A 576,716-nucleotide genomic window follows, 5' to 3' on the forward strand; every position below is an offset into this window, starting at 1 on the left:
CGAATGTAACCTATTCGTGTGAGCTGTCGCTGACCTCTGGAGCATTTTTAATTGGTTATCTGACTAAAATTATGACTCACCTTGTGCTTCAGTCTCCGCGTGAAATTCTAGTGTTTTACGAGTCTGTTTTTCAGCCAAAAAAAAGCTGACTTGTGTCTTCACATTCTACCTTCACAGGGTAACGATGCAGCTTGCTAAATAGCCTTGAAATAAACTAAACATGGCGACTTCTGGTTCCAAAATCCCAACACTGAGGCTTCAAAATGCCCAGTTCAACACAGTGGCTACATCAGGCTGTGGTAATCATTCAGATGACTGTAAGGGATGCACAGAAGTGGAATTTTGTTACGTCATATTACGTTCTGCATGTATACAAAGCAAAATTATAAAGGAAGTGAACCACTACACGAGAAATAATATAAATTAAATATAAAAAGTCTGACGCTGAAGAAAATTCCCTTCAAGCCATGCATGGATTGAGTCTCTGGATCTGGATTAGTTTGATACTTCTTTAAGAAGATCGAGGCAATAACTCAAACTTATTTCGTACTCGATAAGAGTTTGTCAAGGTGTGATGCTTAATGTCCACAATTTAATCAAAGCCACGTTGAGCTGACATTTCCTTCTGATAAAATGCAAATCCGTTGATATCTAAAACACACCAAAGAAAAGCCTTTATGGCTGAAGGTAGAGGGAAGAGAAAAACATCAGAGGCAGAAGTTCCAACTATAGTTACTCGGACCTCATAAAGACAGCAAACATCTGATGCTTCCTTATTTTACAAACGACCGTTCTAAAAGCAGAAGAATACAGCGAGCTCCTGCTGTACTGCTGAATATTTGCATTTTTGTCTCAACTGTGCTTTAAAGCTCGTTTCTGACTTTGGCTGTCACTAACTCCCAGATGTGACATCTTGGACGGTGTTCATCTTTAATCAGAAAACTCCACAAACAAAAAAAACCCCCAAAACAAACAAAAACCATGTGGCCATTGGTGATAATAAACAGAAGAGGGCTGATTCGAACTGATAAAACCTTTATTTCACTTTAAATCGTCTTTTACATTTTGTCCTGTTTATAACATGTAAGGTGAAACTAGAGTTGGAATTTTTTTTTTTTAAAAGACATACACAAATCTATTATTACGTCAATAACCAGGGAGGGGTGTGGGGTGGGGGGGTATCGAAGGGTGTTTTTTTTTTCTTCTTTTTTTGTCATTTTCTCATTTTTATAGGTGTCCTGAAGCTAACTCTAAATTTTCACAACCACGTGCGCTGCTAAGCAATAAAACCGTCACAGAAGCAAACTTTTTTTTATTGTTGTTATTTTTTGGGTTATTTTTTTTTTTCCTTTTTTTTATTTTAAGCAGAATACTGGTCAGTAAAAACAAAATGATTTCAGATACCAGATATACAGACAGGCTCGGTGCCACATTCACTACTGCATGGGATCATTTTTTTCCTTAAAAAGCGTAGAATAACTGCCTTTTTGTTCAGCTAACGAGAAAAAGAGCGGCAGGAGGGAGGAACTGGGTTTTTTTTTTTTTTTCCTGCTTTTCCAACCTTTTTAAACATCAGTGCATGAAAACATGTGTCCCCAGCAAAGTAAAGTAAAACAAAAACATTGAGACGTATGACTTCTCTACACCTACAGAGTGGAATGTTGAGATGGTTGATGACAAGGTTATTGTGACACTGAGCGGGGGGGAGGGGGGGGCTACCAACAAAACAAAAACAGGATTTCTGGTTAGCTGACGTCCGCCGATATTTCATCACATCTCAGTCTAAAAACGGGGGTCAATTGTGGGGGTTTGCCTTGCTTCAGAGCACGAACAGTATATTGATATTGGACTGCAAAAACTGGGAGGAAACATTTGCCAGAAAAGAAAACCAGGAGCGAGATTGGAAAATGAGCTAGAAAATGTACCGCAAGTTGCTGATTGAGCGTTGCCTCCTTCTGATGCAGTGGACAGATCTTTAGATTGCCTCGGCATATGTACGCATGCTTAGCAAAACGGGTCCGAACTATGTGTTCTCCCTCCCACACGCGCACCTGTTGTGGACTCTAACTGCACCACAGGTGACATTTAAAAACAATGCTTCCTTTGTTTACATCTCTAATAACTCTCATTTTAGTTTCAAGCTTAAAAAGGCCAAATATTTTTGCATGTTGTTAGCAGAATTTCACAATTAAGTCAGATTTATATTTTTAGGTCCATCTTACTGATATTTTTTTCCTCTGCAGCTCACCTGGAACGATCAGGTAAGAAATGAGGAAGCAGCGAGTTTAAGTGTCGGTCCACAGAGTGCACAATTTCTGCGGCAGCAGATTTGTACTGCGATATTGAAAGCGTGTATTCTTGCTGGTTGATCACACTATTCAGCAGCAAGTGGAAACTTAGAACTTGTCTGAACTTGCCCGTGCAAGCAGTGAGGAGGGCGCAGAAGGAAGCGAGGGGTCTGGGACGGGGATGGTGTGAGGGGATAAGTACCAAAAAAACTAAACAAAAAAGTGACTGGGTGAAAGGAGAGAAACAAAGCCCAAGCGTGAAAGAGCAGCTGACTGCAACGGCTTCAAAAGTTCTCTGCAAGCATGTGTTCAACGAACAAGATCCACAAAACCGTTTTGTTTTCCAAAAGACAGATTTACAGTTAAGCTCTAAAAATGTTTTACAATTTTACAGTCTCCAAAAACCACAAAGATTAGTTTGATTTGTTATACAAACACACAAAAGTAATTAAAAAGACAAAGAAAAAAAAAAACAAGCATTTGCAAAGATAAATGAACACGTGTTTATAACCGAGGGGGGGGGACAGTAGTACTCGATGTTCAACAGCACCCGACAGGAGGTGGATTTCAGGAGCAGGTGGAGGGTGGGTTGGGGTCATCCCATTTTGCGGTGGAAAATATCCTAAATTGAGTCAAACGTGAAGGTGGAATGTATGTGCTTTTGCTTTTAATCATTATCCAAATCATTTTTCTTTGAAGCCCAGCGCAGGGATTGTTAAATAAAAACTGCAGGTTTAGAGAAACAAAAGCAGGTGAGGTGCTTTTGATTTGGAGGTTTTTTCCCCCTCTTTAGACTCGTCAGTGTCACAATACAGCCTTGTAAGGAGGACCCTTCTGTATAAACCTCAGCAGAATGGCACTGCTGCCCGAAACACACACACAACCCACTCCCTCCCCCCAACCCGCCACTCCCGCCCCCCCCAATCCCAGCTCAATATCGATTTTGCCATCAAACAAGGGCTCTTGGTGGCAAGGTGGAGGAAAAACTAAGCAATCACAGTGTTTGTTGAAAATAAATGGACAGTTTAATAACCTTTGTTTGTTTGTTTTTGTTTAAAGTGGAATAAAACCAGCCATTTTTTGCCAGTACACTAAGAAAAGCCAAAACAGAAGGAATGGACAACTATATAAATGCATTAACTCGCTAGAGAGAGGAGTGGGGGTCAGGAGGGAAGGGACTGAGATGTTAGGAAGGAGGAAGTGAGGGGAAGAGTGGAATGAAGAAAGAAAGATACGAGGCGAATGTGGGCTCTAGGAGACGTTAATTTATTTGGTGGTTCTGGATAAAAACCCTCCCCGCGTGCTATAAGACTAGACTGGCCAGTGGTTTTTAGTTGCTGGCCTGCATTGGAGTGCCGTGATCGAGGGAGGGTGACAGGGATGGATTAAATGGTGGGGTGAAAGAGTAGTTTTCGGGGGGGGGGGGGTCCTCCTCTCATATCTGTTTTTAATATTTGTCTGAAGGGCAGGTACTATTCATGCTGTTGGTTATACAGAAGGGAAGTCGGGAGGCTGGGACTGAAAAAGTGGGACGAGGGAATGAACGGGCCGTTTATGTGTACGAAGAGGAGGAAGTAGAGAAGAAAGAGGAAGAGAGATAAAAGGAGGAGGAGGAAGAGGAAGAAGAGTGTGGGGATGGGTTAACAGTGAAGTGCGCTCTAGTTCTCTCCATCGCCGGCCTCACCCTCATCTCCCTGGTTTTCCGATGTCCACAGCTGCAGAGAGAGAGAGAAAGAGAGAGAGACATCTTTCAGTGTTGTCTTCCAGACTGCGAGGCAAAAAGGAAGGTTTGAGCATCTTCAAACGCTCAGCGTGAGCATCTCTAACAAGTGTTTCGTGATGCTGTCGAGTTATTTTTGGTAGTCTATCTTCATCTGCTTTTATTTTCACCATTTCTCCTCCGTTCCAGTTCACTCCAACTCCACTTCCCAGAAAGCTTTTCAACAACCAGGAGTGAATATACTGCAGCAGAATAGCTGCCACATATAAATACACAGATCTGCAAGGGGGAAACGTACAAGTCCTGATTCGGTGCAGCTCAGGAGCAGAAATCAATTCAGTGCAATCTTTTTGTCATTATTACGGTTTTAGAAATCCCTGTGTCAAACTCCCCTCATGATAATAACAGTTCAAGGGCAAAAACAGAGTGATAAAGAACAGCATTCTTTACTGAAGGCAAAAACATTTACTTCTGAGTTTAGTGGCTGCCAAAAATTGTTCTATTATTACACTTAATTGTAGCTTCTGGAAAGAACCACAGTATTAGGGCTCATTCAAGTACACTTGAGGTGCTTAAAAATGCACTAACACCAGCTGCAACGAGTTGATGACCAATTGATAATGAAAGAGCTACTCCCAAACTTAAAGGGTGACCTTTGAGGTGGTTTTCCCTTTGTGATAAATATAAATGGTGAATCTTCTAATTAAACATGGCCAGCGTTTCAAATAACGAGGTTTGGTATGTAAGAGTAATCCCTATAAAGCAGAAGCTCAGGCTCCAGGCTGCTATAAACACTCAGAGTGGTTCTCTTGGAGATCTGTACTGATGTTGAAGAGAGTGGATACCTGTTATCGGATCATCTGAGGCAGTGTTTCCCAACCACTTAAAAATGATGAGGTGTGCTGTGGAAGATTATTTGGTTCCACCTGATTAGTACTCTAAGCGATCAGCGTGAGTAACGGGCAGAACAATTACATTCTTCCTCTAGAGGGCAGTACAACGATCTGCTCTAAGTGGCTTGCCAACCGCCAGCAAAACATAAGACGACGGAGAACAAATGGCATAATAGTCATGCTGTGAACGCGGCGCTTAACAGCAACAGATAAATATTTGAAAAGAGAAAGTACCCGGGTCCTGGAGGAAATTTAACCCAGATGAAGGCCCTAGCCTGAGTAGTAGTCCAAAAAAATATATATTATAAAAAATTATAAAAAAAATATTTCTGCAACTATTGAATCCTAAAAAATAATCCTTTGAAATAAAGATTTGGTTGTACACTAACCAGCCACAATATTAAAGCCACAAAGTCTCATTTCCCACTAATCCTTGTTTTGGGAAAACCTTGGGTCCTGGCATTCATCTCAGAATGACGCTGATAGGCACTTACCCACCCAAATATTACTGCAGACCAAGCACACCTCTCATGGAAAGGGTACTCTGACAAGAGGAGGAGAAGAAGCAGCAAAAACTGCCCGAGGAACACGACAAAGAGATAGAGTCCAGTTCCACTAAGCATCTTCAGGATGAACTAGATTAAAACGCGGATCTACGGAGACCCCAAGGCTCGACCCACAGGACCCAGAGGATAAGCTGCCAACCTCTCAGTTATCGCAGGACAACCTCATGTCCATGTTCCAATGGTTCACAGTTGTTTTAGTGGCACGAAGCAGCCCTAAACAATAGATAGCAGGTAGTTTTAATGTTGTGGCTGATTGGTATATCACTTAATACACAGAGTGGGCAGAAATGCCAGATTAGCGATCAGATCAGATACAAACACAAAAACTGGACCGGATATCTGTGATAAAGAGCCAATCCATCCAACCAGCTCTATGCTCCTCTATTTATCCTGTGGCTTGGTCTCATTTATTCATTTGCTCATTTAGAAAAAAAGAAAACAAAAAAACCCCCGAACAAACAAAACAAAAACAACAACTTAGTAAATTTACTTGTTCAAGGGGAGCCTGGATCCGTGTTAAAAATAAGAAGAGATACAATCAATACCAGTGTTAATTATCCGTTTTCCTAACTGTGAGGAAGAGGCTGTAGCAGGCGATACAGCCAGCATATCAGATCGGAACTACAAACACTTGATTGGTGCATCCCTGGTAAGCGTGACTCTTATAAATGGTAAATGGCCTGTATTTATATAGCGCTTTTACTAATCCCTAAGGACCCCAAAGCGCTTTACATATCCAGTCATCCACCCATTCACACACTGGTGATGGCAAGCTACATTGTAGCCACAGCCACCCTGGGGCGCACTGACAGAGGCAAGGCTGCCGGACACTGGCGCCACCGGGCCCTCTGACCACCACCAGTAGGCAACGGGTGAAGTGTCTTGCCCAACAACACAACGACCGAGACTGTCCAAGCCGGGGCTCGAACCGGCAACCTTCCGATTACAAGGCGAACTCCCAACTCTTGAGCCACAATAAGTTTAAAAGAGAACAAGCAATGCTGTAGTATGTGTATTGTGCACACAAATATACTTCAACATTTTTATTTGTGGATTCTAGACGACCGAGCTTAAAGACTTAAATTTGCTGGCTGATGTGCAACAGTCAGCAATGTGTAAACGTTGCTGCATATGAATGAAAAACAATTCCACTCAACATATTCTTCTAATCATCAGTATCCTGCTGGCAGGTAGCATTAAATTAATGCAGCCTGTGAGTCTGTGATCATGGTATTATGATGAATCAGTCATCGACACTGTTGTTCTTCGCCATCGGATCCTGGCAGAAGAAAAGAGAGTAAAGCAAAACCTTGGCAAGTGGCTGCAAGCTGCATATCGGTGCTGTGTGCTCGGTTGTTGGCTGACACATAAAATAAAATGTGAAACAGGATTTAATGGCAGCTGGAGTTGAAACACTGATGTGAACTCTGATTTGCATTCTTGAGCTTTAGCAGAGTTCTGTCCCAACCATACCCAACAGGAAACCCGATATAACCGTGGCCTTGTGTCTGTGAATCTCATCGCATTTATGTCTTACACTCAACAATTACAAGTTGTGCCACTTAGTTGTATGCATCTCCTCTAAAAGACCTTTAATTATTTCTAATTCTAATCCTAAAACTCATCGAGTTTCAGTAACGACAGCTGTTCACAGGTATACTCACAGTGAGGTTGTCCCTTAGTAGCTGCATGATCAGCGTGCTGTCTTTGTACGAGTCCTCGTTCAAGGTGTCGAGCTCGGCGATTGCCTCATCGAAAGCCTGCAGGGAGAAGTTCACTGGTTAATTTCCTTCTGAAAACTTGTTTTCACTGAGACAAGCTTAAAAAACATGTATGAGTTACAGCTATATGAAAGATATAGCATATCCAAATTGAGGACAGCTCTTTAATATTAGCTCCAATAAATCTCACTGGACCAAATGGAACTTGACTCAAAGGTGTTTCATGGACAGGTGTGAGCCATTTCTCTGATGCTTCTTAGATCCATTAAGTAAAACATCTGCAGTTGCAAAGTGTGATATTTGGAAGCTGTTGCTATGAACCAACAACGTGCTGAAAGCAACTGTCAAAATAAACAAATCCACTGAAAGATAGCTGGGACACAAACGTAAAGAAATTGATCACAACCATGGTGGATGATCACAGGATCGTTTCAATCATTTCAATAGCAAAAACACCTTTCACACCAAAAAGCCAACTATAGAAAACTCTCCAGAAGGTAGACATTTCATTATCCCAGTCAAAAAATAAGGAAAAGACTACAAAGGAGAAAATACAGAGGTTTGTAAACCATTGCCCTGTAGAGTACAGGAAGCACACACCCAGCCGCAGATATCGTGGACGAGTGGTTGTTTTTGTTATTTAAAGTTCACTTGAAGCCTGCTGTGGGCATCTGCACTGAGCCTCATGCTCAGCGTTTGATTAAATTGTGTCAGTCCAACCCAAGCGAACCTAAAAAAGCCAGGCAAGTTCTGGAAGAGTGCAGATGAGTGAAGCAGAGATAACCTGTACCACAGGCGGAAAGAGAAGACTCTGAGCAATCCACATTCTGAACGATCGCACACTTGGACGCTAGACCTTCTGCTCAGATTCAGCCCAATGCAGCAAAGTTTGACTGTTGTGTGCTTAGCAATACACAATGGGTGGACAATGACCCAAAGCATACTTCAAAAGCAACTCAGGAGAAAGAAGGGCAATACTACGTAAATGGCTGACTGAGAGTAACGGCCTGAAAAAGGATCATAAAAGAGGAAACCCAGTGCTGATGGAGTCATTGGTTCCATATTTTAGCCCCCAATTCTTCAACTGTGAATTAAATCAGCTGATAATCTGCATTTCAACTGCATCCTGATTATTAATTTTCAAAATAAGGGTGGTGTATAGAGCCAAATTTGGTTTTAGCAGTAAATGGCTGTTAATGTCTGGGAGGAAGAGCTCAGGAGCTGGTGAGACTCCATGTGTCTTATGACTGTTAAATGACAGACTGTTCAGTGGAGGAAGGACCACATGTCTAATCTGCATTTCAATAAAAAACGGCAAAAATGCAAAAGTCAGCCATCGTACATGAGTAAATAAAGTATTAAAGACCAACCTGCTTAGCCAAAGAGCAGGCCTGCTCGGGCGAGTTGAGGATTTCGTAGTAGAAGACGGAGAAGTTGAGGGCTAGGCCCAGCCGGATGGGGTGTGTTGGCTGCATTTCCTTCTTGCTGATGTCGAAGGCATCCTGGTAGGCCATCTGAGAGTTCTCCACCGTATCTTCACAACACAAATGACCAGTTATCACGTGCTGTGTGAAAAGGTAAACAATCTTTTCCTTTTAAATATATCAGAGGTTCGTTCAGACTACTTACTCTTCTTTGACTCCCCAGAGGCCACCTCTGACAGGTATCTAAAGTAGTCTCCTTTCATTTTGAGGTAGAACACCTTGCTCTCCGCTTGAGATGCGTTGGGAATGAGGAATTTGTCGAGCAGGCTCTGAAACAGACAGATGACAAGTTTTTTTCCATTTTGCACTTATACATTACAGGTTGAGTATTACATAAAGACACACGAGTGGAAAAGTAAACAAACACCTTGAACACAGAGGGTTTTACTAATATTTCTCTGTCTATTTGCATTACGGCCTTTGCTAAAGCCAAACATGTGATGAATACAAACACCATTACCAACAGCTAAAGAATAAACACCCGAACCTCAATTACGCTCATTTAATTGACTCTCCCATCCTACACATTTAAATAATGGATGGAGGCAGTGCTTGTCGAATAGCTGAATAGCTTTAGAAATTCACTACCCCCATCCACACCTTTCAAATGCGGGATTACTGGTAACTGTATCTGACCATTTCCTGATGGCTACCTGTGCTTCTGCTGATCCCACCATTCCAGGTGTGTGTGTGTGTGTGTGTGTGTAGATAGATAAATTACTGCTAATGTTTGAAAACTGTAAAGCCTTCAATAAGTTTGACTTGTCTGAATACATCAAAAGGTCTACTTCTCTCAACACCAGTACTTTTGCTCATTTTTATCCAGTAGATTTATTTTAAGAACACTGCTATTCCTTAATATGCATGGTATATTACTGAGCTATGATGTTTTTCCCCACTAGCTGCTACTGCTACAAATGCAAATGTTCAAAGTGCTCAAAGTTTCCATGATGAGGTCAGTGTTTGGACAAGTAATCATGTGAGCCAAATGCTCAACTTCACTTTGGTTTTTTCCTCTCGCCTCTGTGTGATCTCAATAAAAGCGGCAATCTCCCACCCTCATACGATCGCTACCACTCTGGTAGTGAGTACAGAAGCCCCGCCCACCTGATGTTCAAACCTATTTATGAGGAGAAGCCAATCAGAATCAGGAGGAGGAGAGCTAGACCAGCTGGAGTCAAAAAGAAGAGGATGAAGTGAGGGGCTCTGCCAGTGTAACACGGATGGGGATTATTTTGAGCTGGAAATCCTGCAAAGCCATTCTACTAAAGCATGAGAAAAAAAAAAGTGGAGCTAGATATGGGCATGGTGGGTGTAGTTAATTGTGTTTTCTGTATTATCACATATATAAGACTCCTCTGTGCGAAAGAAATAAAGCTGTTTCCCAGTGCCTTGGGCCACCTGCGTATTAATGTGTTCTTTGTCTGAAAAGAAGAGAAAGCCAGGTTTGCTGCTGGGGTGACACCAACTTCAAGCATGTGTGTCACGGTTCACACCACTGTTGCTGTCCTCATCTGATCGTTTAAAGAAGGGTTTTACTCTGACCATGTGATCAGCTCTCACTTTACCCCAGAGCCTCTTCCTCACTGAGGCCAGCTTTGTTTCAGTGATTACATTGAGTCTGTTTTAAGCTGCTGACTCCAGTAACCTGTCCTGGGAATGTCATGTAGACATGATATAGGGGTGGTAGCCATTTTAACTTTAGTCACTTGCACTTGGCACTTTGACTTCTGAGCGAATACAGCGAGGAAATGCCTACATGTGATCCTGAGCTGAACTTCCGAGATGACAGAGCAACTAAAGAATGATTTGCATCTTTTAAGTGGTTCCTGTAAAAGGAAAAATTAGTCACAAAACAGAATTTAAAAGAAAAAAAAAAAAAAAGAGAGAAAGAAGCTGATTTTCCAGTTTTTCTTCTGGCGCTCCAACCAAAACTGAGCAGTGACTGTGGATAAGTTCAACATCAAAAACAGAATGAAGAACATGTAATTTTTTGCAAGCCTTTGGCCATCGATGACTTTGCACAAGGTTAGCGAGTGCTCTGTCTATTCCGCATTTCAAGTTTGCAGCACGCCTGTCCACCCCCCACAGCAGTTGCTAAAGCAGGTTACCTACGTTTTATTTTATCAATAAATACACATAATTTTAAAATGCAGAATTCATATTTCAGCTTACAACAAAACACTACTCTTGGAGAGCCAATATGATGCGATATGATGATCCACTGTTCTAGGTCAGGGTTACTGACATATTTTTCCATCCCGTGAATGCATCAAAGCTCTCCCCTTCCAAGCTTCCTGCTGCTTTAAGGACAGCATGTCTCTACCCATCCTTTTCTCCCATCAATTCTACAGCACCACATCACTGCGGAGGCTTGAAGATGGTTTGACCTTGAAGATATTATTAGAAGTCTGCTCATGCGCTAAAAAATTTGAGCTGCTTTGACCTCGAGCAATTTATGTTCTAGCCCTGTCAGGACCTGACAGTGAGGCCTAAGTCATATTTATTGCTACAAGTGTTTAAAAACAAAAAAACAACTGTAATTTCTCACAACACTTTAATAGCTTCTTTAAAGTGACATTTGCACAGCTGAGTAAGGCCTTTATTTATACAGGAAGCTTCACCGAAAGTACTTTCCAGTTGAGGCAAAAGTATTAATGTTCCAAGTGTTTGAAAACGAAAACAAATGAGGATACTTGAAGCCTTTGAGGTCACTTCAGGTTCAGACACAATTACTGTATTTTCCTTCAGCCATCCTTTATCTGAAGTCTGCACTAACAATAAATTATGAGGTTGGAGTGTGATGGAAAACAACTCACTCTGGGCTGCTGAAACAACATCAGCAGTTGGCTTATACCCAATATATTGGGTTGATTCTTTTTGGTACAATTTCACAGGTCACTTTTGTTATTATAAATTATATTTAAGAAGTGGGACAAACCGTGATTTGAAAAAATAGATAAATTAATAAATGTTATTCCAATTCGTTTGCCTAAAAAGTAAAAGATGCTGGGAGGAAACAAATCCCTCTGGTGTTACATCAGGAAGGGCATCCAGTGTAAAAACTGCCAAATCAAACATGTGGAGCTACCTGCTGGGAGCAGCCAAAAGTATCTTCTGTGTTTGCTCTTTTACAGGCACCATGTGGACTGTCGTTCAACTGATTCACATCGTTCAGCTTGATGGTTTTGAACCAAAATGACCCAGAATTCGATAATTGTATTCATTGACATTATCACGAGGAAAATTTCCAGCATATATATTAGGGGTGCAACAATACTCATATCGATATTGAACCGTTCGATACAGTGCTTTCGGTTCGGTACTCCTATGTATCGAACAATACAAAATTTTTAAATTTATTTTATCAACTTTTCTTCTGACGATGCTGTCTGTGTTGAGAGCTCAGTGGATCTGCGCTCGACTTATCCGCCTAGGCTGCACTGTCGAGCGCAGATCCACTGAGCGCAGCGCAAGCTAGCAAGACAGAAGCTAAGCTCGTTGCAACATGGCAAATTGAACCTCCCCCACCCTCATTCAGATCTGGCGTTTGGAACTATTTTGGTCTTCATGTGAAGCATGACCCTGAAGGTAAGCGCGTCATGGACAAAAGTAAAACAGTATGTCAGATGTGCCACGCAATGCTCAATTACATTGGTGGGAACTAGTGCGTTAGCGCAGTTTGCTGGTTAACGTGTTGACGCCGTCCAGCATCACGCACGGGGCGATCCGTGGTAGCTCGTTAACGGAGATTTGCCGTGTTGTGGCGTTAACGTCATTTCAACGAGATTAACGCTGACAGCACTAGTGGGAACACAACGAATATGACTGCACATTTACTCCGACATCATCCTAGTGCAAAGACAAGTGGAAGCAGACAAAAACAACAAGCAGGCATGCTACAAACTTTACAGAGTCATTTAGACATCCGTTAGCACATGATTCTCCTTATGGGGACCCGATATGTTTTATGCTGCTGAGAATATAGCCCAGAAGAACCATATAGTATAGCTTTTATTTTGGAAAGAGCCATTTCTCTGTAATAAACTCTTTTCCAAAGATGAGTGATTTCTTGATCAGGTAGATTTATTTTTTGTTTCAGCAACATTACATTTAAAAACTGTACTTTTGAATTAAAATATATTTATAATTTATTAAAAAGGCACGAACATTTTTTGTATCGAAAAAAATATCGAACCGTGACACCAAAGTATCGAACCGAACCGTGAATTTTCTGTATCGTTGCACCCCTAGTATATACAGGTGACTGCTGTATAAAAGCACACTTGCTCATTGGAAGAGTGACTACTAAGACGGGCAGTATTCAGGTGCAATAGTAGTGACACAGCATTGCATCCAATGATACAGCATAAGTCAAATGTAAGCACAAGAGTAAGCAGTTAGTGTTTTCCCTGGAAATTTGAAGTATCACATAACCGCTTGAATATTTAGCTTGACGGAATTTTGCCTCAAGTGGCGAAACATTTCCTCCATACTTGGCAAAGTGTGGTGGTTTGCTGGAAGTGGTAAAAGGTACATGTAGTACCTTAAAAAAAAAGCATCATCAGAAAGTGATACACAACTCTTGCTTTTAGACATGCTTGGGCTTGTCTCGTCATTGAACTCGAGGGAGTGTAAACTCAAGGCATTGTTATAGCAATGATAGTGCTATATAGCCTATTTTACCACGATTACTTGCAAGTACTTTATCGGAGAAACACTTTGCATAGCTCCCTGGGATTGTGCAGGACCATGATGTCTTTGCGCAGTAGTCAAGAGTTTCAGAAGAAAGAAACACGCAGTAACTGATATGAAGCTGCCTGGCTAAACATTTATGCATAACCTTTTCACACAAGATCATAAAAATAATCTTGTGCAAGAACAAAGTCCATGTGAGATTCAAGAAGGGTGTCTAGTCAATGGGGTTACCGCTCAATATTAATTTTCTGGGAGTACGCACCGTTACTGTGACTTGGCACTGCAGTATTAACAGCGCTGCTAAATGGGCAAGCTGTGTCATTTTAAGAACAATGGGCGGGGGGGTAATACACAGTTTAATCTGCCCACACCATCCCCCCTTTGGAGCACACGTGCGCGTGCACAGCTTCTTCTATAGAAAAGTGAACACAAATAAAATTAATCAAACGTGCCAAGCGGGGCAGCAAAGCAAAAAAACGAGAAGAAAATTAAAGCTTTGTTTGGCAGCTCTCTCAACAGCTGCCAGCTACGTTATTACCATCTCCACAAGTAACACCATGTGACAGCCAGAAGGGATCAACTACAGTGTGCCTTCCTTCACCATCTTCTGCCTTCTCTTAAGTATTGCCGTTCCTTCTACCATCACAACCATCCATTTTCTCCTTTCTTTCACTGTTTCTTCACAACTCCTCGTCCCCCCCTCCTCCTCCTCTCTGCCCGATCTTTCCCACTCTTGTTCATACCAGCACGTCATTGCAGATTTCTTGAAGTTCACCCTCGATCTTCACGCGGTAATCACGGGCCATCTGCTGTTTCTTCTCGTTCCCCTCCGTCTTCTGCTCGATGCTGGAGATGACGCGCCAGGATGAACGGCGTGCCCCCACCTATTAGCAAAGACAATGCAAACCAGAAGGAGTCACATTAAAAGACAGCATCTTACTGCATCTGATCTACAACTAAATGAGAGTGAATTTAAGTATATCTAAGGTTTATTCGGGGCCACAATGGACCTTTGATTAAAGCATTACCGTACATAACAGATGCCTGTGCATTTTCTTGATATGTTGGGTTTGGAGCCAATAAATGCAGAATTTAAATTACTTGAGCTTAAAGTACTGCAGCACTGCCCCTTCAAGAAGTCAGATACAAGCAGAGCTCATTTATTACATACTGCAAGTTGATTCAAACTACACATTGTGGCGTGTATTTGCTCTTCTGAAGAACTGACTATCAGGCTACAGCACAGGCTGATATCTGCACAGAGTATGCTGAATCTGAAGCAGATGCTGATTGCCCATCAACTGATGCGGACATCTGAGTAACCATGATTAAAAATGCAAATATTCAGGGTTGATTTTGGATAGTTTTGGTACATAGTTGGACATCAACAGCTGCAACAAATCAGCAGGGCACAAGGTCATTAATGTCATTCTAAAACGTTAGAAATCACAAGTCTTTTTAATCACAGCATCAAAACTGATGAGCTGAAATGAGATTACTGAAAATAAATTTAGATGAATAATGCTAATAATACTGTTTTTTTCTTTTTATTTCCATTTATCCCACCTTCATTGTCTTGTATCGTTTTATTAATTAATATCTTTTTTCCAAGTTTGTCACTGACTAACGGTTCACAAAATTAACTGCAAAACCAGACAAAACCCGTCTGAACTGCAGTGTTTTATTTCCTACGTCTGAACTAAACACATATATACTATCCACTTTGCTGCAGTTGCTGTTGAAGCAGGCAAAATCAACTGAACTGTGTACTACTTGGTGCAGGCAAGCTTTAAGAAAAGCCCAAATGATAAACAGAGCGGCAGTGCAGGAAAGCCTCGGGCTGTTCTTACATAATTTGTGCTTCAAACTTCAAAATCTTTACAGAAAAAAAACAAACAAACCACTAAATGTAAAATGCACAGCTAAGAACAGTCTTAGAGCTGAACGAGTTGGCATTTTAGTTACTGATTCTTGCCAAGATGGACTACACTATGCTGAACTTCAAAAATATTCGGCCACCCAAAACTTTTACAGTAAAGGTTTCCAAAGAAATCTCTGAGAATGATTTAAAGAAAAAAGGACTGAAGGGAGGGACACGTTTATAGCTGACATAGGTGCTATAAATGTATTGTTATCACTGAGCTGTGAAAGCGCTCTTTCTGCTTTTAAGATCATATGGGGTCAAAGAACACTTTCCTTGTATAATGTGTTGTGGTGACAAACTAAACATGAGAACAAAGAGACTCCTCTATAATGTCATAACACAGAATTTTATGGTTCCTTTTGTAAAAGATGACAGATTTTTACTTCGAAAATTCATTAACACTACGAGTGTAATGTCTCCAGAAAATGATACAATCTGTCAAATTAATCCATTATTATCGGCATTTTAGTTTTGAATATCGCAGTTACAATCACAATTAATTTGGTCAGTACAGTATTTTGGTGATTACCCAACACCATATATCATATAACTTGGAAAGACCAAAGCTATTATTTGAACTGTGAGTCATAGGAGAATAAATAACAAAAAAAATAAATAAAAATTGAAATATGAAGTGAACAAGCCTCATGGTCAGGAGTAAATCTGTGCTTTTAGCTATAAACCTTTACTATCAAAAGAGCAAATTTGGAAGAATTTTGACAAAATATTCATTTTCATTTTCACTGCAGAGCAGGAGCAGATCAAATATACTTGTAATCCAACAGTGTTGCCAGAGAAAGCAAACAAATCTCAGCATATACACTGTTAAATTCTCAATTTCCTATGCTTATCCAGCAGAGATAAGTGATAAGGATAAAAAGGAAAACCATTAATCATTCCTATATTCATCTAGCTTTTCATTGAAATCACAGGTCACCACTGATGATGGGCAGTGGCAGGTTTGCAACCTCTGCAATAATAAGGGGGATACAAAAAATAAAGCTATTTTTAAAATGACATTTTCCTATCAATAAAAAAAAAAAAAGCAAAATTGTATCGACCTTTCAGTTAGCTGAATTTATAATAGTATACTCATTGTAAATGACCTCTCACGGCCCACCCGTAATACTTTCACAGCTCACCAGGGGGCCGTGGCCGACACTTTGGGAGTCAGGGATCTACAGGTTTGCGGGGAGGAGAAGAATATCAAAACAACCCACGCACAAATGATAAGACTGATAGCATACCACGTTCTTGTAGGCGACAGAGAGCAGGTTGCGCTCCTCGTTGCTGAGCTCTGCGCCCTGCTCTGTCACAGCCTTCATGGCAGCCGCCATGTCGTCATAGCGCTCGGCCTGCTCTGCCAGCTTGGCTTTCTGCACCAGGTCGCTCTTATCCATCTTTTAGACTGCAAGAAGAAGGAGACCAGAGTTAGGACTTCACCGCTGCAGCTCTTCATCTTTGACCAGAAACGATACAGAGATAGAGAGCTTGTGAGAAACAGGTGTGGAAATCAGCGCTTTTAATAAGAGCAGAACATATCGAAGAAGCTGAAAGAAATAGCAGATGTGATAGCTAGAATACTGCACTTGCAGGTGCCACTTTGCAAGAAAACAGGAACGTGTAAAAAGCTGGTCGACCCACTAGCAAAGAGAATCCACATCATCGCACTTGGCGCATCCTAACGTCACGTACGACAGTGTCGGATATACTGGCAAAGACTTAATAAAATGTCTCATAAAATGTCAAAACCTCAATTGCAGCGAAATGGCTGCTCCCCGTTATTTCATCCCCGAGGGCTGCTCTACTCTCCAGATGAATCTGTAGGTCTAAGTAGGCCACATCATCGCCTTTTATATCTACACCATCACACTTTGGATTTGCCACAATCAGCTTTAAGCACTTAACCATTACACATTTAAACTGCTAATGAAAACACGACTACACCATCACGGCAACAGTAAAATGTACAAACACATTTATACACAAAGCAGCCTTAGCTGCTAGAGTTTTAGCTCCGTCACCAGTTATCTACCAGAGGGAAATTCAAAACTAGCTCTCTGTTCAGTTTTAGCATCCTTGGAGCTTACCTGACCTCTCACCTCGCTGTGGAAGAGGGTTTCCCTATGGAGGGCAAAAAAAATATGAGCTATGATAAATGCCACAAGCAGAGGACTTTTATTTACTGTACTTTTCTCACATTTCCCACCATAAATAAAACCAAATCTGAGATTTACACGTTATTTTTTGACAGATCTGATGTCATTAACACATCATTAAAATGGTTTCAAATTCATTCTGAACCAAGTTCTAGTCTAATAAGAGTATTACTGTCATTAACTCAATATCAAAGATGAAAGCAGGCCACAAAAACAGACATCTGAATTTATTCGGTTATTCTGAGCTGCTTTCTGCTTAACACTGGCTTTTATGTCAGTTGCTCAGATTTTAAATTAAAGAGCAGGTTGTAAAGTATCTTTAGATCTGGCGCCTATAAAACATTTTTAGCACTCACTTGGACTTTTTCATGTGTTTTTCCAACAATGACTCACTGCAGATACAATTAGGCTTTGCTGTCAACAAATCCAATTTCTGCAATTCGGCCTGTCGAGTCGACTTCTAGTCGACACAGTTTTGGCACCGATTTCAGTCTGGAACTGTCGATCAACATTTCGAATCAGCACAGATCCGATTTCTCCCTTATTGTTCTTTCCAACATTCTCAAACTGTGGCATGTTTCTGTGGTTAGTAATTTTCTGGTAACTGCCACAGTTTATTCATCAGATAGAGATTACCATTCTAGGAGATTTGTTTTAAGCATGCGTGGACATATTTTTGAATTCTTTCTTCTGGTCAAAAGCAATTCTCCCAAGACTTACCATAGCAAGAAAAAACCTTGACTATTAAAACTTACAGTTTGTATACATTTCAGATTTTTTACACAAAGTAGAAAAAAAGGATCCAGATGGATTTCTCTATTGATTTGCTGCTTTCAATATGCAGCATTTTGGGATGAAATTGGAACAATTAACTTCTACCCTAAATAGAACAGTTCCATTTCATGAGTAACACCCGTTTTTGTGCAGTGAAAAAGACATTCCTGTGTAAAGTAGCGCCAAAGCTGGGTTGTTAGTGGGTTTCCATAGACTAACTACATGCTTCAAATACTTAACACAACTGCTCTACCTGACTTCTTTTTTTTTTTGGAGGGGGAGGGCATAGGATACCTTGTGCTTTGGGGGTGGTCCTGCTGGAAGACCCACTTCCTGTTTGTGGACAGATATCCTCAGATTCCTTTGTTCCAATTGAAAACTCATTGTTCCATTAGGATCTGGTAGAGCCAAACCATAACACTAACACGTCCAACGTGTTTTACAGTAGGGCTGCCACGATCAGTTGACTAGTCACGATTACGTCGACTATCAGAATCGTCGACGACTGATTTAATAGTCGACGCGTCGTTTGAAGCTTTGTAAGATCCCAAAAGACGCAGGAATAAGTAGTAGGATTTAAGAGTGTAATAACGGACTGAAACAGAAGATGGCAGCACTGCATGTCCAGGGATGCCAGCTGCCGTTAAACCCCGAAGAAGAAGAAGCTGTGCCCGGTTTCATAACTGTGTCCAAATTTAGCGGCCGCATCCTTTGGAGGCCGCATTTGTAGGCCAATTACATTACAGCGACGTGGCGAAGCCTGTCCAAATTCGAGGACTCCCCCAAATGCGTCCTTCATTTCCCCAGATTTGAAGGATGGGTCGCGTTTATCCTTCGTGGCCCAACCTATCCCAGAATTCATAGCGCAGGTCAGCCAATTCCAGTTTTCAACAATGGCGGCAGCTGCTTAGATTTAATATTACTCTTATTACTCTTTCTGGGTCACAAAATAAACTTAACATATTTTCAGGCGAGAATGTAGCTGTGCACGTTTTCGGAGACGTCTGTTACCCACCTGCTCAATAGCTAGAGGCTCACTAGAGCCGGCGAGAACAGCAAACTCCCGGCGCATCATTTTCAAACCCCCCCGAGGTCTTTCACTTCAGGTTAAACATGATATACAAGTCGCTCAGATAATTTAAAAATGTTATTGTTTGGCTTTTTTCAGAGTTTTATTTGTTCCTCAGTAAATCGGTTTGGCTGAGACTAAAGTTACAGTTACACAAGTTTTTACACAGCTGAATAAATGTCAAACAGAGAACTGATTAAACAGAAGTGTGAAATGGTAGAGAATTTAGTCCAGTGTCCTGTCATTTTACACAGAAAGAACAGACGGCCGAGTTTATTAAACTCCGAGACAATCTGCAAATTTGATTAAAAGCTTAATAAACTATCATCTTGTCTTTATTTTTAGTTAGCACATACCTTAAACACGTCAAGCTGTAAGCTAATGATAGTTATATAAGAGCAGATGCATGCTGGTGCAATAAGCTGTACGTTTTACGTCCAATAGACGCATGATCTGATTAGTCGACTAGTCGCAAAAATAATCGGTGACTAGTCGACTATCAAAATAATCATTTGTGGCAGCCCTACTTTACAGGTTACGTTTTTATGTTCTTTCTTCTCTCTGTCTCTCAATAGTCAAAAAAAAAAAAAACCTAAACAAAAAAATAAATAAATAAATAAAAAACAGCCTTTAGCAAACTCTTAGACAGCAACAGTGCAGTTTTTGGGGAGAAGTAGCTTCCTCAATGCATCCCAATGAGGGACAGTGCAAACCATTGTTGTTCAGCTTTCTTCTGGTGAGGTCTTCTGGAGAACAAAACAAGACGACGACTTTGGAAGACTAGAAGCTAATCTTTGTTCGCTTCTGACGTCTATTAAACTCAGTGTCTCATGCTCCTGACAATCAGAATACTTCTAACGATGCCCAATTTCTTTTTATAATAATCTTATGGAATATATAAATATAAATCCTGGGTTTGAAAAAAGCACCCAAAGGTAAAGTTCCTTTAACCTGAATTCCTTCTAATGACCAGGAGGCGGCGACTGGTCCAGCTGCAAAAAGAAGTCCAGTTGTGTACAAGCCCATGGGTAACTGACCTTTCAGCTCGCCAGATCAGTGACTTCAATAAAAACTTTCCCGATGAGTTTAGATTCTCAATCACTAGCTACAAGACCATTCTAAAACAGGATAATATCAATTTTGCAAATTACCATCCCCACTGGTGTCAAAAAGGAAGACAAGGCAGGGCACCTTAGAGCTCGCCTACCTTGTGATTCATGATAAGGTCACGCAATGTCACCAATTTCAATTTCACATCTACCCCTCGATCCCATGATTTGGTTTCGAAAACGCTTAGCTCAAGGCTTCACTAACTGCTGGGTGACATCGAGGCTACGTGCATCTTGCACGGGGAATTATATATCCTTCCAATAATGTGTTGTGAAGATCAGACTTTGAAATACGCTCATTACTGACGCAAAACTGGGCCCCCACACCTGGTTCAAACCTCATTGACTGAAAATATTTAACTCATTTTGAATCTTTCCTCCTTCGATAAATGCCTAGGTATAGTATTTCTCATTTATTTTAACTGGCTTTTTCTATTTAGTTTTAAAATGTGTAACCAAAAAATAATAATTCTTGAGAATTCTTTGGCCATATATATGCAAATGTGTCCAAAAAATGTCCATTAGCTTTAGAATTAAGCCATAAAATACAGACATTTTTGGTACAGTGATTTTAGCAGTCCTCCTTCCAGTGGTACAAGGTATTATGTCATTTTGTTTTTTCCCCAGCAGTGACTCTCACTTCTTCAGGCCAACCCTACTGCTGAACTGCGACTGGTAAAGCACATGACAATAGAGGACACGGTGTACACAGAAGCTATCTCAGCAATCTAAACAAGTAGCGCCTTCAAAGTTCCAGGTAACCTGCCTTACTAGTTAGTTCTCTTTTCACATGAGGAATGGCATTGTTTTGAGAACAGTGTGTTGTCACAGCAAAGGACACTTGAGGTTGTCTTCTACTGATAAGTATTTTCTTTAAAAAAAAAAAAAAAAAAAAAAAAAAAGCAAGCAGGAAAGAAAATAACCCAGTTGGGGCAACATTCTGTGTACTTTTTTCAAATCTTAATCTATGATATTAAAAACATGTAACAGTTTACCTCACTGCCACCAGAGGGTGCTGAGGCATTCGTGGAAACAACCCTTACTTATACTTGTCACATTTAAGTGGTTGTTTAGTTGCTTTAACGCTTTCCCTAATTTAATTCACTCAGATCAATATGCAGATTTCTTTGCACACTCAGTCATTTTAATTGTTTATGTTTAAGAATAAGCACAAACAATTATGCATAAGGAAGCATTTTTGGTTTTTGTTAGCATTTTTTTTTTGTTGAATGGAGCTCAGATTCCAGGAAAAATAATTTTTAAAAAAAAAGGTATTTTATGTTTATTAGTCAACCAAACAGTAAGTCAATTGGTTTCCTATTAAACTTACAAACTGTAATAAATAATAATATTTTTAAAAAATGACTAGCATGAGGCGCTAACACTTGTTTTTTAGTTGTAAGCAATCATAACTGCCAGTCTGAAAATTGGTATTTGTTAATAAATGAAAGGCATCTGCCAAAAACACACTTAAAGCCTAAATACAGTATCTAAGAATTTAATAATATAATCTATAGGGATGATTTAAAAGAAAATTCAATACCAGATTCTTATCTTTACAACAACTACTGTGAAAATATGAAAAAAATGAGTACCTCTAAACGTCACAGCAGGAGAGCGGACAAATCTAACAAACCTTCAGCTATTCATTCACAACTAAACGGCCACTCCTATTCTTCTGCTGAGTAATTAAAGGCCTCTTGACAGGGAGTGCACCAACAGCACGTATCGAGCGCCAATTCCAAGGCTAACAAGCAGAAATCAATTATCTGCTGATACTGAGCACAGTTCCATTAGTTTTCAAAAAAATAGTGAGACCATTATGATCATTATAAATTCAGAAGCCAATTCAGTCCATTATCAGGACACTTGTTGAAGGAAAAATGTAATCCCTCTAGATTCACCAGCGTTTTGTCGAGGCTGACACATGGGTAATATAATTGTATAATTGTTTTACATTGGCAAATCCCACTTTAACCAACATCAGAATATATGACGACTGGTGTTTTAAGTGTGAAATCCATACAAAAAACTTTGAATGTTTTTAATAAAAATATGTATTCAAATGGCATTCGAAGGTTAAGCCAAAGGAGCTGCAACATTTTGCAGAGTGGGTCCTGACAGGGTTGCCGTATTAAGGCAAAACATAATAATCATGAATATTTGAGTTAACTATACTCTTAATTGTCTAATAGTTATTTAAGATAACAGAAATCATTCATTTATAACAGGATTTGTGTAACTTTAAATATAATTATAATTTTTATAAAAAGGTTAACAATGTCAGGGACACAGGATCATCTCGTAGGAAGCTGAACACCAGTCACCTCCAGGCTGTAGTCTCTACACGCCTGAGATTGTACACAGGAAGAGGTAGCCAAGGCTGCAGTGGATTCTGAGGACTTTCATGGTTTGTGGAGCGACGGCGGGTTGAAGTCGATGACAAACCGGCAATTTGGTAGCGTGCTGGCAAAAGCTTACAAGTTTAGAGAGTCAAACCCTGCATACAACAAAAGGTTCACCTGCACAAACGTTTTAGAACTTTTATATCATCTCGATGGTCACCCAAAGTCGTCTTGGCTCAATTTGATCTAAACAGCGATTTTAGGGTGGGGCAAAAAGCAAACAAGGTCAAACTTGTTCTTGATTTATAATAAAAGACAAAACAAGAGCCTCATAGCAAGGGCAGAATTTTTTTTTTTTTATCCTATTTATCACAAAGCCAAAATCATAATTGATATATAAAACTGATGAATTAATGTTCATCACTGATGGTGGTCACAGAAACACATGATTAGGTGGTGACAGTGTTTGGCAGGGTGAAGTCCCCCACCACCACCTTCTATCATCACCAAATCTCCTATTCAGGTGCCAGATGCTGATGTACTTGTATTAACACGCACCACAGGAAAGCAACTTTATTTTTTTGATGGGACACCAGGACACAGACTGCAGTATTGGTTCCTGGCTATTATTTTGTTTAATGTGTTTCGAACATAATGCATATTAACAAAAGTAATGTTAACTTCATAATCCATCGAAATTTGATTCAAGACACCAGTTTTGCTCAGTGGGTTGAGCAGGCAACCATATCCCAGGACCCAGGTTCGTGTCCAATCCAAGACCCTTTGCTGAGGTCTTCTTCCACTCTCCTGTTTAATCTTCACTGTACTCTCCAATAACACTGATAAAACTAAAATACTAATAGTAGGATTTAAGATATAACATTGATGATTGATGATTTGATTTTGTTAAGAATGTAGGGTTCTGAAAACAACTTTTGTAGTGATTGTCATGGGAACTGGACACTGATATTATAGACATTTTATTAAAACCAATTAATTAAAAATTATATAAAAAATAGGACAATTTTTGTTCTTGTTTAGGAAGATGTGAGGATCATTTCTGTACGAAGTGTGTCAAACATGGTTCATTACTGTTTGATTGTGTGTAGAAACGATACTCCTACCTAACACGGCGTATCATTATTATTTTTTTATATATACAAAGGATAGAAATTATGTAATGGCTTGCATTACCTACAAACACTAAAACGGGGCTCCGCCTCAATTTAATTGCCAGGTCTGTCGTGCATCGTAATTCACACAGCTGTGTTATGACATATTAGCACGAGTTAGCACTTAGCATTAGGTAAAATGCCGCTGGTCGCGATTACAAGCGCATTAATGACGCATTGCTTTACCGCCATAGCGAGCTACACATCGGCTTGACATTGATCCAACTCAGTCCAAGCTACAATCGTCTGGCACACGACCAACATGCTTTGCATTTGCCGTGCTGTTATTGAACCACCTAGCTAAACAATTATCGTTAAAAAAATTTAAAAAAAATAAAAAAAATCGAGGGACACCATCTTCAGCTTTGGACCGACACACGCCCAACCGAGTAAAATCCATAATCTCGACAAAAAGGGTTTGACACGGACGTTTTTAAAAACGGCCTCGGGGCACGAATACTGAGGTAACAGCGCTGAGTCGGCCTGCTAGCAGTTACGCCCTCCTTGTCGCATTCCCCTGCGGAATTTTAAGATGGAGAGCTAGATTACCGCCAGCTAGCATGGAAGCTAAACGTCACAGCACGGCTGCTTACTGGCTTTAATGGTTAGCCTAGCCCGCTAAGGGGATCTGACCCAGTTCAATCTGAACGCCGACGAGGTTACACCAAAACTGGTAGCCAAATAATCTACGTAGTTTAATGTTTAATTAGTTCTATGTCTTCACTATCCTAATCGAGCTACATAAAATCGAAAGATCTTGAAATTTAAGTCGAATTTGAGGGGAGACTCCCAAGGAATATGGAGGGTGGGTTAGCTTCCATATCGTTTCACTACGCCATGACGGAGTTCGTTTAAAGACAATCCATAATCGCGATGTCTTTTCCAGTCCATGCTGCGAATAATGAGGCCAGATATTACGATCGTCATATGGCAGATAGCGTCTGCGGTTTAGTTTGTCGCTAGCCGCGGCGCCATGTAGCTAGCACTGACTGCTAAAATGTCTGAGCTCTCGCGACGGCTGGGGTTGCTAAGCTGTCAAAATGGCCAAACTTGGTGCCGCTTCCCCCCCCCCCTTCACGGGACCGCGGATCGCGCATGCATCGATCTCATTCTGGGCCTTCAAAATTAAAGATCAGTGGTATAATAACTGCATAAAGAGCAGAAGCAACCGCTCATATGTGTTTTATGGATTATTTCTCGTTATCCGGCCACATTCTCGGCCTAAACCCTCGCCCCCAGCCCCAGACCACAATAGGCACCTTCCGCCGCAGAGGCAGGCAATGGGGCTACCACTCGGACTGCTCCTCTCCACGAAAGACTGTGTTTACACTGTCTATAAGACGATAATCGAGTAATATGCTGGTGAACTCACATTTAAGATGTACTAGGAATCCCGATTTTATTCTCTCAACGATGTGAGTTTGTCAAGCCGTCCTCCGCTCGCTGCTCAGGGTATTCAGGGCAGTACCACTTCCGCCTGCTCTGACACTTCCGCTTCCTCTTAACCCCACCCCTCCCCCCGCCAGTATCCACGGCAACCGCGCCAGGGGGTTTCCTAAGCATCTTGCGAGGGGCTTTGACGTCAGGAGGGCCATGGCAACCGCTACAGGATGACGTGCGTCGGTCTCCGTGGCAACTGTCTCCCTGAGGCTGCTGCTGTCGTATCTGAGTTCGCCGTCGTGTCAGCTGACACAGCTCTGTGTGGGTTACACTGATTTATTTATTTATTTTTATTATTTTCAAGCATTTATACTTTGTAACAAGGAGTCCTGTTTCTTTCAGTACACCACCCACACAACAGTAGATCATCAGGTATACTGTTCTTTTACTATATATTTTATCCGCAATATAAAAAAAATGTCAAGATGAAGGCTATATGTCTTCAATATCTTCTTCATTCATTCATTGATGGTTTAACCTGTATCACCAGTCAACAAACTGTCTCAAAGGATCAACATATGGCCCATCAAACCCAAATAGGAAGGTGAAACTGAAAAATGAAACCAATGCATAAGTTCCACAAAATACAGTTCTGTTAATAGCCACACACATTCAAATCAGGTTATTTTTCTCATAGTTAGCAGATAATACAGCATTGTTTTTAATCATTTCTGATCAGATACCCAAATCTTTATAAGCCATATCAGTTTTTTTTCAGACACATTGGGTCGACATTTAAATTTGAAAAATAAGTGAGATTCCATGATTAAAAGCAAACCTTAATTCCACTATCGGTAAAAATAATATTGATGGAGAAAACAGTAACAGTTATTCTATTTTACAAAATAATCCCAAAAATTTGAATAGCTGATTTTAAAGGAATAATTCAGTTTTTGGAAGAATTCTGTTAACAACCATGGAAAGGATCTCAAGATTAACTGGACCAATATACACTTTAACTGTATCAAACAAAACTATTAAAAAAACAAAAAAACAAATTCACTATAATTTACTTGGAATAATAAACAACATTGCATTTGAAAAAGCAACAAAATTGGTAGAAATAAGAGGTGATTAATTTTGAAGTAATGGTAATAAAGTAAAATAACATCAGTGACGGTTTAGGATTCCAGTTTATCTTTTTCAAAAAGCTGATTTTAACCCCTTAAAGTTGCCATTCAAGTTATCTGATAAATGCTTTATAAGCACAGTTTGGCTCCACATAATACTTCAATCTGCAATAATTGCTATATATTCTATATAAACACTATATTATATAGAAAATATAGCAATTATTGCAGATTGAAATATTATGTGGAGCGTATTGTTTTTATATTCTGTTATTATTGTTTACTGCTTGTATTATTTGATGAACATGTTTGCTAACAATTCTAACAACAATTGTAACTGTGCTCTTCTCCGTGAACTGCTAACAGACCAACATCAGCACATGTAAGATTATCCCAGTGAGCATACATATTGAGCACTATGCCCCCATCTGACAACTGATGCTTTATGCAGGTTGACAGGCACTTTTTAGCTTCCCACGAATGACCAACAGACTACCAAGCTGAACTACAGTTTCTCTATTCACACCCACACAGTCCCATGTTAAGATGCCCAAAGCAGCCATTAAAGAAGACATAAAAATGTTTACCAGCTGGTACAAGCATCTGCTTACAGAAAAAACAAATAGAATATGAATCAAAAAATGATTCACATTACATACTACATTCATTTTACCTTAGTCCTTAATTTTGGATAGTAATCATTTCACTTTTGTAAAAAGTGTTTAAGAACTGCATTTCCAGTATAAATGGTGAAATGATCTTTGATCAGCTTAACAAAATACATGTTTGTTTGTTTTTTGTTTTATGAAAAAAATATTTATTGACAGCAGACTGGTTCCCTAGTGCTTGAGACCAATAAACTATTAGTCAGCAGTAAACTGATGTTTCATAGAGTGTGAATCATCAATATGTGACATCATCACTGACAACTACAGCTTGGATGTGCATAACTGTAATATCTGCATGCAACAGATCTGGTGCTTTGCAGTTATTTTCCTGATCAGGCTCATGGTATACAGTTCATGCTGGGGAGAGCAGAATTCAAATGCTAAAAAAAAAGATATTCGAAACTAATGTAGAACGACATTCATCAATGTCTGCATCACATTTCATGCAATTTTAGCTGACATTTTATTGATATTTACTCAGATCCCAAATTTGGGAGCTGTTATTGCTGAGACATTAAAAATATTAGAAAAGTAGCAAAATTACTGCGATACTAGGTGTCTGGGAACTACAGCCAATTTTGTGTCTGTCAAAAACATTTTAACCTGCCTGAGAAGCCAGATAAGAAGTCAGGTCATTACTTTAGTCAGGATGAATTTTTCTCTGGGAATCTTTAATATGCCTGCAAAGTTTTACTGCAGCTGTCATTTATGAGTTTGAGCCAAGGATGCTGTCATCTTCCTAACAGCTTTGCTAAAAGTTCTACTATACATATTGCTTAGACATTTTAATTTAGAATATGGTTATAGGCTAAATGATTTTATATTAATTTAATAATATTATAATGACAATACAATATAGTAACATAAAATGTAGTGAAAATATAGTAAATTAAAATGTTTTGTATTATCATACATAGTGTAATGCATTATGATATCTATGGTAAATGAAACTAGCAAGTTGCTGGAAACAGCACTCGGACTCCCAGTAACTTACTTCAAATATGCAGTGGATTTATTTATTTTTGTACAGTGTCCTTTGTCCAAATGAGGAGGCAAAAAATAAATAATCACCCAGAAAGTTGTAAAGAGAACCAGCAGCTCTTGTAATCTAGTTGATAAAGTGTTAAGAATTTCAGCTGACTTATATTATTTTGTAAAAAGATAGAAAGAGTTTTTAGACATCTTAATTTTCTTCTAATTACTAAGCTTCTGGAGTTTGGCATACAGAAAGTTAATGAGTTAATGAGTTTGCCAATCATTTAAGCCATCAAGTTACAAGTATGTCATGGTCCGGGATGAGGGTCTTGGTTGAAGGAACGTTTTCTCTGGGTCCAGGTTGAGTTGGGCTCCTCCCTTTGGGCGGAGTCAGGTTCTTGCCTCTTACCAAACTCAAATGTTTTTTTATCCTCCATCAATCAAGGAGCAGCATTGAAGGATCAGCTTGAGCCTGCAGAGGTAAATTGGATCCCCATGGTTGCACTGCAGCATCTAGTTGTCCCTTGCACTTGTTGTGCTGTCTCTCTGTTTCCAGTTCTTCTCGGCCTTGTCCACAATTTGCAACTCACCTGTTTACTCACTTGGCTTTCCAACACTGGTCTGCTCGGTCTTGCAATCCCAACTCAAACAAGACAAACCTCTGGAACCACACCTGCCTGCCCTCCTGCATCTCACGTTCCCTTGGCCTCAGGAAAGGATCAGAACGGACAAAGGAACTAGAGCCCTCTTTTCATCTTGAACCCTCAGCTCCCACTGTTCTATTAAAAGAGGTATTAAAAGACCCAGTAAAATGGTGTAAACACATAAGACATTTATTTTTGTACGTTTCTGTAGTTTGAGTTGATCAAACATCAACTGCAGGGACAGATGCTATGCTTAAAAAATGTATTGATATAACAAAACAGATTTAGGATATAAATATATAAATAAAGTTCACATATCAGCAGTGGAGCCCTTTCTAATATCCTTTTTGGCTGCATGACAATGATTTACTCCCTAATATTACCATATTGAGTGTCTGGCCAAAAGCACAGCTGCAGTGGAGCACCACACCCTTCAGTCGATCAATATTCAGATCAATAGCCCACCCAGCTAACGGTTGGTTAGTTAGTTGGTTGGCTATGTCAATTGAAACACGCTGCTTCATAGTTGCATTCGTGATTTCTGTGTGCAGTCACTCTGCCTCTATTTCTGTGTTTGTCTTGCTGCCAGCTATTTGTATTTGTTTTTTTTCGGAGTATTTGCAGTGTGGATGTGTTGATTTTGTGCCTTTCGGTATTGTCTGGATAAACTAACTAATTATTCAGGAGTAGGCAGGTGGAACTGAACACCATCATTCTGGAGGAGCAACTGGATATCTTGGAAATGTAGAGTAACATTTTTTAAATCAATTTTACAGAAATTGCCTTACCAACTTGGTAACATTATTCCTAAGCCTCTACTCAAGAATCGCCAGATGTGGGGTCCTTAATATGACCATGAAATGCTTTCAGGAGAAAGGTTTTACACTCTGAGGAAACAAAGGTTGAGCTATCTGCCCAAAATGAGAGCAGGTGTGTTTGTAAGGGTGAGGCTGTCAAACCTAAGAACACTGTACCAAGAGCGATGCTACCACTACCAACAGTAGCATTCTTTAGGGCTGTTTTGATACCAGCTGTACTGGTACAGAGTGGATGGAATAATTAAGAAGGCAGACTAACCCCAAATTCTTCTGGATTTCTGGACTTCTGGAGAAGTTTCATTGTCACACAAGGCAAAGATTGAGTTATTTGGCCATAATGACAAGAGAACTAGATAAAGGTGAGGGTTTCAACTGTCAAGCATGGCGGTGGTAGCGTCATGCTCTGGGACTGTGACTGTTTTGCTGCCAGCGGTAATGGTATGTTCCACAAAGTGTATGGAATAATGAAGAAGGCCTTTTATGTCCAAATTATTCAACGTCACCTTAAATCAACAGCTAGATGGTTGAAATTTGGATGCCATTGGGTGTTCCAATAGGACAATGAGGCCAAACACAGATTAAAACTGTTTTCCAAAATCGATAAAGTGGGCTAACATTAGAATGGCGCTACCAAAGCCTATTTAAAATTTGTACACATTCTCAGTGCCAAGAAGAGTGGTCAACTATCCAACCAGAATTATGCCACAAGAGTGTTTATGACTACAAAAACGTCTTAGCAAGGCACAACTTGCTAAGAAACATTTAACCAAATATTATTAGACGTGTATGCAAATATTTGAGCCTGTATGTGTCATTTTGATTGTGTGTAGATTAGAGAAAATCCTAAATAAATCCAAACTTGTGTGCTGATTTTATTAAAGTTATTAAAGATGTATGCTGTACGATCATCCCACCCTAGAAAGAGAACAGTTTAAAGAAATCATTCATGATGTTCATGTGCATGACGAGTGTATGTAAACTTTATATGCGGAAGAGTTCTTTTATTCCAATTCCTAATCAGTGTGTGTTGGGCTACCTTTCTTAGTTCCCCAACAGAAAAATCAATCTGATAAAACCACACCCATCTTTGAACACATTATATGTTCACACACTAGTTAAATATACTTGTTATTGGTAGTCACGGGGATAGGCTTTGTTTGAACTTTGGGAGGGATACAAAAAGTAAGAGGTCAGACCATTTCTGCATATCTGGCATTTCATTTTCTGCTTTTTAATGTTTTTTTAATGTCTCAGTTTCCCCCTTTCTCCACCTATTTATTGTGGGATACAATTTAAAGGAAAACACAAAACACTAAACTAGGGGAAAATTCTAAATCCACTTATTTTTTCTCAGCCATCTTTTTGAATATGCATATGCATATGCCACCTCTTCCTGTTAATAAAAAAAAAAGATGAATTATAAATATTATAAATCATCAGCTCTTGGATTTGCATACCTCAGATGTACTTACTGCACTTTCTAAGTATCTGTAATGATTTAAAGGAACGATGTACAATTATGTCACAGAGTATGATTGAAGGCAAAGTTGGGCAACACTTCCCTAAGACTTATTATAAAACAATGTATAACACAAGGAGAAAAAAAAGTTTCTCAAAGCTTAGTTAAAAAAAAGTCCTAATATCAGATATTCTTCTGTTCTGCTAATGGCTGATGTAACAGCGCTTTGCGTGCACCTTTATGTTATTTCAGTGTCTGCATCAGCACTTTTTAATGAAACTTATCAGGTGGAAACAATACCAGCCAAGCAGCAGCTTTTAATTAAATGGGATAAAATGAAACAACAAATCTCAAGAGGTTTGTTTGCTTACATTTCAAGACTGAGGGCGAATTAATTCTTACTGCCTTCATGTGTTGTAGCTCATGGTAGCAGCCACTAGATGGCAGTAAAGACTCTTGGTAGTTTTATTTTGGTTCAGCCTGATCAGTGGAGTTTCTTCTTCATGGTCTGTCCTCTTACAAAGAAAATGCTGGTTATCATACCATCATTTCTTCTTCAGACATTTCCAAAGTTGAAAATTAAAAAAGTGCCAGAGAGAAAAATAAGACCAGGCAATTAAAATTGAGTCAAATGCAGTAAAATCTACAGGTATGTAAAAAAAAATAGCAGCATTCATAAAAATTTATATAAGACATCAAATAATTTTCAAGGCGTTTTCTTACGTCATTTGAGAAAAAAAAGTCCAACTTTATGCTGTACTGTATTATGCTTTTTTCTTTGCTCGTATTCTACTGACGCAATCTATACCACATTAGGGTAACGGCTGCTATGTATTCACCCAAAATATCTGTGAATGCAAATACATTTAAAATTCATCGCTAAGGAGTTTGTTTCTATCCATCTATTATATATTTTCCACAGAAGTGGTTGTTCAGGAAATGAACTTTCAAATAAGCTTTTGTCAAACACCTACAGATACTAAATATGTGTTCTGGTTGTCATTTCCCTGACAGCTTAAGCAGTTTGCTGTGACCTAAAAGTGTATTAAATTTAGATCATCATCATCCTCCGCAGGAAGTCTTTTAACATGTTCTATATTCATTTTGGAAACGCAGGTCTGACTGAAATCCACTCATCCACCGTCTGTTTCGAAATGAGGCAGTTCCTTGTTTAAGATGCTGCGTTTTAGGAGAACTAATAAGGAGAAGTAATAAGTTCAACCAAGAGGGTAACTTTCATTTTTGAAAACTTAGACAAAAGACCTTAATTTACATTATAAATGTGTTCAAAATGTAAATGTGTACCATAAGAAATCCTTTGAAATTGGATGTAGCATACTTTGGTAAACTTGTCAGAATTAATCTTATGTATATTTAAGACCACTAGTGGATATATTTTACATTTGTTTGTTTTTTAACTTAAATAACCTCCTCTAGGTAGTTAGGTAGTTGGTCTAGTTTGCCTATCCAATGTTTTCTTTGCTGTTTCTTATTCGTATTGCTTAAAAGGATATATTTACAATGCTGTAAAAGTCTACATAAGTATAGCTCAGCCCAAATTAGAAGTCATTAACTTATTAAGTCAGTCTGGGAGACATTATTTTGATGTTCGCAAGAAAATTATTCAGGATCCTGAAGGATATCTGGATCCCGATTAGCTCCACATCATGCATGACTTGTTTCATGAATGCTGTGGAGGGAATTGTTGGATTTGGTGTAGGTATGCAGCCTCAGGCTGCTCTTGGTACTCATGTTATTCCAGCATTACTTGCCAATATAAAGCCTTGAGGTGTGTTTGGGCTCATTATCCGGCAGAGGATAATAAGCCATTCTCCAAAAATACTGCCATATCATTCTCCCTTCTGTTTGTCCCCTTAAAAGCAACCTTCTTTTACAAGCACAAATCACTGTGACTTATAATTATGTCTTATAAGGCATAGCACGTTCATCCGTGGAGACAAGGGCTTGTGTCATGTGTGGAAGTATTGCTTTCTCATCTTCTCTCATTTTATTTTAGAGTATGTTTATGTTTATGTAAGTTCAATTCGATCGATTTCAATTTTATTTATATATGCCGAATCACAATAGTTGCTTCAAGGTACTTTATATTGTAAGGTAAAGACAATAGAGAAAATAGAGGAAACCCCAACAATCAGATGCCCCCCTATAAGCAAGCATTTGATAACAGTGGGAAAGAAAAACTCCCTTTTAACAGGAAGTAACCTCCGGCAGAACCAGGGTCAGAGAGGGGCAACTATCTGCTGTGACCAGCTAGGGGTGAGAGGAGGAAGTTTAGGCTTCAAAAGTGCTTAGAGTTGAAGGAAAGATTGTGATTTGGGTTAAAGTTATGCCTGAGAAAGTGAAGGTTATGCCCCAGTGTGGACTCTGTGTTTCAGGATTGGTGCCATAACAGAAGAATTACAGACCATCACTGCTCACCGAACTCAGAAGCCATGTCCATTCAGTGCAGGCCAACGCAACACGTTCTTACTCCCAAAGTGCAACATTTTAGACTAGGTGACAAATTGTAGGTATATTACGCTTTCGGCCATCCAACACGTCCCTATGTTATGACTTTGGAAAAATGAGAGCCATTTGGAATTAATCTACACATGTAAATTTATTTTACTGAAATTGCTTTGGAAAACACTATTTAACACGATTAAGGTGGTGGTTAAGGTTAGGGATAAGGTTAGGGCTGGAATACACGGCTGAAACGTGTGTTACTGCGGGAGCGTCATTCTATTCGATTTCATCCACAATTTGGCACGTAGCATAGGAACGCAGAAGGTCACCTTCCGCGTTCTCATGGAACGCCTCGGAACGTGACAATTTGTCGGTATATTACGCATTGGGTATGACTGATTCAGGCCCTTTGATCTACCTCGCGAGCTAATGGTAGCCATAGTTACCATTGTTTGCATCCTCCCCAATACTAACGTTAGCTCAGCTCTGAACCACACCCAGCTTATTATCAGTAACCAGCAGAGAGAACCCTGGAGGGCGTCCATATTGTTGCTGGGGACTTTAATAAGACACGTTTGAAATCTGTACTCCCCAAGTTCCACCAACATGCTAAGTGTCCTTACAGGGGGGGCAGGACACTGGACCATGTATACAGCAACATCAAGCATGCCTATAGAGTGATACCCCTCAAACTGACCACCTCTCTCTGCTCCTCATCCTTGCCTACATCCCCCACAGGAAACAAACTCCTCCATGCACCCAAGTCATTAAAACATGGCCAGATGATGAGACAGGGTACAAGAGAGAGGTAGATAACTTGTCTCACTGGTCCTCAGAAAATAATATGAAACTCAATGTTCTTAAAACAAAAGAACTTATAATAGAATTCTGGAGGCACAGACAGATTCTATTCTATTCTATTCTATCTTTTCCATTTAGTGTTTTGGTGGTCTTATTAACAGCTGAAATCATATACTGAAACTAAAATCAAACGCTTACTTTTTAATTTATTCTAACAACATTCCCATTAAGATTTTGCATACAATATGTCTCTTTGAAGATTTGTTAGCTCATGGGGACAAAAGGTTAAAATAAAATTATCAGCTGTAATTTACTTAAATGGTAGATGTTCACTGTTTCACACCCTACTCTGTATTTTCTTTGCAGTGCAGTTTGTGTATTTGTGTTTGTGTGTTAGGGATCTTCAGTTAACCTTGGAGACACGAAAAAAGACTGCTTGGCTTTCTTTTCAGGTCACTTAATTATTTAAGTCATAACCAACAAAACCACTTAAACGGAGCATATAAAACCATTTCCAGCTATAATCTTTTTATACTAGCTTTACATGCTTTTCATACAGTACCTCAGGTCACACTGACGATATGATCAAATTGTGGAGTTGTCCATTAAATTAAACTTAATAACCCAATAATTACCAAGATTGTTAACTGATATCTAAAGTAAAATCTAAATCTAAAACAATGCTGTGTGCTTAATGGGTGTTTAATATGCATTTGTAATTGGATCTTAAAGTCTTATCAGGTTAAGAAGGTGAATAGCACAAAAAATATCTCGAGGTTTACTCCAGCTGGAGGCAGCCTCTGCTGTGGCTATAATCCAGAAAAGTGACTGAGAGCTGCCTTCCATTGATGGAGTCCAGTCTCGCTGGTCTTCAATCAATCTGACAGAGTTTTATAAATATGTTATGAAGTCCTATAAAGCTAGCTCAGGGCTCCAAGCTGTAGAAAGATCTACTGAAAATCAATGGAGTCACCACTTGGCTTCAAAGCCATTTGGTCTTAAGGTGACAGCTTTTTGAAAATAACAGGAAAGAGATGATTGAGGAGTGATACAGGAAGGTGAAAAGAACAGAGACAAGACAGGAAATATGAAGACAGGCAGATCAGACATATTTATTTATCTGACCTTTATGTATTCAGAGTGGACTGTATGGCTACTTAACCCTCGAGGTTCATTAGTAGAACTCTGACTATACTTTTAGGTATGGATGTAGGTTTCGTGTGGGCACTGGTGTAAACACTTTTAATTGGTGGTTTGGGGGTCATGCAGCCAAAAATTCTGGACATCAGAAATTTCATTTTGTTGCACACTTGGATTAAAATGAATTGAAACCAGTGTGGCTTTGTGAGTTCGCCTTTACTGCATCTGCAAACATATACATTAACATCGCACAACGTTACACACTTTTGCAATCTCACACAACCCTTATAGGCGCACTGCCTTATGGGTAGTGGCTGGGCTTATTTACTCCCGCTAGAGCTGCTCATTTTAGGGGGTACTCCCTCTTGTGGTGTAACGGAGGAATAACTACCCTTTCTGCACTATGTCATTTTTGGAGACTGGGGCACACCTTATTTTACCACAATCAAAGAAAATACATATTTGAACAATCAGACCATTTAACTAACTATAATATTGTAACTAAAGATTATGGGGGGTGTCCTGTTTTGTCCACAATGTCTTTCTTGTCCTTACACTCTCCCCTCAAAAAGTTAATGGCGTCCCGACATTCTACCAATATCAGTCCTTATGTGGCAACTATACATTGCTTGTAGGAGGCTACATCCTTTTAGGAGTCAGAGTTCAGCATCACTGCTAGCCACAGTGAATCACATGACATGTATCTCCCCTTCATGTCATATGCCGCAGCAGGTGTTATTGTGCACGATAACAGTCCACTGCTTTTTCATCCATATCACGGGTATCTGCATCTTTACTGAGTAAGGTGCCCTCACCTGGACATAACCTCGCTACATAACATAGGGTGCCATCCTCATAACGGGTCATTACACCAACTCTTCTTTATGGCTAACAAAACAGAATTAACATTTCTATTCTTCTAATAAAGCATTAATGAAAACCTGAAACTGTAACTGTTATAGCTGCTTTACTGCAATTTGTAACATATGACTGTGTCTGAGGTACTTATTCAAGTGCTAATGTCGGCTGTCCTAACTTGTGGTAAGTAAACATTAGCTTTTGTTTTCTCATTCTGAAAGGATACTTTTTCACACTAACAGTTGACTGGTCACTGTCCTCTTGGTCACTGCACTCCATCTCAAGCTGGTCTGCCTGCTCTGTGTCTTTATTGTTCTCTCGTGCCTCTGTATCCTCGTCCTGCTGGTCGTGTTGGTGTTCTATATTGTCCACGCCCAGATTCTCTTCTTCGCAGTCCTCCTGGTGTTCCATGTCATTGCCATCACAGAGGTCCTCCCTACTGACTGCTCCACTCCCTGCATTGAACTCTGATGCTTCTGTCCACCAGGGCTGTCTACCACGTTCCCCTTGTTCTGTTGACAGTCCTCTGATTGCTCTCCATTCATCTTCATCCTCCGAACTGTGCTCTTGCTCATGCCGCTCATGTCTGTCCTTATTGTTTTCCCTTTTTTGCTTTCCCAGTTCTGCATGTGAGTTGACTTTTTCGACTGGCAAGAAGTCACACGGCAGCAGGAGGTTCCTGTGGACGACTCTGACACGTCCCTTGCCATTTTCTGGCTTAATCTCATATACTGGGCTCTCCTTATGTTTCCTTTGTGTCACCTGAAACACCTGGTCCTCCCAGAAGGATCTCAGTTTCCCTGGTCCTCCCTTCTCACCAAAATTCCGGACCAGTACTCTGCACCCTGGGTACAGCTCTGCGCCGTGTGTTTTTCTGTCATAGAGCACTTTCCCCCGTCGACTCTCCTTACAGGCTGTCGCTGAGGCCAGTTTGTAAGCGTCCTTCATGCGATTCTTCCACTTCTCAGCATAGTCTTGATGAGAAGGGCTTTGGTCATTAGCTGTGAGACCAAAAATCATATCAATGGGGAGTCTGGGGTTTCTCCCAAACAAGAGGAAATAAGGTGCATATCCAGTAGCCTCGCTGCGCGTACAGTTGTACGCATGGACCACCTTTGTCAGGGATGCCTTCCAGTCGGCTTTTGCTCCCTCTGGAAGGTTCCGAAGCATGGCCAGCAGTGTCCTATTGAACCTTTCTACCTGGCCATTTCCCTGGGGGTGGTATGGTGTGGTTCTGGATCCCTTGACTCCACTGTATCCTTCCAGCTTGGCGAAGAGTTTGTTTTCAAACTCTCTTCCCTGGTCATGATGGAGCCGTGTGGGAAAACCAGACTTCAACACGAAGTCTCCAAATATTTTTTCTGCCGCTGTTTTGGCACTTTTATCTCTGCATGGATAAGCCTGAGCAAATCGTGTAAAGTGGTCCATGGCCACGAGGATATACTCATACCCTCCCTTACATTTCTCCAAATGTAGAAAATCAATGGAGACCAGCTCAAACGGGTACGTTGTAGTGATATTGATCAGGGGAGCTCTGGTTGGCTTGTGGGGACGCTTGTTTTTTAGACAGCTACACACCTGTGTTATGTAGTGCTCCACGTCCTTCTGCATGTGAGGCCAGTAAAAGCGATCCCGAATGAGGGCCAAAACTCTTTCCACCCCCAAGTGACCCATGTCTTCATGTAGTTCTTTATAAATGAGCGAATGGAACTTCTTAGGCAGGAGTAGCTGTGTTCGGCTGAGTGTTTTCCTGTACAGTAAACCATCCTTATCAAGGTGCAGTTTCTGTTTTTCCCTTGCCAGGGCAGCAATCTCCTTGTTGCATGCCTGTTTTCTGCCTTTTGGCCACCGATTAGAGATGACATGCTTCAGGACTTCCCCAATCACAGGATCCTCTTTTTGTGCATCTCTTAAGTTTGCCTTAGGGATTTCCAGACCTGACATCCCTATCTCCTCACTTTGCTCTGCTACCACAGTTGAGATGTTTAACGGGCAGAGCCAGGGTTCACTTCCCTGCAGCTGAACAGCCAGGGCCTGAGTCACGCTGCTTAGGACCTCAGGTGTCACTGCTTCTGTACAAGTTTGTATGTAGTGTTCCATATCCAAGGGCATTCGTGAGAGACCATCTGCATCCCTGTTAGCTCTACCAGGTCGATACTTGATGGAGAACTGGAAGTCAGCGAGTTCAGCCACCCATCTGTGTGTGGTTGCATTCAGTTTTGCCGTTGTCAGCACATATGTGAGGGGGTTATTGTCAGTGTAGACAATGAAGGGTGGTGAATAGTAGAGATAATCTCTAAACCTCTCACATATGGCCCACTTCAGGGCAAGAAATTCCAACTTCCCTGAATGGAGGTGGTAGTTCTTCTCTGGGGCAGTAAGGGTCCTAGACCCATATGCAATAACCACTAGCTTCCCATCTTGTCTTTGGTAAAGCACAGCTCCAAGTCCCTCCTGTGATGCATCACAGTGTAAGATGAAGGGTTGCTCGAAGTCGGGATAACCTAAAACTGGGGGCTGGATGAGGAAGTTGACGAGCTGACAGACCACCTGATGATGCTCAGCTGACCATGCCACTGGGTGAGAGGATGGTAGCTGACCCCCTTGATTCTTCGTCTTTTTGTTGTGTTTTGACTTCTTGTCTCTCCCTTCCCCTGGCTTTCCTGAGGAGAGCAGGTCATAGAGTGGCTTTGCAATGCGCGAAAAGTTAGGAATATAGTTGCGATAGTATGAGATGAATCCCAACAGCTTCCTCACTTCCCCAATGGTGGTGGGGTTCCTTTGTTTTAAGGCTTGGACAGGCGCAATGTCAGCGGGGTCCATGGTGTGACCATCTTGGGTTACCAACCTCCCCAGGAATCTCACCTGATTTTTGAACAGTTCACATTTCCTGGGTGTTAATTTCACTCCATGGCTCTGATAACGCTGCAGGACCTGCTTTAGATCATTTAAGTGGTCTTCAAATGTTTTTGAATGGACAAGGTTGTCATCCAAGTAAGGCAGACATATGTCGTCCCGCAGCCCTGCAAGGCATTCTTCCATCGACCTCTGAAACTCTGCCGGCGCAGATGACAGCCCAAAAGGGATTCTTACCCATTCATACAATCCCCATGGTGTGATGAATGCAGTGAGAGGGCGACTTGACTCTTCCAGGAAGCCCTGGTGATAAGCCTTCCCTTGGTCTAAGACAGAGAACCAGGAGCTTCCTTTCAATGTGTTGAGCATATCTTGTATGCGTGGTATGGGATGGCGGTCAGGGATTGACTTCATATTTAGCTCCCTATAGTCACAGCACAAGCGGAGGCTGCCATCTTTTTTTCGCACACATACGATGGGGCTGGAGTAGGAGGATTTTGATTTCTTTATCCACCCTCTATTCAGCAAGTCTTCCAGATATTCTTTTACTTCTTTATGAAGTGGCTTAGGCACTGATGTATATGTTCGGCGAACAGGTGTGGGGTCACTGAGACGGATCTTAAGCTGCAGTGAGGGGATATTGCCAACATCCTGTTCATCACGAGCAAAGGCATTACTCTCCTCCCTTAATAGCTGTCTGATCTTCAGCTGCTGTGCCGGAGACAGATGGTCAAGGGGAACTGGGGGGTCCCATACACCTTCAATGTTGCTTCTTGTTCTGTTTTCCTGTTCCCCAATTTGGCTCGCTGGAGGTGCAGCAGTTGCTTCTAAAGTAGGTCTTGTTGTTTCCAACTGCTCTATTTCCACTGCCACTGTCTTAGCTGGGTAAATAGTTCGGACCCTCTGAGTTTGTCCCAAAACAGTTCTTGGAGGCAGTATGATCTCATAAGCTTTGGTATTAGTGACTGGGAGGCTAATACGGGACCAGCTGCCTTGCTGTAAATGGACAACGCACTCTTGCACCTCCAATCCCTCTGGCATCTGGGGGTAGGGACTGGGCTCGAACAGGACATCCTGACCGGCTGGGAGTGGGCCTGCTCTCACACTACACTTGACCACTCTGGTCTGACCAGGTGGGATGCTCATTAATTCTCTCCCAGTTTTCACTCTGCACTCACCTAGCCCATCGTCTCCACTCTTCATCACCTTTATAAAGACCTCAGCTTTCTTACAGTCGATGGAGAATGCTGTACTAACAGCTTCCGTTACAGCACGAGGTGGCTCTATTCCCCTCTCTAGCATGTGTTCAATCACGTTGAAGCCAATTATTGGCTCCTCTGCCACCCCATCTTCCTGAGCTACTAATACTGGCACGAGAAGCTCTAACTGCGCAGCCTCTTCTGTGGGCAACCTGAATTTGATTTCAACCCACCCGGAAAATGGGATTGGTGTCTGGTTTACTGCCCTCCCATCTAATATACCAGGCCCAATGATTTCAGTTAAACTCCTAACTTTCAGGTGTGGGATGTTCTGTTGTCTCCATTTTTCATTTATGAGACAAACCTGTGATCCTGTGTCCCACAACGCTGTGGTTTTTACTCCCTCAAGCAGGCAGGTGATCATGTGCTTCCTCCCAATAAGATTGAGGAGCTGGGCTCTTCGCTTTGGGGAGAGGAGGCTGACGGAGACCGCTTCATTCCTCTTATCTTGTGTGGCGGCTGCTACTTTTGTCTCCAAATGTTTTATACTGTCTGTCAAGAGTTTGTGAACATCTTGTTGTTGCTCACCTTGGTTTAGTAGCTGAAAAGAGGGTGACGGGCGTGGGTTCACCGTGCTAGCTGACATACCAATCTGCTCTGCCCTGTCTGGAAGTTTTCTCCGGGTGCGGCATCCCCTTGACAAATGCCCACTTTGTCCACATTTGAAGCAGTGGTCGCAGTTTTCTCCTCTATTGCTGTCCTGACAATCCCTGCAGCCACGTTTGAAACTTGGGCGGTGTGAGGGAGAAGGTCGGTGCGACTCACGAATAACTCCTTTTATTTCAGCTATTTCCCCTTTTAGTTGATTGATGATATCAAACAGCTCAGTTTCCTTGCGTGTCACTGTTGCTGGTGCTTTAGCAGCTTTACCTTTTGTCGAGGTGGAGAATGGCTGGTCTTGCCCACCCACTGCACCAACTGCTGCCTCCTGCACTGACTGTGCCTCTGCTTTTATCTCTCTTACTTTCATTTCTCGGGTGGTCTTTCTGAATTTTTGTTGCCTCTCCCACTCAAGGCTGGCCGCTTCATTTGTCTTTGCAATCAGCACATCGTCAGTGACTGCTGGATCATCCAGGTAGGGTTTGATCTGGTATTTCACATTGTCGCTAATCAGACCTGTGCCAACGGCTCGCAGAAACTTTTTCTGAATCAGTTCGACACTGTATTGTTCATCTGTCCCTGGCTCCCTTGATGATGCTAGGAGTCTTTCTTTCAGCTCGATTGCCCTAAATAGAAAGTTCTGTGGGGACTCATTACTTCCTTGAGTGATATTTATCAGCCGATGATAGAGGTCAGTAGAGCTATCCTCCTTGTAGTGTCCCCTCAGTATGGTACGAAGCTGCATGAGGGTGAGGTCTGTTTTAATTTCCAACATATCACGGAGACTTAGGCCTGGGCTTATGGCCCTAACAACAGCTTCAATAATTTCAGCTTCGCTGTGATTCTTTTTAAGTCCCATTTCGATTTGATGAATCAGGTTGGAGTATGACAGTTTGTCTTTCTGACCCCGTTCCCCAATTTGGCCACTGATTCTAAATTCCCTGCGTATAGTCACTTCAGGGGGCTGTGTTGCTGGTGAAGCAGGTAACGGTGATGGACGAGTAGGTAACTGTGTAGCCAGACCCTGACTAGTTTCTTGGGAGGCCATTCTGTCTGTCAGTCTTGCCATTTCTTCCTCTAACCTTTTTGTCGAGGTTTGAAAACTTAGTTGCAATGCTGCATATTGTTCTTGTAGACTGGCCAATGCAACCGCATCCCTACTGATACTCTCTTCACGTTCCTGTGCAGGGTCATCTCTTTCCTTTAGTTCTTTAACAGTTTTAATTAATCTGTCCAGGAATGTGTGTGCTACTTCCTCTTCCTCCACTTCAATAATTGTTTCAACTGCTTCACTTATTGTTCTGATCAGCGTGTGCTTCTTTGTCTGTTTGCCGATTGAGATTTTAGCTTGTAAACACACTTCTTGTAGTTGGTCTGACCTTAACTGCAGCAAGCTCTCACTTAGCTGGTCTTGCAGTTGCTCCAACTCCATACTGTGTGTGACGATTCTGTAATCTCACACTGCTTCTCAATAGCACCGCTGATCCCACCGCTGCCACCAAATTTTGTTGCACACTTGGATTAAAATGAATTGAAACCAGTGTGGCTTTGTGAGTTCGCCTTTACTGCATCTGCAAACATATACATTAACATCGCACAACGTTACACACTTTTGCAATCTCACACAACCCTTATAGGCGCACTGCCTTATGGGTAGTGGCTGGGCTTATTTACTCCCGCTAGAGCTGCTCATTTTAGGGGGTACTCCCTCTTGTGGTGTAATGGAGGAATAACTACCCTTTCTGCACTATGTCATTTTTGGAGACTGGGGCACACCTTATTTTACCACAATCAAAGAAAATACATATTTGAACAATCAGACCATTTAACTAACTATAATATTGTAACTAAAGATTATGGGGGGTGTCCTGTTTTGTCCACAATGTCTTTCTTGTCCTTACAATTTGCTGCTTTCTATGCAACAATGTATACTTTTTCTACAGCATAGGAGAAATTGCCTTTATACCAACAGGCCGACATGTATTTATATAAAATTCAGTAAGGCGCTTATGTATTCGGAATTGATTTCCAAATAATGATGCTCAACTTTTTTTTTCATTTCATATCATCCCTGCTGAGTCAAAATACATACACACATGAGTTTCTGTCCTCTTTCTTGTTTTCCTGGTTCCCAAGATAAGAGCCAAAGTCCCAAGTGTTCAGGAAAAGTCAAGTAATACAATGTTGCTGGAGCTTCAACTTATTTAGACTATTGCTCTTCTCCATGCACCTTGGGAGTAAGTGAAGTTGTGCTAGAAATTTCCTTTTTGTTTCCAAGGCCAACAGTCCACTTTAAGAGGCAGCAGTGGGTTGGCATATATCATTTCACTGCTAACACTAGAAACCCAGATTTGAGTCATGCTTGTCACAGCTTTTCACATATCATTTGTATGACTTTTTATTCATTAGAAATATGCTATTAAAAACAACGTCAGATTTAGGCATTAGAGATGACTTTGTGAGGTTCAGGAAAAGATCATGGCTTGGTTTTAAACACAAGGTTGCTAGCAGTGTTGGGGTTGTATTACACATTAAACATTACTTTTCTTTGAAGTAATTACATACATAACATTGCTTAATTACTCCTCAAAGAAAGTATGACATTGCACTACTTGTTACATTACTGTTTCGTTACTTGCTACAGTTGCAAGACTGACTGCTCATCAGTTTGTTACCTGCTGAAATTCAGGCTCTGGCTGCTGGGCCGGTTTCGGCATTCACTCAGCTTTAACGTCGCTCTGGGTTTTTGGCTAGCTTTGTGTTAGCATGCTGTCTGTGCAGATGCTTCAGCTAGCAGTTCTGTTGGCAGCTGTTTCTGTGCAGTGTCCACTTAACCATCACACTTTTGACCTTTTGTGGAATGATAATAAAAGTAGCATCCACATCTCTGTTTCTGAAAAGTTGTAGACCAATCCACCTTTTATGTCCTCGGAGCACATGAACTAAAATCAGCTGATGATTGCATTTGTGTTCAGGAAGAAAAAAACATGTTTATTTGATTTCTTTCTTTCTTTCTGTCCACCTCTGGTGTAGATAAGTGAAAAAACTTTGTAACTAAAGTAGTGTAATAATAATAATGCTTTACACCCAACGCTGGTTGCCACTTCTTTCAAAGCTCTGTTTTCTTGGTCACATCTATTTCCACACAACATGCATACTGAAAACACAAAATATACATCCTAATGAAATAAAATACTTACAAATTTGTTCTGTCACGAAAAAGCATGACAATATGTGCTTTTTTTGCCTGTCTCCCAGTTTGCACCAAAATGTATCCAACATTTAGTTTGCTGGTATCTGCTTGGGCATGAAACATATTTCCAATTGAAATGCAGATTCTAGATTTGCCGTCTTTAACAAAAAAGACTGGACTGTTTTTGAAACAAAATTGGTTGTATTTTTATATTTCATGTTTTTTCATGAGCCCAGGTTCTTAGTATAGTTTCCCATACAGTCTGAAAGCAGAGACAATAAGTTTGGGTCTGTCTTAGGTTTAGAAATATTTACAAGCGCTACAATTTTCAAACCAGCAAGTTTAAAATGTGCTATATCTTGTTTCCTTTACTTATAAACAAATTGAATTTTCATTTTAAGCTGTAGTTTTAAGAGGTGTGTGCTGGAATTAGTCCTCAGCAACAAACAGCTGTGTTCCCAGCTTCCCAGAGTCTTGTTGTTAGAGTAAGGTTTGGCATCATCTTGTGGAAGGAAAGCTGTGATAAATCAAAAAACATAAACATGATTAGAGAAAGACTGCTAATGAAATAGATGTGCAGTTTTGGTAGCATGCAGATTTTCTATTTGTGTATTTAAAAAAGAAATTGTGTTCACGTTGGTATGTACTGTACATGTTTTGAATATGTTATTGGAAGCTCACTTTTTCTGTCTGCAGCTGCAGAACAGAACCTGAATCACATGCTGGGGTAAAGTCCTAGGAGAGAGCCTGTTAAACTGGACAATCCAGCCTTCAGTCTGAATATCACTCACTTTGACAGAGAACGATGGATGGCGGTTTCATCGGGAATGAGTCGTGCATATTGGTATGGATTTTGTTCATAGTTAAAAAAAACAACCAAACACTCTCTCTGCATTTGAGTTATTCGCAGTCTGTCGAAGTTTTTGTGATAGACGTTAGGCATTAAATGTTTGATAAATGTTCGCCAATTAAGCTTGATTTAAAGAATTTTTTAAACAATTCAGATCCAAACCAAGTTTATTTTACATTACCTGCATCTATTTGTGTTGGAACATATTTAGAGGTATCTGTCAGATACTGAGGTGTTTGCAGAGATTCACTGATGGTTTGGTGTTATTTTTGCAAGGTGGGAGGTACTATTTCTGCAAAACATTCCTCAACATAATTCAGACACAGTTTTTCTAACTGGTTTGCTTCTAATTATGATCTGTTTAAAACACACAAAAATAGTTTTTTCTGTTTTGGATGATCTGGCTTTCCGGTTTACTCGGTGATAGGTCAGTAATAGGTGACGGTTTGTGATTTTTCAGCAGAGGAAATTTATGCGCAAGAGTTAAACCTTTTCAATCTGGAGGTCGGAGGTTGTCAGAGAAGGTGGGACGTGTAATGAAGAGGTCACCTCGGAGTGGTATAATGCAGTATGTGTGTCCTGCATATCACAATGCAACATAATGTTCTGCTTTCTATTCCCACAGCTGACTTTTTACCCGTCTGTCCTCCTCTCAGCATGCTGCCACTCTCATTATTACATATGCTGATCAGTGCACCGATTAGTCACCAGTGACCCTGTGCACTTTCCAGCGTACACCCCATGATTCAGTAGCTCGTATTGTACAACCAGCTTTAGCAGAAATAACTTAAAATAGCCACTTTCTATAATACTTATCAGTCGCTCACACCCGGAGATGATTTTTGGTCCACTCTACTTTACAATGTTGCTTCAGTTCATTTAGATTTTCGGTTTCTGTTTATGCACACCTCTTTTATGGTGCTGTCACAGCATTTGAATGAGATTGAGGTGCGGACTTTGACCAGGTCATTGCAACATCCTGATTCTTTTTCTGTTATAGATTTGCCGCTGGGCTTTCAATCAATCCTGTTAAACGCCCCAAAGTTGGCCAACTCTAGCTGCCTGAAATATGGCCTCAGATTTGACTCTTCTGTATACTTTGGTATATAGAGGAATTTATGGTTGACTTGATGACAAGAGGCCCTGGTCATGTGGCTGCAAAACCAAGTCGAGATAATCACACCAATAATGATTGTGTATGACAGTTGGTATGAAGTGTTTTCTCCAAACATCATCTGTGCATTATGGCCAAACATCTCCACTTTGGTCTTGTGCGTTCAAAGGACACTGATCCAGAAATGTAAATGCAACATTGCAAAACAGAACCATGATACCATGTAGAGAGAGAGAGAAGAGGTAACCCAAAAAGGTTATAGTTATTCCATCTCATTCTACGTGTTCTGTTAAAAACTTTAACATGCTAACTAAGATCATTGCTGCTTTCTTTCTTGCCATTGTGTTAACATACACTAGAATTCTGCAGACCAGCAAACTGCCAAAACTTCAGCTTATAGGGAGGTGATTACATTGTTATTCATATGATGCAGTATGTACCTCATGTACCTAAGGAGAGGAAATTAGCCACATTTAAATTGGATATGGTTCTTTGATTTTTAATGAATAAAAATAATGAATGTGTTAATGAATACATATGTAGGTACTACTACTCTTAGGTATACTTTACCAGCTAAAGGAAAAATAAAAACTATGTACAGCTTTTAGCTGATAAGAACCATGTTTTGCATAAGTGCTGTATCAAGCTATCTTCACTGATGGGCAGCTTTTAATGGCAGTAATACTGAGAAATGAAAAAATAAGAACTTTGGGCTTAAGACTTGATCTTGACTCAATGATTCATCTTGCTTGAGGAAATAATACGTAACTTGAGTTAGGGAAACCGGTCTGGTCTGAAGCATGAATTGGGTATTCGAATGTTAGCATTTAAAACTGAGATAATGGCCTATTCCTCTTTGCTCAAAGCACACAATGTTCTCATGTGCAAACACATCCAAAAACCTGAACATGAGTAGCAATGATAGTGTGCTTATGTAAAAATTTAAAGAATGCAGGAATTGAGCAGTCATTCCAGTGAGGCGCCATCCTTTGAGGAGCCTGCCTCTTTTCATGGCTCCCGCTTGCTTCCTCAGATTAAAAAGAACAGAACAGTTATTTATAGAGCATGGAGAACAGGGGATTAGTGCAATTCCTGTTGTGTTTTGGATGCTTATTACTTCTTTGATGACTCAAGGTGCTGAAGTGTGTACTTGTGCATACACTGTATGTTTATGTGCATAATAAACTCTCTTTGCATCTAACACTAGCCCCACACGACCCTGCTGTCATTGAGAAAGCATTTCTTGTGCTCATCTTTCTGCAGTATTTTTATGTGGAAATAGTTTGTGCTTGCTTACATGAGCATTCATGTGATGCCATTGTACATTTCTTGGTGCATGTGTTTATATGGATGACATGCATTCATTCTACATGTATGTAAACAAACAAAAGACAAAAGAAAACACGCAACTTGTGTTTGAATTGCAGCTCAGCTTTCTGGCACCACAAAACTTGTTATTTCCCAGTAGATGAGTCAAACAAGCAGCAGGTCCCTGTTTATTTTGGGACTGGCTGTACACAAAAAACAGGACAGGATATTAAAGCACCCACAGGAGGGTGATTGTGGTGGTGATATTTATGTGTTTGTGGATAACATGGTTAAAATGACAGATATCAGTGGGCAAAATGAACAAGATCCATGTGCAGGAAAACTTCTCTGTTTCCGACAAGGGTATGAAAATACAAAGATAGATAGAATTAATTATTTCCAAAGGGGCACAGCAGTGTTCGAACAGTTGGTTCACATAAATCACAAAACCATGGGGTAGGTAAAAGTTTTTTATTAAAAGCTTAATTATATACACTAAGTAAATAGGCCAGAATCACCATCAATGCAGGAATAATTCTAATCATTTTATATAATATAAATATGTATATTATCATGACAGGAACATAACAGACAATTCTTATTACCAGGGAAAGAATAAATGTGATTTGAAATTAGTTAAAAAAATAAGCACTTTCCTTTGTTTTCTGGGGAGAATTGTTCTTTTTTTACTTCTTACAGAATTGCTGCTGTCAACATGTAGATAATCCCACATAGTAGGTGGACATAATAAGGCTGTTTTTCCCTAGCAACCAGTGATTGATAGGTGTCTAAGCCTGTGTGACTATAAGCTATAATATTTTTTTCTATTAACTTCCAACTTAACCAGTTAGTTAACCAGTTTCAGTCTTGAATGAATGTCGGTCACCCTTGAAACAGTCACATCCTACCTTGTTTTCCATTTTATTCTGCATCCATAGTTCACAGCACTCTTAGCTACTCTTCAAAATAAAAAAATAATCGCCACAAAGAAAAAAACGTGCAGTAAAGATGGCTGAATTCAATGACATTGTGTTACTTATACAATGTCTACATGAAGTTTCACTTTCTTCACAGCATTCACCTCAGCAACTCATTGTGCAAAATATATCCAACATATATTGTGTAAAAATATATTTTTAATATGCTTTTTTAAATATGCATTCATAACATGATTCTGTTATAGTTACCAGTGTAAAATGAACAAGAGGCTAGTATCGGGCCAAGGGTCCTCCACGAACAAGAACAGTAAAGTAATTAAGAGATGATACTGAGTCTTACTTTAGTTGTTTGGGCATATTTGCAGCTGGGTATGGTACTGAGAGGTCCTAGCAGGTTAGTTTTCCACTGGTGAAAAGCAGGCAGGAAGTAAACAGATCTAGTGGGTCATGTTTCCTTTTGGACATATGGAGCTGAGTTAAAGCAATTAATTATCAATTAATAATAACTGAATTTAGTACAGCGAGCGATTGTGGCTCAAGAGTTGGGAGTTCGCCTTGTAATCGGAAGGTTGCCGGTTCGAGCCCCGGCTTGGACAGTCTCGGTCGTTGTGTTGTTGGGCAAGACACTTCACCCGTCGCCTACTGGTGGTGGTCAGAGGGCCCGGTGGCGCCAGTGTTCGGCAGCCTCGCCTCTGTCAGTGCGCCCCAGGGTGGCTGTGGTTACAATGTAGCTTGCCATCACCAGTGTGTGAATGTGTGTGTGAATGGGTGGATGACTGGATGTGTAAAGCGCTTTGGGGTCCTTAAGGACTAGTAAAGCGCTGTACAAATACAGGCCATTTACCATTTTACCATTTACAGGAACGTGTTACATTACTGCATTGCTGAAAATATGCGATATGTTTACAGCAAAATGTTACGTTGGAATTACTTACTGAAAATACATGCAACACTGGCTTTGAGCAAGCTAAGCTGAAGCTGGTTCTATCATTTAAACACTGGCTGTAAACAGACTTGTCCCAGGGTCGGGGACATTTGATGTGCTATACTTATTTCAGGGGCAATCCATTTGTGTCACTATCAGTTTATAGTATAATATGAGGAATACTACACAAAAAAAGGCCAGTGGTGTCAAAGTCCTGGACCTAGTTTATGCTCTTTGTAGCCATATTATTTGTCTTATGTAAACTAAATAATTTATGAAATAGAAAGAAAACATTGGTGCTGAACACAATCCAAACTACGCCAAAAAGCATACTTGGCACAATAACTTTGTTTATATAAACTGAAGGTACTGTTGCAATCTAGTGGTCTACATCAGCTGCAGAAGAAAAAGCTTTGATGATTACTTCAGACAATAAAAAGTCTTCAGCACATCTGAGACTCTGGAACTCTTGTGTGACAAAAGAGAGATAAAAAAAAACTTCTCGCATCTCTTATACCTTGGGTAAAATTAAAACAGGTCCACAGCTTATGGTTTCTGCAAAATTCATATACTTTGTGAAAGCCACGTAGGCTATTTCAACTAATTCAGTAACAGCAGTGAAAAAGGTCTTACTTAGCTACTGCTTGGCACAGTTTTTAGACCTTATAAGGTAAAAATAAAAATCTCAGTCTTGTAGGCCTTAATTTGCATTCCTGTGTTTATAGAATTCACAGCGTCTCTAAGTGATGACTAAATAAAGCAATATTCAGGTTCTGCGACCGCTTCCCTACAAAAAATGTCATGGCGACATTCTTAATATCAAAACAGTGTCAGTGGCCTTCTGGGAAATCAGAATACAGAGCCGATATCCTGTTGATTCAGCAGAAAACACAATGGCCCCCTGAGATGAGGAGCATACGGTGCAGTGGGACAGTCATCTAAAGATTGTGTGGGAGTTATGATTTGACTACTTCCCAGGGAAAAAAACAGTTTACTCTGCTTTTCCAAGCAACCTACAGGTAGTTAAGGGTACATGCTCCCCCAAGCACCAGCTATGTGTCAGTGACACCTATAGTAGTGACAGGGTCGAGGTAGTAAAAGTAGCCTATACCTTGTGTTAGTGAAGTCATTCTTCTTTTTCTTCTTATTGTTCACAGTTATCGTTATTGTGATTATGATAACATATTAAACAGCTGGCCTTCATCCTATGTGCATATATATGATGGAGGATAGCACTGGCCTCAAAGCAAAGCAGGAGCCACTCTCAGTGTAGCTTTTATCTCCTGTCTGTTTGGAAGGAAACTGATGAAGCTTAAAGGCATGCTTTTTCTTAATTGGCAGTTGGTATGGATGTGAGAGTGTGTGGCCGTGTGTCTTGCTGTGTTGGATTGATTGCAGCTTGACTTTTATACTGTGACAGCTGGGTTAAACTCCAACTGTACCTGACAAAATATTGATGACTCATTGATTTGTGCATGAAGCCATGCATATGGGTCATTATTGAAGGCAACTACATTTATTTCACCTCCATTTATTTTGTTTACTTTGCCATAATTTTCAGAAGTCTACTATCACCATCAGCCTCAGCTGTACTTTTTGTTTTGTGTAAATCAGCAAGTTGAGCACTGCTAACAACAGCATATTTGCTTCATAAGTGTGAACATGTTAGCATTTAGCTCAAAGCATTTGTGTACTTGGATACAGTTTCACAGAGGTGTTGGCTGCCCACTCTTATGTTCATTTTAAACTTGACCCAGTTCTTCGTGTGTGAAAAAGCTTCAGCCAGTATCATATTTTAATAGCAGATAGAAACTATTTTTTCCTTCTCTTCCTTGCAGGGACGTTTGTTCCAAGGTCAGGGCTAAAAACTAAAGGTGACCCTCCTTTGGTTATGCCCCATGGCCTCTGAAAACCCCCCAGTAATACCAAATGAGGACAAGCAAATGAAGCCTCACTTTTTTAGTGGCTTTTAAAAAAATATCTTATAACAGTTTTTCTTTTTGAAGCATTTAGAGCATTACTATGTGAAAATTACAAAATCTATTCAATAAATGTTACAGTGTTAGAAATGATCTTGTATATAAATGGCAATTGGTAAAATTCATTATGTGGTAATAAAAAAAAGTAAATGGAAAGTTTATTTATTTTACATGCATTATATTTTATTCTATTGTAAAAAAAATGCAGATTATGTAAGTTGACAGACTTGTCAATACTGCGACTCTATCATTAACACAAAGGAGAATCCGATGGATTATGCATCCATGAAATACACATTTAAAGGACAGTTTTAGTTCTTATTTTTTCAGTTTCAGCCTTCTGGGCTCTAAAAGCAAAGAGGGTCAATGCAGGATAAAAACTACATGTACATCTCCATAAAAAGCTGGACTACATGTACAGAGTTCCTCAAATTCAAGAACAAAAGTTTGAAGAGTTTGTTGACTTTGCCCAAAAATAAGGATGAAAAGCAAGTTAGTTAGCTACAAGTTACAAATTGGATCTGATCAGCTGAGAGCCCTGAAAAAATGACATGGTATGGATAAACTGATCCAAGAAAAAGCTCAAAGCTTTACAACAACAAGGAGGGGGATATGTGCAGGCTCACACAGTTAAGATCTAGATAATCAGATTGATAACCTATTTGAGGGCAGGCCTCATTCAGGATTATTTGCGTGTCATGTCTCCTCCTTATATGTCTGCCTAAGAATATTAAACAAAGCTAAACTGACCAATCTAAAAGAATGTCCAAGCGCATGAAGAGTTAATGAGTCCTTTCAAGTGCTAACAATGGACACTCAATGCAAGAAAGTGAACTGATCTTCCCGTGAAACAGTCTTGGAGAAATGTTGATACTTGACCAAGGCACTCATTTATCCACCCATCCATCCATCCATCCATCCATCCATTCTCTCCCGCTTATCTTTTTCCGCTTAACCTTATAGCTCAAGTGACTACTAAAGCCTTTTTGTTTGTGGTGTTTGTTTTTGAGAGAAGATAAAAAAACTCAAATTATATGTTTTCAAAATGTATTAAACGGATGACGGTTCAAGTTAACACGGCGTCATGGATCTTCCTCTGTCCATCAAACCAGACAAAGGGTGCCACAAAGGGTGAGTTTTTATATGATGGTACGAACATGATATGATTGGTTAAAAAGTTAGGGAGGAGCTGCAGCTTAGGCTTGGTTCTCCCGTATCATCTTCCATCTTCACTCTAGTCTTCCTGTGAAGAGAAAAAGATAAAAAACTCCCTACTTACACACACCAGTACACCCTACGGTACACTGTACAGGCTCCACTACAGGCTTGTGTTGTATGGGTATATATACTGCCTATTTAACAAAATGTTTCTTATTTTTGCACAAAGAGAGCAAGCTGAACCAGAGTTAAATTCCTTGTTTGTCTGATTCAGATGTCCATAAATCGTGCTCATGTCTTCCAAATAATCTATCCTTATTGAACTGAATTTGGGGTGGGGGTGGGGGGTTACTACGTTTTTATGAGGTGACAAGTAGAAAACAGTTTTGGAAGTTACAGTGGGACAAGAATGTAGCCTTGAGGAACACTTTATAACATATATTTCTAAATTGTGCAGGGCAAAAAAAGAACAACTGCATTGAAGGCAGCACTTAAATCTGAAAGCACTCAGAATCTGCCTTTACAACTAAAAATAGGTCACCAGAAATCTTCAGGAGGGCTCTCTCTGTCCTATCGTGAGCTCTGAAACCTGACTGAAAACTTTAACCAATATTATTAGGATTCATAAACATATTGAGCTAAAATCACTTTCTCAAGCACATTAGACAAAATGATGGCCAAATATGTGGACAGAGGGAGGAGATTCTGAAGAACGGAAAAAGATGAAGGGACACAGTCAGATATAGAGAGGGGAAGAAGCAGCAGTAATTGTGAGTCTCAGTTCTAGTTTCTATATAAATGCTGTCTGAGGCCGCGCCCCACTTTTTCTCCAAACTAGGCTAAAACGTCCTAAAAGGAATTGACTGCTGCACTTCATGAGGTCATCCTGGCACACACATACTCATGTTTACGTCAAGACTTCTAAGAATCTTTACTGACAACCCAACTTAAAGTTCAGTGTAACCTGATTTAGATTTGTTTGAGGAATAGCTGCTTTTCTTTCCAAACTAATATATGATGAACGTAACCTGGCTACATAATTGAAATGCTCGATAGTGTAATTATATCTCAAATAGCTAATATTTGTATACACAGAAATACAACCATTTTTTTTTTAAGTTTTTATTATCATTACTAGTGTTTCTGCAGTGTGGTTCATTTTATGGATACACTCATCACTGACAAGCACATAGAAACAAACAAGCGACAAGTGAGAATATTAATATTTGTTCTCTATCATTCTTTATTCTTTATCCTTTCGTGTACATTATTTACAATGGTGAATGTTTATGTCAATTTCACACAGCCAAAATTGCAAAACATAGTGTTTAACCCTTGAGCAAGGCTTCAAGCAATGGTTTTTGCTCTTAGACCTGTACGTTGAGAGAGGAGAGGATATCTCTGTTATATTTGTGTTTATATGGTGCAGCCGGAGAGAGATTTTAAAGGAAGACGAGCTAAAACATTTTGTTTCAGACACAGGCTAAACTGACGGTCTGCATCAAGGCTCAGTACAAGATACAATAAAGGTGTTTTAAAAACTCTGAATCATGCAAACCTACTTTAGTAGAGTCCATGAAAAACATATGAATCTGGAAATTTACATAATATAATTTTGTCCCTATTTGAATCAAGAATCTAAGGACATAGGCTATTGTAAAGATTTAAAACCCTCTTGAGGTAAATATATGATATTGAGCCATATTAAAAAAAAAAGATTTTTCACAGTGATAAACCATTTACTGTGTCCTTAGGAGTCTTCAGCTGTCACACCTGCATCAGTGCTAGTTTTTCTAGTATGACTGTTAAAAGCATATTGAGTTTATTCCATAAGATATAACTTTGCATTAAAGTCCATTCTGACACCTTAAACAAAATAACAGCATATTCAGGAGCACAACTCGGTTAAAACTTTTGAATATCTGCGTGAAGGCATGTAAACTGCAGCGTACCTCACAGAGTAATCCATCTCAGAGAGAAGCCGCCTGTAGGCACAAAAGATTTTAATGGGTTAGAGCTGCTTGTCCAAAATTAGAAATACCTCATGATCAAAATCCTGAGGCAGCAGTTCCACAGACTGCAACCTTTTGTTTAGACTGAAAAATATCCAGTTTGCACAGTACTGAGGTACTTGTACTTTAGGTATTTTCTTAGCTGCAAATTTATACTTATGTATGATACTATTTTACTTGAAAATTATTTTAAGGTGTTAAAATAAACTAGACGACTGAGTTTCTTAAGCTGCAGATCCATATCCATAATTCCTTAATGCTGAATCATTTAAAGAATTCAGACAAAGTATAGGATTTGTTTAATACTGTACTTGTTGTGTCCTTGTCCAGGACATATATTGTGACAATGCTTCACTCCAGGACACATTAGGTAACAGGTCAAATGATGCATAGTCTGGCTGTCTTCTATCAACATTACATAACTTGTACATGTGGACTACAGCAAAGATCAAAGATTTAAACAAATAATGACAACAGCATTATGAAAACCATTTTCAATCGAAGCGAGGACAACCAGAGACATAATTCAAGTCTTATCGCCACTGCCACATCTCACAAATCACACTGGAATGAAAAGCATTACCACAAGAACACAGGGGAGCAGAGAGAAGAGCTATGAGAGGAATGCATCCTACAACATCTGCAACATCTAACCTTTACGATGAAAATGTCACGCCAACAAACGACAACGACCTGCGAGTTATTTGTGGTGTGGTGCCGAAGCCACCTGCACTGTTTCACCCACTGGGGGATGATTCTCCTCTGCAGAGATCATGTTTTATATTCACAAAGAAGCACTGACATAAAGGAGCGGTGGATACTATAGAGCGGCTTCAGAGAAGTGTTAAAACCTGAGCTCGATGCTTTGCAAAAATGTAAAAGATTTTACGATCGGAGGATAAGAAACTGGAAGTTGCCCGGTGGGAGACAAGGCCCTTGAGTAACTTGTACAAGCTCTTGCTATGAACTATGATTAAACTTAAAACTTAATGTTTGTGTTAATAAGTACATGTCAAATGTTCAGTGGTGTCATCACCTTTAGATCAGGTGGACCTCGTCCCCGCCGACCTGACAGCCTGGGAATTGAAGCTTTGTAAAATATTTTTTAAAGCTGTAAGATGATGTATGTTAACCCAAGCTGTATGTTAACCCCATGGCCTTTTGTCAACCCTTGCTAATTAGTGTCAGCGACTACACCAAACCACCAGTTAGTAATAGCAAAGCCCTCAACTACCTCCCATCTTTCCCCTTTTGCTCTTTTGAAGCTTTTGTTTCAGGAAAGGGTTTATTCTTCCTTGTTTGTCAATTAAAATATTTAAACAGACAGTAAGAATGAGTGAGTATTTTTGGTTTTTATTCAGCAAATGTAGTTTTACAAAACTCAGTGGCACAAAGGTGGTGAGAGAGATTTCTGTTTATGATTCTTTGCTGAATCTTTTGGCTCTCAGCCTGTCCGCGGTGAAAGCCAATTCTTTGACTAAGCCAGAGTAGCAGGAATATTGTATCCTGAAAGGATGATGGTGATGAATTATTTAGGTGTAAGCTTTCTATACTTAAGTGAAGTGGAGAGAAAAACTTCTAAAATTAATAAATCTATCTGAACTTATTCTTTAAGCTTCTGTGGGACGGAATCATCATTTTGATGATTCAAATGCTTTGGTTTAACACTAAAGTGAAAATCTGATAAGTGTTTAGTCATTTTGAAACACAATCACAAATGAGAACCTAACAAAAGTCAAAAAGGATGATAAAGCAGGCTATGCTTTAGGTGACCATGACTACCATGACTAAAATTAGACAGACAGTAAGCAGTCAAACATCGTTAAAGGCTGGAATGCCATGATGCTTCATCAGACACTCTGGCAGGGAACTAAGTGACTGACAGGAATGAGGGACAGGTGTGCTGTCTGGCTAAAATGCAGTGAATGGGGAATGGTGGAATAACTGGGCCTGAAATTACAGAAAATATTAGAAACAGGCATGCATGGGAGATGGACCAAAACATGTAGAAACGTTACAATGGAGCCGTCACCATGACAATGTCTCCTTGTGATGTTAAAGGCGTCTGCGCTCTTCTTGCTCCCTCACATTCGGTACCTGAATCACACAGCTACACAGCACAGTGTGGCTCTGAGCCTCTGTAAGCTCCCAGAGATCATCAGTCATCTGCTGTCCAACCTGCTCATTCTGTGCTTCACACAGATTCATCCCGCAGCCCTGTGTGCAAGCGCCTGTGTGTTTGGCGGGAAATACATTAAGCCGAAACCAACTTTACAGATTTATGTTGTGTTAGGGACACTACATCACAGTAATGCTTCTAACACACACACACAAATCACGCTGCTCTGGGTCTTTCTCTGCTTTGTCTTCTCCTTTTATTGTATCTTTTGTCTACTCCACATGTCCTAACTCCACCCTGTGCCACTTCAATTCACAAAGTGTCATTGGTGCAAATGAACTTTTACAAGACACAGGTAAGTCAATCATGAAAATCAATTGATGATGTAATGTTACTGATACGCTACTTATTGACAAAAATAAAGGATGGTCTTTGTCATACTCCTTTCTCATGTGCTTCCTTTAGGTTTGTGCAGATGTGAACTCTTCCACTGGAAACAAATGCTTTTTCCATAATATGTTGGGTCAGTTTGACGCCAAAGTTTTCTCTCAGCATAAATTTGAGGTCTGTAAGTATGTGCAAGTGGAATTGTATTGTATGTGCAAAGGAGTGATCCAAATGAAGAAGGAAGTTGTTTACAAGGTCTGATGCTAAGTGAGACTGTGACCAATTTATAATCTGGTATGGCCAAAACTAATTATAATAACTACTTCTGGTACTTCTGTACTTCACTTTTTTAAAGTTTGCTAATTGGTTAATAACTGATAACCATCCTTTAATTATTAACCATCTAATTCCTAATCATCTATGAACATTAGGTGGGCGATATTATTAATAAATAATATGCAGTGTACCTATAAACATTATTTGGATGGTTATTTTTGGTTAGGTTCAGGCAACGTTGCTGTTAATGGATGTTAACAACCAGGGTTTTAATAGTTTTGCAATTTTCATTAGTTTTTATTTTTATTTAGTTTTGACTTCAGATTTTCAATTTTATATCAGTTTTAATTAGTTTTTACCAATTGTTTGCTAGTTTAGTTTAGTTTTTATTTTTTTGAAAATTCTTAGTTTCAGTTTAGTTTTGATTAGTTTCAGTTATAGTTTTAGTTGTGTTTGCAATAATTAAGTGTAACAAAATCCCAGTTTCATCATATCAGTCATTCTCTTCTGCTTATCCTTGGGTATGTTGCTATTCCAGCTACCATACTGCACCCTGGACAGGTCGCCTGTCTGTCGCAGGGCTAACATGCAGAGACAGACAACTCACATTCCCACCTATGGGTTCTTTAAATAAATAAATAAAGGCAGATGAACAACCATTGATACCAGGCAACTATAAAATGTATATCTTGGCCCCAATGAGACTATTAACTCTCGCAGCACCGGGTGTTCATAATTTTGGTTCAAGTGAATTGATAAACTTTTTGAAGGTAATTGACTCACACAGTTGTGTAGATATCCCCGTCCTGTTGTCTCGGGATGCATCACGCTGCCTTGCCTGGGGTTAGCTTCTGTTTTCTGGGGATGAGGGTTGAGTGTGCTCCCTTACCTTCTCAAGGTAAGCTAGGTTAGCCTTCTTGTGTGAGCTTTTCAAGTGCACTTTAAGGTTTGTGGGATTTTTTTCCCTTTAGAAATGGCCCTCATAATTTGTCTCTTTCCACTACAAGACACTTGCTTTATCCAAAACACAGTCATATTCAAAGTAATCCCAAATTGGACTCTGGCTCCCGACTTTTCCTGACATGATTCTGCGCGTGGACGGAGCAGCAACACAGACCACTCGACTAACGTACTTGCCACCTGCTGGCATAATTAGACAGCAAGAAAAAAATCTGTAAACTAAACTTCATTTTCAGCCTTGACTATTGTATGACACACACACATCAATGAAAACTAAACACATTTTTGCTATAAATTCAGTTAATTTTAGTTAGTTTTGTGAACACTCATTATAGTTTTAGTTAGTTTTCCTTTTTTTGTTTTTATTTTTATTTCCGTTAACGAAAATGTTTTTTCACTTCTAGTTTTCGTTATTTCGTTAGTTTACGTTAACGATAATAACCTTGTTAACAACATTACTCCTGCACATTAACCATGTGAAAGCAAATGATCCTGTGACATTAGTCTTACTACTGTTACAACTGAAGAGTCACAACACCAACACCAAAGGACATTTGGTAAAAAGAATGGGCTTACTGATCAGTAACAAAACCTTTATTAGAAAACTACCTTTAGTAGTTTAACACTTTAGTAAAAAAAACCCTTTAGTAGCTATTAGGGCTCGAGGTGCAGTAGGCATCTGCAAGGCATGGTGGTCTTGGAAAATTAAAATCAGTATGGTTTTAATTCAGCATGACAGTCTTTTCCATAAGTACTCCTGACATTCTTTGGTATCATGCTCTCATCTGGTGGTGAGATAGGAGTGATCTCTTCAGGGCGCAGGCCTGGGTGGTGTAGTATAGAGGCTTTGTGCTGACCAGGCAACAGGAATCCCTCTTGGCTTGACAAGATCCTTAAAATAATACAAATATTACACTTGGGGTCGACTTAGCAGCAGAAATCACTGCCAAGTCGACCCCAAGTGTAAAGAAAGATCTTTACAAATTGCGTTCCCTGGATGACTAGCTCCATCTCCCCATTAGGGTTATTCATATTAAAGTATATGAATGGTTATGTGTGCCAGTGTCATTGTAAATGCAGTTGTTTCTTATCGAACATAATATAATATGTAAAACAATGCATATTTCATTTACTAATTTCAAGTGCACCTTGCGTATGTAGGGCTGCTGGACCTGGAGAGTTATCATCCAGCTTGTAATCAAGCCTTAAACTGGAGGAACCTGAGCATTTTCCACTACTGCTGATTCAGCACCACTGATGTATGTCTCGCTTTCCCGGGTGAGATGTTTCAGCCTCTTGATGTCTGGTTGTATAGATTGTAATCACATCTTCACTTGAGTAGTAAAAAATAAAATGCTTCCCTTATCAGTTAGTAAGACACTGTGATTTTCTGTATTTTTCATTTGATGAATATAATGGCCTTCCTTGAGTTACTAAAAAAAACCTGTCTGAGGTAAGTGGCACATTTCAGTCGCTTCATTTCAGTCACAGTTCTTGGCAATTCAAGACTGGCGTGTTAGTCATTAGTAGTAAAATTCCCAGTATTGGTCACATGCTGTTCTGAGTATGGATTTTGCATCAAAAGATCACTGGACAGGTCATCTGATCCATGACATGGTAAAAGTTGAAAAAAAAAGACAAGAAAAAAAGACTTAAAAAAAGGGGAAAAAAGGCTTTAACAGTTTGTTTGTGTGTGCGCGTGTGTGTGCGTGTGTGTGCGTGTGTGCGCGTGTGTGTGCGTGTGTGTGCGTGTGTGTGCGTGCTTGTGTTCCAACATAAGTGGAACAGCTGGGTAGCATCTGTGTCCTTGACAAGAAGGTATGTTCCTCTGCCCCTATAGGACCTGCTGTCCCTTTGTACCTGCAGTACAGTAGACAGACTCATTAACTGAACAAAAGGACACACACACACACATATATACACAGAGAAACACACACACATTGTACTCCACCTGGAACATCTGTTAATTAATGACAGTTGCACTGACATGTGAGTGGATCGGGTTGAAAACGTGCGTTGGTGCGTGCATGCCTAGACACTCTTACACACTGAGTTATCATGTGATGTGTATTCAGATAATTTTATACAAAATATCACTTCTCAGTGTTTGAACATTGTGCAAGTTGTCCATTTTTTGTAAGTTTCTCTCTTTTCATTTTTGCACAAAGGTGACTAAGTGACTTTGTGTGTGGATCCAGTCGGTATTTACTGGGTTCAGGAGAGAAAATCTGTTTGTATCCTTTGCCAGCTACAGAATTAGACCAACAGACAATGCACAAGTCTGCCAAGCACCAGAGAGGCTGACACACTTTTCTGCTTCTTATCTTCACAACCCAATACTCTTTATAAACAGCATTTCTATTTCATTAAGAAACAGTTTATAACAAAAACTTTATGCAAATAACTTGCCTACTTAATCTCTTGTATCCAAAGCAAAGTTAATTAATCAGTTTGACCAGCTCTCTTGTGCACATTAAAATGTTTCAACACGAACTGTTTTGGCTGCTATTAAAGTTGCCACCACATGAGTGGGCTAACACTAACTAACAGTCAAAATGTTCAGTTCCAGAATACTAAATGGGATTTCACTAACCAATGAGTGACATAAAAGACTGTAATTGTACCAGGAGCATGCTTGTTGTGTTTTGACATTCACAGAGTTACGCACCATGAATTTTGTGAATTTTCGTGGTTTATGAGGGAGAACATTTACTCGCACGCTGCTCATCAAAGTTCTTTGGCTACACAAAAAGCATCAAATCTGCCCCATCTGCCAGAATAGGCTCCCTGTGACTTGGCCCTCTTCTCCAAAGTAAAATTCAAGTGTCAGAGTATTGATAGAGAGAAGCAGCTGTCCCATGTCAAATCTACAAATGCAAGGAGTCATAATGAAACTTGGAGTGGTCCAAACTTAGCAGGAGGGCTAAGCAGTAAACAGTAAACTGTTTAGCAGTAAACACATAACACTTCACAAAATGTTACTGACATGGTAAACTGCTTAACATGTTCCCATTACAGGTAACCAAACCTGTGAAGGGAGCGCTGATGCCACTCGCTCCACAACCTTAAAAGGACTGTTTACCAAAAGAAGACTTATCTTTAGACTTCCTTGCTGTTGCACATTTTACTCACCAGGCTGAATTTTTAGCTCTGATAAAGTCTGTTGGTATTTAATGTTTGCCAAATATAAAATAGAAAAAAGCGCATCCTGTCACGTACCAACAAAGCAAACAAACGGTGCTCTCTTTCTCTACTCCATCTGTGCCTGCGTCTCCTCTGTCTCCTATTGACTGAAAAGAGGCAACACACAATCTTGCTATTTTTTTTAATGTCTCTCTCACACATTTTTACAACAGCCATGTTTGCGCATCATAGCCTTTGATGGCGTCTCAGTGATGTCATACATTCGATGTGTGGGCCGTTACAAGCTGCCACATTGGAGGTGTCATGTTTGGTTGCTGTTATGTTTTCACTCTCTTTTGAGGATCAGATGAGCTCAGAGTGAAAATAATAATGACCTAACAGGAAATTGGCAGATTTCTTTTTGGTTCTGATCATTTAATGTGATATGATTTATTAATTCTAATGTATTGTATCTGATCATAAATGTGAGTTAAAATATAAGAATAATTCTGCTTATTTTATGCCAAGACATTTTATTTTCATTTTTGAGTAATGATTAGCAAATAGTACAAAAGGGCCAAAACAGTTTGGTTACAATTAATATATTAATTGTATATATTAATATATTAACATGGTTTACATTTACTTGATTTCCCAGCAAGAAAAAGTTTGTGTTCAATTGTTTCATGTTACGCTTTATAAGTTTTGCATGGTGAGGCTGTACAGTACATGGTACAGGCTGAGACTGTCAGTGTTCTGCTATAATGACCTAAGTGTCTTTGGTGGAAGTGATAGAAGTTGTGGCCGGTGCCAGCATGCCAGCTCACTGCACTGAAAATCCAGATGTTTCTTGTCACATTAATACAATCTTTGCACTCGCTACATTAAACTCCCCGCATCTTTGTTCTTTTTCCAAAAATGAAAAACAAGTTGAGGTCGTCTTTTTGACACACTGGAGGACATCCAGCGTTCTCCTGCAGAGCTACAGTGCAAGGGCATATGACAGGCCTTTCAGTGAGCAATGTAAAAATAGTAACGGTGCTGAAAATTGTTCAGGAGTGTAGAGAAAATTACCTTGGTGCTGAGAATGGCCACATTTAAATCAGGTGTAGCTTTTCATTTTCATGGGACTAGTCACAGAACAAGAGACACAGGCAGAAGTTAACAACTATGCTAACAAGATGCTGGAAATACAAAGCCAGGTGTGTGGATCGCACATTGTTGATAAGAGATAGACATCGGTTTCAGATGGATGTGTAGTAGTGCAAAGTCCATTTGTGTAAATGTGTTACTGAGCATGTGTATTTATTGCATTACTTAGCGAGTATAGTCATAGTTCTGTGCCATAGTACTCGTGTCTGTGGCACAGTGTGATGTACATTTGTGCAACCAATAGAAATGCAGAATGTCAACTACGCGAAGATTGCGAGGAACTGCAAAAAATTACATATTATCGGCAATGTTCTAGGTTTTTTTTTACTTGTTGAAGAAGAAGGAGGCATGGCACAGAAAAAACTACTATTGTGTTTGGAAAGTGGCCATTGTCTGCAATGGCTAACATTAAATGCTTATGCTAATAAAATGTTACTGTAACAGTAGTAGGCTACTCGCTAACCTAACGTTTCAGTCTATGTCTCGTCAGCAAAATCTCTGATTTTTGTTGTTAATTAAAGTCAACACTTTAATGAAGTTTATACTTAAGTATGTGGGCTGATTACTTTGTTTTGGTTTCAAACTGGATAAACTAAACTAAATTTCATCTGCTGATGACAGGAATGAATTACATTGTCTGTTTGTGCTGTTGTCTTACATTAAGTTTTTAGGCAGTATTGCACCTTTTTCTACAGTCAGTGCAGCTTATGTGTTTGTGTAAGAGCCTAGATGAGCAGCACCCGTGGTGAGTGGTGATGGCATTAGTTATTTACAGAGGGAACCAGCTGCTCTCGCCAAATGTAGTTCTTTGACATTTTGTGAAATAATTACACACACACATATACACAGGCAGAGATTCAGCCTGTATGTACAAACCCTGAACATGATGTACTTTTTATTCAGCGTACAAATTCAACTGACCATTTCACACATTATTGATGAAAAACTTTGCGTGTGTCCGCAAATAGTTGACTAGATGATTAAATCAGTAGTCAGTGTTGGAAATTCATTCATTTGTTTAAATTGAACCATAACAACAGTCAGCAGTTGGATTTAAGATGTGACACAACCACGCATCACTAGAACATGGCGGCATGTCTCCCTGTGATTGTTAATTGTGAAAGGTGAAAAGTTAGACAGGTGACAGCTGTGCTAACCAGCGCTAACCAGCACAGTTCTGCAGTATTTTGATGTAGAAAATCGGTGCTTCTGTGTTGGTTGTGTCAGAGAAAACTGGCATGTAATCACTGTGCTGCACAAATATCCAAATGTTAACCTGCAGGTAAAAAAGGACTGCTGCTGTAGCACTACTAACCTAACTTGGTAAACTAATCTAAAACTGTATGTGTTTGCAATGCTGCACTCATACTCTGAAGATTTCAGTTTGAGTCACACAGCATCACTAAACTATTTTACAAGATTTTCAGTTTGGGTCGATCTATAGAAGAAACCATAAAGGCAATCTTTGGATGGCTTGAAAAACAACTCTTGATGGAAATGTGAGAACCCATTGCTCTTTAGAAGCAACTCTTCTTTTTGCTATCTCACGTTCCTACTCAAGTCTTTCTTTACCGTTCTGTTTTTCACTTGCACTGTTTTCTTCCATTTACTCTTTATCCTGCTATTCTTCTTTTTCCCTTGCCTTTGGATGCATACATACACTTGCAGAGACACAACATCGTTATTAACATGCCTCGGAAAACACACACAGAGGTACACACAGTGAGTGATGGAGTAGATGAAAGGCTGGAAGGAGGAATTGAACCTGCAGTCTCTTGAGAATGTCTGATTGGTATTCTGTGCGCAGAAAGAAAGACCAGAACTATTTACTAACATTTCCAAATACACATGTACACCCACTGACATAGGCAGTCAAATACCCACGTAAACCATCTCGTATATTCTCTATTAAGGCACAAACGTGGCTACACAACAAAGATGTGTTTGAGTTTAACAAATAAGCACATTAGAGGTGCTGAAGGGTCACTACTCTGGTTACTGGCGACAGCAAACAATGGTTAGGGTGCTGCTGGCTGACATGTCCAGGACCTTTGATAGGATGGACTGTGCCCAGCTGCTGCAACATCTGGCCAGCATGGAACTGTGCCATACACATTTGGCCTGCAAACATAGCTACATAACCAAAAAAACAGAGGATGATGGCAAATGGCACTTGACATCCTTGGTCAGAGATGACATCTAGAGTCCTCCAGGGGCCAGTGATCTCACTTTACTTTGTCACTGGGCATACAGATGATGAAGGGCTTTTTTTTGTTTAGATTATCCCTTTAATAAATATATGGTGTGAGACTTCCATAGTGAGGAAAGCTCAAAAGGGACAGGATTTCTGGTTATTCAGTCTCTCAAGAAAATGTGCTTTCCAAGTACATTCACCCAAATGAACTCCACACCAAACTCAAGAGAAACAGTTGATAAATAAGGTTTCACCAGGTAATTTTGGTCAGAGTGCTACATGGCTGAAACATTAACATTGCCAAATTATATTACATATTGGTGAGACTGAACTTTGTCAGCTGTTTTCCTGATGTTTTATGCTGGTGCTACCTTTTTACTTTTGGGGACTTGATAGAGGATTTTGGGTATCAGACAGTTTCTTTGGGTTTCTGATTGTAGTCTATTTATAGTTCAAGCAGGTTTTGTAAATTGTGATCATGGTGACTTTGGTTCCCTACAAACAGTCCATGTGGAGAGCAAAAGAGAAACACATTTGATTGAAATGCAATCTTGACACCGTTGGATATCTTTAACAAAGATTTCATATCTCATGAGCCACTTGGGGAAAAAGTTCATTAATCAGACACTGACCGATGGAAAGGAAACATGATTATGATTTTAAATAATCACTGATAGCCATATCGCCAGGTAAGCTCTGTGTATATTTTTACTGTGTAAACAGCACATTGCATTTTGGAATTGATAGCTAAAGTGCATACATTAAACAAAATGCATCAGATAGTACACAAGGACCAAGACTTGCATTTCTCTGAGGCAACAGTTTGCCATCATCTGACCCGATGAGGAGAGTGGAAAAAAAGTTTCAAAATTCAAGTCAAAAGAGTCAGAAGAATCATCCTGAGATGGATGTGATTGTGTTTAACAGGCAATCTAATAATCATTGTGCTATTTCACTAAAAGCAGGTGAGCTCATTGAAATATTAGCATTGTGTTTCATTCTGGGATGAAATACGACTAGCTCCATTTTTCTTAGATGCCACATGTCTCTTTCCTTTGCAGACAATTTGCTCTTGTGCATCGGTTTGTGTTGCGCAGGGAGAATTTGCCAGCAAGAGTTAACTTTCCCATTTTAAAGATGTCCACAGTCTGTGTAATACACCACAGTTTTGTCATCCTGAAGACTGTTGATGGCATCTGGGTGGGATTTCTTGTTCATTTTCTGATTTGTTGATTCTTGTACTCACTTTATACTTTAACTTTTACTTGGTGGTTATATTTAGGCACGAATAATAACAAAGACGTTGGTTTAGGGTAAAATATAGTGCTTCACAACAATTACCCTGCATGGTGAAAAATGACAAGTTGTGAGACAGACCTCACTATGGCATAACCCTTCAAGTCAAGCTCCACTGCCAAAGGACATGTTGTGCATAAATGATGCACAGAAGTGGCTTTCATGAAACAGTATTAATTGACACCCGGAGAATGACTACAGGCTAGTGCTAGAGGAAAACTCATCAACTTGGAACCTATAAATGTCTAAATTTTCCAAATGTTGCTAGCAGATGTTAATTTATTCAACAGAATGAATGAGCAATTCAGGTTGTCACTAGAGGAAAGTCAGGGGAAACCTGAGGGGAAAATTTAAGCAGCCATCAAATCTAACAGCTAGCCTGGACCAATGGATCAACTCAGCTCCTAAGAATTTTCATCTGCAACAATTCTTGCTGTATATCGCACACATAAAAGCATTTGACCCCTTCTTGGTTTCCCAGGGTTTTTTTTTTTTACAATTACATCTGAATGTTTCAGATCATCAAACAAATTTTAATAGTAGTAAGGTAACCCAAGTAAAAACAAATTTAGTTCTAAAACTGTGATTTCATTTATTAAGGGAACAAGCTATTCAAACCTACTTTATAGTGGCCCTGAGTGGTTACCATAATACCAGCAAATAGAAAAAACACTGAGAAAGTGCTGAAGTTGAATACAATGCAAAGAATGTTGAAAAAAAAAACACAAAAGAAGTTGGAAAAAAATCCTACAAAACACAACAGAAGTGTTTCTGGGGACACGATAACATTACGGACCAGATGTGGAAGTGACAGAAGCCAAAACATGTTAAAGGGATATGTTACAAATTATCTCCACTACATAAAAACATACTTGAGAATAACTACATTTTTTTGTTATTCATTAAATCTTTGTTGTTTAAAACTATTTTGGAGCCGTGGGAGCAGCCATGTTTTTTCGCACACAATGCATTCTGGGACGATGACCTGTATTGGTTGTCGGTAGTATAGGTGCTTTCGTTCAGCTAACCTGTTTTGCTTTTTAAAGTGTAGCAAGTGTATTAATTAACTTGCCTATTAGTGACCTGGTTATGACTTGGTAGACCAGCACTATCCGGTCTTTGAGTCTGACGTTATTAGCCATGTCTGGGCCCAAACTTCGCTGCAAAAGTCAAATGATCACTGCAGCATTACTGAGAGTTGAAAAACTGACTAAATTTGTTCATCTGTAATAAAATGATCAGTGTGGCTGCTCTGCCAGGTGTAACAATTAAGTTTAACATCCATGCATCCATGAAAACGGAATTTATGACATTTAACTGAGTTAGAAGTTAGCAGGGATTTACCTCGCTAGCTTCAATCTAAATATAATATACCATATTCTGACTGAGAGATTTATTATCATATTAAAACGTACAGCTCTGCTATCACTTCCAACATAAATGACGACAGGAATGTAAACAGCAGTGACGTTTGTAGGGTTACTGAAGTTGGGCTAGCTGGTATGAAATGATGTGCTACGTGATCGCTAGCGCGACAAGCTATGTTAGCATAACATAAACAGTAAAGCTGGAGGACGAATGCTAACGTAGGGAGGACTTTTTTCCACTCGATAAAAGTTAATATGAGAGTTCCCAATGGTTAGGGGCAAATGCAATTGCATGGCGGGATCCTGTAAACGGACCAAACGTCAGTCAGGAGAACCACCGAGATAATCCATCCACAATACAAGGTTAGTCATTAATATACTGCTGCTGCATGGGCTGGACTAGTTACATCGCAAGGATTTAAAAACTGAGCTTTAAAATGATTAGCGGTAATAAAAACCGTGAGAAGCTGACAGTGATCACTGACTGTTTTTAGGGGACTGTTGACATTAAATCGAACAAGATACAAAGCATTGAAACATGTTAAAAACACAACAGTCTTATTAAATGCAGATTACTTTGGTAGCCCTGCTACCTGAGAACATCTGGATTAAGACATACGGCTTCAGAAACTTTTGGTGCTTTACATATTGGTATCTATGCGGCTACTGCCTAAACTTTCAAGAAAGTTCAGGCCCTGTTAAAACTAACACAGCATTTCATAAAAAGAACATCATACCAGCAGTCAAACATGGTGGTGGTAGTGGGATGGTCTGGGGCTGCTTTGCGGTTTCAGCACACTGAATGACTTGCTGTAATTGGTGGAACCAGGAATTCTGACCTCTACCAGAAAATCCTGAAGGAGAATGTCCGGCCATCAGTTTGTGTCCTGAAGCTCAAGTGCACTTTGATTATACAGCAGGAAAATTACCCAAAACACATCAGCCAGTCCATCTCTGAATGGCTCAAAAAATCAAAACAAAATGAAGGATTTCCAGTGGTTAGGTCAAAGTTCAGACTCAAATTAGATTGTGATGGTTTAGAATTGCTTTAAAATAAAGTTCATCCATCCTTGAAAACCCTCAAATACGGCTGAATTAATAACAATCTGCAAAGAGTGGGCCAAAATTCCTCCACATCAATCTGAAATACCCATTGCCAGTTATCACAAACACCTTGATTGCAGTTCTTATTACTGAGGGTGCCACAAGCAGTTATTAGGTTTGTAGGGCAATTACTTTTTTACAGCCAAGTAGGGTTTAGATATATCCGGGGGGGTCATAATCAATAAAATCATCATTTAAAACAGGATTATTTATTTACTCTGATCTTCTTTGTCTGATATTAAAATTACGCTAACGGCCTTAAAAGTTGAAATCTGACAAATATGTAAAAACTAAGTAATCAGGAAGGTGGCAGATGATTTTTCAAGACACTGTGTGTGCTGAGCCAAAGTGGTAAATTTGCCTGGATAATGATGGGATGCTGCCCCAAGTGAACAGTCAATTACCAGTAGCTACAACATAATCTCCATCATCCATTAAAAACTCTAATTTCTCTTCCTTCCCTTGAACTAAATCAATACAGTAATCACACGCTTCTGAACAATCCCCACCCTTTGCCTTTCCCATTACCCACAACGGCCTCCCCGCCCGGACTGATTAACAATTGATTTGCCATCCTGCTGTTGCTAACTCCTGCGTCAATCTCCGGTTTCACAGGGAGGTACATCACACCCAGGAGGGGCCATTTTGTTTGGACTTATAGCCAAATTACCCATCTCATGTTTTTGTGAGATTGAACACATCACTTTTATTGTGATGAGGGATAAGATGGAAGGAGGAAGACAAGAGTGACAAAGATATTAGTGGAAGAAAAGGTAAGAATATATAGGTGGGAGAAAGGAAGAGGAAAGGAAAAAAGGAGAGGAAGAAGGAGAGATTAAAAACAGGAAATGTAAAGGTTAGAGACAGAGGGATGATAAATAAAGATACAGCCATGTGGGAAGGAATGCCTTATCCTCAAAGACAAATCAGTGTCACCTCTATTTTTGCACACCCACTGGGACACACACACACACACACACGACAAACAGCTGCACACATCACATGCTGGTACAAAGCTGCTCAGCTCCCATGGTTCAATGCTCCATCAAAGATGCAGTGATAACACAATTTACAGATTCTCCATAACTCAGTCATATTCTCTCATTTTCTCTCTGGTTTATCATTGTCTGTGTGTGTGTGTAGAATAGAGGGGGTCAGATTGATCCAAATATCAATAGTATCAATACCAGTGCCAGGATTGATATTAATAATAAATTCAGTATGTAGCCCACTGAATTGTGTTAATTTTATTTATTTATTGTTTTAGAAATGGAAAAAAAAACAAAACTCAAACATGCACTATGAAAACTGCCTTTGCTGACAGTCGCATCGATTTTATTTATAGCCTACAAAACATTTAAACAGCAGAAGCTGACCCAAAGTGATTTAGAGACAGGCACATTTACATTCTAGGTCCCCAAAACACACTGTTTCGAAATACAGTAAAAAAATAAAAAAATCACAGTTTAGTGGTCATTAAAATATGTTCAGAATTTACAAATTGATGATTGTTGATCTCATAAATCATGACACACTGCTTTCCACTACATAAGCTGCCTTTAAAGGATAAAAGTATCAGTATCGACAATACTGGCAATACTGTATTTAATTATCGACTTGATGAATTTGCAGTTGTGGACAAAAAAGTTATTTTAAATCTAGTGAGCAATGTTGTGGGAACAATTTGTTTATTAAATAAAAATTGTAGGAGCAGTTTATTATCTTGTACACGCAGGTTATTTTTTATTCATCATATAAAAGAATGAGATTCTTGCTGCTCTTACACAACAGTACTGGATTAACACCAGCAGGAATAAGTTCTACTCCAAACAATACAAGAGATGAATTTCATTATTAGAGTTGGCAAAGACAAATTTACCATATTTGGAGGATGGAGTGCTAAATGATCAGATAACACTAGCTTGGTTAGCGATCTGCACCCATAAACTGAATGAGTGCAATGCTTACAAAATAGCAGAGCTTTACTTCACAAAGAAAGACTCCAATAAGCAGAGGTGAAGGCTTGCAGATGCTGATTGGCTCCAGCAGCCTGTCTATCAAAGTGTCCATACCCTAAATTACACTCTTTTGACCTAATAAGGGGGAAACTCTATAAAGAGTTTTGTACCCGTTTGTAAAGATGCTATTTAAAATTATAATGTTAGTTATTTTAACAAATGAGTCGATGGGGATTGACTTTCTTTTGGAAACAGCTTCAAGGAAAAAGAAAAAAACGTGCATGGAATAGATGCAGAATACGGTGGACAGAGAGAGGACTGTTAGAGTTAAGTTCTCAATTCTCATCTCACAAAGAGTGTGTTTTTAAAGGAGTAATTTGGTTTAAAATTATTTATTTGCATTTATGCTCTTGCTTATTTATTAATAGTGGACATTTAGTAAAAGGTGAAGAGGATCATAATCAACATGCAGATTACTGATCAACATAATACTGATTATGTTGATGATTATCCAAAACCTTTCATGCTAACAAAATAAATGACAGTACACCAGAATCAGTGTTTCAGCCTATTGTTTTTAACGTCATGAGGAAATACTGAAAAATCCTGGGATTAAAATAAATGCCTGTTTAAGTAAAGTGAAGCCTGGGCTTTCTGATGTAATGGAGGACAGTAGTGTGGTTTTACTTTCTGAGCATGTAGACGTATTTGCCCCCCTTTGAGCTTACAATAACAAAGGTACGCACACATGAACAGAGTACAGGGCTACCTGGTGATCCATCATGACACGGTTATGTAACATCTTTATCTCTCTTCCCTTTGCCTGCGCATGAACACACACACACACACACACACAGGCAAGCATGGTGTGACAGGAAGAGAAGGATAAACACAGCCTTCTGCGGATCTTTGTCTCACACTCGTGAATTCTCATTATCACAGACACACACAAAGACACACACGCTCACGGCAGCAGCTCAGTGGAGGTCTTTACCGCTCACTGCGAGGCCTTCTGTCTCTTCGTGGATGAACCCCAGGGACACAGCAAGACCGACAGACTGACGTCAGTGCATGTATGTGTGTGTGTGTGTGTCACCCAGATTCTCATAGCTCACATGTTGTTCTTTTAATCCATAAACTTTAAAAGAAGGGGCACAGTCAAAGTCCATTCCTGTCCATACAGGTAAAGTCTCCACTAAGGTATGCCCTAGGTCTAACTACTGGACTTGAAGGTGACTGGGTGTCTTTTTGTAGGCCAACAAGATATGTATGTTGCAAAGCAGTAATTATTTACACTTTTTTCTATAATGTAAGATGTGTTAACAGGTCAAACATTATGTGTTTTCACAAAAACAAAAATAAAATAGTTAAAAAACAAATTATATTCATAATGCTTTTACACAAAATTCTGAATTTTTCAGATGCAAAATTGTTGGTTAATGTATAATCACACCAAATGTGTTTTTGCAAAAAAAAAAAAAAAAAGTCCTCAAAAAATGCACTGGGGAAAAATGTAGTGATGATTGCTGTTGATGATGTTTTTGAAAAAGACAAAGGAGTTGAAGTTCGTAGATATTTAGTGAGCCAGTATGAGTTTGGGCAGAGTTGGGAACACATTTGAGAAGACAGAGAAGGTCTCAGTCACACAGGCCTAGGAACCAGATTTTCCCTGGTGACTGGCTGGTTGCAGAAAAGACGTATATTTTCCAGCCAGTTGGCAAGTGGTTGCTACAGGTTGCTGGCTGTCATTAGGTGTAATCAGTGTTGGTCAAGTTACTTTAAAAAAGTAATCAGTAACTAATTACTGAGTACTTCCCCCAAAAAGTAATCCTGTTACTTTACTGATTACTTATTTTCAAAAGTAATTAATTACTTAGTTACTTAGTTACTTTTTAAAAACACGATTTACAACCTGAATAAAGCGATAGATCTTTCAGCCCAATTCTACTTTTTCTGCATAATCCATCATACAAAATGTAATCAAATGGAAAAGTCTCTTTTTAAAACTTGTTTTATTAGTTTTAATCTTTTAACTTTATGCATCAAGCAAAAATTTAATTATCTGCAACATTCTCTGACTGGAAGAAATTTGTTTAACATTTAAACCTATTTTCTGCACATTCCAGCACATAAATAAAATATTTTTTGTGTTTACACTCAGTCTTTCAAATAGATGCAAGTAAAACACAGCAGAAAATAAATAAAGTCAAAGACTAGCGGTCCTGTTGCTCTATTTTCACCTGTAAAGCAGGAGTGGGGTAGGCGGAGGTTTATCCTGGTGCAGGTGTGCCGCGGTCAGTGGAAGAATCCGCGAGTTTCTCTGTGAGTTTCCCATCACGTCGTAGCTACTCGGTGCTTGCTCGGACGCTTAGGGGTTTTTTCGCTGTAAAAAGAAGTTTTCTTCCCACGCACAACGGACACTAATGTTTTTGTCACTTTTTATGGAATCAAACTCAAAGTAAGGTCAGTACTTCCATGCTTTAAACGCTGCATGCTCATACTCTCTCTGCACTCGATATATGATCCATTGTTGATCTGCACACAGCTGTTGTCGCAAACGTCGCACTCGCTTACGTCACTGTCATGAGACATTCTCGCAAAAAATCACGGTTTTAGTAACGCAGTAACGCAGCGTTCCTACGGGAAAGTAACGGTAATCTAATTACTGTTTTTGCAATAGTAATCCCTTACTTTACTAGTTACTTGAAAAAAGTAATCAGGTTACAGTAACGCGTTACAAGTAATGCGTTACTGCCCATCTCTGGGTGTAATTGATGACAGAGAGGTTGATGCTCCAAAAACCTCCTTGTGATTGCTTTGGTTGCTAGCAAATTGCTGTTGCTGTCCAAAGTGTGCATGGAAGGTGCAACCCGTCTACAAATACTTGTCATTTACTCTCCAAGCTTTTTTTAAATTAAAAATCTCTCTCAAAGTGGAAATGGAGCCTGTTTCCCTTTAAATTCCAAGCATTCCCATACCAGTGCAATCAACACTTTTTCAAAAGGCTTGACTTTTACTATTGCTCTGTGAGTTGGTCATGAATCTTTGCAAGTCTTACATACAAACTACTGGTGACCAGTGTAATTGCAAAGAGGTTTTCAGTGCAGCACTCTGTACCTCTTTGTGACCAATTTCTTGCTAGTGACGAGCAACAACCACTCGCCAACTGAACATGGACTATAGTAGTTGGTTACCAGGGGGTTATTGGCTGGTCTCTAGGAATTAATGGGTCTTTAGCAATCGATTCAACAGCAACAGCCAAAACCCATTAGCAACCAGCCAGAGATTACATATTTTTCTTTTGCGTTTATTGGTTGCCAGATGACTGCTGACAGGCCTGCGTGACTGATGCCTTAAATCAGGGTGGACCGAGCAAAAACCCCAATCTGGCCCACTGGACAGCTTTAAAAAATGTGAAGGAGGACGTAGATTTTTGACTTTTAATTGTATTTTTATACGTTTTATAGTTTTTCCCACTGTTTATGACCTCCACCATTGCTTTTAATGCTATGACTGACAAGCTACTATCCTAGGGTGGACTAATCTCAATTTCCCAGTCAGTATTAGACTTCATAACTTAGGACTAGACAAACCAATCGTTGACTTCACTTGTATGCCAACCATGAACACGGGAAAATGCTGCGATTCTCTTAAGATGGGCATTTATGCCCTTTAAAAGTAGTTGTATTTGTGTCCTTGAACATGGATCAATAGATTCAATTTCAAGAATGTTTTCTGAACTGCCACGAGGCATTCTCGTTTCCACTGACCAGATGCCTTTTGAGAACCATTTCATAGGTTCTCAAAAGGCAGGTTTGAGAACCAAATTTACAAAGCTTTAAATTAAAGTAAAACTGGAGAATTTCCATGGGGACAAAAAAAGAAAAAAACATCAGTGTTCGCATCTATGACTCATCTGTGAATTTCTTGCAGCAGCTGCTCGTTTAACCACTGACATTATTGGGTTCAACTCTGCAGCAAGTCCAAGTTTTGGAAGTTCCTGTTTTCATATGTTTGTTGCATGTCTCATGGTACAATTCTCCAAAGTACCACCTGCAAACGTCCTGTCCTGTTTAACTGTTAATTCCCATAATGTAAAGAAGCATTTCTGATGATGATATTCCTAAGCTTAATCATTAAAAGTTAGTCAGTAAAATGAGGGAAACTTGGTATAATCTTGCATTTACATGTGGAGCAAGATACCTAAATGTGAATGTGTGACAGAGAAATGAACAAAATCATAAAAAGAATAGAAGGGTTTTAATCCTGGTTTGCATAACTTTTAAACATTTCAGTGTTAATATCCCCTGAGGAAGTATTATGATGGAGCACTTTTAAAATAACCAATTAGAACAATAACAAGACCCTTCCTGTGATTTTTCATCGCTCGTCTCCTGTCTCTCTCTCCCTCCAGTTCCATCTTTTTCCATCAGCTTTCCTCTCATCTTGCAGCATGACATTATGAATATACGCCGATAGGTATTGTCATCATCTGCTCAATTTTTTGTTTAAAGATTTTCCCCTTTTCATTCAGTCTCTCTTCCTCTCAGGGTGGTCTTGTCATCTCACATCACTGTCAGCTGATCCTGACGTGGTTGCTGCAACTCGCAGTTGCCTTGGCAACGTCCTGGTTGGGTCGGGCATGCAGCCAAGCAGTGGGGATGGATGTGACCTTCATGCCCTAATAAGATCACATTGTCCAGGTCAAGGTTCAGTCAGGGTGGATTATGAAGTCTTTTAATTGGCCCATGATATCTTTAGTACTTTTGTATGTTCTTTCTTAACCAGAGTAGAAATTGAGAAATCTGACCAGTACTGGTGCCTATGGAAAAGAAATGAAAAATTCTAATGTTTATGTTGTATATATGTATCAAAGGTGGACAAAGAATATTTCTGACAGAAGGGAAGTGGGGATAAATTTATTAACAATAAAAAACAGGTTTTGAATCTTTTGCTCAGGACATGGTCTTTGACTGTGCGCTTCTCTAGTTCCAAGATATTAACACATTTTTTTTAAAAAAATAAATTTTACAATTTTATTATTTAACAAGAAATGGTTACATCCACACATACAATGGTAATTTTTAAAACTGGGATTTTTCCAAGTTCGTTTTTGAAAAAGATCTCAATCTATATGAAAATGCAAACAATGATCTCGTTCACAAGAGCATGCCAAAATAACAGATAGAGAGGATGCCTTAAACCACCCTGAGTACTGAAGCAGGCTAGAAATGCTCTGTATATGAATCGGTTCATGTATCATAACTGCCCATACCTTTGATGTTGTGAGACTAAATGCAGTTAAATCTTCACCCTGGCAGAAGTTAAATTTTAAAACTCAGTTTTCAGTGATCCAAAATGCTGTTTGTGTGTGGACGGAAGGCTAAAACTCATAGAAAAGCCAAAAATCCCCCAGAATAAAATATGTCTGGATGTAGCCTAATTTTTGATTATTTCATTACAGCAAAGTCCAGCTGAAATCAAATTTAGTCATTCTTTTTATAAATGTTTCTTTAACTTGGTCTTCTCAGACAATTTGATAATCTGTTTTAGACAAGATAGTGATATTTAAAAAAAAAACAAACAAATTCAGATAAAGAAACAACAACAGATGTTTGGAGACAGACATATGTGATTATAAATACGTTTGTTAACGAAAAGAAAATTAGAGTTAGGCTATACTAAGAAGAGTAAAGCTACTTGCATGTATATACACCTTAACTCAAAGTGATACAAGTAAACACAGCTGATGATAGCTGCAAACAAATAGAAATGCAGAAAGGAAGGCAGAGGGTCTGACAGAGGAGCAGATGGAGGGAAAAGGCAGGGAGGCAGAGAGACAGGCACTGACATGAAAAAGGCGGGCACAGACGCTGAGGCAGGTACTCGTAGTAAAAGGTCAATGCTCCTGTGATAAGGCGTACTTGGACAGCATGCTCACAGCGAGCTGCCGAGTGCTTGTCAACATGATACCAGTGCACTTCACTGGACACAATACACTCAGCAGAGCACACAAGGACAGAGACATCTTACAGTAAAGAGGCCTTTATGAAGTGAGAAGTGACTGATGAGAATGAAAACATGAATGAAGACCTGAAAAAATGCAGTGAAAAAAAAAAAACTCATTCTTGTTCAGTAGTAAAAAAAAAAAAAAGGTTTAATACAGGGTTGTTGAGGTTGTTTATGATCACTTACCACAGTAATTTGACTCTCTATTTTTCTGGCATGTCTTGGTTAAATAAACAAAGGAGAAGTTGAATTTGGAGAGAGTTACAATGCAAAACTGCACATGCCAGCTTTTCCTAATGCGAAAATGAGTTCACACAAACTGACAAACAGTATTATGACATCAGCAGCTAAAAATTAAAGAGTGCCTCCCACTGGATCCCCTCAGAATCAGTAGATTGTGTCACACTGGGGCCCGGAGACCGGAGCGTGGATGCAGACTCACGAGCAGATTCAGTCACAGGTGGCTGGGTACAGTACTCAAAACAATGATACAAGGAAAGGTGCCTCGACATGGAGGGCTCAACTAAGGCTCAAGGGGAATCTACTTAAGAATGGAGGTCTCGAACGGGCGGCACTGTGAACAGAGGGAGAGGAGATATTATTAAAGGCATGGCAGAGAGAAGGCTAACAAGGTAGTGGCAATTCTCAAACTGATCTCTTACTTGGCAGGCGGAGTGGAGGGGAGCTTCGGGGGGAAAATACTGTTGGCCGGGTGAGTGTCCAGTGATCCAGAGCAGTGAAGGCAGGGGGCAGGCAGGTGACGTGAGATCCAGAGAACCGGAAGCAGAGGTGGCCAGCGTCCAGTTAGAGGTGCAAGCTGTTGGTGGTGGGCATGATGGAATCCAGGAACTACTGAGGGCACAAGGAAGAAGAGGTAAGTAATTGTAGGGATGAAAAGTAAGGCGCAAAGAGAGACCTGTTACTAACAGAGATTAGGTATTGGATGAGAACACTGGTTCTAAATACTGTCTGTTGAGAGCTCTTGATCACTGCCAGGTGAGCAAGCAGATGCAGTGACAATGCTCCGCCCAAAGGCGTGAACTACAGCCAACTCACCCAGACCATGACAGATTGTTCATGCTTTATGATATCCAATTAAGTAATACAACATACTATCTTCAGATAGCCACATGACAGTTTCAGGACTTCAGTCAAATCTATTCTTTCCCTACTCCAGGCCAGCCTCCACAGCCTGCACCAGTGCAAAACCCTTTGTTTGTTTGTTGACTTATAAAAACAATGGTCAGGATTTAATAAAGAGGCACACTTTCAGCTTTGTGAAAAGGCTAAAAAGTGTGGGCAGATGTTTTATATTTTTTGGAGCTGGCCTTGTTGCATATGTATTTGCAGGAATTTCCCTGAAAAAAAATGGGAGGATGGTATTTAAATGAATCACAGAAATGTAATTTACCAAGGTTTGCCACACAGAATGAATGAATTGAAAAGATATAAAGATGGATCATAAATACAAAATTGAAGCATGCCTATTTGCTATTGAAATCATAAATTGAGAAATCGATTTTTAAAGAAAACACTGGCAAAAGAATAAGGTCAATGAAGAATAAGAAGAGTATATCAAAGTATATATCAAAGAATATAATTTGATTAAAGTACAAAAAATGAGCGAAGAATCATCATCCTTATTTGGAAAGACCTACAAACATTTACTAAAAACATATAAGTTGACTCGGGACACTGTAACGTTTGTTTATCTACTCGGCCAAGATTTACCGACTGCATCAAATTCACTTTTAGCAAATAGCTTACTCTCCAGAAAGTAGGTGTTTTTCCTTTAATCAGTGTGTTTACAGGAGCTGTTCGGATCAAAGTTGCCACTTCTGACATTTTCATAAATGTGGTGTAATAAATTAGTGACCCTTGTTCTCTGACCAGTCATTTGTTTGACTGACATTGTGGAATGAACTCTGGTGTCTTTTGCATAAACAACTTGATCATTTCTGCCAGCCACTGGCTGCATGTGTGTATGTACTGTATCCGTGTTTGTGTGCACATCTGTGTATCATTTCAGTTTTTTATGTTTCTACACATGAAAAATATGACTCACCACATTTTGCCTTTGTGGAGTTGTGTACTTGTGTGACTCAGTCTCTGCAGTGTGTTGTTTGTTTTCATTATGGGTGTGTGTCCCCTATGGCTTTTAACTATAGGAGCACAGAGATGAATGGAGCTCTGTGAAGCAACATGGATTTCACATCCTATTGCCTCCTTCCTTTGTCTTTCTGCTGCACAGGAAGAGGGAAAAAGTGCACAGTATGGAGACAAAGACGGGCAGAGTGAAGGGAAAGATGAAAAAGAAGGAGGAATAAAACAAGGACAAAAGCAGGAAGAAAACACAGCGAGAGGAACAAAAAAAAAAAAAAAGATTTAAAAAAAGAAAGCCCATACAAGGGATTTGGATCTGGTTGATATCGACTGACCTGTCCATTTCAATTTTCGCCTGGCAGATGTGAATGCTCACCTTTATATTGGAGCTTCATGCTGTCTTTTTACTTCATGCTACATGAAAAACCTTCTTGTTGCTGTTTTTCCACGATAAACTCTTTATTTGTAGCATCATTAAGTGCAATGTATTTTCCCCTCCCATAGGTTGCACTTTAGTATCCAATATCTTTAGATTGGCTTTTGTCCCTGTCTCCTTTGAATGGATTAGTTTAAAAAGCTCCGAAAGGGCTCGTTTCATTAGTGTTTTAGACATGTCTGTCAATTGTAGCCTGTCCAATTTTAATTTACATGTGGAGAAAAAAAACAATATTTAAATTGTTCACATTAAAAATTTATTGTCAGTGCAATTGATTCTTCAGGTGACTTCAGCTGGACTGATTGCATGTCTTATTGACATATTGGCAAACTAATGTAATAAATAAAATGTGGCGGACAACAGCAATGAAATCTATGCTAACAGGATAGCCACAATAAGGAAGCATGTGAAAGCACTGTCTAGAGATTTCTACAGCATAAATGTAAAAAACAGCACTAAATTTTGATAATTATTTTCAGTCCCTGTAGATAACTCAGTTAACTGTTAACAGTTGTAATTTCAAAATAAAAAATAGCACATCACACATACACAGGTGTGCATGTGTTTTTTGGAACTGGGGTTTCCCAGTCGTATACACATGAAAATGCAAGAAGGGAAATAGAATTTAATTGTTACGGCTGAGGAGCAGTCGTGTGGTGTATTGAAGAAAAAGGATCCAAAATGCAGGTACTGGGTGCGAGTGAGTGTTTATTTACAGAGGTGATAAGGTGACAAAAACAGGAAGAGCAGAGCAGGGAGTAAACAAACCTAAACTGGGAAAACTAAAGAACTAAACTAAACCAAACAATCATGGGAGGAGGAGCAAAATGCACAAAGAAAGATGGCAGAGAGACGCAGAATGAATACTGGGTAACACAGAGTAATGCAGACTGACATAGAGTTAAACAGACGACACGACAGAGAGCACAGGAAAACACAGGGCTTAAATACACGGGGAGTAATCGGGGAATGGGCCACAGGACGGAGACACAGCTGGGAGAAATTAGGCTAACGAGACAGGGGAGAGGTAAACTGAGCACACTCACATAAGACACAGACCTTCACAATAAAACAGGAAACTCAGACACAGGGAACCAGACAAGACACTGAACTGAACAGACAGATTCACAAACAGACGGGGTGACACCATAGACAGACAGAGATACAGACTCAGACTCAGAGGCAGACCGGAGAGAACTCAAACAATAATAATCATCATAATATTAAACTAGAAAATGATAATAATAAACTTAAAGCGCAGGGTCACCGACCCAGGACCATGACATTAATTAAGCACTGTCAAGACCAACTTGCAGAGATATTACTCCAATCTTATATTAACATTAGCCTATTAGAAGCATAGAAACAATAACCCATTCTGAAATTTTAAAAAAGTATGTATATGCCCAGAAAGTACATAGTTGCATACTTTTGCCATTGCATGATACATTCTTGTAGTTTCTCCATACATTTAGTTTGTGCAAAGTTCCCTTTTAAATTTGTCCAAATGGTAAATGGCCTGCATTTGTATAGCGCTTTTCTAGTCCTTAAGGACCCCAAAGCGCTTTACACTACATTCAGTCATTCACCCATTCACACACACATTCACACACTGGTAATGGCAAGCTATAACGTAGCCACAGCTGCCCTGGGGTGCACTGACAGAGGCGAGGCTGCCGAACACAGGCGCCACCGGGCCCTCTGACCACCACCAGTAGGCAAACATGGGGTTAGTATCTTGCCCAAGGATATTTGGCATGCAGCCAGGAGGCAACCTGGGATCGAACCATTGACCTTCTGATTAGTGGCTGCCCTGCTCTGCCACCTGAGCTACAGCCACCCCACACATAGAACATGCCATGCTGTGTGTGGAACTTCATTTCAGAATAGGTATTTTAGAATAGGTTTTTTTGTTGTTGTTGTTATTATTTTCTTTTTTGTTTTTTAGCTATACGAAGTCCTTCTGGGAAAAACTACAAACCTGTCATACAAACAAATATTACAGAATGTGATTCTGATGTTTTTAAAGTTAGCTTAGCTTTTACAATCTGCAGCAGTCATGCTGATCCATATAACAGTAACAGGAAATATTTTTCTGCAAAATAATAACAGTCACCCAAAGGAGGCTATTAATACACAGTACTGAGGTGTTTAGTGTGGTTTTGCTTCTTTTACAGCTCTTAAACAGTTCTTTTCTTTTGAGTCCTTGTCATGAAACAGTAAATATATTGTTTTGATTATCACTATAGTCATTTTCAACAATTCTCGAGCCAGGAAGCATTGCAGAATGATGAAGATATCCAGGCAGAGTTCATCAACATGCAGGAGACTGTCAAAATACGTAACAGAATACCCATCTGTTCTATGATCTGTCTGGCTTACTTTATGAAAACGCCACTGCTACACATTTAGGTTTGGGCACCTGTATCAAAAAACCAAAAAACAAAAACCCAACCTGTTTGATTAGGTTTCGGTAATAAAACTATGTGGTTCAGTTGAGGTTATAAAAAATTATATGGTTAGGGTCAGGCATATATGGTACAGTCACACTCGGGCAAAACAGTGGTTAGAGACGGAGACTGCACTATGACCACATTTTTGTGACTATTGCAGTGCAGTTCATTGTCATTGTCTTTGAAATAATTGCTTTGACATAGTAAGTTGCTGTCTTCAAAACAACTTTGGTGTCTCGAGATGCAGTAAAACGGCTATAAGATGGGATCAGTTTCCTCTCAGTGTGGCCTGTTTGTGATCGAATGGAGTCAAGTTGCTCATCAATTCAATCCTGCAATCCATATGTGATAATAAGCTAATAACTGATAAATCAGTGAAGACTGCAAGCTGTTGCCTTCTGATGCAAATCTGGGAATCTGTCTGTGTTTATAAATGAGCAATTATTAGCATTAGCAATTATAGCCAAACCTTGGGTGAGAGTGATTGCTGTGAGTCCTGAATCGCGATTTTTTTGGAGACAGGTTGCCTCCCAATAATTGACCTATGCAATTGTCTTGTGATTGAAAGTGATCCCCAGAGGTTGAAAGTGTTGCATAGTCAGCTTCTTCATGACAAGTTAGTCACAGTAACTAATGAAAACTGGGATATCAAAAAAACTCTTACTGAAATACCATAAGTCCGGTCAGTTGTGCTGAGTGTAAATAAAAAACAGGGCAGTCATTTGCTATTTTATGTGCCACAGTTTACAACTTCTTTAACATCAAATTAATTTCCAAGAAATACCATAAACAGCAGTTTTCATAGTTGCATCTTTTTTTTTTAGACCACAGTGCGCATTAAACATTATATTTATATATTTTTTCTAAATTATGTTTTTGATCAATAGATTGAAAGCAACATCCATATTAAGCTTAATTAAATCTTATTAGTGTGTCCAGCTGGTTAGATAGCAATGCCTCAGGGTTTCTCCGGATATGAAAACACTAAGGGAAAGTAAAAGTACAACCACTGACCCATTTTGAAGCTGTGTTTTTGTGGATTACTTTAGGAGGGTTGAGATCCTAAATAATATCCTACCTCAGCTTCATCTTTCAGTATGGAAATTAAAGAAAGATGTATTTTTTTACCATTGTAAAAGTGACTGCTGGCTTCTTTTATTGGTGCATTTGTGATATTTCCCCCCCCAAAAAAAGGTTAATGATTACTGAAACATAAGGAGAACGAGTGAGAGACGATGTGCACTTGTACTGCCCTACATCTCCTCGACAATCCCCAAGCCACACCCATATTCCCTCATCCACATTTTGATTGGTTGGGCTGCAGGCAACAGTCTGCACTCTGTCCCCTCTCCCACCGCCTTTTTCCTGCCTTCTTGCTCTCTGTCTCTCCCCCCCGTTTCTGCTTTCCCCTCTCATCCATCCGCCCTCCCCCTCCAATTCCCCCCGCTCCATCTCCCTCTCCATGCAGCTTGCCAGTGAATGAGTCCAGTCAGACACAAGCTGTTTAACAGTGCAGTCTCTCTCTCTCTTTCGCTCACACATCTCTTTTACTCTCTCTCTCTGTGTCCTCTCCCGTCTCTGGAGCAGACAGTCAGTGGAGCATCGGCACGGCATCAGAGCGGCACAGGACTGACGGAGGAGGACGAAGTCGACAAATGCTGACAGAAAACAATTAAGAACATTTACGGCAGAACATCAATTGTAATACAATTGAAAGCAGAGCAGAAGCAACAGATTGCCCTCACTTGCAATTGCTGCTACAACTGATGTTCTGGGCTTGGAAATGAAGCAGACTGGGAACAGCTCCTGGCATCTCGTGGTCAGTTTCTCTGTCTGAAAGAAATGCTTTTGCTCTGTACAAAGAGGAAGGAATTAACAGTGCTGAGCGACAGGAACCAAAAGCTTTGATTCAGTCGTAAAGCAACACGTTGCTGGGCGTCAGCACCACCTCCACCATCAGTGTCTCCTCACATCCACATCTTCCTTTCTACACCGGGATCTAAGGAAGAAATTCGAGCTTTGAATGCACAAACAGGAGGACGTCAGACTGGCATGCAGAGTGCAGAGTTTAGGGAGTTTTGCTGTGAATCAAAGAGCAAGATCTCGTTTTAACGGTGCAGGTGAGATCGGGTGCCGTCAGTAGTTCCACCTGACTCTCATTTTGACTTCTGACGACATGAGAGACATGAAAAGGACAATGCACATGAGGATCAACAAACCAGAAGCCAATAACTAGAGGAGAGATGACAGGAAAAGAGAGACCTAATCCTGGAGCACACGGTCACAGATAGATCCATAATTATTCTTTGAAACTATTTACCTGATCAAAAGTGAGCAACCTTGACGTATATCTTTCCACATTTCAGATTTCTATGATGTTTTTGCACCAGGGGACTTTAATTTCACATACAGAGAAAGACGAACAGCAAAAACTTTCTTTCATGTCAACTTGTGCCACCAGTCAGTGCAAGTAACTTTCTGCACCGATTCAAGTCGGTGTGAGTGCCTTGGGGCTCTCATTTAACTGTTCTTTTTGGAGTGAAGTGGATCTGCCGTGGGGGGCAGCTGACAACCATCCAAGACGCCGCGAGCCGTACTCCGCGTGAAAAATGCCCAGCCGCGCTTGGCAAAGCCGGCCGACCCGGGCCCGACGACGGGCCTCTACATGGAGAGGTCGCAGAGCCGCATTAGCCTGTCAGCGTCCTTTGAGGCCCTCGCTATCTACTTCCCCTGCATGAACTCCTTTGATGAGGATGATGGAGGTAAGTGGTAATGAAACACACACATATGCGCAAACCTGCACAGGACATCAACATGACTGATGGATTAATTCATAAAACACAGGCCTCCAAGATACATTATTTGTGTCTGTTAGGCAGTGAGTTATGTAAAACCTGCCAGAACTTGAAGGACAATCTCCTTTCAGCATGGGTTCATTGATCTAAAACCTAATAGGTAGTTTCTTCCTTTTTTTTTTAGTTTTTAATTTTCAATATTTTATCAGTCATTTTTTATAGTGGATGGAGGTCATTTAAAAACACCACACATTTAAGAGAGCAGTGCCGAGCACTGCAACCACAAAGGCAATAATGTATTACTTTAATAGGAACTATTACCTATCAATATTTTACTGAAACAAAGTGAACAACAACTAAAAATAAAAGCAATCATGCTCTGAGACTGTCTGTCTATATCTGCCCCACTAGAGGCGCTAAAGTTATAAATATGGATATGTCATGTCTGCAGAGACTCTTGTGGCTTTGGTTGTCATTGTCAGTTTAAGTATTCTGTCAGGTATGAGAGTAAGCTGGTATTAGCGTGTTGGACTTTTGGCAGAACTGTGGGTGGATAATGTGCATTTTCTACTATTCTAACACTTTAGAGAGCAGATATGTTAAGTGCATAAAAAGAAGTGAAAATCTTTACCAGTGATATCGACATTACATCTCTTTATGTGTGTCTATGACTGAGGGTGGCTCTCTGGTATATCATGTGTTGCATTGTGTTGTATACCACATATACTGCACGTTCATGCCTCTGTGGTTTCATTGTCAGGTTCTCATTGTTCAGATTGTCATTGCAACTATGCAGAGGGAGAAAGACAGCAAAGCCTATGCACACTTATATCCACTTTCATTGATGAGATTGCTGGTAGGATAAAGTAATTCCTCAAACTGGATGCATTAGATGATGTAATGTATTTTGCTCCTGAACTGGTATTATTGCAAACTACGTAACCTCTGATTCACTGTCGTATTAATCCTGCCTAGAAAACTGCATTACTTGTATCTTTTCTAGAGCCCAATTCATACTGGATTATTTGGCAGAGTATGCATTTTTTTTCTGTTTCCTTTTGTTTGTTTGTTAAGTAACATTGGAGGACAATGAGCTTTGGTGGATAAACCGCTTTATGACTGTCTTTCCAAAGGAAACCATGCATCTTATCAAGGGTAACAACATATGTGGAAACGAGTTGACATAAAGGGAAAAAGTGCTTTTAATCCATATAAAGATATCAGTGTGTATATATATATATATATATATATATATATATATATATATATATATATATATATATACCAATCCTGGTAAATTGGCTTCACCAGGGTTTTTATTTTTGGTATAAAGAATGTAAATGGGGAACACAATGTTCATGTATAAAAAAAATAATAAATAATATATCATTGTAATTGAAAAAAAAAAATCCCACACAGTTAACATAAAACAACAGTGAGAAACACACAAACACCTTCCTTACAATCCACTTGTAGTGGCTGTTTGATTGACTTGATTACCTTTATGAAATTAACTTTGTTTGGTTATAATGCACGTTTTTACCACACTATTAAGAAAAGTCATGTTAAAATGTAGCCCATATGTTCATACAGTATATATTGCCAAATGATTTTGAAAATCTACACAGGTTTGGTGCAAATCATTCTTAAAACACAGAAGATCAAAATTAAAACAAGTCTTACATTATTTATGTGTTTTGAAGACTTGGTCTATTTGTTAAAATATAACTCTAAAAGCAATATAACTCCTTTTAGAGTTACATTTTATGACAAACTCTTATTAATGTTGTCCACACACATGCAGAAGTGCTTTTTATTGTTATTGCGGAAACCTACACATTGCAGAGATAGCCATAGATCTAAAAGCTGTGAGATCAAATAACAGGCTGGCCCATATACAGAGATGTGTATAAAATGTTCATCCTTAAGAACATTTTAACTGTGAATTTAAAAGTGTAAATGCTGCTCTTGTGTCACAGACATTTCTAAATCATACAGGAGAGATAAAAGGCCCAAACGGCAGCAGTCTGCATAGTATTGGAATAGTTGGAACATGAGCCATTACTGGCTGAGACCACCTGTTATAATTATTTACATAGTAAATCATAGCCATTTTCAAACCAACACATGCAGCAGCTGTGTCTAACCAAACCAGCGCTTAGAGGACTGTTTTTAGAAATATTGTGCACATCGCTTACACCTGTGCCTGCTCAAGAGCACACAGACACACACACATTAGTGTGATCATCTCTGTTGACTTCACCTGGACCCACAACACCAACACCCTGGTGAAGGACCAGCAGTGGCTGTACTTCCTCCGTGTGCTGAGGAAGAATAACCTGGACCGGAAGCTGCTGCTGGCCTTCTTCCCCTCCTCAGTGGAGATCGTGCTCTCCTGCTGACTGGGTGTTTGGTGCGCAGGGGCCACAACTGAGAACAGGAAGGCTACGCAGAGGGTAACTAACACCACCCAAAAAAAATAATTGGCTGCCCTCTGCCACCTCATGAGGCCATAGCCAAATCCTTGTGTGTCAGGAAAACCAGCGCCAAAATCACAGGTGAAACCTTACACCCCGCCCACCACCCGTTTGACCAGCTGCCCTCTGGTCAATCAGGTCCCACACCTCCAGGATCACAAACAGGTTCTTCCCCTGGGGCATTCAGACAAACATTATCCCCCCACATCCCACCCACCTCACCAATCTGAGCCATGGTATGAGTAACCCCATGACTCAGGCCTCTGACATAGAGACTCTATTCAGACCAAGTCTTTTCTTTGCACTACTTTTAAGAACTTTGCAACAATTTTTTGTTCTCTAATATCTGTCTTTCTCCTATTTTTGTATATATTCCTCTTGATTGTTTATATTTCTCCTGTTTGTTATTTATTCCTGCTGTCTACTTTTTATATTTTATTCAGGCACAGTTAGTGTGGAGCACCCACAATCTCATTGTACATGTAGAATGGTATTCACGATGAATCAAAACTAATACTCATGCAGTCATTTCAGATTGTAAGCGCTGCACGGGAAAGCTCAGTCTCTTAGCAGCACAAGCACGCTCTTCTATGAGCAGTCATGCATTGACAAATAGACGTATTCCTATGTCTAGACAAACAAATTTATATGTACAGGCATTTGTGATCGTAGGTATGCTGTATGAGCAAATACACAGGTAAGTCTCAAGACACAAGCGCGCACACACAGGAACATGAAAGCAGTGTGTGAGGCAATCAGAGCGAAGCGACAGGCCGTGGTTTGTGGCTCTCCATCTAATTAAATGCTAATATGGCTGCTGATTGTGGCTGACTGCAGCTAAATAGAGGCCTGATTGCAGGTTAATTCTCTCTCTCCCGTTTTCTGTCTCATTCTCTCTCACACACACTCTCTCAAGCCTTCACTCCCTCCCTGAGCCATTTTCACTCTGCAGTTTTGAAATCCTGTTTGCAGGTTAGCTCTGTCTTTCCACCTTAAATTGCCTTTTAATCGCTTGACTTCTTGTTTCCCTTCCCCTTCCTTTTTCCCCTTCCCTTGCTCTCTTTGTTTCATTTGTCCTCTCTCTCGCTTCATTTCAGCTCAATTCAAATATGCTTCTCTGACAGCACAGGAAGGAGGGTACTGTTCTAACAACAATAAGAAAAAACAGGTGAAAAAGTAGAAGTAAGGCAAGACAGTAGCCCTATCTGCAAGGGTACATCTCACTGCTGTGCTGGATTTAAATTTACTTTAAAAGAACTGCTAAAAGCAATTGTAGGATTTTAGAAGCCGTCACAACTACTTGTTTTGACGGTCAGATGAGGAGAAGAAATTGCTTGGCTTGAGTGCGTTTTATAGCTAAAACACTAGGTTGTGGCTGAAATTTAGACACTTACCTTTGGTTCCTCAGTGTATACCTTATAGGTATGCAAAACTGTGCAGGTTACTAGTATGTGTGGGTTTATATTGGAGATTTTATCTTTGATTTCTCATTTCACAACACATAGATCGTATTGTGCTTAAACCTTCAGGCATTGTATTCTCTGATATACAGCATTTTGTTCATGGAAGCATTTCTTAACACTTCTGCAAATTGACCTGTGTCCTGCTTGTTTGTTTGCTTAGCTTGGTCACTGACAGCACACCGCTGCCTTGTTTTGGAACAGTTTGCACTTTAACAGAGGACTAAAGCTGAACAGAAGTGAAACACAACATAAAACAGCAAAAGCAGTACATTTGCACTCTGTATTTGGTCAGTAATGTTTATCCTGTGTGTAATATTAAAAATGTAATTTATTATATTGGGATTAGATTGAGCTCTGAATAAGTATTACATACGACAGATATAATATTTACCTTTTACTGTCAAATAGAGGTGACACAATATGGAAACCTCAAAATTACATCACATGATTAAGGTGACAATCAGTGGGCAGCAGCATGGCTTCATGCCAGGAAAGAGCACTGATAAGGATGTTTGCTTTGAGAATGTTGATAGAGAAATATGCAGAAGGTCAGGTGGAGTTACACCGTGTCTTTGTGGATCTACAAAACGCATATGATAAGGTACTATGAGAGGAAGAGTGGCATTTTATGAGGAAGTCAGGAATTACAGATAAGTATATGAGGCTGTAGCAGGTCATGAGGACAGTGAGACAGTGGTGAGGTGTGTGTAGTAGGAGTGACAGATGGGTCAGAGGAGGGAGGGGTGGGATTACATTTGGGAGTGGCTCTGAGCATCTTCCTGTTTGCAGTGTTGATGGACAGGTTGATAAATGAGGTCAAGTAGGAGTTTCTGTGGACTAGGATCACAGTGTGATCTGCAGTGAGAGTAGGGAGAAGGTGAAAGAGAGCCTGGAAAAGTGGAGGTATGCACTCAAGAGAAGAGGAGTAAAGGTGAATAAGGCAAGACAGAATATGTGTATGAGTGAGAGGGAGACAGATGTAGCAGTGAAGCTGAAAGGAAAACAGGTAGTAAGGGTGACTGCCTTTAAATACCTGGAGGTCACCACTTAAAGCAGTAGACAGTGCACAAGAGAGGTGAAAAAGAGAGTGTAGACAGGGTGACAAGGGTAGAGATGAGTATCAGGAGTGATTTGTTCCAGAAGGATCGCAGCAGGAGTAACCGGGAAATTTACAAGATGGTAGTGAGACCTGCTATGACTTACAGTTTGGAGATGGTGGCATTAACAGAAAGACAGGAGGCACAGCTGGAGATTTTTCTTGTGACTGATAAGAATGGACAGGATTAGAAATGAGCATATTTTAGAGGGGCAAGTCTAGGGCACATTGACTTGGACCTGTGCAGAGGAGGAATGGTGGATATGTTGCACAAAGGATGTTGAATATGGAGCTGCTAGGCAGGAGAATAGGACAACCACTGAGAAGGACATTTGGAGGGTTGGTGTGACAGAGGAGGATTCTGAGAGAAATGGAAGGTGTGAAGAGGTGAGATGAAGACACGCTGTGCAAACCCCTAACAGGAGTAGCTGAACAAATAGAAGACGGACATATACAATATACTGATAAAATGGCGGTGTAAACATGGGGAAGGTTTAAGTACTGAGCTCAGGGTATGTACAAGTGATCCCTGGATTCACACTTTTCTAAATGTTCTGTTTGAGACATTTTTTTCTGCTTAGTCAGGAGAAAAAACAGCTTTAAAAGAAAGTGGTCTTAACAGGAAATGAGCTAAAGCACCTCCAGACTGGCAAACCAACTCAGGGGCCACACTACAACCCAGTATAAGATAAATAAGGATTATTTTCAACTCCATAATAATAGGTCCCCGTTAAAATGAAACAGCCACCACATAATTGGGAAAAGCAGAACAGTTGTAGGTTGGTAAAAAAAAAGACGACTGATCCTTATTTGTCAGCCTTTTAATTGACCAAATAAGTGGGAAATGAGCTTTGATTCATGTAAATAGAGTTTATGTACTCCCTGATAGTTAAAAAATAAACAACAATAAATGAACTCATGCTTACAGTACATGCCCCAGCTGATGACACACAGCCCTATGTAGGCCATGCATATGTTGTTAGCAATTCAGGTGTCAGGTTTCACCATTTAGGTGACAGACTGACAGCTGAGATGATTCTCCAGGATTACGTTAATGTAAAATATGAAAGCCAGTCATCAGTGCATGCATTTTTTCCCCCTATCATCTGTTTGAACCAACGTCCCAGGGGTCAGTGATGTCACAGTAGTCACAGTAATGGAGTTCATTCCAGAAGTAACTTTATGCCGTAAAGTGCAAATGCCACTTTCTTATTTTCTCCTTCTGGTTCTGACTTTACACATTTTGCTGCCGAATGTCTTCTTGTTGCACTCAGCTGTGCTTTTTAAATGAAAGTGAAGAGAGTGATAACATAGTGAGAAATGCTCCAATTCAGCAATGTAATTAATGAAAGCTTCTCAGTATGCGTTGCTGCATTTTATTCTGAGCTGATTCCCCCTTCAGTGGATGGAGAAACTAATTGTTGTGCCTCTTCTATGATATGTTTTTTGTCAAATCTTCCTACAAAACTGCACCTAAGTGTCTACCATAAGCGGGATAAGTATCATCACTGGAAAGTAAAAGTAAAGGCATTCATAGCAGCACTCGATATTATTCCATGAAAAAGGCTTCATGCAAAAAGCTGAACAATTAAGCCTAAAAAACTTGTGAGAAGGTTGAATTGAAATGGAAAGCCTCATATCCTTACTTTATTGGATGAGTCATGTGTCTGAGCTTATTTATTTATTTATTTTCCAACAAGCTTTCATTGGTGTCAGTTGCAAATATGATCTCATATAACACAACATCCTATCCATCAGCACGGGACAGGGTCCAAAACCCAGAGACGCACACTGGTAATGTGTGAAAGATACAGAGAAACACAATCAGTAAAAAAAATCAATGTAATGTCCTTAAATTGTAAGTAATATTAGTCTTATTGTCAGTAAATTATTTAAATTACATTTGTGGATTTTTAGAAATCATCTGTATAAAGTAAACATCATTTAAATATCCATAGCTGTGGCTGGTGTTTCTGAGTGATCTACTTTATATATTTGCTTTCTGTTGGCTTGTTTAATATACAACAATACACAAGATTTTCAGAGTTAGCCTCCATGTACAGTGAGTCTAAAATTCAAAAAGCTTTTTTTTTTTTTTTTTTTTTTTAAAGTTGCCTCTTTTGAGAGCCAGCCGATATCAGAGAACAAGACTTTTTATTCCTCTGCCAGTCTGAGTTTATGAAGATAAACATAAAATTAGACACACAGACAATAGTCAGTAGTTTTAAGATCCTGGCACATGCAATCCATCTTTTGTTTTCCATGTGGACTGTCTATCTGTAGGCCACCAAAGTCTGCTCAGTACTGCTCAGACTAAAAAAGGAAACCAGCTATATTCTGGTAACAACAGACTTGTCCCTTGCATATTCATCTACCTAAAACGCTACATCTAGCTTTTGCAAACCAAAAATGTGTTAAACTGTGAAGTCTCGCTGGCGATATGCTAAACACTTTATTAAACACACACACTGTCATACAATGTATCACTGAATCAAAAATTGGCACTGTATCACTTTATCAGCAATAAGAGACAACCTATGAGTTACTATAGATCACTAGTCTGGTGCTATTGCATGTTTTTCTTATTCTATAATACATTGTGTGCTACTGTATTGTATTTTGCCATTCCCCAAGTTGAGCCATTGTATCTTATTTTAAATTGCATGTTATTGTGTTCTCTACACTGTTGTGTTGTTCAGCCCCTGATTGATCCTGCAAATTTCATTGTACTAGCTCTGCTTGTCAAATTAACAGCTGCAAGTACTTTAAGTAGTAAATAAGACTAGGACTTTTTTTTGTCTGGTTTTAAAAAAAAAATGCCGTGCACAAAAAATACAACCAGCAGAGACAAGTTCTCTCTTTTTTTGAATGTAGAATACAAATGAAAACAATAATGTTTAAGTGTTTTAGGGAGAACACTTTTTTTCCCTCTCAGACTTGTTCTCGTTCATTCTAATCCTGCCATTAATCAGATAGAGAAAAAAAAACTCTAATAGAAACAGAAACAGAACAGGCGCTCCTGGTGCTGCTGTACTGGGAGATTAATTGACTTTATATTTCTTTGTGTGAGTGTGTGTGCTGCAGTAATTCTTTGCTTGTGGGAACAAAATGTTCTCATAAGGAGAAGGAAATTAGGAAAATCTTCCAAAGTGGTGATTTTATCCCTTAATTAGCTAATTTAGGATGAAATCTGAAGATTAACAGGATTATGTACAGGTTTACAGTTGGACTGCTCCTCTGCGAGGACACGTGTTAGTGTCTATTTATTTAAACTGCAGAATCCAGATTTCCTATAGAAACATTAAAAGAACTACCTTTTAGTTAGAAATGAAAGTGTTAAATGTGTGTGTGTGTGTGTGTGTGAAGTACGAATGTGCATCAGGTATTATGGCTTCATAAAGCAGCTAGACGAGATGTCACTTCTAAAAGGAGGATCTGGGACATTAGCCTTCTGCAAATCAGGAGAGAGAGAGTGAGCAGAATGACATGAAGGGAAATTGAGAGGAAGGGAGTTGGGACTTATGTATGATGAGCATAAGTGGAGCGAGTAAAGAAAAGAAGCAGGATGGAAAAATGACATGAAGAAAGAGGATATCAGTCAAACATCAGCTGGCGATAGATACGGAGGAATAGGACAAAAGTGGTAAAGGTGAAAAGAAGAGCATGAGGAGGGACGAAGAAGGTAAGACTGAAAAAAAGTACAATAGCACAATAGGTCTCCTTTCCCTTCTTGCTTTAAAAAGAAGTTAAATCTTTCATGCTCTCTTTCTTCTTGCATCTCTTGTTTTTTCTTTTCCTCCTTCCCCTGCTCCCCTTCATTGAATAACAACTCGTTTTCTTCTTCAATTCTGCTGTCAAGTCACCCAGAGGCCAAGTGTATGAAGAGAAGGCAGTGAAGAGATTAAGGAAAAGAGCAAAATATAAGTCAAAATAAGGCAAAGTCTGTGCAGTAGTGTTCTTTATGAAAATAACTGAAAGAAAGATGCCAAAGATATGAATTAGTAGCGGAAGAACTGAGGAGAAGGACGGAAAAAGCAGAGAGGTCTCTGGTGTGCTTCTAAGCTAGAGAGACGACCCAGAAAAGTCAAGAGTAAAAAAAATGGACTGCCAGGAAAGGAGGTCTATTCTATAGGGAGGGCGAGGAGGAGGAGGAGGGGCTGGAGGGAGGGAGGTAAAGGCTGCAGGTGTTCATTTGTTATACTGAGCAATATGGCAGCAGGGAGTGTGTTCTTAGGTGTGTTTTAGTCTGATGCGGGAACAGCGATCGAGTTGTTGCTTTAACACAGTGTTTCTCTCCACGGGGTACAAAAGCACGTCAGCAGCGCCACATGGCAGGGGAAGGTTTGATGAATTTCTTACCCGGAGATTATAATGCAATATGACATCCTCTTTAACAAACCAGCAGCTCGTCTCTTTTCACACCAATGGGAATGAAAGAGCTGCGAGGAGACGACGATCTAATGTTGGCAAATTCTCTGTGCCGAATGTCGCTCACTGCTTTGTAGAAGACAGTTTGAATTTCTTTGAAGCCTTATTCAGATTGAACACAAAGCAAAATGGCGTGTGTTTATTCACAGAAAATCAAGGAAATGGCAAGGTCCTTTTAGAGACGATTGTTACTGCTTGAAAGACATTAATGAAATGCCTAAGAGTAATTATTTGGGCAGTAAAGGGGACCTCGGATCACCAGCTCCGTCTGAGTGAAAAAAAAAAAATTGAATATTTAATAAAAAAGGCAAAAGAAATCTTAAAAAGGATGGTAAGTTTTTTCCTACAGCTCAAAATAAAAGAAAAAGCACACACCACCATCTTTACTATAATAACAAATAGCTATGCCACCCACCACAGAACAGAGCCCTCTACTGTGCGTATGTGTTGCATTATTGGCTAAGGTTTCCCATTTCAGCCATTTACCAGCTTACTTACTGCGCAGGTCTGGGAAAGAGTCATTTTTGTTGTAAAAGATTCCACCTTAAGGATCCTTTGTGTGTCCTTCTTGCTTCCTTATGTTGTGTTACTGGCAGTATTGTCTGGTTGTGTAGATCCAAACAGAAACCAACATCCATTCAAAAACAAAAACATTTTTTGTTTGTTATTTTGTGTTTTAATGGACTCCAAAAGCACTCATATTCAATCCAAATATACCCCCCCCCCCCCCCCCCCCAAAAAAAAAAAAAAAAAATCCTGATCCACAAGGGAGTGAAGCTGTGTGACATAAGCACAAGCTCAGATCAAGTCAAGCATTTATTACGTGTGCAGATGCATAGTGTTGATACTGAATTTGCTAGCAATGGGTTCACTGAAAATGTGTCCTGCTACTACTAAGTTTTCCACCTGCACAGTTCAACCTTTGTGAAAAATCCCACGAAAATAAAAAATCTTTTAATTTAATTCACCCAGCGATTAAAATGATCCCAAGTGTAAATGGAAACTTAGTTGTGTAGAAATGTAAAAGATTTTTGTTGAGTTTTATCATATCAGTGCATCTGGCCAAGAGCAGCTCTGTATTTGCATGCATTTTGCGAATTGTTGCATAAAATGTAGTTTAAACAGCTGCCCGATTCCTCATTCAGCAGTATGTTAGGCAAATGTGATGTGAATGCAGCTGACCTTTAAAGCAGGCAGCAACTCATGAGGTTCTAATAAAACATGAGCGACTAGCTATCAGATATTGCGGCTTATATTTATTGCAAAAAGCATTCTCTTGGTGTAGCAGGCCTGCAAATGAATGGATTACTTGCTGACAGCGAGCTAGAACCATCTGGCACTCTGAAGCTTTCTTGTTTTCAGTGATACTAGATAATTGAAGAAATAAATCGATTGCTATGCTGGACCCTATTGTAGAATTTGTGCTTTCCAGACACCATTTACACTGGCAACTAACTCACTGGGGGTGCTTAAAATAACTGATCTCCTTTTAAATACCCCTTCAGATTTCAGACTGACGTAGTTCCAAATAGGAGCAGGACTCAGACACTAGGACGAGATGCAGGGATCCAAGAAAGGAGTAAAAATAACAAGAAAGCCAAAGAATTAGGGAAAGGTAGAAAAAAAAAGTACGTAAGACGTGTACAGAAATGAAATGAAGGTCTGAATGATGCCTGACTGTCTTGACAGGCTGCATTGTGACAGCCTGAGAGCAGGAAGTCAAGTTGACGTGGGTTTCAAGTGAAGACAAAGCCAGACGAGACAGCCTCTGCGATTCCTCTCCAAACATACCGTTACATAATGAATGAGAGTGAGATTTCATTCTTAATGCCACAGCCTGTTAACAGCCGTGCTTTGTGTGGTAATGACATGAAGCCACCCAGAGGCAATTTGAATGTGTTGATCCGACGAGCTTTTACAGCCACCTCCCATTGTCTCTCATGACAGGTTAAAATCACCACTTCCTGCTCAGGCTTCTGGTAAACTGCTGTGATTACTAGAACCTTTAATGAGTTAAATAGAAATATTTCTGCAGTACTTCATAGTTTCCCCCTTTGTCCAATTTGTTTTTGGACTCTTCTTCCTTTCGTTCTTCTCTTTTATCGTCATTTTTCATTGTCTTCCCTCACCTCTTTTCAGCCATCATTGCCTCTAATTTTCTGCTGTCTCCTTCACCTCCTGCTCTCACCTGTCATAATTTTTCCCTGCTCCTTTTCCTCTTTTGTCAGTCTTTTCTTCCTGTGCAGTGACCTGACTCTTCACCTCTCTGTTTTCTGACATTATGCCCATCTTCCGTGCTGTCAAATCTAGCTATGAGTTATAGCAACTTGGATTTTATTTTTGTTGCTAGAACATCATTTTTGCAAGATGTTGCAGACACCACAGTCAGTGCTTAGACCAATTCTGGGTCTAAATAAAACCTCTCACTCAAATAATTCAATATATTGTAGAAAAAGAAAAGGAATTCATGACAGATTTATTATTTTAAAGCATCTTAGTAAGTGAGTGGAAATCTTGATTTCCCATACCCTTGTTTCCCTCCCTTACCCCTAACTGGTTACAGCAAATGAGCCTGGTTTTGTCAGAGGTTTCTTCCTGTTAAAAAGGGGTTTTTCCTTTCCACCTTTGCCAAGTGCTTGCTTACTTATTATTGTAGGGTGTCTACCTCACAATAAAGCACAATGACATGACTGTTGTTATGATTTGGCGATATATAAATTAAACTGAATTTGAATTAGAAACTAAATTAGTCCAACATCTGTATTTTTTTTCACTACAGCTGTATTTTGTTGTGTTTTCTGTGTTATTATTATATTTCCAAAGAGATTTTTGGAAGACACATACATTAAATGTGTCAGCAAAATATATTTTACACTATGTCCTTTTTCTGGCAAATAAAACAGCTCTTATGTATACACTTAAGCAGCGTTTTAAGGGAGGACAACAATTGATATCTGAAAATTCATAATTTTTGAGAAAATTTTGAGCACTTTTTCTGTCCTCATAGAAAAGGTTTCAGTCCTTGTCCTTTCTTAGCTCGGCTAAAGCGAACATAACACTGTAAAGCGAAGAACAATAAAACAGTAATGGCTACTAAAAAGAAGAGACAAAACTGCAAAAGTAAAAACAAGGGTCCTGAAATCATAATAAATTGGCAGTAATATGATTCAATGATTCAACAAAAGGAAAACAAAAACAAAAAGTACATTATTCTAGATATGATCTAAAATACAAGCACAACACTTCAGTTTCAAAACTTCAGTCTAAGCCAAGCTTGGCCCAGTTTCCAGGTAGAAACTCTTTAGAAAAACAACCAGTTAAACAGCTTTGAACTACATCTGCATAGAGTTAACTCACTTCAAATTACTACAAAACAGAATCTGCACAGTAAAGACGAATAAACAGTGAACTACAGGAGACTCAGAAGCAGGCTGCTCACATTATATCACAGCACTGCCCGAATGAGTGCTTCCCTTAAATTAGATGTCAGCAACAAGGTGAGTTTGCTGATTGGTGAGCTGGACGGGTTGCCTTTCCAATCAGGGTCGAATGAATCCTGGAAGCAGACTAATTGGCACTTGGGTCCAATCATGGTTCAAGGACTGCACAGCAGGATCTACATATCATGAAAACACAGAAGAGGTTAAGCAGATGGGTGGGTGGCAGTGGTCAGGACCATAACATTTGGCAAATGTTCTTATTTGAGTGCTAGATGAGATTTATTGCCACTCTCGTATCTGATAAATTTAAATTAAGGCTACAGCTAGCAGCACAACCACCCCACCTCCCCTCCTCATGACCTCCCCCTTCTGATGCTTTAATTTGTGAACACTTAAGAGAAAATATATCACAGCCACCGCTTTCATTTAGTTTTACTCAAATTTCTTAAATTTAAAATGCTCGCGAAAGAGCCCTTTTCATGAAACTGCATGAAGATAGACACATGCTCCACCTACTGATGTCTCAGAATTTTAGCAGTAACATTTACAATTGTTTGTTTGGTATCATAATGCTAATAAAATCAAGCTACATATTGAAAAGCTTAGAAAATTATCTGATGCTATTATTGGATCAACTAAGCTCAGATTATCCAACGCTTTTTGTCTCTGTTCTTGCAGAAGTGTTGCATCTACACTAAGTAACTGAGTGTAAAGATGTTCACTGGCTCTGAATTTTCTATGGAACATGTTTCTGTAATGAATATTAGGAGTTGCTGTAAAGATGTATGTAACACGCACTGAATCTAATATGATGTCCTCTCATTGGGAGAGATTTTGTGAGTAGAAAATAGTCCATCACTGTATAAAGATATACTCATGGATATTTTCTCAGTAGTGTTCCAAATTCTGTTTGCAGCTCTGGGGATTTGTGGTCTCTTTTCATATAATTGAAAGCATTAATTTCAAAATTAATTAATTATATTTTAACATCTATTAATCGCCATTTACAATCCCCCGAGAATCAGTTTACCACCAAGAATATACTCTCCAACAGCACCTTAAGGACACGAAGACTTCTGTAGTGATGTTACGCTAGTTTATTAGAACAAAAAGTATCCACAATTCTTTTTTATCCACATTTCTGTCAAAATGTTGAAAGATAATTCATTTTACTGTGATAGAGGACTAACTAAAGAAAAGAAAGTAACACAGATGTTAGGCTTTTTGTTTTATGATAACATGTGCAACCTGTCTTTTTCTATAGATCCTTAATTACTGGGTCCTTTTTTATTTTTAGACAAACCAGTGGTGCACACAGTAGATTATCAATAATCCATTAAAAACAAGACAATTTGTCATCTGGCGTTATGAAATTTTAAAACTGTAACAGCTGTTAGAATATCAGAGTGAGCTTGGATTAGCTGGTACAAGAAAATATACTTTGAAAATAAGTTTTGGGATCGTTACTACTTTTAAAAAGGAAATGTGCTTTTTCAGATCAACTCTAAGTTATGATGTGTAAAATACTTTATAATATTTTGGAGAAGGTTTCTTTAAAAATGACCTCTAGTGTCCGTATAAAATAATTCTATTGTAGATCTAACTCAACTTTGGACCATTTCTTTCTAATTTCATTGTTATACTTGATTCTTCAGAGTCCATTTTCAAAAGTCCTTGCTCAGGCATTTTTTTGCTTTTAAAAAAAGTGCTTGTTGGAGCCTCTGCTTCCATTCTGAACCAGTTATTCCTCTTCACTGCCCTGCGGTTCTAATATAGACCTTGGCAGGAACAAATCACCATAGTGCCAGCTGTAATAGAGGTTAGAGGACTCTCTTGTGTGGATGTGAGAGTGAGTGCTTACACAAGGGCTTTTTGTGTGCACATGTGAGTCCTTTATCAAAGAACTAGCCAAAATCATGTTAAATGTATTTCATTGAAAGGACCAACAAAATTGGTGCTCCTTAAAGTGATTTATTCTCCCTGCAGCAACACAAGAAAACTGTCCAGTCATCGCTTGTAAGTAGAAAAATGGTTCTTGCACTGCCATTGATTTGATCAAGATATTATATTATCACTGATAATGTGCTGGATAGAAATGTTATACTGGTTCAGACACTAGTCTGATAAGATAATCCTACACCATATCAGACTTTATTATGCTTCCTTTTCAGATTGTACAGGGACTTGTTTGATTACCTAAAACTAATCAGTTTTTTAAACTTAAAAAGTTGTCTTTTAAACTTTTTATCTTAATGAGGACAATATTTTTTGGTTTCTGCACATGTATTGTTCTGCATTGTACTGTACCTCAGGTCCAGTACAGTCTTTAGCACTGAACATCCACTTTTCTACCAATTAGCAAATGCTGGGATGCTAATACACTAAACTCCAATGGTACTTACTGCATGTTTTGCCTTATGGTAACTTTGCAAGTCAAAAATCTTTAAACTGCTAATCATTAGAATAACAGTCAGAAGATGTTGGGATGCTGATGTTAACATGCAGCCACTAGTACAGTGGCTACAAGACTGCAAAGTTTTGCATGTAGTAAACTGCAAGATTTTTTTCTTTTTAATCAGTTAAAAAAAAAAAAAAAAAAGTATCAGTTTAAAGTCAAAACAGATGTACTAGATGAAAAAACGCTGATAGGACAAAGCATTTTTTTAAAATAAAAAAACAATGAAAAACCCAAAACGTAAATAGTTATAAATTTATTTGCCTGCAATTGAGTGAAATAAGTATTTGAATTCTGGCTCCAGTGGGCAAGAAGCCAGTCTGTGCCCACATGGCACACAGATTGCAATTAATCAGTCAATAAATTACAGATCCTCCTGATCCTCCTGAAGTCTTGGGTGGTGGAGCAGGTCACCTACTAATCAGAAGGTTGGTGGTTCGATACCTGTCTGCTCCAGTCTGCATGCCAAATATCCTTGGCAAGACACTAACTCCAAGTTGCTCTCCAATGCATCCATTGGAGCATGAATGCGTGTGAACCAGTCCATTTACCATGTGTATGAAGCACACCTGTCCACAGAATCAGTTTCTTCCAGTCCAACCTCTCCACCACCATGGGCACAACCAAAGTCAAATGATGTCAGAAACAAAATTATAGACCTATACAAGGCTTAAATGGGCTACGAGGCCATCAGCAAGGAGCTTAGTGAGAACGTGACAACTGTTGGTGCGAATATTTCTTATCTTATCTTATCTTATTTGGAAATGGAAGAACTGTGGAAGAAATGACCATCAACTGCTCTAAGTCTGGAGCTCTATGCAAGATCTTGCCTCATGGGGTGAGGATGATTATGAGAAGGGGTTGTGGATCAGCCCAAAACTACACAGGAGGAGCCTTGTTCGTGTGTAGTGTGTCACCATTGGTAACACACTACACCGGTGATGGCGCCCAAGGTCCCCTATGCTTGCAAGCATAGGGAACATGTACAGACAAATAATACAGAGATGGTTTGGGATAAAGTTCTGTGGTCACATAAAATCAAAATCAAACTCTTTGGCATTAACTCAACCAGCAGTGTTTGGATTAAGTGAATACTATCTACCTCCACAGTCAAACGTGGGGGTGGAAATATTATACTTTGAAGCTGTTTTCCCAGTAAGGGTACAGGTTGACCTCACTGCATTAAGGGGCCAATGGATAGGACTTGTTTTCATTCATAGGACTTGTTTTGTAAAAACAACAGAACTGTAATTAAAAAAAAAACATATTTTATGATAAACTCTCACCTTATCATAGCTGGCATAGGCTCCACCCCCAATGACCCTGAACTGTAAGAGCAGACAAAAATGAATGGATGAATCTTTTTACCACCATAGGGATTTCATAAAATAACAAACTCTGCCGTTCTTTGCATTTTACACAAAATTATGTAAATATTGAAATAAATAAAGTTCTAATGGTGATCAAACATGCTTTGCATTACATAAAATTGTAAAAAATAATTAAAAACTGAGCATTTTACATTTCTTTTCTATCATGTGAGTGTCTTATAAACTTCCTTTTGCTGCTTTGGCTTGTATCAAAGAGTAAAAAAAAAAGAGTTAAGTGGGGTCTGTCAGACAACGAGGATAAATATAAGTTGTGTAATTCTCTGGAAAGCTGTTTATCACTTTGTTAAATTGCTTCAGTGGCAGAGTACTTACAGTATGGAGGAGCAGAAATAAATCATCTTTCTTTTTTTCTCCCTTTCATTATCACATTTCATCGATGCTGCCAACCCTTCATTTTATCTCTATCTTTTCTGTCGCTCTTGATCCTGCCACTCAAACTCTGTCTTGTTCTTTTTAATTTGGGCTTCTTCTCTTTTGTAACTCACCATCTTGACAGATATTTTTCTTCTTCCAAGAGGCCCTGCCTCTTTACATTATTTTTTCTTCCTGTCTCTCTTTGTCTTTCTATTGGAAAATAACTAGCCTTTTGCTGAATATAACATCGCTTGTTCTTCTAACACAATAAATGTCTTATAGATGAGAAACAGTCATCCAGTATGTTCAAATCAGAGCAATGAGAATCTTAGATTTGTGTGGAAGTGGTATTCATGTAAATAATGCATACGTATGCTGACGTCAGTGTCCTCATATCTTCCTTGATGTCACTAGACTGAGCACTTTTTCTCAGTAGCCACAGGGATGGAAAGAAATGATTCAATGAGGTTCTGTTAGTATTTTTATCCAGTGAGTGTTTAGCTGGTCTTACAAAGGGACTTGGGCTGGCTGTAGCTCAGGAGGTAGAGCAGGTTATACACTGGTAGATGGTTCGATCCCTGGCTGCTCCAGTCTGCATGCCAAAGTATCCTTGGGCAACCTACTGAACGCCAAGTTTCTTTCTGGAATGTGTGTGAATGTTAGACCTGAAGCACTTGGGTAGAAAAAGCATAGAAAAAAGTTCTGGTATGAATGATTCAATGAGGCATGTTATATAAAGCGTTTTGAGTGCACGATCGTGGCTCAAAGAGTTGGCAGTTCGAGTCTCGGTCGTTGTGTCCTTGGGCAAGACACTTCACCTACCGCCTACTGGTGATGGCCAGAGGGGCCGATGGCGCGATATGGCAGCCTCGCTTCTGTCAGTCTGCCCCAGGGCAGCTGTGGCTACAACTGTAGCTTGCAAAAAAAACTGTAGCTTGCCTCTACCAGTGTATGAATGTGAGAGTGAATGAATGGTGGAATTGTACAGTGCTTTGAGGGCCCTGAAAAGCGCTATATAAATGCAATCCACTATTATTATTATTAAGTGTTTGTAGTATATGACATTCGCCCACATTAGAAGATCTTAACAACAAATACAATCAAATTGCTCATGACAGGATGAATTGTATTACTTTGTTGATTACGTGACACTATAACTTCGTAATAATCCCCTTAATTAAAAGTCAGTGCTTTCCTTTATTAAATACAACATACACTGAGTTTGGTACTACTTTGTGCATGCCAATATAAAAATTTAGTGTAGACATTAAATGGTATTTGACACTGTCCCTACTGTTTTCTTATGCACAATAGTATAGAACTTCAAATTTTCAGCTTCCTTTGAAATGCATGCACAGTTCATGGAACAACAAGCTGCATAAATATACATGAGCAAGTGAATGAGTAGTGAATCATGACTGAGTTTAAAGCTTAAAAGAATTCTTCACTAGTGAAAATGCTAACTAGTACAATGCCCATGTGATTTCTGAAGCTGCCGATGTGAGAATATTTCCTGCTTCTGATTGCCTTACCCAGGCAGCTCCTTTGGTTTAACTCTGTTTACAGTAGCAAAACCACTTGAGAAGTGTGTACTGTACATGAGACAGAATAACTTACCAAGATGGCCTGACCTGTTTCACAATATTGTCACATTTAACGGCTAATGACAAATGCCAACTTATTTCTAAAAAGCACGGCTTGAGGTTTGCTCGTAGCCATAAGTGTTGGGCACTCATTAAAAGTGATTTAAGAACACAAGAAAAAAAGATACAGTAACTGGATGCTGGGAGATGTGCTAGACCAAGTCTGATACAGATGATTACACCCTGTAGCTTACATAACCTAGAGGCACAGGACATTATTGGAAAAAAATAGAAAAAAAATCTCCTGGTTAAGTAAAAATTAACACAAAACAATTTATTGCTGATTTTTTGGTGCCAAAGTGTACCACTGTAAATCTTGTAGAATCCATAGATTAGCAATTTTGGCAGCTCATAAATGACCAAACATGTATTTGGCAAGTCTTGCAAAAACGATATGGTTTTTCATCATGTTGGAGGAGGAGGAGGTCAACCAGAGTGCAGCGAGTTCACTAATGAACCAATGACTAATGAAGATTTTTGTAACTGAGATTTTCAATCAATATAAAGGGTTAATCAGAATATTGGCAGCTCATCAATAACTTTTTCACAGGTCACAGGGACATTTCATTTCACCTGAGAGGAGATAACAGATAAGGCATGTACATAGAAGAGAAAGCTTTGATTTCATTCTCCTTAACTGCACCTATATTTCTCCCCCTGAAAGGAGTTTGTTAGCAGTCTAGTGTGCACAGTTTTCAATATATAATTTTCAGGTTTTGTGTGATGGTACCAATATATGATATATATATATTTGAGCTGATTTAATCTTCTTGAAAATCGGGTAAAGGTCACATCAAATCTAAAAATCTGTAAAAATGTTATATTACCCACAGTTTTTCATGGAGCGTCTTCAAACTTCACAGCAATATACTAGGCCTCGGGGAACATGAGTACCTAGTTTGGCTAAGCATTTGACCTTGACTAACATTGTTAGCACTCAAGGTCAACGATGACATTGAATTTTTTTTTAAAGAAACCATATCAAGTAATATGTCATATTAGAGGGCTTGGTGAGAACTGCAAAATGCACTTTTTATGTTTCCAATATGATGCCCTACAAAGTCACAATGACATCATAAAGTTTCACAAAACCACTCTGCGTGAATAGATCTTAAAATCTCTTGGCCATATGGATTTCCATATTACCAATTAGTGCTCTCTGAGAGCTCTTGTTGTATACAGTATTGATTTAAATATACAGTATATATGCTAAAACAAAAGTAGACTTAATTAGTAGTGCCTGTTCATACTAATTAAATACCTCTCAGCTGTGACTACATGCATGGTCTATGGTCCATGGTCATGGATGTCTAGTTTGATGTCAGATAATCTTTGGCCTCAGTCACATCCTCGTTTAAAGTGAGATGAGTGGTGGCTACCACTTTATCACTCCATCTTGTTCCGTTTCATGTGTAAACTATTGTAACAAGACTGTTACTGCGAGTGTCCTCTAACGACAAACACAATCGTGTGTTAGTGAGGCAGCTTTACTTTTTTATGCACATACACTAACTGTACAAAGACCATCTTACCAAACAGTCATGTATCTCGGTGTTAGGTTAGATAGCCTGTAAACAGGGAGCACCAATCACTCTGGTAGAGGCATGTGTACAAGGGACCCAGGTGCTATCACACTACTGCTTAAATGAGAAGAAACTGATTAACTCACGGGCAGCAGCTGTGCCAATGAACCCCTGCAGCTGAGCAAAACTATCCTGATACTACAATCAGTCTGAAACATTGTTTGTCGGTTAATCTATCCTAATATCTTTGAGCAAGGCATTCAAACTGGGGTATCTCCTGGCCAAACACATAAGACTGTGACAGTACTCCCCAGTGTTCAAAAATAGTATAGCACACTCAGCAAAACCCTCAATTTCTAGGAAGGTTAAAAAATGCTTATCTACCAATAAAGTAATTAGCGCTGACTCCTTCTTCCGGCGTTCAGTGTTCTGCTTTGCCCATCATATGTGGTGCCAAAGCTTTGAAAAGGCAGCTTCTTTTTCATCTCCAGCCTTAGTCATCGCTCGTCATCGTCTGTAGTACCGCTACCAGGAAAGTCATTTTTTAAATAAATGCAACTCTCTCAGCCTCCCAGAATCCTCTCAATCTGACAGGCACCTTATGCCAAATCATCTCTTTCTGTAATGAATAGTCTACTGGTGACAAAGTAATTTCACTCACTGGATATTGCTGTACATCCATTTAGTTTCATTTAACCACTGATTCATCCACAGAGGTTCAGACATGCAGCGATGACTGTCCCTTTTCCAACAAAGTATGCATTAACACATTTTTGCATATGTCATGCTATGAAGAATGGAAACAATAACCTGATTGACAAATTACATATAGATAATTGCTAAAAAAAAATCATCTGCAGAACTAAAATAAGCAGGGAGTCTGCTTTTAAATTGGCTATAATATGTACGGTACAATTTAGGAGGAGGACTTCTATAAAGTATTCCCAATAGCAGTTTTAGATCTCTGCTTCTTCTTCCCTATGTGAGAAATTAGGTCAAGTTAAAATTCATCCCCCCCCAAACACACACACACAAAATGTGGCCTAGAGAGGCAAACTCACTGTGGAAGTACAGAAGGGTGGGTGAGCAAATGGATACATCACAATCTCTCAGCACGGCACAGGAGGCAAACACTGCCTCAGAAGTGTGTGAAGTTCAGTTTTTAAACTTTATAAAGGGAAAAAAAAGTCCTTCCTGAGAAAAGAGGGAAGTTATATGATGCTACAGTTCACTCTATGGCAGTAACACTGACAGGGCTTTGACATGACAACACCCCACTGTGCTAGAAGGGGATGTATTTGTGATGCTGTTTGGAAAGTTGGAGAGATGTTGTCTGTAGCTGTACATAGAAAATTTGACCACACTGCCAAGATTATATTTGGCAGTGTCTCCTAAGTTGTGAATCATGAAGTGATTTTTAAAAAAACAGTTTTCTTAAGTACTTTAGATACATTAATGATTCATAATGCTGGTGACTTTGCAAGTGCAAAACTTCTATAGAGCATGCTATTTAAGCTGCTTTAAGCTGCCCGAGACTGCTGCCTACAGTATCTGCAAGCCACATTGCAACCCACCTCTAACACAGCTGCTCCTTTCATGCCATATTTGTCTTAATTAAGGACATATTTGACATATATTCATGAATATTATTTGTGTATGGGATTCTTGCTACTGCTGTCAAAGTGCCTTAAACTGACTTACACTCTATCATAAACATTCACACATATTTGCATAACACAAGCAAATACTTATTTTGTCATTTTTAGACATTTTACCAGTAAAAGTCTGAAATCAATTTTGGGAGATTTATGTTAAGGCAGATCCTAATTCACTGCAGAAATATCTGCCTATTGAGTGATTTAGGGCACAAGGCATGACCTACCTTGTCTACAAGTCTCCCTGTCTGTATGTTGGTCAGATAAGTTGTCTGAATGGAGAGCGACTATTTTTGTATCTGCTCTGCTTTCATTAATATCCCTCTGCTGGGAGACAAACTAATGAGTCCTGGCTCACTGATTGCTACATCACAACTTTTGTGCGTCACCTCAGACACTTTTTGTGCTACATCACAGCAGGCACACTTCATCACACGCTGTGAACTACATTCACCAGAAATGCAGGAGGCTATTTTAGATTGGAGTGAGATTTTATTTTTATTCTTTTTCCCCCTCTTTCAGAGGTGGAGAACAGAGAGGAGAAAAGACTGGGAGAAATGCCCTTGCTGATATTTATATAGAGATGACATTTAGGATAGTGGGGAAATGGTATTCAGCTTTCAAGAGCATCAGGTAAACCTTATCATGTCTGAGGGGAATAATACCCAATTCTGATATTAATTCTTCATTTTTACAAAGATTTACTTTTTTCAGACATTTGATTACTTTAAAAACTTTTTAAGGTGAAAGGAAGGACAGGTCACTTGTACTTGGACCAGGGTTGGGGATGCAGTGAAAGAAAGGAGAGGATTCAAGTTGACAGAAGGAACCTTGCAGTGAGCTTCCAGATTTCAAATGGCTGCACCAGACTTAAGACCCGAGGCATCTGGAAACAAATAAACAACAGCAGCTGGTCTCAGAAGGAAAAGTGGCCGGGCTTAGCTTTCTAAGCAGATGTTGGCTGACCAACATCTGTCATGGTCATATCAGTAAACATTTGTATTTCAAGGTGATTATATCTGAATTGAATCAAAACAAACACATTTTAGACAATATACTATATATATATATATACATACATACATACATCGGCCATAGTGATCGATGTAGCGGTTCCGAATGACAGCAATATCAGGAAGAAGGAACACGAGAAGCTGGAGAAATACCAAGGGCTCAGAGAAGAGCTCGAGAGGATGTGGAGGGTGAAGGTAACGGTGGTCCCCGTGGTAATCGGAGCACTAGGTGCGGTGACTCCCGAGCTAAGCGAGTTGCTCCAGCAGATCCCGGGAATAACATCGGAGATCTCTGTCCAGAAGAGTGCAGTCCTGGGAACAGCTAAGATATTGCGCAGGACCCTCAAGCTCCCAGGCCTCTGGTAGAGGACCCGAGCTTGAAGGATAAACCACCCGCAGGGGCGAGCTGGGTGGTTTATATATATATATATATATATATATATATATATATATATATATATGGGGGGTTGACAATTCTTTTAAGCTTTAAGGGAAAAAAACATCAAGGCAGAAAGAAAACGAGTACAACCGTTCCACTGTGGCATGAAAGACATTTGAACACGTGTGTAACTGATTATCCACAACCTGTTTGATGTTTTGAAATCCTGCAGGTCAGCCATTTTTAATGAGAATGAATGACTGCACAGCTTTGATTCTTGGTTTTCACCAACTGTCTACTAGGCACATTTGGGCCTATACTTTTGATCCTAATGGGTCTGTACCAGAACACTTCAGATGTGGCCACATAGTTGTGGCACAGCTGGGCCATATAAGGCAGACCTGTGAGTGAGTTTTGGTCGCCAGACTGATTGTCAAAAAATAGGAAAAACTGCATACAGCTAAAAGTTTTCTGTCGTTCAGTTACAGGCCATGTTTAGTCTTGACTGATGGTGTTGCCTGTATATATGTAGCAAGGTTTTCTATCATTTTTATGACTTGTTAGCAGGCAGTAACTGATGTGACTTCACTTTATAAAGCACTGAAAGAGATGCAAAGATGCAGGCAGGCAGGAGAAAGGAGAAAACATTGCAGGCCTAATGTTTTGTGCAAAGTGTTGGGGACAAATCAGTGGAGAAATGCTGCAAATAAAAAAAACTGTCAGTCCTCTAAATTTTAATCTTTTATCTTGATTGCCTGGCAAGATTGCCTTTCACTCTACTGCAGATAAAGCATGTTCAATTCGATTGAAGTGAACAGAGATAATATCCCATCAGTGGCATGAAAAGGGTTGCAGCAAACCAGAGTGGTAGATGTGTCTCCGGCCATTACCCACCTGCTGTATTAGTTATGTAACTCTACTCCACCTCAATACACCACCCGTGACAAGAGGTGACAGGAGGCTACACACACACACACACACACACACACACACACACACACACACACACACACACGATCTAGGTTTCATTACTTCAGAGGACATAACATGAACTTAAATCCATTTTCGGTTAACTCACTTTAAGCATAACCATATTTAGCCCATAATGTTAACCTTAAACCAAAGCTAATATTTTCTTTAACCAAGTTTTTATCCTAAAAACAAAGAATTTCTACCAACAGAATTTTGTTCTCAAGTAGAAGTTGTTTCCACAAGTTTTGTGTCTACATAACGTAACAACATAATGGAAACACGCACACAAACTCTGAAGCAAGCTAATAATATGCCCCTGTGTTAAAATGCTCACAGAACATCCTCACCGCTGTCTCTGGTTTGACTGCAGTCTCCATAGTAATGGCATCTGTGTCCATGGCAACCATGTCCGTGTCACTGCTGGTGACACAAGCTGTGCCCAAATCACTTCCTCATTGACTCGTGCATCACTCTTCATGTAAATAATAAGCAGTAAAGCAGTAAATTAAGAAGAAAACTTGTTCATTGTAACTGTTTTTCTTGGCTTAATGATCTATAACATGAATTAACATGAGACTTGTCATGAATAAAGCAATATAAATATGCTCATGTAAAGCAGAATTCAAACTTGTACAGAAAAAGAGGCAAAAAACGTTCCTAAACATTTTCTACAACAAACTGAGAGAACTTTTGAGTTACTTTTTTCATTTTCATTTTACAAGATGGCTGCTAAGTGGCAGGAGTTGCTTCTTGCCCTATTTTTTTGTTAGAATCTTTTTAGAACACAAATTCAAACACAAGCAAAGTGAATGTCTTTGCTTAGCCGTCAATATCTTACAAAGAGTGCCACTGTCCAATAAGAGGATTTAGCCAGAAGTGAACTAATGGAAAGGACTTATTTTCCAGAAACGACAGGTAGATTTGGTTAAAAGCACTTGTTGTGAGTAAAGCTGCCTAGCTAAAACATAGCAATACAAGTAAAGTCAGCAAATGTAACACTGCTCAGCCAGCAAATATTAGCAGACTAACATTCAAATACTCTTATTGCTGTATCTACTATAAAACACAATGAGGACCTGTGTTGAACATTAGCAGTTAGCAAAGTTGTGCGAACAGCAAATAATACAAATTGTTTGTGTTACACAGCATTTGAAAGGCATTGCAAGCATAAACTATTCAGCAATATTTTGCTAGAAGTCTGAAACTTCATAAAGGCCTTTTAATGTTAACGAGATACTAGTAAAGACTGGCAAGACTTGTGACTCTTGTTACCACAATAGTTTGGCAGGACGATTGGGAGTAAAGCAGATTTGTTTGCTCGTAAATCCAGATGCCGGGTAAGATTAGGATTAGGAAACTTATTTTACAACTCTAAACGTTTTTATGTGGATATTCAGGTTGCTCACCATGTCACACGCATTACATCTGCATTCTGACCCAATTTTTTGTTGCTCATTATCTTTATAACCTTGGAGCTTTAAGCTTGTATTATAATATAAATCTCTCTGAATGGAAACATTACATAAATACTTGAGATATGAATTGCAGCAGATGCATATTACTGACTTGTGCCTGTATATGTTTATGATATTGAAGGATTATTGCTGCTACACATTTTTGCACTCAGTCCACAGGGCTATATGAGAACTGGCCTTGGTCCACACTGGGCTGTCCTGTTTGTTTGCTTTGGTTCGGGTATAGTTTGATCAATTTGGCTAAGAATCAGGTTCAGTTGCTGTAACTTTAGTTACTGAGAATTGTGTTCAGTTTGTGTAGCTTTTAGGCAATTGGTGGCACTAGAAATTTGGTTCATCGGTTAATAGAAGTTTGTGCTGTGTAAAGCATGGTATTGGTATCAAATTCCTGGCTTATGTCAGGTGTGAGGTTTTGGAGCAGCATTTTCAAAGTGTTACCCAGTTCTCTGTAGTTACACTTCTTCCTTGAGCCACCATACCACACTCACGACTTTTTCAACTTTTATACAAGGAACAAACCCAGGAATCAGCCATAGACTTAAGATTATTATTCTGAAAGAGATGTGTCACAATGACTGATTCAGTCAAACCTTTTAAAGGCTGTCTGTGACCTGTTTGTCGTCTGGAGTAGAGTTTAAGATCCCAAGTAACATCGTCTAGTTTCTGAAAATATGCTTGTTTATCAGAATCAGAATCAGAATACTTTATTGATCCCTGGGGGAAATTATTTTTTGTTACAGTGCTCCATTATAAACAAACATTAACAAGACAGACAATACGCTAACTAAGAATAGTACAATATATATATATATATATATATATATATATATATATATATATATATATATACACACACACACACATAAAGTCACTTATTAATAAATAGCTGAAAGAAAGAAACATATGTAGCTGTAGCAGTAAACAGTGTGTTAAGTGGATGCGTTGTACAGGGAGATGGCCACAGGCAGGAAAGATTTCCTGTGTCGTTCATGTCATTTAACATGTAGATACATCTTAATTAGATAGTAGGAAAAATCAATGTCCCATGTTTAGTTATGCAAAGAACTAAACAGTTGTTGGATGTCAGTATCAAATCCAAAATGATTATATGGAAACAGCAAAATTCTAGGAAGTGCTGTGTGAATGCAGGAAAAAAAGGGATCTTACACATCAAAAACTTAAAAGCAATATAAATTATGCTAAGTAAGTGGAACAGTATCAAAGCTTTCTTCTGTCTAACAGTACTATGTTTTATTTTTCTTAAAAATTTCTTTCACTGCCTTGAATTTTTACCTTCATTGGTTTTCTGGACTGCACGCTATACTGACTTTGGTATTAATGGATGACAGTGCATCTGTGGACCAACCCAGGAGATAACTGATCATACGAAACCAGTCAGCAAGCAGAAGCAAGTAACCCAAATCTGCCAGCGTCCCGTCCCACTTGAACACGATAGAAATAGCACCATTCTAGGTCGCTCTTTAATAATTGCAGTACTAACTTTCACAGTACTGTGCCCATGTAGTTGTGTGTGAGAGTGTGTGACTGTGGGTGCCTTTTTGTTGACATGTATTTCATTTGGGAGATTTTACCCTTTATTAAGTTATTTAATCACTTTTGGCATTTATTTGAAAAACACTCAGCTTCACAAAATTAATGTGCCATGGTCTAGAATGTGTTTTAGGCTGATGTATTTGAGCGACTGTGGTGAATGTGTGTTGTCTTAGTGTGTTTTCCTTGCGGGTGTCCTGACCATTAAAAAGAAAACATCTTTCCTGTCCTGTTCTAAAAACAAGGTCAAAAGACCTCCTGCTCAAACACTTCATTATGAACTAAACCAACATGAACACCATCAACACACAAACACACACACAGGACACCTTGAAGCCAGAGAGTGGTCCCATAAAGTGCTCTGCACATCGATTTTGTGGGCTACTTTGCAACAAGATGTATGTCCCTGCTTTAAGAAGTAATCGAGTGCTTTTGTCCTTGGCCTTGTTAAATTTCTCATCTCTCTGGTCGTCTTTCGTGTGACACCGATGAGGTCACAGCGGGACACAAACAAACCTGACATCCTCTTCTGTTTATATTTTCCAAACTACAAAGGAAATATCAAAAATGGAAACTAGAGGAAAATCCTGCCACAACAAATGCCAGTCGCATGCAGTCACTCGCTTACTTTAAAGCTGATTTGACTTATTTTAGTGACTTTTTGTCAATTTTTAATTAAATGCTGATTTACTGCAAGAAAATGGTAAATATCAATCTGTACTAAAACTGAAAATCCTTACGTAGTAACGGCATTAGCAACACTGTACACATTTCGAAACAAGGGATTGTATAAACTAAAACAACTGTAAGAATTTTAAAGCTAGTAGACATACACAACACTGTACTCTATTCACATGTAGCTGAATTCAGGTTTTATTTTTGTGTGTTTGCTTACCTGCAGTGGATACAGATGGCAGGAAGTTGAAGGGAGCTATCCAGAGGAGCACAGAGACGGGGCTGGCTGTGGAGATGCCCAGTCGAACTGTTCGCCAGGCTAGCCACGAGTCCATAGAAGACAGCATGAACAGCTATGGCTCCGAAGGGAAGTAAGTAACAAATACTGCTTTAATTAAATACCATTTTACCACAAATACAGCATTCTGAATCTGAAAAAACTAAACTAAACAAAAGCCAACACAAAAAAATCCACATTTTGGTAAAATTACAAAAAGCCTATACAAACTTATTACATTAGGTCCTCTGCAATATGTTTTTACAGCTCTTTTTCTTTTTGTTTTACCCTCCTTTGATGGTCGTTTTTGTTGCTGTTACTTGGCTTTCTTTATTTTAGTTGTTTAGGAACAATTTCCCGTAAACTTCAGGTTGTAGATTGGATTTTTGTTTCAGTAAAAAGGACTAGATGTTACAGTCCCTGATAATCAGTGTTGGGAAGGTTACTTTTAAAATGTATTCCATTACAGATTACAGAATACATGCCCCAAAATGTATTCTGTAACGTATTCCGTTACGTTACTCAATGAGAGTAACGTATTCTGAATACTTTGGATTACTTAATATATTATCATGCTGTTTACAACTACATGAATGTACTATTGCTGTGATTTATTACTGTTACTGAAGGTCCGCGGCTCCGAACCGTAGTAAAGGGACCTCTGGCTAATACGGCGGGTTCTGTGTCAGGCTCATAGCCGAAAACTAGCTTTACTTTGTTGTCTGGGTCAACTTTGTTAGCGAGAGACAGAGAGAGGCGTTGAAAGGCTGCTCCAACGGAACTTATTGTTTTTGGAGGAAAACACGAACACGGTGTACAGGTTTTGCAATCAGAAGATGCTGTCACGCCTTTGTATTTTCAGGTTATTTTCTTGCTCGTGTTGCTGTGTTTCTATTACCTGTCATACAGGAAAAACATCAGCAATGTCTTTGATGCACAGGAAGAGAGAGAGAGAGAGAGAGCATACAGAGCACCTATGACATCAGCAGTAATAGTGTAGTACTACTGAACACATTCATACACACACACACGGACACATGCAGATAACTGCCAACCTGGCTACCAGCTTGAATTCCTACTGTTACATAACAAGACAAGTCAGACAGACTGATGTAGGCTGGGAGGGTTTACAGAGGAACAGGGGAGGGACAAAAATAACGAGAGGATGATTGCATCATTGAGTGTGTTTGCGTGCATATTAATATTCCATTTATATTTGGAATATGCAAATACGTTGTTTATGAGCTTCTGCTTAAAAACATGGATTACTTTGCATAGTATGGAAAAAAATGAATACATTAGCTAGATTTTAATGATGCTAGCTTATTTATTCTTTAGTAGCAGAAGCAAATCCTTTTTTAATGATGAATAAATCAAACAGAAGATGTCAGTCAGAGCGAACATACACAACTATATGAAAAGAAGAAGAAGAAAAGGACAACCTAATTGATTGTTTCCTAGAAGTCCACAGTGAAGCCTTAATAACTGTGAGGTTAAAAAAAAATTAATGAAGGCATTACAGGCACAGATAAAAAAAAATTAAATGACAAAGAGAGTTTTGGAAGGAGAAAGAGTGCAAGAAAATTTGTGTTCATACGAGGCTCTTTGATTTAGCTTATTCAAACTCTGCAGTCTTTACTGCTCTTCCACATCCAAGTCACTTTAGCTGAAAACACAGCACACATCGCATCACGTCATATGTTGTCTAGCTTACCTAAATGGAGCTCTGCCTTTTACCACTTATAGCACACACTATTAATTTAAAAATAGTTTAAAAAACAATGCCAACTGGGTCACAAACATTGCTGATATGTATTTCTATTGAAGTGATTGTCCGACATAAAAATGACGACATGCGCCACCAAAATGTATTTGAATTGTTTTGCAAAAACAATTAAAAAAGTTCAAAAATGGTGGGTCACAGACCCAGTCCCCTGACAAATGTGACATGAAACATGGTTAATGTTAGATAAAATTTGTTATCCTATGAAAACACCCAGAATGCTCTTCATGGTCCCAAAGTGCTGTGCCCTGCAGACTCACCAGGCTCCATTACCATCTTTGTTCATACTATACATGGTTGATATGACAAATGTAAACAAAAGATAACTTACACAGTAGCTCAGAACAACTCAGGTTGTCCAGGACTTTTTTTTCATTTAGTGTAAGTGTCATCATATTGAGGTAAGTTCAAGTGGTTTTTTTTAATGTTCATCGTTGATTATTTTGTGCAAGATAAAAAGGTGTATGTTGTGACAGAAATCTAAAGAATTTTGCCTTCTCTGTATTTTGTTATTTGGTTTAATATAGATAAACAGACAAGCTCCATAGTAATATGTTTTCACTTTATATTATCTCCCATTTTAAGATATACTCATCTGTTCAAGTCTGATTGCCATGCTATGATTTGTTCCTATAAATTATTCTATACTTGTTCTTTTTCTTTGTCAAATACCGTACAGACTGCTCCTGTACTCTGTATCATTATTTTAGCACTTTGCAAATTAAAACCTTACGTGGACAACTTATTTATGTAGATTGATTTATTTCAGATTTCCAAAACAATGTCAATATGCTTGACAGCCCTAATTCTACACAAGAACAAGGAAGATATGTTTCTATCTTAAATCCTGTGACTGGTCATTGTCTTTTTCAAACTGAAATGAACATCATTTGTACATATTTGTGTTAATAAAAAAATGATTCTTGTATACATGGAAAATACATTGGGGGAAATCAATTCAATCAATGTTCAAAAGATACCAGATCACATAGATTGTGTAACTAACTGCTGTTCCAGTATGTTCAGCTCTATTCTCCATGATTGTCTCATTTAGCTTTTTCTTTCAGTTTTTTTTTTTTATATTAAAAGCACATTAAAAATCCCTTAAATAAATTATATAAAACCAGAAACAGAAGGGGCCTTTAAAATCTGTGCATGCACCATGCTGCAAGCAACAAAACATTAAGGGGAACAACAGTTGACTCATTAAGCTTTCAACAGTTGACTCACTGCATCATTTAAATCATCCGCAGCAAACCACTGCTCGTCTTCCTGTCTGTATTTCAGTCTTTACGTCAGCTGTTTGGCTCAGTCTGCTGATTGAAAAGCTCCATCATTCTCTATGCACAGTCATGAATAAGCACTTTGTTAGCTAACACCATCCAATCACACTTATGAGCTTATTGATTTATGGTGGGAGCCATTCAGGATGTGCGTGCACACATTCACTGTGGAAACTGAGGTAAATGGAAATGTGTGTCTTTGTGTAAGAGAGACACACAACTGTGACTCTTTCTAAAAGGAGTCATCATTTTAAAAAATATCCAGTAAAAAACATGTTGACATTTTACTGGGTTCATGTTGCAAAATTATAATGTACTCCTGACAACCAATCCTTTGTCAGCGGTGCAAAGCAGTGCTTCAGCTGCACTGTGACGCTTTAAATTTTAGTGCAGTATGTGTGGAGCTTATGACAATGATGACAGAAACCATAAATGTAGTTCTGTTCAAATGATATTTTAACAACAGAAAGACAGATTTTTTTTTTTTACCAATATATTTGTAAAATCTGCAAATATATTTCCATATTTATTTAACTTTAATGACAGGTTGTTGTTGTTCTAAATTCCAGTGCATTACAAAAAACTGAGTAGTATGAGATCTTATATTTATGCAAAGTTCCCACTTGCGGTTTACATTGAACGTCATATTTCTGCGAAACAGCAGTGTAATCCCCAGATGTGCCCCACACACTAACATAATCTAAAGCTCAGGAATTTATCACCCAGTAATACCCACTCAGCTAATGTTGTTTGACTAATATCTTTGCATGCGTACTCATGATACACATATACAAAGGTTTTTACCTCATTAGGAATGTAATTTCTTCAGTATACAAACATATTAATTGATGTATTATGTTAATTGCATATATGCAGCACTTTAATACTTTGCATATTACATTCATGCATTATGGTCACAGAAACAAAACAAAAGAAGAAAAAAAACATGCTGTGATATACATAGACCAGCATGCTACAACATAAAACCACTGACACTCGAAGTGAATAATGTTGATCATTACATGATAATGCAAGGTTCTGTTTGGAAACCTCCTGGTATTTGTGCATGTTACTTAAAACCCACTTAAATATTTTTTTTCAGATGCAATTTCTCCAAGAAGGACAATGCACCACATAAGCTGTCCAAGAATGACTTGAAGTTACACAACAAAAAGCTCAAGATCCTGATCTGGCGTCCAAACTTCCCAGATCCCAAGCGTCCATGGGATGTATACAAACAACACAGGGGAAAAGATAAAGTAATGAGATGCAAATGAGAGTTTGGGATTATCTTTCATCCCCTAAAATTGACATGTAATTACTTATTATATGCTGCCACCTGAATGTAAATTACTAATTTAAATAATTGCTTTCCTTTATTGCACTGAACGACTTCTAAATTATTTTGTAATGAAGCATTTGCATACTCGGTTTGCAGTTAGTATTAAAGGTTAGACTTTGTGTTTTTGTGTGACTTTGCTCGAACAATCTAATGACTGAAGACAAAGTCAGCATGGAGTGTCTAGTTTTAAAAAAAATGATTTGTTCCTTATATGTGCACCCAAGCACTCTTGTGAGAGTGGGGATAATTTAAAATTGAGCAACCATAAAGTATGATAAAATATCAAAGTGAAGGCAAGGTGGAACAACATGTAGGTTAAAGAGGGGAAGAAGAAGAAGAGAGGGGTATGGAAAAGAGATAAAAGTAGAGACAAGGAGAGAATGTTATCTCGTGGGGCTCGAAACAGCTGCAAACTGCATAATCTGAGAAAAAGGAGGAAAGAAAGAGACTAATGAGAGCTCTGGAGAGAAGGAGGAGAGGTGAAAGGAAAAGAAATGACAGTGAGAGAGGGATGTGTGTAGTTAATCTTTCCTGTCTTTCTTTGCTCAGTCTCTGGTTGGGAACATGGCTAATGACTTTATTTAGAACCAACATGTCCTCGTAACTAAACGACAGAATGGGTTGACTGCCACTGGCTCTAAGTGGCTGTTAGCGAATGGTGAATTATGTGACATATACTACTTTCCCCACTCTCTTAAATGTTTTTTGAGTAATGAATAAATTCTCCGCAGAACCAGTAGTCACATTGCACATTTGTCGTTAAATTAAATTATTGCCAGCGTCCAAGTTGCGAAAAGTTCATTGTTCAATTTTATGCATGTTTCAAGGTTGTATTACCCTCACAATTGTCACTCACATATATACAGTATGTCTGTGTGACCTTTTACATCATGTACAGTGCCATTCACACGCATACAAACACTGCCTGCCTCATAGGCCTCTTTTTAAACATACCAAGTTCCTACAGATTTAAATGAATTCTTCAAAAATGCATGCATGCATTTTACTACAAATATAGTGCCAGGCAAAAGTTTGCAGTGTGTCCCAACTTTTGGCTAGTGTTTTACAAGCAACAGAGTTGGATTGTCAAGTGTTGAGGGGCATAGTGCGTAAAAGTCACCAACACTCAACTGACTCAGTAACTGGAGAGCTCCAAACTTCCTCTGGAATTAAAATCAACACAGATATTTGCACCAGACTCTTCCAGTTCCTGAGGGTGTAATGCCATTTCTAGGTGGTCAAGTGTAGTCCAGTGTGGTCCAGTCACTGTGCTTTCATTGGAAATTTCTTCAGTCGCTTAGCTCTAAGTTGGAAAAGTTTAACTCAGGACCTGTCTACTCCAATGTCACCATTGTGTTTTTCTCCTTGTCATTTGTTAAAATTACTGTACCCTGTATAGACGCCACATTACTGCTATTCGCTTTCTGCATAAATGGCCCTTTAGAGGTACAGCAGTTTGTCACCATGTGACCAGCGATAGTATCGATACCATCGCTGGTATTGGTGTTGGATCGATACCAGCACAATAGGATCAGTACTTTACTTGGTTTATCTCCAAGTTCGGTGCTTTGTTCCAGTTCATCAGATAGTAGGCATGTCGTGTAAACACTGCTCCTGTCATGCAGGCACACTGTGCTCCACCCCCTCCTCCCTTCTCTGCTGTGTTTAGTTTTCCTGTGATCACGTGGCTCAGCACTGAGCAGCGACATGCTGCAGTGAGTGAGAAGTACATTACAGCTGTAAATGAAAACACTGCAAACAGTGATGCATGCTGAAAGGCTATTCTCTACTGTGGCAAAACCATCAACTTGTACAAAGACACGAACGTCCATGAAAAGAGAGCTTTGTCCTGGAACGAGCAGCAAAAGAAATGAAGAGAGGAGGAAGTAAATCCCTCAGGCAGACCCTGACCCCCAGCACAGAGACAGAGGTCACTGTCTCAGTCCTTTCATAGAGGCAAGGATAACCTCTATGAAAATAAGCTGGTAGCTCAGATAGGGTTGAAAGTAATAATTTACTCGTGACTCGTGTTGGTTCTTCAGCATTACATAATGGTTAGGTGTTATTGGTCACTGTTGTTTCTTTAGTAGACTGATTACTTATCAAATATATTCAGATATTCAAATAATATATCCACAATACTGAATTTAGTTAAAGAAGTTATTCTGTTAGTTAACTATATTAATGTTTTTTAAAAATACAAGATAGCTGAAAGGTGTCCCTTTTATTGTGTTAACTAATTACAAGGTGAAAGTCACAGTGATTAGGTCATTAAGATGTATAAATCATGACACACCACTGCTGCCTGGGATGTTTTTGGTACACAGTGGAGGTCCAGCTTTTAGCCTTGAGGGGCATATCTGTGCAGACTTAAACTGTAGGGACGAAAACTGACTTTTACTATGCTCCTACTTTTGAGAGTGTATTGTTATGTTTTTATTTACACATCATGTTAGACTCGTAGAGCAATGGAAGAAAAGTGCTGTCGTCTATTGCTCATAGAACAAATAAACCCACACACTCACACACATATTTACTACCTGGCTGTTTGCCACCAAAGCACTTTGAGCTGATTTGTATACACATAAAAACCACACAAAATAAGGACACATTGGGTCAAACTCTAGAGCCAACATCTGAGCCTAGTTTCAGGAAGCCAATTAAAATTTTGTGAGTTTAACTAACCTGAAAGGGGAATGATAAATGGTATTCGGTTATCAGTCATTTCTTTCTTTCTTTTTTTTTTCAGTCCCTATCTCGTTATTCCTCTGGATTGCTTTTGTCCCTATTCTGTTACTCCTCTCTTCCATTGTCTCATTATCTTTCAGTCACTCACTTTCTTCTGCTAATTGAACTGCATTAAGCACTGTCTGGTCATGTTTAACCATCCGTGTCTTTGTCTGCCTGCTTTTTTGTTCCCTCTGCAGTCTTAACTACAGTGGCATGTGTCTGGCATCCGATGCTCAGTTCAGTGACTTCCTGGATGGGATGGGACCAGCCCAGTTTGTTGGGCGACAGACACTGGCGACAACATCCATGGGTAAGAGAAGACTGGAGTTTTAATTATTTTGCTACAGCCAATTCAATTTCTTACATTTCTGTTTCTGTAGAATAAAAACATGTTTTCCATTTTTGATGTACAGACTGGGTCAGAAAATTAAAAAGGAAAAAAATGCTTTATACTCATAAAACTGAACCAAAGGGTTTCTTAAAATCATTTTACATTGGCAAAGAAAGTGCCTCACAAATCAGCAGTCTTACTGTTTTTCTCATCATCTCCAGCATTTATTCATTTCCAGGCTGTATATACTGGATATATTGCATGAAGTCTGTCCTCTACAGCAGTGATTTACTGTAAGTGGGTCAGTTTCCTCACTGGCAGCCAGACAGTGTCCTTGGCCAGACAACAGTGACACTGACTGGACCAGCTCCACTCCAAACCTGCTGCCTGGTCCAACATTATATAATGTCAGAGAACCCAGAATAACTTGGCTTTCATCTGAGCTGTGTCACTTTCAAAGGAATACATTTGTCATTTTGGGGACATTTAGTTAAAACTTTTATTCCGAAGTTACTTCTAATGAGAGAAATTATTGCAATGTGCACGCAATTTTAATATAAAAAATGCAGATCATTATTGGAAGAAAATGCAGACAGAGCTATGATTAGAGAGTACATATGAATGATATATTTACCTATTTACTTATTTAGCAGTAAAAGCTTGGACTCTTACATGTTTTACTGTGTTTATGGCTTTTTTCTGTGAGGAGCCAGCTGACTGGGATAAATTATAGTGTTAAGACTGAACCAACACCATGACTTATTAAAAAGAAAGCTTCAGAGATGCTTGTATTGAAGTTCACACCATTTTGCTTAACATAATTCAAGGAGCTTGATGTTGGGAGACCAACAAGATATTTCTGAATCTCTAAATAGTTTTTATATTAAGCCTTTATATTATTACTGTATTAATAAGTAACTTACCATGATTTTTATTGTTGGTTAGGTTTATTGCTACAGAAAACATAATATGCAGAACGTTTGGACAGAGAGAAGTGAGCTCTATGTGATGCAGTATTTTGCTCTTACAGTAAACTGAACTTGCTTTGGGACCGTCTTTCCCTTGGCTCCAAGATTTGGTTTGGAAGTTGGATCGTATATAAAAAATGGATTTGGGTTCTGGGTCTGAAAAGGAATGCTAATGTGTCAAGTCTTTTTATTCTTTCTAATGGTCAACCAGAGCCATTTCTCTGGTTCTCTGGTTGTGCAAAGAAATCAAACTGAACTGAGGTCTAGAGAGTGTTTGAGAAAATAATAAGTGAAACTACGGTCTCGTACTCTAGATATTAATTTAGAAGGATATGGTATTTTAATGCAAATTAAAATAGGACATAAGTCAAAGGATCCTTCTGTGATTGCTCATACAGTGTTACTAGCTTCTCATTCAGAATCACCTTCATAATATGACATGGCCATGGTCACAATGTGTAAAAGGCATTTAACAAACCAGTGCAGGATGTACATTTTTATACATGATGGATGGTTTGGACATGTCTAGCAACTGACTTGAAGTTACCAAGTGATCTTACATGATTATGTCTCACATCCATTTTAGTATCTTCTTCTAAAACTATTTACTAATTGTTGGGCTAATATTCACCTCCTTTAACCTCATTTTTTCACCCAATCAGGTGATGTAGAGATTGGACTGATGGAGCGGAATGGGGGACTGGAGGTGGAGGTCGTCCAGGCCAGAGGCCTCACCATGAAACCAGGTTCAAAGGGACCTCCAGGTTCGTCTGTGATCAGTCTTTGAGCTCTGTTTTTCAGAGAATACCATTTATACCATAACGTGAGGTGTTTTGAGTCCAAATTTAACATTTATAAAGCTGCTTTACTTCTGTTTGTACTCCACATGAATTCTTTACAAGCCAGCAAACAGTTTCACATACACAACAGCCTGTAGGGCATATTTAATACTAATGGGATATAGCTTCCAAAAACATACTTTTTGTGCTTGACAATTTAAAAAATAGACGAGTGAAGGGGGGGAATGGAGCAGAAGCAGGCGATGCACTAAATAAGTAAAAACTGCATTTGTCTTTGCTCATACAGTAGTGAAATGTGTATCTTGTTGCTCTGACTTCAGATTTTAATCCACAGATACAGTCCAGTATTAAATGCCTCCTCTGGTCAGAATGATCATACTGTTGACTTTGATTGTAGCGCCTCGTCGCTGCACAATACTAAAGCAGGCATCAATCCCAACTGCATAAGAGCTAAACACCTTCACCGAAATGGAACAAAAAATACCTGGAAAAAAAACTATGAAGGAGAGATAAAAGAGAATAGGGAAATAAACAGAGGAAAGCAAACAAATCAGCATAGACCAGTATATTGTAACTGAAAGAAAAACATGGTCATGACAAGGGAGGGATAGTGATAAAAGGAACTCCGTGTACAGTGTAAAGACAAGTGAGATTTTGCCTGCAGATTTTAGTGAGCCAGTGTCTGAATTATTTCTATCCTGTTATCAGCACACTAGACAGAAAGCTGTGACGTGTGTGTAAGTACTGTAAACTTACATTAGAATGCTGTTAGCAAAACCATATGTTATTATTAGCCAATATTTCTTCTTTAAACCTGTATAAACAGTGCTAGATGCTTTTATTCTGACAGCTGGTCAAGTGATCATAAATGATCATAAATCATAGTTTTCAGTTTTAATCATTTTTCTTTTCAAAATATACAGAGGATTAGAACTTTCTCCTTACTTTCTGGTCACTGTGAACAGCAGAATTTTGAACAACAAGCCTGTTCCCTAGCCTGTATTTTGCAAGGTTAGATGGGAGCATCACTACAGGTATCTTAGAACATTCGAGGGTTACACATTCATGTCTTATACTTTCATCATAGGCTTGTTGATGTGATTATACAACATTACAGCTTCATTCACAATTCAGTACTGACACGATCAACTGTATGGTTCATCTCAGTTCAGCCTCCAAATTCCATTTGTACATTATAAGGAGCATTTAATTCAATTCAATCTTTATTGGCAGACTTCATATCCATAGAAACAAAACAAAACTAAAATTATACTGTTACTCGAACCATCCAGTCGTTCTCTAAAATTGAACATTAACTTTCTTAAAAGTGCTTTAAAAGTCCAAACACCCACAGCTACAAACATCTGGCTGGCACTACCCCTTCTAGGCAAAGAATTCTCATCGCATCATTATATGCAACATGCAGCTTCTGCATGCTACATTGTTTGTAGGATGACCACAAGAGGGGCAGTATATAGCAGTGTGCAATATGCTTTAAACAAACCCACTTTAACTGGAAGTGAACAAAAGCTGAATTTGCGTGCAATAGTATTTGCCTGCACATAGAGCTTACACCGTTGTCTGTATATGTCATCATCATCATTCATTTGCTCAGTAATAAAGTGACCGAGGTATTTCACCTTTTTATGAACTAAAAGAGTTTTTTGGGCCAGTTTAAACAAAGGGAAATTTAGCTGTTTATCCTGCTTAGTTCTACATATCAAAACAGCACTTTTAACAGCATTGTACTTTATGTCATATTGCACACCATTATTTGTTTGTTATTATTTTATGGCATTCTGTTCAAAACACATTGTATGTGACAAATGCCCAGACAGTGTGTTGGAAGATCTTTCAGTCTCAACAAGATGAGCATATTTTTTTTTATCATATACTGAAAAACTAGAAATTAATCAGTCAAATCTATGTGTTTGCTGTCATTCTAGCGGCCTACATTAAAGTTTATCTTCTGGAGAATGGAATCTGTGTGGCCAAGAAGAAGACGAAGTCAGTGAGAAAATCTCTGGATCCTCTCTACAACCAGGTCCTGGTCTTCTCTGAGAGTCCACAGGGGAAAGTGGTCCAGGTAAGATACACCTATCTTGACGTGCCATGCAGTTTGTTACACAGAACAATCAATTTGGGCATCAGCAGAAAATACAGAGAATGCTGATTCTATTGCAGGCTAATCATATCATGGAACTATTCAATATTTTATGAAAGTGCTGAATAAGAAGTACAGTGGGCCAAAGTTGGAGGTGCTTTGAAAGTTAGCATCCATAGACATTTTGTGTCATCTTTGTGAAGAAAATATATCTATAAAAGAAACATGAATTCTGTAAGAGAGCATCATCTTGCAGTGTCCTTACACCTAAAACACCCTCATGGCTTCCAATGACTGTCAACTGTGGAACAATCATTGGTACAGATCACTTTGATTTGTCAACAAGTTAACAACAAAGCTTAATGCACAGCAAAAGGATTCCTGACAAATACAAAAAATAAGCTGTGAATTTACGTGTCTAATGTAAAATATTGTGAAAAACCTGTAACTGTGAATAAATCCAAAATTTGGATTTTTTTTTTTTTAAAGAAAATGCGTTTTGTTTTGTTTTTTTACATAAAATTGGGACTTTATTTTTTACACTATTTTTACAAGGGTTTTGTTATGTGTGATTCTAAGTTTCAGGTGCCCTAAGTTTAATTGATAGATATTTTTGTTTTTTGTTTTGTTTTGGTTGCATGGCTCCCTAAAAGCTATTTGGCACAGAGCACTTTCATTTGTCTAAAATGTGACACACAATTTCATGTTTTGTCATCAAAAATGTTGAAAGAAGAGCAATTGTTTTTTTGTAAAGGTCTATTTGTAAACAGAATTGAATATTGAACAGGAATTAAATATGTCATTGGTGTTTCAGAGTTTACAGTTTCATCATTCTGTAATATAATATCCATTAATATCCAGTACACTCTTCTTACATGATAGGATTGTTAATTAAATGGTAATTAACAGTATAATTTACATGTAATAACACTTTCTGAAATTTTTAAAAAAGCTAAGACACAAATCTTTTTGGGATTTCATCAGAAAATGCATCTAGCATAAAAAAATGTCAAAAATACCTTTTTAAAAAGTCAAATCTATTATAAGTTGTTGTGGGAGCACAGATTTACTAAATATTCAAGAGTTATATTATAGTTATAGTTATATTTTACATATGTATGTAAAATTACATGTAAAAACCAGGTAATTGATGTTATGATAAATCCACTTAATAGTTTTTATAAAAGTGTTTTCAATTTTATTTATGCATGGCATATCTTTTCCTAACATTTAATAGGGATTAAATGTACACGATTTTGAAAAAAATTCCAACTAATAACAATAATATTCTGTCATTTTTGGCCTGGTTATTTATATTATAGCAGTGTTTGGCTTTATTATTAGGTAACTGTTTTAACAAGTAAATACCGCTATTTAACATAAAACAGACAAAAAATATACAAGAGCTCATGTAACTTAAAGCTAAAAACGACATTTTAATTACAGAAAGTTGATGTAAGTTAATGCAATGATACATCTCTGTTATTTTAGAGCATTTTTTTCTGGTGTCCCAACTGCCAGAATATTACCCTTTTATGTATTTTTTTTCCATCAGTAATCAGCAGGTAAAAATAGTGTTCAGTGGAGAGACTTGCAGCTCTTGCTCTGGCTGCTCTGCTGCTCCCGTCACTGTGTAATTAGCCACTAAACGCCTCCCTCTTAATTATCTGCTGTCATGTCGCTGTCCTTCGAGTTTCATCAAACTCATTCACACTGGATAATGAAAATCGCTGAAATCAGCAGCACTTTTCAATTTGTCACTTACTGATCTAGCAAAGTGAAAAGCTGCTTAAGTCTACACTGAAAAGTCACTGAGAAACTTACTACTTGTGCCCAAAACCAACTCTCAGCTTTTTCAGCTATTTTTCCAGCCTTTCCAAAACATATCAAGTGTGAAATCTAACTAACAGCTGTTTATCAACTTTTATTTTGACATCATAATAAAACAAATTCATGGAGGTTTCTTTTGTCCCCATTCTGAACATTTTATAAATGAGGCATGGCTATAAGGGGTAAATTAAGATTTTATATGGCGCATGACGACAAAGTGTGTAATGATTCACCAAATTCATGGTTAGGGGGTGGGCATAAAAGTTGTTAAATAGAGTACCACCCTGCATGATCACTTTATAATGATTTGTTAATTAACTAAAATGAGACATCATTTGTCACACTGCCAAAAATAACTTGAAGTGAACACCAAGGGCCTGCGTGGGTGACAGAATGAAATTGTGCTTTATTTATTTACAGTGATACTAATATAAAACATTGCACAGTGAGGTAGATGAGTCCAACATGGTGAAAAAAACTGAAAGCAATGAGCTCAAGAAAAGAGGGAGTCAGGAGGAGAAAACAACCACGGAGACTCAGAAACATGAGGGTATTACAAGCAAGAAGCCTGAGGGGGAATAGACTCAAGACAGTAATGTAAAAGGGAAACAATGAGGTGATGCACAGCACAGAAAGCCACGATGAACTAATGTTCACGACAAGGCACAAAGTAAAATAACACAGAATACAACCGGAAGCAGAGGATGCAACACAACAAGCATTTTGGAATCTGAAATGAAGTCGTTAAAGGCAGATTATGTTTTACTCGGTGTCAATAAACAACAAAACAACAAAAATGAGTGGCAGCTGTTACTAAATTCCTAAATTTATACTACAGTTATTTTCTTCTTTCTTTGATTATTATTAAAAACAGATCCAGGGTTTACTTGGTGTATGTTTCCAGTATGTGTCTTTTATCTGGCTCTTTTCAATCATTTATTATTAAGCTGTCTCTTCAAACTAGGTGGAGGTTCTGCTGTCAAACTGTCAGCGGATTAGAAAATGACATGCTGGCTATGTGGAATAATCTCACTAGGTTATATGTGACTTTTATACGCTAGACCACAGACATGTAAATATTTATTATAACATACACTTACTTAACAAGGTGAGGTAATTCTGTCCAGTACCATTGCTTATAGATCAACATCTACCTGGCATCAGTGTTCAAATTCAGCCTGTCTTAATCTAATCTCTTCTGACACGACCCTCAAACAGTCATTAAACTTAGTGGTTATTCCAAAATAATGGGTATTAATCTTTCTGTTAAGAAAGCTTCCCACTGGAGGGATTTGCTCCCATTCGGGCCCAGAAACATTAGTGAGATCCAGTACGGATTCTGGCTAAAACAACATGCCTTATTCTCCGAGCATTTCTCTTATTCCTAGAGAGTGCAAACTTTGGATCTTGGACACTGCAGATGTCATCCTCCTAACAAACAACTGGTTTTTGCTGTTTTAACTCTCACTTCTCCCATTACCAGTGTCTCTCTCCTAATTTGTAGAGGTTAAGGTTAAGATCTTTTTTGAAGAAAAATCAGAAAAAGAAATAGATTTTCCTTCTTTGAAAAGCAGAAGACTAGGTTAAAATAGATTTGACCTTTGAGTCTCTGTGGAAATCACTTGCAGACACACTAACATATACCAAGGAAATCAGTGTGCTGGGATGTACAGACACACAAGACCAAAACATGAGTGGACACATTAGCTGAAGGATATTGATTATTTTGTCCACTCCTTGACAAGCTGCTGGGTGGTCTGAGATGAGTCCTGATGTTATCAGGATGTCAGGAGACAGAGGACAACAAAAGTACAAACACACACAGGATTCCAAACACTACCATCATCCTTCTCTCTCGTGCACAGCACCTCTTTATTTTGTTTTATTGACACCTAACTCTTCTCTCTGCTGCTGTACCAGAGAGAGTAACTATCAAGACCGATGGGTTTAGTACAGATGAGCAAGGCAGCTTATTAACCTTATTCCTTTATTTTGTTTTCAGTCTTGCAGTAGGCTCTGTAAACATTTATTCTATCCCTTCCTGAGTCTATATGTAATTACAAATGCAGGAAATAAACATTCTGGTTTTTATTATAGGAATATATTTTAGTATATTTTAGAGTCTTACCTTCTAACTTGTATCTTACGACTCTCTTCCACAGGTTATTGTTTGGGGCAACTATGGACGGATGGACCGCAAATGCTTCATGGGTGTAGCTCGAATCCTACTGGAGGAGCTGGACCTCAGCACAATGGTTATCGGCTGGTACAAGCTTTTCCCTACCTCCTCCATGGTGGATCCAACAATGGCACCACTCATCCGCCATTCATCCCAGATGTCATTGGAGAGCACCATTGGGCCCTGTTGTGAGAGATCATAAGACTCACGCAGAAATGTATAGTTTTGATGTTGCGGCTAAGTTTCCATTGCTTCAACCAAGTACAGAGTTTTTGTAAACCCTGCATTGCTGCACCTGGGTCAGCCAGGCAGTGCTGTCCCTGGAGCAGGTAGATGTAAAGTATCTCACTCAAGGCTACTTTGACAGGCCCAGCTACACTGGGGAATGAATCACTTCCCTAATTTGGAAATCAATTTGCAAACCAGTTGGTCATGCTGGTTCTCATTGGAAATGTGTTATAATTCTTTGATATTGTATCAGACTATTTCCCGAGACTCATGGGAAGTACATTTCTTTTGTTGTTGCAACCGACTGCCCCTCAGACTTGAAGGAAAAAATTTTTTCTCTTCAGAGCTCTATAAAGAAAAAACAAAAACCTTCTTAATGAGGATACTTCAAAGAAGGGTTTGGTTGCCGACATTGATTACATCCTATTGGGACCACGATAGACTCCAGGCTCAGCTTCGCTTCAGCTACAGCCCTTCTTTACAGCCTACATTCAATTCCCCATCCCAGGACTGCTTGTTGTCTTTCTGTGTCTTCGTTAAGGGGCTGGGCAGCTTCTGAGTGTTGTTGTCTACCCACGAGTCCTAGGAGAAAGTGAGACTGTCCTCAAATTGTTTGACAAACCACCATCTCATTTTGAGGGAGCATTGATGGCGAATGAATGTGTGCATAGCAACTTGAGAGGCTTTCAAAGAATATATAAAGTTAAGTGTTGTAACTGACCAAGACATTACCTGGATTTTAGCACTTGACCTGTATTACATTTCTTGTGTCACACGTTTGGCCCATCATTGTTCACTTTATTTGGTAAAATGTAGAGAATCTGAGAGGTAGAAATATGAATGAAACCCCCATCATCTACTGGAAGGATGAAGATTTGGACCTGTGGGTCAGGGCTAGTCCTGGCTTTCTCTCCTGTTAACTACATTTACCTGGAATACGAGGTATAAAGTGGTCAAAGAGTGAATTTATATGGCTTAGAAGAAGAACTACCACATTATGAGTTCTAAAAAAACGTGTCTCATTATAACCCCAAAGCATGTACTTTTTAAATTGCGATGAGTCTTGGTATTAGCTGATTTTGCAGATTGTTTTGTCACCATTTTTGGAAGGTGCTTTTCAATCACATCAGTTACTGTTGTGTTTGGAATCAAGCGCATAAAAACATGTATCCTTTGGGTTTAAAAAAAAAAATAGCTGGGTGTTTCTTGAATCAACAGCACACCGATTATGTTCAATTAGAGATTTCCAGAGTATGGCACCAGATGTAATCAAAGTCCACCAATCTGAATCACTTCAGGCGGTGTGATATGTGAAAACATTTGACTCCTTCCTCTTGAATATCGTTATGAAAATGCTAGTTTGATAGATTCACAACCACACTAAATTGGATTTTATGCATGCATTATATCGTATTAGATTAGAATTAGAATTCAAACCAAATAACCATAAATGCATGAGCTTAGCATGATTAAATTATGTTAACCTTTATGAGGACACCATCTACATACGCCTGGCAAGAAACAACCAGGGTTTAATGGGCTCATGTTGAAGGTGTTTTACTCTTATTTAGTTTAATATAGTTTTCACATTCCACATTCACATGGAATACAGGACGTAGTTTTGTATCTGAGCTGTAGCACTGACAAACAGCAAGCTAATGCAATAGCAATCTGACGTCACTGACTTAACACATTGCTGTACATCCCAGTTTAAGTGTAGTTTCTTTTTAGCTAATACTGTAGAAATAGATTCCTCCCCGCTATTTTTAAAGCGTTGGCTAACAGTTGTCTAATAACAGTTTATACTGTGCCAATTTTTACCAGCAAGTGTCTTCTTCTTCCTTTTCTTTAATTACCTTGCGGTATGTGCCATTATGAGGGAGGCACAAAAACAACCACTTATAACATCTGACTGCAACATTCAGGCTGTGCAGAGAATCACCCCCTTTATTCTAAATTACAGTCCTAATCCACAGAACGTCGAGGCACCTGGTGATTAGCCATGCTACCACTCAGTACAGAGGAAAAAAGGAAAGAGAGGAAGGAAGCATGAAATGTACTTTGCATCATCCAAACAAAGGATCTGTGTGGACTGACGTCAGGTTTTGTGGACTTCAGAAAAGGACACAAAAATAGGTGGAATTAAAGGGAACACAATGTGCACACTGTAGAGGAATTCATAGTTTATTGAAACGCAAAAGCATATGTATTTCATTTGGGCACTTTATGATTCTTAATGTCTTTTTATGTGTAAATATTGTTAGTGTCTTCTGGAGTGAGCCAAAGTTAACTTATAATGGCTGAGGTGGTTAATGTCAAAGCTCTGAAGGAGGGAAGTGATATCCTTGTTAGTTACTGTAAGATTGTAGCATTAGCTGGTAGCATTCGCATGACTAATTTAAACTTCTAATTAACAAACAACTTGATAAGACTAAGCATGAACTATATGCTACACAGCAGGAAGACTAGTGAAATACAGTACATTGGGTTAAGACCCAATGATAGTGGGGGTCAAAATATGTAGCAAATGTATTTAGATAATGATGAAGGTGACTAATTGTTTTTTTTTTCTAAATTAATAAAACATTCTAATACGAAGATTTTAAGCCAGTTTATTTCATTAATTAATTTATTGTTTTGGGGGTTTTTTTTACTTTAAATTAAAATTTCAGAACCAATTTTTTATTAAATCTGCTTTTAATTTAATCAAATCATCCAATTTGGAGCAATTTTACTCTAAAAAGGGGCCTCTAAAATTGCCTCTCTTTTGCCAGTAGCAGTGTTGCAGGGATATTAATGCTGCATTTAGTTCGAAACTGTTTAACAAAATTCTGTAAAGCAATAATCAGAAAGCATCCACTCACTGTATTTGTCTGTTACTTGACAGAAAAATGACATTAATAGGTAGTGATTTTCGCTGTGGTAAGATTCATCATTGAAAACAAAACAATTCAAAACATCATGAGGCATAAAGGGACTTTTTTTTAAATGTGCAATTCCAAACTTTTACTTTGAAAAAAAATGTCTTAACGTGTCCATCTGTTGCATGTGCTGACAAATGACACTGAATGCAGAAACTGAAAATCACTTCCAGAAAAATGTCATTTTATTTTTTTCAATGTTTTTTCAACAAAACTGTCATGTAGTGTCTTATATCTGTAAAAAAGTGTTAGAACTCTGTATGTACCATAAATACATATATACAAATATATAAAATTAATATATAATTAGATATAAAATAATGAACTCCCCTTACTTTCACTCAAGGAATGTGTTTGTATTAGTGCTTTTTGTGCCAAAACAGAGATTAGATTAGATTAGATATTTGATGGGTAATGGGTTGTTTTCCCAGTTTTGATTCAATGAAAGCGAGTTTCACAAAACTGGGATTCAGTCGTTCACCAAGCCATAAGCAGGATACATGCATCCAAATGATCTAGATTTATCTAATGGCAGCCAGGAGTGATGTAAAAAAACATCACTGAAGTTTCCCACCTCTCTATCTCTAACCTGCAGCCGCTCCCTGTGCAACATAAAGGAACAGATGTTTATAAAGCATTTATCAAAGAGACAATTGTTAACTGTACCATATTAAACTTTAAACAAGTTTCCCCTCTCAGACAGTAGTGTGTGATGCATGCAGGAAATAATGGGGTTTTTATGACGTCTACAGATGCAGTCATTTGTGTGAATTTGGGGTATTATTTATTATTCAAATAATAATAATATTAATAATAATATTGTTAATAATAATAATAATAATTCTGTAAGTGTCTGAGAAACAGTTTATATGCCACCCTTCTTACCAGGATTAAGAGTAAATGTTTGTTAATAATCATTGTGTAAATTTTCTCATGCAATGATTCGTCTTCATCACTTTGAGTTAGTCTGTGACACTGTGTAATTTTGAAGGCAAATGATTGACCTGATGAAGTCTGTTAATGTTATTGTTGACATGTTCAGGACCAAAAATGTATGTTTTTGCATTCCTCCATGTTTTGATTGTGTCTGCCACTTGGATGTTAATTGTGTACTTCTATCAATTGTAATGTAAGTAGAGGCCTTAAATACACAATACACATTTTTGCCAGGGCTAAGGGATGAGAATTGGCACGCTAAGTGATCAACGCAGGGCAAGAAAAGAGAGAAAAAAACATTTCAATCCATTATTTAAAACAACTTTAGTGTCATCTATGGAAATAGAAATCTTTGCATATGTTCTTAATGAATTTCTGGTATACTGAACAAATGAACAAATTGAGCAAAAAAACTAATAATAATAAAACAATAAAAACATATTTTACAGGATAGATTCAAACATTTTGACCCATTTCTTATCAAAACATATTTTCTAAACTTAAAATTATGCTGTTGTTTATCTGTTGATGTTTGGATGCACCTTGTTTTACTTTTATGTTTCAAATGAGGTGTTTAAACAAAACAAAAAGCCCCCACTAATCCCATCTTGCCGAGGTCCTTTTACACTGTTAAGATTGTAATTCTGCAAAACCAGACCTTACTTTTTATACGTTAGCGGTACTTAATTGTATACATGGTGCCATTTGGGACCAATGCCCAAGAAATGAAGAAAACTGTAGGGGAAAAATTTTGTTACACGTATTAAGCTTCTTGTGTGTTTTTGCTCATATTTTTTAGGGTGTAATTTTTACATACCTGCTCCTTTGGCTGCTGCTGGCTTTTACACATAAACTGCCATTCACCTGGTTATAGCAAACAGTAGTATATTAAGATGAGTCATGTGCTCCTTCGGTCTTTATTTATATTATTTATATTAACTTTAAAAATAAATCAATCAAGAGCAGATATGTTGAGACAGTTGAAAACAAATTCTTAAAAAAATCACATTCTTTAAAATAAAATAAAATTTTAAAAAGTTAAATATGAATATTATGCTTCCTCGCAGGCCAGACTTTCTGCTGCTAAGCAGCTGATAAGATTAGTGATGATATAATGTACAAGCACAGCTTGTGGCACTGAATATTAAGTAGATTCAATAATACAATTCATTTGGGGATATTTTGGATTGTCAGAAAAATGCATACTTTCTAAAGACTCAGCACAGAATGCTAGTCTGGTGTGGTTAAGTGTGGTTAAGTGTGCTGTGTCAGCGATAAATGACCACTATGCCAAAAGTCTTTTAGGCCAACACCAAGTTGTAGTGATAAAACATATATGCCTAGGGTTTATGACCTCAGGGGAATCCTCCAAAATTTTGAGGTAAACAAAACATCCTGAATAATGACTAATATCTCTTACTTAAATTGTAAATTAAAATAGGCCAAAAGATAATTAATGCTTTGCCCCATTTTGACAGAGATTGTGTAGTTTGTGTTTAAATGTCAGCAAATAGCTTCAATATGTGTAAACTGGAGAACTACTTTTTCATGTAGTAGTCAATAAAACACTGAGCTAACCTTGGTGTACAATGAGTTAAGTCTGTGTCTGTTTTTGCAGATCAACCTAAAAGTGAAACTGGAAAGATTTACCTTTGAAGAAGAAGAAGAAAAGAAAAAAATATTCTGTTATCTGCTAAAATCAGCCATATCTTTCCCCTCTGAAGTACATGAGATTTTACTCATTAGAAAGAAAGCAAGCACTCCTTGAATCGTTTTCTTTAGAGTGACAGTGTGTATGTTTCTCGACATATCAAATTATGTTCTCTCACAAGGAAGAGGTGGATGAGTGGGTGGATGAAAGGGAAGATGCTGCTCCTCTGTGGCTATTATGAAACAGTGGCTGGTGGATCCCAAAAGCAGCACATCTCCTCCAGTCCGCTGTGCTGCAGAGACAGCGATCCACAAGCTTTATTTATTTCCTTCTTAGAGCCCCCAACCGCCTCACAGCCCAAAACGAATCCTCATAAATGTTTTCCCTCACACACCATCTGGTAGATTATCGCGTTCAAAGCATTTCACATTACCATGACTTAATACATTACACAGTTCGGTGAACCAAGTGAGAATCAAAGTGCCATGAGAAATTATAACTTTGTTTTTTTCTTTTCTTTTGGTTTTGTTTTGCTTTTTTTTTTTGTTCTATTTTGTTGTTGCCGTTTTTATTTTATGACTGCTTGGTGTAGATTTAGTTCTCATCTTACTAGATTATATCTCAGTCATTCAGTTCTACACAAGTCTTAACACACTGTTTTTCAAACATGGTTGCTTTATTTCCTCAGTGATACAAAGCCATCATATTAAAAAAAATCACAGCCTTAAATTCTATTCTTTAAATCATGTGGTGATGTCTTCTAGAGGCATATGAGAATTGTCCAAACCATACATATTCCCAAGACCCCTAACATAATAAGGGAAGGCGATGTTTTGGTTTTAAGATGCGTCGTATAAGACAGTTTTACAGGCCTTCTTATGTTTTCAAGGACATGTAATATGGGCAATGTCTGGAAGCAATGTTACTGGAAAAGTTTTCCTAAGTGATGAGCATTTATCCAGGGAAAAATTGTTTTTGTCAGCTACACTTTCATTAGATAAATAAACCTATCCTTTTTCTTTCTTCATTGTCTTTATTGTTGCACTTGCAATTTTTGCTACTAGAACATTAACAGCTGTAACAGTAAGTTATTTTACCAGGTATCTGTTTAAACGCCATATTTTAAGAATTGCCAATCCTTTTAAATATTTGAAATACTGATTTGTAGGTATATTGCATTTTTTTTTTAGATTTACTTTATTCCAGTAGAATAGCATTAACAATCGTTAGCATTAAAGTACAAAAAAGCTGCAAAAGTCCATATGCATTGCTTTCCATTTGTTGCTCATGTTTTACTGACTTGAACTCCTGAATGTTATCAGAAGAGTGACAAAATGTTGTAACTTTAGTTTTAGTCACTGCGCTGTCATTTAAAACACATATATTTGCAGATTCTTTGGGAAACTGTTATATTGTTGAGTAAATGCACAATTTGGTGTATTGTTATTCTATTCCAGCTGTCAATAAAATAGTTTAACTCCATCATTAAATGCTTTATCTGTTTTTTTTTATCTATTTGTTTAATTTAAGGTGGTCATATAAAAAGCAGCAGAAAGATTTTATATGCTTACAAAACATTGCTTATTGATTATTTGTACAATGTCGATATTATATTGCTTTATTTTTAAACAGCCTTTTTAAGATCTGGCCAAGCGCTACAGAAGAAAACAAGCCTATGGCTAACTCTGGGACATTTACTGCAATGTTTATTAATGCACATCATCCCTGTTAGAAAGAAAAAACAAATACATCAAAATCCTGGAAAAGGAATGTCACATCCACTCAAAGGGAGACAATCAGACACATACTTGTCATACCAGATAAGAAGTACTTTTTAATTATAATTTCATTTTTATTTTTCAGAAGGGGGCACAGTTAGCCCATAAATAACATAACACTGACAAGCTACATAAGGGTGAGAGTCTGGTTTGGATGGACAGAGGACTACAGCCTTACAACAAAAGACACTTCGAGGTCACAGACTACGCACTTAATTGTAACCTATATGTCATTTCATAAGTAATCTGCATCATTCATCATCAGTAATCATTATTTCACCTGTTGTTGGTTTATGTCACTCTATTTGACATTCTGTGCCTTTGTGGAGCCCTTTTAGCCATTCATCATGACTGTATTGATAACTATTTTATGAAACATAAATCCACAGTGACCTTGAACTTGGTGGTGTTGGTTCTTGTCAATGTATATGATTTTATTATTAGTTATTAGTTATCTTTCTCTGTGCTGAGTGACATTAATGCTTAGATTTTTAGCAACTGCAAGTTCCTGTTTCCTTCTGACTGCCTCTATGCCTGTGTGGTTTTGCTCCTGTCCTCCTTTTGAAGGTTAGGGCCTCATGTAGGTTTAACCATAAACCATAACCATAAAATAATTGCCAGAAAATTCAGATTTCTTTAAAAAAAAAAAATAAGTGTTTAGTGACCCATCTGATGAAAAAAATAATTAATTTGCAAATTTGACTTTAAATTTGTATCATATGTGCTACATCAGGAATGCAATGTATTTATTTATTTATTTATTTTTTATGTATTTTTGGGGGGTGGTGGTGACGATGTAGATCTCTACCTGTAAATGCAACGTGTGTGTGTGTGTGTGTGTGTGTGTAGGAATTATTGGTGCTCTGTTATTATCACTGTAGACTGATCATCAACTAAAGCTCCTGGGAAGATTTCCTGTGAAGACTTGAGAAGGGAAAACAGAAATACAGAGAAAGACAAAAAATAAGTAAAATGTGGATGAAGAGAATGAGATGAGAATGAGTTGGAGATAAAACAGAAGGGAGGAAGGATTCATTTTGCTAGAGAGAGTCGCTAAGGATGACCAAGTCTGAAGCTTTAGTCTGTCTGTCTCTCCATATAAGGAATATTCTCTTTTTCTCTAGTTCTCATCTTTTACTTAAATCTACTCTATTTTCTAACTTGTTTCCTTTTTTACTCTTTCATTTTGTCTTTTGCTCTCGTTGTATTTCCTCTATCACTATTTTCCCTGTCGCTCCCTGTCCCTGGCAGATGTCCAGACTCCCTGGTGAACAAACTGATCAGCTTATATTAATGTCGCTCTTTCCTTTTCTCTCTCTCTTGCTGTCTCTCGCTCTCTGTAATGCACACACAAAGCAGTTGCGTGACAGGAAGGCAGGTCATTCTAGGCAGGCACCCGCTCACACACACGCAAAGGCATGTCTTGCATGCACATGCGCAGAGTGACAGAAAGAAAAAGAGACAGACACGTACGTGCATTGCAAGTGTACAGTAAGTGTGACTTGCATACGCAAAGACAGGAAATTAAACTCACACACTAAAATGGGATGAACCAGCAGGGGGGCCTCTGATGGTGCAAATGTAAATTGAGACATAAATAATTCTGTCCATGCAGGAAATTACAGATCCAAACAAAAACAGCATGTTTCACATGAGTAAAACATTGATTCTGTACAGGAAGGAACTGGCCGTTGAACAAGACGCTCCTTTGACTTACTCTGGCACCTCCTCTCACATCACTGTTGTGTAATGTGACAGTTTCAGGGACTGCTTCTCGATCAAAATTAAGAAAATAATTATTTCGACTTGTTTCCTTGTGTTACTTTTTGCTTCCATTAACTTTTTGGGGTTTGTAAGTAATTTTGGTTTAAATGCCCCAAATTCTCTTTTTTACTACCTCATTTCTGCTTTCTGTCTTCCATGGGATATCCTTTCCTACCTCATATTGACCAAGGTATGTTGGGAAAAGTCTGTGAAGTATAAATAAAGTAAGCAAATAGAGATTGTTTTGCAAATGGTAAACTAAGGCTCTCTCTTTCCGAGCAAGTAATATAGACTATATTTTTACAGTAAATATCTGTGTTGTTTTTTTTTTATCAACCTTTGTTATTAAATAGTTGTGATTTGGAAGTAACATAAAGTTCAGTCTATGTGCACAGACTTATAAAACCTATTTAATGGATATAAGTTAAATGAGTGTATTCACTAGTAAGATCGGTAACTTATAGTCTTCAGTGAGAGAGTTCACCTCATGGTGAACTGACCATTTTGTACTCTTACTAAAAGTGAATTTTGTTTCATTTTGTTTCAATTAATAAAAAAATAATATCAAAAAACACAAACTTGTTAGAAAGCCCAAGTAGGATGACCAAACACTCATGTAACATCACAGACTATCCGGTCTTTAACCTCTTAAGCCCCAAGGGGGTTTCTGAGCTTCCTGCTCGAAAATGTAATGCCCAAATTTAATTGATTATTTCTCTGCAATTGACCCTGTGCAGAAAATGCTAACTTCCTGGTTTGAGACCGGATGTGGGGTTGTACATTTCCGGTAGCTTTACTTTGCGGTCAATCGCTACTGCAAAGATATACTCCAAAATCATGTCCAAAACTCGAAAACGGAAAGATTGCGTTAAGTTACAAAGAGCAGAAGGTGGGAAGACTCACCACTGTTATGTCATAAAAAATCTAATGATCAATTTTGACATTTAAAGAGTTTAGATCGATCAGTTGTTTACATCACTCAACACAAGCAGAACTGCATTACTGCAGCAGAAGACACATTGTCCACATTCAGAAGCACATCTCTGTATAGTGACTGGTCTTATGATTTAAACAGGCAAATGTTCAGCATTCAAACTACAGGTGAAGAATAGTCAAACCAGATGTTTCCCCGTTATGTCGATATCAGCTAGTCAAGTACACACCTACACAGCATGTTAACAAACCGTGAAAAAAGCCACACAAAAAATGAATGATTGCTGGTAACGGTTTCTATACATTAGTATTTACGAAGAGTATGTTGTGACTTACCTTCAAAATTACAGTGGTCCCTCGTTATAACGAGGTTCACCTTTCACCTCGCTGTTTCGCAGAGTTTTTAGTGCAAGTTTGCATGCTTATTTTTTTTTACGTCACATTGTGTCCTGCGTCCTGATTGCTGCAGACGATCTCCTCCGTGACGTCTCTCCTGTACAGTACAGAATCGCTGCATCGATCGCTAGCAGTGTGACTCTGAAGTGCACTGCTGTATGTCCACGATGTCCACGAAACGTTTTGCACCTTCAAAAAATAAAATTGGCTACTTGATTTCACCTATCGCTGGTTATTTTTAGAACATAACACCCGCGATAAATGACGGACAGCTGAGAAATATAACATTTGAATCCATTTTCTCTTTTGCCCTGAGGCCAGGGAAAAAAGTCGATGAACATCATTTACAGATATATTGGGTAAATGCCCAAGACATCTACAGAAATGTAAATTGCCGCTTGATTCATTCATTTGCTTAACTTGTTTTGGACCGTAAACCAGGCGCGAATAGGACACCGGAAACAAAGCTCCCCACAGGAGTTTCCGCACCGGAAGTAGCATATGCTAACGTGCACATAGTCAATTACAAACTCTGTCCTTACAATCTTGGTATCAAAATAAAGCTAACACTTGGGAAATTTCATCAGAGGTGTAAATACTGAAGCAGATATTACTGTGTCAAAGTTACTGAGACTGGAACACAGAAAAAGTAAGTAGATTTTATCCTGGCCTAATTATTTTTTTTTATTTTTAGTATATAACCCTTTGAAAAATATGCCTCAGATCACATTTGGTTCCAGAAATTCAGTAATCAACATATATACATCATCTGTGCAAAGACTCATGTTTCTAAAGTAAAACAGTGAAAAATTACAGCCCTGTCAATACATGAATATCCAGACGTTGTACAAAAATGTCCAATTTTGGCACACAATTGGACACCATGCCAGTTGATTTTTTTAGGTATTAAAGAGCAGAAATTAATAAATTTTATTAACAGGCCTAAAGTGCTTTTTTTAAAATATATTTTTGAAGAATTAACCACACATTTACATGGTAATGGCCCTTTTCTGCAGCATGCATAGAGCTTTTGATTGGCCTCTGGCCCTTTAAACTCCGAGGGGCTGTAACTTTGGTTTCTTTTGGTCAATTTGCATGATTGACACCTCTTTTTAATCGTTTGAGCCAATAGATTCATAGTAACGATGCCACGTTCGTCACTTCAACCAATCAGACGTTGTGATGCCAAAACCCACGTGGGCCCAAATTTACTGCATGTGGCGTCTGTCCAGTCACGTGTCTGTAGGTGGGTCTAAAATCGAGGTTGTTGACAGAAAACTGCTCTGATGCGGCTAGGTAGGCATGGTAACTACTGTTAGTCACGTGGCTACCGGCTACCGGTGAAAATACTGGAGGAAATCGGGAGGGTACGCCAATTTCTGTCTTAACGCACGTGCGCCGCTGTGTGTTATTGTGGTCTTCTTTTGCGGCTCATTCAGCGAATTTTGGTCTGATCCTGGTGAAACTTGGTGTGTGGAGTCAGTGATAGCCCTGGAAGCTAACCAGCCCATCTTTAGCTGGTTACACAAAGTCTGAAGAATTTCTGGTTCGGTTTTGTTTGTTTAGCGGACTTCTGCGCATTTACGTAACTGCTTGTTTAATCACGGCTTGTTTTTGGTGTGTTTGGTGGTTGTAGAAATGGTTCACATGACATTTGAGCTGAGATTCAGAGGTTTCTGTGGATACCACACATGTCTGGACTTATATTTCTCAACCCGCGTTATAACCGATTAAACGTGATCTCCTCCTTTTTGCCCCCGGTACAGGGGGCGTGGGGCTTAAGTGGTTAAGTGATGACGTGATGAATCCTGCTTCCGGGCCCAAACTTTGTGTTTTTAACATGTTTTAATGCTTTGTATCTGGTTCTGTTTATTCTCAAAAAGGCCCTAAAAACAGTCAGTGATCACTGTCGCCCTCTCTCGGTTTTTAAAACCTTATGACGCAACTACAGCCCAGCTCATGCAGCAGTATATTAATGAATAACCTCGGATTGTGGATGAATTATCTCAGTTGTTCTCCTGACTTAAGTTCGGTCCGTTTACAGCATCCTGCCATACGATTGCATTTGTCCCTGACCATCGAGAATCCTCACGGCAACTTTTATTGTGTGGAAAGAAATTAGAGTTCATCCTCCACCTTCATTGTTTATATTATGCTAACATAGCTGTGTCACTAGCGATCACGTAGCACATCATTATATATCAGCTAGCCAAACTAAAGTAACCCTATGAACACCACTGCTGTTTACTTTCCTGTCTTCATTTATGTCGGAAGTGATAGCAGAGCTGTACGTCTTAATTTGTTTCAGAAACCTCTCTGTCAGGACAGGCTATATTATATTTAGATGGAAACTAGTGAGCTAACTCCTTGCTAACGTCTAACTGCGTTCAGTTTAATAAATTCCATTTTCATGGATGCCTGGATGTTTAACTTAATTGTTACACCTGGTAGAGCAGCCACACTGACCATTTTATTACAGATGAAAGAATTTAGACACTTAACTCTCAGTGATGCCACAGTGATCATTTGGCTTATGGACCTGCAGCGGAGTTTGGGCCCAGACACGGCTAATGATGTCAGACTTAAAGACCGGATAAGTATTTTTCAATCAAGACAAGGCTATGAAAAAATAATTATAAAGTGAGCACATCAAAACCAAAGTCCAGAGGGGCTTAAAATTGTCTCACTACAAAATCAGCAAGTGTGGGCTTTGCCATGAACTTCTACAAAAGGAACTTTTGTAACTTTTGTAGCAGTTATAAACTCACATATTTTATATATGTCAATACTGACCCAAGCCTGCCAAGTATTGTCATGTTTTATTAATTTATTTTTCTGTGTAACAGTGGTAGTCTATAGTATAACTATGTCTGTAGCATTTGATGCCATACAACTTTCTGTATATCAACAACATCCTAAAAAGAAAATATCATCTGGCCTCCAGCTTGTATTCAGTATTAAGGCTGCTGTGGTGACTAGCCTGTTTGGTTTGGTACCAAAAAGCGTGTGTCATTTTATTTCACTCTGAAAGTCTGATGCAAGAGAATGTGTCTGTTTTGTATTGCAAAACCCCCAAATGTTTCCCAAGAGAAAGTAAGGAACCTTTTTGATAAGGTATTATCAATTTTGACAGGTGATTGTGCATGCAATGTGTATGTCTGACTAAGTGATAATAAAAGTTCATTTAGATACCTTAGATAACTCTTCAACACGTAGACATTCAAGTTCTTACTTACAAGAACAAAATTTTGTATAAATAACTTCTAAATGTTAAATAATTATTCAGTTCCTTATGAAATTATAGAAGGTAAATCCACATATAAAAGCGCTGTTGTGTGCAACATAACCACTTTAAATGTAACATTTAATTTCTCTCCTTGGGTTAAGGTGATCATGTAGGATATTGCATTTGATGTTCAAGTGCAGTTAGCCAGTTTGCCTGGGTTTATTTCTTTTTTAAAATATTATTTTAGTTTGATGTAAAACATATATCTTTTATCTTAAAGCTTATGCTCTGCAGACTGTTGTTTTCACGCAAGCAAAAAGGTTTTTGTCAGAAACATACAACACACAACTCAACAATGACATACTAGCCTTGTCAGCTAGAGTGACCTAATGCAACACCACAGTCAGTAAACAAACTGAAATAAGCTTAGTATGCAACACAGTTTGTGTTTATAAATAGAAAAACAAAAGCAGCATTTAATTTTTATTCTTTGGTTGCTTCCACATAGCATGTGTCACCAGTCTGACCACAACAATACTAAAAATAAACTAATTAACTAAAAACTAACTAAAAAATTGTACACATTATACAAATGCTTACAGTTTTTGTAATACATATATAAAGAACACCCACACTTTCACTTTGAAAGAAGCAAACATTTGAAATTTAAAGCACCTCTTTCATTTAATTTTAATATGAGATGATCCCATTTTAACATTTAAATGTTTGCTCTAAAACGATTTACTTCAAAAGAATCTCGCCTTACACAAACTTAACATGCAAATGTTTTTCATGTCAACTCATTCATATTATTCACATTACTGCATGTAAGCTTCTTGTTATTGTCATTTTCCCTTGTCTAAATATAATCACATTATTTTGCAATTAATTTTTGTTGTGTATGTCAACCAAATAAGAAAGCCATCTTGACCAAACATTTTACTGGAGATTAAATCTTAGAAAGTGAGCATGGTCCAGAGTAAACGGATGGTTGTAGTCCTGTAAGAAAGACTGGTGTAGTGTGCTTTTAAGTACTTTAGTTGAAAACGGAGGTTTAATGTACATTTATATCCATTATTTCTGTTTCTAAAGATGTCACATATTCCTACATAAAAATAAATGTTAGCTTAGCTTAATTTAACTATTTAGTCTTAAACTGTCATTCCAAAGAAGACGAAAAACAAAACAAGTAAAAACAAACTAAGGAAACACAGACATTGGTCTCATTAAAGTACTTTTTAACTATTTAAGAAAACAAACAAGACTAGTAAGTCTTGTTTGACTAGTAAGTTGCTACCACTGCTTGCATGTTTTTAGCAAAATTAGCTAAACGAACATAGATTTCCCTTGTCAATTCTGTCATGAATTATGAGATGAAATTAACTCAAAGTCCTTGTTTGTTTAGTTGGAGACTCAGTAAAGCCTTCCACCATGACTGACATTGTGATGGATTCTTAAGCCTTCTAGCATGTAGCATAGTTAGCAAGTTGAGCATGGTTTGCAAGCTAAAGATAGCTTCCCTTCACCCCACAATCTGTCAGGTATATGAGAAGAACTAATGACTCTAGCGTGTGTGTCTCTCTGTGTGTGTGAAACATTAGATATGTATGCATGTTTAATTTCAAAACATTATAAAGATACTACATTTTCCTTACGTACATGACATTGCATGCTCAGCATGAGTAGTTGTTTCTACTGGAGCTCTGATGTATGAGATTTATACGTTTGCATAAGCATAATATTTTTTCAATCCTTTAGCGTAATAATGACATCATCATCCTGCCCCTTCCACACCATCTCCCCCTCAAAGTCCAGCATTTTGTGTTTGCGGCAGCGAAGCAGAATGCCCACCACTTTGTCCGAGATTTTCACGTAGCGGTCAAAGAGACGGCCAAAAGTTATGATTGTTCTACCCTCTTTATCCTTGAAGCCCATGTCTCTTATAATCCAGACCATCTCCTCCATCTCCCTGTAGATGTGTTTCTGGGCCCTGTCTCCCCTCTCTGCTGTCTTGGAGCCTTCTTTGGGTCGTCCATAGCCAGAGTCACCCTTGTGGAGGCGCTGGGCCATAGCATACTCATAGTCAAATTCCTCACTGAACGGATTGAGCTTCTGGCCTTCAATGTGCTGTTCGGACCACTGTTGCCAGCGACTTCTGATGTCACCCGTGGTGGCAATTTTAATCTGTAGAAAGGTTAACATCAAAATTGAAAAATCCATTGAAACCTTTTCAAGGAAACAAAAGCGCAAAGCAACACATGTCATTTGAAATTTATTAAAGAGGAGTACATAGGTCGTCAAAACATTTGTGTATTGTTCATTTAGCGCTGGGATTTCATCACTATAGGAATCTGTAGAGTTATTAACCCTTAGTCCTTTTAAAAACTATTTTTTAGTTGGTGAAATTGATCCCTAGTCTGTTGATAAATACAGTCAGACTGTACATGTACAAATAAAGAAGCATGGACGTAAATAAATGAGTACTTGGAAATGAGAACCTTATATAAACCAAAGGAGAGGGTGTCCTAATCTTTCTTTAGTATATTTTTTTCAGAAAAACTTTTTCCACCCCCACAGTTCCAGACTCCACCCCGATTCCCCTGGTATGTGTCTTAGCTTTCCAGACCTTCGGAAGAGTGTCATCAGATCTCTTTGGTATTTGATCTATGAAATCTTGAGATCTGTCACGGAGGGACCTTCCACAAAACTCTGTGAACTTTCAAGATGATAATGCTGCTATTCCTTATTTTTCTTTCTATTAATGTCTCACCTTAGACTTTAACATGTTCTGAATTGAACTGATCTGAATTTGTAACATTTGTTTTTACTCTATGCTAATCAAACAGTGTTGGCATGGATTTTCTGAATTTAGTTTCTTTGATAGGTTACTTCAGTTTCATTTAACGCCTGATATGCTGAAGTTAGTTAGCATTTATTACTAAAGTACTACTAGTATTGTTACTTTTTATGCTAATATATGTTTGCAGACAAATCATGGGTCATGTAAACTGGTTTAATTTGATAGGTGTCGTTTGCTGTCGGCACACACAGCCATTTTCAACAGTTCTACATTATTTTAGCATCTCTTTTGCCTTTTTACTAGCAGATAAAAGATTTATGAATAGCAGTGTTACCTTTTTGGTATGCCCATCACTTTTTTCTCTGTATTCCTTAAGTCTCGTTTGACTTGATAATGCACACCTTTGATGCTTTAACTGGATTTTGGATCAACACAATGCAAAAATACACAGCAATAAAGGAAAAATAATTTCAGATACCATTTTTCTTCATATTTTGATTATAATTGCACTGTCTCTCTCAGTGTCTCATATTACCTCGAATTCATGTCCTTCATTGACCTCTCTCCCTTCACCCTGTTTTCCTCTCGCTGACTGTTCCACCTGAAGGTCAGGGTGTAACTATATTTATTTACATATATTCCACTGCACTGCATTCCAGCATGTGTTTTATGAGCTGGACTTGCTCTCTGGCGACCCCTTCAACATGTCTAGAGGGCCACTGAAAAGCCATTGCCTTTTATGGGAGAGATTTCAGTATTGCAGTTATGTAACTGTTATGATGTTTGGTGTCCATGAGGGAGTTGGATTTTTTCAGGTGACATCAAAGGCACTTCTGCTTAATCTTGTTTATTCACACTGTGTGACTTGTTCTATTTTAGGGGAATTTATTCTCCTTTGTGTCTTTGACTGGGGGACATTTAATATAGTTGTAAAAAGCAGACTTGTCAAAAACTCTGCAAAATACTCCGCCTCCTTCGTAAGGCTGTCATTACCAAAACATTCAGTGGCAGTTACAAATAACCTCTAAAATAAAGAGTTGTGGAGCTTTTCTGCTATCAGTGTGCTTTCACGTGTCTTTCTACACTTTATAATAATAACTAAGAAAATAGTATCCCTGAATAGCTTTTCTTCTCTTTTATTTGACTTATTACTTGAAATTTTGTAAATAACAATATCAATGTTGGATACAGGGAAACATGATAGATTAGATATTGGTTAGATATTATGTAAATATCCAATTGTCTCTGACTTATGTTATCATTCATGTTAATGTGTTTCAGGTCATGCTAGTCCAACAATTACTTTTCTTTTAGTTTAGTATTTTGCAGTTGCACTTATTTCTCCTCCTGTAAACCATGCTATAAATATTTTTTTTTTAAATGATTGAAAGATGAAACAACACTTTTTAAAACCAAAATAGTGAGAAGAAGAATGCTTTAAGGGTGAAAGAAAACCTAAAATTTTAGATAAATCTCTATGGATTTGTCAATGTGATCAAAATGTTGATTGATCTACCTTTAAACCTGAATACATTTCTAACAGTTTTTTTTAACTATATTTAACTATATCTATATTTAACTAACTATATTGTTTAAACGTATCGTTAAAGATCTTTGTTATTAGCCACTCTACCTTTGGCCTGTTGGTCTGCTTTTTGGACTGGAGCTCGCCATTTTCGGTTTTAGATTCATTGTTGTCACTGAGCCCGTTTTCCTCTCCCGACCCGCTGTCATCTGTGTCCACGCTGCTGCATCTTGACCCCAACTTCTTCTCCTGGAGCTTTAGTTTCCTGTCCTGTATCCTCCCGCCTCCTTCTCCACTTTGTAGTGCCCTCATCTGCCGCCGCCGTGTTGGTGATTCGTTGCCCATGAATGGCTTGGTCTCCTCAGGACCTGACTCCATCTTGCCACGAATGGCATTAACTACATCGCTGCTGCTGCACTCGCTGCGTTTTGGCTGAATGGTCTTGTTTACAGAGCAGGTTCTGATCTTATTCTCACTATTGTCACTGGGATCTGCTAAGATTACACGTGGGGTAACTGTAAGTTTAACAACATGGTTGCGTTCTTTTTTATCTTCCTCCTCCACAGATGAAGGCATCCAGCCACTTGGCATGGTTTCTTGCTTGCCAGCATGTTCTTTAGCCCATCCCTGCCAACTTTTAGCCAAATTGGCCACCATAGCGGCACATTTTATCTTCTTTACAGTCCGTTTGAAAGCCTGTGGATCCTGGGATGAAACTGTAGCGATCCCACTGCTACTCATGGTGAATTTCCAACGTATTCACTTTTATTGCCCGTATAATAATCTACTCTTGCAGGTGATGTCGTTATTTCTAGCTTCAGTTTTGGTCAATTGGTTTAAGATGCCAAAAAGTCTTGAAAAAAAATTTCGTCACGTGAAAATTCTAGCGAGTTGACTTAACGCTTAAAAAAGGCTGAAGTGAATCGTAATGGATTCAGCTTCCTAAGGTTTCAGCTCAAATCTTAAAGACTTCACACTTGTAAAGTGAATCTTTCCAAATGATCATCAGTGTTCCTCAGCCTTTATAGCCACGATGGATCTTTACGGAAATATCCACATCCTTCCAGATAAGTTGGTCAGTGGGTGAGCTGCTGGTGTGAAGAGTGCAAAGACTTTGACTTTAATCCCCTGCTGACGCCCCTCTGGCTCCATACTGGCCTTTAAAAAGGGAAGGGTCATAAACGAAGTGATGGGCATGTAGTCCACGTGAGACAGGAAAGTACGGTGTCATCATACTTGTTTCTAACACACACACACACACACACACACACACACACACACACACACACACACACACACACACACACACACAAACAAACATGCGCTGTGACTGCAGAGTGGAATTTCTCCCAGTGCTATCCAGAGAACAGGTGTCCAGTTCTTTTTTAATGTCTCTGTGGTTTCTGTCATCACACACAAATACTTGCACAACACAAACAGGCCTTTGGTCTGAGTCAGCCAGTAATACATAGGTGACCCCACATATATGTGCCTGAGTTTATTGTTTATATATAGGCATGTTTTCATTCAAATGCTACCTAAATTTATTAGATGACAACATGTGCTGAGATCACTTGTGGTGGCTCACGTACATACGAAGCAATAGGCGTGATCGTCTGCGTGTCTGTGCATGTGTGTGTAACTATTTCAGTCTCTGAGTCTGTGAATATGTGAGTGCATGTGTTATGTTTCTAATAAGGCACAAGCACTTTGGACACTGAAGTGAGGATTCTGTGAAAAGTTTAAACCTATCTATTTGTAAATTAAAAAGAGAAGACACTTCAGTCCATTTTATCTTCTGTATACTTGCTTACATTTTAATTAAGGTCTGTGGCTTTTAAATCTGATTCAGTGTTTTCTGTCTGTTCATGTAATCCCAGAGTGGCACCGTGATGTTGAGACCAAGACTCTTCCAAAGCCACATCATCAACAGGACTCCTTGTTCTCACCTCTGTCCCCGTTAGGATAGTTTATTGGAGTCATCTTGCTGGGTGTCCTGAGTTTAGATTTAAATGTTACATGATAAAAATTTGAAGTGCCTTAAATGTGCATACTACTGTAAACAATTTCAGTAAGTGAGGAAATTGTCCAAAATCTGTGTCTGATTGTACCTGGCAAAGTTAGTGTCTCCCAAGAAAATGTAAATTCACCGAAAGTTGAGTTTTTACGTTTATTAGCAACCCAATACCTATATTGTATTTACACAGCATAAAATTAATGGAGACATACGGAAATATACTTATGTCAAGAGTGTCACAAGAAAAAAGAAAAATCTGAGCAAATAATTTCATTTTACAGGTGCAGGTATGTATTTCCACTTGTGGAATTAAATTCCTTGCGCATAAATTCAACAACCAGACGGTGTAAAACTCAGCAGCCACATGCAGAAAGAAGGCATCGTGCATGCAAGAGTCTGTGCTTTGCTGTTGCACTCATGCTTTTCACTGTTTGGGTTTGGAGTACAAAGGAAGAGGGGTTCTAATGTGATTTGTCACTTTAAATGGACAGTTACACCCAAGAAGCAGTGTAAATGCTGTTTTAAATCATATTTGTTTATCATTTTGAAAAAAAAAAAAGTCTATCCACCATCATTGTTTGCTATGTAGAAGTTGAAGAAATCTTTAAAATTAGAGCATTCAAAGACAAGTCCTGAAGCCTCTGCACTGCTGTCCCATTGATCTGTTGTACAATATCAGAGACCTTTTATGATTAAAAAAATCATAACGACTTTCACAGTCTTTCACTTTTTCAATTTATTTATCTAATGCCGTTTGTTGAGTATATGTTAAATTCCATATGATGCACCAGAATGACTTTAAGCGTCCAGAAACAATTTTTTAATTAATTAATTTATTATTTATGTATTTGTTTTTTTATATGTATACATGTAATAAGAATGATTTTGTCGGTCCTACTTAAGGAAACAGGTGTCACGCAGTCATAATAAGTAGAGAAATTGCAGAATCTAAAATAAATAAAACTAAGTATATCATTTTTAAATATTTGGTACATTCAAAACAGTAGTAATAGAAATGCAGATCCTTAACGTGCATATGCCGCAAATAAACAGTAACTATTGAAGTGCATTGTAAAGGAAAATGTAAAATTGAGAATTATGTGCAAAATAGAAATTAAAAGTTGTAGTAGAAAATATTTCTTTTCTATCTAACAGTAATTATTTCTGCCTTGATATATGTGCCTGTAATCTACTGAGGGCCCTAAAAGAAATATTTATGCATGAACTTCTGTTACCTTGCTTTAAAATTTACATGACTCCAAAATAAATTTTCTTTAAAACAAAAAAGTAAATCGACTCTTCAATTTAATTGATAAACCAAATAATTATTAAAAATTTTGCATATGATTTTCATAATGCGATTATGAAAATCAAAATTAATTCAGTCCTGCTAAAATATTTCTGTATCTGATACACAGCCAAACAAAGCTTCTGAGTGTCTGTCGACTAAAATAGCCAAATGAGGGGCCGAGCTGTCACCAGCTCCGGTTACTGGTGTGCATGTTTGTTTCTGTGTGTGTGTGTGTGTGTGTGTGTGTGTGTGTGTGTATGTGTGTGTGCAGGCATTTAAGGTTCTCATCCTCATTCTAACAGCTGCTTCATGTGCACACTCCCACCGTAAGTTGTACACGGCAGGCTTGCACAGAAATAGACGTGCCTGGCACTAGAAAGCAATGAAAAAGGTTTGAGAGCTGGGTGTAATGAGTCACATATTTATACATGACTTAATCAGAGGTGAAGATTTTTATGCTGTTTGTGAACCATGAGTCACAGAATTATAATATGATGTACTTTGTTGATCACTGTGGGAAAAACTTTTTGTGTTTCTGCATGTGACTCAGAGCAGGTTCAGTGGATGAGCGTATGCTTTTGGCTCACTAAACTCTGTACTTGTGAGATGTACTTTATATATATATGTGTGTATATATATTTAAACATATATATATATATATATAGAGAGAGAGAAAGAGATTTGTCTGGAACTTCTTTACTGAAGAGGTTCACATTTGATTTAAACATTTTGACTGAGCTGTTTTTGATTATAAAACATAGCAAAAGTCTTTGGTCCTAAAAGTTTTGTATTTTGACCCATATCTCCCCTTATCTCACATTGTCAGGCCTCTCTGTTCATACACATTGTGATAAGCTGTCATTTTACAGGAGTGAATAACACGCTGTGGAATGCATGGAAAAAAGCAACACAAACATTAAAGGTGTAACTCTTTGAGATTTGCATAAATTAAAGTCTTTAGATACTAAGTGAACTGAAGTAATTGGCAAAATGTTCTGAAAAGGTTAAAAGAGTTACAAAGAGAGAGGTTTTAAGAGGCACATTCAAAGTCTCCATGTTGAAAGCCACATATGTTTGTGATCTCTCAGCAATCTCTCAGTGCACAGCCTTTCCTTGTGTAATCATTTCATCATATTAATTCATATAAGCAGTTTATCAGTGATAACTGGGTGCTTTAAGTGTGATGTTGTGCTTTTTTTCTTCATCTAAGCAGCCAAATGGCTGGCCAAACCAAACCAAAGCATAAATAGTAATTCTGCTTTTTAAGTCATTAACAGTCTGAAAATAAAAAAAATAAAAAACCCTGGAGACCCTTAAGCTGGTTCACTGGTTACAGTCAGCAGCAGTAACATAAAAGCGCTCAACAACCTGCAGTCAGGATGTCATTTCATTGCTTTCTCTGTTGGAAATGAGATCCAAATTATTACTAATGCCAACTTAATGACTTTCAACTAGTTTTGTTGAAACTTACTCTCAGCACCGTGTCGTCTCAGATAATAAAGCACATAATAAGCAGCTGCTGTTTCAGAGTACTGTGTTTTGTTTTATTCAACATCTGCCAGATGTATTCTAGACTTCTTAACTCAATTGTGAAATTATTCAGCTTCAACTATAACTGCAGGACACATGTCAATTGTTTTATTACAAAAACAATGAGATAACCTCAATAAACTGAGGTCATCTTTTGTAGCCATTCCCCTCATTAGTTTATGAAGAAATACCATCTCTCAGTTTTGTTGTGTGAACTATTTTCTGATGTTTTACATTGTATTTAATTTAGAATAACATTTTTATAATATTTGATTTACATTTAATATGTTTAATGATGTGGCAGGCTAGTCCAATTTGGCAAAATGTTATTATAGCGACTCACAATGTTACTCAGTAGTTTGTTTGACACCCACATGCTTGTATGCATGTCTGACAACATTGGGGCATGCTCCTAATAAGACAATGGATGGTTTTCCAGGGGATTAATTCGCAGATCCAGACCAGGGCAACCCTGAACTCCTGCACAACAGCACTGGATGGATCGCAAAATAATTTTCTAGAGGTGTTCTGGTGGATACGTCAAGTGAGGGCCAGTCAATGGTATTTATTCCTTCATCCTCTAGGAACTGCCTGCATACTCTGGTCACATGAGACTGGGCATTGTGGTGGTCCAGGAGGAACCTAGGACCCACTGCACTACCCTGTAGAGCCTGACATTAGGTCCAAGGATTTTATACCAATCACTAATATGAGTCAGGGTGTCATTGCCTAGCTTGTAGAGATCTGTGGATCTCTCTATGAATATGCCTCCCCAGACCCACCATTTAAACTGGTCAAGCTGAACAGAAGAGCAGCAAAATCTCGAGATCTCTACAACTTCTCCAGACCCTTTCACATCTTTCACATGTGCTTAGAGCGAACCTGCTCTGATCTGTGTAAAGCAGAGGGCACCAGTGATGGACCTGCCAATTCTGGTATTCTATGGTAAATGCCAATCACTGCTGGTCACTTTCTGATTTTTTTGATCAGAGGCATTCACAGAAGTAGCTTGCTGGAGGTCATTTTGTGGTCCTCTGGGAGTGCTCATCCCACTCATCCTTGCACAAAGGAGCAGATAAGAGTCCTGTTAATGGGTTAAGGACCCTCTACCACCCTGTCCAGCTCTCCCAGAGTAACTGGAATGTCCTCCCTGCTCTTGAGACACAAGAAGCCATGTGGAAATGGTACATACTCATGTGCCATCCTGAGTGAGTTGACAGTGTAGCTTCCTGGTGTCCTCTCATGCCACCATTTTTTTAAGTAAATAAATGCATAAAAAATGTGGTGGGAAAAAGATGCCTCCTTCTGTAAAACCATCCCTGTTTTGAGGGTTTTCTCAGAGATGTTCCCTCTAGTGCACCTCTAGTTAATTTCAGTAATACCAAGCAGCTGAAACAGACTATTAACAATATGTTCCAGTGTTCCCGAAGTTTAACTCACTTGATGCTTTATCTTTAATATCAAGAAAGACCATTATTATACACACACAGACACACAATAATTTTTTTGGCCCACACAAACTTTGCTTTTGGTGCAATGATCATATTTTTTCTAACTGGGTGTCTTTTTTGTGTCTGCTGACAGCATTGCAGCAGAAAGGAATGCCAAAAGTGAGATCTCATTACTAGTTGGTTCCTCTGGCCAATTTGAGTGCCAATCCTGGCAAAGTGACACACACACACACACACACACACACACACACACACACACTGACTGCACAGACTGTGACACACTCACACTTCTATACTTGTAGGGTCCCTCTGTGATATAATACAGTCCCTAACACGTAATCCACCACAGTTACATTTTTAACTTTAACCATGATCCTAATAACAAAGCTCATTTGAAAACCTTGAGGACAAAATGACCAGACTTTCTAAAGCAATCCACATTGTCCAAGATTCAAAAGGAGTAGAGAAAGTAGAAAAAGGCTTAAATGCATACAGATTTTACAGGTCAACACACCGACACACACACACACACACACACACGGATATCCTGTCCAAGTCTCACAGCAGAAAGACAGATTGGAGTCAGTGTGAGAAGAGTGTAAAGAACGTTTTTCTGGCTGCCCATTGTGGGGATGACATCATTGCACAGACTTGGTGATGAACAATGTGTTCTGAGCCAACTCTGGTGAAAAGTGCAACTGTCCCTGGCTCTGTTTCCCTTTCAGACTGGTAACTGTCACACTCTAACAGTTTTTCTGTTAGAGTGCAAACAACTCACACACACCATTTGCCTTTTGTAACGAATGATTGGAAAATCACTGTACTGCTACATTCCAGCAAACCCTTGCTTTCAGAGTTAAATTCATGCTTGTCTTCTGTTTTTTTTTTATTATTATTTTTTATTAAATAATGATGGTGCCCAAGCATTTCAAAAAGGAGACATTATTTGGAAGAACTGAACACGCTTTATTGTGATACAGAAATTCATTGATCTATTTGGCAATTAGTCTCCAATGACTCATCATTGCAGAAAATAATCCCTGGTGCTGATGAAGATGGAGAATTGGATGGGCTCTGAGTGACCAGAGTGAGGTGGAAATGGGGGAGGAGGCAGGATGGAAGAATGAGAGACAGACTGACAAAAGAGCACTGAAATTAAAAGCACATTGGTTGGTGGCTGATTGGCTCATTTAAGGCAGGGAAGATGGTGATTAGAGGATGAAGATGTTAATTTTAGGTTGTGGAGGCTCATTTCCATACAGGGCAAGGATTTCTGTCGCTTGTTTCTCCAGTTTATCCTTTGGACTTTTTAATATTTTCAGAAGTAGATGGCAAAAAAATAAATAGAGGATTTGTGTCTTATTTGGTCTTTAGTTCGTTTTTGACTTTGCAACAAACATCGATCTGTACAAACAAAAAATATTACATTTTTATTTTGTTTTTTTAAGTCAAGTTCTACTTTAATTTTAACTATGTGTTTTAAACACACAGTTTTAGTTCTGTTTAGTTTTGATGTTATAATAACCTTGTTATAACCTGCCGTCCTGGAAATGCCTCCAGGATGTTAACTGTGAAGTTATTTTGAAGCCCCTTATTTAAATGAATGGGGTGGTGATCTATAACTTAACTCTTCAGCAATGGAGTCTTCAATGGTGAGTGTGCATACAGGTCTTTCTGTAGCTCTCCACAAGTGGGTCTTAGCTCTTGGACAACTCTTCTGATCATACTTTTCATTTTTCCATCGGAAATCTGTGAAGGAATCTGATGAAATGGAGTTCTTTCCACTTCCAGATTATGGCCCCAACAGTGCTCACTGGAAGCTCAACAAAAAACAAACGAACAAGAAAACAAACAAAAAAATCCCTGAAGCCACTCATTTTTAGTTTGCCTCGAACAACCGAGTACTTCTAACACTGAGCACTAATACTAGTACTCCACTTTCTAAAACTTACTATATGGTTTATCAATAAGGAATGCTTCAAGCCTCCAAAATCCAAGCTGGGAACTGCCTCCTATTCTACTTTTAAATGTAACCAGGTCTCTTTAACCCTTTAAAACCTGAAGCATGAAATAACTGCCAGAAATCTTTAATTTTTTGATAATGGAGTGTTTGTTGAACCTTTAGACAAAATATATTAAAATACATCACATTTTAATCTGCATATATATGAGTTTTAATTTGTATCACATTTGCTACATAAGCCATATTTTTGCAATTTAGTCATGTGTCATGCAATTTATATCATTTTTTGAGGGTAAAAAAAGTCACGCTGATGATGTAGAAGTCTCAAAAACTCACAAAACACCTGTATCAAATACAGTACGCTGGTCTTGAAAGGGTTAAGGCAAAATAAATCAACATGTTAATTCGTTTTTATATTATTTTCTAACAGTGCGTTAATAAACCTAATATTTTTGTGCGTAAATTTTAATTTACTTTTTCGAACCAGCTTTCTGACTTAACCCATTAAAAGTAATAAAAGTATTCTAAGCAGCACAGATAGTTGGTTTATTTGTTCAAAGTGCTTCTCCCATCTTGCAAGGAGTCCTAAAATAATCATTAGCCATAATGATATGCAGCGCCAGTTCTCAGTAGAAGCAGGACAAATAGTTGGTGTTCACTGTTGTTGCAGGTTTTGTGCAGAGTTCCTGTGAAGGACGATATGCATGCTGCAACACTTGAAGGTTGTTTATGTTTTTATTTTTGCCATTGTACTCAAGAGTAGACAAGGGGACCAGGAAGTGGGACAGCAGCAGATCAGAGCATGAAGCTCCGTTGGTAACACAGGCAAGAGCCAGCCGGAGACAGAAATAAACCTGACAGGCGTTCTTTAGTTCTGCACTCCTCGCTCTGTTCCCTCTCAACTGTGAATATGACACAGCTGAGTCACATAGCGAATGGTGTGTGTGTATGTGTGTCTGTGTGTGTGCAAGACAATTTGTTAATGTGCTGCTCAGTTGTATGTGCGCGTCTCTGTGTGCATGTGTATGCAGCTTTTTCCGATGTGTGTTGAAGCGTGTGTGCATCAACAGTAAAACCTAATAGGATCAGTCAACTTCAATCTTCTGCCTTGACAATACACCAACGCACCTATGCACAGCTCCTCTTTGAAGTGCGTGTGTGTGTGTGTGTCTGTGTGCGTGTAAATGTAAAACCCTGCAGCTTGTCCTCATTCCCTGCTAAAGGCTAAGTAAAACAGATTAAAGTGGTTTATCATCTCGCCATTGTCATCTCTAATATAATCACACCACTCATGATTGAAGAGACAATATAACCAGCGATTTGCGTGACCCACTCATACAACTGTCATTAAATTCTTCAGTCACATTTAAACTACTCGAATAGTGTATTAACAATTTTGTTTTAGGTTCCCAACCCTCTCTTTCTCTTCCTTCCATTTTTCCTCTCCCCATCATTTTCTTCTTTTAGACTTATTAAAGTCTTATTAAACATTTTTCTTATCAACATGCAACAATAAACTGCTGCATATCTCATTTTTTGTGCCACACTAAGCAATCAATATGACTGTGCTTTTTCTTCTCTTTATACACTGGCCATTATTTTTGCATAGCTTGCTCTCCAGTGGACTTCAGCGATGTAGCTGATTTGCGATGCAGCTATAAAACTTCCCTGCTGTAGCACAGCGCTACATTTCTAGGACTCATTCAACTTATTTCTGTCCTCTTTCCTCCTCTGTCCATCTCTCTTCTCATTCCTGTGCATGAAACACAGCAAAACATATCAGTAAGTGGCAATTTATCATTACCTGACATTTTAAACTGTCAATTGTAAATATCAGCGTCAGCCTCAAAGATCCGATATCAGTCGGGCAATAAATATTTTTTAAAAGTAGGATGCATATTTGTGGAGTGTTAAATGTCACAGATATATTTACAGAGAATTTTAAGAAAAAAAACATCTCAGAACAGAATCCGTGAGAGCCTGATTATAAGGTGTGTATTTATTGAGAGACAACATTTGTAAATAGTCCAATATGTACTTAATTATCTGCTACTTCACATTTATTTGAGTCAAGAGGGAAGCAAAGCAACTCTTTGAGGAGGCAAAAGGTTAAAAATTGAAGTCAAATGTGTCGGTTTTCACTGGGAACTTTTGAAAAAGAAACCAACACAATAAGAGTAATATCTTCAGTTCCTTTGTTGGCCACTCCTGATTTTAAAATGCCCTAACAGTACAGCCTGGAACAAATCTAATGTATATCCCATGCACCTCTTCATAACCACTGTATGAGGACAAATTGAGAACTCTTTAACCACTTTAAACAGGGTGGATGGATGGGCTGAGTATTTCAGAAATTGCTAATTTTCTAAGATTTCGCTGCACAACAATTTCTAGGGTTTGCATAGAGTTGGCTGAAAAAAAGAAAAAGTATATGTTGATGCCAGAGGTCAGAGAACAGCCAGACTGCTTTGAGCTAATTAGGAGCCAAACTCAAGTAACGCTATACAACAAAGTAGAGAAGAACATCTTTGACCTGTTAAACACACTAAACCTTGCACATGAGTACAGCAACAGAAGGCCACGCTGGCTGCTACTCCTGTCAGCTAAGAACAGGAAACTGAGTCTGTAATTCACAGAGGGTCACCAAAACTGGATAAGAGAAGACTGGAAAGGATGTTACATGGTCTGATGCGTCTACATTTCTGCTGCAACATTTGGACGGTAGAATCAGAATGAAAGCATGAAACCATCCTGTCTTGTATCAACAGTTCAAGCTGCTGGTGGTGAAATGGTGAAGGGAACATTTTCCTGGCACACTTTTGAGTCCCCTAGTGCCAGCTGAGCATCATTTAAAGACATCTGAGTATTGTTCCTGACCATGCCCATCCACTTTGGTCAGAGTGTGCCCATTTGCTGATTGCTTCTTCCAGCAGTATAATGCACCCTGTCACAAAGCTCAAAATCATCTCAGACTCGTTTCTTGAACATGACAATTAATTCACTGTACTTAAATGACCCTCACAGTCATCCGATCTCAATCCAATAGAACATCTTTGGGATGTGGTGGAATGGGAGGTTTGCATTATGGATGTGGAGTCAGCAAATCTGCAGCCACATGATGAAAAAAGAAATCTGAGTTTTTTAATCTACACCTTGATGAATGAGTTCTGGAGGCAAAAAAGGGATGTCTGGTTATTATTATAATTATTTATTCTGCAAAATTACAGAGAAGGTAGAAAAGCATTGTCTACAAATCCACATAAGGAACGATACTTTTGAAATCTCCAAAAGCCATTGAAGCCTTGGAAAAGAAACTTCAAAATGACTTCTGGGTCAGGAGGTTAAAGAGGAGGGAAGGTCAAAAAGTCACCATAGTCATTTGTGTTCATTTCTCTGGTGAAACTTCAGATATTTTAGATGAGAGGAAACCTTTTAGTGGTGTTGGACGTGAACTCATTACACATTCACACTGTGGAAACTGTGAATCTATGAACACACTTAATGAAAATTGTGCTGCTTTTGCAAGTTTACAACAATAGAGTCATCCATTTTCTCTTCTATTTCCTCTTTTGTCATCACTCAAATGCTCTTTCTGTCACCTCTGTGATAACAATTACAGTGAATATGCATTTGTATTATGAAGATTAAGGAAGAAAAAAATATTATTTGAGCTCCTCTTTCTTGTTTAATCCCTCCTTTGCAATAATCAATCAATTAAGGGAGTCTTTGAATGTGGAAAATATTCAATAACATGCATTGCTGCGTGGTGTAAATTCACTGCTCTATTCATTACAGTTTAGCAGACTTCCTCAAAGTGCAGCAGTGCATTTGTATCCAAACCCATTAGATGATTGAGCTAATATTGTGATGGAGCAGATAATGCCACCCTCAGCTCAATTTTCTTTACTCAAGGCAAAATAAAAGATTTTTTGGATAACAGCACTTAGTTGTAATTGTCCAAAAAGCTTGAATAATATTTCAGTGTTGCTACACCTATTTAATAGCCCCTATCATTGCACATTCTTAGCAAATTTTCAATAGACAGAAATGAGTAAAAAGCATAAAAGAGTGCCAGCTCTTCTTCTTTACACAGGTCTGTTCTGCTTAAAATGTAATGAGAATTTTTTTTGGCAGGACAGGCAAAGGGCAAATACATAAAGGAGGATGTCTACACTAACTTCCATTATACATGATATATGAAGATTACATGCATGCCAAATAACAAGCTGCATTATAAATGATCCTCTCACTGTCTCTCACCAGACTCCAGTGCACAAAAAACTATTGCTGCTGCTGTCAAACGTGTTTTTAATATATTCATCACGTGCATCTAGCACAGTCATGTGCAGCTTCTTTGGTGCTTAGCAGTCACCGTCTCAGTTGTAATTAGGGACCTGTGAAAGAAACTGATGAATGCGTACGCTGGATCAGTGTTTGTCTGCGTTGTTTGTTTGCAAAAAAGAAAGTGTGCACTAGCTAACAGGCTGTGAGATAAATGATGTGTCAGTTTATACACAGATGACTTCATAGATATTGCTGCTGTCATGAGTAATTTGATATATCGATGCTGTCAGATGGAAATCAAATACAAACAAACACTGTGCAATTCCATATTGCTTATATATCACCAGTTCACAACAACAGTCGTCTCAAGGTGCTGTATATTGTAAGGTAAAGACCTCACAAAGACAGCGAGAGTAGGAAAACTATCAGATGATTTTCAGTGAGCAAGCACTTCTGCAAAGTTTAGTGAAAGGAGGAAAGAGTGGAGGAAAATTACTCAGTGCATCATGGGAAGGTCCACAGCAGTTGGAGACTATAGCAACATGACTAAGGGATGGTTCAAGGTGAAATGATCCAGGCCTACTTTCTCACTTTGTGTTATGCACGTGAGCACAGTTGCACTGGAAACTGTTTTCATGCATTAATATTGTTATTTACCCTTAGTAACTAATTAAACAATGCAACTGCTGAAATCTAATGTCAGTTACATAACTTCAGAACTAACAGTTAAGTCCTTCCATCTCACTCGCTTTTTTCAAGCCCTCTCCTCTAAAGAGAAGGTTGAAAAAGTTTATCTTCTATTTCTGGAGGGATCATGGGAATCATGATCATCCGATGGGTTTTGAGAAGTTGACTCTATGTGTGTCTTGACTTTATGTGTAAATCATCCCACACAAAAACCCTTGGCCAAACACAATAACTTCACTATAGTAGAAGTAGAGATTGTCCCTACATCTCAGTGTACCAGTGATTTGTAATTTGTAGGTTTTTAGTTATTTTGTCTAAATACACCACTGCTGAGGTTAAAGCTGGAGCAGCATTGCTGAAAATTGCTTGAGTTTACTCAGATTAATGCACTGAAGATTAAAGTCTGAAGGGTGAAGGAGATGTTAATCAAGAACAGTCTGTACACACAAACATGAGGAGACCCATAATCAAGCCAATACAACTGATTATAACTGATTAAGGGTCAGAGCTCTACTTTATTTTTTGTATCAGTAAGGTCCCTGTTATTAAAAGAAATATGTGATTTCTACTATTAAATAATTGGTTATTAAATAATGGGCAGCTCGTCCAAATTATTGGATTCAATAAGCTACAGAGAAATTAACATATGCTGTTCAGGAAATATACAAAGATAAATATCTATGTATCTAAAGATGTAAGTGATTTATAAATAAGGTTTTTCTGTATTATTTCTCCATTGTTTGTCTGGTTGAAGCCCGGTGATGAATGAATGTGTTAGCAGAGTCAGTGCTCCAAGGAGACATAGCGCTTGTGCCCATTAGTTTTCATTGTGCCATCCTCCTGGCTAATAACACACAGCTCCTGCTCTCTGCTGTGAGGAGTTGCTCCACCAAGGCTGACACTCTGATTTATGAATTAATGAACCATTTGTTATTACGGACAATCTCCCCATTGTTTCTGACCCTCCTGGAGCTTTCTGTGTGTGTGTGTGTGTGTGTGTCTTTGCGTGTGTGTCCGGTGGAGGAGCTAGTGACTTACTAACAAACATAATTAACTTACTGCTAGAGTATAACGTGTGTAGACCCAAATTTATATATATATATATATATATATATATATATATATATATATATATATAATATAACATTTGTAGAAGTGAAAACTAATGATTTGTTTTCATTCCCAAAAGGAGTAAAGGATGGGCAAAGAAGGAAACCATTAAACCTTGCTGTAGATCCAGATCACTTTCTCTCTCACAGTTGACCACTGGATATATATGTGTGTGTGTGTGTGTGTGTGTGTGTGTGTGTGTGTGTGTGTCCAGTCTTCTACCACTTAAAAAAACGTACATGTTAATAATGAAAACCTCTAACCTTAAACAGAAAGGAAGGTTCCTTTATTTGTTTTTATGCTAATATTTTATCACATCAGTACATGCAGAAATACTTACAAAAGGTGATCTCAAGGTATCGTTCATAGAGCAATTTTTCATTTTTCTCTCAAATGTAAATAATATCCCTCTGGCGAAAGGCCTTTAATGTAAGCTGCCTGACATAGCCTTTCTCTGACACATGCACCATTTTCCTTTCCCATATTCTCAGCTTTACTTTGATTTCCTTTTATTCGTCCTTAGTAGCAAATAGGAGATGAGAGCAGCCTTCCCTCATGATAGATAGCTATCGCTTCTGCCTGTTCTAATTCACACTGCTCCAAATAGCCGGCAGTGGGTCGCAGCCCAGATTGCTGTAATTCCCTTCTCCATAATGAGTTAGTGTCATGGAAAGCAACTGGACACGTAGAGTTTCACCAAAGAAACTAGAATGTACTCTGGTGCAGGAAACTGTACAAGAAAACCTGAAACCAACAAGAAAAAAGGAAAGCATTCACTACAAACATGACTACATCTGGGCTATATTTACATATATATCTTACTTACTTACTATATTTTACTTAGACAGATGTTACTTTTATGCATCTTGCCTGGAGAGGTACCTGGAAAGTAGCTGGATTATAGTCAGGTTCAAGATCTGATCGCAGGATCCATCCCAGTATCTGTGGCAGAAGTAATAATTATATCTTTATACACGTTGTGAAGTTTAACATTTGCATACACAGAAAATACAATTGACTGTAAATCAGCAAATAATGTTGGTACAACAACAGGTAGCACAAACATTTAAAAAATGCACAGGTGGATTTCTTTTTTTCTTTTTCTTTTATATTTGGAGCATGTGAAACAGCCGTCCCGTGTGTGGAAGAAGCACACAATCTGTGTTAGTTAAATCGCTGTGTCATGTCAAGGACTTAAATAAGTAATAAAGATAAGAACTCTGTGTTAGCACTGTGCAATGTAAGAAGTACTCTGGAGAGGTCTCAGTGTCCTCTGCTAAAAAGTTGGTCTGAGAAGAAGATGCAAAGTCAATATAGAGGGTTTTTTTTAATCGTGCTTTCCCAGTTAATATGTGACTGGACTGCATTTTTATTTCCTATCCCACATATTAATACAGTGTCTCACATTTTCATTCAGTGTTTTTCTTGTTTCATTCTGCATGACAGACATTTTTCTGTAGCCTGGCCTAGAGCAGGGCGATATGACCAAAAATATTTATCACGATATACATTTGAAAATTTGCGATAATGATATAACTGACGATATAATTGACACTAGACAAAATACTTTACAACTCCACAACTTTATTAGTGCAAAAAGCCCCATCAATGTATTTTCACTTAAACAAGCAGCTGTTTTTTATGTGCATTAAAGTTTTATAAAAATGTAACAGTGCAAATTCCTTGCTGACAGTTTAACCAAAAGGCATTTCCAGTGGAAATTGGCCGACATATCCTCAGCATAACCATGTATAATATCCACAAAACTTAAAAAGAGGTTATACACACACAGTACAGTAATATTATGTTGAAGCGCAGTACGTATCACTCACCTGCCTACGATAGCCGTAATGCTCCGACAATCCATCAAGCGGTGCGTGTTCGTAGCTTAGCAAAGTTGTACTAAAACATTTGACAGATTTTCGAGCGCCGTGTACGACATAAAATCGTTTTGAGGTCAGTAAACACAACCAGAATTCATACATAAGGCACACAGGATTATAAGGGGCTCTGTCGATTTTCACAAAAATCAAAGGATTGATTTTAAGTGTGCCATATTTTCCAAAAAACACGGTAATAACGACGGCCCGCTAGCATGCGCTACCAAAAATAGAGGTTCATCCGTTTCATTTAACGATCCGCTTTTGCTCTTCTCATTCTGCGTCGCCGCCATGTGCGTATGTAAACATAGGCACTGCGCATGCGCGTTTTACCCATATTCTATCGCGATATTTCATTTTCCTATCGTTGCCCAAAATGACACCGGTATTACCGTGAACGGTATGATATAGCCTAGCCCTAGCCTGGCCTTTATCCACTGGCTATGCACAAGTAAGGAACAGCTTGTGCTGTGCTGGTTAACCTGTCAGCATCTCTGCTGCCAATGTTACTCCCCAAAATTATGTTGTAAATGTTGTTGAAATTTGATGAATGCCATCATAAGGACTACTTAAAACTGTGGGGTTGGGATAATTTTTAAAGATATGATTAATTTTTCTAAAGGATAAATATGAAACAAGCTGTGTCAGTTGCACATTTTAGGTTGGATCAAATTTTTAGATATAATAAAATATCAAATTTCTGGTTTTTCAGATTTCCTTTTAGCACTTGTAAAGGGTCTGATGTGCTGAAAGGGCACTGTCTTCAGTGTCTTCTGCTTTGCCACACATTTATTATTTATTTATTATCCCTTTTTTTTATCCAGGTGAAAAGTCTAATTGAGATTTAAATTTAACTTCTTGGCCGTTTAGAATAAACAAATGCCGGAAGTCCTGACACTTCTTTGAAAGCAACACAAGCTAGTTGGTTTGTTTTTCTGATCAAGTAATTAAGAGTGTTTCTGCAAAATTTCTAATGCTTTTGGATACATTTATAGCCTTTGGATATCTTGTCTATATGTAAATGCTAAATGAGAATGATTGCAGCATTCATACACAGAAGTCCATTTTATAATAAATCTAAAATTATCTACATTTAACATCAAAATTGGTGGACTTGCTTTTTTTTCTTTCTAAAACAATCAATCCAGAATCCAAGAAACTTAAACTGAACCACAGCTGTACCTTTATCCTGATTTTATTGTATTTTGGCCATTTTTATAAAGAACATATCAACAGTGTTCACAGGATTTACCGTAAGCCATGTTCTAATGTGGCTCATTTCACAAAAGCATGGAAGCAGTAACCTCCTTTATGTGTTAATATATGCAGTATATTTAGTTTAAATAAAAATTCATGGAAATGTACAGCATCCTGAATTACTTTTCACACTGTTTCTGCATGATTTGCTGCTGCTGATAGGATGCCCCTCATCAAGAGGCAGTGTTATTCATTGCTGTTTTTTTTCTATTATGGAATGAATAATGAAGACTAGATGTTAATGTCCTCAGCAGGCCATGCCGTCCTCAGCTCCTTCTCAGCCTGTGTTTAAAATAGATCCCTTAGAAATAGCTACAGAAAAGATAAACTGCTCTGACAAAGCTGAATGTGTGTGCATGTGTGTGTGCCTGTGTTTGCATTTCTTTTCACCAGTGCATACATGTGCACGAGTAAATTCATGTGTTTCAGTCTCCTCCACTGGCTTTGTCTTCATCCATAATTAAGTTTATATAAATCAGCCTGTCAGTCACAGCTGTAATGTGAAGCTCTGAATGACATTTTAATGACTGCAGGACTATTCTAGGGTCAGGCTGACCTAACAGGTAGGCACTTTCATCACTCATATTTAGTATTTCATTATTCTTCTACTATACCCTTCCTTCCATTTTTCGACTTTCATCTCTTGGTCTTTCCTTTTCTTGACACAGTGTATTTTTAGATACTTGCATGGAATATAAATGTCTTTTTTTTAAAGGACAGACATTATTTAATAAAGCACCGGAACATAGTGACCAGCCAATAGCTGGTGCACTCGTTCAGTTTTGCTCTACAAGTCCTCTGAAAGTAGAATGAAACGAAGATCAAATAAACATAAAATGGGCATATTTCTTCTGTAGTGGCTAAAAGAATAAAGATGCAAATAATTATACAGAGTTTTTAAATGACAAATCACTTTGACACGTACAGGCCAGAAGCTTCAAATAATGAAATGGCTGCTGAATAATACAATGGCTCTTGTTCAAAAGAGTAACTATTGCTATAGTAATCAGTAATAAATGACTAATTACTCTTTTAGGCCACTCAGCATTTGGCTCAAGGTTAGTACAGAAGAACTCATGAAGGGAGCAATCAATTAATAGATGAACTAAACATTATAGGGAATCCTCTCCCAGTTGGCAAAGTATTAATATTTTTGTCTAAAAGTCGGTGCCGTGCTGACTGAGCTGTTCCCCAAGATGGAAAACAAAAGTCCTTCTAATTAATTTTCCTCAAAGTCAGAAAAATATCGCAAAAGATGCCAACAGCAGTGAATAACATCACTCCTTTTATTCTAATTGTTGTAAATTCACTTACAAAAATTCACTTACAAAAATAACTTAGAAGTAACACACAAGAAACATGGAGGATATTAAATAGTATAATCAAAAAGGGCTCAAAAAATAAGAATTATCCAGATTATTTTAAAAAAGATAAAGATATTGTGCTTGATAAAACTAAAGACATTGCAAATGAATTTAATGATTTCTTTGTAAATGTTGGCTTTAATTTAGCAAAAGAAATTCCAGAGTCAAGAAATAATAACGACCTAAATAAACATATTACTCAGAAAGTGTCCTCCATGTTTATTGGTGCTGTAACTCATAGAGAAATAATTAACATTGTGAAGACATTTAAAAATAAAAAGTCCACTGACTGTTTTGGTATTGACATGATATTAGTTAAAAGTATTATAGAATATATAGTGCAACCTTTCGCATACATTTGTAATCTGTCCTTTCAAACTGGTGTATTTCCCTCACAAATGAAAATAGCAAAAGTTATTCCAATCCATAAAAACGGAGAGAGAAGTCAGTTTACCAATTATAGGCCAATATCACTGCTCGCACAGTTCTCAAAAATTTTAGAAAAGTTATTTGTTAATAGACTTGATAAATATATTGAGAAGCATAATCTCCTAAGTGATAACCAATATGGCTTTAGAGTGAAAAGGTCCACTTCGATGGCAGTGATGGAACTTGTAGAAGGGATATCTAATGCTATAGATAATAAGGAATATACTGTTGGTGTTTTTATAGACTTAAAAAAGGCGTTTGATACGATTGATCATTCTATATTAATGAATAAACTAGAGAGATATGGCATAAGAGGGTTAGCATACAAGTGGATGAAAAGTTACCTGGATGACAGATATCAATATGTCGAATTCAATAATGTAAAATCTAAGCAGTTGAAGGTAACTTGTGGTGTTCCTCAGGGCTCTGTGCTGGGCCCTAAATTATTTATATTATACATAAATGACATATGTAGCATTTCCAAACTGTTAAAATGTGTATTGTTTGCTGATGATACCACTCTGTATTGCTCAGGTAAAAACCTAGAACAGCTTCTGACTACAGCGGAAAAGGAGTTAAATATATTAAAAAACTGGTTTGATGTAAATAAGTTATCATTAAATATAAAGAAAACAAAATTGATTATTTTTGGCACTAGACAAATGAAAAATGTATCTAAAATCAGGGTTAATGGAATTGAAATTGAAAGAGTGTACGAAAATAAATTTCTTGGAGTGATAATTGATGATAAGCTGAGTTGGAAGTCTCATATAAACCATGTGAAAACAAAAATGTCAAAAACCATTGCTATTCTCTATAAAACAAAGCATGTCCTGAACAAAAAATCATTATACACACTCTATTGTACTCTGTTGCTTCCATATATGACTTACTGTCTGGAGATATGGGGTAATGCATATAAAACGAACACTCTTCCTATTTTCAAGTTGCAAAAAAGAGCTATAAGAATTATAAACCAATCAAACTATATAGAACCAACTAACATTTTGTTTATTAATCTGAATACCCTGAAATTTTATGATTTAGTTGAATATAAAATGGCACAGATAATGTATAAAGCACAAAATAACTTGCTTTGCCCCAGTACTCAGAAGCTGTTCAAAGTCAGAGAGAGTCAATATGACTTAAGGGGAACAGATTTCTTTAAAAAAAACAAGATAAGGACAAATATAAAGCAGAGATGTGTTTCTGTTAGAGGAGTTAACCTGTGGAATAGTTATGACAGTGATTTAAAAAGGTGTAGTTCATTTTCCTTGTTTAAAAATATGTTTAAAAATAGAGTATTAGAAAAATATATATATCAAGAATGAAAAGAGCAAAAAAAAAAACAAAAACAAAAAACAGAAAACCTCTTGATTCTTTTGCTTTGATGTAGTTACTTACTAAGGTGGTGGTGTTTTTTCTTGTTTGTTTGTTTGTTTGTTTTGTTTTTGCTTTGTTTGCCTTCTCTCACCCCAACCGGTCGCAGCAGATGGCCGCCCCTCCCTGAGCCGGGTTCTGCCGGAGGTTTCTTCCTGTTAAAAGGGAGTTTTTCCTTCCCACTGTCGCCAAAGTGCTTGCTCATAGGGGGTCATATGATTGTTGGGCTTTTCTCTCTGTATCTATGAAGCGCCTTGAGGCGACATTTGTTGTGATTTGGCGCTATATAAATGAAATTGAATTGAATTGAATTTTATTATTTGCTTCGAGCCCTGTGTACAGGAGCTGCATGCTAAAAGATCTTTTGTTTAAAGGGTTGGCGTTGGCGTAATAAGCAAATGCTTCAGCCAATACCTTTTGATTAGCCTTGTCTCATGCTTTCTTGCTTTGTGGTAAATCTTTGTTCTGTCTTCACTGAGATATTTGAATGCTAATCAATCAATAAACATATCAAACTTCTAAACTGCTTTGATCACTGAAAAAAACCTAAAGAGATTTTACCAAGCCATATGCCCAATATTCCAGGGAGATTCATTTGTTTAGGATTATACAATCACTTGAACCTATAACTGAAATCATTTATGTTTAGATGGTGAAACAGTGACTTCATGTTTGGCCAGGCCACAGCCACATTTGGAGGTTTCCAAAAGAAGATGACGCACGATGACAGACTGTGACAGAATGACCAAAACAATAACACCAGTCAAGGGACAAATGTTGGTGTCACATCGCCCTGGCTGGTGCTTATTTTTAGATTGAGAGCAGCCTGTTGATAGGATGCTGTAGTTTGAAACCACCATGTTTTAAGCACCATGTTTATTATGTCATTTGTCTGGACTCAGACCTTCCACCATAAGGCTTGGCTCTAAATTAGAGCAAAGATGAGCTGGTATGTAACGTCATCCAGGATATCAGGATGTGAAGTAAATTTGGCAGTAATCAACAAACACGGAGGTCGCAGGAAGTTCTAAAATAAAAATCAGCTGTTCATCACTGGGCAACTCCACTGGTGGAGTCCAGACTTACATAAACTTTAGTCTTTGGGCCTGAAATGTGATGCCAACATGGAAGTGCCTTCAAGCTGCAATCTTTCTAACAGCCAGTATGGCTTTTTGTTGCAAAAAGAAATACAGTTATAAAAAAGTCTATAGAAAAATGTGCCTGCAAGTCACTTGAATTTTGTGTTTGTGTGTTTAATGTCCCAGTTGTTGGTTTCAGGTGTTATTGAACACATAATGAAGTTATTTATGTAAATTATGTAAAGGCTGGGACTACTTTGTGATTGACATCATGCTACCAAAAAATCATGCAAGTGCCCTGAGATTCTCAGACACTTTGCCTTTACACCAACTGCCAAAATGTTGATGTCAAAGCTTTGAAGCAGGACTTCAAGGGCATTGGCTACCTTGTACTTTTCCCAAGCAAAACCATACACCTTCCCTACACCCCACTGGCTGCGCATGCCCTGCACCTTGAGAAAGCTAAGAGCTTCCGTTTGGCTCAGGATCTCAACTTCTCTCTCTTGTGCTTGCTATTACACTCTTTCAGCAGAGCACAATAGAGTTCATGATTTGATGATTTTTGGTGGCTTAAATAGGGAAACACTGACATGTTGTCCATTTATAAATGTTAATTGCACAACTGATGAGTCATTTGGTATCACTACAAGCACAGGGCCACCTCTTTAAGTAGTGTGGTTCTCTTAACTGGAACTGGGCAAAGAACACAGGGATCACACCAGACAACAAACTGGACTTGGAGCTCAAACAAGCTTAGAAACGTTATGGGTGATTGTGAGCATATCTTTAGTCTTAAATTGGAGTCCTTTCAGACACAAGCACACTTTTCTAACCGCTAAACACAGTTGTTGTGGCATTATCTGAGCTAAATTCAACTACACTCCAAATACACAAAAACAAAGTGTACTGTGATGCTTTAGATTTAGCGAGCCTGAGCAAAATGAAGTGGTGGTGATGGTCACACACACAGAACATACAGAATCACATGTACTCAGCTCTTTGCCAATGAAAAAGCAAACAATGGCATGTTTTCCTATTTCATCTTTCTTTTTTGGAAGGCTTGACATCAGTGCAATGTGTGCCTTTCATTGACATATTAACATTTTTCCACCTTAGAGTTGCAAGAATGAGAAGTTGTTTAGTGCAGCTGCAAAGTTACTGGATGTCCTTTAATAAAGGACACAGAATGTGTAATAATTTCCCATCAGTCATTTTTGTCAGATAAGGTCTAATGTAAAAAAAAAAAAATTCCTTTTACCTCCTGTCATATTCATATGTTTGATTCATTAACCCGCAATGTTAAAAAACATCAAATGTTAAATTTGATGCAAATTTGACTGCGTGATACAAATTCAGGCAGCACTTTAATCAGAATTACTTTTTATAGCCAAATAACTTGGAGAAAGGCCTTACTCCATCCTTTAGTAATCATAATAATGTTCATGGCTGACATTTGTGTTAATTGGGTCAGTGTCAGAATATCACAGTCTATATGAATATAGCCACACACAGAGATACGAGTCTCAGCAAGCAGTAGAGCCGGTGTCATATTTCTTTAGCTGTACATCCTCATCCAGATGGAGAAGGTGTTGTTCATGTAAATGCGTCAATGTGAGTAATCTTCATGAAACAATGAAGTGAGCAGTGGTGGTGACAAGGTGTGAATCTGCTGTGAGTGTTTAACGCTTTTTGTCTGTGTGTGTGTGTGTGTCTGTGTGTGTGCATGTGCGCATGACTGCAGGATGATGAAACTGGACAGCTGGATTCGGTTCATACCAGCTCCCTGCCTTTGTCTCCTTTTCTATTCAAACAATCAGTGCAAAACATGTTACACGATCAGAAAACAAACACTCTGCAGCAACAATGCTTCCATGTGCAAAATTAGACAGATATTTAGATGTGTGTTTTCATAGTTCTTGTGGAGTTTGTTATAAAGAAAAATAACAAAAATTATTTGGCGCCCTTTCAAAAACAAGAAGACATGAAAAATAGGTCAAATTTGTCACTACAGACAAGCTTTGGCTAATATGTCTATTGTAACGCTTGCATGGCCATTTGAGCATCATAAAATTACTGAAAACAAATACAAACATTACAAAAGCCAAACATTACAAAACAGACAGGAGAAAAAAAAAACACTACAAATAAGATGAAACTAACCTGAATTGAAATCAGAACTTACAAATGTAATAATAAAAAATACAAAGATATTATAGCCAACAATGCATAATAACTAACTGGCATGGACAACTGACTAGCCTGCCCAGAGCTTGGAGTTTTATCAAGAATAAACCAGGATAATTAAACTATAGTGCTGCTTTCCCCTGGCTCATGTACTCTAAGTGTTTAAACACTTAAATGAGCTGCATTTCACTCTTTATCATTACTTTTAAAATTTTCACTGGCCCATTACTACACATTTATAACATATAAGTGACTTAAGGCTGATTTTACTTCCTTAAGCCAATTTAAAAAACACAAAATCCCTTTGTTATGCACGTATGCAATATAAAAAAAATGGTCAATGTCATATATGACACTGTCTTTCCTGATTTTATTCTCCTCAACTTTATTTTCACACATATTATATTGGAAGCTCAGACTGAATAGAAAGAGGCACTCTGAAGTATTTTTGTGATCCAACACTGGCCTGCTGTGGCTACGAATGACACTGCATTCACTTTATCTTGAAAAGAAAATAGGCCTTATTCATACAGCCAACCATTTATCCATTCATCTATTTTCTTAACCGCTTATCCAATTCAGGTTTTTTTTTCTTTTGGGGGTGGAGGTGGGGTGGGCGCTGGAGTTACATTTGGTAACAGACAATAAAAGGAAATACAGAGGTCCACAGATGTAGTGACATAGAGAGGGTCGGTAAGAGGAGGATGCTAAGAACAGGGTAAGATGGAGATGGATGATCCAAATCAGATTTGAGAGGCATTTTATAAATGAAAGGATTCGTTTTTCACGGATTTCAGTTATAATCAAGCGACACCATAAAATAAATTACAGGTGTTTTATAAACAATTATTTAAACTATGAGCTTTTAGCCTTTTGTTGTATTTGTGTTTATGCTGTGTGATCTATGCAGACCTCTTTATGACAGCTGCAGGTTGTTGCTTTCAATTTTTGTATTATATCATCCTTTGTATCAATCTACAATACATATGATATCACTGACCTCATTTCAAGCCAGTAGTGAAGCTCTCACTTTCCACATGGGAACTGATTAGCAGCTATGTGTTTTTATTTATTTAATTAACAAATATATACAACTCCACCCCCACCCCCACAATGCCACTGTTACACAACAGGAAAAGCATGAATATGAAATAATCAGCCTACAATACAAATCTTCTGGCTTAAATGTAAAATATGATTTTTTTGATAGTTAATAGAAAGTCAGTAAGATCCAGTAACTGCAAGCGATGACAGACAGGACTCCCATGAAACTTCTTAACTTTGAGGTTTGTGGTTGAAGCAACTACCAATTACAGCACTTACTACTTTAGATTCAGCACCGTTTAATGGACTTAAGTGTAGACAGGGCTTAACTGATCCGTATAGAATGAGGCTCAATCATATGTTGCATGTTTAGTCATTTGATGAAGCGGTCACTGATGGGAACATGAAAAGCTGGTGGCTAGGTGACACTGGTTGTTTACATGGAAATACAGCTCAGTTCAACTGGCGTGAAGGTGACTAATTTTGTTTAGCCTTTGAGTAAGCTACACTTGTGCAATAACAAAATTAAGACGGGGTAAAAATAGCTTTGCGAAACTGGACCCTGGTTCTGTGTCTGCTGGAACACTCTTGAGACGCAGACTCTTTGGACTACATATAGTAAAGTAGGTCTACAGCAGATGACCTTATAACACTGTTAATCTTCACAGTACAAACACTTATGACAATATGTTAAAGTGGAAAAAATGATAACTTTAATTCAGTGTGTATCACATTCAGACAACAACTCCGTATTTTCCTTGCTTAAAGCCGAACACTAAACATTGTTCAAAGCGTATAAAACATTTGATCTGTGCTTCTTATTATTTGAAATGTAATACAAAAATAATTTTCTTTCGATTTAAAAACAAAAAATCTGTACAAAGTTGAAACATATGATAAATCATTACACAATTTAGGACACTTGCATAATCTTTTGACTTTTTATGCTAATTTCAGCTGTGTTCCAGTGAAATCAGTAAAAACTTCAATGCAGTAAAAGCAGGTGCAGCTTATTGTACTGTTTCACCTGAGAAAATGTTTTAAAATCACCCTTTTTGACTGTCGTGTTTATTATAGCTGTTAACAGGACTGATTTGCAGTGACAGTTTCCCACAACTTATCTGTTGACCTTCAACGACTGATGACGTCAGCTTCTGTCTTCCTATCGTTTAGCGCCATCTTTTGGCAGGTAGCACACACAGAGGACCTTGACAAGCAGAAAGTGAGCAAAACAAAACAATTGTGAGTTTAGGCACCAGTTTCAGTTTCTAGGCCACCAGTTGCCAACTATTTAATGGCAATTACACACCCTTATCTGGTTTTGACATGACAGATCAAAAAAACAAGCATGCAAAAAAAAAAAACCCCTCACCCACACAAGCGCAGACATATTGCCTGCTTTCTCACAAAACTTTAACAAATTTACAAATATGAAACTGTGTGCAGTCAGTGGTCCTAGCACTGGGCCACACAGGTTGTTTGGCTTATCTGTAGCAGGGACTTCTTCCACCACACAGCCGCGCTGAAGCTGAGGGTGGAATGGGTAACGGCACTGCTTTGATCTGCCTCCTCAGCCTGCACACAAACCCAGTATGGAACACTGGACTGAACTGGGAGAGGAGGTGCACACGCAGTCAATCACACACACACATTTACAGAAAGGAAAAAAAAGAGGAAAGCTAGAGAAGAAAAATAAGACAAAAGAAAGAGTGAATAAAGTTAACTATTTGTAAAACAAAAAGATTTTCTGTATAAGAAAAATGCTGTTAATTGTAGTCACATGTGGCAAGTGTGACCAAACTTAATGTGGAACAAAGACACTGGAATCTGTAAAGGATATGTTGCAAATATAAATACATTGGATTTTACTGTATTTTACTGGGGTTACAGTCAGAGATATACATAGAACACTTCTTTTTGAGCCACACAGAGGGAATATAACAATATCTATATACAGCTTTCCTTGTTGGGTATAGCATAGGCAGCATTGATCTCAGCCTTACTTTCTTCATTTGCATTAGAAAAGTGTGTGTTCTGCACTCCTGACCTTTGCAAACTAGAGCAAAATTTGGGAGATTATCTCAACATGTGGGACAGAGAACAACAATGACGACGATGACAACAACAGTAATAATAATGGTCTCACTGCGCAGTTGGATAAAAAGTGGGACAGCTGCCCATTCTACACGTGGCACCTGCTCAGTGTGACAATAGCGGAATAAAGTTATAAAAATGAATAAGGTCCGGAAATGAATGCCTTCTTGCTTGAATTAATGCAGTAAATGCAGTAATGCAGCTTTAGTTCTCTGAATTAAACTGCGATACTTGCGGTTTTAAAGTCAGTTAATAAATTGGATAAATTCAGAGTTATAGGGCATAGCTTCCTTAAAACAACAACAACAACAACGATATTGTGGGTTTAACCTGTACTGTTTGCCTTATAGCTGTAATATTAAAGTATTGGATGCTTGTTTTAATATGAACTCACAATAACCTGTTAATGCGAAGGTCTGACACTGTAAACTTTTGTTGCGTTGCATTTACTAAAACAGAAAAACAAGACAGAATACGCCGCATCAGTAAGGCTGAAATTTCGTGAAGAAATGAGCCATCAGAAACAGAAAAAATGATGTAAATATATATATAAATATAGTTTATGTTTAAAAACCTACCTCTGATCTGCCGTTGCACTGTACGGAGATGCGGGGGATGGAAAAGTCTGGAAAAGCAGACGGGCAATATAAAGGACAGAGGAACTGCTAGCGTCCTCATTCGGGTTGCCAGGTTTGCACTTCACTCTCCTGCACGTATGAGTGCTTATTCGTATTTATTTGGATAAATCAAATTTACAGTTATAATTACAAGGACAATGACAATAAAAAATATTTAATTTTTGAATGTGTACCATGGATTTTAAAATAAGTTGGACAATAAATATTGCTTCTTCTCCTTCTTTTATTTACGCACTTTAAAGGTTGCTACAGCAGATCATCTGCCTTCATCTCTCCCTATCTCTACCATCCTACCCTTTCACATCAACGCTCTGCATATCCTCCTCCACTGCATCCATGAAGCTTCTCTGTGTTCTCCCTCTTTATCTCCTTCCTGGCAGCTCCATACTGACTTCATTTCCACTATCCCTCTTCATCACATGTCCAGACCGTCTCAGTCTTACCTCTCCAACTTTCCAAACTGCATCACCTCAGCCTCTGACATACTCATTTCTAATCCTGTCCATCCTGGTCATTCCCATCTTCAGCTCTGTCACCAGCTCCAAACCATCGATCGCAACAAATCTCACGACCATCTTGTAGACTTCCCTTTCACTCTTGCTTGATATCTTTCTGTCACAAATGCTGCTCAACCTGGCTTGCACTTTATTCTTCGCCTTTTGATCCAATGTTTTCCTTGGTCAACCCCAGGTATGCAAACTCATCTACCTTTACTATCTCTGCTCCTTGCAGCTCCTTGCAGCTTCACTGTCTCCCTCTCATTTAGATATTTACATATTCTAACTTTCCTTCCACTTCTCTCAAGAGCATACTTCCACCTCTCCAGGCTCTCTTCCTGCTCCCTACTCTCACTACAGATCAAAGATGCAAAGATCGTAGTAAATAGGGTTTCCTGCCTAACCTCCACTGTAAACCTGTCCCTCACCACTGAAAACAAGCAGATCCCTGATGTAATCTCACCCCCACCTTGCCTATAGCTGTAACAACATAAATAATTAAAATGCAATTAAGTAATGTAACCCTATCCTTCTTCCATCGTTATGTTTACAGTCTCATCCAGGAGGCGTGCTTTGTGTTATGTAAAAACGCGTTTTTTTGCAGACCTGGCAACCTCCGCACCGGTTCGGTCATTCGACGCAGACTCAAACATCATGGCGGACGAAGTTGAGCAGGTTGGTGTAACTGCCTTCAATTCTGCTGTTGTTCTTTTAACAGCGTGTATGTAATTATCCCAGTGGTGAAGAGGAGACAGTTTTACCCGTGTACTTGACGTAACGAGCTTATTGTGTTACTTTGTTCGTAACTGATGTGGTAAAAGCGCGGAAGGGCCTGTCAAAAGCTAGCTGATTTAGCATGTCTAGCGTGTAAATGCTAGACATGCTAGACACAGTAGGATTTGCAACACTGTTCTTTAGGCAGAGCAGAGCGTGTTAGCGCAGGATTACCGCTAATGTATGTCCACGTTTAATTTTCTTTATCTGTTTTTAGTCTAAAGTTGGGTTAGTTAGGTCTGTAGCGTCTGGGTTGCAGTTCACAACTATTTGGGCTAAACATGAAACAACTCACTGAAAACTCAGTTAACTCATGGAACACGACGTTTCTTCACTTTGCCTCAAATATTTAGGCTGTTCACTCCAAAACTGCTCGAAACGTCTGCATTTAATTCTGGCCTATGTCATTTAGAAATGATAATCACTCGATTATTCTTGTCACAGAAAATGCTAACTTGAGAAGAGACCTATACATGGGGGTATTTGTTGTGTTTTTAATCTGTATTAAAGTAAATTCATATTATTTTTGGTTCGGGCATAAGGAGTTTGCAAAGAAAGCGAGTGGGCAGAACAAGCAATAGGTCATTGCATCTCAGCTGTGCCTGCTGCTCGACCATATTAGAAAATATTCCACGTTTCATTTTACATTATTATGAAATGCGACAGTTTCCGAATGTTATATAGTTGGGTTTTTTTTTGTTTTTTGTTTTTTTTATTAGTGTGTGCTCCAATATAGGATTTTTTCATATTTATTTAGCCAGTGCTCAGGCATTTTTTGATGTCTGATGACATGGGCCAATTTACAGATATGGTAGGGAAGACTAGTGAAAGTTTCCAGCTTTTATTTTTATACATTGTTTTATTTTTGGATATTCATGTACAAGTGTTGCCTCCGATTTTGAAGTACGGAAGACAAAAAATTGGATGGACAGAACATTTAAAAAAAAAAGTAACTTACATGTAGTTAAAGTTTTAAATACATGTAGCTAAAATTACACAGCAATCATTAAATGTCCAAACTTTAGACCGTAACATCTTTAAGTAAATCAGGGATGATCTCACAGAAAATGTTCTAAGGCAGTTGAATGTTAATATCCTGTTGATATGTCAAGCATACATGTTAGGGTTGGGCGATATGGCCTAAAACTCATATCTCGATATTCTTTAGCTGGATGGCGATATACGATATATACCTCGATATATTTTTTAATGTTGTTTTTGTGCATAACAAAACGCTCACAATTGTGCAGTCAAAATGTAAATTAAAAGACGCTGAGCATAATAACAAAGACCGACAGATTTTGCAGCTGCTCTGTTCCCAAGTTCTACTGCGTGACTGACAGCCTTGAGTTTGAAATCTGCTTCGTAACCGTGTCTCTTACAGCCATTTGTGGTCCTTGTACGCACACAATACGGTAATATTACGTTGAAGCACAGTATGCATCACTCCGCGAGGCTCCAGACTACGGTAGCCAAAATGTTCCAACAATCCATCAAGCGGTGTGGCTTCATAGTTTACCAAAGTCGTACTAAAGCATTTTTGACAGATTGCTGAGCGCCGTGTACCACATAAAAGCGGTTTGCAGTCAGTAAGCACAACCAGAATTCATACATAAGGCGCACTGTCGATTTTTTTTTATAGGTTATAGTCCGAAAAATACGGTATACGAGTTTTGTAAGGTAGTTTGTTTCGGGGCAGGAGGCTGGGAGACTTTGCGGTCTGGGATACAGCGCACAGTTTCACATACTCTTCATTTTGCACTTTATGGCGCTGTTGTAAATGGTGAAAATACTGGTAGTGCTAGCTGCACGGCCTCAACACGCCCCACTAACGGGGCGATCCACGGTAACTCGTTAACGGAGATTTGCCGCGTTAATACAGTTATGGCGTTAACGTCATTTTAACGAGAGTAACACTGCAGCACTAAAATAGTAATCTCCAAATGTTTTCTTTTTACCGACCAGCTCCTCTTTGATAGCTGCCGTGTCCATCTTGTCGTTACCTGCAGGTGAAGCGATGGGGGAGGGGGAGTTGTGTTCAGTGAAGCAGAGAGGCGAGGCAGAGTAACAGACAAAAGTGGAGAGAGAGGCAAACTTGTGGTTTATATATATAGTATAATTATAATGTAACATAGACTATGTCGATATAAACAATATTGTCACATCTCTTATCTTGTATTAAAAATATATCGATATATTTAAAAACTCGATATATCGCCCAGTCCTAATACATGTATCATTTTTTTCTGTGTGCTGCAGCAACCAACTACAAACACAGTTGAGGAGCCACTTGATCTGATCAGGCTCAGTCTAGATGAGCGAATCTACGTCAAGATGAGGAATGACCGCGAGCTCAGAGGCCGACTTCATGTGAGTCTTGTACTGGGTTTTATTGTTGTTGTTGCTGTTTTTTTGTTGTTTGAGTGCTGCAGGTGTGACCCTGGCTGCTCGGAAGACTTTTTAAAAACAAGCACTTCAATTTCTTTTGGAGTGTTTTTGTTCTCTTTTACTTTGCACTCTTATTTGTTCTTGTTTGTCCCAGGCTTACGATCAGCACTTGAACATGATCCTTGGTGATGTGGAGGAGACGGTGACGACAGTGGAGATCGATGAGGAGACTTATGAAGAACTCTACAAGGTGCCACATCATTTTCTTTCCAGTCCCAATCCCCTTTTGGTTTAAGGTGCTGGTGGTCTATTGTGGCATTGGTCTGAGTTTAACCTGTTTCACCTTTTAAAACCGTTAATGTGTCATTCAGATAACAGACAGTACTTAATGGATAATATTTCACTGACTATTTGTTATATCATGGGCTCAAAAATGCAGTCTGTACGCTGCTCTGTTTTAACAAGGGTTAACATTACTGAGAAAATCACAGGGATCATCTTAACAACAAAAATGTAATTAAAGCAAATGCATATTTTAATTTTTAAATAAAATATATTTAGTCTTTGTTGTTAAACACATTTATTGGAAGCTATGTGTATACAATATTTTAAGGGAGTGAAATATTTTAAGTGTGAATCTTTGTTTCATTTCAGTCTACCAAGAGAAACATCCCCATGCTGTTTGTGAGAGGTGACGGCGTTGTCCTTGTAGCTCCACCTCTCAGGGTGGGCTAACTTCGATTACATCCTGGTGTGCAGCAGGGTTTGCTCCAGTACAATTTCAGCCCACAGAAGAGATAAAATCTCTTTTTTTGTCAACATCAACCACTCACATGAGACAAATTATTAATTTTTGTTTTGTTGTCAGATGTAAAACATGTCGATGAAAAAAAAGAGAGAACTTTTGTAAGCCAGTGTTTAATAGGTGTTATTTTGGCAAGTTGCCATTTTTCAAGCCGCATTTTCATTTAACAGGATATTTAGGCTATTTCAGAACATTAGATCAGGTAAAAAGTCCATTTTAAGTTCCAAAGCTAAGAATACTCATTATGTTTAAACATAATCGCATAATTTTAGTTATCTGTGACTGTATGTGCTCTTTGTCTAAAAAGACTCACCAAACGTAACGCTGAGCGATATGTATGATTCTTAAGTTTATAATTTTGTCAACTGTACCGTTGGTTTGTTCCGAGCAAAAGTCTGTCAGTTTACTCCAAACAGAAGATCTGTGAATATGGTTTGTTTGTTTTTTTGGTTTCTGTCATAACATTTTAGTTGAATATTTTATATTTTTGTAGTACTGTGGAGGATGTGGGAGTAAATCACACACAGATGTGTCAATGTGTGCAAAGATTTTTCAGTTTGGTCTTGTAAAGTTAAATAAAAAAATAAAAGTAATTGGAAAATGTATTGATTGTCGTGTAAATAAGCTGAAATTTGTTGGCAGCTGTGACTCAGGAGGTAGTGGGTTGTTAACTGGTTGGTGGTTTGAATCAGCCAGCACATCAAACTATTCTTGGGCAAGATACCAAACCCCAAATTGCCCCAGGTTCATTGGTTAGAGTGGGTGGTAAAAAGTGACTGAAGGTATGTAACTAAGTGCTAAGGGAACGTGTGTGAATGAGTGAATATGGCTTGTAGTTTGAAATGCTTTTAAGTACACAGAGTAGAAAAGCTGTTTGCAAGTAAAACTCAATTTAGCAGACGGTATACAATTTTTATACTGCAATATGTTGTTGATACAATCCAGTTTGTTGCTGTAGGTGTTATTTCTGTCGTTATGCAGTTATATAACATTTTAAATTGCAAATGCACCACTGCATAAGCAGCATTCTAATGTAACATCGGAGCAGAACTATTACATACTGTCAGGATTGTTGTATTGTTGCATTGTAACCACTAGATGTCAGTGTACATCTAAAAAAAGAACCTTCAGTTTAACAGGCTAGCAAGGATGAAGGTGATCTCTGCATGAAAACTAAATGGGCTGTTGGTTTTTTACCACAGACTGACATTTTAGTTGTTTTAAAAAAGTGTAACTGAAGTCCTTAGATGTGATCACACTCACAACTAGATTACTGCAGTACTTAGGATTACATTAACAACAATGTTAGCAAGTTTAGAACGTTTCACTTGTGATACAATGGAAATAATTTGTCTAATCATTTTTTCTACAAATATCTGGATGCAGAATAAGTCTGGGCTGTGTTCTCAAAAGCAGGAGCTTATTAAGACTGAGGGAAAATCTGGATTTTATGTTCCATTAAAAGAGCTAACATAAAACAGTTACCAGGGTAACAGACTGAGAACCTAACATCCACAAAAACTGTTTCTCCCCTCCTGCTGCACCTGATCCAGCTGACTGACTGAACTTCCCCGTTCATGCAGTCGATGTCAAAGACCATACTATGTGTGCAAAGAACATAATGTCTTTGCACATATAAAATCCTTTTTAAATATAATAAGATATTTAGATTCAGTCAAGTCAAGTCTAGCGGCTTTATTGTCATTTCAACCATGTGCAGTGCTACAGTACACAGTGAAGTCTGTCATCTATCAGAGATGACAACCACTGGAATAATTTTCACTTCAGTTCAAAAAGTCTGAATGTACTCTTAACAACATTTTATGGTGTAACTCTGCTGATCCACATGTTGAAATCTAAAATTGGCAAGTTTGAATCTTCAAATCACCATAGTTACGCCCATCTGGATCAGCTGGTGAGCACAATGAGGGTCATGTTGTTTGACTTTTCATTCAGTACCATCAGGCCGACCCTCCTGGGTGATAAGCTGACAGCGATGCAGGTTGATGCCTCTCTCGTGTCTTGGATTGTTGATTACCTGACAGGAAGACCACAATACGTGCGTCTTTAACATTGTGTGTCTGACAAGGTGATCAGAAACACAGGGGCACCACAAGGGACTGTCCTCTCCCCTTTCCTCTTCACCCTCTATACCACAGACTTCAGCTACTTCACAGAGACCTGCCATCTTCAGAAGTTTTCTGATGACTCTGCGGTGGTTGGATGCATCAGTGAGGGTAATGAGACAGAGTACCAGGCTGTGGTTGACTCCTTAGTCACATGGTGTGAGCAGAATCATCTGCAGCTCAATGTGACAAAGACCAAGGAGATGACTTTCGGAGGACTAGGAAACTGCTGACCCTTGTATCAATCCAGGGGGTACACACTGACAATAAACTGGACTGGGTGAAAAACACCAGAGTCGGGAAGGGCCAGAGTTGTCTCTATTTTCTGAGGTGGCTGACATCTTTTAACATCTGTTGGTAAATGTTCAGGATTTTTTATGATTCTGTGGCCAGCGCCATCCTCTGTGCTGTTGCATGCTGGGGCAGCAGGCTGAGGGTCACAGATGCCAACAAACTCAATAAACTGATCTGCGAGGCCAGTAATGTCGTGAGGATGGAGCTGGACTCTCTTAAGGTGGAGTAGACCTCCCACATACTCCCATAATGTGCTGGCCAGTCACAGGAGCACGTTCAGTGAGAGACTGAGATTACCCAAATGATTTTCTGAGAGATGACACAGAAAATCATCTCTCTGTACAACTCCCCCATCTAATGCACAGTACACAGTGCAGCAGTTGCACACCGTTAATATTTGCACATTGTCTATAGAGAAATAAAGGTTTAAAAAAAGGGGGCACTTCAATTTCAACTTATATATTTAATTTGGGTTTTATACTGGGATATTTATAATTGAGCTATTTGTAAATATTAACTTTTTTATTATATTTTGCAACTTTGCAATATTTTCATATTTTATATTATTTAATTTAGTCAGTTACTGTGCTTACTGTCTTGGAGAAACTGTGACCACATAATTTCCTTAGCGATTAATAAAGTATTCTGACTCTTTATTTATTTGTTGCCATGATGAATCCTTGAGCTAAAAACCCATTCTTGTTCATCTCTGGGGGGGTCAATCAAATCAGAATCTGTTGAACCTGCTTTGTGAAAGAGGGCCCAGGTAGGCAGCAATCTGTATGGGAAGTATGCAAACAGATAAAACTGTTAGTATCATATAACTTGTTTAAAAAAAAAAGTCAATTCTTGTTTTTGAAAACAGCAGAAAAATAGGAAGGATGTTATTGGTGAGTCTCTCCATGAGGCCCTGTTGGTTAGTCAGCAGGGTCACCACCTTGGTTCAGGTTAATTGTTGCCTACTGAGAATTACAGAATTATTGTTGGATGCATTTCCGTTATTTTTATATAGGCACTGATGGCCCACAGAGGATAAATCCATCTTGTGATAATTTATTTATTGCCACCATCAGCTTAAAAAATCCCATTGTCCATCCCCCTTAGCTGGAGTCCTCTGCTTAGTGCACTTTATACGGCGTAAACAAGCTAGCGTAATAAAGTGGTAAACATTATAGTTGCTAAACATCAGCATGTGTGTTTGTGGGGGAAAGTTGGAATGCTGATTTTTCCATTTGACTTTAAAAGAGCAGCCTCAAGTGCTGCGTTTGTATTTAATTCCCTTTCCCAACCAATGTTCTCCAAAGCCAAGACTGAACTTTCATCATTACTCTTACAATAATCAGCTTTTATCATTCTGTACTGTTCAAGGAATGTGTGGTTTGTTCAGATGGCCTCAGTACAGGACATACTAATGAAAGTACACACGGAAGAACAGTGCAGAATTCTTTATGACTGAGTACACTTCCTGCCTCTTGCAACATAAAATGTTGCAAGAGGCAGGCATATCCAAAACAATCCAATCCAATATCCCTGCACACGTTTACTGGGTTGCAGCAGTACTAATACCATATATAGTGAGAACCAGTTGTTGGGAGGTTTTAACACTACCGACAAGTAAAAACAACTAAAGTTATATTTTAGCTCCCTTTCTCCCTAAACCTATAGATATAGTGAATACTTTACCACTTTATATTACTGAACTGTGGACTCAGACTTTCACGAACTTTAGAACGCAATAGAGGTGGTCAGGCAGATGGATGGATGGATGGAAAAATATTGTATAACAGCTTTAACTAATTGAAGCTGACATTGTTGAAATAAGTTACCCATATAATGTAAATCCTTTGCTGAAAATAACATACATTATGTAGTTACGGCCCAAAATGTGTTGTGTGGGTCACAGCAACCCTGACCACTAAAATCTAATCATGTTGAACCCAAATGAATGTTTTTGCCAGATCTGAAGGAAAAACAAGACAAACAAACCATAATGCCTCTGACCATGGCTATCACTGACATGGAAACATAAAAATATTTCCAACCATTACGGAATCCACAGGATGCTGAATTGAAATGAAATCTTCTCTTCATCCACGTATCAGTACCACAGCTGGGAAATATTCATGGTCACTTGAGCCAGACTGCCAAAAACATAAATAAAAAACTCCACAGTGGATTAAGTGGGAATAAGTAGCTGTCTTGCTGGCCTGGCTGCATCACAAACACTGCCCTTTATAAAAACTAGCTCCAAATAAATAATTCGACAATTTAATTTCCAGTGGATACAGGCAGTTTAATGGGGATTTCAGCATCTTGGAACTATGAAACAATAAGTGCAATACCAAAAATAGCCTTTTTTAAAATGCTTCCCTAAGAGCTTCCCATTCTCCCACATTTCTATAATGATAATAATTTATTAATTATAAATTAAATACAACAGTGAAAGTTTTTATACTAAAGGAAAGTCCAAAACTTTCATATTTCCTCAGAAGTTATGAGATAGAAAATGTTGAAAACAGTATTTGTCCATGCATTTTCTTGACTACTTTGAGGTCGGGATCAATTGCTGAACAGCACTTCAGGACCTGAGAGGCACTATGTCCAAGCAATGATAACAGATTTAGACAATTTTGAACAATTTAGAGATGTCTGACCTGCTGTTCAGGTCAAACTGTCGACCTGGAGCACCTTACGGTACACGTTAGTTAGTCCTCATCATCTGTTGAGAGGCACTGGCAGCCTGTCTGGGGCTTTCCTGGACTGTGTTTTGTGCCTCTCGTCCTTCACCTTGGTCATCACAGTTTAATGCCACTTTGTTTGTGAGTGATCTTTGTTATGTGATACTGGTCCATTCTGGCTTTTTGATGTTATTGTAGTAATGTTTTTCTAGAGTTCTTTATATGAGAATATTTTTTCTAGCAAAAAGATGTGGCATCATTTTTACTGATTATAAAAACTTTGATCTTGTTTATGTCTCCCTGCCAGCATTCCAATCCGTAAAGGAGAAAAGTTTTGACACTACTCTTATGGAGTCTGGCATTTGTTTTCAGACAGTATTGCTCGGACTTTCAGATGGACTGGCGTGTTGCAACTGTTCCCTGTCCCCTTTCCTTCCCAAGACTTGCAGTGATGTCTTTTTGACAAGGCTGTCAAGGGGATCACCGTACACTGTCATGGGTGCCTCTGGCTTGGCATTTATGCACAACACTTTGGCTTTAGAGATGCTTAAGTTTAGACCTGTATGCATATCACTAACAGGTCTAATGCTTGAACAGCCACTTTCTTCCATAATAAAATATTTCAGCAACTATCAGACAAATTAGCATTCATTTTTGCACAAATATTATTATGTTCTGAAAGACAAATATTACATTCATAGCATTTTTAAGATCATAGTGTGTTGCACTCCCCTCCCCTCCAAATAATCTACTGTTTCAGCTTCATGTGAGCTGAGGTGCACTTTGCCCAATAGGTAACTTACCAGTACTGCTTTAATCAGGTTTAAAGTGTCACTCCCTGTGCTCCACCATGCCTCACACATTTGGAATTGAAATAGAGCATGTTTAAAAGGTTCCAGCTCAAACCAGAAACAATAATGGTGACTATAAAACCATTTTCTATGCTCCACTGTAAACTGAAAGGTGGTTATTGCTTGCTCTGCACATTATTACAGTACATGCCTGTGAACTATCCATGCTTTTATCACCTTTTAGATGTCCTAACTGGGATCTAATGAGCAAAGCCAAGTCTATAAATACGTCTATAAACAAATACAGAAACTTGCTAAACTGTTCAGGACATATTAAATGTGTGATAATTTGTCTTGGCCTGCAATATGATGTAATTGTACAGTTATCACATGTAATAAAGGCACAACTAACGGACTATTTTGGCTTTGAATGTGCCAAAGATTGCAGGATTCAAAGTTCAGAGTGTTAATTATGGAGTCACACCCTGGTGCAATCTTCTGATCTAATTCCAGGGAAAAAATGTGTTCCTTTCATTACGATCAATATAAAGTATAAAACATATCTTGTATTACAAGATTCATTGTGAACAGCTGGGGTCAAGACTATGAGAAGACTAAAATAAAGGCTCAAAACAGTGTGTTGATAACACACTTAAGGAATGGCATGTTTTTCACTTATCTTCTCCCGGTTCCAGGTTGAAACCATCAGGATTGCCAATGCTTGACAAAAGAGCTTGCTTTCAGTTCTTATTTTTGATTAAGATGTGTTTCAGTTTCCACATGAAACATCTGTCTGAAGGAAATAAAGGTCCCACTGCGATTTAAACTCAGGTCAGTGTGCTAACCATTATACCATGGACCCACACACATAGGAATCTGTTTTGATCTAATTGCCCCCCAGAAAGCTAGTTTTCTTCCAAATTATAGCTGTAAACATAATTCAGGACCCGTGACAGGTATCAACCCAACTGTGACCCTAAATGGGATAAGCAGAACAAAATGGATGGATCATTCAGGTGCATTTATAATCTTAACATTTACCATTAAAAAAAATGTCTATCTTAATAGTCATACCCCACTGGGGTTTGACTACTGGAATCAAAGTCCAGAGTGCTAAACATTACACCATGGAACCACACCCTGCAGGTAAGAATCTCATGTTGTTCTAAGAAAAGTCGGCGTGTTCTTCTAAATAACAATAAAGTGATACAAAGTGTCAAATATCTCTAGATTTACAAGATCATATAATATCTACCTTCTAATCTACTTCTCAAAGACAAATTATTGAATTGCTAGAATCAAAGGTGATAGGAACAATGTGGCAGAGTCAAAACATATTGTAGCTATTGTATGAATAAAGGCATAAACATTAGATGGATGGGGGGAAGTTGGGCAGTTACAGCCTCATTTAGCACTCTGTTTGTATGTGACATAGTGAGAGCTATCTCATTATGTGTTAATAGACCTCTCTGCATTGAATCATATCTGTTATTAATCTCTGTCTCTCTTCCACAGCATGTCTTTTATCCTGTCTTCCTTCTCTCACCCCAACTGGTCGCAGCAGATGGCCGCCCCTCCCTGAGCCTGGTTCTGCCAGAGGTTTCGGCCTGTTAAAAGGGAGTTTTTCCTTCCCACTGTCGCCAAATTGCTTGCTCATAGGGGGTCATATGATTGTTGGGTTTTTCTCTGTATCTATGAAGTGCCTTGAGGTGACTTATGTTGTGATTTGGTGCTATATAAATAAAATTGAATTGAATTGAATTGAATTTGTATGTGCAGATACATTTCAAAACATGGAAGCAAAACTTATTTTATAGAGTTCCTAAAATAGGCAAATAGTGACTTAGCACTTTGAGTGTGCTTGCAGAGCCTTTTGAATATCTTTTTGGCTCATTGCCTTTGTGGCCTGTTAGTAGCAATAGTTAAATTAAAATTCTTCCTAATTTACACTAATAAAATACAACGCTGCTGCATTCATCATCTGCATATCCTTTGGAGCTCGGGGGATATATTGACTAGACTAAACCATAAATGTAATTTCATTTTTTAATGCAATTTTTCACAAGTTTGTGATATTCAGCACATCCCAGTGGCTGACTAACGGGACTGTCCTCAAAAGCTATGTTGTCGAAGTCTTTGATGTGGCTATCAAATAAATACTAAATGACTTCACACTTCAGAAGCCTTTGCACTTGTGTCAGGGATGCTTTCTGAGCTCTAATCACTGGAGCTCTCATGTGATGAAGCCACATAGCTCTGCATTCACACTCAGGCTGAGAATGCCTCTGATGTGGCTCAAGTTATTTAGGTCTGGCCCTGTCACTTTTCCACCAACACTCAGCAACAACAGTGCCTCACAGTCTCATCATTGATGGATTAAAGAGGCAAACTTGTGACTGACCAGTTGGTCTGGATTTCTTAGGTGCTCATAGATTTTTTAAAATAAAAAAACAACAAAGTTTCTGTTCAACAGAGAGGTACTTTTATAGAAGTTTTCTACTCTAACTGAGCACCGAGAGTGTTTCATACTACAAGCATCATTCACACACACATTCTTACTACACAGCACACACACTCACACTCTGATGGATACAATGAAGGCAACTCACAGTTCAGTATCTTGCCCAAGGATACTCATGGACTGGAATGGCCAGGGACTGAACCATCATCCTTCTGATTGGCTGGGTTGCACTTGTCTCTTGATGCAGTTACCTGTATATTTGGGAAGCATTACTCTTTGCAGTACATGGCAGTTTTAAATCATATGGTGCACAGTATGTACCACTTTAGCCTCACTTTACATATATTAACGCATTTACATCACTCAGCTACAATTTATACTCAGACTAGATCGTTTTGTGTTTGACATAATATATAAAATTGCTTGAAAGGAATCTTGTAAATAGGTCAGGGTTAGGATGGCCTTCTAGGCTCTCTCTATGACACAGTATATCTTTTCCAACGTATTTCTCAGAAAATACAATGTATTGCATACATCTCCAAGGTCACACTAAAATTTGAACTCAGCTCTCTGGGTTTCAAGGCCAAAGTGCTAATCATTACAGCAGAGAATCACAAAAATAGTTTGATCTAATACAGGGAAAGTCTGTACTGAAGCCTTTCCAGATCCACTCTGTTTAGCTCATGTTTGGTGTTCATCGACTCCTGCTCAGTTTTTATCTCCAGTTATACAGTGGGTACAGTGGATTTATTACAATATGCACTGTGCGCTAAAGCATACACAAAAAAGAAAAGAGTGTGACGAGCACTATAGAGGTGTAAAGCCGGGTGTTAATTCACTTGGCAGCTGATACTGACGCGCTGGTGTGATCTTGATGTATTACTTTTACCTAGTGTGTGTGCACTACATGTCAGTACAAAACCAAAGACGTGGTCATGTACTGACATGTAGCAGCTTTGTAGGAAAAATGGCCATTACGTGGCTAAGCATTGTAGCCAAGCATAACAGACAGAAGGACATGTAGCACACGTAAGCAAGGCTCCATACACGTGCTTATTTAGAAAGGCATGTGTCCCACACGCACAAAAATAGACCATTTCAAGGCTTATGAGGGCCTGGATCAATGTGTCCTTGAAAGCAAAAAAAACAAAAAAACCCAGCTCTTTTCTTCTCACTGAAGTGCTAGAAATATTACTGACCTCCTACTTTATGTCTCTTTTTTCTGTATTTAACACTAAGCATCTGTCCTCAAATGTAGGTTCATATCCACCTGCTTAGAAAAACAGTGAGTAAATGGGCAGATATCAGATGTTTATAGCATAATCTCCATACTGCTACCCCAGATTTCTTTATATTTTATATTAAATATTAAAAATATAAATGGGAAATAGCTCAAGACTGCTTTAAAAAGTACAAGAAAGCCTGTCTCCTTGGAAACAAAATAAAAACAGTTTTGCACAGTCATGTATACTATCTAATCCATCTACAGTTTCTTTCTCCATTCAGATCACTCATGTTGTAACCATGTTACCGTGTTGGTGCTATTATGTACAAAAAACCATCTGCTGACGTACATCTCCTGAGGTATGAGGAGGTTGGCGGTGTCACATGCTTGACAGACTGTAAAAGAAAAGCGAGTTTGTGATACTGGCTGGTGAGAAGATGACTGTATAGATGCATGTTGTCCTGTTCCAAGTTAGTAGAGATTTGGACTTGCAAAATGAGTATTGTTAACTGGAGCATATTTTCATCTGAACACACTGTTCCATGTGTCCTTCTGTTACTGTGGAGCAGAGAGGGAAAGAGTGTGGTCTTCACCAGACTGCATATCTGCCTCGGTCCCCTTGGTCATGTTGAACAGTTAGTTATGTTTTGTATTTGGTAGTTTTTGTCTGTGTGTGCGCACATGTGTGTGTTATAAGTTACATAACATCATGTCAGTGCTGCTTGGCAGAACACACGTGTGATCTCATTACTAAATCCCCGTGGTTCTCTTGTCTGATTGATGTACATGCACAACATTTGTGTTTGTATATGAATTGATAGCTGTTTAAAATATACTTCAGCTTTTAGAGTAATTTACTGTCATTTCATAGAGGTATCTGTAAATAAAAATAAATGATAATAAAATCTCCATTCACATAGAATAGCTGAAAAAAAGGGCTAAATTCCAGTTGGACTAAACTCTGCCAGATCTTTCAGGAAGACACACCATATTCAGACTACCTGCACCTTTCATCCACCATTGTAAATAACTCCAATAAGGTAGAAAACCACAAAGACTGTGAATAAGCACAGAAATCCTCTCATAACAGTAGCAAGTATAGCCCTTTGCTTTTACTGATGCTCACAAAAAAGAGCAAATAGTTTACTTTAAGATAACAAACCAAGTGTGTGAGCGGAATAAGGTTTTTGTTTACATAAGCTTATAGGCCATTTAAACATAAGTTCCTGAAACCGATCCACAACAATAAAAGATGATTTGTGGTTTGAGTGGCACAAAAACGCTAATAAATTAATGTAAATAACCTGGTTCCTGTTTCTACAAAACAGGACAGTATTGGATTAAGACACTTGGCCCACATTATGAATCCTCGTTTTTTGTTAGAATCTGCTATTTCCAAAATCAAAAAAACGTTTTGAATGCTATCAGTTATTTAAATGATCTAAACTATTAGTTTACATCTTGCTAGTTTCCTGATATTCCCCATTTCAAAGGTCACTGATCAAAAACGTTGTAAAAATAGACTCAATAATTTGTGACAGCCACAAGAATCATACATGATGCCCTCACTGTTAGAGAAGGTTAAGCAGCATCTTAGGTTCACTGACATGATTCACCTTCAGATTCATTAACTTTATTCATTAATATTTTGTTCATGTGTGAATGAAGACTCAACCTTACAAAACTAAGGGCTCACCAATGTCTGCTTTCAAGGTCCTATAAACAGTCCAGCTGTAAATCAGGCAGCAGCAGCACAGTGAACCGCAGGGACCAGAGAGCTGCTTACTGAATGTCGAATGTCACCAAGAGCTTTTCACTGACTTTATTGAAATGTCATCATTCATTTGAAACCCATGATATCTATCTAATGTTTAATACGCTCCAATAACAGCTATTAACCCTCTAAGAACTGCACAGATTATTAGAGTGGGATTTAGTCATTTGAAAAAAATAGTCTGCTAGTGGGTGTATGCAAAATAACTTTCCTGACTTACTAGTTAAAAGCAGTTTAACATAAAGATGTCACGGTCCTGGGTCGGTTCGACCCAGCATTTTGAGTTTCTTATGTTTTGGTTTATTTTTGCATTATGGATTGGTTTTTATTCTCTGGTGATACTGTTTTGATTATAATTATATTCTGATTCTTTAGTTATCCTATGATGATGATGATGATGTTGATGATGATGACGATTATTTCTGGTTTAGGTTTTGTTATCTTGCCCTCATGTTTGGTTTAGGTTGCCTGTGCTTATTCTTCTCTGCCCGTATGTCCCTCTGTCTGTCCGTGACGTCATTATGTCTGTTTACGAGTCTGTGTCTCTGTCTGTCGTGTGCTTCCTGTTTTATTTTGTAGATCTGTGTCCTATGTCAGTGCGTTCAGCTTTGTGCTCTCCCTGTCTCGTCAGTGTAATCAGCATCAGCCGTGTCTCCCAGCTGTTTTCCTCTCGCTCTTGTATTTATTGTCTGTGTCTTCCCCTACTCGGTGTTGCGTCGTTAACGTCTGTTCACCCTCAACTTGCTGTGTGTTTGTAATGTCCAGTCCTCCAGCACCTCGGTTTAGTGTTTTGTTTTGCTTTTGTAAGTTTTATTTTGTGAATCATTCCTCCAGCAATAAAGCTGTGTTTTCAGTTTATTCACGTCTCCCTGAGTCCTGCAATTTTGGGTCCACCACTTCTGCTTGCCTGCCACACAGCCAACCATGACAAAAGATGCTTGAAACTAAATGAGTTATCTACGTTTCAATATTTCAAAGCAGCTTTTTTGAAAACTCTTTTGATAGATTTGAATCCTGCTACAATTACAACACACACTGTATGGACAAAAGCATTTGTGTTGCATTTTGTGGTAATGTTTTTTTGTTGAATTCACGATTTACTAACATCAGCACAAAAAGTGTGTGCTAGGAGCTTCATCAGATGGGTTTTCCATAACAGCTCCTGTAGGCCAGTACTAAATCAGAATCTTTTAAATCAATCTTTTATTGCCATTATGCCAAAAGCACAACAAAATTACATTATTATATTATAATACTTAGACTCCAGCCCCCCCGTGACCCTGAAAAGGAAAAGCGGTAGAGAATGGATGGATATTATAATACTGGCCCAGCATTTTATTATCAGCATGTCTAAAATGTTCCTATAGTTCACATTATGTTGGCCTCTGTAACCTTTAACTTTAAATTGATGTGTTTGTGAAGAACCAGGGGAAAAACAAATGCTTTCTGTGGGTGTTTCCTTGAATACTTTAAATGCTGCTGCGCTACCAGTGTTTATGTGGTAATAGCCTGCTGGGAACCATAACTCTTCTCTTATTCACCATAGAGCTGATGATGACTGCTTATTTCTTACAGCATAAACAGATGTTAGATGTACAGAAAGGAACATCTACATTACCAGCTTATCTGTTTGCAATTTGACTGAGATGCTAACTAAAAATTACAATTATTAAGCAAAGACACACTAATATGCCGTGTTTCCATCTGCCACAAATGACCCATTGTATGAGCTGAAAAATAACAGCCCTGAGGGATCTGTTACACAAGAGATCAGGACAAAATGCCAGAAAATACCAAGATGCCATGACCGTTTTATGATGACAAGGCAGTTCTGCCTGCTGAGCCCGAGAGCAGAGACCCCGGCGCTACTGTGCATGTGTGCGTGTGTGCATGCATGTGTTTATGAATGTGAATTAGAGGTGCCACTTTGTCTTAAAATTGAGATCAAAATATCATAAAAGGAACTGATGTCTGTCCCTAGTAATTTGGTCATTATGCAACCCAAAATATCTATTACAATATTCCTTGCATGCACTTGTGTTTTTCACGTTTTTTCTTTCCCATTTCTGGTCACACGCTAGAAATACTGGAATCAACCACAGGCCAGACACCATGTTGCCATAATGAGTTGGTTATTGCAAAACCAGACTGTTAGCAAACCTTTTCATGTAACAAACATGTGAAAGTAGTGTGTGGTTTGTGGTTTTATCACAATCTTACCATGACAGAGGAATGAAGAACATTATAAACAACATTGTATAATCATATAAAAAATAAAATCTTTGTGTAAATTCTGCTCCCACAACACGTAACCTGAGTTCTTTCTCATTTCACAACAGTATATAAAAAATAATTCAGGAGGTTTTTGTGGTGACTGCAGACATTCATACCTGGGAGCTGCCAGCACGACCACAGTCTTCTGCAGCAGCTTTACTGAAGTATTTAGGAGGTACATCTCTTTACTTCTCTGGCTTCCAAACAAACAACCCACTGGTCAGACTCTTCTTAGACTTCTGCTGCTGTTTCTTCTCTCTGTTTTTGTGCTGTAATGAAGGCTTCAGAGGGTAATGAGGGTAAATTCCTCTGAAATTGACTACTGGCACATACAGCAGGAGGCACAGGACACAGCAGCCTCCTTTTTGTATTGTTTTTCCTCTGACTTTCACCAGTCAAACAGAGCTTCAAGCCATGTATTTTTGTTAAACTTTCCACTATTTCTTCTTGAATGTATTTAGCATTCTTAGAATTTCAGAATATAATGTATAAGTTGTGACTTTTACAGAAACATGAATAATCATATTTCTTAAGTTTCTCTCAGTTGCACTGGAAAGCTATATACACTGCTCCAAAATACACTGAAAACACATCAGATCTCAATGGAAAAAAAATATGCTGGACAGCTATGTTGGCATAGAGTGGGTCATGTGTTATCAACGAAAATTATTAACCTACAGTAGGCTGGATTCAAAGATACCCCAAACATAAAAGTAAAAGAAATGAGGCAAAATTTTCTTCCAGCAACCAAAAATGGTAATCAATTGTTGTTATGGTCCCCATGTGCCTGTACGCATGCCTCGGGGTCACATACTCCAGTCACAGGAGGCCAGGCATTGTTGTGCATTAGGAGACACAGCAAACCTTCTGGCAATGGCACATACTGATTTGCTTTCTTCGAGGAGTTGGAAGTTGGACAATCTGTGTAACCTGTCTAGGTATCACCTAATGCTATCAATAGCAACACTGACTCTAGCAAAATGCTGAAATAGTAAAAGAAAAGAAAAAACACTCAGAAACTATAAAGAGGAAAAAAATAGCAGTGGCCTCCACCTGTAAAACCATTCCTGTTTTGAGGGTTGTCCCATTGTTGCTTCTCTAGTACGTGTGTTGTTAATTACATTAACACCAAAGCAGCTGGAGCTGATTCACAATCTGCTTCACTACTTAACTGACCAGATTAATATCCCAGACGTTTAATTGATGTGATGCCATACTTAAATTAAAAATCTTTCTTTTAAATTTTTTTGAGCATATCTACAGAACTCTATACATTCCTTTATATCTCTCCAGTAACGGTGAATGCATAAGATGATACTTCATGTTTGCAGGATTTTATTGGGACCAAGGATATGAGTCAGTACCTCTTTTTTACATGTGCCTTTAATAACGTGACTTCATATAGCCATGTGAGTGCATTTATTTTGATGTGATCACATAGACATCCTTTTATTCAGCTGAAGGGCAGCACTGACTCATGGGAGGGAAAATGTTCTAAAAATGTTTCAGAAGTGGTCAGACCTGTTTGTGCGTTAATGCGCACCCAGTGGTGAAATGATCATACACTTGTATTCTTAGAGATTAAGAGATTACGATTTCAATTTAATGGCTTCTCTATAGAATTGTTTTACCTGTTTGGTTTTTATCAGTATTTTACTCTTATAATTTTGAATCTAATTATCCAGCAGCCTCAAGGGAAGAAAATAAACTTGATGCTGGCTGTAAAAATGGTACAGTCCCCAATGTTAGAATTTTATAGGAAAACAATGTTTATTCTTAAAGTCACTGTGGATACACCTTGCTAACCATTCTGGCATTCTTGTCCAAATATAGTAACTTCTGGTTCCAAAAGATGAAGACGGCTACAGGCAAAATCTTCAAGTCCATAAAATAAAATGTGACTTCATGGTGCCTGCTGTCACTGCAGTCTGTGGTTCTCATTACACTTTTAAATCATTAGTTACTAAAGCTACTTTGACCAGCATCAGTCGAGATCATTTAAAATGGAAAATGACCTACATGCTTGTACACAGACAATTTATCCATATAAGCTAAGGTCTAAATGATAAACGAATCTGCATAAACAAATTTTACATTTGCATCTTATTTTCCTAGCAAAATCGATTGTGTCTTCAGCACTTACTAATAAGTTCCCAGAATTGTTTACATCTATGTCTTACAGACAATTTTGATTGGTGCCTTACAAAACAGCATAGAACCAAAGTACATGTGAACACACTGGTGGTAAAAAAAAAAAAATCTTACTTTGGCCATAACCAGCCATCGACTGCTTGGATACCAGTTTAAATGCCACAAATCTGCAAATTAGTTTTTTTTTTAAAGTAAGCCATGATTTTTAAGTTAAAATGATAAATTGTAATAATAGTAAGATTTTCCAACACCGGCTCAGCTTCAAGAGAGCTCACTGTAGCAAAAGATTCTACCTGTGTCCAATCAGTAACCCATGGGGTTAGCAAGAATTGTGAATCTGAGCTTGATAAATAATCTGAGTTATGATAAATAATAAGCACATAACATTAATAAGGTTAACAAGGTTGCAACACTTGAAAGTAAACTTTTATACTTGATTTTGTGATAGCTGTAACTACACATTGTAGCGTGCAGTTTAATGGAAAACAAGCTGTTACATTTTAATTAGGATGTCTGTGAGCACCTTATCAACCTTGTTAACCTTATTAACAGCAGGGTAGAGTCAAATACTGGTTACCTGGCAGAAAAGCTGGAGATTTGCAGGATGTTGCCAGCAACTCTTTAACACCTCAGTGACGCTACTACTTATTCCACAACTTGTAGTACTTTAAACTGATCTGCTTATAATTTATTTCCTTGTACTACTTCAAAATAAGCACTGAAGTGATTTTAAAGTAACACAGCAGCAGATTGAACAGCTTGGATAAGAACTGATTTATCACAGCATGTTTTTTTAGGCATAATCGGCATGGCTGCTTTGATTGGCCTGAATGCTCACACATGAAGCTACAGCTGACTGCTGTTGGGTAAAGTCCTTATAAGGAAAATGTGTTCTTCAGATCGGGGGATGAAATTCTAGTATTTATCTTCAATCTGATACTTAGTACTAACTAGCTGGTGTGCATGTTTACTAACTGCAGTTATGAATGCAGCTTGGTAATTAAACTTGCTATGGTTTAGCTGATAGTATAGCACTCACCCAAGCACATCCAAATATTGTTATATCATTTGGCTCCCAAACAAATGTGTCTATGTTCATCTAATTGGCTACATTTTTTAATTTTTATACACTTTACACTGTCTATACAACGTATTCAAAAAAAACAAAAAAGAAAAAAAGACTGAAATTGATTTGTCTCTCCTGAAAAATTAGCTAAATATACCACAAAACACTTTAGTGTTACTGTGACAGCTGCCTTAGGGCATTGCAGATGGAGTTTATAGAGGTGCAGTGTGAACAGATGCATTCTGTCACTGGATTATAATCATGATAAAGCTGCTTTATGGCTCCTGTCTCTGGTCATATTGCACACCTGAGTCTAGTGTTGGTGTGTGATACTTTAGCTACTTGTATCCATGGACATGAAGTATGATAAGGTTGCAGAGCCAGGCGGAGACCTCAGAGAAATTAAAAAGGCAGAAGGTCACATGGCAGAAAGGGCGAGTCCACGTGGCAGCACATGAATGCAAAACTGGAGATACTGCTGGCCTGGAGGTGTTTGGTTACATCACTAATTTCTGAGCAACCTCTCTCATCATGTAGTATCATCAGAGAATTAGATGAGAGCAGCTGAAAACATCCTATAAACAGATACAAGCACTTACCAATTGAATTTTGCCTCTTAAGTAGGATGCTTTCTATAGATCTTTGTGTTGATTTTTATCTTCAAGACACTTTATTGTCATTATACAAGCATAACAAGCATTCATTGCATGCAATTCTTTATTTTATACACTTTATATGTATAGAATAATGAAACACTGATCAAGCGTAGGTAGTAAGCCTTTCTTTTGTGTGAGTGGAAGCATGCCTCTTATAGTGCTAACTCCAACCCCATTATTTATTAATTATTTCTAAACAAAACCAATTTTAATCAGGTACTGTTAACATTTTCAGCACTGAGTCAAGTTTTCATTTCATGTGTCTTTATTGTGGTGAACTTTTTTAAGAATTAAGTGCTTCTCATTTAGTGTTGCAGCTTCAACTTCAAATTATGTCATGTAAAGTAAATATTAACCAAGATTGCAAATATTATTTTTTTAATACTTATTCTATGGATCAAGTGGACATAAACTCTTGTCCACCAGTATGGTCATGGTAATGTTTTCAAAGTGCTATCTTACATAGTGGAAACATGATCTGTGGACTGCATTGTATTTAGTAAATCTCTTTATAGTTGTTAATTTCAGTGGATCCAACTTTGGACCCAGCATTTTTGTGGTGCTAACAGCCAAGTAGGTACACCAGCACCTATTTATTTTGGGTGGAAATGTGTGGAACTGGTTGTAGGTTCCAGTGGAAAGGAGGTATGTGCGAGATATGTGTATTATGTGACAGAGTGCTGTGTCAGGAGTAATGTCTGCAATTAAAACCTTTAATGGTATCCTCAATAAACTTTGAACTTTTAACCTTTAGAGGCAGTTCACTGAAATCTGTTTAGAACAAACAAAAACAGGATTCTGACCCAGAAACACTAATCCTGTGTGGGTGGAGGTTTTAAAAATGTTTGTGCATTTAGGAAAAAAAAAAAGCAATAGAAGAAGAGAAAAAGAAGAGAAAACATTTACTTTAACAGTCGGGCAATGAACTGATTAGCTACACAGCCCCATTTGCAGAAGCACACAGTGTACTAAGGATTCATTGGTTTTCCTGTCTGACCACATTTCCCCTATCTGTTTATTACTGTCTGGTAAAAAATGTATTATTTGCAAAATATATGAAATTATAGACTTATAACTGCACTTACAGTCATCAGCAGACTTCGAAAACATGTGCTGCTTTAAAGTTGTAGACAAGGTTTTTGCATAACAATGGCATGAGCCAGAGGCTGGAGCAGCATGTGGTTTAGTAAATATGTCAAAGCTTGTTAATATTTGCAGGTCTTGGCTTGTTATGACCACTGCAACAATACTGTACATGTCTGATGGTGTTAGTTTCAAATTGCTTGCTTCCTATTCAAGCCTTTGTCAAAGTCTGCAACAGCACAGTGCTCTGGGTTAATGGCATGTGTATGCTGCAATTATCAGAGACAAGTTGACAGGAGTTATTTCCGCGTGAAAAATATGAAAAAACAACATGTTTTTCATTGGCACTAATGCTTGTAATTGCTACTTGCTGACATCAACCTCATGAGGATAGACATCTTGATACTAGGATCGTCTAGAAATACTAGAATACCATTGGTTGCTTCTATACGTAACAGTTTGCATTTTCCATACAAGCCCACTGACAATTGTTCTATGTGTTGTTCTATAAATTCTATGTGCTGGAACTATTTCTGGTCATTAGGTTACCTCCTCAAGGTTTAAAATGGGCTGAATTATTTTGCCTTTGTAGAAATCAAGTAAATGATGTGACCACCATAGAGATGAAACACTACACATATAATGGCGGATTTACATCATTGAGCCTTGCTCTCAAAAACTGACATAAATGTAACATTGTCTGTGAAATTGGATTTAAGAAATAAATGCTGAAAGTTAAAATTTTCAAACATGTTTAGCGCCATCGTCTGTCGTTACGGAACATGACATCATGTGGTTGTTTGGTTGGTTGCTTCTAATAGACTTATATTCGTTTATGTTAGCTAACTAAGTGAATCAATAACTCAGAGAAAGAGAATGACACTAAAACTAAAAATCAGTCTAAGTGGATCACAGGGCTGCATCGACACCGATGCTCCGCTCTGGACACGAAAGGAGGAAAACAACAACAACTGACCAGCACCAGTCTGTCCATACCCTAACAGTTGTGACAACAGTGTATGTGAAAAATAAATAATAAATCCATTTAAAACTCATTTAAATCCATTTACATGCAGCTGGTTTCTGTTTTTCATCATCACAAAAGAAAAAGTCACTCAAGTAATTCTTTCTTGCTTTTCCTCTTGCTAGAATAAATACCAAACATAGAACTAGTTTCGTCTGGTAAGATGAAAGTGGTATATTGTACATTTTTCTAGAAAAACTGATGGACTAATTTAACTAGTAAAATACATGTGGTCTAGCCCTTAATAAAAAAGGGTGGAAGTAGAGCCTGAAAATATGGTATGGGTGAACACCGGCATTGGATAATCATGGCTTATCACCGTCTGTTTCTTCAGCACCTGTGGGAGTTTAAATGGACAGCAGTACTACAGCCTCAGGAGATATAACAGCAGTGTGATATTTTTATCTAGTCTCATACGCTTGCATTTAGAGGCAAATCAGTTTTAATTTCATTTTCTTAGAGCAACCCTGCTGAAAACATATACATGTTTAAGCAAAGCTATAGTAAATGGCAAATAGGCTGGAGTCTTGCCAGAGGATAGTTCAGCATGAAGATTAGAGGACCCAGGGACTGAAGCACTCACTTTATAAACCCGAAATGATAGTTAAAACTGAACAGTGCCTGTGGTTAGGCCTGAATGCTATTTTCAAAAAGAAAAGAAAAACACATCTGCAGAGTAAATAGGGCATGCACTACAGCTTAGGCAAGTAGTGGTAGAATATTTTGTTCATTTTAGAGGACTGGCTTGCCTCTAGTCTGCACCCATTTTTCCCAGTTCCCAGAAGAGAGACCACACATTGTAGGCACATTGTGTACCAAACCAGAAACCCACCAAAGTGAAATATGCAATGTTTGGCTTTTCATCCAAAAATAAAAATAAAAAAATTGAAAGAAATTTAGATTCAGATGCTACATAGTTGTCAGTTAAAAGCTGTTTACATAATTTGCTGGTTCTGATATCGTGTGGCTTCTTAATATTTGCAGCCTGGTAATACATGTATAATCCTGGCAATAAATTTGTGTAAATCTATAGTTTTTAGTTTGAATTTGTTTTTGTTTTTTACCAGTTGTGGTGCACGAGTGGTCACCATGACAACTAATTTTATGGATGATATTCTTTTTTACTAAATTGACCGTAATTAACTTGATTTTGGTCATTTAACACAAAACACAGCATTTACAGTAAAAGTTGGTAAGCCAAAAATGAGCAGTGAGCTTAAAAACAGTTGAAGAATGTTGATTAAAGTGGGAAGCTTTGGCAGATGAATTCATATATTCATTGAGGTTCATAATTTGTATGATTAAGGAGCTAGTAATATATTTTCTTTTCATCACTTTGAAAAAAAGGAGTGGTTTTATGGAACTGAATCTTAAACAAATATTTCTTGGGAACTCAACCACTTGTTTTTTATGGGCGAGTGTGTTTTTTCTGGTTAAATTGACGTGGTCGCACAATTTTCTGAATTTTTCAGCAGCTGCTTGATGGAGCTGTTTTGACTGTGCAGCTTTATGGCAACTGGCTGCCCAGAGTGTCATTGTGCCGCCACAAGGTCTATGTGAAACAGGGATTAAAGTATGCACTGCAGTTAGCCATGTGGTCTGCCACATGGAAGGAGTGAAGAAAATCCAAAAATGTAGCTGTAAGCTAAGCTTTAAATTGGCTCTCTTTTCTTCCTTACATTAATGATTCTTCCCCTTGACTTTAATCCTTACCTTGGGTGCCTTAATTGTTCTAACTGCTGATGCAATTGTTGATATCATGTTTCACAATATATATTTATTAGATTTAGGTTGGCACAAAAGTAGACATCCTTAATAAATCACTGAAGAAATTAAGGAAAAATGTGTGAAAAGAGATGAGGACTATAAGATGGAAAGGCAGACAAATGAAAGAAGGTACATGAGAAGAAATAGATAAGAAAAACAAATGTGGAAGAAAATTACAATGGGGTGACGAAAAAGAGGTAAAAATACAAGGTGTATTAACTCTCCTGGAAGAGGCAATAACTGGTTGTAACTTTGTGTTTTTGTGCTCTTTCTTTCCTGTCAACATGCCTTGTGACCAATGTTTGCTTTGCTACTGCAGTTTACAGTTGTGCTGTATATGTCTGTACACCCCCCCCCCCCCCCCCCCCCAACCTTGTTGTAAATCAATAAAATGTTGATCACGAAAAAAGAAGGTGTATTAACAGTTGGGATTGGAATTGATAAGAATTTAAGGATGCCTATTCTGTTATTTATGTCATGTATCGATTAAATTCTTCATTGGGTCCCCATTGCCTCGCTCAACAATAAAACAACATCACATTCATGCAGATTAGGTGCATGTTGTGGGTCAAATGTTTGTGCATGTTGGAGGTATTTCCCCTCTTGATTGTGATCAGTGTCGGGGTCGTTATTCAAAAAAGTAATTATTACACATATTGCACAGAACAATAAAAGTAATGAAGTACATTACCTAATTACTCCAAGGAGAGAGTAATTCATTATGCTACTTGTTACATTACATTCATGTTATTCTGTAAAATAGCTGAAACACACTAACTACCAATTAACAATATAAACAGGCCACACACCAACACAAATCCTGACAACGTGATCCTATGCATTCATTTCCCTTTAAGCAAAACAATCTGACCATCCTGGGCAAATAGTAAACAAAATTTTCAACCATCCTGACTGAGGTATCATGTGAGCGCTGTCTCCTGACATTAGCATAGCCATAGTCATTTGCATTACACTTTTAATATGAAACAAATAACAAAGAGCAGCTTTGCAAGAAATTTGTAAAATAAAAAAACTAAAGTTGCGCACATGGAAAAAAACAAAAGTTGCGCACATGGAACCAGGCAGTACACAAACCAATAAACAAGTCTGTGTTTCTACAACAACATCAAACTGTAAGCTGATTTAAACACAACTTATGTATTTAGTTTTTAAATTTAGTTCATACGTTGGTCAATCCAACTGCCACAAAGTCTGTTCCACAAAACACCTTAATTATAATTATGATGATTATAAATCTACCTTTGTATATTTGGGTACTGTGCAATAAGAGCATATATTTTCAAATGAGTAAGGACAGTATGTTTCTGTCATTGTGACTGATTCTGCTAGATATTGGTGGATATGCTGGCTGATCTGGTGGTGGCACACCGGGGGCATAGTTCCAGATTGGATGTGTTTCTAGAGCCAGAACTTTTTTGACATCTCAAATCTTTCAGGAAAGCACTTGTTGTTACTGTGCTCAGCACTGCAAATTCTAGTTTTTAAACTTCATCTTAACTCATACAACACATTCCAAGTGTCTGGATGTGTTGCAAGTGGATTTTGTTACCTTTGGAAGAAGACAGATTAGCCCACAGACTGCTAACTGTAGTCTCCAGAGGAATCAAATGATACATGATGTAGCTAATATGCTCTACTCCTTAGTAGTTTCCTAGAATTGGTCTTCCTGGTAAGCCCCCAGAAAAGTTACCAAGAAGGCTCCCATTCTGACTTTCTCAGTGTTGTAGGTAAAAGAGCACTGTTTACCTTTTAAATGAATACTAAATCATGTGTATAGTCAAAGTAGAGATGATTTATCTCTGCAGGGAAAGCTAATTTCTCTCAGGGAACAATAACAGAAATTATATGATTGTAAGGAGCATACTTGATATATCTAAAAGCAAAAAAAACAAACAAAAAAAACCCCCACATCACCTGGCAATAAAAACATTAAAAAAACATGATCAGTTTCATAAAATCATTGCTTGTTTTTTTTCTTATCACCTCTATCTTAATGATAATTGGAGGATTAAGAAATAAAAAGCACTAAGCAGTCACAGCTGTTATTTTGTTGACCCCTAATATTCTCCTAGTGCAGAGGCCACCAGCAGACAGGCTGAAAGTTATTGGTAGTGTAATAAGTTTATGCTGGGGAGAATGAAGGTATATGAATTTAATCTTGTTTCAGTGTTGTGTTCCACATATTAACTCAACACCCACTTGACAAATAACTTCTGCAGTTCACAAATAAAACTGATTAGACTCAGGTTTCGCCATCGACATTGTCTGTGACCAACAATGTAAAATATGCACTTGATATCACAAGCTCATGTACACAAGACTGAGACGCAAATAAGAAACACCAGAATCATTTACAGGAATGTCAGGAAGGTTAATGAAACAAGGAACTTTCTGTTATGTAACTGAGCTCTTATGTAGCCGCAGGCATTTGTTTACTTGAAATTCTGGCAGGAGCAATATGTTGATGCAGAACTTTATTTTGATACATACATACAACAAGCAGAGCCTGATGGTTGAGGTCATAAGCATAAACTCCATCCAATCAAACCTTTAACCATATGCACTTGAAGTATTTGAATATAAAAATGTAAATAAATTCACACATATAATATTTATGAATGTCGTCACATTATCATGTCTGGATAAAACATAAAACAACATTTTATTGAAAACAAAGCATAATCAAACAAAAAAACTATCTTTTGGTAGGTTAAGACTTCAGTACAGTATTTATATTTGGCTTGTGTACAGGTCGTAGAGTCAGATTTAGCATTAGCTGTTGAGGATTGTACCTTATTATACCTTTATGTGCAGAAACAATGTCACATTGGTGTCAATAATTACTGTTATGGTAAACTGAGTGGTACTTGTATAGCAAATTTCTACTCCAAGAATCCAGAACACAAGCCTCAATCATCTAATCACAGACAAGTGCTTTTTCTAAGTGCTTTTAATCTAACATTCAAACAAACAAACATTCTGATGGATGCTTTGGTTTCAGTATTGTACACAAGGATACTTTGACTTGGTGATTTTAGGTGCCAGTGGCGCAAACCACTGACCTTCCAATTGGTGGACACCTTGTGCTACCTTCTGCCACCTGTGACAGCTCTCCACCTAATTTGCAACCAGAAAATCAGAACACACGTGAGCCTGCTAAGTAATATGCTAATGCTAGGAACTTTGTCAGGAAACAACATCCTCAGTCTGTGGATGCATTGCACAGACAGGGTGACTGTGGCTAGTGTTATGTAATATACAAATGAGTTACAAGAACTTTACTTAACCAAAACTGGAGCGCAGACTTCCTGTTTGTATAATTAACCACATAATAATAGATATAATTTGTTAGATAAAAGTGCAACAAATGGTACAAATGCAAGAAAAATGGTCCAAATGTTAAGTGTTTTGATTAGAAGAGGTAAATGGCAGCATATAGCTGTCAGCTTTAGCTACCTGTCAGTCAAAGTTGATAAAAGGTGTTATATATAAAATGAAATATCCCCTGTACAGTTCTTTTTGTTGTTGTTTTGTTTGTTTGTTTTGCTGTAAACAGATTTTTTTGGCCTTAAATTGTTGTATTTTAACATGGGGAGTCTATATGGATTGACTGTTTTGGCATTTCCATGTTAACCTCATTTTCCAGGCTGCTGCTTGGTAGAAACATAAAGACAAATCTTGATACACTCAGTAAAGGTATGAAAACCTGTGCAAGTTATTGTAAGGAGTTTATGACTGAGGCAGTCTAACTATAGACAAAACAGCTTAAATGTGAAATAAAGAAAGAAAGAAAATTTTAACGTGTGTGTGGATTGTGGTTTGGGACAGTCATTTTTCCACCCTGCTGATATAAAACCAAATGAAAATTCAGTAAACAGGAGTGGAGGGGGGGGGAGGGGGGGGGGGAAGCAGTTCAGAAATGTTTTTATCTTCAGACAGCAATAAAGCTCCACTGTGGGAAAGAGACCTGAAATGTGAGTGGTTAGGTTTGGAAGCTACGGATGTTTTTGTAGAACTAATAAGACCACAAACACCAAGACAAACAAATCATTGACAACAGGATGGTTTGGAATGACTAATTGCAGTGTTACTCGAATATAACGTTAATGTTACTTTTCAGGTGAAGATTTTTTTTTTATTATATAAGGAAGTAAAAGTAAAAATAAGTCTTTCAAGTACTGCCAGCCTTAGTGTTGGTTGTCAGTATGGGAAACCGAGCGTATGACTAAAATTGTCAAACTGAACAGCAAGTGGTCTGGAATGTTAATTGGGTTAGTGTTTGGCCTCTACTTCTTCTTATGATGTGTATAATCAGCTATCTGTTGCAAATGGCAGCTTGATTTGATTTAAATTGATATGAGAGTGTAAAGTGTCTTGTTGGTCTGTTATAATGAAGCTGGTTAAGGATTGTTTTTGGTCTTTAATCTATCGTCACAGTCCTGACTGTATGCAAGTCGGAATGCTTGTGGTGGATTTGGCTTGCTTCTTGGACGATTCATTATTTTCTGTCTTCTGGTTACAGTGTAATGGCACTGACAAAGTGTTTAGGTCAAGAGCTGTAATTGGCTTTATGCACGAGACTATCCATTATACAACTCTCTAACCACAGTATTTACTGCTTTCTAGGCAGTAAAACTGAAATCCTCACTGAGACAGAGGAAAAAAAAGATGTATACACACAAACAGGTCAGCTCAGTTATGCTGGTGGATGGCTTTGTGGATAAGCCTCTCGAAATGAAAAAGCTAAACGTGCCCTCAAAACTTTTAAAAAATTAAATGACATCTGCAAATTAATAATTATGTTGTTGTTCAGAATACAGCATTTATTTAACTTGCTTCAAACTACTATATATTAGAGTAATTTATGTAATGAGCAATTTATGTCTAATCTCTTGGGTTAGGATTAGCAATTTTTAATGATAAATATTTTGAATACTGAACCAAGTGAAAAGTGTTTGACTCACAGCTAGCAACATGAAATTTCAATTTAACTTCAGGGAGATTTGAAGTTGATATGCCTAAATGACACTCATTTGTAGGTACCGTTCTGCACTGTGACAGAATTACATGTACCAACACACTTATAAGCTCTAGCTAGCAGCTATACCATGTTTCTATTCCCATTCTCCTATTTTCCTTTCTTTTGTAATCCACATCTCCCTGATATGTGATGATCCTTTCCCCCTCAACAGGTTAGTAGGTCAGAACACTCATCACATCAGAGTGCACCCATTCTGTGCAGTTGTGTATGCACACACAAACACACACACAGATGTCTGGTCTGATTACAGGTGACCTATATTGCTCTCTGTGATTCAGGATGATGCTGTGATTTTCAGCACTCTCACAGAAAACAACTTCCTCTTGTCTTTTTTCAAGCACAAAATGATGAATTGCCCAAACTCTTACATATATATATATTTGAACCGGAAAAGACTGAACATTTGTCTAAGTGTTTTGTCAAGCTTTGTTGAATCTAACAGGTTTTATAAAACTGAACCTAGATAACTACGCAAACATAATTGTGTCACATGATAATCTGATAATTAAGACCTATTTAAAACATTGTTTATTATTTTTAATGCACTGATATAAATCTCTTTCTAGCTTAGCAAAACAACACCTTTCTTACATTTTCTTTTCCAATTGCTCAGCCAAGTAAAATGTGGCTTTCCTGCAGAGCTCTTTGTGGACCTAACCTCCTCATCCTGACTTCAGTAATACTTAAACAAACAAGTTATTGCCATCTAATATCTTGTTCGCAGCAGGGAGTGGGCAGAGGAGAGGGAGATTTTGCATGAGGGATTATGTATCCGGGGAGAAGCAAAGCAATTCTTTCTTCCTGTTTAGGCTGTTGTCATATCATATCAGCTCTTTAAGAAATAAAAACATTGACTCACTCTCCTTTTAAAAATGGCATTTTTTTTGTAAAAAAAAAAGCTCTCTCAGTTATCTCTAGAAAATCCCTGCAGTAAAGTAAGCAAACAAAACCTCTTATTGACACATACAGCGATGCTTAATTTCAACACTAGACACCAGCAGGTCCAGAGCAACATATCGTTCCAGAGAGAGTAGTGGTTACACTGAGTTGAGCCTGTCTCTTTAAGAAAGAGGGGCTTTTAAGGTAGGGTAACCAGTACTTGGTTTTCAGGTACAGTAAAGGCTACTTGAGAAGCAGGCATGCTTCTCATTGAACACTTGCTTTGGTTTCTACTGTGGAAGAATCTTGCAAAAGTTATGTAATGAACCTGGAAGACAAACACTACTTGTTTGCACTGCAAACACTAAGCAATATACCCTTCAGGCTTCAGTCTGTCTTTAGTTGTTACTGGGTTAGTCACCCGAAATAATGAAGCACCATACAGTGAATATGAATATTTGAAAGATGCCAAAGTTCTTTGTAGGGCTGCAAAGTCTGGTGTATAATTAATTGTTTGTGCATTTGGTAAAAACTGTTGTTTTAATTGATGTTTAATAGTCTGAGCATGTGGTTATCGCCACAGTGGAATACAGACCACTGCTGTTAATCAGTTTCTAGTAGAGTGCAGAATAAAAAGCTCATTTGTTATGTTTACTGCCACTGTGCAGAAATTTGTTTACACATAAAAATGTCTTTGTTATTGAGTTGATGTAGGCATTATGCATTATGCAAAGCTGAATATATACATTGCATAGTAAGTTCTCAAAGTTATCCCTAGTGAGGTGTATGTCTTATACAGATTACAATAATGCTGCATTTGCATGGCTATGAAACACAATATGGTTTGTGTGTGTGTGTCTGTTTATTTCTTATATTTCGCTGATATTGGAAGTACATCTATTTTGACACTGCTCACTCAAACTGAACAGTTGATTGAATGTTTTACAGCCAGCACTCATATCATAGAGGCCCTGTTTACCCAGTGCATTCTTCCACCCACCTCAGCTGTCAGCAGACCAGCCGCACTGGTATAACTTTACACTCAGCTGACTGATGGCAAAATGAAACTGCCCATTTACTCTCTCCTCTCTTCTCTTATTCATGTAGTTACACTGTTGAGGTGGATCACTTTCCTCAGCACACTCCTCCTCTTGTCCTTCTTGGCCTGTCAACTTCTGTTAAGGATAGCAAGTAACTGAAACTCTGAAAACGTGACGGTGTGGTTACAGGCCTCCAGCTCCTGTTTCTAAAAAATGCTGAATAATGATTTTCAAATGAGAAATTTTTGTTTTGACTTTGTTTCAAACTGACTGGGGTTGGCATTCACTTAGCTTTAGCATCACTTTGGGTTCTTGGCTAGCTTAGCTTTAGCATGCTATTTGTGCAGATGCTTGCAAACAGCTAAAGTTGTGTTAACAGCATAATGCAGTTGTTTCTGTCCTGGATATTGTTTCTACTTTACCATCCCACTATTGCTCTTTTGCGCAGTAAAAATAAAAGTAATGTCTTTAGCAACACTACTGCACCACTATTTTGCCCCAACTTTCTAGTAGTTAAATTACTGCATTACTAAAAAATGTAAAGTGATAACAATAAGTGTTACTTATATAAGTAAGTAGTACTTATTAAGTAACCTCTACAAGCTCTCTTCCACCAGCTCTCTACTCTTACTGCAGATCACAATGTCATCCGCAAACATCAAAGTCCATAGAGACTACTGACGGACCTCATTTGTCAACCTCTCCATCACCACTGCAAACAAGAAGGGGCTCAGAGCAGATCCCTACTGTAATCACAGCCCTACCTTGAACCCTTATGTCATTCCTACCACAAACCTCATCACTGCCTTGCCTACATGTCCTGCTCCACCCTCACATGCTTCTCCCCCAGTCCTGGCTTCTTCATGCAGTACCACTTTCTCCAAGACATCTTCATTTCTAGGGGAGAAAGCCTGTATGTCATGCTGACTTAATGCCTTTTGCAGCTATTGTGTTATAGTTGAAGAGAGAGCTTTTTTATTTATTGTTTATATTAATTAGCTTTTTTGGATTGACACCGTTGTTTTTCTTTTGCAAAACTGTTTATACCTCATATGGATATGGATGTTTGGCTATTTACACAGCTTTGTATACTTGATTCTTCTAATATCAAGGCTGAGAAATATAAGCCTTGTAGCATTTTTCCACACGGTCCGTCTCACATGTATTATTACCCTGTTGCTGTTCATCATCTTTTTTCACTGCTTTAGGGGATCATAAAATGTTTAAACTGAAACCAGTTGTTGAATCAGTGTCTTTGAGGCACATTTGTACTGTTCCATCCATAAAATCATAAATATTGTAATAACAACTAGATCAAGTGTGAAATGCTGTAAAATGTAAAAAAGCAAAGCTAATAAGGGGTAAGCATTTTTTACATTCATTACACCTTCTATCCAGTTGCACTCACAGTTACACTATGTTGTATTTGCAACTAACAGTAAATCTACAGCCATACATTTTTGTTGACTGGAGAGCCTCTTTTCAGCCACAACATCAACAGCATATACCTAATATTGTCTTGGAAACACTTTGGTAAGAGGGTCCTTTGGGTTGTATGGTTGGGCCTCTTTGTTTCAGTCTTGTTATGGCACATCCTAAGGATGCTGATTAGTTTGGGATCTAGGGAGTTTTGAAGCCGGTCACTGCCTTGGGCTCATTGTTATATTGCAGTGCGGGGAAAATTTCCTTGTCTTTAGGAAGTGTAGTTACCTTGGGAGTAGACTGGAAAGAGGTACTTGTTCTGGAGTTTGGTGCGTGATACATCAGAAACATACACAGGTATGATGGGACCCAAGGCTTTATAACTGAAGACTTTATCATATTGAGACAATAAATGTTACTCAAGTCACTTGACTGTTGGTTTTTAATGTTGTGGCTTATTAGTGTAACTGCAACATCAAAGTGTTCAGGGCTCTATAATATCACTAATTCTACTTCTTTTTAGACAGCAGCTGCAACAGCTACTGCATATCCTGACCCATAAGATTAAACCCAGCCGAGATGAAAAGATATAAAGACACACTACAGTACTTTTTTGCCATCTGTTTTGCTAATACATTATACTTATGCATTTATTTATGGATTCCTGGTGTTAAGGCCAGTGTGCATGTTCATAAAGGTGTGTAGGCGTGATCAGTGGATTTTTGACATAAATTAGAGCACTTGTATGAGACATATTCCTGTGCTCTTTAGTTACAATGCAGGATTTTACTTTTTACTTATTGGTGCTGTCTTTGAGCTCGAGTCTTAAATTTATATCTTGGGTTAGTTGGCTGCATTCTGTGACTTTGCTGATTCGGGAAGACAGAACACAGTGACCTGGCACTTGGTTTGTGCACTTGTGTGTTTCTCTGTATTAGATACATTGTAGGATAGAAACCATGCGGTTGGTGTAACTCTTTGGCTCTTAATTTTGCTCCATGAAGGCTTATAGTTGTGACACTTTTGTTGTGTCCGCAAATAAGTGTTTTGTTTGCTAAAGTTGTAATCTATTCTGTTCATTATATCTGCAATTAAAAACATGAAACATAGATGTTTGCCAGAACAAATTAGACTAAATTAGACTGAATGTGTTTGGATGAACCAGAGTAAGTCAGTTCCTACTATCTTCAGTGCATCTATCAGACTGAAAAACACAAGGACGGGAGCTAGAAGAAAATAATGATGAGGAAAACAAATCCACAGAGGATTTACTAGAACAACTGGAAGTAAGCAACAGATGCTTTACTTATTTCAAGTTAAAGGGACAGGGATGAGATCATGTTATAAAAAATGAGTTTGTCAAAGTCTGAAGAGGATTCTGCATTTATTAAGAGGCTGCCTTGTATTACAAAAAAATTGTTTTTAAAATCTCAATCTAGCTTGGTAATGTCACAGTGCTGTGTGTGGAATGTAGATATGAGGGACTTAGATGCAGACCACTGCAGGCAAAACTGTAGACAAAAAGTGAGCCATGAGTAAAAAACACAAAAGCCATCTGGACTGGTATACTGGGACACATCGCTGGGCTGATGTGTCGATATAATTTTATTTTATTATCATAATTATTTTCTTTTTGACACTATAATTATTCTGGCCGTGGGCCATGTTGAAGGGCTGTTGTGCATGGCTCTGAAAAAGCTGGGGCAGAAAAGCTAAGAGAGAAAATGAAAAAGAAACTAGAAATTAATGCAGCAAAATGTGTCAAATTAACCAACATGTCGGAGCAGCTGCAGCTTCTGCTGATCCATGAACAATAGTACCTGCAAAACCTAGTAAAATTAGTGAAATTATTCCTATTATATAATGCGATTATGTGACTTATTATTGCTATTTCTGTGTTTTCCATATAGTACTGCACTTTGACCAGTCATTGTGGGCCATTTGGACCACAAATGCCAGGGCTGACTGTTTTGTCTTGGTCCGGACCTGATGCAATGCAACACCTTAACAAAGTACACAGGGCATACTGACTATATACGCAGCAGAAGGTTACAAGACATCGGTACAGAGAATCAGGAAAATACAATTTAAAGTAAGAGCTAAGAAAAAAATGGTAAAGAAAGGAAGCACCGAAACAAGAAGGATGTACAACCAGAAACAGCTTAGAAAAGCTGACTGGACTTCTTTCTTTCTTTCATGAAGACCATTCACCTCTCATCCAAAAGCCTATTTATTTAAAAATTTGCCATGGAAAAAAATAAAGAGTGCTAAAGAAAACAGGTGAGAGAGTTCAACATGATATTATGCTTTGTATGTTTAAATAAGAAATGCAAATTTGTCCTTAATGCCAGTGCACTTTTTTTTTCTCCACACATTCTTTCCCACTCTCTTCAGGATGCATTCTCACCCCCCAGCTGTGGTCAGTACCGATCAGTTACACTGATGTTTGTGTCTGTGCGCGTTCTGTGTTGTGAAGCTTGACTCACATATCTTTAATACATTTAAAGACATGACATTGTGACTGTCAGCTTGACCTAAAACTCGTATATGATTGTAATTCCCATGTCCCATGTCCCCAGGAGATGACTGAACAAAGAGATTTCTGTATGTTATCTCAGAACCTGAACTGTCTCTAAGACCAATAGACTACATTAAGACCCACAGCACCATTCTCTGGATTTAGACCACTGTGCTACTTCAAATGTTTTGAATAAAATAAAGGAGAATATAACTGAACTTCAACACTAGAGTAACAAATTTCACCTGAGGATTTACTTTAGGTGATGCACAGTATGGGTATTTCTGAGACAAAAACAAAGCAATTTTCACCTCAGCAGGGGTGACTCATGAGGACAGAAATTCATCTGCAGCTGTTCCAAGCTGAAGTGTAATGTGTTGTCCTCTACTCATGGCAGAACATGGCACCTCAAACAGTGCATCACACAGTCACATTATAACAAGTCAAAGAAGAAAGAGTCATATATATATGTGTGTGTGTGTGTGTGTGTGTGTGTGTGCGATCCTCAAACTCAGGTTCTCATGGCCGTTTGAGAGTTTTGTGCAGTCTTTTGGGTGATCCTAGGAGGGCACTGGTCTGAACAGAGACCTCTGATATGGTTCTCTTCTGCACTTTGTCATCCACTATATCTGGTTGGTTGGCCAACAGCTGCTTATCTGTCTGGAACTGGAAGTTCCACAGGTGCTTCCCTGTTGCTCTCAGCCACCTTTGGTGGTATCTTTTCTGTCACTTCTAAACTATATGCGGCACAGATGTTTCTGTACTCTAAGTGCATTATTCCCATATGCTTCAATAAGACAGTCATAGTCCATGTTCCACAGAAACACCAGCTCATCAGCTTTAATGACTATCAGCCCATAGCCCTTATTCATCAAAACTTTCATCACATCCTCCCTGCCTGTCACCATGGACCGTCTACTACTTGCATACCGCCCCAACAAATCCACAGATGACACCATTGTTCACTTGCTCCTCTCCATTTTTGCCCACTTGGACACAATGAAAGGGGCTTATTCTAGACTGCTATTTATAGATTACAGTTCAGTATTTAACATGATATTTCCCTTCAGGCTGGCAAATAACTGAGTGACCTTAGCTTGGAGATCCCATGTAGTTGGATCCTAAGTTTCCAGACTTGGTGATCATACTGGCTGACCACCAAGTGGCTTCTCACCTTCAGCACTGTACTCCCCAAAGATTTTGAGTTGAGCCTTCTTCTCTACTCCCTCTCCCTATGACTGTGTGGCTGTGTCATCACCATCTGAAAGGGAAGCTGCACCTGAAGGACCACTTGACCTTCAGCAGGATAGTCCATTCACCCGAGAGAAGTGCCAACCCCAGCCGTCACATTGAGCAGGTCATAATCATGCAGGCGGATGATTAAGGGAGGGATTCCAGTCACTCTAACAGAAGACTGTTCTCTATGCTCCCATCAGGGAGACACTACCATGTGCTCTGATTGATTGATTGATTAGCATTCAAATATCTCAGTGAATACAGAATAAAGGTTACCACAAAGCAAGAAAGCACGAGAAAAGGCTAATCAAAAGGTATTGGCTGAAGCATATGCTTATTACGCCAACCCTTTTAACAAAAGATTCTTTAGCATGCAGCTCATATACATAGGGCTCGAAGCAAAGAGTAAAAGAAAACAAAGCAAACAAACAAACAAAAAACTTTCCACCTCAGATGAGTAACTACATTAAATTAAATTTCAGTATTATTCAGTATTATTATTCAGTATTAAAGAGTTTCAGTATTATTATTTTTGCTCTTTTCATTCTTGATTTATATATTTTTCTAATACTCTATTTTTAAACACATTTTTAATCAAGGAAAATGAACTACACCTTTTTAAATCACTGTCATAACTATTCCACAGGTTAACTCCTCTAACAGAAACGCATCTCTGCTTTATGTTTGTACTTATCTTGTTTTTTCTAAAGAAATCTGTTCCCCTTTAGTCATATTGACTCTCTCTGACTTTAAACAGCTTCTGAGTACTGCGACAAAGCAAGTTATTTTGTGCTTTATACATTATCTGTGCCATTTTATATTCAACTAAATCATAAAATTTCAGGGTATTCAGAATAATAAACAAAATGTTAGTTGGTTCTATATACTTTGATTGATTTATAATTCTTATAGCTCTTTTTTGTAACTTGAAACTAGGAAGGGTGCTGGAACAGTGCTGGCTATGAAGACAGTAAGAAGGAAGTAATGAGGAGGGGCTTATACTCCTAGACCATCAGAGTAAGTCCACCTGACCCACTATCTACCACTAGTCAACTACTCTATTACTAAGTCCTTGACTATAGTTGTGATACTAGTTAGTTAAGTTAGTGAATATTTGAATAAATAACCAAATAAATGAAATTCATCTCCATTTGTCTTCTTCGGTGTCTTCTTTATTTGTGTACAGGTGGACTTTTACATATGCATTTAAATGCACTTTATATTTATACAATGATATATGTGGCAAATAAATCTGAATTTGAAAAATAAATGTTGAAAAAGAATAACATGGTCTCTATTTACATCCTTTATATAAAATCTATGGTTTCATCCCAAGAAAGCTGTGTTCAATGCATTTTAACAAACACTTCATGAGGTACCTCGAGAACAATGAAAGCTGTCATCTGAGTAGAATTTTCACTAGATCCCACAAAAGTAGTCGAGTCAGGAACACCTTTTTTTAGCTTGAGGTGGTCTCTGCACAGTTTTTACAACACACACTGTGTTCTTTCAAACATGATGTTGGACAACAGAATTAATGTATAAGTATTACCTTCCTTCATACTTCAAAAAAGAGCTCAGCCTTAGGGAATAACCCACACTTGGTATCATGGGAAAAAGCAAAATGTAAGGGCTCTGATACCCTCAGCTGAAACTTGAGGATGGTATTCCTTCACCTCCATTGCATGCATGTTAGTCTTTTATTGCAGTATAAAAGGCAACAGATAAGATACAAACTAATTTCCCATGCAATCCACTAGAGAAGCAATGAATGTTGCCATATTGCCTGAAAAAGTAAATGAAAGTATTTTTGGTTGTTTTGTTTTGTCTTCTCTTGCAAGTTTTAGTCTAACCTATAGGTGAAATAAACAAAAAAGCTTTGAATCCAGTAAGGCAACTGAGAGATAGCTCTAAATCAGCTCTAAATTCATCTTGCACTGTACCAAGAACCTAAGGGCATTGGGTTGAACACTCCGGGGTTCTGATGAAAGGTTGCTCTGCTGTGAGATTAATGGCTTTTATGGTCAGCCCATATTATTCTGCCTCAGCAAGAGTTAGGCTATTTAAAAAATGTTGTTGTTGTTTTTTTTTTACTGAAACCCCCATCCAAAAAAAACCAAACAAACTGGAAAGTGTTAGTTCAATTCTGAGAGGTGTAACGTCTTCAAGCAACTTAAAGAAGTCCAGACGCTTTTCTTTGCAAGCTCCTTTGACTACGATGACCTGGATGACTGAGAACCTTCACAGACATCTTTTAGCAATACTTTTTCACAATTATTTTCCCAAATAACTTGGTAGATAAGCTATTCTCTTGAGATTCAGTGTTACTCGAAAAAACAATCAAACAATGCAAAATGGAATGACTTTATGCCCTTTCTACATGTAGATGCACGACCTTGTATGAACTGAGGATGAGAGATGTGTGAAGGTTTTGGCCTTACTACTGTAGAATGTTGTTGACTCTTGTGAAAGCACAATGGGACACAGTACTGTGCCAGCTTGGCAACCTGCTAATTTGATCAGACTTCGGTAGGTGTTAAATTATATGACAGTCATGTGTGGGGGTGAGATTGTGTGAAATAAACTTTCAGAGTGAGCTAGAGGTGAAAAAAAAGAGAAAAAAACGGATGAAATACTGACAAGTGCTAGTTGTTTCTAAGTGATCCAAATGGCTGTGATGATGTTATCTCATATTCTGTTCAAGGACGGTCATAGAAACACACGGCAGTAATGAGTAATATGATCTTCCAGAATGCTAGTTAGATAGTTCACTCATTTGTTATTTAGTTCTGAGAAGCAACTACGTCATGTGTCTGTTGTATAGAAATAGCCTAATGAATGAAAGAAAAACTAGAATAAAAAGGATTTTACATGCTGCAACAAACATGAATCAATTTTATTGGAATTCCATGTGAAAGACCAATACAAAGTGGTGTACACGTGAGAAGTAGAACGAAAATCATACATGATTCCAAACATTTTTTACAAATAGATAACTGCAAAGTGGGATGACAGAAGTTGGAGTCACTTGATTTCAATTTTAACTGGCATAATTCGCTTCTGGCATAATTGTCAGTCAGCATGGAAGCTGAGGTTGCAGAGGTTTAAAATGTTATGTTTTAGTTAATCAATTATATCTAATAATCTTTTTTCCCCCTCAAGGAGATAGTGACTATTAACAAAAACAAAACATTTGAGCACTTTAAAGCTTCAGAAAACATACATATATATTAGGGGTGCAACAATACTCGTATCGATATTGAACCGTTCGATACAGTGCTTTCGGTTCGGTACGCATATGTATCGAACAATACAAAATTTTTAATTTATTTTATCAACTTTTCTTCTGACGATGGTGTCTGTGTTGAGCGCTCAGTGGATCTGCGCTCGATAGTGCAGCCTAGGCGGAGTAGTCGAACACAGATTCACTGAGCGCAGGGCAAGCTAGCGAGACAGAAGTTAAGCTCTCGTTGCAACATGGCAAATTGAACCTCCCCCACCCTCATTCAGATCTAGCGTTTGGAACTATTTTGGTTTTCATGTGACGTATGACCCTGAAGGTAAGCGCGTCATGGACAAAAGTAAAACAGTATGTTGGATGTGCCACGCAATGCTCAATTACATTGGTGGGAACTAGTGCATTAGCGCAGTTTGCTCATTAACGTGTTGACGCCGTCCAGCCCTACCCACGGGGCGATCCGCGGTAGCTCGTTAACGGAGATTTGCTGTGTTGTGGCGTTAACGTCATTTCAGATTAACGCTGACAGCACTAGTGGGAACACAACGAATATGACTGCACATTTACTCCGACATCATCCTAGTGCAAAGACAAGTGGAAGCAGACAAAAACAACAAGCACGCATGCTACAAACTTTACCCGAGTCATTTAGACAGCTGTTAGCACATGATTCTCCTTATGGGGACCTGATATGTTTAATATGCTGCTGAGAATATACCCCAGAAGAACCATATAGTATAGCTTTTATTTTGGAAAGAGCCATTTCTCTGTAATAAACTCTCTTTTCCAAATATGAGTGATTTCTCGATTAGATAGATTAATTTTTTTTATTACTTTGTTGTTTCAGCAACATTAAATTTAAAAACTGTACTTTTGAGTTAAAATATATATTTATAGTTTAATAAATGACAAATTAAAAAGGCATGAACATTTTTTTTTGTATCGAAAAAATATCAAACCGTGACACCAAAGTATCGAACCGAACCGTGAATTTTGTGTATTGTTGCACCCCTAATATATATATATATATATATATATATATATATATATATATATATATACATGTATGTATGTATGTATGTATGTAATGATAGTAAAGGGGAAAAAAGCAATTAAATTTACAAAACAGATTTAAATAAATAAAGGAATTAAATAATAATGACAACATGTTGAGTGACAGGGAGTGAAAAGAGGTGACTGGAGGAGAAGTGCTCATTGCGTCACAGTGTATCACATGATGTCCTGCAGTAGTCTGAGCTGGTAACACTAGATCTAAGAGATGGTTCAGGGTCACCTTATCCAGTCCTAACTATTAGCCTTATCGAAAAGGAAAGTTTTGAGTCTAATCTTAAAAGTAGAGCAGGTACCTGTTTCCTGAATCCAAACTGGGTGCTGGTTGCACAGGAGAGGGGCCTAAAAGCTGACGGTTCTGCCTCCCATTCTACTTTTAGAAACTCTAGAAACCACAGGTCTTCGAGTGAAGTGCTCTTTCAGGATAATATGGTACTATGAGGTCTTAAAAATATGATGGGGTCTGATTATTCAAGACTTTGTATGTGAGGAGAAAGATTATAGATTTGATTCTGGATTAAACAATCAACTGGAGGCTTTTCAATGAACTATTAAAGCAGCCTGATAATAATAAATTACAATAGTTCAACCTAAAAGTAATAAATACATTGCGCAGATAAAAGAAAGCACCTGTGTCAGTTTATGTATTCTATTTAGATGTCATTTGGTACAATAATAATCTGAATGAAATAGAATGAAATAGAAATGATGTTACAGCACTTTCAGAAAGACATCTAGTGTGCTGGAATTGTTTTTCCAGTGTTTCCAGTGTGTCATCCAATTCTGGAAAATGAAATGCTAAGAAATGGTCAGGAAAAAACAAATGTTCAGAAAAGTCTTCAGTCTTCAGTTTCTTTGCCACCTATCAGGACAAGATCCCCCAGTTAGGCTGTAACTCTTCTACTTCCTCCTGAAGTGTGCAAACAGTATAGTGAAGGATTCATCTGTTAAGAGGAAGAACTAAAATTAAAAAGTTTATAAAAAATCCAAGTCACATAACAGTTTGGTTCTAGAGAAAAGGTCAAAAGTGAAGAACTACACTCAGGTATGATAAAGTATCATAACAAGCCTATAAATTCATTGTAATGGTTGGGCTGGGTCCTATCTCAGCTTTCACAGGGCAAGAGGCAGGGTACACTCTGGTCACCATTCGAATATTAAACATTATATTATATTAAACATAAATTTTATATTCCAGACAACGCCCTATGATGTACCACAGTCAGGGCATTTCCACTGGCACCATCTTTACTGAAATGTGCTGCTTGTCTTCTCTTCATTCCTGTATTGACATCACCCTGGGAGCATATACAAACCTTAGCAGAAATGATGGAATCCCCACACTTGGAGGATGTTCATTTAGCTGTTTTACTTCGAAGCAAAAAAATAAGAAATCATAGACATTACACTAAACAGTTTTTACTTCTATGCTTTTCTTTTCTAAGCATCTGTTTTGTTTGAACTTGCTTCAAACAGCTGAAAAAAACAACACGTTTTGCCAAACTTCAATTTCCTTTGTGAAGGATCGAAGAGATTTCTATAATCCTTTCAATTGTATAATCCTTTGTTTTAACTGACAGCTGTCTTGTTCCTTCTAGTCAGCCAGGTGCAAGATCTCATTATGGCCTGGAAACAGTCTTTTAAAGACAGACTATTTTGTGGGTAAAGTTAATGTATTTTAAACTGCTAGAAAATATATATGTATATCATTTAAATGACAAGCTATGCATTTCCAAGATCAAAACTTGATTCCACTGTTTATAATCAATATTATTGCTGGGTGTTACTGAAGATCTGAAGCTTGTCTGGGGTGGGCACAAAGCCTGCTAATCCCCCTGCCTGCTGCAAATCATCTGTGGAATGCTACGGTGACAGACGGCACCATATGCTAGTCAGAAGGTTACCTAAACCACAGTCTATAGTAAGTAGCAAATTTCAGTACTAAGCACCATGTGGTATATTTGCACTTTAAAACTGGTAATTCTATTTATAGTTAAATATATACATTATATTATATTATTATAATATATGTTGTTTCTTTCATCAGTGGCTTCAGGCGACTGTTGTTGTGACGTGGCACTATATAAATAAAATTGAAGTAACTTGAATTAACATACAAACAAAAGGAAATATCTGACTTCGAAGTACTCAAAGGTTTTGAGATATACAATAACAATACAATTCATTCATTGTGCACTGATTCTGAGCTGCTGGTTATTAGTTTCAAAGCAAGAAAAGTGGGAAGATATAAAAACAACAGAAAATATGCATTACATGTTTTGAAATGTGGTACTTTCCTTCAGCAGCGCAGTGGAGAAAACCTCAGCAGCAAAACCTCAGTGGTCTCAGACGAGAGTTGATCCAATTCTCCTGGCTGAACAAAAGTTCTGTAAAGGAGGAACTAGCTACATATGTATTAACTACCTACATTACTGTTTACGCAAAAGACTTGGTCTGCACTGAAAGCCAGTCCTGAAATTTTTGGGGGTAGTAATCAGTGGTTCCCAACCACAGACTGGAAACAGTGAGACAGAGACCAGGAAACAATATCACCACAAGCTCAATTCTGAGGTTTTCTTTCTTTCCAGCTACTGTAATTTGTAACCTACAGATTATATCAATAGGGTCATGAAGGACAGTTTCATTACTTCACACACAAAAAACTCAGCTTTAAATATTAGCGATATGAACAAGGGTATATTGTATTGATTTTTTTTCTTTCATACTATTCTGTTATATCAAAACACGAAGCAATGGCTCCTTTTGGGGGTAGTTCTCTGCAGGGTAAACACACTATGAAAGCTCAACAATGCAAACCTTTCGAACATGTTCCTGTTTCAGATTTATTCTTATATAAAAGAGAATACCAAGAGCAATGGCACAAATCAACCCGGAATGCCGAGCTAAAATCATTTACAGTATTTTTATGACTTCTTTGTACTTTCTGGGAAATTCCACAGACATACAAACAGCTATAAAACATCAATAAAATTAAAAAAAAATTCTGTGTCAATTTTATTCTCTTTTCTATCTTAGATTTAAGTTTAACATCAGCGTTAGAGTATGTTGCTGTACATTAAGTTTTTCGAGGCCCTTGCACAGGTAACACTATTATCTATCTAAACTCACACAAATTTGTAACGGCTTTGAAACCTATTCTTACCCAATAGGTAATCTGTGGAGGCTAGCATTGGCCCCAGTGACCTGGGGCCCTTGCTAGCCTGCAGTCTGTGGACATAATGACTAGAATGTGTTACCCATGCAGTGATGACAGCTTAAATGCACTGACACGCACACACACACACACACACACATTCTAAGATGTCAGTAACACCAGATGGACATGAGATCCTTAAATGTTCTGGTAGTTTTCCACATCAGTCAAAAACACCATGACTACTATAATTTCATGAATGTTTGTGAATAATTGAGTTATTAAGCCTTAAACAGAAGTATTTGCTTGATTGACTGATTGATAGCTGTTCACCCTATTGCACTTGAAAACTAAGCTGCTTCTCTCTCTCACTCTCTCTCTTTCACACACACACACACACCACACACACACACACACACACACACACACACACATTTGACCCTTATTTTATTTGGCTCTAACATCTGATAAGTTAGCAGTTTCAAAATATTATATACGCACTTTTCGCATGGCATGGCATTACATTTCTGCTGGCTGCTTCTGCTGCTATGTTAATAATCCAAAAAAATGTGGTCTAAAGGGCAAAACAGGAAGTGTGCACTGTTTTACTGTGTGATTTTCTTGGAACAGCACATGTTTGAGGGAATTTAAGTGGAAGTGTGTAATAAATCTCCTGTGGATTGATATGATGAGGTCTATGACTTGCATTACAATAGCACAGATAAGATAGTGTCCTTGTTCTAGCATCATTTCCTGATGTTAACTACTGCAGAAATCAGACTTCAGGGTTAGTGTTGATATGATAAGGGAACTTATAAGTCTTTTTGTGTGTGTGTGTGTGTGTGTGTGCATGCGCGCGCTTGTGTGCGTACCATGTTTATATATCTTTGTGGGGACCAACAACGCTGTGGGGAACACTGCTATACTTGTGGGGACCAACTGTCATTTATGGGACAAATGGGACGATGCCTGTCCCCAGTTTGAAGGCATTTTTGAGACTCAAAATATGGTTTTAGTGTCAGGGTTACAATTAGGTTATGGTTAGGTTTGGGCTAAGGTTTAGGGTAAGCGGCTAGGGAAAGCATTATATTAATTAGATATCCTCACTAAGATATGAAAACCAGTGTGTGTGTAGGTGTGTGGGTGTGTATACTACTGCCTATAAACTTTTACAAAAAACCCATCTTGTGGGTTTTATCACATTATTTCTCCAAAGTAGAAAATGAAGCTAAAAGCTTGTCACTTGAAGCTGTCTCCAAAAGTACACCAGTCCCCATAACCTTCAACTTCACTCCCAGATCCTTCCTATCATTAAAACCATGTGCAGAATTATCTAATTATGTTGATGATAACCTACTTTATCAGCCTGGTATTCTCCTACCGGTAATTTTTATTTATATAGTTATATTCTATAGTTATATGGAAGATGGCGCCAGTGTGTTCGGCTGCTGCTTCTTACCTTTCTGCTAATATGCTATTCAGGTGGCTCTGCATTGCTAACCTATGACCGGCTTACTCTTCTAAGTCTCTGGCCACCCTATAGTTACAGGTCATAATTCCATGGATCGGACCCATGGTGGAATTTAGGAGATACCACTCTGCCACGGACGGATCACCTCTCAGGAACGTACCGCCGATCTCCGCTTCCTTCGCACAGGAGATGCTACAGGAAAAGGGGTAAACGGAGTGGTGTCCGTGTCCGCATTAAGGCTTACCTAAAGGCACGGTATGTGGCTGGTATCGACGTTGATGTGGATGCTCTCCGCTTTCCCCCGACTTTCTGGGAGCACTTTACCTTTAGATTGTTTAGCCATTGATGGATTCGCCATGCTGAGTTGCAGGCCCGCCCTGCCGCCCCAGTGGTTTACTCGCCGGCTCGATGTTGGATTAAGCCTCCTAAAGGCGGCGTCTGCTATGGCAACCTATGCCGCCCGAGACGTGCTTCCAACTGCGACTCAGCGTCTTCGACTCGGATGGCGCTATTAAATGTTAGGTCGCTGACGAATAAGACTTTTATTGTGAGCGATTTTTTTTTACTGCTACAGGACTGGATTTACTATTCATGACGGAAACTTGGATTCGTCCCGGTGAGTCTTTCCTTTTCTCAGAGCTCCTTCCTCCGAATTGTACCTTTTTTAGCTCACCGAGACCTTCGGGCAGGGGTGGAGGACTGGCAGTGGTCTTTAGGAATAAATTCCAAGTACGGCACCTGCCTTCCCTTATGTTCCCTAGCTTTGAAGCTCAGCTGCTGGAACTTGCTGGTCCCCCTTTGACTCTCTGTGTTGTGATTTACCGTCCCCCGAAATATAATAAGACTTTCATTAACGACTTTGGTGACTTTTTAGCATCTCTTTACCTAAATTATGATGGTGTTCTTATCACTGGCAATTTTAACATTCACATTTGTTGTAAAGATGATGTGTTTGCCAAGGATTTTCTAGCCTTAGTTGACTCTTTCAATCTTATCCAGTGGGTTAATGCACCGACCCACCTTAAAGGACATACCCTTGATTTGATTTTTTCTTATGGACTGGACATTAGTATCAGGGACATCAGCAACACTGGAATCTCTGATCATTTCCCAGTCATCTTTGATGTTGAGTTATGCAAATTGGACCAGAACTTTGAGGGTCCTCGACGTCTTGTGCGCATAATCAATCCTGGGACTGGGGCTGAATTTTCGGCTGCTTTCTCTAAATCTGTTCTCCCTGACTTTGATCGTTCTACACCCTCTTCAGTTGATGATTTAGCTAACTCCTTTCTCTCTACCTGCTCCTCTTTACTGGACGTTGTGGCCCCTATGAAAGTAAAACGGCCTAGAAGCTGCTCTCAGCTGTGGCTAAATGACACTTTATGTGCTTTACAACGCGTTTGCCGCCAAGCTGAGAGACGGTGGGAAAAAGTTGGCTAAAGCGGCTTTTCTGTCGGGTGTCATTGCAGATAATAGTCACAACCCACGTATTTTATTTAAGACTTCTAACTCATTGATCAATCCTTGTCCTGAAACGCCTAGATTGGCTTCTTTAGCCCTTTGTGAAAGATTTTAACTCATTTTACAGGCAGAATCTTATCTCTAAGAGTCTCACACCCCCCTGTGATGAGTCAGGCCCCAGCATTATGATGCTCTACTAACCTCAATCAGTTTGATCCAGTTTCGCTCCCTACTCTTAAGGGTATAATTGATCACTTAAAAAACTCAAACGCTGCTCACGCTGCTGACATCCTTCCATCTCGCATTATTAAAGATGGGTTTAACATTATCGGGCCCTGTATTTTATCATTAATTAACCTGTCACTGTTATCGGGTTGTGTTCCGGCTGCTTTTAAACATGCTGTAGTGCAACCTATACTCAAAAAGAGCTCCCTTGATCAGTATAACCTCGCTAACTTTAGACCCATTCCCAAACTCCCGTTTCTGTCTAAAATCCTAGAGAAGATAGTTCATTCCCAACTTCAAACGTATTTGGATGCAAATAATATCGGGGAAAATTTTCAGTCGGGGTTTAATCCACGCCATAACACGGAAACTGCATTACTCAGAGTCTTTAATGATCTTCTCTCAATTACTGACTCAGGGTGCCCTGTGGTGTTAATTTTGCTTGATTTGTCCTCTGCTTTTGATTTGGTGGACCATAATGTCCTTTTATTGAGGCTTGATCATCTGGTGGGCATCACGGGCAGTGCCCTTAGCTGGTTTAAATCCTATCTCTCAGAAAGGTCCTTTTCTGTCACCATGGGTACCTACACCTCCTCCATTGCCCCTGTTACCTCTGGTGTCCCCCAGGGGTCTGTGCTGGGTCCATGCTGTCCTCTTTATACTTGTTACCCTTGGGTCGAATCTTTGATAAATACAATATTTCTTTTCACTTTTATGCGGATGACATTCAAATCTATTTTGAACTAGCTGAGGATGTCGCGTCGTTGTTGCAACACTTCTCCGATTGTATGAATCAGACCTTCCCAAAGTGTGGGGCCCGCCCCCTAGGGGGGTCGCAGAGCCATTTGGGGGGGGGGGGTATGAAAACGGGGGGAACAACGCTTGGACACCGCTAGCACCGGGCGGCCACAGAAACGCAAAGCAGGAGATGAAGCATAGCTGAATATGTTTCCAAACCAACTTCATTCTAAGCCAAAGTCTAGAAAATATGGTGAAGCATGTCTGCCCTTGACCTACCTTGGCACTTGCCCTGGTTTCACCTGCACAAGTGCCAAGGTAGGTCTGCCCTGCAGAATTGGTTTTCCCTTCGTCGGGAGCACGCTCTGGGCTGCTCAAATCACAGACAAACAGTATCCCACATTCTTGATTTTTAGTTCACAAACACTTGTAATGACTAACTACTCCTGACATTTTGGATATGTTAGCTCTGTATACAATAAAGTTACAGTGGGATACAAATAATATCAGGCTGATCTTCCCACGATTTGTTCCGCCGGTTCAAACCACAGACAAACAGTATCCCACAGTTGTTTATATTTTTAAACCCATTTTGTACACAGGCATTTTTTGAAAAATGTATTGATAGCAATGTTGAATATTATTACACAGGAAAAAAACAAACAACTACACCTAAAATAATTACACCGTGACGCCTCTGCCTTTCTAAATGGAGGGACTGTAACTGCGTGTAAAACCTGAAGATAGTCAGATTAACAGTATTTTGTCTCTATCTGCCATTCTGCAATTCATCTCATGTAAACAATAACGTGTCGCACAGCGTGACGTGAAAAAAGGCACACACCTTTGATGTTGCGTGACGAACTCTGTATTCCTCGTCCACACGTAATTGCAAAAAAAGGAGTTTTTAAAAATCTCAGTTTTCGGTGATTCGAAACGGCGTTTACATGTGGACGAAACAGCTGCGTTTTCAAAAATACCCATGTAGGTGTGGACGTAGCATAAAAGAGTTAGTAGTTTATTTTCTTACTACCTGTAATTTATTGCAGATTACTTGTATTTGCTTAATTGTTTACTAAATGTTTGAGGTGTGAAATAAACCGCAGTGGAGCAAAATGGGTGTGTGTGTGGTTGGAGGCTGTGTTTGTCCGTGTTTGTCCGTGTTTGCGCGCGTGCACGCGCGGGGGGGAGGGGGGCAAACATTTTTCTTGTAAAACAAAGGGGGGCCTATGGGCCTAAAAGTTTGGGAACCACTGGTATGAATGAAGTTAAAATCTGACTACTGAGCAATTCCCTCATTCTAAATGATAAGAAGACTGAAATTGTAATCTTTGATACTCCCTTCTCTCGGGCTGAACTAATTGGTATTTTTGGGCCCTTTGCTGACTCCCTTTCTGAAACTGTGAGGAACCTGCGTGTTGTCTTGGACAGTTCCTTCAAGTTGGACAAACATGTGTCCTCTGTAGTTAAATCGAGCTTCAATCAATTACGTCTAATCTCTAAGGCCAAGCCCTACATACCACGCAAGGACCTGGAGAAACTTATCCATGCTTTTGTTACATTAAGATTAGATTACTGTAATTCCCTTTATACTGGTCTCCATTCTGCCCTTGTTCACAAACTGCAGGTCGTTCAAAATGCGGCTGCGCGTCTATTAACTGGAACTGGCAGGTTTGAGTCTATTACTCCAGTTCTTTCCGACCTGCACTGGCTCCCTATTAAATTTCGTATTGATTTTAAAATCTTATTGCTCACTTTTAAAATCATAAATAACACCGCGCCCAGCTATCTTACGGATCTCCTCAGCTTTTATAGCCCTGGGAGAGTGCTTAGAACAGCAGGCCAAATGCTCCTGGTGCAACCTAGATCTCGGCTCAAGACCAGAGGTGACCGCGCATTCGCCGCTGTCGCACCCTACCTCTGGAATAACCTCCCTCTAGCTATTCAGGCGTCTGATTCAATTCAATCTTTTAAATCTCGATTAAAAACTTATTTGTTTAGCCTTGCTTTCCCCGCCTCCTAGAGCCCGCATTTTTAGTGTACTGTAAGTTATCTTTTTCGCTTTATTAATGTTTATAGTGTTTTAACTTTTATCCTTTCGGGTTGTGCCTACTATGCCTGGTGTATTATTGGTTAGTTATGTCACCTGCCTGTTAGTGTATTTTATTTGTATTTTGTATTTTGTATTTGTATTTATTATTGCTCTTAACTCGTTCTGTGAAGCACTTTGGCATACCTGTGGTTTTTTAAATGTGCTATATAAATAAAATTGTATTGTATTCTGTCACAACAAAAACCTTGGCTTGGGCTTAATGTACCTTTTTTTCACAAGCACACACTTTACTTTATACACTAGAAGTGGGAGATTGAAGGATATCATTTCATTTTTTTACATCCACTCCCACTTATATTAGTTATTTACTTGGTGCACACACATATTGTCTACATAGGATTCCTGCAAAGGCGCATGTGCCTTTTAAGTTATCTCCAAACACTAATGGCATGGTGCTCTAAACCACTCAGCTTAATACTGTATCTTAGACATCTTAATATTCAGTAACAGACCAGAAGCTCTCATGTTGTTTGGTTTTGAATTATCAGAATTCATTATATTCTGAATTCTCAGGGATACCCACAGACAGATGAACAAATAGCTTTAGATGGCTTACATATCTGTAACTACATCTGAAGTAGAGCCCTAGAGAATCAACCACTTTTCTTAGAGAGACACAATAATTTATGTGAACACACATGACAAGTATCAACTAATCAGAGAGAGAGAGTAGATTCGAATAAACCAGCCAGATCATAGTTTGCAATTGTCAGTAGCTTACACCAGCATTAGTGACCCAGCAGTCAAAGTTACTATGGCGATAGTGTTTCAAGTAACAGACAGTGAAATCTGTATCACCACTCACCACCACCCACAAGAAAAAGTTAGAACTCCAAGACATGTCAACAATGTTTAAAGACTAACAGGATCACAAGTTCCTCTACAGATCTGTATTTGTTTTATGTTCCTAGTTTTAAAAATGTGTTCGGAGATAGAAAAAAATAGGCAATTTCTGCTTTTCTTTAAAAGTACTTGATTACTGGTAAATAACCACATGTCTGTACGGGGAGTGAGACTGCACTCCTCTCACTCAACTACAAATCAAAAACTTTAAGTTTGTTGGCGTTCACAGAGTGCCCATAGAGTATAAACTGTGAACTCATTAGCAGGTTATATAAGAATTTTTCTGCTTCTCCCACTCTGTTTATAGTTGGTTACGGCTGCCACGATTAGTCGACTAGTCACGATTACGTCGACTGTCAAAATCGTCGACGACTGATTTAATAGTCGACGCGTCGTTTGAAGCTTTGTAAGATCCCAAAAGACGCAGGAATAACTAGTAGGATTTAAGAGTGTAATAACGGACTGAAACAGAAGATGGCAGCACAGCATGTACAAGGATGCCAGCTGCCGTTAAACCCCGAAGAAGAAAAAGAAGCTCTGTCCCAGAATTCATAGCGCAGCCCAGCTCAGTTTCCAACAATGGCAGCAGCTAGTTAGTTTTAATATTACTCTTATTATTCTTTCCGGGTCACAAAATAAACGTTTAACATAGTTTCAGGCGAGAATGTAGCTGTGTAAACCTCAAATATCTGCTCAGTTTATCAAGACACCACATATTTTCAAAAGTGCTCCGACGTTTTCGGAGACGTCTGTTACCCACCAGCTCGATAGCTAGCCATGGGCAAGGCTCATTAGAGCCCGTGAGAACACCGGACTCCCGGCAAATGGTTTTTAAACCCACCGCCGTCTTTCGCTACTCAGGCAAAACATACACAAGTCACGTGTCTCATGTAAATGCGTCTGGTTTTTCTTCCTTTGTCTCGTTAGGCCTGATTTGCCCCAGCTGTGTTTCCCTCCTGTTGCCCATTCCCTGATTGCTCCCTCTATGTATTTAAGCCCTGTCTTTCAGTTTGTTGGTGTCGTGATCTACCCTCATCTTGCTGTGTGTTCTGGCCGGTTTCCAGTTCAGGTTGTTGTTTTCTTCAGTTTATTATTTGTATTGTATTTATTTGTTCCTGAGTAAATCGGTTTGGCTGAGATTAAAGTTATAGTTTTTACACAGCTGAATAAACGTCAAGCAGACAACTGATTATCAGAAGTGTGAGATGTTCGAGAGTATACTCCAATGTCCTGTTATATTTTAGATAGCAAGGAGCAGACGGCTGCGTTTATTAAACTCCACCGAAACAATCTGCAAATTTCATTAAAATTTAATAAACTATCATCTTGTCTTTATTTTTAGTTAGCACATACCTTAAACACTTAAAGCTGTAAGCGAATGATCGTTATATAAGAGCAGATGCATGCTGGTTCAATAAGCTGTACGTTTTACGTCCAATGGATGCATGGTCTGATTAGTCGACTAATCGCAAAAGTAATTGGTGACTAGTCGACTATCAAAATAATCGTTTGTGGCAGCTCTATAGTTGGTCCACTCTAGACCTCATATTCATTTAAATATAAAGAAATTTGTTTTCTGACAAATTATTAAATAATTCAAAAACCTGTCAGCTGATTTGTTACAAGAGCAATGTCTTTACAACAAGTGTTGTTGGAAGAGAGATCAACTGAGAAAAATAATAACAAAACACATTTAACCAAGTATAACACATACTGGGAATGTTTGCTCACTGCTATGTATAGTGTTTGATTGTAAAGGGACCAGGCTGTGTTTGAAGTGCAAAGCAATCTGTCAAAATACTTTTCTTCTTTGCCTTTCTTTCAGTGACAGGTTCCTTGCTGTAACAGTTATGCAAATTCATTTCTGTGCAAATGATGAGTATATTCATACACAGTGAACCTTCATCATTAATAAAATAAAAAAAAAAATACATTTACGAAGCACCGACTTAGCTCTGAAATAATGTACATAGTACAATCCACTCCAGACTGGGATCAACATGTTTTTGTTTTGTTTTTTTCAATAAGATTAGACATGTTGGAACATGATCTATGAAAGCTGCAGGTCTATTGTGTACATTTTCTGAACAGAAAGTAGCTACAGTTGCCTTTATAAGAAATTTGTGCTTTGACTTTTCACCCCCCCTAACTGCTAGAAAATGGCTATGAAATCATATAAATTCCAGGGTTTTCTTCCTAAATTTTCATCCTATGAGCTGATCTTTCTGCATGTATCATACAATATGACTACAAATCGAATAGTTTGAAGAAATTAAAATTTAACCGTGGGACATGAGCACTACCTGCTAGTTTGAAAAGTTAAACTTTGGTGAGGGACATAAAAGAAAGTCTGAATTCTTGGACAACATAGTCTGTTTTGGTGAAATAATTTTGCTTTGCTCAAAAGGGATCTCCACAGTAAATGCTAAAGATGTTGGGTTACAATTTTAGATATGAAAGCCTGTAGATACACCAAGACACTGGGTAACAAGAAGTAGGAATCTTCCCACATGATTTCATTTTTTACTCATAATTAACACAGCAGGTCCTCAGGAAGAAATAAGCATGCAGGGGCTTTACCTGACTTCAATCAAGTAGAACACCTCGGGGCATATTAAAATGAAACGTGTGGGAACACGGCCCACTCAACAAAGAGCAGTTGAAAATAACTGTTCCGGATAGCAGGTTGTTACATTTTAACTACTTGTACTAACATTCTATTCATAAACTTTTAACTTTTTGCTCTTTTATCTTTTTCAGCCATCATCACAGAGCTCTACTCTCTGTAATACTAAAACCTACTCCAAGTAAAAAATAATCCAAGTAACTAAAGAGAAAAATGGGATTTTTCACAACTTAAAGGCTTTTGCAAGTGATTCATTGTGGTTTAGCTTGTATGAACTGTTTTAAGTAAGACTCTTACTGTTCCGCAAATCTTATCATGACTTGAGCAATGCCGCAAAGTGGGAAACCATAACATCCATTTTTTTGTCTTTGCTGTTTTCTTTCTCTTCTCTTTTGCCATTTTTTTTTAAAAAACACTGAGCTGGTACCAAGACTGCTTTATTTCAATATATTCATGTACAAAAAAAAAAAAAATTCAACGAGGAACAAGGAAACAAAATCACATTCTAATAAGAGATCTAACTTTCTATCAACCATGAAAAAGAAATCATTGTAATTCTCATACACACAAAAAACATGTTGTTACAAAGTACTGATGATGCGTCAGAGCAGAGAAAAACTTGGTCTTAGTCATGAGGTTCCTTGTCTGCTGTGGCCTAAGGTTCAGTGAGTAGAAACGTTCCTTTAACACACTGTTTAGTAGGAAATTGTTAGGATGCCTGGATTGTTGACCCAGAGGTTTGAGTTTACTATATTATTTATCATTTCTAGTCTTTGGTTTCTTTGTCTGTGTTCTATCTTATGGTTTACGTCTCGGTTCCCTCTGTTGCAGTGCCTGTGTGTGAGTCTGTGTTGTTTCCTGTTTTACTTTGAAAGTCTGTGTCTCATGTAAATGCGTCTGGTTTTGCTTCCTATGTCTCGTTAGGCCTGATTTGCCCGAGCTGTGTTTCCCTCCTGTTGCCCATTCCCTGATTGCTCCCTCTATGTATTTAAGCCCTGTGTTTCAGTTTGTTGGTGTCGTGATCTACCCTCATCTTGCTGTGTGTTCTGGCCGGTTTCCAGTTCAGGTTGTTGTTGTTGTTGTTGTTGTTGTTGTTGTTGTTGTTGTTGTTGTTGTTGTCGTCGTCGTCGTCGTCGTCGTCGTCGTCGTCGTCGTCGTCGTCGTTGTTGTCGTTGTCGTCGTCGTCAGTTTATTATTTGTATTTCCAGTTTTGCTAGTTCTCTGTTTACCTCCTAGCAATAAATCTGAGTCTTTCGCTACTCAGGTTAAACATACACAAGTCACTTAGACAACTTAAAAATGTTATTGTTTGGCTTTTTTTTAGTATTTTATTTGTTCCTGAGTAAATTGGTTTGGCTGAGATTAAAGTTACAGTTTTTACACAGCTGAATAAACATCAAGCAGACAACTGGTTATCAGAAGTGTTTGAGTTTACTTTCTGCCTCCGAGTGTCTGCACATTGGGTCCTCCTTACCACCACTCCTGCCTGCACACAGCCTTCACATGACAGAAATAAGCTGCAGAGCTTACCCCTGCCCTCCATGTATGCCAATTCAAGTTCACCTGAAGCATGACAGGTTTATATATTATTTATTTTGCATGTGTTTGAACTTGTGCTTTTGTCTTGAGGTTTGTTAGAGCACATTTAGACAGTTCATGATGTACTACTCCTCTTTCCCTAGTTCACTATCACTGTTTATTTCATCCACATCCTTTAAATAACACTCCCACACATTTGATCAGCAGATCAGTTTTATTTCCTTATTTAACTTCTCGGTTTTTTGAGGGTTTTTTTTTTCCCTCCAACTCCTTGTTTTTGTTCCCCAACACTGTTTGCGTTTGCCAAGCTGTCCCCTGGGTAAAACTGTCAAAAAGAAGCTTAGAAAGTAGCTTTAACTGAGTTCCTGTATTGTTGTTGTTGTTGCCTACGCTGCTGTTGACGTTCTTCAACGGTTGAGGTCACATTGTTTTTGTCACTAGGTGCATTGTTTTGGTTTTGTTTTGAGCAACTGTGGGACACACAGAACTGCCATTGTGTTGTCGTTTACAGCTGAATATTTCATAAAATAACCACAAAAAAGAATATCAAGTAATGATAATCAATGAAGAAAGTCGCATACATAAACAAAAATAAGTCTCTTATACCAATAAGGTATGAGAGATTCATTTGGGGGTTTGTATTTTAAAATATCTTATACCAGTATGAATGTACCATATTCTTTTGCGTACCCAGACCCAGACCGTACCAAAAAACTGGTGCCAGGATCGGTTGTCACTGTAACTATGGACACAGTTATCTGTAAATACAGTGTAATGCATACACACATGCACAGAGAGAGAGGCTTCCATCCTATGGCAAACACTGATCAGTTCACTTCATGGTTTTAATTGTGCAAATTGTGTTTATTTTATGTTAATTGAAATATGTTACTATACATATATACTAGGGGTGCAACGATACACAAAATTCACGGTTCGGTTCGATACTTTGGTGTCACGGTTTGATATTTTTTTCGATACAAAAAAATGTTCATGCCTTTTTAATTTGTCATTTATTAAAATTATAAATATATATTTTAACTCAAAAGTACAGTTTTTAAATTTAATGTTGCTGAAACAAAATAATAATAAAAATCTATCTGATCGAGAAATCACTCATCCTTGGAAAAGAGAGTTTATTACAGAGAAATGGCTCTTTCCAAAATATATGCTTCTTCTGGGGTATATTCTCAGCAGCATATCAAACATATCAGGTCCCCATAAGGAGAATCATGTGCTAACGGATGTCTAAATGACTCGGGTAAAGTTTGTAGCATGCGTGCTTGTTGTTTTTGTCTGCTTCCACTTGTCTTTGCACTAGGATGATGTCGGCGTAAATGTGCAGTCATATTCGTTGTGTTCCCACTAGTGCTGTCAGCGTTTATTTATATGGATACACCATAATAAAATGGGAATGGTTGGAGATATTAAAGTCCTGTTTGTGGCACATTAGTATATGTGAGGGGGCAAACTCCTCAAGATGGGTGGTGACCATGGTGGCCATTTAGAAGTCGGCCATCTTGGATACAACTTTTGTTTTTTCAATAGGAAGAGGGCCATGTGACACATCAAACTTATTGGTAATGTTACAAGAAAAACAATGGTGTGCTTGGTTTCAACATAACTTTATTCTTTCATGAGTTATTTACAAGTTTCTCTTTGTTCACAGCCATTGACATGTCGAAGGGGTTAACACGTGAGGAGCGGATCGAAATTACGTTGATATCTGGTGAACGCAGTAACCGGGTCATTGCAGCAGATTTCAATGCAAGACACCTTACGAGACCACCCATCTCCCATGCTACAGTTAGCAAACTGTGAAACTGGTTCAGTGTTGGATTTGCCAAAATGTGGACGCAAGAAAACTGTCACTAATGAAGAAACATCAGTGGCTGTCCTAGCTTCATTCAGCAAGAGCCCACAGCGTAGCACTCGCCGCATGTCACAGTAGAGTGGCATTAGTGGAACATTTCTTCGGCGGATATTAGCTACTCACAAATGGTACCCTTACAAACTCCAGCTACTGCAACATCTCAACGAGGATGACCCAGATCGGTGCACAGAATTTGCAGAATGGGCGAAACAAAAATTGGAACAGGACCCTCAGTTCACGCAGAAGATTTTGCTCAGTAATGAGGCAAACTTTTATCTGAATGGTGAAGTTAACAAACAAAACCACCGCTATTGGTCTGACACTAACCCACATTAGATGGATTCCTCCAAGACTTGGAACAACAAAAGTGATGGTTTGGTGTGGTATACGGGGTACAACGATAGTGGGTCCATTCTTTATCAATGGAAACCTCAAGGCCACTGGATATTTGAAATTGCTACATGATGATGTGTTTCCCTCTTTATGCACTGAAGCTGGCACGTTCCCTGAGTTTTTCCAGCAAGATGGTGCACCACCACATAATGGGTGCCAGGTCCGAGCATTCCTAGATGAACAGTTTCCTGGAAAGTGGATTGGTCGTCGTGGGTCCGTTGAATGGCCCCCAAGGTCTCCCGATCTGAACCCCTTAGACTTTTATCTCTGTAGTCATCTGAAGGCAATTGTCTATGGTGTGAAGATACGAGATGTGCAGCACCTGAAACTACAAATACTGGATGCCTGTGCTGGCATTTCTCCTGCGGTGTTGCTATCAGTGTGTGAAGAGTGGGAGAAGAGGGTTGCATTGACAATCCAACACAATGAGCAGCACATTGAACGCATTTTCTAAGTGGTCAGAAACTTGTAAATAACTCATGAAAGAATAAAGTTATGTTGAAACCAAGCACACCATTGTTTTTCTTGTAACATTACCAATAAGTTTGATGTGTCACATGGCCCTCTTCCTATTGAAAAAACAAAAGTTGTATCCAAGATGGTCGACTTCTAAATGGCCACCATGGTCACCACCCATCTTGAGGAGTTTGCCCCCTCACATATACTAATGTGCCATAAACAGGACTTTAATATCTCCAACCATTCCCCAGGGAATGGTTGTCAGTCTGCCCCAGGGCAGCTGTGGCTACAACTGTAGCTTGCCTCCACCAGTGTGTGACTGGGTGTGTAAAGCGCTTTGGGGTCCCTAGGGGGGACTAGTAAAAGCGCTATACAAATACAGGCCATTTACCATTCCCATTTTATTACGGTGTATCCATATAAATGGCCCACCCTATATATAAGCAGCAGTGACGCTTCTTATCTGTGCTATAAAAACATAGACTTTTTTCTTTATTGAATGCTGCTTAACAGTATCAGCTGTGGCCAGTTTTGATTCCTTACAGGATAAATAGATTTCAATAGTGACCCAGTAACAGTTGACCTGTAACTGGGTCACTTGTAAAAATATTCATAAACACTCAGTGCCTACGTATTTATGTGTAAGTTATGGTTTGCTCGTTTGAGGCCCATAGTGCGCACCATAGTCAGGGATTCTTTGCTCAGACAGAGGAATAATAGAGTACAAAAATTGATGACTGACAAAATAAAAGCATGTATGATTATTTCCATGTAACACTGAGACACAATATATGTAAAACGGGCAATGTTCCGCACATAACAAAAACAAGCTTGTACAAAACAGCCAACATGCTTTTTTTCAACACTGAATGCATAATCAGAAAACAACTTTCTCATATTTGGGAGAAGTGAAGATGGGTCCAAGATTTTCAATTACAATTCCATTAATACATTGGGAACAAAATTGTTGGGGGCATAGATAAGAACGTCAACTTGTTTCTTTTTTTTTTCATAAATTTTTTGTATTTTGTATTCTGTAGTCAGATAATTGGCTTCCATCCACTTACTGCTTCTAGTAAGTGTGAGCTGTTTGTTAATTTGTTATAATGACATGTATATATTATCTTGCTTAGTGCACTTTATGTGTATGAGTGTATCTACTGTATATAGCAACCAAGAAAAAAGTGTATTTACCTTTTTTATATGTATTATTATATTTAACAGTTTAAAAGTAAAGACTTCTTGAAATTAATATTCAATTCAATATTCATCTATAATTCTGAAAATATTTTTTGAACCAATTGTTTTGTCCACTGCATTTTTTTTAGTAATTATGGAGGAAATGGTAAACATGGCAAAACGTAATACCCCATATAGATTGTTTCAGCAAAGAAACAGTTGTCATGTCTGTCTGCATCTGTTTCTACAGTTGAGTCCCTGTAGTATTTACTGTGAGGTGCTCTGTAGTCAGCTTTTTGGGGAAGGAATTTTTGTTGTGTGGGACTGTAGCTATAGTTTTTGTTTGTTTGTTTTACAGTAAAATAAACAAACAACCCTACCTAAATCTGCCATATCTATAATGATTAGGTTACCGTTTACTGACTGTAAAATTGCAACTCAGCAAGCCCTCAAACCTAACATGTTTGAGTGGTTGGGCAAAAGGGATAAAGACTAAAATGCACCGACCTCACAGCAGAAATACTACAAAGGGCTGAATCAGTAAGTGAAGGAGAGTTCTGATGAACTGCCTAAGGGGAAGGCTGCAGTACAATACAACAATAGAACTCGGGCAAATGGCCCAGGGGCTGGAGAATGGTGAAACAAGAGACCCTAGTTGAGTAGCCTAAGGACAGCAGAGGAAGAAAACAGGTGGATTGAGCTGTTTTGTGGGCGTCCAGAATGCAGGACAGATGGGTGGTGACACTGTTGGTCTGCAGTGGAAAAGGGAAAACCTAAGCCCCATGCACAGGGCTGAACAATGTGCCGATTTCAGCTTAGTGACTACACCATGCTGCATCATCTTTGAGGAGTAAACAGTAAGTCATCTGGCTTGGGTATCTTGAATCTCAGTTGAACAGGCTTTCTAAACCTTCACAGAATGATGCTAATGCATATGCTCTACAAAACTGTGAAAGTGTGCCAAACATTCAGATCTTTCGAGGGGGAAGCTTGGTAAGATTATTTTGTTTGCGTCACTCATAAATTTTATTTGAATGGCTGAGGCACCATGTTGTAATTGGGTCTGTAGCTTTAAATAGTATATGCATGTTGGGACCACTTTAGGAAGGCAAGCAGAAGGCTAACAGCAAGACCAAGATGCCTGAGAACAGACGACAGTGAGTGGCGGTATGAAGAATGGTAGGTCAAAGGCCAGCTGGTCAAAATAAATAGGGTTGAGACAGGCAATATGGGAGCCCTGTGAAGTAGCAAGGCACTTGTTCCACACGCTAAAAAAAAGCTGACAAGCATTTTTCACACACATTTCCAGTAGAAAAAAATCAATCATGTAACTATCAAAATAGAACTGGCTATATTTTTTTAACAAGACATCTGAAGACATCTTAACATCTCAAGGACTCAAGTTGCTCCATAAAGTCGTTTAATGTGTTACAGCCCATCTGCTGTGAAAGTTAATCTTTCCTGCATTCCAATTATTTCTGAATCTGTGCTGCAAACCCAAGCATTTAAGCCTCATTCAGAAAGGATTAATATTCCAGTGGGAGGTGGACAATTAGATTTATGAGGAAAATCATGTGACCATTTGTTGCACAGAGCTCAAACTACATGATTAGTTCAGGCATTTGTTCTCTTTTTTATTTGTATTTAATCGTTATTGAAACTCATAGATTATTATTTAACACTATGGTTTAGGAATAATGTGAACTTATTCCCATACTAAATATGTATCAGTAATTATGTGAACATGAACGTAACTTAAAACTTGCTGATGGAGGGTTTATAGTTGTCATTGATTTTGGTTGCTGTCAGTTTTAGGTAGTCAGACCTAACAAAAATAAGCAAACAAGTAAAAATTAGGGTTAAAACAATGGATGGTCTTATCACCAGCACATTGGGTGTCTGAGCTGTCAAACAAGTCAATGGATGACAGGGTAGTCACTTACTGTCGTACCAGCATGTAATTTGAACACACCAAATGCCACCATATAATATGATGCTTTGAGGTCAAGGTCAATTCATCTACTTCTGTGAGACCAGTCTGGTCAGAAACTAATGATTTACTCTAAACTTCTTTGAGTGGATTTCAGGAATAATTCTGCACATTCTTTCGACAATCCCAAAGCTTTTCTTTAGATATTGGCTGCCTTGTTCTGTTTTTTCATAGTTTCATCTAAAGTAATGGGAACAAACTATATGCTTTTTGCAAACAGGTTGCTAGTAACAAAGGGTCTAAAGATACAAGTTAAAACCGACTCTTTCTTAAGTAGTTTCATACAACACTAGTTTATCACTTAAGTTAGAAACCTTTTTAATGCTTGCATAATTCATAGACCAAGGTTAGGTAGCTTAACAAAAACAAAAACAAAAACATTCCTCTGTAATGACAATGCATGAAGCTAATGTCCAAAGAAAATCTTTTTATAAAACCCTTCAGATCTGGAGAAATATTGCTCAAAACCACTTTAAAAGATTACAGAAATGTTTAGCTCTTTGGAAGCAAAATATAAAAAAATGAGGGTTGACTCAAATCTTTTCCACGGTACTGTACTTTGGTTGATATATTTTTTAAAGATCAGTAGGCCTGGCATTAAATACACTGCACATGGGCATAGTTAAGCACATTATACTGTACACTGTTTGAGTGAAAATTGAACACTGTGTGTTGCCAGTTGTAATATTAATCTTTCTAGTGCAAGTGACTGTTAATGTCTTCAAACCTTTGATGGACAGAAACAGTGTTAGCAGCTCCATCGTTGCTCAGATAAAGGAGAGGATATATTACAGCAGTGAAATTGCACCCGAGGCACAATGGCATTCTCAACTTCATTTGTCTCTAGCATCACGCGGAGAGCATGACAGGCATCCAGCAGATGGTGGCACATTGTGGTGAAGCATGTAGAGCAACCCATGATTCTAGTAACTCTCTGCGCTTCCAAATAAGAGGGTCCTTATTTGATATATGATTCATACGAGAGGTTAAAGCTTACTTTATCATGTTTTCCACTGTGACATTAAATACAAGTTTTAAAAGATGAATCCAGCTTGTTTAATAACCCCTCCAAGATATCCATATTTTCTAATATTTTTAATGATAAACACCTACATACTTAAATATCCTTCAGTACAGTAGTTTATATTGCATGTTATGTCTTGTAACAATATTTCCTTTTCCTTTCAGCTCATTTGATTTTGTTATTCTTCAACGGCTTAACACCCAGTCTAGTAATAATAGTAGTTTTACAGCAAAAAGAAAAAAAAACACATGTAGAAAACCAATATTGTTTCCCTTCTCTTTAGCAGGTAGTTATTTTAACCCCAACTGTAATCTAAATATACCCAAACCATAATACGTACTTTAAGTACCCAATATCATGCCTGACCTTCAGATGACTGATTTTTAGTACCTGTGAACAATTTTGTTTTTTGTCTGTGATAGGTTTGTAGCTTGAACCTATTCGCTGGAACGTTCAAGATAATTTAATTACACAGCAAAGCAAGACACGAGTAGGCAAAGTTCTTTTCTGTTTCTCGTGCATGGGAGAGAACTGGACAAACGCTGTTCCTTCGCTCGACCCCAGTTGCTGTCGTCCGCTCCCCCGTAACACTGCTCTTTTATTGAGGTTACGTGAATATACATAGGTTCATTAACATATGACGTCTACATACAAACAAAGAGTACCTTGCCTGTGCGTTGTGTAAGTATGTGTGTGTGTGTGTGTGTGTGTGTGTGTGTGTGTGTGGGGGGGGGTTCAAGATGTGACCCTGTTAAGACTCCCCAAAGCTAGAGCCAGGAGTCTAGCGGTCCATCTAAACAAAAGGCTCTTAGCCTAAAACTGACATAGCTACGTTTATCCTACCATAAAACAATAAGACAAGGTATGACCTATCCCATGCTCCCAGAATGTAGGTGTGAATGCCAGAACACTCTGGAATGCACACAAAGCCTTTGCAGACTATTAAGGATCACACATCCTATCACTACACAATCGATTATACACCTCTAAGCATATATGGTTAAATATTTCTAAGCATAAATGACAATAAACAATACAAATCTAACAGTCTGTCTTTTTCTTAACTCCTGTTTTCCGTCTTTCTTGGATAACAGAACTGCACATCATGGTCCATCATGACTGCTTGTCACCAGCAATAGTATGGCTACACCCTTTCCTTGAACTTTTTGTCTCCATTGCGGCAGTTTCCTTAATATTCATGCCCTTCTTTCATCACTTTTATCCAACCACACCCGACTCAATCGAGATAATGACCTAAAGTATTTCCCTATTTTTTCTCTTTTTACCTTTCCTTCCTGAACCCCTGCCCCTATCCCCTCCCTGTGGCTCCATAATAAGTGTTTTTCGGTTACCATCTTTCCCCCCATGACTTCGGGTTTCAAATTGATCTCTTCTTTTTTTTCTGTCCTTTTCCCATCCTCATTTAACTCTGTTTTTGAATTCTTATGGAACATCGAGAAACAAAAGAATGTTGTAATGTGCTTTTGTTAAAATGAATAATAAAGGAGTGGCCATTCTACAATAATAAACACCACTCTATTTATACAGTTGAAGAAATTTCATAACCGGTTGTGGCAGACGGCCTACCCTCCCTAATCCTGCTGGAGTTTTCTTACTGTTAAAAGGGAGTTTTTTCTTCCCACTGTTGCCATATGATTGTTTTTCTCTGTATGTATTATTGTAGGGTCTATGTTACAATATAAAACGCCTGGAGGTGACTGTTGTTGTGATTTGGTGCAGTATAAATAAATAAATTGAAATAACTTGAAATTGAAATTGAATAATGGAAGACTTTGTGGGGGAAATTCCTGATAAAACACTTTTGGAAGTGACTAACTAACTAACAGTAAACGGCTAATATGTTCATAGATACATGTGCCCATAGTATAACATACATAATTCAATTAAAACACACACTACCTTGCATGTTTTTATCCCACAAAACACCAAAAAATCTGCAACTCACAATTTTTCATATGTTTTGATTTCTGTAGCTGTTCCACTGTCCATTTTAATGTCTCCCCCAAAATAGTTCAGTTGTGTTTTGTGGAAAAAACAATTTGTATTTTTTTCTATTTACATTATTACATGTCTATTATTCATCTTATGTTGCGTTTTGTGTGTTTTTGCAGTGTTATTTTGTTTTCTGGTGTTTTCTTAAATTGTAGGTTTGTCCTCTCAGGGCCACTGTAGCCCAGTCTATCCTGGCAGATCTTTGTCATCCCAGTAGTTGAGGTTGTCTTCTGGCCACAGATACAGATGCCAACTTGCAGGGGAAAGAGACTGAAAAACACATTTGACTTAAGTGCTACTGGTCTTTTAAATAACTCACTATGTCCTTAATGTTGTTTCCCTCCCTTTTTTGTATGTTTTTATTGTCTGTTTATTATGTTTGCTTTATGGTTGTGTAATTTCTGCTGACTGCACAATATTCAATATTCCTTGAATGCCCTTTGATGCACACTGTTTTGGAGTGTGAATGTTTGTTAGCAACCATGCAACTGTAGAAGAATAAGTGCTGGTTTAATGAGGAATGTTGTATAAAGTCCTTGAGTAGAAAAGTGCTGTATAAGAATCAGTGCATTAAACACGTTTTTTTATCTTTAAACAAATTATTCACAGACAACTATGGTAACACCTGGCATAGTAATCAAAACTATGTCATAGTTGTAGTATGTCTACCCCCCCCCCCCCCCCCCCCCAGGGGGGGGTAGACCAGATACACACATTTGCAGCTGTTAGTGGTTTTCACCATGAATGGTTTTAACCCTAACCATTCTAATAGATAATGAATAGCAAAACACACGTTGAGCATTTTTTGTATGATCTGTCTATAGCTGAAGGCAATATCTTGGGGTATAAATCACATTCTATTTAAGGAACTGGGAGTGAGAGTAAAGCATAGATGACGGTTAGACATACTGGGTTTACTGCTAACTCACATCAACCTTAGCAGGGGAAGTTCTATTCATTCAGGATGCCTTCTCATTGCAAACTCAAACTAAAGAGATTCTTGCAAGCATGTTGATAGTCCATGTTGACAGTCCAGGTTTCATTTTGATTTCATATTAAACAAACACTGTATTTAGTTCAACTGAATATATTCAGACTTTACTTAATAAATTTAATAGGCACTTTACCTTTACAAAACATACACTTTTTGCTTATTATTTTGCCATATACTGTATTACATGCACACTCCAAGCAAACTAGATTTGGGCAAGTATTGTATTTTTGAGATACTCATTCACAGTGTATTGCAGGATGCAGTATTTTTCTGGGACTTGAAATAAAAGGAAACGTTTTGTTAAGTTTGTTTTTAGTACACCAAAAATGTCTGCTGTTCTTCGGATATAAGAACAGTTTTAAATACTCTATACACAATGCTTTTCCTTTCTATTTCCATGTGCGATCAAGCTGTATTTCATTATGTTATTCACATGGTTAAGACACTTTAAGTCAGAGATGTCAAGCGAACTTTACATGGTGGGCTACATACAGTTCATTTTGATCTCAAGTGGATTGGACTAGTTAAACTCCTCATTAAACTCATAGTAAAAGTTGTAAACTTATAAAAAATACAGTGAAGGAGGACATAAAGTTAATGCTTTATGCCCCCCTTCACTTTTCCCAATTCCCAATTTTCCACATTCATTAAAGTGCACATTTCCTTGTGACTTTTTACCTAAACCCTACAGTAGATACATAAAAAATGACAAGCCCACCTTTATTGCTGAATTAATCTGTGTATGAAACCCTTGAGGCAAACAACACGTAGTTCAAGGTGGGTTTAGCACAATCCTGAATACACAAAATTAAGAAATAAACTAAAAGTAAAGATATTTAAAAAAAACAAAAAACAACTGCAATATAATGAACCTTGGGTCCTTGGGGGTGATGTACCATGTTCAAGAATCAAAATATTACTGTTCAGATTACAAGCTTGTTTGACTAATAGGATATATTATCCTTAAAACATCAATTCTATTTCAATAACAGATATCCTTTCTTGTTTTCAAATGGTTGATTACACATTATGGAAAAAATCACTTTTGCAACAATGGTTGCAGACAGAAAGTGAAGTGTTCTAATGACTGCAGGATAATCACCAAACATTATCATTGTACTTTGCATCTCCATCTGTGTGTCAGCATTCTCCAGGCTGTCAGCTGAGAAATCTTGTCTGCCAGGAGTAGGATGCAGAATCTCAGTGGGCTCTGAAGACACCTTGTTTCCATGCCAACCATCTGTTAACTCCTATCCTTCACCATGCCCACACACTTTGGAAAATCTCATCTGATTTGAATGAGATGTCCCTCTTGAATGACTCCCAATGGGACTGCCATGACACATATGTGCAACATTGTCATAGTAATGCAGATCACAGTGCTTTTTGTGGTTAGTGAAAATAACACTTGACATACTGAAGTAACACTGCAGGATAAATAAACATTACATGTTGTCTTATATTCGATTCGATTGCTCGATTGTGGTTTGGTTTATGTGGCCCAGGCCCATAGAAAACAGGTCTTCCCTGGATCCGGCATCAAGCTGGCACTTCTGACTGACTGGTGTCATGGCAGAGTGTATGTCAACCAGATGCGGGCAAGGTCTGGCAATGAGGCACTATTTATGTTCCTATTTTCCTATTTTAGTTAGAAGACCCAAATGCCATGTTGCAGTACTATACTGCTATGGTAGCCAATGTTTCAAATGCAGGTTTGACAGGTTTGTGAGTAGAGATGGACTGATCCGATATTACGTATTGGTATCAGTCCGATACTGACCTAAATTACTGGATCGGATATCGGAGAGAAATAAAAAATGTAATTGATCCATTAAATATCAAGAAAGCACCTCACAAAACTTGTGACATGGCATAACCCAGCTCATAACCATAGCACATTGGAGCAGTATGCATCACGTGATAGAGCGGCTGTGGCGTGCCAGACCTGTCGGCGGTCTGGTTGAGCATTTGGAGCCTCATTACGAAACCGGCATTTCATCTCCGAGAAAGTTATCCCAGAGAGAAGTAAAGCAGGTGTGTAAGTTCATCTCTGAATGTTTGTAAAGCATTCCCACGTTAAGCTTACCACCCAATATATGGAGCGACTGCCTCTTCTCTCTTCCTCCCTCTCCTGTTGCTACTTCAGTCATGAAACCGTTCAATAATCAGTTGATCTGCTTTTCTGTCGCCACTCTCGTCTCTCTTGTTTGTTTTTGGCCCACTTTGCAACAGAAAGAGGAAACCAGCGGCTGAACAAGAGCAGCACGTTTAAGCTTGATAAGTTTTTGCTAGAATTTATTTAATATTACTTTCTACACCAGGATCCTTCTGTACGAAGCTGACGGCTGGTAAGGCTGAAAGGGTCGAGCTGGTGCTCACCTAACCAGCAGGTGACCCCCCCAAACTACCCCCAAATCAGAGCCGCAGACTGCGACAGGGAGGGGAAGGTCGCAGAGGTATGCCAGCTGCAGCCCTCGGTGCCCCGAAGGCGTCCCCGTTGACCGACCGACCGTTGCTACTGGTGCGATGAGCCTGTCCTCGTCCAGAACTACGCAGCCTTAGGGAAACGAGGGGGGGGAGCGGTGTAGCACGGGGACCACTGCTCCAGCTTCCTGGCCCCCTCCAAGGACGATGCACATTGGTGGCCCAGTCGGGCACATCAAGGAACTCTACCTGAGCTGCTATGTCGAGGGCCAGCCCTGCCGGGCCCTGGTGGACACGGGGTCTACCATTTCCCTAATACGACCTGGGGTGCTCCCTGGAACGTCCGGGCCGCTTGTGATTGGTTGGTCACCCACCGACACCCAGCTGATGACGGTGACAGGGGAGAGGACTGACATGCGAGGGAAGAAACCGTTGCGAATCCGTGTGAAGGATCTGGAGCTGGTGCATGACTTCTGGCTTGCTGACATCCAAGACCAGTGCATCATCGGCCTTGATCTGCTGACCAGCTGGTTGGCCTGCGTTGACACCGCGAAGCTGGCTATCACTCTTGGTACAGAGACACTGGCCCTCCAGTGCGGTCAAAAGCAGGGAACGGAGGGGACCAGAGACAGACAAGCCAGGCTTCAGGCAGCTGCCACTCAACAGACTTCAGACGCAGGTGGCTCTGGACCATCTCTACTCGCCTCAGCCCCAGCCTCTAGGCCTGACAAACCTCCCTCTACCGACACAACCCAAGCTGTTGATGACCTGTGGCAGCGCAGCAGTGTAGGTCTCACTGTTGACCAGTGCCAGAGGTTGAGGTGCCTTCTGGACGAGAATGTGGACATCTTTGCCGCTAGTGACAAAGACTCCAGGCAGACACGGCTGGTTCAGCACACCATCAACACCGGCTCTGCTAAACCCATCCGTCTGTGCCCACACCGGCTGCCCCTCTCGAAAAGATAGGAGGAGCGGGCCCAGGCTACTGCTCAGGCAACAGCCAGCGGAAGAGGATAGCTCCTGTTGACCACGCAGCAGCTGAAGCGGGAGCAGGAGGCTGACACGACATTGGTTCAGGTGGGGGCCTGGTTGGAGGAGGCACAGCGCCCAGGCTGGACAGGGGTGTCAGGACAGGGGCTCAAAGTCAAGGCTTACCACTCCCAGTACAACAATCTGGAGACCCACGTCGGCCTCCTATACCAGAGATGGCGGGCCCCCGGTCAGGGCAAGGATCTCCTGCAGCTGTTGGTGCCTCGGTTGCTGCGGTCGCAGGTGTTCGAGCATGTCCACGGCTCGGTGGGGGCCGGACTATGTGAATGTCAAAACTCTCCGCCGTCTCAGGGGACAGTTCTATTGGCCTGGTTGTCGACGGGATGTGGAACTTCATGTGCAATGCTGTGACACCTGCACGGCACGGAAGGGCCCCACTCAACGCTCCACTGACCCCTGCAGCAGTACCTGGTGGGGGCCCCGATGTAGAGAGTGGGAGTGGACGTTCTAGGGCCTTTCCCTGTCACCGAGTCAGGGAACTGGCACGTGTTGATGGCCATGGACTGCTACAGGACTGCTACAGGAGGCTACAGTTTGTACCATTCCTGATTTTTGCTAAGCTCATCAAAATGTTGCATCTGAAATTAGCTGCCACTTACTGCTACTCCTTTTATACTTGCTCATCTTCAGTAGCGCTAGCTAGATGCCGAAATACCACAACCACAACTTACGGACACCTGCAGTCATCCCGGTGTTGTGGTACACCCCCCCCCCAACCAACCCTGAAAAAAAACCTGTCATCTCTGTTATGCAACATCTGGTGATTAGTATATCAATAGGATTGGCTTTCATGTGTTACTGTTTAGACTCAAATTGGTTGATGTTTGGAGGCTGCAGTGACAAAATAATAACTTGACCCACATGTGTTATAGCAAAAGTAACAAGCCTGTTTTAAAAATGTAAGGAGTAGAAAGTATAGATGCTTGTTTAAAAATGTAGGGAGTAAAATTAAAAAGTTGTCAGGAAAAACTACCCAAATGAAGTACAGATACTAGAATATTGTACTTAAGTACAGTAATGAAGTATTTGTACTTTGTTACTTCCCATCTCTCATTACAACTAAAGGCACCTATGCTTTCTGGATAGAGGTATCTGCTAAATAGCACTGAGAATGATATAAACTATCCGGTAAGACAGGGAGGACAGCTTCCAGGAACACTGACAGGGAAAACATTAGACATTACCAGTTAACTGTACATCAATACCAGGCTGGATGTGAAGCCTCTCTCTGGTTCAATACTGCACAAACAGGATGATGTGTGCTGTGCTCTCAGTTTTATTCTGCTCATAAAGTGCTCAAGTGTGTATGTGTGTGCACCCTCCCTGTTCTCATGATGTTAATGCTGTTTACTTTGTGTCTGTACATTAATATCATCATATATTCTCACTCTCTTCTCAGATTTATCTCTACCTCTCTGCTCTGTCTTAGTTTATTAAGTAAACAAACAAAATTATGTCCCACTGTTTTTTGTATTTGGCCTCTTTGGATGTGTATCATTCATTAATTTTACAGGCGTAACTTATATTAACATTTGGTAATCGGAAGGCATCACATGTAGAAGCAAGTTTTACAAGCTGTCTGCTTGCACACATTTTACATCTTCATTAGTCCTCATCAATATTCATGAACCCTGTTTCTAATAGCAGCAGACACCTATCTTCAACTGATAAAAGCTCTGATGAACAAGACTATATATCAGCAGAAAAAATGTAACTAGATTGGTTGCTAAAAGCTAAATGGACTTTATTTTTCTTCCCAAATTCTCTGTTATACTTGTGATCTGGGCTATGTGAAGAAGAGTAATTATCATTAGAGGCTCTGAAACTGAGCCTGACCCTTGGTCATGTATTTAGCACTTTGATTGTTTACTGTGCTGCAAAGGTATACTGGGAATGAATGTCACGTTGTTTTACATCAGTTTAGTGAAATTAAAAAGATACTGTGAGCATCTGTGTTTGACCAACACACTCTGAAAGCAAAATTTTCTTTTGCAAGTATGCTTTTTTAATATTGTTATTAGATTTTAGGGAGGTTTTCTATTCATCTTCCACATCTGGGTCAAACATAATCACATTTAGGAAGTCAGCTTGATCCACTCCTTCTTCCTGCAAACGCTCTCAGGATCCAATGCTCACACACTCAGTATTATTGTCTGAAGTTTTTTCATCTGGTAAGTCTTTTGTTTGTAAAGAGAGCTTCAATGTGTTTTTAACACTGAAAATCTCATGAGGCCAGCCAATGTCCCCAGTTACAAAGGCTCAAAAACTTTTGTAATAAAATAAAGCAACTTAAAAATTGTAATTTTTTGACCCAACCTTATGTACTTCTGGGACATTGCGGTGCTTATTTTACTACATGAGAATGATTCATGTAGTAAAATGCAGCTGATCCTCAAGCTGACATCTATAAGTGACCAAAGATGCCCTCCAAAGGAAAGTCATCATTATTCAAAAGTTATGTCTTGAACCTGATCATCAACAGAGCCAGAAAAAGATGCCCACCAATCTATCCAGAGAGGGCTCTATTTTTTATCATAATCCTAAAAAAAGAATAATAATAATAATAATAATAATAATAAACTCAACCAAATAAACTTTATCATGGAACAGGTTTTAAGATGCTGGTCCCGTGATCTCAAGTGGCCTCAGATGTCTTCATCTTTGTATTGGTGTTGCCATGAGGTTCTCCAGAAAATATGTTTTCAAGAACATATAAAAGATCTCGTGAAAATAAAGTTGGTTTAAGGGATAGAAAATCCAGAATCAGATAAGTTAATTACATTACTTTAATTAATTACAGACACTTTGAAGGATGTCAAGAAATCATCCAGGGTAAATGAAAAAGAGAAGTAGACAAAGTTGGAAAAATAAGATTAGTAAGATGGTAACAGGAACTATGGTAAATCGGTTAATATATGAGACTGAAACAGTAAACATGTTTAGAAAGGTTGAACTTTTTTAACTGACAGGTGTTAGTGCAGTAGTCTAATCAAAGTCTTATTCAGTGTTGGGAAGGTTACTTTTAAAATGTATTCCATTACAGATTACAGAATACATGCTCCAAAATGTATTCTGTAACGTATTCCGTTACGTTACTCAATGAGAGTAACGTATTCTGAATACTTTGGATTACTTAATATATTATCATGCTGTTTACAACTACATGAATGTACAATTGCTGTGATTTATTACTGTTAGTGAAGGTCCGCGGCTCCGAACCTAGTAAAGGGACCTCTGACTAATACGGTGGGTTCTGTGTGGGGCTGGTAGCCGAAAACTAGCTTTACTTTGTTGTCTGGGTCACTTTGCTGGCGAGAGACAGAGAGAGGCGTTGAAAGGCTGCTCCAAAGGAGCTTATTGTTTTTGGAGGAAAACACAAACACGGTGTACAGCCGAGTCTTAATAGCTTACTTACAACTGGGCTCGTCAGGCACTCTTCTTGGCTGCAGTGGTTATTATTATATTTACATGCTTCCAGCTCCCGTTTTTGCTCGATGACAGCTCGTACTTTTCCTTTTTCTCCCTCCCTCGCTCACAGACACATAACGTGTATGGCAGTCCATTCTCCCTGCAGCACGGACTACACTGCCTATGATGCTACATTCTTTAGAGCTATACCTGTAGCATTCTGCCTATTAGCTTAGCACAACAACAACAGGCGCTCTCTCACCCAGGAAACACGCAGAGAGAGAGCGTCACCATGTAACCATGGCAACCGTAACGCTACCACCTGGAACAACAGAACGTAGCTGTCAAACAAAACCCAAACAGGCCTGACCCGCCACAATATGAACCAGGGAAGTACCGCCGTGTAATCCATTTATTTCAACAAAGTAACTGTATTCTAAATACCACCTTTTTAAACGGTAACTGTAACGGAATACAGTTACTCATATTTTGTATTTTAAATACGTAACGGCGGTACATGTATTCCGTTACTCCCCAACACTGGTCTTATTTTAGGTGAGAGGGGGCAAGCCTGAGCAGCAACAGAATGACAGCAGTAAGGCAAAGTGACCCAAAACCAGCTGGAGCCAAGATCAGAGATAAACACATTCCTAAGGGCATGCATCCGTGGTCCCTAAGAGAGAAAGAGAGGTAAAGAAGGAAGAGCAACTGAGAGTATGTTGAGGTAAAAGTAAACAATGTAGAAGATGTTTATATCCATAAAAACGGTTAAGTGTTGTGGAGAGGAGAGGAAAATTTAGAGGGGAAAAAAGGAGATTATGAACAAAGACAAAAACGTACACATTAAATCCACAGGGAGACCAATTTCAAAGCTTGAGAGAGAGCTGAACTGAGAGAGGTAAAGGTTTGAATAAGAGGGAGTTTTTCAAGAGACTGCCCAGTGTAAACTGTTCTTGGATTAGAGAGAGAATGTGTTTATCCCTGAAATCAAGTGAAAAAGAGATTTGTCATTTATTTCAAAGGAGAAAAGAAAAGTGACTTAGAACATTTAATGTGTGGAGCCCAGCCAACTGGATAATGCTTCTTTAAGGAGATGCTGGTTGGCCTGTTGGCTAAACCCGCTACCAACCAAACAACAATAATGAAGTTATTTGTTAAACAATATGTAGAGATCTGTAGAAACATTTTCTTTTAGTTGTGGATATGTTGCATAAAAATGCATATTATTGTGAAAAACTCTTATTTTACAGTAATATAACCAGTGCCACACTCACGTCTGACTGCAATAAGTAGCCTATAAAGTTCATGTCAGAAGGAAATTTGCTTAGCATAGCAAGTACTGCCGGTCTTGAAAAAAACAGTTACAAAACACAACTCCATAAAACTTCATAAAAAATATATATATATATAAAACTATATATACAAAACTATAAAATAAAACTACACAAAAGTAATGAAAGCAAGGAAAACAGTTTCAAAAACTATAAAATTCTATAAAGCCAAATCCAAACCAACCAATCCAAATGATCAGTTCTGTGGCGTTCAAGGAGACGAGGCCTTTGAAGACATTTTTTGTTTTTGAAGCCCTTCAGTCTCAGATGTGGTTTGATGGTCATGGGGCTGCAGCAGGCACCAGTAAGGGCCAGTGTCTTAAATGGTTCTGATTTTTGCACTTGAACTAAAGTTATGTTTTTTATTGCCTGTTAGGCTCATTTATTTAACCAGTTTTAGTCTAGCCTCATGTGAGAATGTATTCGGAAGAATTGGTTAATGAAAAGTTAAGTTAAAGAAGTTAAAGAAAAGTTAAAAAGTGAGATAATTATAGAAATTTAGAAATTAGACAAGAGTAATTAGACAAGGGAGGCTCGGTGTACAGCAAAGAGAGAGGAGGCAAAGGCAAAAGCCAAGGCTTATAGTACGTTTTTCATGTATAACAGGATTTCTAAAGAATGGAGAAAGATAATGGGTTTTAAGAGTGAAGGTGATGTGCAGAGCTGTATTAACTACTGAGGAACAAAACTGATAATCAATACCATGAAAATATGGGAAAGCGTTTTTGTAGCTAAGTTTAGGAGAAAGGTGATATAGTTAATGCTGAAAAAGAGTACTGCATATGTTTGCTTTGAGAGTGTTGATGAAGAAGAATAGAAAACAAAGTTTATGATAAAATTCAAAGAGAGGGACAGCCTCCGATAAGCAAACCTGCAGCCTCAGTATACAGTTACTTTGTTGAAATAAATGGATTACACAGCGGTACTTCCCTGTTTCATATTGTGGCGGGTCAGGCCTGTTTGGGTTTTGTTTGACAGCTATGTTCTGTTGTTCCAGGCGGCAGCGTTACGGTTGCCATGGTGACGCGCGCTCTCTGCAACTGTGTGTTTCCTGGGTGAGAGAGCGCTTTTGTTGTTGTTGTTGTTGTTGCTGTGCTAAGCTAATAGGCCTAAAGATTGTAGCCTTATGGCAGTGTAGTCCGTGCTGCAGGGAGAATGGACTGCCATACCCGTTATGTGTCTGTGAGCGTGAGGAGGGAGAAAAATGTGAGTGGAAAAGTACGAGCTGTCACCGAGCAGAAACAATAATAACCACTGCAGCCAAGAAGAGTGCCAGTTGTAAGTAAGCTATTAAGATTTTTTCGGCTACCAGCCCGACACAGAACCCACCGTATTAGTCAGAGGTCCCTTTACTAGGTTCGGAGCCGCGGACCTTCACTAACAGTAATAAATCACAGCAATTGTACATTCATGTAGTTGTAAACAGCATGATAATATATTAAGTAATCCAAATTATTCAGAATACGTTACTCTCATTGAGTAACGTAACGGAATACGTTACAGAATACATTTTGGGGCATGTATTCTGTATTCTGTAATGGAATACATTTTAAAAGTAACCTTCCCAACACTGGAAATGAGTATCAATGGATAGCTCAAGTTCAGTGGTTTGAGAACAAAGTTAGAGAGGCAAGGTAGAGATGGTTTGGTCATGCACAGAGGGATAGTGGATATATCTAATATGGAATTCAATATGGATTTCCCAGGAAGATGGAAAATAAGAACAATTCATGCATGTAGTCAAGAAAAACATACATAGGGTTGGTAAGACAAAGGAGGATGCTAGGGATTGGGTGAGATGGTGACCCCTAAAGGGAGCAGTTTAAAGCAGTCTAGCCTATCACATGGGACCAATTTGCGTTCCCACAAATAGGAGCAAAAATGTCATCAAAGTATTGAATACTGTGTCTAAACCAGGGGTCTCAAACTTAAATGAGCTGTGGTTCACTGCTGGCACTGTCATCTCATTGGAGGCCCGCTTTAGTGTTCAAGTAGTACAAAAAAACCCAACCAAACAAACAAGAAAACACTGACAAATGTTTCCAAAAATGTACTGTACTTTTAAAAAAAAACCATTACACATATTGTATAACAAGACAAAACTGCAAATTTGAATGCAATTTTTTCTCTCACACTCTTAACGCTTCCATTGAACAACCAAATAAACTAATTGGCACTCTCTTTCTGGTTTTATGAGCATTAACAGGAAAAAATGAAATTGGTCCCAAATTTCAAAAATCATCCTTCCTTGTATCATTGTCAGAGTATTGACTGCACATACAAAAAAAAAGAATTTGCATTAGTTAAACATTTATCATTTCCCAAGTTTCTTCATCTAAATAACTTTTCTTCCCCAGAGATCTCATTTTTGTAGGCATGTTTCTTTCTCGAATGATCTGTGCCACTATGTGTTTATATAATTTAATCATACTGCATGAAAACAACATGACACACACCTGCCCTCAGTGCAAATCAAGAAAATGAGGAATGTTTTGCATGCATGGCTAATAGACTCTGGCTAACACAACTCTCTCCAAGAGTGCTCTGCAAAACACACCCTCTGCCATGGTAACAGATCGACTTTCGGTCTCATGCAGTGCAGCAGTTATTATTTCCATGGCAACATTATCAAAAGTTGCATGGCAACAATCATAAGCATGTCAGCTAGATCTGAACAGCAATGCCTTCTCTGTCCTTTTGTGATTTTCATTTTGTGCTGAGAAAATCATAATATAGCATCTCAGTTCCTGCGTCTTGCCTACTGAATTGACAAAAGTCTCTTTATTTGAGGGCAATGAAAGACTTTTATATGCCAAATTGAGTTGTTTGCATATATAATAACAAGTGAAAGAAGAATGACAATGATTCAAAGAAGCCATGCTTTGTCATTACATTGCAGATAAGATTTTAATTATATCTTATGCTCTTTCTATAGAACATAAATATTATTTGGCCACACAAGATGTCCAAGGGCACATCAGCAGCAAACTTAGCTCTTCTGTAGAAGTGAAGACATATCCTTTAGCACAGTGTAGCAGCGATATCACAGCAGCACATCCTGGTCCTGTGTTGTTTGATCAGTCTTAACACTATCTCTCTTTACCAGCTGCACTTCTTTCCACACATTCAGTTTAGTTTCCTACAGTGCCATCACTGAGTTGAAAAAGTTAGCTAAATGTAGCCTTAGCTTCTACATGATATTCTTTTTTCTAATTTTCAATTTGATGGTACCATATCTAAAACAAAAGTTGGGATGGGGGCAAAACAAGGCTGATGAAGTAAATGGCAATAACCAGAAAAAAACAATTATTAGCAGATCATCTGTAAAAGATCAGTAACATGATATAGAAAAGATCATCTTAGAGAGGCAGAGTTGAGACAGGTTGAGGTTAACCGATCAGTTAAAAAAAAAACATCTCTGCAAATTATGGAATATTTTCAAAATACGGTCCTCTGTAATTTTATTGAGATAAAGGCACTTAAAAAGAACTGAAGTTTTCTGTATTTCTGTTTTACTACATTGTGTGGTTTTTCCTCCATGTATCAAACTGCAAGGCATTTTTCATGAATCAGCAGATTCATGCATGAATGAAAACACTGGCATAAATCCATAATTAAAGTAATCATTGCATGCAGTTTTATATAAACAGTGTGGAATTTAACAAATATCAACCAGTTACACTATCAAAATGCTGCCTACACATTAAGTACGGTTTGATAAAATGCAAGGTATCTCATTTACTTGAAATGTTTTTCAGGTTCTGCTGACTTCACAAAATCTTTAAGTTGAAAAGAACTAAATGCATATATTTAGATCTGGATTTATACATTTTATTAAAGAAATGTAAGAATTCAAGGTCAAGAGCTGCTTGCAATGTTCAAGTTTACAATGAAAAATCAAATTTTCTTTAAAGAAATACCAAAATTATACAAAGCATAAAAAATATGTTAAGTTAAAATGTGAAATAAATCAATAACTAATAAAAATGCTGTGTTCCTTTAAAACAATCCTGACGCCAGCGGTGGTTGCCTAGCTGTTCATGGCTCACTGACTGAATGCATGACTGTGAACACAGAAGTAGGCTGAATATTTGACGAGGTCTGCTAAAATGTAGGGACAGGGAAAGGGGGACTTTTGTAATTGAGAAACATTTGTTCTTCACAGAAACTAACTGCCTGCCTTATACATAATGCTAGTGTTTACTGGGAAGTGGTGCATTTATTTTGGTTTAATCCCTCTCGCTGGCCAACGGGATAGTCAGATGACAGGCACTAATCTCTGGACTCCCAACCTGACTGACTGCCTACTTACTAATAAGGGATTAAAACCTAGCATGCCTCCATCACATAGCAGGCTTTCAACCCAACAAGTGGGGTGAATAGAGATACTAACGCTGATGAAGTGGAGGAGTCAGATGATGAACTGTGTCACCTGCCTTCCTTACTTTTATATTCTCAGACCTATGTCTTTGTACATTTCGTGTTCCCTTTGAAATACAGCACCTACTTAAACCATGAACTCACATAATGTTTTAAACCAGTGATTTCAGATCTGCTACTCTCTCTAGTAAACCTTAGTTTTCCAACATAGATGATTCTCCTTATTCTTGATACTCGTCATTGGGACCAATGAGACTGGTTGATGAACAATCCATCAGCTAATCATAATTTTTAAAACAGCAAAAGTTATGGCCATGTTATGTCAATAGACATCATAAAAGGTGAACGTATTTATAATGATATCATATTTTGGTGTCTTAAGTCCTGTGCTGAAGGCTCAACAATAGGGTTTTAAGCATCACCATCTTGGTTTCAAAAACCTGAATGTGCTGAAAATTCATTTTTTAATTTTTTATTCAATGAAACCTAAAATGAATGACTGAGCCCATAAAGTCATCGGGAAAGTAGAGGTATAGGTCAAGACAGAAAGACATTTTCTCGTAGACTTCTACAGGACTGAAACTACAGCTATTTCTATCTGGTAGCCTTCAGATAGAATGCAAACACTTCTGCACTGGTATAATTTTTCTCACTCACAAGCTATGGTAAATGGTAAATGGCCTGTATTTGTATAGCGCTTTACTTAGTCCCTAAGGACCCCAAAGCGCTTTACACTACATTCAGTCATTCACCCATTCACACACACATTCACACTATGGTTATGTTTTATAATAGAAATGGTTGAGCTACATGTAGGGTTCCCTGGATTCAGTACATTTTATTAAAATAAATAAACATAAAAGCCAGACCAAAATTGAAGGTAAAACCCGGTACCATGGTAAAAGAATATTTTTCACAATACAACCACCACTGTGGTTCAGATGCTAGCACAATCACTTTTTAGATAGAGCTGCTGCTACATTAGCATGCTAGCATAATTACTATAAGCATGAAATCTAAGTTTAAGCACAAATCTCAGATAGCGTGTAGCACTAAGTAGCATTACATTCTCTTAAGTATTGCAGTGATTAAATTACACTACTCACAAAATTAAGGGAATGTTTGTTAGCGACTAATGTTTTTAATAACATTAAATAAATTAAGTTTCTGGGATAATGATCCTGTCTGTTAAGTACTAAAGACTATTGTTAATCAGTTTCAGCTGATTTGGTGTTAATTTAACTAACAACAAGTGCACTAGAGGGGTTACAATTAGATGACCCCTAAAGGAGGAATGGTTTTACAGGTGGAGGCCAATGACATTTTTTTCTGACTATTTTTCTTTTTCTTTTATTTGTAATTTAAATTTAGTGTCATTGTCATTAATGATAGCATGAAGCAATGCCTGCACAGTTAATTCAACTTCTTGAGGATGGCATATCAATAAATGCCATTGCCAGAAGGTTTGCTTTGTCTCCTAGCAAAATCTCAATAACATGGGGGAGGTATTCTGGACTGATATGTGCTGCTTTGTGCAATGAAGAACAGGATGAGCATCCAGGAGCCATTTGGGCTCAAGATTTTATTTTAACAGGAAACACATGACAGTACAGTATTAAAATTGTTTTGAAATGCAGTTTCAGTGAAAGTTAAAGCACACAGTCTGTCTTTTTTTCCCCTCGCTTTCTTTGTGACTTGCTTATAAAATCTGCCTCTTCTGGTCCTCTGTGAACAAATAGCATGCATTTTATTCTTATTCTTTCTAACATTCTGCAGATCTCTTTGAGCTTAGTTTCTTATTAGATTATTGTCAAAACATTGATTGTATGATTTCATGTGGGAATTAAAAGTGACGAGATATTCAGTTTGAAAAGAATAAAGCGCCTGATACCATGACTCTATTTTATAAGCAAGAAACAGAAATATAAATAAATAGATATAAATGTATATAGAGAGAGATTAAATGATATCAAGAGTAATAAACGACTGAGGGAAAAAGTCTGATTACATTTACTACTGAACACAGCTTTGCCTTTATTTTCTCTTTGCCCTTTTCAGGAAGTCTACCATCTAGATCTTTGTCACTTTTCCTGTCACATGACCTCGAGCTGCACTAACAGTGGCTGTGCAAACACAGTAACACCCTTTATGGTGTTAGAGTCTGCAATGTGTGTGTGGGATTTTTTTTCTTTCTTAGCAGACTGTTCTGGCATCTGAAAGAAACCAAAGAGAATAAATTAAAATCATTGTTTCTAACTCCTTACACATATGTACGCACACATATATATGACACACAATGTCTTTGTTAACACAGAAACGTCATTTGTATTTAGGTTACAAAAAAAAAGAAGCCTATACTGCACATTGGACAGTCCCGCACAATGAAATATTATTATATTATTATCAATAATAATAATCTGCTAGACCCACTCCTTCAGTTTGGGTTTACAGCTCCTGAGCTTCCTATTGCTATTGAAACCACTCTGGATTTCAACTTCCACATCTTCCACAACTTCCAATTGTTTCTTCTCCTGGTACTACTTTGTTTTCTCATGCTCCTTCTGTCTGACACTCTTGTCTGCTGGGATTGTCGCACCAATCACAGTGGTCTTGGCAGTGTTCTGCCTGTTGTCAGCTAGCACTATGTCTAGTTGTTTAGCCAGTCTGGTCATACACTCCTGGTGTACTGTATCAACCAGTAGCTGGTGCTTTGATATCTGGCAGCTCAGAAGGCCATTGGAAGTCTTATGAGCCTACTCAGCTCCTGATGCCTGAGAGGAGCTTCAGTATTGCAGAGAGTGGAACTGGCCTGCAGTTCAAAAATACTATATCTTTGCTTCTTTCATGACCACGTTTGTTCTGACCTGTGTTATCCAGTCCTGGTGAGTACCTGCTGTTACCTGCAATCATTTATTTGTGGTGCCTGGCATTCATGAAGTCATAAGTGTATTCTTCCAGGAGGTGCCGATTGTGTTACTCTTTTTTTCTTCATTTGAAGTCATTTGACAGTGTAAGCTAATTGTTTGGTGCATCTGAACAATTTTCATAAGTCATAGCGAGTCATTTGTCTGATTCATTTGCCACTGTGTGTGTTTGTATAATCTTTCCATTGAAGAAGTTTTCCTCAATGTGTAAACGGCAGCATGGGTGTGTTTGTATTTGCATGCGTGTATGTCTCTCTGTGTTTTTAAGCTAACCCAAACAAATCTGTCCTTGGTGATTGCAGAAAAGACAGAGTAACACGAACAAAGCATTATAACTGATATAATTCATGTCTCCCTGGTATTCTCTGTGCTTTGGGTGCATGTTGGTGTCATTGTCTTTTGACTGATGGGAATGTCATACTGGTTCTTCAAAATGATATCTTATATCATAAAATATCATTTTCTTATGATATTCTTTTTTTTACAAAAATGTTTTCAACCTTAGTTTTAAATTCATTTCTCTATACACCCTTTTAGTCTCCTTGAAAACCCAAACATCCTGCAAGTAGTTTTCAGTTCCACTTGATTGGTTTTAGTCAAAGGCAGGACTGGTAATTTGTTTACCTGACACAATTGAACTCACTTGTACACCTCAGATGTCCAGTTTACTGCATTCTCAAGCCAAAGGTCTCAAAACACAGAAGAGCAGTGTATTCACAGAGTTGTCAAAGCGCCACTGTGACATGACCAATTAAAGCTGACTGAGGATGAGCTGCTGATATGCTGGATGTTGGCATGCATGGCCAAGATGCTGCAGCCTTCGTTGTCAACATCAGAGCACCATCTCTGATCTGACTGTTCTTGATAGAAATCAAGAATAGTCAGATGTGACAAATCTATTGTGACAAAGGTATCGTGATGAGGTGGATGAGGAGCATATCCACATGCAATCTTCCTTTTCCAACATTTAACTCTGATAGCCCCAGGATTTAGTGTTCTGTCAAAGATGCCTGGGGAAGGCTGGGTTGACATGTTCAGAGGCAGCCACAGCCAGTGACCACTGCTGCAGGCTACACTCATTCAGAATTTGCCTAAACAATAGATCTGGACACCCATGCTGTCACTGCACAGATATGTGACTTTTTGCATTGTGTCCAGAGGAGGCCATATCTTGTATTAAATGTCTTGTATATACATATCGTGTTTGTCCATATAATCTATTTGAAACCCAAACATTGAGTTTCTTTCTTTCTTTCTTTCTTTTTTTCAAACTAGTAAATGAATGTATTTAAGTGAAAGCCAATGAACGTGCTATTTTGCATGCTATTTCAATGAGGCACAAATGGAAAAAAACTCTATCCTACAACATAATGACTTTAAATGTCCCATGTTTGCCGGCAGTATAATTATATAGTGTACACACTTTCATAGGAAATGACTCCTCAAAAAGTGTACACTTGTTTTGAACAACTGCTCTGTCAGAGAGTCAAGAAAAGAGGAAGACCAAATTGACAGCACAGTCAAACAAACTGTAGAGGCCTTTGAATTCAATGCCTCTTTCTTCTGCTGCACCGTCTTCCGACTCTAGGGTACTTTGAATACAACTTGCGCCTGCATAAAATCTCGTTTTAGGTTCCATTTCATGTGTGTTTCAATAGAAGCTGACGTGTGAAGAATTGGCACACAAATCACTCAACGAGTGGATACCTAGTAGTATTGCAAAACTCATCTTTTTCATAACATGAAAAAATATGCAAACACCTGCTCTTACCATCTGGTGCATGTGCATGCGTGATTCAAAAATTCCTCATGAGTGAATCCAAAAATGTTATTCTGTGTGGCAATGGAAACCCAAGTACACAGGGGATCTTACAGGAAATACAGGAAAAGTAAAGGATTGGTTATAGGAAAGTAAAACAATCCTTAAACCATATGTGTTACAAATTTTTAAATATCCCCATGTATGGTTTTTTAATAATAATAATAATAATGGATTGCATTTATATAGCGCTTTCCGGGGCCCTCAAGGCGCTGTACAATTCCACTATTCATTCACTCTCACATTCACACACTGGTGGAGGCAAGCTACAGTTTTAGCCACAGCTGCCCTGGGGCAGACTGACAGAAGCGAGGCTGCCATATCGCCCCATCGGCCCCTCTGGCCGTCACCAGTAGGAGGCAGGTGAAGTGTCTTGCCCAAGGACACAACGACCGAGACTGTCCGAGCTGGGGCTCGAACCGGCAACCTTCCGGTTACAAGACGAACTGCCAACTCTTTCTTATCACTTTACATGTTGATAAGAAAGAGGGTTGGTTGCTTTGTTCTGATGAATAAGGAAAAAACAAACAGCAATGAAATACAGTCTGGAGGTGAAAATGGGTGTTTACATCATCTCTCAGTTTGTAAATATATTCACTGTGAAAAGAAATTCACAAAAGTAATTTCAAGCTGTGTTTGACTAAAGGCAAACACATTTTTTCTTCATAGTTCATAGACATGCCTTGATAAACCTGTGATGTGTTCAGCCTTCTGAAATGTATTAAAATGTGATAAACACCCTTTCATTATATGCTGAGCATGAAAACTATACTATTCACAGTTCACCATGTTAACTGTAGAAGAGCACGTTTTTCCAAGTATGTGACTGTAATTTGATTCCCAGTTACAGACTTTCTAGTCGGTGTCCTTGTATTCATTGAAATATGGTGTTGTCTTAAACAATGTTTCTCAAAGTAGAGACAAAGTAGTTTTAAACATTTTAAAGGAACAAGGCCACCTTGAAATGGAAGCATTTGAATTTGTCACTGTTTTGCCCATTTCCTGAAGTTGTGGCATGGTGCAGTTGATGACTGCCATGCAGATGTAGCTTCAACAATATTTCATGACATGACAGAATTCCATTGAACAACTCCTGCTGATCAAAGACAGTTCTGAACCTGTGCAGACCTCGCACCCTTATTCTTTAAACTATCTAGGATTGTTTTTAGTCATCTCCATTTAGGACTTTGCATAACTGCACGGTATGAACTGATTGGTCATCATAGCAAAATTATCAACAGACATACCAATATGAGTATGTAGTCATTCATTTCAAGTGAGAAAGCAATTGTCATTTCAACTCAAAGTACACACTGTACAAAGTAAATGTATCAGACTAAAAGTGATGTCTTTTTCTGGGAGTCAACAATGACCAGCAAAGAAGATTATTTCAACGGAAATGTAGTATGACATGTAGTATGACAGTATGGAAAATAACCACATTAGTTGCCTTATTAATTTAATTTGAAAATGCAAAAAAAAAAAAAAAAAAGAAGAAGAAGAAGAAGAAGAAAAAGACACCAACAGCATGAACATGTACATTTTAAATGAAAGTAGAAACTGTCCATGAGGCCAAAGCTATCCCTGTTAATATGAGAGTGTCTGTGGACTGAATAATTTTTGAAGCAAGCCTCAAGTGGCCACTGGAGGAATTGCAGTTTTTGTCACTACACTGTTGGTTTGCCCACAGTGTAGCATGCCCCTTGGACATACCTAATGTGATTATCATTTTCATTTCTGTGGATGTGAAATGCAAAAGTCTATGATAAGAAAACCAAGTGAAGTAGTGTAATTGAAACAGTTAAGCATGCAAATGAAGAGAGATAAGAGGAGTATTTAACAGGTAAGATAACAGTACAGGTCTAGCTTTTTTTTTTAAACAGCATTTTAGGATTACAAGCAAAGTAAAGTAAATATACAGTGCCTTTACTGAATATGCAATGCGAGGACATTATAACATTGGAAAGCTCTCACTGACTGTATGCCTAAAATATGTTTTCTATCTTTAAACAAGGGCGTTTCTTCTTATTTTTCATCAGGCAGATTTTTCAGGTAACAGTGATATGGCTGAAGCTAGTCCATTTATCAGTTTCCACCCAGATCACTTAAAAGTTATAAAGAACCGACCAAAAAGTACTTTGTCATAGCTGGTACTCTAAGAGAAAAATAATTATCCGAGGTAATTCTCAGAATGTGTAAGGTCAATGAGTTCATCACGGTGCTCTGGAAGTGAACCGTTGCTACTCACTTAGTAGCAAGTCATCGAGGTTGTCCAATCACAGAGCTTGGAGCAAGAAAGTAGGGAAAGTCTGTTATTTGCCATGCTGTAACCAAAAAACAACACCTTGTTACATGAAAAACTCTTTCCCATGCCAATAGTTAGTTTCAAAACTCTTATTTTTTCTTAATATTATGAGTTGTTCTGTTTCTCAAAGCAGTAAAATAGTAAACATCCTTATCCTCACCCAGCTGCTTTAGCCTGCCAGTGACCTTATGCCAGGTTCTTAGTTAACGTCTGTGCCACATGGACGCTGCCCATTTGCTCTGAATAGATAAAGCAGCAATTTATTGACAGTTTGCAGGAGCACAGTGTGTGTTATACATAACTCAGTGTTTACATTCAGTGTTACTCCCCAATATGCAGAGTCTATGTCCTTGAACTATATAAAATGTTGAATATATTTTTCGTCTTAATGAAACAACAATGCATTTTAAATGTATTACACGTGTCTTCTCCCGCTGTTGTACTGCTGGCACAGTGACACATATTTGCAAAATAAACAGAAAATGGGATCTACTGAAAAGGCTTTCCTCCCTTCACTTTGTGAAATTGTCATCCAGGTCAAGGCTGAATGGCTTGGCTCGGCTCTCTTTGAAGGCCTGAAAAGAGTTGCTTTCTAAGGTGGCACTTGGAAGTTTGCATTAGAGGTGTTGAATATGTATGTTTCTGTTGTTTGTGCTTTAAAACTAATAATAATAATAATAATAATAATAATAATAATAATAATAACAATAACAATAATAATAATAATAATAATAATAATGCTTTTGAAATTCAATGTTCAAATCCAAATTTAACAGATGTTTGAATGGAGTTTTGTCACATTGTGTCTGTAATTTTCCATTAAAGTTTCTGAGAAATTGCACTGCCCTGAAAATAATAATAATAAAAAAAAACATGTTATTTATCTATTTGTTAATGGCAGGTTAGCCTCAAAACATCAGTTACCAATAACAACCCTTCAATCACCCTAACCCATTTACCAATATGGATAAAGTATGTGGAGCCATAACCTTATAAATGGACTGGTTCTTATATAGAGCTTTTCTACTTGGAGCACTCAAAGTGGTTTTTAGAGTTTTTAGTTATTTATTTTTTATAGTGTACATCAAGAGTCTGACGGAAACAGACAGAATATAGAAAGACAATTATCAGTTCCTTATCAAAGCATAGGATCACAAAATAACAGAAACATCTTTTTATTCACAACAAAAACTCTGTCAGGCAAGTTAGTTTCGATTTAGAGTTGAGCTTGACTTGTTTGTGATAACGTTTTGTTAGTTTTTTTCTATTGTGAAAATAAAAAAAATAAAATGAAATAAACAAATAAATAAATAATATAAATGTGGCTACACATTAAAAAGAGCTGCTGAATCTGTGTTACCACAAAAGGTGTTATCTCGTAGAGATCGTTTATTTCCACACGTGCACTTCTTCGCCTGTCCTCGGCCGCGTGTAGGGAAGTGGAGCTAATTCAAGAACGCGCTCGAAAATCTGAGCGCGTGCTCGTGAGAGGCGGATAAGACAGACTAAATGGAGAGCTTGGCACTTTAATATCTATTAATGCTGCATGTGATGCTTGTAAACACCAACTTTTTTGTTTTTTTGGATGGCCCAACATAACCTTTAAAGGCATGCTGGTTGAAGTAACAATAACTCTAACAACAAACAAACAAAGGAAACAAAGTATAGCCTAATTTAGCAACAATTCCTAGATAGGACATGGAAAAATAGCTTAATTTAAACTACTATCATAAATATAATCATAACTACTAGCTAGTGAATGGTTATATTCATATCCTGATGCTTTGCAAACGCGCAGTTAGCCTTCAAAAAAAATCCGAGTGTGCTGCTGCACCCTGAAGGCACCATAGACCTCTCCTGTTGCTCAGAGAGGAGGCAAGCCGGTGATTTTCCACTGCTGCTGCTTCTCTGGTCCCCCAGTTTTAAGAGACAAAGGTCAGGAAGAGAAGCTTATAAATAGGCTTAAATATAGGCTCCCGACGCGTTCAGTCCTCAGTCGCTCTAACGGACTCAAGAGGTCACGGACAAGACGAAACGGACAAGGGACGGCGCTCAAAGGACATTAAAAGGACAAAATAATAGAGGAAAGCACATCAACATTGCAGGTAAAGACAAAATGCACCCTCGTTGCACACCTACAAAATATTTCACGGAGAGATGATGGTGTATCTTACATGCATTCTCTTATAGATTTTTTTTCTAAAATATCAAATTACGATTTTTGATGTTTTGACTTATTTTGATTTTGTGTCTGAATGGAAACATTTCTTTTTAAACCCTGAGGAACAGAAAAAAGTTCTTGTCCATTTCTAAGTTAAATCCATCGCATGTGTTTCATTATTATTGCTGGTTTTACTGATGGCAGTGTATACACGAGATGTCCGGGTGAAGATCTGTGAGGAAGCTGTGGGGTAGATTTGGGTGAAGGCTGTTCTCCCCTCGTCGGTGAGCGAGCGTTTAGGAAGGATCACTGGTGGACTTGTGTTACCCAGATGGCTACAGTGTCATTTTTTATTATTGAAATATGTACAATTATCTGTTTTCATCAGTAGCTTTGTCATCTATGAGATGTAGCGGATTCACACATGTCTACGTCAGATGCTTTTATTTTAGAGGATCTTATTAATTTCTACCATTTGCTTGCTGTATTTATTTATTTTAAATCGTCTTTGTTTAGGATGGCGAGCAGCGGATTTAGTTCTGTTATCTGATTATTTGCTTTTACAGCCTACGCGAGTCTTACAGTCTTTGTCTCTCTTTTTTATATACACATATGTCGCTTTATTCTTAGGTCCATGAATATCCACATTATTTAAACCAAATCAGAAGTTGTATTTTTGGTCATTTAGTTTTATTATATATAGACTTTGTTTCGAATAATTGCGTTGCTGAACTAAAAAAGAAAGGGGAAGTGAGACGAGAAGGCGGAGATGCTCGTTTGTCGCTCTGAAAGCATCACACGCTGCTTCCCCTTAAAACGTCTCTCTCTCTCTCTCTCGTCCTCTCTGGTTCTTTTTCTTTCTTTTCTCCTTCGCTTAATTTTGTCTCCGTAACTGCACCATTTGTGACAATGAACGGGAGACATTTTACCGTCTCCAGTAACAAGTGCATGTGCAGCGATCATTAGCTTCCTATTGGTATTTAATTGTTAGAGTATTGAGAAATTACGGTTTTCGTCTGTATACGTGAATCTTACGCGCTTCGTTCGGTCTCGCATTTATTCACAAGGGGTCGCTACAGTGGATTGCTCAATACCGGGGACCTTGTGTTAGGTGAATGGGTAAATCACTACACTACAGGGCTCTTAGGTGTCTTACAGAGGTTGGAAGAGAATAAAAAGATGATTACTGGTAGCCTCAGTGTGCCTTGGAGGGGGTTGGTTCTGATAACAAGTAGTTATTTCCTTTTTGGGTTGGTTTCAGAGTTGGAAATTTACCCAGGATTTTTAACTCAGGAAGATGATAAAACCTGGAATGGAATATCTTTCACAAAGAGACCTTTACAAAGCGTTTAGGAAACCATACCGAATGGAGAGAGAAAAAATCTTATCTATGAAGTTATTTATACTATTTGAGTTTGAAATTGGATATTCAGCCTTGACAGAATTGATTAACAGTTGATAAACAGTGTGACATCTCCCACACAGACCATAGATTTCAGTGCAAGGTTAGATTAATAGTGTTTTCTTTTTTTAATCATTTATAAGTGTCAGTTGCCAGTTCTTGTTAACTTTTAACTATATTTGGGGAGCAGTCTCCTGTGTTTAAGAGCTCGATGACACTGAGTGGAAATATACTGGTATATAGGGCTAGTGTTAGGATTTGACAGAGACATTTCTGTGTGTATTTTCTCTGCTAGTGGCCTTGAGTTTAATCTAATCTTGACTGATGTAGGCAAAAATCTCAATTAACTGACGTCTGCTGGCAAGTGACTAATTTCAAGGGGCTGTAAAAATTTATGAAAATCAAGAAGTGTTCAGTGGTTCAGTCTATCAGAATCATATACCCTCATTCTCATGTCTTTTTATGAAAGCTGGCAAACTTTTCAGTCAGTTACATGTTTGATGCTGTCATCCGTATCATGTGGGATGCGGGACAGTGGAGCTTTGAATAATGTCAGGAGTGATGTTAATACAGTAGGGTTGGAGTGATAAAGAACGAGAGTGCACATAATGAGCTTAAAATGCCTGCAAAAGACCCCTACGCATGTGACAGTTTATGGGTCTTAACAGACTTAAAAGGCACGTGAGTTTGAGTGCTGAGTTTGATGTGTGAAACTCTCGAATAGCACTGGAAGCTCAGGATAATGTCAGAGCTAGCTGGTTAGCAGGGACTGATCTTTTCAAATTAAGAGAGGTGATGTTTCTGTAGTGAAGGGATTTTGAATTGTGTTGTCCTCTTGGATGGAAAAAAATAAGTAAATGACTAAAAAAAAAACCTTTCTGTGTGTGGGGAAACACTGTAGCCTGTCTGTCCAGAGATGCACTTTTTAGATTTTACACCACGCTTGTCTTTGTCTTTTATATTTGTGTTTTAATATCTAATCTGCAAAGTATATTTCAATTTTAATATGTTTGTTGTATTGTAAATAATAGTCATTTATGTAAGTGAAAATGTAGTGGGAATTTGTTGTTCCCTTGTCTGACAAACTACTGCTGAAAGCTGACGTTTCAACTGTAGGCTGTTGCTGTTAAATGATTTATTAAGTCAGTAATCTCAGGGTAGTGGAACGTGCGTGTGTGTGTGTGTGCATGCATGTGCATATTAGTAAAATCTTAGTCATGGTGACAACAGCACTTTTTACAGATTAAATCTGAGAAAGGTGGTGCAAACGTATACTGACGTGGAGGATGAAAATATAAACTGTTGCATTGCATGTGCTAATATCAAACATTTATGATCAGGTGGCCTTGACATCAGACATGCCGCTCTAAATATTAACCAACTTGAACCGGTAAGCAACATAAATTCATACCATTATGTTAGTCCACTATGAGCTCATTGCTGTTGGAGCTGCCCCATTAATCTTGTATGACTGTATAAATGTGTTGAGGTCTCAGTTTGAACATTTATTTAAAAAGCATTGACAGCTTTGAAAGATCTTATTTATCTTGGCTATTGAAGGTGAAAACGACAACGATAGTGATTAACACCTTATATATTTGTATATCAGGCTGATGAAAATTGCATATGTGCATGCGTTATCATGGTGATTGACTTTAATACATTTCATGCAAGATAACTGACAGAAGATAAAAGATCAGCATCACCTTGTGGCCAACAAACCAGTTTACCAGGAAATGTAGAAATCTTGGATTCTTTTAAGATTTCCAAAGAAAGGATTAATCAAAACAAGAAATGAAAAGCAAACAAACAAGACACTGAGAAAAAAAAATTGCATAATATATTCCAGAGAACTTGAAATCAATACTTCTGTAGACTTGATGAATATGGTGGAAGTTGCAAAAAAACCCTCAAGACAAGGGAGATATGCTAGGGTTTATTCGCTTCTTGTGGTGGCAGGCACCACCACAAGATTAAAATCTGTAATTACACTCTTTTGAATACTATAATGAGTAAAATAGAGCTTCAAGTGCTATCCTTCAGCCTCGTAGTAGACAAACTTATGGTATCAATTTGAAACTCCTTCGTCGCCTTGTTTTCAAGTTATTGTATTTACAAACTTGGGTGTCCACAGCGCCAGTCTGTTGAGGTGACGGCGATACCCCATTGGCCTTTTACAGCTGACGGGTAAAAATGAAAACAATGAAGTTACAATGTATCTGCTGGACATGCAATTTTGAATCTGTGAATGAGTTTTCCGTGGCAACTTCCAAGAAATTTTAAACATCTCTGTTAGTTTCCCACATATTTGATATGAAATGGTTCATGACGAAAGTTTCGGTTAAAACCTTGCATTATTCTTTCATAATAAACCTCAGCTTATCAGGAATCTCTTAAAGGTTAAAGCACTTCTTAAAAACCAAAATATGACCAAAGTTTTGGGCAAAACTTGGAAATTACAGAGATACTAAAACAAGCCATAATCTTTAAAGTCCTTGGATGTGTAATTGTTAGATCCATATTTGCAGTATGTGAATAATTGAAGCTCAGCTCCACTGACCTGTTAGAGTTTGTAGAACTAGAGTGGAAAAAAATGTTAGCAGAACTGACAGTGAGTGTTAACTGTAGCTTGATAAGCCTTTTGGTAACTTTTGATAACTTTCTGTTGCCTCACATGCTCATACTTCTTGTGATTCTTGGTGTTCAAAGAAAAGCCTTTAGTCTCTTTTTTGGTCCATCAGCCCAACATCTATTTTTGTATTTGTCTGCATGTGACTCTCACATGCCGTTACCTTCTGTAGCATGTTTAATTTTTAGTAACAAATGTGTACACGGACCTCACTGTTTCTTTTTGTCTTCATGCCATTGTGTTTTCAGCGTTCCCCATCCAAGTTAATCTTTAACAGCTTTCAGTCACTCTTTTCTTTTTCCCTATGTTCCACCTATTTCTCACTCTTTTTTACTCATATTCACTCTCTGTGTTTCGGTTTCTTTTCCTGTCTTTCCTTTACAAGTTTTGTATGATCATTTCTATTTGTCTGAAATGAAAATGAAAAGAGCATCGAGAAGTGTCTGTACTTATGCAAAATGAGGTCGCATTAATGGGGGAAAATTGTAAATAAACAAGAGTGTCTAAAGGATTGCCTTATAGAAAAGAACCATAGTAAAATTAAGAGGGAAGGTAGCTATTGGAGGGAAACAACAGAAAATTTGCAAACAAGGACAAGCTGATTTAAAAAGTGACCCAGGAGGAAAAGGGTCAGTGATTACAAGAAAAGGGGGTGGGGGCAGCAGAAGCAAGCTGTGGAAATAAGGTGTGGGGGTAAAGGGTCGAGACTTCTGAAAGGCCCTGTGGGGGTTTGAAACATGAAGGATGTATAATGAAGAAAATGTAGAAAAACTAAAAGCAAAGGAGGTCAACCAAGATGATGAGAAAATGGGAATTGGAAATGGTGGAAAGGCAGAGAACAGCTGGTTTTGTGTAGCATCTCACTGTGTTTGGAAGACTGCTGTTGATTATTTTGTTAGTGAAACGTCCAATCTTATCTCTAGTCTTTGGTAAAATATTTGAATCTGTCATCCTTAAGCCCTAAATCCAATAATTCTATTCATTGCTCATAAGCTAATAGGCTGAATAGCCTAAATAGCTCATTTTAAATTATTGAAATATCTAATATTGACATGTTTGTTAAAAGCACAGTGTGATGAGCGTAAAAGAAGACTTTAACAGGAGACAAAATATGGGCGAGGAAAAAAGAAAACAAATATGCAGGGGATGAGTAAAAGAAATGTGAGGCAAAAAAAGAGGAGAGTGGATTTAACGGGCAGCTGCAGCCAGCCCAGTGGAAATGTACATGGTCTCAAAATAGGAGAGTGTGTTATGTAAGTACTTTGGGAGTGTAGTAAGTATGTGAAGTCACTGAATGCATATCCAGAGCCTGGGTCCAGTGAGGTCCACCCTCACAAACACCAGCACCACACAATGGTTCTCTGTTGTGCAGAAACTTTTGGCTTGAACTTTAAATCATCCCACAATTCATAGTGGTTTCCAAGGCCAGTCTAACTCCGTGGGAGTCATGTTATAGGAAATTGTGGAATAGCAACATTCCCGTGAACAGATTGGATTCAGTCTCTTTGAAATGATGCCTTTTTCTTGGGATGAACCACCTGAGCAGCTAAATCTACAACTACACATGGTCACCACTCAATTACTTCTATTTTCCACCACTTATCTGGGTCCAAGTCTGTAGTGAAAGCAGACTACACAAGATAGCTTTACCCCTCTGCCACATCATCTATCTCTTCCTGTGAAGTCCTGAAGCACTCCCAGTGCAGACTGAGTACACATCACTTCAGAGTGTTCTCGGTCAGCCCCAGGATTTAAACGCAGTTAATGTGCCTAGAAGATCTAATCTTAGAAGGGCCCAGGAAACATTCTCATCAGATGCTGTTTTTCAGTGATGTTCAAGGCGATTCATTGCAGTATGCTGAATCACTAGAATCAGTTAGTTCAAAAGAATTGTTCAACAAATCGTTCAGCTTTGACCGATTTGTACTCACTGGAATTCAGCGCAGTAACATTTCTAGTTAAAGGAGCTAGTGCTAGCGATCATAATGGACAAGCTAAATGCTATCATAATTTTTGAGATTTTAATGATTTCCTAGCTGAAAATTGGGGAGTAGTACTAATATAACTGTCAAGTCTTTATTTTTAAAAATTATTTTAAGCTACTCTGCAATTCCCTCCAAAACATGAGAGGTGATTCTGGCTGTTTCAGCAACTGATTGTCACTGCGTCCCTTTAAGTGATGGGCCACTTTACATTCACTGTAAAGTACTTAAAGTTACAAATCATTCAAACGTAGGCCATTCCCCTGCAGTAAAACGATGAATTACTTTTGATTCTCTACACGCTTTCCTAATACAAAGAAGTTCATTCACTGGCCCTGCTGGGAACTTGAAGGTATGTGTTTGTCTTCGTATGACTTTGTAAACTTACATCATGTTGTAAGTTTAACAACATGATGAATTGGATCAGAAAACAATGGCCTTCCTGTCAGTGTATTCCTGTGAACAAACGACTTAAAACACTTGGCGAGCAAATTATTCCTGCATGTTCACCAGCACCTGACTGGGGACAAAAAAGGTCATTTCAGGATATAATTCTGTTCACTTCACAAGTTGAACTCCTTGCACAAAGCTCAATAGATTGTTGTACATAGCATATATGTAGTACAATGTCTTAGGCCGTCCATTATACTTTACACTTCCACAAGACTGTTAGCGCCCCCAAAAGCTTAATCATCAAATGGTCAAAGTACCTATGTACCTGCCAATTTTTGGGAACTTTAGATTACATTAACTGCACCTATGCCATTTTTCCTTGCTTTTTAGCATGTTGTTGATAATAGAAGTGCCCGATTTGTCAAAATGTTTTATTACTGGATGATTCCCAACTACTACACTAGTAATTTCCAAAAGAACTGGTAGTACACAGTACATCCCAGCTAAACATTTTAATCTTGTTGTGCTTTTCTTTTTATATATTTGATTTAACTTCACCCCAGCTATTTTAGGCAAATGGCTTCACTCCCTGAGTCAGTTTATTCAGCTTATTGCATTAATTCCTGTGATGTTGCAACACAACAGAGCACATTGCAGTATCACGTGAATTCCTCTTTTGTCTACTAGCTGGTTTCCTTTTTCAATTTAATATCTTAATCCAAATATATACAGGTATAATGTCACATATCTAGCAGAAAGTCACTCACACAATATATGCCAGTTCTCTCCTCCTAGCATTACTCATTAACTTACTATAGGAAGTTATTCATGAAGATAAATATATGTGTCACTAACTGTGAAATCATTAACTTGTTTGAAATGAGAGATGGTATTGTACAGGGCTGTTTGTACTTAGTCAACCAAATATTGGCAGAAAAAGCTAGTGTTTAGGCATGAACAGCTTTTTCCCCAATTGGTTGAAGATATCTGCTGATGCCATACACCAATACACTAGTCTTAAATTAACAAGAGGCTAGGAATGATCCTTTATGTGCCTGATTTAATCATTGATTTACTAACTTATTTCCATTAGTTAGTTTGTGTTCATTATAAGATTTGTAGGCTACTGCTTAATGCTGCTATTAAAAAACACAGTAGTTTCTCCTTTTGTTTCAGTGTGAGTGTGCCTCCCTTTAGTTCTAGTCACACACACAAATAATCTTAGGTTTCTCTTCAGACTTCATAGCTTTTGTGGCTTAGCGATCTATAAGCCACTCAGATAACAGATAACTCTCTTGCTGGGGTAAATATTTACCCACCTTAGTGTACATCAGTACGTTACAAGCATTCACCCATCAATATAGTTGGTCACAGGATAATCAAAAACAGTGTTTCTTACCTGCTGGCTGCTGCCGGCAACATCCCATGAAGGAGTGGTGGCCATCCTTAACCAAAATGCTCATTTTTAACTAGTAACAACCCCCCCCCCCCCCCCCCCCCCCGCCCAAATTAATTTGACGCTGTTTTTTTTCTCCAAACAACGATATATTATATGAAGACAAATAATTTATTCAAAATAAAATGTATTCTTTCATTAGTTTTTTTTATATGAAAACTTAGAATTTCAGTTTCAAATCACTTTTTCAAATGAATAAAACATTTGACCCTGATTTAGCTTCGTAGACAGGTGATCAACACCTTATTCTGCAATAAAAGCCTTTAAAGAAATGTTACACTGCACATGACAACAGTTTATGTCCAGTCACTTGACCACAGTTTGTGTCCAATTTAAAAACAAATTCAAACAAAAAAGCTGTAGGTGCAACTAAAGTGAAATACGTCCATGCTGTATCTGATTCAAACATAAGAATCATGCATTCTGACTAACATTCCTGGGTCTGGTAGAGGCAAGGGGGAAAAACCCCAACAACTTTAATTTAAATATCCAGGTAAATATAAACTGGAACCAAAGCCTGTATCTGCAGATAGCCACGGAAAAGTAGTCTTTCCTTCAGTTTTACCTTCTGTAAATATCATCCTGAAAGACACAATAAGATTGAAAGATAAAGACAAAGAGCTAGAGGGTGCAGCAACCTAGCACATGGAAAGAGAGGGATGTGGCATTTTCCACAGTGACAGACATCTGCTGACTACTAACTATGTCAGTATCTTCCACGACTGTCTTTGTGTCTCTCATTGTCATTGCTGAATGGAAATTTACAGCTACAGTTGTCATCGTAACCCTTATAATGTTCAGCCAATCACAGCGCCATATTAAATAGTTTCAATGAGGAAGTGCCGAAGAAGGAAGACTAGTTTTACTGTTTCATCTTAAACGTGTTACCATATATTCAAATCTTTTTATCTTGACTCTGATCAGTTTTAGCTTTCATTTGAACAAAATGCATTCAAATTGAACTGTTTATTTTTACCAGCTTTCTTTCTCATGTGCTATTTAGTAATGAGGATTAGACAACAAAACCTCTCAGTGAGCATTCAAAAAAAAAAAGGATACAGTTCTTTTTGGGGTGTTTTTTTTTGTTGTTGTTTTTTTTTTTTTGTCAGTTATCAGTTCCATGTATCCAACAGAGAATTTTTTATGCACTTATTTACATGACCACAGGAGGTCTCCTAAATATTCTTGGTCATTTTCTTCTTAGAACTGACAAAAATGGAGGATGCCTAACCTGATGGTTTATGAGTGGGTGCATAACCTGCTGGCAATGCCTGTGGGAATGATTACAACTGATAATAGCCATTCAGTGGGATGGTTTGTGAAGCAGATGATAATTTTACAACTTCCTGAATCTTAAGCAACTGTTAAGCAGTTTCCCTGCCTCAGCTAATGTGTTTAGTCTCACAGTTCTTTGTCTCCAGTTCAGTCCCTTGCCACAACTGAAAAAATCAGTCTCAATCGTTCAGTAAAAATGCAGTGCATTCATGAAAGAAGGCACCAAAAATAATATATATATATTTTAATTATTATACATTAATAATATTTTTGTTTTTCATGAATGCAGCTCTAACTTGATCTCTTCTTTGTCTTCTGTTTCAATAGAATGGCTCAAAAAGAGAAACTTCAGTGTCTGAAAGACTTCCATAAGGACACTCTGAAACCATCTCCCGGTAAGAGTCCTGGCACCCGGCCTGAAGATGAAGCAGAGGGAAAGCACCCCCAGCGAGAGAAGTGGGCCAGCAAGCTGGACTTTGTTCTGTCTGTTGCTGGTGGTTTTGTTGGTTTAGGGAACGTCTGGCGTTTCCCATACCTCTGCTATAAAAATGGTGGAGGTAAGGCTTTCAAATGCTGCAACAATTTATGTCAACTCATGGGGGTCATATTTTTAGGTTAATGGTTTCCCTTGTGTTCCCCATCTAGGTGCATTTCTCATCCCCTACTTCATTTTCCTGTTTGGTGGAGGTCTGCCAGTCTTCTTCCTGGAGGTCGCCCTGGGTCAGTTCACCTCCGAGGGTGGCATTACCTGCTGGGAGAAGCTCTGTCCCATCTTTACTGGTATGTAGTCCCTAATTAGATCCTCCCTGCTCAAATGATGAGCTTTTTCTTAGGAATCATATTATAGGTGCCCACGAAATCAGTTCTAAAATAAAGAAACTGGAGATTATGGTGGTGGTTAGATGGAGTGTTCACCCTAATTAACTCTGTCTCGGGTGTAACTTGTCTCATGAGGACTTTCCTCATGGAAATCCATTACTTACTGCTGTTGAATCAGTAATTTCAGACACAGCACCTTAACTATTTTATTGAAATCTTGTGTATTATAATGATCATAAAATTCCAGTTATTGACTTAAAAAAACCTTTCTTTCCATACACCTGCACTTGTACCTGTACCTGTGACTTCAGCTTCACTCACTTCCCCTTCTTTTGATAGCCCACCAATTTGACTGAATGCAGAGTACAGGCTTTCCATATCCAATCCAGACTGAATTTTTCCAGACCTCTGTTTTTTCCACTGAGAAATGGCTGTGTAACATAAGGCTGAGTCACACCAGGTTTTCATCCAATCAGGCTGCTGAGACTTTACCCTGCAGCCGTTACCAGGCAGCCAAGCCTGCACGGGTACACCAACATACTGAGGACTCTATTGTGCTTTAACCTTCTCTGGCTCACACCTGCCAAGAGGCATTTCTTCAGTGTACTCTGACAGGTCCTCTGTAGTTATTTTTTTTCCACTTTACTGAGCTCAAGTCTTTTCTTTTTTCTTTTTCTTCTTTTTTTTAAATTCTAATGTCTTCTTTCTCCTCCTGTTATTAAATGTCTTGTATATTATTTTTCCCTACTGTTCTTCTGTCCTGGGCATCTCCACTTCCCCGTCTTCATTTCATTCACTGTTCTTCTCACCTCCCCCTCTCCTCCTGTTCACTACCAGCCAAATAAGGTTAATGTATTCCTCCCTGTCTGTTCAATTCTGAATAGTCATTTTTTTGTAATATTTATACTGCTCCATCTTCAGCAATTGCACATTAACAGTCATTATTTCTGAAATGCATTCATGGATTTAGTTCAGAGCTATAAACACATTCATTTCTTTCTTATGATCTTAATTATTTACTTGTCCTGCTATTCTTGCTTTCACATAAATACACAATCTTTCTTCTTTTCAGACACATTATCCTCTTGCAGTCTTGTACATGGATATCAAAGACAGACACACACACACACACAATCTCTCAAGACAGTGTACAGAGTGTCCTGAATCACACGTTGTTATGGCAACAGCGCAGCAACACATCAGAGAGATGATGAGAGAGAGAGGGAAAAAAGCAGAGCACAGATCTGAGGACCAGACAGATGGATTGACAAAAAACAGGAAAAGGTGGAGAGGGATTTAACAGAGGAGAGAGGTTTGAATGGAGAAGAGCAGAGAGAGTGAGGGAATTAGAGGAAAAAAGGGGGGGGAAACAAAGCATGGTAAAAGCAAAAGACAAAATAGAGGATATGAGTGAAACAGAAGCGAAAGGTCTATACTACAAGACTTAGAAAAAATAAAAAAGAACATTATAAACAAGGGGAGAAAATCCAAGCAAAAAATTATCAAATATAATATGGACTTACTGGTATTTGTTGTTGCAATATATTATGTTGTGGGTTTAAAGTGAAATGTGATGTGATTAGCTTGGATTCAGAAATTTGAACTGTTGATGGCATTTTTTTGGCTTTAAGGCCAAAGAGAGGCCAATAAAAACTGAGCAGATAGTATTAGATGGTGTTAGACAGTATTAGATAGTATTAGTAAGGAATAGAAAAACAGCAAGAACTATAGACCGCATCTCGCAGTCTTACACAAATAAATTACTGCTTCTGTGTAAACTGAAAGTTATGAGGGCTTGAAGAATAAAACTGTCATTGAGTTGTTGTGGCTAAACAGAACATGAACACAATGTCAGTGAGGGTAAACAAAATTACAACTTGGCCTTATTTGATTTGAAACAAAGCTTGGTAAAACACATGGGCGGCATCGTTGTGATATGTTATTCATAAAATGAGGTCTTCTAAGGTCAGCAGATGAGTGCAAGATGTGACGTCATGGAGGAGGGCACAGCTCTTTGTTTGATTTGCAGCGTACCATGTGATCCAAGTGGTTGTGTGTATCTTGTGAGCATGTGCATGTCTGTGTTTTTGAGACATATAGAGGTTATAATGCTGCCAATTAGCTCAGTGATTAAAAGAACATAATACAATGTTAAAATATTCCATGCATTCATTAGCACACTAACACACACAGACACAGATTGCAAATTAGAATTTAGTCAGGCAGTTCACAACACCAGCACACAGACGCACGCACACACACACACACACAGGCACACACAGGCACACACAGAAGGCCAGTGACGTTGAAGGACATTAATTTGTATGAGTGGCCTCAGTCGGCTGTGTGTACAAAAGTAGTACAAAGCTTTTTCTGATATACTTACGAGGACCGTCAGTGACCTCTAAACTAAAACCTAATCCATGTCCAAATCTTGGTCCAAATCCCAGTTTCAACATCTGTTCTCATCTGAAGCAAGGGTTGGGGGTTTCTTCCCTTTATATCCTTGTGTAGTGCATAAGAGCACACAGGAGTGCACACACAACTCATGTGTTTACCACCAGCTTATTCAAGTCATTCAAGGCCAGTACTGATGCAATGAATCTTAGCTGATATTAAACATGTTAGATGCACTATAATTAAAACTGAAGGTTAAAAAAGAAATAAATGATTGCTTTAGACCTTGTATTGGGTAAATGTTGTCCTGTACTTTGTGATATCATTTTATAAGGACTAGCTATTTTGTAAAAAATGGATTGGATACTGCTGGCTTTTCTGCAGATGTACAAATCTTGCAGTTTGCACTGTAAATTCTGTTAAGCGCATGTAACACAAAGTGCACAAAACCATTAAAAACAGGAAGTATCACTAAAACTCAAACTTGTCAGGATGCAATGACTGGCTTGTAGAAATCTTTTTATCTAGTGAAATCCAAGTTCGCAATTTTTAGTTCTATCCTCTTTTTTTTTTTTTTTTTTTACTATTTTTAAAAGCGTGTATCATATATATACAACCACTGCCGTCTTGTACTTTACACAAATTTCCCACAGAGTTTTGCTTAGGATTCAAATGTTTGTTTGTTTTTTCCTCTCCTTCTTTTGAACATCTCTGCCACTGGTCTCGTCGTCTTTTGTGGCCAATCAAACGTTAGCATTAAACCTCTTCCTCTTATACAAGAAAACTGTGTGTTGAAAATTGTGGGGCTTTGGAAACAGTCACTAAAATATCATGTCTTATATAAGTTGACGCGCCAGAAAATGCCAATATTGAAATTGTTGTATATTATTTCAGAGAAAAGTAATAGTATAACTAATAATTATTAATAGTAATTTAATAGTTTGATGACCCGCTTCTTGTTTAATCCCCTGAACCTCTCTATTCTCTCCAGGCATTGGTTATGCTTCCATTGTGATTGTGTCCCTGCTGAATATCTACTACATTGTCATCCTGGCCTGGGGCCTCTACTACCTGTTCCAGGTAGGTTTGAGGGGGGGAAAGACAGCTGTTGAATATTCCATTTCATTTTCCACTCGTTTCAGGCATGTATTATTTACAATGGAGATAGTTGAGGATTTACATCAGGGTAGTGCAATCTTTGATTCTTGTTAATTTAACTACCAGCTAACTGCCATGTAAGTTTTGTCTAAACTTACGTTTTTCAGGGGACACATTCAACAATAGCTGCACGTGACTAGCCTGCTACCAGAACATGAATATAGTAATTATTATTAATAATAGTAATAATGCAGTTGTCATCATTTATCATATTTTTTTTTATATCCCAGTGTTTTCAGCCTGAGCTGCCCTGGGCCAAGTGCAATCAGCCCTGGAACACTGATCATTGCATTGAGGACACCTACCGCAAGAACAAAACCCTCTGGGTGGCTGCCAACGCCTCCAACTTCACCTCCCCCGTCACCGAGTTCTGGGAGTAAGTTACATAAAACCACACACACCTGCACACTTGCATAACCACAAACAATTTTTCATTCTTTGTCATGTAAAAGTTCAGTCAAGGTGAGGTAGAAAGTCAGCAATGAAACCTGCAGCTTGCAGACACATACCTACAGAGGATTATTTATTTATTTACCCATTTATTTATTGTTACAGGCATAATGTACTCGGTATCTCCAGTGGTATAGACGAGATCGGCCCGATTAAATGGGACCTGGCCCTGTGTTTACTGCTTGTGTGGGTCATCTGCTTCTTCTGCATCTGGAAGGGCGTAAAATCCACTGGAAAGGTAAATATCCTGTAGTGTCTTGTTGTTCATTGCTTCGTCACTTCTTTATTCCTCTTAGAATACAGGGACCTGGTTTTTACAGGACATTAATTTCAGCTAACATCCAAGACATGGTCATGCTTATCTGAATTTTATTTCTCCTCTTTGTGGTCTGACCAGAAGAACAATTTGCTATGTTTACATTTCCTTGTGTAAATAGAAAAATAAGATCATAGGTTTTCAAACTAAACAAAGGCAAATATGGGTGACATAATTCATATGTTTTAAATGTTACAATATTACTATTTAATACACTACTGTGTGCAGAATTTAGTCAATGGTGACTAAAAGAGGACAAAGTTGTGACACAATTTCTTGTTGCGTGACAAATCACTACGGATTTTTGTCTGATAAATTGATATTGGGCACTTCCATGCATCAAGAAATTACCTAAGAATTTGTAGATTGCAATTGTTTTATTACTAAATATAATATCTACAGTGAAGAGCCACTAGTGTTATAACATTGTTGTTGTGTTACAACAATGTCTCTGGCCTGTTGAGACACAAGTTCTCCTGTTCTTTACAGGTACTGAGACATTTGCAGCAAATCTGTCGAGTGTGAGGGGGGCTTCATATGTTACACTTCATTTCCTAGTGTGCTACACAGATGCCTGGTCAAAGGAAGGTCTAAGAAGTTTGGACAACAAGTCAATGCCATGAGCATTTTGGCATTTTGCCCAAACCCTTCTTGAACTCTTGTTGCTGAGATGCTTTGACCCTGTTGTCTAGACATCTTAATTTGGCCCTTGTAACAGCTGCTGAAATTTTATGCTTGCCAGTTTTCCCAATTCCAACATCAATTAAAAAAAATGACAGTTCACTTCCAGCCTAATATATCCTTGACAAGTGAAAACTGTCTGTTTTATAAATTGGTATTTTCTCTACATTTTTCTATAGTATTGCAGGATAAATGTAATCTTGGGTATTTCAATATAGGGAATATTTCAGACCACGTTGAATTGCTGCTGCAGTAACAGCAGCAACAGCTTGCTCCAAGACCAAAGGCAATCAATCCCAGACCGCTCTTTTTATAGCCCTAACACACTTTATTGATTGCGCTGACCTGATTGATACTTTCTAGTTGATCCAAGTTGTAATTCTTGTATTATTGTCACTCCTGCAAGGCCAAGTGTGGTCACCGTTTTCCACATAAGAGATACTGATACACCGCTATTGATTTAAGGGACCGCCTGTGGTCTGTTGTTGTCCAAAATATTCCCAAGTTCACACATTGATCGAATCCATTATCTGTAATAAAGCCAGAGTATCAGCTAGCTGGCAAAATAAAACTACTGTGGATAAAGATTTGATAAGCTAATATATTGGCTGTAAAATAATTCAAACGGGATCATTTAGAGTTTGTCTGTGACCTTGCTTTTCTGTACTTGTGGTCTCCCCTTATAGGTGGTCTATATCACAGCCACGTTCCCTTTCGTCATGCTCATTGTGCTTTTGATCCGTGGTGTGACGCTGCCAGGTGCTACTGCAGGCATCAAATTCTACCTGTATCCTGACCTCACTCGCCTGAAGGACCCAGAGGTAGGTGTTAACCTGAGGTGCATGAGCAAGAAAACACTGTTATAGCTTTCCTTCACTAGTTTGACCACATACCTGTCTGGCTGCTCATACAGAAAAGAACCAAATTTAAATTCAAAATTGTTGAATTCATAAAAATGGAACATGTGGTTTAAAAGGAAATAAGACAGCAATAATATAATTGCTGTTGTCCTTTTTTGGTTGAATGGCAACAAAACACATGCCTGTACACTAATTTGTAAAATGTGGCAAAAGAAAAGCCAAAAAAGGTTTTTCATAAACAACCAGAAACACAGTTTTATCCCACTTGCTTCACTGTACAAAATCCCCTTAAATTCCCCCCCATCAGCAGGCCTCAGCCTTTTTGTCCCCACTTCCTTCTTGGTAGGTGTGGATTGATGCTGGCACCCAGATTTTCTTCTCCTATGCCATCTGTTTGGGTGCCATGACGTCCTTGGGGAGCTACAACAAGTACAAATACAACTGCTACAGGTGAGCCATTAGTTTTCAGTGAGGGGGTTAGCGATAGGGGAGAGAGGGGGGGCTAAAGGGATCCTTGTGTGTTCATTAACAAATCCTCCTCATGACATATGTGTGACATAGGGACTGTTTGCTGCTGGGAGCCCTCAACAGTGGTACCAGTTTTGTGTCTGGCTTCGCAATATTTTCCGTCCTGGGCTTCATGGCACAAGAGCAAGGGGTGGACATTGCTGATGTGGCAGAGTCAGGTACGAGGGTTCTGTAAAGGCGGCAGTGATGGTGGGCGCTGCTTCCTGGTTAACAAATAAAACAATAGCAATTATGAAGAAAAACAGCAACGAAACCTGAGTGAGAATTCGACTACACGTCCAGTTTCGAAATGAGTTGAAATTTGGAATTGAATGGATTCGCTGATTGATCTTAAATGACGGCATCAGAATATAAAAGCTTCCGAAATCAAACACTCCTTGACAAAAAGCAGAAATATTGACTTGATTTGTTAGCGCTCATTCGAACGAAACAAGTTGGGGCTGAGAGATGCATTTGAAACTCGATTGTGCTTTTTTTTTTAGGCACGCGTTAAAAACTGTAGCTGAGTGCACTTAGAATTAGCTGTGTCATATTGTACATGGATCTTGTGCCAACGTGATGTAGTTCTGAATTGCTCCTTTTGTGTACACGAGAGATTCCTGCCACCATTATTGTGGTTCCTTTTTTTGCGTGACATCGGCATATGTGGTTCTTGATTCTTTCTATTATTAATTTGTTGTTTTTAATCATGGTAGCTAGAGCCAGCACCTTTATCTGTTTGGGTTTCTTTTCCTCTCCAATCATGTTGTCCATGTAAGACATGATTTTGTTTTGAATGCATGGCTATCAGTATACTTTAGGTAAAAGAAAAAGAATAGTTGTTTTCACGGCATCGTGAGATTGAGATATTTTGGAAAATGGCTTTGACGGAATTGTAAGTGCCGACATCTTTTCAGTGTAGGAAGTGTAGTTTTCAGACAGAATCACAGGATTTAAGTTAAAAGCAGATGTGCAAAGGAATAAGTCACCCTCAAATGTGTTGGCACATGAAGCTTTGTCAGATGAGTCACAAACTTAAAATCTATACTAATATTTGTTTTTTTCTGGTATATCATCATCAAATGCTCTGATCTTCATCTCTGCCCCATGATCGACCAAGACAAAAAACAAAATGTAGCTTTCAGTCTGCTAATGTCAAAAAAAGAGAAACTGTCCTTGCTGCCAGCCCAGTTTATATACACTTAGAGTGGCAACTTATTGGTGGGGTGTGCAGAACTGTCAGAGATCAGTGTTGTTTGGTGAGTGGGCTGATGCTCCACAGGGAACTACAATAGAAGTGTTGGTCAGAGGAATTGAGTCGAGCACCCTGCATATCATGGTTATCAGCATGGTTTTCATGCCTTAGAAAGTCTGTCCACGTTTGTGGGTCTATGAACACGGAAGGCTACGTAGACAGCAGAATATAATAAGTATTGGAACATCTGCATGCTCATCAAGCCAACTCAGGCAAGCAGGTTATGAAAAGCCCCAAATCATCAGAAGTAAGTCTGCCTTAACTGCAAATGCTTGAATGTTTTGTGCACGACAGAATGTGCTGACTGAATACTCAAAGAATACTGTGGTTTTCACAGTAAAATGTAAGCACACATGATATGGCATTCAAATGCAGCTTTGGAAGTATTTGTAGTAATGACTGATCAAACAATTTCATTGAGTTAATATAGCATATGTTTGTTTCAGGTATAGGAAAGGGTTTTTTTTTTTTTGGGGGGGGGGGGGGGGTTGTTTTCTTTCTTTCTTTCTTTCTTTCTTTCTTTCTTTGTTTTTTTTTTTGTTTTTGTTTTTTTTTGAGTCAACGCGGTGTTTGGTTGGATGCCTCATCATAATTTGCTACAAAAAATGGAACATATTGACACATCTTGTTATCAGCTGCAATGCTGTTTCGCTGTTATGGCTGCTTCCCTGTTCTTTGACTTCTGTTGTATAGTTCCCGATTTAGCAAGTCAAATAAGACCTCATTTAAAAAAAAAAAAAAAAACTACAGAAAAAAAGAACATGTTTGCTCTTTATCTAACCACTCATTTTGCATCTGCTGCTGTTTTGCATTGGTCCTTTTGCATTCCTTATAGAAAGGGTCATCCTAATTTCAGTCAGGAATGCAAAATGGCTTGGGTGAATTTGTTGAACCGTCATTAGCAGTTGAGGTTATATTTTGCATAGAATTGCTGCAGTGTTGTGGTGTTGTATGGTCTCTTTGGTAATTTTATTCCACATAACCCATGTACCAGTTTTATTCCATTACATAATGTACATGCATCCATTTACTGAATGCTTTACAAGTTATCTCATGATTTACTTACTTCCACAGAGCTGCAGCTACATTATACTAAAGTGTGCATTTAATGTCATACTCTACCTGTATTTATTTTTCTGTTTGCCTTTTAGTGTAAGAATTCAGTGTAATATGTCATTGTTAATGATATGAAACTGTGCCGTGTTGAGTGTATACAGTTTGTAGTGTGCCATAATGTGTTGCTCATAAGAGGTAAGTATGTGTATTACATATACTTTGGTATTAGTGCATACTAGCTATATACAAAGTCATAAAACCAAAGTAAATAATTGTTCCCAACATTTAGCCAGTTTTTTATGATGTGTTCTTATCCTGTTCTGCGTCTCCATTGTTTGGGGCTTCTTTTTCTCACCCATAGGGATGCAGATCAGACGAGTTTATCATATGGTTCTAATGTTGCCTTACCCCCTTCCCCTTCTTTCTGCTCTTACCCCCTTCCCCTCTCCTCCGCAGGTCCAGGCCTGGCTTTCATTGCCTACCCTAAAGCTGTAACCATGATGCCTTTTCCTACACTCTGGGCAATCCTCTTCTTCATTATGCTGCTGCTGCTTGGCCTCGACAGTCAGGTTAGAGGAAAAACAAACTTTCACACATGGGTGACTGTTGGAGCTTCAGGAGGTTCGCCATAAAAGGAAATGCTGATGACACTTACAGGCGTCAGCTATTTTTAAGGTTCCCATAAGCAAAACATTTAACTGCTCATTGGCCAACCACAGAACCAAGTGTGTGAAGAAGCCTGTGCACAAATAAAGTAGTGTTTGAAAAATACTTTTGCTGGATATTTCGTGCTTTAAAATGTCTGTTTCTGTGCATAAATATAGACACAAAAAGTCATCAGATAGTATTCATTAATAGGCGAAATAGAGAATCATTAGAGGCCATAAGAGAACGACAACTGGAAAAAGATTTATATAAGTTTATGTTTCAAATTCAGGAGAAACTGTTAAAGAAACACAACATTACATTATTCTTTCAAGGTCATTTTTCTTTGAATCTTTGCACCACTCTGCAATAATCTTTATTATCAACAGACCCAGAACTTCTTTAACACCAATAAAACATATGCAATCATGTGTATATATCCTTGCTATTGACCCCCTGTTGAGGTAGGCTACGATGCGCATTTTAGTTGATGATTTTTTTTCTTTTTTTAATATTAAAAGTTTTTATTTTTCCTTTCCATATTCATCGTCATCATTATTGTCCTTGTTTTTGTTTTTATCAAAGCCACAGGGAGCCACTGCATGTAAGCCAGAGCTGCATTCAGCTATGGAGTGACCCAAAATGTATTTCTTACCCGTGTCCTGTAAGTGGGTGCATGATAGCACAGTGACACGCACCACAACTGAGGTGGTTTGTGTGGTTGAATATTCGTCTTTAGACTCATAAGGGGATAACAATAGAACTACTTCTGCTTTTTACCTGAGTTCTAAGCTTAGACACTTTACACGTTGTGCCACAATTTCAAAAGAACCAACAATAACAACTCAGCTTCACCCACTCGTTAAAATGGCCACTGACTAGTCTGTGTTTGAAATTTTACACAGCCACGTCACATAGTGCTGCCAAACCTCAGCAACAAAAGTTGCACTGAAATATTTTGGATACTTATTAGTGCATTTATCTTTTTTTGATTAATGCCACTGTATCTCTCTGTTCCCCTGCAGTTTGTGGAGGTGGAAGGGCAGATCACATCACTGGTGGATCTGTATCCGTCCTTCCTAAGGAAGGGTTACCGCAGAGAGGTCTTCATCGCTATTATCTGCTGCATCAGCTACGTGCTTGGACTCACCATGGTTACCAAGGTAACAACACAATGGAAAGTGAACACAAAAGAAAGCACCAGCAATCATGGCCAGAGCACTTTTAGAGCACTTAGAATCAGTGTAATCATTAGAAAATTAGAAAACAGTCAAACTCTGTGCTGTGAATCACAAAAACAGTACTTGAACAGAAATGAATCACTCTGCAGTATTTCTCCACATGTTCACTACACCCACTGATAATTGCATATATATACGTGTGTGTGTATAAATATAAAAAAAAAAACACCCAGCACGCCCCTGCGGGCGGTTTATCCTTCAAGCTCGGGTCCTCTACCAGAGGCCTGGGAGCTTGAGGGTCCTGCGCAGTATCTTAGCTGTTCCCAGGACTGCGCTCTTCTGGACAGAGATCTCCAATGTTATTCCCGGGATCTGCTGGAGCCACTCGCCTAGCTTGGGAGTCACCGCACCTAGTGCTCCGATTACCACTGGGACCACCATCACCTTCACCCTCCACATCCTCTCGAGCTCTTCTCTGAGCCCTTGGTATTTCTTGAGCTTCTCGTGTTCCTTCTTCCTGATATTGCTGTCATTCGGAACCGCTACATCGATCACTACGGCCGTCTTCTTCTGTTTGTCTACTACCACTATGTCCGGTTGGTTAGCCACCACCATTTTGTCCGTCTGTATCTGGAAGTCCCACAGGATCTTAGCTCGGTCATTCTCCATCACCCTTGGGGGCATCTCCCATTTTGACCTCGGGACTTCCAGGTTATACTCGGCACAGATGTTCCTGTACACTACACCGGCCACTTGGTTATGGCGTTCCATGTATGCCTTGCCTGCTAGCATCTTGCACCCTGCTGTTATGTGCTGGATTGTCTCTGGGGCATCTTTACACAGCCTGCACCTGGGGTCTTGCCTGGTGTGATAGACCCCAGCCTCTATGGATCTTGTACTCAGAGCTTGTTCTTGTGCTGCCATGATTAGTGCCTCTGTGCTATCTTTCAGTCCAGCTTTGTCCAGCCACTGGTAGGATTTCTGGATATCAGCCACCTCCTCTATCTGCCGGTGGTACATACCGTGCAGGGGCCTGTCCTTCCATGATGGTTCCTCGTCTCCCTCCTCTTTCTTGGGTTTCTGCTGCCTGAGGTATTCACTGAGCACGCTGTCAGTTGGGGCCATCTTCGTGATGTATTCTTGGATGTTCGTTGTCTCATCCTGGACTGTGGTGCTGACACTCACCAGTCCCCGACCCCCTTCCTTCCGCTTAGCGTACAGCCTCAGGGTGCTGGACTTGGGGTGAAACCCTCCATGCATGGTAAGGAGCTTTCTTGTCTTTATGTCAGTGGCTTCTATCTCCTCCTTTGGCCAGCCTATTACCCCAGCAGGGTACCTGATCACGGGCAGGGCGTACGTGTTGATGGCCCGGATCTTGTTCTTACCATTCAACTGACTCCTCAGGACTTGCCTGACCCTCTGCAGGTACTTGGTGGTTGCAGCTTTCCTAGCGGCCTCTTCATGGTTCCCATTCGCCTGCGGGATCCCCAGGTACTTGTAACTGTCCTCTATGTCTGCAATGTTGCCTTCTGGTAGTTCAATCCCCTCAGTTCTGACTACCTTTCCTCTCTTTGTTACCATCCGACTACACTTCTCCAGCCCGAACGACATTCCAATGTCATTGCTGTATAGCCTGGTAGTGTGGATCAGTGAATCGATGTCTCGTTCACTCTTGGCATACAGCTTGATGTCATCCATGTACAGGAGGTGGCTGACAACTGCTCCGTTCCGTAGTCGGTATCCGTAGCCAGTCTTGTTAATGATCTCACTGAGGGGGTTCAGGCCTATGCAGAACAGCAGTGGGGACAGAGCATCTCCCTGGTAGATCCCGCACTTGATGGTGACTTGTGCTATGGGCTTGGAGTTGGCCTCTAGTGTTGTACGCCACATCCCCATTGAGTTCCTGATGAAGGCTCTTAGGGTCCCATTGATCTTGTACAATTCTAGGCATTCCAGTATCCAGCTGTGGGGCATTGAGTCATAGGCCTTCTTGTAATCAATCCAGGCAGTGCACAGGTTGGTTAGTCTGGTCTTGCAGTCTCGGCTGACTGTTCTGTCTACCAGTAGCTGGTGTTTTGCGCCTCTGGTATTCTTGCCAATTCCTTTCTGTGTCCCGCTCATGTATTGACCCATGTGCCTGTTCATCTTAGCCGATATGATGCCTGACAGGAGCTTCCATGTAGTACTGAGGCAGGTTATTGGTCGGTAGTTGGAGGGGACTGGTCCCTTCTTGGGGTCCTTGGGGATCAGGACCGTCCGACCTTCGGTTAGCCATTCCGGGTGTCTCTCATCAACTAGCAGCTGGTTCATTTGTGCTGCCAGACGCTCGTGGAGTGCATTCAGCTTCTTCAGCCAGTAGGCGTGAACCATGTCGGGCCCTGGTGCTGTCCAACTCTTCATACTGGAGACCCTTTCTTGGATATCTGCCACTGTGATGGTTACTGGACCCTGTTCAGGGAGGTCGCTATGGTCTGCCCTCAGATCCACTAGCCACTGAGCATTGCCGTTATGGGTTGCGTCCTTCTCCCATATGCTCTTCCAGTATTGCTCCGTCTGCAGCCTTGGTGGTGCTGTTCTCTTATTAATGTTCCCTTGCCACTGAGAGTACACCTTTGCTGGTTCTGTGGAGAACAGCTGGTTTATTCTCCTGCCTTCTATCTCTCTGGTGTACCTCCTCAAGCGGCTGGCCAAGGCTGTGAGTCTTTGCTTGGCAGTTTCCAAGGCCTCAGGTATGGACAGCTTGCTGTATTTCTTATGCACCTTCTTTGTCGCACCTTTCTGCAACTCCGTTAGTTGTCTAACCTCCCTCCGTGCTACTTTGATCTTGCCCTCTAGCCTCCTTCTCCATGGAGGGTACTGCCCCTTGTGGCTGTTCAACTTGTAGCCAAGCATCTCACTGATCACTGCTGCCGTATTGTAGATCAGCTTGTTAGTGTCGGTAATCGTGGCTGTAGGTATCGTCCGTAGTGCTGCATTAACATCATCTAGCAGACCTTCTGAGGGTACTTCACGTAATCTTGGTAACCGGCTACGGGGGGTCCAGGTTTCAAGCATGATCCTATCTTTCAGGTCAGTTCCTCTCGCACTCAATGATCCTTCTCCTGTCGCACTTGGGGCTATGTACCCAATCTCGGGTGGGGGTGATGATATCTCCCCCCTGACCTGGCGTCCTGACTCCTCCTTGCCGTAGCATTTATGTTGTACCTTGTCAATCTCTAGCTGTGAGAGCAGTCCCTTCTTTCGAATGTTGGAACACTGAGCAACTAGTTGTTTCGCCGTCATTGTGGGTGTTGGGTATCGAAGAATCCATAGGTCCCTCATCCTATTCATGTAGCCCCTTCCGCCGGGGTTACTTGCGTAGTAGCATTCCAACAACGCCCTGTATATATGTGTATATATGTGTGTATATATGTGTATATATGTGTGTGTATATATATATATGTGTGTGTATATATACGTATATATGTGTGTATATATATGTGTATATATACGTATATATGTGTATATGTGTATATATACGTATATATGTGTATATATGTATGTATGTGTGTATGTATGTGTATATATGTGTATATATACGTATATGTGTATGTATGTGTATATATGTGTATGTATGTATATATATATATATATGTGTGTGTATATATATATATGTGTGTGTGTGTGTGTGTGTGTGTGTGTGTGTGTGTGTGTGTGTGTGTGTGTGTGTGTGTGTGTGTGTGTGTGTGTGTGTGTGTATGTATATACACATATATACATACATACACGCGCACACGCACACACACACTGTGGTTGCTGACCTCATTTCAGGCTCCATCTCCCAACTCAATACTCCAGGAAAAACAGTGTTCAGACAGCTATTAGTGTCGATCCCAAAAGAGATGACAGGGGGCTATTTATACTGTCAAGTCATGAGAACTTCCCTTCCCTCGTTTGATATTAATAGATACAGTAGACTTGATATAGCTTTTCTAAATCTCGTGCTTCCTCCTTCTTCTCTCTTGTTCCCGTCTGTTTCTTTTGTCTGTTGTTTTTCATCTCATTTAATTTCATCTTCCCTTTGCATTTACCTTGTTTGTAGCACCTATCTACAGTTTCCCTCAATGTTCTCTCATCCTCATTCTCCTTAAGCTTCATCTTAGCTGATTCTGTCTTTTTCACCTTTCTTTACTTGTACATAAGGCTCCCGGCAGTTCCTCATTATTGCAGTAATATCTGTAGGAGCACACCTTCATTTGAAAAATGCAGCAGTCCTGATACAGCAGGTACCTGGTATTACCTGGTATTGTGTATATACTGTTACAATATGCCACATCCAGTATGCCATGGGCCATACTCATGAGAAATGTTTGACATGAAAAAATCAGGTAAAATGTTTAATTATGTTATGATATGAGATGGCAATCACTCATTTTCAAACCTGACTAGAAATTCTGAGTTACTTAATACAAACAGCCTGACAACTCCATTTTTATGTTTAAATTTGGTTTTTCATGACATATTTTTGTTTTCTTGAACACGACCCTTGATAACCCAGTTCCACTTCTTTGTTTAACAAAACAGAAATCTATAATGACCAATTTTCCTTACACTAAAGGTGGGGAAAAGCCCAATATTTTCTTGCTTTATTACTGCAAAGTAAGAAACACTTAAATGAGAATCTACAGTTCAGTAATTATACAAAGTGGGTTTTTTGTTTTGTTTTGTTCTTCGTCAATCCTTGTACTTTGCTTTTTCTCCTACAATCAACATTTAAACATTATCTCTGTACTTACAACCTCCCATCACTGTTTTCTGCCCCAACCCGTGCTCCCTCCCCTCCTCTCCCCTCTTTCACGCCCCCTCTTGTTCCCATGACAATATCTTTTTATGGCAGCACTGGCCTGATTTCAGTTCAGGATTCCCATGACTAACTTCTCACAATGGATAAACGTGTGCACACTCAAAGTACATGTGGACATTTTGGCTGCTCACTTTTACTCTGTATTTACCTTAGCATCCTATAATAGTCAAATTATTACATGTACGATTAACAGGTTTTCATAGTTGAGTGTTCTTGTCACACTTGTCATTCTTACACCAACTCATTGCAAAGGAAAACCACTATTGTACTTATTGTAGTATAACCCCATACACTTAAAGCCACAGTAATGCTGGTATACAGGTCTTTCTGTTGTAAAGCATGGGAACAAGATGAAAACTGAAAATACATGAAATGCACCTGGACAGAGGAGAATTTAAAAAAAAAAAAACAACAACAAAAAAAACCAAACTTATTTTAAAACTAAGTCTGTGTTTTGTTTTGTGTTTCTGTTGTTGTTTTTTGCAGGGTGGCATGTATGTTTTCCAGCTGTTTGACTACTATGCAGCAAGCGGTGTGTGCCTTCTGTGGGTGGCATTCTTTGAATGTATAGCTGTTGCCTGGGTTTATGGTGAGTACAACATAAATAATAAAATACTTTGTGTTTGGATTACAATTAATGCTTTTCTAATGAACACCAGTTCACATGACCTTGTGTTGTGTATTCAGACAACAACAAGTTTACTGATAAGGTACCTTGTAATGTCCACCTATTTAATATCCCAGCTATTTGTGTGTACACAAATAGGTGACAGACAGACAGCTTTAGAACAGAAAAGTCCGCATAGACACCTCAAATCTATCTTGTCAGAAAAAATATACTTATTTCTGATCATGAATCTGCAAACAATTAATAGAGGATGAGGTTGTCTAAAAGTAAAATTTTCTAAATTATTTCCTGTCTGTAATCTGTGACATGTTAGTTACTTTGGCAGGTGTCTTTCATGCTGTTGGAATCCATAATTTGGTTCAATTTACACTGATAGGATTTGAGCCTTCAGATTACCAATTTGTGGATGAGGCCTAATGTCATAGCATCTAAATTTTATTTAATTTAAGTATTTATTTAATATTTTATCATAATTTTTTTTTCAATTTAAACTAATGCTCTAAATTGGCTGAAGTGCTACAGCAATATGACAGTAACAGATTTCAGTAAGAATTCAGCTGCAGTACTTCACAACGGTTAGGAGGCAAGCCAACTGAGTATTTTATCTCCACAGGCGTTGATAATTTCTATGATGCGATTGAGGACATGATTGGCTACAGACCAAATCCTTGGATGAAATGGAGCTGGACTGTGGTCACTCCTTTACTGTGCATGGTAAGGACTGTTGTTTCATCAATCAGATGATAAATTAAATTTGTTCTCATTTCTGAGAAATAATTTCAACCTTTTCCCTCTGAATTAACAATCGACAACTTTTTATTCACTGAAAATTGTACTAGTGTCATCATGAGCTTTTCTTACATATAGTTTAGAGACATTTCACCACGTTATACGTTATGCTTTGGGTATAACACAGTAATTTATTTATTATTTATTTATTTATTACCAAATACCCAGATACAAAGTAAGTAAAAATACATTTTAAAAAACTTACACTTCTGTTCCTCTTCCAATCCAGGGTTGCTTTATCTTCTCTTTGGTCAAATACAAGCCATTGACGTACAACAAGATGTACCAGTATCCTGACTGGGCCATTGGAGTAGGGTGGACTTTGGCCTTGGCTTCTATGATCTGCATCCCCATGGTGGTTGTCATCAAGATCATTCGATCTGATGGGCCGCTCATTGAGGTGGGTGCCTGGCTTTTAACTGTTTAGCTCTTCTCTTTCTTCTCTATTATTCATCACTTCACTTTTAGTGGAATTAATGGAATCTTTTAGATTGTAATTCAGTTACAATCTGTCTGACATATCCTGACATCTTTTCATAAGAGTTTGCTCATCAGTCGTTCTTTCTACTTTCCCTATAACTTGCCCATTTCTTACCTTCAGTTTTCTAATCCCTCCTTTCTTCCCACAGAGGATTAAGGCAGTGGCAGCCCCGGTTCGTGGTGGAGCCAGCTCCCGTCCTGCAGACCACCGTGGGCCTAAGGAGCTCTCCTGTCCCCTGGACCCCAATGGGAACAAGGGCCTACTGATGAAGGCCCCCACTCACACCATCGTAGAAACCATGATGTAAAGGAATGAGGCGGAGGCTCTCCATGAGATCGCTCTCCTCCCCTCTCCTGTCCTCTAAAATGCTTTTAAAGCTAGCTAGCTTCCTGTCTATCTGTCTGTCTTTGTCTGTCTGGTGGACTGATAAGGGTTTTAAAGAAAAAGTTCAAATCTTTTAGGAAAGTTTTGAAAGTAGTTTGCTGTTGGTGGTCTTCATAAGAGGGTAACAGTCACATTTCAAATCTATTTCTGAATGACTTAAAAACTGTTTTGTTTTTTGTTTTTCCGTATAAATGGTTTTCATGTGACTACACGTCCCACTGTGTTCTTGCTTTAAAGGCAAGGTGGCAAATTAGAAACAGCCTGCGGCTATGTTTCACTGGCTACTTTTGCACATAACCAGCCATTATTCTAGAAGAAAGTGGTTATTGAGTCTTGGAATCAAATCATCTTTTGTAGCCACTATATACAGAGAATTCCAACAATAGGCACTGATCACCAAAAACTGATTTTTTTTTTTTTTTTTTTGAGCTGCTTTGATGGATATTTTATTATTATAATAATTATTATTATTTGCCAGTTATACTATGATCATTGTATAGTTCTCTGAGGGCATGTGCCACAGGATTACGCTTTGGCATATTCTGTTCCATTATGTTCGGCAGAGGCCTTGTTGATATCAGAGTTATTAGCTTTTTTGCCGAAATATCAAAAACGCAACTCTGCAGACACCAGCGTTAAATGGCTTATCACTGCCGGCTCTTTTCCCCTTGTAATCATAGATTTTAAAATATCAGCAACAATGAGCTTACCACATATTTGGGTTAGTGTTACAAAATATGAATAAAAACAAATAAAATCAATTTCAGCATAAACCAAAACCAAATCAAAATATAATCAGTGACATTTTTTTAAAGTTAATATCTAATCATAATGATGAAAACAGAATCCTCTGAATTCACCTTGTGCCCAAATATTCCCATCTTTCACAGTCAATGGGCCAAAGAGAAAACTAGCACTGAAACTGAATTGGGGAACTTTTTTTTTTCCTGCACAAAGAGAGATATCTGAAAGGATTTGAAGTGTGGAGGTTCAACCCTTGACTGTGTTGTTTGTGACGTACTGTACAGTAGTGGCTAATCAGTCTATCAGTATCTATCTCTTTATCTATCTTTCTCTGTTCTAGACCAGTTTACAGTACATTAGTGACTGCACTAGGCACTCTTGGCTTAAAAGTTTGGATTGAATTTGTTTTATTTACTACAAAGGAAGACACATTATTATTAGTTCTTTTTTTCCTCTGTCAGTGTTTAGATTATTTTTTTTTAATTAATGTTATTGATATTTACTATTGAATTGCTGTAGTTTTACATAGAAGGAGGAACACTTTCATCTGGTGAAAATACTAAGCTATTATTACAAACCATACATCTATATTGGCAGCCATTGTAGTAAAGTCTTTACATTTCTTCAGCTTTGGTCCTAGCAACAGTTGTCTTAGGTGTCATAGAAATAAACAATGCAACTGTTTCCCCAAATATTATCTCTTACAGAGGGGTGTGGGCCAATTTTTATACATACAAAAAGAATTGGAAACCCACAATGGCTCCAGTTATAAGTTTGTAATTCTTGGGTTTTTAACTTTTCCTCTTCTGGAAATACCAGGACACAGTATTTATTTCAAAGAAATCCAGCTAGGCAGGACACTACAACCAGTGGTTAAACTAAATGTCAATAACTCAAATGACTCACATTAACCAATGGTTGGGAGAGACTCCCAGTAGATAAACCAGCGTCTGACTGTCAGCTCATTTCAGACACTGAAATTTGGCAGATGGCTGAGTTTGGCCTTTTCTGGGGTCTACATGTTGCTTGCTCTCACTTCAACTGAGACGTGAAAAGCTTCACTTTTAACAGCAACTGTTCAAACCTGTCTTTTCCCCATAAATGAATACAGATAATATAAATATAGTTTTGAATTAATCATGTCACACGTGTTGCAGTAGTATGCCCTTGGCACTTTTTTGTTCAATTTTCATGCACACCAGTGAAACTAGTGATACCCAGACCCCATTAACCCTGTGATGGATTAACTCTCTGTCTTGAACTCTGTTTGATTTTAGCAATCATGCATGAAAAACTACATTCATCTTGTTAACATAGGGGCCATAGTTTTGATTATGTGAATAGCTGGCAACCAAGAGCAGACTACGTGAGAGGTATAACATTTACAACGGTTATGTTCATTTTATTATATCTGTGTAACAAAGGGTTTCTCATGTGTATGCGTCACCAGCGACCATCCACTCAGGATCTTCTTTGTGATGCTTTTGTCTACTGTACAGCTGCATTAACCCAGCATCCAAAAAAGACACTTAACTCTGGGTGACAGAGCTCCATTGGTAGCAATTGAAACTAATGTTTTTATCCAGCTTGGTAAGCCATTAGATCCTTCTTTGCTACAGAGAGATGAACATCACACCATAACTGCCTATTTTAACCGCAGTCAAATATGAAAAACAGTTACTTGACATAAGGCTATATTGCACTTTTTTCATTTTAATCCTTTTGATTTCATATCAAACAATGAGGCCAAAAATACGTATTGCCTTCTTTTTATTCTGGGCTCTCAGGGGCCTCTCCAGTAAAATTGGTACATTTTGAATACACTCTAGTCTCACTTTGGTTCTGAAATAAGCAAAAAAAAGAAAGAAATTAGATCAAGATGCACACATTACACAGTTATACAGTACACATGCATTGCAGGATTTTCATCAACAGCTTCACATGAGAGGTGATAGTGAGACCAGGGCCTCATTTTCATTTCATTTCCTGGCTCTCGTTTCATTTAAGCTTTGATAACTGTCCATTTATTTAATTCCTTCAAATAGAATAAAGTAGTTGATATCATTAAAAGGGATTTGTGAAACCAAATCCATCAGGCATCTATTTTCATACAACTTTTCATATATAAGTCTTCTTTGTATAGCTCAGCTCCCATTTCCCCACTCCCATTTTAATACAGATACAATGCTTTGTTCTATCATTACACTTTTGTATAGATCTGGTTCTCAGTTTCTCTGAAAAATCTTTGCACTAAGGTTTTAAAAATGCAATTAATGATCTAAAGAAAGATCTGCAATTGCAGTTTAATTTGCTCAGATGTGTTAAATATTAAATGAAATCCAAACTTGCCAACAAAAAGGTATATATAAAAAAAATGCCTTAAGCATTGAAAATAAGGCTGAATATTTCTTAGTGCTAAAATTCCTTCAGGGAAATGTGGACTAATAATAACTAATGCAGTCATTTATTGAATTATGCTTCCCCTCAGTGTATATTTACAGTATGTACCTGCTCTCCTGCCTTCATACACTCCCTATCAGTTAGCCTATGTAAAACATCTGTTAATGTAAGCTAACTAATTCTCAAAGATCATGACTTTTCAATAGAACTAAAGCATTAGCGATGCACAAGTTTTTACCGACGGATGTTGAAATGTGAAAGTCACCTGCAGGTGAACGTAAAAGTTTCTGAAGATTTTTTTTTTTTTTTTTCATTTAAAAAGTCATTTATTTTTATTTTATACTGATCTTTGTCGAATTCTGCAGTTTCTCATTCTGTTTTATTTTAGATTGTATGTTTGTCACATTTGCCTTTTTTGTATTCCAGATAGATTTGCATATTTGAAACCTGTCACTGGAGTGACATGTACAACTATTAATCAAAAAGCAAACATAAAAAAAAAAACTTATGACTTGTTGTGCAATACTGCAAAATATTTTTTAGTACCAAGAGGTAGTACTAACCTTTAAGTAAGACGCGATTTCCTGAAGAGTAAATATTTGAATCTCCAGTTAAACTAAAACCCAACAAAGAATCCTTTGTAGTTTGTAAAGTTAACCAAACTAAACCACTATCCACAGTCTTGTCATTTGAAATGCACTGATTAAATATGTGTCACATCAAACTGAATTTTGTTTTAGCAAAATATCGTATTTTTGTGACTGATAAAGGTATGAATGCGTGAGGGGTATGAAACACAGTAGCACTGCCACTAAGCCCATTTTCTACCTACTTATATCAAAATCTCGTGTTTGTGTGTGTGTGTGTGTTTGTGTGTTTATGTACATGTATGTGTGTGTATTTGAACCTTGGAAATTATTTGTTTTATATATTTTTTTTTTTTCTTGGAGAAGCTGGCCCTTTGCACCAAAAGCAGTAAATCCAATGAACATGAGTCCACCATATCAAATAACAATTCCACGTTCTGCTTATTTAGACATGTCTAACTATCTCTCTACAAAATATTCCAACCAGAATGCTTATCAAATGAAGCTGAAAAACCTTATTGGATCCGCACAAGAATAGCCTGATTTCAAATGTCATATTGTCTACATTTGTTTATTTTTGGTTGTTTTTTTGTTTCTTTTAATCAGAGCAACATATCTGCAAGATTTGGATTAGAATATAGATCCAGCATTAAACAAAACAGGGCTGGATTTTGGGCTATGTAACAGTGACACATCTGTTAATGAATAAATACAGCCTTTTAGTTGGGGTCCAGGTCTAGCTAGGTCTTCTGGGAAAATAAGTTGTATTTTATTTATCCTTCTCCCCACATTCTGTCAACTCTTTCCTTCATTACACCATATACCAGCCCTTCCTTTTTGAGAATGTACATGGGATTTTTTTTTTTTTTAATTCGTAATGAAGAAGAAAAAAACATTTTTAAAAGAATTTGAAAGTTTGGGTTTTTGTTTGTTTTTTCTATGGCCAATCTGTAAGCTACAAAAGTGTAAAATGTTTTTTTTTTCTTAATAAAAAAAAAAAATGTCTTCAGAAAATGAAGTCTGAGTTCCATGTGTCTAGAGTGGTATTTTTATGCACACACATCCACAGTTTGTTCCATTTAAGTTCAATTACCCAACCAGTGGGACTTATGTACCTAAATCCTCCTGACGACACAAACTCTAATCCCTCAAAGCCTGTAATACAAGCTTTAAGGTATTCAAACCAATGAGGGGGCAGCATACCAGCACATTCAGTGCTTCCTATGAGCCTTAAATGTGTGAAAGTAATCATTTGGGTTGCATGACAATGCTCTGGGCGAGCCTAACCCTGCAGAAGTCTGGTTAGAAGACTCGGGTCATCTTAGAGATTTGGCTTACTGTCAATAGAAAATTGTATTTGTTTAGTCAGCATAAGCTTTTAATGTTGAAGAGGACACCAAGCTAGACTCTCCTTCATTGTTAGTTGTGGTAGCCAGATCCTCCACTTTCCTCTTCCTTCCACTTTCTTTCTTTCTTTTTGCTAAATAAACCTTTTTGAACAAATTGCATAAACTTCCCTCATTTTGTATAACTATGACTCGGACATTATAGAGAGAAAACAATGGAAAACTCTTTATAAGGTCAGAAAAATATTTCTAACACAAAATGACCTTTAACAGATCCAGATTCAGGCATCTGAATCCATAAGCCCCAACCATTTGGATTGAGTTGAAGTCCAAGGTGGAAATTAAGAAGATTGAAAAGGCAGGTTAGTGAGAAAAGTAGCCACAGATTGAAACCTCCAACTCTATAGATACAATCCACAGAAAGGTACAGGAAGATAGAGTAGACAGAGGAAACTACAGTAGATGGAATTTACAATGTTAGTGACATGTAATCGTGTCATATAAATCCATGGAGATTAAAAGGACTGTGGAAACTCACTAGTAGAGTTAACTAAACCAACCTCACAAGTGAAAGCCTCTATAAGCATGGATCAGCAACTTTTGTTAGCTGATGTGGTGAAATTCAAAACATGTTTCTTCCAAAACAGAAACAAACGTGTTGGCAGCTTCAGTTAGTTGGACTGGATCAAAAGAAGACCCAGTTTCTCTCTTGGTTTCCACCCAATCTGATAAAACACAGTCAGTCATAAGTAGGATGGACAAGCAGACTTAAACATTGAGTGCAGAAGTTTAAGGTCACACAATCTGCCACAGACTGTGTGACCTTCAGAGTCCACCATGCAGAAACTCTCATGGCACAATCTCTTGCAAACGTGGCGGCTCCGTTGTGTGCTTGTTTTTTGGGTTTGTTATTTTTTTAATCTACAAATGCAAATGTACTTGTTATGTTATGTTATTCACTTGTTATAAATACACGTGTTTGTATGATTGTTGTATTTGCTTGCGTGCATGTTTTTAAGAAAAGAAATTCTAAGCTTAAAAATGTATCACTCTCCTTCTGTGTATCCATTTTTGAATGAATGTGTGTCTAATAAGGTGAAGGTGAGGTGCTTCTCAATCATTGCACAGGTAATGCAAGATTAATGTTTGGCTAATTGTTACCATGGAGTGTGAAAGTCTGGTGGCCACCAGATATTCCATTTTCATTCATTTAGCCTTCATTGCATTTCAAACTCCTCAAGATGGGTGGTGAGTCACCACCCATCTTGAGGAGTATATTAATGTGCCACAAACAGGACTTTAATATCACCAACCATTCCCATTTTATTACGGTGTATCCATATAAATGGCCCACCCTGTATTTACAGTAGTGGTTTGTGGGAAATACTCCTATCGTTTGCAGACCTGGCAGACTGTGTCAGCAACTTTATTTTCATCCATAACAAACATATTTAAGCTTTTGTTGGCTTCACAGAGGCAACCTGCTGAAAATGCTTAATCCAGTTTATACTTACCTAAAAAGAAAAAAAAATCTAAGCGCTTAACTACTAAAACCAAGGAAAAGAAAAATGAAAAACATCAGGGACAAAAACAAAGCCCTCCTAAACTGAAGCTTGTTTCTTAACAATGGCACTAAGCAGCTCTGAGAATCTGCTAGAATCAACCTCAGTTTATGGAATATTTTGACCCAAACATCCGTTTCACAGTAAGAGGGTAAAGGCTCAGACATCCCGGTGATTAATAGAAGCTGGGTACTGAACACATTTTTCCCAGACTGTAATTTTCCGTCAATCACTATGGTTAAATGGGCCTTTTTTTATTTAATCAACTAACTATTCCCATGAAAATATTTACATAAAAGCTTTATAAAATACTGGTTTGTGTATCCCATTTAAGCTTCAGCAATCAGAAAACACAGAAAGCTCTTTCAGGCACTGTTTGAATCAGGAACAGTCATGGATCCTTCCTCATTTTACATTTAGTGATAATTTTGACCAGGAATGTATCATGGAGATATATCCATGCCGATTATGGTTATTGCTCTCATATGACTCAACAAAAACATAGAAGATGTTGGTGGCATGAAACTGCTGTACAGCGACATTAATGTTAATGCTTTTGTTTTGTTGCTGAGCTTTAAATAATTGGCACTTCAGACAAAGAAACACAGAGCTGTTATTTCCATTCCCTGTCTGGCCTTTTCCAAGAATAGACTTTTCTGTTGAGAATCTTTTTTTTCTCTTTTTTTTTCAGTTTTATCTTCAAGGCAGTTTTTTGGCATTGACACAAAGCAAAAACAAATGTGTTTTTTTGATTAGTGTTTCATGTTACTTTTGCCTTTTGTTCTGCTAACAAAAATAGAAGGGAACAGGAAATGGAAGGGCTCTGAGGGATGAGAAAAAAAATCAAATGAGGACAGTTTTGATCCCAGGATGTTGTGGTCACTTGAAAGGGACAAGGGCACATCTTATGTACTTTTCCATAGCCTATCTTTGTATAATCAAGATTTGTGACCTGCATGCTGGAGGAAAACTACTCCAATATTGTTTTTTCACTGTAATACAAAACTTACAGATATGGAACTTCAGTCATCACACGTCGTTTGCTTACTCCTTATATGTTTTATGTCCTCAGCTTTAAGCTATTTTCCACCACTGCTTTTGAATGTTTAAGCACATGTGGATATAACAAAGTGTGCACTGGGCACTAAAGTTCTACCCATATGTTATTGCTTACTATGTAAGCAATAATGTGTGTGCCTGACTGTGTGTATGCTAACACTTTTTGTGCATGTTGTGTGTTAGATCTGTTACATAACAGTAGACTCATGGGAATAATTCCGTCAGCAAAAGCAAAATGTACAGTAGAAAACACTCTTGCATGTGCAAAAATACTCATGTTGTTTGTTAGAGTAAAAATGTACAGAGTTTTCAAAATAGAAGTACAGACATAAACTGGTTCTAATACATGTCTTTTTGCTAAAAACAGAAACAAGCCTTTCAAAAAATCCATATGCATGTCTCAAGGAACCAAACCAGGATCGAGGCGCTGGAGACAGTACTAAAAGCTGAAAAGGTATATTGAAATCAAAAAGTTTTACAATTTGAAACTGTGAGATTCTAGAGTGGGGTCAGTGACAGGGCCAGGCAGGTGATTTCTTCAAACACTAAGCTCCACAGCTGTCTCATCACCAATGTCTCTTTTAGAAACTAATGGCAAAAAGCATCTAAGAGAGTGACGTAAGTTCAGGACAAAACAGATTCAAAAACAGTTAAAAACACAGAGGAAACAGGAAGGGTCTCCCACAGGACTGGAACAAAAAATTTCTAGCTGGGAAACATCAAATGAGTTTTTAATCATCGGGTTTCTGGGATGTCTTAGATGTACAATCATAGGATTAATGATAGGTGCCATGAAGATCATGGAATTATGGGTGTATTCCACCCAAGACAGTTTTGAGCTCCAGGTTGTTTAATTAGATGAAACAGTATATTGTGGGTTGCCTCCAACTCCTAATTGGTCCTTTCAGTTTTTGTTTAAGTCTGGAGATAGAAGAGAAGTAGAAGCTGGAGGTGAATTGAGGTGAATTGTGTACCCTGGTCAGACAACGTCCAGTGGAATGCCATGGAGACTGAGCACAAGGCTGAAGGCAGCATGGGCAGGGCTATAAAATGAAAAGCCCTGGAAAAACAATTGATTAAAGTTGGGATGGTTGTGTTACCTGTTTATGGTTACAGATAGGTGATAAAAATCCAATACAATTTGAGATCATGGATGTACAGCTAAGGATCTATGTAAATGAGCTGATAGAGAACGGAAAGTCTGTGTTTTAAGCACAGAGTAGGGACAGACACATGTTGTTACACATCCCTGACTAGGCCTGTCCACTAAAAAAATGTTCAGAGGAAAGTAATTGTGTGGTTACACCTGGGATAACAAGTGAACTTAGTAGTGTGAGCCCAATGAATTACCTGTAATCGAACTGATGAAGGCATATAAATCGTATAGGGTGGTCTACCTCCAGGATCAAGTCCATTCTTTTGGGCAGTATAACCATTAATTCAATCTCTTAGATAAGGAATCTAATAACACAAGATTATATGCTCAGAAAAACAGTAAAACATAGAGTATCATGAAAGGCTGTCCAGTTTCACATTGGGGGACGTTTACTTATTTCACATTTTGTCATGTTACAGCCTTATTACATTGTGGATTAAATTAATTTTTCACCTCAAGATTCTACACACAATACCCCCATAAAGATGTGAAGTGAAACACTTATGCTTGAAATGCTTGCAAATTTATTTCAAATTTCTGTCTCCCAGTAGGACGACAGAGTCCCCAGCCTGAGCACCCCCAGTGTAGGTGGTAGAAATGTGATTACTCTGCTCCATTTTGTGCTTCTCTAGGAAGCATTACCTCCACTGCAAGTTTGCTTTGGGGTGAAGAACCAGAATTAAATCTGATCTCTTTAGTTGTAAAATGAGGTCTTGTTCAAATTCCCTGGATAGAAAATTTTTGCATATAAAGGTTTGATTTAAGGAGCTTATCCTGGCCAAAGATAATCTCTTATGTGCATGAATGTCCATTGTTTTCCATTGGTCACAAAGATTTACCAAAATAAAGACAATCCACACATCCAACATAAAATTAGACATTTTATTTTTTTTTCTTTGCAATCTTTTCTTTTCTCAAAAAGAGAAGTATAGCAGTACACTCTTTGTTTCTTAGAAAATGAAACAAACAAACAAACAAACAAACAAATCAAAATGACAACAACAAAGTTATACATTTTATTTTTCATTTTGTATTTTCTTCCTATGTTTTGGAAGAACATACTGTCATAGAAAAATACTATATTACATAGAATATAACTTTACACAGTTTGGAAAAAAAATACACAATATCAATGCGTACATTATTAATAGCCCAGTCCAGAACCGTAGCAACTTTGACATCCAAACACATATTAGGCAAAAAAACAAATCAAAATATCTTTAAAAAATAAAGCATGAAACATAATAAAAAATAAACCCATTAATAAAAAAAATAATAGGAACAAAGACTGGAGACACTGACATTTCCTACTTTTGAAATGTGCAGCATGACATCATTTTCTCAGTTTCAAGTCATAATTAAGCTGACTGCAACGAAGAAGTCAGTGTTTGTGTTTATCATTGAGCTAAATAGGTTAACTGGCTAGATATCGGAGAAGAAATTTAAGTTAGCTCATCAACAACTGTCATTAAACAGGCCAGTAAGCTAACAAGATATCTTATTGACTCATTGTATAGTTCTCAGCAACAAGCCTACTTATAGCTGGTTAGTATAAGTAGGTTTGTTGCTGCTCACTTATTGTGGCAAGTTGTAAATAAAATGGCTATAAATAGCTAATACACTGGTTTGGGTAGTTTTGCTGTCACGATTGTATTTGTTATTTATGTATAACTAATGGTCAGATTGGTAGGTGCTATAGTTTGCTAGTTGTAACAACTTGCTAGTGTTCAGCTAACATTATTTATCTGTTACTGGTAATTTTCTGATTTGTTGAGTTGACAAGAGGTGACAAGATAATGTAGTTTCCTTGCAGCCATTGAATGTTTTGCTACCCACAGTTTGCTGCAGCTGAGGCTGTCCAATTTAGACACTGCATGTTAAAAAACAAAACAAAATGCACACCAAAAATAAAAATAAAGAGCCAAAAGATTGTCCTGGCTACAGACACGGCTAATAGAAAGGTGTAATGTAACACAAATATTTGACTGTAGTCTCCCAACCAAAATCATGAGTACATGACTGGCTTGCGTTGCACATTGACAACTCGTGCGGTAGAAAAAGCAACATGTGCTCTCTCCCCTACAGGAACTTTTTATAGAAGCATAAAGTAATTACCCAGTAACATTTACCTAGTTTGGCTTTCCTTACTGCTCAATAGCTATGAACTAGCATCCTCTGGTCAGAATCGCCCTTTATTTAAGCTGTACGACAAGATTAACCATGTTTACATGGTATATTTGTGAGTGACCGAGCAGGCGTGGGCATGTGAAAGGGCTTTACTTTAGCTGATGATGTAATATATGGTGGATTATGTAATAACTTATCTAATGTACTGAAATCATTTAATGGGTTCAGGGGAGTAATGCCAACAAGCTAGTCTAATAAAATGTGGTACATTACCATTAAATCTTCACATGAACATTTTTATTTTCCCCAAAATCGAAAAAGCACAGGGAATTAAATAACATTTTTTGTATTATAAACTTATCCGCGCGTAACAGTTGTTATAGTTCTGGATTGGGCTTTAAACTGACATTTGACCCAAAAATGCATAGGGAGTATACATGGCCACATACATACATAAAAGAAAAAACACAAACAAACAAACAAAAAAACAATTCAGAAGGCTTTTCTCAGCATTTTCATTTTTTTTGTTGCTTTACAAAAGTTTGTTCCATTGTACATGAAAATACTTACAGTGCATGGTATTCAACAGTGTGCTTTATATTCAGCAGTAAGTGCTTGGAGAGAAGTAAATGTCCCTTTTTTGTATGTGTGTGTGTTTACACTATTTTAAGCCTTTTCCGGTTTTTGGAAATAAAAATATAAAGGCCCACAATCCTTTAAAACCTCACTACTGTACAATGAAATGTACACAAATTAATTTACACACACACACACACACAGACACATACACACAAACACACACACACCTCTGAAACAGTGTATGCCCAGAAGTAGTGGACATTTTTTGCACATACATGTATTAGACAGAGAAACGTTGACAAATAGAACTCTTCTGTAGTCATATTCACATATGTTTTGTTATTCACACCCATACAGACATGGAAATTCTTATAGGGTGCCGCTGAATTCTGTTACATAACAACATAAGAAAATGGTAGGAACAGGGGTTTTGACTCTCAAAGTTTAGGTTTTTTTTGTCAGTCTTGTCGAGAACAAATGCTGTTCTATTACTCACTCATAATAATATCCTTATACTGACAATGTATCCATCATATACTCCATATATTTTTGTTCACCATAATTCATGCTAATATGTGTACACACACAAGTGTGCAAAGGATGTTTAGATTTATTTTTTTCCTCAAAAAGGACAAAACCTTTATCTTGCAACTTGCGCATTTATAAAATACTGCAATAAGTATTTAAATGTTAACTAACAGCAACCCATACATAGATGAGCAGTTTCTTTGAAATTGTATGGCTTCATCATGTCTATCAATAGGATTAAAGAAGACAAAGAAGTGAACTGTGGTAAGTTCTTAGAAATATTTGGATGATGCCAGTTAGCTTAAAGTGTAAAAGATTGGTGCTGTTTTTAGTTTTATTCTGTTTACTGCAATTTATTTAAGTTAACTGCTACTTTGTAGAATTTAAGCACCTACTTTTGCACAGCACATTCATAAACTGCCAAGATCAGTAGGAGGGAACAAGAGCCAGCCCAATTTCAGTTAATCCAAAGATAATTAGAGCAAATACATTTTTGGCAGGAATAAGAAAAAATCATGAGAAATCAGGGGTCTGAAGGAAATGGAATTAATGTCTGGGGTTGCAAAACTTGAAACTTGAAGACTTGTAAGTTCTAAAGTTTCTGTGTGAAGGATATTTCAGTGCTCCAGCTACTTTGAGCATTCTGACTATTGTTAGTCGGATGCACAGTGCCCTTGATTATAAAATCAACCACCCTGAAATTTAGTTTTAGGGAAAGTCAAACCTAAAACAGGTTAGTATGATGGCTGATGAGTGACAGCTTATGTTGACACAAAGAAGAATAAATCAAATAGATAAATAAATTGCAGCTGTACAAGATGATGCTACAGCTAGGACTAGCTGTGTTAAATATTCATGGGGCACCACTCCAAACTTAAAATAAAATGCTACTTGTTGTGCTTCTGACCTGATGTACTGCCTTTGGCCTTGGACACTGTAGCCTCATTCACTAATGAGGCATCATTGGTGTAAAAATACAGATTGTGTGTCTAACCACATTGCAAGTGTAAGGTTGTAGTTGGCTGTCTCTTGAATTAGAAATTAACATTCCCTTAGCAATAGAAGTAGAAATATACTTAGGGCTTTAAAACTATCGCACAACTAAGATCAGGTTTAGTTCAAGAAGGGATCTGTAAGATGTGACAAGGTTGCTAATAAATATTAGCAGGGGAGGCTTTAGGAAGAAGAGAATAGTTTACTATTTTCCCAATAGTCAGCATTATGTGAACTGATTAGAATCTTGCACTAATGAGCTGTCAGTCAAGGAAACCACAACACTTAATGTTGTGGTGAAGGTTAATAGTGGGAAAACCAGCTCTCAATCCTTGACAAAACATTTGGCACAAACTCTGTTCAAACTAATGTTTGTTCTCAGTTCAATCTTGGATCCACGGTGAAATTGCAAATGAGCACACACAAGTAGTCAGGAATGCTCACAGTGCTTCAAAGGGTGCTGACCATTAAAGGATAGTGGCTCAGTTTAACTCAGGCCGAACTCTGGAAATTTCCAATTGCACCTTAGAATAGAACCTGCTGATACACTCACATACAAATTACACATCATAAACAGACATCCATGAAAGACACAACAAAATGGCTTGATAATAAATGCATAACACACACACACCACGGTTTCATTTCCTTTGTTATCAGAGCCTTTTGTGTAAGAAATGTGTGTGTCGGAAATTTGTCCATAGTCTGGCTTCACCAGCAACCTAGTGTAGTAGGTCTGATAGCAGATGATGCTATTGACTTTGTTCATAATCTTTGTGCAAAAGGGTGAGTGTTACCAATAAATCCAAACAGCAGTAGTGTTCTATAGCTATTACTTGAATGAACTGTGTGTCCTAGTTTAAAAGGCTGTTAAATTAAAAGCCACAACAAAGAGAATGTTACTTCTTTATGACTTGTTGCTTGTTGTTCCCACTACCTTAACATCTATACAACAGCATAAATGATCCATGACAATGAGACTCTTCAATAATGTTACATTAAATCACTCTGAACCTCAAATCTAATAATTTAGCGATTTGAAATGAATTTGAAATGCTACTGTTGCTTGACATTGTAGTCTTGCAATGAAATATGATGAGGTGAACCCAGTGATCTCAGACAGCTATTGATATAGTGGATAATGTCATGACATTTGGCACATTTCAAATGCAGGTAGATGTTCTTCGTTTGGCAGTACAGTTTGTTCTGGGGCACAGCCACATGTCATCTGCTCATTTATGGTGTAGCAAAAGCCGTGATTGGTCAATTCCACTTAAGACACCATTTTTCATTGGGAGCAGAAATTACACCCTTCCCTCCTTTCACTTTCATTTTATGATAGCATGAAACAAAATAACAGTTTGGCAGTTGTGATGGCATCACTAATGACATCTTCATAAATCAACGTTGTGATGTCACCAAAGTGACAATATAATGTGCAGTAAGATCCAATAGAGAAGTCTGCCTTGAAAAAAAGAGCTATACTTGATCACTCCAGAATTTTGTTTTTTTCTTGGTAATGTCAAGTGAGCAGCAGTGTTTGAGCAGAATCTTAGCAGCATTATGAAATTCTACAATGGCTACATTTATTATAGACACACTCCCATTATGAACTGTTTGTTCCGTTTTCTGTTAGTAACCTTCCGTGAAACAAATGGAAACTCGAAACTGAGAATTTTTCTCTGGTAAAATCACTTACAATATTGTATAAGGCAGATCTCTCAGGTGCAAGTACTGTAGATTCATGGGAGCATATGGCCTTGCAATAAAAACTGAAATAATCTTACCCGTATTGCAGGTTAAAATGAGTAAAAATGGCTATTTAAAGTGCCGAGTAAGTCATTGTTGAAATCGAAACAACACTGTGAGTCCAGCCAGTTATCGGGAGAGCTTTTGGTGTGTTTTTCTGTATTGTGGTGATGCTTTCATACAGACCGTACTGTATAAAAGCAGTTCAACCCAGTGTAAATGGGATGGGGAGACTGTGTGAGCATGCAAGTGTTAGGATGTGTGTTCCAGTAGGAGTCTCTGTATTTAAACAGATATACTGCAAGCCGGTGGAGTGTGTGTGTGAGTGAGTGTGTGTCTGCGTTTTTGGGCCAGTTCCACTATGTATAAGTTTATGCTTCATCACCAGTTACAATATGTCTTCTGTATGTTTTGTGCACGTGTATGTATTTGTGTTACAGATCAAGTGCGTGGTCTAAAGTGTTGTTATTGTCCTCTGGGTCATCATTGGCAAGTGGGTTGCGGCTGATGACCAGTTCAAGTCTGTCTCCTGCTTCTGTGATGAGAGGTACGGCCAGACAACAGTCAAAGTCTCTCGTCCTTACATGGTTCACCTGAATACAGTCAAAAAGATTAAGCCAATGGTTACTTTGGTAATTTGTATAACTGTAGACATTTTTAATTTAGCAAACAAAAAAGAGGGGGACGTGAAGATAACTACATGTAAGCATAACAAAATATGATGCAAAGAATGCTGAGGACAGAGTGAGCTTTTTTTTTCTTCACAACAAAAAACTATATTAGAATTAGGGATGCAATGATGGGGAGTACACTAATTATTATCATCATCATCACCTGCAGGATCCTGTCATAGGGTCTAAGCCCGGCTCTGTCAGCAGGGCCATCAGGTCTGATCATGTTGACATAAACACCTTTTTCCAAGAAACCATCTGATACGCTAAAGCCAAAGTCATCACTCTCTGGGTCCTTTATCACTGTTACCTAGTGACAGAACACAAGGATGTGAGGTTGAGTAATAAAATGTAATTTGCTAGTATCTTGTGCTCCTAATCAAGACAACAGAACAAAAAGACTATTCACATGTCAACCCGTCTGATGAAACTGTCTCAAAATATCTGTTGTGTCACTGCAGGAACAATAAGTTTCTCTGTAGATGGGAATAACACTTGTAACCATGATAACTGCACACAAACATAAAGAAAGCTGCGCAACACATGAAATTCAGACAAAGAAATGTCACTGATAAATTAACATATTCAAATTTATTTAATCAAAGTACAAAAATTTGTCTAAATTAAAAGTTTTGTATGCAGATTAAAACCAAACCAACATCAGATGCTAAAATAAACAGATTTTTAGCCTGATATCCAGATCCAATTCTAACTGGTTTAAGATCCCAAGCAGAATAAACATGCTCATTAAACAGGACGGCCAGAATAAATGCACACAAACTGACATTTCAGCTTACTTTAGGGTGGAATAAACTATTTTGTAAACTGATCCAAATAAATATTTTACCATGTAAAAATTTTAACCTGATTGCTTTCTGGGTGTGTATTCTCAGCTGAAAGTTTATTTGTAATGCAAGGTCCTAAAGAATAAATGGAAAAACAATAATGACAATTGTGCTGATAATAGACGTCTTTCTTCAGTGAACTGCCATGTGCCACAAAGCAGGAACCAAAAGCCGAATAAATGGACAAAGCCATATAATATAATGGACAACTGTAAGATAAGGTCTTTATTATTGGTAATGCAATCCAGATTGTTTGCTGTACCTTTTGGTACCAAAAAAAACCAAAAAGGCAGCAGCATTATGACATTCATCTGAAATGTTGTATGATCGATTAACGAGGCACGACTTAAGGCTGTAACAGTTGTTCACTGTGATGTATTTTCTCTCTATGGATAAAACATGTATTTCTCATTCTGGCTCTGAGCTGTACATGTTTCACTCGGCCCTCGTCTCCTCAAATTGTGACTGTAAATTAATGGAAGGCTGAACTACATGCAGTCACTTGCATAACAGTTGCCCAGGGAGGCTGGGTATTTATACTGTATTACATAATACTCTGCACTGTAAAAAAGAACATTTCAAACCTCATAAGAGTAAACTAGAACTCACTATGCATGCTAGCTAGAAGGGGGATATTATTAAAGTTATTAGTAATGACAGTGTTTGACATGTCAAGTCAAAATGTGTACTTTAAAGTTTGGAGCAGATACCAATGCTTACAAACTTTAACAGCAATGTCAGCTTGAATGGTTACATTGATATTTTTGGTTGAATTCTAATTATCTACTGCAAGTTTACCTAATATTCTCAATATTTCATCCTAACCCACATCAAAAAACATATTTTGCCCAGTTCTCTCTGAACTCACTTTGTGAAGCTCTAGTGGTGTTGGTGACAGAATACCCTGCATCTCTTCTTTGATCCGACGGGACTCCCATGTCCTCTCTGATACTCTCAGTGAGGCCTTTGACTTGGGCTCGTGGTGCAGGAGAGGGGATTGGATATCTTGGTGAATGTGGACCCCTTGTTGTAGGTGCAATTCCTGGTTGAAATGGGCCTCCTCGTGCAGATGGGGGTCTGAGTGGCAAACATATTGCAAGTAAGTGTTTTCCACCAACTGTTTAACAAGTAATCCTTCTATGCATGGTATAAAATGATATGTAAAATGATACTTTACTATATTTTTCTGTTTAAAATTTGGAAACAACCACCCTTGGTTCTGTCATATCAGTGACTAACCTTGGTGAAGTTGAGCCTCTTCATGAAGGTGGGCTTCCTCGTGAAGATGGGCACCCTGATGGAGGTGTGTTCCCTGGTGGTGCAAGTTGGCTTGATGCAGGAGAGAATTCCGCCGCAATGGGCTCATCCTGCTGTGGGTCAGTATGGGCTCAGATGGAGGCTTGTTGACACCATCTACACCAAGACTAATGGCTGTGCCTGTCATGATGGATGCCTGCAACAAATTGAAGCAAGTTGAGTTACCGCCTTGTAACCAACCATTTGGAGACATTGAGTGCTTGCCAATGTGATTGTTTGACAAACATTCATACGTTCAGCACAATTTGTTACTGGTTTAAATATTATTGGTCAGACTGGGCAGCATCACCTCATCCTCCGTCATAATGAACACTGGTGCTCCACAGGGGTGTGTACTGAGGCCTCTCCTGTACTCACTCTACACCTACGACTGCACGGCCACTAGCAACTCCAACATCATTTTGAAGTATGCGGACGACACTACAGTGGTGGGTCTTATCACCAAAGGTGATGAGACGGCTTACAGGGAGAAGGTCAGCGCCCTGACCCACTGGTGCCGAGACAACCATCTCACCCTCAACGTTGCAAAGACAAAGGAGTTGATAGTGGACTTCAGGAGGTGCAGAGAAGCACACACCCCCATCACCATCAACGGAGCTGCTGTGGAGTGAGTGAGCAGCTTCCGTTTCCTAGGTGTACATCTGGTGGAGGATCTCACATGGTTAGTACAAATAAAAGCTCTCCGGAGAGTGGTGCAGTGTGCCATAAGGATAATTGGAGCTGAGCTTCCCTCCCTCCAGGACATCTGCAGGAAGCAGTGCCTGAGGAAAGTCGGGAAGATCATCAAAAAATCCAGCCACCCAAGCCATAAACTGATCGGACTACTTCCATCAGGCAGGAGATACTGCAGTATCCGGTCCCGAACCAGCAGATTGAGAGACAGCTTTTTCCATCAGGCCATCAGACTGCTGAACACTTCATAGACACCTCACCTTCACTTACCGGAACTTCAACATTATGCACTCCATATTGTGCATAAATGCCACTTGTTTTGCACAATATCCAACTGCTGACCTCTGTATATTTGATCTTATTTCATTTTATACATTAAATACCATTGCCATTTTATACATGGCAGCACGGTGGCACGGTGGTTAGCACTGTTGCCGCACAGCAAGGTGGTCCTGATTTCAATTCCACCATCAGGCCGGGGTCTTTCTGTGTGGAGTTTGCATGTTCTCCCCGTGTTTGCGTGGGTTACTTCCGGGTACTCCAGCTTCCTCCCACTGTCCAAAGACATGCAATTTTGTGGGGATAGGTTAATTGATTAATCCAAATTGCTACATAGGTGCGTGTGAATGTGAGCGCGAATGGTTGTCTGTCTCTGTGTATTAGCCCTGTGTACCCCACCTCTCGCCCTATGACAGCTGGGATAGGCTCCAGCGCCCCCCGCGACCCTTTAAAAGGATAAGCGGAAGCGAATTGATGGATGGATAATTTTATACATATGTATACACACACACAGACACACACAGATATGTATATATGCATATTTAGTATCATATTCAGTAATGCGCATACATTCTTATATTTGTACATATATTTATTCTTATAATTCTCAGATTCCAGTTCTTATATTGTGCCTGTTCTTATGTTATTGTATTTCGCACACCTCTGTTGCTTGTGAAGCTTGCACACAAGAATTTGCAAGTTCAAGGACTCGCATGTGCTGTACCAGTGTACCTGTATAAGTCATGTGACGATAAAAGTGATTTGATTTGATTTGCTATTACATCAATGAGTGTACATAAAGGTGGATTTATAATGCTATGTTGAGGGGTTATACGTAGCAGAACTAAAATGCCTGCAATCATATCCACTAAAGCCTTGCTTTAGTCTTTACATGCTGCTCTTCAGTATAAAAGACAAATTAGCTATGAAGTGTATATACAGATACTGTGTGAGCAGATATCCATGTTCTACAGCATCAGGCAAATAAAAGAATGCAAACATACTAAACACGCTGTACATTAAAATAAACCGCAGATTAAACATGATGTTTACAACCATTAAAATATGAGGGTTCATAAAAACCTACGACAAAACTGTTGTTAAAACCCTTTGACTCAAGTGCAAATCCACTTCGGTGAGCACTGTATGCTGATTAAGTCCAGTATTCATCTTTGATGCCAATTTTACACTTGAAGTCAAACAGTTGTGAAAAATACTAACTAACCTCTATTTCTCTTAGTAGTTCTGACTGGCCACAGGTCTCCAGGTCCTCCAGAGCTTGACACCAGAAACTATCTTCTGGATCCAATAGAATGCCATCCGGTTGCTGGCCAATAAATCTGCCACACAAAAACAGACACACGAATAAAACAAGTTTCCACACCCATTTCGCTGGATTTTCTCTGTTGCTGAGTACTACAAAAGGGGAAAACCATGCAAAGCAAGACAAACATATTTAAGCTTTACCTTCATGGAACTGCCTTTTGATCACACTTTGTGTATTGTGCAAAATTTATTTTTCTCTTAAATATTTTATTATTATAATTATAATTATTATAATTATAATATTTATTTATCTAAAGTGCAGAGAATAGTTGGCTACATGACATGCAGTGTGCCTGATTTAGCACTGGAACTTTCACTTACAAAAAGGCATTAAGGACACAGAATCTGTACACACACTGTCTGTATCTGTCATGGTTAAACCGAACAAAAGTAATCCTTTAACCCAGAATGTCCCCAAATAACACGATTAATTCACTTTCATTGTTTTACTGATTTTTGTTTTTTTCCTCGAAAATCCCTTTCTCTCGCTGTACACCCTCAGAAGTGTTATGTAACTTTAACATGCTGACTAGCCTTAGCCTTCTGACTCATCACAGCTTTACACAGAGATACACAAAGACACAGGTACAACATATTCACAGTAGCACTGACTTCATGACTCAATCTCTGCAATGAGGTGTACCCTTCGCCATGAGCTCTTGGTGATGATACTGGCACAGTGAAACAGTGTTAAAGATAAAATCCTTTCTTGCAGAAAATAAGCTCATGCATTTTGAAGATCTATAGTGGTGAAATATATCATACCATTCCACACCATACCATAGCACTTTATTCATAAAACAGCTTTAGAAACATCAGCAGGGCTGACCAAATTGCTGTTCAATAACACCAAACATAAAAGACAAACACGGGCCAAAGGGTAAAAGATACAGAAAACAAAACAGCTTTAGAGTATATAAAAAGTAGATAGAAATCACAGTCAATTTCACACTGTGTCAAAGGCCAGGGACTAAAGGTGAAGGAGCCTGTCTGAGCTGCGATGCCTATTCATTCCACAATATAATAATTAATATAGAACTGACATCACAAAACCAATCACTCCAAGGAGCTTTATATTGTCAGGTAAAAACCCTACAATGAAACAAAGAAAACCCGAGTAATCTGATTATCCCTATGAGCAAGCACTTGGCATCACTGGGAGGAAAAAACCTCTGGCAGAACCAGGGAAGCACAGCCATCTGTCATAATCGGTTGGGTATGAGAAGAGGAAGACAGGACAAAAGATAGTGTTGATGAACCATAGAAACTATTATCTATGTCACCATTGAGCAGTCCAAGGTAAACAACCCTTAATTTAAACCTTTGATAATGTAATATACACTTAAACAGATAACTAACCTATTAAATAAGCCCCTAAGTTCTGAAATTGTGGCTCTTTGTACAGATGAATAAAAAAAACCCAACATTTACAATGTATTTCATTTACTTAGAATTAATTTCACTCTAAAATAAAGCAGGGTTAAATGTAAACGAAACATTTTAACATTAACAAATATAAATGAAATGTAAAACTTTACAGCTACCTGTAACTAATGATTAACAGACTATAAACTACATCACCAACACTAGCACACTATTGTTTGCTTTGAAGTGTAAAAGTAACAAAAAAAGTGCATTAAGCAGCATTAATTAAAATATCACTTAACAGTTAAAGCAACCTCTATGATGGCTGCGTTGTGCTCATCGGGAAGCTCATCAACAGATTAATAAAAACATATTATTCATGTTTGTTTTGTTTTTCTAAACTATTATTTTTATTAGAAATACTATAAATAGATACAAATAAAAGTACTGGTGGCTACCTGTGCTACCCCTCAGCCTCCTAGTAGATGCACCCATGGTATATATCATATTTTTTGAGAAAACCTTGAGGTCAAGGTCAGATCACCTTGACCTTGAGGTCAAGGTCACCCCATCATTTCTTTTTACTGCTGAGGGATAAAAAACACACACTCACAAAAGTGAGTGTGTGTTTATAAAACATAAAACATTTATATGGATTTTTATAAATAAAAAAGGTGATATCAAAAGAAAAGTGTATGATACACAAATAAAAGACAGTCACAACAAATAGCTTTGTAACTAAATCTAAATTCAGACCTACCCTGGTGGTTTGTCCCAGTCATCCTCACTGAAGCCTCCGTCACTAAACGGGTAGTTCTTCCGACGTCCAGGAGGAGGCGTGGTACTTCGTTGCTGCTTGGCACTACGCCACTCATGCGGGTGTAGAGCGATACCAGCTGCTTGATGGGTGTATGTACCTACAAGAGGACAGATCAAATGACCAAATACAAGAAAGAGTGCTTTTAATATATTCCTTCTTTGGTAAGTGGTTTTCATTAACATATTTCCTACAGGGTTAAGACATCCTGACATTTCACTTTCTACACATGCTCAAATGTAGCTTACCCTGGCTCCCATAGCCTGCATCCAGCCCTGAGCCATCCCATGACTCCATAGCAGAGTCAACACTGGGTATTGTTGTGGAGTAGAGCTCTGATAGCTTGTTGGTTTGTTGGCTGTCTGTCAAATCGTCCTCCTCAGGGTCACTGATCTCGTTTTCTGTTGTGTCCTCTACATCTGCTGTCTTCCTGTCTTCTATGTCTTGAAGAAAAAAAAAGAGGCCAATTTAATTTAAAGGTTAACTCTAATTATTAACTTGGTAAAATACATACGTGAAACTTTTACTACATGTATATTTTTCAACATTAAATGCTTATAAGAGACAAAATGAAACTTGAACTGGTTAACCTACTGACCTCTTCGCTGCATTTACCTATAAACAGGTTTTAAATCAGATCTATTAGGATGTGAGCTGCAAACAGCTAACCTGTTGCATACCACTTATACAGTACAAATATTGTATGCATGTTTTAAACAACAGGGTTTCCATATCTCCGCCCCGCAAAAGCTGTATTGCTGTATTACTATCCTATTTTTTTACCTTCTGCACAGGAACTGAAACCATCTGATTCTACGCAAGGTTTTTGTTCTATTCACCTGGTGTGCAGATAACGGAAGAACCTTTGTAATGCAAGTAACACCTTATTTGTAACTGTGATTTAGCACAGTAACGTGTTACATTACGGCGGTACTGAAAAATGTAATGTGGCAACGGTAACACGTTAGCCAACACTGCACACAAAAGACAGATTTAAAATGCATGTTACTGTTACTAGTTTTTATACTTACTGTCAAGCTGTTTTTTTATTTTGAGAGTGACCGTCTCTCCAGCCATCTGCAGCAAGTGGATGGCTTCGCTCAGCGGCTTCCCTTTCAGGCTGACACTGTTGATAGCCAAGATCCGATCACCTACATGTATAGCCCCTGTCCTACATAGGTAACGAGATACACAAAGGTACAGAAGTAGAAATTTGTATTATTCCCACACAGGAAAAGTAAAAAATGTTAAACCTCACACATATCATTATACAAGAAGATTGTTAATAAGCCTAAAAAAGGACTCTAGAGGGGTCTGAATAGCATTAAACTATTAAATATCTATCAAAAAAGTTATTTGTGAAAACATATTTTGACCTCTAGTGCACCATGTTAGTATTTTTAAATAATACTGCAAAATACACATAATATCAAAACTTCTAATTTCCTACAAAATCAAAGATCAATGTACAAAAAAGCAGCTGCAGTGTTTACAAATATTATTGCTACTGGTTTATTTTTAATTACAATTTTTTTATAACTAATACAGATTTTTGCCAATTCTGATTTTCTAAAAAAATTAACTGACAGCATGTACAAACAAAAATCAATCTTATCAGGACACACACCCATTTTTGCTTTTCCAGTTATCTCTATAATTTTCCTCATAACTGCTTTGCTAATATAGAAGCAAGACACTTGTCCTGTGTTAGCTTCTTTAACATGTCCATATTCAACTGGGTGAAGATGATTTAAGTGTCTGACTAGATTTGTTGTTACAATTTTTTTGTGTGCGTGTTTTTCCCCCTGTGGTTTTCTTTGGAGAACCTTTGTGTCTTCACTCACAGCGAAGAGATTCCAAGCTAACGACATGTTAGCATATGGCTATTAGTGTGGCTGTGACTATTTGCCTGTGGTGTTGTGGAAAGTGTGTGAAATGGATTAGTTTTAAATTGGACATATACGAGGCTGACTGGTGAATCTCAGTATGAGACAATTATAATCTAACAGAGGGCAGGCGACTGGATAGTGACACTGGGGCTGCACCACAGTGGTATTGCTCATGGCCACATTCATATTTTAGGAAGGCTTTCTGACCTGTATTTTATCATTTTATACTTAGATAAGAACAAGCAATTAAAGCTAGAGAAAAAGAAAAAAAAATGTATTTACCTTGGCGCCATGGTTTTCAAACTACTGTAGGGCACATGATTGGATAGAAAAAAATATATAACAATGGTCTGCAGTGATACAGTGTTACTACAGTGATACAGAGTTTCTATAGATAAGATCTTAATCTTTTGTGTTCATACAAAACTAAGATAAGATAAAGTAAGGGAAAACTAAGATTAACCGCCATATGACTGGACTAAGGTCAGAACAAGGTGAAAAGAATAACACTGCCTCCCTTGAATATCATTAAAACTTTCACTTTCTTGTAAAGCCCTATAAGAAAGGAAAAACTGTCTTTTATATTCCAACCTAATTTGAGGAAGATATTATTCATTTTGAGGTCTCACACACAGGCTTATGAAAGCATATACTAAACATATATGTTAAACACTTTTTGAGAAAGCCTAGCATAGCATATAAGGTTTTTTAAGGATGTAGGGATGGTGTTCTTGTGCTCATACTAAGCACTCCTTCAAAGTTGATGCCAAAGAGCTTGATTTTGGTTTTGTCTTACCAAATAACCTTCTCCCAAGTCTTCTCTGAATCATTTAGATTCAGATTTAGGTTCACTGGTAAACGTAAGATGGTGAAATATGTGCTATAAATATAAATATGCAAAAATTAATTACATTTTTTTTAAAGCACTGTAGATGACTTGTAGAAAGAGGACTGCCAAAAAGTTGAACTTAGTGCTACTTTCAGAAAATCATGTGCCACTAAAAAACAATAATATATGGAAGAATGCATTTTCTTTCTTGGTGAACAGTATGTACACACGGATAAGGTAGACCTAAGTTATAATGGTCCTAGTTTGTGCCTGGTTCTTACGCCCTTTGGTGGTTAAACAAAATTAAATCACTTGACCGAAAAGAAGAAAAGAAAAGGAGAAAAAGTGGGTCGGTGTAAGATGTAGCACTGTGGTTATCATTTGTATTCCTGCACTTTCATCTGTATCAAGTTGCACCAAGTTTATTTTTAGAGTGCTTTTAGCCAACAGGTCTGAGTGCTTTATCGACAACAGTTTAGAATGGGAAATAGAGCAATTACATCACAGACTCAGAGAAATAGGGTCACAGTGTGTGTGTGTATTTGGACGTGGGAAAGTAGTATGTTGCCTCTGTGAGCGTAGTTTGATGGAATAACACGTGAGCCTGTTATAAAAGCTGAAGGTGCTGTGTGGTGGAGTGGATGTAAGCTGAATTTACCAATGGATGTTTATGACTAAGGGAAAACATTATGTCATCTTTCTCTCAGTCTTGCTTTGGACACTAGCTACCATCTCGTGTTTCAGAATATCACATCTGTCATTACTCTGTGTCAAATGGCACTTGCTGGACACTCAACTTCTGGTGTAGAATCTGGTAAATGGATGGATGGAAGGAAGGAATATAGGCTTGGTTGTAGCAGAGACAAAAATATCAACACATGAAAGTTGGAGATGCACTGATTATTTGGTTTTTATCTAACTGGCTCGGACCAATGACTGGTGGCTTGGCAACTGATGTATTCAATTCTGTGTTGATGTGACACAGTTGATATTAACCATTGCAGAAATGTAAATACATGTCACACTGACATATACTGACATATACTTCGACAACAGTAATTGTTCTGCTTGTTAGCAATATGCTATGCAGTGAGCTTTAATTGTATGTGGCCGCCTTATACTAACACAGTATCCTGTTATCTGCCAGTGGACATGTGTGCATAGGGTGCATCGCATCCCTGTGTCTCCTATGAGAGTTTGTCATGTCCTCTGTGTATGTTTCCTCGGTCATGTCTGTATCTCTGTAATGTCTCATCTCCATTCATTGTCCCCATGTTCCTCTCCTTGTGTTTCATCCCTCTCGCTCCCTCGTCCTCTGTGTGTCTTAGTCGTGTCAGGGTCGTTCGTCCCCCTGTTTGTTTATCCCCGTTTCCGTGTCGGCTTCCTGTTTATTTTGACAGTCTCTTGTCCCGTGTTCAGTGTGTTTAGTTTTGCTTCCCTTGTGTTGTTATGTTTATTCATCCCAGCTGTGTTCCCATGTGTTTCCTTCTCCCTAATCATCCCCGTGTGTACACTTTATGTCAGTTTTCCTTTGTCCCTTGTCGGATTGTCTGTTTAATCTTATGTATTCCAGATCTCAGGATTTCCACGTTTCTTATTTCCATGTTTCTCTTGTCTTTTTCTAGTTCAGTTAGAGTTTATGGTTTCCTTTGCCTTTGTTTTTGTACCCTTGCCAGTCAATAAATTGACTCGCTTTTGGTTAATTCCCATTTCACGCCTCGTTCTGTCTGCATTTGGGTCATCACCTCAAACTCCAAAATTCTGCAGCCATGGAGCATGAGTCACCTCTCTTTTGGAGTTGCTTTTTTTGTGAAAATAACTACATTTGGTTAATGTAAAATAACGCAATCTTCCATGCTTGGCTGGTACTGTTGTTTTTTTAGTTACAGAGCAACACAGACATGTAAAACATGACAGACATAGTGAGATATTCAATTCATTTTCAATTCATCAGCTTTGGATTTATACAAAAATGCTCTATCCAGAAATCTAGGGAATTTCATTTAGAGCTACAAAGTGGCAACCTAGAATTCCCAGAAGAGATTTTGTGTGTCTGAGTATGTACCTTTCTGCAAGGCCTCTCTTAGTTAGGCCTGATATAGTGATGGGATCAAACGGCTCCTCAGTGCCAGAGATGGTGATACCCAGAGGGCCTCCGTACCGCTTCAGTTCCACTGTGTATATGATGCTGCCTGATGTCTCCTGCTCATCTGATACACACAAACACACATACACGCAGTCACACACATTAATCTAGTGTTTCAAGTCTGAGGAGTACATTATACCGTCTGATGGATGCTTCTTATCTGATGCACACGCACACAAAACACTTCAGGTCACTAAGTAATACTGGATCACATTACCTGCTCACTGGAAATGCGCACACACACAAACACACTTGATTCCAGAAGTAGGTCAAAACGCTTCTTGAGACTACACTGGTGGGCAAGACACAGTTTCCATGGTAACCAAGGAAAAGACTGCCTTGTCATCATATAGCATGCACACATGTTATTTCCTCCTTGTGTGTGTTTGTGCCTGATGACTACAGTCTCATTATTTACCCTCATTACACAGTCCCTAACTTAGTTTGTGTGTGTGTGTGGTACGTCACATTATATAACTTGAATGTGTTTATGTGTATACACAAATACAAGGTGTAAGCTGTAAGACTGTTAAAATGTGAATATGCGACCATGCACAAACGTCCTTAGATGGATTAGGACTCTAGGCTGCTGCTTGTTGTTTCCAGTTCCCATAATAGGTCACGGCACATTTTTCTATATAAAATTATACTATATTGTAAAAACATGTTGGATTTATGTTGTAATTTGTAATACATTCTTTATTGTTTCACATGAAGACCATTTTAGTTGTGTAGGTGTCCCAGAGTTTTGGACAATAGTGCCACCTTGTGGTCAAACTTCATTAGTACAGCTTTTTTTTTTCTGACGGTAACTGAAATAATAAACTAAAGAAAACTTAAAACATTAGCTTAACTCAGGTCAGAGCTCTGTCACTCAAATATAGAAACAACTATATTCACAAAAGTACCTGAGTTGTCTTCATCTTTACGTATTTTTAATTTGACGAGTTCCTCACACTGCTGGAGGATCTGCTCCGCATCATCTTTGGAACAGTTTTCAAGTCTGATGTTGTCAATAGCCAGCAGCTTATCTCCAGGCTCCAGTGTTCCTGTTCTGGTGGTGAGAGAGTGAAAGAATAGAGAGTGACAAAGAAAAAAGAGAGAAAAAGTCAAAGCATTTGAGACTTAGATATTAATCAAACGCTGAAGTAAAAACACTTATGTTACTAAGTTGAATAATTTCTATAATTTCAAATTTAAAAGGGCTCAATGGAATTCTAAAAAAAGTGTAACTTTATGAGTATATGATATAACATAGCTTGCTCCTCAATATATTAGTTGGAAAATAAATACAACACCCATAAACCCAGCCACCCAGAAAAACAAAAACCTGTGTTGAGCTGGCTAGTTTTAGTGGTCCTTGCTATGTAAGTCTCCAAACCTCTATATAATTTATATTGTTAGAAAGTGGTAGTGCTCACTCTTATTACTTACTTTTGAGCACTATTCAGCTGCTCATTAACACAAAAATCTGAGCCCATCCACAAGGCAACAACACAGTGCATTTAAGTATATAAATATAGTCAAAATGATCCCTTTAGTATTAAATGTCCATCGTTTCAACACAGCCTGAGCATAAGATCTATTTCTTTATGACTGCAGTGTACCCGTCTTCTGATGTTAGAAAGGTGTTTGATACTATCGTGTTAATATGGACCAAAAAAATTTCTTCCAGTGTCCAGCACGTTGCTGAATATAGGACACAAAGGATTAAGGCAAGGGGGTCTATGTTAAAGCTCATATCACTGTAACTGTGTATTACTGTGAACAAGAGAAACACACATGACTAGTAAAGTCTGGTGTCCTTTAGTTCTTAGTGTGCAATTTACTCTAAGATTAAAAACAAAACAAAATAGCCCAGAAGGTGATACATTGTAACAAGTGTCATAAAACACAAGGAAAAAGTGAACTATAATATGGATATAAATTCAAAAACAGAAAACAAAACAAACAGAACCCAGAACAAAATGAAATCGAAAAAGATTTTTTTTAAGGTGGCAGAACCCCCCCCCCCCCCCCCCCCAAAAAAAAAAAAAGTGAAACATGCAGTCCTTAAAAAGAAATATAACACTAGTCCCTAAAAAATACCTGTGAGCCATGCTCCCCTTCTTGATGTCAGAAATGATAAGAGGCTCTCCTGGCTTCTTACTGGCTGTTAAGGTAGATGAAACCATAATAAGATTTAAAAGGAACAGCAGCAACAACATCAAAATATAACATGTCAGTCAACAAATAAAAATAACAACAACAACAGCAATAATAATAATAATAATAATAATAATAATCAGTTCAATATAAATAGTAACATTAAGGTTGTATATTCGTCCATCCATCTTCTAATATCACCTCTTTAATCCTATCAGGACAAATTGCCTGCACACAGATTTGTCACAATAGCCAACATTTTGGGTTCCCTGCTCTCTGAGCGTGAGCCCAGAAGCTCCATGTCTTTGCTAGCTGTGAATATTTTCTGTTCAGCAGGTGGCACCATTGCACCATTCTCTTGTCTCAAATGCGGCCAAGGAACAACCTGCTTTATACCATTTTATATACACCATACGTCAGAATTGAGACAATATAACCTAGTTTGAGGTTATTATCATTAGTTATTTAGATGGTTACAACTATAACACATCACTACAATGTCACTGAAGAACAAGGGAGTACCTAAATAATAAAATCCCACATTTCAGGTCTGAAAAAAACCAGAGGTAAGAGAATTGGTTTGATTTGGACATTTGATTTACATGATAGCTCAAACATCCTGTCTCTTTAGCTAGGAAAGTTGAAATAAGGACAAAAATGTTTTTATGTGCTTAGACCCTGTAGGACTGGTTTGCAGAAATAACTTAAGAGAGCTGCACTGTTTCTGCGGTGCTTATGTCTTCAGCTATTTTTCTTACACGATATATATACAGCACTTTTAAATGCAAATGTGTGGCAGGGATATGAAATGTCGCTTGGTATCAGCAAACATCAGAGGCAGGCATAGTAGGCATGTGCAGATACACACAAGGTGCACACAAGGTTTTTAGCATTGATGCCTAATGTAAGAAGGGATAGAGAGAAAATAAGAGAGACTAAAAGAAAGTGAGTACATTCACAGCTGCATCTCCTTCAGTATCCCCCCCCCCACCCCACCCCACCCCCAATCATGTTGAGTGGACAAAGGGGGCGTGTGGAACTGGCAATGCCAAAAAGATACACAAAAGCAGGTTTTCTCTGAAGATTTAATGACAGCATTTTTACAGGCAGTCAAGACAGTCTTTAGGAGCCAGATATCACACCTCGATTTAGTATTTACTCCAAAACACAGACAATGATTTACATCACCATTAAAAAATATATAACATATTATGTTAAGGGCCAAAATCCTAGACATAAAAAGTGTATATTTTCTTTAAAGAAATTCAACATAGTGGACAAGAAAAAAAAATAGGCATTGCCTGCTTGTTTTCTTCCACACAACCTCCAGCAAAATTGCTGGGGCCAAGACGTCTTCAATTATCTTCTCTTTAAATATTTAAAAATGTGTCAGGTTCAGTATTTCGCCTGTCACTGAGATAATGCTTCTTAAAATAATACAGCGTGGAACACTACAATATACCCACATTCCAGGCTAGGTATAATTAAACACTGAATTTAGGTCATTCCCAGTGAAGAGTGAAGACTGTGCTATAAAGCTTTACAGATACAGTTAGCGTGTGATGAATTACTTTCTCAATAACCACTTTTGACTGGCAGAATAATTCCAAGTCTGCAGGGTAAATGCGCAAGTGTGTGCTTTTATTTTTGATTACAAATGTTTAATGCAACATTATACTGTATACACTACATGACCACTGATCATTGCACCCATGTGTTCTTTTTGAACATCAATTTTGGAAAGGCTCTATGGATTCTGCAACATAAATTTACTCCTATTTATTTAACACACAGTGAGGTTGACCATTGATGTTAGCGGGTAGCTCATAGCCAGTATTTTTGTTCATCTCATAGTATATTTAATGATACTGAGAAATGTGTTTCACAAAAACTAGAAAAATTAACTCTGACCTTGTGCGCTCGAATTCAAACTAACATCAACCTACGAACTGCTGCCACAAAGTTTAGCTTCAATTTCTTTTCTTTATTGCAGCGGCACCAGGCTAATTAGTAATTCAGACGTCCTTTTACAGTTCCCTGCATGGGGATTCCCTGATGCTCCAGCTCAGATGAGATATATATTTTCTCCAGTGAGTTCTGGGTCTACACTTGGATCTCCTCCAAGCCTGGAGAATCTCTAAAGGAAGGCACCCAGGAGGCATCCTTATTAAATCCCCGAACTACCTCAGAGGACATGTTTTGATGAAAAGGAGAACTAGTTCTACTGCGAGCCCGCCTTAAAATTTTGGAACCTGTCCCCTAATGCAGGGCTATGTCTTAGGCTGTGAACATAGACAAACAACAGGTGAGCAGTCATTCATGTTATTCTGCTTTGAAGTCCATCTGATAATTGCATGCATAGTTATTGCATAGCAGTGTGGTGTCTGAAACCAACAGATCTATGGAGAAAACTGATTTTGATCAATAAGGATCTCTTTCTTTTGCTCGCTACTTAAAGCTCATGATCATAGATGAAGTTGGAAGACACAGGAGATGGAATCCAAAGTATACCTTTTCCTCTCAACTGTCTCTTCTCCACAATGGACCATTGAAGTGAAGTTCAAAGGTTAGTCAAAAACATCACTGTAGAGATTTTGTGTAGATTTTCCTCAGTTGAAACTAAGTGACTTAGCTCTAACTGAAAAAATGCTGGACACACAGCGTAATGCTAGTGGCACCAGAAAGACAAACAATATCTATAGCATTTAATAAACATTGTTGGAATTTATAGCTTAGCTTCTCTGTAGACTTTGTTGTCATAAAAAATGCATGTGGGTGGTCGAATGAATTTTAAACATTCTGCCAGCAGCTGTTCAAAACAAAAAGTGGATCACATGAAAAATGTTTCAAGTGTGTGTGTTCCTACCACTGATGGTGAGCCCCAGTTCCACTCCTCTTTTCTTCGGCAGTTTGACGTGGAAAGTACCACTGCTTGGCACCACTGATTCTGCAACAGAAACACAGACACACACTTAAGCATAACCAGAGAAACAAGCAATGTAAAAAGAAACAGATAATACTCTCCTACATGGCAAACGGGGACTGTAAATCCTCATTGTTTGCTTACAGGAGTAAATACTAATTCTACCAGTAAAACACCTCTGACTCCCTACTTGGATCTGTTTCTTACTTTAGAGTTTGTTTCGCTCACCAAGAAAAGGTAATTAATTTCCTGAACAGCTTGTTCAGGAAAGCAGACAACAAACAGATCTACTCAAAGTAGTTAAAAAGGAAAACACACTAACAGTCAAGCAAACAAAAACCAATATAAATATAACACTGGGTGAATACGTACCACCCAAATTTAGCGTTATTATCAGTAGATCTAATACATTTATTCTTTTTAATTTATAGAGTTAGTTATGAGCATCCTTTACCTCCAAATTATCTGCTAGCCATATAACTCAATGACTGAAAAAGTTACTATTAATAACTGCAGAGACCTCAATCAAACACTTAAATTGTTTGAAAATTCCCACTGACTACCTAAACGGCACAGTACTTCATTTTTTCACAAGGACTTTTTACACTTACAGGTGTAAAAGTAGATGACTGGATGTATAATTCCATTATACTACACATGTATTTTTTACCAAGTCTCTTTTGAATCATTATTATGAATAACAACAACAAAAAAAAAAGACTTTTTGAATAATTATATCAAAGTTAAAAAAGAAAGCAGGTCATTCAGCCTTCACTTACTAGAATGATGAAATTATAGTACTGAACAGATTCCCTTCAAAAGAAGCACTACACTGTATTTATTTAATGTAATTTGATTCTTAAAAAAAATCTTGGATTGATGTATTCCTAATCCGAGTTTAACATTTTCCAAAATGGAATCTGTTGAGACTTTTCTTCTACAGAGAAATCAGAAATAAAGACCCTGAATGAACTCTTCATACTTTCCACAGGGGTTGACAGCATGTCAATGGTGCCATGCTCTGCAGTGAAGAGCTGTATTTATTCTGTCTAATCCTGCCTGTGGTAACACAAAAGCTCACAGCACAGGAATCTCACCAGTATATCCAGTCTGTGAAAATGAGATTATATGTGTTTAATGAGAGTATATGTAAATGGGAGCTATTAAAGAACACAAAGGTGTCTTTCTATTCTGTGAAAACGTTTTTCAGGCTTCACAAATTAGCAAGGAATATGTATGGTGCATATATGACATGGTATAAGGTCTAAAACGTTTTGCTAAGTTTACAAACCTGCTACATCAAACTCTATTTCCAGTGTGACCTTATTGGTCAATGCAGCATCTCGGAGGAGCTGATTGGCTTCCTCGAGTGTTCCGTCTTCTGTGGGGATTCCATTGATCGACAGAAGACGGTCTCCTACCTGCAGCAGGCCACACCTACGAGAAAATCAAGACGCTTTAGTGACTGGAAAAGCAATGCTTCCATGCTTGATAGGTTGAAGAGAAAAAAGTGGAAAAAGCAAAACAAAAACTCTCCAGCCCTCATTTTATTTTACCAGTGCAGCAAAGTGTGTAATAGTTTCTCCCCTATCTACAACTTCCAGTAAGGTTTTTGTTTTAAAATGATTTATTTATTTTTTTTCAGTTTTCTGTGATGCTCTCAGGATGTAAAAAAAACTCTTACAAAACTGCAGAAAGACTAAAAAGCAACACATAAACAACACATTTCCTCTTTGATTTGTCATTCACATGCACATACATTGTGCTGAGAAAGTTTTGGCAGTATTAACTAATAACCAGTGTGAATCTGAATGAGGTTTTCTTGCTTTTAAAACAAAACTCATAAATTCTGGTCTCACACTGAATGGATGAAGTACTCTGGACTGTTGGATTAAATATGAAAAAGTAGTCCACAGAGTACTCTGACAGAAACTTTGCAAAGACACATTTGCAAACAACGGTAACAACAAACCTATCTCACCTACAAGAGTACTAAATGTATTTAGTGATTTTCATGGGATAAAGCTCAGAATTAGGGTTGGGGTTGATATAATGATTAATATAAGCATAAATGTAAAAGTAAAGATTTAAAATTTTTGGTCCTGTTCCTATATATATACCACAAGAAAAGGATACATACGAGCACGTAGTACGACTCTACATATAATTCATTTCCCTGTGTTTCATATCCATGCATCATCAACAATGAGATTAAAAGTATTAAAAGTATACGCTTTCATAAGGCAAGACACCTTTTTGTGATAAACTGTAATCACTATTAGGACTGACATCTTGCTGGGTTTTAAAAGGAAGAGAAGTTTTTTCAATGGAGAGGAAACCTACTGTCATTTTGGAGTGGCTTCAACTAAACTCAAGTTCTTCAGTTATTTGTTTACAAGGACGATCTATTGGAGCGCGAGACCACGGTTTCAAGAACTTTCCAAACATCAGCGCACTCAGGCAGTACACCACACTCAGCATTATGTTCACACAAGCTGTCAGATCCTGCTGCCTGAAATAAAGCCTGTTTGTCTCGCTATTGTCTGTGTCTATTTAATATGATTACCTCCAGGGTCAAACTGGTCCCAAGGGGAGAATAAAAATTCAGGCATTTATGTTTGCTAACTGTCAGTAGCTGCCCTATCTGGAATTTTTTCCCCTCCTTCAATTCATTTTACAGACAGATGACAGGAGAGTAAGCTTATGACTCCCCACTGTGTTAAATTTCACATTATTTTTAGATACTGTGGCTTTTATGCTGCTGTTTAGCTATTATTTCCAAAATACACCAACCCTGGCTGCTCATTAAATAAATGACTGTTGGAATTAAATCAAAGCACATTACCTGTGACTATTAAATTCAGGAATCATGTGCCTTTTCTGTTGATATATTATCCTGTGATATTATTAATATGTCACTGTTTATTCAGACTTAAAGCAATTCCAGCTTTCTTGCTTTTCGAAGATCTGGAAGGAAAAACTTGATGAGAAGATCCCCGTCTGTGAGTCAGACTATAATACTCCAGCCTAACAGAATAAGATAGCTCATGCAGTGAGCTTCAGAAGAAATTAAGAACAAATGCAATGTGTGGCTAAGAAAAGCAAAGGAAGGTAAATATTTGAGTAGCTTAAACGTGTGACTTTGAAACACAAAACTGGCTAAACAATAGAAATTGAGTGTTTTTGGGTAACTTTTGTTAACATATTACAAAAGCTGCTAGTATATTTTATGGCTTAAGGGTGAAATGTCAACTCTTAGAATTGGCCCACAGCCATGTTCCTTTTTGCAATGAAATTATTACAACAGTTATCCACTTCTGCACCAAGGTGACATCTGATAAAAGAAAATGAAGATGAAATGTTTTTGTCTCCGTTTAATTCGGCCTCACTGTAATGTAGTTGGTGCCCTATGGATTTCCAGGACATTTAGGTTTTTCTTTTATGTGACACACATGCACAAATGAGGTACTGTATCTTCCATTAAGCCACGAGTGGGTGACTTGTATTAATATACAGCCAGACATCTTCATTATGATTTACCGAGGATAAAATGGTCTGCCATAGCTCTCATTCCTGTCGTTCTTTCTCCTCCATTTCCCATTAATTGTTCAAGAACCCCAAGTCCTTTCTTTGCTTTCGTTGTCTCATTTTTTCATTCTGTTTAGTGCAGCCCGATGACTGCCTCGCTGTCGTATTAATTTACACTAATAATTTAATTTTCATCTTCTAACCTTAACTGAAGCCAAAGTTATTTGGATTCACACTGCCAAGCGGAAAGAAAGGTACTTATCGATTCCTCCAGAGTGGGCAAAGGGAAGCTAGCTAATTAGTGTTGTTAGTGTGAGCGCTAATGGAGTAGGGAGTGTGGCCTCAGGGTGCCGAAACACACCCAGCACTTACAGAAGCTGTTAATATGACGGAAACATCAACATCAATCAATGGACACGGACATAAGCACAGCATCATGATCCAGGCACGACTGAGAATTCATACAGAGACTTAAATGAAGTTGTGAACAAATTACTGAGAAACAGCAGACACAAGCATGCAGAAGACTGTGGGCACACACACACTTGCATGTCAGTGTTCACAAAAAAACCCTACTTACACTCATGCACAGAAATTCTTCCAAACATTTAAACACCCACACATAATACAGAGCGAAGAAGAGCTGTTAATACACCAAAACATCAGTCTAACACGCCCACCCACACTAACACTGACATCCAAACACACACAGGGAAGCTAAGTAAAGCTCTGTTAATGCAACATTAAAGTCGGCATTTGTCCTCAAACAAACAGAAGGCCATTTGTACAGTTGTTCTACAACTACACAAATACAAGTGAACATCCTGTTACAAAGTTTTTAAATTACACATCTATATTTTACTACACTGTAACTGTGAGGAGAGGTCATATTTTACCCATGTCTATTAATACATGCACCAATGTGCGTCAAATTAATAAGAAAAGTGGTTTTAAGGAATCGTAAAACTTTATATGCCATGTCCGGGTGTATTTTATAGGAAACAGTGACAGTGAGTTCAAAGGGTACTTTGACATTGCCACCATGTTGCTACTATATTTGCTCCACAGAGACGAGCACTAGTTAGTCTTTGAAATATCATGTGGAAATCTCAAAGCAGTATAGGAGTGATAATATATGGTGCATATAAGTCACATAGTTACTGAACACACATCTAAATGATACTATATTTGCACATTTTGCATCTTGCACATGTCTTCGCTGTCACGGTTCTGGGTCAGTTTCGACCCAGTATTTTGAGTTTTGGATTGTTAGTTTATTTTTGAATCATTGTCGTGGTTTTGGGCACTATGAGGATTATTATTATTAGAATTCTATGTTTCTGTTTATTCATGTTAAGGATTTGTTCTCGGTTGTATCTCACATTTAGTTTAGGTTCCATGTGTCATTCTGTCTGTCTGTCTCTCAGGTCTGCGTCTTGGTGTAGTGTTCTCGTTTCCTGTTTTATTGTGAAGGTTTGCGTCTCATGTGAGTGTGTTCAGTTTTCCCTCTGTCTCGTCTTGTTGATTATTCCCAGCTGTGTCCACCACCTGTGTGTAATTCCCATGTTTCTCTGTGTGTATTTAAGTCGTGTCCTCTGTCATCGTAGTTGCTGGTCCGTCTGTGTTTCCACCATGTTTCATCTGTGTGTTCCCTGCCGTCACCATCTTGTACCGTCGTCCGCCTTGCTTCATGTTTGAGTTCCGGTTCGTATTCAGTAGTTTAGTTGTCTCCAGTATAGTTTAGTGTGATCTCTGTTTCCATTTTTCCACTGGCGCATTGTGTTAAATAAACCACCTTCACTCCTCCACTACTGCCTGCGATTGGATCCTCATTTATTATTTTTATACGGCTCATCTCACTCGCCGTGACATTCGCCCTGTCTCGTCTACAATATCCGGACAATAACTTGAACCTGGTATTCAATACCTATGGCACAATCCACTTTGTATTGTCTCTGTCCTGTCTTTATTTATCGTACATTTAGAATTGTATAGTTAGCATTATAGTATTGTATAGCATTGTATAGTTAGTAATTAGTACCTTTTTAACCTTTAATTTTGCCGAAATTTAGCATGTTATTTATTTGTAAATCCTAGTTTTATATCTCTTGGAGATATATCTTTTATATACTTATAAATGCACCATGGGGGGCTTGGGGTGAAACAGCATTTCGGTACCTGTATACTGTGTATACTGTGTATTGACAATAAAGCTCTTGAATCTTGAATCTAAAATAGTCATAAGGAAAGAGGGTGTGTTGAAGGGTGGTGCCTTGAAATAGACATGAGATCTGAAATAAGGTGGCGTGGTGATACAGTGCTTAGCACTGTCACCTCACAGCAAGAAGGTTTCCAGCAAGGCTCTTTCTGCGTAGATTTTTCATGCTCTCCCTGGGGCTGTGTGGGTTTCTTCTGGCTACTCTGGTTTCTTTCCACAGTCTAAAGACATGCAGTTTGGTTAACTTGTAATTCTAAATTGCCCACGGGTGTGAGGTACAGTGCTTGATGTTGATGGAATAAAAAGAATGTCTGTATGTATGGTTAAAGTGTAATTAGAAGCACTGAGGAATCACTAAGACTAGGAAAGCACAACATAAATTTAAGTACTTGCATAGTCCAACTACTGCTGTATTTTCAGATCTCAGATATAACTGTACTTATGGCAGATTTGTATTTAATGAAGGGTCACTTTTACTCAAATTCACAAGATGAGACAATGTGAGATGTTATAGGGTTTTTTTTTATTTCCATACAGGATTGTTGCTTAAAGGAATGAGTTATTTGAAGAGTCCTCTTTCCATCATGTTTGTATATGCCAACTGTGTGTCATGCCTCTTATAGACAATGAGGTTGAAAACACTTGTACAAAGGATACACCTGTGCACCTTCTATATATCCCTTCTGACAAACCACTTCTGTCCTCTCTCTTCCAGATGCATTTTGGAATTGAAACAGTGTAGCATACTAAAATAGATTTTTGGGTCAATGATAAGACAAAGAATGGAAGTGATTTAGAGGCACAAATTAGCGACACAAGAAAAGCCTGTGACTATATGTCCACAAAAGACTGACTAAAGACACAGACACAGGTGGAAACATGGCCAGCTGGGAACCAGAAATAAAACAATGACGGTGGGGCAGTGAATCACAAAGCAGGGAAACAAAAACAAGACTTTTGACATTGTAGTGCCAAAAAAAAAAAAAAGTCAGACTAAATTTGATATTGTAGTGAAAAAGCTACAGATGACCATTATTTTAGTTTAGATTTAATTTATGCTACAAACGTGCATCCTTATGACTGGGTCAACATGCACGCTCACCTCTCTGCAGAGCTGTCAGGCTCTATGAATCGAATAAGTGGTGGTGCTGACAGCGTTTCGGTGGCAAATATTCCTCCCTGTAGTTGTACACCAAAGCCGTTCAGTGGGTCACCTGTTAAGACAACCTCACTGGTCTCTACATGAACCACCTGACCACCTGGACCCACCGAACTGGAGGCCAGGGACACTAAAAACACACAGGCACATAGATTACAGTTAGTTTCATCCCTTCTGGGAAATTAGATCCATCATGCAGAGACACAGGGAGATGGAACCTACAGGAGCTCTTATGCTCTTTCTTTCTCTGCCGCCGTTTAAGCAGTGAATTACGGGGACTCATGGGAACAGTGGGCCTGGGTAACGTGCTCGAGCTCTGGCTGCTGGGCCCAGAAGTGGTTGTAGAGGCAGGAGAGAAACTGGCTGATACAAGAGCTGCAAAAAAAGAGTGAGGGAAAAGAAGTCTATTTTCAATATTGCAATACATGAGCAATAAATTAGACTTTTAAGAATTAAATCATAAAACCAAAGAAGTAGATGCTAATAAATCTCTTTCTTCCTCTGGGAAATGGAAAACAAAGAGTCAAAGAGCAAATGATAAATACCGCAAACATGGATATGTCAGGTAAAATTTTATTTCTTGTTTGGTGCTTTATTTTCACAGCATGGTGGCTGAGTAGTTAGCAGTGTTGTCTCACAGCTGTAAGGTATTGGGTTTGGTGAGAAATGTATATGCTCTCCTTGTGCTTGCTTGGGCCTCTTTCGAAACATCCAGTTTTCTTGTCATATTTCCACATGACCAAAGACACTGCACTGCATAATGCCACTTATATTTAAAATATATGCTTATGATGCTTATCTTTAAATCACAAGATGAGAATTCACAGAGACATGCTTTAAATAGTCTTAAAATATGTAGAGCTTTTTAAAATATATCTTTTTAAACTACACTACATATACATTCCACTGGGCAGCATACATTTGATGTCTCATTTACCCTTTCACAGACATTGCCTGCCATCATCAATAAGCCAAATACCATTCGGCAATGACGGCTAAATTAACGCATACAGCTTAATTTAGACTTCTACTAAAAATTTATGGTCTTACTTATGTAGTACCAAGTTGTGTTGTTTGTGTTCTTACACTTGCAGTAGTCAAGGTTGTTGATTGTGTTGTTGTTAGAGGCTGTCCACGATTTATTGAGGGTCGAACTTGTGTTGCAGAGAGTGGAGTTTGGAGGGGGACAGTAATTAACACAAGGGTCCCAGGAGTGGGGATGGTCCGACTTCTGAACCTTGACTGCAAAACACATGCAATGAAACATGAGCATTGAATTTTAATACTTCTAAAATCAATGGCTAGGTGTAGGCTAAACCAACCTTACACCAACTCTTACATAATTTTAATAATAAAATAATAACAAAATTCAAATGTCTGAACCTAAACTAAAAGTTTCTAGATTTTGTGTACATGTAGCATTGCTCTTCCTATGCTATCAGCCCACTAAATGGCTTCTATCAGGCTAAATCATTGTCACAGATATAGGTAGGAGGTACCCTACCATGTCTGCTATTTGCCAAGAAGGTGAGTTATCATCCATTCTGATCACTGATAAGGAGAAATTAATGCAGATGTTACAGAATTGCAATTTATAAAATTGTGAGTTAGAGATTCGGACATAATAACTCATCTATAACCTATATAATAGGTATATCTCTCTTTATGGCTGTCTTCCTGTTATGTGTACAGCTTGTCATGCCCCGTGTCTCATCCAAACATGATCACACAGAGCACACATTCCATGAACTCTTGATTGCCATGGGCTGTCACAGACAGTATCTGTATATCTTTCATATTAAAACCATTCTAACTGCTTGCTGTTTAGCTAGTTAGCTGTGCATTATTACTTTTACTTTTCCTCAATGGATTGAATCTTTTAGGCTGATACTGATTGACGTGTCGTTAGACCTCAGTGTTTTCTTCACAGAGATCTTGTAACTCTCACCTCACCTGGCCGTTCACCCCGGACCAATTTGCTTTGACCCTACCAGGGGCAAATTGACCCTACATCATAGCCACCCAGGTAACCACTGCACAGAGTAGTTCAAATGTCACCAGCACATCTACCACTTAAACCCTATATGTTTGTCTGTGAAAATCCCAGGTGATCTGTAGTTTCTGAAATACTAGGAGCAGGCACCGTCTGGCATAGTTGTCATATTCAAAATCACTTAAATCACCTTTCTGTCACATTCTGAAGCCTGCTTTGAACTTCAGCAGGTTGTCTTGGCTTCGTCTATATCCCTCAAAGCATTCAGTTGCTGCCGTATATTTGGTTGATTAGATATTTGTGTTAATAAGCACTTCAACAGATGTACCCAGCAAAGTGGGCTGTGAGTATTTAAGGCAGTGATCACATTACTTTTCAGCTTGATTCATTCATTTATCAGTTAAACTCTACAACAAATTTCATCTGTGATTAAAAGAGATATAAAACTTTTTGGGTTACTAACACTCACATACCAACCAATCAGGTGAACATATTTCCAAAAATACCTATTATATGAGAACATATAATTCAATACCTTACTGTATTGCATTTAATCCAAACTAATTTCACTGTCACTTAATTAGGTCCATGAAAAAGTGTCTCTAAGCTACATTCAGCTGCTCCCTTTGTCACAAGTGGTGAGCACAACAGGTGGCTCCACATGTTTGATTTGGCAGAATCCAGATGCCCTTTCAGATGCAGCCGCAAAGACAAGTTGTGTCGGGAATTGAATCAGTGACTATTTTCTTGTTACCTATTACATTATGGAGAAAGAAAAAAAATGAGTTGACTATGTTATCTGCTAAAAATGCGCATTTCTTCAGTTTTGGGGGAAAACCTCTTTTGAGGAAACTCCCACTGAGAATTTAATGATACAATCGAGGCTGACAACCTGACAATCTACACAGCTTTGTGTGTAATTCCCCTTTATGCTCGTGTATCTAAACTCTGAAGTTTATCCGAAACTACTCTGTGCTGCCACAGCCATCCAGCTGAGCTTTTGTTTCCTCGACGTGTGAGACCTTTTATCTAAACTACTCTGATGGCAGGACGTGTGAGGAGCGGAAGTGTTGGGCAACCTCGGGGTGAGATCCGTGAAATGAGGAAACATTTTTTCATCTAATCCTCCTTGGGTAAAAATGAAGTCATTATGTCCAGCGAAACACACCGGAGAGACGGTCCTTCTGACAAGGAACGGCAGCGGTAACACACACTGTGAATGCCCACAGACAGCAGACACATAGCAAAGCCACTTTGAATTAACACTTATACTCATTTACACATGATACATTATGAGAAGATAAACAAAACATGAGAACATTCTAAGAAACATTTGTGTCTAGATTTACCAAACGTAATCTATGTGGCAAGAAAACCGACTGAAACTTTACTCACACACAAAACTGCAAAACCTTTAATCAGAGTGTCTATTAATAAGGCAGCAGCAAGCTGGCTTTAAGGTCTGCTGCAAGGCCATCAGTATCCTAATGAGCTGTGTTCATTTCCTAACACACACAAATGCACACATGTACACACAAAGGCGGTCACAAAACTGTGATTAGAAGAAGGAAAGAATAAATTTAGCTTCTTGCAGACAAATGAAATGAGATGGTGACCTTTTGAGTGAACAAGTGTGTCTGTGTGTGCTGTGTTCACACATTCTTGTCACTTTAAAATAATACCAGAACACAACAGAACTATAAAAGAGAAAAAGAGCGAAGAGGAACACTAGAAAATAATTTCAAAATGGAAGGAGATGAGCATTTCTGAGATGAGGAACGCGTAGAGAATAAGAGAAGTCAAAGGCAGAGATTAATAGCAGAGAAGAGAGGAGAGGAAAAGGACAAGGGATAGGAGGAGGTTGCAAGCTGTAAGCAGTTTTTGACAGCTGGAAGAGAGGTGTAATGACTTTAATTAAATCCCATCTTGCCTTTACACTCCTTGTCACTCTATTTCTCATTCATGTGCCATTTCTCTTTTCAGCATTCACTTTTTCGTCTGTTTTCATGCTGAGAGCGATCTTCCACCACACAAAAATTTCTATTGAAAATAGACTAATGGAAAGGTTTTAGTTTAGTTCAAGTCTAGAATATCTAGTTTTTCTTCTCGGTCTTAAAGCCGTTGCTTTAATCGCGTCTCTGTCATCCTCTCCTGGGAATCTCGAATCGACTGAAACACATTAAAGATTTTCTTCTAACAAAAAAGATTTTTTTTGAAAAGGTTTTGGGGAAAAACAAAATAAAACTATACAGCGTCTACAAGTAGAGGATCGTGTTGACTGTGATGTGTTTCTATTTATTCACAATATTCATTGTGTGAGTGTGATGTGTACACTTGTCATACTTAAGCAGCCTCAGCTGCAAGCAATAACACATGAACATACGACAAAAAACTAGTTACTGGAATCAGGATTTCCCCTCTAAATCCATTGGCACTAATTCTGTCACAGATGAGAAGCCATCACTTGGCTATGGGTGAGTTGCCATTGCGGCCAAATTATTCCTCAAGTAGAGTTATATTAAAAAAAGAGGCTGAAAGACACCGGAATGAATGGGATTTTTTTTTTTTTTTTTTTGCTACTCGGATTTGCTAAATATGCATGAGGTGACTTAATTGTGGGGAAGACTAAACAAACTCTCCTTGGTGGTTTTTACTCTGCTTTTTTTTTGGGGAATCCGACTTAATAGTTGCCAAATCAGAGCTGACCAGGAATTAAATACACAGTTGGTCATTGTTCTTCAATAATTAGCATTTGTCATGCTAATTATTACAAATACTGCCATCTAACTATGTTTCCAGCTATTAAATGTCAGTACAACATGCTCTGGCAAAAAAAAATTCAGTTTAATTTCATAAACATGTATGCAACAAAAAAACAACAACAAAGCAAGTGAATTTAAAAATAAATAAATAAACTGTTAATAAGTGATTCTGAAACTCTGGCTCCAAAGGTATACTACACATGAAGAGTGATGAACAAAGCTGTGCATTGGTAGGAAGACAATTGAACAATTTTAGGAGTCATACCTATTCAAATAAGAGCAATGCAGCAGGCTGAAAAGATGGCAGCATCAGCCATCATAGTAGAGGCTTGAGCCCGCAAACAGAGTTGATTCATCATGATTTAACAAGGTTGTTCCATAATTACCAGTGGCTTTTTTAAATTGTACCCAAATGACAGATAAAATATTGACAGATAAAATATTGACAGATAAAACTGTAAAATTTTGATTACTAAAATAACCAAAGAGTTTACTGTGAATCTGATGGTCCTAGCTGTTACACTCACCTGTGTCATGCTGTTTTCCAGTTAGCCTCGTTTGATGCGAGGGAAGAATTTCTAATTTAACCAGTTCTGTTGTGCTTGCTATTAATTGTGTTGCCTCCAGAACCGTACAGTGCTCTGTTGATGTCCCATCAATAGACAGCAGGTGATCCCCAGCATGCAGTGCTCCACATCTAATACAAAAGAGACAAAGAGAGAATAAGCACAAAATGTTATCGCCACAATACACTGGATAAATAAACAGAACACAAATAGCTTCCATTCTGTTTCAGAAAAGCTTTTTTTTTGTTCTTTTGCCAACAGTATATAAGCTAAACACATTAATCTGCTTAGCTCACAACGGCATGCTGCCGTGCTGGTCAGAATGATATCGCTGCTCTTCACACAGGGGTTAGATTTTACAAACTGACTTTGCAATCATGTGGGAATGAATAGTGCCAGAGCACAGACCTCTGCAGTCAACTTGTCCTGTTGACTGAGGTTATTTTAGTACTCATTTCAGCACTGACACAGAGTTCAAGTGCTTCATGTATATTTTAGAGGTAGACTGGAGCTGAAAGCAATATCCCGTCTTCTGATGTCTGTGGAAGTTATAAGGTTGGACACAGTCTATGTGTGTTTATCTGTGTCTTTCTTACACAGAGAGGATATGCTGTAAACATAAATGCAACCACTGCAAATCTGTAATCCAACAGCAGAATCAAATTAGATCTTGAAGGAGAAACTATAAAGTCCACCATTTTTCAACAAAAGAGAAATATACAGCTGACAGATGTTTGCAAAAGTGTAAACTATATATTCTTGTGCACTAGCCCTGTTCTCAAGAAAATAATTTTTATAGCATTTCAATACATAATATTCTTTTAATGGTAACTTTGCATCAAACCAACCAGACAGACAGACAAAGTAAGGAAACAGTTCTGCAGAGTGAAAACTGTCCATGAAGTACTTACTGTGGATTTAAACTGTACTGAGCTACAATGTTGTCTTAATATCTGAAAGCATCTCAGAGCTTCTTTCATCATCTGTTGTAGTTTGACAGCTAGCAGAACAAAATTTACTCAGAACCTGAAGGGTAAATCTAGGCAAAACTACAACTGGCATGTATTGAAACACATACATGCCAGTTGTGTTTCTAAGAATATTAACTCTGTTTAGTGAAAAATTACAGTTAGCCAGCCGGTTTAAATGTGACACCAAGGGCTCTCTTACATATGATAAGTTAGACTGAGGCTGGTTGCACTAATTTCACTCTGTAGTGCACTGTTAGAAAAAACATCTTAAAAAAACAGTAATATTCCGGCAGCTGGGGTGCCGAAATAATACCGTAAAATAACAGAAAATAACTTACTCATAAAAATACGGTTATTTCCAGTAATGAAAATACAATTTGTTGCCCTAATTTTACATGGGATTTTGCCTTTTTCAAGTGCTTTTAAACATTAAATTAGGAACAATTTAATGTGATTAAACAATGAAATTACCTATAAACAAGGTCAATGAATGCGGCAATATGAATAATAATACTTAAATGTACAGAAATATACAGTTAACAGTTAGTTTAAATAATAATGGATTGCATTCATATAGGGCTCTTTGAGACCCTCAAAGCGCTTTACAATTCCACTTTATAATTCCCCTCTGGCCATCACCAGTAGGTGGTAGGTGAAGTGTCTTGCCCAAGGACACAACGACCGAGAGTGTCCGAGCCGGGGCTCAAACCGGCAACCTTCTGATTACAAGGCGAACTGCCAACTCTTGAGCCACGATCGCCCTAAATAACAATAATAATAATTATTATTTGATGTAAAAAAAGTTTATACGAATCATTTTATATATTTTTCCATAGCATTACATTTGAATTTAACAGTTCAATCTTTCAAATAACGGACAAATATTTGTGAAATGATGATGCATTTGTGAATGTATTTTAACAATCTAAATATGCATATGTACAGACAAATACATTTAAAAAACAAGAAAATTATGTTTTATTACATTTACGGTGATTTTACGTTAATTTACATTTGAAATGTGAAATCACAGTCTATTTATGTGAATTTAATGATATTCTAGAAGAACAGTACAAAACTGTAAAATACACAGTAAAATACTTTTATATTAGGATTTTTTTTACAGTGTGCATCACAGCTCCCACACCAAAGGAAACATCCTGTGGGTCTGTAAGACATCAGTGGGTTTTAAATACTGAGAATGCCTGGAGAATGAGTAGCATGTAGATACATACCTGTCCACCACGCTGCCAGGTTTAACCCGGTCGATGACAATGACCTGTTTGTTTTGATGATTGGCTGATGTCAGCGTGATGCCCAGTGTTGCTCCTGGAGATTTGGCTATTTCCACTAACAGTGGACCAGATGCATTTGCCAGTGAGTCTGAACGGGAAAGAATGTACAAATACCTTAAATATCTGTTTCACCAAGAACAGCAGAGTGAAAAAGTTTAAGAGCATATATGTCCTTGAAAATATAAACAGACATGATTAGCAGGGGATTCCTTGCAGTGCTTTTCGGGCAAGTTAAACTGAGCTGTTTTACCCAGAAAAATAAGGCAGACCTTAGCGTGAGGTGGCAGAAAATGGCAACACATCAACAGCAATCACAACAACAAAAGAATCCACCCCCAAAAAAACATTTTTTAAATTTCACTGGCATTTGAGAAAAAGAAATTTTGCTGCAAGCTTTAATTTGTGTCTCTCTCTGTTATTTTGGCTTTTTTTTTTTTGCATATGTCTGTGTGTCTACATGTGGACTCACCGATGATAGTTACATCGTACTCAATTTGGAACAGGGCTTCCTGGCCACATTGGGCCAACACGCTGAGAGCATCACTGTGGTTTGCGTTGTGTAGTGGCACACCATCCACACTGAGGAGACGATCGCCAGGGCGCAGGGTACCTTCTCTGCATGCAGACACGCACACACATCCAAAAAAATGACATTGGATTTTGTGATACAGTGATTACAGAAGACAGGGATTGGAAATTACAATTTGCATGTAGTTCCAGCTTCCTTTCTTCCATAAAATTCTAGCGTGTTTAGGAAAATATTGCAAAAGCAAGCATATAATATCTGTTAAAAATGACGAAATATCAAATGCCAAACCTTCCCTTTTTTTCCTAACATATTCTGTGTTCTTCATTCCTTCCACTCAGCCCTGTTTGTTCTTTTAACATCTTAGTTCTTCATCTTGCTCATTTCCTTTCTGCCCAGCTAGATCCAAGCCTCTTTCTTCTCCTAACTTTCACTTCCACAATATTGTCTTGTGATCTCATCATCCTCTTTTCTCTCCTCTTATCTGTCTGAGACTTGCAGTAAAAATTCACCTTCATTTCAAAATCAAGGACACACATGGAAACAGCATGAAATGTCTTCAGCATTTAAAATGTTGGTCTGTTTTCAGTGCCTGGTTAAAAAAAACAACAACAACGAAAACAAGCAAACAAAAAACACTTATACAGAGAGATCCTCTGTGTTTTTAGAGGCACTCAGGAGGACCGTTTAGGCAATTTTTTACTTCCACAAAAATGGATGTGTAACATTTTGAATTTTTAATGCAGCGGCCACATTAGAGCACTGATAGATGCTTTATGCTGATGTCAGAGTGCGAGTAACACTGAGCTGTAATCATACCAGCCAGATGTCTTCAAACAGGATGCTGATTGCCCTGAAGCTTTTCAACATGATGCGAGCTAAGCTATAACCCAAAGGCTCTATTGTGGCAGGAATTACTCCATGTGACAGGAGTATTTCTTGACAGATTTACACATTTTTCATCGGTTTTGAATATCGGTGCAGAATAACATACATGGTACACACAGGGTGTCGGATAAGCACATGAAAAGGTACAATACCAGGTGATTCCGGGAAAATTTCAGGGAATTTAAAATTTAAAGGTTCTACCATATGTTGATTGAAACAAATAAGCTTTTAGAACTTGACTGATATTTAACCTGTTTTTAGACCTGCAGGGTATCTTTCTATCTGTATCTGACCATGAAGTGAAAGCAGTTTCTTTGTGGTCCTGTAAAAAACACCATGGATCTCTAACACTTTCAGAGAAGGCACTTTAATTCCCACTGGGTAATTCTAAAAATGTAGACACTCCTGGGACTGTATGGTGCTGTGGATTAAGTTTTTTTTTTTCCAATTGGCATATAAATGGGATATAAAACAGCATGAATATCTCATTCGTTTCCCCAGGACTGACCCACATTTTGAAGACGATTTTCTTTAGAACGGTATTAGATGAGCTTCAGGGTAAAATAATTCAATAGTAAGAATTTAATCTTTAATCTTTGTCCTGGTCTGCCAGTTCTGTCTGTGAACTAGTGAAGGTTCAGTCAGTCTGTAAGGCCGTGTAATGTGTGATTATTTGATGAAGGTTTACACTTCTGTATATACAAATGACCAATTTGGCAACATCATTATATATCTCATCATCAGTGGCACGCCAGTGGAGAGAGTGGACAGTTTCCGATACCTGGGTGTCCACATCACTCAGGACCTGTCATGGTCCTGCTACATCAACACCCAGGTTAAGAAAGCCCGTCAGCGTCTCTTCTTCCTCAGAAGACTTAGAGACTTCCATCTGCCACTGAAGGTGCTCAAGAACTTCTACTGCTGCACCATCGAGAGCGTCCTGACGGCAAACATCTGCACCTGGTTTGGGAACAGCCGAACGCATCATTCAATCAGAGCTCCCTGACCTGCTGTCCATCTACACCAAGCGGTGCAAGTCCAAAGCTAAGAAGATTATGATGGACCTCTCCCATCCCAACAATGGACTCTTCTCACTGTTGAGGTCTGGGAAGCGCTTCCGCTCCCTTAAGGCCAAAACAGAGAGAATGAGGAGGAGCTTCTTCCCCCAGGCTATTCGGGCCCTGAACCAGGTGTAGGACTGGACTCTCCCACACACATCACTATAAGACTGGACTCTCACACACATCACATCACATCACCACACGCACCACCACACTCTTCCTATAATCCTATAATTTATAATCTTGATAATCTCTTTCTGCTATTTGCACATTTTTTTTTACTGTAAATTCCTAAGTTAATTTGTAAATTTTGTAGTAAATTGTAAATACTGTAAAACTTTTTTCTGTCATTTAATGGTCGGGCATTGTACAGCTACAAGCATTTCACCCCCATGTCATACTGTGTATGGTTGTGTGTGTGTGACAAATAAAATTTGAATTTGAATTTGAAAATCTGGTGGGTCGGCAGTCGCTTTGACAAATTGAAGATGGATTTACAGCAACAATCAAGCCCTTATGAATCAAACGAAACTGTAAAATGTCTTAATCAGTAGAAAGACGAGGCATTAAGTACTCAAGCTTAGTACTTTGGCACTTTTGCATCTGCTTTAAATATTGCTGCAGAGCAATTTCAAAACAGGACCTGTCAGAATAAAAATAGCAACTTACAGTTCGAATTTCTAGGAGGAAATGATTGCAGCTGCTAAGTGATCAGAGAAGAAGGTTATATTCCAATGTTTTGTTGAAAAGGGACAGCTGAGTCAATCATGTTCTTCAAAATTGGAAATTTTGGGTGCAAAAGCTTGCCTAATGCTAGTGTTGATGTGTGACAATCAGATGTAAGATATTGCTTTATTACAAACCTCTAAAACAGGCTCAGTGGTCCTTATTGTGTAATAAATGGCTTTCCTATTTTGTGTTTTAATGATGGTGGGTGACAGCAGATCACTCTTAAAGCTCAGTGATTCACTTGTAATCACATAATTTTCACATTCAATCAATTCGTTGAACTGAAGTCCTTTGAAGCACACCGACTGAAAAACTAAACTGCTTTTCTTTTGGCTTTTTTAATTAATTTTGTGCTTTTAACTTTAAAAACGGTTTGAAAGAAAACTTCACAAACAAACCTCCACCAGAATAAATGAGGTCTGACTTTCTATAAATGGTGGACTTTCTTTGGCCATCACAGTTATGGATATCTGTATATATATATCTATATCCATTTTAAACATGGTAATTATTTTTATTTCTAAAACCATATGATTTACACCATTTCTAGATGGTTTAATTATTACTGTGTGAGATCAAAGCTGACATGTATATGAAAATGTCGTATTATGACTTAAACATCAAGCCTGAGACAGACACATGATGACAACATTAAAAGGATACGATGATTCATGCCATTGCAGCTATGAGTAACACATAACTGTCGACATACCAGTGACGGTCACTGGAAATGACACCATTATCCTTGGGGTCTATTCGCATGAAGGCACAGACAAATCTCCCAGACTCCCAACGGGAATGGGTTGAGCTGTGCTGTTGTTAGTTTACACTCAATGGAGGCCACTTCTTGTCTGGCTTTTATTTCTCCCAGACATTATTTTTAATGGGAAGACATTGCCCTTTTCACCTTCCAGAAAGACTAAATAATCTCTATTTCTGGGTCTCACTGCATGTGTTTTTTATGTTTGTTTAAATATGTCAGTGTAACTGTGCTGGAGTATTTGCATTCACACATATTGATGCATATGTGTGAATGCAAATGCATTAAAGGGCATAAGCGAAAATCCAACATGGCAGGTCTTAATAAGTTCTTCCACCATTATGCACCGCCAGTTTAAATGCAACTTGGTAGGGATTCTTTGTAATTCTGTTTGAGGGATAAGATACCGTTCTCAGAAAGGATATTCTGTTATTTGGTGTGTTTTGTAGGTATTGGAGAACACAGTCTAACTAGACAGCACAAAGTCTCCCATAGATGTTCAACTGACTTTAAAGCAAGTGCCTGCAGAGATCATAGAATGCATTTCATATATTTTTATACTTATCAAGCCATTCAGTGACCCCTCAGGATGAATGGGGGCTATACCATCCTTGAAGAGACCACTGCTATCAGGATAGAAAGGTATCATCACTTAGACCAAGTGTATTGGCTTGCAGTGACACTGCAAACCCAAACCATGCCAGGAAAATGGCCCTACCATTTTCCATTCGTTGTCAGTCTGTTCGTCCATTCATCACCTACATGTGTGCCAGTTATTCTTGTTTAATCATGCATTCAGTACCTGTCTGCAGGGCCTCCTGGCCTGACATAGGTGACCACTAAAGGGCGTGATTTGTGCCAGTCCTCATGGGTACCACCTGTAAGAGGAGCAGGGCAAAGCTCTTTACACTAAATTCTGGAGACACATTACAAAGAAATACCACATCAGCTTAATATTTACTTATTTATTTATCTACATTGCAGTAAATAAAAATGTGATACAGCATTGCAGCCAGGAAGTTCGTTTTATCCTCATCCTAAAATGCTTTTAATGTATCATTTGTTGAGAATATCTAATATTAAAATGTAAACTTCAGATCTTTAAATACAAATTTAGATGAACCGACAAAAACAAAGCAAGGGGAGTGATGTTGTCTTTCTTTTTTTTTCCTTTTAGCACAAAAGTGATATTCCTTTAACCTCCTAAGACCCGAACTCTTTCAAGGAATGCATTTTTAATTTCTCTTTGCTATTTGGGCTGATTGGGACCTGATGAATGTAAGAACAAAGAATTGCCTGATTTTTTTTTTTTTTTACCTCATTTTTGTTTCTGAGGAAAATAGAACAGTGCCAGTATAATGCCCTCGTAAGTGGATATCAGGCTCTTGTAGACCAAAATTTAGTATTTTGGTCTAGACAACCCAAAATGTGATGTCCACATATGTGGATGCCAGGTCCTAGGAGGTTAACATTAACAAAGTAGAGAAACACTGCCAAACTACAACCATCACAAGGTGGCAGTTCAAAAATATTCCTCTCAGTAGAATGAGTAGTATAATTAACTAATTTATTCATATATTTACTAAACATAGACAAAATTCCTTTCTAATAAATATGGGAACAGCTACTGTACAATATATTGCCAACAGTTCAATGTAGTGTAGATGACACCATTTCACTAATATGTTACTTCTAACTAAGTGCATAACCATAAAAAACATACAGTAATGGGCCTTTTTTAAGTGACAGATACCTCTCATGACGAAACCAAAACTGTTCCCTTCTTTGTGCAAACAGATGTCAATTGTCTTTGATATAACCCCTGAGGTGCTGTCTGGTGCTTTGAGTCAAGAAACACACACACAGAAACACAGAGAGAGAGAGAGAAAGAAAGAGAGAATTGAGGGATTAATCCGGCACAATTAAAATGTATCAGCATAACCTGAAGTTTACATCATGACATTAGAGCACTGATATTTAATGTAGAACAATTAAACAATAATAATTACTTGAATGCTCTTCAATTACAACACTACAAAACAAAACAAAAACACTCCTGCATTAAACTATGCATGGTATTTGAGTGTGAATTCAGGATTCCCTTAAATTTCTATACTTAAAAACTATACTTGTATTATCGTAAAATTAAATATCCTAAAATGAAAATAATGTTTTGAAGAGAGATGTTGAAGATTCAAACATCCATCAGTGTTGTTTTCTGATGCAAATCTATTCAGCTACCCACAGCCTGTCAAAATACAACACTGTACAGCTCAATTTGGTTGAAAAATGAAAGGTGAAAGGTTGTCTTCTCAGCAAATAATCTAGTTAAATGCCATTCCCATAGAGCATTTTTCCTTTTAAATATTAAAACCCCCTCATTTGTATCATCTATATAGCTTCATGTAGACTTTGTTTTTAATTGGGTTATGTCACATTGTGTGCTGCACTGTGAGTATAGTTGAGCAGGCCTCTTGGGAGTCTGTAGGGCCCATTGGTAGTGCAACGTTTGGCACTGCTTTCTTGAGTGAAGATCCTTGGTTTGTATTGTGCTGTTTGGAGAGGTGTTGAGGAGAAAAAGTATCATTTTTACTTTTCTAACCAATTTAACTAATAGCTTGTCTTTTTGTGGGAATCTTTTCAGTGACAATAACAGATGTCTTTTCAACAAATCTTTTCATTTAGTTATTTTACAGGGTGGACATGTTCAAATGAAATTATTTTTCCTGTGTGTGTTTCCTCAGCATGTGCTGCAGATAAAATAAAATAGACAAGTGTAATAGATCCAGCAGTATAAATATTGTTCAGATGACACAGGACAAAGTTTTATAACGTTAAATAATCTAAAGCTATAAAATGACTATCAGTAAATCCCTATGATTGAGAAGTACAGTAAAGACAGGAGACTGTGCCAAGAGTTTAATCATTTAAATGAATGAAGGAGCTGTCTCTTAACAAGTAAACAAATGTATCAATATCTAGCGCCAATGTTCAGTATCAATGAAGAAGTAGTATATACTTTACATAGTGAGACCTTGGGGTGACATGCGAGTTTTGTCTGTATCTAGCTGTCATTTACATTTACTTTTCTATTCAGAATTACAGTATTCATTCCAGTATCTGGCAATTTCTAATGTGATATTGGATAGGACCTTACTGACATCACTAACTCATATCTTAACGACTTTATAAATCACGTAGAAACAACCAACCTAGCTGTACAAATACATACCTGTGGGGGGCAGTTCATACTCCACCTCCAGCAGAACCCTCTCTCCTACATTTTTCAATAAGCTGATTATCTCTTCGTGCCGCAGTTTGGTCAGATTGATCCCATTCACGGATTTGATGTAGTCCCCAACATTTAACTGGTCACTCCTGCATAACGAAGGGACAAAAACATGTAAAGGCTTGCACAAATGAGAAAGGCTTTAACCACATGTTTCTTTTTCCTTTTATAAAATGACTCATTTATGGTACAGAATATTGCTGAATATCAAGACAGTCTGAATCTATGTATTCATCCTCGTCTTCGAGGTTGACTGTGTTTCACTCACCTGGCTGCCAGTCCTCCAGGTCGTAAGTTTGATACACGTGGTTTTCCATCCTTATCAGTTCCTCCTGAGATGGTGAGTCCCAGTGTGCTGCCTTCTTTCTTCACCAGCTCCACCATAGTCACCCCCCGCAGAGCTTCTAACCAAACACACACACACACACACACACATAAAAACGATACACACACAATACAGGCAGAGGGAAGGACATACCAATACACACACAGGGATGTGTACACAGACATATGTAGCCACACTCAAACATACAAAATACAGGAGAGGAATAAGTGGTTAGTGTCTGTTCATTCATTCCAATTCCTGGATTAAAGCTTTAATAGTTTCTAAAAGATAAAAAAAAAAAAAAAATTAAGACAATTGTTCCTGTTTGTCCTTGAGTGAGACAGCGATCTTGTGTTGGCTTAAAAGAGCTGAAATGACTAAAACGTAATGTGAATTTAAGACAAGATAAGAATCAGATCATGATAATTAGGAGTGCCCTTTGTCTCTTGTTGTCACTCCACTTGAAGACTTCCTGGCAGGGATGAAAAGGTCTTTAAAGGTTAAAGTACACGAGTAGAAAGCAGAAGTTTAGATCAATTTTCTCTTCCAGCTGAGAAATTAACAAAAGTAATCAACACTGCACCTAATATACTTTGCTACTAAAAAGTTATATTTTACAGAATCTGCAACTCTAACTGTCCTTATTAAACAAACAATCAAACAAACAAGCAAACAAACAAATAATATAGTAAGTATAATTATTTGAAAAAAACTGTCCACAAAATATACTACATTTTCTTGACCAATAATGTACTTTCATTAACTTTGAAATAGCTGTTATGTACAGTTAAAACTCTAATGAATCCTCTGAAAGAAACTTTGTGATAACAAGGATCAAGGATTGGTGGACCACTGGGACTCTTTCAACATGAGGACAAAAGAACTGTGTAATGCAGAAGAACTACTTAATGCAATATTCCCTAAACACCTAAATAGACTACTCCATGAACCAAAGAAACACAACATTCATGAGAATTCCATCAAAATTCTAACACTTATTAAAAAACTATTTTTAGAGTGAGTTGAAGTTGTGTCATTTTTTTCGGTATTCTAAAACATATAAGACCGATTGAGTTTGGTTAAGTCATGATGGGAGTAATTATTACTGGTCAAAAAAAAAAATGGCACGAGTAAGAAAAATGTAAGACTTTCTAGGTTCATGAAAAGGCTAAGGAATTTGGTACAAAACAGCCAGGGGAATCTTGGGAGATGAATAAGCCTTTACCGAAGTAATAAGTAAACTAAAACCCCAGAGCTGTCATGACATGGTGTTGCCTTCCCATTTGTCTATTTGTATCATTACCATTTACATACACCATGAGCGCACAGAAGCATTCCCAAACACACAAACACATCAACACACAAGCAGATGAGATAAAGCTTTTGTGTGATAGATGCCCAGATTAGGTACATCCCTCAGGCAACACTCAGGATCAGTGAAGTGCTTCACACCACAGTTATCTCTGATAGGCATTACGCAGCATATACGAGGACATGCACATTATTAGCAGAAAGGCACTCATTCATTCATTAGTCCTTGTGCTATTCACATTTGCATAAAAGCAACGCTTTTCCAAATGTAGTCTGGATGATGTGAACATTTTCTGAAGAGAATCCATCACTATTTTTTTTCTGCAAAGCTGCAGAACTGAGGATGTTGGAATTCATAAAGTTTTGATCTTGTAGAATGATTTTTATACTGCAGAAAAGAAAACTTGTAGAATGATTGATGTACTACAGAGAACTGGGAGGAGTATTACTGTACATGTAATAATGATGAGATAAATGGAAACACTTAAAATACAATAATAATAACAATTATTTTAAAATTTAAAAAAAAAAATAAATAAATCTTAATTTTTAAAGCAAGCAAAGTGACCTAAGTTCTAGGAATGTAGCTGACTTATGTACAAATTGATAAAGATGTGACCTAAAAGATGATCAGAAAGAGGTCACAGATACATAACACAGAATAATACTAATAATAGACCTATTTAAAACTTCACGGGGAAACAAGCAGAAAACAATCATTGTTTAAAGATTCCTTAAGCCTAGAAGAAGTTAATGAAAAGATGATGAAAATATAACTGAAGGCTCTCAACCTTTGACGAGCCATAAATTACAGTTTTCATTCATGTTGTCAATTATAGTGTATTGTTGGGTAATCATCAATAATGAGGAGGTTATAAAACAGCTAAAAAAGCTAAGGGGAAAAAAATCTGTATTAGTCATCAGCTCGACTAAATGTGTAGTTTTGGACCACTTTGGTTAGTCATGACTCAGATATAAATGTGTGCTTTCTAGAAAAGCAGGCAAAAAAAAGCTTTCTTAGGTAAGATGTTTACTTTGGAAGACCATGTTTAATTGTGACCATTGGTAATTTCCAAGAAATACATTTTTTATAAAGCATTGGCTACTGGCTATGCCCCTTTAAACAGAATTTTCAGGATTTACCTTAAAAAACACAGACAGAGAACGAGAGAGAAAGTGACAGACAGAAAATTACACATACATAGAAATTTATAGGTATGTAGCTAGTGGTAGTTGGTGTTGGCCACTTACCAGGTATGCTGTGTCTTCTTGAGGCCATGGTATGCTCTGGTCCAGAGATATCCTTAGTTTTCCCATATGGTCCATCATCTAAAGAGAAAAGAGACACAAAATTGAACTTTAGTATTTTTAAATTTATTTTGGAACAGTTAAAGCATCAATATTTTGACTGTGACAAGGCAAAAATGATTAGTTTATATGAACCCCAGGATGGTCTAAGGAGCTTGGAAAGAAAAGCGTCTGGACTTCTATGAGTTGCTTGAAGACGTTTCACCTCTCATCCAGAAGCTTCTTCAGTTCTAAGGTCAAATGGTGGAAAGTCCCAGATTTAAACCCATTATCACATGAGCCAAGGTGTGAAAGCGGGTGTGGGTCACAATCAGCCAGGGTGTCGGGTGAGCTCATTGTGAAACCTGGCCCCACCCTATCATGTGATTTCCTGAGGTCAGATGGCCCAGGATATGAGTGGATGTTAAGGCGTCTGGGAAGGGATCTCAAAACTGGATTATAGATAGCAGACAGTTGGTGTTGTAAACCACCGCCTCTGTTCAAAGATGGTCACTCACAGTGGACATAAATGTCTTCTTTCACTCCTCTTTCAAAGCATCTGTCCTCTCTGTCCAAAATGTGAACATTGGCATCCTCGAAAAAGTGACCTTTGTCCTTTAGATGCATATGGACTGCTGAGTCTTGTCCCGTGGAGGTGGTTCTTCTATGTTGTGCCATGTGCTTGTGAAGTGGCTGTTTGGTCTCTCCGATGTAGAGGTCTGGGCATTCCTCACTGCACTGTACAGCATACATCACATTGTTAAGTTTGTGTTTAGGAGTTTTGTCTTTCGGGTGAACCAGTTTTTGTCTGAGTGTGTTGCTGGGTCTGAAGTACACTGGGATGTCGTGCTTGAAGAGAACCCTCCTGAGTTTTAGACTACAATGACCTGGATGACTGAGAACCTTCACAGACGAACCTGAGGATAAATTATCAGGTTTGCTTGGGGTGTACTGTACGTATGGCTATCTGACTCAACAGAAAGTCCTCAACACAAATAATGAAGAACGCCACAAACGAATAACTACATAAAAGACCAAAAAATTCCATTTATTAACGGTGCTTATATACTGTAAGCATACACCTAAAGAGCTATTTAGAAAAGCAATCATGCTAACACTGTTGGCACCTTTTTAGCTCACTTTCAACACAGGAATCACATTTCATATCTTAACTGACTGTGGTGTCCTCCCAAACTTCTCACATGTGATACTGAATATATGAAATTTGTAGCAACATAATAATACCCCTGCACAGTAGTTTATAATGACCATAAGATGATCACAAAGCTCTTTTGTTTTTGATTTGGACTTTGTTATTCAGATATATCATTTCATTCACACTCTCATTCACACCTGTACACAGCTTCCATAAATTGTATTGCTTGTCAGTGATGGTATTGTTGAGTAATGGTTTCTGCTCCCAATTTCAGTTGACACTGGTCTGAGCATATCTGATGAGGATTCTGAGAGGTACAACAAAAATTTCTGATAGCTAATCCATGACTGAGAATGTAAAGACAAGCCTGCAGCACTGCATCAGTTACTTCTATCAATCTTTTTTTCCTTAAGGATCAAAGGGGTTTCATGCCCCAACTGAACAGATGCAAACACAGTTGGCCTTCCTGCCTTTAGAGCTGCAAATATTCTCTAAATGCTTCTTCGAGGGAATTTTCTCCCTTGTAAGAGTTTTGTTTTTTAAGAAATGCTGCGTAAAATGTTGAAAAAAAAAACACCCCACATTTGTAATCTCCGTACCACAACTGCAATTGCATCAATTTTGCACACTACTGTGTGAAGATTACATGTAAGGAAGATTTTCCAGTTACCTACACACTGTCACTTTAACTAAATTTAAGTAGGTTGACACATTGGCAAATACCCAGAAGAGCTGTTGAAGGAAGTCTCCTGCCAGGTTGGACAATGAAACAGAGGCCAACACTATATGTCACATTTGGGGGAACAGATGTCACGCTTTATAGTCTGCGGCAGAGACTTTCTGGCAAATATCTAGAAGACATTTAATATTTTATTTTTTCTTCTGCTCAGATCACCACAGGTTTCTAAAGCTGTGCTTTTTTGTTCCTAAATTAAAAGCACAGGAGGGAATCTTGTAGGAGTGGGTTTTTATAATCGATTTATCGATTAAAATCGATTCTGGCTTGGATAACGTAAAATCGATTCATTAAAGTCCTGAATCGATTTTTTAATATAAATTTATTTTGCCCGAAATGCCAGAATCTCTGGTGAAATTTCACAAAATTTCAACAACCACCAAATAGCTAAAACAGTAAATGAGAGCAGGAACACGGATTCTGCACAAAGACTTAAACACACAGCGCAACCCGCGGATCAGAATCAGTGAGATGTCGCCTTTCGCAAAAGGCTGAAAGCCGACAGCTCGCTGATTCTGATCTGTCGGCGGGTCCGCACTTTGTGTTCACGCCCTTTATGCGCTGATTCTAAAGCTGTTAGTTTGATGTCTCTCCAAACAATATTGACCGAACCAGCAGCAAAAGAAGATCCAAACTACGCTTCACATAAACATCGTCATATATTCACTCTTACTTTTACTGTTTTGCTTCGACCACGATGCACAGCTCTCTCTCTCTCTCTCTCTCTCTCTGTACTTCAAGAACAGTTTCCCGTCTAAAAATCTGTTTTCTGCATTATTCGCTTGCTTGTTATGCACAAGTCTACCGTTGTTTACAGAGCTGTCGGCCGCTGTTTTTTTTTTCCTTTTACATACTTCCGAAAAGAAAACCTAATTTCTGCCGTTCAATACTGAACAAATTTAAACTTTTTAAAATTATGCAAAATGCAAAACGCTTAGCCGTGTCTCTAATAAAACCGCTGTAACATCAGAGGTAATGTTCATGTGTTGATTAATGGTTTTCTTTCGTATTTGATGTACTGCAGAATATTTTTATAAAATCCCAGGCCAGGAAAATCACCTTCATGTTTTTCTGTGTTTTATCCTCAGCTACTTTGACACAAAGGCATCTGCTGTGATGCTCACACCTTTGATGAAGTCTTGCGTGTGTCAGCTTCCTTTTTATAGATACAAAAATATGTAAATGTACTGATCTGAATTATAATATTTCTGATTGTCAAAATTTCCCAGATTCAAATCGTATTGAATCGAATTAAATCGAATCGAATTAAATCGAATCGTGGATCGAATCGATTCGGGACCTTGTGAATCGGAATTGAATCGCTTCTAGAAATCAGTGACGATACCCAGCCCTAGAATCTTGTATACAAACTTAAATTAAATGTCACAATACCTGCCTGTCTACATACTTGCAGTAACCACTTTCCTTTTTAATTGGGAGGTTCTGCCAATAAAGAAACTGCTTTTTGAATACAATATCAATGATGTGATCATGAATATGAACCAGTTGCACAGCTGCAGTTTCCAGTTTTAATTCCTGTCTAGCAACAAAGATAATAGTAATTCTGCCTGTAGGTGGTGTCAATGTGCTCTATCTACAAGTGAGCCACCCGCTGACAGCATGACTGCAACTTTTCTTTTTTATACATATCTGCAAAATTAATTTGGCTCTACATGAATTGTTCAGGACTGTCTTTCTGCTTTTTATGAAGAAGAACAAAGAGGGGCCAGAAATTATTGCGGATATAACTAAATATCACTAAATATATGTATTTGATGCATCATAATGTCCTTTTGGCACTAGTATGACACAATAATGCAAATAAATCGAAGCTGCTCTTTTCTTTTTTACCATAGAACAAATATAGAGCTTTTGTGTAAGGAATCATTTTTTTTTTTTTTACTATAAATCTGCTTTTCCTTTTCAATCTATTATTGAGTACAATTATATTAATGCACATATTTTAAGGACTCATCTATGATATATTAAGGATATTAAGTATTTTGCTAACCCACACTCTTTAACTTAGTTTGACAGCAGCTGCGACAGCAGAGCTGAGCTTGTTGTTGTTGTTGTGACTCTGAAGGGAAAGGATGTGTCCTACTTTACAACCTCTGCTCCATCAGAGGGATGGGATAAGTTTAACAATTCATAAACCACTTCCCAGTTATTTTCATACTCTATTTCAGAAGTTGCATTAAAACCAGGCACAATTATGGTACAGCTTAAACATAAATGTTTTAGCCAATCTTCCAAAATAAATGCATATTTGTAATGCTGTTCCAGAGCAACATTTTAAATCAGCTTACTACCATTAGCAGTAAACATTTGTAACAGTACCAAAGAAACTGCAAACGTTAGCTGGCCAGAATTAACGATTGTGTGACATATTACTTTAACAGCCAAAATTAACAAGGCATTTGTTTTCTATATTTAGTAATATGTCAAGAAATCTCTGTATGTTGTCAGTCTTCACACTGGGCAGGCCTAATGCTAAGGGTCAGAGTAAGTGCTCTAAGTTTTATTTTAATCACCAGAGGCAAAAGTAATATCATGTTCAGACAGTTCAGAAGGTATTCTATATTCAATTCCACCAGGATCAACACATTTTTTCTTCTTTTTTTTATTGTTGTCACTACATGTTCCTGAATTTATTGTCATTCTATGATCTCTAGTTGCCACATTGCTGCTAGTGTCTTCCCGTGTGGTAGCGAGTTTCCTGTGACATCTACCTTCCCTGATACTGACATGACTAAAAATAGTCCTGTAGGAGTAGGAGCAGAAACACATTTGAGGTTGAAGGATATAAGTACACATAAACCCTTTTTAATCACTACAAGTGTACGCCTGTGAGTGCAGAAACTCCATTCATATTTAATAGAATTAAAATCTATACATTGGTCTGGTGGTTTGCACAGTTGACTAATGGCTCATTCAGTTTACACCATGAAAGAGCAGAAAGGTTAGGTCAGCATATGAGTTGGTGTGGGTTTTTTTTATGTGATTGTCTGTTTTTGAGCTTGCGTATCTATCATTTTTCTGTGTCTAAATATCATAATTAGTTACAATGTTTATGTTGTTTATTCAACATATGCATAACTCCTTCACTGTCAAGGCTTTGGCATTTAAACAAATTGGTGAATTAAATTTTATTGTGTGCTGGGCGGTGGCAGGAGCGGAGGCCCTGGCGGACTGATCCCCGGCTGCCAACTGGGACATGGAATGTCACCTCTCTGGTGGGGAAGGAGCCTGAGTTAGTGCGTGAGGTTGAGAGGTACCGGCTAGATATAGATATAGGAGAGGGGCTGGACTCTGTCTCAGTCTGGAGTTGCCCCTATAGCGGCGGGCTGGGGTGGGTATGCTTATATCCCCTCGGCTTGCTGCTGGTACGTTGGGGTTCTTCCCGGTGGATGAGAGGGTTTGTTCCCTGCGCCTTAGGGTCGGGGAACGGGTCCTGACTGTCATCTGCGCTTATGCACCGAGTGGCAGTTCAGAGTACCCAGCCTTCTTAAAGTCCGTGGGTGGGGTGCTGGAAGGTGCTAAAAACGATAACAAAATAACACTGAAAACCGATAAAAACCCTGAAAACTATACATTTCACACCTGAGCCTCAACGCTCGCGGCCCGGTACCAAACAACTCACGGACCGGTACCGGTCTGAGGCCCGGGGGTTGGGGACCGCTGCTCTAGGCGATTGATTTTGTAATCGTATCACCAGCGACCATATGTTCTGGACACTCAGGTAAAGAGAGGGGCTGAGCTGTCAACTGATCACCACCTGGTGGTGAGTTGGATCAGGTGGCGGGGGAGGACGCTGGACAGACCCAGTGCACCTAAACGTGTAGTGAGGGTGTGCTGGGAACGTCTAGCAGAGGCCCCAGTCCGCGAGATCTTCAACGCACACCTCCGGCAGAGCTTCAACAGCATTCCAAGGGAGACTGGTGACATTGAGTCCGAATGGACCATGTTCAGCATCTCCATTGCTGAAGCTGCTGCATTGAGCTTCGGCCGCAAGGTGGTTGGTGCCTGCCGTGGTGGTAATCCCACCACAATGGTGGACACCAGAGGTGAAGGGAGACACCAGGCTGAAGAAGGAGTCCTATCGCGCTTGGTTAGGCTGTGGGACTCCGGAGGCAGCTGACAGGTATCGACAGGCCAAGCGGAACGCAGCTCGGGCAGTGGCTGAAGCAAAAACTCGGGTGAGGGAGGAGTTCGGAGAGGCCATGGAAAAAGACTTTCGGACTGCCTCGAAGAGATTCTGGCAAACTGTCAGGCGTCTCAAGAGGGGAAAGCGGTGCTCTACCTGCACTCTGTATAGTGCTGGCCTCTCCCTTAGAGATAGGGTGAGAAGTTTGGCCATCCGGGAAGGGCTCAGAGTAGAGCCGCTGCTCCTCCAGCTGAGGTGGTTTGGGCATCTGACAAGGATGCCTCCTGGGTGCCTCCCGGGTGAGGTGTTCCGGGCATGTTCCACCAGGAGGAGGCCCCGGGGCAGACCCAGGACACGCTGGAGAGATTATATCTCTCGGCTAGCCTGGGAACGCCTTGGTGTTCCCCCAGATAAGCTGGAGGAGGTGGCTGGGGAGAGGGAGGTCTGGGTTTCTCTGCTTAGGCTGCTGCCCCCGCGACCCGGCCCTGGATAAAGCGGATGAAGATGGATGGATGGATGGATGGACATTTTATTGTAAAAAACTTCATTGTATCTTTAACCTTAATTAATGTGTCACATGCATTTATGTAAAGCACAATTACAAAAAATAATATTGCCACAGAACATAAAATATTTTAAAAATCCATGGTAGCATATTTAAAGCGAAGCTTTTATATATAGCTTGTAGTTTTACCTTCATCGACCATTTGATGTCTTTACAAGAAACAGTTCAGCAATATATAAAGTGATATCCTCTAACAATGACACAATTTCCTGGCTTCTAACAATTTCAAATATGCAGTGCTGTCCCACTGGAAATGCTTAGAAATCAGTTCTCTTCCCAGCAGTAACTGTTAAAAGGAGGCCATTGTTGTTGTGTCTCAGAGTCTAGAGATCTTCACAGAGGTGTAATAAGTTTAATAATTCATAAGTTGTGGATTCAATTTAGCTTTAAACTGCTTTCATAAGTTATATGGCTGGCTGTTCTTGCTGTGGGGCTGTCACAAGTATAATGGACCCTAAAGGCTGCTCATCAACACACACACACACACACACACACGCTTACACGCATGCTTACATGCAAAATACGTGCATGAAAATAAAACTCAAGCATGCTAGAAAATACAAATGTACACTTGCAAAGACATCAAGAATGCTTTCAGCAACTTGGCCATCTCTGCCGCACTGACTGGATGTAAGACAAACTGATTTAGTCACAACTTACCCCCTCGAGCACTATGAATCTGCAGCTCTCATCCTCCAAACCCACATATCTCCAGTGCCAGAGTTTCTGTGACTGAGGTATCAGATCACTACAAACTTGTTTGTCATAACAGGCCTTTGGAAGCATAGCATATCATCTGCTAGCAATACTAGTCTTTTTCAATGGATATACATATCATCTTCACACTGACACTTTTTCTTTTTAGAAATCCTTTTTTTCACTGCCTCTCTTCTCGGTTCCCCAACACTTTCTGATAAATTAGTGCCTCCGAGTGAATAATTTGAATGTGATTAGGCTAATGACTGCCGGCACTGTCAGCTCACCAAACAGGTTGAGTTACAGAAGAGGCGTCAGGCCAGATTTCCTCCTGCAGCAGAAGTGCTGGCATAATGCTTACAGCATGAGCATCTTTTCAAGCAGAGACAGTAATGACTTTAGCATGTGCTGGGCAGGTTTTACAGAACAATGGATGGATGTCATTGGACAAATACAAAGTAATTTTTGTACAACAGGTTTTAAGTTCAGATTCATTGCTCTGTAGCAACAATGGCACAACTGTTAAATGTATTTTTGACATAAAAATGAAAAGGGCTGAATTATTTTAAATGTTTATTATTTTCCGAACAAAACTAAACAGCTGAACAGAAATTGCAATATACTTATGTTGTTACAGTTACAGTATATGTAGTATGCCAACATTTCTTGTCAACTAAATGTTCACTCAGGATATACTGCAAAAGCAATATGCTACTGTATGTGTGCATGTGTGTGCCCCACAACAGATGTTACATGTTTAGTGTTGCTTTCATTTTTATTAACATATTTTTTTTTTATTAAAAGAAGTGAAAAACCCATAGTGATGCATTTTTAATGCATGTAGTCACTCACTGTTGGCTGTGTGAGCTGATGAAAAAGTGAGTGACCAAAATAGTTACAATACAGCCTACAGCTCTGTGCTATTCAGAATGAAAACTGAACAAGACACTGATTTTTGTGCCACCCTAAATTAAATTCAAGCCTCGGCCTCGCCACCACCACAAAATTGTGGCATCTCCATTGCAAATAAATGAATAAATGAATAAATTAAAAGAAACAGAAAAAAAGAATTAAAAATAGGATGCTGTTTAAATGTTAGCCTATAAGTTGTATGTCTGCTACTCAAAATTCCACTAATGTGAAGAAATAACAGACTAAAAAAACATCTATGCACCAAAACGCACAATTATTTGTGTATCAAAGTATCATATTACTTTGATACACAAATAATTGTACTTTTTGGTGCACACACACACACACCCCCACAGACACACAGTAGCACATTGCATGTATGCATGCATGTATGATATATTTTAAGTGTTTTATGGGGTTGTAGATCAAAAAATTCTGGGTACACTCTGGGACAGACAAACATTCACACTTACATTCACACCTATGGGCAATTTAGAATGACCAAACATAAATATACTCAGATCAGGAACATGGTAATAGCATGTAGTTTTGACTGGTACTAAGTCATGCTGAAAAAAGGGAATCGGCATCTTTATCAAACTTGGGATGGAGGCATGAAGTTCTCTAAAATTACACAACCACAGCAAGCACTTCAAATCATCATGTCTGTGGAAATTTCACACTAGACTTCAAACAACTTTGATTTTATACTTCTTCACTCTTCCTCCAGACTCTAAGATCTTGATTTCAATATGAAATGTAAAATTTACTTTGATCTGTACAGAGGACTTTGGACCAGTAGGCAACAGTCCAGTTCTTATTCTCCAGTCTCTGGTTCAGTGTGGCTTTCAGAGACTATAGTTTAACTTATAGTTTGAACCAATATGGAAATATAGTTACTGCTGAAATGACCCAGATGCAGATAAAAGTGTTGCCCAGTTTTAAACTAGATGTATGAAAGTCTTTGATCTGCGAAATGTGGATATTTGCATTTCAAATGGTGAGTTTTGAATTAGCAGAAAACACTTGAGAATATGGTGTCAAGATAGCAATGCAAAAAATGAATTGGAAAGTAGCAAAGGTTTTGAGCAAAACAATATTGGGGTATTTTTCATGTGTCAATACACCAAGCTGATCTTTAGCTTGCACAACTAATAATCTTCCTCTCAACCACAGATCAAATCAATGTTGAGCTTCTAATCTGAATTTGATAAGTTGATGTCTTGATGCATTCTCAATCATCCAGGAAAATAAATCTCCAAAAGTTGATTCTGTTCATCTGGACGTAGCGTATTCTGGGAGAAACGTTTCATCACTCATCCAAGTGACTTCTTCAGTCTCAGCTGACTGCAGGATTCCCCAATCTTATAAACAGTACATTTGCATAATGACTGAAACCAGCCCACTGAAGGAACAATGGGCTGTGAATCTCTGAATCGAGGGGGGGACTAAGGGTACATCTTTCGCCATCTTACAATGCTGTGATTGCAGCCATTCCCCAACTCTCTGTGAATGGTACTCATGGCCATTGATCAGTGGTCTTTGATCAGTGGGTTTTGGTCAGTGGTTGTTGATCAATGGTCATGAGAATTTGCATAATTAAGATTAAGGAACTGACCTCACAGCCCATTGTTCCTTCAGTGGGCTGGTTTCAGTCATTATGCAAATGTACTGTTTATAAGATTGGGGAATCCTGCAGTCAGCTGAGACTGAAGAAGTCACTTGGATGAGTGACGAAACGTTTCTCCCAGAAAACGCTATGTCCAGATGAACAGAATCAACTTTTGGAGATTGATAAGTTGATATTTACTGACAAGCATAGCACTAAAATGAATGCATATCATGATCATACTCTGACCTACAGTTTGAAAGCACATAATTAGGAAAACACCTTCCAACACACAATCTTAGTTTAACCATTTCTTTCTTTAGCAATCACACAAAAACACTCAGTGGTATATAACAGTACTTACTAGACACAACACCCCAACAACTTAATCATAGATATACATATAAACATACATTTGCACTCTCAAGTACACACAGAGTGGTTTCTCCAAATGTGACAACAAAGTGGATGCATGGGTGAATCTAGGTGTCATCTCGTTGTGCTTATTATTATACACATGCATATACACAGCAGAGCCTCTTATTGGTAAGTTGATGCCACTCATTTAAAGCCAATTCTGTAGAGATCCATCACTGAATATAGAGAGACAAAGGGGTTTGTAACTGCAATAAACTAAGTGAACTTTGTATGTTTTCACCCCTGGCTTTCATTTGTAGTCATGAAAAAGTGAATAATTTCCATAACAAGAGCAAATTTGCATAGGCAAAAATTTGTGACTAGTTGCAGTCTGACCGTAGAGATTTAAGAATTCATCAAAATCTGTAAACTGAAATTAATGAAAATCTGTCACTGACGATATGTTTGGAAGAACACATCAATGTCAAGAATGTCGCAGCACTGTACACAATAGTAAATATTAACATAATAAGGTTTTATTTATGATGTTTTTCCTGGACTAATATGCATAATACACTTGAATGAGCTGTGATTGCAGTGAGCAGCTGCCAGGTACATTTGTATGAAAGTGGAAGAAGGCTTCATGTGAAAAGAATGCACCACTACTCAGTCAGGCTTCTCAGGGTGCATAAAAGAGAACACAAGATTCAATTGAAAAGAAGCGAACAGAGTAACTCAGCCTATTCATTTTTTTGAATAAGAAATTAAAGCAAGTACACTATTATAATCATTCGCTATTCACTATACCACCAAGTAGGCGTCACAAAACAAATGAACAAGCGTGCTGCTGAAGTGTTCAGAAAAAGAGATACACCTGTTTGTTCAATGCAGGAAAATGAGAAGAAAAAGACAGAAGACAGACTCACAAGTATGCATATTTTCAAACAAACTTACATAAACTAGCAATGACACTTTAACTTTATGTTAATTTTGATTTGCACGAAAAGCAAAATGCAACAGAAATCCGGAAGTAGTCATTCACATCGTCTATATGTCTGCCATAATTATTTGTAGATTCCTTAGTGTGGCCGACAGGTAATGGGAGACTAACTCAAGAAAGCTATTATCCACGTATAAAGGCCCTTCCCTGACATTAACTGAAGAGTGTCTTGCGTTGAGGTTGCAATGAGTCACCATACATCTATAGAATAATCTTAATATGATGATGTATATGTGTACGTGTGTAGTACCTGTATAACCAGAAACATACAGCTTAACCTTTAAAATTACCCAACTAAGATCCCTTTTAACCTTTCTTCAGACTTCTCAAATTCCAATAAATCTGGAAGAAAGCTATGCAGCCTTTCAATTGTGTTGTGTTACTCTAGACCATTAGTGGTAATGTTACTAAATATTTTTGCTTGTTTAGGTCACACTACCTTGAAATTGTTACTGCCCTTTAATGATCATAACAACAACAAATGCCAGTGTATCTGAAGAAATAACATACATTTTTCCTCTGTTACATCAAGTTTTGGTGTCACACAAACACCATAAAAATCAACGACCCGGTCACTGGTATATCTTTGTTTCACATGCACTGTAGGGCTATTTTGATTTTTTTTCTAGTGGACCCTGATTGACTCATTATAAAGAATTGATATCTTCAATAGGAATGAATGGAGATGACAGGTAAGAACAATACAGAAAAAGACTAAAACATCATTTGTTCTGGTCTTTTCATGAAAATTGTTCACAATCTGCTGCTTAGGTCTGATGACATTATCCATTTCCAGGTCCCAACTCTTCTCGGCTACCAAATTAAACAAACACTGTGGTATCACTGAGAGTTAAAAATGGTCCAAATTCTGTCATCTCCAATGAATGGTCAGTGTGGCTGTTCTTCCAGGTGTTACAATGCAGCCCAAGGCCCAACAATGTTGGTTGCTAGCTTCTATCTAAATACCATGTTCTCACTGAAGGATTTCTAAAAAAAAAAAAATGCCAGTGTTTGTAGGGTTAGGCTAGCTGAAATATAATGGTGTGCTACCTGGTGGCTAGCAACAGAAGTATGGTTAGGGTAATATAAACGTATTAGCACAGTGAAGATGGGGAATTAGGGTTAACCTCTTAAATTAATGGGCCCAATGGGCAGAGACAAATGCAATCAAATGGAAGGTAAAAGGTCTTGAAAAAAAACCCTCCAAACATCAGTTAAGAGAACATCTGAGATCCATCCACAATCTCAGCCAATGTGAGGGTGATTCTTTTTTAAAGTGTTCAAATATTTGGAGAGCATATTTCTCCTGTATTGGCTTCCCTTCATTGTCTCCCTGTTAAATCCAGAATTGAATTCAAAACCCTGCTCCTGACATACAAGGATAATAATCAGGCCCCATCTTATCTTAATGAACTTGTAGTAACATATCACCCTATTAGAGCACTTCACTCTCACACTGCAGGCTTACTTGTTGTTCCTAGGGTATTTAAAAGTAGAATGGGAGGGAGAGCCTTCAGTTTTCAGGCCCCTCTTCTGTGGAACCAGCTTCCAGTTTGGATTTGGGAGACAGACAGTATCTCTACTTTTAAGTTTAGGCTTAAAACTTTCCTTTTTGCTAGGGCTGGACCAGGTGACCCTGAATCCTCTCTTAGTTATGCTGCAATAGACGTAGACTGCCGGGGGATTCCCATGATGCAATGAGTTTTTCCTTTCCAGTCACCTTTCTCACTCAATATGTGTTAATAGACCTCTCTGCATTGAATCATATCTGTTATTAATCTCTGTCTCTCTTCCACAGCATGTCTTCTTCCTTCTCTCACCCCAACCGGTCGGAGCAGATGGCCGCCCCTCCCTGAGCCTGGTTCTGCTGGAGGTTTCTTCCTGTTAAAATGGAGTTTTTCCTTCCCACTGTCGCCAAAGGGCTTGCTCATAGGTAGGGATAGGCACCGTACCGAGACCGAAATGCAGCGCACATTTTAGTGCTTTATTTCGGTGCTTTTTTTTCCCTGAGATGTCACACACTTTGGATTCTAGCCAATCATTTTACCTTTCCAAGGATAGTAGGCGGGCCCAGGTATGTACGTTCTTTTAGAGTGTAATTTACATTGAGTACGCTAACCACGTTATTAAATTAATGCACATAAGGTGAACTAGCAAACACCGTCGTAGTTACATGCGGCTGTCTTCTTGTTTGATAGAGTGATACCATATATGCACTATAGCTGCAAAAAAGGCTAACATTGTTATCTTTTTACTAAAAAAACAGCTGAACATGAGAGACAAAGTTTGTGTTTTCCGTTGTTCAAGCACCGGTTCCAACCAAAGGAGGTATGTTGTATCAATAGAAAAGGCTAACTTGGTTATCATTTTGCAGAAAAAAAGAGACTTCTAAAATTAAAACTAAAAATAAAAACATAAGAGGTTTTTGGACAAAGTTTGTGTTCTCCATTCTTTAAGCACTGTTTCAGTCATTAAGCACATTTGGCGCTATATAAATAAAATTTAATTGAATTGAACACCATTGGCTGAAGTTAAAGCGTAACATTTTAAGAACTAAGCTTAAAGATTTATGTTTTTATATTAAATAAACAAAGATAAAGAGCAGGTAATTAGAGAATGGAGAGATGGAAGATACAGAGCATTACAATAAATTAAAATGACAACATTCTCAATTAATGCAGTTGCGAATCACTTTAAATGTGAATAACAAAACTTCCATTCCATTTATTCCACTTAGAATTCCTTTTAGACAATTTATAGAATAGAACTATTTTTCTAGCATACTACACTATTAATGTACATTTCCATTTACAATATATATGTTAAAATAGCTGATTGTATGTACTGGTATGGTAGCTAGGGTTGGGTATCGTTTAGGTTTTATCAGATACCAATACCAAACCGGTACTTTTGAAACGGTGCCGGTGCTTAAACGGTGCTCAAACCGGTGCTTAAAGAATGGAGAACACACAATTTGCCCAAAAACCTCTCATGTTTAGCTGTTTTTTTGTAAAAGGATAACAATGTTAGTCTTTTTCTGCAGCTATAGGGCATATATGGTATCACTCTCAGCTGGAAGCAGTGCTTAATCAATGGAAGAAAAAAAAACACAAACTTTGTCCAAAAACCTCTCATGTTTAGCTGTTTCCCACTTTTTCTTTGGTCATTTTAGCCTTTTAGGCCACGGTGAAGGGAGTATCTGCCATCAAACAAGAAGACAGCCGCATGTAACTACGACGGTGTTTGCTAGTTCACCTTACATGCATTAATTTAATAACGTGGCTAGCGTACTCAATGTAAATTACACACGAACAACATTAAGCCACTCACTCAGAGAAGAACGGCTGCTGCTGCCATCATCATCTGTCATCATTTCTGCTACACTGGCAGGGCTAGGGGCCAGGACTCTTCGGGTTTTTGGGGGATGTTGCTAACTCCGCGTCTGATAACAGGCACCACACCCGCAATAGATGTGCACGGTGTGAGGTCTCGCAGCAAGCAATCAAATACGGTGCATTTCTCGGCTTTTAACAAAATACTATACGTCGCTAGGTGTTTCATCTGATTCGAGGTGTCACCTCCTTTGCACAGTATCACAGTATCAGCTTAAAGCACTTGTTGCAGGCTGCTGAGTTTGCGTATTTTGCTGTGAAGTACAGCCAGACTTTTGACCGCTTTGCCTTGGGCATTTTTAATCTGTAGCTCTGCTCTAAAAGAACATACGTACCTGGGCCCGCCTACTACGCTTGCAAAGGTAAAATGATTGGCTAGAATCCAAAGTGTATGACATCTCAAGAAAAAAAAGCACCGAAACAAAGCACCAAAATGTGCGCTGCTTTTCGGTCTGGTTACTACCGTTTATGTCAGAACCGGTGCCGGTACCCATCCCTACCTAATGGTAGCCAGTTTAGAACCTCTACAAAGTGTGTGTGTGTGTGTGTGTGTGCGTGTGTGAGTGTAGGGTGTGTGTGTGTCTTTGTGACATGCATAGAAACACACAGGCTCTGAGTTTTTGAATGCTAACGCATCTGATTGCTGCCATTATGATGCTGAATGAAATTGAAGATGTGTAATTGGCTATTGTTCATGACAAAGCTAGTACACAGAGGGATAAAAAAAGATACAGAAAAAAACAAAAACAAAAACTACAAAATACCGCACATATGAACAGTAACCCTCCCACCCACCCACTCACACACTCAGTAAATATTAAACAGACGGGGGAAAAATGGCAAGATAAGTGTGTTGTACATGTGCACACACAGTGACCTGTACACATACAAGTTCTGTCACCTCTTGCACAATTTTTTACACCCACTCTCCAAACTCTCTCTCTCTCTCTCTCTCTCTCTCACACACACACACACACACACGCACACACACACACACACACACACACACACACACACACACACACACACACACACACACAGAGTAGATGTCTCACCCAGAGTGTCTATGGAAGGAACAAGCAGTAATTAGGGTGGTTAATAGCTTGTCTGTTGTAGTAATTGCTGCCTGTATGGATCTGGTTGGAGGGTAGAATAGGGGTGCAGCAGAGGGGTCTCATCAACACTTTAGTTCTAATGGTCTCATGTCTCTCTCTCTCTCCTCGCTCTGTGTCACCTCTTTATCTCTTTCTTGCCAAGCTAAACTCTTGCTGAAGTTTATCTGTGACAAACTTTCTAAAGCAGATGACACAGAATATTCATCAGTACAGCATCCATCTGAAATAGACAGTTAACCAAAAGATGTTCTTTTTTGGGTATTTATATTTATTATAATGACCGAAACTGCTATAACATAATTTGTTCCTATAATATTGTTTTACTCTCCCAGAGTAAATGCTTCACTGCTCACAGCCTCTCTTTTTTGCCTCATCAGAAACAAAACATATTTTAAGGACATCAAGAACAGTGCTATAAGGGAAAAAATGTTTTTTTTTAAGATCTGCAATTGCAAGAAAAAAATGACATTTCTTCAAGATATGAAGAAAATCAATTCAAGAAGTACAGCTGATATAAGCTATGTAAAGGAGAAATGGCTGGCTTTCACTTCTCACCTGAAGGCTATATTTTTTTCTGCATTAAAATATGCCACACAAAAATACTGAATATTGTGCTGAAATGTTTAGTTAATATCATGGTCTCACTGTTAAGCACAGGCACTGTGATACAGAAGTTTTTCTCTGTGGGTTTTAGTAACATGATTAATATACAGGTGTTTTACAAATTAAATCCAGAACAACATTGTCTGCCTGCCAGACAAATCTGATACACATGTTGCAAATAAAGATGTATCAACATATTCTTAAAATCAAAACCAATATGTACAATATGTGCTCTGAATGATACAAGATTGAAAGTTTAGCATTCTCATGACAGATGGTTTTACTGGTATTGGTATTTAACCCTTTAAAACCGGTCGGAGCGGCATGCTCTGTTTTGCATAACTATTTTTAAATCCCGGTAGCTCTGCAACCACATGAGCTAGCGCAATAATTTTTTTTGCATATGAAACCGGAGGAGTTGTACTTACATCTTATGCCATCAGCTTGTCCTTGGTCACAGTTTCCTTCCACATATAGCTTTGCAAAAACTGCATAAAAAGCGCTTGCAGCAACAAAAACATAATATCCCAGAAACACGCTTTGCCGATCCGATCAGCTGTTCATAACACTTCCTACAGTGGATTAGACGTCAGCGCGAACTATCCCATGTCCGCCATGACCTGCCCGAAACCGGAAGTGACGTCATTTTCGCGGAAATGTAGTTTTTTACCGCCTGGGCCTCAATGAGCCTATACTGGTGTTTTTAAAAGTTATCTTTGACTTTATGACTTTCTGTGTCGTTTCTGGGATGCTTTTTTGTGCAACTTTTTTGTATTTACAGTTTTGAGGGATAAGCCTCTTAAATTTCTCTAACTAGAAATATATGTTAAAAAAACAAAAACGATTTTAAATTTTTTTGTAGTTTATTGCACTTTTTTGCAATTTATGTAATTACTATGCACTTAATTCATACATATTATTAAAATCTAGGCTGTAATGATTGTATTGATGTATAGCAACTTGAAATGCTCCCAAAAATGGCACTACAGCATGTAAAAATATAATATAAGCTCTGGCGGACTTGGTTCTATGGTAGGTCTTAAAGGGTTAACAATAAAGCTTAGAAAGGCAGGAGATATAAAAAGGTAAAAATAAAAAAAAAATTGAAGTCAAATATTATGTAGTGAAAAACTGAGTTTTGTACAACAAGTACAGTTGTACAAATAGGAATTTTTAACGATAAGAAAGGCCAAAAATTAAATTTACTGTTTTTGATTTCCCAACCAAATTGTAAGATTTTAACATTAGTACCTCCAGCAATGTGGAGAATATTGGATATTGCAAATAAATATTAAGTTATTGAGTAAGGAGGATTTTGTACACCGTCATGAAAATGGTAAAAAGCAATTCCATGACTGAACTAAAGATTATTGTAGTTACTGAAATTACAAGCAGGCATCTCCTTCTTGTTGTGTTGAGCTGACAGGGTGATGGTCTTTATCAACAGGAAAACTGTAAAACTTGTGAAAATATAGTTAGAGGTTTAAAATCTATATGCATCCTTTGATATTTTCCAGTGCCATCTGATGGGCTGGACTGGAGTCTTTGCCAGGCCAATTCTGCCTTATATTTGACACTCCTGCTATAAAAGCTTTATCACCACACACTCTGAAAAACACTGCTGCAAAAATGCACTCCACATCATTCCTGGTCATCTGATTATTGCCATAAAAATACATTGTTGCACGAGATTTCAACTATAAGACACATTAAATGTCACCAAATCCACCATAATAGGAGGCAAACATCCCTAAAAACATGACAAACAAAGTACTGTTGGATTTCAACAAAGATAGAAAAATCTCACAGATGAAGAAAATCAGGCACAAGGAGAAATCAGCTTGACAGTTGTAGGGCAGGAAAAAGATGTCAAAAACACCTTTGAAGTTACAGTTTTGTTTCTTGTGCCAACGCATCTCTGTAGCAGATTCAAACTGATGTTCAGTTAACTAAGTTGAGCTGGTTTTATCAGAGGACCGGCAAAGGAAGAGAAAGAGAAGAGTGATGAAAATGAGAAATAACTGGGTGTTGTGATGAGAAAGACAGCCCCGTCATTAATTAGTCACATGGTTTGATCCCCCGCGCACACTGCCGTGATGCACCTGGAGTAAGCTGCTTGAGGTAAGAGCATTATCTAACTGTCTAAAAATGTAAATGATAGGGAAGAGAACATAATGTGTTAAAGACACAGTAAGAAATGTCCTGTTCTGTCGCTGAAAATATTCAAAAGCAGTTTTCTGTTTCTCTTTTTATAATTAGTGTTATTAATTACAAATGATCAGTCTGAACAATTATACATTCAGTAGTCCCTTTACTAAGTCTACCTTGTTAGGTAGACTTAGGTAGGTTGGGCCCTTTTTACCTTCAAAATAGCCTTAATTCTTTGTCGCATAGATTCAACCAGGTGCTAAAAACATTCCCGAACCTTTTTCAGCATTATACTGGCACGACTAACAAAAGATTTTGGTCTGTATTTACATTACACTGCCGTTCCTCCACATCCCAAAAATGCTCAGTTTGACCGTGGAGACCATTACGAGACACACTGTGCCCATAAAGATGGTCAATAGTAGTCAGGTAAGCTTAAACAATCCTCAAATGGTACTAAAGGACCCATTGTTTACCAAGAAAATATCCCCCTCATTATCTGAATGTTTTAGCAGAAAGCTGGAAACTGTGTTTCCAGTCTTCTGTTGTCCAATATCAGTGAGACTGCTGGAACGGTTGCCTTAGATTCCTGTTCTTGGATGACAGGAGTGGCAGTTGGTGTGGTCTTGTGCTGCTGTAATGCATCTACTTCAAGGTTCCCATCTTGTACATACAGAGATGCTTTTCTGCATGCCTCGGTTCTTCCCCATTTTGATTCATGGTTTGAACTTAAGCAAGTCATCCTGACCATGTCGACATGTCTAAATGTGTTAATTCCATGTCATTGGCAGGCTTGATATTTGCCTTATCTAATGCAAATGTCTAATCATGCTCTTTATAGTTGCACAGGTATACTTAATAGAGGCCAGTGACTGCAGATTGCCACTGATCACTCATTTCTGCATTCTGTTTAGCTGCATTATCGTCATGCTTGTAATCAGAGAACAGATGTCCTGCCAGAGGAGTATAGTTACAACTTGCTGAGCAAAATTCAGTTTGTAGGAAACAACAGAGAAATATGAATGCAACATGCAAAGATGATAATAATTTCTGACATACTCACTGCCTCACAACTGTCACTATTAACAGAGGTGGGAAGTAACAAAGTACACATATATTTTCATTGTACTTAGATAGAATTTTTACTTTTATATCGCACGTTTTCATAAATGGGGTTGTTAAGTTTTTAAGGAGACTTATTATTTCATGTCACTGAATACCTTCTGGATATCAACTCGATTTGAATGTAAATGGAAGGAACAATAAAACTTAGAAGACAACCTTGGTGATCCTTATTGCAGACTAAAGGCAAAAACATATAATTATGGACCAGAATGAATAAAATTTCTGGTGCTACAAAAGAGGAGCAAGCACAAAGGGAATAATCCATTTTCCAAGTTGAACTGTCTAAAACACAAGTATGATCCTTTACAAGTTCAGTCTGAAGGTGCAGGTATGAATTAAAATTTGACTCCACAGCACACAAATGCCTATGAGTCCTCCTCTCCTCCCCTACATAAAACATGATTAGGAAAAATGGGACTGTCCATCTCAGCCACTGTATTAAGGCTGGTGGGGCCTTTGTATATTTATGGATTAATTCAAAGTGCATGAAAATGCATCAATTTGTTGGAAGACGTACTTGCATAATAATCACCATATATTTATGAGGACAATATTCTTTTTTTTTCTTTCCAATAAATAAACTCAAAAAATGAATGACTGGACCTTTAACATGATGATGCTGATTAAATTCACTCACTTAATTCTACCTACAAAATGCTTTATACTGCTTAGAGGTTGAAAATACCAAAGAGCAGTGAATTTTAGAGCAGCAGCACAAGTTGGCTCATCACAGCCTGCATACAAAATCCACACAATGGAAATTTTTATGACTTATTTTTAAGTGATTTTTTTCCCCACACTCCACTATTACAGCTGATTTTGGGGTTCCCACACTTACCAAATCCTGACTGTACATATTTAAATTTTTAGATGTAGAGGCAGAGTTTCCCACTTACAACGTAGGCAACAATCCTACTCTTTTTTTTTTTTTTTTTAGCTTTACTTGAATAAAGAAGTTGAAAGAGTACTTTAATTTTTAAGATTAAAGTAAGTATTTTTAAGACACGCATCTTAACCTCCCCTTAACTGAAGAATGTCTGTACCTTTGCCCACTCTGAATATTAAATTATCGGTGCGGTCAGCTCAGAAAATAAAGAGGATCAAATCAAGCTGTCGGCAGAAAGCCAACGTGGTGATAAAGCTCTCATCATACATTTATTGTATATTTCTGCTTTATATCCTTATCCCTTCAGCAATGGTGAGATTAAATCAGCACCACAAAACAGTGCAAACAGCATAAAGAAGTGAAAAACTGTCTATTTGGTCATATTCTAAGAGACATATGAGAACTACAGTATCAAACTACTTAAAAAAATAAAGTAAAATGTTTTTTTTTGTCACAGTCTTTTAAAATATGCAGTGTTAGGGAATTTAACTTTTCCATTTTAATCTTCTGTAATAATGAATCTAAATTACAGCAATAACTCAAAGCATGCAGTGAAATACGGAACCTCTGTCTGTATCTACATAAAACTAAAAGAAATAAAAGCAGCTTTGTGAGTCTCACTGCATTGTTATCATCTTGGTTAGTCTCTGAGGCCATTTCACAGAATATATCTCCCACTATGTTCATTCGTGCATGAAATAGGATGGTGCTCACCTTATTAATACTCCTGATGCATCTCGTTAACTTTACTACACTAATGTACTGTATGTTGTAGAAGAATAGAATCAGAAATGTGTTATGCTGATATCATGGTTGATAGTTTTGTTTCTTGGCTATGACACCATGTGGAATACTTCAAATTGAATCAATAGCACATAATCTTATAAAACAATATGATACTTTTTCCAAAAGCATTTATACCACTTTGTGATCTAGCACCAGTAATGTGCAAAAGTGTTCTATTGCTGATTAAGTGGTGATCAATTGGTGACCGTGGGTATGAATATGGGCATAAATAGTTGTCTGATCTGTTCGTCCTGCAGTAGACTCATGACCTGTTCAGGATGCATTCTGCCTCTTGCTCATGACAACTGTGATAGGACCTATGACCATGAATTGGAGAAATAGTTAAAAAAAAATATGCATCGATGCATTTGCTTCATTGTTGTTGTTGTTGTTTTTATTTCCTGGGCATAAACCTGACCTCATACAATAGATGTTGATGCGTCTTCACTTATCCAAACGTTTTCCACCTTAAAGGACAAAAAAGTGCACATACAGTATATAAACAGGGTGGACTGGCAGACAGGAGTTTGAGTCACATATCTCATTGGGATCTTTTATTTATTCATTTTAATGAAACTACTTAAGTTTAAGCAATAAAACCTACTTAGTTTGGTTTAGGCAATGCAAAATACTTGGCTTGGTTAAGTCAGTTTAGTTGAAATATGTTAGTTTAAAAATCGATAATATATCAGTTTCAAAGTCATGCTAACTCCAAAAAAACTGCATATTTTGGGTCTATGTACACTGATTGTTTTTAGGGATACCTTAACAAATGGGCTCAGTTGCACCTGTTCAAATTGTTTTTTTGTTTTTTTTTAGTTTAAAGCTTATTTTTCACTATAATGCATCCCATTGGATTAATTCAATATGGCAGAGAGTTATGGACTACGTTATGGACCCTATCAGTCAAGCTAGTTAACCAATGGTAGTGTTCACGGATACCTTCCTGGCTCCAACCTCTTCTCCAAATGTGGTCAAATCAGATTCAATAAGTGCTATGCATAAGACTTTAAAATGATACTTCACAAAACAGCAGGTGATGTCACCGTAGCTACAGCCATCTTATTATACAGTCTATGGTTAAGACATATTAACCATGATGAAGAACCAAATCTTATCTTTGCTCTGCATCATGCAGTATATATGAACATGATCGTTTAAGGTATACCTGAATTCACAAAGTAGTCCTGATAATAACAATCATGGTTTTTCACCAAAGGAGTCCAATTTTGCACAATCTTCCATTCACGGTGAGAATACCACAACACCTAATACAAAAGCATAAATCTGAGACAAGAAAACGGTGACCAAAGAAAATAAGAAAAGAAAAAAAAGAAACACTCCTATCAAATGTGACAAGCATTGTTGTTTGAATTGAGAATAAATAAATAGAAAAGAAAACACACAAAAAAACTATATCAATAGAAAACATGAACAAAGCTGAACACAGAAAAGAGCGCCACCTACAGAAAACTGTTTTTATTATACGAATTCCCAAACAACAGGATGCATCATGGAATTATTGAATGGGAGGCAATTCCTGGGAAATATAGTTCGCACAACAATGCCACCGATAAATAAATAACGAAGAATACAAATTGCAAAACTGTTGAACGCTCAATCAAATAATTTTCCCTCTTCCACACTCACCGACACTGTTTGCCCCAACGTCCCTTCTCAAGCCACAAAACATGACGGCAGACATTGAGTTTTCCTTATTAGTGTACCATCCAAAGAAAAGGCAGAAAGAGACAAACAGAAGCGATAAGAGGACAGAGAAAAGAAGAGACAGAGGGAGAGATGTGGACTGCCGCGCGCTCAGGGAACACAGAGGCGATGATAAGAGATGACTGGCGCTTACGTTACGACCACTCAAGCCCCAAGAGGGAGGGGGTGGGGGAGAGAGAGGTACACAATGTGAAGGGTGGAAGAGAGAGAGAGAGAGTAGGATGAGCTTAGGGAAAAAAGTGAGCGAGTATTAAGGCGCAAAAAAAGGAGAGGGAGATTTTGAGAGTCTGTGTGGGAGAGCAACAAAGAGATAAAATAAGGTGAGAAGGAAAGAGAGTGAAAAACAATTCATTCTATTATGGAAATGCCAGGAGAGAGTATGAGTTCAGTGACTCTGACTATTCATCCATTTAGAGTTCTTTCTCTGAGTTAGCTTGGTTCCTATAATTGCCTAATTTTATAGACCATGTCATATTTTCGACACAGTTTAGGGCAGTAATAGATTGTTTAGTAACACATTTAAGATTAGTTATGGTTATTCTGAGGCACTCAATAAGACCTTTGTGAACCTGTAAAAAAGCTCTAAGTGATCAGGCAATAATTTAGGAGTGGGGTACTGGTGCAAGGATACAAGCTATTTGTTCTTTGATCATTTGTTACTGGTCTATTGCAGCTTGTCTCAGTCATCCTTCAGGTCTTTGACAGGTTACATTCCACCAGAGAAGAATCAGATACCCGGAGAGCCATTTAATATCCATGATGCTGGCACGAGTTTATATTTTTAATTATTTTTGAAACACAACTACTAGTAAATGTAATTTTACTAATGAAGTGTTTCAATGTTTGAAATTATATTGCCTCCCAAAAGGAAGGGAAGCTTCCCCAGCCTTTAAATAGCACCCCTATCAACTTACATATCTAAATGTTAATGCCTGGGGTGCTTCTCAGCAAATGAAGTTAGCTGGGTAATTCTTCCAACAGAAGAATTAAGAATTAAGTATATTGGGGTCTTGCTCACAAGTGATGGGAAAAGGGAGCAGGAGATCGAGAGATGCAATGATGCGCACGCTGTACCGGTCCCTCACCTATGGTCACGAGCTGTGGGAAGTGACCCAAAGAACGAGACTGCGGATATGAGTGGCGGAAATGAGCTTCCTCCGAAGGGTGACTGGCCTCTCCCTTAGAGATAGGGTGAGAAGTTCAGGCATGTGGGAGGAGTAGAGTTACTGCTCCTCCACATCGAAAGAAGCCAGATGAGGTGGTTCAGGCATTTGGTAAAGATGCCTCCTGGGTGAGGTGATCTGGGCATATCCCACCAATAGGAGGCCCCGGGGCAGACCCAGGACATGCTGGAGAGATTGTATCTCTTGGCTGGCCTGGGAACTCCTCGGTGTTCCCCCGGATAAGCTGGAGTAGGTGGCTGGGGAGAGGGAGGTCTGGGTTTCTCTGCTTAGGCTGCTGTCCCCGCGACTGGGCCGCGTATCAAGATGGATGGATTCTTCTAAAAGCCTATCATGCATTCTTAACTTACTTTTTTTCTGAGTGAGTTTTACCACACATAATCTTCCCGCAGAAGAAAGAAAATAATGTCAACTAATGTCAACTGATTTTAAAGGCATTAATAAAGCAAAATCCAATTATTTTGTTATTTTATCTACAATGTCATGTTAAGGAGAGACAGTTGTATCGTGAATATTTGTTTTTGTGGACATAGATATAAAAACATATGTGGATGTAACAAAGCCAGGTAAAGAGAAAGAACATACAATAGTTTAAACAGGTAGGGATATGCTTCTAATGAAAAGTGCTGAGCATAACACAGCAAACAACGTAACATGCTACTAGTCGCATTACATTTTTCTGTAACTCACAATTGCAGTGCTGTACTTTGTAATCTCATTACAGTTACCTATCAGACAACCAATGCTGTTAATTGTGTTACAAAGGTTCTTCAATTATCCACTGAGACGAAAAACAATCAATTAAGGGTGTGTTTTTTTCCCCCTGAACTACAATCAGATGACTTCAGTTCCTCTGGAGGTAGAATGAAAGTAACAAAGTAATCTACAATGTTTAGGATTGGAGACATTAATAATACTGTCATTTTTATTGCATGAAAGGAGAGCTGGCAGATGGTAGCACAGCATGAGGCCAAAAAGAACAATCCTCCACCCTACGACTCAACCTCTGCCAAACAGCCAAAGCTTAATTTTCAACAGGTACCAAAAGCAGTGATATGCAGTAAGACATATAGCACTGAACCCTTCATTTCTAACTATGCTTGTTTCCACAGCAGAATCACTGTGGCCACAACATGCTAATATTTGAAGAATTTAAGAGACATCTTGTGTTTTTCCTCACCAAGAAAGAGCATTGACTCAGTGTGTGGGACTACGCCCTAAGCTTTATATTTTTAACTGGTAAATATGTGGTATTGCATATATCACCTCAAACAGGGACGACAACAAGCAGTGTGTAGTGTTAATATTCAAGAAAGTGTGGACTAAAAGTCAGAGTTACATACAGGGAGGTAAATATTTTTGAGAGCAGTGAGTTTGTGTGGAGGTATAAAAGAAGTGAGCAGTGATTAAAGTGAAACAGCAAGAAAGGACTCCTTCCAGACATCCCACTTCTCCTTCTACTCTTTTACACTCATATTTTTGTGATACTTCCAAAAAGTCAAAACCCTCAACAAGATTAACTTGCTATATAACTCAAGTTATAAACTATCGAAAATCTAACTGAGAAAAACATGTCCAAAATTTGTTGTTTAGGATTACGTGTTAGTTACTGCATTCATGTTAGGTTCAGTTTGTAGAAAGACAGGCCCAAAACAATTAGAAAAAAATGTGCAGATATGTTAAATTTAAACATTTCCTCAGGCTTTTTCTAAGCTTCTGAGTTAATGAAAAGCAAAACTTTATGAAATAGAAATACAAGTGCTTAGGCAAAGAAAAAGAAAATATAATCAAGCTAAATAATAGTGAATAAATAATAAATGAAATATAAAGGGTCCCATATCAATTTATTGTTACCTCGTATGTATGTTTTCCACGCCTGCATACTTACACTTTATTTTTTCACTGTTATAGTCCCTTTTCTCAGATCATTTATCTCTCTCCTTTTTTTCCTTCCAATCTTCTCATTTTCCTTCTCTTACTTTCTCCAGCTCTCCAGCTATCTGCCTGAGGGTTATTTTGTTTTCCTGCTGTCTACAGTCATCAAAGCAATGCAGAGAAACACACACACATACAGTAAATACAAGCATATTTGGCATGGTTTTACATACATGCATTCACAAATGCTCTGAATGCACAAAAACCATGGACAAATCTATTCGGTGGCTGGGTGAGGGGGGTAGACATTAATAACCGTAGTTATTGCTCTCTCTCTCTCTCTCCCTCATGGCTAGTTAGTTGTGAACGTTGCACGCCCTGAACAGCGTGACCTAGATTCATCCAAAACAGCTCAACCACACATCTTTACATCAGCAGAGGTTCTGAGTCACATTGCTCAGTCTAGTCTAGCTACAAATCACTCAGCACTCGATGCCAGCAAGACACACAACTGTGCACATTTTGTTCCTAGAACAGTTAACCCGGTGGATTATATAACATGCTAACTTCACCATATATACTTTGAGCTTGCTGCTTTGACATCTCCAGCAATGTTGGAACAATACAGAGCTGTTCCAGTTTGGTTCCATGATCATAAACTGAAATTGCATGACTTCTCCTGGTTCTAAGTTTTAGCAACGAATTTCCAAATCTGTCACACTAAGAAACGCACAGGATCCTACAATGTGTAGAGCTTTCAGCATCTCAAGGCAGCTTTCATCTTGCGACTGTGGAGCTTCTTAACTTTTAACTACCTTAGAAAACATCGCCATCTATATATGGCAGATTAGGCTTTCCCTGAGTTTTTGCACTCTGTCGTCTCCAGAGACGAAGTACTGCATAGAGCCCCAGTCAAACCTTGCCAACCCTTCTTTTGAAGCGCCTTGAGGCAACTTTTGTTGTGATTTGGCGCTATATAAATAAAATTGAATTAAAATTGAATTGAATTGAATTTTGGTTACCACTGACACTGCAGTTCTTCTAAACTGCATTGCTCCTCCTCAATATAAAAAAATAAAATAAACAAAAAACACTGGGCTCGAACGCCTGCCTTGTTCTGCTCGTCATCCACTCCAGTGTTGCCCACCAGTGGTTTCAGCCCTTTTACTCATTCTTAAGTAATTGCATACACTTTCAAGTAACAATCTGATCTTTAGCTCTACATTTATAGAAACTTCATTTGTACTTCTGAAGCTTCATCCATGTACACTACATTTCTGGAAACATGGCTTGAGATTAACCCTCTAATCTTAACTGTAAGATTTTGAAGTCAACTACTCTGTAATACTGTGCTTGTCACAACACCCAAGACTGAATGTTAAGACTTGTTTTCCAATCTGTTTCATTTTGATGAGCCATTACGTCATGTGTTTTTTATGTAAAAATGTATGTGCCGAAAGTCAGAAGTAGAAACTTTGGTGTATTCTGTAATAGATAAGCAAGTCCCATCTTTTTTCTGTTTGTTTGAAGAAACTCATAAAACCATACCATGACGTATGGTTGCACACAAGCTGTCAGACAAGGTTGAAGTCACAGGGATAACATGATTGTGTTCTTTTTTCAGAGTAGCTGTTTAGTTGAGCAAGTGCTGTGAGGCTCTAAAAGTTTTGAAACTGGTATGAGTCACTGTTTTCAAGATTACTTTTGGCACTTTTACAATTATTAGAGAACTCAGAGACTGGATTGACATAAAATAAAAGTCCTGGAGTATAACTGAACTCAGAGCCTCGTACAAACACACACACGTAAATTAACACACACTGCTCTGCTGACAGGGCACCATAAAAGTGTATAAACTGTCACAAAAAAGAAAAGTCATTGAGAGTTTTGTTGCGACAGAAAACCACAATAGAAACATTAACTTGTGTAGTTACTTGTGCCATATTTACGCTAAATTTACATGTTTGTTTACCCCAGAATGAAGTCAATCTACATGAGAAAAGCAAACAGATAAGTAAACTGCTGTCAACCAACAAGCAGTCATATTAATGTAATTTCATATATATACAATCATAAATGAGTCACGCAGGAGTTTTGATGCAAACAACGTAATACACCAGGAGTGCATGATGTTTGCTTGTAGCTGTCTTGTAGTCAGTCAGCTTTTATTGGCCTAACCGGTTTAAGCATTCTTTAACTGCCATGCTATCATTGTTGAGAGCAAAAATCACATTGCATTTTTTAAAGTGTGAAGTTTGATAAAGATTTACCTTTTTAAACTCCTTCAAAAATATCTCCATTTGTAAACAGGTTATAGCAAATTCTTAGCCAAGACAGCTACTGGTTCTTCAGGAACGCCAATGACTAACAGATAGATCCCAGACTAATGTAACTAAATCACACTAAACTAAGTTGCCTCGTACTGTGCTTAAACACAACTGTGTGTACTCCCCTGCTGGCCTGAACCCATGCTGCTTTCAATGAACGCATCATTTTCTCTTTCATGGACATGTGCTTTTTTAAAACCACTCGTAATCAGTATGAATTTCATGATTGTTTGTATTTTACCGCCTAATTGGAGAAGTGATGACACACAGTCCTTTCACGTATTTGTTAATTACTTAACAAAGCCATTTTTACAGATGTGCCTGCCACTGAGGAAGCATTGAAAATCTGTGTTGGGACACACACAGCGATCACACTACGTGATCTGTGTCCGAGTCCAGCTGTATTGCAGCATGCAGCAATCATACTAGTTGAACAAATTGCACTCTTGGGGCAAACACGCTTGGGCATCATAGCCTGAGGGTGTGACATTAAGCTTAACACTTAAAAACCAAGAGATACACACCACAAATCATGTTTTCCTGCCCATATATAACACAAGCGGGCTAAGTTACTAAATAGCTACACCCTGGAGGAAGGTTTCCAAAAGGTCTGACCTAAATCTAAGCAAATATGGACAAATAAAAAACATTAAAAAAAATAAATACATTAAAAAAATGTGCATCAATTTGTGATGTATAGCACAATCTGTTAGTTAGTTTCCCATGCATGAATGAATCCCACCAGGGCATCCCTGTAAGGGCTTTCCTCAAAATTTCCTCCAAAAATTAAAAAAAAACATGAAGGGAAGATGAACATACACACTATAGTAAAGAGAGAGAGAGTTGGAGATGGAAGGAGGCAAAATTGTGAAGAATATGACTCATGTAATCTTGCTCCTCCAGACACACACAATCCAGATACTCTTGAGAGCACATTTTATGTTGCACATGGTCAGAGTTTTTCCTCAGCTTGCGTTGCACTCTCTCTCCTCTCCTGGTCTGCTTTTCCCTCCTTCTCTCTCTCACTCTCAATCTGTGGGTTTCAAGTGCAAATGAATCCACACAGGATTATGCATAAGTACTTTGAAGTGGCAAATGATGGCCTCCTGTGGCTCAGTGCAGGAAACACGCAAACTGACAGACACACGTAACATGCAATCTCACACCCATGTGTGTGCCTGTACAGGCATGTACTTTTGTACATGGAATGGTCACTTCATATCCACTCATTCGCACATACAGTAATAGTATTTGGTTAAAAAAAACACATTTATATCTGTATCTAAAGGAAGAGCATGGAAACATAAACATATATGCAATGGTCAGCTATCTCACCTGCATTCTTGGACAGGAGTACCACATGCTAGTTAATAATTTGAGTTTACGGAAATGGTAGATTCAAATAACTAAGGTTAACTACTTTTGCCAGCACGCCTGTTTGCTTGTGTAATAGAGATGGTCAAGTGTGAAAAGTTCCTGGTTGAAAGCCTGTTTATTCTATTAAGGTATTTGTTGTCCTACTATAAAGCAGCTTGTTGCTTGTTGCTATGAAGAACAAATATATGTTGCCACAAAAAGCAGGGCAGGTATTTTATTTGACCAAAAGTTAGACTACATGTTAAAGTAGTTAAATCTTAATTTCGATATCTAAGGTTTTTCACCATGGTTCTTGGTAAAGGAATAGTTTTTAGTGGAGTAGTGCAAGCTCAAAGAATAATCTTCAGGATGCATTGTAAGTTTCGTTATTTTCTCTTTTTAATGTAGTTTCAAGATAATGTTGTTTTTGTGTTTGCTATGAGCATCAAATGTATCTGTCTGCTTAACATTTGCTCTCATTTGAAGCCCTGTACCTCCATTTCACTCTCTTTAATTCCAGTTTTCTTTCTCTCTGAGTCTATATCTCCCCCTGCTGTGCATCTCAATTCTATCACTCTAATAGCTCCCTACGCTGCAGGACACAAATGAGGACAGATGGAGACTAAAAATCTGTCTAAGAGCAACACTAGAGATGGAAAATGAGGAAAATAGGAACACAGAAGATTAATACAGGAGTAGAGAAAGCTCTCTTTCAATCCAACTTTGTCCAGCTATTGGTAGGATTTCTTGATTAGCCACTTCTTCTATCAGACATGTCGCCCAGGGACCTATACATCAATGATGGTTCCTCTTCTTGCTCTTCTTCTTTCTCAGGTGTCTGCTGCCTAAGGTATTCATTAAGCATGTGATCAGTTATGCTTATCTTCCTGATGGACTCATGGATCTATGTTGTTTCTTCTGGATAGTGGTTCTGACAGTCACTCAGCCTCCCTCCTTCCGCTTAGCGTACAGTCTCATGGTGCCTAGATCTTGTCTTTTCCATTCTGCTGGTGGTTGCAACTTTTCTAGTGGGTCTTCATGGTTTTCCATTGCCTGTAGGATTCCCACGTAGCTGTCATTGAAGTCTGCAATGTTGCCTTCTAGTAGTCCAATACCCTCAATCCTGACTACCTTCTCTCTCTTCGTTACCATCCAACTATACTTTACTAGTTTGAATGACATTCTAACGTCACTGCTGTAGATCCTAGTGGTGTGAATCAGTGAATCAATGTCTCATTCACTCCTGGCATACATCTTGATGTCATCCATGTATAGTAGTTGGCTGATGATTGCTCCATTTCATAGTCAGTATCCATAGCCAGTCTTGTTAATGATCTGACTGAGGGGATTCAGGTCTATGTAGAACAGCAGTGGGGACAGAGCATCTCCTTGGTAAATCCCTCAATTGATGAGGACTTTTGCAACTGGCTTAAAGGTGGTTCACCACATTCCCATTGACTTCCTGGTCAAGGCTCTTAGGGTCCTGTTGATCTTGTACAGTTCTAGTCATTCCAAGATCCATGTGTGTTGCATTGAATTGTAGGCTTTCTTGTAGTCAGTCCAGGTGGTGTACAGGTTGGTCAGTCTGGTCTTACAGTCTCAAGCAACTGTTCTATCTACCAGTAGTTGATGTCCAGTGTTTCTGTCCATTCCTTTCTGTGTCCCCACTTATGTATTGAACAATGTACCAATTCATCTTAGCTGCAATGATTCCTGACAGGCAGGTTATTGGTCAGTAGTTTGACGGGACCAGTCTCTTCTGGGGATCCTTGGTGATCTGGACTGTCCGACCTTCAGTTAGCCATTTTTGGTGTGTCTCATCCATTAGCAACTGGTTCACCAGCTGGAAACCTGCAGTCAGCTGAGACCGAAGAAGTCACTTAGATGAGTGACAAAACGTTTCTCCCACTGAAAACGCTACGTCCAGATAAACAGAATCAACCTTTTGGGATTTACTTACCTGGATGAGTGAGCATGCATCAAGAAATTTATCGAGAAATTAGTTTGATTAGATTTTAAAAATTCTCTACACAAATTCTTTGCTTCCATGTATAACGCACGTCTCACCTGGATTTGCGACTAAAAACAGACCTGCAAAACAAACGTATTTCCAAGCGGCCTATGAATAAAAATTTTGGAAAAAAAAATAAGCCCATGTAGCTACCAGTTTTAAACAAAAATATTGATAACACAATGGCAACAGTGATGATGATGCTAGCACAGTTAAACAGATGGGAAGAAAAGCTACCTTTTTAGCTCCTCCATCCACTGCTGTTTCTTTTACACAGCAAAAAATCAGCAGTAAGCCTCCAGAGGTTGTATTAAAATATGCAGATAACGTGTTAACCTAGGCTGGTTTACCAAGTTTAAATTATACTGCTTACTGAAGGCTGACAGCAGCCGTCCAATTTTGCATGGAAGCAATACCTGCAGCAAACAGGGTTGAGTCTAAAAGGGGGGGGGGGGGGGGGGAGGGGGGGGGGCATCGGGTGTATTAGACCATATTAACTTCAAGGCTTTCATAATATTTTTCAGATTAAAAGTGAGATAATATAAACTATTTTATGAATTAAGGTACATTCATATTTAAAAATATAAAAATTTAAGCTTTTTTCACAAGCTAGTAAAAATGTACATGGGCCATTAAACTGACCTGAGGGTTGTTAAGTTGGACACTGCATTATTATTAATATTAATTAATGTCTGCACCCTCATAACATCTGTTTTTAGCAACACAATACTGGAAGAGCATATGGGAGAAGGACGCAACCCATAACGGCAATGCTCAGTGGCTAGCGGATCTGAGGGCAGACCACAGCGACCTCCCCGAACAGGCTCCAGTAACCATCACAGTAGCAGATATCCAAGAAAGGGTCTCCAGTATGAAGAGTTGGACAGCACCAGGCCCTGACATGGTTCACGCTGAAGAAGCTGACTGCACTCCACGAGCGCCTGGCAGCACAAATGAACCAGCTGCTAGTTGACGGAATAGCTAACCAAAGGCCGGACAGTCCTGATCCTCAAGGACCCCCAGAAGGGACCGGACCCCTCCAACTACCGAGCAATAACCTGCCTCAGCACCACGTGGAAGCTCCTGTCAGGCAACATAGCGGCTAAGATGAACAGGCACATGGGTCAACACATGAGCGGGGCACAGAAAGGGATGGGCAAGAATTCCAGAGGCGCAAAACACCAGCTACTGGCAGACCAAGCAGTCAGCCGAGACTGCAGGACCAGACTGACCAACCTGTGCACTGCCTGGATTGATTACAAGAAGGCCTATGACCCAATGCCCCACACCTGGATCCTGGAATGCCTAGAACTATATAATATCAACAGGACCCTGAGAGCCTTCATCAGGAACTCAATGGGGATGTGGCGGACAACACTGGAGGCCAACCTCAAGCCCATAGGACAAGTCACCATCAAGTGCGGGATCTACCAAGGAGATGCTCTGTCTCCACTGCTGTTCTGCATAGGCCTGTACCCCCTCAGTGAGATAATTGACAAGACTGGCTACGGATAACGACTACGGAATGGAGCAGCTGTCAGCTACCTCCTGTACATGGATGACATCAAGCTGTATGCCAAGAGTGAACGAGACATCAATTCACTGATCTACACCACCAGGATATACAGCAATGACATTGGAATGTCGTTCGGGCTGGAGAAGTGTAGTCGGATGGTAACAAAGAGAGGGAAGGTAGTCAGAATGGGGGGGGGATCAAACTACCAGAAGGCAACATTGCAGACATAGAGGACAGTTACAAGTACCTGGGGATCCCGCAGGCAAATGGGAACCATGAAGAGGCCGCTAGGAAAGCTGCAACCACCAAGTACCTGCAGAGGGTCAGGCAAGTCCTGAGGAGTCAGCTGAATGGTAAGAACAAGATCCGGGCTATCAACACCTACGCCCTGCCCATGATCAGGTACCCTGCTGGGGTAATAGGCTGGCCAAAGGAGGAGATAGAAGCCACTGACATCAAGACAAGAAAGTTCCTTACCATGCATGGAGGGTTTCACCCTAAGTCCAGCACCCTGAGGCTGTACGCTAAGCAGAAGGAAGGGGGCCGGGGACTGGTGAGTGTCAGCACCACAGTCCAGGATGAGACAAGCAACATCCACGAATGCACGGAAGCACTAATCATGCCAGCACAGGAACAAGCACTAAGCACAAGATCCATTGAGGCTGGGGTCTATCACACCAGGCAAGAACCCAGGTGCAGGCTGTGTAAAGATGCTCCAGAGACAATCCAGCACATAATAGCAGGGTGTAAGATGCTGGAAGGCAAGGCATACATGGAACGCCATAACCAAGTGGCCAGCATAGTGTACAGAAACATCTGTGCCGAGTATAACCTGGAAGTCCCAAGGTCAAAATGGGAGATGCCCCCAAGGGTGATAGAGAATGACCGAGCTAAGATCCTGTGGGACTTCCAGATACAGACGGACAAAATGGTGGTGGCTAACCAACCGGACATAGTGGTGGTAGACAAACAGAAGAAGATGGCCGTAGTGATCGATGTAGCGGTTCCGAATGACAGCAACATCAGGAAGAAGGAACACGAGAAGCTCAAGAAATACCAAGGGCTCAGAGAAGAGCTCGAGAAGATGTGGAGGGTGAAGGTGATGGTGGTCCCAGTGGTAATCGGAGCACTAGGTGCAGTGACTCCCAAGCTAGGCGAGTTGCTCCAGCAGATCCCGGGAACAACAGCGGAGATCTCTGTCCAGAAGAGTGCAGTCCTAGGAACAGCTAAGATACTGCGCAGGACCCTCAAGCTCCCAGGCCTCTGGTAGAGGACCCGAGCTTGAAGGATTGACCGCCCACAGGGGCGAGTGGGGATTTTTTTTTTTAATATATATATATATAATTAGTTTTCCCATTTTCACAAATAGTACATAATTACATAACATAATAAAGTGTACAGTTCAGAGCCAAAAAAAGCAAACAAACCTCCCCCCCACCCCCACAAAGCAATAAACAACCCAAAAACAAAGCAAAAACAAAAACAAGCAAACAGACTGAGAACTAAGCACAAAACAAAACAGCAGCTCAGATCAATCTAAATAATAAATAAAGAATACAATACAGTACAATACTTACCTCCTATTAATGTAAGAAAGCTTTCCAAGAAGACAAAAAGATAATTTTTTATGCTTTAGTTTAGATTGCGTATATATCTTATTTTATTTGACTTCGACCTTTGACTGTACTAGATATTATTTATATATTTTTTGTGTTTAAGAAATTGTTTTATTTAAAAATGTAATTTCAATATGGGACGTACATACAATCAGAGGGTTTAGTTTGGGGTTAGTTTTATGGATTTTCTATGAAACAGCCAGAGGCAGACCCGGTTGATGCTGTCCCTCAACCTCCAAGATTCAGACCAAAAAGAACTTCCAATGTTCAATCTCCACTCATTGCTGCACAATAATCAGGTGAAATCTTCTCAAATTTATTTGACGACAACGTCCTAAAACGCTTTTTGCGCAAATACAAATGCCCAGTGTCTTCTGGACATTCCAGTAACCAGTAGCTTTATTATTCACAAAGAATTGGTTATCAGCAGGCAGCAGAAACACAAGACTCACCAGGTCTTCCAGGAGGAGCTCTCCGCACACCTCCTAGGTGTTCATTTTGTGCTAGGCCTGAGTCCATAAGTCAAGGCCACTTTCCAGGAGATGTGAGAAAAAGGCAGAGAGCAAGCATGGGAGGAAGCAGTACACTGTCTGCAAGAGAAGCACTCCTTGAAAGTGCCAGTAGTGCAATGTAGGCCTCTGCCTACAATTTGAAAGGAACTGCTTTCTGGTGTACCACTAGGGGCCGAAAACGCCTGGTCTTACTTAGAAAAAGAGACCCCTAAAGCAAATTATAGGGACAGAGTTTGTCACTTAACAACTCATTGTTGTTAAGTGTTTTATAGTTCAAACTTAAAATTGTAATTCTAAAGCTTTTTTTAATGTAGATTTTGAATGCCTTATTTATTAAAAACCTGTCAAATTTCAATTTTGTTTGTTGTATTTTTCTGTTAATAATCCCCAATTACACACTCATAGTATACAGAAAGGCAAAACAAGTACCAGACGTTGAAAGAAGGAGTAGTCCTGAAAAAAGGGGCAAAAGTGCATCCTCGCAGCATACTTTTTGAGACTTCTTCAGCTAAAACAACAAAATAATTCCAGGGGTTAAAGGGTTAAACTTAAAAACACTGCAGTTTTAAATTAAGAAACCAATGAGCAGTTCATTTTGAAAGACTTTCTGGTGAATATTTATCATTGCTCATTAACAAGACAAAAGTATTTTCTTTAATCCGATTACTCGATTAATCAATGTAATCGATAGATTGCTCAAGTACTAAAATAATCAATAGCTGCAGCTCTAATATATATATATATATATATATATATATATATATATATATATATATATATATATGCTATCCCCTAATTGGACTATTTGAATGAAGAATGGGAAACCCTTAAAACTGCATCTGCATTCACCACACATATGCATTGTTGTCCTCCAGCAGTGAGAGAGAGGTGGGAAAACAAGTCGTATCATAGTCTGAACTATAAACGAGCTGAAGGGGACAATAGTGATTCAGTACAGTGAGTTCACTTTAGCAGTCCATTAATAAAAAATATTTTTCCTTCAGGTATTGAATAGCGCACTAAGTGGTAATCACTTTAAATTAGGCAACTGGATTTTCAACAAATTTCATTACACTCACAGGCTCAAATTAATCAAAAGAATCAGCTATTACAGCTTGTGACATAAGTGACAGTAAGTGACATTAAATCAAGAAAATAGTGAAAATTGAGATAGAGATAAAAATGAGACAGAGAAATAGAAGAGAGGAGGAGAGTGCAAATCAGCAGAATTCTGGCATCGCAGCCTAGGAGTCAGGCGAGTCTGAAATGCAAATTAACCCCAAATCTGTTTTCTGCTCTTCCTCTATGGAATCACAGCTTTCTAGCGTGCCAGCTTCCCTACCTGTCAGTCCTCTCATAATTCACTCTTCATTCCTCCCTCTGCTCATCCTTTTTTATTGTGCCCCTTTTCCTCTTTCTCCTTTTGCAGTGCTCATGTTTCCAATTTAGGTTAAACCCAGAAGTAGCAATGTTTTTTCTAGGTGGATATTTTATGCAGAGAGCAATAATAACTTGAAGAAAGTTGTGTTTTAAATTAATCAGAAGTTTCTTTAAGTCTATTTTTCCACTAATGCTAGCTGGCATATTTATTATCTCAGTATTATATTTGTATAGTATTCATATATTACTATTCTAAACTGCTCAAAATAACTCGAGGAACACTTACATCACACATGCAATCTTAATGAATGAAAGATTCATGATGAAAATCTTAACTCCATTACACAATTTGTTCAGTGTAAAATCTCGTGCATGTAGCAAAGGTCAGTGGAAACCAAGATTATTAGCAGTCAACCACATTCTTTTCTACTGCCCAGATACTCAACTCCCAAGATCTTTCAGCATTTGTGTTTTATGCCTTCAAATCATTGTGGGAAAAATGACAGGAATGCATCATTTGAAAACATATATAGTGACTATGGAAAAAAATAGAAATGTTGCTTGTTGACTTGCATGGAAGAAATAGTCACATTAGTCATATAATAGTCATATAGTCCTGTATTACTTAAAGGACTCTACAAGGGCGAGCCCAAATAGCAGATGAAAGCTTTTTTTATTTGTTTAAACAACCAAAACATGTTCCCATTTAACTTCTATGAAAATCACTGTCTTATTGCCAAAAAAATGACAGATGAAAAAAAAAACATAATATGTAATCTAATATATATAAAGGCAACACTAATTACATAAAAATGTATATATTGATATGAGCTTACTCTACAAATCTACCTATGAAGCTTTTTTTTCATCCTCCAAGGTCTCCAAGGTAAACTTGGCGTTAACCGTTGATGTTAGCATGAGCGACATCTCTAAATATGTTCAAAACATCAACTGTCTTACTCATGAGCAGTAATAAAAAATGCCCCTGTCATTCATTCTCTCTTTTTCTACGTTCTTTTGAAATATTTCTGTCCATGGTGTCTTGCAACCATGCCTTGAAATAATGAGGCCATAGTATCAAAAGTGTGAAACCTCTGTCTTTGTTTCTCTTTGTCTCCCTCTTGCTGTCTCTTCCTCGTTTTTGCTTTGTTTGTAGGCTGTATATTTTTTTTAGTATTCTGTGGTGTTATTGTTGTCACTGGCAGCCAACTCAGGGAGCTGAGAAAGGCCAAACAACAGTTTTGAAAAGGTTTCTGAAAGTGCTTCTTGAAAACGTCAGCCCAGGCCCTTATCTGCCTTATACCACCAAACAACACTGGCACTTGTCAGTGCTTCATTCTTTACCCTAACATGCAACACAACCTGCCACTGGTACCTTTCATTTCTGTCTTGTTTTGTTTTCCTTCCCTCTTTCTTGCTCTTTTATCTTGCTCATGTTCTCCAGACTACCCAACCCCCCACCCCTCCCTTGGGTATTTAGACGCTTTTTTGGCGTCACCCATTCTCTTCTATTTTACCCTCTATTCTATTGTCTTGGACCCTTATTTCTGTTTTTCTATTCTTTATTTATCGCCTATATTTCCTTTTTTGTTTCTCCCATCTCTCTTTTCTGGCCTCAGTTTTATTAACTTAATGTTTGCCATGTATCATGCTTTGCATGGTATCATGCACAAAACAGGCAAAACTACTGATATTAAAGAATAGAATAGAATAGAATAGAATAGAATAACCCTGTATTGTCATTGTACACGTACAACAAAATTGTGGAATTATGTATACATCAGAAATAGATACAGCTTTGTTTGTTTGTTCCTGAAGTGCAACCTGAAACTACTTCTCATCAAGTCTGCCAAGATCTGGGAACCAACAGTCCTTACGCAGCTTGTTCCTGACAGATGGGTGGCATTTTGAAGTGGGGAAGCCATAGGATCCCTTAGTCAACTCTACTAATCATCAATAAAACATATTTTGGTGCGGGGAAAAAGAGTGAGAGTTCAGTAACCGTTAGACGTGTATTGTGTGCGTGGCTAAAATGAAAACAGGCTAATCTAACAGTATATTTCAGTCCTAATTGTAACCAGTGTGAAATTAAGATGACCACAGTCAGTGTCTTTCGCACATATTCTAACTTATGCTGGGGTTTAAAAGATTGACTTTAGTAATCAGACAATGTTTCTTTGGGTTTCAATTAATAAACCTTTTAATATTTTGCTCACAAAACTACCATTTAGTTAATTTCACCTGATTACTTTCTTTCTGTAAATATTATCCACCACCTTTAATGGAATACAAAAGAGAAAAATAAAGAGATCACAGGTTTTGACCTGCAGTGGTCAATGTGAGCAGTTTAGTTTTTAATATAAAATCTTAAGGAGTTTAGAAAAAAACAGATAGATATCCATCTTCACGGCACTGATCAGGCATGTGCCTGAGATTGCATTAAATCACATTCAGTGTAAATATTTGACATGAAATTTTTATCCAAATAAATAAAAATCAAATCAAATGACAAAAAATGCATGGATGTGGATGCATGTCACTGACTATTTATCTTAGATTCAATCTTCCAGTTACACCTGGATGGGATCTCCAGCTCCCACGACCAGCATGGTGCCACTGTGAGTGCGCTGAACAGCAGGTGAGTGCTCAGTGGAGGCATGTGTCATTTCAGCTGCTTTTCAACAGACTTTCAACAATTTCTGAGTATGACATTACTGAGCATATTCAATTTTTAGAATAACAAGACAATTTTAAAAATTTCTCTGTCTGTCCTAATGACATGTGATGTGGTATGATGTAACCCTAAGCCTGTATGACACCGTCGTCAAGTCTGCATATGTGAAAGACTTTCAGCTCGTTTTGGAAAAATGAGTAAAAATGTAATATGAAAATCAGAGGTTATCTGCTGCCTGGATAGTATACATTGGACACATGCTCCTAAATTTTATGTATTAACAAAAGCCTATTAAAAGTTTCAGTTGTTTGTCAGTTTTACTTAATGCCTTTTAGTTTATAAGCATTTGCTGCAGAGATAAGTTTGAGTGTCAGAGAAGCCTAATTGTGACATGAATGTGCTCATTTTGCAGTCTCACAAATACATCTTTTATATTTTTTTTTCTGTGCTTGCTATAGTGGAATATCATTTTGCACTAAACATCACTCATTGCTCCCTTTCACTCTCTACTTATCACCTTGTTCTGCATCTCTCCAGGGTCTCAGTACCATTCTCTTAATCTTTTCTCATTGCACCAACGCCCTTCTTCCTCGACATCAAAACCTTTTTTTCCACCCATCTCCCTGTTTCCCACATCTATGTCTGTCCCTTTCTAACTTTGCTCTTTGGATGCTTTACTTACATGATGAATTATCACTTGTCACTTTCCCGTCTCATTTCCATTTCATTCCCTTCTGTGTCTCCCACGTTCTTCTACAATCATTCCTTAATCTCACTCTCTTTTCTCACCTTATACCCTTTTTCCTCTGTCCTAGACTCAACAGAAAATTGATTGCTTGTTCTAATACCCACATAAATCTACCAACCACAGGTTGTGGCCACACAACTCGTCTTGTAGGAAGCCATACTGTCTGGATTATATTTGTGGCAACATTTGTCTACTGTAAGAAGTGACTCATTTCAGTGAGACAGCGGAGGTGGGGTTTACATCCTGAGCCCTATGTGTGACTAATGACCTATTTAGTTCGAAGGACTCGTTCTTGTTGTCTTTTATTGTGTCTTCCTTGTACCTTTCTGGGGTGTTTTATGTCTCATTTCTCTTTTTATTGTTACACAGTCTCTTTTTGTGGCGTCTTCGACTGTTTCCATTTCTGCACTTGCCTTTTTCTCACCGTCTCCATTTTTTGCTGCACGTTTTCTCATCTTTCCTCTTCGCTCCTTCTCTATTCCACTTACTGCCAGCTTCTTTCTCCATTTCCATCTTTTCTGCTATCTCACCAAATTCGTCTTTTCCCGACTCATCTCTGCCTCTGTTGCTTCACTCCCATTTCTCCTTCTCTCTTCTTCTCCTCATCTCTCGCTCTCTCATGCTTTTCTCTCCCTGCTGGAGGTATAAATAGGACTCCTAATAAAGTGCTAATTAATCTCCGGTGACAAAATCAAAGAAAGCACATCTGCATTGCTGAGAGGCGCAACGGAGGGAAAGAGGGGGAAAGGAAAGGGGATAGACAGGAAGGAGGGGCGAGGCAGGAGAAAGGAGAGAAAACATGCTAATGAGAAATTAGATGTGGAAAGAATTAGAATACAAGGTGAGAGATCGAGAAACAGATTTAGGCTTTCAAGGTTTGGAACATCTTTTGGGAAGTTATAATTTAATCATGTAAATATAATATACAGCCTTGAGAATTTGAACATTTGTATTCTTTGAAAAAGGAAAAATCAGCATCTGTGTTTCTATGTGTTTCTCAAATCAGGTTGGTATACTCAACTTTATCCATAATCATTTTTGTTGACTGTTTAAGTGGTAATCAAACTAAATCCCAAACTTTACCCTAAATTTTTTTGACTGCGGTAAGTCTATATGGTAAATGTCAACACGTCCAAGTCAGCAGGATGAAATATATAGAAGCATAACTGCTGACAAAATAAATGATGATAGCATTAGCAGTCAGAGACAGAATGAGGTAATATGTTAGAGCACAGGGGGTGCAATTATTTTAAAAAAGATGCAAATGGTGAGAAGATACTTCCCAGACCAGTCACTGAACAATATGATGGAAGTGACAGAGAACATTCAGAGCCGTCACAAGGATTTTTAAAAGGATGCAAAAAGTGCAGCATAATTTGGAGACACATGACTCATCTATCAACTTTCATCAACTTTCATTTAGATTCAGCAAGCTAGCAACTCAGCACGGTCGTCAATCAGACAATTCTTGTAACTGTAATTAAAGTTCACCTCCTAACCATGTCTAATCATCATATTTATATTGTCATTTCATTGCCTTAATGCATTCTTGGACTTGGCACAACATATTGTATTACTCATATTATATCAGAGCAATGAAAAAATGATTATCACTGAGGGATGAAAAACTTCATATCGTATACACCTCATGTACAAACAAAAAACCCTTCAATGACTTTAACGTAAAAAAATACATCATTGCAGCTATATATATATATATAGCTGCAATGATGTATTTTTTTAAGTTAAACATGACCGGGCTTTTGCACAGGCCTGATAAATGTGGAGGCTTAAGTCAGGCTGGGCAAATATAAGAAAAAGACTATATAAAACCTCATTTAAATTTCCAGATCATAAATCAAAAAGACAGAAACAGATGCTCCACTGTGATGAAACTAAAGGGACAAAAAGGCAAAAACAAGAAATGGCCAATATACTCATTTTATTTCTGTTCTTTCTACATATTATAAAAGAAAAAGTATAATTCCTGTAATTGTTTTGACTAAGGATATAAAAAATGATTATTCTTTATTTGCAAAACAGACTGCTTGAGAATAGTAGGGAATTATTGGAGAATATGGCACTTTTATAGATTCAAAAAATGAAGTGGACATATTCTTGAACATTTTTTCTTTCATTATTTAAAAATTTAAGATTTCTTTACTGTTTCCCATTTCTCTCATATATAAAGAGCAGAAGGTCTTTATAAGTGTGATATATTTCCCTTTGGAACTTGCAAATATCCTGTGCAAAATTGGAGAAATGTCAGGCACGCTAGAAGTTCCCAGCCAACAGGCAATTTATCAGCAAAATAACCATGAGCTATCTGAAGAAATGATAATCAATTTTCAAAGCTACAGTTGTCCTTAGTTAGTTAGTCCCCGAAGATCATTGTGTAATGGGTGTGATGTGACTTCACAGGCAAACCTGAAGGTACTGATATCTTTGATATCTTTTTTATTCTGTCTATTTGGTCTCTTATCTTATTGGATGATGTTGTATGTGTATATACGTTATGTTCACATATGTGTGCTTGTGTGTGAATGTGTACAGTTTTGTATATGCATGTGCATATTTGCATGTACATTATATGCTATATACTCTTACATGTCTTACAATTCTTTTTTAAAATGTTTTCTTTCTATTTTAATTCTTTTATTATATTATCCCTCTGTTCAGCACTTTGGCCGACACTTGATGTCTTTTAAATGTGCTATATAAATAAAGATGACTTGACTTGACTACTGGAATTACGAGTCAGCAGTGAGACATTCTGGAGGAAATAAAAAAAAATGAAATAACAGACAACCTGTAGCCCCTGCAGCACTACAACGCTGAGCTACATTGTGGACAAACACCAGATTTTGCATCAACAACTAGAGGGTCTTGGTTTTTTGAGAGTGAACAAAGGAACAGTTTTACCTTGAAGCAATATAGAAAGTGCAAGAGAAATAGGTTCCTTGTTTTGGCAGAGATGCATCTTGCTAACCCACGACAACACAGAGAAGACGATAATGTGATTTTTTTTTAAATCCTGCCAGACAGGACAGCTCTGAATGCTCTGTTGTGCCAAACACATCTATAATAATAATGATCTGATTTTAATTCAGATCTCTGAGCTACAAACAGGGAAAAATGTAAACATTAATGGTTTTATATGTTTAAACTGTTGTATTACACTTATTAATGTTTTATTTAAGAAAATATGTAAGTTAAAGTGTCCTGTAAACAGCAGATGCTTGAGTCCTTAGAGCAAACGTTACAAAGCATACTTTTTCAACAAGATATTTTTAATGTTTTCTTTTATGGTTCAGTTAAAAAAAAAGAAAAAGTAAATAAATAAAAACAAACAAGCAAATTATAGCCAATTAGGAACAAAAACATGCAGTGGGACTTTGCTCATATTCTTGCTGCACTATTGTGAAAAAAATAATATTATGTCAGTTTTTAAACAATGAAAAAGCCTTTGGCAGTGCTGCTAATGAAACGCTGTTTCATTAGAATGTAGCTGAATCAAGTCTTTAATGGGGGAGACTCTAAAACAGGAGGAGTTGTTTACCAACTAATGAGGGAACTGAACAATTTACATTTTATGATACCCTATATATAAGTACTGATTATTGGCCCATTATGTTACTCTAGAAATTCCAGTTAAAGTAATATCCAGTTTAAACTTTCAGCAGTTGTCCAGTTTAAATCTTGCATGGAGCACAATATCTTATGTAAGGTTTAGCAGACAGAATTTAATTTTACATGCCTGCCTAGCTTTGAACAATGGCATGCGTCACTGATCTTTATTACAGGTTTTTCCAAGCTGTTGGAGAGCATCTATCTAATTTAGTCATAGTGTATCTAACTTCAAAATATTAATATATGCAATCCTAATCTGTTAAATCTGGAGTATCTCATTTATTGTACTCTTTAAACTGTAGATATTGTGAGTGTGGAAGGCAGTTTAGACTGCTGACTGAGGAAACCGCTGCAGTAAAATGTCAGATTTGTTTGCTACAAGTGTCACAGGCTACACTCTGTTTTAGTTTAGATCAAAAAATAGGGAATATGATGATTTATATTTAAAACTGCGGTGCAGTAAAGCAACTTCGTCTTTCACTTCCGCTGGGTATTCAGATTGTTATTGTCATAATAACCCCAGGGTGAGGTGCAGTGCGCCCTGTCAGACCAATAGGCGGCGTTTTGTCCCCATTTGCTTCCCTTTCCACTGCGTCTTCAGACTTCACTTCAAAGCATTAGATTTCCAAATTCATAAATAAATCAGCAGTAGAGGGAGAAAAAAGAAGGGGGAAAAACTGCATATCCCTCTCCTACCAACACAGACAGAAACGACTGAAGGAGCGTCACATGCACACGACTGAACCAACGATAGAAATCCCTGAAAGACGTAATAATATTGCTGCATCGGTGCAAAAACTGAAAAAAGCAGTACGAGAAAACATCCCAGGAGGCCACTTTAAAACGAACTTTCAGTGCCATGCTGCATGAGGTGACCAATGAAGATCAAAGAAATATTATCCAAGCTTCAAACCCATCAAGTTAAAGTGCCTTGAAACTCAACACCGACTTACAGAATCTTAGAAATACTGCATTACATCGATGAGAGCAAAATAAATAAATAAAAAGGCTATAATAAGTATATTATCATATCATCATATCTCAAAACTGATAACTATAGCTATCATAATGCTCCATCTGTTAGCGAGAAGTGACACGATGAATAAATAACTAACTTTAAATTGATTTTGTTTATATCTTTCTATGATCGATACAAATACAAAAAATACACAGTGAACCATTTACTATCACGAAGATCGAGATACCAAACTGTAAATTTATCGGTATGCTCAACGATTAAAGTCGGGTCACTTATTTGCTCATGTTTGTGGGAGGTGGAGGGTTGTTTTTAGATGTGATGACTTAATCTAACCAGTAACCCACAAGGCTAAAAGATCGCTCTCTCGGATTTAAAAATATTAATAATGACTGAATTCTATATGTTTCCTGTCTACGATAGCCGATAAAGGAACCACTAACGCCCATATAAAGTGAGAAATGTGTGCCCAGTAGGGGAATATTGTGCTACTTGCATCAAGCAGCCTACAAGTCAGAGCAATCAAAATGTGATCGATGGCAACGGACGTGCGACGAAGTAGCCCCGGGCGGTCTGGGATCTTCAAGTTTGCAGAATGCGCAGAAGAGTGAACAAAGAGTCAAGCAATGAAGATTAATGAAATAAATATACATTTCATTTTTTTTTTACCTTTTTGCAGCAGCCTTCTCTTCAATATAGCCTGAAGAAAAAGCATTTTTCCCCACACCGGTTCCAGACTGGATGGGTAATTCTCTCCTCATGGAAGAGCGGAGGAGGAAGAGGAAGAAGGAGGCAGAACTTCAGTCTGCATGCACTCCCTCCTGCTCGCTCTCTTTTTCTTATCCTCCCCCTCTATCTCAAAGGGACCCCCCTCCCTGTTGACACCAGCTGAACTGTAGGCAGTGCGCGTGTTTTTAAATACTCCGCAGAAGAGAGGGGGGAAATTAAGAAGCCCTATCAATAATCGACTTTAATCAGGAGTGTTCTCACTCTGCTGCTTCTACCCTGGTTCTGTTCTGATAGAGCTCATCCGTGTTTTCCCATGTTCTCCTCCTCGTTTTCTTTATGCACTAATTTAATTACAGCATTCTCTCTATCTTCTTCTCTCCCTCTTTCAGTTTCTTTCCTGATTATGCAAAAAAATCGTAGCTCAAAGCCTTCGGGACTTTTGATGTCCTAGTTTTTTTTCTTCTTCTTCTTCTTCTTCTTATTTTTTTTTCCACCCAAAGTGTGTGTCTAGTGAACTTGCATGTATAGCGAGTTTCTCTCTGTGTGCGTGTGTGTGTGTGTGTGCAAGAGAGAGGTGCCATGAAAAGTGTGGCCAAAAGATGAAAGCTTCTGCCACTGGAACCCACCACATCATGACTTATTTCTCGGCTCCCCTGTCGTCGGTGATCACAAGTTGGCCAGTGTCGCCTGAAGTGAAATGAAACCGAGGAACACTCTGTCCCTCCATACACAAATCTTCCCTATGTGTCCTTCTATATCACCCTGTTCAGCTTTTCACTTAGAGCAGAACAACATCCTGCGTGGAAACAGTACAGCAGGACCGCAGACAAGTTTTGTGTACACTTGCTGTCGAAATCACACCTGAAAGTGCAAATTTGAGCATTGTGAACAGGTTGTTTAGATGGGGATGAATATATTTTTGAAATCGAGTTACAAATCTGAATTAGAACGATATTCAGAATGAAAAAATAAATGCTTGAGTGTAAACTTGTAGCTTCATTGTGAAGATATTTTATCCACCTTTATATCCCGTGTATAGAAGCTGCAACACCTCGTTTACATAATCTTGAGGGTGTAACAGGTTTAGAGACCTGCAAACATTTGAACACTTCCTCACTATCTTGAATGTGAGAGTCAGCAATTTAACTTACCCTCTGTGTCCATATTATTAAAACATATAGTGTATTGTCCCAAATACTTATATTTCACACAGCAGTGGAGTTTTCAAGATAACTTGCAATAAGGAGATTACGGTTTGGGTGGTATTCATCTAATGTGCACTGTATCCCCTTATGTATAAACAGAAAAAAATAACATACTTGTATATTTTATGGTTTTAGACTCACACCTGCAGAGCAAACAACAGAACCTGCAACAACTCGCACAGCTGCGTTCAATCTCTGAGCCAGTCTTTCTGTGAGGCACAAGTTGATCTAGCTTTGACACACAAAGTGACAGTTAAAACATGGGCTGACAAACAGTTTGTGCATCTAGTTTACACCAATCTGCTGTTTCTGCGAGCAAACCACAGAGAAGTGTATTAATATGCAAAATGAGACACTGTGCCACCAAAAAATGTTAGCAGCTTGGAAAAGTCTGGGATTTGAGAACAAAGAAAGTCAGCTGAATAGATTAGACATACGCTTAAAACTTGGTACTGTTTGTCTACAGTCAGAAGGTGACATCAGCTTTTTTTTTCACTTTGGTGTCACAAAGGGCTGAAACCTTTATATCCCAAGACATACTGGGCAGGGATAGCTCAGTAGGTAGAGTGGTGGCCAAATGATCGGAAGGTCGGGGGTTCGATTCCCCTGAACAGCTACCCTGAGGTACCCCTGAGCAAGGTACCGTCCCTACACACTGCTCCCCGGGCGCCCGATGGCTGCCCACTGCTTCACTGAGTGAATGGGTTAAATGCAGAGAGGAATTTCCCCACGGGGATCAATAAAGTACACACTTTCATACTGTACATTTAGCAGAATGTAATAAGACAATAAGTCCTCACACACTACACTGTGTCTCTTTTTATTTTTTTTACTCCACAAGTCCACAAGAGCTTACAGCGGTGAACCTGGACAATCAGTAAGTACTGTATATCTCTGTTGTAATTTCTGTGTACAATTCTGTCATTGAGCTCACAATAACGCACATTTATTAAATGCAGTAAAGCAGAACTCTAGAAAAAAGGAAAATCCTCCAAGCAGGTAAATAACAAAAATCTACTGTTCCACCACAATGCTGGCAAACTCGACATTGATTAAACAAGAAAATATTAAGCAAGTCAAATGAAAGCGCATAAATAAAACTATAGTCGACAGGCTTCTGACTCTCATAGATGGAGGCACAGTCACACTTGTCCAAAAACTGTCACAAAGAAAAGTTTTACAAGTTTCCGTCTTAGGAAGGAATCCTTTCATCTTTTCATATGTCAAGAGGATTCGTCAGATTGTTTTGATGAGACATACAGAATTGCATGAGTGACCGTCTATAAAAAATAAGATGCGTTAAAGGAATATAGATTCTTGGCTGCAAAATGGTAAAAAGCTTCAGATCCTCTGCAAAATGTTAAACAGTATTTCTACAGTATTTCTACAACAAACATAGATGTTTACATCAATGCTGTAACTGCAATTAGTTAGTTAATTAACCAATTCGCACTACAACCTGGTTTGCCTCTTACCTGTAATTATTTTTATTTAATTTAATAACTGTACAGTACTCTCTGTTTATAGTAACCATTGTCCTTAATGTAAATATGTAAGAAAAATTGTGTATGTTTCTGTTCCGTGTCCTGTGTACTGTTTGTAGTATATTTGTCTTTTTGGCTGCTGTTACAACCAAATTTCCCCTTGTGGGACAATTAAAGGATTATTCTATTCTATTCTATTCTATTCTAACAATGAGGTGAGAGAAGCACAGATGTTGTTATACTGCCACTGCCACTGGTTCTGGTTCCAAATACTAGAACAACTGATGCCGCCTACTGTTATAGCATACAGCTGTGAGAAGTGAAAATGGAAATTTGTGGAAGATTCTTTCTTCGTGCCACAGAAATAATGAAGAGCAGATACAGAAAATGATATAATATCAAAATGGCACAGACAGAAGTGAGAGCGTGGAGGCTGGTAAGCAGCACGGTTCTTAGAAGAGACCCCGGTCAGTATTTGATTGAAATAACATTTAAACTGCTACCAAACACATGAATAAGGGCATCTTAACAATACAGTAAGTTTTACCAAAACCATTATATGCTTCACATAGTTGCAGTGATGTTGCATTAGGTTACATTAGACTGCCGGCATAACAACAGACATTAATGTTGCTGTGTCCATCCCCTGCAGTCTGAGCATATTTTTGGCAGATTGACTAAATGGGAGAATTTTAAAAATCATCACTTATTCATCCTGTATGATGCAATAATTTCATTTAGTCTTCAGTGTATAGATAGCTCTTGTTTTTTTTTTTTCCATTTCAGTTCTTTTTTTTTTAACTCGCAGTGACACCAGGAAAGGAGTCAGAAAAGGTTTTGCTGTCTGAGGGGGAAAGTCTTTTCATCTTTTCCTTGGTTAACAGTAAATCATCTGACATGAGAGGTCCTTCGAGAGACAAAGATGTAAAAGTCTCCTGGTGCTTGCACTTGCTGTACTTTTTTTTTATATATATATCTCATCCACAAGCACAGTGCATGACCTAAAACTTCATACTAAAAACTGTCAGTTTTTACAGAAACCCAGCATATTTTAGCAATGGTTTAACCCAAAATTTGACCAGAAGAATTGTGATCTTAACTCACTTTATAAGGCATGTACTACCAAGTGAGTATTTTTAATGGCTTAAAGAGGTATGGTGAACATACAGCCAGTTTTTAGTGTCAAAAGGTGGCTCTCTTTTTACCTGGTCAGCTCACAATAGGAATTTATGCTTAACACATAATGTTGTCTGGATCAAGTTACATAAAGTCTTTTGGATTAATTTTAATATAATTTATCTTCTGAAGGAATATGTTTTATACATGCAGCCTGCAGAGACACACTGCATCTGACTAATACCAACCAAGAAAGGTATACAGTAAAGTTATATTCACAGAATAATAATGATAATAATGGATTGCATTTATATAGCGTTTTTCAAGGCACCCAAAGCGCTTTACAATTCCACTATTCATTCACTTTCACATTCACACACTGGTGGAGGCAAGCTACAGTTGTAGCCACAGCTGCACTGGGGCAGACTGACAGAAGCGAGGCAGCCATATCGCGCCATCGGCCCCTCTGGCCATCACCAGTAGGCGATAGGTGAAGTGTCTTGCCCAAGGACACAACGACCGAGACTGTCCAAGCCGGGGCTTGAACCGGCAACCTTCCAGTTACAAGACCAACTGCCAACTCTTGAGCCACGATCACCCCGTATGCAATCAGTTGGCTATGTAGGAAACAGATTTTTACTTTTATCTGGACATAAGCTAAACTGATCATTAGGCTTTGGTCGTGTTTTAATGCATCAGTTTTAACATTCGAGTGTACTAACATACAGCTGTCTCCAGTACTGAGGGACTAAATAAATGAACTAAATATATTTACTTGTGAAGTAAAATGTTCTCCTAGCATTGCTGTTTTGCCTTATTTACAGCACAAAAAATAAAATTTGCCAAACATTTTTATAGCCTATTTTTTCACCATTTCTTTAATAGTGCTACTGCGTACTTCACTTTCTGACTAACACATACAGCAATAAAGTTCACTCATAGACACCTATTATTTCTATCTGGGGGTTTTCAGTTTTGTTAAGCTGTTTTAACTTGTGTTCCCCATAAAGGTTGTGCAGACCACATGAACTTATGCTAAAACCTGGGCACTTCTCTTACTTGTCATATTAAGGAAATACTGATGAGCAGAGAAACACATGCACATACAAAACACAACAATACAAAATACACATATCGCTATTAATTAAAAAAAAAACTGTCATATTTTATTTTTTCACTCCCCTCCTGGGCTCTCTTTTTGCATTCAGACATCACTGTTCAGTCAGATAACTCACATTTGAAATGATTGATTACAACAGAATATATTTAGAACCTGGCATCTAGTTTCTGAGCTCATCCTTCCACACATATATGTTACATATAGAAGTTGGAGAATAATGGGTAAAGATTCCTCCCTGGAGCCTAGAGATGGAGTGGTGGAAATGGTGGAGGAATGGAAACAACAGGAAGCGATGCAACAGCAGTGACACTGACATGCCAGAGGGAGAGATGGGAAACTTTGCAGCATAAATAGACCATCAAATTGTTAGGGCGCGTTTGATACAAGGAGAAATGCATATTACACATGTAGGATGGAGTGGGTTACATGAAGGTAGCTAGTTCACAGGACTGACTGTATTTGTAAAGTAGTATAGCACAAAATCAAAATCAATAACGCTGGCCAAGTATGTGCATGTCAATCTGCTCATTCATCCTTCTCAAAACATTTAGTCTACAGCACCCACAATGCAACTCAAAGCTTGAAAAATTTAAGATTTTGCTGTGTATTATTTTTAGCATTCAAACATATTTTAGTAGAATAAACTCAAGGTGACATAACTTTATCAGCTCCCCTTAGATGTATGGAAAAGGAAGACAGGAAGCATGAGGTAGCATGGGTTAGCGTGTTTTTGTAACAACTATATCAAAATGTGTAATTAGATACAAACCCATACAGATCAAACGTCCTGTTTTACATTTTAGACTATACCTTAGTTTCAGTAACGTGGCTCATTTACTCTTTTGGATTAATTTCCCACATCTTTGGATGGTTGAAACACAAACACATGCACACACCTTCTGTCTTTCCCACTTATAATCAGCCTTTAGACTGGAGCAGACTAAGAGGCCAGCTAAACTATCATACCACTGACCCAATTTTCTGATACAAGGCTCTAACTCAGTTTGATATGGCTAAAATATTAGATCCAAGATTATATATAAAACAAGTGCTCCTCATGTTTATTTCATCCAGTCGAACACTTTTGTCTTTCCTCAAGGTCTTTCACACCAAGACAAAGTGAATAAGCATTAGGTAAATGCAAACATTTGCACAGAAACACAGGCTGCTGTGAGAGTTGGTCTTCCTATAGTTTCCTATAGTTCACTTTTTAGATCATGCATTTGATGTTACAGACAATATGCATTAAAAATCGATGCAAAAGGACAAAATATGTGAGATGTGTGGCTTTTTAGCTGTTGTATGTTCTACAGCTTGCATCAGCCAGTCTATAAAGTCTTCCGTTTCTGCTTTTTGGGGTCACTCAGGCTTTGATATAATATATAATTCTTGCTGAGGATGAAAGTTATGCATGTCTTTCTTATGTGAGCAGGAACTGAATCAGATAAAGTTACAGCTGTAAACCAATGGCATATAAGTTATTAACCTTTAGTCTGCATGAACCACTGCTCTTAGATTTACAAATTCTGCAATTTGACCGTAGTGACACTTGGATTTATCCTCTTCACCTAATGGATTCTTAACCTTTACAGAATTGCATAAAGGCTTTGGTCTTCATAGTGTCAGTGAACTTCGTGTTGGCTGCCTTTACCTTTGATGGTGAACAAGTGCTGAACTCTTACTGTTAACTGAACTGTTACTGGTTTTGTACCCATTGAATCACATAGGACCATGAGTCATAACATGATTCAGAATACGTGAGCAGCTAATGTGGAGGCAGTATTTTCTTTTCTTTTACAATTGCAAAGGTGCAAAGTTAACCTATTAGAACATCCTCTGGACTTTCAGTGTCTGTAGTATTTCTGCACAATGTAATCCAATATTTCTTCATATGGTTTTATATCACCTCTCATGCCCTGTCATTTTTTTCCCCATCAACCTTAGAGGTTTTCATAGCATGATGAATTCAAACTGAATCTAGCCACAGAACAGCTTCTTTCCCTCCAGCTTGAGCTAGATTGATTAACTCTGTCCCACCTGGTATGTCGGGTTGATTAAATCGAATGGCAGCTTCTATTGGAGATAGCAGTTGACAGGAGCAAAGTGTTTAACACACACACACACACACACACACACACACACACACACACACACACACACACACCTACACACACACACACACACACACACACACACACAGACACACACACAAAGAGTTAAGGTAAATAGAACTAACTTATACTGACAGGTCCCAGCTACTGACAACTTCCTGTACAGACACTCAGTCTGGCAGGAGTTTAATTTTATTCGACAATCAAGAACCCCTGGTGTAATCTAACAGGACAAGTAGGACTAAAGTCATAATCTAATTGGGCAGCTTCTCGTGATAGGCTGGAATGGCATTTCTGAAACATGCTCAAGGGATGTTTTTTTATTCTGTAGGTCAAATAATAATAATAACTTTAGCTTATTACACACTGCTCAGAAAAAAAGAAAAAAAGGCATACTTTTTATTCAAAGTATAGCTTCAAATCAGTTACATTTCTGGGATATTGATCTGGTCAGTTAAGTAGCAGAGGGGTTAGTTGATCAGTTTCAGCTGCTTTAGTGTTCATTTTTTCCCCTAGTTTTGCATTTGGCTAGAGTCAGTGTCACTACTGGTAGCCTGAAGTGATACCTAGACCCTTCAGAGATTGCACAGGTAGTCCAGATCCTCCAGGATGAAAGATCAAAACAGGCAAGGATGTTTGCCGTGTCTCCCAGCACAATCTCAAGAGTTGAGTTTTCAAAGTGATCCTTTAATTGTTTTGAGCAGTGTATAATATTATACTTCAGTATATTTCTAACTAATTAGACTGTTCATTCTTGTATACTTTTGGTAAAGATATCATTTGTTTTGGAGTCAACTTAAAAGAAAGGCAGTTGTGAAATAGAAAAGTGAGATCAGAGGTCAAGTGTGACATGATATTTAGATGCGAACTATAATGTGATGTTTAGAATCCTCATATATCAGTGTTGTTTCCTAAATGTTGGCAATAAAAACAAAGGATGTAGAATTTTAAGCGTTTTAAAGATAAAATACATTTTATGAAAGTTTAACCTTATTTTAACTTTAAAGATGAGGTGAGAGGTGCAAAGTACATGATATTTAAAATCCCCATATATATTTCCATATACGCCTATATGTTGTGAATACAAAGAGTGGCAATGAAAAACTGTTTTAAATAGTTCTGTATAACTTTATTATCCCTTTTTGCCAATTTTCAACCGATAAATCATTAAATTGACCTTAAAGGTCTTGGTGGATGTAAAGCAAATTTTATAGGATTTTATAGGATTTATAGGCTCAAGAGTTGGGAGTTCACCTCGGAAGGTTGCCGGTTCGAGCCCCGGCTTGGACACTCTCGGTCGTTGTGTCTTTGGGCAAGACACTTCACCGGTTGCCTACTGGTGGTGGTCAGAGGGCCCGGTGGCGCCAGTGTCCGGCAGCCTCGCCTCTGTCAGTGCGCCCCAGGGTGGCTGTGGCTACAATGTAGCTTGCCATCACCAGTGTGTGAATGTGTGTGTGAACGGGTGGATGACTGAATGTGTAAAACGCTTTGGGGTTAGGGACTAGTAAAGCACTAAACAAATACAGGCCATTTACAATTTTTAGTTATGTGAAAATGTTCCTTCTTTTCCCTTTTGCAATCATGAGCATTTAAACATCTTTTGTAAACAACTTTGATTTTGCATGCATCCCATATGGTAGGCAGTATTGGCTGATTGTATGGTTTTCACATACGTTGGCAATTGTATTTTATTTATCAATTTTCCTCATTTTTTTGATGACGATGGTGGATGAACTCTCCGTGGAAGCAAACAGTCCTCCACAATTGCAATGTAACTGCAAATAACAAGTGGTTTAAGCAAGAGGTTTACCACCAGTGTGGATGATTCTATAAATTCTTTTCTTTAAAAACCAACAATTTTAAGATTTTTCTTTCTGCATTATGTAGAAGGTGAAAGTTTATGAAATATTATTTTTGCTATAGACAAGGCAATCTATGTCCTTACTGGCACTCAGTTTGAAACTGGATGTCAAGTGGGAAATTATCCAATATGAAAGTAATTTCGATATTTAGTTAGCTCCAACTTTAAGCAATACTTTGACTCTGGAGTATTATCCCTATTATTCTACACATATTAACCTGACCAGAAGTGAAGCATTGTGTTTTGGCTGTGTATGACAGGGAAGCTCAGCGTCAATGTTTTGTGAATTAAATTTGTTTCATTTAGAAAAATGTAACATACCTCTGAAATAATATCTTTATGCCAATTCTGGATGTAGGTCAGATGTCCGCCTTTACCCCTTCACTCACACCTTTATACATATTCTAACCAATTTCTATTCCAGCTAAATAGTTGTATATTAGCAAGTCCCAGTGACTGCACATCATACTGAACATCTCAAAGACACTGATGGACGGATTGGGTGATACAAAGTTTGTCTTCGGTTCAACCTCAGCAGTCAAAGGCTCTAAAGACCACATGCTGCCTTTAAACAGCTACTGTACCATCTAAAAGATGTTAGAACTGCAGCAAAGACTTTAGAAGACTGTGATTAACTCACAGAGTACATAAAAGATTAAAGATGATAAATTATTCTTTCCTTGACTATTTCTTTATGTTCTTTGTGTTTCTCTTTCTCCATTTTTCTCCGACCATTATCTTTTTCCTTTTTTGATTGGCTTTGAGCTGGACAAAATCCTTCACGCTATTCAAAATGGGCAAAATTACATAAATTTTGTTGGGAAATCTGTATTTTAGACAAATTAGATTTGTTATTGTCTGTTAACTAGAAAGGATTCCAGTGACATGTGTCTAAAAAGTCAAAGTTTTTTTTTTTTTTTAAAGTTACATGTTGAGAGATTTCTGCTGTCTACCCATGTGAATAATGGATTAAAGATTTGCTGACTTAAAGGTGTGCTGCTGAAGAGATGAGTACTCTGAATCCAGTTATTCTGCAGCATATCAAATCTCCTATCAGGCCATGGCAGGGACACATGAATAATTTGAATAATTTTTCTTCGCCTGTTCTGATTTTAATCTACTTTTTCTTCTGCCCATTTCTTGCCTCTGTTTCAAGATACAAATACATACGAATGTGTCAAATTTAATCATAAAATGTTAAAAAATACAAAATAATAAAGATGGTAAATGAAATAATAATTCAAAAACAATAATAAAAGTAATAATAAGCTGTACTTATTCCAGATTATTTTGTTATGTTAAACGAAGTCAGTAAGTAGTAATGAAGTATCATCAGGAGTTATAGCACAGTGTACGAAAGATTTCTGTTTATATACACAGAGAATAAAAGAGTTGTATCATTTCCCTGGATTCTTGATTATGTCTTGATTTTGGTGTGTGTATAAAAAGCGACTTTATTTCTCCTGCTATGCATATCTATACATTTTCTGCTATTCATATGTTTAATGAAAAATTAATACTCGCATGCATGCAGGAAAAGTTCTGCCACAGTTAATAATGATACCATAGATGAAGACGCACACACCAATTTGCCTACGCATAAACATAAAAAATTCATAGTGAGCTCTGCTAGACCTAATTAGCATCATGGACACGCACTCAATAGATATGTCACAGTTCATGAAGCATTCTGGATGTGGTACATGGAGCTTTTAATTTGAGATTTTATTTAAATAAAAAGCAAACAAAAAGTGTTATAAAATATAATAACCTGCAAAATGATTTTGTTTCACTGTTCATTTATATATATTTTTTAGAACAATTCTGGCTGACATGCTGCATTACATGAACCTTCAGGTTTTTCTTTTGCTTTTATCTGCTGTCCACAGCATCAAAGAATCTATTCTCCTGTTGTTGTTGAGAAACTCCAGTTTAATGCCTCTGTGCTGTCCTTCAGTCCAGCATTGCCCAGCTTTCCTAGTGGCCTGTGGGCTCCCCGGGTAGTTGTAGCTATCCTCAATATCTGCAATGTTGCCTTTAGGTAGTGCAATTCCCTCAGTTTCGACTATCTTCTTCCTCTTTGTTACCATCCAAAAACACTTCTCCAGTTCAAATGACATTCCAGTGTTATTACTGTAGATCCTTGTGGTGTGGATCAGTGAATCAATGTCTTGTTCACTCTTTTTTTTTGGATGACATCAAGCATACAGCTTGATGTCATCCATGTAGAGGAGGTGGCTGACGATTGCTCTATTCAGTTGCTGACACCCAGAAATCCCACAGTGGCTGGAAAAAGCTGGACTGAAAGACAGCACAGAGGCACTAATCACGGCAGCACAGGAACAAGCTCCAAGCACAATATCATAGAGATATCTGTCTGCTACACAATGCTAGATCCCAAGTGAAAACTGTGCAAAGATGCCCCAGTCCAACACATAACAGCAAGGTGCAAGAAGCAAGCAGGCAGGGCATACATGAAATGGCCAGCATTGTATACAGTAACCTCTGTGCCAAGAATCACCTGGAAGTCCCAAGGTCAAAATGGGACACGTTGCTGAGGGTGGCTAAGAATGACTGAGCTAATATCTTGAGGGACTTCCAGATACAGACAGACAAACTGATGAATGCTAACCAGCTGTATATAGTAGTGGTGGACAAGCAAAGGAAGATGAACGTAGCAATAGGTGTAACTATACCAACTGATAGCGACATCAGGAAGAAAGAACATGAGAAGCTTGAGAAATACCAAGGACTGAGAGAAGAACTTGAGAAGATGTGAAGAGGATGCAGGCAACAGTGGTCCCAGTGGTAATTGGAGCATTCTGAATACGTAAGTTTCTTAGATCTTTGCTCAGAAGAGCACAATCCTAGGAACAGCAAAGGTACTGTGCAGAGCCCTCAAGCTACCAGGCCTCTGGTAGAAAACCCGAGCTTAAAGGATAAATATCGCCTGCGTGGGCGAGAAGGGATTTTTTAAATATATCCATCCATCCATTCTCTTCTGCTTATCCTTGTCAGGATCGTGCGGGGAGCGGGAGCCTATCCCAGCTGTCTTAGGGTGAGAGGCTGAGTATACCCTGGACAGATTGCTGTCACAGCACTAACACATAGAGAAGACTGCCATTCGCGCTCATATTCACACCTTTTTTCATATGTTTTTTTTTTTACTTTCAACAAACAAAGAAGTAAAAATTGTGTTTTGTAATCAAAAAAACATGCTCTTAATAAGTGGATAAGTTCACTCAAATATATGATCAGTTACTACCTTTAAACAAGTTGCACTTTTGCAAATTCCCAACTGGGATAAAAGGGATATAGAAAGATGTGGGGAAAAGAGTAGCCTGAACACCACTCTAAATAAATATAAAAATAGATATAAAAATAAAAAATTCTTAATTAAACTGGTCTACATATTTGTATCCACATGCAATGATAGCCTTTAGAGAAAATTTCCTTAAAACGTACAGTCACAAGAAGTCTAAGTGGATATCTAAAACCTGATATACTGGTCTATGAAACAACAAAAAAAAAGAAGACAACGACAATAAACATACGTGAATGAAGCATAAATTGAATTAGAATTAGTTGAAAACAATGGATCTGGCATGTGTGTAAAAAATGTAACAAAAGACACATCTTGGCAAGGTTAATTATTTCTTTGTCTCACAGTATTGCTGTAATTAGTTTTTAAAAACCTAGATGAGCTTCTTCTTATTGACACGGTGAAACGCCATTAAACTACATTAAACTAATGTGGAGTTGCAAATTAAAATATTCTGTGTTGCACTTTATGCAACACAGAATGCATCAGCTCGAGAAATCATGTGAACTGAAACAAACAGGGGTTTTCCACAGTGTTAACAGCTTCATCCATAATAAGCCATGAAGGGAAGCCATGCATGGTTGACTGTAGATGGTAGACACATCTATTTATTAAGCTAATATGGGGTGAGAGCATTCACTCACATGAATCTGTAAAAGAGTAAAGCCGACACTGTTTTTATCCTCAACATCACAGTTGCCTTTGTCTCCTCTAAGCAATATTTTGAGATAGCAACAGTTCTCTGGAAGTATTCTAAAATGTCATTTTTTGACCTTCACATGATGAAGTGGAGCTCGGTATGAAAAGACCAAAGGGGGAAGTAAGGAAATATTAATGCATTATTCTTACAGCTGCAACGAAAAGACGTTAAAATGGATGGATTGGTCAATGAAACAGTTGAAACAGACTCTTGTTCATACTTTAATGAAGTACCAAATTTATCATCTTCCTTCCCATTTTAAAATTATATCTAATAGCAAAAGGTTAAACATTAAGTAGCAAAGCTATTGAAATGACAGTAAATTCTTATTGTAATGTTCTGAACAACACTGTATGATTTAATTAAAATGTGCCATCTGAGAGTAAAAAACATTCGCACTCACCCTGTCAAAGTAAAAATGTGTTTTTTAAAGTGGAAGCTATTCATATGAAATTTCTTTTTCACTAAAGTGTGAAAAGTGCACTTACTCAAGTTGAATGATTAAATAGCTGAGGAAGGTTTGGTAGTGATTTAAGGACATCCTTTGTCAAAATGACATTTTTAGAAGAACAGGTTGTAAGATAGCTTATTTGCCTAGGTTATATCTACTTGGATATACATCATATAGTTTTTTCACTACTTTAAGAGTTGACCATCCACTTTTATATTCTTGCAGAAAATGCTTCTTATGTGACTGGTGACCAAAACAAAAATCTTATTCAAATATCCATGAAAAATTACAATAACTGATGGATTCTGCATTTTATTAAAGTTCTCTGTCTAAACCACCTATTTATCTGTCTGTCTATACATAATACATACAATGTGTGTGTGTGTGATGCCTAAAATGGACAAATATGGATAAAGTATGCAAGTTGTGTGCTGCTCACGGTGAAATTCTTCAATTCTTTATAGCCACTTTAGCAATAATGCAACATGTGTGGCTGGATAAGGTCATGTTCACAGTCAACTGTCTGGGTTCAGAAGAGAATGTCTACTTAGTAAAGATGTAAAGCTGCTTTGGGAAGCAAATTAGAACTCCTGAAATATCAAACAAGTCTTTCATAGCTTCTTAGTGCTGAATAAGTAAAGTGTCCACACAGAGAAATTGGATCTGCTGGAGTATGTTTGAAGTTTTGAAGTCACAGCGTGGCCCCCATGATCTTCCTCTCCCAATACAAAGAAGCAGGCTTACTGTTGGCTCAGCTCCATTCATGAGCCACAGAATTTGCAAATGAACGCTTGTGACTCATAGCCGCTTCCCTCTAAAATACACCATGCATCTTTAAGTAAGGAGGGTATGAAACATTTTGTGAAATTCGCTGAATTTATGGCTGCTCTGTTGTTTCTTCTGGCTGTTTTCCAAAATCGTTTCAAAGCAGCAGGTCCATAATTTCCAAATTATCATAATTATACCAGTTGGAATTACTGTAATTATAGAATTATTGTAATTATTATTAGATTGAACATTTCCCCCCTTTACATAATGATTGTGTTGGTACTTGATTCAAAGACTGACAGCAACTTAATTGCTGCTGCTTGTCTCTGTCCTCTCATGTCCATGTCTTTTATTCTGACTTTCGTCATCCACTTTCATATGCAAGAATATCCATAACTCCTTAATTATCTTTCTTTCCCAACCCCTTTTCTCATACTTAATGATCACCCCTTCACTCCTTCTCTATCTTTAGGTTTTAGAGCTTATTATCTTCTCCGTGGTGTTTCTTTCATTGTTATTTTTTTGTAATTACTTCGTGTCAAAACTATCTATCTATCCATCCACGTGTCCTCCCCCTCTCTCTCTCGTTGCTCATCCATCTCTCACCTTCCTTTTCCCCTAATGAGCAAAATGTCGTCTGTTTCTGCTCCAGATATGTCAGAAATCTCTCCTGACAGAATCAAACATTCATCACAAACACATATATACACACACAGCAGACTGTGCTTCCCCTCAACTCTGAAGCTTCTGAGAATAGTTTGATCTTCTGATCGGGACTAACATAGGATTTTTTTCTGCTTTCCTTGTCTTCTCCCTTTTGTCTGTATACGCAGGTAATGGTATGTTTAAAATAACATATTTTGACCTTATGTTCTCTGAGGCAGTGCAACCGTTTCCACTGCAATTCAAACAAATGAGATTTTTGATCCATTTCATGCAAAACAATATGTGACAATGCTAGGAAAAAAACTTGCTTATATCATCTAACGTATGAAAGAAACAAAAAGCTAGGGAGTACAAAGTCAATCAATGCAGACATATATATATATAAAATGCAAGACATGGGACACAGTTTGTAGTTTGCCAACTGTCAACGCTTTCCCAACACTAGATGAATAAATTCTACATGCCAAGGCAATATTATTACACCATACATTCATTTAGTTTGTTTTGACTGTAATGGTGGACTTTGCATGGACTTACTTTTTTTATTTCATCTTACTGAAAAGAAAGCACTGGATGTAAACCTTGTGTTCTTTCCTTCACATCAATAGAGAGGGAAGGTCAGAGTAATCTAAAGGCTTGCATGAAGCTAGTTTCTAGATGTGCTTTGAAAAAGGAGAACATGCTGAATCTTTGCTCAATTCCTGCTCCAAAATCAACAACATTAACCAGCATTGGAAAATACATACTGTCTAAGTTGATCAGTCACTCTTCCTGTGGTCCTCAGCTGATATCTCCATATGCTCTGTAGCCTTAATTTGTAATTAAGTTTTTGAGCCACCCAAAGTCAGAATCCATATTCCTTCTAATCACAGCTGGATTTCTGCCTATGGGATGAGTTATTTGCTCAGCAGTAAGACCCTAGTCTTTGTGAGCCATACAAAAGGATTACAAAGCAATTCAGAGTAGCAACATGTGAGACTACAGTGTTTAGTTTGTCTTTCTTTCTTTGTGGTCTTTTTAGCAGTTTGGTTCTAAAGACTTCTTGATTAAGGATTTAATGTCTGAAGAATAAATTAATCACATATATAGCAGTGTATGATTTAGGTCGAGGGCATTCAAAATTTTGATGATTACTTAAGGGAGAAGACAGAAAAGAAAAAAAAAGCACACAGTAAAGACTTTTGTGGCAGTCTGTTCCCAGAATTATGATGTTGTTTTTGTTTTGTTTTTTATATTTAAAATTATTGCAGTTTTCTTTCCTTTGTTTTTTTTTTTTTTTTTTATTTTTTTGGTCAGTTAGGGTTAGTATCACAGTATAAATTGTGGACAAATGAAATCTATAACAATTCCTTCTTTTCGTGTCACGCTCATTAGCTTTACATAATAAAAGGATAAAAGGATAGCAAAGCATTAAGTGACTTTGTCATGACATGCTCATGTATTAGATAATGTATTGATATACTTGATGATGCATGTAACAGCTGATACATTAACTGCCTTTTTGTTTCTCACTAATGGCAATTCCACAGATGGCTGCACAATGATGTGATGAACCTTGAATTAATATTTAATGGCTTAGAAACTTCACACTACCATGTGACAGTTTCACTTGGAAAAGGTTTTTTTTTCTTCATTGAGCTTGAAATTGTTTCACCGATTATAGAATTGCAAGGTCAAAATGATCACTTAAAAATACATTAGGAACCAGTAAACATGACGCATATAGTCAAATATGACCGATCACAAAACTGCAATAAATGAAATGGAATTAATCTGAAATGGAAAAATGCACAAGATAAAATGGGTATTTTCCACTCAGACATGAAGGAGAAGTAGAGCTAGTCCACCTCAGCATGGCCACTGACTAGCATCCCCAGTGGAATTAAAGACTTTTCTAAAAGGCACCTTCTGAAAAGTTACACAAAGGTGTTGTAACAGAATGTGTTCTCAGCTTCTTTGGTGTGAAGCTGCCACCAATCAGCAGAGGGCACTGATGGCAAAAAAGTGGAAGAAGAAGGAGACAAAAAAGTGTCTGCAGGGGATATTAGATGGATGAAACAGAAAGGAAAAGGAGAAAATTACATTTAAAGAAAGGAGAAGAAATCTAGAACAGAAGATGGGGGTGGAAAGGAGTTGAGGTGGAAGAAAATGTTATACAGTAGGGAGGAAATAAGAGGGGTGGATAGAAGAACAGTTAATGAGAACAGTAGGTGAGAAGATGCAAAGAAGGAGTTAGAATATATTACACAAGAAGAATATAAAGAGAAGTGGGGTGATAAAACGAGGAGCATAAGGAAAGTGAAAGGCGTTAGAAGAGGAGAGAATGGAGAGACGAGACATAGCAACAAATGTTAAAATCTACATACTGTCTGTTTACAATGGCAGTGTTAACATGCTGATGTTAAGCAGGCAATGCTTATCACATTAACCGCATAGATTTAAGTAATCTAGATGGTGGTTGCTTTCACCAAGGTTAGTAACTGTGTTTATTAAAACAAAAAAACACACAACTCTACAAAGCAAAACTGAAAGTAATGCTGGTTTTAAATTTGATCATAAACGTCACAACATTGGTCAAAATATTGTTCTCATAGTTGCTAGGTGACAATGCAGTGCAATACTGAATTATAATTCACTCAAAAAATGAACAAAATATGCCAAAGCTTGCCTTGAACAAAGGCACAGACACACAGACAGAACAATAATTTAAGTGTGACTCTGAAAAGAAAAAAAAACGTACGATGAAAAGCATTTAAATGGCAAATGGCCTGTATTTGTATTGCGCTTTTCTAGTCCCTAAGGACCCCAAAGCGCTTTAATTTAATCACAGTTAATTAGCTGTGGAGATTTCCATTCAGTTGTATCTCATCTCATGGTCTTTACACAACAAACTTTGTCTTGGGGAGTAATGAGTAAATGTTTCTTCCCAGAGCCTGCAAATGGACATGGAAATGGTGGATGGATTGAGATAGTGATACAGGGTAGCAGTAGCGCTGACATCCAAGAGGGAAAGACGGGAATAAACAGATCACAGACCACCACACAGGCCATCAGTAGGGTATGCTAGATATGTGATATGAGAAGTAATGTTGTAGGGACACACATCATTTACTGCCATTGCTGTGATGGGATGGCATGGTGGAAAGAAAGGTGAAAGGTTTTGCAGTATTTAATAGATTACCAGACTGAGGAGGGTGGGGGCAATTATACATGCATATGAAACAGTCAGGCTTGAGTTGACTGAACTACTTTGTAGGCACTTCCTCCACATATTGCTCAACTATTATAGTAGAGCTGATGGAAAATGTCATTCTGCAACATTACGTATGATTTACAGTTCAAAATAACCATCATTTATCCTGCACTGTGATTCGGTGAAGCCACAGTTCATTCACTGTCAGAAACAAACTGCTTTAGTTGCTCTCCCTTTGAAGACACGCTCTGTTTAAGACAACCTGATTGGCTCCCCACTGCAAACATAAGGTGTGAACAGTAGGTGGTAGGGGATGATGTGTTTTCACACAGATAACGCTGTGTGCTCGAGAAGACCGTGTCAAATAGTTCACCTCTAAATAAACGGCATAGCATCTGAAAACTGAGCTTTAAATTCATAGGGGTTAATTGTAAGCATGCATGAGCATCCAGTATATTAACAGAAAAAAAGGAAAACAATATTAGGTCAGTTTTAACTTGGACATATTATGATTCTCTGCTTCTCCATTCAACATGTCAAAGTGACCACTGACCACTCAAAATTCTGGACATAAAATTAACCCCTGTTGTCAAATGAAAATTTAGCTGCCAGTAGGACTGTGAATGTCTGTGTGAACATCTGAATCACAGGGAAATCATCAAGGACTCTGTCCACTGTGAAAACGCTCTACCTCTAGTATAATTGAAATGAATTCAGGCTGACAGCTGCTATTCTTTACTCAGCAGTCAGGCCTGCAAGTGGTATAAGATCCACCAAATTGCTTAAAATATAAAAAAAGACGACAAAAAAAAAAAATAGTGACCCTCCAAAGATAGCTATTTTTACCCTTAGAAAAGCAAACAGATTAACTGTGTAATTATGTAAAAAGAAAAAAAAAACACCAGGGAGAAATTGCTCATTGCTGTCCTCAGTTCACAGTGATATTACACCCCCCGCCCACCCCCACCTCGATTGAGTAAATAAAACATTTACAATAAAAATTATAAATGGTGATTATGCAAACATACACAGACACAATATGAAGATGGCTTCTTTCACTCGTTTCACTGTCTGTCTAATGCTCCAATCAAGTCACATAATGACCGAGTAAAAAATTAACTATCGCTGACTCTCAAAAAGTCAAATAAAAGCTATGCTTAGAAATCATATCTCATCATAATGTGAAATATACAAATAGGATGTTTAAAATGTCTGTATGAATGGCACGGAGTAAAATGTTGTTTTTATATTACAAACAAAAGTTAAAAATAGAAGCTGTTAATGTGTTGATCAAAGCTGAGTGTACACCATATACTTCCTACAAAATAAAATTAAGCTTGGATATGTTGCACAACAACAATTAGCTAATCTGAGAACACAAATTAATTAACATGTTGTCTTGAGGTGTACATGCAGACTTTTTTTTTTTTTTTACAGTCAGCATATCTTTAGGTTGACTTTCCTTGAGGTTAAAGGCAGAAGTTATCACCTCTCCCCTATTGAACACATACATAATCCATATGAGATCTACCAAAACACATGTTATAGCAAACATGCTTCATTTGTGACTGTGACAGGAAAGAGAAATGCTAGTGAGTAAAGACTGATTTTACTTCAATTCAGTTTTATTCATATAGTGCCAAATTACAACAACAGTTTATTTAAGATACCCTAAATAAAAACCCTATAATAATTCCAGAGAAAACAGAGAAAACACCACCAAGCAGATGACCCCCTATGAGCAAGCATTTCAGTGAAAGTGTTTTTTTCTATTTTGATTTTTCCAATATATCTCAAATTCACCTTTTCTTCCTGTCCTTTGTGCTGCTGTGACAAGGGGATTTCCCCTGTGTGGGATTAAATAAAGTCTATGTCTATCTGCCACAACCAGGTGAGCAAAAAACTTTGTGTGAAGAAGAAACACTCAGTGAATCACGGGAAGCTCAGAGCAGCTACAGCCTATTGCAGCATAAATAGGGGAGGTTTCAGGCTCACCTAACTATATGCTTTTATTTTAACAAACAGTATTTAGGATATTTAAAAATTGTTTTTGTAAATATTTTATAGGAATAAGGATACATTTATCTTTAACAGATCTAAAAGATACAGACAGATTGGGGGGTATCACAGAATAAAGTTTTGTTTCCATGGCACCTTGAAGTCACAGGCGCCCAGACGAGAGCTGACACTGTTCCCATGCATTTATTGTTTATTGCGCATTATTCCTTCAGAAAAGCAAAGCTCTGACAGTGGTTTGGGGCTCGATCCAAAGTGTGAGCAGCTGTAACTGCTTTGTCTGGCTGTGTTTGTGGATATGCCTATTTCTGGCTCTACAGTAACAGTTGTTGCTATTTCTATGGTGCTTTGGCTGCAGTGGTTGTGTGCGGGTACTCTTTCCTGCTCCTATTAGCATTAGATGAGAGAACAGTATAAAGCCAGACAGTTAACCAGGTCTTTTCTGGCAGATATGACAGATGTGTTATCATTCCCTCTTCATCATAATGCTCAGTCAGCATAACCCACAGGACAGACATCCTACTCAAACTGCATGTAGTCAGTGTTAAAGCCTTTAACAATGACTGTGACACTCTCTCATGGCTACAGTCACAATTGAAAGGACAGAGCAGCCAAATTTCACCTGACAGGACATACTAGGTATGCTGGATTCTTCCAACTGATGAACATTTGACACTTGCATCTGAGACACAGAAAGCATAGCCACTGTTGCAGACACCTCTCTAAATATATCTGCTATGAATGGACCCTGTTAGCTGTGCCATTCAGGCATATTTGCCCTAATGTCTGTCACACTGGATATGGCCTGATCATCAATGCATGTGCATTTATCACATATTATAACGACATTCTAAATCAGTGTGTGTGTGTGTGTGTGTGTGTGTGTGTGTGTGTGTGTGTGAGACAGAGAGAGAGAGCCAGATGTCATAATACTATGAATAATATACGATAGGACTTTCACACTGCAGTGACACTATAAATAATATATCTTGTGAATTGCTCAGGGTGTGTGTGTGTTTTTGTGTACGTGTATGTGCAAACACCCACACACACATGCACTCATGTGTATGAGTGTGTGTGTGTGTATGTATGTATATGTGTGTGGGTGTGTGCGCCAGCTGCTGATGTTAGGATCTTGCTGAGCAGAAGTAGCAACAGTGAGAGGTCTCAAGAGCAGACTTAATACATTATGTTCTCACTGTTTAATAAGGATGAGCTTTGCTGACATTGTGTGGGCTACCACCTCCATATTAAAACAAAAAGCACAGTCAGATCTTAAAGACAATCGTACCCTCAGTCTTCCATTTCATGCTGAAATCTCATCTACTCACCAAAACTAAAACCAGTCTAAAATTGTCCTAATAATCACTGTTCCTGTCCACCTGCTTTAATCTGCGTTTGTTTTCATTTTAAAAATCAAAATGTGAACAAGAATATGAATAAGAATAAGGATGTGAATGTGAATAAGATAGATGCTAATTCAGAGGCTGGGGCTCGTATTGTTGTGGTAGCTCTCACCTTTTCACTTGTCTGTGATTGTCAAAATACATTAAACATGCAAAAATACACATATAAGAAATGAAATTAAAACTAAAAACTAAAACGAAACTTTCACAAAAAATGTCATGTTTTATTTTTATTATAACATGCTGATGTCAGCTTTTTATGGCATCATTATGATATCTTAGGTAGTAGTAACATTTTAAAAAGTGTGTTGTACAGCTCTCTGGATGCCATTGCATATGCTATTTACTTGATTTTGTTTCTTGGAATTCTTTTTTTTCCAAGGTCAACGTTTACCTTGGACGCAAACAGTTAAGGTCAAGGTCATGTCCACCAAGGTCTAGTACATTGTTATAAAGTTTCAAATTGTGTGTAATATAATTTTTTTTACTGACTACACATTTAGTGTGACTTTAATCTTGATTCAATTCTCACCAAAATTAAATCAGCTTGAGCTGATATTGCTATTTATCATCACAAACAATTTGAAAATAATGTATATAAAAACGGGACTGCAAGCAAACAGATTGATAAAAAAAAACAAATGCAACCGATTTCATACTCTGACCCTTCAAAACCAAATAACATCATCATCATCATTATCCAATTCTCCTTGGTGACACCATGTCCTTCCAGACATCCCTGTTAAGCTTGGCAAATAGGAGGCCGTTGTTCTGCAGTCCAACATCATCTACGATCAGATTCTTGAGGATCAGAAAAGGTCGACCATACCTTCTTTTAGCATCTGGCCCCCCACAGCAAGACATTGCACCTGTCTCATCTTGATGCTTACATAACCAGCAGGATCGAGACGGGGATTGTGGATGACGCTTAAAGGCTACTTTAGATCTGCATGTTGTTGATGTGGCTCCTCTAGGAAACATTTAGTGTAGCAGGAAGCATGCCAGAAACTATTCAGTTTCTTGCTCAGACCCATACAGCAGGATCGCCTCAAAACACGACTTCAACAAGCTTGTATAACTTTTAAATCAAAGCCTTCCACACCTTGACAAGGGCATGAGAAGCTCCCCAAGCTTGGTCCATTCTGCAGCTGATGTTGTAAGCCATGTTCATGTAACTGCTGAAAGTGCTTTAAATCTTCTACATGTTCACTGTTTGGGACTTCCACTGTGAGCAGAACTTGGCCTCCTCAGATTGAGGGCATGAGTACTGCTGACCACCTTACAAGGTGAGTGATCATATTACAGATCCCTTGGATAATCAGTTGTGAAAAAATTGTGGGTTTGTATTACCTTACAATAATTTTGTTTACAATTACATTGATGTATAATTTGTGTTGTAACAGTGCCTCACTGAGATAAAACAACCCAGTTTAGTGCACACTTTTAGGTAACACTATGCCCATTACTAGTACTAGAGTCAGAATTGTTGGTAATAGTGCTGTAGACATGGATAGAGCTGCTTCTTTTAATATTACATGAGAAAGCACTGTAATGCCAGACACTTACAGCATGGCTCATCTGTCAGAATACGACAGATGTGTTATCATGTACCATATGAATTCACCAAAATGCTCAGCCAGCACAACCCACAGGACAGATTGACACCATTCAGTGTTATATCATTAAAACACCTTCAGGAACATACTGTCTTGCTTGTTGAAGTTAGATCAAGATGTGTGAGAAATCACACATGCGATAATTAGCCTAAAAATTGAAAAATAATCATTAAGAAACAAACGTCAAATGAGGACAACACTTACAAAGACAGAAACCTCAGGTGAATTGTGGAGAAAAATCGAAATATGGCCCCTCTACTTTTCTGCTGACATTAGTACCACAATGTATGCATGACGGTGTCAGCAGTTCTGAAGTTTAGCATGTTTCCCAAGTGTCAGGTAATAAGTGTGAGTGAGAAAGAAAAAGACAGATGTGAGAAAAGCTCAGGGCCACTTTCCTTTTTGCCAGAGTGAAGAAACTGCGCTGTGAGGCTCTGTCAGGAGGCTTTTTCTGTTTCATGACTACGGCAGAGCAAATACTGCAACCTTCACTCGAGTTCATTTAAAGCTGATAAGACTTTCCCCTGGTCAAAAATAATCGAATTCTATACCGAATTTGCATGTCATAATTTCTCTCAAAAAATTGATGGTCTGGAAACATTTTCCCCACAACTAATCTATTGAAGAGGCTTTTATAAATGTCTTTACAGACTTAAAAAGTTCCCAACTTTAACAGAAGAAATCCAATGCCAAAAAACAGAATACACTGTAAAACACATTCTGGCTAGTAGCTGAAGACTTAGTTCTGTCCTGCAATGCAAGGGGCAAAGACACCACGGTCAGAATGATTAGCCTGGTTAGAAACAGGAAAAAGTGGTCACTCAGAAGTTTAGGAAACCAGTATATATCAATCTTGCATCTTCCTGAGAAAGGCTTTTTGCACACCTTGATAGGTCTTGCAATGATAGAGAGTGGGTTTACACACCAGATCCTGGAAATTCAACTCTCAAGCTCTTCCTCTCCAGGTCTTGAGCAATTTCTTCTTGTTGGTTACCTCCTAATTACAGATCAGGCTTTTCCTCCTTGAACTCCAGCAGTTTTTATAGTTGTTATTTATTTGTTTACCTTATGTCTTTATTTTGTTGTACTAATGTAAGGTGAATGTAAGGTGTAAGACTAAATAAAATGTATTATTATTATTATTATTATTATTATTATTATTATTATTATTATTATTATTATTATACACAGGTCCAGTGGACCGGCTGTTTCCAATCCAGTCTTTTATCACATCAAATCCACACAAATCCTAATTAACATGAATCCTCCTTCTGGTGTTATTTAAGTATGTTAAAAAACAAAACCATCCAGGCCAAGTTAAAACTATTTTTCCTTTGAAATGTCCTCTTGTCTCAACGGAGTTTCCAATTTCAACCAGCTTCCCCTACTAGCTGTGTCCTACAAAATAAACCCCCTTCCTTCCCACTTTCTCTCCCCTTTATAAAGAAGGGCTCAAATCACCACCAATCAACTACTCCCTGCACTTAACTCCAAATAGCTGGGAGCTAGACCAGAGCGAAATCTCCACTCCCACATGGGTGTGGCCTATATCTCACAGAAAACACAAAAGGATGCAATAATTGAAATGAAAACACAAATAATGCCAGTCCAATGTTCAGTGGGAGATTGTCTCAATTATTCCACCATGCCACATTCTACAACAAGGTCTTCATGTGAGACTAAATGATTAGATTTTAAGCGTGCAGCGGGGTTCTAATGGAGAGAATTGATTAACAAAAGCCAAATTAGATTAACAAAGTTATGGGCCTAAATATCAAGTCCAGTAAACTGATGGTGAAACTGAAGAATTAATAAGAATAATACTGACTAAGTGATTTTACCAAAAGGAAACCCAGGGAGTCATCGAAGTGACCAGAGTTCCCGTTGTACTGAAAATGAATATCTGCAGTCAATTTCAATCCATCCAAGTCGTGATGAGAAATTTCACTTCACCCAAAAACCTTAGATTTCAACCTAATGGTAATGGAAGAAGTCTGGGGGAGTTGCCAAAAGTTACAGAAAACAAGAGTCTAGATAGAAGTCATATGAAATATGAAGAGTCATAAGCGTCTGCAGACAGTGCCACATAAATCCTTGGATTGAGATTTGACAATACCCCTCAGTTTTTAAAACTTCATTCCTGACTTTCTCATTTTTACAGCATCAGTTTAAAATATATGCTGCTTTTGATATTGACATGATAGCATCATGGAATTGCAGCAGATTTGTCAGCTGTGTATCCATGTTGTAAATCTCCCATCCCAAAGGTGCTGTATTGGATTGAGATTTGATGACTTTGGATCTCATTTGAGAACAGTGAACTGTCATGTTTAGGAAACTACTTTAAGATGATCTGATTAGAAGTTGGGTACACTGGGCTCATAAATGAATCGACTTGGTTGTAACACATGGTTATTTGAGTTACTGTTATCTTCCAATCAGCTCGAAGAAGTCTGACTGTTCTCCTTTGATCTCTGACATCTACAAGGCATTTTTGCCCCGGAGCTGTCACTCACTGAATATTTTATCTTCTGGGAATAATCTCTGTAAACCCTAGGGATAGCTGTGCTGGAAGCTCCCAGCAGATCAGCAGTTTCTGAAAAATTCAGACCAGCTTGTCTGGCACTGTGGTTTGAGTTGCTGCCATGTGGTAAATGGTAAATGGACTAGTTCTAATATAGCACTTTTCTACTCTACCTTAGTGTGACCTCTGTGTAGTGTCTTCTCTGGTCTGCATTCACAACAAAAAGGCAATGGTTAGAATGCTCTCTTTTAATGTTGTGGGCTATCAGCACAAGATCTAAATGGGAAAGCAACAACAGAGTTAGCTAACTATGCTCCCATTCTGTTTCCTCTCTTCCCAATAAAGAAATCTCACCTAAACATGCACTCAATTCAACATAAAGACTGGAGAAATGACCCACAGCAAATGGTGTATAAACAACAAAAATAATCGGGTTAGACTGTATTACTTCCTGTATTCCTCCACACGACATTTGTGCATAGGAATCCTCCATTATTCTGAGAATTACCCAGAACCCCTTGCTCTTTGTGAATGTTGCAGGGTGACTTTTACAACAGTAGGTGGCGCCAATGTCCCATTTAGCGGGATTTAACTTTGACTCTATTTAACTATGTTACATTAGCACTCAAAGCACTTTATACAACATGTCTCATTCCCAGTCATTCATGGAAGCACTTTTTAAATGTATCTAATATGGGTGCCACAATACTCGTATCGATATTGAACCGTTCGATACAGTGCTTTCGGTTCGGTACGCATATGTATCGAACAATACGAAATTCTTAATTTATTTGATCAACTTTTCTTCTGACAATGCTGTCTGTGCTGAGCGCTCAGTGGATCTGCATTCAACTTATCCGCCTAGGCTGCACTGTCGAGCGCAGATTCACTGAGCGCAGCGCAAGCTAGCAAGACAGAAGTTAAGCTCGTTGCAACATGGCAAATTGAACCTCCCCCACCCTAATTCAGATGTGGCGTTTGGAACTATTTTGGTTTTCATGTGATGTATGACCCTGAAGGTAAGCGCGTCATGGACAAAAGTAAAACAGTATGTCAGATGTGCCATGCAATGCTCAATTACATTGGTGGGAACTAGTGCGTTAGCGCAGTTTGCTCGTTAATGTGTTGACGCTATCCAGCCCCACGCACGGGGCGATCCGCGGTAGCTCGTTAACGGAGATTTGCCGTGTTGTGGCGTTAACGTCATTTCAACGAGATTAACGCTGACAGCACTAGTGGGAACACAACAAATATGACTGCACATTTACTCCGACATCATCCTAGTGCAAAGTGGAAGCAGACAAAAACAACAAGCACGCATGCTACAAACTTTACCCGAGTCATTTAGACAGCCGTTAGCACATGATTCTCCTTATGGGGATATGTTTAATATGCTGCTGAGAATATACCCCAGAAGAAGTGTATATTTTGGAAAGAGCCATTTCTCTGTAATAAACTCTCTTTTTCCAAAGATGAGTGATTTCTCGATCAGATAGATTTATTTTTTTTATTACTTTGTTGTTTCAGCAACATTACATTTAAAAACTGTACTTTTGAGTTAAAATATATATTTATAATTTTAATAAAAGAAAAAATTAATCGAAAAAAAATATCGAACCGAACCGTGAATTTTGAGATGATGAGAGATGAGATAGCCTTTATTTGTCAGTTGCAGGTCTTTTGCCCACAACCGAGATGACAGACCTTGCCGACCGTACATACAATACACAAACATCACGTTGGGGAGACAGGTCAGGCTAGGTAGCGAGGAAAAAAAAACATCAAAATGTGTAACACAGAAGGATAATACAGGAATGCACAGATATCAACACACCATAGCATAATAAACACAGACAGCAACATGGGAAAGAGTTCCAGTGTGTACATCTGATCTGGGACCGCTGCAATCTTTCGACTGCGCCTCCAGCTGGCCCGATGTCCACATCAGAGGGGAGGTAAGTGTTGGAGGTGGCGTTGGATCCGGGGTAGGGAGGGTGATGCGTCAGTGAGTGCTTATCAGTATCAGTATATGTATGTGTGTGCGTGTCCATAGTTCAGCTGAGACAGTGTCCTTCGCTCTGCCAGGCTAAGTAAACAGTCTTCCAGCCAACCCAGGTGGCCTTGCATGGAATGGAAAGGAACAGACTAAACACAGTCGTTATCAGGGTGTTTTGTTCAGCTCCGGCCTTGCAGCTGGCGCCAAAGGGGTATCCACATAAGTGATGGTATTTTTTACTTTAGTGCGAACAGCTCATATGAATTTCAAAGCAGTTCTACAGTCCAACACTGGTCTCTCAATCTCCTGTTGGAGAGCCGCGAGCTTCGCCATACTTGCGTTCTGTGATGTTGTCATTTCTTGTGCTCAAGGAGCCAATTTCTGAGAACTCACGGCAGTGTGCCTCCCCGAGATGTCATCCAATTTGCGCCCAGAGATGTTATTCCGGGCTAGCCCTTCCGAGATGTATCCAGTCTGCAGTCAGAGATCTTATTCTGAGTATTCACAGCAGCCGTAGCCTCTCCAAGATCTTATCCGTGCTGACTCAATGAGCCCATTTTTAGAAACTCACGCCTCTCCCATCGTTCCAATCCCAGCGGGCAGCCTTGTGGGGGTTTGAACAGCCGGTTCCGCTTTCTTAACTCTTCGATAAGTCCGGGCAAAGCCAGCTCTGATCAGCCAGAACCCTGTTACCATGGTTCCGAATAGGTAGATATCTTCAGCACTCAGGCTCACCCAAGCCCAAACTTCTCGTTGAGAAAGGGGTGTCAATTGCATTTAGGGACCAGTTGATCCAATCCATAATTCCATTCCATTTGCGTATCGTTGCACCCCTAGTATCTAACATCCCCACTCCGATGAACACCTCAGGGTTCAGCATCTTCCTAAGGGCATTTTGACATGCAGACTGGAGCAGCCAGAGATCATACATCCAGAGCCACAGCTACCTAATTGGCTGAGTAGACATTTAAGGTAACAGGGAGCCACTTGATTAGGTACAGGTTTGCCTAATCAAGTGATTTGGTACTGGTGTACGTAATCAAGTGGCAATATGTACAGAAGGACGTTTCTGGAATGTAATTTTTTGGAGTAATTACAAGAACCAAAGTAGGATTAAAAAGTAACTTTTTAAGTAACGAGATGACTTGGAGCAATTGGTAATAATGCAATTTAAATTTGAAGGTTTTGCTAGTGTTGATTCTAAAGATCTGACCACGTTGACCTTATTTCAGATGCACTCCATTCAGTTTCTTATTGAATACAGTGCATCTGAATTTCTGCAGTAGTGGGAAGAGATAGAAAATATATAGACATGACATTGTGATGATATTGAAAGTGAGCACATATATTATAAATGACCCAGATGGTGCCTCAGTCACAAATCAAATCAAAGTCAGCTGCAGCTTAAGTGATCTTACAGACAGTTGTGCATTGGAATTTTTCTTTAATATTTTAGAGTTTCGTTTCAAAATTATTTATCTGCTATTTGAAAATTAGGCCACTAGTAAAACATACTACAGATTAAAGTCATTTGATATATTTCAGATGATGAACTGCTTAGCTGTATTATATTTTGCAGTAAAAGACACCCCCCCCCCCCCCCCCTCCATTCAGTAGTAGATTTACTACTTCTTGTTCTTCTACTACTACTACTAATAATAATAATAATCATCATTCAATCTATGTTATTTACATAGTTTAAAATCACAACGGTTAGCTTAAGGCACTTTATACTGTACAATAATACAGAGAAAACCCCACCAATCAGACGACCTCCTAGGTGCCAGCACATGGCAACAGTGGAAAGGAAAAACTCCCTTTTAACACCAAGAAACCTGGCTCAGGGAGGGCTTAGGGTGAGGGAAGGGAGATAGGACAAAACAAAAGTCAAACTAATGATGACATTTTGACTATTTGTGGAACATACCATTATGTTATTGTATGCAATTCACATATATTTTACAGACTAAAATAGTGGAGTTTGTATATACAGTAATATGGCTTGCCTGTCATGGGCCTGGGTCTGAGGACCCAGGACTCATGCATTATTCTTGGGCTTAATGAATATTATAAGTTCTATTTGACTATCTGGATTGTTTGTTGTTGTTTGTTGGTATGATCTGCTCCTGCTACCTCGTTTCCCTGCGTACACATTTGTGTGTGTGTGCTGTGGTGTGTGAGTTTTGCTACCACACCAGGCCTGGAGAGTCTTCCCTTCTTTGAGCCAGTCACACCTGGGAGTAATCACTCACTTGTTACCGATCAGCCTGACTCTCTCAAACCCTACTTAAGAGAGTAGCGGATTTCAGTGTGGGATCATTAAACTAGGAACACGGAGGATTGTGGAAATGTGTGGAGGAAGCAGAACACTGACGTACATAGGACTGAGGAGGACACAACACTTACCACGAATCATGGAGGCTAATCACAGCATGGGAATTGGAAACGAGCGCACGGAGGACTCACACATTGTGGATTGTTGGCACTGTTTTATAGTTTTTTCATTATAAATGCTTCTTCATTCTGAAAGTCCTGCGTATGAGTCCTACTTCAACCAACCCTGACATTGCCGCGTTGTGTCAGTTCTTTGAATATTATGTAAAGTACCTGAAAGGTCCCTGTTAATGTATTAGTGTTACTGTTCTCTAATATACAAACATAATACAATAGTTTATTACAAGTGAACAATTCCCTGCACACAGTGAGTGCTGAATATAAGGTCATCCGGGGGCCCTCGGCAAGATTTTACCGGGAGGCCCTTTAACCAAAGCCCCTCACCTATAAGTTATAAATAATATGACACCGAAAAAACAAACAAACAAAAAACCTGTACACTTAACTGAGTCACGTCACAAAACTCACATTAAATCGGAAAATAATCAAAACAAATAATGTAATGCTAGTGGAAGTTATTTTATTCAAGTGTTGCTCTCTTGCTATCTCTCTTTGTCACACAGTTGAGGCTAGACATGTGACTGCATCAGCTATTTCTATAGTCACTGGGCTAGACATTTAGCAACATTTAGTCATTAAGTTACATTATTATCTGTTCCACTCAGCACTATCATGGTTTATTTCTGCTCATTTGCTCATGTTTCGCCTAAACCTGTGCAAACTGCACAATGCCACAGCTATATTTTAAAAAGATCAAAGTTTTGATCAAAGATAAAAAAAATATATATATATATTTTTTTTTTGCATACACAGTAGGGTCTTTACAGGTTCATCAAAGATAGAAAATTATTCTCAATAGAAAGACTTAACCCTTTTTATATGCACTAATATGATACTTGTGGAATCAGAAGTAAAAAACTGAATGCTCCAGAGGCTTCATGTTGTGACATCTGAATAGGCTTGAGGATGGAATCAAAATGAGCCATGACAAATTAAATGAGCCGAGTAAGAGAAAGCAATACAGCGTCCTTTAGGCAAAACCAGAGACACGAAATTAATCAAAATTCAAATTAACACTGAGAAAGTATAATATACAGAAAATAAATTGCATATAAATTTAGAATTTTTAAAAGTCAGACAAGAAAATTCAGAGTACTAAACCCATTGGAGTTGTCATCATCAGTCTCAGTGCACTACAGCAACTATATACTATTACAATATGGTTTAGTCAGAGCTGGAGTGAAGAGCGAGTGATCCAACTTCAATCCCACTAAACTAACTTTGATTTATTCCCCATTAAAGCTAAATTAAAAAAGAGACCTGAAACTTCTTTTCTCTAATCAAATAATTGTTAATCTACAGAGACTTGTTAAACTGAAAGAGAGCAATGAGATGAATAGCTGAACACACTGAATATGTACCCAGCGGCAAATAACGAGCTTACTGATCTCTCCCCAAACCTTTATGTCACTATATACTGATTTTGCATCATAAACAGGTAAGTCTAAGCCAGAAGTCTCAAAAGAAATGCATGCTATGAAATTCTACAGAGCTTTCCCAAAGACACAGAGATGAGTTGCAGCTTACTGATAAAATTCTCTCGAATCAGAGCAAGCAAGCAGACAGAAAATGTAATGTTGAAGCAGCTTTATTAGAGTCGCAACGGTAATCCTGCAGAGCAACTACACAAGATACCCTCTGGGCTCTGCTTCACAGAGCATGACTCTGTGGTTCCTGTGCACCTCAGTGGGTGGAACAAAGGGCTAACACTGAAAGGGTTAGGGGTTGAGCTGTCTTTAGAGGTAGCTGAGATAAACAAAGGTTGAGGACAAATGCACCCACACTAATGTTAAATAAAACCGATTTCTTTCTATTAACAATAAATAAGACATATTCTGTAGATGTGTCACGCATGTTCTAAATGTGTTCTTTGTGGGAGTGACAAGAGTAGTTCACTCCCCTTAAGCAACAATATGTCTCTTTTATTTATCGTCTATTTTTTTTTACCTCAATTATAAAAATGTTTGAAAGGATCTGTCATACCCACCCTGCTCTAAGCAAATATTCATTAGAACTACCAAATCTTCTTCAATTGACATTGTATTAAATATCCACTTCATTCAGAATTGTTCCTTCTACTCTTTTTCTTTCTTTGGCCCATCTTTCTTTGCTACTTCAAATCCTGCTCATGGCTACCAATCACCAACACTTTAGACGATATCTAATGCCAGCACTACTTTGAAACACCAGCAGCATAAGTAATTGATCATCTACTACTGATATACATAGTTTCAGTCTGTAGAAATCTTGCATTAAATGCTATAACATCTATTCTTAAAAACTGGTCCATGGGTGACAGTAGTGTGAGAGACAGCAGCACAGAAAATAAAGCAATAGCAGAGTATTTTTCTTTAAGGTTACAGCTCCTTCACCACTGACTGATTATCTCAGTGATAATCAGTATATAATGAGTGAGGAACACTCTGAAAGAGGAGAAAAGGGGGTTTTGTGCTCCCAAAGGCTTTCACTAAAGAACTCATTAAGGGGTTTGGCATCAGGATACTCTTCAATAGAGGTTGTTTCCTTTACAGGTGAGCACAAAAATGTGCGATCTTTCCTCTCCTCTGTGTTTTAAATATGTAGAATACAATTTGTTTTTAATTAGTTCAGAAGTCAAGGTTGGAAACTTACACTGAGTGCAAGCACTCTCATGCAAATTACCACCACAGTGTGCATTTTCAGTGCATCACACCCATTTTCTTGTTCACTCTCACCTCATTTAACCTCTTGCTAATGTGCTCCAGAGGGAGCAGACGGCAGTGATGCATCAGGATGTCACTTGTACAGTCTGTTCAAGTGAGAGACTGGGGCTTGTGTATCTAATGCCTTTTCTCCATTAAGTAGCTCTTTTGGAGCCTTACGGCTTGCTGAGGGGTGCTAACAAATGGCAGAATTTGAGAAGTGCATTATGTGCACCTTAGATTGGAATGCACTTGGAACACAGAACTGAGGCAACAATGAAGATACCAACGTCAGTATGAGTCAGATACATCTTGGAAGAAAAAAAACAGATATATTCGAGAAAAAAAAGGAATATTCATGAGTCTTTTCTGCCCCTTCAACAATACACAGATGTCACGGCAGCTTTTTTCTGCTAAACCAGAAAGCACTGCATTGTGAAGCACTTCTGTTGGAAGTGGGGCATATTAGGCATGCAAACACACTCTCTTTTTCAGGCTCACATGTTCTCCAGGCACAAAGTAAGTGCCAAAGGATGCTGTGAAAGAAACTCAAACATGTTTTTCCAGTAAGTTTCAGGACATTGTGAAGCCCTTTATCTGTCAACTGACTCTGTTTGCTTGAAATGTTATTTATGTTAAGTTAAGGGCTTTTCCAGATAAAGTAGATGAGAGCATTGTTTGGTATAAAATTAAATATTTAAATTATTAGTTTAGTTTAGGGGACAATTGGGTATACAGAAGTCTTCTTTGGATATTTTACCTTCATTAAATATAAATAGCAAATAAAATATACATTAAAAATGAGCTATGCACAGTTCTGTATTAGAAATGCAGTCAGTTCTATTTTGACTGTTTAGCCAGCAAAAGCTAAACAAATGAGAGCAAATGTTTCTCACAGAAATGATGTGAAAGCATAACAAATAACCTTGCAGAGCAATAGATACAGTATAAATATAAGTGTAAATTTACAAACCGGCGTCATTGTCAATTATTTGCTATATTTTTTAATAGGACATGTTATAGTCATTTCGTAGGCATCAACATCTTATTGTAGTTATTAATATATACCAAATTATTTGCTTTTTTTCTGTTTTTTTACATGACATCCTGGCTAAGGTGAATGCAACTGCACTGAATATGGTGGTCTAGTGTATCAAATGTTTTAGTGACTTCCCTTTGGCTAAATTGATGAAACACCTGAAAATATAGGTCAAGTTCTTTAATAGGACAAACTAGTTTATATTTAGCTTTTTTTTATATATGTAGATAAGTCAAATTAGTTGTGAGATTCAAAAATAAAAACAAAAGTTAAAATACAAAAAAACATTACTTTGACAAGTTAAAGTTTGTTGGTTTTTTCAGTTTTGAAAAGTAACCTACTTTTTGTAGCATTTTCAGACTCCAGACTGAATCCAGCTGGACTTATTCCAGCACAGCTGTTCCTGGGGTTCATTAATCAGCAGAATGACTGAAATCTGTCCAATCAGGCTAGTTTGCACAGTTGAACTGGAAAAGCTCCTCTCAGCAGGTCTTCCTCCATCAAACTACACGAGTCGCTCTTGATGACTAAACAGGCTTCAGTGATGCCAGTTGTTCCAGTTCATTAAACTGACCTAAAGTGAAATGTTCATTCAAAAATAAACCGGTATTTAAAACTCCCTCAGCATGTGAAAGCCTATTGGAGGTGTTTTTTGCTTTTAATCAAACAAGTTAGAAAAATACCGTGTTTCTTAGGAAAGTACATCTAAAAGCAAAGTTTAATGCAGCCTTTAGTACAGCCTATAGAATGAAACTGCCGGAGCTTTTTAGATATACCTTAGTACAAAAATAAAGAGATAAGACAATCATAAAAATAAAACAAGAACAGCACCAGAAACACTCGTAGATCATCACAGATAGGTTGGCAATTAAAAGACCTGGACACAATGTGCCACATGATATCCAGCTAAGTGTATAGCAGTGTATTTTTATTAATTGGTTTTCTCTAACTGCCCCCCCACAGATGTGGTGAAAGTTAGATTGCACAGCAATTCTCATTCAGTGTTAATACTCTATAAATTTCCATGTGAAAACTTTGAAATTTAAATATAGGTTATATTGTATTATAAAACATTTAAGAGCTAACTATCTGTAAATGGCTTTAATTGAAAATTTTTATCCTTTATATGCTGCCTTTTCGATCCTAGTCGAACTACAGTGCTTTGGACTAGTGTGTGCTTCATGCGTGTCATATATGCATATACACATTTATGCATGACTTGGTGAGAGTAAGCCAGGCACATGGAAAAATCTGTGGATGCCCCTTGTAGGAAAAGAAGCACTCCTGCTTGGTTCTTTACCAGGTTCTTAAGCCTTTGATGGTTCCTCTGCCATCACCTCTTATACCTGTTGTTAAACCCTCTGATACAGCTAGGAATAGACGGTGGTGGATTACATGTATGGCGATTTGACAAAAGCATCTGAAACCTTTGATGCTCCCTCTGCTACATTTCACAGCTCTCACACAAAAGGACACTACGATGTGTGAGCTGGCAGGGGATACACTGTCATGCCTGAGGACATTTTGTCAGCCGTTGTTTTGGTCAGTTTAACTTAGAGGCCAATCTGTTGCCACTTCTGTTTATACACACAGTGTCAACTATAACAAATGGTGTTGCGTAACAAACGCAGTGAGTTAGCACCCAAGAGTATGGGTTATTTTAGTCCAACTACAGCAGCTGTTTTCTTTCAGATTGGCTCTGATTTTTGCTGTGGGATGAAGGTCAGAAAATAATGCATCACTGTGTATTTAAACAACTAGTGTTGTGTACCTAGTTGTCTACTACTTCTTTGTTAAGAAATACATCTACTCTTTGATGACTCTAAGAACTAAATATAATTTGGTTTACAATTATCTTGAATTCCGCTGAAGACCATCGGGGTGAAGCTGATGTGCAGTTCATTCTAGCTGCATAAACGATGCTCCATGTCATATTCTCTGTTCTAACTTTCCTTGATGGGTAAATAAAAAATCACTTGCCTAGAAGGATCCATAAGGGATCACATTATCTTTACAGTAAGGTATAAACATACCCACAGCCAGGCTTTACTAGAATGAAAGAACAATTCTGATATCTTGTCTTATGATGTGCTTGTTGTTTTGTTGAACCTCACAAACTTCGTCATAGCCGAAGTATTTAAAAACAAAGAAACTGACTACAAATTGCATGTTACCTAGCAACTATGAAGCAGGGCTGTTGGGTTGTGAATGCATATCCCTCATTCACCAGAAAGCACGGAAGAGTTCACACTTGATAAACAGAGGACCCATGAGGGCATCAGATATGTGACCTTTCTATTTCTTTCTATACTCTCAATTAAGCTAGAAAGGCAAGAATAAGAATATAAATAATAATTTTGTTTCACATTTTTAGATATGAAAATAAATGTCAGATACTATTAATACATGCTATTATGAATAAATCTCTGTGAAAACACATCCTGAAATTAGTAAGGTTACAGTTTCAGACCACTAGAAAATGTATTAACAAAATGTACATGTAAAATAACAAGTTCAGCACCATGGAGAGCATCTGGAGGCCGGAGAGCAGCACAAGGCACCATAGGCAGAAGACTAAGTCAAGTGTGACAGAAAATCTATTTTCCAGTCCAAGTGCAGCATTAAGGACCTGGAGACAAAACTGACCACTCAGTAATCAGCAGTAAAACTTTTTTTTTTTAATCCAGCCATGTTTACAGAGGAAGCCTCTGTTTAGAGAGGGAATTACAGTTAAACAGCAGATGAGTCTGGGACTAACCTTTTCTTTTTAATTCAGCAGGATTTAAGCACAATCATATTCTGAACTTTCAAATGTTGATACATTAATTTCAACTAAAAATTCTAGAAAACCCTAAAATTATCCTTAACTTGATTAGACATTTCATAATTAACTGTGAAAACATCCAGTAGCATTGCAGTGCAGAATCTTACTCTTCGAACGCATGCCATCTATGCAGTACAGTCATCTATTGGTATACTCTTTCTGTTTGGTACTCAGAAAATTCAGATCTGTATTTACATCAATTGTAATGTCACTGCTCTGCCAAGTTAAGATGGAAGGTGTTGGTCTTTCTGTGAGATTATTCAAAATCTACCGAGGGGATTTTCATGAAACCTGGTGGACAGGTTGCTTGGATCCAAACCTTTGAATCCCTCCACTCCATCGAGTTGACTGAGTCATCTAGCACTAACGATTAGCCATGCTTCATCGTTTCTTACCAGGCTTGCTTTTTTCTTCCAGCACCCTCAAGGCATGACTACTGAACTACAGATGCACGGATGTAGTGAAATGTTTTTACTTCACTGGACTGCACTCTGCCAGCAAATCCTGTACGTTGGCATGGCTACACATCAGCGTGGACATAAAATGAAGTTAGATTCAGGCAAGCACTTTAGTCCCAAGTGAAGATGGATGATGGAAGATGGAAGATGGAAAATGGAACAATTTGAACATTTTATCTGAAATCGGGCAAGTGGAGAAGTGGAGTATGTGCAATATATTATTATATTATAGCTGTATGTTTGACTGTCATCTACACTGGCATTTCTGGCGTGTTTCAAAGAACACAGTGTGGCCAGTAGCTTAAAAACAATCAAACAAACAGGTTTGATAAGAATATATAATATGCTGGATATCAAATACTAAAGATTTCTTCTAATGTCTTTAGCTTATTGCTCATTATGCAAATAGAATGAATGACTCCTGATCTCTGAGAAGAGTGTGAATATTCACAGTTACAGGTTTAAGCTTATTGCTCATTATGCAAATAGAATGAATGACTCCTGATCTCTGAGAAGAGTGTGAATATTCACAGTTACAGGTTTAATCTGTATAATAACCACATTTTGTGAGGGAATCCACCATCTGATTAGGCTGAACTCCAACAATACAACAGATGGTGATACTGAACTTGCAGTTTCGATTGTGATCACCGGTGGGAAACCTCCACCTTCACAGAGTGACGAATCACTTAAGAATCCAATAAATTGTTTCATCCAAACAGAAACAGCTGAGCAATACGTTTATGACAACGGTACTAAAGACATCTTATACCCACTCAAGCCACTACCAGCCAACATCAAATCCAAAGTTTATATTTAATGATGTCTTTTGAAGTTTAAATATATGTTTTACAGTTTACAGTTTAATATATGTCTCCCGGGGGACGTAATGATTGTTCTCCCTCTCTTTGAGGTTTGCTGATTCGGAGGAATCTTTTAAAATTCACCTACAGACAAATCTATTTACCCGAGCATTTCAGTAGCATCTTTTATACCACTGTGTACAGTGTACTTTTGTCTTTGATTCTTGTACTGCTTCTAAACACGTTCTTTGTGACCTTTATCTGCCTTTTTACAATTTTGTAGGATCTCAGAGAATATTTTCTCTAAAGCACTGTGTGACTCCTGTCTGTGAAAAGCACTTTATAAATAGTTATTGCTTGGCTGCTCTTTCTGTGCAGTATATTTAAGGTGTGGTGTTCCAAATAAAACTAGCAGCTAACACAAGCAGCTCTCTGCAAATAATATAAAATCAAAGATTCCTGTGAATGTGAACTGATCATAGATGACACAGAAGTGGGAAGAAGTAATAAGCTGATTAGGATTCTCATTTAGATACAGCAGGGAGCTTGATTTCTCTGAACTGTCCAAACCACTTATCTAACACAACCAGGGACTCCTCTGCTCTATTGATTTTTGCACCTACTACTAAGTGATGAATCTTTTATATGGGAGTTTTTCCACACAAGTCATATCAGCCTGGAGCTGGAAGATGTTGCTCTGACAATAAAGCTTTTTTCCATACAACAATATTGTGTTTTGGCCTCTTTAGACACCCTCAGCCCCATCCACACCCCACCTCGAATTGCAAGTACTAAACTTTAAATTGTGCCCCCAGTCTGCTTTACCCAGAAAAAAAGAGTTTGCTGAGTACACTATTCTTCAGTGACCTCCTTTAGATTCACACATACTTGGCCCTGAGAGGAAAGCAACGCTTTTTAAAGCACACCAGTCAATATGCTGCTATGCTAAACTCTCTTGCACATTTTATAATAATATTTTCAGAAGAAAATGGAACATTAGTGCAACCTTATACAAGTGCTTAAAATAATAGATTACATGGGAACAATTAGGCTGAACATTAACAGTGAAACGGCAATAACTGAAAAGAATGTACCGGCACAAAGTTGAAATTCTCAAAGAATGAAGAAGGAAAAAACAAAAAACAATAATAGCAAGTATTGCAGCCGAGAATTCGATTCTTATAAAGAGAGACACGAGTCTTTGTGAAAAGCTAAGTTAGCTTTTGGCTCTGCTCAGCATTAATTTTAGTCTTTTCCACCCTTATTTGCAAGTATACTTAATTTTGAAAAAATGCTCATCTTTTCCTAATTTCAAAGAAAACATTGGTAAAATGCAAGTTAATATTTGGAGCAGTCATTTCAGTAACAGTAATTTGTCCGTTAGCTTTTGTAATTGGATTTGAGGAAAAATGCTAAGTAGTAGCGGTTCCGTGAAATGCTGAACAGTCAATAGTGAGATGACTAATGAGCTGTATTAGGGCGCATCCTCTGTTGCACACTTTTCTCTCCATTTAGAATAAACATCACTCATCAAAACACACAAAAGCACTCAGACAGAGAGTGTTTCATGATACATGCCTCAAACACACATATGTCTACACACACACACACACACACACACACACACACACACACACACACAAATTATATATATATATATATATATATATATATATATATATATATATATACACTATATGCACATTGTTCACACAGACTAAAGATCTCACTTTATGTGCTCGATCCACACAAATATACCTCATACTGGGAGCAGTGGCCTCATTTATAATGAAAGTCAGTAAGCACAGACAGAGAGAAAGAGAGAGAACGAGGGAAAGGGATAGAGAGACTTAGTGGTCCCAGTAGCTCACAGAGATTTGGAGATCAATCTTCACCACACAAAACAAACTGGCCCCAAGCTTCAACAGCAACTAAACCATGTATGTCTTTCTCTCTCACACAGGAGCTCATGGGCATAAAACAGGACAACATTCATTTCTAATATATGGCATACATGAAACATCCAACAGCACACTCACACAGGTATTCCTGCTGTAGTAATTACATGTTGTAAGACAACTATATTTGGTGCATTACAAACCCATCAATCAAAATTAACTCAGATATAGAAACAAATTAGTTACAAAACCTACAGCTCAGCAATATCAACTTTTCCCCTCCGGTAAACAGTAAACACAAGTTATATAAGTCACTATTTAGAGTACAGTGAAATGGCAAAGATATCAGTAAGACAACATTAAGAAACGGTGAGAGGTGTGAGAGAGATCTGAGGAACAAGACCTGGAGTCAGCCAGAAAAAGCTGGAGGAGGGTCAGTGTCATGTCACCTTGAGAAGAATCTTTTAGCACTACAAAGTGTAGTATTACATGTTCTGACTCTCAGCAGCAGTGGAAGAATATTTGGTTTGACTTGGTTTAGTCAGCTGTAGTGCTCAAATAATAACATGTGGTGTAGTGGTGTACAGATAGCTAATTTAAATGTTGACTGGCTGCACTGAGACTGGAAGGCTGCTGGTTCGAAACCTAAAAATGGGAAACTTTATGCAGGAAGTGTTTACGCAAATGCAAATAGAAATTTTGAGCGCAGATTACTTGATGTAGCTGTCTTTCATGCTTCTGTGCACATTTTCATTTGGTGTAGTAAATTATACAATTTGATGTGCCTTTTTAGTTTAATGGTTTAGCCCTGCATAATGCACAAAAAAGTCTCATAGAAGGAGAGATACAGTGTATGAGATTCAGATACCAACACATTTTCATCTTCAGAAACCAGGCAGATAGAAATTATAGTAAAAGGCATATCCAGGATGTGCCAGTGGTAGAGGAAAAATCAACATATGCACACACACAATCTAATGACCGCACACCCCCACATCCATCCCGCAAACAGACAAACCTACATACTCGCTCATTCAGTTCCCACATTATTGGGGAAATTGTGATAAATAATAAAAACTCTAAACTGAGGGAGTCAGTTGAATTTAAACAAGACTCATGATCTTCATATAGTTCAGTCATAAAAGTTTATGACCTGGCATTCATCCAGCAGTCTCACTCTCTTTACTCTCTCTTTCTCTCCCACTCACATGCTGTAACCATTATGTCTCTCATTTTCCATCGTACACTGTAGAACATGCCTATATATGCGAGATGTGTATGGTAACAGTTGATACTACACCAATAACGCTCTAAAGGCAAGAAGCACAAGCACAGCATATGAATTTATCGCAAACAGAAATACACCAATATGCTGAAATGTTAACAACAGCTAGTTTCGATAATGATCTGTTATCTTTTACATAATTAGTTTGAACAAATCTAAATAATAAAAGTGAACTTGTATTCACTTTTAAACTGAAATCAAACACCAAACAAGCTAATTCTGGTCAATTTAAGCAGACTTCTCGAACAAAGAAACATTATTCCCAGTTGGCATGAGATGGTCCCAAATACCTAATGTACTATTTCTGTGCTAAAGACAGTTACATGGAGCTCACACCCCTGTCAATTAGTCCAAACACAGAAAAGCAACCTGTTGAAAAGCTGGTTAGCACAACTTGGTGTAAGGAAGAAAACTGGTTGAATTATTCGTAGCACCAGCAAAGAAAATTAGCACAGTTAGAACTTAAGTCAGTTTAAATAAAAAGCTTATTCAGAATTTCAGTGCTTTCCTGCAAACAGCATTTAAAGCAAAGTCCAGAAGCAAAAAAATGGAGGCTAAAAAGTGAAGTTGCAAAAAGAGAAGAAGAAGAAGAAGAAGGAAAAGAAGGAAAGGAGGACAGATAGAAAAATAACACAAATCAGCAGAAGGGAAGCGTCATGCTTTCCTTTTAAGAAACACACAGATACACATCCTGACATGCAAATTTACTAGACTCGCACATGCATCCACCTGCAAGGACTCAAACACAAACAACAGTTAAACACACAGAAGAAAAATGAGAGTCCAGTCCCACATCACCACATATCAACTGCACATACTTGCAAATGAATCCATTAAAGATGACACAGATCAAAGATGTGATCAAACAAGCATCAAAACCACTTACACACAGAGAGCAGCGTACAGCTGGCACACACAGTGGTAACATGTTTGGCAGAAGTCTACTCTTTACCACACACACACACAGACACACACACACACCGTACCCTTTGTTCGGCGTCTGATGACCCCTAAGCGGCACTTAAGCGATACAGAGAACATCCTCTCTCTCTCTTTTTTGTTTTCCTTCTTCCTGCCTTCTTCCTCTATTCCCTCCTCCTCTTCCTCTTCCTCCTCAGTCAGACATAGTGTGAGCCGAGCGAAGGATGGAAAGAGAGAGAGAGAGTAACTGAGTGGAGAGAGAGCAGTATCGGAGCTCCGGCCGGTCACATGGCAAAGAGAGGATAGAGAGGGAGTAGCGTGTCCCCCAGTCGTTTACCTCTGTCTCTCACTCTCCTATTCTCTCTCTCTCTCTCTCTTTCTGTGTGGGAAGTAGTGTGAAATTAAGCTGCCTCCTTGCCTTTCTCCTCCCTCTCTCAATCACCCTCATATTTAAACTCGGTGCAGCCCATGTTACTTCTTTCCTTCTCTCCTTCCTCTCTTTTCCTTTCCATGCTATCTGATCTCTGTCTTTTGTGCTTTGAGTCTTTTCTTCTGGCTTTCTATTTGAAATTATTAAAAATGTTGAATACTGCAACATTCCTGTAACTGAAGAAGGAGCATCAGAAACCGCAACAATGCTGTTATATATTTGTGAAAATGCACTTTACTCTAATTTAAGGCCCCTCCCTGAGCCTGGTTCTGCCGGAGGTTTCTTCCTGTTAAAAGGGAGTTTTTCCTTCCCACTGTCGCCAAAGTGCTTGCTCATAGGGGGTCATATGATTGTTGGGCTTTTCTCTGTATCTATGAAGCGCCTTGAGGCGACATTTGTTGTGATTTGGCGCTATATAAATAAAATTGAATTGAATTGAATTGAATTAATTTAACATGACAAGGTATTACAGTACCACCATCTATTGATCTAGCTAGTTGGATAGATGAATAGATCCCTAATCTATCCCTTTTGGTTGAATCCAAAAGGGCATCCAGCATAAAGAAATCTGGCAAATCAAACATGTGGAGCTACCTGCTGTGTGACCCCTTGTGAATAAGAGAGCAGCTGAAAGTAGTTTTATATTTAAGTTTTAGATTGTTCAGGTTGATTTAACTGAAATTAAATCAGTAAAATCAACATTTCTCTTTAAATCACTGACATTTTACTCAGTCTCATTCTTTCTGTTAACGCAAATAATGTTCTCAATTGCATTTTCTTTGTTTAACATTTATTGCTGTAAATCATCATGTGTGGGGCTCACATTCTTATGATCTGTCTCTTCCTCTCTCATTACCTTCTGCACTACATAAACAATTCTCTATCTTTCTCTGTCATGGTAAGAAGGGGGGGGGGGGCAGAAATCATGGCGAGATCAAAGCTGCAAATGCCTGGGATCAGCAGAGGAAGAGAAGAATAGAGAGAGAAAGACAGGATAGAGGAGGATGAGAAGGTGGATGAGGTATTAGAAGAGAAGCGAAGCCAAAGGATGATGGCAAGAGGCTGAAACTGAGGGCACAGTTGAGGCATAAGGAGGAAAAGGGAGGTCAAGGAAGTGAACACGGGAGAAGTGGCGAGGCAGGAAGTAGAGAAAACAAAGAAAAATGTGAACAGATGAACAGATGATGAAAGAGGAATGGAGAGAAAAGCAGATGGAATAAAGAGAGAAGGAAAGTGAGCAGAGAGTAAAGCAGTTTAGTTGCGGTGTCATGCAAGAGGAGACAGTGATTACAGCCCACAGAAAAGAGGAGGATGAAAAGGGGAGACATGAGAGGTGGCTTACAGAGAGGTGATACAGAAGATGTGACAGGTAATGTCTAACAAATGAGTGAAGAGGATGAGTGGGCAAGGGGGAAGAAAGAAGTGGAAGGAGAGGGGTGTTTGTTAACCTATACTTTCATTACACTCTGCAAATAAGGACTGGCTGGCTGCTCAGACATTTTCTCAATTCTGATGAAGTTTTGAAGGGAGGAAGCAGAGTTTGGGTTTATAGTCTAAAAGCTGCAATCTGAAGGATTCAGCTCACTCTCACAGTGATATATTGAGAGGATCTACAATCACATAGCAACAGTCTATTTTAGGTACACTATGTTGATTTTCTGGTCTGGATATTTTATATATAGATAGCTACAAAACAAGAAGTTTCTATTTCAGTGTCCCTTCTTACTTTGCCTTTGTAGTTGAAGCCTTTTTAATTAGAGTTAATGCTTTCAGACTGTAGACTTTTTGTTTTTATTTCAAATACTCGATAGGATCGATAGAACTGTTTTTTTTTTTTTTTATTTGTTCCATAGATTTTATTTTGTAATCATCTATAAATCCTGACTAACCAGAGCCAGGATTGTTGATTTAGCGGGAAGAAAAAAAGACGTGTTCATGATATTTTCTTCTATTTTTTAAGGATGAATAACTGTATTTCTCTGACCCCTATTTTGTTTATTTAATGTTGTTATTATAGGCAACAGTAAATAATTATAATATAATGGCACCAAAACTGAAGACTGCAATCTTTATGAAAGTAGGATTATTATAGTATTAAACTGTATTAACACTATGAATAGACACCGATATATTCTACAAGTAAACTGTGCCATCTCAAAAGCTGGGTACAAGATGTTCCTGTTCAGAGGCATCATCTTTTTGAATAAATGGAATACTGCATGTACTGCAGGATATGCAGGGTGGTTAGTGTAAAAAGGCTCTGACCTCTGTTCTCATGGTGAACTATATCTGGGACTATATAATGCATTGAAAAACACTTGGATCAAGGTTAGGGAAAGAATATTGCATTTGTTTCATATTAATAAACAGCATAAGCAGTGTATCATATCACTGTGGACTAAATGTGTAGCCTTTAATTACCCTAATTAAATGCTGTGACTGTTTGAGTATAGCAATAACAAGTTTAATTAGGTTCATACTGTATTGCTTGTATGCTTTTAGAAAAATATTTAGTGTCACAGTATCAGCAGCATGTCACCAAATATTGGTAACATTTCATTAATACGTTGAAAACCCCAATGTTTCCTTCAAAATGCTTTTACAAATGAGTGCTATATGACCACAATTCCTTAGAGACAACCTTGTAAAAAAATGATTGTGTCATTGCTCATTGCTATGGTGATCAGCTTCCTAGAAAGGCATAAAAACAGTAATGGATGTAGGCGATGAAATTATATTGCTATATTCATAAACTGCATCATAAGTCTGGTGACAGAAAAACAAGACAAAACATGTCAAATAACAGACTAAACATCAAACATGAATGATAAGAAACTTTATCAATTTACATAGCAAACACACACAGAACAGAAAACATCAAAAATGTGACCTGCAGGACATCCCTCCTATACCCTGACATAAAGTTGAGTGCGTTACCTTTTAATAAGAAGCACTCGGAGAGCTCCACCATAGCAGTTCACTCTCTCAACAGTATTGACTTTTAAAAGAATAGTATTGTATTTGGATATAGTCATTTTGATTTTTTGTTCTTTTTAGAAATAATTTAAGTACTTTGTAGTTAAAACACGCGCAATGTGCAGACTTTTTATTTGCCCCACTGAAATCAATTTCAATATTAATGACATCATTTTGAAAAAAGGAAACAGTTTTAAATAGCTCTATATAGCATAATAGATTTTGTTAATTTTCCATAATAAATCATAAAGTTGACATTAAGCAGCTTGGTGGATGTAAGCATAGTTATAATAGATTGTTAACATGACCCCAAACTACACGTCTACAAAGTTTCATCAGAATTCATTAACAAACTTTTCGAGATATTGGGATGATACGGATGCATGTAAATGCTACAAAGAAAAACATAACCTCTTCGGTGGAAGTAATCAATCATAGGTAGAGAAAACCATTATTCACGATTGTCCATCCTTTTCACATTTCAGTGACATTATCCTTCCTTCATTTTTTCACACATTTGTATATGCAGTGTATATGCCTTTACACAAACACATAAACAGATAAAGAAATCATTAAAATAAAGAGCATACTATTTTTGACTGTCTCTACTTATTATTTGTCAGAGACACAAACAAAAAGTATCTACCAGTTGTATGCACATCTTTGGAAAATTGCAGGCAAAGAAGACACCCACACATCTGCCTACATAATGTGAACACACACTGAATATTATATTGGCTAAACACACAAAAAAGAAAAGAAAAAGATTTGACGAGTAGGAGATACAAGGAAACAGAACAGACAAACTTCATTCAGTTTATTTATTTTTAATAAATAATAAATGAATAAGTAAATAATTTATTCCCTATTTATAGTTGCAGTAGGTTATACTTTTTCAGGTAACTAAAAGTGATAGTTGCGTGTCGTAGAAAGATCATGTAATAAACAAATAAATTACAAAATATCCTCCTGATGGCCTCTCGCACTCGGAAATGGACGGTACGTGCAGTTCTCCACTTTTTTGATCTGGCAATCACCAACTCGTGGCTTCAGTATAGGAGTGACTTGCTGTTTCGGGGAAAAAAAAAACACTGAAGCTCCTTGACTTCAAGCTGCTCCTCGGTGAAGAGTTGATTACTCAGGCTCAAGGAGGAAGCGCAAATGACAGTGTAGATGACTATACTCCCCCACGTCAAAAGTGGAAACCTCAGCCAAATGAAGCTCTGAGACACTATGGTGCCATCCATAGAGATGGTGGATGAAACACATGCATCAAGATGTCGCAGATCCAACTGCAAGAGCAAAACATACGTGATGTGCACAAAGTGCAAGGTATTCCTCTGTGTTTCCAAGAAGGGGAATTGCTTTTTGAAGTATCACTCCAAATAAACACAACAGAATTAATCAAAAGTGATGCTGGTCTGTGGATGTTAACCTTGTTCTTAGGTTTACCTCTTTTTTTGGGGTGAAGCAACTGTTTGCCATCAAAGTTCCATTTTACATGTTTGGCCTTCCAATGTCCTCTGCAGTAATATCTAAAAAATTAAAACTTTTTTTTCTAAAAAAATTTTTTCAGTCTTCTGATTACCTTACAAACATTGGGGGATTTATTTTTTTTTTTTTTGATTGGACAACATTTTTTTTCCCTGGTAGTCAGGAGGATAAATAAAGAATAAAAATCTGTGGTCTCTACAATGAGTCTACAATGTTATGGCATCTAAACTCCAGTCAGTGCTTTTAATCCCCAAATAACCAGATTTGACCAGATTTTTTGGGACTATTCCAGATAGTCCTAACATACCCATTGATATTTTAATGTCTTTCATGCCTTGTATGTTCCAATATTTATTTTTCTTGATATTTTCTGTAATCCGCTCGATGCTGTTTGCTGATCATGTAGGAGAATACAAATCACATTTAGGTTTGTTTCTGGAGTACTTTGTGAAATACTGCTGAAACAGGCATAAGCACAGACCCCATTTTACATTATACCATTTCCGTTACCACAGATAAGATTTTGACCCCAATCTGCAAAAACAGAAGTCACGAGTAATTTCTTGAAGAAGTTGCAAATTTTCAACTTATTTTCACAATTGTAAGTTGCATTTAGCAAAAAGGACATTAGCATTAATTTAGAGTTTTTTTCATGTTACAAATTATTAGATTACATAATGTCATTACAGAAGACAATATATTTTAGAACTTTCTTAACAGCACAAGAGTACAATTCCAAATACATCTAAATCACTTAAATATTGTAGAATAAGAGCTTTATGACAATGTTGAACTCTGGATAAAGTGTGGCATTGCTTATGCTAAAATAAAGGCAATTATAAAACAGAGCGCTCACTGTTGTTGAAGTGGTCACTGCCTGCATTTTAAAACTGACCTCACAGCTGGTTACAACAAAATAAGAAACATTTTAATAAAATATTTGTAAAAGTTTATCATCTTGTTCACATCTGCCCGCAGCATCTCTCTCATCCACGATTCACACTGCTGGTCTTCAATCCTTAGCTCTGAAATTCAGGCCTGAAACCCATCTTATTCTGCTGTTCCAGGTTTCATTGTTTAATTGCTCAGATTACTTCTCCATATTCTGGATTCACTCATTGTAATCAGCTCTGCCACAGCTTAATCCGTTAGCAGCTACATAAAAAATAGCAGCAGGCTAATGTGGCTATTGCATAACTGCTAATAGTTACGTGGCTAACGTACACCGTGTGCACCTGCCAGGTTAACATTAGTGTAAACACTTTAATACTTCAGTGTTGTTGAAACAGGAGCTTTACTGACCTCTTTAAATTCCTCCTAAAGTATTGTTTAGCCTTATGAACATTAATTACTTTCAGTGAGAAGCTAGGTGCCTGCCTGCCTGCAGCAGAGCTGTGTGAAGTTATGCGTTGGCACTCCAACATGGCACTGTGTTATTGATACTGAGTATCATAATTCAATATAAATCTTAGTACATATTAACATTTAACTATCATTTTTAATATATAAAGAATATCATCATAAATTGCTTGTCTGTCAGATTCTAACAGATAGGTATGTCAGTTACAGACTGTAAAAAAAAGGACATAACTACCGTGCACATATCGGTGGTTTTCAAAGTCACATTTTGAAGCCTCAAAATAAGTGTTCCCGCCATTGACATCTTTGTTGAAAAAACCTGGATGACGAGGAAAGGTGGGTTTGACCGTGAAAATAACAAGGGTTTACCAAACAGACTCAATGTTTTGTTCAGTATAACTAAAAACAAGTGACTCATGCCAGGAAATCAGCAGGAAGAATCACGGGAGATCAAGTCAGAACGCTGTTTTCACATAGGCTTCTATAGGACCAGATGTTATCTTGCAACCTACAGCAATCTGGTGTCTTCCACATAAAATGCTAATTCTTTGCCATTTGTTTTTAGATATTGCCTTTATTTTCTTTACCCTAACGCTGTTTTATATTGATATCAGTATACAGTAAACCCCCTTATGTCTAACTAATAACATCAAGCAGTTAGCCAAATAACCAATTCAACAATCTCCATATCTAAGTTCCCCCCAATATTTCAAAGAATTGGTTTAAATGTGCACAAAAGTGTTAGTGCAACATATATAACTGGTAACAGCAATGGATGTGTTTACATAAGAAAAACATACTGCATAAAGACATAAAAACAAAATCCAACATTTCTTGGTTCTTATTAAAGTCTCTTCTGTTTGTGTGTGTTCAGCAGAGTTATTAATCACAGCACTGCTGCATAGCTAGTGCACTTTATCACCTCTCAGCAGACTTGGAGTGCAGATGTGCAAACAGCAAGATACTGTAACAACACACTTGTTCAATTAATTGGATCATACTGAAAAAAAAAAAGTTTCGCACATCAGCTAAATAGGCACTATGGCTTTACCTTTTCTTTTCAAAAATGCAAAGGTAAAGTAAATGCAATTTTATCTTTAAATAGTGACTCAGTGCAGTGAGATCAAACCTCTAATCTTTGAGAACTCAAGAACAGTTTGACTTGGCGTACACAATCCAATGAAAAAAGCAGGAACTAACAGTCTGAAGCTAGTTTAATAAATCATTACAACAGCACAGTCCTCAGAGTAAACCAAAGAGCCAATGTAGCTACTCAGTGCAGCCCATAAATGGTTTCAGTGCAAAAAGTATTGATATGTGCAAGGATGCCAGTTTAAATTCAAGCTAACACAACGATTAAGGATAATTACAGTACACTACAAGTACTAAGTGGCATCGGCGTAACTTTGTGCTGAACATTGGGGGGGTCAAGATCTCTGTCAAAATAAATAAATAAATCTCAGTGAAATCCCAGATGATTAAACATGCAACTATTTTGCTGGTAATACCTGAAACGAGTAAAGAAAATCAACTGCTTATTTATGCAAGATAATTCATAATTTTATTGGGGGGGTTATATTGGTTGGGTCTGATTATTGGGGGGGTCATAACCCCCCTGGAAATTATGCCCCTTCTAAGTGGCAAATGACCTGTGGTTCAATGGTCAAAACGATGCATTTGTATTACAATTTGTATATTCCTGATTTAAAAAACACCTCTTCTATACTCTTTTTTCTGTTTATAGCAACAAAAAGCAAGGTAGTTAACAAACTTTCTCATGCTTCTATAATTGAGTTTGGGGTTACTCTGTTAATTCTCTCAAAGAAGCATAGAGCAGGGAAAACACTCTTGATCTAATCTAGTGTGGCCTAAAGTCCACAGCATGTTTTATGCAACAGAATGAAAAAACATGTATTGATTTTTGCAGGTTTAAAAATGTCCTCCTACAAGCAACGTGCTGGATAATTCTGACAGTTAAACTGCGTAAGCAATGTTCTGGCAGCTAAACACTGAGGGTTCCTGTTCTATACTTAACATAAAAATCAAAAATGTTTGCAGCTTGTGAATTTTCAAAATTAAATACCCGGTGGATGGAAATTTTGGCTGGAAGTATAAATAAAACAGCATGCTTTTGAAGTCCAAATGCCGGCAAGACAGTAAGAAATATGTTTTTAAAAAATGTGTTAATAGGTGTTTTTTCCACCTCCTAACATCTGTTAATGACCACAGAAAAAATATTAAAAAGTGTGAAACTTCAGTAATAGTAATAAAACACTATAAAAATGTGTAACAATATGTTGTCACACATTTTACATTTTTAAAGTATGTTGTGTTGTTATGGGTTATTGCGTGCAGGGCCGTGCAGAGAGGTTTAAAGGGGCAGGTGCTCAAAGTTAAAAAGGGGCACATTGAACCAGGCTGAATAACAACAACACACATTCATCAAGAATCTAATATGGGAAGGGCTGATCTGAGACTGTAGACATTAAAAAGTCCATAGGAGAGATGGTAGCTGATTAAACAAGTGTCATGAGATGATAACAAAATGCAAAGATTGGTGACAGCGCTTGGAACCATATGGCAACAAAAAACTGTGAGAAATAAATTAGGCTCTGCCTGTGAATCACTCTTTGCTTCTTCCTTCCATCCCATCATTTCATATATCAGTCTCCACTTGCTGTCTATGTGAGAACAAGGCACAACTTGCTATTGCAATAAACTATAATCTAATTATCCACACCTAACAACTCTTGCACTTAATCTATAATAAAATGATGACAGAAAAATGTTATAGCACTGCCTTTAGTAGCCTCACACAGCTCCTACTGTTTCCTCCTCATGTCCTTACCAGGCATGTCTGGACAATGTTATATCATGAGTAATAATTTTAAAAAATCCATATACATAAAACACACACATGCACGCATGCACAGTGACATTTCAGACCTTCTTCAGAATACTGTATATACTATGGGCATCGTGGTGCTGATCCAGAATCCTTACATTATTATTTATTACTAGAGCTACAATAATAAAGCAATGAGGAGGAGGAAGTAATAAATATGAAATTATGTATTTATGATGATTCCATTTGTTTCACTATCCACTCTGTGCAGGGGCAAAGCTTATTACATTTTTAAACTGTAGAGATACAATAATTTTACTGCAGTAAAATCCAAATTTTGTTTTATTTAAAATATAATATAATATAATCTGCTTCTTAATATATGTTCTTTAAAATACAGCGTGTGTTTTTTAAATATATTATAATTATAATACTGCATAATTATGTGGACATGCATATTAGATCGTTTTTTAGTGAAATATAATCCCCCCAGAAAGGCAGGAAAAGCCCGGAAACTTACTTTAAAACTAAATATGTTCTAAATACTTTAAAACTAAATATGTTCTTAATACTTTAAAACTAAATATGTTCCCTAAAACGGTGGACAGAGCTACAGACCCATGACAGCCAGGTAGCCAGCAGCTATGACCAGCACTACTTGTACAGTTAATAAAAGGACAGGTAATGTTTGTCGCGCTGTTGCAAATACAGCACGCTCGTTTGTTTCAGTTCGTCAGTTGCCACAAGACAGCTTACCAACGTGTACATAATAAGCTAATACTCCTGGGTGCTATACACTACAGTGTACGCTGTACACCTACTTACTGGTTTTGTCACATCAGTCTGTGTCTCTGAGTTAATTTGTGTTTCTCCTACAGGTCCGGACCGCTAAAAATGCGCGTGCTCTTTGTGAGCTCGTTTCCGGCTCGTAACCAGCGCGTTCTGCCGTCAAGGGCGATCATTGGTTAAATGTGATCATGTGACTGATGCAAGCCAGATCCTTTTATTTAGCAAAACTGTGATTAATAGTTAAATATTATTGTTGAGGGGCACAGACAGGACTCCGCACGCCCACACACATAAAAAAAAATAATGATAATTTTTTTAAAAAAAAAAAGTTGCCTCAACAAAAGGGCACTTTGGGCACCCATCAGGAAAGGGGCGGGTGCTCAAGCCCCTCTAGCTCCCCCCTCTGCACGTGCCTGATTGCGTGTATGTATGTTTGTCGCACAACTGTTCAGAGAGGGGGCTCTTTTTTTTCCTTTCTCTCAGTCATCTGGTACCACTGCACGTTCCATTTCATACCCAGCAAACACACACACACAAACCATTGTGTGAGGTCTGCATAAAGCATCGGGGGATGAATGCTGCAGCTGGATTAACTCTGCTCTGCTCTCATTAGCTTAATCTTCTACATGAAACACTCACACATACATGGATATAGGGATGCAGCATCTTCATAGTGTAAGCAGCATCCTGGATGTATTTTTGTGTGTCTATCTCCAGAGGCGGACAAAAACACACGCATATTTCCATGTGTTTGAGCCACACAATAGAAAGATGGGAAGATGGGATCATTATTCATATACAAACTCAAGTAGTGATAGTTTTCTTTACCATATTTTTAGGTTATCCAGTGTTGCTGCTCAAAACTGGCTTTGCTGTGCAGTACAGGCCACCTTGACTTTTTCAGCTAATGTGCATTTATTTCTGCTAGGAGCTATATCATAACTCTTATATGTGGTTGTTTACATCATCTCTATTTGTTGTTGTTTTCTTTCTCAGCTGCTTCCTTTTTAGTTTTGGCAGAAATGCAAATCAGTGCTAATCTCAGAGCACGAATTCACAGAAACCCATGCTAATCTCAGAGAGGCGTGTGTTGTCTGTTCCTAGGCACAAACATAATGCATGCAGAAAAGATGTATGTTTCCACACACCTTGTCTACACGTTTTACCTATGACTTTATTTTGTATGTGTATGTGTGCAGTCACCATTTTAAGTGCGTAGCTGTCATTATCTTTGTTTTGTGTTTGGGTATCTGTGTCTTGTATCATGCACATTTTTGTACTTTATTTGGGCTGTCAGATTTTTGGGGGGTGTTCATCTGTGGTTATGTACATGCAAGTATGCTCTATAATTGTGAATTTATGTGTAATTGAGTGTGTGTGTGTGTGTGTGTGTGTGTGTGTGTGTGTGTGTGTGTGTGTGTGTGTCTGTTGAAACTAGGTCACATCTTCAAATCTTAACACTAGCTCCACATTAGTGTTGCATATTTGGAATCTTAAAGCAGTTGAACAGCCAATAGGGAACAGTGATGAAATATGCCCAACATGAACCTTCACTCAAACATCACAGCCGCAATGAAATTGAATTTGGAGCATACAGAGAATAAAGTTCACTGACTCATGTGAACAGAAAAAAATGTGAAGGAAAAAGTTTGCACCCACTATTTTTGTCCCTCAATAGTATACAAACATTAAATGCACATTCATGCTGTTCCAGATGATGCTTTTCCGGAGGTGCAAGCATCTGCCATTACTCATTTAAAGTAAAAAGCATGACTTTAAAATTGTTGCTAGTCATAGTTTAATCCTGCTGAGAAGTTTAATGTTGATGCTGTGTCATGCTCGCTTACTGACATATCCCTGTCTTCGCATTAAGGATTTCTCCCTAAGCCAAAGCTGGAGGCTCGTATATTAAGTGCAAAACAGTAATGGAGACACAAGAATGAGCTTTAACCCTAAATGTACCAGAACTCAGAATTACAAAAACAAATGTGTAGCACTGGCAAAAAGGCATAGTTGTGTTTATTCATTTAACTTGATTAATGAAACGATAACTATCCATTACAACCATCTGGTGATTCCATACAATAGATTATGCACAGGGTTAAAAATGAATTGCATTTGAGTATTAATAGTGCATCTCGCCCTATGGTAGTTGGGATATACTCCATCCCGCCCTGTGTGGACAGTGTGAATGGATGGATAGTTTGGCAGGTGTCTGGGTTGGTAATATGGCAATAAGGGAATTCCAAAACTTTCAAGGTTTTTAAGCTTTGTCCCTAGCTGAAAAAGTGAACTAGAAAGGAAATAAAAAATGATATCTGTTTCTGTCTTTCACACCCTCCAATGGTGTGTATCAAAAAAAATATAGTAGCACATCCCACCTACTTGTTAGCCTAGTTGGCTGTGATTACATAAGGAAGTACTCTGCACATAAATATGTTAAACTTTACTGGTGACTGTGAGCAAACACATTGATGATGGAGCGGATCATGACATTTCAACCAAAATTATAAAAAATGAGATTGTATGGAATGAAAATAGCTCAACTTTGCATATGCAAAATAGTGACATAAACTACATCATGGACTTCATACCTTGAATTGGATAAGCAGAGGAAATGGATGGATGAACTTGATATAGGAAAAGCATACTCCTTGTGAATGTCTGGGCTCTTCAGAGCACAAATGTTATGAGAATCTGGAAGGGGAAAATTTATCTGCCTACTGTATGAGAAACTCTCTGTGGCAGAGGTGAGTTACTATTAAATGTTGTTTTCCATATTTTGGTGGTTTGAGGCAATTCTTGCCTTACACTTTTCAAAACATGTTTTTTCCTAAGCTGCTGGGACATCAGGTGTTTCAACTTTAGTCTAAAGGTCCAACACAAAAAATTCTAGAGCATTTTATTTTTGGTTGTTTGTTTTTTTTTTAACTATGATTTTCTACTGAACATTCTGGCTGGAAATAGTGGTTTGTATCTCCCCAACTTTCACACATTGTCTAGTTACTCTTCTGGTTACAAATGTGTCACAAATGTGTGGCTTTGGTTACATTTATGATGATTTGGACAGCACTGTTAAATGGAATTTGAAAGTTCTAATTAACCTTCCAAAATGCAAATAAAAGATGTAAATGTGCTAAGAATTTCTGTAAACAAAACTGCTCATATCATACAGGCAGAAAAAAACAAAACAAAGACAAATGCAGAAGGAAAAACCTTGCACAAACTCATATGTGTGGTATACTAGTACACAAAAATTTAGACAAAGTGACAAAGAGACAGATATACTTAGCTATTAGCTACTATTATACTATACTATTAGCTATAAAAGATGTAATTAAATATGCAAAATTATATAAAAAAACCAGCAAGGTAGATAGATGGATAGATTGATAGATAGTATTGAGAAAATTCCCTCAAGTCATTTAAATCAAATGTCTTCCTTCATCTTCTTCTAGACGGAAAATTGATTTCTTTCTCTTTGTCCTCCATTATCTTCCTCTCCTTCAATCAATTGTTTCCTCCTGTTGCATCTCATCTGTCATCTAAATGCCAGACATTTCTTCACCTCCTTCTTTCTCCCCCTTGTCCCTCCTCCTCATTGTCTCGTTATGAATGTTCTCCTTTTTCTTTCTAAGACTTTCTTTTCTCAGTCTCTCCTTTTCATTTTTGTCTCTTTTCCCTTATAGTTTCCCAGTTTTCCCTTTGAGTAATTTACCTGACATCATTTTTCCTGTCATTTTATCTAATCTAGCCAAATGACATATGTCATGTTGAAATGCTTCTGTGCTTCTTCATCCCTTTTTTCCAAAAGTTTTTCCCCTCTAAATATTTTTACCCATTTTTTTTCCTTTCCCGCCTACACCTAAGTGTTTTCTCCTCTATTCTCCAAACATGTCTTAGCTGTTTAAGGATCTGATGCAACAGAAAGCAACAGCACCCACTGCTGCTTCAATCCTACAGTGCAACAACAAACCATACTCCCTTGACATCTAATGTCATGCAAAGAGGAAGGCAGCTGCTGCGCTGTTCCCTCAGTGGTACGTGGATAACGATTGCATAATATCTAATTTAACTATCCTGATGAGTCTGAACGTGTTTTTCTCCAAGCATAAATCTGCATAAAACGAGTTCACCTGGGAAGCTGCAGTCATTTTTTTCTAATGTCCAGCTAAATATGAAAAATTGGCTAAATAATGCTAACATATTTGACTCTAATAGTATCAAATGATTTAAACTGACATTTAAAAATTTTAACTTAAAATTATGTTTTTTTGTTTTTTTGTTTGAGTTAGTGAAAGATGGCATACTTTATCAATATTCTGATGCTAGTTTAATTTGAAACTATTGTTTAACATATGCTTAAGGTTTACAGGTTAAATGATCAAAGTTTGTATTCTAAAACATACAGTGTTTCAGGTATGAAAAAGCACAACTTCATCTGTACAGAGAAAAACACAAAAGAATGCAAGACTATTAGCACTTGGAGAAGAATGCAAAGTACCACATCACAGCCTATCTTAAACTTGTGGGGATAGGTTAATTGATTAATCCAAATTGCCCATAGGTGTGAATGTGAGCGCAAATGGTTGTCTGTCTCTGTGTGTTGGCCCTGCGACAGACTGCCGACCTGTCAAGGGTCTACCCCGCCTCTCGCCCTATGACAGCTGGGATAGGCTCCAGCACCCCCCGCGACCCTGAAAAGGAGAAGCGAATGGATGGATGAATATACACAAAGTACTGTAGCTCAAAAAAATATTTGCCAAAAAAGATCCCTCCATCTACTTGTCCATTATTTTTCCAGCTGGCTCCTGTTGACACTAGAAGAGAGGAGGGTCGATATAGACTTCCAAAAGGGAAGAATGTGGTATAGAATGAAGCCTTTTCTTAAAATATCAACTAATGTCATCGAATGACATGATAAATACAAAAAAATGTTTCTGCAACTATTTCTGTGGCAGCAGGGTTGCTGTAAGCTTCGGAATATTGAAATGAAATCAAGTGAAATCAACAGCTGTCTGGAATCATCAAGTGGGAAATCAAACACAAATCATCACCGTTTTGTGTCATCACTTTAAGCTCTTAAGCTGTATAACATAGATTTCTGTATCTGTAAAATAGATGTGAGTTCATGTACAGTATGCGGTATTGTTATGAACATGGGAACTGAACTCCTTAGTAGATAAAAGCACACTTGTCATACAAAAAGTTGTATTTAATATGAGATAGACAGGAATGTTTGATTTGTCATATTGCCGTACTGTGCTGTTTATTAAAATGGCACAGTATTACACAGTTAAAGTTTGACCATTTTTTTATAGCTGAAAATCGAATGAAAATCAACCTTAACTCAACCTCTACACCAATGAACAACATTTACTGTAACAATGTGTCTTTTCTACTGAAAGGAATGAAATCAAATCAGATCAAGGATGTGAAAGAGAGACTCCCAGTGGACGCCCAGTCTGTAACAGCAGGCTTCCACATAAAAGGAACCGCCACAGGGTAATTCCCCTGTTTGATGGTACACTTGGTGAGCTAGCCAACCAACAGTGGGAAAATAAATACATGCGACAATCTGCGCTATTTCTACCACCTTCTTTGCATTCAGATCATTAGTAATTTTCTTTTTTGCATTTCTGCCCCTTCAACTAATTTTCAAATGTAGAAATGATCCTTTATTGTTCTGACTACTTTCTTCTCATCTATTTCACACTTACTGCTCTTTTTTCTTATATTTTTGTCATTTCTAAACAAAATATCTAGTTCACATCTTGTGGACAAACAGTAGCAAAATTAATTCAATCTTATGTCACTGTTCTTTGATTTTCTCTTAGTATATTGCATGAGTTGGAAATTAATTCTGAAAAATCCCAAAGAAGTAGTCAGTTGATGCTCAGAGATAAAACCCTAACCCTAACCCAAATGTCAGGTGGTAATTAAACTTCAATAATATTTTTAAATCATTTAAAATTAACAAACCAATAAATCAGCATATGGTTCATCTAAAAATAAGCAAATTTGATTGAGACACGTTAGAGCACATTTCTTGTTAACACCCCTTGTTACGGATATTAAACCCTCTTGTGAAGGTTTTTGTTCGGTTTTCAAAGAACTGCTGACCATGAAAATTCCTACAGATTTGCATTTTGGAGCACCTCTGGCCTATTCCTTTAATCACTTTACATTTTTCCATCATTCAGCACACTGACTTGTTTGCTGTCACACATCGACTCTTCCCTTAGACTTATATTAATCATTGTTAGGGAATGATCAGCAGTATTCAAATAGTAAGTCTCTACTTATTTTACTACAAAGGAACAGCTAACTAGTGAAACCTAAATCCACTTATCCTATGAGGTTGTGTATGTTCTCCACATAGAAAGGCCCCAGCCTGATGGGGGAGCTTAACTCAGGACCTTCTTGCTGTGAGGCAACAGTGCTAAATGCCACTATGCTGCCCCTTCATAGACATCCTTCTAAAATAAAAAAAATGTTATTTCAAAAAAAGTCAGGACCTGTCTGATGATTTTATCAGTGAATATCAAATGCTTGCTGTTCAGAATTGATTGAGGGCTAATGTGGTTGAGGGCACTAATGGTGCATTTTATTTATGGAAATGATAAGAAATGAATGGAAACTGGGACAAAAAAAAAGATCAGATTCTATAATTACATGATAGGAAGAACCACCATAACCTCTTTAAACTGCTGGGGTTTATTTAAACAAGACTCACAGTGTCTAAAGAATGAGTTAAAACACTCTATGGTCGCTTTACCCAAATTTTTAGTGTAATATTTAGTGCGGTTCTTGAAATGTCTAATTCTGACTTCTCATCATAAATTCCTTGTGCAGTGCTTGCTCATATTCCTCACCTTGATCACCGAGTGACAGTTAGAGTTTACTTGCATCTTCCAGTCACATAATATGCAGCACTTTTTAGAGCACTTTTCTCAATCCTTGCAAAAAATGTCACAACATAATATATTACTCATGAGCAGTGTCCCTAACTTTCAGCCCTATGTATGAGACATTAAACATTGATTACAATGCTGACAAAACAGATACTTATATTTAGTAGTTTACTGAGACATTAATAATATTATTGTTATCATTATTATTATTATTATTATTATTGTTGTTGTTGTTGTTGTTGTTGGGGTTTTTTTAACACTACCATATATAAATGGATATCAAGACTACCCACCTATACTACCTCATAAACAAGATTATGAATTAGAATAAAAGAGATGAGATATTAAAATAGTTTTTTTTCTTTTTTCAATAAAAGGTAAGACTTTTCTAAACTGCATGGTTTCAGTTTTTTAGTCATTTCACTACTTTTTAGGGATTCCTGCATTGATTTTTAGCTCATAAAAAATCAAAATGTTCCAGCCTGACACTAAGCTTTAAAAAATTATATACCCACTTGGAAAACCACCTTGTGCATTATCTTCTTTCAGTTCTTACATAGGTTGCATGTAAAGATCATGAATTTGTGAATCTAACAGGCAATGATAAGTTTGCTAACTTATTTATGAAGACTGACACTGAGAGCAAGGCTTAACTTTCACAAAAGCTGCAAAAAAGCTCAAAATGTTGCAACTTTTACAACAAAAAAATAAATAGATGCTAAAAAAATAATAATAATAAAATAAAATAATAAATTATGGATTCCAATCCATTCGAGGAAGTTAAAAGTAAATCGGACAGCACAAGTTTCTTGTCAATGACAGTATGTGCAGATGTGAAAGCTCTAACAGAACACATGATGTTCCTCATGCTCCAAATAGCATCAAGCAGAAAGACAGTTAGAAGGAGAGGGGGATTTTTTTTTTCTCCTCGCAGCAATGGCAGAAAACTCTTGAATGCTGTTCTTCCCCCGCGGTAGATCAAAGTTGGAACAGAAAAGAGACAGTTCCCTTTTCTTCTGCTATGCTGCTGATCTCTCTCTGACTCTGTACATTTGGATGGCTTCCTGTGCTTGTGTTGTGTGTTGTGCATTAAAACACTGCAAGTCAATGTCAGTTACATAGTTGTAAGTGAATCTAGCTGTCATGTTTTTAATAGTCAGCTAAATTTAAAGGTGGACAGGGTGGCATGTACTGTAGGCCTTGGCTCTAAAACTTGTGGGCATGTGTGTGTAACTGTAGCTTATATGTACTTCTGGAAGAGGAAGATAGAGATTGAACTGGAGGGTTTAGGAGGATATAATAAGATACTGCTGATGCAGAATTTCATTCTACCTTGCCCTTTTGTCCTCTAAACAACTTGCTCTCCTTCAGGTTTAAAGTGAAATATTTATACTTCTGTAGTGCACATTCCATAGCAGCACTGTGTCTAAATGCTGTCTGTGCACTGCTTGGCATATCAAGAACCTTAATCTAATGACAACCTAAAACGTCATTTTGAAATAGCATTACAACCTTATTTTTGACATGTAAGCAAATACATAAATAGATATTTAGAATGGTATTTATGCTTTATGTTCATGTCAAAATCCTCCAGGTCCTTAAATGATTTGTCTTGTCCAATCTTTTCAGTTGTCATGAAGCTCAAACCTAGGATGGAGAATTCACGACTAACAGGTTGTGAACAAGCCCAGATAGAGTGAGGATAGGAATTTAACATGAAAAGATCTACAAAAAGTTTAAGATCACTTACTGAAAGGATGCTATAGAAATACACTAGAAGTAGCTAAACAGCACCAGGATGACTGACAAACAGGCAAGGTACTAATTCCAATATCAAATAGCACTTTAAACTAATAGCAGAGGAACTGTGTTCAATGCTGGTTTCATTTCAGGGTTTTTTTTTCATGTACAATGTTGTTGCTTTCACATTTTAAATCATCCAACATTTTTCCTATAAATGACTTTTTACATAGATTGTCATTACCAGAGGGTGCAGGTCCTCTTGTGGTCTGGCTAGAAATAATGTACATTCTGAAATTATAAAATAATGGAATATAGGATTTTAGTGTTTAATTTTATGATATGCCTAACATTTTCAGTGGATAACTGGTCTACATGGGAATCAGGCCACTTTAGCCCCAAGGTCTGTTTCTTTAGTACCCTACAATGGAAATCAATACAGACTGTATCTTTGGTTGAAATCTTCCCTTTATTTAATATTATTATTCTTAATTCCTGCACAGAGATTACATTAAACTGGCCTCTCCAGTCTGACGCTTCAAACAGAAAGCAAACAGGCATTTATTTTCTTCAAATCAAATGGGAACGTTTTTTTTGTTGTTGTTGTTTTTTGTTTTTTAAGAAATGGGAGTACAGATCTTCAATCTACCTAATAAAATTTCAGTAGTAAAATGTTATGAATGCCCAAAATGTGGTATTAAAACAGTTACGTTTAATCACAGGCATTAGACCCAGTCCTGAATGTTTCCAGACGGTTATTCCATCTGGGCACAGGTCATTGGTTAGTGATGCTTGGAACGTTTTTCCCAATTCTGTCATGGGTGTCTACCAGCCAATCAACCTCCCGACCCAGAGAATTCAGAGTGGAAGCAAATTACCAATTTTGTTTTCAGAGTGTGCTGAGTCAAGTGGCTGCGTTATATATATGTATAAAAAAAGCACCTCTTTTGTCCCCTATTTCTCTTTTCTTGTGAGCTGCCCTGTTCGGATCAGCCTTCTCAAGTAACTATCCTGGCAAGTGGCCTTTTCTGTAGTCAGCTAGAAGTTATGGAGAGGGTTTAAAAGAAGCAGAAACAACATTCACTGGTATTATATAGAGTCATTTTGGAATTCTACTTTAATTTCTTGAAGATGAGAATTATATGCATTACTAGGTAATAGTAGGTAATGCAGTAACACTGAATATTGGGATTTTTGACAAACCTAAATAACTATAGGTCTACTCCCAGAAAGTCCACAAAAACTGGGCCAACATATTTCATTCATTTGGAATATAATAGACGCAAATCAGACTTTAAATAGGAAAAATACTTAAACTGTGACTAGTTAACTCTAACAAATCAAAAAGAACCAATTCAGGCCTTTTTCCAGAAAGGGATGCTTTTAGGAACACCACATATAACTGAAGCTAACTGATAGTGGCCTAATTACATTATTTTAATCTATGTATTCATACACAAACATAGATTAAAAATAGTACATTAATTATATTATCATTATTACATTATCACATAATGTTCACTTTTTCTTTTGGCTGCTCCATTTAGAGGTCAGCACACTGAATCACCTGCATCCATCTTGCCCCATCATAGTCACACCGCTCCTCGGTATAACCTTCTTCACTACACCCACTCAAAACATCTTTAACTTTGTCTCCAAACCATGCAAACTATAGTAATTTCTAATCTTGTCCTTCCAGTCACTCCCAGTGAAAAACTCAGCATCTTCCACCGTGCCACTTCCAGTTCTGCCTCCTTTTTTAACCAGCACCACTATTTCCAAGCCATGGATAAACAGGTCTTACTTTTATCTTGAAATCACAATGTTCATACTTTTCATAAAACACATGGTTTCATAATCAGTTTTAAAATTAAAGCAAAACAAAGCAGCAGAAAAAAGCTGAAAAAATTACACATGGATATCCAGTCAGTGATATAAGGTTAGAAAGATCTGGGGGAAGAGAGAAGAAGGAATTAAATATCCACCCACACACGGCTGTAGTATCAGTGACTGAAACAGAAAGGGAGATTGAGGGCAAAGTATATGAAACAGGAAACAAGTGATGAGAGAAAACCAAAGGAATGAGAAAAAGGAGTGCTGAGGGTAGAGAGATGGGAGAGAAAAAAGAAAATAGAGATTTAACACCTAAGTTTAGCTGCTAAATGTATCTTGTGAGTTCAGCCAAAGACATGGCAGTCACAATATCTGATATCATGGGTGGAATAACGCAGGGATTCTTTTATTTAAAATATTGCTTCCAGTAGTATATATTTATTGCTAGCAGTGAATAAATAAAAGAAAAAGGGAAAGAAAAAGGAAAGAAACTAAGAAAGAGATGACGCGCACACATTATCAATATAAACCCACCAAAAAAACCCAAACAAACAAACTTAAAAACACATTCTAAGACCGTCAGCAATTATAGTATAAATTGCTCCAAAGTACACGTCCAATAGGCCGCCACATTATTCCTAAACTTACACATTCCTAAACTGTGCATACTCCATACCTTAAACATCGAAACAACATCCAACAGGACACCCCACTCTCAGCGTATTCTTCCTGGTTAGCCAGCTGGGCAACTTAGATTGAGCAAAAAGAAAACTAACCAAGACTGCAAGTGTCTTCCTTGTATAAACTGGTCCAAAAACAAAGATATCAAAAGAAAAAAACCTCTCCAAACTTACCACACAGAAACTGAAGTTCTAAAACAGTCTTCTGTCTGGAACATTACAACCTGAATCTGGATAAGTTCTAGAAAACAGAAAATGGACCAAAAAGCTAACCAAAACAGTGCTTGCTAATAGGGACTTGTTTAATTGTTGGGCTTTTCTCTGTATTCCTTACAATATAAAATGTATTTAGGTGACTGCTGTTGTGATTTGGTGCTATCTCTGTAACCAGAGATAGATAAATAAAACTGAATTGAATTAATGTTATTATTCATTCCTCTGTTTCTAGTGCTCAGTGTTTTCATGTTTGCGTCGCTCAGTCTTGTCTTTTTGTTAGTGCCTTTGTTCGTCTTTGTTCCCCTGTCTCTGTCAACTTGTTAACTGCTCTTTGGTGATTGTCTGTTATTTCTTATTTTACCTTTGCTAATCTACTCATCTGTATTGCTCTGGTTCCTTCGCATGATTTGTGATTCTGTGCACTGCCCTCATTATAGTCTTGTCTTTTCCTTTGTCTAGGTGTCTGTTTTGCTTGTTATCGCTACCATGTGTTCCATTTTTTGTGTTAATTTTGGATTCTTTTGTTTGTTTGATTGTTTGTTTTCAGGCAATAAAAACTTTTTTTTTTCAATTCAATTTGGGTAGAGTATTTAATAGAATTGTATTAACATGTTATAAAATACTAGAAACCAACATTTGCACATAATACAATTTAAATCATTTAGTATATCACATAAAAACTGACAGCATTATGTCTATAATTTTAAATTTTAAAGTTTAAATAAGATGACATGTCCCAATAAGTCCAGCAGCTATTAGTCACATCAGATAAAAGGTTGATGTTAAATTGTTTATTTTTCAGGGATAAAAATTTTGGATGCACCTTTATAATCACTGTCACATCACTTGGTAAGCACTCTCATGTTAAACTGTGCTGTTTTCTCTCTGGTAAGATGATATGATAACACTGCTATCAGTCTTGCTGCAGCCAAAGAGATAAGTAAGATCGTATGATGAGCCTTGTTGATCCCTTAGGCAAAAGTGGGTCACTTCAGCTGCAAATATAGCCCCTCAAAATGAATGCAATGAAATGTTTAAGAAAGCTGCACCCTGGATTCTTTTTAATGATAATTTGCATTGATTTTTAGAGATTTTTTTTTCACTTCTACACTGTAAATCCAACTTAAAAAAACTTACTGATTATAGCATTAACAATGTAGACAAGCCATTTTAGGTCGCTGGTGGCGAGTGCCAATTCTTGGTGAGTCTTCTGATGTAGACAGCAATATCAGAATAGCAGATAATCGATATCCAGTTGAAGACTTATTGTTCTGGCTGTTAGGATGTTTATAAATGAAGGTAACAGTAAAAAAGTTAAAAAAAAAAACCTTGACTGATGTCAGACAATAAGTGGCTGAATTTGTCAATAATTAATTAAATAGGGAAATAGGGGGAAAAAGTAACTTTCTGGCACAACTTCACCTACTTGCACGGTGCATGGAGAAGAGCATATGTCTGAAAAAAAAAACACATTTTCCCAGGGCTATATGGAGTCCTGTGAGAGCAGGAGAGGGTGTAGGATCACCTTTAGCAACAATAACCTGAAGCAATAAGTTGCTGTACAACTTTATTAGTCTCTGTTGTGGAGAAATTTTACCTCAGTTTACTGAGGATTGAGGACATCCATTTATGTAGCTCTTAAGGTCTGCTACAGCCTTTCAATTGGGTTGAGATCTGGTCCAGATATTGCACTGATTTGCTTTTTAGCCAATCAGTTGTAGATTTGCTGTGTACTTTAGATCCTGTTGCATTGCTGAACATGTTACCAGTTTCAGCCAAGCTTTAGATGCCAGACATATGGGCTCAGATTTGAATCATTGTTATACAGAGGAGTCCATGTTCAGGTCAATGACTCCAAAGTGTAAATGACTGTAAAACAAGTTCAATTCCTCACCCCCACACCACAGTGCTCGACAATTAGCATGAAATATTGATGCTGATGTACTGTGATTGGTTTTTTTAAACATGGCACTGTGCACTATTGCCAGAGATGCCATAGAACAATGTCCTTTGGATAGATTGCCATCTATCCAAAGGATATTGTTCTAGATGTCTTATGATTTGTTCAGAAGCCACTTTACAAACATAAGCCATTATATGCTGTCTTTTTGGTGAGAGGAGACATTCTCTTGGCAGCCCTTCCAAATAAGCCATGCATGTTTTAGTCCTATTAGTCTAATTTTATTGTCATAAACTCATGCTAACTGAAGCCTTTGGAGTCTGACTTTGGGTTTTTTGAAATTTCTCTGAGCATTGCAGGGTCTGACCTAGTGGTAAATATGCCTCGACCTCCATTTCTTTGAAGTGTGTCATTGTTCATTGTTCATTGTTGAATTGGCTAATGATCAGTTAATCCAGTGTATTTGACTAGCAGCACTTTTCTGCTACTTACCCTCAGTAAGGGTAAGGGAGAGAGTAAGAGTGCAGTTAGTTTTCACAGGACTACATAGAGTCCTGTGAAAACTTTCTTTTCACATGTCTGTTATTTAATTAACAAATATCAAAGCTAGCATAATAATTACAACAGAAATTACAATAGTAGCACCATAGCAAAATCAATACATTTCAAAAATATATTTTAGTCCAGCTATTTTAGTTTGTTTATATCAAACAGGTCCTTAAACTGACTGTGAAAGAAATGAGTTCTAAAAGAAAAAGTCATATCAGTCATTTATTTTTAACACCAAAAATACCCCATGTAAGCACTGATAAGACAACATAGAAACATTATAATTCCTTACTGTTGGTGTAAAAAGAGATTTCTGTACTATGTAAAAAATAATTAGGATGTTTAAATATAAACTCCTACAAAAGCCAAATCACCATTTACACATACTTAAAACAGCTCTAGTTTTTTTTTTTAAAAAAGTTCTACATAATAAAATGTGATTAGCTGTTGACACCATGTCCTGACTGAGGCATTTCTGAAAAATACAAAATAAAGATATAGCTCTGCTATCACTTCAGACATAAATGAAGACAGAAAACTAAAAAGCAGCGATGTTTGTAAGATTACTAAAGTTGGGCTAGCTGGCATATAATGGTGTGCTACGTGTTGGCTAGCTACAGAGCTATGGTTAGGATAATATGAAAACATGAGCACAGTGAAGCTGGAGGATGAACGCTAACCTTTTTCCCCTCGATAAAAGTTAACATGAGGGTTCCTGATAATTAGAGACAAATGCAATCGCATGACAAAGATGCTGTAAATGGACCAAACTTTAGTCAGCAGAACAACTGAGATTATCTATCCACATCCATGATCATTAATATACTGCTGCATGTTATGCATTGCAATCTCAGATTTTTAGCTTCATGTACCCATTTCAAATATTTGTTAGCCTCAGAGTGATTCTTTTCTGACCCGATCAAATATCACAAGACAGTAATCACTGACTGTTTTTAGGGGCTTGTTCAGATTAAACAGAGCAAGATACAAAGCATTAAAACATGTTAAAAAGACAACAGCCTTAATAAACGCAGAGTAGTTTGGACCTGAAAGCAGGATTCATATGTAATCATTAAAGGTAGATTGGAAATGTATTTCTGTTTGACTAAGGTGGTGCAATGTTATTAGTATGATTTTATATAGGAGACGGTTTTTATGTCAGGTATCATCAACTGCACTGTTAGATAAATCCTGTGTTTGCTGTGATCTGTTATTTCTGTACAGGCACATTAGATTATAACCCCTCTCTTTAAAGGCTAACGTAGCCCATTCTTCATGCTATTTAACCTGTTCTTCTTTTGAGATCAGCTTTAACCTCCTAGGACCTGGCGTCCACATAAATGGACATCACATTTTGGGTTATTTAGACCAAAATACTAAATTTTGGTCTACAAGGGCCTGATATCCACTTATGAGGACATTATACTGCTACTGTTCTATCGAAATTTTAAACAAATATCCTCATATGTGGCCCTCATTTTTCTTAGAAACAAAAATCAGGTAAAAAAAAAATCTGGTAATTCTTTGTTTTTACATTCATCAGGTCCCAATATGCCCAAATATCAAAGATAAATTAAAAATGCATGCCATGGAAGAGTTCGGGTCTTAGGAGGTTAAACAGACTGATTTCCCTCTCCATCTGCATTCCTTTTGATATGCATTCAGTCTTACTTTTTCCCTATTTAACAGGCCTTTCAGTCACATGAGTAATTGTAAATGACCTAGGGATCCAATATCTGATCACAACTTTATCCCCACATTCACCTGCCAGATTCATTATTTTGTAACAGAAATATGATGGTAAGAATGAAAAGGGGCCTTCTAAAGTGACAGTTGTTTGCTGCCAACTTGACTCTTAATGCAGGACAGCATTATTTTATCTAGTAAAATAGCCTAAAAGTGACTTTTTTTTTCTTTGTCAAAAGCCTTCACAGTTTAAGTTAAACTGGAATGGATAAAATGCTTTTGTAGTATATATTTTACATTACAAATCCAGCACTTCACAATATAATTAAAATTCACACAGTCACACAAAATTATAGAGAGATTTATTTTACGCACTTAAAGCTTCCCAGTGATGGATGCCTCGAAGGCAATTTTGGCTTCAGAAATCCCAAGGACACTTTGACATGTAACAGCTCTACCTTCTACACATACAAAAAAGTACACCCCACGCTAGAAATTAGCAACAGCTTTCTTAACACTGGTTACACTGATGTGCCCTTCCAAACTGTTTTCAAATCCTGATGTATAATGAGTTGATTTATTCATGTATTGGACTGAATTCAGTTGATTTCACAATTTCCTGGCCTTTGTAAAAGTATTGTGTTTTCACCAAGCCTAACAAATTTTACCAAAGTACTTTGTTTTCTTTTTTTTATCCCCAAACAACTTGATCATAGTAGTACTCTAGAGGTAATAACATGCTTTACAAAGAAACAATAAAGCAAGATTTGGTTTGTATACTACTTAGTCCAACCAGCTCTAAAATGGCTTTTTGAAAAAAAGAAAAGTATTTGTTGTGTAGAGGGATATAATACTCCACTGTAGTCTGAATTTGGGATTTTGTTAATGCCCCTGCATTTATGCTCCTTCCAACTCTTTTTAGCTAATTTAAATGGTCACAGAGTCATGCTAAAATGTGTTCTGGTAGTGTGCGAACATGCCTGCGCTCCAAAATGTGCAGGAGGATTATTTTATCTATATATCCAGCAAACCTGATGGTTTGATAGATGATTGGTTTGAGTTCGAGTGGGATATGTCTGCAAGCTAATGGCAATTTCCCATCGCAGTAACACATCTAGTTTGCAGTATATATGTCGACAGCTGCAGGAGTTCGGCGAGAGTTTCACTGTGGTACTGATAATTTCACTGCATCAAGCACAATTATAATATGCAGATTAGAGATGAAAATGTCCTCGCATGAAAATAATACAGAGGCTCAGCAACTCGGGAGTATATTTAGGTTCCAGAACACACACATGCACGAACCAATTGTGAAAGAGTTTTAGAATAAAAGTAGGTGGGAGGATGGATTACAGTTTCACACTATCTCAATTTAACACATCTGATTCTTTTAAATATCCCAGTAAGATCTAGTTTTAGCAAACTGTTCTGGTTCTAAAACAAAGACTTTGATTATGCTTTATTTACTTTTTTAAAAACAAAATCCCACAAAATACGTACTAATAGTTGAAGATTCTTAAGGTTAATTTTCATGATCATATCTACAGTATCCAAACTCCTATGTTATGCCTAACTATATATTTATCTATGTGCTTAACCCTAACTAACATAAGTTGGATTATTTTTAATTAAAAACTCTTTCTAAATACTTGACTTCAAATGTATTTGAAGACTGTGTAACAACCTGTATTTTGTTAAAGATCCCTTTTTAAATATTAACAACAGCAAGTTTACCTCAAATTTAAAAGGTTGATAGGAACAGCTTTGTATCACATTTCTGTCTTTTGCTGCTTTACTCTATAAAGCTGTATAAATCAGTATAATAACAACTCGTTCTGTGACAGTTGAACACACGTCAGGCATATTTACACGTATTTTTCTAATATACCTTCATGATGCTGATTCTTCTTGGATTAATAGTGTATATATCATTTATGTGCACTACTCTCTTATTTATCAGTCTTATTTTTGCTTAGTTTTTTTTTTTTCTTTGTTGTTTTTTTATTACTGTTATATACATACATTTTCTCCCATTATAATGCCTGTGGCACTTTAACTTTGTTAATTGTCTATCTTTGAGTCACGATATAGACCAGCTATTGAGCTTATTTGAACAGATTGTCTGTAAAGCTTTAATGGACCTTTTAACCAATCTTTTTGTTCGCATTTTATCAGGGTATTTTTTAGTAGTTGGCAACCAGCCAGTGTGGTTTACAAGCAGTAATAAACAGCTGGACAATTTTTTGGTTTGCTGGCTGAGGACGGGTACAACAGGGATTGAAGAACACTCAGTGGGATTGAAAGCACACAAGGGAATCTAAATGCAAAAAAGGGCACATACCAATTTCTCTTTGGAGAACGGAAATTTCTGTTATACATCATTATTATTGGTGAAGCAATCCCTTGATCAGACCCACTTGTTTGCAATTCATACTAGGCATACTAAACATTTCATTGTTCTCCTGTTGCTGTAAGATGTGATGAAAGTATTCAGCAAATGGAGTATGCTGTCTGAAAGAAGAAGAAAACATAATCTACTGCGCTAGAACAGAGGGGGATGTTTGCCTTGATATTCCCGAGTTCTCTCTTGTTTTGAAAGTGACCTTTCTCAGCCTGCAGTGTAATGTTTGGTTCTCTGATGGTCGTTTGATGGCGTTTGAAGTCAGGCTGCTGTAGTATCTGCTGAGTGATTAGACACATTGTTTTGAGAAGGGATATGTGAGGCTCAAGAAGAAAATATGCACACTCATATTTTCCTCTCTCACACATCTTAAACCGCTTAGGCTTTTTCTCTATATTGACTTTTGCCTACCGCACTCATTTTCCCTCTTGTTAATGTTTGTTTATAATAAAAGCAAGAGAAAAAAAAACACTTCCCAAAATTGCTTTAAAAAGAGAACCTTCTGTGAAACTCTCTACAAAGTCTTTGAAGAACATGAGGTAGACAACAAGCTGTAGCATCACCACTAGCCAGCTCAGAGCTAATTAAACAGTAGCAGTAACTCATTAACTGAATGGAGTAGCAGACAACACTGGAAAACAGAGTCACAAAAACAAGACGCAGAGTCCAACATCTCTGGAGAAGAAAAATAACTCAAACATTTCAGCACTTCCTTTCAGTTATAGAGGAACTATTGATCCAACACTATATTAGAAGAAAGGGTTTCCAACCGCAGATACAGAAACAAGTTTACTGTTCAAATGCAATGCACAGGTCAAACTTGTGAAAGGAAAATTGTTTGCCTTTAAAACATATCCTTTTACTGCTGAAATGGTTTTTGCTTACCATGACTAAATGTAGTATTACAACTAAGTCCAACAAACCTCTGCATCACTAAAATACACCGTTACAGTAATTATTCAGACGAGTGCAGAAACCAATTAAGGTAATCTGACCATTTTTTTCCTTCTAGTACAGATGCTGCTTTTCATTTTTTACTCAGAAATGAAAACATCTCTCCTTTACCAAACACCTCAGACCAACACACAGATACACACACTGGTGTCTGCAAATCACTATGTTTCACATCAGTGTTGCAATCTGCCAGCCACAGCAGCTGCATCGAGGAAACACTTGATATTATATATATTCTGACATGCCAGCCAGAGAGCTCACAAATATGCTCTGCCGTTATCTAATAAGAGAGGCAGCCAACCCATACCTTGTAAACAAAACCACTAGTACAGAGAGAAACAATGCAGACATTTCTGTGAAACACACTAGCATTAAATCACTCACATCACTCTTCAACAACATCAAACTTTGCGCGTATGTGCACACACACACACACACACACACACACATATACACACACAACTTTGAGATGCAGCTTCTCACCGCTAATGCAGAGGCTGAAACGACAGAGTTCATCACACAGGGTATCTGGGCTCTCCAGCTCTCCTGGTCCTCCTGCCCTTCCTCCCCCTCCTTCCCTCCTCTTCTTCCTTGGTGACATCCTCTTCACCATCTTCATCACTCGCTCTACTTTGTCCATCCTGGATAGCCGAGTTTCACCTGTCAGCTCCGGATGCAATCTTCCCTCGTCTCTGTTTTTGCTTCTTTTTTTTTAACTTCTTTGTAACTGTTTATCCAGAATGCTTATAAGTTTCAGCACTCTGTGTACTAGTTTCTTCTTTCTCCCCTCCCTTGCCTCTCTACAACACTGTTACTCCTTTGCTTTTCTGAAATTACCTCCTCTTCTTCCGCCTTATTCTACCAACCTCAATTTTTTTCCTCCCTTTCCAGCGTAGCACCTAATTGCCCAGGTTTAGTTTTAGAAACACCTCAGCCATCCTGTTTTCCTTGTCTTTCTTGCCCTTCTCTTCCTTTTTCCTGTTCTTTCTTCCCCCTTGTTCAGCTCACGGAAAATCTGCACGAAACGGCGAGAGAAGTGAGACACTGTGGGAAAAGAGAGTAGAGGGAGAAAGGGAGAGGCTGCACCCCCACCCTGCTTTCTTATACACTCACTCTCCATCTATCTCCACCCCAGCCCACCTCCCTACCGCACCACCCCCACATCCAACCTCCAAAACTCTCAGCTGGTGCTTTGCTTTGCCTATCTTTTCCCAAAAGGGGGAAAAAAGCAACATGAAAAAGACCCAGCATGGTGCTAGTTTTTTGTCTTTCTGCAGTTTTATGTCTCTCTCTCTCCCTTGCTTGCTCTCTCTTTCTCTCGCACCCACATTTCATTCATCAGTAAGCACGTACACAATCACACACACAAACACAGGAATTATTGGTAACTTCTTCCATCAAATGATGTCTCTGCCGCATGATTTTCTTCCTTCTCCTCTCTTATACATTTACCCCATCCTTCCTTTTTTGGTTTATCCCTGTATGGTGTTATCTGTACCTCCATCTTTGATTCTGTCTTTCATATCCTCCTATCCATCCATACCTCCCACTCCACCAGCCTCCTTGACAACACTTTTTCCTCTCATTTCCCTCTCTACATCTAATCTGACCCTCTTAGTGTCTCTTACTATTCTTGTCTTTCTCTCTGTCATCACCCAGCCACTTCTTTTTTCCCCCTTCTGTCCCTCTGTCCCTCTGCCTCTTCTCATCTACTCTTTAATCTCTGTTTCGTGTCCTTCCATAATAAGCTCATTATCTCCTCTGGAGAAGAGGTCAAACGCACATACAGTATGCACACTCTGGTACAATTGTTTTATTAGGCAGGAAAACATTGTGGACGCTTCTGCTTAGCTGCTGAATACACAAAATTACCCATGGCCACACACAAAAAAGTATATAACCTATACTATACACATTCAGCCTTGGAGTCACTCACTCTCACATACACAGACACATTTGCAGAAGTCAGAGAGTGAACTCCACGTAGCTTTAATGAAAACTCACTCCAGGGGTTTTAGACATGCTTTTTGATCACAAGCCCAAGACCATCTGTACATGCGGTTTGATCCTGCAGTAAAGTTTGCACTCTTTGAAAAATGTGACACCTGATGAAATTGATTGTTTCCAGGAAATTAAAAAGTCACTCAGTGAAGATTATTCAGGGTTTTGAATGTCACAAACCAGCTGCTTCTGCAAGAGCACCACTTCAGAGTACACTTTCATCGGTGGAGTTTTACAGTTAGTTGAAGAAAATCAATCAGAGTAACTTATTGATAGAGTAACTTTAATGGTAGTTTATAAGAAGCCATATTTTTTTCTGTTATCCTATGTCAACTGTAGTCATCTGTTGACCTGCTAGATTAATTCCATAACTTCCTGGGGAATCCCAATCTCATATTTGGAACTAGGGGATTTAATTGTAGACAAGACCTGCGAAAGATAGTGTAAACTCTGTTTATTCTTTTTGGTTTTATTAAACCCTCTTAAAGGAATATTTGATTTTACAGCCCTTTAAGAGGATTGTACTGTGAAAAGTACCACAAACTCTCTATAATAGGATGTTTCTGTGGTGTAAACAGAGTGACAGCGTGTGAGCAAACTCATTAGGTAAGGATCATTTGGAAGAATTGAAGATGATTTATTGAGATAGAGAATTCTGTTAAACTATTTAATGATTATACTCCGATGACCAATCACAGAAGAACAGAATCCCAGCAGTGATATGAATTAGCATGAAGATGAAGATAGAGGCTTGGATGGGGATGAGGCCTCAATCTCGCTAAATGCAAGTTTGACAAGGCAACAGTCACGTACCTATGTGAGCAGGTTGGTTTTGGACAGGTCCGCCTGGTGGAGGCAAAAATTGCTGCAATCCTAAACTATCCGACTCCAACCACCAGGCGGGAACTGAAGTGGTTCCTAGGTATGACTGGATATCAACGGTGTTTCTGTAAAAACGTCTCCTGTAACCACGCTATGTAGGTACCAAAGGTACCCTTTGAATGGTCGGTAGTATGCCAGCATGCGATTGACTCAGCAAAATCAGAAAAGAGATTCTGAAAGGCAGAGCACTCAGATTTAAAGCATGCAAAACCAAGGCTAATTGGGTCAAACAAGGCAGGCAAGAAAATGACTGGAGTAGAGCAATGATCTCAACATTGAGTTTGACAGCATGAGGAAATGGAAGAGATGTAGACTTGCAGCTGAATACCCAGGAAAGCAGCTGAGTGATTACAACTCTTACTTATTGATCTTAGACATGAGCCTCATAATTAAGGGTAGATACCTAAAATGCTAAGCACCATTGACCTGTTGTCATATACAGTGTTACAACTGTGTCAGAGAGGATGATATATGATGAGCTTTGAGACAAGACTTGGGTGTGACTAAGCCTTTAACCCTTGTCTAAGTGCTGAGTTTATTATTTCAAGTCTCAGAATAGATCATTTACTGCTGTCCATACGGCAACTAGTTCTCATCACCAGTGATGATCTAGTCAACATTTTGCCCATATCACAGTAACGTTATAGAAACAGGTGGTAAAGATGATAAGAATCCCCAGTGTGATCTATGAAAATACATACACATTTTGACAAACAATGTTGCATTATTTCGATTAAATTTATATTCAGATTATCTCATTACGTGACATGTAATCTGAATAGGATAGATGGAAACAAATCACTGAATGTTGAGAATAAATTTACTGTATGGTTAGTCTTAGCTATGGTTCATTTTATTGACTTCAGCTGGTATCAGTCAGCTCTTCCTTGAAGTCCAGTCTCTTATCAAAAAAACAGCTTTAATATGTTTTAAGTTCTTAAAATAAACTGAAGGAAAGCTGAAGTCCAGCAGAGTCTGAAAAAGGAGGTCATTTGCAGACTGGCAGCCATTCTGTGCAGTGAAAGGACTGACTTCAGAGCTCACATTAACAACTTTTAAAGTATTATAGACTCTAAAGGAGACAGGAATAGCCTCAATTCAGTATTTGGCTTTCTCACCAGGTTCCAGGACCTAAAAGTTGATTCATTTTGACTACTGCAGTACATTAGGAGAAAATTAAGGTGGAAATGAAGCACTTTGGATGTCAGTGGGGGATTCCACGTGTTATTCATTGTTTTGTTGTGTTTCTTCTTTTTGAGAATAATATGTTTCATTGGCAGTAAACATTAAACATTAAATGTGAAACAGTACTGCACAATGCATTTAAAATCATTTTAAATATCATTCAGATGCCTACAGTTTTAATCAATTATATCAACAGTAGCTGTGCATTACTTATTTGTTTATTTTTTTAACACAACTGACCATATCAACCATACCTGTCCACTGAACTCCAGACATTTTTTTTCCAGCTTTGTGTTGAGCACTTTCCTTCATAAGTAACCCGCTGAATGATTTCATTCACTTAAACTTCAAAAACCAATGTAAGATCTACAGATATATTGTAGAATGCAGATAGCTAAATCCCCAAAGTGCAGAAAACTGCAGTGCAGTTTAACCTCGGGTACAGCATCTTCATTGGATTGCAGTAGGTTCATTTCATACAAAGATTCTTAAGTTCTACACCCATCCAAATGATTTTAGATTAGTAAATTAAAAAAATTCTCTCTGCACTTTAAATAAAGGGCTAATGAATAAAAAAATTATTATGATTTAACTGATTTTTCATGCAGAAACTTATCAAAGTCTGTGACCTTTAAAACGACATACCGTATGAAACATTAACTAAATTGACAGAACAATGCACGTATAATGGATTTTCCTGCTCATCTCTTTCAGTTGGTCCTCACAAGAGGAGGAGAGGACCACAAAAAGACATCCTCAGCGCTCACATACAAACACTCACGGGCTATACAAACTTTCTCTTGTGAATTTGCTGAGAGTGGTTTAAAGGGATGCTTTTCTTGTGCTAAGAGAGTGTTTGAAGTTTCATAACAAAGCATATACAGTTTGTGAGTATGTGTGTGTACGAGAGGTTGTGGGGTTGTGTGGGTGTGGTAATGTACCGTCATTGGTACTCCACATGAACTGGTTATGAAACTATCTCATCATGTAGGGGTGTGAATTGATCACTTCAGCTTGCAGTGACTTACACTTTGCACACACACATACATATACATGGTCATACAGCCCATAATGTACACTTTATCTACACAATGTACACAAATACCTAATGGTATACACATACTGGTATTAATAAAAAAAACTTGCAAAAAACTTGCAAAAAACTTGCAAACTAAAATTACCAGTAGAGTTCTATGATCACATTCATGAATAAAAGTAATGATGCGTACACTAATAAAAAAAAAGAAAGAAAGAAAAGAAAGCAACACAAAATGTGATACACAAAAAAATAAAGAGAAAATCTGATTTCAGGCTCACCAAAAACTCAGCCAAATCCCTGGAGATGATGTTTGACGGTCACAGAGTGTTCAGACACATCTCTTTGACTCATCTCTGAAAAAGTCAGCTCACATTTTGAGGATAATGTAAAGCTTTTGTTCTAACTAGTGCAGTCACTTTTTTATGTATTAGGAATTCATAGCATCTGTAACTTAAAAATCTTGAAAAAAAATATTCATAAGTGTAATGATTTCTGAGGGGACACCTGATTAACTGTGATTCTGAACATTTCATATTTTTGATGGCATATTCACTTTGCATTTGGTGCAGAGCACTTGGGTGTGACACCCAGGGAACAAGTCATCAAAACAGCCTTGTGTCATGTTGGCAAACCAGAAAAAAGCTCATGACCCATTTTCTAGTTCAACTCTGCTCTAAATTCACTAAAACTTGTTCAGTCTTTTTCTTGGATGGTGGATTGACTGACTGGATGATTAAACACTGACCAGCTATTTGGCCAGGTGAGAACAATGCCAATTGGTCTTGCCTACTTGTCTCATAACATAAGGACACTCAAAAAATGCAAGAGTCAGCCCTCCAAAAGTTGAATTAGGTCAGAAAAAGTAACTTCAAACAATTGCAGCAACTCAGATATCTCATATGCAAGCATTTGGGGGTATAAAGAGGACAACTAATAGCCAGCAGTTTCTTCATGTTTGAAAAGCTAAGCAGAAGTAACTGAGGCACAGCTCAAATGAAGTGAACTTAAAAAGGATTCCACACTCATAAATATGCTGAGGAGTAAACTTTAGTTAATCCTGAGAAATATAACAAAACCAGTCATCAAAATGTTACAAAGTATTTTCAGTACCAATGGAGCAAACAACTTCCCCACTAATACCATAATATATAAGATAGCTTAAATATCTATTAAGTTACAGTAAGTTTAGTGTAATGCTTATTGCTTAATACACTTTTCTAATTCAAGTAACCACAATAGTCAGTGTGATGTAATTGTTCTTTTTTTGATGGTAATGTCTTTGTCTCTGAGAGAGAGAGATGAGATAAGGAGTCACCAACTGCATTATGACTGCCGTGAATGTTTTCAGCTTTGGCTGAGAATCATCGAGAATTAAGTAATTGACGCTGGGGATATGGCCTCCATGTGGGGCTGATATATGTTGATGTGTTTTTTTCCGTGAATGTTTCCTGGCTGCCTACTGAGCTGATGTGTCAAATGGACAAAGAAGCCAATCATAAACCTCTCCTTAAATTCTCTCAATCGGACTGTCAACAGTAGCTTAATCAGATATCATCGTGTTGGTGTTTGTTCCCGGATCAATAAAACTAATGTTGGTCCAGAATCAACACTGCAAGTGACCAATGACATTGTAGAGATGGCATAGTTTTGTAAGGTGGAAACATACCACACTCGAAACCGTAACTCTAACCCTGACTCCCCCTTTTTGCTGCTTTTTTCTTGAATGGACATCAGCGGGTTGTTCCAGATTCACAAAGTTATGACATCGTAACAATGTGACTGGTCAGATGCAATGTTGGTCCTGGACAAACATTAATACGTTGATCCAGGAACATCACCAACACGAGGATATCAGATAGCATGTCAACAGTATATGAGTGTAAATAATACTGATGGCTATTTGACAATCCCTGAGTGGTAGCCTTCTGAAACACCTTTAAAACAAAGAAAAATAAATTAAATAAATACATCCGTAAGCAGGGCAGGTATCCATTATCACAGAAGGAGCAGGTGTGGAGACAGTGACACAGACATGTTACACCCAAAATCAATGATGTTGTTACAAATAGTGTGGCCCATTGGTCCATAACTAATCTACCCTTTATGTCAGTGCCAGAGGCAAGGGCATGCTAGTATAAGACAATGTGGATTCCGACATTTGAATTTTAGAGGAACAGCTGGAGCATATGTGGGTAGAGCTGATGTATGCCCTTTGGGTTGTGATGTGATTTGGGCTGTAATGATTTATTCTTCCCTTCAGGAGGGGAAAGAAGAGCAGAAGACATTTATGTAGAGGGAAGAAGTGTAACCAAATTCCAGTGGAGTAAGCTCCTAAGACTGAGGTATATCTGAGGATAACACCTTTTTGGGTGTTAGTCTCTCCAGGTGGCACAGGCTACTTAGGAGGGGGAGAATAAGATTTGCCAAGTGTGTATATTTACTAGTCATTATTTGTTTCTGGGATTGTGCTGAGGCTGGAGATGTTTTTGAAAATAGCGCACTAGGTGATGGAATTGTTGTAGGTTGGGAGAATTCAGCAGAGTTTGATTGAAGAGTGGGTTTGATGACAGAGAGAATGAGGGCCTGAGCTGTTAGTTGTGGCCGTACATTGCTGGAAGCTGCTATGAAAGATGGAGAAAAAGGGTTTGAGTTAGTGGCATTTACAACTCGGTCCAACCCGGTGCTGCCGATAGGAGCAGGAGGAGAAATGCTGTGAGCTGGAGGGCCCAGCAGCAACTGAAGCTTGCTGAAGAAAAAAAGTAAAACAATGAGAAGGAATACTGAGAGATCCTGGAAGCATCTGGTAGTTGGTGTTTAAAATGTGTGAAAGCTGGAATGAGGAAAGGTAGTGCACATCCTGCTGCCAGGAATGTTAGAGGAGGAATGCCGATAAAGGGGGACAGAGGACAGAGAACGTGACACCCCATGCCAGGAAAATTTGAAGCAGAAAAATGAAAGGGGAAATAGAGGGCAGAGAAGCTGGGATGGTAGTGCGAGGGATGTTTGACAAAAAGAGCTGGAAAAGGATGAAGGGCAGAGAAACTGCCATCTCAGTGCCATTTATGGGACTACTGGTAAGCTGGGATGAAGGAGATATACATATATATATATATATATATATATATATATATATATATATATATATATATATATATACACACATACATACATACATATATATACATACATATATAGAGAGAGAGGTAGTTAGGTAATATTATTATGTAAAGCATCTTCAGCTGTTTCCTTTCTTAAAAAGACATCACTACATAAGTGCCAACAAAAGGCTTACTTTTGTCTCATTAAGGTTCATTGTATCCAAATTACTGTCTCTTGTCTATCAGTCTCTCCCCCTCCTTTCCTTGACTTGTGCTTTCCTGCCACATTGTCAAACAATATTGTGAGCCTAACAAGTAGGATCGAGCGAAGGTGTTTAATTATAATCTACTTCAAATGGATTTAAAAGATGGAGTGACAGACTAACATGTTTCTTGACACCTTGGACAAATGTGCATGACATTTCCCGAGGCAGATTTATGCATGATACAAAAAGGAAAGTCTGTGGAACTAATTAATGTCAAACATCTTATTTTCTGTGATTATTTTGACATTGGCTTTGTGAATAGAACTGTTAGCTTGAGTTCTTTCTAGTTCTTTCTTTGTCAAACAGTACTTGGATGGTGGCATAAATTTACAAAGCTAGGCAGACTTTGTTTGTCCCAAGTGAAGGAAACCAATGTTATTGCCTGACCTTAATGTATGCTTTTCTTCAATAGGAAAGGGTATAACTGCAAGTTTGTGGAATAAAATTGTGGAGATTTAGACTTAAATATTCTTTTAATTTTTTATATATTTTTTAAGATTGAAAATGTTAGTTCAATTTTATTAATAATCTCAGTTGTTCAAAATTTCCTTAGTGATGAACTTAATATATCTATGTATATGTATTTGTCATGGAAACTTTCTGATCCACTGTGACACTTGTGCATTTTCTCTGAGCAATATATTTTGCCTTTGTCTCAGTTGTCTTTGGTAAGAAAGGAAGTTATTGGTTGAATACGCCATAAATTGTTTTATATCAAAGTATAGACTGAAGTAAAACTTCTGAGACTCTTGACAAATACATAGAGTTGTAATTCTACATGTGTCTGTTTTATAGCATTTGCAGCACTGATAAGTCAAGTCAGAGCTGAGGTGACTTGTGCAAGAGTCTACCTCTGCACTGCATCACGATTAGTCACAGATACACATGACCACACATTTCACTACAGGTATTTTTTCACAAAGAGATGAACTGAGTCAAAGAGAGAGATGGTGGGAATTTAAAATGAGTTGGAAGAGGAATAGGAAAGTAAAGAAGGTAGAACGAGGGAGGGAAAAACAGGGAAGGAGAACAAATTATCGAGAACTGCAGTGCAAACACTTTCTCTCCATTGCACATTTAAGTCTTCTGGGTTTGCATACACAAACACATACAGCATGGGGAAAATTTTTTGAAGATCTTCTGGCTCCTTCTGTAACATACAAGAAAATTAACATACTCACAAACACAAGCACACACACAGACTGTAAAACATTGAGAACGTACAAACAAGGCCATGTTCCAGAAATGTCTGTTTGCTCCTGTTTTCAGTTTGACTGACAAACTTCTTTTTTAGGGATTAGATTTTTTTTTTTTTTTTTTAAAAAAAGAAGAAGATGGAAAACAGATTTTAAGAAACAAAGTTGAAAAATAGATGATGAGGAGGTCGGGGTAATAGGTTTTCGTATACAGTTTTAATATGGCATGCAGAGACCCATTGGTACTGTATTGAAGCAATATGAAAAAGCTGTACAAACATGTCTGAAGGAGACCATATCCTGCTATGTGCTTCATGAGAAAAGTTCTAGTGTGTTGCGACAGAGAACAAGCATGCACCTTAACAAGACCAGGACTTGATAAAGTCTGTCAATCTAGTTTTTGTTAATGTGTGGTTTTTTCCCATATTACTAACATGCCAATTTGTTTGTTGTGATTTATTATCAGCGAGACCCATATTTGCTTTAAATGACAAATTTATTTAAGACGGAGTGATTTATCTAAGTCTGGGATGGTACGTATTAACGGCCGCTCATAGATCCTAACTGCCGGATCTTCTTTTCATTGATATTGAAAATCAATGTAGCACACGCCAATGATCCAAGGTGCAGTTTCTGAAGCTAAGGGAGAAGCTAGCAGACAGAAGTTAAGCTCTCGTTGCAACATGGTAAATTGAACCTCCCCCACCTTCATTCAGATGTGGCGTTTGGAACTATTTTGGTTTTCATGTGACATATGATCCTGAAGGAAAAAGAAACGAACACCAGACAATTGGTAGCTTGTTTCACCAAAACTGAAAAATAAGCCACTAGGCCAAGGCTCTTCCAGCAGCCACCAGGCCCAGGCTCCTGCAGCAGCCACCAGGCCCAGGATCCTCCAGCAGCCACCAGGCCCAGGATCCTCCAGCAGCCACCAGGCCCAGGACCCTCCTGCTCCACCAGGCCCAGGATCCTCCAGCAGCCACCAGGCCCAGGACCCTCCAGCAGCCACCAGGCCCAGGACCCTCCAGCAGCCACCAGGCCCAGGACCCTCCAGCAGCCACCAGGCCCAGGACCCTCCTGCTCCACCAGGCCCAGGACCCTCCAGCAGCCACCAGGCCCAGGACCCTCCTGCTCCACCAGGCCCAGGATCCTCCAGCAGCCACCAGGCCCAGGCTCTTCCAGCAGCCACCAGGCCCAGGATCCTCCAGCAGCCACCAGGCCCAGGCTCTTCCAGCAGCCACCAGGCCCAGGATCCTCCAGCAGCCACCAGGCCAAGGCTCTTCCAGCAGCCACTAGGCCCAGGCTCTTCCAGCAGCCACTAGGCCCAGGATCCTCCAGCAGCCACTAGGCCCAGGCTCCTGCAGCAGCCACTAGGCCAAGGCTCAACCAACAAGTTAACCCAGGAGTTGAAGAGGAGTTGGAGGAGATTAGGAAATCGCTTAATTTCATGTCTGATGAACTGAGCAAAGTGGCTAAACAACAAGGTATGCTACATGACCTAATGGATGAAATAAAACAACTAAAAAACCTCATAAAGGACAAGGACAAGAAAATAGACGACTTGGAACGGCGAATCGAGGACCTTGAACAATACACAAGAATGGATGATTTAGTCATAAGTGGACTGGAGACGCAACACCGAACCTACGCCAGAGTAACAGCTGGGGGAGGTAAAGATGGTGAAGATGCCCCGGTAGAGGAGCTGCAAACGCTTGAACAGCAAGTGATAAAATTCCTTCAAACGAAGAATGTAAGTATTCAGAGCCATCATATTGCAGCATGCCACACGCTCCCCAGGAAAGACAGTAAAACAAAGCCATCAATTATTCTTCGGTTTGTGAGTCGCAAAACAAAGATTGAGTTACTGAAACAGGGTAAGAAGCTTAAAGGGACTGGTGTGTATTTAAATGAACATTTAACGAAAAAGACTGCTGAAATTGCAAGACAGGCATGCAGCCTGAGAAAACAAAATAAGATACAAGCGACATGGACGAGGAACTGCAAAGTAATGATAAGACTAAATGGCAATCCCGAAGAAGCGAAAGTTGTGATGATAAGAGAACTCAAAGACTTAGAGCAATATAAATAATCAGGAATCTGCTCTGGAATCTATTGGAAAAGTGACGATTGGATAATGAACAATGGGTATGGAAAGTGTTTCTGGCCTTACGGCTCAAAAAACAACAACAAAAACAAAAACACATAAATGACAAGTTTGGACACAGATTATAGGTTTCCATTCAGAGATATTGAAGAGGAAGAATTTGATTATGAAAAAGACTGTCAAGGTGGTTATTTTGCCACACACGCTGAGAAAACGAACTTCAAAACGTTTAACTATGCAGAGCACAACATGCATGACCCTGAAAGTAACATTGACCCAGATACCCACTTCTACAATAACACCAATAATACTTGTGAGTACTATACAGATGACCAATTCAATATGAATATTAAAATGGCAAATGCATTGTCGGTCATACATTTCAATAGTAGAAGCCTGTATAAAATTTTTTCTAAAATTACAGAATGTTTAAGTAAGTTAAAAAAGTTTAATATAATTGCAATATCAGAAACATGGCTCGATAATGAGAAAATTAGTGAAATGGGACTGGAAGGATACGAATTATTTACAATGAACAGGGTGAATAAAAAAGGAGGCGGTGTTGCCTTATATGTAGATAAAGTTTTGAAATGTAGTCTGATTGAATGTATGTCAAGCACCATAGATAACGTATTGGAATGTGTCACTATTGAAATCCATGTTGAAAAAGCTAACAATATAATTATAAGTTGCATCTATAGGACACCAGGTTCATGCCTTGAGACATTCAATGAAAAACTTGCTGCTATGTTTAGCAACCTAAATGATAAAAAAGTGCAAATAATTTGTGGTGATTTTAATATAGATTTGCTAAACCCAAATGGACATCAGAAAACAACAGATTTCATAAATACAATGTATAGTAACTCCCTTTTCCCTGTAATTATAAAACCAAGTAGAATAACAATTGATACAGCTACATTGATAGATAATATATTCACAAATAAAATTGACCATGAAATAGTAGGTGGACTTCTTATAACTGATATAAGCGATCATCTTCCTGTTTTTGCAATTTTTCAAAATTATTTTGGGATTAAAACTAAACAAAAGAATCAAATATTTGATATGATACGACTTAGAACAACAAGAGCCATTGCTGCCCTCCAGGTGGACTTAAAGGAACACAATTGGAATGAGGTTTTTGCAAATGAAGATTCAAATAGTGCATATGATGCATTCTTATCAACTGTAATTTCACTATATGAAAAACATTGTCCTTTAATGAAAATCACTAGAAAGCATCACAGATCAAATAAGCCATGGATCACAAAGGGGATAGAAGATGCATTTAAAAAGAAAAATAATCTATATAAGAGATTCATAAAACAGAGGACAAAAGATGCTGAAATAAAGTACAAGTTATATAAAAATAGATTAGTAAATATTATAAGAACAAGTAAGAAAGAATATTACCACAAATTATTGGAGCAAAGTAGAAGTAACACACAAGAAACATGGAGGATATTAAATAGTATAATCAAAAAGGGCTCAAAAAATAAGAATTATCCAGATTATTTTAAAAAAGATAAAGATATTGTGCTTGATAAAACTAAAGACATTGCAAATGAATTTAATGATTTCTTTGTAAATGTTGGCTTTAATTTAGCAAAAGAAATTCCAGAGTCAAGAAATAATAACGACCTAAATAAACATATTACTCAGAATGTGTCCTCCATGTTTATTGGTGCTGTAACTCATAGAGAAATAATTAACATTGTGAAGACATTTAAAAATAAAAAGTCCACTGACTGTTTTGGTATTGACATGATATTAGTTAAAAGTATTATAGAATATATAGTGCAACCTTTCGCATACATTTGTAATCTGTCCTTTCAAACTGGTGTATTTCCCTCACAAATGAAAATAGCAAAAGTTATTCCAATCCATAAAAACGGAGAGAGAAGTCAGTTTACCAATTATAGGCCAATATCACTGCTCCCACAGTTCTCAAAAATTTTAGAAAAGTTATTTGTTAATAGACTTGATAAATATATTGAGAAGCATAATCTCCTAAGTGATAACCAATATGGCTTTAGAGTGAAAAGGTCCACTTCGATGGCAGTGATGGAACTTGTAGAAGGGATATCTAATGCTATAGATAATAAGGAATATACTGTTGGTGTTTTTATAGACTTAAAAAAGGCGTTTGATACGATTGATCATTCTATATTAATGAATAAACTAGAGAGATATGGCATAAGAGGGTTAGCATACAAGTGGATGAAAAGTTACCTGGATGACAGATATCAATATGTCGAATTCAATAATGTAAAATCTAAGCAGTTGAAGGTAACTTGTGGTGTTCCTCAGGGCTCTGTGCTGGGCCCTAAATTATTTATATTATACATAAATGACATATGTAGCATTTCTAAACTGTTAAAATGTGTATTGTTTGCTGATGATACCACTCTGTATTGCTCAGGTAAAAACCTAGAACAGCTTCTGACTACAGCGGAAAAGGAGTTAAATATATTAAAAAACTGGTTTGATGTAAATAAGTTATCATTAAATATAAAGAAAACAAAATTGATTATTTTTGGCACTAGACAAATGAAAAATGTATCTAAAATCAGGGTTAATGGAATTGAAATTGAAAGAGTGTACAAAAATAAATTTCTTGGAGTGATAATTGATGATAAGCTGAGTTGGAAGTCTCATATAAACCATGTGAAAACAAAAATGTCAAAAACCATTGCTATTCTCTATAAAACAAAGCATGTCCTGAACAAAAAATCATTATGCACACTCTATTGTACTCTGTTGCTTCCATATATGACTTACTGTCTGGAGATATGGGGTAATGCATATAAAACGAACACTCTTCCTATTTTCAAGTTGCAAAAAAGAGCTATAAGAATTATAAACCAATCAAACTATATAGAACCAACTAACATTTTGTTTATTAATCTGAATACCCTGAAATTTTATGATTTAGTTGAATATAAAATGGCACAGATAATGTATAAAGCACAAAATAACTTGCTTTGCCCCAGTACTCAGAAGCTGTTCAAAGTCAGAGAGAGTCAATATGACTTAAGGGGAACAGATTTCTTTAAAAAAAACAAGATAAGGACAAATATAAAGCAGAGATGTGTTTCTGTTAGAGGAGTTAACCTGTGGAATAGTTATGACAGTGATTTAAAAAGGTGTAGTTCATTTTCCTAGTTTAAAAATATGTTTAAAAATAGAGTATTAGAAAAATATATATATCAAGAATGAAAAGAGCAAAGAAAAACAAAAACAAAAAACAAAAAAACCTCTTGATTCTTTTGCTTTGATGTAGTTACTTACTAAGGTGGAAAGTTTTTTGTTTTTTTTGTTTTTTTCTTGTTTGTTTGTTTGTTTGTTTTGTTTTTGCTTTGTTTTATTATTTGCTTCGAGCCCTTTGTACAGGAGCTGCATGCTAAAAGATCTTTTGTTAAAAGGGTTGGCGTAATAAGCAAATGCTTCAGCCAATACCTTTTGATTAGCCTTGTCTCATGCTTTCTTGCTTTGTGGTAGATCTTTGTTCTGTCTTCACTGAGATATTTGAATGCTAATCAATAAAAAAAACATATCAAAAACATATCATATCATATTGCTGTTATGACTGATGAAGCCGAGCTGGTGAGTTTCTGTGTTGACTAAATAACATGTTAAAGCTATAAATATAACTATTACCAAACTGTACTGTCATTAATAGTGTTGCTTTGTTAATGTTGTATGGTTGTTTTATTTTGTGTCTTTCAGTTGATTACCTGGCTTCTGTTGAGGCACGGTTACTGTACTGGTGTTAGCTTGTGCAATAAAGCTTATAAAAGGCAGCAATCAGATGTCCGAGCCTGAGTACGACACAGTTTCATCAGTGAAAACACACCCTTACGGTGGGAGTTTAATAAATTAAAGTTAGTTAGTTTAGTAAAAACCGTACAGTTAAAGTTTTTAATTTTCATTCTGTAGCCTTACCCAAACTAATAAAGTTTGCAACTTTGAAAAATAACCTAACATTCTTATCATCCTCTTAATGAGACCTTAGTGGTCATAGTTATTGCCACACTTTTATGGCAATTTCAAACATGTATAGCTATATTATTTACTGATATTACTGACGTTTTTTCATTGGTTGTTTTGTCAATATATTATCCAGCTATCAGTTGCCACATTGTGGTATCTTTCATAAGTAAATAGACAACCAGCTTCTTACTCGGTCTAATAAAAAGAGTCATGATTGTCATTCCCATTAAACCAACTGTACCAGTAAAGTCACTGTCCTACTGCAACATTGCTCCATTGAAATGCAAACCAGACGGTATCACAAGAATGGGTTCTCCTTCTCCTTCACTTGCTCAAAGTAGCATTTTAAAGTGTTTCAAGAGTCATGCACTACCCACTTAGACCTTGAGTTTAGACCTTCACTCTAGCTATAATTTGATGCTGAGAGTCCCTCTTTGCTTAGAATACCAATTTGACTTCTGACACTTTCACATTCTTCAGATGTCATGTTTCTAGCTTTGAAAGTGCTGCTTAGAAAGCAATGTTCTACTGGAAACTTCAGCCACAGTCATATTTATAACTAGTGAATCATGGCAGCAGGTTGCTTTACTTGAACAAGTCTCCAAAGCCAGAGTTCTCAAAGAACAACTTTCAGGCTGTCATTGGCCTGGAGGTTATATTTTCTGCTGCCTCAAAGTAAAGAAAAGAATGCACTATTGAATGCACAATTTATGTCACACTATGTTATTGTGTGAGACCAAGGGAACGTTTCCATTAAATTTTTGCCCTTCTTTTCACATCACACAAAACATTAATAAATACAGCCGGTGTAAAGAGAACTACTTCCTCCTTCCAATTATGGACCAGTACAAAAATGAAAATTGCCAATTGAAATGGACATTCTCTGAACAGACACATAAAAATATATATATATTAAAATGTATCCAGTGTGTGTATTATATGTGTGAGGCCCTCACTGATCTGCTGGCTCTGTAAACTGGCACTCAGTCATCAAAACTTTGAGAACACTTGTAAAGTGTAGATCAAAGCCACCTATTACATTTCATCTGATCAATAATAAGGCTTCCTTCTAATATTAAAACTCAAAGAAGTTAAGCCTTTTACACAAAGAGGTTGACATGATTACAACTGCTTACTGTGTCATTTACATTTAATTAAATTCAATTTCATTTTGTATCACATCAAATCACCCAAACTGTTACCTCAACACACTTTAGATTTTTTTTTAGCAAAGACCCTACAAGAGAAAATTCTAACAGTCAGATGACTCTCTATGAGCATCACTTGATGACAATAGGAAGGAAAAACTCCCTTTTAACAGGAAGTAAAGTCTGCCAGAACCAGGCTCAGGAAGGGGCAGCAATCAGCTCAAAGCTCAAGCTCTGCCTCCCATTCTCCTTTAAGAAATACCACAAGCAAGCATGCAGTCTGAGAGCGAAGAACTCTCCTGGAACAATGCGGTACTATCTTTATGATATGATGTGGCTTGATTATTCAAGACCTTGAATGTAACGGTACAGACAACAAGTTGAATTCTGTATCAGGTAGCGAGTGAAAATAAACAAATACAATAGAAATATGGTCTGTCCTTCTAGCCCCGTCAGTTCTCTCCACCACCAGGCCAGGGTCTTTCTGTGTGGAGTTTGCATGTTCTCCCTGTGTTGGCGTGGGTACTCCAGCTTCCTCCCACAGTCCAAAGAAATGCAGTTAGTGGGGTTAAGTTAACCCTTAAAATTTGAGGGCAATGTAGGAGAACACTCTTGAATAGTCATATTTTATAACTAGTGAATCATGGCCGTGAATTCTAGTGAATATCTTCTATATGTGACTCATCTGTATGCATGTTGGATCTTGTGGGTTTCTGTTGTTCTGCTGCACATGTTGGAAGACAGATAAATATTTTACACATTTTTGAGCTTATCCTTGATTCAAAAACAAGCTAACAAACTTCAGTGAATACATTAAAATTTTCCTTTCTTGCTCATTCAAACATCTCATTCAGGAACAGATATTTCAATGCCCATCTGGGAACATCCTAAATAAACCATATTAAATAAGCATGCAAATACCTCTCAAAACACTTTATTTTACTTTACTGAAGGTGTACACACTAACTCTTTGTGTGACACGTTTTTGAGCCATGCGTTGTCATGGGTAACAGGAGTGTGTAACTAGTATAAAATGGGTCACAAAATGAGCAGAGTGGTGTGTGCAGCACAGATAATGTTAAGTTGCCTGTCACATACCGGAGAACTCTTGTGCACATACACGCACACATACAGGCACACACACATATACATGCACACACTCACTGAATACCCAAAGGGTGAGTCATATAGTCAAGAAATGCAAATGGGTGGATTAATTCTACTGAATGGATAGCTCAGTCTTGTGAATGGCATGCAGTGCACAAGCAACATATTGCTGCATGTGTATATATCTATATATGTATGTGTCTGTGTGTGTGTATGAGCGAGAGAGAGAGAGAGTATTTATTATAACATACTAAACCATCATATTGCAAAAGCAGCACAGGAATGTCTCAAGGAACACAAAGAACCAAGGAACTGACCCAGGCAACATTAACTCCCATATCCAAATCTGATGTGACAACAACAAGCTGCAGCAGAACAATGAAGGAAACCATATGTGGTGCCAGAAGCTTTAAGGCCTGTATTCTATATGAAAGACACCATACAGTTACAAAAAACATTTCTAGTCCCATATAAGTCAAAAGAGAAAAGACTGTCTTTCTTGACCTCTGTAAACACATTGCTGCTGAGTTCATTGTTATAGGCATTCCCAAAAGGCTGATGCTGTTCATCTGGATGTAGCATTTTCAATGGGAGAAATGTTTTGTCACTGATCCAAGTGACTTCTTCAGTCTCAGCTGACTGCAGGTTTCCCCAAATCTTATAAACAGTACATTTGTACAATAACTGAAACCAGCCCACTGAATGAACAAGGGGCTGTGAGGTGAGTTCCTTGATTGACCATTGGTCAACAACCACTGATTATTGATCAAAGACCAATGATCTATAGCCATGAGTACCATTCACAGAGAGTTGGGGAATGGCTGTAATCACAGCATTGTAAGATGGTCAAAGGTATACCCCCTCCTCGATTCAGAGATGGTCTTTCCCTTTTCACGTAAATGGCCTCCTTGACTACCCGTTCAGACCAGCACTCCTCCCTGTCCAGGATGTGTAAATCTTCATCATTGAAAGAATGTCCCATGCCCTGTAGGTGTAAATAGACTGCAGAGTCCTGGCCTGATGAGGTAGATCTTCTGTGTTGTGCCATTCACTTCGCCAGAGGTTGTTTGGTTTCCCCGATGTATAAGTCCTGGCAATCCTCCTGGCACTTAACAGCGTACACTGTGTTACTCTGTTTGTGTCGGGGGACCCAATCCTTGGGGTGGACCAATTTTTGGTGCAGCATGTTTTGGGGTTTAAAAGACACAGAGATGCGGTGTTTAGAAAAAATGTGTCTCAACTGTTCTGATACTCCTGACACGTACGGGATCACTAAGAGTCTTTGCTTAGGTGTTATAGACATTCATTTTGTGTCATACTGAATAAAAAAATATCTATTTTATAAGTCTTAGTACCATGCCTTGTTTCAAAAATGAGGATTAGTTATGTTAATTTCTGCTTGCTCACTGGCTATTGGCTTGCCAATCACAAGTCACTTGGCAATCAGCAAGTGATCTAAAGGTCAGACTTCACCCTTCACTTCACAGTCAGATGGTGACAGCAGAAACGCCCCTCTCCTGGCTTCAAAACATGAGCTTAGAAATCAGTGGGTAATGTTTTATACTGTCTATGGTTTGCATCCATCTTTTACATTACTGTTACTAGTGGATGCAGTTTGCTATAACCAAATTTTCCCTTGTGGGACAATTAAAGGATTCTTCTTCGTCTATCTTCTATTGTCTCTGGAGGCAGGATTAATTCTGCTTGCCTCCAATTTCACTGGAATCTGTAGCTCATCTCAATTTCATGGGCATGTCCATGTCCTGTTCTGTGTATAGTTTTGTATACCTACAGTATACTGTGTGTGTGTATGTATGTAAGTATACCTTTGTATTGTTAATGGCCAGTCCAATAAGCTCTTATTCACCAACGACAAAATAAAACGACTCGTTGGTTAAAATTTGACAGAGAGTCATAAAGACATGCTGTGACAGGACATACTCAAACCTGACCTTTATCCAGGGAGGTCAAATGTAAACTAGGCTATCTATCTCTTACTCAGAAGTGAGAGATAGTGTGAGATACAGCATTTAAAAAACAATTCAGGAAATCACAATGTATGATTTTTAAATAATTTATTTGTATGCACTGCTGCACATAAGTATTTGAACACCTGTCAACCAGCAAGAATTCTGGCTCTCAAAGACCTGTTACTATGCCTTTTAAAAAGTTCACCTCTACTTTTATCTAAATTAGTAGCACCTGTCTGAGCTCTTTCAAGACACCTGTCCACCCCACAGTCAGTCAGACTCCAACTACTACCATGGGCAAGACCACAGAGCTGTCAAAATACATAAGAGACAAAAATGTGGACCTCCACAAGGCAGGAAAGGACTACGGGGCAATTGCCAAGCAGCTTGGTGAAAATAGATCAGCTGTTGGAGCAATTGTTAGAAAATGGAAGGGGCTAAAGATGAGCATGCTTGCTTGTGGTATTTCTTAAACGAGAATGGGAGGCAGTCTGCCTCGGACTGGGGCTCCATGCAAGATCTCACCTCATGGGGTATCACTGATGATAAGAAAGGTGAGGAATCAGCCCAAAACTACATGGGAGGAGCTGGTCAATGACATGACGAGAGCTGGGACCACAGTTTTAAAGGTCACTGTCAGTAGAGCACTATGCTGTCATGGTGGCTGTGGCTACAATGTAGCTTGCCATCACCAGTGTGTGAATGTATGTGTGAATAGGTGGATGACTGAATGTGTAAAGCGCTTTGGGGTCCTTAGGGACTAGTAAAGCGCTATACAAATACACGCCATTTACCATTTACCATGGTCTCAAATTATGCATTGCACGGAGGGTTCCCCTGCTCAAGTCATCACATGTCCAGGCCCGTCTGAAGTGTGCCAGTGACCATCTGGATGATTCAGAGGAGGTGTGGGAGAAAATCATGTTGTCAGATGAGACCAAAATAGAACTTTTTGGACTAAACTTCACTTGCCCTGTTTGGAGGAAAAAGAAGGATGAGTTGCATCCCAAGAAAAACCATCCCTACTGTGAAGCATGGGGGTGGAAACATCATGCTTTGGGGGTGCTTTTCTGTGAAGATGATAGGATGACTGCACTGTATTAAGGACAGGATGAATGGGGTCATTCATTGTGAGCAACAACATCCTTCCCTCAGTCAGAGCATGGAAGATGGGTCATGGCTGGTCTTCCAACATGACAATGGCCCAAAGCACACAGCCAGGATAACGTTGGGTTACTTAACGTAATCCCTGGTTCTTTGATAACAGAGTGAGGTGTTTCACTATGGGAATCGCCTCAGCATGACCAACTACGGAAGCTCCAATGACACCACGTCTGTCTATGACAGACCTGTCGAGCCGTGCTCAGGGCTCCGCCCCCTCATACTAACACGGCCGACCAGCTCCTCCTAACTCATTCCAAGCAGATTTCTTTCCGTGCCTAAGCAAGGAGGGAAGTGTTGGTGAAACACCTCACTCTGTTATCAAAGAACCAGAGATTACGTTAAGTAACCCAACGTTCTTTTTCTAACTTCGCTCGGTGTTTCACTATGGGAGATATGGCCCACTCCCGGATTGCGCCAGCTCCTGAAGCTACTCTCCAGTGCTACTCCAGGATCTCAGGTCGAACCTGAGGCACCAGAATCCAGCACTGTCTGAGCCAGGGATGACTGTGCAACATCCAGCCGATAAAACCGGACAAACGTGTGCGGCGTAGCCCAGCTTGCTGCCGCACAAATATCCTGGACTGATACACCTCTGAACAACGCCCAGGATGTGGCCACACCCCTAGTGGAGTGTGCTCGGAGTCCCGGGGGGGGGGGGGGGCTGCAAGCCCTTACAGCTATAAGCCAGAGCTAAGGCCTCTACAATCCAATGAGCTAGCCTCTGGCGTGATACGGGCCTGCCCTTGTGAGGGGAGGCCCAGGAAACAAACAGCTGATCCGACTTCCTGAATCCAGCTGTTCTGTCAACATAAGTCACCAAGGCCCGGACAGGGCACAAAGTGTTCAGCCTCTGCTCCCTCTCTGAAGAGAATGGAGGGGGGTGAAAAGCTAGGAGCTCTACTGTAGAGCACCTGTATGACGTTTCCAACACTTTGGGGACAAAGGCTGGGTTAGGCCTCAGGAGTGCTTTAGTGAGTCCCGGGGCCAGTTGTAGACAAGAGGGGTGAATAGACAGAGCCTGTAATTCACTAACTCGCTTGGCTGTGGTTAGAGCCAACAGCAGAGTGGTTTTAAGAGAGAGAAACTTCAACCCCACTGCCCCAATAGGCTCAAAGGGGTGGTGGGAGAGGGCGTCTAATACGACTGACAGATCCCATAAAGGGACCAGTGGTCTAGAAACTGGGAGCGTTCGACGCGCCCCTCTCATGAAGCGACATACAAGGGGGTGCTGCCTGGCAGATTTATCACCAAACCCCACGTGGCAGGCTCAAATAGCTGCTAAATAGACCTTTATAGTGGAAAAAGCTTTCCTTTTGTCCAGCAAATCTTGAAGAAAACACAACAGCTCCACCACTGAACACTGAAAAGGGATAATCTGCTTTTCATGGCACCACTCTTCAAAAACACGCCATTTACTGCTGTAAACGGAACGAGTGGAGGAGGCTCTGGCATTCTGAATGGTTTCAATAACCTTTGGAGGCATGCCAGCTGCCTTCAAATTCCACCTTTCATGGGCCAGGCCCAGAGAGCAACCCGGTCTGGATGGGGATGGTATATCTCCCCCCGCGCCTGAGACAGAAGGTCCCTGCAGATGGGGAGTGGCCATGGCTCGTCCACCAGAAGCTGGATGATTTCTGCTATCCAGTGTTTGGATGGCCACCGTGGAGCTATTAAAATCAGTGACAGCCCCTGATCCCTCACTCTGATCAGTGTTGGGGAGATCAGGCTGAGGGGAGGGAAAGCATACAGCAGAGTTTTTGGCCGTGGATGGGCCAGCGCATCCACGTCCAGTGGCGCATGTGCGTCTGACAGGGAGAAAAACAGAGGGCACTGTGTGTTTTCTCGCGAGGCGAAGAGATCTACGGCAGCCCAGCCGTATCTCTGCCAAATCTGTTCCACCACCTGTGGGTGAAGCCTCCATTCTCCGAACAGTGGATTTCCTCTGGACAGGAGGTCCGCCCTCCTGTTCAGAATTCCTGGCATGTGAGTTGCCCAAAGGGAGAGGAGCCGAGTGCTGCTCCACATAATTATTTCCCTGGTTAACCTGTGTAGTTGCCGGGAACGGGTGCCGCCCTGGCGGTTGATATAAGCAACTACAGTGGAGTTGTCTGTTTTCACTAAAATATGTTGACCCCGGAGATACGGCAGAAAATGCCGTAAGGCTAAAAGCACCACGCGGAGCTCCAGCACATTTATGTGATTCAGAGCGAGTCTCTGTGACCAAACGCCATTCACTGCTCTGCTCATCATAGTTGCACCCTAACCTGACAGGGATGCATCTGTGGTCAACGTCACCCTGGATGATACTGCCCCGAGAGGTACCCCCGCCGCGAGAGCTGTCGGGCTCCTCCAAGGCCGGAGAGCCGCGATACACGGCTGCGTTATTTTTACACCACGACTGAGATGTCGGCGAGGGCACAGCCTCTGAGAAGCGACCCACCGCTGAAAATCTCTCATCATAAGCAGCCCCAAATGTACCACCGATATCACCGAGGCCATGAGGCCGAGGAGGCGGAGACAGAGTCGGAACCACACGACTTTCCCCAGCTGAAAACGGGAAAGACAGTGAGTGAACGATACGATCCTCCGCTCTGAAAGTGCGATACGATAAGAGATGGAGTCTATTCTGAGCCCCAGATACTCTGTAAACTGTGCGGGTTCCAAGTGGCTCTTTTCCAGGTTGACTGTGAACCCAAGCTCCGTGAGGTGATTCACTACCACCTCGGAGTCTTTGATCGCCTGCTCGCGCGATCGTGAGCATATTAACGGAGACAGCGCTGCCTCCACACATTTGCTGAACACCGTTGGAGCTAGGGATAGCCCGAATGGGATAGTTTGAAACTCGTTCGCTCTGATAAGCGAACCTGAGATATTTCCTGTGTGGAGGATAAATGGCGATGTGAAAATATGCGTCTGATAGGTCGATTGTAACAAACCAATCGCTTGTGTGAATTGAGCGACAAAGCGTCTTGTGTGTGAGCATTCTGAACGTGAACTTTCTCAAATGCTTGTTTAACACACGCAGATCCAGAATAGGACGGAGCGACATTCCGTCTTTTTTCGGGATGAGGAAATAGCGGGAGTAAAAGCCCTGCTGAGCTTCTTCGCTCGGAACCGCTCCGATCGCCTGTTTGTGTAACAGGGAGGATATTTCCTCCTCCAGCACATTCACTGAATCGCGACTGGCCACAGAAGCTAACACTCCGCCGAATCTCGGTGGTTTTGCCGCAAACTGTAGTCTGTAACCATGGGAAATGGTTGACAAGACCCAGGGATGAACTGCGCATGCGCGCCACCGCTCCAACCGCGCTGCGAGCGGGCCTTTGAAGACGCGGTAGCGTGACGTCACCCCTGTCTCCCGGAAGGACTTGGGGATCTCCCCCTCGGGAAGAGCGTGAGCTCCCCCCGCTGGGAACAAAGACAAATTGCAGTGATTTTCTTTTGTTTTTATTTTGAAACTGGGGGGACATTCTGCCCTTGGCAAACTGCCTGGCTGCAGAAATGCACGTTTTATTTCTTTTGTTACCCCCAAACCACAGTGAAGTGCCTGATGACTCTGGGCAGTGCTTGGTGACACAGACAGAGTGCTTAGAAGTGTTTGGTGACACTGCGCCATTTGTCCACAAGTCTGTCCTCCCTGAACTGGAGGAGGAGACTGAGAGGGTGCTCCTGGTGAACTGGAAACTTCCGGAGACCCTGAACTTTGGAGTGATTTGGTTACCCGTTCTAACACCTTCCTTCTCTTTGGGGAAGAAAAGAGGGGTGACACAGAATGCTGCAGGTGTGCTAGGCTGACTGCTTCTTTTTCCCCTCTCCAGGGTGTGACGGCTTGTTCTTTGCAGCAACTGCTGCAAAGGAATGCTTGCCCCAAGGTCTTCGGTTCTCTACCTTGGCCTGGTGGGCACCCTGCTGGCCTCCTGCTCCTCTCTGCATTCTGACCCCACTCTGTCTCCCTCTCACAGCTGCTGCTGTTGCTGCAAAGCCAGCTCTTGGCACCTGCTGGGGCTGAGAGTTAGGTTTTCTGGGTAAGCAGAGGTTGAATGCTTCTCCCTCCTGCTTTCTGCAGGTGCTTCTTTCTCTCATTCTCTCCAGGGCTGGGCCAAAGAGACCCTTGGTTGGGTCATAGGCTGCATCCATGACCTCAGCCTTCTGAGCATCACCTAGGCCTGACAGGTTTAGCCACAAGGCTCTCTCACCCGAGACTGCAAGGCCCATAACGCGGCCACACCCTTGGACTGCTCCCCTGGAGGAGCGAAGAATGAGATCATTAACCACGCAGATTTCATCCCAGAGGGCTGGGTTCGGGGAACCCGAGTCAAGCTGACGGCCCATGTCTTCCAGAATTTCTGCCTGATATGCTGATAGCAGTGTGACTGCATTAAGCGAGCATACTGACTGTGCAGCATATTTGTACGTCCTTTGATAAATAGATGCCGTAAGGCGATCTATCTTGTTGGGCAAAGAAATGCTAGAAGAAGCTGAGATTGCCCTGCGGTTAGGGTGAAGGTGATACGCCACTGAAGGCCCCACTGCTGGGGGTTCGGTCAGCCCCAGTTCACCCATCCCCTGGATCTCAAGCTTAGAGCAGCCCTTGGTCGGAAGCTTGCTTTTAAAAGGGCTTGATCAATAGCAACTCATTTCTTTCATGCAGGCCGGGACTGCTGGCAGAAGCTGCTTCGATGGCGGCAAGGCTGGTGGGAGCCTCTTGCCGTCATACAGGTCGCGTTCTGCCCCTTCGGCATCCTGGGCGGCTGGCCATGGGAAACCTAGCTTGGCAGCAGCCCGTTTGCAGACCTCATACAAATTGCTGTCCACCAGGGGTGCAACTTCAGCCCCACTCGGTGGCCTGGACTGCTGGGGAGGAAAGGTAGAGTCATCCTCCTGTTCCTCATCCATGTCCTCCAGGTCGAGGAGGTCGGAGTCGGCATCGCCCTCCGCGTCCTCGCCACCCGGCTCGCCCACGTTTTGATCGAGGAGGTCCTCGAACGATGGGGGCATGAGCGGGGACTCTTCTTCCATCATGTCCGCCCAGCATGTGGAGGCTCGCGGATGACGGATATCGCTCGTAGCAGTAGCAGCCGACAGGCAGGGGTCCTGACTGTTCGTTACTGCTACTCTCAGCCTCCTTTCCAGGACTTTCTCTGGCATCAAAGCACAGTGTGGGCATCCCTGAGGGTCCGCCAGTGAAGCCTGAGCATGCTTGGCACCCATACAGACGATGCACATTGGATGAGGGTCCCTGCCCGAGATGGTGGCACCGCATGATGCGGGGCACGGGCGGGATGCAGCCTCTTTAGCCTTCGGCTCCTACCTTTTGGCAGGAGTAGGAGCCGTAGACATGGTTAGCGGAAAGGGGTGAGACTAGGCTACACCAGGCTCGTCTCGACACGTTAGCCCGTAAGTAGCTAGGACTAGCAGCGGGTGTTAAATCCGATCTAGTCGCGGCGGGAGTCAGCTTGTCGTGACACGTTAGCTGAACCCCGCTAGCCAATATCGTTAGCGACTTATTGCTAACCGAACCCTAGGTCGACCAACAAGCTAATGCTAGTGAGACGCTAAAGTGGTTCGTGGCCTGCTAACAAGTTAATGCTAGCCGGACACTGAACGAACAGCTCCCCGTAACGCGTTAGCCCGAGTCACACAACGTCGGCTACCTCGCTAACTAAAACCAGGAACCGCTGGGACAGCTCGCCTGACGCGGTTGCTGTTCCACAGTGCAACTCTAAGTACACTTCTTTCGAAGGACTTACTCAGCACGATCCAAACTGGAACTGGAAAAACTGCGTTCGGCGATGTACTCCTACACGCCTGAGAACTGTTAAGCAGCTAATCAAGTTAGCCTGGATGTGCTGAGGGAGCTCAAAGTAGTTTCTCACGGGAAGAAAGCGAGAATGAGTTAGGAGGAGCTGGTCGGCCGTGTTAGTATGAGGGGGCAGAGCCCTGAGCACGGCTCGACAGGTCTGTCATAGACAGACGTGGTGTCATTGGAGCTTCCGTAGTTGGTCACGCTGAGGCGATTCCCATAGTGAAACACCGAGTGAAGTTAGAAAAAGAACCAAGGAGTGGCTCCGTAAGAAGCATATGATATGCTTCTTACGGAGCCACTCCTTGGTTATCCTGGCTGTGTGCTTTGGGATAATTTGCATAATTTGAAACCATGGTAAATGGTAAATGGTAAATGGCCTGTTTTTAAATTCTTTAAAAATCATACAATGTAATTTCCTGAATTGTTTTTAAATGCTGTCTCTCACAGAGGGAATGTACCTACAATGTGACTTTCAGAGAACTGAAAGAGAACTTAACCAAAATCGCAGAGTGTTCAACTACTTATGTTCCTCACTGTATATAATGACAATGAAACAATTAATGTAAAGATCTGCACATGTAAAATTGAATTTCATATATTTATTATGCTTGTTGTTGGTATGCTTCCAACCTGATGATAACACACTAAAGTTATTAAAGGGGCTGTACTGCTTGCCAGTTTCATAGTGTTTCACTGCCAAACTCATCAAGTCTGGGCTACCCAAAGCATTACAATGTTATTTCTTGCCGGACTAAAATAGGATTTTCAGGCCAACTATTTTCTCTATGTTCCCTCTCTTTGTGTCTTTTCTAACACTTGCAGCAAATGCGTATAAAGAGTAATCTTTTGCTATTAACCATTTTTATAAATTTAATACACATTTTAATTTTGTACTGCATCAAATACCATATACCAAATATGTATTTTAGCAAGACATAATTGGTCCTAAGATATTATTGTCATTTCAAGAACATTTTTACTGACAGTAATAATGTCATATATAGTTGGCTTGAGGACTTATTACATTATTACATAATTACATACATAAGGTATTCTAATTTATACTGTGAAAACATATGAATAGCAAGTAGGCTTAATCACTGACTGTACAATAATAATGTGCAGTACTGAAGAGTAAACCACAACTGACAAAAAGAAATTATATCCAACTATAATTATATCATGTCTCTTAATATACCATGTCTTATTGACTATAAAATAACATGAATATTTTAATCCATTCATTTCAGGGTGGCTCAACTTTGGAAAATTTTCAGGGTTTTTTTTCCTGTAAAACACTCCCACTTCCACATAAAATAAGAATTTAGAATCACATATTAACATAATATCCAAGCCTTTGGGCTGTAGTTGGAAAACTAAATCTTGTGATTTATATTGTATTTGTTTGATTTTTTTATTTTTTTAATTTTAAAGATGAGTAATAAAGCTAGGTCAATTTGACAAAAGTGAAACACGATTTTGACTATATTCACACCAGACACATCAAGCCTGAGATGAAAATTTGTTGTTTGACTAAAATCCTACAGGCCAAGAATGGCTTCTCAATTTAATTTTAGTGTGATCATGAAAAAGTGCAAAACATCAGGACTTTTGTAAGTGCATGTGTGATTCATGACTGTGTTTGTACTGTGGAGGCGCCTCAGGAGACATGAGTGTGAAATAGTACCAAAATGAACCATTTAATGCTAGTTTAATTTTAACTTGATTTAGGGAAAAATTACTTGTGATTCCATTAAAAGTTCAAAGCAAACAATTAAAAATATTTTTAATGAAAACTTATACAACTGCATTTCATCTAACTGGTTTGAGGTTTTGAGGTTTCATATTTGTAACCTAATACAGAATGACTCAGGAACTATCCAAACTCACAAAAGAAAAACATCATAGAAAAGCAGCTTCGAACTGTTTGGGAAGCCTAAGGCTGAAGCCTGATTGACTGAAAGTTTGAAAAGACTTGAAGTTGTTGTCATACAAAAAGTTAATTGTAGATTTTTGTTTGGAAAATACAAAGGCAGCCTCTAACTTCAGGCTTTTCCAAACCGAATATCCACCTTACCTTATGAGATTAGGTGATGATTGCAGCAATGGCTAATGCCTGTATAAAATGCAAATTTAAAACCAAAAACCAAGTAATTCTTTTTCCAATTCACTGGGAAATTCAAATTGAATTTTTCCTTTTTTGGTTTGTTTAATTTTACTGCACCAGGTTTACAAGTTTATTTTTTCCTTAAGAGTGAGCAGAATGAAAACATCTATGTGTGTGTGTGTGTGTGTATGTGTGTGTGTGTGTGTGTGTATGTGTGTGTGTGCGTGTATGTGTGTGTGTGTGTGTGTGAGAGAGAGAGAGACAGAGAGAGAGAGAGAGAGAGAGAGAGAGAGAGAGAGAGAGAGAGAACAATATCTGCAAAGCTTGCAGGAGGTGGCAGGTTTTCCAATTAACTCTGTGCTGCGTTGTTGTACAGGCTAATTACTTAACACAACGACCTAAGGACTTTTAGTGTGTAAGTGTGCGCCTGTGTGTGTCTCTTACACAGGAGCATGACTTTTTGTTGTGTGTTCTTGGTGTGAGGCCAGTCAACTGCTTACTTTGGGGGAAATAACTATTTTCTCCCCTGCTGAATTTTTAAGTTTGCCAATTAAAAAAAGAAATGAACAGTCTGTAACTTTTATGGTAGTTTATTTACAGAATATCATGAAAAAATAGCCCTTTATTGTCATATTACAGCACATGTATATAAAAGATGATTTGCATATGAAATATGTATTTGATAAAGTAATTTTGTAGTTGGTTACCAAGTATGCACACATTTCGGAGGGATAATGTCCCCCTCCTCTTCACAGAAACTCTCTAAACCCTTTAGGTTCCTTGGCTGCTGCTTGGCAAATCCAAAGCTCAGCTCCCTCCAGAGACTTTCTATAGGACTGATGTCTGGAGACTCGCCGGGTCACTCCATGACATCCTTGTCCTCCTTATTTAGCCACTCCTTTGTTGCTTTGGTGGTATATTTTGGGTCACTGCTATGCTGGTAGACCTATCCTCAGTGTTCTGGCTGAGGGAAGGAGGTTCTCTGGGATTTTAATGGTACAAGGAACTGTTAATTAGTCCTTCGATGCGATGAAGCCTTCCTGTACCCTCAGCAAGAAAACAGCGTGAAAGCATAAGGTTTCCACCTCTGCACCTGAATTTGGGAATGGTGTTCTTTTGTTCATACTTAGCACTTTTCTTGGTCCAAGCATGGCTGGTTTAGTTGATGCCAAAGAACTTGATTTTGGTTTCAGCTGATCACAGCACTTTCTCCTAAATCTCTGAATTATTTATGTTCACTGGGAAAACATCCTCCTCCCATGAGACAAGGTCTTTCATGGAACGATTGATGGTCATTCTATATTTCTTCCATTTCCAAAAATATGACACCAACAGTTGTCACCTTCTCACCCAGCTTTTTACTGATGGTCTTGTAGCCCATTCCAGCCTTGTGATACAATCTTCTCCGTGGCATCCTTTGAAAGCTTTATGGTCCTACCCACAGTGGTGGAGAGATTGGAATGGAAGAAATTGACTCATTGGTCAGGTGTGCTTTATACACTTAAGGAGGTGGGCTGAGGAGTATCTGTAATTGATTGATTAATTACAATTTGTGTGCCACAGAGCCGCACATCCAACGTGTGAGAGCCAGAATTCTAGTTGGGTTGTAGGGGATCAAATGCCATACAAATGAATTTATAAACTTTATGTAATTTATTTTTCTTCATTTTCGGTTGATATTTTGTCTCTCCTCACTAAAATGACACTACAATAAAAATTTGAAACTGTTCATTGCTATGAAAGTGAGCAACCTTACAAATTTAGCAGGGGATCAAGTATTCCCCCCTACAGTATATCCTATAAAACCAAATAATTCAATTCAATTTTACCTTTATTATTGAATTAGTACTAAATTGAATAGGATGCTGAATATTCAAAATATTTACCATCATTCATTTTTAACATGGGGGACAAATTAGCATTTCTCGAGAAGGGCCAGTATCATTTTTGTCATAGTACACATGGTCACTGTGTTCTGTAAGATATATGTGAAGTGATAACAAACTGTCTTTGAGAAGCAGCATACAGAATGGATTTGTTTAAGATTAGGTCATTTTTAAGGTAATATCATATACTCTGATATCTACATGACACCTGATTAGACATCTTGGACAAATATATCTCAGAAATTGCTGATTTCCATTTGGACATATGCACAATTTTACAATTGTTATTGATTTCTTTTCCCCTTTCAGGGCTCATTGCCAGCACTTGTTTTTCCCTCTTTATCTTACAGTATTTCTTTCCACGTCTCTCATTCACTCTCTCCACTCATAACTGCTTTGAGGAACCTCCAGCTGGCACTGTGATCAACTCTCCCTCCTGTGGGGATCCCATTAATAAGCTGTGCACTCTTTTTGCTGTCCCGTGGTGATGATGATCACACACCAGGTCTTGGCTCACTTCACCCGTCCCCTTGAAAACTCAACTACTTTTATTCACATGCAATCATACGCTCACAAAAATATAGATTATCACTTTAGCACCTTCCATTCAGCCTCACCATTGTAACTGTGAGTTTTTGTCATTTAACTACAGCCTTGTTCCTTCACTTGAATTGAACTCCTGCCGTGTGGTGATTGCTCGGCATCAAGTGGGACGGCATCCAGATTTCCTCTGGTCAGGAATTTTTTGGAACACCATCAAATTTAGAGTGGAGAAAAAAAAATCTTATTGAATTATGTCCAGGATATGTTTGTGTGTGTGTGTGTGTGTGTGTGTGTGTGTGTGTGTGTGTGTGTGCGTGCGTGCGTGCGTGTGTGTGTTATGAATGAGTCTTCAGGCAGGACCCTTTGTTCCTCCATACTGCTTCTAACGATATACGCTCTGCTCTGAAACAACATGACAGAACATTTATCTGTGTAAGAATGATATATATTCTTATAATGCACACTCTCGACCTATGTTATTTACCAGAGTCCCACACATAAATGGATCTTTTAATTCCCAAACTTTGGTATGAGAAGGTATGTTCTCACAGTCTTCTTTTCCTGTCATACCACAACTTTCTTTGACCAAAAAGGATAATTTAAGCACTTTACTTTCTTTTTATGGCAGCACACTCTTGTGGTCAATTTTGGGAAGTTTTGTTAACATGGGGCTCCATGTACCAAAATTTTACAGTGGACTGGGCACATTTGAATTCATTACAGTGCCCAATTCAGGTTCTGTATGCACTCTCCAAGTCCTCCCAGCTCTATGAGAACCAATTTAAGTTTTTTTATTCACTATTCAAGTGTAAGGATTTCATAAAGCAGGGACATTTGAGGAAATAAAAGACAATGTTTCAACGTGGTTGGATTTTTCAAAAAGTGAATACATTTGTTCAGGTGCGCACAAGTTTAGAGGAAGAATAAGCAAATCTGGCTAAATGGGGACATTTTAAGAAGTGATCTTCTCTGCCAAGTTGAATTTTCTGAACAGCAATGACATAAGTGATTTATTCTTCGAAGGATAATATTTTTGAAAGTGGTGGTACTTTGCACAACAAAGACAACTTTGATTTATCAGGTCTTTTTGTTTTGTTAAGTTTAAGAAATTTTAGGGTTTAAGTGAGAATCAGGTTAATGAATCCACTTACTGTTCTCTAACTTTGCCTGTCAGCCCCTAGTTTTGCTGTTTTCATTTTTCATCTTTCCTTGACTTAACCTTTCTCACCTTTGAATCATTAATATCCAAATTCCATCCATGTCATTTCACTTGGAGTAAGAGTCAGTTCTGTAACTGCCTAGTTACATAGTATGTGATGGTGGTGCCCTCTTGTGGTGATGTACCTCATCGTCTCTCACCATTACAACAGTTACTACTGCCACAACTCTATATGTTGTTTACTTGTCTTTCTCAGAGGAAAATACAGAAAAAAAGAGGTAAGAGAGAGAAAAAACAACAGACAAACAACACTAAAAAACTGTTTAAACATTGCATAAAGTAAATGATAACACATTTTGTCAACATTCAGCTGGAATGCAACTTGTTCAGAATCTACAACTCTCATTCAGATTTTTCCAAAATATTCTGTACTAGCCTGTGTGAAGTGATATGACTTTGAAGTGCATTTGATTTTTATTCTGGTGCTTGTAAATATTGTCTAAAGTAAGTGTGTGTGTTGTTGCCTAAAGTCAACACTCGCCTTTGGCATTGGAGAAAAATAAAACAAGCATAAAAGCATTTAAAAATACATTTTACAATTTTCTATATATTTTTAAGTTCAGCAAATCACATGGAAAATGTTCCTCAAAAATATTTCAAGGTTTCAGTCAGAGTCTGTAAGAACTATACCCATTTTTTCCTGTAGTTACTTGCAAAACTACTGTGACTATTTCTAACTGCTCCTCTTCGGGTAATCAGGAATAAACACTTGTGTCCCTTTTGTCCAGTATCTTTTTTATCCATATTTTTGTTTGATTTTTACCCTTTTTTGCTGTTTAGCCTCTTTGAGCTTGGTCCCATAAAAAAACGGATTCATCATCCCTTACTCATGTCTCCCCATTTATTAAATTATTAATGTCTGCCTATTATCTCTCTTGTCTGACTCCACTCTCCAAACACTGCAGCAAAGGCAGTTGCACATTTCCTGCCCTGTTGTATGTTCAGCCCACAGGCTGCTGCTTCACAAAGTTCCCTTTCACTATTTGAATGACTCCAACCTTTTGAACCTCTTGCACTCTGAGCAGTCTTGGCCTCTGTCTCCTGAACCTTTTGTCTCAAGGTGCTATTCAGGGCCAAAACCAAAACACGTAATTATTTGCAAAAATGAAACTAGTTTGAACCTTTAAAATCTAATCATCAAACTTTGCACCTCATTATCATTTTTTCCAGAGTCATGTATACTTGTTTCCTAAAATACATGGCATGCTTCAATTTGCTTGATTAAAAGTTGAGTAGAAACATTTTAATTAATTTAAGCTGAAAAGGGTATGAAAATTACTACTTCAGAATTTTGTTACAGATAAACGGTGGCAAAGGTAAGAGAATTACTCTTTTTTTGCATTTTCTTTTATGGGATTATCAAGTTGAGGAGACTGTTACATTTCACAAAAACTATTTCATGTTTAACAGTATAAGCCTTATCTACTGAATCCAGATTCTTATGACTGCACCGTACATTGCAACTGCCTTCAAATCTCCTCTACTATGACAATACACTCCTCCAGCTAGTAATCTATGTGGACTGGTACATTCATAGCATGCTGAGAGAATTTTTTTCCCTTCTTTATTTTTGAAAACCCAGACCATTGTTACCTTCCAGCCATGTTCAACGCTTGCTGCTTATGAACAGAAGCCCAATTAGCCACCCCGTGAACCCTGACCGTGCTGAAAAAAAAAAACAATAAATAAATAAATAAAGCAAAAAAACTGTGTAAACAATCAGAACCACTGTGAGAACTATACAGAAAAGCAAACATGCATAGAAAGCACACACTCATTCTCCAACCCACTTTCCACAGTATAAAGAAATGGGGCTCCCTGGGGATAGATGGAGTGCCTGGCAACCACTACTCAGTCCACCTGAGACCAAACGCACAGCTGTTTACAGCAGCTTTCACTGATGGTAGAAAGCTTTAAACACAAACATGCACATGGACGCTATGAATACAAAAATATCAAAGCAAAGTTGGAAGCAATTCAACTTATTTACAACATATTTGACTACTGACATAATTATACCTCATTAGATAATAATAATAAGATAATGTCTCCTCCAAATGTTTAACACAAATGTTAAGACATATAGCGAGGAATGTGTCTGCAATAAAAAAAAAATACAAAAACAACAACAAAAAAAACAAATACAGATTTCCATATTTGCAATATTGTAAGTTATCCTTAACTGACCAGCACAACCATCCATCCAAAGAAATGTGGAATAGCTTCAGCAGTAAAGTTTCTTTTCCTGTATCAGTAGAACACAGACTGTGATCGAAGAGATACTTATGGGAGTGGATTTGTGACTGAAATTCAATGAACTCAGCAGACCGGAAAAAATGTCTTTCAGTAGTCATTTGTTCTGTGCTGCAAGATAGCTTGCTGTTTTATCAGAACAGGCTTTGTATGGGGATACTGTGGCATATTTCTGATTGAGCTTTGCCTGTATTTTGACTTTTAAAAATCTAATCTAAGACACCAAATATTATTAATGTCAATATAATATCATTCACATTGAAACTAATTTGAAAATAAGCAAAAGCTTTGAAAACAGGTGGAATCCTTCAAGCAGATACCATTTTTCAGTAAGAATCAGCTCATTATATCCAAGGATGAGATTATCTCCCATCACATTTTTCAGTGAGCAAACTGAAAATGCATTCTTAAGACTGCAGTTTCAGTTCCTTGATTCCAAACCTGTGCTAATCAACTGAGTTAACATCGACCAGTATAACATGATTAGTTTTTTAACCCAGCTTGGAGCCAGTTATCACAATTCAAATAATAAGAATATTTTGTATTGTTTCCTGGACATTACAAAATAAAAAAGGTCTTTCTCATGTAAAGTAAATTTATATCTGTAGTCATTTGTCGTTTTCTTGTATTCAATTTCGATTAGGAATTTTTATTTTCTAATTTTTTTTAGAAATTTTCAATAAACATCTCCAAATAATGTAATTCAGATGGTCTTGCTGAATATCTGCACCAGACTTCAAGCTTGCTGCTTTTTAATCACATGTCTGGATAATAGATACACAGGACAATACTAGACAAGACCTATGATGCACCGGTGCATCTTTTTTGTTTGTTTGTTTTGACTGAAAGACATGGACACAAGAATTTGGGACTGGCTTTTTTGAAAATGTGTAGGATTTTATTTTTCGGGATCTAATATTTTTAGGTTTGACTTGTTGAGTGTGCAAAGGTTTTCACCACTAGATGTCAGTATATTGCAGTCAGTTGAGTTCTGTTTTCTTATCCCTCCAAGTTCAAGTGTATAATCCTAGCTACAGTGGCTGGTTTATGACAAACACGCTTTAGTCACCCAAGAGAGATCAAAAACGTTAAATTTAGACTGTACTGAATAACAGGCCAGGCACCCCGTTTCTGTTTACAATTTTGACTGAATCTGGATCGCTCTGGAGTTTTTTCTTATCTGTGGAAGGCTGTAAGCTGTTAATGCTAGGTGAGAAGCATCCACCTTTATTTACTCCAGAAGATGCTGTAAGACCTTGTGAAAGGAGTGCAATATAGGTCAGTGAGTTTGGGAAACTCAGTTCTGACTGATAACAGCCATACTGACGTGAGTTATATTTGTTATATTTATTTATTTAGGACAGTGCATGTTAATGAACATAAATGTAAAAAAAAAAAAAAAATTACATGAATGTAAACATACCAGATTATAGCCAAGGGCTAATTTCCATCTGTTGTCCTTAAGACAACAGATGGAATTTGAGGATTTGCTTAACTGTGGTTAGCTCTGCTGTGTCTGTCACTGTTAGCTGCTGTTAGCCTCTGTTAGCTGCTGTTCGGTGTTGTTAGTGAAACTGTCTTTGAAATGGACCTAACTTTGTTGGACTCTAAGTCTTAGTGAATAAACTCTCATATGATATGATAATGTAATCACACTGTTTGTCAGAGGGGAAGATTTTTTTTTTTGGACACTCGAGGTTACCGTTAGCTGGCATAATGCTAGCCTATAACCAGCTGTTGTCGTTTAGCCAGCTTTGTTAGCTGTCCAGAGATGGGAGGGTCACATATTTAATTGGCTGACAATAAGTAAATGCAAAAATATTGGTAATAAATTAGCATGTTTTTGGTCACATTTCTAGACAGGGGTCAGTACACAATAAAAACACTATGTCTTCTACATACCTTTTCTCAGTAGTCCAGACTCAAAAAACAAATTGAATTTTGGTGTGCACAAGGGTGCTCACAGACACAAACTATGTCTTTCTTGGCTGCAACCTCAAAGAACATTGTGCGCTGTCGGTCTTGGGTGCTGCACAATACCATTCAATATTTAGTATTTACTGTTACTTATACTTATCTAGGTTATTGCTGTGGTGTTGTGTTTATTGTGGTGGTGTCTTTTTGCTTGTTTTCTTATTTTTTTTTCCTTTCAACAGGTGATCCAGTGGATTTTTCTTAGTGTCTTCTCTCACTGTCCCTCTTCCCCTGTGTTTTTCTTTCCCTCCCTTCCTTTCTTTCTTTCTTTCTTTCTTTCTTTCTTTCTTTTTTCTTTCTTTCTTTCTTTCTTTCTTTCTTTTTTCTTTCTTTCTTTCTCCCTTTCCTATCCCCAGTCATGTCTGTTCTGTCTGTATTAACATAAAATAAAATAAAATAAAATAAAATAAAATAAATAATAATAACAAATGTCAATCAAATGGACCAATACGACAAAGCTGTGATGATCCACTTGGTAAAGTCAAGCCGTTGGGCATCTTTCTTGGCCTCCAGACAATAATTCTGATTGCTAAAGAACCAAACAGGACAGGCAAAAAATACATAAATAAATAAAATTTGAGATTATGCCCGCACTTTAATTTGCCTAAGTTAGTAAATCTGACCTTCATTTGCATATGGCAGTCGGCATCAAGACTACAGTTTCAGATAAAACTGCTCAAGCTGGTCTGCCAGAAAACTAACCAGTCATCTGGTACCACACCATGGTTCAGGCTAGTCAGCATTTTTGACTCTCCTCTCTGAAATGAGTTAATGCAGAGTTAAAATTAGTGTTTATCAACACAGTGACTGTTCAGTTTATTGCACAGTATGCCTGGTACAGGGATGAGTGACACCAAGGAAACGCTGACATGATAAACTGATGGATACTTTATTCATAGCATACTTCATTAAGGCTTCTCTTTGTGATTTCTTACCCTAGGTCCATTGCTGCCCTCTTGCAACAGCTAAAAACAGCAATAATACACATAGCATAATGCATCCTTCTAAAACAACAGCCCGTTCTTATCTTAATTTATTCCCTGAGGATGGAAGAATTTAACTTGTTCTCTTGAACACACACACACACACACACACACACACACACACACACACACACACACACACACCCACACACATACACACACACACCTCATTAACCTGGAGAGAAGCTCTTAGTGCACAGGAAGCTTTCCACTCCATTAGCCAGTGTCATTATTGCAGGTACTTGTACTGTAAATGGGAATATATCTGTGCTTTCTTCCACATAATGGAAACAGGTATGACCATTGACATAAGATATATGAATAGCTGAAAAATGTATAATAGATAATTGTGAACAGCAATAAATCTTTGTACAACAAATCTTCCAGCAGTTGATTCTGTCGCAGTCACTGCCTGTATAAACACAACCAGGAAAAAAAAACCTTGTATTTCAAGAGGACTGCGATAGACAATGGTCAATTCAACACCAAAGTAAATGCTCCACTTGAACAATTATATTGGTTGCTTGTTCTCAAGTGATTCACATAAGAATTTGTTAAACAATTGAGGTGCACATTAGAATGCACTGAACCTGGGGGTTTGGCACAAATGCAAAAACCTCAATTCAATCAGGAGACTGGAGTTTAAACACTGTTTGAACAGTGCTAAAACTGCCAAAACAGCCCTGACCCATAGATGCATGGTGTCCATTAGAATGCTGAAGGTGTACAGTGGTTTCTGGCTCCAAGATGTTAGGGACAGGTCCTTGAAGACCTGTAAGTTGTGAGGTGGACCTCCATGGATTGGAGGTCCTCATGAGGTGAGTGTTTTGTGCTGTGACCTTTGGTGTTGTGGAGAATTTGGCTACTTTGGTTAGATCACTTGTGAGTGTTGTTGACCAGATGATGGCAATAACACTGACGGGTGCTGAGCCACCCTTGATGTGATCATTGTGTGGCCATTGCTCTCAATTTGTGGTTGGTCACTAGCATGCTTGCTTTACTGAACTTTGGAGTTTAAAGTAACTTGTTGTGGTATGGGGCCACGTGTATGTGACCATTTATGTGGTGGAGACAACAGATCACTTGGCTGTGATTATTTGCTGCTACTTTTGGTTTTGTGTTGTAGGAGGTCAAGTAATCATTTTGGGTTTGTGACTCCTCTGTGTTGGTCACATGTTACTTTTTGTGCATTCAGTGTGCCAACTTCAAAATCCTCATGCATGGGACGTCCCTGTTTAAAAATGCCAACAAAGAAATGTGAGTATTTAGTTTTGTGTTAAGAGAGCTGGTAATAAAGTGCTCAAGTTTGTGCTTTAGTTCAAGCTTATGTTTGAGGGATCAAGGTCCAGAGGGCCTTTTAATAAATTTAGGGGTCCTAGAGAACCCCTTTTGAGGGAGGAGGTGTTACACCCCTCTGCAGCCGCTAATCTCCTCAGTGTGTTCCTCTGTTGCTAATTGGCCAGGTGTTGCTAATTGGACCTATACAGGTGTGGATAAGCATACTTGAGACAGGCTTTCCAGAAGCTTACTAGTCTAGTCTAGTCTGCTATACCATTTTAAGATAAAACCTCTTCTCACTAACACTCTGGTATTCGTCTCCTTTTTTATGTTGCAGCTTTTGAGCCAGGTCATAAGTCAAGTCAAGTCAAGTCATCGTTATTTATATAGCACATTTAAAAGACATCAAGTGTCAGCCAAAGTGCTGAACAGCGGGATAATATAATAAAAGAATTAAAATAGAAAGAAAACATTAAAAAAAAAAAGAATTGTAAGACATGTAAGAGTATATAGCATATAATGTACATGCAAATATGCACATACATATACAAAACTGTGCACATTCACACACAAGCACACATATGTGAACATAACGTATATACACATACAACACCATCCAATAAGATAAAAGACCAAATAGACAGAATAAAAAAGGATATCAAAGAGATCCGAAAGCCTTGGAAGATAAGTAGGTCTTGAAATTCGATTTAAAGACTTCCAAGGATGAAGAGAATTTTATGAAGGGGGGAAGATTATTCCAGAGTCTCGGGGCGGCAAGGGAGAAAGCCCTGTCACCTCTAGATTTGAGCTGGGAGCGTGGAACTGATAAAACCATCTGACTGGAGGAGCATAGAGATCGAGTGGGTAAGTGCAGGCTAAGAAGATCTGAAATGTAACCTGGAGCCAAACCATGGAGAGCTTTAAAAATAATAAAACCTTAAAATCGATTCTATGTTTAACTGGTAGTCTTATTCCCTTTGTCATAACACTTGTCCATCCTACAGATGCTGGATTGAATTGAGATCTGGGGAATTTGGAGGTCTTAAACTCATTGTTGTGCTTCTTAAACCATTCCTAACCAGTTTTATTCTGTGACAAAGTGTATTATCCTGGGGAAAAAGTCCACAGCGACAGGGGATCACTGTTTCCATGAAAGAGCATACATGGTCTGCAACAATGTTTATGTAGGTGGTATATGGTAACATCTACATGGCAGGCAGGACCCAAGGCAGATGCTCAAAGCATCAAACTGCCTAAGCCGGCTTGCCTTCTTCCCTTCTTCCCATCGGCATCCTGGTGCCGAGTGTTCCTCGGGTAAGTGACCCACACAATCCTGGCCACCCATGTGATGTAAAAGAAAGCATGATTTGACAGACTGGGCCACCTTCTTCTACTGCTCCAGAGCTCAGTTCTCTTGCACTAATGCCCATTGTTGGCACTTTTGGTGGTGGACAGGTGTCCAGACCTCCCTCTCCACAGCCACCTCCTCCAGCTTGTCCAGGGGAACACCAAGGCGTTCCCCGGCCAGCCAAGAGATATAATCTCTCCAGTGTGTCCTGGGTCTGCCCCGGGGCCTCCTCCCGGTAAGACATGCCCGGAACACCTCGCCCAGGAGGCATCCTTGTCAGATGCCCGAACCACCTCAACTGGCTCCTTTTGTGGAGTAGCACCGGCTCTACTCTGAGCACAGGCTCTACTCTGAGCCCCTCCGGGATGGCTGAACTTCTCACCTGTCTCTAAGGGAGAGTCCAGCCACCCTTCGGCGTAAGCTCATTTCCGCCGCTTGTATCCACGATGTTGTTCTTTCGGTCACTACCCACAGCTCTTGACCATAGGTGAGGGTAGGGACGTAGATCGACTGGTAAATTGAGAACTTCGATTTTACCCTCAGCTCTCTCTTCACCATGACGGACCAGTATAGCGTCTGCATCACTGCAGCCGTAGCACCAATGCGTCTTTGGATCTCCGGCTCCCTTCTCCCATCACTCGTGAACAACACCCCGAGATACTTAAACTCCTCCACATTGGGCAGGAACTCGTCCCTGACTTGGAGTGGGCACTCCACCCTTTTCCGGCCGAGAACCATGGCCTCAGATTTGCGGTGCTGATCCTCATTCCCGCTGCTTCACACTCAGCTGCGAACCGTTCCAGTACGAGCTGGAGGCCATCACCCGATGAAGCCAACAGAACCACATCATCCGTGAAAAGCAGGGATGAGATTCTGAGAACACCTAAGTGAAGGTCTTCTGCCACTTGGCTACGGAAATTCTTCCATAAAAATTATGAACAGAATCGGTGACAAAGGGCAGCTGGCTATGCGGCCCAAGCTCTTGTGACGGTTGTATAGGGATCGAATGGCCTGTAGCAATGGGCCAGACACCCCATACTCCCGCAACACTACTCCTCAAGAGGATAAAGAGCTGGTCCACTGTTCCATGACCAGGACAAAAACCGAAACCAAACTGTTCCCTTGAGCCCTAATAAATGCCACCCACTAACAGATGCAATGGTGAAGAAATAATCAGTGTTATTCACTTCAGCTGTTAGTTACAGTAATGTTATGTTTAGTTGGAGGGTATATGCACATCTTATATTCTTTCTGTAGAAAAACAGAAATGCTTTACCACAAATAAGGCATATTATTGTAAACAGCCATTTTAATTTGTTTCATCAATTTAACAGCTAGTTCTGAAAAAAACAATCCATTGTTGTGTTGGTACTGTGATTCCTTAAATGCTTTGACAATGTTTGATAAAACTATTACATTGTGTGGTTTTCAACCTGGTCATAAGATACTGGACAATCTCTTTATCCTCTTGATATTGGAGGATGAATGGCAGTTTGCTCAACTAGTGTACATGTGTTTAGTACAGTTGGAGAAGGAATTCCACTATGTCTGTCAGGGGGTGTGGGGGGTATGCTTTGGGAGTATGGGGTATCAGCCCCATTCTTATGGCCTTTTTAGTAGCTGTACAACAGTAGTAAGATTTTAGTTGGGATTTCCAGAAATATGTTAGACTAATTTCTGGTGCATGTTGGACTCCACCAGAGCTGCCCTTTGTCACTGATTCTGTTAATAATTTAATGTTCTCAGAGTCCCTTTTTTTGCAGGTGATGTGGTTGACATGACGGATGCCAAATTACACTGCCGTTGTTTGCAGCTCAGTCGAAGAGGCCTGTAATGAAAGCTGTTGATCATAGAAGCTTTTGATTTATTGGTCTGTCCACATTACCATCCAAATCTATGACAATTAATTGTGGGTACAGGGGTGAATTGTTGACCATTGCAGGAAATGTAATTTTTGTGCAAGAATCATCAATTTTATGTTTGAAGAAGAATAATTTTTCATATCAGCACAGCAACTCCATTTGTCAGTGCCCCCAAACTGTTTCAAGTCAGAGTTACACAATATGTGTATTTTGATCTGATAGCTTTGTTATTAAGGATAAAATTGAAGGACATACATACAAACAATTCATTGCTGGTTAGTCACAGGAAATTAAAAGGTCTCCTGTGTCCACCAGTTTGCCCCAGCCTTCTCCCTCTGCTGGCTTTGAGGCTTCGTAACAAATTATTACAGCAGCTGTTTACAAACAATCTGGACATTTCCACTAGATCGGTTGGGATACTATTCAAAATCATTCTACTTCAGATCTAATAAACAGGCGATATTCCAGGGCAAGTTAAAGAGCATTTACTAATGTACAAACTGTGTGCATATGTGAAAATAATTTACATGTGATTTCGTCAATCATAATTTCTCCATATAGAAGAGGAGTCTTTACTTGCACCGCAGTGCATCTATTGAGGCTAGGCATTCACTGGGAAACTGTTTGTGTGTAAAGGTGGACACAAATGCAGACTCAAAGGAGAGAAACAAACCTTTATTTTGGCAAGCCACAAGTCCAACAACTCCAACAGGTAACTGATAAAAAAAGTCCATAAACCCAACAGAAAACACACAACAGAAACCAAACTGTTGGCAAACAGTACACTGCAACAAATAACAAAGGACAACTGAAGGTATTTAAATTAACACAGATACTAATCAGAGAGACAAAATACGGGGGGGAGGCAGAGAGGAAGTAAAAGTAAATGCCAGAGACTAAGAACAGGTCGGTCCCAAAATAAAACAGGAAATGACAACGTCGAGAAAACACCTAACAAAAGGACCTAACAGTGATACTAAATTAACTCAAAATGCTTGATTACTATACATAATTAGGCTCAGCCTCGAAAGGATTACAAATGAAGAGTAATCTAAGAATAAACATAGAATACTGAATAATGAACTGAGTTATAAAATCAACAATTCAAAAACTAGAGGTCAAAGAAAAGATCAAGGCATGTCTTTGTTAATGATGAGTGGAAAATCCAAGTTATAAGATATCTATATATTATTGTAAAAGAAGTAGTATTATTTCTCTGTTTCTCGCTCCTTTATCCATGCATTCATACATCTATATCTCTTTCACACAGAAATACAATGTGTCACACATGTCTTCTTATCATGGTTTTGTTGAAATGAACTTATTGGTTGGGCAAAATCAATAAGAGCTTGCTTCTACTCTCTCCAGCCTTCTTTCCTCTCAATTTCCTCACAATGTACAACCCGTTCTTGCAGCGCCCCCCCCCCCCCCCCCCCACACACACACACTCTCTCTCTCTCAGAGAGTTCATTCACAAAAGCAGTCAGTGGACTCATTCAGAGGCCAAAGCAAAGTCCAGGTACTCAATCTCTGTCAGTGATAGCGACAGGGCTTGGAAACTGTTGAAGCAGTCTGGAGCCAGTAGAAATACACTGCGCAGACTGTCATTTGGAAGCTACATTGTAGATTGAAAAAACAAACAAAACTCTACAAAAATCTTGTGCATATATTTAACAAATATTAAATTCAAATCTGGTGGTTCATTCTAATTTCCCATTACCCTTCTCTCTAGTCTCCATTTCAAAAATATTGCAATTCTTCTTCACGAGTTGTTTTAATGTGTCTTTAGGTGTCTCTTGTGGTCTGACTTTGGGTTTCTTTGTTAACACAAAACTGCAGTTATTGTTATTACTCTATTAATTTGCCCTAAAGGAACACAAATATGCAAACACATTACATAGTATTCAGAAGCTGACTACTGTCTTGTTTATTTCCTGATGTGTTGCATAATTTCCTTATGGTGTTATTTTGTGTCTTCAGTTCTCGGCTTCACTTCCAGATATGCCTGGGTTCATTCAGTTGATCCTGTTTTGTGTTCCTATTCTGTTTCTCCAGTTTTTTCTCTGTATTTGCCTTTTTTCTGTTTTATTGCCCTTTTTAGTCGTTTCAAGTTAATCTTGTTTCCCCATTCAATTGTGTCTCTCTTCTGTTTTATTTTACTGATGATTGTTCCCTTTTTTATGTGGAGTTTTTCTTCTCTCTTTGTGTTAGTTGTCTTCAGTCGTGTTTCCACATGTTACCGCTGCCCTCATTATCTTGTGTGTGTATATTTTGTCTTACTCTCCCCTTTTCCATTGTCATGTCATCCCTCATTGCTGTGTGTCACCTTTCCCCATGTTTTATAAGATTTCTGGTATTCAGATTCTCTGCTTCAAAAAGGTTTTGGACTTTCTGTATTTGAGCTGACAGTGTTAAAGCTAAATTTTTAGTCTATGTCCTTTGTACTGAGTCCTGGATTTAGGTTCAAATCCACAAGATACACAACCAAACCATGACAGAACACAAAAAACCACTAGACTAAGCTATGAGGAAAATCCAAGGAAGATCAGAACTCAGGAACTGTGTTTCTTTGTAGTTGATTGTATTCTTTGCATGTGATCACTGTTCAGATTTTCCAGCTCTTTAAACACAAGTAGGCTATATAATATCTATATTGCACAATATCCTAGAAATAATAATAATAAGAAGAAAATATAAGAAAAAGATAAATGTAGGACATTTTGCCTCTAAATTTAGTCTACAGAAACAGGTTTTATTAAGTGGAAAACACAATAGCAGTATAATGGCAAAGAGTAACATGTTATGGGCCAAAATGATTGAAAACATTTTGACTGCAGAAAAGTAAAACAATAAAATGATGGATGGAACAAAAGAAAGTTTTCAGCTTTTCAATTGCAAAATCCTTTGCCTTTGTATTTGCTACAGACTGAGCAGAGGGCATAGAAGCTCCTCTGCCTATTTTAGTTTGGGCCCCAGGGACGGAAAAAGTAAAAACAATTTCTTTGACCATGGAAAGCAATTTCATTTTTCGCCCCCCTCAGAAATAAAAGTGATGAATATTATGTAGCAGACCTGAAAATTACTTAAAAAAAAAAATCTGTGTTTAAGATTTACAGTTAAGTCACGTCACTTCACAGGGAAAAAAAAGTTCTTGTCAAGGCTAGCGAAGCAGACTCAGGCGCAGACCGCAAACTCCTTCAAACAAGAGTGAATTTATTTACAGTGCTCTCCACAGTTAAATATATATATACACAAAGGTGTTTGGGGAAAAGGGGCCGGGGTTCCAGGGTCCAGGAGTGAAAGGGGCAGGAGTCCAAGGGGGAAGATTTCCATATGGCTTCCTTAAACACAAACAGCTCCTCTTCTCTCCACCACCACTCAGGCTCATGCTTAGTCACAGTGCACAGGGAACGGGTCCAGGGGGAACTAATAAGTTAGTTTCCAGGTTCAGGCGGACTCACGAACTAAACTTGGAGGTTGCAGGACGACTGACGCTGATGGCTCAACGATCCAGCGATGAGTAGAGCAGGTCCGCCATCTTAAGTAGCACTCTAATTCATAATCAGTGGCAGGTGTGCTGATCATCCCCAGGTGCGTGGGCCAGGGGCGGGAGCCCACACTGAGCTCCGCCCCGGCAGGAGTAAGAGAGAGCGGGAGAGAGCGAGAGAGAAAGAGAGAGCAGAGGCGAGAGAGAGAATAAACAAAACAACGTCATGTGGCAAGGTGTGGGGACCATGACAGTACCCGCCCCTCAACGGGAGCCTCCCGGCGACCCACCAGGCTTGTCCGGATGCAGGCGGTGAAACTCCCGAACCATGTTCTTGTCCAGAACGACCGCCCGCGGGACCCAGGAGCGTTCCTCCACGCCATAGCCTTCCCAGTCCACCAGGTACTGACAGCCACGCCCCCGGCGCCGTGAGTGCATGATGCGAATGATGGAGAATGCTGGCAACCCATCCACGAGCTGGGCGGGAGGAGGGGGCCTGGAAGGAGGGCACAGAGGACTGGACCGGACCGGTTTTATTTGTGAAACATGGCAGACATCATGGATTCTCATATTGCGAGGAAGCTTTAGCTTCCTTGTGTGAGTGAGGGCCACCAGAAGTACCGTTGGAGAAATTTGATGGTGCGATGAATACCTGGATGGCAGGTGAACCGGGCTGTGTGGGCCCACTGCAGAACCTGGGACCTGACGGAGTGAGGAACATAGAGCTTTTGGGTGGGCCCCCCTCCCTGATCCGGTTCAGTTTCTTGGGCCTCCCGGATAGCCGCCTCAATCTCCCAGGTGATGGCTCCGATAGTACAGGTTGCCAGCAGGATGGGGTCCGGACCCGCCTTGTCTTCAGCAGCGGAGAACTGACGGGAGAGGGCGTCAGGGTTCCGGGAACCAGGTCTGTAGGTGATCAAGAAGTGGAAACAAGTGAAAAACAGAGCCCACCTGGCCTGTCGAGCATTGAGACGCTTCGTCGATTGGAGGTAGGCCAAGTTTTCGTGATCTGTCCAGACCACGAAGGGTTGAGTGGTGCCCTCCAGCCAATGCCGCCATTCTTCTAAGGCGAGCTTAATCGCCAGCAGCTCCCGGTCGCCAACATCAGAGTTACGTTCTGCAGGGGTGAGACGATGGGAGAAAAAGGCACAGGGGTACAGCTTACCCTCCTTCTGTTGGAGTGGTCTCAGGCTGGACCAGGATGGGTGCTGAGGCGAACCGTTTCTTGAGCTCCTGAAAGGCTGATTGGGCGGCGTCACTCCACTGAAAAACAATCTTGGGAGAGGTTGACTGGGTTAATGGTAAGGCAATTCTGCTGAAGTCCCGTATAAATCTCCTGTAGAAATTGGTGAAGCCTAGAAAGCGCTGCAACTGGCGACGGCTGTTTGGCTCTGGCCAGTTCACAACAGCTTTGACTTTCACAGGATTGGGTCGGAGATCTCCTTGTTCTATTATGTACCCTAGGAAGGCATCTGTGGGCACATGAAACTCACATTTCTCGCTTTTGACAAACAGTCGGTTCTCGAGAAGGCGTTGCAGCACCAGCCGGACCTGGGTCTCGTGTTCAGCTTGGGAAGAGGAGAAGATCAGAATGTTGTCTAGGTAGACAAACACAAATCGGTTAATAAAATCTCTTAGTACATCATTGACCAGAGCCTGGAACACTGCAGGTGCGTTGGTGAGGCCGAACAGCATGACCAGATACTTAAAATGTCCGAGATGGGTATTGAACGCCGTTTTCCATTCATCGCCGTCCCGAATCCGAACCAGATGGTAGGCGTTTCTTAAGTCCAGCTTACTGAATATGGTGGCACCCTGGAGAAGTTCAAAACCGGATGTGAGCAGAGGCAGTGGATATTTATTCTTGACCGTAATGTTATTGAGGCCCCGATAGTCAATACAGGGTCGAAAGGTTTTATCCTTCTTTTCCACAAAGAAGAATCCCGCCGCGACAGGTGAGGAAGAGGTACGGATGATGCCGGCAGTGAGGGATTCAGTTATGTATTTCTCCATAGCTTCCCGTTCCAGCAGCGAGAGGCTATAGAGGCGACTGGTGGGTAAAGGAACTCCTGGCAGCAGGTCTATGGCACAGTCGTAGGGCCGATGGGGTGGCAACGACTGGGCCGGGGTGCGGGGACCATGACAGTTGTCAACCTTTTCATTACTGTGACTGTGCTGGATTGAACACAGCCCAATGTAGGATATCTTATACAATGTCCTTTTAAGGTTTGGGTCACCAAGTACAGGTTTTGTACCGATTCATGGTGTATAACTCTCTCGTGCTCTCTTCCTGCCTAGACTAGTAAGAGGGTGAATGGTGGAATGGCGGTTTGGCAGAAAATCACAGTTCACGTCTTTTATTTGGGTTTTTTTTCGCAGGATGATTTTTGCTTTTGTTTATTTTAATGTCATAAAGATTAAAAACTATTTGTCTAAGTTGAGAAATAAATGACTTGGTTAAATTTAGAGAAGACCAAAGAATAACTTAATATATGGTTCTTCAAAGCATTAAACTTGCTTTTTTTAAAAAATTATGCTTACCCATGCATTTAAATGTGGTGCCAGGAGGGTTGTTTAAAAGCATCCATATGTGATGAGTTTGGAATGAGAGCTATCTTGCTGTTGCCCAAACTCTGTGTGTCAAGGAATAGATGCCAAAGGACACTTTGTGCATATCTGTGAGCCTCAGCACCTTTGACAAAACAGCAATACGCCCTGGGAATGAGAACAGGTTGGTACAGCAAAGCAAAGCAGGCACAGCTGAGCGGTGGAGGTTAGCTCTCAGCAAGATGGGTACCATTTAATTTTGTTATAGTTCACTATTTAAAATAATTTCTTTGTCTTTAGAATTGTTGCCAAAAAAGTATTGAAATGTAGCCCTGCATTGCGGATAAATGGGTAAAAGTTTGTTTTTAGCTGAATTAATAATGTATTTAAAAACAAAGAACCAATACTAATTTGTGCAAGAAAGATAACAAACCCCATGGGACATTTTACAGACTCAGCACAAAAACAAACAGGAGGAATATACAACAAACAAACAACAAAACCTCAAGGTAAGGAGCAGCTGAAGAAATAACAGAGGTTAATGCTATTGCCTCATGAAAAGAAGTTTGGAGGTTTGAACCTGATCGGGGTGATTCTGTGTGGGATTTCTTGGGGGCAATCTGTTTTCCTCTGACAGTCCAAAGACATGAATTTTAGGTTAATTGATCCTAGTTGTGACTGAATACTTTGCTAGACCTGTGATAGACTAGTAACCTGCCAAGATGTAGGCCTCCACTTATACAATTGTTAAAGAAATGGATGGATGAATGAATTTGACCACACAGTTGATGTACTTTATGTAATATGAAATGAAATATGGAAATATGAATATATACTGCACTGGAAATATAAATTAAATGGAGCAGCTCTCATGGAAGAAAACAATTTGTAGATAGAATTGTACTATGTTGAGAGACAGATGATTTGTGGAGAACGTATAGTAAAGTGGACACCCTACACAGGGGCAATGGTAAAATTTTAATACCACTGAATGGTCATTGTCACAAAATGACTTATGTGTATCTATTTCCTGTTTCCCGTGGCTTGTGCACATGTAATGAAATTTATCTTGAACCTTGAGGACCTGAATGCTGAACTGAACTCAGGCAGGAAGTGCCAAAAACAACACTAGCCTGTCTCCCTGTTACTCGTCTGACTGACAGAGCAGTGTGGCCTGGCTCACCCACTCCCCACATGTTGTTTCATACCTGATGAAGCACAGACAGCCTTATCAATCACACTCTCTGGAGAAATGTGAATATAAATAACCCACTGTGGCTACTTCCCACCGCATATTTAATTACAGACCAGGCTTTAAATATAATTACCAAAAGTATTACTTTGCACGCAGTATATTTGTGTTTGTTCCGCACCCATGCATTAATCCTAACATCTCGGGTGGAACAAGATCCCCTACTTAGATGTTAATTGTAAATACTTTTACTTTACTTTGATTTATACAAATAAAAAACAAACAAAGGACAAATTGATACATTTGACAGCTGAAACGTGAGGGCACCAAAAACAGAGAAAACTGTTGGATGTCCGTGCTCTCCGCATACCTGTTTTCGAAATGTGTGTAAAATAAAAAATTAATTACACTATTTCAGTAATTAGCCTTAGTTATACCCTCTAAATTTTGTCATGCTGAGAATTGGCTTCTGACTAACTAACGAGGTCTAACAGATTTTCAGCCATCACACTAAAACCAATACCACAGTTAAAGCAACAGCAGCTTATCAGCTCAGTGACACATAAAAAGAAAGTTTTGCTCCACTGACTCCATTATGGCCTATATCTCACAAAGTCACACTCAGCAAAAACCCAAAAACAAGGAGTAAAGTTAAAAATTACACATATTCCAGTCACATAAGGGGATCAGTAGCCTAAGCATATTTCATAAGTCATTTTAGAAATGAAATCTCTGCAGTGTTTTATCCACCAACACTTCAAGCTCATAACAACCTGGGTATGGCACAAACAAATTAAAATCCCTGCCAAGTTAAAGTAGCAAGATGAGTTTTAAATGAGTTTTATTTTACCTTTTTCCCCGTCCAACAATAAGGACGATGTATTGTATATTACTGTGACTAAAATTTGAACATGTGGATGGAATCAAAGTTGGAAATAATGAAATAAAACGGAAAATGTTCAGACATGCTGAATCCAATTTTTTTCATCAACAATCCACAATTTTATTTGTGTCACTAAAGTGGTAGCCCTCTAAACTGCCTGGCTTTCCAAAATGACATTGGCTGAAATATTCCCATATTTGGTTGAACTGTGTTATTGCTTTTGTTTTTAGATAGATAGATAGATAGATACTCCCAGATAGACTGGGAGTAAAGCGAAGCATGGGAACATACTGCAATCCAAGTTTTTCTTCTAAAAAAGATTAAAAAATTCTCATTTTCATATGTCAGCAAGGCTGTAAAGAACACGGGAGTGAGAGGCAGGCTGATCTGTGGGAGTAAGGCAGGGTGGTGGGCTTAGGGAGAGAGATAAAGAAAGGGTGGGAGTCAGTTTGAGAAAACAAGAGTAAAAAGAGGGAGAGTGAAGAAGGGAGTGTAGCATAAAAATCAATTTGTATAAGAAGCTCTATTTTTGCTGCAGTCTTAATCACTGTTTCATTCAGCATGGGCACACACACACAAAACACACCAGGGAATTTTAATTACATCCTGTTCTGTGAAGAAGCTCTCAGTCATTGAACCATTTACCAAACCCACCAACAGTACTGAGCACCAGGGACCTATACTTATGACTCATGAATGTTAGTGTATATAGACGATGGGGGACAACTTCTTTGTGTATATGCGTAAAAGAGAAAACTGATTATACGCAATTATATATTTTACACATATACACAGAGATGCTGTCCTCCATCGTCTATATATACACTAGCATGAGGCTGAAATTTTGAGTGTTTGTATGTATCAATATTGATATTGTCACAAAATTAATGTAATAATTGAATGTTTTATATTTTATATTATTATAAATAAAATACATAATTTAGGTACCAGGTGCTATAATTAAATTGCATACATATCTATTATAAAATCCATTAACTTTATTTTGATGAATTGCTTTGATTATTCATTTTCTGCCACTTGATTAATTTACTACTCATTTCAGCACTAATCTATATTAAACGCGCCCGTTAGCTGTAGAACTACTGTAGACAAAATGCTTATGTGCTTTTAAATGTATGTGTGCATGTGTTTCTTGTGTAGTTCCAGCAGCTATGCTTGAAGCAGATTGAATCAGAGCACTTAAAGATTCCCCAGAGACAGACAACAGTTACACCGTGCTGCTCCGTTCAGCTCGATGAACACTTCTGCTGCTGCTGCTCCTGCCACTTTCTTTCTGCTCATACTGTATCTCTATTCTCTGACTGTGATGTACGGTGTAGCCCTGGGTGCTGCCACAAACAGACAGTGCTTTATTGAAGGAGGTACCAGGCCAGGTTAAAAAAGAACACCGCTCAAGTGCCTACAGCAGCCCTTGTTTCTAAGATTTTTCTTTCTTCACAAGCTTGATTGCCTACGTGGTTCTGACTTTGCAGCAATTACATCTTTCACTCCCTTTCTCCATCCCTTCATCAAGCCTTCTGACTTCTCTGATCTCTTTTTCCTAAGTAAACAAGCATAGGCTGTTTTAATTTCCTTTCCCTTCACCCTTGCCCCCCCCTCTGTTGCCCTTCATCTGTCCCCTCTATGTATTGTTCTTCTTTTCTCTTTACTTCTTCTCTCACCAGCTTCACTCTCTACTCTAATTTCCTCTCCCGTGTTGTTACATTTTCATCTCTAGTTCCAAATTCGTCATCCTCTCATCCTGGATAGCATTAACAGACAACACCAAACTTAATTTAACCTTAAATACAGTTGGTCCTTTTTCCACCCTCTGTGTTTGTAGCACTGTAACCTAGTATATCGTATGCTTTCTTTCCAACTTTTTACCTGTTTCCTTTTCCTTCCCTATCAGCAACAGTAAAACCCTGCAAAATGCTATTTAATAATTCAACAGACAAGCTTACAGACTGACTGAAACAGTCTTGTGAGGACCTAACATCAAGGGAAACATCTGTATTTCTATTCTATAAATGATGCTTTAATAATGAAACGAATGCTGACAATATGACTGGCTAGTCATAAAAAAACATCAGGTAGCCTAACAACTGAAAGATAAGTCTACTCTGTGGAATTCTCCACAACTTTTTTGCTATCAGCCGTCCAAAAGGAAAGTTGTCTAAATTCAAAAACCTAAATCTTCTGTGTTAGCTGACAGTCAGTCTGACAACTTAAAGACCAGGACTGATATCATAGTGCCCCTGTTCTCACTCCTTCTTCTGTTTTAACCCTTTAAGACCTACCATAGAACCAAGTCCGCCAGAGCTCATATTATATTTTTACATGTTGTAGTGCCATTTTTGGGAGCATTTCAAGTTGATACACATCAATACAACCATTATAGCCCAAATTTTAATAATATGTCTGCATTAAGTGCATAGTAATTACATAAATTGCAAGAAAGTGCAATACACTACAAAAAAATTGAAAATCGTTTTTGTTTTTTTAACATATATTTCTTAACCCTCAAAACTGTAAATACAAAAAAGTTGCACAAAATAGTTTCCCACCACAGGAAATTTATTTTAAGTGTCTTCATAGTTTTATTTTTGAAATACACCAATTTTTATATACTGCGGGGAAAACAAAAATAAATATTATAATGCAAATTTGCAGAAAAACAGCATATGCATAAAAATAAACTATTTCCAGCAGTGCAATATGAGTCCTAAGCATCCCAGAAACGACACAGAAAGTCATAAAGTCAAACATAACTTTTAAAAACACCAGTATAGGCTCATAAGGCCCTGATGGTAAAAAACTACATTTCCGCAAAATTACGTCACTTCCAGTTTCGGGCAGGTCATGGCGGACATGCGATAGTTTGCGCTGATGGACGTAGGAAGTGTTACAAACAGGTGATCAGATCGGCAAAGCGTGTTTCTGGAATATTATGTTTTTGTTGCTGCAAGTGTTTTTTATGCAGTTTTTGCAAAGCTATATGTGGAAGGAAACTGTGACCTAGGACAAGCTGATGGCATAAGATGTAAGTACAACTCTTCCAGTTTCATATGCAAAAAAAAATTTGAGCTAGCTTATGTGGTTGCAGTGCTACCGGGATTTAAAAATTGTTACGCAAAAGCTTTAAAGGGTTAATCATCAGTACAAAACACAGTTGTGGCAGAAAACTTCTGGGTATTAGATAAATGTCAAAGTGCTATCTATATCAAAATTAACTATAAATTCCAAGGAACATTTTTCATTAATGGTTAGCCATTATAAGTATATCATTATAATAACACCAGGGAAATTCAGCTTTTTAAATTGCATTATTTTGGAGGCCTATCTCCCCCCACCACTTCCCCTGCCGGGGGCGGACTCCCTCAGACATCGGTGCGTTGGTGGTTCTTTGTGTCCGGGGATGGGCGTCCAGGTACACACCAGCTCACTCCTTGGCGGCTGCTTATCGGGGCCTGGAGCCTGGGGCTCGCTCGGGCCACTTCGGAGGTGGGGTGCCCCCGGCCTCTCGGCCTGGGGCTCGGTCACTCAGGCACAGCTGGCTGCCAGCGGCGCTCACGGGCACGTCACTGCAACCCCCCCTGGCTTCTGCTGCTGAATGACCCCTCATCTGGGACTCTCCTCAGCCTTTTCTGGGATAGTGGCGCGGCTGCCCCTCTGTTGGTCTTCCTTGGTCTCTTGTGTTCTGGTGGCCTCTGGATGTCTGGAGTTTTGATCTCCTCCATACCTGCTTCATGCCCTGGAGGACAGGGCAGTGGCCCCCCACACCCTCTAGCAGATACATGAAGGAACCTTTTAAAAAACAAGCGCGTCCATGCTCACAGGTGTACACGCGGGTGCTCACACACACAAACTACACCCTTTTTGGTTCCTACCTCAAAGCACACTGTGCTGTCGATCTTACGTGCTGCACAATAATGTTTAATATTTAGTATTTACTGTCATAATCCCATATATCGTTGTGTTGTTGTTTATTCTATTACTCTCGTTTTCTTCTGCTTGGTTTCTTTTTTCTTTCTCAACAGGTGATCCAGGTGATCGATATATGTATTTTTTTTTTCTGCTTATTCTGTTGGTTTTTGTTTTTTGCCCTTCTCCCCCGTCCCTCTTCTCAACTGTTTTTCTTTCCCTCTTTCTTTCTCCCTTTTCTTTCCCGTATTCAGCAAGTGAAAATAAAATAAATAATAAAAGGTGAATCAAATGGACCATTACGGCAAAGCTGGGATGGTCAATTTGGTAAAGAAAATCCGTTGGGCATCTTTCATCGCCTTTAGACAATAATTCTGATGGCAAAAGAGCCAAACGGGACAGGTTAAAGAAAAAAAAAAAAAATTGCATTACTCTCCAATACGCTAGTCTTAAAAACATTGCTAGCATTAAAACAAATCTGCGATTTGTGACCTAACAATATAAACTAAGCGCAAATGTGCCTTGTATCAGTACAAAAACATGATTGGTTCCTATATTTAGATGACTTGGGTATAATAAAAAAGATTACTGTCCAGGTATAGGACATCTTTGGTACAGATATCTACTCAGAGTTCCTAAAGCCACAGATCTCTCCTTTGTAACATCTCTATCGTGCCAAACTGCATTTTACCATCTAGACAGTGCAAAACATTTTTGTACATTCAAAAACTCCTTTTAGCACTGTAAGGCATGTCATTTATATTCCATTTGTTGTTCTTTATCCAAAATATGAAACAGTGGGAACAAACCTCTAGCTATGCTTCAGCCTTAACATCTGAAAAAACAAGAAACCACAATGAAACACAACAGGGACAAATGCTAACATCTATCATTAATTATTCATTGAATTTACATCAACGTGCAGATTGCCTGATGGGAATCAACACAAACTGTTACACCTTTGCGTCTTTCGAATATTGGTATTCATGAAGGCGATGGAGCGTACGGCTCATCGCTCAGAGTATCCATAATTTATGAAACAATTTGTATGTCTACATCGGACTCCTTATCGCTACTTGTTCATTCAACAAAAAGGTGGGAAACATAAGATTACACACATACTCTAATAGGATTTAATGTTCACGGAGATTGCAGTTTAAATATTTTTTTCAAATATGGCACATGAGACAACGTAACACTGGGGGTGTCAAGGAACCCATCCTTTATTTAACAAATGTAAATCCAGAAGTATAATGTAGTTAAATGCATTTACACAAATACTGTACTTAATTATACGTAATATAATAAATTTTCAAGTTAAGTTATACTTCTACTGTATTAAATTTCACAAATGAGCTGTTTTTAATGTTGATCTAATTTTTCCAAATTCTAGAACTAATAAGCACAGTGCATATTTACTTACTTTGTCAAACTTACCAACCTGTCCAAAACAAACAAACTGAGGTATTAGTTAAACTGATCGAGCTTTAGGTAGAATAAAATAGACATGTCTTCAATTTGATTTTCATCGGCAAGGTTTTTGGGGTTTCTTTGCATCTCTATAAGTTTTTGAGCTCCAGCATCCCCCTTTGCAGTGCTCAAAAGATTATTCGCCTTATGGGAATTTCGCAATTTCATTTTCTTCCTCTGAACCACTCTGGCTTTGACTCTCTTTTACCTTCTCCTGTACTGACAGTTTGTTGCTTATTCAACCTGTTGTTGAAGATGTTAGTGTATATTTAGTGGTCTTCAATTTAAGTAGAGTCAACTTTTGTTCCTCCTTTTATTACCTTTATCACCCACTTTTTATTAATTTTTTTCTTACATGTTATTTAAAAAAATTCTTGATTTCAGAATTTATTTCAGCACAGAAACAGAAGGTTATCTTATTATGACTTCGGACTCATCTCTATGTGTACACTGTTAGAATTCAGTACTGTTGACCACAATATTACTATAGAAATTAGAACATTAAAGGTTTATTAAAGGTACTCTGCTGCAGTGATTTGAATCATATCTATGATTACCGCTAATAGACCTCAATTTGCTCATGTAAATGGATAGTCTGCACTCACTCTAATTATAGAGTTCGACAGAACTCCGTGCTGGGACCAATTCTATTTACATTATACATGCTTCCCTTAGGCAGTATCATTGGAAGACATAGGATACATTTTCATTGCTATGCAGATGACACCCAACTCTATCTATCCATGAAGCCAGATAACACACACCAATTAGTTAAACTGCAAGAATATCGTAAATACATAAAGACCTGGATGGCCTCTAACGTTTTGCTTGTAAAATGTGTTCGCCTCTAAGAATCTTAGAAACATGTTGTCAAACTTGATTCTTTCCCTGGATGGAAGTATCTTGGCCTGCAGTGACACTGTGAAGAATCTTAGAGTTAGTTAACTTAGCTTCTCTCAGTTGGCTCCCTGTCTAGTATCAAATTTAAAATCCCTTTCCTCACATACAAGGTCTTAAATAATCAGGCCTCATCTTATCTTAAAGAGATTATAGTACCATATTACCCCAATAGAGCACTTTGCTACTTGTGGTTCCCAGAGTATTTAAAAGCAGAAGGGAGTCAGAGGCTTCAGCTTCAACTTTGTCTTCTGTAGAACTTATTCTGGCTGGGACCAATTCTTATTCTGTGGTCCCAGTTTGGGCTTGGGAGCAAGACAGCTTTTCTGCTTTTAAGATTAGACATAAAACTTTCTTTTTTGATAAAACTTATGATAAAGCTGCATCCTTTCTTAGTTTCATCGCAATAGGTTTTCTATGATGAGCTGAGCATTTCTTCTTCAGTCATCTCTTTTTCGTGTTTATACAATGCTTTGCATTTATTTATTAGTTGTCAATAAAATCTGGCTCTCTTCTACAATGTATTTTTTTGTCCCTTCACCCTCCCAGCCTCACGTCCCCTTTCCAGGTTTTTTTCCTGTTAAAAGTGAGTTTTTCCTTTTCACTGTCACCAAGTGCTTGCTCATTGGGGACTCGTCTGATTGTTGGACCTTTCCTTGTGTTTTTTTTGTCTTTGCCTTACAATATAAAGTGCCTTGAGGAGACTACTGTTGTGATTTGGCACTGTATAAATAAAACTGGATTGAACTGATTTAAATTATTCCTTCTGTTTCACATCCTCCTCTCTTTCCGTTTATGCTCTCATTGCAGCATTAAATTCTGCAGCCTTAGTGAGTTGTATTTCATTTAGAAAGAAGTGTTATTTCCTTTTTCTTCTTTGCCTTAGAAATTCAAAATTTGGAGTCTTGAGGTGTAAAATGTTGTCTCGTGGAAGTATGACAGGTGTCTTTCTGTCTTCTACGTTTTTGTACTGGGCTTCGTATCAAAATTCTGATAATTTGGCATAAAAAATCCAAATTTTTCCATTCATTTCTCTATGGCATGAAGAGAAAGCAAATGTCCCCAAGAAAACCTTAAGACAAGACCAGTGCATATGCATCTGTATCAGTCAGTGTAAATGAAAGCTTGGACAAAGGATCCCAAATTCTTATAGATTCTGCAGATTCAGATCCAAATATTTATAGAGATTGTCTGTCAAGAAACCAGTGCTGCTTTCAAGAACATGTTTTACTTCAGACCAAGCAGGTTTAAGCTGTGATTCAAGAATCTAAACTCCAGTGTTTATCAGATGTGAATATCCATTTCAGATGTATTCAATTAAATTATTAGAACATGTTTCCTGAGTTATCACATAAAACAATTATTTGTTTACATATGTAGAACATGCTTTAAACAGGCCTTCTTCACTAACTAAAGACATATTTAGCAAACATTTCACTTTGTAGAATTTTGCTTTATCAGGATGAAAGGAAAATAGAACACTGAGATGAAGCTCATCAGGATAACATGCTCACATCAAATGTAATGCCTTCTGAAGTAACAGAGCAAACCACTGAGTCACTATGCTGCCACGACAATATTTCAGTCAGCCAGCTCAACTCCCTAGAGGATGACAAACTAAGAGCCTACAGGTAAATGCTGTGGCAGAGGGGGTGGCTATTAATATGCAGGGGCATAGCCTTGGGTGAGTGGTGTACACGGGTGCATAAACGAAAACCCATATGAAGAGTGGATATAGAGAAAAATTATCCAGTCGCAGTATCTGCATGTAAATTATGTGCTAAACACTACTCCCGAGTCATGAGAGGCCAATTACTTTATATCTGTGGGAATTCACAGTTACAAAAATAATCTCTTACAATAACTGTTTCTCTTGTTTAAATTACTTTTCATCAACAAATTGACTCATTCAGTCATTTATCAACTTACATTTGCTTTAGTGGTTTTATATTTGATAAAGGAAAGTCAGAGTTCTCTAACAACCCCCCTCCCATCTTTTGGTGCACTGGGCAAAGAGTGATTTTCTGGGGGGAAAGTCTTCACGGTAAGTTTCCCTCAGAAGAGCTTTCCATTTCCCATGCCTTTGTTGAGATATTACCACAACTAATCCTAAAGGCACAGTTCCCTTTATTGCTGCATACTCTGTGTTTGTATGTATGTGTATGTGAGTAAAAGAGAGAAAGGTAGAGACAATCCTCACCTGCAGAGAGAGGCCCTCTGAGAAAACTGGTTTAAGGACTCACACACAAGATGAGCCCAGAGAGAGAAACGCCATTTGAATTCATCAAATTAAAACACACGGAAAAGAATGAGCCACAACCAGAGCAAACTGGAATTTTGTTGGTCCTAAACAGAAAATAAACAGATTACCTGACTAACATTTTTTTTCTTCATTTTGTCAGCATGTGTGTGTGTGTGTGTGTGTGCGTGTGTGTGTGTGTGTGAATGTGAGTAAGAATCTGTGCATGTGCATGCGATAAGCTCTGGTTGACTGAATCCTATTCAGGAAAGTACAGGAGAAGGTTATCCCTCAACTGCAGAGACAAATCGTGCACACAGAGAAAACACATTTGCACACGCGGATTTTTCCGTCCTGCTTTCTCTTACACACATTTGTCTCTCTTTTTCCTAACTTAGTATTAAATGTTAGAGGAAAAAAAATGTAATACTCTGTCTCTTCTCTTACACACACACGCAAGCATGTCCTTATCTTTCTCTTTCATTTTTTTAACACTTTCGCTTGCTAAATTTGCTTTGTATCATTCACCCTGTGTCTCACACAGAAACACAGAAATCTGTGGCTTGGCAGGAATGTCTGCTGCAGTACCAGGGTGCTGAAGTCAGATTTGGTTGCAAGACAGACACGTGATTGCACACACACACACACACACACACACAGAGCCAGGGAGGACCACTGCAGCACTTTGTGCAGTGGAGAAAGCTAACATTATGATTAGCTGAAGGTGATCCTGCTATTTCACCCTTCAATGGCCAATGGGCCAGTAGCAGCAGCCCAGACAAAAGAGCATACCCCTGTCCTCATACACACTGTCTCTCAGACATACAGAGGCACGTAAAGATAAGCGATAACACAAACAAGACAAAAGCAGCCCACTCTAACTCACAGAAATCATAGGTATTAAACTTAGTTGTTTCCCAAATAAATTCAGCTCAAACTTAATTCTTTGTTACAATACACAAAAATTCTGTGAATTAAATAGCACATTTATGAAGCATTATTCAGCAGTTTGTGGTTCGTGTGTATTCTTACCTTAATACGACGGACTTTCGCGTGATCTCGCAAAAGTTGAATTCCAACAATGGCAGCAGCTACTTAGTTGTAATATTACTCTTTCTGGGTCACAAAATACACTTTTAAGATATTTTGAGGCGTGAATGTAGTTGTGTAAACGTCAGATATCTGCTTGGTTTACAAGACATCACATATTTGCAAAAGTGCTCCGACGTTTTCGGAGATGTATGAAACTTTTGCAAGATCTCGCAAAAGCTTTGCGAGATCTTGCAAAAGTCCGTCTTAATTTTTTTTTCTCCCATGTCCCCTGCGGGGCTCCGTATTTTCAGGACTAATAACACATCTGTGTATTAAAAAAAGAGGCACAGATCATGACCTTGTTTACAGTTTCGACTGCAGGATTTATTCTGCAGTACTTAAGCCCCTCCTGAGCGCTATGCACCACCTAGTGGCATCGTCCGGTTATGGCATAGCATAGAGCATATAAAATGTAGTGATAAAACTTATGAATTAGTAATTTAAGATGTAATAAACACAAAAAAATATTATTGTGGTGTCCATTTTTTAACTTAAAACCATAAAGTGAACTGTAATCCCCATAACTTATGCACTTTTGCTATTTTTTTTTAATCTTTTGAATTTTTTAATTATTATTTAATCCATATTTATGTCTTAAACACACAATTTTAACCCTAACCCGATTTTAACCCTAACACAAATTTTTAGTTTGGAAGAGGTTCATTTCTTTAATGATTTATTATCCGTTTTACAACATAGTCCTTCTCAGAGTCTAGGAAACAGTACATGATAAGTCCACATCAATAAGAAATGCAAAATTGCTCTCAAGAATTAAAGGTTCATGAAATGTAAAAAAAAAAAAAAAAAAAACAACTTGTGAGTACCGAACCACTAAAAGTAGGTAAACAACACAAAGTATTACCTCTGAATGTTATTTTTAGTTTGACATGGTATTTTCATATGTTATGTTTAATATGGTATTTTTTGTCATTTTGTTAACTGATAAGTTTCTACTTCTAATTCCATTTCTGTGAACTCATGTGGGTGGACTAGGAATCAGTTCAAGTCAACATGGACTGTGTAAAGCTGCTGCCTGTTTTCAACTCTTTTATTCCAAATGCTGCAGTTGATTTTCAGAGCCAGACTGAGGCTTTTCTCAGAAGCTCATCCCTGTTTTTAAAACAATTCCAGGCTACACGATTACATCCGCTGGAGCTCACACTAAAATTGAAAGCCAGGTTGGAAATCATATTCAGTGAGAGCATCAAAAGCTTCTAAAATGTACTTTACCATATTCCTCTGGATAAAGCTGAGTGCCACTGAATGCATGCTCAGATAAAAGATCGAATTATCTTACCTTTCATGAAAACAGCATTTATTAATGAAAAAAACGTGTAAGTTAATTCTTGATAACAGACAGTAGAAGTGGCAGTTGAATCTAAATTCGCTGAAAGTCTACCTGCAGTACCAGTTAAACAGCTACATCCTCCTGAAGCTCAGTTAGTGAGTACTAAGGGCCATCTTGTATCACTAATTTATCATTTTGAATTATGAACATCAAACCTCTAGCATAGGAAGTGACTATGACAAATTGCACATTGGGCTTTTTTTGTAAACATTAGAACAAAAAACATACAAACACTATATTATTGTTGGTTTAAGCACAAGTACAGAATGTGCAAGTGTAGCACATTGGAATCGTGCAATTTTCTAATTACAATCAAAAACATGTTTCATAAGCACGGGACTAGTTCCAATTTTAAAAAAAACTTTTAAAAAAACCTACGCTCAGTTGTATCTAATGCTCAGCAATTAGATTCTAAAGTTAAATGTTTATGTAATTAGCAACAGCCCCCAAAATGGCAGGAATAAGATCAGTCATGGTCATTGCTGTCCTCCAGCGCTAACCTGCCTTTTCTATCTTTCTCTCCCTCTTCTTCCTCTGTCGCTCTCTCTCTCTTTCCATCATGTCCTGTGTGTGTGTGTGATTGTGCTTGTGTGTTTTCAGAGGAAAGGCCACTCCCGAATCCCTGCATTTCCCTGCCGGAATACATACTCCTCATTTGTTAATGACTCACCTGCTGCACTACAACATCATTCCTTAGGTTCCTCTCATTGATTACCAGATTGTTCCACCAGTGTAAGCGGTAGCATTGCTACCACTTTCTATTATTGTAGGATCTTTACCTTAAAATACTTTACAGCCTCATGCTACAAAGCACCTTGAAGCAACTGTTGTTGGGAATAGGGGATATATAAATAAAGCTGAATTAAACTGAATCCTTGTAGTGTTCAACTGATTTAGCTTTTGCTCTCCTCCTCTGTGCAGATGCCCGCTCATCTGCACAGAGGAGGAGAGCTTCACTTGGAAAAAAACTGGGAACTTGGAGGTACCTGGCTGACCTCTCATCTTTGGATCTATGGACCCATTCTGCAGTGTCATTACACATTTACTAAGTTTTGTTCTGTCTGCCTCGTGTAAAAGAATGAAATGTAGAGTCATATGTGAAGGAATTAATGAAATAATGCCTTTATTGTCATTGCACAAAAATAAAAATGGCACTTCTATGTGTGTCTGAGGACATGCTGAAACCATATCCCTCTGTGTGTGTGTGTGTGTGTGTGTGTACATGTTTATGTCAAAGTATGTAATTGTTAGTGAGTGTTGATGTGTTCTGCTGTCAAAGTGAAGGTCTGTGGAAGTGTGTGTGGAAGTGAAATGATGTATGTCAGATTGTGGTGGAGTGTCAGAGTTTGTGTGCATGTGTGTCTGTGTGTGTGTGTGTGTGTGTGTGTGTGTGTGTGCGTTTGTGTGAATGTCTGAACTAAAGGCTCTAAGCCAGGGCATTGTTGCCAGAGTAAAGATACTAACAGAGACAGACAGCCTGCCATCTTCCTCAGCTGCTTGGCTATCACCCAGCGCACACACACACACACACACACACACACACACACACACACATATATACACACCACATGCACATTATAGATTGGCATTCATGGACACAGAGAAATACCAAGAATTACAGACAATCACATCAGTTCTCACCCTATCACACAAAGGAGAGTGCTCACATCAGCAAGAAGAAAATGCCCACTGACAGAGAAAAAGGGAAATCTTTGCTGACTCCTTCAAACCAAGTTAATTGTAAACAGAAAAGTTTGAGTGGCCATCTTATAATGTCTGAGCTTTAAAATGGATGTAGAGAAGAGAGATCAAATGAGAATGAGGAGGTCGAAGAAATTTTTGAGAAAATTTGATACGTTTAATTTCACCTCTCTATTAGCATCTGGTAGCATTTGTTTAAGGCGAATACAGTGCGTTGCAAAAAGGTGACACAAAATTTTCAATTTTTCAGATTTAAACTTGTCGTGTAACATGTATACACACTAAAAGCATCGGGTTTTACAGAAAATTCATCCTTAAAAACAAACAAACCACACACTGAAACAAAATAAGTCAACATCAAGCGATGACGAGCTAGTCCTGATGCTTCTGAACAAGAGAACCAAGAAACTTCTCCAAATCTCAAGACAGCAGCAGGGAGAAGTCCATGCTTTAATCTAGGAGTTGAAGCTGTATGAGCTGTTGTTTCCGTACATTATTCAGGATGACAGTGGAAGAGTTTGAGCTCTTTCTGGTAGACCTCGTATGATGAGGGAGAGAAATAATTTGTTTTTTTTACTAGGTCCATATTGTTGTATATTCAGTACTGGTTCACATTTTGAGCTATGAGAGCACTTGGCGGTTTGATTGATGAGATCTGTTTTTTCGCATCCAAAAAACTGGAAAAATGAAGCTTGATTTGAAAAATGCTGCAAATTTGTCCAGCAAAATTATGCAATCAGTGTGAATGCCTACATTAAGAACAGGTGAGTCCATAAAATATTTGCACAAATTCTTCACGTACGGTGAGTAAAGGCCTTTAGAATAAATGATATCATTTGCTGCTAAGAGAGGAATGCAATCTTAAAAATAAAAAATAAATAAATAAAGCACCTTGAGACAACTGTTGTTGTGATTTGGCACTATATAAATGAAGCTGAAGTGAATTGAATTTAGCCTCTCTCTTTATATCACATGTGTTGCCAAATTATTGCAGCCAAAAACATGATGTTCCCCTAAAATGGAATATTTTACCTAAACCAAACGAAACCAGTATTAAAGTATGGTTACATAATTGAAGGGTAATTAAGCTACTTATGACAGGGTGCTTTTAAATAACCTCTATGTACAAGAATAATTGTTGAAAGTGTCTTATCATAATATATTTGATTATTGTACGTGAACTCTGCAGAAAAATAACCTGAATGGCATTAAGCATGTGTGACACATAAAGAAGAATGAAGTCTTTTAATGTGTCTGTGTATGCGCACATGTCCAAAGGGAGAAAGAGACAAAGTGTACAGTCTGATTGTGTGAGTGTGACTTCCTGCACAATCTCACATGGATGAGAGAAGGTACATGCTTATCTCAGCATGTGTGAACAAGATCAACGTTGGGTTCAAATTACTTATGGGAAAGTTTAAAAAAACACGACTGTCAGAATGTGTGTGTGCGGGTAAGAGAGTGAGACTGGTAATCAAAGTCACCTCATGGCTATATTGACAAGGGCGACAAAATGAGAGAATATCGAGTCCGCCAAATGACGGCTTATTTTGTCCGCAAACCGCCATCATCTGTCATCTTCTCTTCAACTCTCCTTTCTGTCATTTTGCCCTTTCCTGCCTGAATTTTTCAGAATAATAGCACCATGACTATTGATGCAGAGCAGAGCAGAGCTGTGACAAGATTACTGTTATTAAAGAAGAATTACAAGCTGAGCGGTCTTCGCTCTACATGTAGAAAACACACACACACACACACAAATGCATAAGCACTTGAACATTTAAATAAGTTCGCATGTAAGCACAAAGTCAAACTAGGAAATACCAAAAAGTTCTGCCCAGTGATACTACTTATTTATATTTTAAGCAGTTTCTTAGCATTGCTGTGTGTGTACATCATTAAAAGTCTTTTGCTTTATACTTTTAAATACAAAAAACTCTCACTGTAAAATATATCCAGTTTTATTATTGTGGTCTTATCAGATTAAAAAAAGGATATAAAGAATTTAAGAGATATTATGTGTATGTGTAATGGATCATACTTAATGGGTAAGCGTTGTCATAAGTATTAAGAAGCTATGTTACATTTAAAATGGACATAAAATGGAATTGTTAAGATACAAAGTAAACATTTTATCAGCATTTTCACCATTACCATTAAATTGGTTCAGGGAAAAAAAACATAAGGAAAGAAAGAAGTAGCATAGTCAAATACTAGCACAATAAGGAAACATCAAGATCCGTAAACTCACACTCCAAGAAAAATATTTATTAAATATCTGTCTCTTCTTTATTGGAACTGTAAAATTGAATTTCTGTTTTTGTCTAGACATAATATCCATAAGACTAGAACAGATACACATATAAACAGCAATTAACGTAACTGTGACTACAAAACAGAAAGAAAACAAAAACGTGTTCAGTATGAGCTAAATGATGACAGCTGACTTGTACGTTTTTAGAAAGTTAAACTTAATGGGATAATTGTAGTCACTGGTAAATGAAACATGAATTGTTGGTAGCTTGTGGTGCTGTTCAGAATCATTACGACACTTTACAACAAAGCATACATAAAATAGTTGTTTGAACAAACAGTAATCCTTATGACAATCATGTCCTATAGGGTTTGTATGCATGCATACTATAGCTTCACACACAAATCCACCATGAAAGCACATTTTTGTGTCCTGAGTTTTATTAGTGGGCACATCTGTGATACATTATTAGTGAAAGCTAAAGCTGAATGAACAACCTGCTGGCATCAGTCGTGTAAGTGTCGCAAACCATTTTATTGTCACAAACAGCAAAGATTATTGTCTTGCATAGTAATTAGTAGTAATTAGTAGGACTAATGAGATAGCAATTAAAATAATTTACATTTTACAAAGATTCTGACATTATTCCAGTTAGATTTAACATTATCCAAGTTTAATTAAAGCTGGCATCCTTATGTATCATTTGAAATCTTAATTTGCACACAGTGGAAGGAAAAACAATTAATGGCTTGGTTTTACTAATATGTCAGACTGATAAATCGAATCTTATTCTCTTGCAGGTAATCAGTAATCAGTACAATGACAGTTATTTAATTGTGTTTTACTGTCAATGAATATTAATACTTGTGTAGCTTTTTTACGAAGCTACACAGGTGATTGGAAGTTCCTGGCACTCGCCCAATGTATTATACAACAAAAAAAATTGTCTTGTGATTTCCTACATTAATGACAATAATTTCACCGGCTGTAATAAGAAGCCAGAGGCTCCTAAGCTCCTTTATGACCCTCAAAACTTTAAAATGTTGCATCAGCCTTCTGTGTATGAAAATGAATTCAAATGCACTCTGAACCTTAACCCCTAACTGTCCAAGTCTCCAGTATGCTGGGCTCACACTTATTAAAATGCTAATCAATTCATTACTGAGAACATGATTATTCTTTCATTGCAGCTCACTATAAATCATGTCAGCTCAAGCAAACATCCTTGATAGGGAGAGAAATTAGTTGAGTGAGGGAGGCAGAAAGAGAGGTTGGGTAAGAGAACAGAAGAGTAACATTAGTTTTTAAATGAAGTCTGATTGAATCCTCATTCTCAATTTCATAATGAAAGTCTCCCAAGCTACACCCCCATACTTCTTGCCAGTTCCTTTTTCTATTTCATACTATCCCCCCTCCCCAGCTAAGTCAATCACTTCATGTAAGAAGAAGTGCATGCACACATACACGCATACTGGCACAAAGTCTCAGCGGTATACTCTCGCACTGCTGATAAGACACACATACAGGAGTGTGGGAGAAATTAGCTCTCTGTTAACGCCTTCCCATTGTCTAAATGCATGGTAATTTCTTGGATAGGTGGGGTAGGGGGAGCGGTGTGTCGGAGAGCGAAACTTCAAAACCAACTGCAGTGTGGAGCCATATAGGAACAAACAGAGCATTACGGCACTTGCTTAATTATTATGCTAATCGAGCTGCCTGAGGGGCTCAGAGAAGTGATGTAACACAAAGAAATAAATATTTAAACATACTTTAACACTGTTTCAGTCAATTTTGAATGTATTAGTATGTCATTTTTTCACTTTATTGGATTATTGTTTTCTTTTTGCTTATTACTCAGACAGCAGGGAGTTGAGCCAGGAAGGAGGAGATGAAACAGGCTATGAGGTGGGACTTCAGCTCGTTACTGAAGAGGGAATTATGGAAACTGTGTTTTATAAATTTCTTCAGTTCTACATATTCTGTTATACCAGCTACTGTAGAAATCATTCTTTATACATCTGTCCTCGAGTTTGGCAATATCCAAGTAAAAGCCCACTTTCATGCTATAACCTAACAAATTTCTATGGCATTTAGCTGTGCACAGCAACATATATTACTTTTCCTGCAAGATACTGTTTGCTGTGCATCCTTCTGGTTAGGTATGTCTTCAAGAAAGTCATAGGTATGATTTTACTTTGAAAACCTGGAATGTCCACCTTTTATGCTCTCTGCATGATTCAGCAAACCCTACATATTTAGGCCGTTGTATTGCTCCTGAACCTTTTTTGATTGATTGGATAAAAGGCAGGAAAAGAATATTTAATGTGGATACCAAAACTGTTTACATCACGCTTATAACACTTTGGAGGAATGAAACGAGGCATTAATAAGTTGTTTGTATGCTCTAAATGTAATTGTTTCCAAGGATTTTAGTTTGCATGCATGGACCTTTTCAGAATGCGTCGATCATATTGACATCAGATATAGGTCACATTCAGAAATATCAATTAAGACGTGATCTTGAATGCAAAATGCAAAATTGACTGGAGATCTATAATGTTTAGAAGTGACAGAACCAGTGGATTTTTATTTTAAAATTCTGGCAGAATCACATTTCAGTGTCTGCTATGCACATACTGCTGCCAATCATTCTCCTGTGGAGAAGAGCAAGGCAAAGGTGCATCGCCTCGGTGCTTCATGCAAATGAAATGGAGGCTGTTGTCAGCAATATAACACTCAGTGTCGATCAACAAGCTCTGTGTGTGTGTGTCCATTTCTGTCTGTGTTCATTTCTGGGCTGTAGTGTGGCTATGTTTGAATGTATGGCTACTTTTTGTGTGTATGCATTTATGCTCTGTGCAAATGGTGTATATCTCCGTGTTTAATGTATACAGATATATGTCTCTGCTGTTTCTATGACTGCACTCTTCTGGAGTATCTGCTGAAGCCACTCTTCCAGTTTGGAGGTTAGAACTCCCATTACCATGAGGACCACTTAGGACTTTGCTTTCACATCTGTTCAAGTTGTTCTTTCAGCCCCTGATATTTTTCTCTCTACAACTGGACATTTCTGCTTCTTGTCAATCATCACGATGTCTGCTTGTTTAACCAGCAGCTAACTGTCTGTCTGGAACTTGAAGTCCCACAGGACTTTCACACAGTTTTTCTCAAACACCTGCCCTTATGGATCTAATGCTTAGGGCCTGTTATTCTGCTGACATTAAATCGGATCGAAGCCTCTGTGCTGTTCTTTAACTGCACATTTTTTGAAGTCAATCCAGGTGGTGCTCAGGTTTGTCTGTCTGGTGTTATGTCCTGGTGTACTGCTATATCAACCAGAAACTGGTGCTTTGACCCTCTGGTGTTATTTCCAATGCCCTTCTGAATTTTGCTCATGTGTTGACTCATGTGCCTACTTAGCTTGGTTGCTATGATGCCTGAGAAGAGCTTCAGTGTTGCAGAGAGGCAGATAATTGGTTGGTATTTAGATAGCTGTGTGTTTGTGAGAATCCTTCATGATCAGGATTGCTCTGCACTGTGTTAACCACTCCAGATGATGTTCATGCTCTGGGACATTTGTAGTCTGCTCTTAGGTCCACCAGCCACTTGGCACTTGTGCTATGTAACCACTCTTTCCAGACCCACCCAGAGCTGATATTGAGCAGCCATGGATGGGTTTTTGGAGAACGGGCCATTTATTTTCTTGGCTTGTGTATGATTTTAGCCTACTGACCAGAGCTGTCAGTGTAATTCCATATGAGCAATATTTGACTTTAGCTTAGAGTAGCTTAATACACCGATCAACAGCAGTAAAATGACAAAGTCAAATTATAGTCTTGCTGAAAGCATCACTGATTTCTTTCCCCTTCAAGGGTTTTCAGCCAGACTTCTCATAGCTTCCTTAGTATGCTGATGTGATACAAACATGATGTTTATCTTGGTAATGGTGGGCTATGTAATCTCATTTTACCAATAACAGTTGAAACATGATTTTTTTAGATAATAATGTTTGATGGTTATAAATAGAATGGGCAATAAACCAATACTGCATATTGTTCAAGACTGAAAATTCACTTTAAGCAGAGAGAATCCTGGGCTAATGATTCTATATGCTAATGAATTCATCTGACACCAACAGGGAGGCAGCTGATGAAGCATATGGGGTCTGAGACAGAGGCCCTGAAGGGACAATTTACAGTATAACACAATCTGCATATATAAACAGTTTCCTGGAAATAAGATGCAATCTAATCCTCCAGATTAAGCATTCATGTTAATATGCCCTAAGGAAAGTCCTACAAAGATGACACTTTAAGTGGCAAAAAAGAAGTTAGTCCCTTCATGAAAGCCTTTTTAAAATCACTGTTCAATCATACTAAATAATAATAAAGCTGAAATGCTGCCATGCCTACAAGCTTAATTAGATTTTCTTTAAACTTCTATGGTAGTGTTGAACATGCTAAATAGGGACTTGAATTAATTTCAGCAAAGTGCAAATCATCAGATGAAGTGTCAAAATACGTGCAAAATAAAACAAAGTTATGAGTTTTAGTTTTGAATATCTGTAGCTACTTCTTTGATCATCCTCTCTCCTCCTCTTCTCTTACCATTTGAGATACAAACCAGTATTTATAAAGCACTTTAACGTGTTAGTTTCACCCCAAAGTGCCTTTGAAACTTTGAATTAGAGAATAGAAGAGAACCAAGTGAAAAAAGTGAATAAAGCAGTGACAAAAGCCTCACATACTCCCTCATAAGTCAAGCACAAGCCTTGACCTCCACATTCAGAGATGACAACAATGACACAAACAGAAACCCTTAGAGAAAATACAGTCTTGTTTACTGATGACAGTTTTGGCAGTTTAATGACTAACTGTCCACACTTGATCCAGACTAAACTGCCCTCTGTGACACTGAAGAGGAATGAAAAATGCTGTTTAAATTTGAGATGACTGACCACTGCAGCCACAAAGCTAGCGTCTAATTCGAACGTGCCAAACTGAGTGAGTAATGCTTCACAGCTGTGGAATATAAAGGAAAAACCTTGGGCGCTATAGAAACAATTAGAAGAAGTTCTGTAATATAAAAACTTTGTCTCCATCACCAGGCCAATGTGAAATATTGAAAAACTCACAAATGAAAAGAGCACATTTTCAGTCCTCCTGAAAACATAAATTATAGAGTGAATTAGATCTCTACAAAGAGTCAGTGACACTGAAGCTATTTGCCTGATTACCTAGAAATCCTCTGCTCCTCACAACAAAAATGATGCACAAAAACAGTACAATGATTTTAGTTACAGTAGCACTAGGAAGCTCAGCATGCTTCTAAAAATAGTGGTGAGCTGTGTTTTAGGATTTGGACTAGTTACAAGGACCTGTAAGAAACAGTTCCAAACATGAATGAGAAGACCAGTTAATCTTGTTTCATTATCATCTGCTGTAAAATTCTTTACCTTTGATGGGAAGAAGAATGATGGTGCCACAAGTTGAGGATCTCACTTTGTAATTTACTAGTTTAAGTGTGATCTCCGGATGTGCTTTATTTGATGGGGCTTTAATCACAACATATGGACTCTGCAGTTGTGGTTGAAGTGCCAGTAAATTGCCCAGGCATGTGATTTGGAAGAGGGCGCCAATAAAATGATGCCTTAGCAAGCACAAAACAGGCCAATCATTGCTTATTAATTACCTGTCTGAAACCCAGCCTGTGTGTGTCAAACAGCAAAAGAGAGACACAGTAATGGCTAGGCTGCTTCTCTCCTGGCTGCTATGTTTATAAGGGATCAGTCATATCACATCTTTACATTTACATGAAATTCATGTTAGAGAACACAAACATTGTTACTGTGTTTCTGTTTTCTATTCCACAGAACACTCACAAAATCTATACACCTCACAGTTTTGTAATCTGTTTCTAATTTGCTTGCATGCACAGTTTCCTTGTTTGCAATTAAAATGTTTCCTTCGAAATTTAAGATATCCAGAAGCTGAAAATTGCTGCAGAGTCTGACTAAATAAATTCTGGCATCAAAGTAAAACTATCAGGAGGCTGTTAATCAAGTTTTTCCCTCCTATTTTCTCCCCTGTTCTTCCTTATGGGAAGTGATTTTTGGACCATCCTGTTCTATATTCACAGATCTTGCAACAATCATCTACACATTAGTTCCAGTGAAAAAACTATGCTATTACAATACCACGTGCATGTTTTATCAATACTGCTGGTCACGTGATCATCCTTTCTATGTGTCCTAAGTAAGCTATTCACCTTTCAAAACTCATTTGTTTGTGGATTCTTCTGAAGTAACCTGTCTCCTCTTCTTTCTCTCTCACTTCATCATTGCTCCCCTGCTCATCTGATCCTCATCTTATATTTCCTGTCTGACTCTTGCCATCTATCTGTTGCGGTCCTGTCAATCCGTCCCTTGGCCTATGCCTCTGTTCTCTTGCTCTCATTTGCACGCCAAGTCCAATTTATTCCTCAAGTGCTTTTATCAAACAAGTTTGTCAGAAAGCACTTTACACAGAAACACAAATACAGATAAAAGAAAAAAGATAAGAGGAAGGAAGGACAAGCAAATCACAAATAACAAGATAAGGCCAGATGGGTCCTGTGTGTGTGTATTTGCATGTGTGTGTCTTCTATACCTGCCTACAGAGGCCTATAGAGCCATAACTGCCACATAATCTCAGACCCATCAAAATGTAAAATAAATAAATAATACTATAATCCTGCACTTTTTGCAACTGTGCAGTTTAAAAATGTCATATTTCTACTTAAATGATCTTAAACATTACAACTTTCAGTAGACTTGCTCCACATGGCAAATTAGCATAATTATTGGGAGTTTCTTGAGCGTTTTTTGCCTTTTACTGAGATTTTCCCTGAGATGAACTCACACTGGAACCTCAGTGTGGTAGAGATCTTTTAATACATGCAGGGTTTATTGTCTGTGCTTAAGACATTCTAGTGAATTTCAGGCTCAACTTCTTGTAAAGTTGAGCTCTGCATTATCAGACTTTGATATACTTATACTACATTCTTTAAATGTAAGTGCTCTTGTAATAATCAAGTGCACTTAAAGCGAAGATACAGATACTCAAACATTTAATAATACAGATATAGGTAGTAGCAGTCGGGACTGAGAATCTGGCAGGTTTTAAATGTACAACCAGACATTTTTCTATAGTGCACCGGCTGCTCTGACAACTAGACTTGACTGTCCACTTATCAGAAACGTCTCTTTTTTTTCAATCTAGTCAAAAAACTCTTTTGATGTCTTTTTTGTTCCTGTTTCAATATACCACTTCTCTTTTGGACTTTCGCTTCCCCCCACCCCCCTCACCCCACCACCTTTTCAGTATGTTTATGATGTGTTAATTTTTTCAGTTACAGACATTTTTTTTCCAACCCACTTTTCCCTTTCCTTCTCAATCCACCTCTCTATCCTCCCCGTTTTTGTTTTTTTTTAGTATTTCCCACACCACTGTCTGTTAATGTTTTTACATATTAAAACATAAAACACGCGTGTGTCAGCCCCAGTATTGGTATGCATGTGTGTGCTTGTGAATCCGAACCGGTATGTGGTTTTATGTATATTTGGCTCATTGTGTTTTGTGACCAAATGTGTGTGAATGTGTATGTTAAAGTTACTAGTGCAAATCATCAGTATGCATCACTCTTGTCACTCAATCTGTTTAGCTATATACATATATATATATATATATATATATATATATATATATTTGTATGTGGGTGCGTATCTGTGTGACCTCCCTGCAGCTGTGTACTCATGCATGGCTGCCACTGGAATGCCTGCTGCTGCCATCGAAGGCTGCTGCCTGCTGCTATTCAGGACAAAGACACAGATTAACACACTCACAAACTGTAAAAATCTCTGGACTTTCACTTTGAAATTTCTATCATTTAGGATTGCTTCCATGGTACTATGTCTTGTGGTTAAACTGACTAGTCAATCAACAATATATTCTTAATCACCCTTTCCTAAGAATGAGACATGATGAAAATAACCATTTAAAATACAGGTACAGCAGGCCACTTGACTTTTTTTTACCCTGTGAACTGATGTAAACTTGTGTTGTGACAAAAGACAAAGCAGCCTGATGAAAACATCATGTGTAAATGTGTAAATGTGTGAATGTGTGCGGATGTGTGTCTGGTTGTCTGCTTTTCCTGGTTCAGAAAAACCAAATGATAACAAGGAATCATAGCATCCAAAGCACACCTAAGAAAACACACCTAAGAAACTTGGAGAAACAAGAGCACAGAAACATGTACATGACAAAGGACGATGGGAGACTTCTACAAATGATACAGAAGATAAGAAGGGGAACAGTAACAGATCAGATGCACAGCTGAAACTAATCAGAGACAACGGGGTAACCCAGGACCATGACAAATTGCATTTGCTTGTATGCCTATACAATGTTACAGTCAAGTTCTAAAACATTTTGCATTGCCCTTAGCTCAGCAGACTTTTACTGTAGAAACAGGAAATGTTCTGTTATCAATATGAGTGTAATTAACGAAATAAAAGCAATATGAAAAGGGTCACTGGCACCTTCCCAAAACTGTCGTCTTCTCTAGCTCTACAGCATATTAATCAAAAAAGAAAAAGATCCTTACTGCAGTGCTGAAGCGATGAATTTGTTTCTTATTTTTCGAGATTTTGCAATGCTACTCACTTTTTGTTAATTAAATAATACAACAGTCTAACACAGATCAGGCTAGTGAGCAGTTTTTTAAAGGGGGGGAAATATATTGGCAAAAAGGCCTTCAAAATAAAAACAGCAGTGAAAGAAGACAAGGGCACAATGATATTTAGGATGTAAAGTCAAAACCTAAAAAGGAAAAAAGGAAGAGTAGAAATGTTCATTGACAAGTTCTCACAGAAACGGTTAAACAAAATACTGAATACTGAAAAAGATAAGGCTGGTTGGGGGTAAATAATTGCATTTTATCAATCTTGTCTTTGAGAGTGACTGCAGGGGGACTTCATGGTAACTGAGGCTGTTTCGTCTGAAATCATACCATGGCATCGTGTGTCACAATGGGCTGCAGCTGTGCAGGTACAGTTATCTCTGTAGATCTTTACAGAGCTTTTACCCACAGCATCCACATGGTGCCCAGCAATTTCTGTAATCAATGCCTTCAATTTTCCAAGATGTGTCTGTTAAAATCTAATAAATTGGTGAAGAAAGAAATGCTTTTCTATTAAGAAAAATGCAACCTAAGCATCCTTAAAACCTTGCAAACACCCAGTCATGGGTACGGTAACAATTAACAGTGTGACACAGATCTGGAATTAACTTTACATACAAGCATACAGTTATTTTCACTTTCTTGCATTTACATTTTTAAAACCTTAATATGCATTTAAACTCAATATTAAGGCAACTTAATAGTCACAAAGAAACAGTGTTGGGAAGGTTACTTTTAAAATGTATTTCAGTACAGAATACAGAATACATGCCCCAAAATGTATTTTGTAACGTATTCTGTTACGTTACTCAATTCTCAATTCGTATTCTAAATACTTTGGATTACTTAATATATTATCATGCTTTTTACAACTACATGAATGTACTATTGCTGTGTGATTTATTACTATTACTGAAGGTCCACGGCTCCGAACCGTAGTAAAGGGACCTCGATGTATTAGGGACCTAATACATCGGGTTCCGTGTCAGGCTCGTAGCTGAAAAATCGCTTTACTTTGTTGTCTGGGTCAAGTTTGAGACAGAGAGAGGCGTTGAAAGGCTGCTACAACGGAACTTATTGTTTCGGAGGAAAACACGAACACTTAATAGCTTACTTACAACTGGGCCCGTCAGGCACTCTTTTCGGCTGCAGTGGTTATTATTATATTTACATGCTTCCAGCTCCTGTTTCTGCTCAATGACAACTTGTACTTTTCCACTCTCCTTTTTCTCCCTCCTCGCGCTCACAGACACATAACTGGTATGGCAGTCCATTCTCCCTGCAGCACGGACTACACTGCCCATGAGGCTACATTCTTTAGGGCTATGCCTGTAGCATTCTGCCTATTAGCTTAGCACAACAATAACAACAAAAAGGCGCTCTGTCACACGGATCGGGTAGTGACACGCTCTCTCACCCAGGAAACACACAGTTGCAGAGAGAGTGCACATCACCCTGTAACCATGGCAACCGTAACGGTGCCACCTGGAACAACAGAACATAGCCGTCAAACAAAACCCAAACAGTCCTGACCCGCGACAATATGAAACAGGAAAATACCGCCGTGTAAACCATTTATTTCAACAAAGTAACTGTATTATAAATACCACCTTTTTAAATGGTAACTGTAACGGAATACAGTTACTCATATTTTGTATTTTAAATATGTAACGATGGTACATGTATTCCGTTACTCCCCAACACTGTAAAGAAATAATATTTGCGTATACAGAATGCCTGAAGACACTGAAGGGAAGAACTTAACTTACTTCAGTGTTTTTAGGAACTTTTATTAAATCAGAGTTGTCCCTAAGTGATACTGAGCTGGGAATACAAAGATGTCACAGAGCTTTAGGCCCGAACTCACCGCAGAATGGCAGGAAAAAGAAAGGGAATGAGGTTTTTCTGAATGAAGTGAGAATTGCTTTTTTATAGCTTACAGAAAAATAAATTTGCTTCCACCAGTGAAACTCTGTGTCTTCCCCAGAGACGGCACCATAATTTATAACAGTGCAGCGGTGGCTACAGAGGACCTGAAGAAGACAAAGGTCCTGAGCTTCACAGCAGAAGAGACTCAAGCCACAGAATCAACATGGGAAACGTTGAAGAACTTTGCCAGGTAGACCCCGGATACGTGACGCACAACAAGAGAGAGCCCAGATGATGCTTCCGGGATTTCGTCACAAACCTGGAGACACAGCCTGATCTTGTTTTAGATCAAAATCTTCATGTTATCCGGGTAACTTCAGGGTTAACCCTGGGGTTTTCTGTACTATTAAGGTGGTTCACCTGCCCACCTCTCAATTTTAATGCCCACCTCTCAATTTTAAATACACGTAGACATTGAGGGCTAGCAGGAGGGACTATGCGCTTACCTGCTGCTCTCTGGCAGGTAGCTCCATGCCCTCCTGGGTTTTAAAGGCACCTTAGAACACACATACATCAACACTACAATGAGCGGGTGGAGGGAGGTTAGGAGTCTTCTCTCACCCTCGTTCTCTGCGGCCTGCTGGAGCAGGGGGGCTAGGAGGAGGAGTTGGCCGTCCGACTGGGGTCCGGAATGTGGGGCCTCCCTGCTGCTGCGGAGTCGGGGCGGTCTGCTTCTCCCCACTGCAGGGAAAAGGGTAACACAACCTGGGTCTGGGTGCAGTTCCCCCCTCCAGGGGCAAGGGTACCTAGACCCGGTTCGTAGAGTACGCTTAGGGAGTGTGATTGTGTGTACAGCGTCTCTTTATGTCTGTCTCCACGTTGGTTGAGTGTGGAGTAAGTGCATATGAGAGCATGAGGGTGGGAATGGATGTTTGTATCTGTGTGTGCCTGTATGTCTGTGTATATATGTCAGGTTGAGTATCAGACGCCATCTCTCTGAGGACAGCTCAGGCCCTCCAAGGTTTAGAGGCCTATCTCCCCCCACCACTTCCCCTGCCGGGGGCAGACTCCCTCAGGCATCGGTGCGTTGGTGGTTCTTTGTGTCCGGGGGTGGGCGTCCGGGTGCACACCGGCTCACTCCTTGGCGGCTGCTTATCGGGGCCTGGAGCCTGGGGCTCGCTTGGGCCTCTTCGGAGGTGGGGTGCCCCCGGCCTCTCGGCCTGGGGCTCGGTCACTCAGGCACAGCTGGCTGCCGGCGGGGCTCACGGGCACGTCACTGCAACCCCCCCTGGCTTCTGCTCCGTGGCTGCTGGGTGACCCCTCATCTGGGACTCTCCTCAGCTCTTTCTGGGACAGTGGCACGGCTGCCCCTCTGTTGGTCTTCCTTGGTCTCTTGTGTTCTGGGGGCCTCTGGATGTCTGGTGTTTTGATTTCCTCCATACCTGCTTCATGCCCTGGAGGACGGGGCAGTGGCCCCCCACACCCTCTAGCAGATCATTACATGAAGGAACCTTTTAAGAAAACAAGCGCGTCCATGCTCACAGGTGTACACACGGGTGATCACACACACAAACTACACCCTTTTTGGCTCCTACCTCAAAGCACACTGTGCTGTCGATCTTACGTGCTGCACAATAATGTTTAATATTTAGTATTTACTGTCATATTCCCATATATCATTGTGATGTTGTTTATTCTATTACTCTCGTTTTCTTCTGCTTGGTTTCTTTTTTCTTTCTCAACAGGTGATCCAGGTGATCGATATATGTATTTTTTTTTTCTGCTTATTCTGTTGGTTTTTGTTTTATGCCCTTCTCCCCCGTCCCTCTTCTCAACTGTTTTTCTTTCCCTCTTTCTTTCTCCCTTTTCTTTCCCCCAGTCAAGTCTGTCCCGTATTCAGCAAGTGAAAATAAAATAAAGAATAAAAGGTGAATCAAATGGACCATTACGGCAAAGCTGGGATGGTCAATTTGGGAAAGAAAATCCGTTGGGCATCTTTCTTCGCCTTTAGACAATAATTCTGATGGCAAAAGAGCCAAACGGGACAGGTTAAAGAAAAAAAAAAAAAAAAAAAAGGTGGTTCACGTCTTACTGGGGTAAATCACCATGTTAACTTGTGCTATGAACCTAACCTGCTCCAGGTTATGTTTCCTCTCTCACACACTCACACTCTGCTAAGTAGCTGTGTTGCTTTCAGTCTGTATTATGTGTTCATATTTTTCTAATATTATAGTTTTACCTTTCTTAGTAAATTCACTTGCTGTTTCCAATATACTTATCCATAACTGTGATTGGGCACATGTTGGCACTGCCACTCCTTTTAACTGAACAGGCAGCGGAAATCCTGGATTAACTTGATAACTAGCTTTGTGTGACTCCTTATCCTGATTGCTGATGTTAGGGTAAGTGATTCAGATAACAGTAAGATACCCTGTGTATGTTGAATTCACTTCACAGTACAGGCCTTGGGTTGTTTATTTTATGCCTCAACCGCCAAGACAGCCTTTAAAGTTACATTAGTAAAAATATTAATATATCCAGTAGTGCACATTAGCATGTTATCATTAGCATTTGGGATAAAGATTTTCATAAGCAAAAAAAAAAAAGATGAAAATACAAAAACACATCCAATCAGGAAAAGATTCTTAGATGGTGTCAAGCCAGTAAAGCATGCTCACCTTTTCTTGCATTTACAGCTCTACATTTCTCATTGATGAGAAAGGCTCGTGATGGCATGTGCTTCAGATGAGAAATCTTGAACAGAGAAATAGAAGCAGATAGACACATGGAAATCTTCTTGTTGTATGATAAACAGCATCAATGCTGATGTGAAAGCTGGAAAAAGCTTCTGGTTTCAACCCAGCATCATCAGAATGTGAAGCTGAATGTTTAAAGGTTAGAGCTGATCAGAGAACTTAAAAGATGGTGCTTATGATACATAAGCTGCTTGGAGTGGAGTTGTCAATTGCTGATATGATCCTTAATTTAAAATCCAAAACACACTGGTAAGACCAAAATGCATTCATTTTTCAGCTTTCATGGGTTTTTGTTTGTTTGTTTGCTTCTTTTGCTTTCATTTTTAAGTTTGCAGCTTTAGTTTTTTGTTTTTTTAATTTGGATATAATTCCATATGGAAAAGAGCCAGAGAGGAGGAGAAGAACAAGAGAGAAATATGAGCTATGCAGGTATATCAAACACACTCTGGGGGACTTATTAAGCATCGCACTTCAAAAAAACAAAGCATGAAATCAAATGATGAGACTGAGTGACATGCTGTTTAAAACTCCCAGCTCCACAGAACTCACAGGAGAGTTTAACACTGTGTACACTACAAAAGTTGTTTTAATAAAGCAAGAGCAAATTTTTAGCATTACTACTTTTTTTGGCACAGATTTGACATATCAAAGATTAGTATTTAAAAAAAGAAGCGCAATTACAGACATTTTATCACTTACCAAGTTTGAAAAATGCTCATAAGGACAACACTGACAAGCAACAACTAAACCCATATAATTATATGAGCATACTTCCAATTGTTGCAGCAGAGCAGCTTTGATTTATTTCAAAGGCAGCAGTCCCTGGTGTGGCTAATAGCTGAAGAGGAGACTGGCGGTAAGTCACTGTGGATAAAAGCTGCAGCTAAAATGACTATAATGCACAAGAGTAGCCTACAGTGGCAGGTTCAGGTGGAGGTGACTATCGCCTTTCAGCTGAAGTCCGATTCCCTGCTGCTCTGGCTCTTTGAAGTCCACATGAAATGGGATTGTATGATGTTTATCTGATGCACAATGGCAATATTCCCACTCTAACAACCTTCCTTTACTCCTCTCAACCTTGTTCTTCCTACTTTTCCTTCCTCTAAAACTGCTCTACTGACTGTTTTTCTTCTGAGATTTTTAATTTAGTCTTGGCTGCTCCTGTATTTTTTTCCCTGATCTGTATTACATCTTAGTTTTTTTTTTTCTTTGTGGCCATGTTCATGTCCACCATACATTTCATGATAGTAGAAAATATCATTCTAGTTATAGGTAAAACACAATAAAAAAAAATGTTTGAATCAACAACCTCCTTTATCATTTTAAAAAGCAAAACATTGACGCTCTGCCAGAAGTCAGGAAGCCTGTTTCTGCACTTATGTATGTAATAATAAAAAGAAAGTAAGAAAAAAAAAGGTAATAAGAGGAACCTATAGAGAGTTTATAGAGCTCGTTATTGAGCTCGTCTTGGAAAAGCACAACAGTGAATTAAGATCATGATTCTGATTCTAAAAGTTGTCAGACAAAATGGGCTAAAATAAATAAATTGATTAATTGAAAAAAGGAGCATAATCTACAAAATCAGCTACTGCATATATTTTAGACTTCGTCCACTTACACAAGGCTAATATTATGGACAAGTGTAGAGTATGGACTAGGTAAAGCATTGGTTTTGGTGCACTGTGTGCTAACCTACTGACTTCTTTGGCCACAGAGGTGCACATAAAAAATAAAGGAGTACAGGGTTTGATTTTCAACAATTGCTTGTTTGATAAAGTGCTGCAGTGAGTTTCCAGGTGACTTACCATTGCCGGTAAGTCTGTCCTTTTTCATTCTCACAACAGCTACAGCTATTACTTTGGGTGGAGGACTGTGGGGTTTTTTTTAGCCCTTCTGTAAGTAGTCAGTTCTGTCTGTGTAACTTCTGCCATCTCCTATCAGTAATTTACTTTCTCCTCCTCAGTTCATTTCTGTTGAACGTGTATATATAATGATCTGTAAATACACAGATTTCCTGATTTCTGTCAAAAAGCTATAGTAAAACCAGATAGAGAGCTTAACTGGCACAAAGGCACTGCATACACACACATGCACACACATTCAATAAGGGTGGCTATTAGCTAAGACAATGCTGTCCAGCAGAAATTCAGTAACTATGAATTGTTAGGATAAATGGTGAGTTATTATATTCAAGTCATTTATGATTCAAAAATGCTATTGTTGACATTGTCACAGCTCCACAGTGCTAAGTTGCACTATTTCTGCAACAGCATGTGTTATCAACAAATTACTGTTTCGGTAAATCAGATCTTTGTGATTAAGATATAAAAGTCCATCATGAAATGCCTGGCCATTAGCTAAGTACCTATAAAAATTGTAAGCACTACACAGCATGATAGCAAAGGGACAACAAAATGAATCAATTCATTACAATGATGTAATAATGGTATCAAATTATTATTATATTGCCCATTTTGAGTCCGACCCATGGCCTTTGCTGTGTGTCTTCCCCAACTTTCTTTCCAGCCTGCTCTACACACCTGAACTCTCAAATCTTTAAACAATGTAAAGGTAATTAATATAGTAAAGAAGCATTTTAAAATGATGACGTACAATCAAAACTATTGCTCTTGTGATCTTATGAAGGCAGTGATAAATAATAGCGCTATGGATCAAATGGGAAATGATGAAGCAAATGGGCTTTCAAAAAGGCCAAGCAACAGCCCAGTTGGTCACTGGTGGTCTTACTAGAGACTTTATTTTCCTTTTATTTAAACTGCTTCCCTTAGTGCAGGTAGCCTGAATATGTTTTAAAACCTTCTCTGTATCTTCCTATAAGGGATTCGGACACCATTACAGTGCTTGCCTAACTCAACCAAAAGTCCAGACTCATAAAATTACAAAGAAATATGGTAGAAATAAAAAATCAGTAAACTTATTTTTATTTTTGTGTGTAATGAAGTATTACAACACTTTTATTTTTGACTGGAATGACTTAAACATGTCAGTGTTATCTCAGTGAGAATTTGAGTATTTCAACAAATCAACTTTACTGTGTATAAATTGTGTTTTTAAAGGGGAAGGTCATAATGTAAGTTTCTTTCTTTTATAAGACTTGTTTTTGGACCTTTTGGCTAGGCTGCCTCTGTCAAGCTAGAAAGCAGGTGATAGGTTAGTCACATACACTGAACAACATTAGAGAGGCCCAGATAAAAACCTTTTCAGGAACCTTTTTAGGAACCATCCATCCTGTATCCTGTGTCACGTGTAACGTTGACACATCAATGCTATCAGTCAGTGTCCTCGACTAACATAACCTATAACTACTACAAAAATGGTGACTGAAAAGTTTTAAGGTTTACGACTTATAGCTAATGTTTTGGATATTCTGTCCTTTGTGTCCTGAAGCTGGAGGATATGACAGGGAAGTGATCTATCTGACAAAGATGTGAGGTGCAAAGAGATAAAGCTGACAGTGTGACAACAGGGTAGACCTTGCAGCTGCATAAATAGCAATACCCACACACACAAACTTTCAAAGACAAAATAGTATAACCCACCAGCTTGAAAAGGTGTGAACACCTGTCACCCTGTTGCTTTTTCTGTAGTGGTTCAGTACTACACAGACTAGTACCTTCAGCAAGGATGACGACAAGTGTCTTGCTTACTTCCTCACACTCACACATCACATCATAGAACAGATGATCATATGTCTGTGTGGAAAAAATATTAAAGCTTTTAGAAGCTACACACAAACCAAATGTTTGTTGAATTTGTCATTAAATAAAAATGTTTTCAGGAAATTGCTAATGTCTGCATTGCAATATAGTGGGGGGAGTTCTATGGGTGACTTATAGCCTGATCAGTTTCTTGTTTTACTATCTTAGCATATTACATTTCTATTTCTCAGACATTCATGGAGACAGTGGTAACACATAATGCTCAAGTTCAGGAAGAGAGCACCTGAACACTTCAGTATTTCCTAAACTTTGTCAGAAACTCAAGGCCAAACCAGTAGCATATTAGCTAGTCTGTTAACTTAGCATATCTAGTTAATTGTCAGTTTTTTTCTAGGATTCTGGTGCAGCCAGTGAATACACCACCCAATACTTTCAGCTTTAAGTGCCTTTCATTGTTAAAAAATATATAATTAAAAGCTAAATTGCTGTGTGGCAATAGCCAGTGGTTATGACACGGCATTCGGGCAGTTGGTATCCTTCTTGCTATACATCTAAAGCCTCAGACATGATCAACATAACCGGAGCAACAAGCAGAAACCAGGTCCCAAAATATTGGCCCACGCCTACGTATTCCGAATTGGCCAGATATCTATATATAAAAATTAAAACAAGGGAGATCAGATAACTTTTTTAATATTCTTTGAACATAAATGAAATATGAAGTTAGTAATAATAAACACAATGACATCATCAGTTGTGTTGATATACTGCAGTAGTTAAATTTTAGAGCTTAAAGTTACAAAAAAAATTCAGTCAAGAATTCAACATTAACAGTCAAACAAACTTCATAGAGATTAATACATACCCGACTTATCCAGATGCATCAGACTATCCCTTTGTCTGTCCTCTCATCTTAAGTAATTAGCCCAGCCATGTCTGCTGCCTGGAACATAATACACTAATCTGTGAATTTTAATTTAATGTTTTTTTTAGCTTCCACTGTAGATTAAAATCTAGACAAACAGACATGAAATCTGCCTGTAGGAGGGTGGTAATAAAACACCACCTTTTTGTCTGTTTTATTATCCTTGTAAAATCATAGACCAAGCCCTGGAGAACGACGTGAACTACAGATAATATCTAGCCTAAAGCAGATAAAACACTTGCACATAATAATGAATATGCTAAAAACTCTATATACACAGTTGCATGCATTATGCTAGGATAAAGGAATCAGGAGGTCACGTGGAGTTCAGTGCAGAGTCCCCTAAGGTTCATGTGAGGATACCTAGAAAAATGAAACACTTGGTCAAATTGTAATCCTTTTAAATCAAAGTGAAAGTGTTTCCCTGTAAAGATGCCAACTATCTGACTCTAATAGCTTTTTTTTAATCTAATCTCACGTATCTTGACAAACCTCTCTCAGTAACTATTTCTTTAGCAAACATTGCTATCCATCCAAGAAAGACACAATTTTACTTCAGATCCTCCCACTGAAAATATATTTATATGTCAATAAACATTTGGGAGATTGATTTTTCATCGCTCACATATACCTTTACATCTGTAGAAAGATAGGGGAAAGAGAGTTTATAAACAAACAACAAACTACAGCTGTCTGACAAAGGAAATGAGGTGTTCCAAAGTTCCAACAAACAACAATGATGAGAGCAACCAGATGAGCGATTTGCAGTCTTTTGTTCATATGATTAATATTTGATGAGTATCAGAAATGAAAACTACTTGAGTAAGATTAGAGGGAAGCTGTGTACCAATAATGATTGTTGGAAGAAGACTGTGTATAAGCCACAGCTGACCTAGTCAAACTCAAGCACCTTGTCCACCCTGCTCCCCTCAAAAATAAATATAAAAATCAATAAAATTGTTACAACAGTGCTGTAACAATGTAACAATACATCACCTCAAAACAAAAACATTTATTATTCCCCCAAAACATCAAACAACAATTGATGCCAAGCTTAAAAAGTTTGTCTACATTTCTGTTATTGTTCTTTATAAAATAGGATCGCGCATTGTGTCAAAACAAACACATTTAAAAGAAAACAAACAAAGCAAACCAAAACAAGCATTATGCACACACACACACACACTTTTTTAACACAAAAAAATATAAAGAAACACCACCTCGTTTTATATTCATTGCTGTGAAAATTGTTAGGTTGGCAGCATGGATGACAGTCGAAGAGAGGCAGGCACCGAGACATGCTGGGGGGTGGTAGTGATGTGCCTACTAAAGTGTATGTGTTATTCCTTTTCATAGCCCACGATCAGTTTAGCCTATAATTGACTTATAAGCTGCATGTGGGTGTGCAATTAACTGAAACCTAATTAAGGAACTGCCTGAATTCTGCATAAGCAGTTAAGCCAACTCAACAACAGCCAGGCATCCACAATGGAAGCTTCCGTTTATAGATTTTGATGAAATACACACGGTGACATTTGAATAAATAAACCTCTTTGATCAGCCTGCCATTGATAAACTTTATTTGTGAGTAGCTATACCCTACTTTCTTATAGACCTTGAATTGTACTTCAAATATTTAACATTCAGAAAGTCTCTGGGATTTGTCTAAAAGCAGGAAACACAAACAAGTGAATCATACTGAGTTTGCTGGTTTAAAATGTTATCTGAACATTGACTGATTGTTTTTTTTATATCATTTCAATAGGTATCTGTCCAGTTCAGGTTTCCTGTATTTTGTTTAGTTCCCTGTGTATTTAGTAATTTCCTCTCGTATAGTTGACCTCTGTGTCTCCCTCTGTGTGTTTGTGTTTATATTGTGGTGTTAGTTCTGGTGCTTTGTGTTCCCACTCCTTGTGTTCTGTGTTTCCTCATGCCATCATGTGCTCCTCCATGTTCTCTTTCTCCCTCCAGTGTGTCTCTGTGTACTTCCTGTTTTACTTTGAAGGTCTGTGTCCATACGTGAGCTTATGCTGGTGGAGGACTTTAAAAACTCTGTTCCTGAGTCTATTGCTTGTTATTTAAGTGAGCAAAGGGTTTCCACTTTACAGCAGGCTGCCATACTGGCAGATGAGTTTACCCTAACTCATAAAACAAATGCTGTAGAATGTGATATCCCTCTGTGCCATAGTACATCTTGGTGAGGTAAGAGTGGGCCAGCTAACAAGGCTGAAAAGGTTGTGGTTTCGAGACCCAAAACGAAGCTCTGTTTCTTCTGCCACAAACCTGGACACCTTGTTGCTAATTGTTTGAGGCTGAAACTCAAACAGAAAGCCCACTCAAAGCAAAAAGGGCCTGCTTTGAGAAAAGTCAGTCGTGGCTCTCAAACCGACAAGGTTGCCAGGCCTACTAAGAGGCTAAACGTGGAGCAGAATTGCTCAGTAGCACCCTGTAGTAAGTGTAAGAGGTCAACTAGCCCTGAGCTGCTGCTGGTTGACAATGTCCCAGTTCCTCAAAATGACCTGCAGGTGGACAGATCAGGTATAACACCACTCAGACCTGCACCCCTGGCTAACCAACATGCCTGTACCCGTGACCTGAGCAATCGTCTGAAAACTGTTGTAGTAAGGTCTTCTGAATGCCTGCTGTGTTCTCCACATTTGATGGCTCAAAAAAGCCCTGGCTATCACATGGGACATTGTTTTGAGGGTCTGCGGCCACCTTCAGTAAGTATTTTGAACCCATTGAGATGGGGTTGGCAGCTTCCACAGGCAATGCCTAACCGTTGCTATGGGGTTTGGTAGGTGGAAAGCCTGCAATTTGTTGAGGAGACGGACTTGATTTGTAGTTTTGTTTATAATAATCATTTGACAAACCACAGGTTTGTATTTATGGGAGGGGGTGTTGCGGCCCTAGCAGGGCCTCCTCCTGAAGGTGCCTGTGTGGGCGTGTCCCACCACCTCTTCTGCCTGAGGTGCCACCTTTCCCATTTGTGCAGCTGACTCTCGTCAGTAATCAAGGAGATTTAAGCCCAGGGAAAGGTGAGCTCTGGGCCAGAGTGCCATGTGAGTGTTTGCAGCTAGTGAGCTGTGTTATTGTGGTTTGCAGCTAGTGAGCTGCTCTCTTTCTTTTTGGCTTACGTTTACTTTATTGACCAACGCTTGGGTTTTGTTTGTTTTCCTTAAATGGTGATAGCGGCTCGTCCGTCTCTTTTAGTTGAGTTTGATAGGAATTTTAATAAAAACTCTTTAATTTAACCCTTATGCCTTTTTGTCTCCTTTTTCTGACCCGGACACTTTTTGTTACCTCCCCCTCACCGCCTAGACCCCTCAGGGGAACGTAACACTCACATTAGTGTATTCTGCTTTGCTTCCTTGTCTCGTCAGTTCTGATTTCTCCCAGCTGTGTTTCCCTCCTGTTTCCCGTACCCTTATTGCTGCTGTGAAAATATCAGCCCTCTGTTTTCTGTTGTGGGTTACTGGTTTGTCTGTGATGTCTTCCCCAAGTCTCCCTGTGTTTCCTCCGTGGTCCTTCCTTTGTTCCTTTGCATGTCACTCTGTGAGTTTTGGTTTCAGTTTCATGTATTTAGGTTTTCTCAGTTTTATTATTTCTTAGTTCCTGTCCTTGCCATCTCCACCTTAAATAAACTCACTCCTCATACAAACCTCTGCCTGCACTTGGGTCCTCACTTTACCTCCACATGGCCTGCCTCGCCAGCCATGACAGTATCACCAGTAGGCAGCACCTTACACCAAGTAATACATTGCATATCTTCATTTTCACTTCACTTTACAGTTTCAGAAAAATAAGAATCTTATGTTATAAATGGACTGGTTCTTATATAGCGCTTTTCTACTCTCCCGGAGTACTCAAAGCACTCTATATAACATGCCACATTCACACCCATTCTCACAAGCACTTCATCTATACTCAGTGCTTTCTAAGTACATTCACACACAGTCATACTCCGATGGATGCATCGGAGAGCAAGTTAGGGTTAGTATCTTGCCCAAGGATACTTGGCATGCAGACTGGAGGAGCCAGGGATCGAACCACCAACCTTCTGATGAGTAGGTGGCCTGCTCTATCTCCTGAGCAAAGCAAGGCCTATATCAATAAGACCACAAGTATCTGACGAATGACAGCAGAGCATTGTTTCATATTTAGTTTATTTGTGGAATTAAATCAGTGTGACATAAAAATGCAAAGCACAGCAGGTAATTGAGAGTGTAGGATAAGAAGGTAGCATCTACGGCCAACAGGGTAGAACAATCAGAACTCAAAGTGCAGATACTGTCAGTTTAAGTGACTTCAATGCTGATCTTGTCAATGGGCATTTGGGCAGAGAATGCCAAATGAGGAAACCAACTATGCATGGTTTGATTCTATTTAAACATGCAGATGGTGCTACCAAATGTTATCCAGATATTATTATATCTTAGAATAAAGCACACTTTTTTTTTTTTTAGCAGAGTAGTATTGGAAATGGGACCCAAAGCTAAACATAAATACCAAAATATATGTTACCTTTTGAAGCTAATAAAAACACACACACTACCTGAGTCTCACACATTTTACACTTAATCGTGCATATACAGGAACTCACAAAGCAACATGAGCAAATCTGTCACCAACAACAAAGTCACATGCATGGACTGCACGTTCAGCAACTGACAAACATCCGCTTTGTACTAAATAAACACGGGCGCAAATATACACACATGCACAGTGCTGCAGAAAAGGCCAAAAGGCACAACTCTCTGTGGAGCTGCCCTGTCTGTCTGCAGGTCAGTCAGCTAAAAGTGGAGAGCAGACGGGGCCACGCACAAACATACACAAATAATCACACATGCTTACACACATATCTCACACTTTCTCTTCCAAAGAGAGGGACAGCCACACACATGCACAAACACACAGTGCAGTGGGTACTTTGCAGCTACTAGGATAGAGGCTGAATTGAGTTTAAGGACATTTAAGGATGCAAAAAGCAAAACCATGTGTCTGGCTGGAGACTGTGGAAAAAAATCAACGCTTAAACATATATTAAAAAAAAACAAGATTTATTCACTATTAAAGCAGTTTCAGTGACAAAATATCTATCTGTCTATCTAGGTTAGCTTAAAATAAACCATGCATAAAACTGTGAAATGCATTCAATAAATAGTTAAGTTGTGCAATAACTCAAATGTCCAATGGTTTGCTGAACTACATCTCCCTTGTGGTTGTATGGCCATTACATACAATTCATTGTATTCAGGCAATAATAAATTCAACTGTGGCTTCCCCATTTATCTTGTAGATGCATGTTTATACAAGTCAGGAAAATGGCTCATTCTCAACCTCATCTGTCCTATTTCATTTTGTGATAGAAAGTTTACTTGACAGTTGCAATTCTTCCCCTCGTCTTTTTCTCTCTTTATTGTCCCTTGTGGTGTTTTTCAGTTGTTTTTTTTATTTACTTGTTTTTTTTATCAGAGGAAACAGACTGATGTAATTCTTACAAGCTTTTCTGATCCACACAACTTTAACTGAGTTCACTGGACCTTCACAAATATAGGACAAAAGGCTGAGGTCTGCTTTTTTGTTAAGAATGTGACACTTTACATGTCCATTTTTTATGTTGCTTGTTTTGTACTGTTTAAAATATGGAGTTAACGTGTATTCTTTGAAAAACACAAGAAATTGACTATTGCTATTTTACACAATGTAAAATAGCAATAGTCACTTCAGAATGACAACAACAGGAAATATTACAAGCTAGTGCATCATAGGGACCCTGCTATGTAGTACTCAAGGCGCTGTGTTAACCTGCGCTAACCTAGATCTTTTGTTATGCAGGATGGATTGTGATAATTCAGCCAAGCAGACGATTTAGAGATATCCTTGTATGCAGTCCTCTAAGAAAAGCATATAGAGTGATGATCATTATGTTATGCATAGTAGGAGACACATGTACATGTATACGAGGTAAAATCATATAAATTTAAATATATTAAAAGATGTTATATGTGAAGATAGTGAGCTCTTACATGTGAAGTAATGGCTTCTTGTTTTTAACATTTGGTTGCACTTCTGTACAAAGAAGTTGTTGTGTATGACTCCTATCTTCTCTGTAGCAGGGGCTAAGCTGAAACACCAACAGCAGCACAAACCACAAGAGAAACCCAAAGGACAGGCTATTCCACACAGCCATTCGAAAAGGGATGTTTTCAAAGCACTCTGTGCAGTGCTGACACATTTCAATCAGATTTAGTTCTGGACTAGACCACTACTACACCTTAATTCTTTTTCAGCCTTCAACTTCTTACTGGATCATTTGCCCCATTAACCAAGAGTGCATATGCACAAATTGTGTGTACGATCATATCATGCACAAATCAGTGATTGCTCAAGTTTGTTGGCTCAGAGTGATGCAGATTTACTAATGTATGCATGGGGAGAAAACCAAAATAGGCCGGTATACACATATACTAAAGGAATACTTATTTCCATCCATTCATCCATCAGTCCATTTTCTGCCACTAATCCAGGTTCCGGTCACAAAGGCAGCGGTCTAAAAGAAAAGCCCCGATTTCCCTCACCTCAGCCACCTCTTCCAGGTCATCCGATGGGACAATGAATCGAACCCAAGCCAGCCAAGAGATGAAATCTCTCCATTGAGTCATGGGTCTGCTCTGGGGCCTGATGTCCAGAGCACATTCCCCAAAAGATGTCTAGCAGGCATGCTAATCAATTTCATTCTTTCAGTCACTACTCAAAGCTCATGAAGACAGGTGAGGGTATGAACTCTATGACCTTGGGGTTAATTTGCAGGGATGTACACTTCTGGGATGATTGCAGGATTGTTTTAACAAACATCTAAATACTCAATAGTAGCAAACTGATCACTTATTCCATTGCATTTGATTACTTTCACTCTTAATTGCTATTGAATCATGGGATGTACTTCATTTCTCACAGAACTATACATAGATAGACTACTAGGCCAAGTGAAATATTTCTGTATTTTGGCATAACCCCTAAATAAGGGCATACTGCTACAATATGAAGACGTGTGGGTCTACAAAACATTATATAACACCTATGAACTATCAAAATACTACAGCTGTCTGAAACTGTCTGAAGCCACTGCCCAAAATCACGTCATTAGAAAGTTACGGAGGTAGGGGAATTCACAAGTACAACTACGTAACATCTACTACTTTCAGACGATGTCTCAGCAATCAGAAATTGTGTTTACAATAACAAGCTGACCAATGGCATTGAAATAACTCTCCTCTCATGATGTTATTAGCAGCTCAAATTGGGATTTGGGGTTGAATTCCATGCTTGTTCGCGTTCCCTGTAGCTGCTAAGGGGGATTGAGCACTAATTCCCTCAATCCCTGTTCTCCAAGCTTTTGATATTTTTCTCTCTCCTTGTGTTTTGCTTCATTTTATTTTTGTTTACTCATCTTTATCAAGACAGAGAAGCACTGATGCAATTTTGCTTTTTGATGCAATGAAATGCAGCTTTATGATTCTGCTACTGGATCAATAAAAGGGCATTTTAAAACTCAATTATCTTTTTTCCCCCTTTACCCTCTCACACTCACTCATGACTTTGTATCTATCTGGAGCTCATTGCTTTTCCCATCTCTCTGGCTCTGAGCTCGCCCCCACTTTTACTCCACCACTAGCACTACACACACAATTCTCTTATCCTCTGTGATAGTGCTGAGCTCTGGCTTATGTAGTGGAACTTGCAGCAGGATTTTGGATTGTAATGGAGAGGATAGTCCAAATGAAAGGTGGGGAAATGTAGCACTATATAGGCCTTTGCAATTTCTCATTAACGAGACGTTTATATGAAAAGCTGTTTTCATGGTTTTCCAAACACTCAGAAAGGTTTGACATGGGCAATGCACCCACAAGTCCAAACATGGTATTATGGATAACGTTTTGATAAACTGTTGTCTTTAATAATTTTTCAGCGTAAAAGCTGTAATTATTTAAATATAAACATTAAAATAACTTGTTAAACAAGTTATTTTTGTTAAACCTATCGCCGAATGGAAGCTTTAAACGTCAACAACAAAGACTCCATTCACGTATAGGGATTTGATAAAATGGTGGGTTGATATTTTGTGGTTCAACAGAGAAGTTTAGACGTTTCAGCAGATTACAGTGGAACAATCTAAAATCTTCAAAGAATAGAAGGTTTATCAGGTAACTGCAGGGCTTGAAAGAATGACATGCAGAAAAGCAATGTGGATATACTTGGAAGTTGCAATAAAACAGAGGGGTATATCAGGCCAGTGACTGGCAGTGAAGCAGGGGTTGCAGCAATTTACATTTAGAATGCAGTAAGGACAAATGAACAGGAATGCGAATGAAACACCCAGCTCAAGGCAAATGATTGCCTCTGCTAGTAAATAGCAACAGCAGAGATGCAGATAGACATAACATAGCACATAAACTTATAGCGTATTAAAGAGCAGTAAAAAAAAAGCATTGGGTTTTTGATGAGCATATACAGTAGAAATAAGGAAAAAACAGTTTATGTGTCTGTAAAGCAAAGACAAATAAGGTGGAAGGAGATGAGCAAGGGCAGAGAGGTACGGCTACAATGACAATGGGGAGAAAAGATAAGACAGTGTGATTAATAGAGGTGTCTTGGTGGTCTAGCAGTTTTACCGTGTAACAATTAAATTCAGTCAAGAACTTGTGTTGCACATCAACCTTATTTTTCTGTTGCTCTCAAACACCTCACCATAAAAGAGTGATCAGTTAAATAAAGCTAAATCATAATAGTATTTAGAAATGAGGTCAAATGCACATAATGGCAAGGAAGGGGAAACAGTCCAGATTACAACAAAGCCCTTTACCATATTATGGTAGAAGGAGAACACCAGCAAGGTGCAGTGTTCACCATCTTGACTAAGAAGACTTAAACCAAGTAATCATCTGTTTCAGGAGTCTTTTCATTGAGGTCCTTTTTTGAGAAACAATGTTTTTTTGCTGCTTGTAGAATTAGTAATGTGGCTCAAAATTTCCTATTGCTGACCATGACTTCCTTCTTCAGCTGGCAAAAGAAAGTACATACCTCAGTAAGAAGTTTTCTTTCTTTCTACTTTTCTTTATCTCCCAAAATTATCACTTTTTTGGTCAAATTCGTCAATACAACTTAAATAGATTTAAATGACCCAAGGATAATGAAACTAATGAAGAAAATTGTAGTTGTTCTTACTACAAGAGACTTTCATGTGGACAACTAAGCCAGACATACTAGTGCTTCAATAAGCAAACAGCTCAGGACAAACACAACAGAGCCCATGTCATTTTTTGCTGAATTTTGGCAAACACAACTTTAATAGATTTGCTGAGTCGATCACTGATAATAATAAATAAAACAACATCTGGATTATCAAAATGAGCTTGGTTAGTAGAAGATATAACTATCTATGCAGGGAAGGAAATAATTCTATGGTTGCAAACTGCAGAGGGAAAAGAACACAAGCTTAAATATGATTGGGGCCGAAAAGGAAAAAAGAAAGGAAAAATTAAAGAAGAAAACATAAATAGTCTTCAGAGAAGCATCGAAAAAAGAGAAAATAGTAGAGAAAATAAAATATGATGAAAAACATTCTTCCATCAGGGGTGAAGCACACAAAAATATTGTGGGAAACAGTAGAAAAGAGAAAGCAGGAAATATAAAAGAAGAGAAGAAGGAGAAAAGCAAAACAAAATAAAACAACGACAGGCAAACAGATATGATGCACGTGGGAATAATGTATGACAAGATGTTAAAAAAAGAGATGAGGAGGTGGAAAGACGATAAAAGAGAGAACACAGAATAAGAAAAGAAAGAATCAAGGGATACTGGGAAAAGAGACAAGAAAAATGAGACTGAGATGAGAAGAGGAAGAGAAGATAAGAGGAGGGAAGAGAGGAGCATTTGTTGTTTTCGCTGTGCATGAGTCATCGTCAGATCCTATTATGACTGAAGCAGCATTACTGCTCTCACCCACTGCTAACCTACGGCTACATGCCTTCTACCCCCCGCTCCCCCAACCCACCCTACACACACACAAACTCACACAAAGAGACACACACAGGTTGTCTCTGCTATTTATGTGAGGACATCAAAAAATGCCAAGGTAACAGCTTATCTTCTGGGGTCCACAAAAATACATTAACAAGATCACAATTTACAGATACACTGACTGTAAATACGATTAGGACTCATAATACATTGTATTGTTTTACATTTGACACTAAAGTATTTGTGAACTTGAACCTTACAATTCTATCAGTGCCTTAACCTACACAGTAAAACAATAAAAAACACTATAATATCAAACAAAATTGCCTTGGTGAAAACTATTACCAGTGAAAAATGGTGCAAAAATTTCAGCATTACAATGAATATAATGCTACTGTACAGTAGCATTAATTAGACTGTAATGTAATGTGCACAGAATTCCCAGAGAATGAACCTATAGTCTGTATCTTTCAATAGCATTACTGTAAAGAAACATTAGAAAGCCAACGGAAGGTGACATGTTTTCAAAGCACATGAAGGTGAGTGTACTCATCATAGGCAAATATTCTAAAGTATCTCAGTGTAATCTGGCTGTTAGGGTTGCTTCAGCTTTGGCTTGGACACCACAATATTAGAGAGACAAAGCCAGTCTTGGTCCAGGAAGTGAATTGCCTTTCCATAAAAGATGGTATAAAAGTAGCATCTTTGGAAGATTATAGTAGTTAAATACTGTACTAGTTCACAGCTGCATCAGATCAAACATTGTTTTTATTTTTTTGTTTGTTTTAGCTTCTGCAATATCTAACTTCAAATAACCTATGTTTATATTTTCCCAAAAAGAGTCATCCTGTGGGTGTGAGTGAAAAAAGACTGGGTTTTTTTCTGATCATAAAAGAAGTAAGTAGTGTGACCTTGTTATAACTTAAAATTATTTTCTAATTATCTTTTCTAATTAACTAAATACTTTCTGTTTGTAAAACTTAACTACATTATAATCACAATAGTGACAAATCAGATAACCATTTAAGAGTCACAATAGTCAAAAGAATATGTGCTACTCAAATATGTAAACAAATAAAAAGATGGACTTGGGTTAAAGGATTGATGATTTCAGTTTCAAATGACCATTTTGTCCTCAAAAAATTACAGACAATGTTGTTGTGACTTGGCACTATATGAATCAAACTGAATTGAAAAATTGCACTGAACTGATTTAAGTGTTCCTTTTTTACCAGTATAATTATTCCCATCTGCACACATTTAGAATTGGAAGCATGACTCCATTCAAGGACCTCCCCGACCCTTTGCATGCAAGACACGGGTTTGGAAAGCACCGTAAACCCCCTAGTACAGAACAAAGCAGACATCAGTGTGAACACACACACTTGTTTGCTCAGACAATGCATGAAAAGCATGATCTGGAGCAGATGTGTGTTGCAAAGTGGCCTGCAGATGACCTGCAACTACTGACAGGCTAAACAGTTTAAATACTGTGTCGTATATTAACAGTAATAGTTAGTTGATGTGGTTTGGCACTAACATCAGTCATGTCATGCGGATCAAATGTTTTAGTTTCACTTTGTGACCTGACCAAACTAACACTAAGGTTGATTTCTAATTGTGCTTAAGCAGTCATTTTAAAGGGAGTTTAAAAAACAGATTAAAGATTATTTCAAGTGGTGGAACTATGGCACTGAAAGGGTAAATTGATTTTCCATCCATCCATCCCAAACTAAAATATATTTTAGCTTGCTTTCTAACCTTCTGCTATTTTACCATGAATGAATTGTACCATCTTTCAAGGACTGATAGCTAACTAAACATATGAACACGATGCACCAGAAAATGCTGTCTCACCAAGGAAACACTACAAGGCAAGGATAAACATAATGAAATCGTGTTCCTGAGGACACTGCCACAAGACAAACACTGTATACTATACTCTCTACTCTCTGGGGCAGAGTCATAGAACTCAGCTCAGAGCCATAATATCATAGTATAACTCGATCAAAACAACAAAAAATATATGCCTACTGATGAAAGAAAAAAAAAAATATATATATATATATATATATATATATATATATATATATATATATTCACAGAATACATACTAACCAGCATAGTTTTCAAAGAATTTTTAAGAAAGGCATTCCTCTAACAAGAGCAACACTCCACAGCAATAGATCTAAATAGATTTTCTTGTTGCAAGAATGCAAGAGTTTATTGATTATTATTGATTATTGGTGCAAGAGTTAATACAATTTAATTCTATACATTCTTCAAATGTATAGAACAGGGGTGGGGAACTCCAGGCCTCAAGGGCCGGTGTCCTGCAGGTTTTAGATGTGTCCTTGATCCAACACAGCTGATTTAAATGGCTAAATGACCTCCTCAACATGTCTTGAAGTTATGAGGCCTGGTAATGAACTAATCATTTGATTCAGGTGTGTTGACCCATGGTGATATCTAATACCTGCAGGTCACCGGCAGGGCTGGACTGGGACAAAAAATCGGCCCAGGCATTTTGACTAGAGACCGGCCCACCATTATTATAGGAAAAGCCATAAATCCTTTGAATGAAAACAAACGCTGTTGTGACAGTGATGTACACTGTCTTGTTGGTATATGTATGATGTCTATAGATTTTCTAAAAACTGGTTGTAAGATTCAGATAATTACTTATTAAAAGCGAGATATTTTAAATGAGAATAAGAAAGAAAAGTATTTCTTTGTGCCCCCCTTTCCCTGTTAATGCCCTACCTGGCCCCCTGGCAAAACTTTGCTAGACCCGCCCCTGCACAGTTACCAGCTGTCAGCTAATAGAAAAGGATCCTGGTGTTATTTGTCTCTCAGAAACAGTTCATAACTTCCCTTCAACTCATTCATGTCACCTAAAAAGTAAACCTGTTTCTCCATCACCTGTTCAGCTCTGATGATTCAGTAAGGACATCTCCTGGTTTCATCTTCATGTTTCCCTCTCACCAGATATCCAAACCGATATCATGACCAGCAGCTTTTACAGCTGTGGCTCCAGCAAACATCAGCTGATACCAGAAATTAATATTAAATAAATTCTAACAACAGCTCATCAAGCTTAAACGTGTTGCTGTTGTTTAGCGCGACATCCGCCGGTTTCTTCTTTCGGGCGCAAAGTGGGCGATAAACAAACAAGAGAGAAAAGCCAATCAGCTGATCATTGATCAGTTTCTTGATTGAAGTAGTAACAGGAGAAGGAGGGGGAGAGAATGAGAGAAGAAGAGGCAGCTGTGCAGCGTAAAGACACAGAATAAATCCAGCTTTGTGTCTTTTTCCATTCTAGCTGAAGTCCGGGACAAACTGTGTTCATTCTCAGCTCAATACGAAACTCGTAATATATTCTCTGAATACGGGACGTTTCTGTTTTTTACGGGACGGTTGGCAACTCTACTAACTAACCTTATAAATAAAGTTCACTATCAGTAACATCAAAGCACCCACCCAGCAGTATAGAAACTCCGTCATGCTAGCTAGTGCGCAGTACAAGTTGTTGTAACTGACTGTAAAAAGTCAGCACAATGAAAATAAACTACACCTAAACTTGGTTTATATCTGACATCGGCCAGCATCATTGTTTATACTGTTACAACAAAACAAAAACAAACAAAAAAACACCCATCAGCCCATAAAAATGAAAAATCACCATCAGCCCGGTATGCCCGATGGCCAGTCCAGCTCTGGGCACCGGCCCTTGAGGCCTGGAGTTCCCATACCACTGGTATAGAAAAATGCCAGTCTGTAATCTTTAACAACCATGATAAACAAACAACTCCAAGATATCTTCTCTTTTTATTCTCAAATGCACTTTTCTGTTGCCTTGTCTTGTATTTTGTGTCTGTTATAGTATGCGATTTTAAAGAACAAGCACAATAATTTTTTGAAATTTTCATCTATATCTTTGACATAATGTACAGATGAAACAGCTCTCTTCCTTTGTCTGCATGCTATCCTCAGTGTTGGGAAGGTTTCTTTTAAAATGTATTCCACTACAGATTACAGAATACATGCCCCAAAATGTATTTTGTAACGTATTCCGTTACATTACTCAATGAGACTAACGTATTCTGAATACTTTGGATTACTTAATATATTATCATACTTTTTTACAACTACATGAATGTACTATTGCTGTGTGATTTATTACTATTACTGAAGGTCATTCGCCATACCAATACCAACTAGATTTTTTAATCTTAATATAAAATGAGTAACAGTAGGGTGGACATTAGGTAAGGCTGCACTTTTTGCAGCAATCTCGTATTGAAAACTATTCTGCACGTATATAAAACAGGTCCGCGGCTCCGAACAGTAGTAAAGGGACCTCTGGCTAATACGTCGGGTTCCGTGTCGGCTCGTAGCCGAAAACTAGCTTTACTTTGTTGTCTGGGTCAACTTTGCTAGCGAGAGACAGAGAGAGGCGTTGAAAGGCTGCTCCAACGGAACTTATTGTTTCGGAGTGTGGGATTATAATATTATCTTATGCCATGTTATACCCCTAATTAAAGATTGTGAAATTATTATGTAGTTTTAGTTTGTAGTATTCTCCTGAATTAGAAGAAGGTGATAACTATTACAGTTATTAAACTGATTTGTATTACATTGGAATGCTGATTCAGTGTGAATGAATGATATTGTTTATGATGCAATATACTGCTGAGTTATAAGAAATACTGTTTTCAGAGAGTCAGGACCTTGCTTTTTCTGATAGTAGAGGAGACAGAGAGCACATTCCACGGGAGACTTCACCCCCACCGTTGTTGAAGGCAGACAAAATAGGGAGCCAAGGCCATAAGTCAGGCTTGCTAGGAGTTAGAAAGAATGTGAATGTTTAGGTTTTTACGACTAGGTGGGGGCCACTAGAGGCTATAAGAGTTTGAGTAATCCTCCACCAGTTTGAGATTTGCTGTGACCCTCTGCATGCATGTCTCCCCATCCAGATGGTTTATACTCATAAAATGTTGAATTGTATGGAATAAAAGATTGTTGATTGAGCATTTATAGACCGAGTATTGTCCTTCCTTCAGCCCAAAGATCGAAAGAATTGGGAGGATTTAACAGGAGGAAAACACGAACACAGTGTACAGTCGAGTCTTAATAGCTTACTTACAACTGGGCTCGTCAGGCACTCTTTTTGGCTGAAGTGGTTATTATTATATTTACATACTTCCAGCTCCTGTTTCTGCTCGGTGACAACTCGTACTTTTCTACTATCCTTTTTCTTCTTCCCTTGCTCACAGACACATAACGGGTATGGCAGTCCATTCTCCCTGCAGCACGGACTACACTGTCTATGAGGCTACATTCTTTAGGGGTATGCCTGTAACACTCTGCCTATTGCCTTCATATTAAATCATTTTTTAAATATTTCTTCACGTCATTTTGAGACACGAGATTGAGACACAGACATTAGAGCCTCTTAATGCGTGTTGTGTTTGGGTTTCCAGCGGCGTGGAATTACAAAAAATAGAGAGGGCATAGCCTAACATATGAAACAGGAAAATGCCGCCATGTAATCCATTTATTTTAACAAAGTAACTGTATTCTGAATACCACCTTTTTAAATGGTAACTGTAGAGGAATACAGTTACTCATATTTTGTATTATTAAATACGTAACGGCGGTACATGTATTGCGATACTCCCCAACACTGGCTATCGTGTCACTGAGCACTTGTTACAATGGGTGAATAGTTATAAGGTCTTAATAAATAGGCTTAAGTGTTCAGTGATGGACATATAGCATGTATGTATGTCAATTACTGAAGGTACCACAGTTGCGCAAATGCAGAATTAGGGTTTCTATTCAGTTCAAACCTACAAAGGTGAATTTATTTAGGCCTGGATGAGAAACAATGTCCCCATTTAACCCAATGGAAAACAGCCAAAATGAAAATGTGGAATAATAAAAGGTAAAAGAAAGAGTCAAATAAATTGCATATCAGAAGTAAAGATTCAGTAACAAGCATGTGACCAATAAAACACCATGTTGACCATGACCTCAGGAACTCGGTAGCTGTAAGTGATTGAAAAAACACACCATGACTTGTGACTTACACTTTATCTCAGAACATGAAATTCAGTGTAGTGTTTTGCCCATAGTACTAGTAAGCGACACATAGGAACACTTTCCTATTTACTTTGGCTAGCAGTTCAGCAACAAGTAGCTACTGGTGTTGATAATTAAATTTCTATTAGCATACAGATGAATTCTCTTATGAAGCAAAACAGTCGAATCACAAATCATGCTACATTAGCAATCTACAATTTCCAGTTAGCAATTAAGTAGTTACCCTATTATCAAATGTTCAGCTGTTTGAAGCTTCATGTAGTATTAAGTACTGTTACATCTGTCAAAACTAAATAAATAAATAAATGAAAGTTATAATTAAATGCAAAAAATAAAGCAAAAAAACTTAAGCCTTACTCTGAACCATTAGATTTGTGGTGGGTACTACTTTTTTTTCCCCATCTATAGTTTCATTTGGTAATTTCTACCAATACCTATAAATAAACATGCATGTCCATAATGTTAAGTGTTACTAGCACTTTCAGTGTCCATAGTGTACCATCTGACACATGCCCGTCTTTTTTTCCCTTATCTATCTCCTCCTCTTACATCTTGAGCTCCTTTGCATGCCCCCTCAACTACCCACCCATCAGTGATAACACAACTTAGCCTTATTAAAAGGCTTTTTGGGGGGTTGGAGCTCAATCACCAGCTCACAGTTTATTACACATTCACACACACAGTGGCAGGCTTGCTCTCCACTAACCAGCACATTATTTGATCTTTTAGTCTCCTGATGAATGGGATCTCTTCCTTCAAATGATAAGCACTAGAAACCAGCCCTCTATCTTTCTCCTTGATGCTCTCCTCTGTTTTTATCCATTTCTTTCTTACGACATTCTCTGTCAGGTCTCTCTCTCTCTCTCTCTCTCTCTCTCTCTCTCTCTCTCTCTCTCCCCCCCCCCCCCCCCTCTCTCTGACTCTCCTTTCATTTGGCTCTTTGTACCTTTCATTCTCTTTGAGTCCTTCCCTCCATCTTTCATGCAGATCACAATCGCCGTTATTATTTGAACCCTTAAATTTCTCCCCATCTCTGGCATGATGGATGTGTGTTGCATGCACAAACACTGCCCCCCTCTTTTCTCTCTACGGCACACACAAAAACACACACTCATACATGCTGACAGGCTTGCTTATCCATAATCTGTCCTTCTGCAGGGGAATGAGATGTTTTGATCAAACAGTTGTTACATGGTGGTGGCGAAGCTACTTATAAATGCATTACACAGTGGTCATTTCCTTTTAACTGCACAAAACACATGCACTCACACTCTTAAACCCACACAATGCAACACAATGGTTTATCCAAAAAAAGAAGTTACTGACTCCTTTCTATTTTTCCAACAACGCTTCTTGAACGTGAAGGGACTTCTTTTAGTATAAATAAGTATAAATGCCTGTGAGAGTTTTAATAGTTTTTATGCAGCCTGCTGATTTGAAATGATCATTAGTGAAACTGAAATATACATAAAAACATAAATGCGTCTGACAGCGGAAAATGACCTGACTGCTGAACCCTTTTGGATATGCCAGTTAATGTGAGCAAATGGTGATTTCTATGCATTCTAGCCCATGTTATTGATTTAGAAATTGCATACAGATTGTTTATGTACTGGAAAATACTACCATAGCAACATTTTCTGTCATCAGTCTCAGTAATGTTGCTACTTTGAGACTGTTTTTTATTTTAAAGAACGCATACAAAAACAATTGTTTATTAATATTTTTGCAGTATTTTTTGTTGCTTTGGAACATGTGGAAAATATCAAATGACTTAGGTTATCATTTTCTGAATCACTAATGTAAGCGTATTTGGTAAACTTTTCTAGTACTGGGTTGGACTCCTTATTTGTCCATACTGAAGTAAAAGCATCACACGTTTGATGATTTGTTAGCTGTAAGTCCACAATGCAAATTTCCTATTTCACCACATCCCGATGATGCTCTATTGGACTGAGATTTGTAGACTATGGAGGCTATTTGAGCAAAGTAAACTCACTCTCATGTTCAAAAACCAGCTTCAGATTATGTGAGCTTTGCACTATGGCATATTGTCCTTCTGGAAACATTCATCGGAAAATGGGTATAAAGGGGTGGAGATGGTCATCAGCAATGTTCAGGTAGGCTGTATGGGTTAAACCAGCGGTTCCCAAACTTATTTTGCTAGGCCCTCCTTTGTTTTACAAGAAAAATGTTCAATGTGGGCGCCCCGTGCTAGCAGTGTCCAAGCGTTTTTTTTTCCCTTTTCACACCGCACCCCCCCGTAATGGCCCTGCCCCCCCCCCCCCCCCTCCAGGGGGCGGGCCCCACACTTTGGGAAGCTCTGGGTTAAACAATGCTAAGGGGTCCAAAGTATGCAAAAAAAAAAAAATCCCCTACACCATTAGACCACCTCCACCAGCCTGTACCATTGATACATGAAAAGGTGGATTCATACTTTTATGTTTAGGTTTTATGTGTATGTCAAATTCTGACCCAACCAGTCACAATGTCACACCAGAAATGAAACCCATGCAAGTTGCAATCTCAGTTTCCTGCAGAAGTGGCACCTGGTGTGGTCTTCTACTATTGCAGCCCTTCTGCTTTAAGGTTCAACAAGTCATTCATTCAGAGATGCTCTTCTGTATACCTTGATCATAACAAGGTGTTTTGTTTTGTTTTTCTTGTTAGCGTTACCTTCTTTTCTTTGCTCAAAGTTGTCTGGCCATTCTCCTCTGACCTCTGGCATCAACAAAGCATTTTTGTCTAGAGAACTGCCGCTCAAAAATACTTTCTCTTTTTCAGATAATTCTCTGTAAACCCTAGAGATGGTTGTGTGGGAAAATCCCAACAGATCAGCAGTTTCTGAAATACTCAGACCAGCTCCGTCTGACACCCTCAAAGTCACTTAAATTCCCTTTCTTCCCCCATTCTGTTTGAACTTCAGCACATCTTCTTGTCTGTTCAGGCCTACAGCTTTGTATGCATGTCTGAAAGACGACCTGATTGTGGCATATTTTACTTGTGTCCTGTTTGGACTATATCTTTGAAAGTGTTAATGTTATTTTGCCTTTTTGATACCTGCCCTTTATCAAGTAGATTTTACCTGGCACATTTTGTCAACCCCCATTATAACAAAATAAAATAAAACATTGAAGGCTGGTACAATAAGGGGCCTCAAACAGCCATTCATAGATCCATAAGGCACTTATCAATGAACAACAGTGTCACCAGCATACTAATGTAAAAGCTGCATCTCCTGCCCACTAAACACTAAGAGCACACAGCATTCTTCCACTATCTCCCTCCATCCCTTGCACTTCTCTTTCACACACATCATAAACAAACACCGTCTTGCTCTGTGTTGCCCCATATTTCTCTTTCATCACACTCACACTAATCTTGAAAAAAATCCAACTTTTTCACTTGGTCTCTGTCTCACACCCATACAGTAAATAAAACCTTACACCCAACACAAACATATGCACATACACACAAACTCTGGCATCTGTCCTGCCCATAAATTCTCACTTAGCTGTCCACTACCTCTCTTTCTTGCACTCACAAGTATGGATTAAGTAAACAAGTAGAGGAGTCTCAAGAAAGCAAAAACAAAAAACATGTGTGCGAGGTTAGATTTATACTCTTTAGGCACTTGCACACTTTCTGCAACTGTGATAGAATACATTAACGTCACTGTTCCATTAAAGGGATCAGACACAAACATGTCTTCTGTGATTGCTAAACATGTAATCTTGAAAAAAAAGAGCTAAGCAGACCACTACAAGAGCCTTAACTTTTTGTAAACTGGTTTTCAAAAAAGACCCTATTAATAAAGTTGGCTTATGAATTCACCCCAAAGATGTTGGATGTTTTCCATTTGTTTATGAACCTGGCTTCAGGCAAGGGGGATTTCTCATGTTGACACAAGAAACAGCCTGTTTAAAGTTAGAAGCTCCCTGGTGCTTAAAATTCGATTTTATGCTGCAGATTACTTTTTATTGGGAAAGATAAAACCATGAGGTCACACACATACAACTGACCATCCTGTTATGCACACACACCAGCATACGTGCACACACACACACACACACACACACACACACACACACCCTAATATTGTTAGCGTATTATTTTAAATAAGACACATATTTGTTTGGATTGGATTTAAATTCAGTGTTACATACCGTTATAGTGTGTGTGTGTGTGTGTGTGTGTGTGTGTGTGTGTGTGTGTGTAAACACAAAAATGCCCAGAAAAGGGATGCAGAACATATTTCTCTCTCTCTCTCATTCCACTGTCAGCACCATTCTGTCTCTATGTCACATGCAACATATACTTTCTCATCTGCGCGCATTCACTTCTTAGCTACATCACGCACGTGCACATTCTAGCTGACCAACATCATCACTGTCTGCCTTCTCCTGTGTTCATGCTGCAGGACCAGCACGCTGCCTCTATGTGTTTGCGTGTCTGTGGGTCTCTCTCACTCGATTTCCCTCTATCTCTCTTTCACACACACATAAATGCGCACTAACACGCGCCCTGACCTGCCAGCATCAGTAGCCTCGCGCAATGTCTGCTGAAACGGCGGAACAAACCAGTGGTGACACGTGTGCGCACAGCGCGCAGCTCCAGCAGCCCGAGCGTATCCATGCACACACACGCGCGCACACACGCGCACACACAGTTAGTGAAGCTGCAGGTGCTTCTCAATCAACCCACAAAACGCAAACAACGCAACACACACACACTTCCAGTGATCCAGAAAACTCAGAGCACATGAAGCAGAAATCATAAAGATTCAAAGTGTCTCCAGAACCCAACTGCTCATATTTCAGCCCCAATTTAAACAGCAGGAAATCGTGCTGCCCGTGCGCAAACACACACACGCGCGCGCACTTGCTAGTGCAAACACACGCACACAGCAATTTGTTTTGTCTTCCTACCTTCCTCGTGCATCCGCTGCAGACAGAAAGTAAGGTTCCGCCGCCAACCCGGCATGGTGATGAGGAAGAGAGGTCTGGATAATGAAGAGGATGATGGTGATAATAATGAAGAGGAATGATGATGAGGGGCAGTAGATCCTGTCCGGTGGAGGTGAGGGCAAGCAGTTAAGAGCAGCCACTGGCAATGTAGCGCTTTCCTCTTCCTTCTTGTTCTCTTCCCCCTTTCCTCTTCTTCTCCTACTTTCTCCTCTTATGTTTTCCCTCTTGTCTGACTGCCTGTAAACGGCGAGTAGCTGCAGCTCTCCCCGCAACGACCCCTCTGACAGTCCGTGTGACAGTCGGTCCCGCTGCGGCACCAGTGGTCTTTCTGTCTCTCTCTCTCTCTCTCATTCACTCTCACTCGGTTAATAGACTCCATTCACTCCTCGCTTTAGTTCTTTCCTTATCTACTCCAAATGTGTCCTTGCTGTCTCCCCCCTTTCTTTAATTTCACTGCCATCCTCTTTCTCTTTCTTGTTTCTCTCTTACTTGTTACTTTTCATATCAAAGGTTTGTTTTTCCCCTCTTTGTTCACAAATGAAAGAAAAAACATTTCCCCCTAGCAATTTACATAAAATAAATAAATGAAATAATAAAATAGAAAAGTGGCTTTGATCACCATTTACCAAGTACTTTTTCAGTTTACATATACCAAAGCTGTACACTTTTATCTATATTGAGACTTTATGTATGTAAATACACATCTAAGCTCACACTGACCCTTAAAAGGAGCAGATGCTGATAGTTCAGTCATTAACTCATTCTGTGACTCCAAATTTTAAATGTTAAACCCATGTAAATGAAGCAATTCAGGAATAGGGAACATCATATAAGTGGATATAAAAGGCAGAGTTGAATTTCACACTCTACGCTCATGCAGTAGGTTTAAACTGTTGTAAATAGACTTATACTCAGGCTGAAATGGGGTGGAGCTACAGTATGCTGATAGTTATGTGGTTTTTTGGCAACCATGGAGAGAAGTTGTGCTTCTCCTCTGCATCTGAATTTAAATCCCCTTCTCTACATGAAACAAGTATGTTCCATTTGCAAGACCATATGAATAAAACAAATCAGCAGCAGTCTGACTCAGCAACTGCATTAATGTGGAAAAACAGTAGCAGAACACAAATGCCTTTTCCACATTACTGCACTTAATTCCCTTCTCCTTTTAGTGAAAACGTCAAACTGCTGTTTACCGACTCCTGACATTTATGAAGTTCAAAAACATATAAATCGTAGAGAAAAACATTTTTGAAAACAAAATGAATTTGGTAGTGATGAAATATGAAAACCATACATAGAAAAACAAATGCCTGATAAAAATCAAATTAACCCTCTCAGGCTCAAATTAAGTTTTTGTTGCTAATGCACAAAAAGAATACCTGCAGTGGTACTTCTGAGTAAAAAAACCTCATAAAATATGTATGTGGGGTAATCAGGTTGTTAGCTTTTACTTGTTGCAAATCTGCAACGCCTGCCTTGAGAGGGTTAAGACCAAACTGTATGAGTTAAAAATTAAAATGACATTTATTCCAACATAACACGTAACTACAGCTGACATTGTCTGCAAGTCATTGTGTAAAAGTGCCATCACGAGAAATAGCCAGGACAGTGGGTTATTATGTTCTTAAATGAACTCTGGGGTGTGGATTACATAAAGGGAACACTAAGTAAAGAAAAAACTGTCATCTGCATTAAATTGGTTCATTTTAAATGGGCTGTACTGGTCATTCCCAAATGAGCTCAACAGCAAATGTTTGCCAATACTGTTTCAAAAGTTTTTCATGCAGTTATAATGCATTAGCTTAATAACCCAAGTTTACACCACCACATTGGTAGTCAAGATAGTATAATTTCTAAAACCAGGAAACCATCAGTTTTGTTTTTCTAATAAAACAAATTAGGACTAATTAGAACTTTACTGGACTAAGTCATGTTTTATAATCTTGCTTTTGCTTTTTTCGATTTTCATGTTTTCTTCCTTTTGTTTTTTGCAATGTCGATGTGTTTATCACATATTCTACTTTAGGAGATGCTGGTAGCCTTTGAGCAATGTGGCACAGCTTCTAAAACTTCCGCAAAATCCCAATTCAAAAGCACGAGAGTTGTACTTCAGAATTTTATGGAATCTACAAACTGGCAAGCATCACTACGCAGCTACATCCCATTGTGACTGACCAGGCATGATGAGGTCAAAAAGTAAGCTCCATTTGATCTTCTTACTCAAGCTCTGTCACGCGTCTTCTGTCTGTCAACTTTCACGTATACGAGCTAATGTGAATGCCTTTGATAGCTGTCCGAATCTGAGCGATTTTATTCTTTTTTGAATGATTTTCGTGTCTGGCCTCTATGTGCAACAGTCGAAGTTTAACAGAGTAGTTTAGGAACATATACAGTGTTTATCAGAGAAGAATTCTTCTGCTTTTTTTGGTGAGTGCTGTAACTAGTTGTTTTGTTGAGATTATACATCTGGTAATTTTAGGTAAATAAATTCCATAGTTAGCTGCTAACTTTGTAACATGTTTTCTCACTTTTCTGAATTGTACTCTATTGGGAATTCACGTATTTTGCATTTTATACTAAGTGATTCTGAGAGACAAAGATATTGGTCACAAATTCAGGCTGACTCTACAAAAGTGCACACCACGCTTTTAGAGCAGCATTTGAAGGAGCATTTAGCATCAGCTGTTTATCTTGAGATATTACCACTTGGTGGCACTGTAACCACACAACAAGCCAACAAATACAGAAATCGATATAAGTAACACAACAAAGAAACATCTGGTGATAAACATCAGGGAACACTAAACTCCATGCAAGCAGACATTCCTTTGGGGTTTCTATTTAACGTGCTGCAAAGTCAGCGTCTTATTTTTTTACAGTATTTTGCTAAATTATGATGTTAGAACTTTCCTTTTCTATAACTCTACTGTCACTGTTTACTAAAGCAGTCCCAGTGGGACTTCAGTGTACATCAGTCTGACCATACACAAAAGGGTAGAACATTCATTTCTCACTTTTTTGATGAAGGTGTTCACCATTACAAACTGAACAACGAGCAAAACTGAATATGTGCTTTCAGTAGTTAAAATTGTGGTTTTATGGAATTTATTCTAAAATGTTAAATGACACACACTGTCAAGCACAATATCAACCCAATATTGCATTTGTCCATGAATGTATCACAGTGTCTCAAAGAAAAAGACATCCCAGCTCACTTCTGATATGACATCATGTACTTAATAGTTACAAAGAGCTGCAAGGTTGAGCTGGCAGTTTTGTTCCTGTCTTTTTTTGAAATTTAATAAAAAGAACATATACTTGCAAGAAGGACTTAGATATGCAAACAGAATAACTTACCTTTCACCCTATGACACCTGGGATGGGCTTCATTGAAAATGATGTTACTTCTCTGCTTCTGTAAGGTAAGGATGAACAGGATTATCAATCCACAAAATCTGGCAGATGAAGGATAAACAGATCAAATTCAAATTGGCAAGAATTTACAAACCATGAAAGCTTTACATTGGTTACAACATTTGACTACAGACAGGCAAACAATCACCAGTCTATTATGGGTCAAAAGTCAAGTAATAGAGTTTTATTCACAAGTTCATGTAAGTAAGTATGTAAGAAAGTAAGTAAGAAAGACTGACCAGATTTGATGGACTTTTGTCAGCAATGTATATAGATGCAGTCTCAGAAATTTGGTTTGGTTTTCCATAGCACTTACATGTAGGCCTATGTATTAAACTAGTTTTAAATTACCACTCTAGCAGAAGTCATGTTAAACAAATGTCATATTTTGACCCGTCACTTTTGCTAAACCTTCGTTATCTCTTTCTTCATCTTTTTTCACCTATTCTGACAGCAAGGCTTGCTTTCTTTCAGCAAGGAGAGTTTCCACAGTTTCACAGTCCAACAGTGTGTAGCTCAGACTACACTTGTTACGGCCCGAAAAGGCCACTACTTACTGACTGGGATAAATTGTTGTACAATCAATGTGTCTGAAGAATGAGGTGATTTTTGAGTGTGCCTGAAACACAACGCTCAAAGTGAAAAGGACACTGTGGATTAAGCTGAGGGTTGTTTGGTAGAAGAGTGCGACCTCTTGTGGTTAGTCAGTAGTGATGCAGTGCAATTTGTCCATCTGCAATACTGTGTAATGTAAGTGAAGTCACTGATCCATGTATTACCTGCTACACAAAGTGCTGACTTAATCAAATTAACAGAATGCACATGCGCACTCTCTAAAACAACTTCTCCTTGCCGCAGTGTTGACTCTCAACACATTTCCTACACATTCTCACCTACAGCTCAATCTCTCTCTGTTTCTCTAACTCTTAGATAACAATAGCCCAGCAGAGGATATGCCTTCACTTCCCTAATGACAGACTTTACAGAAAGGGCATTTTTAAAGTGGGCACCTTTGCTGAGGAGTGCTTAAATGCCAACACACTCGCTGCTTTCTCTAACATACATAGATGATGTTATCTATGTTTAAAAGGAAAATTGAATAGGTTGGAATGTAAAACCAATAAGAACAGCAATTGGTCTATTAATCCAATGTGTACAATGAAATAACCTGCTGACATAATACAGAAAATAAGGCATATAACAACAGTGAAGTTGATAATGTGCAGGTCAGCAGAACTTTTGACATTAACACAACTACAGCAGAGATGCAGTGCGGGCAAAATGTACAAAGCAGGATTAGGCTGGTTTGTGTAAATCACAGCTGCCATACTGTGATAAGGTGGAATAGTCCCGAAACGAAAAGAATAAAAATATTCTTTATTTTGGCAAAGCCTATCTACATGGATTGCAGGTTCTGAAAGTACTTTAAATCAGAAACTCTATCATCTCTCATTATGGCAATCTGAAATCAATTGATTTACACATAAGCAGGTTTTCTTTCCAGGGTTTTAATTTGCCTTTGCAAAGGGATCAAACAACAATTTAGAGTGCAGCAGCAGTCTGCGTGGGTTTAGACAAAGAATAATAACATGCACAGAATAATTTATTGACACAAGTTATCTACCTGGCGTGGTCACAGAGCAGAGTCAGAACATTCTGTGCAAAAGATATCTTGTACAGTTGAGCATATCTTGTATTAAAAGATTATGTGGAGACAAAACATGATACTATGGAAGTTTCTTTTCAGTTAGGTCACCTTGGCACCGAGAAGAGCATAATCTTATCATTTTCCATTACTCTCCTCCTTTTTTGATCATTCATTGATCACACAAGTGCATTTACACATATGGCACAAACAACAGACATAAAAATCTAGACAGGTTTATTCTAGGTCATTGCTGTGTGTCATACAGAAGCATGTTGCTGTTTTTACGTGGAATAGGCATCGTAAGAATGTAACAATGGTTATGAGAAACAAAGTAGAGACAAAGCATCAATAAAAAGTATAGGAGTACTCTACTCCTGACTGGATTATAAGTAGGAGTAGAGTACAATTCAGGCTTTCACTCGGAATCAGATGTGACTCACTGGAACCAACCGAGCTAAGAGAGAACCATCAATCAAGCTCAGATGAGATCCTCATTCTGCATCTTGTCTTTCATACATAGTGGTGTCTGCTTTTTTCCAGACTTAGGTATGCATATATAAGACATATCAAGACATTAATCACTTAGTTCATCCATAACGCACACAGGTAAATCATTCTATCACACCTTGCTGCTCTGTCGCAATAAAGTCTTACATAAACACAGGTCATTCCTCACACACAACGACCAGATTTTGATACATCAAAAATGTTCAAGTGTGTGTGTGTGTTAGCTGCACATTTATGTTCTCACTCAAACAAACTTGTTATAGTAAAGCAAAGCGTTTGTAGTACTGTTTCTCAAAGTCCCCATCTTTTCCCATAGAGGTATAAAAAATAAGGGTACAATTGCTCTCAATGGGTGTGCGTGCATTTTGTAATTAGTTTGTCTAGCTATTGCTGCTTTAACTTTGCTGTTTTCAGTTAGTCTGTAAATGCTTTGTTTTTGTGTTTTTTTAACAATTATGCTATGGAGGGCACACACAGGCAAAATTTAAAGAAACTCAGTATAGGTATTACAATTAAAATACTGAACCTTTGGAAAGTGGCTGTCTCATAGTCTTGTAGATATCTAAACTCTCAGTAAACATGTGCATCAAACCCTCATCATGTAAGCTGTGATAACAGATTTTCTTTCTTCTTTTTTTTTTTTTACCAGATTAACATATATCAAAACTATGAATATATCCTCTATACATTATTTAGTTTAGTTTTAGTAAAAGCTAACTACCCTAGTGTGTGTGGTTGATCTTTTTTTTGCCTCCTAAATAGGTCACTTATCTTATCAGCTGTGAGTCTACATTGATAAGACAATAATAGTTGACTGGGGACAAAAATATCTATATATCTATATAAATATCTAGGCTATATGCTATCATCTGTGTGTGCTGTGGGTGTGGTGCTATCAACTTAAGGAGTCACCTGAGGCAGAGTAGGTTTGAGTTTGTCCTGTGCCTCCCCCCAGCTTTGCCATCCTTGTAATCAACAGTGTTGTCTGTGTTGGAGCAGTCTTTAGCTCAGATATTTGGGTCAAATCATTCTGTTTTCTTCTCCAGCCAGGAGCTTGATGCTTGGTTAGGGCTGCCATGTGGAGGGTTTTTTTTTTTTTCATTTTCTCCTTTTTCTTCTGCTAGACTTTGAGGTTGATCTTAACATGAACAACATGATGCCTGACCTCCTCTAGTTGGCCTCTTTCCAAGAAATACAACTAATCTTTGTGGCCATCTCCCCTCAGAGATTATGAAAAAACTGTTTCTCACGTGGGTTTCTGAGGTAGTAATCTCATTGCTCAGGTCTACAGGGCGGTCAGTTGTAATGTCTGTAGTGAACACTGAACTCCACTTCAACCATATGAGGGACAGCTGAAGGGTCTCCACATTGCTGTTGGGTGTGCTGGGCTATGGTACAAAAGGCAAAGGTAGGTCAGGGAGGTTTCTGATAAATCAGGTTGTTGAAAACTCCCTGTTGACAATTATCAGTCAGTAGAAGGATCTACCGGTGTGGCTCCGTGCCATCTCTGTTGGTAGTGGTGGAGGTCAAGCAGGTGTAGCCACTGGAAGGGTTTGACACACTGAGGCTCTAAGGATAAAAACAAGAATTGTTGTGAGTGGATTTATCTGTTTTATCATTTTGCTTTTATAATTATTATTATTTATTATTATTTAATTATTATTATTTTTTCACCTCGTCAGGCCAGGACTCCACAGTATATTTAAACCTACAGGCCAGTGGACACACATTCAAGGATGAGGATGTACACATTCTGGACAGGGAGGAACGCTAGTTTGAGCGAGGAGTAGAGGAGGCCATTTAAGTCAAAAGGGAAAGACCATCTTTGAATCGAGGAGGGGTCCTAAGGGTACACCTTTTGCCATCTTACAATGCTGTGATTGCAGCCATTCCCCATCTCTCTGTGAATAGTACTCAGGGCCATTGATCAGTGGGCTTTGATCAATGAACTTTGATCAGTGGTTGTTAATCAATGGTCATGCAAATTTGCATATTAATGATCAAGGAACTGACCTTCCAGCCCATTGTTCCTTCAGTGGGCTGGTTTCAGTCATTATGCAAATGTACTGTTTATAAGATTGGGGAAACTTGCAGTCAGCTGAGACTGAAGAAGTCGCTTGGATGAGTGACGAAACGTTTCTCCCACTGAAAACGCTGCATCCAGATGAACAGAATCAAACTTTTGGGATATTATTATTATTATTATTATTATTATTATTATTATTATTATTATTATAATAACTCTTATTATTTCTCCTAAACGTTTTCCTCTGCCTTTTTCTGAAATTGCATTGTGGGTCACACTTCCACATGCTTTCGGGCGACTTTGCATTTAATTATAATCATCTCTGTTATTCTGCAATCTATTTTGTCTTAGCTGACTCATGCATGCTCAGTGTTTCTCTTTGTTAAAGCCCCCACGCCCAGTATTTAGCTGTACCTGTGTAGAGGTGTAGTCTGACGATGCCGTCTGACCGCGCTATCTCTGTCTTTTTAATGGGGACGCACCAGAAAGGAGGAGGCTACTCAGGATGACGTTGCTCTTTGCAGGCGAGTGCCACACGTGACTGACTTGATAGTCGGAACACCTCAGAATACAGACCGAGGAAAGTAGGAGGACTGCGAGAGAAGCCGGACTACCTCCTGGAGCACAGCATCAGCACCCAGAGGACGGCATCATTTCTGGGATTGCTTCATTGTAATTTTGCTCATTTTAATGAACGCTTTAACCTTTTTGTCAGCTGTTTGCAAGAAACTTTTGTAATCTTTCATTTCCAGCCTGCAATCCAGCTGACATTGATTGCCCCCTGCAGCGGTTTTGTGTTAGGAATTGTGCGCGGTGTTTTGAATGCCTCGAACAGCTGCAGCAGTCTTCGCGGTGCTGACCGCCTGCCTCTGGTGCTCACCCGCTCTGTGTGCTGTAGGAAGAACCCTCCAGCAGCTCAATTACCGACCAATTATCGGTAAGATTTGGTCACATGAACGGTAGTATTTAGTAAGTACTGGTCCCCGTAGAAGTCGGTTATACACGTGGATAGTTGAAAGGCTCTTATGTAATTCTCGTCTGGAACGTTCGAGAAAAGGTGTCTTGCACGGATTGGGGGGTGAGTGAGGAAGGGGATGTCTTCCCTGTGGATTGGTTTACGCGCTGTTATATTGAGATATTATTATGTTTATGATCATAGACTTTTGGTTGTCTTCTCAAGATGTCTGCTTTGTGTTTATTGCCATGGTCCAATATTTAGGGAAAAAAATCAGTGCAAGTCACATTTTCATTATATGTTGTTCATTCTTAAGTGGTGTTAATGCTATCAATAACCATAAGAAAATAGATTATATTTAATCTATTGCTTTTAACCTCACTTGGAACGTATTTTTGACTTGTCCTTGGATTTAGGCTATGCTATGTTTCGGATCAACAAGTTTTAGTGTTGCACTTTGCCAGAGAACCTAATTTTGCTGTAATGCAACCAACCTGTTTCATTGCTAAATTCAATTCAACTCAGATTTCAATTAGAGGAAGTAGCTGGATAGACACAAGATTTTAAGTCTAACAATAACTTCAGCTTTGGCTACATGTGAAAGAATAAAATATCACGATTCACAGATAAATTTGAGCGATGTTCAGATAAAGAAGATAACCAACAACTGGCGTTCACAGGGGCATTTGAATATCTGTGCCCAAAAAGAAATTAATTTGAGGTCTCAACGAACTGTCGACTGCTGCTTCCACTGCTTTCACTTCCACCCCTTACCTTCTCTCTTTTCTTCTTTTAATTTATAGTTTAATAGTATTGTTCTGCTTACTCATTAGATTATCTCACTTCATTAGTAACTGAATTGGTTGTTTTTGATAAAGGCCATATTAATCTAATTTTACAATACTCAAAGTGTGTTCTTTTAGAAAGGATAGCTCAAAATGAAGCATCATACTATACAAAATGTGTTACTTTGTTCACTTTCAACTATGTACACAGAAAAGAAATTAGGAAAAGTGACTCCTTGGTGGGTTGTTTTATTTTAATTTTTTAGGCATTTTTAGTATGACAGTCCTGTCTAAATCTGTCCTTTTAGTGAACTTTTTAACTTTAACCATGGTTAAACAACATTTTCACTTTTGTTTCTGCCTAACTGTTTGAGTTTGAGTTTTTCTTCCTCGTAATATCTGCTATATCATGTGTCTTATGTTCTTGCTAGGTGTGTTGGCACAGGAAAACCTTCCATGGGACCAGTTTGCTCGTGGGTCTTCTTACATAGCTGCCTCCTATGTCAAATACTTAGAGGCTGCTGGGGCCAGGGTTGTACCTATTCGGTAAGAAAGTTAG

General features: G+C 38.5%; 7 protein-coding genes and 3 pseudogenes across 12 annotated transcripts in view; 5 read left to right on the plus strand and 5 right to left on the minus strand.

The window, feature by feature from the left end:
• Positions 1-3,290: 3,290 nt before the first annotated feature.
• Positions 3,291-25,429, minus strand: ywhaba (tyrosine 3-monooxygenase/tryptophan 5-monooxygenase activation protein, beta polypeptide a). Its single transcript, XM_087840881.1, has 7 exons — positions 25,295-25,429; positions 16,542-16,702; positions 14,114-14,254; positions 8,818-8,941; positions 8,559-8,722; positions 7,132-7,227; positions 3,291-4,003 (listed from the first exon to the last, which is right to left on the minus strand). Exons 2-7 carry the CDS (start codon positions 16,692-16,694, stop codon positions 3,947-3,949), a joined length of 735 nt encoding a protein of 244 aa, XP_087697007.1. The 5' UTR covers positions 16,695-16,702; positions 25,295-25,429; the 3' UTR covers positions 3,291-3,946.
• Positions 25,430-82,895: 57,466 nt separating this feature from the next.
• On the plus strand, positions 82,896-135,028 carry rims4 (regulating synaptic membrane exocytosis 4). The gene is made up of 6 exons (XM_006783016.2): positions 82,896-84,152; positions 112,402-112,546; positions 119,788-119,900; positions 121,552-121,653; positions 123,636-123,775; positions 127,786-135,028. The coding sequence occupies exons 1-6, from the start codon at positions 84,056-84,058 to the stop codon at positions 128,002-128,004; spliced, it is 816 nt and encodes a 271-aa protein (XP_006783079.1). The 5' UTR covers positions 82,896-84,055; the 3' UTR covers positions 128,005-135,028.
• Positions 135,029-142,105: 7,077 nt separating this feature from the next.
• abraa (actin binding Rho activating protein a) lies at positions 142,106-147,233 on the minus strand. The gene is made up of 2 exons (XM_006783015.2): positions 146,069-147,233; positions 142,106-143,819 (listed from the first exon to the last, which is right to left on the minus strand). Exons 1-2 carry the CDS (start codon positions 146,699-146,701, stop codon positions 143,382-143,384), a joined length of 1,071 nt encoding a protein of 356 aa, XP_006783078.2. The 5' UTR covers positions 146,702-147,233; the 3' UTR covers positions 142,106-143,381.
• Positions 147,234-174,710: 27,477 nt separating this feature from the next.
• Positions 174,711-178,711, plus strand: lsm3 (LSM3 homolog, U6 small nuclear RNA and mRNA degradation associated). The gene is made up of 4 exons (XM_006783014.3): positions 174,711-174,814; positions 177,173-177,283; positions 177,456-177,551; positions 177,956-178,711. The coding sequence occupies exons 1-4, from the start codon at positions 174,794-174,796 to the stop codon at positions 178,034-178,036; spliced, it is 309 nt and encodes a 102-aa protein (XP_006783077.1). The 5' UTR covers positions 174,711-174,793; the 3' UTR covers positions 178,037-178,711.
• A 42,438-nt stretch (positions 178,712-221,149) lies between these two features.
• Positions 221,150-292,880, plus strand: LOC102783068 (sodium- and chloride-dependent taurine transporter-like). 2 transcript variants are annotated; one of them, XM_006783012.3, is made up of 15 exons: positions 221,150-221,183; positions 271,304-271,533; positions 271,622-271,756; positions 275,184-275,272; positions 275,581-275,726; positions 275,906-276,038; positions 277,484-277,618; positions 278,004-278,107; positions 278,219-278,343; positions 280,932-281,044; positions 282,146-282,283; positions 287,631-287,733; positions 288,386-288,486; positions 288,791-288,961; positions 289,191-292,880. In XM_006783012.3, exons 2-15 carry the CDS (start codon positions 271,305-271,307, stop codon positions 289,347-289,349), a joined length of 1,881 nt encoding a protein of 626 aa, XP_006783075.1. In that variant the 5' UTR covers positions 221,150-221,183; position 271,304; the 3' UTR covers positions 289,350-292,880. The 2 variants fall into 2 exon arrangements, with proteins under 2 accessions (XP_006783075.1, XP_006783074.1); XM_006783011.3 differs by lacking the exon at positions 221,150-221,183 and adding an exon at positions 261,560-261,783.
• Positions 292,881-299,180: 6,300 nt separating this feature from the next.
• LOC102782189 (glutamate receptor-interacting protein 2-like) lies at positions 299,181-463,337 on the minus strand. 4 transcript variants are annotated; one of them, XM_006783007.2, is made up of 25 exons: positions 462,808-463,337; positions 346,113-346,190; positions 343,494-343,629; positions 343,169-343,314; positions 341,690-341,776; positions 340,739-340,814; positions 336,442-336,587; positions 335,913-336,060; positions 333,668-333,837; positions 329,472-329,627; positions 328,608-328,760; positions 328,329-328,515; positions 322,772-322,917; positions 321,424-321,504; positions 318,501-318,564; positions 317,321-317,466; positions 316,332-316,476; positions 312,580-312,719; positions 311,797-311,991; positions 311,492-311,648; positions 309,266-309,380; positions 307,012-307,225; positions 306,641-306,849; positions 305,091-305,237; positions 299,181-304,849 (listed from the first exon to the last, which is right to left on the minus strand). In XM_006783007.2, the coding sequence occupies exons 1-25, from the start codon at positions 462,962-462,964 to the stop codon at positions 304,691-304,693; spliced, it is 3,558 nt and encodes a 1,185-aa protein (XP_006783070.1). In that variant the 5' UTR covers positions 462,965-463,337; the 3' UTR covers positions 299,181-304,690. The 4 variants fall into 4 exon arrangements, with proteins under 4 accessions (XP_006783070.1, XP_006783071.1, XP_006783072.1 ...); XM_006783008.2 differs by lacking the exon at positions 462,808-463,337 and adding an exon at positions 433,624-433,762; XM_006783009.2 differs by lacking the exon at positions 462,808-463,337 and adding an exon at positions 391,581-391,699.
• Positions 463,338-482,609: 19,272 nt separating this feature from the next.
• LOC148102785 (uncharacterized) lies at positions 482,610-483,727 on the plus strand (annotated as a pseudogene).
• A 206-nt stretch (positions 483,728-483,933) lies between these two features.
• Positions 483,934-486,241, minus strand: LOC148102786 (uncharacterized; annotated as a pseudogene).
• A 1,862-nt stretch (positions 486,242-488,103) lies between these two features.
• LOC148102787 (uncharacterized) lies at positions 488,104-488,820 on the minus strand (annotated as a pseudogene).
• Positions 488,821-574,946: 86,126 nt separating this feature from the next.
• Positions 574,947-576,716, plus strand: part of zgc:171566 — a 15,701-nt gene continuing 13,931 nt past the window's right edge. Inside the window, exons 1-3 of one of the 2 annotated variants that reach the window (XM_006783006.3) lie at positions 574,947-575,089; positions 575,170-575,354; positions 576,589-576,703. In XM_006783006.3, the coding sequence (XP_006783069.1) occupies positions 575,240-575,354; positions 576,589-576,703 (230 nt within the window). In that variant the 5' untranslated portion in view covers positions 574,947-575,089; positions 575,170-575,239. Of the gene's footprint in view, positions 575,355-576,588; positions 576,704-576,716 lie in introns of both variants that reach the window. The other variant, XM_087841342.1, reaches the window with a different exon arrangement.

Source organism: Neolamprologus brichardi, chromosome 5 (assembly GCF_056152115.1).
Source record: "Neolamprologus brichardi isolate AB-2024 chromosome 5, ASM5615211v1, whole genome shotgun sequence".
Classification (NCBI taxonomy): domain Eukaryota; kingdom Metazoa; phylum Chordata; class Actinopteri; order Cichliformes; family Cichlidae; genus Neolamprologus; species Neolamprologus brichardi.

Excerpts from the sequence above, each read along its gene's own strand:
- ywhaba (XM_087840881.1), bottom strand. The coding sequence starts at position 16,694 with ATGGATAAGAGCGACCTGGTGCAGAAAGCCAAGCTGGCAGAGCAGGCC. Across the intron at positions 14,255-16,541 it reads CTGTCGCCTACAAGAACGTG|GTGGGGGCACGCCGTTCATC; the intron begins GTATGCTATCAG and ends CTTTGCTAATAG. Across the intron at positions 8,942-14,113 it reads AAATCTGCAATGACGTGCTG|AGCCTGCTCGACAAATTCCT; the intron begins GTATGAACAAGA and ends TGTCTGTTTCAG.
- rims4 (XM_006783016.2), top strand. The coding sequence starts at position 84,056 with ATGGAGAGGTCGCAGAGCCGCATTAGCCTGTCAGCGTCCTTTGAGGCC. Across the intron at positions 84,153-112,401 it reads CTTTGATGAGGATGATGGAG|TGGATACAGATGGCAGGAAG; the intron begins GTAAGTGGTAAT and ends GCTTACCTGCAG. Across the intron at positions 123,776-127,785 it reads CACAGGGGAAAGTGGTCCAG|GTTATTGTTTGGGGCAACTA; the intron begins GTAAGATACACC and ends TCTCTTCCACAG.
- abraa (XM_006783015.2), bottom strand. The coding sequence starts at position 146,701 with ATGAGTAGCAGTGGGATCGCTACAGTTTCATCCCAGGATCCACAGGCT. Across the intron at positions 143,820-146,068 it reads AGCAGACCAACAGGCCAAAG|ATTAAAATTGCCACCACGGG; the intron begins GTAGAGTGGCTA and ends ACCTTTCTACAG.
- lsm3 (XM_006783014.3), top strand. The coding sequence starts at position 174,794 with ATGGCGGACGAAGTTGAGCAG. Across the intron at positions 174,815-177,172 it reads TGGCGGACGAAGTTGAGCAG|CAACCAACTACAAACACAGT; the intron begins GTTGGTGTAACT and ends TGTGTGCTGCAG. Across the intron at positions 177,284-177,455 it reads AGCTCAGAGGCCGACTTCAT|GCTTACGATCAGCACTTGAA; the intron begins GTGAGTCTTGTA and ends TGTTTGTCCCAG.
- LOC102783068 (XM_006783012.3), top strand. The coding sequence starts at position 271,305 with ATGGCTCAAAAAGAGAAACTTCAGTGTCTGAAAGACTTCCATAAGGAC. Across the intron at positions 282,284-287,630 it reads GACTCACCATGGTTACCAAG|GGTGGCATGTATGTTTTCCA; the intron begins GTAACAACACAA and ends TGTTTTTTGCAG. Across the intron at positions 288,487-288,790 it reads TCACTCCTTTACTGTGCATG|GGTTGCTTTATCTTCTCTTT; the intron begins GTAAGGACTGTT and ends CTTCCAATCCAG.
- LOC102782189 (XM_006783007.2), bottom strand. The coding sequence starts at position 462,964 with ATGGACAAAGTAGAGCGAGTGATGAAGATGGTGAAGAGGATGTCACCA. Across the intron at positions 311,992-312,579 it reads AATAAAAAAACAGCTTGACA|ACATAGAAGACAGGAAGACA; the intron begins GTAAGTATAAAA and ends TTTTTCTTCAAG. Across the intron at positions 307,226-309,265 it reads AACTACTAAGAGAAATAGAG|GCATCCATCATGACAGGCAC; the intron begins GTTAGTTAGTAT and ends AATTTGTTGCAG.